This window comes from Melanotaenia boesemani, chromosome 12 (assembly GCF_017639745.1).
Source record: "Melanotaenia boesemani isolate fMelBoe1 chromosome 12, fMelBoe1.pri, whole genome shotgun sequence".
NCBI classification, from domain to species: Eukaryota; Metazoa; Chordata; class Actinopteri; order Atheriniformes; family Melanotaeniidae; genus Melanotaenia; species Melanotaenia boesemani.
Window position 1 is genome coordinate 4,286,662 of NC_055693.1, and position 563,960 is coordinate 4,850,621.

Genomic DNA, 563,960 nt, shown 5'->3' on the forward strand with positions numbered 1-563,960 from the left:
GGTATTGTTAGCATGCATGTGCCCACAGGTTGGTGAAATCAAAGCTCAGGTTGAAATATGTTTGTTTTGGTTTCAGCAGTTATGGTCAGCTGTTGGCTCCCTGCTTGTCAGAGTCTGCACGCTTTGTGTAATGTGCCAACAGTGGAGAAGACTATTGGATATTTCTTAAAACAACACTAATTTGTTTATTTCAGGCATTATGATCATCTGTATTTTGTTGTTAATGGAGGCTCACAGACACAAACCGACTACAAACCCACAGCTCAGACACAGACACTTGGAAGCTGCCCAGTATGCAAGACATTCAGCAAACAACCCACAAAAAATTCTCATTCAAATGTATTTTTAAAAGGTGAATAGCGGGAATTGGTCATGTAATTTAAATACCTTGGTGTCATTCTACACTCTGCCCTTGAAAAATTTGGAAAAATTTTCAAATTCAAATCAAATTCAAGTAGCTGAATTTTAAACAGATTGACTGTCAGTTTGACCAGAATGTTCCTGCATGCCAGGATTTAAACTCATATTGATTATTGTCTCTTCCTGGGCTTCACCAGTACAACAGGATGTTATGAAGAGAAACCAGTGTGTTGTATGTCTCAAAATATTACCATCTGACAGTATGGAAGTTGCAACACAACTTGGAGACGTCTCATCCTGAAAACAAAGACAAACCCATTTATTACTTTAGAAATAAACTACCCATCTGCCATAAATAGCAGAGTCGTTTTCCTAAAGCAGCACCCGTCTCATTAAATGTTCAGCTCACCTTCTAGCATTTAGTTTCCTGTTCTAAAAAGCCTCAGGAAGCAGAGGAATTAGTTCTTTCTTCTGCTGCATATATGATTTGTTTTTAACTGAAGTAGCAGCCAGTAAGCTAAAAAAAAAAAACAAAAAAAAACTATTTCCTGCAAAACAATACTATTTTACATTTGATTTCTTTGTACATTTCATTGTAAGTGTAATTTTCTTAAACCAGGGGTGTCCAGCTCCGGTCCTCCTCAAAGGCCACAATCCTGCAGGTTTTTGATGTGTCCCTGCTCCAAAACCACCTGACTCAAATTAATGAGTAATTGTGCAAAACTTAATAGGCTGTTGTATCTATTTCATTTGAGTCAAGTGTGTTGAAGCAGGAAACATTGAAAACCTGCAGGACAACGGCCCTTTGTCCGACTTTGGACACCCCTGTAATAAACCAACCAACAAACAATACAAATCCCCAAACACCTCTATGACACTATAGGATGTGGTACAGTCCAATGAGACTGGCAGCAGCCCTTGGCCACGCCTTTTGCTGCACCAGGAAGAAGAAACTGAACCCCAGGTACCTCAAAGAAAAGAAACAAAAAAGATATAATATACAACAGAAATATAATTTGACCTTACAGTGTTGCCATATGAACATTGCAAGGTTTGGGAAAATTAAACTCATTTGTTCAATGAATAATGTTTTGAATAGTGTTTGTAAATATTTAAATTTGTGAAAATTACAGTGAAAATACACTGATCATGAGGTGTAGATGTTATCATGTGTGGCTTGCCGTCACATGTACCCAAACCTGCAGTATCATCATACAAAAAAGACCTCAAAAATCTTTGATAGGAAAAGTTATTCAGATCATTGCTGTCATATCCTCAGTAAATATAAGTTTCTTATCTTTTAAGGAATTCTAAACTTTTATACATGAATGTTCTATATACAAAATATTAAATGGACTTGCACCACCGCAAATAAGGGAATATTTAAAACAAAAATCATTCACTGGAACGATCATTAGAGCCACCACAAGACGAGACTGTGAGGCCCCTCAAAGATGCACCTCTTTTGGAAAATCTGTGCTGTCAATGTGGGATAGAAACATCTGGAACATGATGCCACCTGGAACAAGAGACACACACACCACTTGTAAATCCCATCTGAAAAACGTGTTTATTAACACCTGTTGTCACAGCTAGAAAGATGCTCTACAGCACGTAGATACATATATTTAAATATATTTATCTGTATTTAATTGTCCATATTTATCTTGTGCACTTGAATTATGCACGTTAACTCTTGCACAAGTACAATATTTATTGGGACTGGTTTGCACTTTACCTTTAATTGATTGTATCTTGTTATGTCTATTGTGTGTCTATTGTGTATCTATATTGTGACCTGCCAAGGGACATTCAGATGCAAATTAGTTAACACTAACGCACATTTATATTTGTGCATTTGTACTTATTTTTATCAATATACAATTGTTTGTTTTTGAATAAATGAACTGAAATTTTAAAAAAAAGTATAATCACAGTCTAGGCAGCCAGTTACTGACCAGCTCCACTGGAGAAGTTGGAAACTGTGCTCCCTGCTTAGTGGCACCACAGCAGTGTAGCATAAACCCAATAAACTTTCATAAAACACGTTTAGGTGTTCATGAAGTCATTTTTAGAATTTTAAAGGAATCAAAGGTCAAACCCTGGATGTGCTCTCCATGGTGCTGAAGTAAAAGAAGAAAAAGCTTTTTAGGTCAGTGATGAAAAAAGACAAAACTTTGCCCTTTAAATGATTTATTAACTTTTCAAAGGATGGGATTTTTAATTGAAAACATGACCACAGTCGACACACTTTTAAAGAGCTGATCCAGACACACACACTTGGCCGACAGTTCATGCAAAAGATGACAGGGCTTGGTTACAGTAATAACCCTCCTGCTATCTCACGCCCATGCGTCTGCAGCATGGACTGTAAATCTCCTTTTGTTATTGTTTTAATAACACTAATGTTAGCATTAGCCAAGTGGTAAAATCGTCAGACATCAAAAGCCAGGAACATCTGAGCTATATTGGGGTGAAGACAAAGGGAGAGAGCCCAGCTTGTGAAAATAGCAGGCCATGCTGATTCAGCGAAGCATGTGTATAGTTGGTCATGTGTGTGTTTGATGTGTGTGGGCACAAACTTATACACTGATAGTGCAATTGTTTAAGTGCACGGATACTTGAATGTGTATTAGCGTGTGAAACCCGACGCAACCTGCACAGAACAAAGCTCTCCAGCTGCTTGGTAAAACTGACTTCTCAGAGCTCCATTTCCTCCAAACCACAAAGTCTCATAAAGCTAAGCACCCATACTTAGCTAATGGGTCCACACTGAAGCCTCTGGTGCTGCTTATTGGGGGAAAACACCCTGATATGTTTTCCAGCACATGACTTTGTTTTTCATAATTAACAGCTCCACCTCTTTGCTGAGCCACAGGGAGAGGACTCTGAAATAATGTCTAATGGAGATACAGCATAATAAAAATCAGACATGAATAAAGTCCTGCATGCATGTTCCACTGAGATCGTCGTGGAATATCTAAAAACCTGGGAGCAGGAGTCAAAATGCAAGTCAGCAATCTGGTTTATGTTGACATGGACTGGGCCATTGCTGTTCACTACCTCGGGCCCTCGTGTTTTTACATATGTGAGTAATAAAATAGGCCGCTAAGTTCTCAATTTGTGCCAAATGGACCCATTTATAAACCACTGAGTGCAGCAAATGAGACATCTTTGTCTGTGCGTGCATATGGATGTGTGTTCAACGGTTTTGAGAGCTTGTGAACCTTGTAGAATTATCAATATTTTTTCATGAATTTGACCCCAAACATCAGATTTTCACTCAAATCTTCAGGTTGATCAGATCTGCACATCAGCTTGGAGGAATTTTAGTTTCTTACTTCATTAAAAAACAGACTTAACTCTGGGTGTTGGTGGGATTTTTCACTGACTGCTCTCTTTAGATCCTTCTACAACATTTCTGTCAGATAACAGTCAGGGCTTTTCTTGGTAATTCCTAAATATTTTAATTCACCTCAGAACATCAGAACATCAACAGCATATCTCAATTCCAGCCCCTCATCAGCTGATTGGTAAACTGATTTGACTGATTAAAATGTACATAAGCGCATTTTTACAAAAAGGATGGGAGCTTTAAGTAGTCTCTGAGATGATTACATGATGTGGGTGGTGAAGGCCGACTTGCTGCATGACCCACTTTCTATTGACTTTCAGTCATTTCACAAGTACAATTCAGAATGAATAAATCCATCTATAATACAACACTTTTTTTGCATTTGAGGCCGCAAACCAACCCTGGACCATGATTGTACCACTTTCATGTTTCACGTTTTCAGGCTTCAATTAATTGCAAATACAAAAGGTTTGCATACTTCTGCTTCTCAGACATACACTCACTGGCCACGGGTTGGACCCCTTTTTCTTTCAAAGCTGCCTCAATTCTTGGTGTCATAGATCCAACAAGGTGTTGGAAACATTACTCAGAAGTTTTTCTCCATATTAACATGACAGCATCACACAGTTGCTGCAGGTTTGTCGGCTGCATCCATGATGAGAATCTCCCGTTCCACCACATCCCAAAGCTGCTCTACTGGACTGAGATCTGGTGGCTGTGGAGGCCGTTGGAGTCCAGTGAACTCATCGTCATGTTCTAGAAAGCAGGTGGAGATGATCTGAGCTTTGTGACATGGTGCATTATCCTGCTGGAAGTAGCATCAGAAGATGCTCCACTGTGGTCATAAAGGGATGGACATGGTCAGCAACAATACTCAGGTAGGCTGTGCTGGTTAAACCAGGACACGTTGGTACTAAGGGGCCCAAAGTGGGCCAAATAAACATCCCCCACACCATTGCACCAGCAGCAGCATGAAGCATTGATCCAAGGCAGGATGGATCCAAGTTTTCGCAATGTTTCCACCAGATTCTCAGCCTAGCATCTGAATGTGGAGCTAAAATGGAGACTCATCAGACCAGCAACATTTCTCCATCTTCTATTGTCCAGTGTTGGTGAGTGTGTGTGAATTGTAGCCTCAGTTTCCTGTTCTTAGCTGACAGGAGGAACCCGGTGTGGTCTTCTGCTGCTGTAGCCCATCTGCTTCAAGTGCTGGACGTGTTGTGTGTTCAGAGATAATATTCTGCAGATCTTGGTTGGAACCAGTGCTTATTTGACTTCCTGTTGCCTTTCTATCATCTCCAACCAGTCTGCCCATTCTCCTCTGACGTTTTGATCCAGACCACTGCTGCTCACTGAATATTTTTTTCTTCTTCAGACCATCTCTGGAAACCCTAGAGATGGTTGTGTGTGAAAATTCCAGTAAATACTCAGACCAACAACCATGCCACGTTCAAAGTCACTTAAATCCCCTTTGTTCCTTATTCTGATGCTCAGTTTGAACTTCAGCAAGTCATCTTCACCGTGTCTATATAACTGTAGTAGCTGCAAAGCTTAGCTGGCAAGGCTTTTGTCTCACATGAGGTAGACCTGAATTCAAATCCCACAGGGAACAAATGTTAATAATTTCCCTTCCAGTTGGGTCCTTAGGCATCACCACCTTTAGATGTAAGTTGCTTTAGAGATAAGTGACTGCTAAATGACTATAGAATAAATGTGTTGAGTTGCCACCAAGAGATTGGCTTGTTTGGGGTGTCTTTACAAAGAGCCCAGTAAGTGTATGTCTGTTTATCTTATTTAGGGTTTTCTTTATTGACTTCATCATGTCAAAATAGGATATTTAAGTCATATTTATGCATAAACATACAGTTCTAAAGTGTGGCAGTTTTAAGCACCACTGTAAATGTATTGTAGGAGACTGTGTGTATGTGTGTTTGAATGGGTTTCCAGTGATTGCCAAGCTTTCCATAATGTTTACTGACACAACACATTTTAATGGTTTCTGCTGAGTGCCAACAATTGAGAAATCTAGTCACATCAAAACGGTGGCACACTAACGTCCATTGTTTACACTTATGGCTTCAGCTATTTAAAACTGAAACAGAATAGCCCTATGGACACCACAGCTCAATTGTTTTGTTGTTGCAAAACTCTGTGCAACAGAAACCTTCAAAAGAAACCTTCTCTTAGACATTTAAGATGTAATATTCTTTTCCATTATCTATAATTAAACATTACATTCTGCAGTCAAGTTGATCAGCTGTATACCTCTAAATCAAGTCAGAAGCCAAGTATTTCTGCTCAACCCTCAGATTTTATTGCAAACTGTGTATTGTTTCAACAAAGAGCTGCAAGTTTTGTGAGGTCCCATTGTACGGCCCAAACGTGTGAAGCCCAGCCATTCCCCGGCCATATGCTGGTGAACGCCCAGCAACAGACAATGGAGGAGTTGTTTGGTCCAACACTTCATGGGAGACCCGTGATCAAACGTCACAGGCAAGTAATGAAATTGTAATAATTTCTTCCCACCCCACGTAGTCTGTTTCTTGTTTGTTCTGCAGGTCGCTATGAGCTGCGGTTACACAGCAATGGGCGGCTTCTATATACAACTTATCTCAGTAATGAGCTGGTGGGCTGCTCTGACTGAGGAGGCAGTGGAGGGAGGGAGCAACATGACTTCATTGTTTGGCTGTAAATGGTGTTGAATTTTCCAAAGATTGTGGGGATTATCAAATAACACATTACAGTAATACCACAGTAATGATGGCCTGTTTATCAGGTGTGACTGTAATCTTTAAACACGTCATACAACCAGTAACCCCAATACATATGAAACACAGTTACAAAAGTAGTTTTTGTTTTTATTAAAACATACACAAACATAAATAATAAGAAAACTTAATGGAAAAATCTATCAAATGAAGCTTTTACAGGTATGCTACAATCTTGTAGAAGGGACAATATATCCATATTGCTTTTGGCTAGGCAAGTACACACAGAATTGTCAAAATCGAGATACATAAATATAAAATTTGAAATGAAGCCCCTGTGTTTTAATAACAAAAAGCGTGTCTACTGTTGTCTCTAAGTGCTGTATAATAAATGTCATACAGACATAAAATATAACTGATTTTTTAACAGCTGATGGGTCACTTTAACAATGACCCCTCTCTGTACTTCTATAGCTAATAAATAAATATTTAGTGCATATTCCCATTTACCTCACTAACGAGCCAAATGAAAAAACAAAATTTAAGTTAAAGACGAACCAAACTCAATTTGGTCACTTTAATTAATGACATAAATCTATTCATGTCATTTATGGTCAGACAGTCCAGCTATCTGCATCGCTTGTTGATTGTCACAAACAAAACAAAAAGATGTCATTTCCTCCTTGGGTCTGAATGACATTGTCGATCAAAACGCCTTCAATGGCCACTTAAGACAGAATATTGAATAAGTTTTTGGTGCATACTTAGGTTTTGTTGCCTTAAAACAATGCTAGCGTCAAAGTGAGTCTTTTATGATGCTTCTGAGATTGTAAGCATGAAATAAAGAAATCGCCACCCATATGCATATTTGGAATTAGGCTGTTGAGTTACTTACTATGAGGACGCCTCATTTCCTGCCTTGTTCACACTTCCAAAAACCTTCAGGTAAACATTTATGCATTCACTGTTGTGTGTCAGACTAAGGGCCAAAAGGCTTGTTATTTTTATCCTGTTATAAATCCACTAAGTACAAGCAGATGCTATATCTACTACAGTGCTCCTTCTGGACAATTTTTCCAACAATGAGTGCTAATAAATCCTTTCTGGTTGCACTTCATGCCAAAAAACTCACTTCCTTAGTTCCCCTATGTGGTTTGTTTAATTAGAGCATAAACACATGTCCGTTCTTGAGTCTTAATGGTCTAATCATAATCACAAAGTATTGAAATTATCCAATACAAACCACAACACTTTCAGAAAAATGTTCAATAAAGCTCCAGTTCTATTTTGGAATTGAAAACTGTGTGAAAGAAGAAAGATATGGTTTTATGAGGTGGTTACCTATTCCATAACTTTTTCTCTAATATGAAAGATTCCAGGGATAGTCAATGAAGAGCAATTAAACACAAAAAAACCTACACATGTAGAATAAAAAAAACAAAATTTTCTTTGACAAGTCAACATTATAAATCACTAACAGTGGTTCTTTGGCATAAAAAATGTTCAGTAGCATGTCCGCTCCACACGTATTAAAGTTTCAGTTACCCAACTTTATGGCCCCAAAATACGTCCCTTCTGCCTCCTGGTCCAGCATCCAAGCATTGGACACATTGACAAACAAGGCGTCCCCTTCGACCAGGTATACCCCTCGACCCTGCTGGGCGCAGTACATGTTGTAGCTTGTGTCATTCCAGCGCATGGTGCTGCCCACCTTCATCAGCAATGTAGGCTTGCTGTTCTGTTTAATGCTCACATGGAAGACATACTGGATGAGTTGGGCGTTGCTAACCTCCACTTGGGGGATCTCAACCTGGCTGCTGTCTTCTGCTCCTACGATCTTGTAGTAGCGGAAGCAGGTTTTTGAGTATACATAGTAGAAACCCGACTCCTTTACCATCAGTCTTCCCTTCTGGTAGTCCATCCTGCGGAGGTTTCCATGCACTTCATCCCATTCGATGTTGATGGCTTCCTCGATTTCTATGTGGAAATAAGAGCAAGCGCGCATATGGTTGGTTTTCTTTTTGTATATTATCCTCAAATAAAACAAGCAAAAAGACATTTGATAGTTTTAGGTTTTAAACTAGCGATTCCCTAAATCAAGTTTCAGAATTAATTCTTAAAAAACTGTTCAAAAATATTCACTGTTTAATCAACAAGTCAAACAGAAATTGGTGTTGGACCAAAATGCGCCAAATGCCAGAAAGTTTAAACTTTGAACTTTAAAAATATGTATTTATAATTTTTAGAATTCACAAAGGTTGAAATGAGAAATAAAAATCTAATTTAGCTAATGTTGCATACAGTATTAGTCATTTAGGTATAGCACTTTTGTTAATATTTTGAATTTGAGGTATGCATGTTATTTTGTGGAATACTATTTAAATTTCCCAACTTTGTTACATTAGTAAACAGAAATTTGGCTGTGTATGTTGAAAAAGCTATATAACATTAGCAATTTCACTTTTCACTGTTTAACATATTATGTTAGCAAGCTAATGCTAGCATGGCTTTGTTAGCTTAGTTACACAAGCATTGCTACAAAGCACACCTGGTTGTAAATATTAAGTATGACCTCACTGAAGTAAGCGCTAACTTACTAACTAACCACTAAGTGATGCCACTTTGTGAATTTAGAGATGTGTAAAGCTCAGTTATGTTGAAAAATCGCCTAACAAATCGGCTAACACGAAACACCAAACAAGTTCCCACTTTGGGGACAGTGCTCCATTTACACCAATATGTGTTCATGAGTTTGAGATCTGGTTTGGAAGAATTGTCACATTCAACAGGCATGTACATGCTGAGGTAAAATAAGGATGCAGACAGCTGTCTCATTGGTTAAAGATAAAGGACAGCAGGGGCAAAAACTCAAAGTTAGCTTTGCATCACTTCACCTTGAAATTGAACTGATGGTAACAGCTAACACTGAGATAGTTTTAGCAGCAGAAAACCAACGAGGAGTTGCAAAGCAAATATGACAACAAGTGTTGAGTCAACAAGAGATGGCAAATTCAGGCCTCTTAGTTTAGATTCCACTGTATGAGTAAATAGTTACTTTATATTAAACCAATGAAAGAAATGTAAAGCGCAAAGGGAATTTTCCTTTTTTGCTTTAGATTACAAGGAAACTATTTGTTCAAAGGGAAAGATACAATCTAAAAACAAGAAATAACTGAGGACATGTGGGCTGTGTTTCTGGATTGCTGATTTGTTCATTTTTTCACCCACACCCTACATTGAACTCTCTATGTAGTGAAAAGCAGTAGAAAGCTGTTATTCAGTGCAATGATGCGATAAATATTCAGTTAAACGTGGCATAAACAAGCATCAGTAGGAGTGTTACACACCAAATCACAGGTGTTTGTAAATGCTTTAAGTGATTTGTAATGTTAGAAAAAAAGCTGCATCCCTTACATATTTATTATTTACATAAAAGCATCTAAAGTTTTATTTTGTTCTGGTACTTTTTAGCTTATTATTTCTCAAGTCCTGCTGCTCAGACAGACTGGAGGTATGAAGAGTCAGCTATAGAGTGCCATGGGTGGGGCTTTTCTTCAATGAGAAGGCTAACAGAAGAGAAAAGACAAACAGTAGACACTTAACCTCTTGAACCCTAGAGTTTTTAGAGGTGTAGTTCGCCTGAACAGACCTACCCAAATTAAATCAACAATAACTGTACTTTTCAGGTCAATATACAGGTCAATATTGGTCTCAATGGATAGGTAAGACTCTATGGAATATAAATCCAGTGTCAGAAACACTGTGAATGTTAATATGCCTGTACAAATTGTGATAAACCATAGGTAAAAATAAAAAATTATCCTCGCCTAATTGTTTTGTTTTTTTTTTACACAAATAAAAACATCATGATAGAAATCATTCTGTGCATAAAGATACCAGTGCATGCATTCAGCAACTCCTTGACTACAACTGTACAAAGCTTCATGAGAATAGAACAAAGCTCATAGCTTTTATGCAGGTTTTAGTGTGGATAGGACCAGGCGGACTCTCCATTTGGCTACTTGGATACCCAAACTGTGCCAAATTATGCTGTGTCTGTATTTCCTCCAGAGCTTCTAACACGGTGTATTTGTTTTTTTGTAATTTCTTGGACATGTTTATGGCTTTTATCCTTCGTTCTAAATGGATAAAAAGTCAAAATGAAGCAAAGAAATGAACGCTGTTCATCATGCAGCAAAATGGCAATGACGCTCCTTTGTTTACGCGCAAGCATTTATACCTGACAGATAAAGTGTCGTTCAAGTGTAAGATATCGTTGGAAAGCTTGTAAGATGTAGAATTTGACCAAACTTTATTTATACTGCCAAGACCCACAACAAGACAACAAAATGGCTGTGAATGGGCGCATATGACATGTTAACGCACGACGCAGTTCCACCATTATGGATTACTACGCTGTAAGTCTTGGTCGAAGAACAGTGTGGATAGACTGAAAATGACTACAAAAAGGTAAGGAAATCAAAAATATCGCTGTTTGTGAGAATAGCTTTGGGATTTGGTGTACTTGGTGATAAACATGCTATCTGATAAGGTTTGCTGTGATATGCGAAGGTTAGCTTTGTGTTTGTTTTGAGACTGACGTGAGGTGCTTGGCGAATATCTTTTTATGCTTGGTATCATATGAAAGTGCAGCTTTTCTAGTTTTTATTTGATACCCAATATGTTGGGGTGGAGTGAACGGATCACGCGTTGTGTTGCATTTTGTTTGGGGTGTTACTCGTTATGGTGGCGCTGTTGTTTGGCATACGTATTTTAAAGTTGTTATTAAACAAATACTTTGACTAAATGCACTTGGAGAGTTGATTTAGTGGCATTAGGTATTATTCTTTGAGACACATTATAAATAAAATATCCTTACATCACTAAAGTAACTTTTTTACACACATGAACTTGTGTTTACATCTGTTGGATCCACCGGTGGGTCCGTCGGGCTTATGGGGTTAACGAGTTTCCAATCCCTAGGGCAGCAATGTTTTAGGAAATACTTCTATCTCTGGGATACATATCATTCTGGGAAGATGCTGATCAGTCGTGTAAGTTGGTGAGTCATATTGCTTAAATTATTTTCAGGTCAGAGTTGAAAAAGATGTTTCACTCCCCCTCATTTACACAGTCTTCTTTGAATTAAGCAAAATCCACTTTTCTATTAACATTCAAGTCAAAAACAAGCAAATTGGGCGTGTAATGAATCCAGATCAGTTAATAAGTGTTTCTGGTATAATAATGAAAATATATTAAATCAAATGGACTCACTCTTAGACAAATCTTGGCGTGCTCTGATTGGTAGATGGGCTGATGGCAGGTTCTCTTTGGTTTTGCACCGTCTGACTTTCCTTGGGTCTTTCAGAGCATTTAGAACTGGTTCAGTCTGCACCTCCTGGAGGGAAAAAGAAAAGAATTCAGCAAACACTCTAATAGATGAAAAGTTATAAAGATATAAGTTTTGAAATAAGTGTATCCCTGTTTGTGTTTTTATAACATAAGTTCCTCAATTGGAAAAGTGTATCTGAAGCAAAATTTTCCTTCAGCAAACTTACCACAGCCCTGTTTTGCTGTCTCTCTGAATGATTGCCTGGAATTATGGGGGTGTACAGGAAGACAATAAGTGTATGAGCGTCTATGGACCATACTGTCAGGCTGCTAACTCCTTACATCCATGGTTGTATTTTAAGCTGGAGGCCATGATCGGGGAGGCCCTCTATCAGGTGCTACATTTCAGAAAGATTGAGCTTCTCACACAAACAGATTTGGCACAAACAGTATCTGGACTGGATTCAGCTGCTGCCCCCTCAACAAGCGCTGATTCTATTCAAGCCATGACGACGCCCCCATCCACAGTCTGAGCTAGACTGTCTTTAGGCAAGACAGAGCATATACAATGAGGGAAAACATGGTTTCCAAGCAGGTAAACAGTTACTGCACTGGAGCTGCCAACTCACCTACACATCTGGTGTGAGATTAAAGCATCAGATGTCAATGTTGTGCTGTTTCTACCTACATGACTGCACTTAAACATGAAGTCTAAGAGCTGAGAGAAATTACATCCTTGAAGTTGCACCACTTGAATGCATTTATTCTTATTTGGAGATGATGAATAACTGTGATGAGTAACAAATGTCAGTGAGAAATTATTTACACTGATTGGGGTGTTATTATATTCTAAATGTGTTTAAACTTGTTTCGTAGTTTCAGGGTAGTTTCCTCTGAACAAGTAATCTTAGGAATCCTGCCATCGCATAACTCTGCGACAAGATTAAAATTAAAAATGGAAAGTGTTGGGAATTGCATCATTTTCAAAACATCCCTAACTTTGAAAACCACGAACAAACATTAAGTCCAAATAAACCCAACTACAGAGCCAGCCACATTTCAGTACCGTTAACATGGTTTTGCAACATTGCACCTGTACTGAGCTAATATTACTTGAAATATTTGCTCACAAGTCCAAACAAATGTGCATGTTCTCAGTCTAAGATTAGCACTGTCTGTCCTCCAAAAACAATTTGCTGCACAAACATGTTTATTGCACATTTTAGAATGAGACAAGCGTAAACAGCTTCTTGCCAAGGCTACCAAGTAATTGTGAGCATGCTCCCAATTGGACCAACATTGTGGGATCTATCTTGATTTGTGGCCAAACCGCATCATACCTCTTTAACCAGAGTGAGGAGATTATTTAAACAAAGTAGCAGCAGCTTGGCAGCTTCCTAATCAACACCATGATCTGAGACTGAAATGTGGCACGGTGATAACCACGCTGCACCATATGGAGCTTCAAAACGAAGAAGAAACAATCTGCCTAGAAATATGAACCCGGCTATGGCTGACTTGATTGCGCATGCTTGGCCCTGCCATACCACAGTGCATGCTGGCTTCAGCTCAGCCCTTTAACTATGCACCACATGCATCATTCAACATGTCTATTATGTTGATGAGTGGTTTCTGAGATGCTACTCTAGAACAAAAGTCCTCTCACTCAGAGCTTGGCCACCAAAGCAGATTGTCTCTTTGTGTTTCACAGCAGACCTCTTACACAAATCTTCACACATTATAAACATTCAGATCATGATTCATTGTTCTTTATTCCCACCACTGACCAGAATGGGCCTGGCCTGCCAGTCCTGTCCCACATCAACAAGGCTGAGATGACAAGTTGTCCACTGAGGTCCACTCCCTAACAGGCTCCTGATCAGTTTTAGTGCTGAACTCTCACACAATCACAGTGTGTGTTAAGTAGGCTTGTCACCCTGACACCTCATAAAGCTCCCTGCATTCTGTGGAAACAGCCGCAAGCTGATGAAACAAGGAGTTCTCCTTAGTACAAGACAGGCTGGGTGGCTTTGTCTAAGCGCTCTGCCAGGGATACCCGGGGCAAACACAAATACATAATTTCAAAGGAAATGAAAGTATCATGGGAAACCAAACAAAGCAAAGCTTATATTTTGTGTTATTTCACTTCCTGGATGGTTGCTTTTGTTTGGCAAAGCCTGAGCCATAAAAAGGGGGAAAGCAGAAAATTCCATAAAGAAATAAAAAAATTTTTTACTTAGACAGTTAAGAATTTTTAAGTGTCACGTGACAAACGATCAAGAAACATTGCAACCACTGACGCCAATGGGTGACTCACTGATAGCCGAGGCCGTAAACTACCATCAGCGGGAGAAGTCGAACAACCGAGATGGTGGAAAAATCCTAAACGAGAGGCTTTTTTGACAGAAGGTGTTTGTGCTGCTGTGGTCTGACCTCAGTCCAGCATGTGTAACCAGCTGGGGGGTTTTATGCTGGCTTCACAGAAGCAGCCTTGCATTGAAAACACACCCGTGGGAAAATCATGACTCCTGTCAGCGCAAAATTGCAAATGCTAAGACTCTTTTAAAAACACAACAGCACTGCTGCACTGGCTTTTTTACTTCCCCCTTGAGAGTTACAGGAAGAAATACCTGGCACGCTTCAAAGCAGTCTCAAAGCTGATCACTATTCGACCGTGAGACATTGTTTTTGGCTCTGCTGTACCTTTGTTTCCCATGCTTCATTTCACTCAAATCAAAGCCCACAGATTTGAAGAAGACATTAGATTAGATTGTTTTGTGTTTTGCACAGCAGTGACAGACACGTGAGTGGTTCTGCAGCCAAATGCACAAAACAGAGTTAATCTGTGTGAACTTACCTCTATAGGTCGATGTGGGGTTGTGGACAAGTCTACCTGTAGAAGAAAACAGGGGAGGTTAGAGATGTCAACATCATCCGTCCCTCTAAAAGCAAAGTGGGAGAATATATTTAAAACCTTCAGAAAGGCTATCGGCAGGTCTGTGTGTGAGAGAGTGGGAGTTGAATCATTTTCCACATGTTTTTCCAGATTCCACTGCAAAATGCAAAAGTCAAACTGATCTAGAAATTTAGCTTTCTTGTATTTTTTCTGCATTCCCATTCCTAGCTATAGTTTTGCAGATTTTAAGGGTATATAACATCCTGGTTAAGTCTAGAAAAACAGCACATATCTGCTGACTCATGCTCAAGAATGCAAACACATGCATCCCGAATAAAAACTCTCTTAAAATTCAGAGTTAGAGCTAAAGTTGTCCTCTCTGTGATTTTACTCCTTTTTATTATTTTTCTTTATTTTGTTTTGTTCTGGCTCCCATCCAGGACATAACAAGCTGCCACTACACTGCACAGTGCTTCTGTCAAGGAAATTTAACACGCAAACTCACTGACAGAGGCACTGACAGAGAAAAGAGATGCCCCCACTAGGTAAACTCAGCATCCTGAGGGAACGGACATGCGGTCTGCTCTCTTGGCTTGTTGAAACATGACAATTATTCAGCTGGAAATGGAAAAAGGAGGGAAGAGAAGCCACCATAAAGTAACAAAAAAAAAAAAAATCCGGCCAGAATGTAAATGTTATTTGACAAGACAAGAGAAATGCAGTCCAGAGTCAAACATAAGCTGAGGAGTGAGGATGTGTGGATATAAGGATTTTTAGGGGGGGTCCCGTTACCAGGATCAACAAGTTCTTGAACTTTGCCAGACCTCTCTGTCTCCTCTTGAAAACAGATCTGCTTATGCTCCAAAAGTTTACAACTTATGACTCATATAAATTACAATTACAAGCTTCGGATGGCATGTAAACACGCGCATGAAAAACTGCTGCTTCGCAGCCTCAAGTGAAAACATCTGTAAGTTGCAAACAAGACATCGCGCGCGGCTGACATTTTTGTCTTCTGAGAGGAGATGTTATCGCTGCAGAACAGCTTTGATTTCAGCTCCTGGAAAAAAGAAAAAAGATCTTGCAGAAAAAGCTACACTAATCTTCGTGGAAAGTTTCTTCAAGGTTTCGTGCGATGGTATCAGTCCGTTGGTGTGTTTTTCTGCGCTTAAATCGCAGAGGCGCTGCGTCTTCAAAGAGACTCCAAAAAGTTTGGCGCACCAAACTGCAGCACTGCTTCACTTTATCTTTCCTCCGTAACATCCATAGATTGCTTAACTTCTAAGCCCGTCCGCCTCTTTGTATAAAGCGCGCGCTGGCAAACTTATCTGGCGCTTTATGACGTTATAAAATTGCGCAAATAATGTTGCACTGTCTGAACACGCTGTAGCCTGGAAATGTTAAGTTATTTTTAGACAAAAGCGAGTTTGAGTCAAACATAATACATGCTGAAAGAAAATTAACACAGACACTGGGCATAAAGCCGCAAATGAGCCCGCACACAATGCGCCTACCTCTTGCAGATAACCTGTCAGGTGCAGTAAGATCGCCACACTGGAGGCCACCTGAAGCAATCCCATAACAGCGAGGGTCCCGAATAACAGCGGCCGGTAAGTGGACTCCGAGCTCTGCACCGGGTGGAAGCGGTGCTGGCCTGCCTCGATGTCGACGGTGTTCCGCAGGTAGGCTCTGTACTCGCTGTGCGTAGCTGCCATGGCGCGCGCTGTGTGTGTGTGCCGTTCCACCCCGGGGCCAGGTCCAAGACTCAATACAAGGAAGGAAACTGAGTCTGCAAATCTCCCTATAACCGGTGGGTGGGCTGAGAGAGAGAGAGAGCTCCAGTTCCCTCTGCAGCCAATCACAGTGATCCTCCAAAACTTGGACTGAAAGACTGAAGCGGGACCGTCCGCCGGATCGACCTGAGCGCTTGGCAGGTAACGCGGAGCTCTTTATGGCCTCCGAGGCAGAGTTATTAACAGGCGATCCACGCCTCCTGCGCGTCCACACCCTTCGATGACACACTTTCACTGAGCCGAGGCTGAATTAGCCGCGCAGCAGGGAAACTGGAGAGAATTAGGAGAGAAATAAAAATTCAACCCAGCGGTTATCACTGAACACGCCTATAAGCAGAACCAAAAATGGATCAAAACTGGCAATAAAAATGGCAATAAAGGTTCAGTTTTAATGGTGATTTTAATTAATAATGTCAATTCATGACTACTTCTCCACCATCAGGGTAGCACAACTAGGTATAAAAGGAGCGTTTCAGAGAAGTAGGGCCTCTCAGATGGAAAGATGGGCAGAAGTTCACCAGTCTGGGACAAAATTGGTCTAAAAATTGAGGAACAATTTCAGAAAATTCTCAAGACTTTGAAGATCCCACATGAGCTACATTATCAAAAGATTCAGAGAATCAGGAGGAATCTCTGTACACATCAGACAAGACTGACCACATTGGGGTCCTCAGGAGGTGGGAAGACTTCCAGAAACCACTGTCTGTGAACACAGTTCACCCTGAAATCCACAAATGCAGGTTAAAGCTCCATCATACAAAGAAGAAGCCATATATAATATTGATAATGATAATAATACATTTTATGAAACTCAAGGTCATCTTACAGGTATAGAATAAAATAGACTATAGAGGAGAGGGAGCATCCAGCTTGTTATCAGTGGACAGGGGAAAAGCTGCATCTCTGATGGGATGGGGCTGCATTAGTGTCTATGGCGTGGGCAGCTTCCACATCTGTGAAGCTCCATCAATGCTGAAAAGTACATGAAGGTTTTAGAGCAACATCTGCTCCCATCCAGACAACGTCTCTTTCAGGGAAGGCCTTGCAGGTTTCAGCAAGACGATGCTGAACCACATCCTGCATCCATCACAACAGCATGGCTTCACAGGAGAAGAGTCCGGCTGCTGAACTGGGTTTGATGAGATTTGCAAATCACTGCATCTTGTTTTTATTTGTTTTATACTGCTTACACAGCATCCTTACATTTTAGAATTGGGGTTGTATTCTGAGAGATTAAAATGTCATCCATCCATCCATCCATCTCTATACTCGCTAACTTCTGTGTTTCATGCAGCCCAAAACAAATTAAATATTTTTTTCTCTTGTCCTGTTCAGAGTTGGGGGCAGCTTGTAGGCTTCCCCAGCTTCAGGGTTCAAGCTGGACAGGAAGTAGTGGGAATTGAAAAAGGATAAATGGATGTTATTGTATTTATTTATTTTTATCAGGCCCAAAAAACTCTTTTGACATGAGTCTTGGACTCGACCACCATTACTGTAAACTGATGTGGTTTCTGATAGGGTTTTTCCTTCAAGACAGTACAAGGCCTGGAGGTGAAAACTATCTGTTATATATATGGAATAACATGCATTTGTTACATCCCATTTCACAAAAACAGACAAAAAAAAGTCCCTGGCATGCTTCCAGCTTGTGTTAATTGCAACAGCTGGGAGGTAAAGTGGAGAAGGAATGCAGGCATCAACCCACTCACTGCATCCCAAATCATATTCTTACACAACATAAGATATATGCAGCTGTTTCTGACATTACTAAATCATTAGGAGACCATTTCACTCCTTAAAGCCCATAATCTTCAAATGATCTAATGCTGATTGTAACGCAGATAAAGCAGGATTTCTTTCATTTTTTGTTTGACTGAAAAGGTCATAATTCTTTTAATGGTCTAAATGCACCTTTCCCATCTTCATTTGTTTGAAGATGAGAACATGGTTTGACATCTTGAGAAGCATGTTAACTTAAAGATACGTATCAAACAGTAATCATATCTCAGCTCTAAGCGTAGAACAGTTTGGGGAAAGTTCTAGTGTGCGCGTATCTTATCTCACTTCTTTAATCTAGAAAACATAAATCGAAGTGTGAATATGACAAGTTGTAACAAGCAGGCAGCCGGTAAATACAAAGCAGGCTTATGCAGACCAGCACCTTTGACTGTTTTCCAGTTTTTTCCCATTTTTATACTTACTGGCTGCAAAATTTTTGTGTTTATTTTTGTCACATGAGAGATATTTATCAAGTAATTTATTTTCCAAAAAGATCAGTTTGTTAATGTCTAAAAGGTCCTTTAAATTAATTGCATTTTCATTGACTACTTTTATTCTTAACACTCTTTAAAGTTTATTCAGATTAAAGTCAAGTGTGAGAGTCTAGTAAGACAAAAGAAAACAGACTAAAACAAACCTGGAATTCCACTATTACATCAAGTGAAGAAAATGATGAAAAAACCCACGTCATCATGTTGTGACTCAGTACTTCTGCCACAAATGTCGGTGACTGGCCCTCCTGCAAGAACAAGCAGATTCAGAGCTTCCTCTAAAACTTCATTTAAATGCTCTTTCGTAAGGAAAACTCACCACAGCTGAATGAACACAGTAAGGTAAAGGTTGCTGTTGTGGTGGTCCTTGATGTAATTTAGCTGCTTCCAGAGTGAGTCTACCCAGCCAAGGTGTCCACAATAAACAACCAAGGATGTGTCATATGCTGCCATTTTACATTTCTTAGAATTGATAGTTAAAATATTCAACATCATGAAGTGACATAGGAGCATGCACGTAAACTCTCGGATTAGGGTTAGGGAAAGATTGTATGATGAGTTTGGGTGGATGCCAGGCTCTTCCGGCTGGGAGACCATGAGACCACAGGCATCTGCAGCTAAAAGAAACTTTGAAATGACCTTCTTATGTTGCTTTTAGAAATGTGAGAGGGTCAGTGTTATGCATCAACGTGTTCAATGAACGCTGCGTTTTGCGATTTAAAATGAATGGAAGTGGTCACGTTAAACCAGCATTTCATATCAATTCACATCGATCACTGGCTCCCAAATCAGATCAAAATCACACTGTGGTGGAATTTGTGGTATCAGCAGTGATCAAACTTGGGATTAACACTAATATTTACTGACGCTCTTCATCTCAAGATCCTTTCTCACATTGTTGTTCATTAGACCTGAGCTTGGGTTGGACCGTGTAGACAGATTCTGCGGAAATGTATTTTTCTAGAGACATCTTTACTGTATGTGCTGAGAGTTAAAAAAGAAGGAAGATCTGTCCTGTAAGCATAAGTAATGAATAATTTTACTTTATTAATATACTAAAGAGCAGTGGGCTGCCATGTTTCGGTGCCCAGGGAGCACGTGGGAGGAGTTAAAGGCCTTGCTCAAGGGTCCATGGTGCTTCACCCCTGTTGGCACGCCAGGGACTTGGCCTCTGTAACCACTAGGCCAGTGGTTCTCAAACTGGGAGTCGCAAGATAATTTCAGAGGGCACCAGATAATTGTAAAAAACATATAGCCTTCTTTTATTTAGAAAAATTGGGATTAATCAAACCATTAATCAAGAGGTAACTCTTTGAAATTAGCACCTTCATTTTTCAACACATTAAAAGAAAAACAACAACGTTAGTGCTCCTGCCATATTAAAAATCTGAACCTGACATTATCACTGGGAGAGAAATCGATTTTGGACAGCAGGAAACCACCAAAAACCACTTTATCCTCCTTATTTATGACGATTCTGACAGTTTTCCAGCCTTAAATTTAGAGGATGGCTACAAGATGAACCATTTGATCCATCACAGAGTATTCACTAAGTCGTCGTGGGGGTTACGCGCACCAATGTATGTTATCTTGGGAGTCGTGGAAAAGTTTGAGAACCACTGCGCTAGGCTACCACTCCCCAGCAAAGTGTGAAGTGACAGCAACACAATATCAATTTCCCGGCTTAAACTCTGTGCTTTAGACTTAATTTGATGGCACACTGACATTCATTATGTACATTCTTGGAGCAGCAGCTGCTGCTTTTTGCCATATGGCACCACTTAACACACAAGCAACTAAATATCAACACACAAGCTGTGTTGAATGTGCACCATGGCTGATTCATCAAAGAAAAGCAAGAGGACTATCAGAGGAAGAGAGGAAAAGAAAGAAATGAGGGAACAGAACAAGAGATAAGAGTCAAAATCGGACTGACTTTTACTGGCTGGAGAGATCTCAGAGATGAGACAGAACGCAAGATGGATGCTGAATTAGCTGTTGTTAGGGAACCAAAAGTTAAGTAGGGCTTAAGATGCTTTAAGCATTTTGGTAAAATATTAATAAAAAAAAATAAATAAAAAAAAAAGATTTTTTTTGGTTTGAGTATAACTTAAATTTAACACCTCACTGTATATTCTGCTGCATATGGAGCTCTAGAGGTTTTGTTAGCTTGATTTCTGCAGACAAACCCAAGACACAAGTCTGTTTCTACACAGACGCTTTTGCCAGTTGAAGCTTTATGTTTATTTTCTTTATATTGTCTGTATCTGTATTTTATTTATTTTATATCATTTTAATTTTTTAATTATTTATGTATTTATTTTATAGATTTTACTTATTTCTAAGGCATTTCATGCCTATCTTTGCCACTTTGGTTACTGGTCGCTGTTGTTTGTAAGGTGTTGGCTCGGCTTTTTGATCCAGACATGAAGGAAGTAAAGAAGAAAAAAGAAAAACTTTTTTTTAAAGGCTCAATGTGTAAGTTGTAATGGAACAAATGAAAAATTTGTCCCCTTGCTGTGTCTGTAAAAAATAGAAACAGGCCTCAACTACAGTGATTTCATGTGGATCCAACATGATGTTGATGACATTTAATGGCTTATTCTTTATTTATGAGTATTTTAAAGCATTGAATCATGATTTTAGGACGTTAACCCCTTCAGGCATCACTGAAATACTTAAAAATTTAAAAACTTTTTTCTAAAGTAAGAAAACTACTACAGTAGTAAGTGATCAGTACTAATAGATTCTTCTCATTTGTATATTAAGATCCAATCTGAAGTATCGGGGACATAGTCTGATCTTTGATGACTGGTGGGGAGAACTCCATGTTGTTGAGGAGGCATTTTGCATACCCAGAGAAATGACCAAATATGGTTCCTCGCCAAATAAAGAGTTAAACACAATATTTATGTGTAAGTAATGGGCTGTTGTTGACCTGTCACATTCACACGCCGCTTCTTATCCTTTAGTGTACACACACTCACACACTGCCACAGGTTGGGTAAATTACCCAAGGATACTTTGATTTGTAGACTGGTGAAGACAAAAAAAAGATTGAATCACCAGCCTTCTGATTGGTGGAGGACTCCTTTACCTCCTGAACCTCACAGCTTCCCACAGCTGTTGTTTTGGCAAATCCATTTGCAGAAATGACCTTAATACATATTCAGCAGAGACAGACAAACATTAAGATTTATTTTTGGCTGTGTTTTTAACCACTTGATGAATCTAAGTCTAAGGTTAGTCCTTGTTTTTGTCTCAAATATGCCTCGTGGGAAATATCTGGCTCTGAAGACGGTAAGTGTTGCTCTAAATTCATCGACTAGTTGCTAACTTTGTCTGTGTGTAGTTTGGTGTTGGTGCATGCAGTTTAAAAAGGTTTCTCTTTTAAGTTAGCAAAAACCCTGCGGGAAAGAAATTGCTTTGCTTTGCTAAGTGAAATGTTGATTAATGCAGTTTTAAATTATATACAAGGATGTTTAAGTTTGTGTAATGTGTATCTGTGGAAACAAGTAATGTCACCGCAACTATGTACCCTTAAAAAGGCAAAAAAAAAGAGAGAGAGAGAAAAAAACAAACAAATGAAGATGCTATTAATTCCTTCATATTTTCCATCACAATCTGTGCACACCTACATTCCCTAACCACATGCACAATGAGGTATTGTTACAGTAGATGGTCCAGCTGGACCACCTCATTAAGGCTGCATGTCCACAGACGAGCCAGCGGTCACACATCGTGTCTGTTGCAGCATCTAAACATGGCAGCGGCTCCTGTTGGCCCAAAGAGTGACCTCCTTCACCTCTCCAGTTTTCCCACTGCCAGCAGAACAACAGTGTAGTATTTGAAAACCCAGCAGAAAACGAGCCTCCTGCAGGAGCTGGAGTTATTTTAGGCAGGAGCAGTGACAATGGAAAAGAGGTGGTTGTAGTAGGTTGGGTGAGTTTGCGAAATCCAAGTAAATTTCTTGGTGCCAGAGGAGTTCATGGGAGAACGCTGGCTTTTTATATGTGCCCTCCTCCCCATCTCCTCAAACCATCAAGCCTCATGGCACTGCAATCATTTAATACTCCATCATTATGGACTTTCTAACTTCATAAAACCGCACACATGATTTTGGTTATCTTGTAGTAATACCCCACCCCCCACCCCTCTGGATTTTACAACGCTTGCGTAGAACTGGGTCTGTTGATGTTTTGCAGTTCAGAGAGTGGAGTTTCTCTGTGACGGTGTAGACCTTCTGAACCCATGCCACGGCGCTGGGCTGAATGTGGCCTGGTCTCGGCGCTGGTTGAGGCTGCAGCTCTAAGAAGTGTTCCTCTTTTGGTCAGGGGTTCTGTTAATACAGCGTGAGAACCTGTGTTTAGCTGTGGGTTTTCTGTGCCCTCAGCCATTTCCTCAAGGAGTCAGGAGCTTGGCACTGCGGCAGGGAAGAAGCGGTCTTAAGGTTAACATGTGTTTGTTTAGGTTGTATCACACTTTTATTCATGTTGGGCTCAATCAATTGTGTGTGCATGAGCATGAGTGTGAAGTTAGATGTGTGTAAAAAGTGTGTGTTTGGGCAGTCTCCATGCCTCTTTTGTTTTGCTATGTGCAGCCTGCCCAGAAAGTGGAATCTGATGCTGTTGCAGATGAAAATCCCTGCAGCTCAGGAGAGAAGGAAAAGAGGAAGAAAGAGCGTAAGTATGAATGAGAGATGAAGGGTAAGGAGAGGTAAAGTGGAAGACAGACAAACAAAAATCAAAAGTGTTTGTATAACTGCATGCAAAGATTGAACTTTAGATGGGGTGTTTACCGTACCACAACCTGACTCTCACATTGTTATAAGTAATGTATTATCTCTGGTTTAAAGAGCATTCCTAGTTAACCGTGGCCTTCCATTCACCCCTTTTGTTAAACTCAGCAACCTCACACTTAGCCATAGAGTTTGATGTCAGCATTTTATCCCATCTGAGGTCTCGGGGGGTCAAGGGTGAGGGTTCAGGGTTCACAGAGAGACTGTGGAGTCACAGTGAGCAGGAGTCCGGTCAGTCTGGTTCTGCCCGTGGCTATTTCAGCTTCAAAACAACCAGCATGATTCCACTGGATTCAGCCAGTTTTGAAACCAAGAGAGGGAGAGATGCATAAATTAGAGAGGCCAGATATGAGGAAATGGTTGAGCTGCTGTCTGGCATATAAATATTTGATGGCGAGCATCCTGCCATTTCATCTCAGATTTATTAGTATTTAATTAACTATTTAATTAATTAATAATCTGACACAGCAACACATTTTCACAAGATTCCTTTCATTTCAGAGTCGTGAAGGTATCAAGCCTGGATTTTTCCACTGTTATTGCTCTCTTTAATCTGTCTGCTTTTAAGACTCACGGCATGAAGAGAGGAGAATTGTCTCTTTCCACTCGCTCCCACATCCTCTGTGGTATGAGGGTCACTCCAAGTCTGCAGTGAGACACACACACATCGCTCTTCTGATTGTCTCTTCTTAGATTGCCGCCTCCATAGCAACCCCAATGTTTACGCCCCACTCCCCACCTCCACCTCTCCTGTCACATCACACCAGCCTGCGGTTTTATCAAAACTACACATTTGAAAAGAAAATTGGAGTGATGATCAGCCCGAGTGGGGATATTCCAGACCATTAGGCAGATCCTGTTTCAGCTGATGTGTGTGTGGGTTTAGAGTGTGGGAGAGTAGAGGATGGAGCAGACTATCAAAGCAGTCCTTTCTGGACTGCATGGAGAGAAACTGTGAAATGACAAGTGACACAGACACAATTAGGTGGCAGAGCCTCGTGAATCTCAGTGCATCATTTATTTCTGTATACTTATCTCCGTTTCCAGGCGTTACTGGGTCAAGAAGGTGTCTGGGAATAAGCTGTGGGAGGGGAGTGAGGAAGAGGATGTCCTGTTAGCAGCCGCCTCTTTTTGTAGGGAAGAGAGCACTGCAGCAAAGGAATAAATCAAAAGTTTAATTATGTTGAATTATCAAAGAAAGAGAGAGAGAGAGAGTATAGGACTAAGAGGTATGAATTGTTTTAACCCAGGGGTGCTCTGCAACTTTTAGATGCATTTCCAACACACCTGATTTAAATTAATGACTTGTTACCAGGCCTCCGCAGAGCTGAATGACATGCAGATGAGGGAATTAGACAATGTAGTTTTAACTGAACCTGGGTGTGACATGTTAAAGTAGCACAATGACATTTATTGTTTCTATTCCTGGAGCTTCCTGAAGCTGAGAACACGTGCTTCACAACTTTTTTTTTCCGGGCCATTACAGCAACATTTGGTTTGATGACACCGTGTCACACACTAGCAGCTGGATAACAACACACTGACCACTCATGGCTGATTCATCAAAGGCATGTAAGATGATTTTATCTGAGGAAAAGATGAAGAGAAAGACAGAAAGTTACAGAGCAAGAGATAAGAGTTCAGTTCAGTTCAGTTTAATTGCCATTTGCAGAAAAGAAACCACATTGAAAAACAGTTGCAAGGAACTCAAAGTGCACTGTCAACATTTAATAGACAAAACATACTAAACACAAGCCTAAAAATGCAACACATGGACACATGAACTGAACCGAGTCAACATCAGAATGACTTTTACTGACTGGAGAGACTTCAGAAAAGAAACGGGATCCAAGATGGATGCCTTACGGAGAAGATTTGTCAAAGTTCAGTAGAGCAGCTTTAATGTACTGGTTTTGCTATTTAAGACTGTTGCTGTTGTAGATATAATGGAGGGATTTCAGGGAATATGAATTTATTAGATTTTTCCTCTCTGCTGTCTCTTCATGCATCTCAGGCTGGAGGATTGAATCAAAGAGAAGTTTTGATGCGTTTAGCTAGGTAATTACTTTCATGGATTGATATATATTAATAGAGTTATAATTTGGACTAATGTGGATCATATAAAGTATTTGTTTTAATTGGTTTATAACTGGATTACAGTGAATTGGACTGAACTGGACTGTGTCTGTAAAAGTGCTTTGAGATGACTGTTGTGAATTGGTGCTCTAAAAATGAAGCTGAATTTAACATTCTTCCTGAAACAACTTTATGAAATTTCATAAATTTCAAAGTCTTAGGGGTACAATGAACGTCTGGGAAACATCTGGTGCCAATTCATTTACTAGAAATTGAAAAACCTAACAGAAAAGGTGAATATATACACACACACAAAAAGCTAGGAATAACAATATCATTTTTAAATTGACTTACTCACTGTTGGTTGGTTTGGGGCACTGAACATGTGTCTGTTTAGGAAACCAAAAGGCTTTGGCTTCAGTCCCAGAAGTGCTCGGTTAAGGTAATGAAAATATGTTTTGGTTTAAATTACACCCTTCTACATAATTTCTTGAGCTTTTTATTCTAATGGCAGCAAATCCTGAAAAATGTTCTTAGCTGATATCTTTGGACTGGATCTCAAAGTTTTTATGAATCTTTTATGAATTCATTCTGTGAACTTGGTACAATTGGTTTATAGTAATTTAAGAGTTTAAAATATGCTGACATTCCCGGTTATGTAGGCTGTCTTAACTTTAACTTTATTAACCCTTAACTGTAACAGGAAAAGTCAGGTTTCAGGCTCAGAGCTGCAGCAGTCATCCACCAATCAGAAGGCTGATGGTCTGATGGCTTCATAGGTCAAAAAGTTGAAGCATCTGCAAAACTGAGCCATACATTGTCCCCATGCATTGCTTTCACTGGGGTTTGATTGTGTGCATGTTTTCAAAATAAAACTACAAATCTAAATTCCCCAAGCATTGTGAAAATAAATTGTGAAAAATAAAGTAATCCATGTGTGCATATGGGCATGCACAGCTGTGAAAAAACAACACTCAGTCAGCAGAGCACAGCTTTTCTTGTTCGAAACATGTATGAACACACATGTTGCTCCCCCACATGGAGCTAAAACACACTAGTTAAACAAGCTGTCAGCAGTCCTGCAGAACCCCCTTCCTCTTTGCTCCCCTGTCCTCTCATGTCTCTTTATTACATCAGAGTTCTTTATCTAAACAAGAGATTTAACTTCAGATTAACCATGACATTGGGCATCAGGAGATGTCTTACAATAACTGCTACACATCCAGGCCAGGCTCTGTTTGACTGTGGGGGCCAGGAAGTGAGAAAAGCTTCCGTACAAACATGTCTTTGTTGTGCAGTAGAAGGATTATTGAGAATAAATAATTTGTTTAAAGCAATAAAATGTGGAGTGGTCGCTAAAGCAAGAAGTTAAAATTTTAAGCATGTCGTGTCAGTCTGATGTCATTAATGACATTTCCTAATCTCCAAACCACAACTCTCCTGTGAAGCATTCATCACTACAATACTAAATGTTTTGCCAATTTCCCTGCCATTAGCGATGGTGGGGAAGAACAAGAGGAGCATGGAGCGAGACAAAAAGCACCAGGGCAGGACCAATCAGCTGGAGACGTCTTCTATTCATTTGGCCATGTCAGGATCTCCCCGACTTGACCTCCACTTCCTCTCTGTGGCCACATCAAAGTGGTTCAGTCCCAGCCTAAAAACCTAGACCACACTGTCATCTCCAAGGTGGGTGTGGATGTGGAGGAAGCACTCTGAGGTCATAGAAAAGAAAAAAAAAGCAATGACTTGCCAAGATGTTTCCTCATTTGTGTGCCATCTATCAAACCCAAAATTACGCACACACCTGAATCAACATAGCAGTGGGTGTGAAGTGACTAAAGATGAGCAGAGACACAATAAATGTTGAGGAAACCTGTCTTAGATTAGAGTGTGAAAGCCTACACCTCCGCTGTTTTCTCTTACCCCTGGGTGGGGACAATGCACCATTCGAGGGATGTTTGTTACTTTTATGAGTCAGACAGGATCACTACTCATGTTCACAGATGATACCTAATATTATTTACCATGTTACCAGGTCCACACCAAGCTCCAACTGCTGTTTTCAATCTCCAAAGAGTCAAAACACAAGTTGTCAGTTTGGGAAACACCAGCAGCCGTTCCTGACAATGATATTCCCCTTCTGCCCAAATTCCACTCTTGCAGTCCTTTTTCAGATAAACAATTATAATTTTAACATGATTCAGCTGTTCCCTCTGACATAAACTCTTATCTCTAGCTAACCCCCACCACTCCTTTTCTCTCTCTTTCAGAACAGTCTCCATCCCTTCGCTCCCACGCTGATAGCTTTCATCGTGCCAGGGTCTGGGTTACCCTGGGAGTTTGAAGTGCCCTGACTTATTGTCCGGCTTTCACACACACACTCATGTCTCAGCATCCCGGTGTGGTTGTGTGGTCACTCATGGAAACAAGAGAACAAACACTTGTAAATGTTGTGAGTAGCGTCCGCCTCACCATTTTTAAAGATTAATGTTTTCCCACTCCACTCCCTGGTGGTGACTTTGTGGGATCTTTCATTAAGTCGTGACCTCACTCATAAAGTAAAAAAAAATTAAGGACATCCACCACAGCCTTTGTCACCATGACAACCACAAAAAACATTACAGGATCCATTCAGAGTCAAACAAGGTATGCTCACCACTGGTAAAAATTTCTAATAAAAACTACAGAATTACTGCAGAGAGGATGATAAAATAAAATAAAATAAAATAAAATACATATTTTTGCATATATACTAATCTAGGTTTAGATGGATCAGACATTTAAAAGGTTGTTTAACAGATTCAGCCAATCACATGGAAGCTACTTCATTTATTTAGGTATTGACACGTGATAAAGATCATCAGAATGAGGAAGAATGGGACTTAAGGACTTGCTGTGCCAGATGGGATCATTTGAGATAAATGCATTCATTATTATGAGTAGCATGTAACCTTTCACACTCGAATAATTTCTATTGCACCATTAAGATACTTAGCATACAATTTAACTTTGGTGTGCATGCACATTCAGTATGCGACATATAAAATTGTAACTTCCTTACTAGGTGTGTGTGGTGCATGCACCAGGCATTATTTTTAATAAAAACCTGATGGGAGTTTGGATAATAGGTGGAAATTATAATGTTTACAGGGCAAAATAATATTTGAATACTCTTCTATCAGACCTTTTGTCTTTGAAGTCACAAAATCCTGCTGAAAATTCATTTTAAGTCGTCTTCTATGTCAAACTGTGGCTTCATTTCACTGCACACTAAAGGACAGTAGGTCAGCAAGTATGACCTCAGAGCAATATCAGTGATTCAGCCCCTTCAGCTTCAGCTCACACCTATTAGTGCATGGCGATGACAGAAAGAGCGGATGGATCAACAAAAGAAACACAACAAAGGATGTGTTCTTCTGGCCAGAGTAAAGAAAAGACTTGCAGGGATGATGTAGCTGGTTTTCCCCTCTCTAACACAAAGCCTGGTACAGTTTATCATGGATTCCAAATACTTGACTCAAACACACACACCCCCTTTCCTCTTTTCTCATCAAGTGGACTCTCCCAACAACCCGGCCGTTTGTTGCTGTTGGGAGGGAAGTGATGTTGGGGGAGGCAGCAGGAGGATGCATCAAGCCGGGGCCTGACCTGTGTGACATCAGAGAGTGTGTGTGGGGGCCCACTGTGGCGCACACTGAGGGTGGTATGGGGCTGGGCTCCTGTCTGTCTCCCTGTACTGCACACTGATGATGGTCTGCAAGTAATTGCAATCCATCCATCGCTTGTTGTACTGACAAAGTGCACCTTTGTGTGTGTGTGTGTCTGAACAGATTAATGAAAGTGTCTGATTCCCTTGTAAACTGCTGTTGTGTTTCAGTGACATTCCTGTGGCTCCACTTCTGTAAAGCTGTTGCAGTCTTCAATTCAGGCTTCTGCGGTCTTGTTTTTAGTATGAATGTTGTGCCTGGACAGGTTTCATCCTGACAGCTTGCTCTGATGTGGCTAAATAAAGTATCAGCTGACATGTTTGACCTTAGATTTGATCTGCATAGCTCGGTCACTTTATCAGGAGGCTATATTAACTGATAACAGTTCTACAAAAAAAAATATAGACAAAGAAAGGGTTAAAATGTGTTAAGCTTGTGTGTACATAGTCTTCTCATGCATCGTGTCCACTGTTTTCTCCTATATGCATGGGTTATGATGGTATATTTGCAACTTAACCACATCGGTTAAAATTAGTAAGTCATCCAATATACTGACACTCAGTGAAGAATAGATACCTGATAATATTTACCTGCGACGGACTGGTGACCAGTTCAGGGTGAGACGGAGCACATCCCTTTCTATTGATGAGAGGGATGTTGAATCATTGAAACACTAAACAGTTCATGATTTTTTTTAAACATGTATTAGTATATTCTTAATAACATTGTCATATATGGATTTTATGTAATGCTAAAAGTGAGCTTAATGTACCCCCTAGCTGGGGTAACTTGAGCCACAAGACAATTTTTTTAGAGGTCATTATTTTCATTGCCATTTCTCAGATATGCATTCTCATTGTTTCCACTGACAGGAGACATGTCGGGGGGGGGAAGCCAATTCACTTCCACTTTACTTCTGTACATTTTTTTCTTACCAACAGGACAGCCAAAGAAAAAAAAAATAATATCTCAGCACTCCCAACTGTCCTGTACCTTAGAATCATGAAATCCACAATTCCTTTGCTCTATTAAAAGGTTTAAAGTGTTTATTTTTTAACTGTACACAAAATAGTTTTACTTATTTGTGATGAAAACCACATATACTGTTGTTAAAAATTAAAACTTTTTCATTTCTTAAAAAAAAAAAAGAGATTTTGTGGATAAAAAATGACTCAAAATGCCCCCTACAGGGTAAAACCAGGTTTTGTTTTTTGTGACATGGAGGTAAACTTGGTGTTTCTCTACATTAACAAGAAAATGTTTAAAACCTCACAATTCCTCACAGTTCCCAACCATACATATGTATGGCTGTGAATTTGTCTGACTTTTTGACTTTTACAGAGCTTTTGAGAAAATATTGCTGCAGTTGGATGGATTTGTGCTTTTGAGGGGTGTAAAAGTAACACCCTACTTTATTCTTTACCTGCTGATCCTCATCTGGCGACACACAGCAGCTCAAATCAGAGCAGCAGCAACTTCCAGCAGCTGCCACAACCTGCCGTGAGTTTCCACATCTTTCCAGAGCTGCTGACAGGCCAGCGTAACAGAGCTAACCGCTCAGACCGACACGGTTCAGGACCACCTTGTTCATGTGTAGCTGAGGAGATTCTGGAGGGGAAAAGTCTTCCTCAAAGACCGCTCTGTGGCATAGCTGCTTGGTGAATCTGTGGCCGCTGAGCTGCTGTCTGTCAATCCTTTATTTCTGCCTGTGATTTTTTTTTTCTATTTTAATGCCACAAATAGATTCAATCAGAATCACTGTAGCTTTCGAGCTGGAAAATCAAATGTAGAAGATATAACTTCATCCACTGATTCCATTGATTACAAACAGCACACAAAGTGAGCTAACACCCTTATGTAACAGTTATTGGGAATTGTTAATGGGACTTTCCCAAATGCTTTTTTCTACCTTGTTGTATATTAACAGCAAGAAAATTACATATTAAGTGTTTTTTTTAACTAAAGTGCTACTAAACATAGTGTCCTCCTGGGTATTTTCTGTAGCCTATTAACAAAAAATTTGAACAATTTTAAAAACACTTCTGGATCTGATTAAAATTACTATAAGCCTCAGGAATTAGTAGCATTCACCATTGTGAATCTGTCTCAGAGAGGTTCAGATCTTTAAAACCTTCTACCCCCACAAATCTGCAGGGAGTGACTTCATTCAGTCAGGTCACCCACACACTGACATGACCGTGTCCTTGCACGGCCAGTCTGAGAGCTTTTGTCAGCATCTTTCCCGCTACTCAAAAGATCAAAGATATGCTTGTCAGACACATTCCTTGCCTCTTGTATCACTGTGCAGCCTGCAATTAGGTTTTCCCACCTTCGCCTCCTTATTTTCTCTTTCTTCTTTTCCCCTCCCTGCATGTCAGACAGATACCTCCATTCATCTGCTGCATAGAAATGTACGCTGACACTGGCCACTGTAGCAAACATTGCTTAATTATACATTTGTGCCTGTGTGGTACGGTCTAATCATACAGCAACAAAGGCTCTTTTGTTTTGCAGTTTCCAGGCATGAGAATAGGCCTACTGTTATTGAAGGCATCTTCATAGACAGTCTATAAATTTTATTTTTTGGCAGCTGTGGCCAGGTAACACTGAGGGCTCTAGAGAATCTGAAGACTGTTAATCAGTATTTGAAGCGATCTCACACTGAAGAGAAATAAAACCCGGAGGTCCATGCTGACAGTAGGTCTGGTTTTCATGTGGTTGAGCTTGCATTTCAGTTAATGATTACTCTATTAGTGCAATAGAAATTTTTATCATTGTCCTGACATGCCATTATTAATGAAGCATTAGGCTTTCATGTTGAGGTTCATTTAGAGAACAGTAGAAAGTTCAGGCGGTCTTATTTATGAATTTGTATTTCATATGTGTTATAGGTTATAAATTCCCCACCCACTTTAGATGGGCTACACCTGTTCAGTTGCTTGTTAACAGAAATATCTCATCAGCCAATCACATGGCAGCAACACATTTAGTCATGTAGACATGATGAAGACGTCTTGCTGACGTTCAAACTGAGCATCAGAAATGAGGAAGAAAGAGGATTTAAGTGACTCTGAACGTGACATGGTTGTTGGTCTGAGTATTTACTGGGATTTTTACCCACAACCATCTCTCAGGTTTCCAGAGAATGGTCTGAAAAAGAGAAAATATCCAGTGAGCAGCAGTTGTCTGGACCAGAATGTCTTGTTGATGTCAGAGGTCAGAGGAGAATGGGCAGACTGGTTGGAGATGGTAGAAAGACAACAGGAAGTCCAGTAAGCACTGGTTCCAACCAAGATCTGCAGAACATCATCTCTGAACACACAACACGTCCAGCCTTGAAGCAGATGGACTACAGCAGCAGAAGACCACACCTGGTGCCTCCTGTCAGCTAAGAACAGGAAACTGAGGCTACAAGTTGATCATATAACTCCAGTCCTCAGGTCTTTACACTGTATAACAGAGCTGTGGGTTCACGAAGGATCAACCTCTGTGATAAGTATAGTGAATAAGACACTGATTTATATATGTAAGCATGCCACTGGTCTGCAGAAGCAGGCTGTCTCCTTCATCTACGCAATGTAGCTACATGTCGACCATGTATAGGAACGATAATAATTAGTAGGACAAGAGTTTTATAAAATACTGACATTATTTATATATTTTAGTAAGCGCAAAGGCTTTAAACTACCAGCACAAAGACAAACCACGGAACATTGCGAGTCAACACGAACCCGGTTTTTCAGTGTCATGGACGCACAAACACAGAAAACCCCAAATAAAGTCCAGAAATAAACTGAGGACGACATCCAGAATTGCAGTAATGAGTGAGCAGTGTTAACAAGTTGGATGATGGAAGCACCTGAATTGTCAGAACTGACACCAATGTAAGATGTAAAAAATAAAATTTGTGCATTTTATAGTCAGTATTTTTATTATTTGTGAATGCACTGTGTGCCTATGTGCCTCACTTTGGGCATCGGTGGCTTTTTTAAATGTGCTTTATAAATAAAGTTGACATAGACTGAGTCCATGAGAGTGTAGCATGAGTGAGAAGCAGCGGTTTACTATAATAATGGGAACCTTTGGCTCACACTGGCTTCCTGTTTGTTTACTGTTAGTTTAAAAAGCACTTAATGCTTTACGGCCAAAAAAGATCCAAGATCTTCTGCTTCATTATGAATGTTGAATCTATGCCACCAAGAATTTAAGAAGTTATTAAGGAAAAAAAGGTGTCCAACCAAGTTCTGGGTATCATCCAATTTAAATGATGTATGCATAGAGATTAGATCACAAGCATGTGACTCTATGGGGATATTAATGAGAATAATATTTTAAAAATGCACATATAAGCAACAAATATCTTTGAAGGTACAAGGTGTTTTAATTTTGCTGTTAGTAGTCTCATATTTTAATTCATTATCTTGTAAATTTGCTCTTTATTTAAATAATTCACATAAGAAAATTAAACTGAAAATAACCCAAAATAGCTCTCAAAATTTATAATAAATTTAATTTAAGTACATTAAAAATAGTGATCAAAAGACTTATGGAGTTTGCCTCTAATTAGACAAAACTAAAAATTCAACATCTTGGTTCAATTATTTCAAAAACACAAAACAGAGCACATAAAAAGCTTTATTGTCACATCAAGCTTTAACATAAACAAAGTTAGAGCTCAAGCTTAGAATGTGGAAACTACTCAGCAATGCCACTAAAGGAGAATAAGCCACTGTTATATAATTTAACATAATTTAATAAATATCTTCATTTGGCAGGACTTTACATGGAAGCAGGAAGATACACGTGAAAGGAGGTGAGGTACTTTTCTTTTTTTAATTTTCCTTCCTGCGGTTGGAAAGAAGCAGAAAGCAACACAAGGAACAACAATAGCAAAACAGATTTACAGTGGATCTGCCTCTGAATGGAGTCCGGGCAGCTTTGTAACACATTCAGCTTTCACAAAACAACAATATAGTGCTAGAGGTCATCTGGGATGCAGAGGAATGTAGAGAAAGAAATGAAACACGAGAAGGAGCGGGTGCTGGATAAAGCCTGGGAAAGTCTTACTCGAATGACTAAAAACACCAGGAGAAAACTTCAATTTGTACATTGTGATGCGACCTTGTGTGCCCATGACTCTAAATACATTCCTGTAATATAAACCAATATACTCACACTTTTTAGCTTAATACTTCACTGTTTCTTCATCTCTGACACTATTTCTGATTATAACATGGGAATTACTTAGGATTTTTTTAAATATATCTTTATATATATATATATGTAAATGTCTGTGTAAACAAATCATACTGAACAAACACCTTTAAGATTAAATAACCATTTGGCAGCCTAGTAATTAAGCAGGAACAAACAAGGCATCTGCAGAGGCCTGAATCATACCGAAGCAGTGTGCACTCAGACTCTTCACTGCAGCTCCGTTAACGCAAGCCGGCGCATAAACAAGTCTGACTGAGCCATGCAGGCGAACACCAACAACCATGAAGTCACCAATGATACATGAGGCCGTGGCATATTACAGTGTTTTAACTCGAGACCTCGCAGCATCTCATCATCTTTCGGTCCCCCGCTGAGAAAGAAAAACCACGACCATAAATAAACACAAACGTATCCATATTTGCGTTCTTTGGGGAGGGATTGTAGTTAAATCACAGAGGAGGCCAAGTTCAGAAACGCTCCGGCCTTCCCTTTGGCCCCTATCAGACAAAAAGTGCATCTCAGCGTGATGCTGGTAGTGCTGTGCGTGTTGGTGAGTAATCAGCATGTTAGTTGTGGTGTTCAGACTCCCTGATTCCACAAGGTGACTGGGGAGCGTGGGTGACAAGAGTGTGTGAGTCCTGGCTTAAGCTATGCAGATGCTGCGAGTTTGTGGTTTTCTTTCTGAAGGTGCTGACAACACCGGTGTCTTTAATTATCGTCCGCTGTCTGCGTCACCGAATCTTCCCCGAAATGTATGTTACCTCCTCCAAACAGAGCAGAAAATCACACCGGAGTTACATTTGGCAACTTTAAACCAATACGACAACAAGCAGCATTTCACGTTTGATTAAATCTACCTTAAAAAAAATATACTTCTTCTTCTCCATATATCCCCACCGCGGTAAACATCCTCCACTCTAAATATCTTACTAAGTTTGACAACCAAGGAGATTGTTGCTAAGGAAGCAGATAAAACAGTAAAACTTTCAAGAGGCAACTTCATCAGGTGCTTTTTTTATCATTCTGCAGCCAGAATTATGGCTCATTAATGACAGCGTAGTGCAGACATGAGTTTTTCTATCTGGAACAGCATCTTCTCTTTCTATATGTACGGCAGCAAATCCATACAATATGAAAATTTTTACTGAAGTAAACTTATCATTGCTGGTTTGACACAAGCAAGAGAACTGTGTTTTCTTAAATTAGTTGTGATAGTACGAGGGTGTGGTGTGATGTGTATGTGCAAACATGGTCTCTTAACATGTGGAAACACCACCACAGAGGTGAGCTGTGGATGTGATGACATCATCCAGCCAGCAGCTGTGGGGATTCCCTGATTTAAAAAAAAAAAAAACACATTCTCTTCCTCTCACTTCATTTGTCTGTCTGGAAACACATGGGTTGGGTCTCTCTCTGTCTCCTAACAGCTGGAGGTGGGTGCAGGAAATGCCGAGCTAAATTTTTATGTGATATAAGCAGCCAGATAATTCATAAATCTGCTACAACAAAACAAAAGGTAGTAAAAAAGTTTTAAAACACAACAGAAGCATTTCTTGGCCACAGCATGCAATGCAGAACGCCCACATCCATGGCAGTACGATGGAGAAGCTGATCTGTGTGACGCCCTCTGGAGGCTGTGGAGTTTGCAAAGGTCGGCCTGAAACTGAGGAGGGAAGAAGAAGAAAGAAGCCCTAAGCGTGATCCAGCAGCCACTGGAAGAGGGGGATGCGGTGAGGTTCTCTGCCCGCCTGCAACGCCTCCTCCCTGGCCTGGGGGTGACTGTGGGTCTGGTTCTCTTCACAGTAGCGCAGCAGCGTATGAAGCAGATCTCCCACCCTCCACCTCTTGTCTCGGAGCCTCTGCACCACCGCTGGCAGCTGAAATGGCACAATTTAAAATTAAATTAAAAGGAAAACAAACAAAAATCCTTCATTAATGCCTGATAGGAAATTATAAACAGTTTTATTGTTTTATCTATAATAAATATTAATGATTTAATTATGTACAAGCATTTATCCTATATTATTTTTTGTAACTATTACTATTTATATTTTATTATAACACATTAATGTCTGAATTTATATATAAATAAACTAAAGCAAGAATAAAATATATAAATAAAAGTGAATATAAAGAAGAAATAAATAAAATAAATGAATGGTTTAATTATACATGTGTTATTATATCATTTAGAATAATTATTGTCACTCATTTTAAGGATCTATTGGAAGAGCTTCTGGTTGATGGTTAATAGTTTTCACAGTTTTCACTTTGTACATACAAAGGTGTTTTCTGAATTGGGAATCCAGTCAGCTTTACCCTTATGAAGGAAGCAGTTCTGTTTATTCATTTATTTATAGATTTACTTCCCTCAATTGTGACAGAACCAATAGCTTTATATGTAGTTATCTCTTTTTAAAGATTACATGGGCCCTACGTGAGTGTTCAAGCAACTTAGGAGCAACTTAAAAAAAAAAGAAAAGTTTTTAAAAAATATAAAATGACAAACACCACATATATATAACAGATAAATCCATTTAAGATTAACTAGTTAAGGTAAACAGTTTTGAGTAATGTGTACATATTTAGCTGTAACTGAACCATGATGTGAAAACTGAACTAATAAACTAAGCGTTATGTGTGTTTACGTTCACAGTTTTGTCCCAGTTTAGGGTCTCGTCCAATATTTGGTCCTATTCTGGATGTGGTGTTTACATGGAACAGGAGAAACGTGCTCATTTATTTCATGTGCACGCGGTCAGCGACGTACTCATGTTTTTATTCTCCTGTATGCAGCTACTCTGGTCTTTACCAGCAGATAATGTTTAGAAACTTGGAGTAGGTGTTTACATACCACAGCATCCTGGATTCTATCAGAGGCACGTCAAGTTATTCCACAACCAGAATACGACCTGATCCAGGTTTCTAAGCTCAGCTTCTCACCAACTCTGTGTGTGTGTGTGTGTGTGTATTATCACCACCAATCTTTCTGCTGCAGTGATGTTAGAGTGCAGCTACTGCCAACATAGTCTCTTTCCATTGTAATGTCTGTAGTGATGGCCATAAATACAGAGTTCAGCTGATACCATGTGAAAATGGCTAAAAGTAGCTGGAACTATCAGATGAGAAAATCTGCTGGTAATTACTGACACACTTCATTATTTTAAGCCTTTCAGAAGACATCTTCAGATTCAGACAGGTTTCTTACTTGGCTAGCAGGAGCTCATAGTACATGCCTGTAACTCCAACTCTTTATACAGCAGCTTCCCCCTAGTGGTAAATCCTGGTATTACAACAACAATTGCTAAATCCAACATGAGGAATAAAATGGGTGGTCTCCATTAAAGAGTTAACTGGGGAAACCAGGGATATAACCTTAAAACCAACATCACAGAAAGAATGATTTCTTTCATTGCAGCGAGTAGTCGTGCTGAACAATAAAACAATAAAAATAAAGGTAAAGAATACATTCATATTCACCTGCTGCAGCTCTCTGTCAGGACTCAGCTGGATCTGAGGGATGTCGGCCATGGAGGCTGCCACCCACTGCAACATGCTGCTGAGCTGGGGGTCGAGGGTCACGTGTTGAGGGCCGCGACCAAACTCTCTGACGACCAAATTCACAATGAGCAGAAGGGTCCTGGGAGCCTGCACCTGAGTCCTGTCCATGCAGAGTGTCCCTGTAGCACAGAGCGGTATTATTAATCACCCTCAGCCTGATAGCTACTGACAACTGTTACTCACACAGCACAGACAGATCCACTGAGGGATAATGCGTGACAGTGTTTTTCTGGGTTCCCATTGTTCCACAGGCCCATTTTGTCGTCCCCCACCTCTCACTGGGGTTGACACACATTTAATGTATTGGTGTGGCTGAATATGGGGGTGGTAAAATCCCCTGCAACAACACAGACAAAAGCCAACGGTTCAAGACTCACAGCGGAAAGAACAAGATCTCTAATTAGAAGAGGGGGCCCTCTTTAATCCATTTCCATGTGTTTATCTGTTTGATTTGGATTTTTTTTTCTTTGACTTATTCTAGCATTGCCACAGATGACAGTACCAAGAAAGTCTTGACCCAGCCCTCGTTTCTTTACATTTCTTTTCCAAGCAGACAGAGTTGTTTGGAAACTTTTGAAGTGATCTTTAGCAACATTTCTCCAGACTTTCTCTTTAGACATTTTCAGCTTTTCCAGCCCTTGTATTATTCTATTTTCAGCCACTCAGCTCTGACCTACAAATCATTCAAGCATTAAAAAAAGGCTCCCAACTCAGGGGATGTACTAGTGGTGTGTTGACACCAAGAGACCACTTAGAAAACAACAGTTTTTAATTAGATCTTTAGGCAATTTTTTGGCAGACTATCACAAAATGCATAATTTGTTCCAATTTCTTTAGTTGCATCTGAAAAACAGCAAACATAAGACAGGCGGACAGACAGAAAAAAGGATTTAAGCGGCTACAAGGTGATTCCCAAAGAGCTGTTAGCTGGAAACATATCTCAGCATGGTGTGCAGAAGGTGGACAAGTAGAAGACAAAAGAATACACGTCAGAAACAAAAAACTTTCTACAGTGGATGAACAGGATCTAAATGTGATGTCCTGAAGAATTAGGAACAAATCCAGCAAAGACCTGAACCAGGAGCTGAGAGATGCATCTTCAGGTGATGTATCCACTGTTGGCCGAAGACTTGTCCAAAATTGTCTCCATGGAAACGTGGCTACCAAGAAGCCATTCTTAAGGAAGGGAAACAGGGAGAAAAGACTGAGGTGTGTCACATGACACAAGAACTGGACTGAAAACCAGAGGCAACAGGTCTGATGGAGGATGGATCCTCCCCAGAACCCGGACCTCAATGTTATTGAAGCAGTGTGGGATCATCAGAACAGAGAACAGAACAAAAGGCAGAAATATCTAAGAGGAGCTTTGGAAAGTCCTTCAAGGAGCCTGGAGAACGATTCCTCTAGACAACTTGAAGAAATGACAAGAAAGCTGGTCTGAGAGGGTTCAGACTGTAATGAAGAATAAAGCTGCTCCAATATTTACTTTCAACCTCAGAGTTGGACAAACTCTGCTTTTGACTCCACTTATGTTTTCACATTTTATAATAAATCACTGTACTTACTTCCAGTTTTCCTGGCAATGTACAGAAATAATGAAGAGCTTAGGTCTTAGGAAGAAGATGGGTCACTGAACATCCTCACTTACCACTGGACTCCTCCTTCACTTCGGCTTCCTTGTCCTCTGTATTGTCACTGTTGGATGAAACATGTCACACAGGTTAGTGAGAAAGAGCAGAGATGATGAGGCTCCATGCAAAGACATCTAAATGACAGCTTGGCATGCATGAGCCAGCAGCCACTCACATAAGCAAAGCAGGATATCACAAACACTGCAATCGAAGCAATCCCAGTAAAAAGCCGCTAATGAAAGCATGCTGCTGATTTCCAGTCAGTGTTTTTTCTAGATTTTAGTTCATTTACTTTTCTGCTTTAATGTCTTTCGTCAGTTAAGAAGCAGTGATGAAGAAAACATCTCGATCAGTGTGAAAGTAAATTTTTTTCTTCTGAAAATCTACTTCATATCCTTTCTGTCAATTTTGCAAATATTTGCTGTGTGATGTGCCAACAGGTAAACAGTCATTTCTCCACTCAGAAGATTGTTAATCACAGTCTTGTTGACACACCCTGCAGCTACAGACACTCAGACTCTGCTCCTTTTTGCTATCAAGATATCGTGTTTTTTTCAGAGAAAAAAAAAGGGTTAGGTGACCTCCCACATTTACCATGCAGGGTCAGGACGCAGTCAGGACAGCAGAAGTACTAAGAAACAGCAAACACTTATGATACACACACCAGGTTTCATCTATCCCGTATGGGTTTTAATGGAAGGGCCTGCAGAGAACAAACCAGATAAACTGTTTTTTCAATTAAAGTGTAATTAAATTAACTTTCTGGAGCTCTAACCAGTTTAACCCATGTTAGAAAGTCAGTGTTATTTTAGAAGAAGGAGAATTTTTTAGTTTACAGTATATAACAAAGAAACACTGAGTCTCCTGCTTTTGACCCAGCAGTAGTTAGAGAAGGAGCAGTGTGCTGCCATGTCCGGTCCTCAGGCTGTTATCCTGCTGCACTGGATGTGTCCCTGCAGCATCACACCTGATTCAAATGACTGGGTTGTTAACAGACTTGTGCAGAACTTGACAACAAGCTGGTGGAGATCCATGTTATTTGAATCAGGTGTGTTGTAGTAGGTAAACATCCAATACCTGCAGGGCACCAGTCCTTGAGGACTGGTTAAGGGGCCCACAGTGGTTGGCCTTCATCACCAGTCCGGGGACTTGAACCTGGGCCTTCCAGACCCAAGTCAGCTTCTCTAACCATATTGCAAAGTGTTTTTGATAGCTAAAACATAACTAAAGGCTGTTACATACTCCGCGAGAAGCCAGAACTTTTTTCTTGTTCTTGATGGCTTGAGAACAAAATGACGTCATTTTTCTTTCGCAGACATGATTGGGGACAGCTTGCTGCTTGTTCTCGACACATCATCCAAGCAGAACTTTCTTTTCATGGGGCTCCGAGAAGTATTGTGATTGGTCGGACATTTGAGGTGGGCATTGTTAACACAGAAAAGAATTAAGCAGAAAGTTGTGGCTTCCGCATTTCCCCTGATGCGAGGCTGAACGGGTGTTTTTAATAAACAGCTGATGGCGGTGGTGAAAAAGTATGTAAACGTATTCGTGCTGTCATTTAGGTAACTAGTTTCAGTAAAGCTGAGTTAGTGTTCTCAAACTTTCTTGAGATATACACTTTTTGAAAATTACATGTAAATGAGTTTTAAACTTTGAAGAAAAAAAAATTGAATCCAAAACTGTTGACCATCTGAAGAGTTTAGTCCTGCATACGAACTCAGGATTGGGTTTGAGCCCCTTTTGCATGAATTACTGCCTCAATGGGGCGTGGCATGAATGTTGTCAACCTGTGGTCCTGCTGGGGTGGAATGGAAGACCAGGATGCTTCAATAGCGGCCTTCAGCTCTTCTGCACTGCTCGGTCTCATGTGTCTCCTCTTTCTCTTGATAATGCCCCATAGATTTTCTACGGAGTTTAGGTCAAGAGAGTCTGCTGGCCAATCAAGCCCAGTAATCCTGGTAGATGCTGCATTGACTCAGGACTTAATAAAGCCCAGTGGACCAACACCAGCAGATGACATGGCTCTCACGTCAACACAGACTGAGAAAAATTCATGCTACTCTTTTAGTGTCTTGGATTGTTGCTTCTCCATTCTTCCTCCAGACTCTGGGACCTGGATTTCCACATGAGATGCAAAATGTGCCTCATCAGAAAAGAGCACTTTGGACCACTGCTCAACAGACCAGTTAATTTTTTCTTTATCTCAGGTAAGACGCTTCTGACGTGTTTTGTTCAGGCGCAGCTTGACAAGAGGAACAGGACATGTGAAGTCCAAGTCCAGGACTGTGTGTGGTGGCTCTGGAAGCTCTAACTCCAGCCTTGTGAAGCTCCCCCACATTTCTGAATGGCCTTTTCCTGACGATCCTCTCCAGGCCACGGTCATCCCTGCTGGTTGTGCGCCTTTTTCTTCCACTCAACTTTTTATTGATGTGCCTTGACGCAGCACTTTGAGAGCATCCAGCTTCTTTTGCAATCACCTTTTGAGGCTTTCCCTCCTTGTGGAGGGAGTCACTGATGGTTTTCTGCACAACTATCGGGTCAGCAACTTTCCCCATGATTAAGAATTCTACTGAAATAGACTGAGAGACCATTTAAATGCTCAGGACTCCTTTGCTGGTGTTTTGGATTAATTGGCTGGTTAGAGTGTGGCACCTAGAGGCTACAACATTAAACTTTTCACACTTTTCTAATTTTCTGATATTTCGATTTTTGGATTTTTCATAACCTGTAAGCCATAATAATCAAAATAAATAGATGCTTGAAATATTTCACTTTGCATATAATGAGTCTTTATATGAGTTTACCTTTTTAAGTTAAATTACTGAAATAAATTAAGTTTTGCACAATATTCAAATTTTTGGAGTTTCACCTGTATTTCCTTAAGTTTGACTGAATGCCGTCATGGAGCTGGGAAATATTCCAGTATGTCCAGTAAGTTCATTTGGTTAGACTTTGGTACCAGCTTTCGGTATTTTCTAAGCATAATCAAATGTAAAAGTTGAGTCTGACTAGATTTTGTCCGTCTTCAGGGGGTAACATTGTCTGTAGATATATTTTATCTTCCAACAGACCTTAATTCATGTTGAATCTAAGGGTAGGGTAATCAAAGTTTTAATATTCAGAACGTTTTTTTAAATGTTGATACACCCGCTAAAACTAGATGATTCAATCCTTTTCCCCTGTTATTTCTCTAAAAGCTGGAATGAGCACAGAACAGGAGCTCGGTCCAGGAAGCCTCCAGGCTGAGGCCATCCATGGTTTCTGATAATAGTGACTTTCTGAAATAATTATGCAAATTAAGTACATTTGACTGGACTGTGGACATTAGACCTATGCTGCAGGACTCAGGGGATTTACAGACAAGTTAAAATGGATTATTTGCTCATCTTTTTTATCTACGAGTGATTGCTGTCAGTTTGGAGACTTCATGCAAGATGATAACTGTGTGTTTCTGAAAAGAAATGTGAACTCTGTCCATTCTTGCTGCCCTGAACACACATGTAGCTGGGTGACATGTTCCCATCAGTGACATGGATCAATACCTGTGTGAATGTGTAGAAAAGGATTTGCATGGTAGTGAAAAAGACCTGTATTTGTAAAGGAAAACAGAAGTTCTTCTGGAAACATCTGTTCACAGGTGCAAAGCTAAACCTGCATGCATACCTCTATTTAATTGGACGATGACAAACATAAGCAGCACATTGCATGAAGGCATTAGCATTAACAAGCATTTATCATGTCTGTTTATATTTGGAACTACAGTGTGGTCATGCAAGAGGCTGGAGGTTCCCAGCATGAGACAAAGAATATATCTAGATGTCTTTGTACAACTGCTGAGTTATTCTCACATGATGAAGCAATTCTTTATTTCTGTGCTAGTTTTGTGTCAAACACTTCCTTTCACAGTGAACTTAGCTCATTCTTTGTCCCATTCTAGGTGAACCCCAAGGTAGTTAAAAAGGTTAGCTGTGCCAACCAGTCGCTGACCAACCTGTCAGAGGGGGAGAACGACATGCGCTCCTCACACACCTCCCCCTCCAGGCCCAGACTGCTCCAGCTACTGCTGTTCCCATTGCTGCTGAGGAGAGAAGGCAGGTAATGCACCACTAGAATGGGTAGAAAAGGTTTACACAGTCCTGTTAAAATGTCAAGTTTATCACAGTTCTCAAACCTTTCTCCAGCTTTAATGTGACCGTTAACCTGTACAAGTCAGTTGAAATACAAACAAATCTGTCAGGGATTAAATTTAAAAAAGAAAAAAAGGACAATAAGCTTGTTGTTTAAGTCTGGACACCCTTAAACTAATACTTTGTTGAAGCATCTTTTGATGTAATCACAACAGTCAGTTTTCTTGGTTACACATCTCCCATCTACTAAATCAACTCTTAACTCTAAATAAAGTTCAGCTGTTGTTGTGGGATTTACTCTGTTACAGAAAAAGCATGCTCCACAGAGAACTTACTAACCTTCAAACATATCTCACTACTGAAAGATTTCAGTCAGAAATGTCCACAGCATTGGATATTAGAGATGCACCAATACCAGTATCAAATGTCAGCCTGATTCTATGTGCGTGTATACATACGCGCTATTCATAAAAGTTTGCTATGCATGGCGGTGGCAGTATCATGCTTTGGGGTTGCTTTTTTTTTCCAGCTGGAACTGGGGATTTAAATGAGGTGGAAGGTATTCTGAACAGACCCTTCTAGCCCAAAATCCTCAGATGTCTGCTAGAAAACTGAAGCTGAAGACGAATTTAATCAACAAAACAATGACCCCAAGCATGCATCCATATTAAAAGAAGTTTTGTAACGGCCCAGCCAGAACCCAGATCCTAAATCCAACAGAAAATCTGTGGGGTGACCTGAAGAGGACATCAAGATGATGAATGCTGTGATTACATCAGAAGGTGCTTTAATGAATATTATTTTAAGGGTGTGCACACTTAGGCAACTAGATTATTCAGTTTTGTTTGTTTTTTTCTTTTTTAGATTTTTTTAGGAGAAGATCAAATTAAATGTTTCCTCTTGTTTTCCTGTGATGCCATCATACCACAACACTCTTAATGAGCATTTCTATTTGCAATAAACTCTTTAACTATCAGGTAGGTTGAAAACAGAGGGATATTCTCCAAATGATGCAGGTTTTTTCCACTGCACGGTATATCCCACTGAACCATCCGTAATGTTGATGGAGACAATTTGTTGCTAAAAGCCCAAGATGTGAGATCATTGCATTCTTGTTTTCACATAACCGTGTTAAGCCTGTGGGTTCTGCCAGGACAACCAGCTGGCAACAGAGCCACAACATACACTCTTTCTGTAATTAGTCGATAATTGGTCTGCTGGCTGGGACCTGCACACTGTGGCATGCAAAAACTCAATGAGTCTGAAGAGATGAACATTTCTGATATCTAAAAATACCTCCATTAATCTGCATTGACTCAGCTTTCTCCCTGTGGTTTCACTGGATGACAGGCCAAAAGCTGATTCATTCAGTCAACCTTCATCCTCTGTGTCTTAATAAGCTCATAGAGGTGTTTTTCTTTCCTCTGCTGAGAGGACATGCTTGCATCAATAAAGTGTCTAATGAATTACACGTGATGGACTTTGTTCCTGTAGAAACAGTGCCTGAAGTGAGGGTAGCACGCAAAGACACATCTTTAGAAAATATTATGATAGATGAACTCAGTCCCATTGGCCAATTTAAAAGACGCCCCAGCATGGTGTTGCTGTGGTATCTTGGAAAAGAACCTCAAATGTTGTCAGCTTTGCTTCCATAGAGATAGCAAGCTTTGGGAGAAAGGTATTTGGCTGTATAAAAAATATGAGAAACAACCTGACGTGTGGGCTACTTTTGCTTGTCTTGGTGCTGTTTTTAGTCCTTTCTTTGCCAGAAGCCACAGCGGACAAACATTTGTTTTGTTTTGGAGTTAAACTGCGTTAAAAGTAAAGGAGATCCCCCGTTGCAGCCATCATCCAGATTTCCATCACTGTTAGAAGTTGGAACCATTGCAGATATTAGAAAACTTTAAGATTATGCTTAAAGTCATAACAGTTGAGGCTCAAAATATACTTGCTTTTAATCATAAGTTTATATTTTATGATATTTTCCTGATGTGTTCTGTGTTTGTTTGGAGCAACAGTGGTGCATGTTCTCACAGATTAAAATTGTGCATGGGCAATGCAAAATGGAGGTGACCAGTAGTGGCAGTTTTGGGGTAAATTAGACTAAATAATTGCAATATTTTTTATTTACAAGCCTTAAATCTCATCTTATTCTGTATCTATTGGTTTTCTACTGTGATCTTAATGTAGACAAAACACTAACATTAACACCCTGCAAAGGTGGAAGTTATGTGCACGTTGAGCTTTCTAGTGCACCCTCTAGAGGTGCTCTTCTCTTTTTCAATAACTCAACTGCAAAAACTGATGCACTCAAGTTAGAATATGAAGTTAAGGTCACCTGCTGATCCTTATATAATTCAGCCTATTCAGGAAGTTTGGACTGAAATCTATCAGGATATTCTTAGTTATAAAATTCAAGTACAATTTCTCTAAAAAACTGTGGCTGAATAACACTGTGTGTATTCCTGCTGCCTGTTTTAAGTCCCTGTGGACACTGTCTCCTGATAATTTAGCAGTCAACAAGTCAACGACTCAGATCCTTGCCTGAAACTATTTGAATTGTATATAGAAAGATTCCTCACTTTCTAAAAACAAGCCAAGTTTAGACACAACCCTGAGAGATGAATGTAATAACAGATGTCATATAAAAAATGTCACTGCATAATTTCTGGGAAAACACTAGGACTACTTATAAAAATAGCCCAAAGCCACTTCTAAAATTTCATACTTGTTTGGACCTCTTTGCTGCATCTAGTCACACTGTTGACTATCTGCTGTAACCAACGGCAGATTGAAGTAAACAGATTAAAACTCAACTTCTCATCATATAACTTTGTATTAAACAAAATAAAAACTGCATTCTGACTTAAAATCAGTGTGGAAATGAAGTTTCACAACATTGTTTAGATCCAAACTAATATTTTTTTAAGCTGATGGAATTAAGTGTTTGTGCAAATGATTATTAACTGTTTCTTACTTCAGGAACACTCGAGAGATCCAGGTACTAGATGTCTGTAAGGAAAACTGAAAAAGTGAAGTGGTTTCTACCTGTCACTGAGATGGAGGAAGCTGCTGCTGTCATCTGGGTGATCATCTTCAAAGCTCAGATTAGACCAGCTGCCCAGACTGTCATCTCCAACACTCAGCTGCTGGGATACAGTGGACTCTGTGGCTACCCTACCTGGTGCACTATAAGAGGAATCACCAAAAAAAAAAAAAAAAGAAAAAAATATATATAATAAACGCAGTCAGAAAATGGTGCAAATACTTACACTCACAAATTCATAACAGCAATTCTCGGTGCAGTAAAACGGTAAATGAGCGGCTTTTTGTACATGATTAAAAAAAACAGCAAAACATATGACACAATCTGAAAGACACTTCCACTATCTCCACTGGAGATTAATCAATTAATGAAATGTTTCAGAAGATCTGTGGAAAGCTGAGCAGTGCAAACACACTTTAAAAAGTGGATTAAGTCCTGAAACTCAATTACTGCTGCAGGTTTTGTGGCAACTGAAGAGATGGTGAGATGCAGAGTCAGAGTATAGACTCATTAAATATAGAACATCTATTGTTGGACTTGCAAAACAAACGGGAAAAAGCTGCAAAATTAGAGAGAGGCCTCTGGTTGCAAAGGCTGTCAGACAGGACCGTTAAAATGACAACAAACATCATGACTCAGCAAACTGATTCAGCTCCAGCTGACTCATTCATCTGTGATGAGCCGAGCAATAAAGACGAATACTGAGCAGACGTTGTTGTGTAAATATATGAACTCTGATGGTTCATCATCTTCGTGTTACACGTGACACATAAAAGCAATAAAATGTTGACAGCTTTGTTTACTGTAAATTACTTTTGAGTCATAACGGTTTTGCGGCTCTAAACTGTTAATTTAGTGGGACAGGTGTTAAAAATGTCTCTTTTGTTATTAAAAGTCACAGACCCCTGACCTGCGCTGATGGACTTCACTGCATATGTAAGTCTGTGTGTGTGTACCTGATACTGGCAGTCTGACAGATGTTGGACAGAGCTGACGTCATGATCTCTGCAGTCAGGCTCTCAGCATAGCTGGTGCCATCATGGCCGATGCCACTGTCAGCGTTTAGGCTGGTGTTACTAAGCTCGCGTTTAGCCGTCTCCATTGCCATGGAAACCATCTCATCTGCAAAAACTGCCCTGTGGTCCAGGTCGATGTGGATCTTGGGAATCTCCACACCAGGGAGTTGCTCGACTCCAGCCTGACCCTCCATCCCCCTTTTCCTCCTCTGTAATACAGGCTGGTAATGATGCTGGCTACGTTTGGTGCAGTATGGACACTCCTGGACCTGGCAGTAACGGCAGGTCCTCTCTCCTAAAACTTGGACCCCTGCTGGCCCATCAGACAGCCTCTGGGTATGCGAGTGTCTGTCTTGGCCTTGTGTCCGCAGGTGCTCCCAGGATGAATTTCCAACCGAAGCCAGGCTCATCTTCAGCGTGTCGTCCACAATCTTCCTGGCATAATGCTCGATGACCTGCATGACCCTGCTGCTGTAGCCTCCATCATACAGGCTTCCTGTGCTGTGGTAGTGTCTGCTCTTACCTTCCTTGGACAACAAAGGGCAGGAGAAGGAATTCCTGATGAGATTATCTGCCATGTCTTCAAGTTTGGATTTCTTATAAAGACAGGAGTCAGTGAGTGATTTGGGAAGCCGTACAGATGAGAGACGGAGCTTTTGTGTGACATCACAGGTGATGTTGTAAGCTAATGACTCTGCAAAGTTGACCAAATCCATGTACTCTCTCTTGCTCTGTGCTTCAGAGTCTCTGCAGCAACAATGAGCATCCTCACCTGGCTGAACCCCCGCTGACTCTGCTCTGTGTTTGAGCGATGAGGTCCCACCTGACGCTTTCCATTCATCTGGCAGAGACTTGGAGGAGTGAAGGCAGGCACTAGAAGATCTTTGTTTTATCTTACGACTGGCGTGAGCCAAGCCTAGTTTTATGGAGCGGTAAGCTAAACGGCTTGCATACTGGTCTAGGACCAACTCCCTGCTGCCACCTTCCTTTCTCAGCACCCTAATGAGGTAGCCGGCATATTCATCCGTCACGCTCTCACAGCTTGGATACTCAGAGGACAGACCGGAGCTGGAGCTTGAATTGGAGGTGGAAGACCTGGAAACCGAGGCTATCAGGTCGTCAGACCACAGATCAGCCAGCCTCCCTAACCTCCAGTCTCTGTTCTGCTCAGTACTGGGATGAGACTGGTGTCGATTGTGGTGATGCAGACATTCAGAGCCAGATCCATTGAAGCTCCTCCTCCTCCTGAGAGCTCTGTGGTACGGACACTGCTGTCCAGAGCTCACCATCTTCTTCACGTCATTTATGACCTCTCCCGCCACCTCACCAGCATACACCCACAACGTGTTCAGAGTCTGCTCCGAGAACTGAGCCACACTGTCTCTTCTCCTCTCACTGCCCTTGCTCATCTCCCCCTTTTCCACTGCTACTCCCAAGGTATCCATCTCTGTTGCCATGGAGACTATGTGACACGCCAACCTCTCAGCGTAATGAAGTGCTTCCTTGTTGGACATCCTGCGAGAGGAAGTCTGGTTCAGATCATGACAGCCACCCTCGGCCTCTAAACATCTGTTGGGGGTGTTATTGACTTCTTCCGCTGGCTCTTCCTCCTCTACATCCTCAGTGCCTTCCGCCTCCTCGGAGAGAGACCTCATCAGTTTGAGCACAAACTCTGCCTTTTCCACCTCGGGAATGTTGTCTTTTGGCCCAGGGCCGGGCTCAGGCTGGTAGTGAGGTGTTGGAGGTGGCGTTGCAGGGGAAAACTCCTTGGCCAGTTTGCTCTTTAACTTCTTAGAGAACTGTTTTATTTGTTTCTCTTTGGAGACCTCAGTGGGCTGCTGAGGGGTGGAGGGAGGAGTACCAGGAGTCCCACCAGATTTCTGGTCATCCAACGGAACAGATGTCCTGTTTCGTCCACCCACAGCTGTTCCTGGCACATCAAGAGTATCCATCATTACAGGATGGGGTTCAACCACACCTCTACCCATGGGATCCATCTCATAGTGGACTCTCCCCTGCTTTAAAGATCCCATCTGGAATGAAACCGGAGCTGCCTGCTCAAAAGGGACGCCCTGCCCAACGCACCCCTCGTATCTGAAATCCTCCCTGCCAGCTCCCAGCTTTAAAGGAGAATCTAGAGTGTCCTGCTTTGAAGTGGAATCCCTTCGGCTTCCGATTGTCTTTGTAAGGAAATCAGCACAGTCACCAAAACTCTTCTTCATCTTTGAAGCAGTTATAAGCTCACAAGCCTCAGTTACAATCATATCCACCATGTTGCCAGAAAAGTTTTGAAATGGAGACTTTTGTTGGGATGGTTCCCCTCCAGTTATGACGGCATTAGTGCCATGACTGCCGGAGTGAGAGTGTGAAGAGGTGGCAGTATCAGAGCATGATACTCTTTTAGGGCTATCTGACAACCTGGAGTTCTGCTGACATGCGTCCTCTGGATCCTGAAAGTGGGAGAGGGCTTGGCCTGCTTGGGGCACAGGAATACAGCTGGCCATTCCTGATACAGTGAACAAAGCATTCTTCACCGTACACGTAGCATCCTCTCGTAATGGGCCCGGGGTTGCTGCACTTAAAACCTGTTGGTTAGCGAAGGTGCTGCAGGTGCTAGTGCTAGTATTGTCTGCGCTGACATAGCAGATGTTGTCCAGGGACACACTGATAGCTGCTTGACTACTGAAGGTGACATCAGCTTGAGACAGTTGAATGAAAGCTTCCTGGATAACTGATTCAGATAAGTCTGAAGCATAAGAAGTGACCACCTCCTCTTCTTCCTCCTCTTCTAGCCTGTGGCCAAAGGACCAATCGCTAGGTGTGAGAGGGGTCGAGGGATGAGAGAACTGGCATACTTCCATGATGCCTTCAAATACCAGCTCCTCAGCCAGATCGGCAGCAAACCGTGTCACTGTGCTGTGGAATATCTGCTTTTTCACTGTCAGGAACTCCTTCAGTGCCCCAGAAATGGCCTCACCGACCAGGAAGCCGGCCAATCCGTTGATGGCTCGTTCTTTCAGCACATAGGCACGTCGCATGCCGATCTCATGGAAGGCCATCTGAAAAACTGAGGAGGTAATTCTGGCAGCCAGGTGACATAAGGTGGTGGTGCAGGAGGAGACGCCTTTTTGGAGGTCTCGCAGGGCGCTGCCCAGACTCATCTCCACCAGGTCAGAGGCAAACCTCTGAATGCCATCCTTTAGAGACTGGGACTTCCTCTGCAGCTTGGCCACAGTTACTGTCTCCTGGATGTCTGAAAGCTTCATCAGATAGCCCGAAGAGTTTTTAAACTCCTTGTGGCAAACACAGCTAAGGTTCTTATTGTCACTGATGTCAACGGCAGACTGGTAACCACATACAGATCCCAGAATTTCTTTGGACAGACTGCTTGCAAAGTCTGAGTAGGTCTTATACAGGGAGCAGAGGTTCTGAGGTTTACGTAGCTCCGAGCTGTCCTGCCCATCCTCTTCTGTCTTCCAGAAGTATTCCAGTGGTCCACTAGGGTCCCCAAGAGGACTAAAGGCAGAGGAGCTGACAGGACTGAAGAGAGGTCCGCCGTTCTCCTCAGAAGGTGTCTGCACTGGCCGAGGGGAGTCTGGCACCTCAGAGTGTATCGAGAAGGGAGAGCCTGGTTTCAGAGGAGTAGGTTTCTTCACATTAGCTGGGAGAGTGGGCTGGTCAAAGCGGTGTGGATTCATACCCTTGGTTGAGCAGCCCCTGGAAACATATTTAGGGGATGATCCACTTGAATTTGCCTCAGCAGACGTAGTATTGGTGGGGTCCACAGGAAGAGTAAGAGTGCAGCTCTCTGAGCTCAGCTCCTCCAGGTCGTCAAACTGGTCAAAACTATCAAAGAATTCACTCACTTCAGAGTCTGAGTCTTCAACTCGCTCTTTGGGCCCCCCTGGCACCTGGGGGATGTCTAGCTTGGCCAGCAGGCTCTTCTGATAGCCCACTTCATCCAGGAAAATGATTGGGCTGGGACTGGAACAGTCCGATTCTTCGGATTCGCTGACGCGAGTCGATGGGGAGGGCAGACGTGCTCCAGGACTGCAGTATGTCCACTGGGATTCCACCTCTGATGATGACCTCTGAACTGTGACAGACACATCTGGGCCTGACTTCTGTTTGGCTGAACATTTCTTGGAAGATGAACGTGTGATAACACGGGAGCCTGACAACTCCTTTTTTCTCTTGTGGGCTGGGACAGTCTGTGATGCCACGTCACGCTTTTTAAAGGGGCAATAGGGAGCTGCAGCTGTGGAGATGGACAGAAAGGAGACAGAGGGATAAGAAAAAAATGTTAATCAAAGGAAGAAAACATTCACACAGGTTTTAAAATTCATGTTTCCTTCTTGTTTTTTTCCCTTATAAGTCAGTAACACCCTAGAGGTTTTTAAATGCTTTAAATAAAACCCACAGGGATTGTCCGAAGTTTCTTCCTCCTCCAGATGCTCCAGGGCTGTGACAAAGTCATCCTCGATTGATGACACCGACTGGTTGGTGTCATCTTCCTCTGGTTGGTTGGTCTCAATGCCCCTCTGAAGAGCCTGAAGCTCCAGGACGTAGCGAACCCCAGCCGTGTAGCATCCCAACAAGCCCACCAGAGACGCTACAGTGCCCTGATGATAAACACTCGTGCTGGGATTATGCCTGAACACACACACAGCCCTTAGCAAACACTGTAAAAAAAGAAGAAAAAGCACAAGAAAGGAAGAGAAATATTAAAAGTTTGGTCTGGCTGGCAGGTGATTTGGAGAAAAACAACACGTCTCCAAACTGTTAAATCAATTGTGTTTTGCAGCAGCTCGGTCAGACCAGCTGTTGTTGAGAAAGATCTTTTGTTTAGTTAAATACACTGAACTCACATGGAGATTTTTTATCTTACAGGATAGAGGAAGTGGGCTGGAGGAAGATTGTTATGTCTGTGCTCTGACTGCAACTCATCAGAATGTATGCATTATAATTCATATCAGTGGGAGGTCTTGCTGTCTGAACTGGACGACAAACCCACAGAATGAGCTGCAGGGTCTCTGTGAACCCAAATAAGACACACAGCACCAGGAAGGACAAGGCTGCAGGCGTGGGCTGAAAAAACAACATCTGTCTTTCCCACCTGTGTTTCCTCAAAAGTGTGAGAAACACTTGGTATGTCTGTTGGACAGAGAAGGCCAACAAAACAGCTTAATCAACAATGGCAGGAATGCACTTTTTGCTGGTGAGAATGAGTGAAATAAATTTTCTTTTGCTATGTTTATATGCATTTTTAGTATAAATAAACTCAAATTTTCATGAACAAACTGGTTTTTGGGGCTGATGTAGTTGTCATAAGTTCAGCTGTTCTCCATTATTAAAAAAAAAAGTATGTATTCCTGATTTCTCCTCTCATTGCTACCCTTGTTCATTCCACCCGTGTGGTGTCCTGATTCATTCCGGGGTTGTGATGCAGGGAGAAGTAATTGGGCCACATGGTCCCTCTAATGGAGATTGTTTTAGATTCACACTTCAAATAAGCTGTGAGGGTTTTTTTTCCTGCACAGCATATCCCAGGATCAACACATCTTTCAATAAATAGTTCAGCATTATCTTTAGTTATTACATGCACATTCCTTTATTTTACCAGGTAAAATGTTTGTGAACAGCCTGGATTAGGAGAGTAACAGTGTTTAAAAAAAAACAGGCAGCATTGTGCTTAAACACATTCAAATGAACAGATTTAATATTTTATGTTTTTTTTATTATTATTAAACTAGACTGTTGTTAAAATGAAAAATAGAAAGTAAGCAACACTGAATGACATCCTGTTTACCTTCCACATTCAATCAAGGTTGACCCTAAGGGGTCAGCTCCTGTTTTGGTTGTCAAATATTTTTTTTATTTTGCCTTTATACACCATAAAGTTTACCATCTTTATGTTTGGTATCCTTTTTTTTCCAGCACAACTTCACCTATTCCATCTGATGATTTTTTTTTAACTTGGCCTTAAAAATTCACAAAACTCATCAAAGCCGAATTGAGAAAATTGACGAGCAGGATGAGCTAATTCTATTGCTTTTCTTCCTGTGAATAAATGACAAAAAATTATGAATATATAGAAAGAAACGCAGTGCCCGATCATCTCCCACTTTTGCTATCATATTTAAGTGAAAATTCTCAGTTTTGGCAGAGTCTATCAACGTCAAAAAAAATCAGCACTCTGGAGTGAAGCTGAAGCAGCACTCAGAGTGTTTGTTACAGCAAAAAAAATAAAGCCAATCTGATCTGTTCATACTGGCATGATCTACACAATAGTTATTAAAAGCTAAGAATTATATAATGAATGCTACACAGACTGGTGTCCGCTGTGTGGGCTTTATTCTGCTGCTCATGTACAGCCACGGATACCTGGCATTGTGTGATTGTTTAGTCTTACTAAATAAAGTACCAGTGTGGAAAAGCCTCCATCTCTTAGCCTATAGACTAAATAGTATTGTAAGCAAACTCCTGCCACCACACACTGTAATATTTTCAGTTTATTTTAATCTGTGTGAACTGAACTTTGAACCAGCTCTCTTGCTAACTGTGACCTTTCACAGCACTGATGACAACTAACTGAGGAATTTCATAACATAAAGGAATATTTCACCCACGCTCTGGGAACTGCAATTCAAGGTGTAACATCAAGCTAAAAATGACGGGGAGGGGCCGACTCATATCTGAGCTTTAGCTGTGACACTCAGAGACTCATCCTGAAGTGAACTGTTATTTGCAGAAAAGCAACTTATATGCACACATGAGTGTGTGTGGCTCTAAATAATGTCATATTAATTTAAATGGTCACAGATGGACACACTGTAGACATGTCAAAGACAAATGGTCTGAATATTTATGAAAGTTGAAAGTTTTAAAGTGTTTAATTAGTGAAGAAAATGACCATTTTATCATTTTCCTTGAAATCAAAGCTATATTAGAAAAATGTAAACTGAATGTGAAGGTGTGTGTAGACTCTGAATCCATTTTCTTGTTAGGTTTTCAACTTCTGGCACAGATAGGCTTTTTTTTTTTTTTGCTGGCTCAGTGAATTCCTTCAAAATGGGAGGTCTGACACCCACCTGAGGTCCAGTGTCCCTGTGCTCTGCCAGCCTACGGGAGTCTTTGAGCATCAGAACTTCATCATTCTTCAGGCTGTGAACATGGAGAGACCGGAGAAGCTCGCACAGCCCCCCGGGCAGAGAGGACAGAGCCTGGGGTAGAAAAAGCAGACATCGGGTCATCTAAGGGACTGACGCTGAATTGCACTAAAACTGCAAAAGTATTTTAGCAATCCACCCTTTCATCCCAACGAACCCAGGGATTAGCCTCCATGAAACCGATCATGTCTGAAACCAGGTAGCAAGTTGGAGAGGTTTGAGACCTCTACCATCTGTGGTATTGTGAGGACGGCGGAACTGCACCACTAGAGGATATGACGTCAGTGTCATGAGTGCACAACAATAACAAACACAACAATAATGGCGTCAATGACCAACTGTGTTGTGGTGCTTCTACAGACAGTCCTACAGCTTTAGCATTAAAATGCACAGCTTTTACAACACAGTGCTGCGCTGCTGTACCATCAACAGCAGGACCAAGTAGATACGTCATTATCTGCCCATGCGCTGCGTCTTGTTCTGGCTCTGGAGTGTTACTCTTTAATCACTGTAGCGTCCCCCACAGCCTTGTATGTACTACAGATGTTTCATGGGGATGTTGAGGCCTTTCTCCTTGTTTTTGCCACCGTTTTCACACCTGAACGGCTTCAGTGCTGTGTGGACTTAGCCTAAGATTTTAAGACAAATGAGGAGCTTAATGTAAAAAAAATAAGTTTGCTGTCTCTAAACCTTCAACATGGATCACTAGCCGGTCAGTATACAAGTTAATTATGAAAACACACCTGCTGAGTGATATCATCTCCTTCACACTGTCCTGGCAGGCACACAAAATGAACCTGAAAGGGAAGCTCAGCATCAGTATATCTCATCTTTGCATGTGGCTGAGCTGTATTTGTGGGACTGTGCTGCTGTTTGTGTCACAAACCTCCGTCAGTCTTGTGCTGTCTCTGGTTGGCAGCTCCAGGCAAACACTGCATAGTTCCTTTTTATTCCTAAAGAGGCTTTTGGCAGACTGTGCCCCACCGTCACGCACAGTCTGAAAAAAAGCGGCACATGGTTAGTCCTGATGAGAAATTGAGAGTCTGCACATTTGTTTATTATAATTACTGTAGAGCAAGGCTTCATGTCTCATTTGCAAAGCTCTTTTCCCACAGATATGTAATACTGTTGCAAATCCTCTGTATATTACATTTGTTCATCCATTTCTGATTTAGAATAAGTAATAAGAATAAAAAACAGTGAATGGCGACTGTTTTGCTTATTCTGAAGACTCAGTGCACATTGGAGGGAATGGAAACAGACACCTTGCAGCACAAAAGTTCCTAATTTGAATCTCAGCTGGTTTCTTTGGGTGGAGTTTGCATGTTTTCCCAATGCATGACTGGATTCTCCCCACAGTCCCAAATCATACATGTTTGGTCAACTGGTGAGTCCAAACATTTGTGAGCACGCAGTTATTTGTCTCGTTTGTCTCTGTAATAGAGTGGCGACCTAACCGCTGTGTACCCTGCCTCTTGCTTGTTGGCAGCTGGGACAGTCTCCAGCCCCCCTCCAAGACCCTGAATAGGATGAAGTGGACACAGATGGATGCATGGACAGATGGAGCAAACATTAACCGTTAAGTCACCCTGTGTAAAAGCTGCATTAGCAGAATGTCTTTTTATGTTGCTTATCTGCTTGCAGACGGAATTGTAAACAACTTTTCCATTAAATGCAGACATTGCTACTACATAGATTATCAATGGAACATGCTAAAAAGTCTTTTTTCTTTTTTTTTCCTTTTTTTCCCCCTTTTTTGAGAAACTGAAAAAAAATCTATATCTGAAATTTGATTCTAGTTGTCTATGAAATGTAGAAATCCAGTTCCTTTAAATCCAAGATTACATAGATTCCATGATTCAAAGTAAGTAAATAAATAAATAAATGAATCAGATTATCAAGAGGTGCCCATAAGCCTCCCCTTGGCAACGCAAATTTGTTCGGCACAATACAGGAACCAGACTATCATTCTGCTTGTGATGACGCTGGACAGGACAGGTTTAAAAAAAAAAAAAAAAAAGAAATCCAGTTACTTTTTGAAGGTTTGTATAAAGATAAAACCTGACTTCTTGCTGTTAGTGCAGTCGTTTTGCGCAATTCTTCCTCCATTATTGAGCAAGCTGTCTTTTCGCCACACAATAGACGTAACCGAGGACAGTCAGAGGACATCACAATTTCCTCTTTGGCTCTGTGGATACCTCCATTGTCAGCTCATCAACTCTGACTCACTTTCAACTCATCTCACAAACAGCAAAAGAGAAAAGGGGGTACAAAAGTCACACCTTGAATGGGGGGTGTAAAAAGAGGTAAAGATGCAGCTCAATGCAAAACAGAATAAAATGCAAATGTGTCCCAGTGGACTGACCTCCTTCCGGACTGACGCCCTGGACCTTACAGGTACTCCTCTGATACGGGCACAGGCATCCATGGCAATGAAGAGTTGAGCCTGGCTGGTTGGCTGACTGGAAGCTCACCTGGAAATAGAAGAGAGTCAGGAAACAACGGAGAAAAGGAGTTTTAAAGTATGAGGTCAGGCTAGGCTGCTAAAATAAAGTTACAACAGTTTCTAACTGAGTACTGCAACATATCCAAGGATGCAACACAGGTAACACAGATTTACTTCAAACCTGTGTGAAATCATCATGAATGATGCTTTTAAGGGCGGCATAGACTTGTCCTGCTGGTGAGGATAAGCTATTGTAGGTCATGTTGCTTTGATATTCTGAACCCAGCCCAGCCTGCATCAAAGATCAAACAGTGTGGTGAGGGAATAGGAGTGTGTGTGTGTGTGTGTGTGTGTGTGTGTGTGTGTGTGTGTGTGTGTGTGTGTGTGTGTGTGTGTGTGTGTGTGTGTGTGCGTGTGTGTGTGTGTGTGTGTGTGTGTGTGTGTGTTTGCTCTGAGCAGGCAAATCAGACTTGGTAAGCAGCATGAGAGTCCAAATAGAGGAGGCAAAATATTTACAGTGTACAAGAAGGAAAAGTTTCCCAAGAAATCCAAGCCTGTTCTTTGAGGTGTGATCCAAAGCAGATGGCCTAGTCTAGAAGCAGGCAGGTGGTCCTATTGATCAGCCCATCCTGCATCCTGAGAAGTGCTAGGGCAGAGTGCATGCCATTGGTTTCCCCTGATGATCCAGGACTTGGCTTCTCATGGGTGCTTTGGTGGATTGTACAAGAACAACACATCCAGACATTGCTGCCAAACCTCATCTATGCAGAGCATCCCAATGTAATCACAAGGGGAAGTAGGCACAATGACATCTTTCATAGCTGGGACTTATTTGTCAAATTAAATCAGCTTCTTCATCCTTTTTTTTTTTTTTTTTGTAAGCCTGGGATGTTTGATGTTTAGTTCTAAGTTTGTGAGAACCAACTGCACAAGGCCTACATCATCACCTGATGTGGTCACATAATGAGATGTGTATTTAGTTTTAGCACCAACTTTGAAAAACTGCAATTAAGTGCAGATAAGTTCAGATTTACTGATGTCTTCAAAGGGCTGATTTAGAAAAATCTAACAAAGCTCAGCAGATCCAGCCAAAGTATTGTGGAGGTGATCGTCTGAGAAGGGAAACAAAACAACAACCTGTCAGAGGCAGAAACTGTATAGTCTAAAATCCTGTCTGGCTGGGGGCAAGTGTGGGCTAAAAATTTCAGTGTGGGTGGCCGGAAGGAGAGATAAACAGAGACTAAAGGAAACAATCAAAGTCTGGAGAACATGAGAAAACCTCATAGCTTACCATAACAACAAACAAAGCTCTAATGAGGCTCGATAACAGTAACAGGTGTACAGAACATTTAGGAGATACAAATGTGTTTGAACACTCACAGATTCTTACTGTGGTGGGTAATTCTTTTTAAATAAAATGTTGTTCAGGTTTTAATAAAAACAGCTAAAACTGTATGAATATTGTACAACCGCTGACTAGATAAAGCTCTATTAAATATACTGCCCATCCCACCACCAAAGTCTTCACCTGGATTTTACTAAGCAAATACTGTAGATTGGATGATTACTGCATGGATGATGATGTTTCAGCTAGCAACAAGATATTTAACCCAAACTGATGCAATGCACAGCTTCTCATTTCTTAAACAACCATGTCAGAAGACATCATGTGGTCGTGGAAAAGATGAGTACCTTTTTCAGAAGGGTCAAGTTATTGGCATCAAGCAAAGAAAACATCTAAGAAGATACTGAAACTGCAATGAAATAAAAAAAAGAAAAGCTTCAATTTGCTAGGAAGCATAAAGATTGGACCCTGGAGCAATGGAAGGTCATGTGGTCTGATGAGTCCAGATTGAGGACAACTAAGGAAGGACAACTTCAGATGAACAACACATGACATCTAAAATTAAATGGGGAAAAAATTTTATCAATCTCCAAAAGAAAATTACAAGGCTGCAGCAGGGTTGTCTTTTTAAAAGAATTATATTTCTATTTTGAAGCAGGCTTCAAGAAGTCTGACTGAACACACTCTGTTCTTTCCTCACTGTGTTGTGTAGATGGAGGAAAGAATTGCCCAACATGTTCAGCAGCTTGTGCAGAGTTCATATCTGAACAATCAGCTCCACATTTGTAAACCAGCACAGGACCAGAATTTCTTAAACAGTTTTGAGTCTGTAGCTTTGAAGCTGATCCTCCAACAGATGACTGTGAAATCCACAACATACTTAGACAAGGTATGCACATCTTGGAGCAGGTACTGAACAATTTCAGCTTTCTGAAGAATCTGTTCTGTCTCTGTAGCAGCTTGTGATGTATTTCCAGTCTAATCTCTTGTCCAGCCAAACTCTCCACCACCTCTACTCCCAGGACATAAACAGTGTTTTGTTTACTCCTGTTCCTCCTAAAAGCCACAATCATCTTTTTTTGTCTTTGCTTAAAGATAAGGGGATTTTTTTTTTTGCACCACCTTACAAATTGACTGACCAGATCTCTGTACTCAACCCCACAACTGCTGAATAATCAGAGTATTTCTGCAGATGACATGACTCAAAGAGAGAAACTCAAGAGAATTTAATTGCCATCTCAACTATTGTAACTCTTTTTTCACATTAAGTGAAAAATCTCTGGAATGTATTTACGTTTTTTCAGTAGGATGCTGCAAAGCTAATAATAAAATCTTCCAAGTATTCACATGTCACCCCAATACTAATCCAGCTGCACTGGCTTCCTATTCATTACAGTGCATTTTAAAAAACAGGTTATCACATACAGAGCTCTAAATGATCAAGCACCAGTTTATATTAGGGACATTTAGCAGCCTTACATTCCCAGCAGGTCCCTGGGATCACATGATTTCATCTGCTGGTTGTGAAGCAAACACGGCTGAAAACCAAACAGCCTTTTCAGGAGTAGCTCCCACCCAAAAACTCCCTTCCTCTCAGCCTGAGATCTGTGGACCTTGTGATCTTGTTTAAAAAGCAGCTAAAAATGTATAATTTTAAACTTGCTTTTGTGTTTTTGTGTGTGTTTCCAGTGTTGTTTCGTATTTTATTGTGAAGCACTTTATTATTTTAAACTTGAAAGGTGCTTTATAGATAAAAAATACTTTACTTAGCTTCATCTCAAGTTCAAGATGGTACAATAAAAGACTAAACAAGTGAGACTTGTTTTGAAGAGAAACAATACGCCCAAAATCAGCTTCTTTTGCCGAGATAATGCCAACTTCTGATTTTTTTCAATTGTTTTACATTCACCTGTAAAGTATTTAGCAGCTCTCACATTAGAAGCTAAAGCTGAGACTGTGGACTCTGCCATGTCCAACAAACACCAAATGATTTGAAAAGAATAGGAAGTGACATCACCACACACGTACGTACTCCGAAATAAATTCAATAATTTAAGAAAGGTAAATGTAGACAGCAATATTTTTTAATATTGTATTTCAGAAGTGCATGTAGACACGTCAGATCAAACAGTTACAGTGTGATTACTCCCAGATATCTGATTTTGATGGGCATGTAAACAGACTCAGTGTTTATATAGTTATCTGAGAATGTCTTTGGTATTTGGGCACACTGTTCCTGTCATTTTTGTTCAATAAATAATGACAGTGTAATGAGTAATATGTTGATGTTCATCTGACGTTGTTTTACCTAATTTTAAGACCTGGTTGGTATGGATCAGATGATTTTAAATATGTCCTGATACGTGACACTTATAACTGAAGCGGATACTTCATTTTTCTAGAGGTAATTTTAAAACCCAGTAACGCAAGGTCAACAGCAATTCATTTTTGCAAATTGCACATCTCTTTCTCCTCCCTGTGTCAATGTCTGTTCCTGACATTGAGAAGCAATTGTAATTGATTGATGTAGGTTGCTTGTCTCTGCTGTGCACTGGGTATTGTGTGAAACCGAATTGTCTTTTAAGGATAAATAAAGTTGCCTGAAATGAACTAAGAGCAGTGGCTTTTCTACTGTGATATCTACTATGAAATGCTATGGTTGTGTATGTATATATATATATATATATATACACACACACACATATATATATTAAAACCATATTTTGTGTGTGTGTGTAAGGTGACCTTGAGTGACAAGAAAGGCGCCCACAAATAAAATGTGTTATTATTATTATAATTATTATATATGTATACACACACCAATAGCTTAAAATGTTAGTCAAGCTCTCAAACATGGACCTTGTCTTTGGTGTGACTGTAAAACCAACACACGACTCTAAGACATATAAAAAAAAACGTTATATCAGCACTATTTCAGATGTCTGTCATTTCATCAAAAGGCACATCAACCAGGCTGGGTGTCTGGAGGAGAGACTGATCACGGGGGCGGCCGCAGACAACAGGCCACAGAGGAGCCTCTTACCGTGGATGCTGAAGTTTCAAGACCATACGGGGTCTGTGCAGTAACGATCAAAACACACGGACGGCTAACTAGCTAGCTAGCTAGCTAATCGTCCTATTCTTTGTACATTTACATGTGCAGACTAAAACCATCGGAGTAATTACATGACAACCGTTCATAGCAACGTAGATGCTCTATGCTAGTTGACAAGCTGTCAATCACCTAGCTAACAGCAGAATCAGGCCGCGGACGTATCAGTCTCTGTTTTCACCCTATGATCGCTAGTTAGCATCTACCCGCCAAGCTAACGGTGACATTGGAGTAAATTTAAATAGCCAAACAAAAGTAATATTCTGTCATAAGCAGTTTATTCGAAACATCGTTGTTAGATATTATAAAGTAATTTCTCCTTACCTTCCAGTGTCCGACTCCAGCAGCCCCGACGGGAACCGCTGTGTTTGTTGGGCAATGTAAGAACGATTCGTCCGTTTGGAATTCATTCGGGCAACTGCAAACTGGTGACTTAAAAACCCGCAAGTCAAACTAGATAAAACAGTCCGTATTATATTTAAAATATTGAGCTTTTGTAAATAGATAAAATGATTATTCGTCTGTTTTATAGTTGCAAAACTGATACTAAAATAAAGGTGAACAAAGTCATTCCTGTATGATCGATTTCAACAACTCCAAAAACTATCCCGAGCTTCCCATTCAGGGCCTATCGTAGATCTTTTAGTCTTCCCATGAAAACAAGAGTCAGGCATCACTAATCGAACTAGGCAGAATAATCAAACTCTGATCAAATGGCCAACTGACTCTACATAGCCAGATTTTACAACAGATCTGTTTTCTTTATTCTTCTTCAGTTCAATCAACTCAATTTATTAAACAGACTCATGTCCATAAATACTCACACAAGGCAAAAGAAAAAGAAATGAAATCGTTGAAACACAAATCACTTTTTTGCATTTGAATATTTACACAGCTTGATTTCCATTCAGTGTTGTGTGTTGTAACTGGATTAACAAGGATATTGTGTAGTGTAATTTTAGCTAATATGGTTTTAATAAGCTTGAATGAAAAGAAAGAATTAATTAGATTGTACCCATATTTTGTACTATAAAATTGGGCTACAAAACCTCAGAGTTAATATAAACATAAGGGTAATTAGATGTTTTAGACCTCAGAATTCTCCCTGAGGAAGATTGTGCATCTGTGTCATATCAGTCATCTCTTGTGGTTTTTCAGTTGCAAATGTTTCATGGTAGCTCTAAAGAATGTGACCTATTGGCATGGACATATCCCATTTCCCAGTTCAGTAAAAATACACTCACTGGCAACTTTATCAAGTCCACCATGATAGTACCTTGATGGACCCACTTTTGCCTTGGTGTCATAGATTCAATAAGGTGTTGGAAACCTTCCTCAGAGGTTTTACTCCATATTAACATGACAGCATCACACAGTTGCTGCAGGTTTGTCGGCTGCACCCATGATGAGAATCTCTTGTTCCACCACATCCCAAAGCTGCTCTACTGGATTGAGATCTGGTGGCTGTGGAGGCCGTTGGAGTCCAGTGAACTCATTGTCATGTTCTAGAAAGCAGGTGGAGATGATCTGAGCTTTGTGACATGGTGCATTATCCTGCTGGAAGTAGCCATCAGAAGATGCTCCACTGTGGTCATAAAGGGATGGACATGGTCAGCAACAATACTCAGGTAGGCGGTGCTGGTTAAACCAGGCCACGTTGGTACTAAGGGGCCCAAAGTGGGCCAAGACAACATTCCCCACACCATCACACCACTAGCAGCTTGAAGCGCTGATCCAAGACAGGATGGATCCATGTTTTCATGATGTTTCCACCACATTCTCAGCCTAGCATCTGTATGTGGAGCTGAAATGGAGACTCATCAGACCAGCAACGTTTCTCCATCTTCTATTGTCCAGTGTTGGTGAGTGTGTGTGAATTGTAGCCTCAGTTTCCTGTTCTTAGCTGACAGGAGGCACCCGGTGTGGTCTTCTGCCGCTGTAGCCCATCTGCTTCAAGACAGGATGTGTTGTGTGTTCAGAAATGCTATTCTGCAGACCTTGGTTGGAACCAGCGCTTATTTGAGCTACTTTGTAGTTTTTCTGTCTTCTATACAGACTTGATGTCTTCTTCCTGGTGTAATCCAGTTTCAGGTTCTGATTCTGAATCCAGTGGTGGACCGTGTTGAACAAAAATAGCTTTCTAAGGTCCTCCTGAGTCCATGTGTATGTATTAATCATGCTGCCCTTGCACACTGAGATTTCTCCACTTGCTGAATCTTTTCCCAACATTCTGCTCTGTAGATGTCAAAAGACCAAAGTTGTTTACAATCTGTCATTGAAAGACATTTGTTAAACTTATTGATGAATATCTGATGGAGTTTGATGGCTAGCCCTGACCTATGTTTCTTTGGGAAGACTTAGAATTTGATGGATGCTTCTTTTCTACCTAATCGTGACACCCTCACCTCCCACCAACTAATCTGCTGATTTAGAGAATATTCCAGAAAGCTTTTACCGTGTGTTCTGTAAACATATCTGTCTTTTTTGACTTTTAAAAAAAATGTTGCTCCAAATTCTAGATTTTTATATTTTCTATATACAGTGATGTTTGTCATTTAAAAAAATGAAGTTCATTTCTCTGGACATGTTTCTGTTCAATTAAGATTCAAATTAATTGAAAAAATTTACAACAGTTAACTAAATTGTTTAGATCATTGTTCTTAGAAAAATTCTCAGCTTTTCTCAAATGGGCTTATTAATTTTATCTGTCTTTAAACAGATAAAACCAACAAGCCACAATGTTTAAAGTTTGGATAGATTCCTAGTAGGTTTTAGCTTCCTGGATATTTGAAAAAAAAGTTTAGATGACTCATTCCTGATAAGTGCTGAAGACAAAAATGAGGTATGAGGGAATGGACAGGACAAAAACTCTATGAGTTTCACAAGATGTTGATCAGGGAATATTTAACATAGGGAACTAGAATGAATGGGTGGTTGTGCATCATAACTAGAAAAAAATTGAGAGATATTTTACCAGAAAAGAGGATGTGAAGAGAAATGCTAAGGGAAGTGGGTGTCCAAAGAAAACTATAAATGTCACACAGGGGAAATTCTACAGCTTTTGGTTTGCCACACTTGCTATTCATTAGAACCTGATGATCAGTATCAACTGTTAAAGAACATCATGTGAGTTTGGACATCTGCTGCAAAGACACTCCTACTGAGAGGACCCAGAGACCCTGAATAGATGCTGTCGCTGATGGAGGAAGAGCTGTTTGTTAAAGATTAAGAATCATGGCTTCACTTCATCCTGCAACGATACATCATCCCATCAATTTCGAGTTTGGTGGGACCATGATTAATTTTTCAGCAGGGCAATGAGCCACAAAACCTCCAGGGTGAGGGAGTGCTGCATCACATGAGCTGACCTGAAAGTTCAGGATAAGTTGGAGAGCAGAGTGAAGGCAAAGCTAAAACAAATACCTGGTTTACCATGATCTCACTAATCAGCAAGGACAGTTGTGGCTCAGGTGGAAGAGTGGATGTCCACCAATCTGAGGGTTCAGTCCCCGTCAGACCTAATCTGTGCTGCCAAGTTTTTTTTTTTTTTATTTTTTATTTTTTTTTTGAGAGGTTTTCTCCTGCAGCCCTTCCAAGCAAGCCACACTACTTCAAGCTCTTTCTAATTGCACTGTCACGAACTTTAAACAGTTAACATGCTAACTAAGGCCTGAAGCGTCTGAGATGCTACTCCTGGGTTTTTAGTTTCTCAGAGCATTTAACGGTCTGATTTGGGACTAAACCTGCGGGGGCGTCCACTCCTGGGAAGATTGTTAGCCGTCTTGAATGTTTTCCACCTTGTGAATATTCTTTCTCTTTAGATTGATAGTTTGGAAATGACCTTATAACAGCTGCTGATGTTGGTCCTCCTTGGCATTATGAGACACACACACACATCCGAAAGCTGCAGAGCAGTAAACTGCAGAAACTTCTACTTTTATAGAGGTGCTCACACTGATAATGAACAATTACTAAAGCGTATTGATCAGGATCAGCAGCACCTGGCTGCTGGTACCGTCTTAATTCTGCTTCTCCATTTCTATAATTAGCTCTATCAGTACTTTCTTAATTAAATTTACAAGATTAGAGCTTGCTGGTAATAAAGCAAAGAAGTGAAACAGTTCTGACTTTTTGAGGTTTAGTGAATACAGCACGAAGTAAAGAGACGGAGGCTGGTTAATTTCTGCTCTGAGCTGGTTTTGTGATACAGTTGAATCCTGCAAATCAGAACGCATCAAATGACCCAAGCAAAATAACAGTGTTGTCTGTTATTTTTTTGTTATGTGTGCCCTTTAGTTATTTTCCTAGAGGCGAAATCAAAATAAGAACCGAACAAGACACCATGTATGTATCTGGTTTTATTGAAGAAGAGAGATATGAATCGGTAGCCTGTTTTAAGGCTCCTTAAAATGTACAACAAAAGCTGAACCATTTATTTTATTCAGAATACAAAAATACGCATCTCAGTGACTCCAAATCGTAATAAATAGTTAACCATGCATTCTAACCATAAAAAGGCACAGAAAACAGTCACTTACAGTAGTCATAAAAATGATCAACTACTTTACCAAAATCATCCAGATAGTAATACAGGTGACCACTGTAACATTATATTCCAAATGTGAAAACACAATACACATCATATCATTTAACCTTAGGCAATAAATATACAAATATTGTTTATAGCTACATATATATCCTTAAGAATTAAAACTGTGCCATTGTAAACATAATGTAAACAAATGAAACTCACTTTTCTCCCATCTGAAAAACCATGTCAAAGATGACATGTTAATCTGTCTTGATCCTTGCATGGGTTTTAGTTGGTTGTTGGAAACCAGGCAGTTTGCAGCATTATTTACAGACCACTGGAAATTTTGCAAGGGAGAAAAGGGGGCAATATCCATTTTCCATGGAAAGATTAAGCACTCTCTAGTCTGGCAGACATTGGACACAAACGCAGACAAAAAGCCTTTAAACCTGTCATTCTATCTCATAGTGAACGAGGAGTGTCAGAATAACTGAACCTCTGTAAGGCAGAGGTGCAGTAGAGAGGGACAGAATTTCTGATCTTTACCATAACTGATTAGTTGTAACACCGATCTTTGGCTGCAGGGTGAACAATAGCACATGTGCAAACATGAGGTATAAAACTGATCTTTGATTGGATCATTTTTAGAGTTAATAAGCTGCTTAAAAATAAACTGAACTGATTGTCGGCATAAGCAACTAGAACATGAAGCTCTTCAAAGCAGCACTTTACAAAGCAAGATGTGTTACATCGCCCTCCTCTGGAAAATTTGGGAAAAACACATGATTATGTACAACTTATTCCTTATGTACAACCCCAAATCAGAATAAGTTAGAAAAATATTAAACGAATAACAAAAATGGATATAACAGAAATTACTACTTACTTACAGACAGTGCAAACCCAAGATATTTTATGTTTTGTAATGTAAACTTCATTTAATTTGTTAATCTATTTTTGTATTTAAAAAAAATCCCAGAAAAGTTTAAAAAGAGAAAATTTAGATCTAATAGTAATATTATAATAATGTTATTACAAAGAAATGATTTTACTCATCATTTGGTACAAAAGCAGCCTCCATGAGCAGTTGAGTCTTTGAGGAGCAAATATTGCCAACAATATTCCTTAAAGAAATTAGAAGGGATCTGCATGTGTCCCTGGGATGGACCATCACACAGTGGAATCCTGGATTGTGGTCAGATGAATTAGTATTCCACATCTTTGCTGGAAGAAATGGAGCAAAGAGCAAAAAGGAGCATCCAGACTGTTGTAAGTAACAAGTCTAGAAGTCTGGTTCTGAGATGGTATAGGGATGGATCAGGGTTCTGAGATGGTATAGGGATGGATCAGGGTTCTGAGATGGTATAGGGATGGATCAGGGTTCTGTGATGTTTGGGGTTGGATCAGGGTTCTGTGAAGTATGGGGTTGGATCAGGGTTCTGAGATGGTATAGGGATGGATCAGGGTTCTGAGATGGTATAGGGATGGATCAGGGTTCTGAGATGGTATGGGGTTGGATCAGGGTTCTGTGATGTTTGGGGCTGGATCAGGGTTCTGTGAGGTATGGGGTTGGATCAGGGTTCTGTGATGTTTGGGGCTGGATCAGGGTTCTGTGTGGTATGGGGTTGGATCAGGGTTCTGTGATGTTTGGGGCTGGATCAGGGTTCTGTGAAGTATGGGGTTGGATCAGGGTTCTGTGATGTTTGGGGCTGGATCAGGGTTCTGTGAAGTATGGGGTTGGATCAGGGTTCTGTGAAGTATGGGGTTGGATCAGGGTTCTGTGATGGTATAGGGCTGGATCAGGGTTCTGTGATGTTTGGGGCTGGATCAGGGTTCTGTGAAGTATGGGGTTGGATCAGGGTTCTGTGAAGTATGGGGCTGGATCAGGGTTCTGTGAAGTATGGGGTTGGATCAGGGTTCTGTGATGTTTGGGGCTGGATCAGGGTTCTGTGAAGTATGGGGTTGGATCAGGGTTCTGTGAAGTATGGGGTTGGATCAGGGTTCTGTGATGGTATAGGGCTGGATCAGGGTTCTGTGATGTATGGGGTTGGATCAGGGTTCTGTGAGGTATGGGGTTGGATCAGGGTTCTGTGAAGTATGGGACTGGATCTGGGTTCTGTGATGTTTGGGGTTGGATCAGGGTTCTGTGAAGTATGGGGTTGGATCAGGGTTCTGTGAAGTATGGGGTTGGATCAGGGTTCTGTGATGTATGGGGTTGGATCAGGGTTCTGTGAAGTATGGGGTTGGATCAGGGTTCTGTGATGTTTGGGGCTGGATCAGGGTTCTGTGAAGTATGGGGTTGGATCAGGGTTCTGTGAAGTATGGGGTTGGATCAGGGTTCTGTGATGGTATAGGGCTGGATCAGGGTTCTGTGATGTATGGGGTTGGATCAGGGTTCTGTGAAGTATGGGGTTGGATCAGGGTTCTGTGATGTATGGGGTTGGATCAGGGTTCTGTGATGTATGGGGTTGGATCAGGGTTTGCTAGCAACATCAGCTGCCTCAATCTTTTTCAGGGACGTTCTGAAAAAGAAGTTTTTAACCACCACATTCTGCTACATTATAGCAACATGGCTGAGGAAGAGGAGGTTAAGGGTACTGAACTGGGCTGTCTGCTGTCCTGACTTGCTCCCTACAAATGAAGGAATATTTGGACAAAATTAAAACTGAAGCGCTGATGCCAGTTTTACTGTCTCAGCTCTCTTTCTAGAATATGCTGAAGGCCTGAAATGCAAAAATTGGTTTATATTAACAGATTAAATGCAGCTGGAGAGACTATCATGAAATATTTTGGGTTCAGACTGTCTAAATCATTGCATTCTTTGCTTCAATATTTTCTGTTTTGGGGTTGTACTAAAAACACTTTTATGTTTTGTTGACTTTAAATTATTAACAGAAACATTTTACTATAAGAGGAAAAATAGGGAAAGCAGAGAACCCCAGTTAAAATCACTGCAATGAAAAGCATACAATTGCTGATATGACAGACTACAATAACTCATTGTTGTCATTCATGCACCCAAAAGCATGCAAAAACATTGTGTTACATAACAACACAACAGTCATGTCTGCCCGATCTACCATTTATCTTCTTGGAAGCACAGAGGAGCAAAACTAGAAACGAGGGAACCAACTGGAAGAAATCTGTAAGGAAAAATGCAGTCTGTCTAAGGTTTAATGTTTAAAATCCTCAAACATTGTGGAGGATTATATACTTAAAAAAAACACTCTTTCATGGTCTTTTTCCCCACTGAGAGACGTCGTGTTGGAAAGCTTCGGAGAAGGTATCAAAATAAGAGATCAAATATTGCACCATCGTTAGAATACAACAGCATTATCATGTACAAGAGATTAGAACAATGCAGGATTGTTATGGTGTAATATACACAAACATGTGAGCTGTTGACAATGCATGCCATGTCAGCAAACTACAAATGCATTAGACTACAACACAAACATTGTTTGCATACACTCATATACTGTATGTACAGTGCATATATGTACAAACTTAGCATCACATATAGAAATATACCCTGTAATGCCACCAGTCTTAGAAGAAACTAATAAGTAAAAGTGTTCTATCAACATGTAAATAGAGGAAAAAGCTGCACTTGAACAACGCCATGCAGGCTGCAGATCAACTGCTCCGCTATGTATTCAAAACCGATATCTAACTGCTATTCGCATTAGTGTTAAATACTGTGTTAAATTGCCAAAAGGTACAAAGTTTGAGGTGAACCGTTAATTCTATTGAATGATATGAGGATTTGCCCTTGCATAATGCAAGAGGTGAAAATTGCCTTTAGGTATTCCTTAAAAAAAAGAAAAATCTCAACAAGCCTACTACTGTATATATGTGGGTTTGCGCCTGACCAACAATTTAACTTCGTCTCTGGTTAAAACTAATCTTTTCCCCCACCTTATCTGGAAGTAAGACCTAAGATCATACTGGTCTGTTAAATAAAAGATGATCATGTTTTCTTAGACATTCACTTTGGTACTGTTTTCACATCCACAAAGAACGTGTCAACTTACGGATATTAACTCCATATATTCATACCTCATAAACACTTCTTATGATATCTACCAATAAAACACACTTTACACTTAAATGACTGAAAATATGGCACTTGACAGAAATCTTTGACACATCATCGTCATGCAGACAAAATAAATGTAGAAAGAAAAAAAACAAAAACAACTTTGATTTAGACCAAAAAGGATGCTTTCAGTAGTAAGAAATGGCATTATAATACTTTGTAAGTCATGTAAAACTTGTTCAAGTGTTATTTTGCACAAAAAAAAAAATCAAGACATTAATCATGCAATTAAAGATACTTAAAGTTGAACAAGCATAGCATGCAACAGCATCCCACAACTTCCACGTTAACAACTACAGTAGATGGTGATGTTTATCTTCTGTTTCTATGGAAACCCAAAGGTTGATTTATGCTTGAATACCTCTGAAGGTCACACTACCAAACTAAATTGAAACTGAACTCCACCATCATGGAAGTCTGAGGTTTGCTACTAGTCTGTCACCACAGGTAGTCACCAGTATGGTTAGTTGCATACCTGATTGTGTGCTATGAGTAACTTAGAAATGGCTTTTGTTGTTTTTGTTGTGAAGATCTGTGATTTCCTTTTGCACTTCCATCTGCTTTCTTGACTCTCATTTTTGGCACCAAAGCACAAGCAAACACTTAAATGCATCTTGTTCTCAACATCACAAAGGCTTTCTGTGCAGAGGGATGAAAATCCAGCACTCATTGGATACCTGTGTCCTCCCTCATTGCCTTCGGTGCCCCCCCTCCCGCAGTGCTTCCACTCATGTTAGGGGAGTGTTTGTTTCCCCTCTCCTGCAGCAGCAGCTCCCAGGTTAGAGGTCAACCATGGAGGCCTTGGCCAGGTCCTTAGTTCCCTGGAGAATTCTCTTCATATGACCCACTTTCGATATCCCCAGATCCTGAAACACCAACAAGACCAACACAATAAACACAGAGAACAAAAGCTCAGTTACACTTCAAGCATTGTGACCAACCTCTGACCTTTAAAGGTGAGGTGTGTAAAATTTACTGACATCTAGTGGTAAAGATGGGCATAGAAAGACTACAAATGCCAAGCATAGTTGTGAATAGACAGTGACCATCAGTGGAAAAAATTCTTTAAATATGTTTTCATCTATAAGTCGATCCAGTGGCCTAAGGTGCAGAACTGACTGCACTACAGGTAACTACTTCAGCATCATGATCATAAGTACTGTCTTCTTCTATCAATCAATCAAAGTTTATTTCTATAGCACCTTCCAAAGTGTTTTACATTTTTAAAACAATTAAATAGAAAACACATTTAAAAAAGTATCAGAGAAATGGCTAAAGGTGCAAAACACATTAAAACAAAGCATCAAAGTACTAAAGGTCAAATGCCTTTTTAAATAAATAGGTCTTTGAATAGAGGCAGGTCAGTGATAGAGCGTAACTCCTGGGGAAGAATATTCCCCCTATTGCTTGCACCTGGATCAGGCTCTTCCAACAGATGTTGACCAGCAGAAAGTATAACCAGCAGAATGGGGGGTTTAAGAAGAAGCCTGACCACAGAATGCTTGAAAACAGAAGGGACAGAACTTGGACTTAGGGACTAAGGCCTGGTAGACACATAACGATATTTGGGCTGTTTTTGTCCCCATTTTGCCTCTTCCCGACCTCGGACGGCAAACACCCGATCATCGTGAGATTTCCCTGTCCAGTCATCATGTGGTTCGTGGTGTGTTACGAGCCGATTTGTCTCGATAATCTGCTCCGAAAAATCTTATTAATCTCACAAGATTAATAAAAACGTTACATGTATACCAGGCTTTAGGGAACGTAGTCAGGAGACATGGTCCAATGTTGTCAATGGACTGAGCATCTTAGGCCTGGTACACACAAAGTTCTTTTTAATCTGGTTGAGACCTGACATATGAGGAGAAAAAATCAGGCATGTAACAATGTTGATCATACTGTGTGTGGTGTGCTCAGATAAACTCATCACAGAACAACTAACGATGCTGTCCCTCAACTTATCTACAATCCAACCCTCCGAGCCAGAAATCTTGTGTGCCCAAACGTGATCTGACAAAAACGTAGAAGAAGAACCATAGCCACAACCAGAAATCACAACACCCAGCATGGAAGAGGATATACAGGATGAGGAAATGGTCTTGGGACTATTGTTAACATAAAAAACTAGTACTGGGGAAAAAAAAAAAAAAAAAAAAAAGACTGGAGACAGTGTGAACACGGACTTTATATACTTCCTTGTTCCCCAGTAAGCTCGCTCTCTGACTGGCTACGTTCCGTTCCACATTACAATCCAGTGAGTCACAGCTCAGGAGTCATCGGCTTTCCACACACATGAAGATATTTGGTCTTAAATATTGAACATGTTTAATATTTCCGATTGTCATCGACGACTCGTTTTGAAAGAGATTATTGGGACAAATTCTCTCTTAACACACCTCAGACCAAATGATAATTTTATAGGAAAATCTTATAAGACTCAAGATAATCAGGCGTTTGCTGTCCTTGGGCAGGAAGGGGCAAAATCGGGACAAAAACAGCTTGATAATCTTTATGTGTGTACCAGGCCTTAGAGGGAATAATGTCCAGAGGGCAGTTGGTGGGTTTCATCTGCTGAACCACCTCAGACAGTTATGGTAGCAACACTGGCTCAAACTGATTAAAAACAGTGGAGGTCACTGGAGGAGAACATATGTGGACAGCAATGTATGTAGAGACAATGTTCTGCCTAATAAAGTCTTTTTTGTTAACAAAGTAGTTATGGAAATCATCACAGGCAGACTGTTTTGCAATTTTTAGAATGTTGACAAAAGCATTAACGACAGAGTAAATGGTGCTAATATGACTGTCTGTTTGGAAAGATGCTGAGACTTGGCCTCCTAAACAGCATTTTGATAATCACAGAGACACTCTTTCATTTTGCCCAGAGACACATGAAGACTGTCCTTCCTTCTTCAGACAGTTCTGCCTGTCTGCAGCACTGTGGTATTGTTAAGCCAGGGCTCTGCTTTAGAGGCACACTGGAGTCCAAAATCTCTGTGCAGGTGTAATGGAAAGAAGTTATAAATTATTCTGGACATGGAAGAAAGTCCAGTCTTTCATTGGACTATCATTCAGGCTTCTAAAGGCAGAAGCGAACTGCCCTGCTGTGGAGGGTGATATGCCGGAAGCATTGGTTTGATCACAGGAGGAGGAAAGGTAAATTCAAATATGATGGGGAAATTATCTGAAATACATGTGTTCAAAATCTCTGTAATGGATACAGGAAGTCCATTTAAGATCATTAAATCTGTGGTCCATTTAAGGAGTTACTTATCTCAAATGGTGCTCTAGCACCTATCAAACAAAGCTGGTGCTGCAGTTTTTAAGCTCAGAGGGTTTTCACTTCACGCACAGTTGTTTGTCCATCCAGAGACACCGTAGTAAAAATGGTGACAAATATGGCAGCTGCCACATATGTGAACCCACGACAAGTAAATATAAATGGCTCATTCTAAGACAATAAACACACAGTTATTTTAGGAAAGTAATTAGATACCAATAGAAATACAGTTTTTAATTATATATGAAAAGTTTCTGTCATTGTATTTTGATTTTGTTTCATGCTGCACTTTTAATTGATGCAGTCAAAAAGGGTTTAACTATATATTTCTTTTTTCTTATCTTCAGTATTTTGTGGCTCTTAACCCAAGTCAGATAATATTCAGATTATGCAACGATCATATTAAGCTTTGTGGAGTACACAAATATTAAATACATCCTGTAGACATTTACAGATCATAATCACAATATTATTTCCAGAGTTTCACACACAGCTACAGAGTTACTGGGTTCACTCTTAATAAGCAGTGTTTTGCTTGCTTTGGACTTGATCATGTTGCTTGTTTTTGTCACAAAATCTGACAACAACAGCTACAGTGGAGTTCAGTGCAGAACAGGAAGGCTTTGGTAAAAAGAGGAAGAAACCCAGAGTAGTGCTTTGTGTTTTTGAAAATGTGGATATGATGAAGATTTCATATTGACGTATGGGAGTGTTATGTGGGTGTGTTACATTAATCAAACTATGCTCTACAACATATAAACAGGCCTTTAAATGGAATAGCCAGGCTCCAACTCTTATAAACACTCAAGGGTAATTAATCTTTACACCTATGCAGAAAGAATAAAAAAATAATACTGCTTACTATGATATCATTTAAAACAGTAATATAACAAAATCCTAAAAGAAAAATCTAACAGGTGTTTACTTTGTCACTATGACACATGTTTCTAGGTCTTTGTGTCTGTTGGACATAAAAGTGAAATAATGTAAAGATCCACAATGTAGTTCACTTGAACCTCTGTAAAATTTAAGGTTTGAGATACTTTTGGTGGAGAAATATTCACTTTTCTGGCGGTCTCTTTTTTGTAAACATGTTTGCTTGGGTCCTTAGAAAGATTTCTTTCCTGGTTCTCCAAACTGAGAGAGCTCTGACTGCTGTTTGTCTACATGGTGCTGTTTAGAAAAGAAAATGTTTAAACAATGTTTAAAAGCTCATAATCAAAGAAACCATAACGTGTTTTTAAAAGTGAAGTGGGAAGGGGATTTAAAAGGCAGGTTGTTGAGTTTAGTTAGGAAAAAACTCTCCAGTGTTTCCTCAGGTAAGTGTAATGGTTCAGATCTAATAAAATCAACGTTTTGTGGAAATAAACGACTATCTAATAGTATCAGTTTTATTTCTGAAGTGGTCTGCAAAGTTCTCACATGCAGCATCTGCTGGCAGCATGGATGATTTGTTAAAGGCAGCATTTATTAAAAGATCTATGGTTTTAAAAAGACATTTGGGGTTGTTTTTGTTGTCTGTGATTAGGTCTGAGAAGTGAAGTGTTGTTAATTGGTAATGTTAAAAACAAATAATCAAATGTAGACTAATTAGTGGGATTATTTGTGATGGCATTGATTGCTGAACAACTGAAGCTGTTCTACTGCCTTTTTTCCCTCCTCTGATAGAAAATAAAAACTTGAAATTTAGTGGTGAAGCCTCTGTGAGAATAACTGGTACATCAGTGTCAAGCTAAGTTTCAGTTAAAAAGAGACAGCCAATGTTATCTAAAGTCAGATCATTAACAATTAAAGATTTGTTTGAAAGGGATCTGACATTTAAAAGAGCTATGTTGAGGGATGCAGGTTGTTGTGTAAGCCATCCGGTTTAAAAAGGTGTGGTCGATTGTAAAAAGTGGTGAAGTTATCAATGTATGCAATATTAATTTAGTGACAGTAACCTTTTAAAGCTGTTGGATGTGGTTGAATTTAATGTCTCAGTAGCGGGGTGAAGAGACAGGACCAGAGAAGATGCAGTGTTTAACTGATGTTGTGGATAAGGTGGATAAAATCCATTTTTAGTCTTTTGACTGTTGGAACTTGAGGTTCGGTGGTGATGAGAGAATTGGTGGGTGGAGTTGCTAATGTCTGTAACTACTGCACCTAAGTGGAAGTTAACCACGTGGGTCCTTGAGCAAAGCTCTTAACTCTCTTGACTGCTACCCGGGTGCCGAAACACGGCAGCCCACTGCTCTCTAGTACATCTAGAGACAGTTTAAATGCACAGATGAATTTCCCAATGAGGATTAATAAAAAAATATTATTATTATTATTATTATAACATTGGTTAAACATACTGGTATTATGTGCTGAACATAGCAAATTCGACTAACAGTAGATGGATCAACTGAAGGTCCAGATGCATCTCAGGTCCTGGTTCAGGTCTTGCTGGATTTCAGATCCTGTTCATCTGCTGTAGATAGTTTTTTTTTAGACCACACACTTCTCCTTTTGTCCTCCATTTATCCAGTTTTCTCACCTGTCCACCTGTCCAGCAACAACACTCGGGAGGTGTGGCGGGGCATACAGGACATCACTAACTTCAGAGGTTGTGATGTGTCGACAGCAGATCAGAGCGCAACACTGGCAGAGGAGCTAAACTGCTTCTTTGCCCGGTTCGACTCTCAGCAGCATGCATCTGCTCCAACCATGCCCCCACCCCCACCCACACCGACACCCCCATCTGGCTCCCGCACCACCCCACTCACCATCCAGGAGCACGATGTCAGACGGGTGCTCCTGGCGGTGAACACCAAGAAGGCTACTGGCCCAGACGGAGTACCTGGCAAGGTGCTCAGAGCGTGCGCCCACCAGCTCGCCCCCACCCTTACCAGGATCTTCAACCTCTCCCTGGCTCAGGCAGTCATCCCACACTGCCTCAAATCCTCCACAATTGTCCCGGTGCCGAAGAAATCTCCCATCACCAGCCTGAACGATTACCGACCGGTGGCCCTCACTCCGGTAATCATGAAGTGCTTTGAGAGACTTGTTCTTCAGCACATCAAGGACCATCTCCCCCCAGACTTCGACTCCCACCAGTTCGCATACCGCGCGAACAGATCCACTGAGGACGCCATAGCTGTAGCTCTTCACTCTGCGCTGAACCACCTGGAGCAGCAGCAGAGCTACGTCCGGATGCTCTTTGTGGATTACAGTTCTGCGTTCAACACAATAATCCCGGACAGATTACGCACAAAACTGGACACTGTTGGCCTCCCCCCTCTCACATGTGCCTGGATAAAGGACTTCCTAACAGACCGACCCCAGACTGTGAGACTAGGTCCCCACCTCTCCTCCACCAGCACGCTGAGCATCGGCTCCCCACAGGGCTGTGTGCTGAGCCCCCTCCTGTACTGCCTCTACACCCATGACTGCAGGCCGGCCCACAATGACAACCTCATCGTCAAGTTCGCTGACGACACTACAGTGGTCGGACTCATCTCCGGGGGTGATGAGGCTGCCTACAGGGAGGAGATCCTGAAGCTGGCTGCTTGGTGTTCTGAGAACAACCTCGCTCTCAACACCAAGAAAACCAGGGAGATCATCATGAGGTTCAGCACAGACCCAGCCCCCCTCTACATAAATGGCGAGTGTGTGGAGAGGGTCCACACCATCAGGTTTCTTGGCGTCATCATCTCGGCCGACATCTCCTGGTCAGAGAACATCACGTCAATCACCAAGAAGGCTCAGCAGTGGCTACACTTCCTGAGAGTCCTCAGGAGGCACAAACTGAACTCCAACCTGCTGCTGACCTTCTACCGCTCATCCATTGAGAGCCTGCTGACATACTGCATCACAGTATGGTACGGCAGCTGCACTGTAGCAGACAAGGAGAGGCTACAGAGAGTGGTAAAGACAGCACAGAAGATCATTGGCTGCCCTCTCCCCTCCCTGACGGACATTTACACCTCCCGCTGCCTCAGCAGAGCCAGAAACATCATAAATGACAGCTCCCACCCTGGCTCTGATCTGTTTGCCCTGCTGCCCTCTGGGAGGCGCTACAGGTGCATCAGGACTAAAACAAACAGACTCAAAAACAGTTTCTTTCCAAAAGCAATAACTGCCCTGAACTCCTGTAGGACTTCAAATCTGAAATACGCTGGACACTAACAACATATGTGCAATACATTCTGTCACATGACATGTACAACATATCATGATCCGTGCAATAATACTTTGAACGTGCAATATATTTTATTTTTTCAGACATAGACATCATACTTATATCTGCAAATAACTAGAGTGTGCACATCTGTTTTATTTCTGTAAATATTTTATACCTTAGATCTTTTATTTATTATTTATTTCTATACTGCTCTCTCTGCACTGACACTGGGGATGGCTTAATCTCGTTGTACATGTGTATAATGACAATAAAAGGCATTCTATTCTATTCATTCTATTCTAAAAGTTTTAACGACACACTGCACACCATGTTGAAATATTCCAGATTTTCAGCTCTTTGGGAATCACCTTGTTGCTGCTAAAATCCTTTTTTTCTGTTGAACTGTGTTATATTTAATATTTTAATAGATGCAACTAAAGAAACTAAAACAAATTATGCATCTTTGGGATGGGTTGCTAGTAACAAAAAAGCTAAAGATCCAATTTAAAATAGATTCTTTGCAAAGTTGCCTTTTCTGTCGACACAACACTGGTTCATCCCTTGAGTTAGGAGCCTTTTTTATGCCTGAATGATAAACAGATCAGAGTTAAGTGACTGAAAATGGTCAGGTACAAGGGCTGGACTGAAAAAAAAAAAAAAAAAAACCTTTTGAAAGACCTTTAGAAAACTGGAAAATTATTGCTTGTGACTGGTTTAAAAGATTAGGGCTGGATCAGGACTTTTGTGCAGTAATGTGAGTATTTTGTATTCATGTTTAAGCACAAGTAAACTTTGAACTGGAGGCCTTATAACAACAAGTCCAGCTCAGTTTGGACCTTTAATTTCAGCCCCCTCCCTGCCCTGTAGCAGGCTTCCCTCCTCTCCAGCAGATACACACTGTTAGTGGGTTACAGCAAGTCCTTTTTCACACAGCAACCATCAGACAGTAAAAGCCAAGCAGAGCAATGCAGCGCAGCACAAGAGGAGGCAAAACAGGGAGAAGTCAAACGGGTTACAGGGCACACCAAGAGGACACAAAGAGAAAGAACTGATTGTGGGTTGGAGGAAAGGCTTCACACAGATTCACTATGTGTGTGTGTGTATGTTAATGTGTGTACCTTCAGGTCCCTCCTCTCCAGATGCAGTAGCTCCGAACCTCGGATGTCGTGCCGGATGAAAGTTTCTCTGTATTCCCCCAAACTCAGCTGTTCCAGCCAGACGCCCACCTCCTCTGTGCCCCATCTCTCCACTACATGCACACACAAACACACACACAAAGTAGAGCAGAGAGAGGCTCAGAGCGCCTCACAGGTATCCACCGTGCCCATTCACGCATGATCCTTCACACACGTGAACATGTCACCACACACAACCTCACAAATGAACAATTATGAGGATCAGAGAGGAAGGGAAGAGAGAAAGCAGTGGAGGCAGCTGGCGGAGAAGGAAGAGGAAGGAGGGTGAAGACACCGAAGTTGGTAAGATCAAGGCCTGTGGTGTTCAGGGAAAACTTGGAGGGATGGCATGCATTTCATCTCATTAACCATTGTCAGAACACAGAGGAGGAGGAAATACAGGGAGGCGGAAGCCTGTGTGGTCTGCAGGAAGATCGGCCGGACTAAGCAGGAAGGGCTTGTGCTTTCTGGTTATTTTGTAGAAAACATACACCCATTTAGTACGCAGCAACATCTCAGTTTAAGTTAAGATTATTTGATTTCTAGTTGTTTGGTGTACATGAATATGAAATATTAGATCTATGCAGATTTTTCCACAGTGCACAGACTTTCTCTTCTCCTGGCTTTGTTCCTTTTGGAGACATGTAGACAGCTGGATGAGGGCATGAATGGAGGAGGGGGGTTGGGGGAGGGTGCATGTTGATGGTTAGGCTCAGACTGTGGGATGCAACACCTCAAACACAAACCCAGTCGCTGAGTTTCTACTCACAGTACACCTATGTTTGCTTTGGTTTTTTTGTGTTTTTTGCATGGTGGTGAGGATGCAAACCATGATGGCAGAAACATGTTCTTTTTTTGTGCATGTAGAGTTTAAGGACAGTCAGTTTTTTTCCAGTTACTTAAACCGACTGACATTAAACTGAATGACTCCCTGTCCGGAGGAGCCGTGAGCTCTCTGTGTGCTCAGCACTGAGGGGAAACGTGGGCGCAGCCCTACCTGACTGAGGGCTTGTCTTCTTGGCGGCTTTCTCCTTCTTGAACTTGGGCACTATGCGAAACATGCTGCTGCGACTGTTCCTCTTGCCGTAACCCAGAGAGTGGTCCTGGTACATAAGCACAGTCAACCTATAGCCTTTCATTTAGCTACTCAACTCTCCTTGTCTGAAGCCATGATACATTACACAGAACAGCAGCAACACACAGGATATGAAGACATAGGGGTTAGATGGTGGGTGTTTGCATGGATTGGTCAACGTATGAAATATGATCTTCATCTAAGGCCCAGTTATCCCTTAAGACTTAGTGCAGTTTTTTTGGCAGGAGTAAAGGAATGAAAGAGTTTTTGCCATTTTTCTCTTTAACTTGAGCATTGGAGGCTATTTGGATGCATACTACAACTCCTTAATCCTAAGGCCTCATTGACACTCTATGCTGAAACGCATATACAAACTATAATGTACACAAATTGGTATGTCCATTTCAAATGTTGTCCCTACATACTTCCATGCATCCTTCATGCTGGCCTAGTTGGTGGATAGTACATCCACTAGAGGGTATTGGGGAGTTTAGAGTTCACTTTCAAGTTCTGACACAAGTTTCAGACAACAAACGGTGGAGGAGATCATGATAATGTACATTTTTTATGAATATACATCTGCAAGCTCTCTGAAAATGGACCAAAATATGCATGTAAAGAACACAGATGACGGACAGATTTGTACACATTCTCTTCAGTAACTACTGAGAATGTGCATTATAACAATCTCCTCCACTGACGCCATGTTTGCTGTAGTCTGACACTGACGTGGAAACTTAGAAAGTGGCTCTGAACTCTGCACTGTCCTCTAGTGGATGTGTTTTTTTAACGGTCATGCAAACATAAAAGTCGCATGTATGTAGGCAGTCAAAACTTTTAAAACTGGACCTACCTATTTATGCATGTAAAAGAAGAATAAATTAGGCTAAAAATTACCTTTCATAAGTGAAAAACATAGTTTAAGACCAAAAGGAAAAATGTGAATTGGAATTAGGCTCAAGACACAAGAAGCTAAAGCTATCACCACCATCAACAGTATCTCTCATGTTTTGTTTAAACAAACCCAAGGCCATACTCTAAATCCACTTAGAACTTATTTTTTCTTTAAATAAATAACTAAAAAAAATTAAAAAAAACAATATCACAACAACACAATTCCAACTTAATAGCTGTTTAATAATAAACTAGTCTTACAATTTGCTTTTAATCTATTTGTTTTTCCAGGACGATGGAGGACCTTCGCCTTTATTGTCAATGGATGAGACCATTTGTAAGCTTTTGTACAGGAAGACTGTTGTGCATAAAATAATCTGTTGGAAATGACAGTAGAGTGAATATCAAGGATTCCATGCAGTTCCAGGACTGTTTAAAGCTTAATGAGAGTCAGTTTTAAGCAGAACTTCTTTTAGAGGGTTGGTGGTGTTGGGCACATCATTGAGAGAGATAATTAACCGTGCATCTGCTGTCACGTGCAGGACTGTGGGTCAGTTTTGTTTTAACACACTGTTTGAGATTCACCAACGTCATGTTAGTATCATAACCAACATTTATTTTCTAGGTTTTTCTTTCTTTCTTCTGATCGTTTCTGTCTGACATTTTATACACTACAACTCAGGACAGACAAACAAAGCAAGCATGAGCCTGTTTTTTATTTCCCCCACTATTTCTGTCCATGTGATTGGCTGCCGGAAGAAAAGTGATGGCAACAACGCCTTTGTGAATGTTCAGAGATTTTTAACTTTAACTGTAAATCAGAAAGGCTTCACAAAAAAAGAAAAACAGAAGCCAGAGAATGAGATTAATTGCAATTTTTCATATTCCATAATGTTTTGATCTAAAAAACCATTTATGATTTATTACAAGAGTTAAATTAATAATCCTAGGTATGTTTTACAATGCCAGAATGCTTGTCTTTTAAATAAAACAATTTTGTGTACAAATAAATTATTAAAAATATTAAATTACAAATAAATTACAATTAAATAATCTAAAGTAAAATCCTGTAAAATAAAATAAAATAGAATGAAATAATGTAAAATAAAATAAAATATAACAATAAATAAATATATATATTCACTAGGTGATTTGTGATAATTAACATGAACTTATCTCCAGCACAGTTACTGTAGGTCAATGCCGGTCCGATTTTTTGGGACTTCCTCGCGGATTATTGCTGGAATTATTTAGAGAACATGACAGGCTGTTTCAGAAACTGCAACACGCAGGATTTGGACATGTGGGACCATTGTTGGGACATTAAGAGCTTGTTTTTGTTCTAGTTTTCACACAGAAGTGTGTAAGTTAATGATGTGAGACTAATGATTTATTATTTAAAAGAGATATCTATGACCACAACTTAGATGAAGATCAGTGGAAGCCAAGTGAGAAAAATAAAGTCTTTGGAGGTCTATTTCAAGACATATAAATGTAGTTTTTTTTTCTGTGTTTAAGACTGTTGAAAGGATCTTCTTTTAGACACATCAGATTTTATCTTCTCACTTTAGGGCTCTTGTACAGATCTGACCACACTTTAAGGAAAATGAATACATAAATGCAGGTAATCGAACAGTTTGTGGGTGCAGGTATAGTACAGTAGGTGCAAAGGGGGTAAAACAAAATGGTTTTTGCATGTGAGTGAATCCTGAGGTGTCTTACCTCCTCATCGTTGGGCTGCAGGATGTGGTAGAGCCAGGGAATTTCTCCTAGTTTGCCCAGTTCCAGCTCCATGCTCTGCAGAGCACTGGACAGCTGCTCCTCCTCTGGCGGGTCCAGTTGCTTCAAGACGAGGAACCAAGTCAGATTACAAGAAATAAAAACAAAGACTGTTGTTAAATAAGTTTGTAAGATTGTTGACACACTCAGATGATCCATTTCTGAACTGACCAGAGAAACTCGGCCCAGTAGGAGAGACTCGGTCTCATTGTAGAGTGCCTTGACGGTGCTGGCCACCTCAATAGCTGTGTTCCTCGTCAGGCTCTGGAGAAGCAACACAATAGTTATTTAGTATAAGTTCAATAAACACGTCACACTTATAGTTTATGAAACAGTTCTCGTGGCTGTTTTAAAGGTAGGGTAGGAGGTCCTGGTGTACCTGAGGATTCACCAGCGCTGGGCATCGATTCGCTGACACTCTGCTTTTGCTCTACTCTCTTTCAGCTTTTTTCTTGGAAGCAGCCTTCTCCAAAAGTTTTTCTTTTCCGACTCATAGGCACCTTTTCTGCCATAAAGTCGCTTACGTTAAAGTTTATACAGCATATTGATGTAGTAAGCTAGCCAAGCTCTGGCTCTCACTTTGTTGCCTCTACAAGTGCTCCAAGCCTGTGAGAGCACCCAGTAAAAAAAATGAACCCAGAAAGAACAGTTTTTATGCCAGAGCAATAAATGTACTTAACAGACGCTGATCACTGTACATATACGTAGGATGTTAATGTGTGTGTGATGTTTTTGTCTGTTTTTATTCTTGTTTTTATTTATTTTCTCATCTTTTGACTGGCGTTTTTTAATTTCGTTGTACCAGTACAATGACAATAAAGACATTGAACATTGAAAACCTCTTCTACCTTCTACCTTTAACAGCTTAGCTTCAGTTTAAATAGTATTTTCAGGGGCTGAAAACTGCAGATAAAACCGGATGTGTTGGATGTGAGAAGCAGGTAATACAGGTGAATAAAAACCAAACTGTAATTTATCTTACAAGAAAAGTTATTTTGTTTTTTTATTCAAGAACTCAATCAAATAATTACATTTTCATAACTGGCTTAGTTGGGAAACAAAAATAAGAAAGATGTATTATTGATCATGGGTTATGTTTCAGTGCTTTAACTTTATATCTTGTATTTATTTATTTTTTTTGTAGATTTGGTTTAGTTTTCCTTCCTTGTCCTTGTTACACACTGTGGTTAACTGTTCACCTTGTTACCAGGTTTGTCTGATTGTTGCTGTTGTTTATATTTAGTTTTCTACTTTTTTTTTATTTTAATTTCTGCCTCTTTCAACTCTTCTCTGTCTTATGGACTGCTGAACATTTGGTTTTGTGTGATTATGATGATTATTTTCAGTCTTTTTTAAGTTAATTTTAAATTAAGAGAGCTGAACCTACATTTTCTTCTAATTAATTTAATTTCTATTAAGTTTGTTTACTATTAAAAGCTTAAGATGTTGTGGCCTTGCTAAAAATAACAGTACTTCTCCACAGCCACAGGTTTCACAACCATTAGTCTGCTTATTGCTTACCTGGTTTAGACTAAGTGAATAACCAGGTATCCATCAGGTTTCTTACATGAACGTTTGTCTAATATAAACCTAAAGGAAACGTATTGTTGGCTCACCTCTGGGAACTTGGGGTGTGTTTTGTTGATGGCATGAGATGCAGCGTTCACAGCATGAGCCAGCTCCTGCTCTAAAAGGCCGTTGGTCTTTGCAGCCTCACATATCCTGCGTGTAGACAGACAGCAGTCAGTGTTGGCCAGTAGAACACACCTGATACACTCATAATTATACACATTTACCTTGTGATGAGCTCTTCTGCAGCTCGGGCACACATCTGCACCAAGGCGGCTTCCTCCTCTGTAGCCAGATCCACAGACTGCTGAGGGTAGAGGTGAGGCCTCAGAGGAGGCTTGTCATATTTCAACTTGTCCTCCCAAGACTTCAGCGTGTTCTCAAATGCCTGCAGGAAAATCAAAGCAGATGAGAAGTAAGAACAAAATACTCTAAAAAACCTCCAGAAAATTCATCTTCTTCATATGTATGTTCTCCAGACCCATTCTTCTTCCTCACCCTGTCTCTGGTGAGCATCTGCGCCCTGTTCTTGTGTTGGATCTTGATGACTCCAGGTGGCTGGATCCAGGCCTCGCCATCCACCTGAATGGGAACCCCCTCATCCCCCAGGATGGTGATCTTCACCGTTCGACACTGAATCAGACAGAGACTCGGCTCAGACACACAGATTCAGATATGCATCTTCACTTTGTGCTGTTGTGGGTGCGTCCTCTCACCTGCGCTATTCGGTGATGCTGCAGCTTGATGACTCTGGACACGGCCATCTGCATGCTCCCAAACACAGCCACCACTTCCAGGATCTTATCATCGAACGATGGGGCGCAGAAGATCTGAAAAACATGGAAACAAGTTTCAGAAGAGGTATGTTCTGCTTCATGTTGTATTAGTAGATTATGTTGATGATGTGCAGGTTAAAGCTTCCTTAAACGAGGTAAAGCCTGGAAGCTTCGACAACATGCAGGGATGGTGTGAAAAGGCTGTGGTGGACCACAGTTTCTGATAGGAGCAACTTTCCCAAAGAAACATTTTATTTAAGACTGAATCATGGCGTTAACCTGACTCAGACTGGTAACCTCTGGTTACTGCCATCAGTCTCAGAGCCTGTATGTTTTCCTCTAAATATAACTATAACAAAAAACCAAACAAATAATTATAAATTAATTAATTTAAATAAATAAATAAATAAGTACAAAAATCAAATACAAAAATTTTAATAAATTATTATGATTAGTGTTATTATTATTATTATTAATAATAATAATAATAACAATAATAGTAAAATGAATTTCCAAAAAACTTAAAGCCTTAACACAAATTTATGAAAAAAATAAAATAATTTAATATAAACCTAAATCCAAAATAAACTAAATAAATTATAAAAAAAACAATGAATTACAGACTGAGTTCAAAAAGTGGACATTTAAAAACTACTTAAAATATTTAATCAGTGTAAAAAGTTAAAAATATTAACAATAGAAATTAAAATGAAGATAATTTCAAATGTTCAAATCCAAGTTTTTACATGTAAAACATGTTTATACTTGATTTTACCCGTATTAGGAGTATTTTTGAGTCAACATCTCCATCAGTGTGGAGACATGTTCAGCTCCATCAAGCTGGAGTTGAAATGAAAAATGAGTGGTTTCTGAAGAGTGAGGCTTATATTGATGTTTGGAAGCAAACTGTCACCGAAAAGGTCAAAAACTGAAGAACCAACACGAGAGAACGAAGGAAAAAACTGAAAAGAAGCCGAAACAACCCGTTTGCTGTGTTAACCAGCTTCAGCCACTAGATGGACACATTTAGAAAGAGGTGGAAGATTCCTGGACAAAGCAGGAGGACTCACTCTGTAATCAGATTTGGGATCATTCATGTGAAAATTTGAGCCACAAAATGTCAAAGCACAATTTATTCAAGACAATGAAATAAAAAATCTGATTTCATGATGAGGACTAAGTTTATCTGTGCCCTCTCCATTTTACTGCTTCTTCTTCTTTAGCACAGCAGTTACGTAACATCCAAACTGTATCCGTGTGTGTGTGCGTTTGTGTGTGTGGTCCACAGGGCCTCACTCAGGGGTGTGCATGTGCAAACTGACACTGTAGTCCCTCAGCAGCCGTTGTGCTTTGAGCCTTAAACAAACAAGCACACGTATCTCTCTACCCGTCCCTCCTCCAGCCAAGTGGGGTCATGTCAAACCAGCATCCATGATGTCAGTCATTAGTTAACAATAAAGGGCAAAAAAAGCTCCGGGAGTTTGGCTATTTCCTTGCCTGAGAAGAAAAACATCCCTCTCCCCCTCCAGAGGTGATCTAGGTTGCCTGCTGGGTGGAGGATGATGCTGAGTGGCGTTTTATCTAATGGACTGTGAATGTACTCACATCATCCTCCTTGGTGCCGCCCCAGAAGTTGGTTCCGCCTGCGTAGCTGGGAATGTTTAACACCGCGATGCCCTGGAGGCTGGGCAGGGGGATGTACTGGCCGTCACACTGGGAAAGACACACCACAACCAAGTTTCTTTAACATCACATCCATTTTATTTTAACAGCTAATCTGCTTCATTTAATCTGTTTTCATCTAAGAATGGCAAAAGCAGAAAACTGCTAAAATCTGCATGACCGAAGGAGGTCAAATCAACATATGCAGTCTCACATCTGCAGCAGGAGGCTGATGGATGAGAAATCATCTTAACCAATAAACAGACAAAAAGCAGTTTTATCTTTTATTGTTTTCAAGCCTTTAATGCCAGAGAAACAACGATACACAACCAGTCAAATGTTTGGACACACTTATACATCAAATCTAATAACAAGTAAGTGCATCCAGACTTTTGATTGGTACTGTATGTGTTCTAAAAATAACCTCAAAAGGTTTCAACCTTTCACCTCAATATCTCTGAATGACCAAAAACTTTTAAAAAACATTTATTATAATCTCTGACATAAAAAGATGCGTTGTTGTAAATAAAATAATTTATCAATAAATAAATTAATTTGAGACACAAACAAACAAATGAATGAATAAATCAATTAATTAATCTTTTTTTATCTACTTGTTTACCTATTTATTAATTTACATATCATCGAATTTAAACATGTCACAACGTTTTTCTGTGCCTAAAAAAAGGAGATCTAAAAAAAGTCTTGTAGGTTTAATGCAAAGTCGATGCAAAACAACCAGGATGCAACAGATAAACATCGACCACTGCTGTTTTTATGCTGTTTTATTATCTTCCACTGTCAGAAAACGTGTGGTTGGATCTGGACTTATGCATCTACTAAGGTTCCTAACTGCCCTTCAGGGTAACTATGTGTTCATTTCTGAGGTCCTGAAAGGTACATTTATACTCCCATGTAGTAAATTGTAAATATATTCCTCTAAAGAAAGAAAGAAAATAAGCTAAACAAGGTTTACATTTGAAAGCTTTATAATTCCTTTATATATTGTTGCCAATAAAGCTGGAATACAAAATTATTCAGATTTTTATGGGCAAAGTTCATAGTGTGAGCTCGAGTTTCCCCAGATTAGAGCACACTGAACTCTACATGACCTCCAAAGTGTTCATTAGGGTGTGTAAGAAAAATCATCATCTGTATTTTGACCTGTGGTGGAAGACAGACATTTTCTACTTTTAAATTACTGTACCATCAGAGGCCTAACACTGGTCTTTATAAAGTACAGAATACAAAAGGAAAGACAAGTAATACTTGCTGAGGATACAACTGCAGTCCCTTTAATGGTACCGCCCCAGTGACAAGCCTTTGTACCCCTAAAGGTACAATTAGGAACTTTTTCTAAGTGGTTTTTGCTACTAAAACGGTCACAGATTGGCAGTTCTCACCTCTAGCTGGACTTTCTGCTCCAGGTTCTTGTATGTTCTTTGCAGGAGCTCCTTAGTACCCAGAACCCCATACCACATCATGTTCTTGGTGCGACTCCTGAGCAAGAAAGAAGCAGAGGATGAAATCAACAATGTGCAGGAGAAGAGTGGAAGTAACATATTCACAAATATGTTGTTTTCTTAGCTCAGTTCAAGACAACAACCTCTGTAGGACAGACAGAAAGAGCAGAGCTAAAAACCACCAGGATGTTTCCCACGCACACTGCTACACGCTTTATGTGCCATAATGGTGCATTGTAGGCCAGAGAGAGACTATATTTCTTTTTGACAGGATAAAGAAAACAGCGATAATTGCTGGACTTATCATAATTGCTGTACAAGAAAAACTATTGAATCTCGATACAGACTGACTGATGGATTCCTGAATATAAGGAAACTATCTCACCTGCATTTCTCTGGATGCTCCTCTCGCTTGTTGTTGAACTCCAGTGAGATCTTGGCATCCAGGCCAATGCCAAAGTAGTTGTTCATTACACACTTCTCCATGTAGCCCTCTCTAATAAAGAAACACACACATAACAAGATGGTCTGTAAGTAGGATTTGCATATGAGCTGAGAGAAATGGAAGTGAGAGAAGCGAGAAATGGCCCTCACAGCGAGTCCAGGTCAGGGTCGATGAAGGGTGTCGCACCGAAGGGGTCGATGTTAGCCAGCAGCATCTTGCTAATGATGGAGCTTCCAGCGATGGAGGCGGCCAGACCGGCCCGCAAGCCTGCACACACACATCCCACATCTGTCACACAGCACTCAGGGACTGGGCTGTAGCTGATGCAGTGTGATAAGACTTTTCTTGTGTGAGTGTGTGGTTACCAGGGCAGATGATGCGTGTGTTGAGCACTGGGAGGTTCTCCTTGCTGGTAGTGAAGGGGGTGATGGTGAAGGAGCCGTAGGACTGTGTGCTGCGGCTCACCCTCCTCTCCGTCGGGGAACAGGGACTTTTAGCAGCTGGATGCACACACAGAAAACTTTTAAGTCTTTTCTCTAAATGTCACTTTACTCAGTACAGATGCTCAATTTCTCCTTAAGATAAAGGTCTAATTAGCCAATCACATGGCAACAACTCAACACATCTAGTCATGTATTTTTTGAAAAATAAAAAATATCCAGTGAGCAGCAGCTGTCTAATCCAGAATATCTTGCTGATGTCACACAACATGTCGAACCTTGAAGCAGATGGGCTACAGCCACACCGGGTGCCTCCTGTCAGCTAAGAACAGGAAACTGAGGCTACAATTCACACAGTGTCAACGTTGGGCCCTTTAATTCTGCATGGTTTAACCAGCACAGCCTACCTGATTCTCATCATGGATGCAGCTGACAAATATGTCAATATGGAGCAAAGCCTCTGAGGAATCTTTCCAACACCTTGTTAAATCTGTCACACCAAGAATAAAGGCAGTTCTGAAGAAAAAAAGGGTCCAACTCGGTACTAGCGAGGTGGACCTGACAAAGTGGCCATTGTCTGTGTTTTGCCAACATTTCTACATCCACACAAGGGAAGAAATATGTGCAGTTTGTGCCAGATTTCATAGTTTGCATAGCTCTTGGCTCTGGATCAGACACTACAACAAAAATCTCTATCAAGTATAGCCATGTCTAACCTTATTTTATTATTAATTTACATGTCATATGATCAGCTTTTGCTGGGTTATATAAGTAGACCTACTAAACTTTCATTCAGAACCAAATGTAACCCAATTTAAGCCACTAAATTAAAGGAAAAAAAGTAGTCTTTTGTGTCTCTTTACTCAAAAAAATGCTTGATAGACAAACATTAAATGTGTTCATTTGGTGTAGGGCATCTACTCTGTAAGTCCAGGGAAATGGACCCTGAGGGGTAAAAAGAAAGGATTGCACTGTAAATCATCTGCAAGATTCTCCAACAATATTGAATTTGTAGAATTTACCCGAACTGTATCATCAATTCATTCACACACATATTTACATTTTTTTGCATTTTAATGAAAGTGGGTTCTTCTTTTACACTTGCAGCAACTCTCTGCTAATTCTGTACCTGCTGCAAGCGGAATTTGTCAGTACCTCCCTGTGACACCACATAAACTTCCCTAAGGAGACTAAATACATGCAAAAGTAGCTGATGTACTGAACCAGACCACGTGTTACAACAGATTACTGTGTTTCCTGCTCAGAAAGGTGTAAGGAGCCAATATGGGGAAACAGGGAGAGGGCACAAAGCAGAGGGATTCCTCCTTGTCTTCTAACTGCTGGAAACTGTGTGGAAGGAAGGAAGCAGTCCCACAATAAACAGGAAGAACTTCAGCTTCTGAGACAATAACACATCCTGTGGAGGATCCACACAGTTTCTCAGCAATCTGGTTGTGATGAACAGACACATACAAACAGCTGAGCACAGACTCCATCATGGTCCTCATATTGTGTTTTCAGGTGTGTTAATTTAGTATTAAAGAAAAATTCAGCAGGTAAAAACTGATGGGGACACATAAAAGTAAAAGAAGAGGTGGAATATTACCGGAGAGAAGAGTCTGCACTCACTTTTAGTTCTAATCCCTGAGTTTATTTATGACAGGAAACATGATTTGCGTCAGCAGAACTTTTTTCCATGAGCTCTGCGTCTGGTTCTGCATGGAGCAAAGAGTGCAAGGCCCACAAGGTGGCAATATTTATGCTACTAATCTCCTCCAGGACTACATTTTCCCACCAAATTCAACTGTAAAATCAGCCCTCTGAATATTTAAGAACAAGAAAAATTAAACAACCAAGAAGGGGCAAATTATATGTTTTAGAAGTGCAGAATGTTGAAAGCTTGGAGGAGAATGAGGCCTGAAAAGTGGCATAAATAAGAGCTGAAAGACTTACAGGACACAGCTTCCAGTTCCTTGGTGTCTTCATCTTTCTCACTGTCTCTGTTTTCCTCCTCACTGTCCTTCCTGAACTCCAGGGGAGATGGAAGCTCAGTGTCCTCTGTGTGGGCGTTCTGCTCATCAACAACTGAACAGACCAAACAAGGGGGGTGGGGGAATCAGAAAAAACTTGGATCACCCTCTTGATAAGCAAAACACTGATTTCTGTTCTCTCCTCGTTACATTTAAGACAATACTTGGAACATACATGTCAGTCTGAACTTGTGGTTTATTGATTTTCTTTTGATGACATGATGAGTACCTCTCACGGCCTGCTCGATGATCTGCCGGACGGCCTTCTTCAGACTGTTGGCCCTGAGCATCAGCTGATCCCTGCTTTTGAACAGCTGGTGTGGAGATCCTCCTCCACCTCCTTTCTCCGTCTCCTCCTCTTCTAGCTTTCCCTTCAGCTCTGTCAGGCTCTCCTCGCTGGCTTCCTCCTCTTCTTCTTCCTCGTCCTCCTCCTCCTGCTCCTCCTCTACGATAGGAGGGGTGGAGTGAGGAAGTGGAGGCAGCGGCTGGCATTCGGAGTTGAGCGTCTGGAGGAGGGAGTCCAGCTTCTCGTTCAGGATGGCACACTGATGGACACAGCAGCCAGTTAGCAGAAATGAACGTTTAAAGAGTCGGAGTTCAGCTCAGGCACACGAAGGACGATCGGCATCATTTTTGAGGCTTACTTTGAGAGACATGGTGTCACACTCCTCAGTGTTCTCTGTACTTTTTTCATAAGCTTTCCCAACTTTGGCAACAAAATCCTTCACTGTTTCACACAGAATCCTAAGAAACAGAAAACACTTCAACATGTTAAAAAAAACGGTTTTCCTCTCATTAATCAGCTAAATAACAGATAAATAGATTTAGCCTCAGAAAATAAGATATTTTGAGTCTGATAAGCCCTTAAATCGGCTATTATAAGATATGTCCACACACAGTCTGAACAGTCCAGTCTATATAGACATACTATAATTTTACTGTATATCTTAATACTAACGTTGCTTATAACTTAGCCCTTAAATAGCCCTTAAATCAAGAAAAAGTGGTAATAAATGGAAATGTGTTTAATGTTGAATTTGAAGCTTTGCTGAACAGAGAAATTGGTAAAATAAAGAAAACTGTGAAGTGACATATATTTTAGTTTTATTTTTTAGTTTTTAATCAGCAAACGCTTTTGCCCTTTTTTGTAATTCATTATCCCTGCTTTTGTATTATTATTAATCTAAAAAAAAAATATTTAAAAAGAAATGACATCATATAAAATATGTTTCATGGCCTAAATAAGCATGTGCTTCTTAAACTATGTTGTATTTTTACACACACACACATACACACACACACACACACACACACACACACAAAGCCAGGGGTATATTGTTAATCTGGACATCAGTAATATAAAAAATATGGACATATTTGTCACAAATTAAAGCGGCTGCAGGCATGTTTAGGAGTGAAAGACTCATTTTTAAATTAATTTAGGTTATTTCTTCATGCTGACGTGTGAGAACACACTAACTTGGCGGAGGAGATGACCACGGAGTGCTGCTCTGAGTTGAGGATCTTTGTGAGGTGAGCAGCGACTGAGTCTTCATAGGCTGAAATGTGAAACTGCAGAGAGTACACAAAATGTTTAAAAAAAAAAGATTAAATCAGAGCAAAATTTTCAGCTTGTTGTGGAGAATTTTTTTTTTCTTTGTTCAGTTGTGAACTTGAGCTGAGGTGAAGCTGAATTAAAAATGTCAGGTGCTACCCAGTCCGACCCCCACATGTCTGTCTGTATGTCTGGGAACCCTGCTGGGTTTGAGTGTGTCTGCTCATGCGTGTGATTATCTGTCAACTCCTGCAAGTACCTGGTAGTCGTCGGCTCCCTCAGGCGTGGTGGGGCAGCTGTGTTTGGGTGGGATCTTAATCTCGTAGGTCATGATGCTCCAGCGGTCCAGCATCTTGGTGCTGGCCCTCTCGAGCTTCTCCAGGATCTGCGGCAGCTGGGTGTCATCATCACATGACGGGCCCCAGCCCAGCACTCGCGCCAGATCATTGCCAGTGCCCAGAGGCAACACCCCCAGCTGGCACTGAAAGGCATGAAGGGGGTTTATTTGGCCTCCATGTCTGATGTGAGCGTGTGTGTCTGACTGTGTGTGTTGCATGACTTTGTGTAATTATGTAAGCTGGCCAGGAGCAAAGGCATAAAGCTTAACAGCAAACAAAGACAAATCAAGTTAATACCACAGCTTTATGTTGTGTGCTCTACCTGTTTGTGCAGACTGAGTTTGTCAATCTCTGAAAGGACCCAGCCCACGCTGCCATCACCTCCACACACCAGGATCCGGAAGTTGTCAAACTTCTGAAACAGACGCAGTCTGGAAGACAAAACAGATCTCAGCTAGGACCACATGATTCATCAGAAACATGAAAAAACTCTGAAGATTGTTTGATTCATTTCCTCACCCCAGGTGTGGCCCACCATTGACCAGATCGAAGACTTGAGCCGGATTAAGGAGCTGCTTGAAGCGTCGAAGAAATTTCACCCCCTGGTTGTCACCACTTTTAGAGTTGACGAAGACAAGTAGGGGACTGGCACATGACGGGGGGCAAGTGGCTTTCCAGAACCCTGAGGAAAAAGGGAATTAAACATTTGATGCTTTGAGATGTATAAAAACTATAATAAATATATATTTTGTTCAAATCGATTGTCTGACAAGATTGTCTGGAGTGTTTGTCTTCTCTTCTGGATCTGATGTCAGTGAGGGGGTCAGATCTCGGATGGATGTTTGTCAACATCTTTCCAGATCCTGATCCTTTTTATAAAATATGTTCACAATCTGTTGATTTGTCACTGTTGCAATTCATGGTCTATAGTAGTATCTACAACATGCCTTACCATTTTACCACAAAACACTTTTTTTAGAGAGTTTTATCTGAACCACACTAAGTTTTTAAAAACGGTTATGTCATGTTTTACACTGAAATAACTTTGAAGGAAAAAAGGAAAATTATTAAAAAAAAAATGTAATAATACTGGTAATACTCATACAACTACTACTGATAATAATAATAATAATTATTATTATAATTATAATAATAATAATTATTATTATTATTGAAGCCAAAAAAGTAAACTAAACTATTAACTTTTTATTGTCATATGCAAAATAAAAAAATCTTAATTCTTTTATTAAAAGCACACCTTTAAAACTGATCACATAACAAAGTTCTTTACAGATAAAACAAATAATAAGTAATTAATAATTAAAACAATAAAAATCGAACAGTTAAAGCTGAGGGATCCAAACTGTACTTTTTAATCACTTTTAGTGAGAAGCCATATCTAACAATAGGAGGCATTAACATGACCACTGGTTAATCTCAAACATCTTCCTGGATCATTAAACGTAAAAGATTGCACAGTCGACAGGCAGGAGTCCGACAAGTCATTGAATGTTAAAATCTACTCTAGATATCACAAGCTGCTGTAATATTTTCGCTTCTCTTTATACCCGTTAAAAATGTGGAACATCATTCTGTATCAGTGGAAGCCTTTGTGTATTTTCCAGCTCACACCAGTAAAAAGTGCATTGCAACAATCCAGTTTGGACAAGATAAAACCGTTGAGGATCTTCTCCAGAACAGCAAGGGACAGGAAAGGTCTGACCTTGGATAGCTGTCTCGTGTCCTAAAACAGGATGGCAGTAACTTGAATATCAAAAGACAATTCAGAATAAAATGCGACACCTGAACTGCGTGCCTCCTAATGTCAATTTTGGGCAAAAATTTGAAGATAGCACATGCTAAAACACGTGCCATGCCCTATACACTAATCTGTGGGAGGTAAAGCAACACACGGTTTCTGTGCTTACAGCATAATCTCACACACCACTGTGTTGACAGCTTTGCGTGTGTTATAACCTCCACCCTACGTTTGTGTGTGTGTGACACAGCTATCTCCTCTCCTTTGTTGCATCCCGCTTCACCTCACTACTCTGCTCTTTAATGTCTCCTTCTACACCCTTCGATTTTCCTCCCTTCTGCCTCGGTTTCCATGATGTTGTCAGTCAGGGATGGATGGAGGCAGCGTGAGTGGAAGAGAGGGAGAGAGGAAGAGGAGGATGGGAGTCACGACGCTCCAGCACGTGCGACAGCTCGTGTCCCCCCCAGCCAATTACAACCAACCGCCCCGTCTTCTCATCCTGCATTTAGGCAGAGGGGATCCTCAGCACGTGAGGAAATTCAACCAGAGTGAGGAACAGAAAGAAAGAGAGGGATGAAGCACACATCTGCTTTCTCATATAACCTCTGTCCTTATTCTGCTCTTATCTTGTCCTCCTCCTTTCATCTGGATGACCTGTCCTCCCTTCCTGTGCCTCGCTTTCATCCAACTACCAATTAGCAGATGCCAGCTTTTCTCTGACTTAGTGGGCTGTGTGAGCACATGTGTGTTTGTGTGTGTGTGTGTGTAAAATGCAGCAACTGGCTTTAGTAACAGTAATCCAATCACACATGCTTATCTGAGTCTGCCTTACAGGTGCTGATCTCCATCTACAATAGGCTTAAAGTGAGCTCTGGTAAACAGTCACCTCCTAACACACACACACAGAGTGGTGTATGAGCAAAGAATTACAAGCCCACACATGTGGAGCGTGACAGTTCATTGCAGCCACTTGCAGAGCTCTTCTTCTTCTGGGACACAGTCATGTGAAAAAGAAAGTGCACCTTTTTTAGGTAACAGGACAAAAATAAAAAAATCATTGGGTTGCACGACATTAGACGAAGACTCACAGATGTTGTTTCTTCAAAAAAACAAAGCAAAACATGAAGCTGAATCTGTTTTGCTGTCACCATTTTTCAAGTCTTTGTGAAACTCATTATGTTGCCTCACTTCCAACATGCTTCAAGCACGTGCAGAAACAACATACACCACAGAACATGAAAAGGTTTAAACCACCAGTATTGATCAGAAATAGAAAAATCATTCCATCTGAGGCCAGTCAGATAAGCTGAGGTGTTTATATAATGCATTTTTTATTCTGATTGGACGTTCAGTTGGATCAAAATCATGTAAACGCAGCCGTTGTCCTGTTGCATGAGAAGATTTCAGCCAAGTTTTAGCTGTCAGACAGATGGTCTCACATTTGACCCTACAATACTTTGGTATCCAGAGGAGCTCACGGTCCACTCAATGACTGCAAGGTGTCCAGGTCCTGTAGCTGCAGAACAGGCCCAGATCATCATCCCTCCACCACCGTGCTTGACAGTTGAGATGAGGTGTTTCTATTCATATGCTGTGTTTGGTTTTCTACATTCTGAACAAACATCTTCACTTTGGTCTGGTCTGTCCAAAGGTTTGCTGAGCTTTGCAAACCTAAACTATGCTGCCATGTTCTTTTTAGAGAAAAGAGGCTGTCTCCTGCAACCTTTCCAAACAATCCACTTATTCAGTCTTTTTGTAATCGTACTGTCATGAACTTTAATTTTTAACATGCTAACTGATGCCTGGAGAGTCTGAGATGTGGCTCTTAAGTTTTTTACAGTTTCTCTGAGCGTCACACATTCTGACCTAGGAGTTAACTCCTGGGAAGATTGGCAGCTACATTAAATGTTTTCCGTTTGTAAATAATCTTTCTCTCTGTAGAAACTCCAGATAGTTTGGAAAAGACCTTATAACCCCTCCCATGGCGATGGGCAGGGTAGGATTAACAGCTGCTTTTCTAGGATCATTGCTGATGTCTTTCCTCCTTGGCATTTTGTTAATACACACTTGATACTCCAGACCTATAAACTGAAAATACAAGTTTCTTCCCGGAAAACACACCTGTATAACACCTTTAATGACAAGAGAGGAACTAATAAAAAATAAAAAAAGGATTTGATGCTGTCAGCAGTTTCCAGAAGGAAACTAATAATGTGTGCCTGGATGGATGTTGAGGCCTTGACCGAATCAGAGTGAATCATGATGCACCCCCCCTCCCCCCTCAGCTCCTCCTACTATCCTTCTGTGTGACAGAGCAGAAAGTCAGAGGTCAGGAAGAAGACATCAGCTGACCAAATGGGGTGAAATCTCATGTGTTTGCTTCTGAGATTTAATGATTGCTCACAGGTGCAAGCTGGCACCAATCTCTGACCCCATGGAGCGAGTCAGCCAAGTTGCATTGGTAGTCATACATGTATGTGCTGCCTACCGTCTGAGTCGATGCTGTTGAGCGCTGTGGGGGGAATGATGGAGACTTTGCATTGACCAAGAGGACACTTGCGAGGGTATAGGTCCATACAAGCTGTGTGCACCTGGAGGAAACAGATGCAGTCAAGACAGGGAGTGATAATTCATAAACTAATAATTTGTTCCATTCCAAATGCAAACATGCTAAAATACTAGCGTTTTTTGTGAGGAGTAAGTCAACCATTTTTACATTTTTGCATTAGTGGCAGATGTCTCACCATAGCTTTGCACCAGAGGCAGCGCCAGTCCTGCAGCCTCAATACGCTGCCACATGTCTTATCACACACGGCACATTTGGCACTGACAGGAAGGTTGCCTTCCAACCACTGGTGAGGCATGGCAATCTGTTGGTTTAACACACACACACACACACACACACACACATTAGGAGAAATGGTAAAGACACTTTCAGCTGTCAAGTTTTATTTATCGTTTCACTTCATTTAAAGAAGCGTGCAAACAACTGACATGACACCTGTCCTGGACATGCAGGAGTCCTTATAAATGTTTATGACATATTAACTTCTGGTTTCTCGTTCTTTAGCTTCTCATACCATATGAGCTCAAAAAAACAAAACAAAAAGAAAAAACAAAGAAAAAAATAAAAATAAAACAGGATCCATTTCATATAACATTCCTCTCTGTGCATTTCTTAATGCCATCAGCCTAAAAACTAAAGCTACGAAGAAATCCAGATCACTATGATTAACTCTTTAACATAATGTCAAACACAATCATATATATGTATATATATATATATATATATATATATATATATATATATATATATATATATATATATATATATATATATATATAAATTGTAATAATTACACTTACAAGAACTGTAAGCCTGAATTTTTCTTTCTAAATGAATATTTTTGTTATTTTTTAGATTCAATTTTTCTTTTTAGAGTGAAATAACTACACATGAGCTGAAATATACAATCCTTTATTAAATTTATTTATATCAAATTAAATTGATCACTACGTTTATGAGCTAAAATCTGGAAACTATAATCAGACCACAGCCTGATGCCTTAGCAAGTCCTGGTCCAAATTTGACAACAAATACAAAGACAGAATGTTTTACAGCGTCTTCTAGAGGTATGTTCAGGAGTTCTCCAAAAATGTCTCCAAACTGTCCACAAAAAACGTGGTTCTCTTTATTTGATATTTCCTTCCTAAACACATTACTGTCACACTAAGTGAACGTCTCTGCAGCATCTTCAAGAGTAGATTTAGTTTTGCTATCCCTTATGTCACATTTTCACCAGCTACAGGGCTTTCTTTGCTGGATGTCTAAAGTTGAAAACATTCAAACATTTTCTTATTTTCAGGAATACATGAAATATGAGACACAGCTACTGGGTAACTAGAAATGACACAATTCCACACAGTATTGATCAATTTATGGTGAAGGAAAATGTTTGAGATACAACTGCAGTAATGATATTCATTATTGAAACCCATAATTAGGCCTGCAAAGTTTGCAGTTAAAACGTCATAAAATATGTATTAAATGGGCTCTAAAACATTATTTCATTCTAATAAAATATCAGGTTTCAACAAACTCACCCCATCCTCATCCTCAATAATATCCTTCCCTATGGAAGCCAGGGTGGTCCATTTACAGTTGTTAGTGGCTCTGACAGCACAGCGTTTGTGGGCTTTGAATTTGCACACTGAAAAACATAAACACAGATATGAGTCTGAATGTGTTTTCCAGCTCTAACACCAGCTGCCATCAATCAGCAGCTTCATCCTGCAGGAAAACGTTAGAAGGAAAAACCGGGGGAATCACACTTAAAGATGATTTTTCAATGACCAAACAGTTTTGCGACAGAATGCTTCTCTTCCAATGAATGTCCAGTTTTTACATACAGAAATTTAAACAAAATATGATTCAGAATAATTCAGATAAGTAAAGAAAAGTCAATCTGAAACGGTGAGCTGCTAACTGTGCAGAAAACTAGAAGTCTTTTAAACCTCTTTTCACAGGATGGAAAACTCTGGACACTGACGCATGACTTAGAAACAGACACACCCAGAAAAGTATAGTTTTCTAATGAAACAAGCTTTAATTAGATGTCAGTGGGTGGAATTACAGTTCTGTACAGCATCTGACAGACAGAAGATGACTTTGCTCTAAATCACGAGCCTCATTTATCCCTTTTCTTGCAAAATGAAGTTAAATTGGAAGAAAACGCTTTAACACTGCACCACACGTAGCTGACAGACCCATCTCCAAAGAACAGACGTCTGTACTGAACATACATGCATCTGTTTCTCCAGCATCTTCCCATGTAGTTGCCACAGCCACCAAGGAGGTCATGTGATTAGTATAATTTGTTGAGTATAGGATAATTCATAAATGAGTTGATGGGTTTTTATGAAATCAGAGATGAGACATAAAACAAGTTAGATGTGACTGGTGATAATCTGAACTTAAGGCCGTATAATACTACTCTGATAGAAACAGAGAAAGCATTTGACATGTGTGGCGTGGTTTTAGCTTTCTGGTGTATCACTGCATTCATAATTTTAGCTGAAATAACAGCTCAGATCTAAATTTAAACTTATTTGAATGGTGATTTTATCAGAATCTGCAGTGCTAGATTAAACAGAGCAGCAGTATGCAAATGTTGTGATAGCAATCGCGTGTTAATTTTAGTCTCAGTGCGCTGCTTTTCAGTTCTACCTTCTTTTATTGTCAGTAGAAAGAGTAAAAAATGTGAAAGAGATGAGTTTTATTAGGATTCAGCTGTATTAATATGCCCTATATGTGATAACAAACAACTTCATAGCAGAGCATTACTGCCACCAACCACTATCTGAAACAGACGTCAGAATGCAGAAGTGAACTCTGAACTAAGCTCTGCCCACTAGTGGATGAACTGACTTAACAACCATGGCAACGTAACAGAAGCATGGAAGAATGAGGATGGCGGCGTATGACAATATTTGTAATGGACGTACCTATTTATGTACATAAGGGAGCATAAATGGGCCTTTACATGTTACCCTCAGTCACATTTGGTTACTTAAGAGCTGATTGAGGTTAAAAAGCAAATATATTTCCAGCCTTAGCGGTACAGGCTGATAGTTTGTTTTCACCTTTGCATGGAACCAGCCTAACGGTTCTCTAACTAACTCTGGAGTTTATGGTACAAGTTAAACTACTTGTCTTCTAGCCTTAGCTTTGTTTTCATATAGTGATATGAGTGTACTATAAATCTTCTCATCAAATGTTTTCGTATTAGTATTCATCTTAACTTAAGGAAACTCAGTTGGTTTCTTCAATGTCCTTCCAGTCATATCTTTTTCAAGGTTCGTTCTCAATAGCTGCTCTGAATAAAAGTACAAGAGTGAAATGTAAATGTAGCTTAAATATTTCTCACAAAGCTGCACAGACAGATGGAGATTTGTTCTTCACTTGTCCTCCAGTAAAGATGAGCACTTAGTGAGCTCATGAATAATGTCTGCACTCTCGGGAACTTTTCTCCCAGCAGCCCAACCCTTACATATATGGCTAACGCACATACACACGAGGTTGTCATTAGCTAGTCTACACTGATACTACAAGCCATAGTCATATCCGGAGAGCAACAATCGATGTTTCAATCTAGTTTACCGCTAAATGCTGTTAGAAAGCATTAGCAGAGCATTAAGAGAGCTCAGAGGACATGATATGATGCACTGTTAATGGCCAGACTAAACTCTGAGAATTCACAAACTAGACTGGAAGTAAACACTGCGCCTGGGATTGTGTGTGTGTCTGTGTAAATTGTAATATAGACAGATAGGCATATATATTTGTCTGTGTGTGTGGCTAGATAGCACAAATCAATCCCCACTGACTGTCCTGTGCAGGAAATCGAAGGGAAATTTAAGCCACAATGATTGCTGTGAAACCATTTGGTTGGCTGCTCTTGAAGTTAAACAGAAACACTCTCCTGCCCTAAAATCTCCTCTTTCATCCTCTTCAGTTGTAACATATTTTTCTTCCCATTTCCTCAGCCATTCCTCTTATTTAGCTTTAGTCAGACTGTTCAGCATTTAATGCAAGGCAAGGCAAGGCAGTTTATTTCATGTACAGGACAATTCAAAATGCTTTACATAAAACAAAGGCATTACAGATATTTAGAAATAGTAAAAGGCATCAACACATAATCACAATAAAATAATAAATTACATTAAAATGATTAAAAGCAAGGTAAGTAAAAAAAAAGTTAACATGCAGATTTCATGCATAGGCACATGAGAAAAGAAATGTTTTTAACCTGGATTTAAAAATGTCTACATTTGGTGAAAGTTTAATCTCCACTGGCAGTTTGTTCCACTTGTTTGCAGCATAACAGCTAAATGCTGCTTCTCCATGTTTAGTCTGGACTCTGGTCTGGACTAGTTGACCAGAGTCTTTGGACCTAAGAGCTCTGCTAGGTTTATATTCTCTGAACATATCACAGATGTATTGTGGGCCTAAACCATTCTGGGATTTGTAAACAAGCAGAAGGGTTTTAAAATCTATTCTGTGACTGACAGGAAGCCAGTGTAAAGATTTCAAAACTGGTGTGATGTGTTCAGATCTCTTAGTCCTGGTTAAAACTCTAGCAGCAGCATTTTGGATGAGCTGCAGATGTTTAATGCTCTTTTTAGGAAGTCCTGTTAAAAGACCATTACAGTAATCCAGCCTACTGGAGATGAATGCATGGATGAGTTTCTCTTGGTCTGTCTGGGAGACTAAACTTTTAATTCTGTTGAGGTTTCTGAGCTGGTAAAAAGCTTCTTAGTGACAGCTTTGATATGGCTGCTGAAAGTAAGGTCTGAGACTATAAACACTCAAAGGTTACAAACTTGGTCAGTGATTTTAAGAGCCCAAGTCTCCAGGTGTTTGCCAATGCTGACCCTCTTCTCTTTGCTTCCAAACAGAATAATCTCAGTTTTGTCTTATTTGCTCCAGACACTGGCACAATAAGTCTATTGGACTGCAGTCATCTGGTGACAGAGACAAATAAGGTTGTGTATCATCTGCATAACTTTGATAATTAATGCTATAGTTCTGTAATATTTGACCCAGAGGGAGCATAAACAAGTTGAACAGAAGAGGTCCAAGGACTGACCCCTGGGGGACTCCACAAGTCATTGCCACTCGCTCAGATTAATAGCTGCCGATTGTAACAAAATAACTCCAGCAATTACTGTTGTTTCCAGCTTCACTCAGTTGCGTAACAACAAAGACATTCTATTTTCAAATTTTAAAAGGATTCTGCTTCAGTAAGCATGTCCAAACAAATATTTAAAAAGTACACTATATTCACACAACTGGACCTTGAAGAAAGAGTTTAAGAGTTAAAAAATACCAATGAACATCATGGCTAGACCAGAAAAATCCATTATAGGGCAGTAGTTCCACTTTCTAATTATTGAAATTAAAACTCTGGTCTTTAAGCACAAGTTGAAGTTGGTAAATCAAATTTACATTTGTATTTACATTTACATTTCACAGACTTTAATCCCACGTGATTTAGGAATGAGTGAGGAACATTCAAGCATCATTGCAGCAAGACACCCTGGTAAAAACAACTATGGCTAAGTTGCTGAGCCTGATTACATGCACACCAAAAATCTGATAATTACCTGATTAGCAGAGTTATCAGATTATTCAGGTGGTCATGTAGACAGCAAAATCGGAGCTACTGTATCAAATGATGGCAGTTATCTGATTGTGAGAAATCAGGTTAACACACCTAGATTTTTCCTAAATACTCTGATGTCTTTGCGGATTTAGACCCATCTGATTTTTTATATATATAAAAAATATATCTAAAATATGTCTATATATATCTGCAAAGTCAGAGTATAAAGGAAGCACAGTATTCACATGTAGTCTGTTTTGCAGGCCTATTAGCTCCCACGTTAGCACAGTTAACACTGAAATCACGGACGCTGTCATTTTCAACGAAGACTTGACGTCTTGCAAATAACAGGAAATTACTTCGTATGGACATACTCTGATAATGGAATGGAAAATGTAGACAAGGGTTTTTGAATATCACATTATAAAAGTGCATGTGCACATTATAAATGTGCATGTACAAAAATCCAATCAGTTTATTACAATTATCTGATTGTTCCCAGTTATCGCATTTTGATGGTTATGTAAACAAATTTCAGTGTACAAATAGCGCAGGAGTAGCTGTACAAAGTAAGTGCAAAACTTAAGCAAGTGCTGGTAAGACATTTTAAGAGAGGAGGTGTCAGGTGAGATTAGTGCTGAAGCTGTGGAGTAATCTGACATGATCGTTACAGTAAGGTATCATCTGCATAGCAGTGACACTAGAAGCTATATGAACAGATGACCAGGCCACAGGTGCATAGTGTAAAAAACAAAAGGGTCCTTGTACCAAACCTTCGGTCACCCCAGTAGACTGGCTCAGTGAAACTATTTCTATGCCCTAGACATTCGACTTGAAATCAAGATCCAAATCTTGGAGAGTGCACACAGTAGGTGGTTGTTTTGCGAGAGGAAATCTGAGACCTGTTTGAAGGTAATATTTAAGTTAATCAACCAGTATTGTGCACAATGTAAACAAAAAAACAGTCTAAAGGACACTACCAGCCAAATGTACTTCCAGCAGTGGAACATAATAGGTCTACACAAGAACTGTAGTTAAATAAGTAAACAAAACATCTCAAACCGCTGTGGGACCAACATATGACTTTGAATGTAAATTTATAGCACTGAAAAAAACAAAAAACATAACAGATCATCATCCACATATTTCAGAGGATTCATGATCCTGGACAAGCTGTTATCGAACACTATAACTGAGTAGCTGGAATAATTTACTGGAAGATCTGCAGAGAGTATGGGTTGGCAGTTCCAAGTCAAAGTGGGAGATATCCCTAAGGATGGTCGAGAAAACACTGTGAAACTTCCAGATCCAGACTGATAAACTGACAACGGCTAACTGCGGTGGTTGACCAAGTGCAGAAGAAGCCAGCAGTGATAAATGTAGCGATCTGACAAAGAAGGGACACAAGAAGCTCAAAGATACTCAGGGCTGAAAGAGGAAATTAAAAAATGTGTGGAAAGTGTAGGCAACAGTAGTGTAAGTATTAGATGCTGTGATCTACAAAACTGGAAGAACAGTGGAGATTGCTGAATAAATAAATACATTTTCTTCCTTTATTCATTAGGGTTAGGGAATTTCCTTCTGTCATTCATTCATTAGTAAAAAGACAAGAAATAAAATCAAATTAAATTGAAAAATACTTTGTTATTTCAAGAGAGAAATTATAGAAATAATATTGTGGTGAACCCTCAACCAAGCTTCAAAGGCTACCATCCATGTTGAGGCAGCAAAGCTACATTTATGTCCAGCTTTATTTTATGAACTGATGAAGACCCTTTTATCCAAATAACATCTCCTAGTTGTTGCTTGTGTATTTTGGAAGTGAGACAAGCAAATTTAAATTACAATATTGGGTGTTGCTGTAATGATTAGGTAATGTTTTTTTTCACTATCTGGATGCAAGATGACAAGCACTAAGAGAAGAGGCTCTTGCTACCTTCACACTTACACACATGCATGGGCTGAGATAACACGCTCACAGGTGAACACCAGCAAAATTAACATGAGCGGATATGCAGATGGTGCTCATTATGGTCTGCTGCCTGTCACTGCCACTTAACACCAGCTAAAAGCTAGCAAAAATAGTCTAATCCTCCCTTGTCAAATCCATTTTCTTAACAACGCACCATGCCTTTTTTTCTCAGATAAAGTGAGATGTGACGTCATTCACACAATCTTTTAACAGCTTTTTCTCTGTTAACGGTAAATGGAAATGCTTGAAATGCTGGAAAAAAGTAAGCTGAGTCAATACTTATCTAACACAGTATGACACAAAAGCATATGGATGCAAGCTGACATGAGCTCATATGCTGGCATGGTGTTAATGCCAGTTTCCTGCTAGCTCTGTTCTCTCCCTGCACTTCAAGCCGGGAGTCTGATGGGCATCCTGCTCCATAACCCAGAGCATTTCAAAGACTCATGCTGGCTTTGGAAAATCCAATCTGCTGCACTTGGACAGATATAAGTGTTACACAACATATACCTTCCTAAAGTACCTATAGGTCTGCCAGGTGTCTGGCTTTGTAGTTCCAAATGATCTACTCCAACAATACAGTGTGTGAGATGATTAAAGAGAAGTCCTTCTAATGAGATGCAAAAGAGAATTGGAGATGCTATAAAATTCACGAGGCTAAGAGGAGTTACGTAAGAAGACTATAAGTGCCAAAAATGTCTTTTTTTTTAATCTAGTGTATTTCTTATTCACAGAAAAATGCGAACTTTGCATTCTTCATCTCCTCATCTCATTTGTTGAGTTTCAGTGCAGCAAAACAAGATTGAAGTTCTGATTTCACATTAATCATTTGTCTCTAAAACTGACTGAAATCAAAAGATATAAATAAATAAATACATACATACATTAAGGATTAAGGAAAACCTGCCATCTGAGCAAATAAGCTCTTGTTTTATTCACATTTCATGTTGGGAGAATTCTGCCTGCACTAAGGGAACAACGAACCTGCACACTAACCTTAAGATTTTTTACTTTATCTACACTCTTTTGGACTAATCTAGAACCGCAGGTTTCCATCAATTTTTACTCAACTTAACCAAACTGTAAACATATCATCCCACTGCAAGTAAAGAAGATTTGATAAATTCCAAGAATATATATGTAATGGGACTGATAAAACCTGTTTTCTATGACTCAATAAGATGACCACTTAGCTAAATGTTTTGCAGGTCTTGTTATGGTTTTGTTTAATAATTCAAGCCTAAAAGGGGGCAACCTCATCAGGATCTTTCACGTTCCTGTCTTTGGTCATTTGTCTCTTTCGATGCCTTATGTAGCTTTGCCTCATTGATTTTAATGCCTGATTTCCTTCTGGGAGTTCATCTTTGTTTTGTTGCTTTGTTTTTCCTGCACTTTGGTTATTCAAAGCACAGGGTCCCTTTTTCCCCTCCAATAGCCCACTGGTTCAATACAGGCAAAATTCTAACATGTTTTGATTATATAAATACATACTTTCTAAACGCATACAACCTCACTAATATCATCTTATTAGTGGAAGCACTGTGCCTTGTTTTTCTGATATTACTTGTTGAAAGTGTAGACAACGTTTTGATCACCTGAGCTGGAAATTCTGCTTTGACCTGCTGGCAAAGATGTTTTAAATAAAAATTTCAGCCCACAAGGAGTTTACAAATAAATAGTACAATCATACAGATCCGTTTCTTTAGATTTACTGGGGCATTTCCAGCTGAAATTGGAAATTGACCAACTGCTCATTAGCAGGTGCAGCTACACAGATTAGGTCTCCTTTAATGTCATTATAACACAATTAACATTTGTTATATGCTTTTAATTCAGTGTAATTTATTTATATATTTTACTAAACTAATTAAGGGGATCTTGAGCCAATCTCACCAGGACTCACTGGAAGAAGAAATATTGAATCTTACCTTCCTGGTACATAAAGAGGAAATAACAATGAACAGATTTTGGATTGAACCCCTAAAAAAAATGTTACGGTGTGATTGGTCCTTTCATTCCAACATGCCTAAGACACTTTGGGTAAAAATGCAAATATAGCCAGCCCATAGATGTCAAATTTTTTTCTGACCAAAGTGCTTTCTGATTTTGTTTAAAAAGAAGAAGCAATAAAATGAAACAAACACAATAAAACCTACTAAAACAAGTTAAAAACAAAGAGACATCAAAACAAAAACCGATGGTTCTAATTTTAGAAAAAAAGTGAGCTTTCAGATTGAATTTGAAGGATTGTGCAGATTCTGGAATGCAACTTGATGAGATGCATTATAAAAAAGAAAAAAAAAAAGGTTAAAACGAAAAACATAATTATTGTGCTGTGTGTGTGTTTGTGTTACTCACCTTCGCAGGAGAGGCCATGAGATGTGACCCCAGACAAGCTATCTTTACAGACGTTGCAGAAGGTGGGCCGTGCGTGGGAGCAGGCGTACCAGTTGTGCATCCCTGAGAAATGTTCCACATTAAACTGTGCCGTCTGGCAAAGAAGAGGTTAAAACAGGTTGGCAGCACCAGAATGACAGTCACAGAAAAGCAAGCACATGATAAAAATATACTAAATAGCAATTTTGCAGTACAGAGCTATTATTATTGTAACTGGTTCTGTATTTAACTGTTCACATGAAAAATACAATTTATAACTAATTATGTACCAGTTCATTCCTTGCATACAAGCGTTCCCTTTTTCAACTCATGTCAAAAAACAGAATTTTTTTCTCACAGGTGCTCCTGATGATTGTTGTGTTTTCTTAGAAGCCTTTAGGATGTTTACTGTTTCAGATAGTTGGGTAAATCTAGATCATCTTTGCACTCATAACGCCAAAATAATTAGTAATTAATTTAGATTGAAGGAGAGTTTCTCCTCGGGTAAGCATTCTCTAAAAAAGAGAGAAGCTGAAGTGGCTTGTCGGACGGTTCAATTCCCAGAGATTTGCCAAGAGGGCAGGGGAAAGGGGATAACAGTGACTTGTGAGTATACACTACTGAGTATTACACTGGTCAGGAAGCTGCAACAACTCAAAAAACATGCATCAATCCAGCTTTCATTTTACAGAAAAAAAACAATAAGAATAATTAGTTGAAGTTGATATAGAAATCCATCCAGTCCATTATTTAGTGAGTTACAACTATTGACATAGGTGATCTAGTAGATTTTCGCATTTTGAAACTTATGTGTAAAGCTCACTGTGAATGTTTGCCAAACAATATACAAAAAAGATGTGAAAAAAGACAAAGTCATAATTTAAAAGGACACGAAATATTTAAAAAAACAAGATTTAGAAATAGTGTTGGAGTGATGTGTTTCAGTGTATGGAGTCAGTTTATGGAACAATCTGGATAAAGAAACCAAAGAAACAAAATCAGTTATTTTGTTTAAAAAGATTGTTAAAGACTCTATGATAAGAAAATATAATTAATGAGGTTAATTTGTTGTCTTCTGTTTTGTTCTATGGTATTTTGTAGATAATAAATAAAGTGTAAAATGTGAAGTATGTGTTAGAAATCAGGGGCATGTTGGCCTGCTGCTGTTTTGGTTACATTTTACTTGTTACATAAATGTGAGTTATTAGTTTAATTATTTTGTGAGAGAGGGGCAGAATATATAAAATTTTCTTCTTTCTCCTCCTTTTTATTCAGGTGTTTGAAAAGTTTTTTTTTTTTTTTTAAGAATCAAATAAATATTGTAAATTAAAAGAAAATAACAAAGCCAAAATGTTGACAAACAAGCTACAGTTTCAAACCTAACAGCCCCTTAAATCCAGCATGTTTAAACTAGAAAATGAGCGAGAGCAGCATCACAAACAGCCTCTATAAAGACGACTGCAGGGTGTCTGTGTTTGGTAAATATGGTGGTTATATGTTGGAAGTTGTGGAACATTATGGATTATGTTGTCTTTTAGTTCCTCACCATATATTTTCCTGTACTGTTAACAGAAAGGGTGGAACGTGGGAGGCGTCATAGAATGACAGCTGTAGCAGAAAACATCAGCTTTCAAGATCTAGAAAAGGTAATGATGCTTATGTACGCCCCCCAATTTCACCCGAGGCTAAGTTACTAATGGCTTGTTTTTGTATACAATATGTTAAGTGGGTGGGGGTTGGGAAATTAAAACTATGGTTGCTTGTGTTAGGAAGTCCATATTTTTGTGTAGGACTGGGCAATATGGCCTATAATAAATTTTTTTAATGATATTTTAAGCCTTATCACGATATCTGATATCCTCTCCATGATTTCGGTGAAATCAAAGGCGAAGAAGATCATGTTAGTCATTTCTCCATTGTTTTACAATTTTTAATTCAGTTATTTTATATTCAATTATTTTATTTTATTATGACTCAAGTTATTTTTATTTTGCACCAGATCACAACAGAAGTAATTTAAGGTTACCTTTTCTCTGGAACAGGTTTATATTTTGTTTTTTAATTCTAAAAAATAATTAGGGTGATGATTTTATTTTATTTTTATATATCTTTATTTTATCTACATGATGACGTATTTATGTCAAGTCATGGAGGATCAGCTGGAGGAAGGGTCTTCCTACTCTTGTGTTGTGTTCTGTGAAAGAATTTTATGTCCATTGCAGGAACAGCCAAACAATCAGAATCTCCTCGTCATCGAATCATTTCTGAGGCATTTTACGGCTTAAAATGGACGTCTCACATTAACCTTCTATCGCTTAATGCTTGTAAACTTGATGTGCGTTCTGCATGTCTCCATGCTTCTTTCCTGTCTCTCCTGAAACAACAACATATGCACCCGGGAGAGTTGTCTGAAGTATGCTGTCTATCTGCTGTAAGAGAAGCCAAACTTAGTGAAGGTGACTATTAGTAATGGTTTACATTCTGTTGTTCTGGCTCGAAATCCCATTTCCATTTGTCATTTTTGTTGTTTGTTTTCCTTTTTTAGGTGTATTGATGCGAGTTTTCTGTCCTGGCGTTTCTACGTCTTCACTGGTCCACCCGTATGTCTCCCTTTCACAACCTTGGCTGCAAACTTATTTGCATATTTAGAATTGTGAAGGAATTTGTTTTAGAAATGGTAATAACATGGTCCAGGTTTTTGTTCTTACTTTTGCTTGATCTGAAAAAAGTACCACTGATGGTACAGAATGTTCAAACTACTAAAGAAGTGGTTTTGTGCCTCATATATAATTTTTAAATACAAAATAATGAATATCCTGCTCATGTGGTGGCGATTTCATCATCATAACACCTGAGAAACAGCCTCCTATAAGATAAGTTGGTCATTAATGCTACTAAACTCTGTGGTTTTGGAAAAGCTGCTGGATGTTTTTGTAATTAGGTGTACGGATGCCGTGGAGCTAATGTAAGCATCACACTTAACCGGCGTGGGCGTTGCGTCTGCAGGAGTTGGTGCAGCCCCCAACAGTTTGTGTTTTGTAAGTGGAACTGTAACAGGTGCTTGCAAAGTGGGTCACTGGCGTTCTTGCAGCGCCACACGGGAGAAGCCAGTAATGAGATGCTGTCTTGTAGAGATCTTAGCCGGAGTGTGTTTGTGTGTGCACACGTGTGTGTACTCTGGTGTGCAAGCTCTGGGGTTGCTGCTGCACTGCAGTGCAGTGAAGGGGGTGAGGGATGGGGTCTTATATAAGATTTCCCTCTCAAATCAGAGACATTAAAATTCAGCGCCGGTGCTTGCACTCCTAGTGTCCCCCCTCCCTTTCCTTGAGCTCGCCACTACCCGTCAATGTCAAAAATCAGCCCAGAGCTCACATCTTCAGTGACAGCGGGATGCTCCAAACGGAGGAGGTTGGTTTATTTTTTCATGAAAAAGAAAGAGGGACAGAAATCAACTGCTGTTCTCTTGGTCTGGATTGTAGATTATGTCCTGAATGATGAAGATGGGCATTGAAAGAGATGCCTTTGCAGCCGAGAAGACACGCATTAACATATGCTCTCTGCTAATAAGAGTGAAAGCCTCAGACTGTTGCAGTCAGCTTAGTTTGGTTAATAATTACTGTGAGTGTTTTCTGTACTATAAATTTGCCCACATAGTCGTGCACCTGCGACTACACGTGGGTCCTTGCATGTACTTTGCTTTTTAAATCAGTAAAGAAATTTCATACAGCTCTTGTTTGAACTACAACAAGGGGATTTTTTCTAGTATTTATTCAACACTGAGGTGATTTTCACTGGAAGTGGAGACGCCTAATCTAATGTTGCTGCAGCACTTTCTCCAAACACTCTCTCCTCTTGTCCTCTATCTCTTCTCCCGTCCACGTTGCACACATGCAAACACTCAGACAAAAGTCACACAGATCCGTCAACATGTTGATTTGGCTTACCTCGTAGTGCTCTCTGGACTGGACGGACTTGAGCGAACTGATCCAGTCCTCCATCTCTTTCCTGTTCTCAGCGCAGAGGATGAGCCTACGGAACGGAGTAATCACCTGGAGGTGAAAGGCAAGGAAGCGGTGAGGAAGTGAAGACAGATGCCGTGGCTGAAAATAAAGAGATGTTTCCAGCACTTTCCTCTTCCAGCAAGCGGTGCCTCTGAGCAGCAAGAGCGATCAACTCTGCCTTTAAAGCAGAGAAAGGATAAGAAGCCCCCTCCCTCTTTGTCTCCCACTCTCTCATTAACTGTAGCTCACTCACACCTTTTGAAGTTGGATGCTTCCTTCGCTTCAGCATCCTTTCCCCAACCCCTCTCTTTCTGCTCGCTCTGCATCCTGCTTTGAGGCAGATATGTGCTGACAGGCGAAGAAGAGCCTCGCTCCCCTTTTGCCTCCACTTCTCATCTATATGTGTGTGTGTTGGTGTGTCGTTGTGTTTAAAGGACAGTCTCTGTAGACATACAGCACCCTTTCAACACCCCATGACTTATTTATGCTCCCTCATCTCTTCTTTCTAACTCATGTTATCTCTGTTCATGGTGAGAGCAGTGTGGCTGAATAGAGGCACACACACGATACAACATCACACTAATAAATAAACATGCACTTGCAGTGATCCTGATGTTTCTCACCCTCTATGAGAAAGTGTCTACGATTAATTACAGGCTTGTGCAGGTTGATCAACATTAGAGTGCTGGGATGCGGTTTTCTGCCTTGGTTTAGGAGGATAACCTTAAAGAGAACATGACATCACTGGAAAAAACTGGATCCATTTTGTCTGGAAGTCATCAGAGGCCAAAATAAATGTCAGAAGCTGATATTCTGCTTAAAGAGAAGACAATCAGATCTGCAGACTTTCCTCAACAAGCCTGGAATAAGGTAATGAACTGCTGACAATTAAAAAGGTTAACTAATCAGATCCTAATATGATCTAAATGTAACTTAAAACCATACATGAAAAGGCTGAAGAGCAAACTGGAATATAAATATCCCCACCTTTAACACATCAAGGCTTAGTGGAAACCAGTAATAAAGACAAAACACAAACTCTCTTTCTCTCACTTTTAAGTGTTTCCACGTGGGCTAAAAATGCAAAGAGAGGCGTCTCCACAGTCTCCACTGAGCACATATGGGCAGGAACTGTTGCATTTTCTCTTTATGTCAGACTTTAATAGTTCAGGATGGGTGTGTGTGCTGTATCCGCCTACTCCTTGTAAGTAAAGAGGAACCAACTGGTTTCATCCGATGGCTTGATTAGACTTTAGCCCCAACAAATGTACATTTACTGGTCACTTTCTTAGGTCTTTATTAGTATTTCAGAAACTGTTGATCTACTGGGATTTTCACACACAACCATCTCTAGGGTTTACAGAGAATGGCCTGAAAAAGAGAAAATATCCAGTGAGCAGCAGTTGTTCAGACCAGAATGTCTTGTTGATGTCAGAGGTCAGAGGAGAATGGGCAGACTGGTTGGAGATGATAGAAAGACAACAAGAAGTCCAATCAGCACTGGTTCCAACCAAGGTCTGCCGAGTAGCATCTCTGAACACACAACACGTCCAGCCTTGAAGCAGATCTGACACTCGGGTGCCTCCTGTCAGTTAAGAACAGGAAACTGAGGCTAGAGTTTACACAGACTCACCAACACTGGACAATAGAAGAGGAAAAAAATGTTTAGTTGCTGACCATGTCCATCCCTTTATGACCACAGTGGAGCATCTTCTGATGCTACTTCCAGCAGGATAATGCACCATGTCACAAAGCTCGGATCATCTCCACCTGCTTTCTAGAACATGACAGTGTTCTAGAAATGTTCCAACGGCCTCCACAATCACCAGATCTCAGTCCAGTAGAGCAGCTTTGGGATGTGGTGAAACGGGAGATTCTCATCATGGATGCAGCCGACAAACCTGCAGCAACTGTGTGATGCTGTCATGTCAATATGGAGCAAAACCTCTGAGGAAGGTTTCCAACATGATGAATCTATGACACCAAGAATTAAGGCAATTCTAGAGGAAAAAGGGGGTCCGACCCAGAACTAGCAAGGTGGACCTGATTAAACTTTACAGAATGACTATAAAGCTTTAAACTCTTGTAAGAGTCAACATTTGTGTAAGATAATCATAGTGCATTACTTTATAATATGGCATTTGGCATAGTTTGCATCCATTTGTTGGTTGATGACCCATTTTCTGGCCTCTTGGTGTAACTGTGAGTCGCATGCAGATTGTTTTGTTTCTCCCACAAAGTGCTTCCTGATTTTCCAGCACACCATTTCAGACTGACTATTCTCCATAATTTGAAGCTGTACAGTGGAGCTGCTGTGGAGGTCCATTCTTTTCTTGAATTACACCCACTTTGGCAATAATTGGATAAATGTGTTACTGTGAAGTCCACACATCCTGTAGGGTAAACACACAGAAGCACACACACATTCACATACACACATAGATTATCAGCCAAGGGAAAGCTGAGGAAAACTGGAAAAAATAAAAGTAAACTGTGTCTTTCTGATCACGGGCTTGTTTTAAAAAAGCAGCACCTGAAACTCTCGCAAGGTGTGGAAAACAACAGGTACACACAAACATGTGCACTAGTGTGTGCACAAGTGTGTGTTGCATGTTGTCTTTGTGCACGTTGGTGAGCTACATCTGCTTTTCTGTCTGAATGAGGGCTGTCGTTACTAGCTAACCATCTGGTTTACAGCCACATGTTGCTGCTAGACAAACGCCACGAACCAGATGACATACAGTACATTTTTATAATTAGACAGTTGGTTTATCTGAAATGAATAAACGAGTGGTTTTCAGTGGAATTTGGTTCCATTAAGCAACCTGAAAACTTTAGGTCTCAAAGATGAAGTTGCAGTTTAATACCTAGTTACAACATGTTCAGTGCAAACCATGTACAATCAGATGTGAAATTATACAAAGAAAAACAGGGTTTCATAAAATGGAATAATGTGACAGGGCGAATATGGACTCTTCTCATCTTTAGACTCTCCAGGTATGTAGTCTGGTCTGTTTCAGATGAGCAGTTTTTTATTGGTGGCAGAAGAATCAAATGCCCAAGAAAAGTTCAGAATCATGGACTTTATATTTTAGTTCAAGCTAAATTTATTTTATAGCAAAACTTTCCTAATGACCGTTAATACTAAATGATGGGTTTGCAATTTGCAGTGTTCTTGGTTGCAGAAGCACATATGAGGCAAATAGCAAGGGAATAAGTGGTCGGCTTATTTCAGTGTTTCTCAAACGGGATATTTGCAGGGATGCATGAGAAAATAAAATAGGGGAATAACTTCTTATATCTTTCTTACTTAATACATTTTATTTTTAGTTTCCAATATGTAAGTCAGTTCAGATGATCAGGATTACTACACACACGTGGAAATGTACACATATGTACTTTTAAAAAAGGTCCATTTCTTAAAAAGTTCCTCTAATCAAAAGTGAAATGCTATATTTTTCATTACTAGATACCTATGATTAAATCTTTTGTGAAATTAAGATCCCTGTGGTTTTTAAGTTGTAATGAAAGTGCAAATTATGTCATATAAAATATATATAATATATATATAAAACATTTAAATAAAACAAGAAATAAAATTAAAAAATGAAATAAATTAAAAATAGATTAATATTAATATATAGTATTAATAAGAAGTTATTAGAATTTATTCAAGAATATAAAAAATTGAATAATTTCATTAATACATTTTAAATAAAGCATTCTAACATTTATTTTATAAATTGATATATATATTTTAAATATAAACATATCATATCATATATATATATATATATATATATATATATATATATATATGTATATATCCCTACATATTCCATTCACACATGCAGAGACTCATGCAGCACTATTGTTATAAGCTAAATGCTTTCTACATTCATACCACATCAGGAGACAACGTGGGGTTCAGTGTCTTGCTCAAGGACTGGGAATAATTGTAATCAGGCAGTTAATTATGTAATACTTGTGGCAGGCCTTCCTGGTAGCTACATCAGGCTCTGATCACATCCAAATTCAGTGGTGATCAAGTTTGGAAATACTCAAACTTCTTCATGTGCTGATTGTTTTTCTCATAAATGATCAAATCTGACAACTTTTACTTTTTCTTATTCAAAGCAAATAGAATAATCCACATTTTAAAAGCAGAACTCTTGGAATCTGATTGTTGTTCGTGTTTACCTTCTGTTTGTTTACAATAGCTCCTTTTGTTTATGGCTTGACAGATTTTCCTCTGTGAGAATATTTCTGAGAAAACCGCTGACAAATAGTTTTGATAAATGCTCAATTTGAGGATTTTTCCCCTCAATTAACAGAGCTATTGTTCACATTTTATCCCTGAGAGGTTGGATTCTGTTGATCATAATTCAGTCTAGAAGCAGGCTCTGATTAATAAAGAGTTTTGTTTTTTTTTTAAGATTTTACTAACTGTGTTGTGACATTTAAAACGGTGTGATTTATTTCATTATAATGATGAGAAAAATAATAAGAGAAGATGAAAAACGACACAACAATGCATTTTTATGTTGTGTTTTGAAGCAGTAATTTATCGTCGTGTGTAATTAAATTTTGATGACATAATTCCTCCATCAAGTCGGTTTCTTTATTCTAAGTCGATTATAGAAAATCCATCAACTTGAATCTCATGAATCTCATTTAAAAGTTGGAGAATTGTTGAAGGAAAAAGAAATTAAGTAAAAACTCTGCTTCCTGTTTGTGCATTATTACATCACTTTGCCTTCACTTGATAATAAAGCTAATCACATCAGACTTCTTCCTAATTTTTTTTTTTTTAAGTGGTGACGACGACTCACTAGTTACTGTTCACATGGCTGTGTGTGTTTGCGTGTTTGTTTTTTGCAGTGTTGTTTAACTCCCAGCCAATCAGCCATTTAGAATTATTTCTGCATGTACAACTAAATCTGTTGTTCTGGCTGCCTTTCGCTCCTCTCTCTTCTCTGCCTCAGGACTCTTGTTTTTCCCAGCCGTTCATCACACCAGGGTTGAAGTGCATGTGGCGGTGTGAGACTTTGAGTTTCTACTCGCATGCACGCGGTCAAATTGATCCCTTCGGACATAGATCATCCTGTCTTTCTGCTGGTGTACTGTGTCTGTCTGTGTATGTGTCTTTTGATGTGTGTGTGAAACAGAGTTGTGATAGGATTGGTTGCCAGGGGAAACAGGGAATGGCTGTTTCCAAAAATGTCTCTAGGCATCCCTCAACTGCGGAAAACCTCTCTTGATGACTGACCTTCACAGATGAATACATCAGACGAGTGTGCAATAATAAGTGAGGGCAGAAATGGGCTAACGGTGCAGCATCTATATCTGATGAGACAGACAGGCAACCGGCAGAGACGATGAGGAGCAACGTTCGTCTTTTAAATGTGTACACGCAAACACAGGTTTGGTGACAGCGGTGCACAGACTGGGCACAATAGAAAAGGAGTTGGAGAAAAACAATTGCAGCTGCTATAAATAATCATTTCCTTTAAGCACTTAACCCATGAGTAAGTGCACAATGTGAATTTCCTTGCAAAACCGAGCTGATAAGCCCGAGAGAGTCAGTACGAGAGGCGGTCTTTTCCTGCCGAGTCTGTAACGAGTTTAGTGTTTGGGTTGGGCTGAGCGCTCCCTCACGTGGACCTCAAGGTGCTCCGTCTACACGCTGCAACAGCAGCAACCTCATAGTACACACACACACACGCAGGTTCCTCTCCAAAACACAAGTGAAAATATTGCTTAAACGAGTAGAAGGATTGCAAACAGACAGAAAGGATCAGCTGGTTGTTTGTATTTCATGCACAAATGAACAAAAAGGCCATTTAGATATCCAGTCATGACAAATTGATGCACAAAAGCACATCTTTGTTTGGATGTTATCCCTAAATTTGTAACAAATGAAAGACTTTTGACTCCCTTGCACCAGCCTTCAGTTATTGTCCTTGATAAATAATTTATGGTAATTACATAACAGTCACTGGAGAAACAGATTTTCCTCTCTAACTTGCTTAATTCCTCTTTAATCTTGCTGGCATGTCTAGGATGTCCTTGGTCCCCCCGCCCCCTGCTGTGTTAAAACACAAGCCAGCACATAATGCTGAGGAGTGATCTGCAGGGTGCCCACATGAATGTGCATGCAGCGTTAAGCATCTCGGCTCTGGCATGAGTCAGTCTTGTACGAACTGTTCAACCAAGCAGCAGCGACCTGAGCAGAGGACGCTAGGAACATCAGTCAACCTCCTCGGGGGTTATGGGGGGGGACGACAACCAACAAACACGCAAACAGACTCAGAAAAACGCCTAAAACAGCTTCCTCTGCAGCTGTTCCACAGGCAGATGAAGCCTGAATCAAATGCATGTGAGTGCATGTGCGCATCAGCTGCAGGTGAAGTGTCATTCAGCATGTCACATTACCTCTCTGTTTCACTGCTTCTTCACGCCAGTCTGTCCCTTCTTCCTTTCTCCTCCATCTCCCCCTGTCCTGCGTCCTTCCTCTCCCTCTTCTGCCTGGCTCCCTTCTCACTCTAATTCTACCCCTCTTTTTCTCTTCCCCCCCGAGGAGCATGTGTGCAAATGCAGTCAGCAACGAAGTGACATCACTCCAGGATTTCCTCCTCTGCTCTACCTTTCTGAAGCATCCCCATCAGATAATTGATCACTATTTCATCTTCATACGTCCTTCATTCCATGTTTTCTATTTTTGGCTCTCCTGAGCTCACTCCTTTCCCTTCCTCCCTTCTTCTCCTTCTCCTTCTCCCTCCTTCCCCTCCCTCTCAGCGGGAAGCTGATGCTCATATGGGCATTTTTTCTGTATTTATTTACATAACCAGGACAAGTAGGGCTTGTGAGATTTTTAAATCTGTTTCACAAGAGCGTCCTGGCCAAGCTCACCCAGCAACAGTCGTACATGCAGTATTACATGTGGTACACACAGAGATGAGATGTATATACATGAAGTACAAAGACATCAGAAGTGTTTAGTCAGGCAGCATTTCAGATCACTGTCACCACATATGCTGCACACGCATGCAGCAGGCACACATAATCTCATTTTTTATTATGACAGACATTAAGCCATACCAGGCACTCAGTGAAGCGTTTCAAGGCGTCGCTAAAAAAACCAGCCACGTGCTGTCCTCGGGGCATTGCTCCCCTGCCTTTCTCCTCCTCCTCTTCCATGTTCCTTTTTATAGCTACATCCCTGGAGAGGACAGACATTTATAGAAAGCAGAGGGCACCACTAGCTCTTTCACTTTCTGTTTTTATCCTCATTGCTCTCAATCCTCATGTTAACTTCCCTCTAACTCCCACACACACACACACACACACACACACTCAGCTGCTTCTAATTTTCAAGAACAAGCATCCATTCATTGCAGCACCGCTTGTTTTTCTTGTTCATCCAGAGGATGTGTCCTGATGAGATGCACGTGACAAAAACATAAGAATATATATATATATATATATATATATAGAGAGAGAGAGAGAGAGAGAGACAGACAGACAGACAGATAGACAGATAGATAGATAGATAGATAGATAGATAGATAGATAGATAGATAGATAGATAGATAGATAGATAGATAGATAGATAGAGAGATATTCCCAACATCATGATGTCCTTCAGAGGAAAGGAAGGAAGGAGGAAACTTTGGCCACTTGTGGCACGATATAATTTCTTGCCAGCGATCTGTATGAGACGGTATCATGCTGATTTACAACAGTACAACAAACTAAAATATCAAATTATAATTAGATTTTTGACCTCAATCAGACGTTTAAACGAAAAACAATCTGTTATTTTAACTAGACTATGCTACATTCTGTATAATAAATTTTAAAGTGCTCATATCATGCAAAAGAAAACTGAGAGAACCAGGACTCTAAATGAAAGAAATTCCAAAATGAGCAGTAAAACCTGCAGTGTGGACGTAGTCGTAGTTACGCACCACACTGTTGGATATTTGTGTTTTCCTCATCAAATTAAAATAAGATATTTAGTTGTTAGAATAAAGAAAATGAAACAATTCCATGCGTTCTTTATTAAGCATGTCTTAGAAATGATTGCTGTATCAATCATTAATCAATATTTTTAGTTTGGGTCAGTGCTTTAAAGTATTTTATCGTATTTTGTTGTTGTTCTTGTGTCTATCAGTCTTTTGTTTTTGCTTTAGCTCTGTTGTGTTAGTCATCAGGTTCCTTGGATTTCCTGCCACTGCTGCACTTTTTGTTGGTTGGTAAATAAATTCTCTTTAGGTTTCTGTACATAATTATGTCTTAATATGATTGTGTTTCTTTTTATGTTCTTTTTTGTACTTTTGCATGCTTCTTCTGCACCTTGCTGTAATGCACTTGCCTTGCCTAGGTTTTCACACCTGTTTGATTCCTGCTGGCCTACTGCATCTGAGTCAACATGAAGCTTCTCTGTGTTTTTCTTTAAAGTTTGCAAACATGAGATGTAAATTCCAAAATCTCTGCATCTATCTAATGCAGCTTTACCAAAATCCTGTCATAACTGACTTAAGAAACATCTCCTTATTCTTGACTATGGTTGGTTTGCAGATGGGTGTGTTAAAAGCAGACATGTTAATGTGCTTCCTTTCATTGTTTATAATGAAAGAAAACAAGTGAACAGATTATCTGCTTTGCCATTGTAATAATATTATGATGGGATTACTGCCAGCAGCACCAATATTAATTGTAGAACTCAATTGTTCTATACCTTCACAACCTAACTCCTTCATTTCCAGCAATGGTATATTTGTTTTGTAGATTCTGTAATAACCTTTCTTGCTCTAACCTCCAAAATATGTTTTCACCCAAGAAACAAACAAAACCAGGATTTAGTTTGACCTGGACAGAAACCACCACCTTTCATTAGGCTAAATACATAAGCTGTTAAGTCTTATCCCATTAGCTGCTCTAAATGTGCTATGCCCACAACTCTCATACAATTATAAATGGAAAACCTTTAACTTTGCTCACTCTTACAGAGATTCTGTGTCCCGGAATTAGCAGGACTACTTTTCTACAGTAGCTCAAAGGAGGACATTTTGTGTCAAGCCAAACTAATTTGGGGGCTGTTGTGCATATTCGGTTGGTTGCATTTAGCAATTTGTGCCACTAGATGGCACGACATGCTAAATACAGGCTCTTAAACTCACATCACATTTGTATTTATTCAATATGTGTAATATATGTAATATTCCAAACATAAAACAAACAAACAAACAAAAAAGAAGATACACAAATGTATTAAAACATTTATAAGATTTAAAAATACCCACTGCAGCTGAGACACAAGTTGCAGAAGTGATGTTGCATGTTTCTAACCAGTGTTTCACATGTGCTCCTGATGTCATTGCCTCTGTCATCTGGAGTGTTTGTGTGTATTAAGACTGTAAGATGTACTCACTGTGAAGCTGTTGTTGACATTCTTTGTGCTGGACTCTGCAACGCTGGCATCTGATAGATCCACTTCATCAAAGATAAGGGACTGCAGAGAAGAAGAGGAGGTGGTATTAAGAAGAAAGAATTCACATGATGACAGCAGAGAGATGAAAATGAGTTTTCTCACATTATTTTCATCACAGTGGGTTGAACTTAGCTTAGTGTTAACTAAGGCATGAAGACAGTGGTGACAGGCTGTGAAAGAATTTTCTTGTCATGGCCACAGCAAAGCAGACCTTAAATTAAACTTCTCTCTATAAAACAGAAGCTGCAGAAGTCATGCAGAGTGCAACTGCTGGATTAAATAAATGAAGAAAGACAGAAACAACTCACATCTGAAATTTGTGGTACAAGGAGCAACACACTGCAGAACAGTCTCTGGAGTCCAGAACATTCTAAACTTTGAAGCGCTTGAATTCAGAAAAATTAATATTTTGTTATGTCTATTATTTACTATTATCTTATGACCCCCTCCCCCCACTCTGGAACTCCCTTCCTGCCGACCTCCATAATGTTGATTCTCTCACTCTCTTAAAACCTATTCTGAAAACTCGCCTGTTCAAACTCACCTACAACCTTTCACCCTTTTTCAATTCATTTATTTGACTGCTGTATTTCCACAGCTAAAGTTATTGCATGACACTCAGTTTTAGTTTCTTAACTCTGCCTTGAGCAAAACACTCCCAAACTACCAACGATCTTCCTCTGTGTGAGGAGGTAAATGCTTTGTGAAGTGCACTCCCTAATATTTTGAGTTTTGATGATTACTGTGGAGCTTTATCCTCTTCTTGTAAAACTTTACCAGACTGTACTGTTTCTTGGGAAAGATCCTCTTCTTTTTTACTTTTTGGAAAAAATTAAATCTGGTATAAAATAAATTATTCTAATTATTTGAACATTTAAAAAAAATTGTGTTATTGCATTTGATTAGAAATTAAATAAGCCATTATTAAAGTACAGGCTACAGTAAATCTTCTGGCTTACAAACATTTTGTCAACAAAGAGTCCAGTTTGTCCAAACCTTTTTAAGATAACTTGATTTATTCCAGCTGGCAGGAAATGCATTTACAACACAACTTAATGAGACCTTCCCCTTTCATGCTGTTTTGTCTAAATGAGAATACTGTGTACACCATTGTGGTAAATATTACTGTGTTTTATTGTATCTGTGCGTGATGTGGGAGCTGGAGCCACACAGAGTGGAGGGCCAGCATCTACTAGCTGGAACATGGTAGCCTAACAGGGCTGTGATGCGTAAGACACGCAGCTGAGCTCTTAAAGGGCTGCGGGCCAAAAACCAGTGTCATCAAAGGAATGCCCTCTGACTGCATGTGTATGTGTTTGTGTGTGAGAGGAGTAAGCTGCTGCAGCTGTCAGAGGGAATGCCCAGTCAACAGAACTCTCCTCAGGCGTGGCTGGAGAGGGATACCAGCCAATGCTCGCTCTGTTTGAGGATATGAGGATGTGTGTGGCAGCCGGGAGTGTGTAAATATGAATGGCATGCCAATGCAAATACCAAATACACCACTTGTTTGTGTGTGTGTGTAAACTTTCAGCAGTTTTTTTCTTTCTTTTTATTCAGTCAGTCACTCACATATATGAGTGTGTGCAGGCGTATTTACTGATTTGAGGAAAGTTGTAATGAAAGCTGTCAGTTAATGATGGACAAAGACAAGCCCCCAGACCCTGTTATCCATAGATCCAGAGCTAAGCTCAGCAGCAGCATCCCTGTATCTGCAACCAGCCTCCTTTCCTTCTTTCAATCCATCTTTTCTATTTCAGCTGTGTGTTTACTACATCCTGTTTCAAGGTTAACTCATTTACATTTTAACCTTGGCTGGACAGCATGGATGAATCAAATAGTGGCAAATAATCAAGAAGCAGGTTGTTCTTTATTTAGGCGCTCATAGGCTTGTTCACTAACCCATCCTTGTCAGAAGGAAAAGAGTTTCAACAACAAGTTGCAGTGCTGATGAGATGATGCCTCAAATGAGGTCGGGCTTCTTAAGCACAGGGCAGCACAGCCAGCCAGGCCACCTTGGAGACACCAGAGTGGATGGACATGTAGGACAGTTGGAACTTATCTAAAGAGATGAACCTAACTCTCCGGCCGTGACAGAAAGAACACCAAAGCTTGTAAAATTCCAGTTAAAACTACTTAATTTAGTTACATTCTTTCAGCATGACCATAAAGAGAGTCAGGAAAGGACAAGCAACACACAGTCTTAAACAGAGAAACTATGGTGCGATAAAAGGGTCAAAATTAAGAGTTGTCAAACACCAATGTCCCTCACTGACCAGCTCGAAATACTTTTTCAATTAAAGTGGTGACTTCTGTTCAACCCAGCAACCCCCTGAAACATCAATGTGGTCAAACCAGCCATTTAATCATTTGAATGCATGTATATTACACATCTTATGCTAATATATCAAAATGTTTAGAGCAAATTGACTTGTAGGAATAATTTAATTGTGTTTTTCCAAACAAAACAAGGCACTCTGCACATCATCCAACATAAGTTGAATCAGGTGCTACACAGCTAATGGACAACAGACTTGCAAAAAGCAGAAAGGGCTGGAGCTCACTAATAAATTTTCATCTTTATTGTGCAAACTCCGTGGAGACTAATGTTTTGACACCATTTCTGTCTTCATCAGTCACGAAGATGGCGTCAAAACACATGGCAACTGTTGCAGATTGAAAGCAATGAAAAACCTAACTCAAGAAAGAAACAGATGCATCAGACTGAGCTAGTTAGCACAAGTACAAGTAAGCAAAGTTATTCGTAAATTCATATACCTCTAAGGTTAGACAACAGAGCTGGTAATGCACCCGAGTTGTCTGTGTTCTGCTTTAAAACACCATAAAACTAGGTGTGGTCACTAACTAGCAGTACTATTTGATAAGATTATGTATTGTAGCATAAAAACAGTCAAGTTCACAGATACAGGTTAGACTCTATGTGTGTACCTAATTTAAAAAAACACAAAAATTGCAGTATTTGACTAATAAATACTTGGTATGGGACAACTGACTCATAAGTGACTTAAGTGTCACCTGAAAAATTCTTCATCAGTGTAAGTTAAATAAGTTTTTACTTACATGCTCACTCAAAAACATAATGAGGAGGTGCTTTGTTCTGAAAAGTAGCTAATTCTGAACTGCTAACAAAAACAGCTAATGCTAGCTGTGTTAGCCTCCTTCACGCAGTCCACTGTCATCACTTGTGAATTCGTTTTTCAATGTTTGAGAGCATGTACATATATTTATATGCTTTAGGCAGCTATGTGGGATTTAAAATTAATAAGTGTTTAAATAAACAAGTGTTTAAAATAAATTTGTGTAAATCACCAACACCATATAAAATGAGTAAGGAATTCCCTAACAGTTTGGCTGTTTAATTTTGACATGCTGAAAAAACTCCTTGAATAATTCCTACTCACTCTGCACCTGTTTCTATAAGTTTGTAAATTTATAATCCAGATACATTCTTTAAGGGGCGACCGGTTTGACCACAGACAAGTAATATTACAGTGACTTTTCAGTCCTTTCTACTGGTTAGCTGCCTTGGAAGCTGTCCTGAGTAAGACTCATGAGACATCACAAAAGTTAACTACTGCCCTAAAATTTCCCAACACTGGCCCAGCAGCAACGATATGGCTTCTTTCACCTCTCAGTGGTCTTATTTTTGTCCCTTTTACTGTAATATAGCAACCATACTCCTCACTGACACTTTAAGCATTAGAGTCTCTAGTTGCTTTGCAGTGTAACTAATGTCATTATAAACAGCACATTCATGTCAAATGGTACAAAAATAAGGTCCATAAAATTTATAAGTAATCAAACAAAGGTTTACTAATCAGTAGATATAAAACCCGTGTTGACCCTACAGATACATATGACATGAATGCAACTCTATCCAGTATTGATTAGGCCGTCCTGGTGGTCTGGCCCTCCCCTGGCTGAGCTGTGCTGACCCGAATTCTCACTAGGCCCTCTTCAGATCCGCTGGCACCCAGAGGCGGCGGGGATCGTCGCGCACCCGTCCAGCACACGGACAGAACACGCCAGCACACGCGACTCCTGGAGACTCTGTGCAGTGCTCGTTCCTGCCATCGCGCCAACGCACTGCCGGACTAGTGTGCATTTAGACATGCAGGCAAGCGCACACACACACACACATGTGTGTTCCAGAATAAGGAGGTTAGGCCAGAGGCAAAAAGAAAAGAGATGTCAACAAGAGTGAAAAGTTCAAAAAGTAAAATCAAATATAGCAAACAGGAAAAGCAAATCATATGAGTTATTAAGGTTTAGAAATAAAAGATCAAACACAAAACTTGAGGGGTAAAAAAAAGAGTTTGACAGACTGTTAGACAAGAGTCCTGGTACCACTCTCATTTCATTTCCTTATGTAGAATTTAAAATTAGCAGAGTCCAGCAGAACCTGCTTTGTCTAGAAGAAATCTGGAAAGATGGTGAAATCCTTCTTCATAGCTCTGTACAAAGGTAACAAAACACACCTCATAAAGCTCACAAATTAACAGTCTATTACTGAGCTGGGAACAGTTGCTAGGCAACCAGCAGAGGCTGAGGGAAGTTAGTGGTTGCAGCTGAGAGCTGGCTTAAAAAATAACCCCCATTAAAACATCAAACTCTTATTTTTATTATGTGAGTTTTGGAAAGATTAAACAAACAAATTCAAACTGGAATTTTTTCCCTGACATCTGTTTCCTCTCATCATAAGGCTTCATGCAGGTTGGGACTCACATGAGAGTGGTAACAGTATGATTGTTTCTGGACCTCTAAAAGTTTTGTTTCCTAACACTAGTGATTTGCAGCACTAAGTGGAAGAATTCAGGTTAGACATTAAAACTAGGTGAATGTATCCATGTAATATCATTTCAGGCAGAACAACTACTCTGCTATGGCTGTGTGTGCAACCTGGTGGAGATGTTAGACAACAGTTGAACCCACCTTAGCATCTTTGGCGTAATAGAGAGTTCTTCCTCTCAGTTTGAAGTAGCGCTTTTTCCACCTCTGGAAGGAGCTTGTCTGTTTCAGCAACAATCCCTCCTTTATACTCGTCTGCAGGAAGAAAAGACAACGGAAATAAACAAGAGTTTCATGAAACCTTCCATCAGAAAGCTAGAAAATGCTTTGCTCTTACAGTGAATTTCCCTCCCAGATGCAGAACACCCTCTTATATTTATCTACAGGAAACTGTCAAGATAAAAAGTGCATACTGTTTGTGCGTGAGCAGCAATTTTATGCATGGGAGATGACGAATAGGCCAAAAAGTAGAGGAAAAAAGAAAAAAGAAAGGACACCCATTGCCCACACTACCCCTCATTTTTCTAAAGAGCTTAAAACACTAAACTAATGAATCAGAGAAAAAAAAGATTGACAGATTGAGAGAAGATAAAAGGAAAAAAGAGCGAGAGCAGGCTGCAGCAGCTTTCCACTGACGGTTCTTGCTGCTGTGGACATTTGTTGAACTGTTGAGGATCTGAAGCTTTCAAACACTGTAATACTTCCAAGCTAAACATAAATACTGTGTGTCATTCATAATATGTCATAATATTCCACCTAAATGATGTCTGTTTCATTAATCAGGAGTATTTATGAATTGGAAAGCCAGGCTTGTTTACTTTGCTTTTTCATAGCCCTAGAGCTTTAAACACACACTCAGGACAAACTGAGAGGTACATCATGGGCAACACCGTAAGCTCAGTTATTCTTCTGATGTGACTCTAATGTGCAAGAAGCAGTGTTTCTTCTTTTTCTCAGAAACCTCCAAGCTGCAACAAAAAATCTGTAGTCCAAAGAAAGGATTTTCAGTGTCTTTACTAGCCAACTGATTATATTAAAAAAATATAAACAAATCTAGAAAATGACACCAGCAACATGTTCAAAAAGAAAAAAAAGTTAGAGAGGAAAATAAAGTCAGGAAATCTAGAGAATAAACAAGTAAACATTAAGATTCTCCAACCTGCAAATTAATTGGTGGCAGGTGAGGGTGCCATAATTGGGTGTAAAAGGAGCATCCCTCAAAGGCTTAGTTTTTCCAAGCAATGATGGGTTGTGGCTCATTAACAGGAGACAAACTCCTTAAAAATCATTAATATCTTTCTCAGTGCAAGAAACTAAAAACTTTGGTCTTTGAGCATCTACAGAGCATAATATTAGGGAAAGATTTAAGGAGTCTGGGGAAATCTCAGGGTGCAAAGGCCAAAGACAAAAACCACTGTGGGATGATTGTGAGAATCCATCATGCCACCATTATCAATACAGACAGATGGGCTCAGGAGGAGCTTGGAAAACAATTTTCACTCAACACAGTCCACCGCTGCAACCAGAAATGGAACCTGAAACTGGATCACACAAGGAGGAAGACACATATATCTCTGTGCAGAAAAGGCGCCAAATTATCTGGACACCAGCTCATCTCAGATGGACAGAAAGACTTCCTGGGCAGTATGAACATTTCAGCAGGACGACGTCAGACCTAATTTTGTACGACTTCCAACTTTTCTGGCTATTGGGTTTTGCTGTTTCACACAGTGTACAAGACCAGTGAAAATATTTGGAAACACTTTTTCATTAAATCTACTGGGTAAGTGTGTCTAAACTTTTGACTGGTGGTGTAAGTCCATAACTAAACAACACTGTGTTTTGTGTTTGTTGTAGTTAACTTCTAATGACAGTAAACAGTAGGGCTGCAACGATTAGTCGACGTTGTCGACAATAGTCAACAATAAAAATAGTCGACAACGAATTTAGCCGTCGACTATTGTCGGCAAAAAATAAAAAAAAACTACAGAGTGAAACATCATCTTCTAATCCTATCTCCCACTGAGAGTTGCACATGCGCAGTGAAGTCCGCCAGGGTATAAACGTAGTGGCAGACTAGGGAAGAAAACGGCGGCAGAAAACGTTAAAGTCTGGGATAACTTCACGTTAACCTTACAAAATAAATTAAATACATGTGAGATTTGTAAAGCAGACCTTATGTACCACGGAAGTACATCTGCAATGCTCGAACATTTAAAGAGGAGGCACGTCAGACTTAACAACCTTATGCAAAATTTCAAAGCTGAAAGTGAAATAAGATCCATTTATAATAATCATGAGATACATAATCCGATTGGTCGACTAGTCGTTTTAATAGTCGGTGACTAATCGACCATCAGAATCGTCATTAGTTGCAGCCCTAGTAAACAGTAACGCCCGTAAAAGTCAGTCCATTGTTGACTCTTGTCTTATCTCCTGCTCTGCCACTTTCTTCCTCTCTTTCTCCAAAGTCCTCTTTGTTTTGCTAAAACGACATATGTGTTGATATCCAGTTGCCAGCTTGTGATGCGGTGCTGTATAGCAAAATACAGCTGTAACACTGGTTGGATAAAAAAAAGTTGTGGAGTGCATTTTCTCATCCTCTGGATGCTGCAGGCAACAGCGGCTCCAGGATCGTACATAATGAACACGAACAGTGTCTCATAATAACGAGTCGGAAGCAGTTTTGATAACAAAGAGTTTTAAGGTTGGAAAGCAATGCAGTGCTGCTTTAAAGTAACCCTAATTCTAAAAAGAGACTTGGTAATGATCTCCCAGAGTGCCAGTGTGTCACATCAAACCACTCCCAATGTGCAACACAGAATACACATTCATCTTCATTACGACCACCATCATCTTTCTCTATCTCTCTCTCTCTCTCACACACACACACACACACACACACACACACACACTTGAATGTAAAGCGTAAATACAGTAAGACACGGAACAGTGAACAGAAGGTAAAACACACTAAAAGCACACAAATGGAAATGCTGCATGGATGAACATTATTCTCATTGGCTTCACTGAGGCGAGGTGAGGTGGAGCACGCACACACACACACGCACGCACACACATAAATGCAGAAACTATTTATAGCAAAGGAAGGCCGCTCTCTTTGGGGGGAATTACAAACAGAAACAGAGGCCTGAACCTGACATCCTGCCCACCAGCTGTGTCAACCTAAACACACAGAGCACCACTGTAGAATAGAGGCTCTCTGTAGAGAAACACATGCACACACACACTTACATAGGAATGTCATGCAGGAAGACTAATGCACATACTGAACATTATGGGAAATGATAGACTGTATCTGAAACTTAATAGTTTATTTCAAACATGTTCTGTCATTACCAATATTTATAACACTGACATCTTTACATTTCCTTTTCTTCTCATGTCTGTAAGGGAGTAGGAAGAAGTATAAAATTTTATGGCCCTCCATCTCTATAACACAACTCAAATTTTCTACTTCACTATAAAAGATATGCAATACCCTTTTCTGCATTTTTATTGTTTGTATATTACTTTTGTATGTATTTCCCCACTAGGGATGTAATGATTACTTAATTTCACAATTTATCGCAATATTAAGTTGATTAACTAATTGCAAAGATTTCTAAATATTGTCAAATTCCATAATAGAAAATGTCTAAATCATGACAGCAGACCAGTACAACTTGCGCATGGAACAAAAACAAAGGTATTTTATATATCTAATGGGTCATCCTGCGTCCATGCTCTAAATGTAAGGCTGGGAAACTGTCAGAATATTCATTATAAAAGGGGGAACAAGTGGTTTTTGGTGGATTTTTAATATGACATGAGTAATAATTTAGTTGTTTATGTGTAATGCATAACATATAAATGTGGAAATAGCATGTTAATTCAACTGATTAATCTCTTTGCAATAATGTGTTAATTTTGACAGCCTTAATTAAAACTTATAGACAAGGAGTGACCATGTGCTTTTACAGATTTATAGGATTGGGAAATTATTTAATGCATAATAATCATGATAAACGTAAAATCGTGATTTAAAATCATACCTAGAAAATCTGCAGTCGTGACACCTCTATTCCCCCAACCGCTACCTTGTTTTCTCCAGAATGGCAATACAACATGCCAACTTACCCCGAACACAACTGATTGTTAGTGTTACTTCCAACAGATTTTTCTTTATTTACATGATCAATGATTAATTTGACTTAATTAATAACAAAATCAGGTTGGTGGAATGGTTAGTTACACCACCATGTTTTCTTTAATTGTAAATGTTTGCACACATCTTTCTCTAAGGTTAATGCAGTTACATGCATGGTACCAAACACACACACACCTTCATTCATAAAAATTACACAACTAAAACACTTTGTTCTTAATAAATGGTGAAAATATTAAATGATCATTTTTATTAAATTATCAGAAAACATCTTCACAATAGTTTATTGCAAAAAGCTTCACTGTCATTTTTGTTTTGCGAAAGTGATTGATATGTTACCAGCTTAGCAGACTGAGCATGCCTAATAAAGACACTATGGATGTTTTGTGTATTTACAACCAACGCAGCAGGCTTCTAAACAAATCTGAGTGCATGGACTGAGAACACGTTGTTTGAAATTGTGAGACTGCAGCATTGACCTTTGCTGTTTTTCCCAAATATGAATGAATGTTAATTATTAATTGATCTAACTTGAGTTATTTTTAAGCATCTTGATACAACTGGTTGATTATATTTGTTATGGAGGGAAGAAGAAATTAACTTTATCTTTAAAAGGTAACATACTACAGAGAGGCTCCTTCCAAAAGTAAAGTTTAAAAGGACCCATCTTAAAGCTGTCAAAGAAAACTGAGTAATTTACAAATCCAAATTAGCGCAGCATCACTGAAAGTTTAAATTTGTCTGGTGATGTCTGTTTTAAGAGATTAGTTTGCTAAGAAGAAAATGTGCCTGGGAGAGGACGTGGAGAGAATTCTTTAAAACAGACGTCCACCTTCCTTAATTCCCTGCTTCCCTTTCTGTAGGTTGCAGCCTGAGGAAAAAAATTCCTGTGGTGGATTAAGGTGAAATACCTCAAAGCTGACTGCCGTATAAGGCCCGAGCAGCTGGCCTGCTACTACAATCAAAATGGGACTGTAACATACAGACATGGCGGGTGACGTCATCTCTTCACTTAGTGTTGTTGGGCTACCGGCAAATACTAGAGTTTATGAAGCGCATACTGGGAGTTTCTCTGCTGTTTCATATTTGGACAGAAGGGTCCAATAAGTCCTACTATTATCTTTACCTAAGCTTTATTCCTTCACTTTCTTGGAAAATGTCACAGGATTAAAGTTAAGAAAAGGTGGTTGAAGAAATTCAGACGGACTTAAAAAAAAGAAGCTAATTTATGCTGTCTTTAAATACATATATAGGGCCATTTGTTTCATTGTCAAGCATCACAGACAATATACTCTAATGCGTGTTTCGTGTTGGCACTTGATGCCAACACGAAACACGCTAGCTGGTTAACTACCATTAGCTCAGGGGTTAGCTCAGTTAGCTCTTAGCTACAGGCAGATCAGAGTTTGATGGTTGTCAATCATCCACCTCCACCTTCACAGTCCCCCTCTCAGCTCCACCTCTTGGCCCATTTTTCGATTTTCCTAGAATGACGACACGTGTGATGCTGCCAAGATGGCGACGATGGGAACCGCCCAATGAGCTTCAATTCAACTCTTCAGAAACCTACGGGTGACGTCACGGAGGCTCCGTCCATCTTTTATATACAGTCTATAGTTGGCATGGATGTTAGGCAACATATCCACTAGAGGGCAGTACAGAGTTTAGCGTTCTTTTCTAGGTTACGAGGTGCATTTCAATAGCAAACATGAAGACATGACATAAAAAAACAGTGCAGCAGATGTTGGTGGTCTGTGTGACATTTAAACACATAATGGCTTCTTATTGTTTTTATTTGTTCAACTCAGTCAGCTGTGCTTTTCTGAGTTTGGTTTGTGCTTGTTTTAAGTTACTGCATCCACACAGAGACGTAACTGATTTAATTTCTACATTTTCATAAAATTAGAATTGTTTCAAGCAACGTGTATGTCCACGGAAAACCACTAAAGACGCTGTAATAGACATGCCAGGCCTGTAAGTGGCGCTGTAACCCTGCCACAGAAATGCACCAAAAACAGAAAATAAGACATAGAGCATGTTCATAAACGGCAATGTAAACAAACTAATGAAGAAGAAAATGGTGGCGAATGGAGTTAAAACGGAAAAATTTGTGTGGACTGATGTGGAGAAGATTTGACCCTAAAAGCTATGTCATGCTCCGTAGCTTCTGCAGCACTGCAATCCTACATTGTCATAGCTGTTGGTGGGGTTTGCACACGTGGGTTAATGGAGACGTGGGGCCATCGGTTCAGGAAAGTTGGGTATGAGTGCAAACACGGAAACAATGCTGTGCCATTTTAAGATATATTAATTTTGGGACCCAGATTTAATAATTAGCTTAGTTCAGGCTCCCAAAATACTGGTCCCGTGTAGACAAGGGATCCTACATCCTGGCTCTGACTCAAATCAGTGGATAATTAGTAGAGTCGTGCAGAGCTTGACATCAAGTCTGAGTCTGTCAGGTGTGTTGCAGCAAGGAAACTTCTAAAACATGCAGGACATTGACCTTGTTGAAATACCAAAACAATAAAAAAAAAAAAAAAAAACTTTAGCTGATATACGTTAGCTCGTCTCCGTCTGGACATGGCCTCAAGATTCTGGAATATTCTGCCTTTTTCTTTTTCTTTTTTTTTATAAAATCTTAGTTCATACATCTCATCTCATAGACCAGCATTTGGACCCTTATCTCCTTTTAATCATGGAGTACAACATACGACTGAAAACAATGTCAGAAGCAAAACCAAGATGGCCCCTGAGGTCATATTGGCCAATCCAAAGGTTGACAAAAAAAATGACCAAAAAAAGTGTTGCGATACCTTCGTTATTCAGTATAATCAGCTACAAACTAGATTTATATGCAAACATGTAAAAAGTCCTGTTGACAAAATTAGCTCCGGGACAATCTTGGCTTCGTCTGCCGTTGCCATGTAAACAAAGGAGTTAGCACATGTTATGGCACAAACCACACAGATGGCAACAGAATTTCAAACTGCAGGCCAAAAACACCAGTTATCCTGTCTGCATATGAACGGCACAGCTGGATTATCCAAAAATCGTGATGCTGGAGGGCGTTTTCCTAGAAATAGTTTTCAGTACCTGACAACTGTTTGCATGTGAATGAAAGGTGCAAATGAACAAAAAATTCTACTAAATAACTGTACAGATGGACATAGCCTCAGATAAAAAGATTCTTTAGCAACTATTCAACCAGACTCCTGATGTTTTAACTGAGGCAGAGCAGAATTAAGGTTTCATTTCTTGCTGGTTTTACAGTCGCCTGCTTTACCCGTTGCATGAAGAGGTTGCTTTAGCATGTCTTTATGTGTTTCATGTCATCCTGAATAAACTAAGAGACAATCTGAACTTTCGCCTTCAAGCCTCCAAGGTCTCAAAGTGGAGCTTTAATCCTCTCTGACCAGCTGGAATATGTGACTTTGCACTAGTTCTATTTTCTGTTTTGTTCCTCCTTGGCCTCCATAGTTCCTTTCCTTGTCTTCATCTCCTTCCTGTTGCCAAGTCGGCCAGAAGTGATCTATAAATAGCCCGCTGGTTGCCTCTGTGCACAGCTTCTCTTTTCTGCTAAACTGTGAGACAGAGAGCGAGTCCTGTGCCGGAGAGAAATGAGTAACCTGAGCACCATGTACCTTACACCCACACTCTGCCTGGCCACTGACAGGGTGACACACAGACTCAAAACAACACACACACATGCACAAGCTTATACAATGGACAAAGGCACAGGCGGTTCAAATGAATCCAGCAGCTGTGGTTGGTGGATAAGAGCAGAGCAGGAGTTCCCTCGCCAGACAACAGAGCAGACCCACGTCCACCGTGTGATAATACCCAGACAAGCAGGCAAACAGCTAGCTAGTTCGTATTAGAGCTGTCCTTTTATGAACTTAAGCTACGTCTAACTAGAATCAACAATCCCTTCTTTTAATGGAACTGTTTATTACTCTTGTTTTTAAGACCCAAAAGGAGGTCCTAAACCAATTACTAGCCTTTTCTGGACTGATAATCTGATAAAGAAAATATGCTCGACTTCTGACTTCTTTCTCTGGTTAGATAAATTGTCATTTTTTTAGTAAATTTTTAAATGTGGTATAGAAAAATATAAGTATGTTCCTGACAACATACTTTAACCTTGTGAATATTTTTGTGCCCAACAATTGAATACTCATAATGAAATGAGCATGAATATCTTTAAATATATCTTTGCAACCACAAAGTTTATTTGAATACTTTTGTATTCATAGTAAAGAGAACACTTGTGAGATGTGTTAAGATGTGTAAATGTCAGCATATGGGGTTATGTGAAAAGTAAATGAAGATGGTACATACTTGGCTACAATGCACTTTCAGGATGAATATGAAAATCTCCTTGGAGTGATGCAGCTGTAGGTTTAAACCACTAAAACCTACAATCTAAACTAGCTCATACTACTTTATGTGAACATTATCTCTGCAAAAGCCAACTCTGATTAAGTGAAGCAGAGGACAATTTAGAGAGGTTGTAGTACAGACAGTTCCAACGAAGTCTCCAAAATAGTGTCAAACTGGTTTCTCATTTTTACACATTTTATTTTAATACAAATAAACCAAGTATGATATTAGTTAAATTAATAAGCTTGAACCTTTTAAAACCTGAGATCCCTCAACTGGATTACACTGAGCCACACTGAGAACAAATTGTGCCAAATAGCCATTTTGGAGACCTCACCTTAGTAATCTGTACTAAAGACCTGTCCAGTTTTGTTGTGCTTCACTTCATCAGAGTTCAAAAAGTTTTCTTTACCATTTGTTTTTAAGCAGCCAGTTACTTGTAATCTTTTAAAGTGGTGTTTTCCAGATGTTCTGAAGGTTTTTCAGAGGTTTACTGTGGATACTGGCTAATTCTATCAGTGTTTCTCAGTCCTGGTCCTCGGGGATCCCTGTCCTGCATGTTTTAAATGTTTCCATACTCTCTCCATCACTGTCCTTTCTTTTTTTTTTTTTTTTTTCTTCTGTCCCCTCCAGTCAGGTCCAGCAAGATTACAAAAATTCCATAACACTTAATAAATAAGATAAAACAGTATATTTATACAAATAAAGAAATATAAAAATGAGATTATCAAGAGAAGCCTTATACCCATAAAGCTCCTCTTGGCAGCAAATTTGTTCCACATAACACAGCAGCCAGACCATCATTCTGTATGTATAAATAAATAAATAACTAACTAAATAAATAAATAAATAAAAATTATAAATGTTTCCATACTTTAATACATCCGATTGAAATGAATGGCCGATTAGCAGGTTTGCAAAGTTCTTGACGAGTAGTTCAATTAATCTGAATCGTTCAATCATTCAAGGCTAAACAAAAGGCTTCAAACTTAACAGAAATGCTGCTGCTTCTGTCTGTGACATCCTTTATCACTAGCAAAACACTCTTGCAGTTTAGAAAAGCTCACATATTTGCATACAATTATGGCAAATAAAAAAAAAAGGCCAACTGAGCTTATTTACCATTTTAAAGGCAGACATACACACAAGGACGCAGAAATAAACACATACCTCCACCTTGGCTCTTGGCTGTTGGAGGGGAGACCTCAGCTTGCCAGAAGAAAGCCTTTCCCTGTTTTGTCTATTTTAATGAATGACCCCTAACACTAAACTGCTGCTAGAACTGGATAGTCCATAAAGATGCTTACACACACATGTCCTCGCTGCTGAGAGAGGTCCACTGTCTTAGCAGTCATTCCATGCAGTTAGACTCCGTTGTGCATCCAGAACCAAATCATTTGTCATTGATGACTAAGGCTAGAATGCATGTGAAGCCAGAACAATCACGTCTTTCAGAGACTAATGCTGAATTGCTCAAACTCTCCCCTTGTTTCTTTCTTGCTTCCAGTGCACTGCTATGACTGTGTTGGCATATTGTCCTCTCTTCTGAGTGTACCCTTCCTCCTTCACCTCCCACCACATGCTAAAATTTCCCCAAAGTGATGGGAAAATTACAATCTGGTAGGTAGGAGGGGGTAATTCTACTGTCTACGATCTCCTTGTGCATCTGGAACACATGTATGGGTAGTTAAGAATGTTTCAATTGAGTACTGAAGATGTTAAGTGGTGGTCTTGCTATCCCATCTTATGACTCCATGTAATGCTGCATTAAATGCACCAAAGAGGTGGAAAGACCATTTTCAATCTATACCTGTTTAGTGGACAAAGTGGGGAAAAGAATTCTAGCGGTTGGGTGCAGTGCTCAAGGGTACTTCAGCAGAAAACTGTGGAGCAGGACAGCACTGATTATTCATTGCCCAGGATAACACTTTTCTTCCTGCTGGTCTCTAAACCCGACTAGTCTCCCAGGTGTTTTGTATTTTGGGTGCACTTAGTTTCAACTCCCAGCAGAAATTACAGCCGGATGTCACCACTAATTTCCTGAACTGATTGGATTCAATTCAAAAAGCTAATTCGATTTGATCCAATTTGATATCAATTCATTCGCAGATATTTATGTAACTTGGAGAATGATTCGTCTTAACAAGTGATTAGTTTGTAATAATAAAAAAAATGAAAAGTAAAAAAATTAAGAGGTCACCACGCACATACGTACACCAAAATGAATCCGATAATGGACTGGTAAATGTAGACAATGAACTTTCAAAGAAGTGCATGTAGACCCGTCAGATCAGATTATTACAGCAATCTGATCCATGACTATCTCCATTTATCTATCTATCTATCTATCTATCTATCTATCTATCTATCTATCTATCTATCTATCTATCTATCTATCTATCTATCTATCTATCTATATATATATATATACAGTATATATATATAGTTTATATATAAGAGTTTGGCATTTCTGTTGTCTTAGGAATTTATTTTCCAAAGGACTTTTTGACGTAAATGACAAAGTGAACAAATTTTTCTGAACAGTGGAGTCGTTTTTTTTCTCCTGAAACATTTTTAGAACCTTTCAATTGAGTGCTAAAATCCGTATGTCACACAAGAGTGAGGTCACTGTTGTCCCTGGAAAAAGAAATATCTAAACACAATGCAGGTGCTGGTAATCAGTAACAGGGCTGAGCTGTGAAACAAATTGAAACAAAATAAAAGAATGCAAAAGGAGGCAAACTTAAATAACTTAAGTATTAATATAGTAAAAAAAAAAAAAAAAAAACAATCTCTAACATGGCTGCCACATAAAAAGTCCTGATAGCTCCAGTTATAAACTCTTTATTACCACTTTGTCAGTATATGATGCTTTAAAACAGTCACACACGTAACTTTATTAACTTCTATTAGAAACATCCTGCTATGCTGTTTGCTTTGGCATCTTCCATTGCTGCTGTTGGTATTTCAGAACACTGATCACAAAGGAATACTGGCATGATTATCAGTGATGGCAGGAGCTTTGAACAAACAGCAGTGGGAATGAAACATAGTCAGTTATCAAGGCCTATAATTTACACAGTTACGTCTAGTAATTCAAATCCAGATTTGACCAGACAAGACCTCAACCTTGTATGACTAGAGAGCTGCAGTGGCACAAAATTATGCACAAATGCAAATGAACGTGAGAACATTTTCAGAAATCCAGAAGACATGATTCTCTATAGCATTGTATTACTTGCACATATCAAACTGAAACGTGACCTTTTAATGTGAAATGAAGCAGGGAATTGCCCAAGTATGTTATCAGGAGGAAATGTTTGTTTTCTTAATAGGTAGACCAAGCTTTTTTATCATAAAGGTCAAATGTCACTTCATGCAAGACTTTACATGAGTCACTTGTATGCTTAACTATCTAAATGTGCTTAGTACACAATCATAGGAAAAAAGTATATTGATTGACAGATTATCAAAGAGACTGAATCTACAGTAATGTTGTCTTTTAATAAATCAAAATAAAGTATGCATCCAGAAAATTAAGCCTATACCTCCTATCTCTTCCTTCAATGCCTCATCCCTACTCCCCTGTTAACTGAACCTCTATCTGCTCTAGATTACTCCAGGTCAGGCTCACGGAGCCTGTCCAATACCTTGTGCAGCAGCAGCCGCAGCCGCAGCCGCAGCAGACCCAGGAATGCCATTAGCTCTGCTTTCAATCACACCGCCACAGTATTAGTCACAAGTTTATAAGCTCTGTTGAGCTGCAGCATGACAGAGAGGGGGCCGAGAGTGGAGATGACAGCTGAGCAGGGGCTATGAAAAGACTGTTATTCACTCTTGAGTCTAAATGTGGAGGCGACTTCTTCCAGATATGTTGCTGGAGTTCACAAATACACTTACAGCGAAGCTTTTGAAGCTGTGGTTAGCAGCTTTGCTGCATTAGACAGAAATCGCCATAAATGAGTGTATCGAATCCACTTATTTTCTGCATGGGAGAAATTTCAGAACATCAGGCAGACATAAATGATACCTATTATCTCATCTCTGCATCAGCCAAATGCTCAACAACAACTATTTACTGTACAGCTGCCAATGTATTGATTTTCCACTGAGGGTTTATCACAATAGCTGACAACACACTGACAGACTAAAAAGTTGGCCACAAATGATCGTAATGAATGGATTTACTTCTATTCATGTCAGTGCTTTCAGAATATCAATATTAATGTTGCTCGGATGTTTGAAATAGGCAAATTAAAGATTTTTCATAAAGCTGATAAATGGTCAAATTATTCACAAAAAAAGCAAGTTTAATGCTGCAAAATTAGCTGATTATTCTTTTTATAGATTTTGGAAAAAAGATGCATTACCTATTTCCGTTCTAAGGTTTTAAGTATTGGAATAATACAATGAGGTAAATAAACCCAAAGATAATAAAATAAATAAATAAATAAATAATAATTCAGGTCATAATGCATCATATTATTATTCATTTACCAAAATACACAAAATATTCAATCAGGCTAATTACACGCAATAATTCAGCAGACTGCAGAAGCTCAGCAGCAATAAGAAGTAACGGTTTTCTGTGTGACGTTATCAATCTCTCACATGATGGTGGAGGAATTCTGGTTTATTTTTTTTCAACGTTGCTTCAGTTCATTGGTTTCTGCAGCTCTCTGAAGGTCCCATCACAGTATTTCAGTCAGGTTGAGGTCTGGACTTTGGACCATCTCAACACCTTGATTCTTTTATTTTTCTGCCATTTCTGTTGTAGGTGTGCTGCTGTGTTTGAGATCATTGTCCTGTTGCACGAGACAAGACAGGTTCAGCTAAGCTTTAGCTGTTGGACAGATGGACTCACATCTGACTCTGGAAAACCTTGGTATCCAGAGGAGTTCATGGTCCACTCATTGACTGCAAGGTGTCCCAGTCCTATAGCTCCAGAACAAGCATAGATCATCATCCCTCCACCACTGTGCTTAACAGATGGTACGAGGTGTTTGTGCTGATATTCTGAGTTTGGTTTTTTGTGCATTCTGATCAAACATCTACACTTGAATCTGCAGTCCTTACAAACAAGCCATACTGCTTCAGTTTTTTTCTAAATCTATCTTTAATATTGAAAATGCTGAGGCCTGGAGAGTCTACTTTCTTTTTCACAACTGTATCTGAGAAAAACATAGTAGACAAGACTCACTGTGGAATACTATGTGCCCCTTCAAGCAAACCACCTGTCTTGCAGACAGTATCACCATGGAATCAACCAATAAGAGATGGAAGACGTGGTTGTCTGTGGCAACCAAAGAAGTGGAGAGATAGTGGACAGAGAGGGGTGGATGAGGACAATGTGATGCACACACGGTCCAGAGGTGAACAAACAACTCAGTGGAACAACACTCAGTGAGTCAGTGCCTGCATGATCCATTAGTAACTCTCAGCACACATACATGCACACACGAAACAAGTCTGAGATCTCTGTTTGCACAATCTCACTGATACAATTACAACAGAAAATAAGAGCTGTATACTACTGTAATAGCAGTATGTAGTAATTCTACACTGACGTGCTGTATATAGTTTAGCAGAACAGAGTAAGTCTATCTGTGCTCTCGTCCAGCCAGTGCAACTCGCAGCTCTTCAGTTTATACAGGCAGTGTATGTCGTGACTCAGCTCACCCTGACTTTATCCACTTCTAAAACTCCTGCTGTAACTGCAGAGGCAACAGAGACACCAGAAAAACATATGTTAGACAAAATTAAGTACTTAAATTTAAGCACAAGTAAGCTTTGAAAGACTCTTCCAGCATTAAAAAGTTTATTTTTAAACTTGCATATTGAAAACTCAAGTAACTGCTTAAATAAAAAGCATAAACCACTTGCATATGAAATGTGTGGCCAGACACTTCTTAGTCCAAAGTCGCTAAATAAGACCCCTCACATCCTGAATAATATAAGGGGGTGGAGTGGCGCAGTCAATAATTAAGTGGATCCATTGGTGTGGGAGGACGCACTCATTTACAGTGTAAACGATAAGTGGGCCAAGAGAGCTTTGGTGTCAGAGAATTAAAGCAGCATCCTCTTACTTGGTTCAGCATGCCAGGAGCTAAGCTGCAGCAGATTGCTGGCAAAACGTTATAAGAATGAACAATTGTTTATTACACTCTGAGACTGCATGGCAGTAGAAACCAAATATTTTCTGTTTTGTCTTGTCAAATTTACTTGATTTGTAAATATGTATTCATTTTTGTTGTTGAGAAGGAGGCCCTTTAAATTTGAACAGGTGATGTCCAGCAGAATCCATGAATATCTGAGTGTTTGAGGAGGAAAGATGTTGGATCTTAGACGGATCTGTATCAAGAACCGTCATTCATCAACAGCTGATAGAACCACATGAACAAGGATTACTGTGGATCCTTTATCAAGCTTTACAATACAGAATTACATTCACAGATGACACTTCAAACTTCTCTGTGCAGAAAATAAACTGCATGTTAACTTTGTCCAGCGTTCCAGAGGTGACTTGGATGAAACATCACGCAGTGGAAACCAGGACTGTGGTCAAACCAATCAGTATTCCAGATCTTTGTTGGAAGATATGGAGCACAGAGCAAAAAGGAGCATCCAGACGGATGTCAGGAATAAGTCCAGCATAAATGCTGAAAAGTTCACTGAGGTTTTACAGCAACATCTGCTGCCTTCAAGAACACATCTTTACAAGAGACGTCCATGCAGTTTTTAACAAGACCATGAAGACCCACATTCTGCACACATTAAAGCAGCATGGCTAAGGAAGAAGAAGGTACTGGACGGCTCTGCCTGCAGTCCTACCTGTCCCCAAGAGCGAATATTAGAGAAATTTAAGTGGTAAAATAACACCTGAAACTCTTCATCACTTGGTGTTCTCCATGTCAGAACATCTCTAAGTGCTCCCAAAAAGGATGGCAACATTACAAGAGGATAGGCTCTACTCTTCTAAGTTTATTTCAATTAATCATAGACCTTAAATGTAATAATGATTGTACATTAACATTTCTTGGGTCTTAGAATTAATATGTTGTTCTCGGGTTGACAGAAACACGTGAGTGTCCTAAATGAGGTTATAATAACTAAGAGCAACAGGTTTTCTGAAACCAATTTCTAACTTTCAGTATGCAGCATTCCCACAGTCTTACCCTGCATAAAGTCTACAAGTCAAAGAAAAACAAGCAGCCGAAACACAGCGGCTATTGTGTTTCAATCCTTTAACATCAGAAACATCAGTCTAGGCGACAAAGCCCCCAGCGCGCACGGATCTGTTGAATGTTTGGTCAGTTTAAAATGTCCCATTCAGCGCGCCGCTAACCATCCAGCATCACACAACAGTTACTAACACACCTAAAAGTCAGGGTCAAACAGGTATGTCTTACCTTGCTCCTGATCTGTCCGGAGGTGGACACTTTCCGGATGAGTTTCTGGGGGCCTTCTTGCTCTGCCTCGCTGTCCGAGGACTCGTCCGCAGCGCCGGAGCCGGCAACAGCGCCCACCACATGGGCATGGATCCCCGGCGCAGACGACGCGGGCCCTTTCTCCGGCTCCTGTTGAGGGGAGGGATAAAACCAGTCGGGGTTAGCCTTCGCCCGACCCGCCGCTCTCTTTTTCTCTGGGAGGCGAGAGCTTCCGAGCGACTGGGAAGCGTCTCTCCTCGCTGTCATCTCTGCGAGTCTACGAATACGGCTGTGTTTTCTGGAGTGTGCGTGGACTGGTAAACGCATACAGTTTGTAGCATGATGCGGTACGGTGGGGTTGGGCTCCACAGTGCCCCCCCACCCCCTGCCTGGCAGATGGTTATGGCTCCAGCCTGCACGCCCAGTCCGGACAGGGGAGAGACTGCCTCATCCACTCCGTAAACCGGCGGACTGGTCCGTGCCATGACAGACCCTAGTGGCTGTTTTGCACAGACACCGCATTCAAGCCACAGCGAGTGTCACAAAGAGGAAATAAGTTCAGTCAAGCTTCTTTTATGTCGCTTTTCTTTTCTTTTTCTAATCAATGCTAGATGCTGTAGATATATTATAATTAAGTGGCAACGATTAAAACGCACCACCAGTAATTTGCACAAACAGGAGCGATCAATTAAAAATAATTAGGTTATTCCTCTTTTATCTATCAGTAGGCTATTTTTTAAAAGGAAACTGGCGATTTACGCACAAAAACGGGTTATACCTTCTGTTCGTGCGTGGGGAATTTAAAGTAAGACTGAGATGATCAAGTAGATCCACAAATATAAAGCCCAGTCTTAACATCTTGAACATCAGTCTTTTGAAATAGGCCAAGTGACTCTCGTACTTCTAGCTGAAGCTGAATAATTAGGTTCACTGATAGAATTGACATGACAGTTGACAATACGAGAAGAGAAGAGAAGAGAAGAGAAGAGAAGAGAAGAGAAGAGAAGAGAAAGCGGAACCAAGCTTTGTTCAAGTAATTATAGACGGATTTGTAATGTTTCTTACACTTGTAAACACTTAAACGCTCTAAAGTTGAATTTAAATTGCTTTTAGGACGACATATCTGCGCAGAAATCACGGCAATAATGGAAACGCTTTACGCACGGAACTCTTTAGAGGACTAAACGTCTGCTAGTTAAAAAACAAACCAACCAAAAAACTCATAATTAGCCCCGGAATTTTGTCGTGAGGTCGGATTCGTTTCTTTTCCTTGATAAGAAGCGATCGTAGCTAAACGAGAAGTAGTCTGATTTATTTAAGTTCCCAGTGTTGCGTCGTACTAACCAGTTCCTCCCATGCGGGACTACGGCTGTAATGGTACACATCCTCCATAGTCTCCTAGTCCTCTTCGTCCGCTCCGGGGAGAGAAAAAACGAATCAGGGAAAGGTGGAGGGACTCAAAACCTGCCTCGCTGCCCTGGGTTGACGCCACCCGTATGCGCACTGAGGAGACGGGACGTGGAGCTGACCGTGCCGCGTCCTCCCACCGCTCCTCTCCCTTCACAGCGCTCTCTCTTTCTTTTGAGGGCCGAGCTTATCAGTGCTCCACGTGATAAATGTCAAACCAGATTAATAAAAGCGCGCGCAGCTCCGTGCGGTGCTGTCACAGCCCGAGGTGTAAGAACCAACTTTGTGCGTGAATCAAGGGCGGGGCAAGTGGGGTGGCCCTGGGGGAAGGGCACAGGCCAGCCCTAAAATCTGACTTCATCCCCCAGGTGCCATTCTAAAAATAAACAATCAAAATCTGACAAATATTAAGTGAAAACTGACTTTTTCCCCGAGATGCTCCAGTATGCAGCTTGTAAATGCTCCATTCTATAGCCTATGCTGTTGAACATTTACAGTACCATGTCCCTGATTAAAATGCAGCATTCATACGGTATCATCTTGCCAACTGTCAAGATAGCTGATAATATTTGTCTGTCCAAACTGTTTACATTTTAAGACGAAAATGTAAAAGTCATTAAACCAAATGTGATGACTTTGTAAAGTTAAACAGCCAATAATGCTGTTGAAACGCTGATAAAACAAGTGATTTAGCTCAAAGCAAATTTTATAAATACTTGTGCAGCAGTGATTAAATTTATACAAGGCAGAATCATCCTAATATTGATATTAAATTGATAATTAATATTAAAACAAAACTGGCAGTTTGGTTTTACAAATTTTGCATTACTTTTTATATTAGATGAGCACCATAGATGTAATAATCAGAAAATTATTTTCTAACATCTAGAGCCTTAAAAAAGTCATAATAATTTTTAAAATGGTTGTATTTAGCTTGTATACTTTTTCCCAGTCTAAGCCCCAGCCTGTTGTTGTTTAATAAACAAACTAATTTAAATCTATATAATCTATATATGACTCATTATAATATTTAAGTCATGGTTTAAACAAAAAGCAACTACACCAGACAACTAACATTAAGTGTTTCTTTTCTTTCATCTGTGGTAGGAAGACTGTTGAGGGAAAAAACTTTTATACATAAAGTAATTTCAATCCTTGAGTTAAGGGAACCTCTCTAATGAGCCACTCTAATAAGGGATTTAATTGCTAAATGTTTGTGTTTTGGATTTAAAACAAAAAAGTTTTCTCCATAATTAGGTATATTTAATGAACAACTATTGTAAGTTAGGCTAACCAATACAATGTCTACTTAAATTTTCATTGGAAAAGTTTTAAACTGCCCCTCATTACTTACAATAATATTGCTGAGAAAAATCAAATAGATGTATGCAGCGATTAGTTAAAACCTGGTACTTAAATAAAACTACAGTAGACTGTGTGGTGAAACCTGGAATATGTTCCATTTGACTATGAACGTGGCCTATAACAGGATGGCATAATAAATGAAGTCTTGTTCTAATTAGTTAGTAGCTTACTTATTAGCTATTTAACCAAGAGCTATGCTGATATCAATCAAACTATTTTATTCATTGTCATAATGCAAAGCTTAGTAGTTAAACTGACCTTTATAACAAAGTTAACGAAGTTGGACTGAGCGGAACCATTGTTAAGAAAGTGGAAACTCTACGGAAGACTTTAGTCTTGGACCGATCTGTCCTTCCGTTATTTTCCTCCGACACCTGCAGAATGAGTTGACAGACGTTATGAAACAAGAATGAGACCCCTTCAATACGCAGTTTAAACACAAGAAAGGGATTTAATTTTGTACTGGCTTAAAAAACAGCTAGGAGATGCATTCTCACCTCTTATGCGGCGGCACAGCAAGCGCTGTCGCCGCCAGAAGGATGAGGAATATTTTGGGTTCTGTCCTGGGAAGAGACGGCTGGATGTGGAGAACTCATGAGGTCAAACTTATCAGCACATCTTCAGGTAACCTACCGGTTTGACTCCAGCTACAACTCTGCTGCCACACACAACAGACGTGGAAGAATGAGCATGTGTGTTGGTGTGTTTATTTTTATAGAGAAGAGACTAACTTGTGGCTCTGTGGTAACGCCTGAACTGTTAGCTTCTGTGTCTGAGCCTCTGCGTTTTTATCTTCTGACAAAATGCAGGGAATTGTACAGGTTATGCCCGGGAAAAAAAAATAAAATATGTATTTAGTAATGAAAGTGAACATGATTTGGAACTGAGGACACGATCACTGCCTTTAACAGGCTTCTGGGTGAAAGGTCACAACCAGGTGTTTTGTAATGTAACGTCATTTTAACCACTACTTCAGCCTACCTTCCCCCTCCAGTCTCAGTAATTTATCATCTTTAAATTCCTAAAGTTAGCCAAGATTATTAATGAGTGCCATTTGATGCTAATATTGTTCAAACGTTAAAAAAAATTAATCAAGAAGAAGTAAGAAGTACCGAGTCGATTAAATTATTAGAAATGTAGATAGATGGCAGCCGACTTTATTACATTTGTTTATTTTGTGAAATATTGCTAGACTGGTAATATTTCCTACTATTTGTGCTGTGATAATCATTTGATTTGAAGGCCATAAGAGGATGGGGAAGGCTGAAAACCTCTCCCTCCGATCCATTCATAAGCACTCTTTGCTCAGATATAAGTAGAGACTTTTGTTGGACCCATCACACCCTTCATCCTGAATGTAAGTCATAATCCTCTGGTAAAAGACATAAGGTTACAAAATATAAACTGCAACAATTTTAATCAATTACTTTATAGCCATTTCAATACAGTTTTTTTGCTTTTGTGAGGGTAGCTAATGTGGCAGCACTTGAGAAAAAAATAGTTATGGGGACAATAACGTGTACTGTAATGTACCATTTCATATTGGTATTGTGTTATATTTTATTTAATGAATAATTGCCATACACATAATTGTGATTAATGTTGTATATGAGATGTACTTTGGCCCCAAACCATTCAGAGCTTTATAAAGTAGCATAAATATAACACTTGTATTCGTATTATTATGAATAATATTGCTGGTGATGCTTATGTTATGTTTTAACTTTCCAGTAAAGTGTGACAGTATGAAAATGAGCCAACTCTTATAATCTATATACGAGTCATTAATTTGGAATTCTAAATCTCCATTTTATTATTCTCACTGATACTTTTCCAACACAGCAGACTAAAGCAGCTGTTTTAGAAAAAAAATTAAAACATCAGTCATTGTTGTCTTTTTCCAAAGTTTTGTTTTTGCTAATGTGATGTATAGAATATTCTATGAAAGCCAGAAATCAGGGTTATTGATAGGTTTTAATGTGTTGTTTCTGTGGTACAACTGAAGCTAAATATAAACTCATTTTTCCTGATTATCATTGGAACGTTTTGAGAAGGATCCTCTGTTGTCTGTTCTGTTTGCAGGTGGCACCGTGATGATCGGCGAGATCGCTTACAAACTCAAAACACCCCAGAATCCAGAGCTTGTTCCCGTCAAACACAGTATGTCACTTTCGTTGTGTGTTTGTGTGTCTGACTAAAGATGTTGGCATGGTTTTGTCTGCATAATGAGTCTTTTAATCTTTTTGTTCTCCAGTTTCAGACATCATGCCGCAGATGGTGGTTCAGCACCTTCGATGGATCATGCAGAAAGACCTTCTGGGCCAAGACGTGTTTCTCATAGGACCCCCGGGACCCCTGAGACGATCCATAGCCATGCAGTACCTTGTAAGTTCCCATATTTCTCACACACAAAGCAAAATCTTTATAACCACCATATAAATGAGATAATTCATTACAAATAAAGAGCAGGTTGCATCAGATGCACAATCATTTCTGTCCATGACTTATTCCAAAAACTGACCTTTAAGAGAGAGTTTTAAAATATTATCCGTCTCCATTAAATACTCAGCTGTGTGTGCTTTTACTTTTTTGTTATTTTTGTTCATACTTATTTGTCTCAGTGTCTTTGGGTTTCTTGCAACAATTTGTTTTTAAACTTCACAGAAGTTAATTCATTCAGTGAATAAAAAAAGGACATCTAATTAAAGTTCCAACATACTGCACAACCGTTTGAAGTTAACCCATAAAGTTTCAAATTTCAAAAGTTGAAATGAAATAAATTTTTGCAAAAAATCGCAGCTGAAACTATAAAAACAACAGAGGTGGAACATTTGACCTGTTGCTCTGCACACTTTTGTATTTAGTTTATAAAGAACTGACAGCAAACAGAAGCTGTTAAAACCCTAACAGAGGTGAAACAAACCAGCCATTTGGGAGCTTTTCTGTTACCAAACATTCAGGCTCATTCAGAATGGTTAATGTGACTCAGATCTTCACTCTTTTCTTTGCCTCTTTGTGTACAGGCGTGCTTCTTTTCTTATTGTAATCTTAGCTGCATTTGACGTTTGTTTTGTCATAAATGCAGCTAAATGGAGCTGAATAGAACTGGAGTTTGTAACACTTAAATCACGTATTAACACAGAAAACTTTTTAGGTGTGTGTATTTTTTTTTCTGAGGTTGGCAGGTCCTCTGAAATTTACCCACTAACCATGTTTACATGTGCAAACTGTCTTCACTCGGGTTTCCAATCAGATCTGTACCATTTACATTGACCCTAAAAATGTTATTGGTTGTCAGGGACCAAGCAGTAAAGCAATGAGGACACAGAAAATAATTTCAAAAACTGGATTTTTATTGGCATTGCAAAATGAATATAAAATCCAAAAGAATGATTAAACCCACTACGATGGAGTATTAGGACAAGAAAAACATTTTTTCACAGGCTTCGAGAATAAAGTTCCAATATGAGAATAAATTTGTAATTTTATGAGAAAAAAGTTGTGATTTTACAAGAAAAAACTCGTAATATTACGTAATAATTTTACAAAAATAAAGGCGTAATTGTACCAGGCCCAGCCATGTACCCCTCCACAAAAGCAGTGCTTTCCTCCAATCCGCCTGCTTCTTTCTGTGGAATAGATTCATTTTCTTGCAGATTCTTTCTTATAATCGTGATATTAATGGTAATTTGGTGCTGATGTGCCAAAAGATTAAGTATCTCCTGGTTTGTTAAACCTATGCTGAAGCACGATGTCACTAAATCTTTCACGGGCCTGATTTTTAACAACGCTTCTCTTTTAAAACAACAGGTAAAAATATTAACTTTATTCTTGTCATATTACAACTTTATTCTCAAAGTCTGTCAAAAAATATCCTTCTTAATGCGGCTCTAATCCTTCGTCATATCCAGCTGGTCTATAAAAGAGGTAAACTAAATACAGCGCTACTCAAAAGTGTAACTTAACAAACAAATCAAACTCAGTTTAATGTATATACTTGTGTCCATGTACACATAGCTACTGCCATTGTTTCAGGTCGTACAAGGTCTTTTTGCATTTCTCTCATTTCTAAAATGTCCCAAATAATTTGGAGTTGTTTTCTGTGTTTTTTAAAGTATGTGAGGTATTTTTTCCTCTGCTTTGTAATCCAGGAATTGACTAAACGGGAAGTGGAGTATGTGGCTCTGTCCAGAGACACCACAGAGACAGACCTAAAGCAGAGGAGAGAGATCCGATCAGGGACGGCTTTTTACATAGACCAGGTAAGTCTGTTTTTCAATGGATTTATGCCCTTTCTAAAAGCAGAATTTGAGATGAATCCAAGCTGGTATAAAAGCTGTGTTTATCTGAGATGGACGTGCGACTGCTTCAGTTCTGTTGTGAATACTAATGGCTGTCGGTGATCAGCTGATCAGCTTTTCTGCCGCAAATACCATCTCTCTGGTTGCATTTGTTTATCGTTCAACACAGAAGTTGGAATCTAGCGGTTCATGGTTCACATAAACATGCATCTATTTACCCAGAAGTATTGTTTTTGGATGCACTAGGGAAGGTAGGCAGCATTTATCAGTCTCATGTCAATCAGACCCATGTCACTGAAGCTGAAGAATGAAAAATGTTGATTAAAGCAGCCTGTTTTAATTAGATATTGTTAGCCTTTATTTCATATAACTTTTCAGTGTTAATGAAGTTTGCTAGTGAAACAGCTGTAGAATCTACTAGTTATTAGACAGCCATGCACTCATCTATGGATCAGGTTCAGAAACAGCGAAGGGAAGAAAGGGATATCTGTTCTCAGTTGTTGGTGCTGTGCAGATGTTGGACACACAGGGCTGATCGATTATGTGGTGAGAGAAATTATGAATAGGTAATCAGAAATAAATCAGAGCAGGACCTTCTCTAACACAGTAGCTGGCTGGTGGTAGACAGAGTTTATACTTCAGCTATGTAGGGCTGGGTCTAGAAAAGTTTTGATTGGGGGCCAGGCGGGAGCATTGACCAGGAAAAAGGCAAGGTCCAGGTCCAGGAAAAATCTAAGTCTAGATTTTGTGGAGAAAAAAGAAAAAAAAAGAAATCCCAAGTGAAGGTTGGTTAACATTACATGATATATCCATAAGCACTGATTTGCTCTTTCTGTTAATAATAGTGTCTTGTATCGTCGCAAACGGTGATTAATCAAGATGAATTAACTTGTAAGCTGTGATTATTACGGTTATGAATATATATATATATATATATATATATATATATATATATATATATATATATATATATATATATATATATACTCGAATACATCAGGAAGATGGCCTCAACAGACGAAGTGCTCGGTGAATGTCTCAGGCAGTGGAAAACAGATTAAGTGGTGATGGAGGAACCATGATGGGAGGAAAAGCCCCTCCATGGGATGTATCACTGACAGATAACTGAATTGGCTGATATCGAGAAATCCTACCAATGGCTAGAAAGGGCTGGACTGAAAGACAGCTCAGAGGCACTGATCATAGCTGCACAGGAGCAGGCCTTGAGCACCAGAGCAATAGAGGCCCAGATCTACCATACAAGACAAGACCCCAGGTGCAGACTGTGCAAAGAGGCCCCTGAGACAATCCAGCACATAACTGCAGGGTGTAAGATGCTGGCAGGGAAAGCTTACAAGGAGCGTCATAACCAAGTGGCTGGTATAGTGTACAGGAACATCTGTGCGGAGTACAGACTGGAAGCCCCAAGGTCAAGGTGGGAAACACCTCCGAAGGTGGTAGAGAATAACTGAGCTAAGATCCTGTGGGACTTCCAGATCCAGACCGACAAAATGGTAATGGCAAACCAGGCGGACATTGTGGTGATGGACAAACAGCAGAGGAAAGCCGTTGTGGTTGACATCGCAATACCAAGCGATTGCAACATCAGGAAAAAGGACCATGAAAAACTGGAGAAATACCAAGGTCTGAAAGAAGAACTTGAGAAGGCCTGGAAAGTGAAGGCAACAGTGGTGCCCGTGGTCATCGGAGCACTCGGGGCAGTACCCCCAAACTGGAAGAGTGGCTACAGCAGATCCCAGGACAAACCTCAGACATCTCAGTCCAGAAGAGTGCAGTCCTAGGAACAGCCAAGATACTGCACAGAACCCTCAAGCTCCCAGGCCTCTGGTAGAGGACCCGAGCTTGGATGGATGAGAGACCGCCCACGGAGGGCGAGGGGACAAATTTTATATATATATATATGTGTATATATATATATATATATATATATATATATGTATATACATATATATATATATATATATATATATATATATATATATATATATATATATATATATATATATATATATATATATATATATATATATATATATATATGTGTATATATATATATATGTATATACATATATATATATATATATGTATATACATATATATATATATATATATATATATATATATATATATATATATATATATGTACACTACCAGTTTAGATTCAAAGTGTGTCCAAACCTTTGACTGTACCAAAAAAAAGAAGATGAAGAACAGAAAGTTCTGCTTAGAGAAACCAGACTGGATACAAGGAAATGGATGGTTTCTATGGTTACTGACATGGTTACAATGTCAGATAAGTTTGTAAGTTCAGTAACCATAGAAACCAACAATTTCCTTGTATCCAGTCTGGTTTCTCTGAGCAGAACTTTCTGTTCTTCATCTTCTTTCAGTTCTGTTACAGAGAAATAACAGAGTAAAAACCAAGAGAAGTCTGATCATTAAACACTGATGTTTCCCTTAAAGAAGCCCCCGCAGACGACTGATGATAAGCTGCTGTTAACTCTTCTGCAGCCATGTCATTATTCACAACTAATTACCAAGTAGCCTCATCTGTGGAAAAAAATAAAATAAAATAAGTTACACAACAGTTCAGAGATCACATCCATGGGAACTGGAAAAGGTTATTAATATATTTTCTCCTGCACATTTATGTTTTAGACTTTACTTATAACCCTGGTCTTCTGGAACCAAACAACACATTTAATTACTTTGAGTTCTTTTGGACGAGACGGCATCTGAGAGTTGCTGCTGTGCCAGCGCTTCAGTCAACTAAATGAAGAAGGAGGTTTTTTATCAATGTGTTTGTCCAGCACACAGATTTCTTAGTTAATGCATGGCCTTTGCTTGACAGGTGACTATACTTTGCTCACTTGAGCAGAAGCGTAAGCATACTTTTGCATAAACTCTTCACTGAGTGCTTTTATAGTTTCATAAAGAGTAAGGAGGCCTGTCTATGTGCTGCTGTAACCATTGAGGCATTCACACTGCTGATCTGACGGCTTTGTTCAGCTTTAGCTGAATTTTTTAATAGTTATAATGGCTTTTATTTAAATGAATGGCAGGGTTCCACGAGGAGGATGTAGCTCAAAGCAATTTCATTATAAAAACCCGAGTTTGTGTGTAAAATGTAATGCTATTTGTCAAATAGCCAAGAAAAGTAAAGAGTTGTTTTTTTTTTCATTCATTTTCCTGAAAAAGTCTTTAGTTCTGTGGGATTCTTGGTTTATGCTGCCTGTACTTCTGTGTCCCGTCTATGAGGATCATACCAAAATCCTCATCTTCATATCCGGGTGATGTTGCCCTCTGTGAATTTATATTTAGGATCATTATCATGTTTAAGAACCTATTACTTGTGATTTTCAGCTTTTTAAAGATGCTGAGATCCAGAATTCATGTGGGTTTATTTCAGCTGATTCTCAGTTTCCTGTTTCCTGTTTAACATAAACCCCGAAGCAGGACTGATCCACCTCTGCTCCCTGATCGATTGGGCGGTAAAGGGCTGTCAGAAGAAGCAGCAGGTAGATGTCAAACAAACTTTGACTGTACATATCAAATGATTTTTTTTTTCAAAATACCTGGTTAGCTTTTAAATATTCTGGGAAGGATTTTTTTCAGTCTTTCAGCCTAAACTTGACCTCAGCTGTTTTTTTAACTGCCTTTTCTTAATTACATTACAATCTTGGAAATCAGCTACCTGGAAACACTTTATCTTGTTAGAGATTATTTCATAGCCCTAACAAGCTAATAAAGTCCTGGGTAAAAGCTATCTGAAAATCCTTTGCATGATTTTCCTTTACTTATTTCATTTTAAAATTTTGCAAAACGTTATGTAAAATGTTATTTGACTAAAAATGTTTTGGAAATTAAAAGTTTCAACTTTGTCTTTTAATGCCTTTGGGAAATCGGCTCATTTTCCATTTTATAATTTATTACAAAATATATTTTGACCAAGAGTTTCCAAAAGTCTCAATGCATGTTTATAATTCGAAGCAAAATAAAGTAATTGAATTTAGTATATTAACAATCTAGAATCTTCCTTTTGCCTCTTCTTCCCTTCCTTTTTTCATAATTCTGTTTAATTCACAAAGAAACCTTTGTTTAAATGGCATAATCAACAAATTGACTTCTTTTTTCAGACACCGTAATTTCACTTCTAATGTTTTACATATCAGGATCTTGTATAAAACTAAAAAGATCAGCCAAGTTCAGCCCAAACTGAAACTGTGCAATGCTCAGAGAAACCAAAAAAATCCAAGAGCTACTTCTCAGACTCTCCAGGCCTCAGTCAGCATGTTAAATATTAAAGTTCAAGACTGTCCAGTTAGAAAAAGACTGAACCAGTAAGGCTTGTATGGAAGGGCTGAAAGAGAAAGGCTCCTCTCTAAAAAGAATATGGTAGCATGACTTAGGTTTGCAAAGCTGCATCTGAACAAACCACAAGACTTATGGAAGAATATCTTTCGGACAGACCAAAGTAGAGATGTTTGATCAGAATGCACAAAAAAACCCCCAAAACAAAAACAAAACCGCAGCATATCAGTACGCACACCTCATATCAATTGTCAAGCACGGTGGTGGAGGGATGATGATGTGGGCTTGTTCTGCAGCTACATGACCTGGACACCTTGCAGTCATTGAGTGGACCGTGAACTCCTCTGGATACCAAAGTATTGTAGAGTCAAATGTGAGTCCATCTGTGGCCGAAGTCGTCTCATGCAACAGGACAATGGCTACGTTTACATTATTTTGATCCAACTGAACGTCCAATCAGAATAAAAATGCATTATATAAACACCTCAATTTGTCTGATCGGCCTCAGATGGAATGATTTTTCTGTTTCTGACTTTATTAAGTTTATGAGAGCAGGTCCCTGGTTCAGAATAAAACGTTTGTTGAAACAGAAAAATCACAATAAAATTAGATTTAGGAGAATTTACTTAAATCCTACTGGTGTCTTTTTAAGCATGATTATGTTTAGTTCATCATTTACAGTGTTTTAAAAGAGATTTTAAAATATCAAGATAGATATCTTGTATCGGGATAAGGGGGAAAAAAATATTGTGATATCAGTTATAGGCCATATCGCCCAGCCCTACTTTCAACTTGGCGACAGGTCGATGAAAATAAAGAGAAGCCGTAGGCTTCACCCCAGCAGTTTGTTTCACGGGTTTCAGTTTGTTGTTTCTCTTGTTTCATTCGTAGTTCCTTCTCACTTTATGCCAAAGCAATGCTGCTGATAAGCTCATAAATGAGCCGTGTGGGAGTAATTTTATTCTGTATGAGCTCAAGTTCTGGCTGATTTGACTGACCAACGTGCAACTCCGCAGCACAACACCAAAGCAAGCTAGCAATAAGAAGCTACAACATCTGGTGTTGGCACAATGGGAAATCTGAGCCAAGTCTGTTCATTTGTGGCTTTTTTTTTAGATGTTCATGGTTATGTCCTGGTTCAATCATAGAAACTATCTTGAACAGAACACACTGTCTTTTCCAGTAATAAGGAGAGTTGGTCCACGCCTCGGATCTGAAACATATCCAGCCTTTCATCAGAATGAAAAATTGCCCATTGTTTCCATGGAAACGGCTCATGCAAAGATGCAGGACTTCTTCAGAACGGACCATCTAATGAGCATGGTGTGCTTTGGCATGTGTTGGTTTTATAAGCTGAGGTTTTGCGTGTTCGTGTGCCCGTGGGTGTAATAGCCAAGTAAAAGTACACAATATTGGATCCTCCAACTGTTTCAAGGATTGATAACGTGTGGGTGTAAATTATGAAGATTCTCTCATTGAGGATGGTTTTGGATGGTAGGAGGTGTGTGTTTGTGTGTTAACTAGAACATCCACGTATTCCTCCGGGCCCTGTGCTGATTTGGAGCCCTATATACAGGCTTAGCATGTCAGTCCCTGTGCATTCAGTGACCCTCCCCTCTCTTTAGCTATGGGTCTTTCTTTTTTTTTTTTTCTTCTTTTTCTTTTACCCTGTCCTTTTTCATTCAAGGCATCATCCCAGCTTTCAGGTTTGTCTGAAGGCTGTAGTCACATGGATTTAATTGCAAGCTTGTTGTAATATTGACATTTCAAGTCACCCCGCTCCATTTAGCAGCCTCTTATGTAAGACAGCTTACCTCAAACCCACACTGTTGATAAGTCTCTATTCCAGTAATATAAGGCTTACCACCTCCACTAAAACTGAACTGGAATCATTCCCAACCAACAGTGAATATCTAAAGGTCTCTTTTGAGTTTAATAAGCAAGATGCTTTTTCTCAGCAACATTTTGGTTAAAAAAAAACTAACCCCTAAGCACTCCTCTTTGAGAGCAAAGACAGTCCTTAATACCTTGTAGAAACAGGTTGCAACTGAGCATATGATCAAAGCAAAGCCTGCAATGACAATGATAACGATAATAAGGGTTATTGTCATCCATAACAACATAGAACTGTTCAGTCCAGTAACTGGTTTGCAGTGTCTTTGGGAGGGAAATGACTCGTTGCCATGGTTACAACCTCACTCGCAAAACAAAACTGTACTTGTGTGACAGTAAAATCCGATTAAGTTGGTTGCAACTAAAGGTGAAGACAGTAGATGTATCTGGTCTATGACGGTGTTCAGGTGAGTGATGTAAAGGTAGCCACTACGTCAATGCAAAGATTAGAGTTTCCCAAATTGAACATTGTATTGTTTTTAGAAGTTTTCAGCAGTTCATTGACCAAACCTTTTAGTGTCGTGAGCCTGAGGAGGCCCTCGTAGAATCATGTACCTTTAAGCATTCTCCATAACATAACAGCAGAATAGTAAAAGAAATAAAATTGCATTGCAGTTCCTCCACCTTGCATTGGTTTAATTTGTTCAAGGTTAAATTGCTAAAAACAGTGTGTAATGATTACTGATATGTAGTGTTATGTTTGGAGACTGCAATCTTCTCCAAAGCCATTTAACAAAAAAATTGCATCTGTATCAGTTGGTTAAAGCAGCACCACTGAACTTTAGAAGATTTTTGTACTTTGGCGCCCTTAACAATGGCTAAAGGCTGTTACATACTCCATGAGAAGCAAGAACTTTTTTGAGGCCACGAGAACAAAATGATGCCATTTTGCTGAATGAGACAGTTTTCGACGCAGCCGAGCAGAACTTTCTTCTTGTGGGACTCTGAGAAGTATTGCGTGATTGGTCGGATATTTGAGGTTGGTGTTGTTAATGCGGGAAAGAATGAAGAGGAAAATTGTGGTTTCCACATTTCCCCTGATGCAAAGCTGGACGGATAGTTTTAATGAACAGCGGAACAAGGTGGTGAGAAAGTATGTAAATGTAAACAACACGTGGAACTTAAAGACGTGGACACTGCTGCATACACAACCCAGCCCTGCCACGGATAAAGTTTCTCGTTAAATATGAACTAACCTGGTCAGCTGTTTATTGCACATAAAAACACAACAATCCCCCTGCAGTAATCCCCACCCCGTCAGGGATGAAGCTTCTCGTTGAGTATGAAATGACCACCACAAAGTATCATTTAAAGCTGCTGATTTGTCTATGGTTTTCTTTTTTTGTCACCCTTTTTTGTCTATTTGCCTTATGTACCTTATTACAATATGATATGGTGTTCTTTCTTGTAGGACCCACTTTACAAATGAGTATAAATTTATTCTTAAGGTAATGAAAACTATATATATATATATATATATATAATTAAATTTTTTTTATTTATTATTTTTTTGTTCATATATCTTGATATTGTTGCACACTGTGTCTTTAAGGACTGTTGTTCATTAGAGCCATGCTTAACTGATGTTCACAAGTTTGTTTTTTAATGATAGTTCCTCTCAAGCTATCAGAGTAAAAATCCAGACTTTGAAGCTTATAAAAACTATAAAAAAGGTTGTATAGTTAATATTGTTCCCTTTACCTGTCAGTGGTTTTTAAATTATGATTGAGTGGTTGTTCATATTATAATTGTATAAATCCAGCTGTTTGTAGATGTCGCTCTCTTCAAATTCTTGCTATTAAAATTCCCATCCATGTATCTCTTCAGCAGCCCTTGTGTTGTCTCATAGTATCTGCAGGGATGTTTTCCTTCTCCCTATTGGGTTCTTGTCTTGAAGAACACAAGACATGTTTGTGCTTCTCTGCCCTTCGCCATCCTGCGTCACTCACATTTCTAACAATTATCTGATTACAGTGTTGGTGCTGAAAATGGATCAGGAGTTAAATATAGAACATCTGGTCCTCACTATAGTTTTATGGCTCTGTCTCCCACACAACCTGCCACGCATTTACATGCTAACCTAATTACATGGCCGCTCGCGCTGCGGTCCACCCAGACAGCTAAAGTTTCCTGCCTCTTGACGTCAGATGTGCCTTTTTGAATTCTTCATAAAAGTGCATGTACACACACACACACAAACATGTGCACACAAGCTGAAAAAACCTACCTGAACGATTTTCTTGGACTGGTGTTGAAAGTTTTGGATTAGTTTGGAGGACGCTCTGAGTGCAGTAAACTGACGAAAGGCCTAATTTCAAGCTTATTTAAGCACAGGGAGCAAGAACCCCTGGATAGTCAAATTGATCTTTGAGTCGGGGGTCAGAGGTCATCCTAGGTAGTGGAGCAACTGATTGCAGTGGACAAGGAGGACTCAACTTGGAGATTAATTGCTTTTGAAACTGGCATCTTCCCCTTCATTCCAGTTTATTTGTAAAATTTTGATGAAATCTTGATTTCTTTCATGTTTGTCTTCAGTGTGCTGTAAGAGCAGCAACCAAAGGCAGAGTCTTGGTCCTGGAGGGACTGGAGAAGGCAGAGAGAAATGTTCTTCCCGTCCTAAACAACCTGCTGGAGAACAGAGAGATGCAGCTGGAGGACGGACGCTTCCTCATGTCGGCTGAGCGTTACGACAAGCTGTTGCAGGTCAGCCACACAAATCAAACATGACTCGACCAAAGAAAGCCTTCTGTTTTGGAAACGAAACATTTAAAGGTGACAGACTTCCCTCCTGGGAATTTGGATGCTGTTCTGTTAAATCTTCATTTGTTTTTCATGATTTTATGAAACAAAAACTTCACACTAAAGCAGTGAAATCTCACACTACTCCTACAGTTCTGTTTTTAAGGGTGAAATGCTGCCACCATAAAAGCTGTAGGATTCATAGTTTGTACTTGTAACAAACCAGGGATCACCACCACTGGACCTATTGGTCCAGTGTCCTGCAGATTTTAGGGTTTTTTAGGGTTTCCTTGCTTCAAATTTAAAATAAATGGATCTCCAAATGCTTGTTGTTCAGCACAATCCTCCTAATGACCCATTCTTTTGAGTCAGGTGTGTTGCAGCAGGGAAACATCTAAAACCTGAAGGACGGTGGCCCAAGAGATGATCCCTGTTTCAGATGTTTCCTTCCTGCAACACACCAGACTCAAATCAATGGGCCATTAAGAGGCTGTTGCAGAACTTGATGACAAGCACTTGGGACACTATTCCCTTTGATTGGATAGGGAAATATCTAAACCCTGCAGGACACTGGCCCAGAAGGTCCAGAGTTGGTGATCCCTGTTATACACAATAAAAAATGGATGGCACTCTTGTACTTTAATACTTTGCAGGAGCACACCAAAGAAGAGCTGGACAGCTGGAAGATTGTCCGTGTAAGCGAGGACTTTCGGGTTATTGCTCTTGGGCTTCCTGTTCCCAAATACAAGGGCAACCCTCTGGATCCTCCTCTCCGCTCTCGCTTTCAGGCCAGAGACATCTATTACCTGCCATTCAAGGTCAGTGCAGGAATCTTCTGATAATCCAGCACCACCAATAAGACGATAGAAGGAGTTATGTTTTGCATGAAAAGCTGAACCGCTGTTACATTCTTTATATTGTTTAGGACCAGTTGGAGTTGTTGTATGCAGCAGGACCAAATGTGGCTGCAGAAAGGTAAAGCTGAGGTTTTTTTAAAATGGCTTCCTTACGATCTTTGCAGTTTTTCATGCTGTGTCCTGTGTGTTAGGGTGTCTCAGCTGCTGTCACTCGCCACCACGTTGTGCTCCCAGGAATCATCCAATCTGGGCCTCCCCGACTTCCCTGTGGACAACCTGCTTCCTGCCCTCCGTGTTCTGGTGAGACTCAAGAAAGAAATCCAGGATTTACACATTTAAAAAAGAAAGAAGATGACCAATGGTTTTCTTTTTGTTGTTTTTGCAGAACACTTTCCCCACACTGTCCTCCCAGCAGCTAATCCAGAGGCTTTACCCTTATAAAAGTATCTTGGGCAAGGATGGACACTCTGCTGTTGAGGGCGTGCTGAGCGTAAGTCAAGAACTGGATCACCTTTCAGATTTTAATCTAAAATTACTTTAGTTTAGCATGCATAACATCTTTCACAGCGATTCGAGCTTTTGGATGGTCGCCAGCAGCTAGCATCCGGCACCATCTTGAATGTGTCCACTTCAAAAGAAGCTGAAGGCCGTGCAGATGTCACAGTACGTGTTGGGGACAAGGACGTCACCTTCCAGGTGAGCCAGACAGTTACCTTTTTTTCTAGCCAGGACCTGGAATTGAAATAGATTTTTATCCTATTTTCCCAACATCATTTAATTAAAACGACATTCCTACCACTTTAAAGCTGCAAAATAAGATTTAAAAGTCTGTTGGTTATGTCTGTGGTTATTTTTGTTATGTCTATAAGTTTGACACATTTAATTCCTGGGACTTTTGCCAAGTCGTGAAGGCAGCAGTGTTGCAGCTCATTCAATCTTTTAAACACCAGGGTTCCACCTGGTTATAAAAGTTAGATCATTGACTCTCAGACAGATTAAGGTCTGGACTTTGACTAGATTATTCCTACATCTCCTGCTTTTTGAGTAACTCCACCCGCTGCAAAATTTTGAAAAAAAGTGCAAGAGACTCAGAAGGGTGTGGGGGTGAGCCGGGGGCGGGGTGTAGGTCGGATATATGCAGTGACATGGTCAGCTCAGCAGGTATTTGACAGATGGAGAGCAATACATATTCACAAGGAAGCATTTACTTATTCTCAAAGACTTCACATTTATTGTAGCAGCATCATGTTGTCAGCATAAATACTCTGGACAGTTACATCTAAAAACAGACTGCACCTTATTCCAGAGTGATGGTAGTATGATGACTCCAAAGTTTCAGAAGGTTTGAAAGTGAGGCAAAGTTGGCTGGCTGACAAAAAACAATCCACCTCCACAATGTTGAAAGAACTCCTGTGAAAAGTGTACATTGCAACACATTTTGGGCTGATTATAATAATAATGGTTCACAATGTAGATTTCAACAACAGAATAAGTGGTTTTCATCATAATAAACTCATATATTGTTGTTTACAGCTAAAATCACACTTTGGGGTGCGCTATTCTTTTAAGTGTTTTACCTCAAACTGCTTAAGTGTTTCTTTAGCACATCCCAACATCAGAACCTGCAACGAGAGTTACTTCAGAATTTGCCTGTATTTATTCCTAAATACAAATTATTCCAAAACTTTAATTTTATTCTGATGAAGTCGTTCTTTTGTTGATTTTGGGTGTACGTTTGGGTCAGTGTTGTGTCAAAAGGTGACATTTCTCCACAGCTTCAGCTTTCTAGCAGATGCCTATAGGTTTTGAGCCAAGAATGATTGGTATTTGTCACAGTTCCTTTCATCTTGACCAAAGCCTCAGTTCCAGCTGAATAAAAAAACCCCAAAGCATGAAACTGCCACCACCATGCATAATCATGGGTATGATATTTGTTGGGTGATGTAAAGTGTTTTTGTTTTGCAACTGTGGCCAAAAACTTCAACCTTGGATTAATTTTCCACATGCTTTGGGGAAATCTGGCATATATTTTTTTCTCAATATGTTTTTTCATCCCAACCCCTCCTGTTTTTTCAGTTTTTGTTGTTGCCACAAATGTACCAATGATGCTGCTCAGCTCGTTGATAAAGGTTTATTTAATGGAATATCTTTTAAAATAACTTTCATGCTAGTTCTTGTCTTCATCAAATGTCAGGTTCCAGCAGGCACCAAGGAGCCACGTGCACCCAACAGCAGCTCCACCTTTGTTAACACACCAAGTCACTGCCAGCTGCTGGCTGAGATGATGCAGTCACACATGGTGAAGGACATGTGTCTGATAGGAGCCAAGGTAGCTGACGTACGCTGAAGCCTTCTCACCTTCAACACATACACTGTTTGAACTTAATAACGGGCATTTTGTATTTCTAAGGGATGCGGCAAGTCAGTGATTGCCAGAGAGTTTGCTGAGATGCTGGGCTACAGCATAGAGCCTGTCATGCTCTACCAGGTAAGCAACCACTTTTAAAATGTATTTGTTTTTGCTTTTGCACAACAGAGCAAGTGTTGGAAAAAGTATGACCACTTTTTGAGCCTCAGGCCTCAAATAATATATGAGACATTCAGGCGTTTCCCATCTGTCAGTCCTGTCAGTTGACCTACATTGTGCAACATTTGCAGCAGTATTTTTTTTCTCACACATAATTATTTAATTTCGTTCACTTAGATTAACAATTCAGGCTTTCATAATGCTTTCCCTTACACATATCCATCTGATAAACAAAGAGTCAAAGCAGTGTGACTTAGATTAGAAATGTGTTTGTTCCACCCACTGGAGTTTCCATTGCCACTAGCTGGGTTTCCATTGCCATTTTTCATTTTCCATGTGTGCATATGTGCACAAAAAGACAGCATGGAAGACTAGAAATGAGGAAATTAAAAATGCATATATAAAGGCTGGCATATTAGTGCAGACTAATAACAATCTGGTTACAACGTGGAAATCACCAGTAAGTCCTGCTTTAAACAGACTGGTTTATAGTTAGTTTGACTTTTAATGGGACCTTAGTTTAAAAAAAATAACATCATGGTGTTTTGAGGTGGACATGAAACTATCAATCCAGTCCAGGAAGTCATCATGAAAACAGCTAAGCTAAAGTTAGACTTTTACGAGAGGCCTGGGGGCTTGAGGGTTCTGCTCTGTATCCTAGCTGTTCCTAGAGCAGAGATCTGCTCTGTAGTCCTGGGATCTGTTGGAGCTGCTCTCCAAGTTAGGAGTCGCTTTCCAGACTGCTGTGATTACCACTGGCACCACTGCTGCCTTCACTCCTCACATCTTTTCAACTTCCTCCCTCAGCCCCTGGTAATCTTCAAGTTTCTCCTGTTCCTTTTTGATGTTGCTGTAGTTAGGGATTGCTGCATCAGTCAATGCTGCTGTCTTCTGGGGTTTGTTGACATTTCTGGTTGGTTAGCTATTACCAGTTTCAGTCTGGATCTGAAAGTCTCCTAGGATCTCCCCTCTGTCATTTTCCACCGCTTTGGAGGCATGTTAGAACTTCCAATGCAGACTTGGTACAAATGCTCCTGTACCACCAGCCACATATTCCAACCAGGCGGCTGAGATATATATACTAAGTGGTCACTTAAGTTGATCTGCCTTTCTTGTACTAGTTTGGACCCTCTTTTTCCCCAGAACTGCCTTAATTCTTGGTGTCATAGATTGAACAAGGTGTTGGAAGCATTCTCTGCTCCATATTAACATGACAGCATCACACAGTTGCTGCAGGTTAGTCGGCTGCATCCATGATGAGAATCTCCCGTTCCACCACATCCCAAAGCTGCTCTACTGGACTGAGATCTGGTGGCTGTGGAGGCCGTTGGAGTCCAGTGAACTCATCGTCATGTTCTAGAAAGCAGGTGGAGATGATCTGAGCTTTGTGACATGGTGCATTATCCTGCTGGAAGTAGCATCAGAAGATGCTCCACTGTGGTCATAAAGGGATGGACATGGTCAGCAACAATACTCAGGTAGGCTGTGCTGGTTAAACCAGCAGTTTCTGTAATACTCAGACCAACAACCATGCCATGTTTAAAGTCACTTAAATCCTCTTTCTTCCTCATTTTATTCTCAGTTTGTACTTCCCAAGTCATCTTAGTCAAGTAGAAATGTTCAAATGCATTGAGTTGCTGCCATGTGATTTTGTAATTTAGTTAACACCCATTTAAAATAGACATGGCTGCACAGAAAAAGAAATTCAGACCTTTAAGCTTTCTCAGATTACTTATTATAAATGAGGCTAATACAGTGAAGTTTTTCTGGGTGTAGATGCTGATGCTTGTCCTTGCTTCTTGGCTCAAAAATTAAACTTTGTTGTATTGTGGTGGTAACAACTTGGTTATTCATAGTCATTAAAATCATTTTTATATTGGAGCCTGGAAAAGTCTGGAATTTACCGGGATGGTGACTCAAACTTGTTTTCATCAGAAGGAAGCTGTTTGTCTGTTTACCCAGACATTCAACACAAGCGCATCTAATTTGTTTATTGCTCATACATGATTAAAAATAATTGACTATGGAGCCATGAAGGTTGTGGTTTAAGATGCTCCACAGATTTCCTCCTTGGCTTTGTGTTTGTGATTGTGCAGGAAGTGGGCGTGCTGAAGCATTATGTATGAATGTATCATGCTGCAGCTATTTTTAGCTAGCTAAGGTCAGGGGTGACTTGTGCTGCGGGAGTTGCAGAATCCTGCACTGGGCATTCTGAAGCTCTGAAAAGTCCATTTTTGGAAAACAAATATCGTGGGCAGACCGTCTTTATTTTTCTTTCTGTCTTTTGAATTAAGCTGAAAGCATCTGGTTCAGTGCTTCAGTTCATCCACGTCTTCATTTCCTTCCTGCAGTAAATGATAAACTGGACTGTCCTTTATTAGAGGAGAAAAGATAAAGCCTTCCCATAATTCTTTGCTGCAGCAATATCTAATTGACAACCCACAGGCTTATATTTAAATCAGAATATTTACATAAAGGGATATGAGAGGTTTTTAACTGGCTGATGATGATTCAGCATGGCTGAAACATTCAAATAATATATGTATAGTTGTAGATTTTTAGGCCTAAACACGTCATTTCAGTCATGAATAAATTCATCATGATGCAGTCATTCCAACTGTACTTATGATAATAAATAAGAGTAGACATGAGCAGTCGGTTTCTAACTTTGGAGATGAAGAAACATCCATACATGCTGCATACGTGCAGAGAGATGTGCATCCTGGATATATAGTCATGAGATGAGCAAATTAATGTTGACCAAAACCTTACAGACAGGCTCAAAAGCTCTGAATTTAAGACGTTATGCTCACTAGAGACTTTACTAGGTACACCTAAATATCGCATCAGCCAGTCACATGGCAGCAACTCAACACATCTAGTCATGTAGACATGGTGAAGACGACTTGCTGAATTTCAAACTGAGCATCAGAATGAGGAAGAAAGGAGATTTAAGAGACTTTGAATGTGGCATGGTTGTTGGTCTGAGTATTTACTGGGATTTTCACACACAACCATCTCTAGAGTTTACAGAGATGGTCTGAAGAAGAGAAAATATCCAGTGAGCAGCAGTTGTCTGGACCACAATGTCTGGTTGATGTCAGAGGTCAGAGGAGAATGGGCAGACTGGTTGAAGATAATAGAAAGACAACAGGAAGTCCAATAAACACTGGTTCCAACCAAAGTCTGCAGAATAGCATCTCTGAACACACAACACATCCAGCCTTGAAGCAGATGGGCTCCAGCAGCAGAAGACACACCGGGTGCCTCCTGTCAGCTAAGAACAGGAAACTGAGGCTACAATTCACCCAGACTCACCAATACTGGACAATAGAAGATGTGTTTCCAGCACCTTACTGAATCTATGACACCAAGAATTGAGGCAGTTCAGAAGGAAAAAGGGGATCCAACCCGAATTTATATATAGTCTTTCAGCCATTTTGAAATAAATATAAACTTGAATGATTTGGAAATCACTGCAACAACTCACTGATTTACCTTTCTATCAGGCAGTAATGTATTATACCTGGAAGAACTGGCATGATTGTCATTCCAGTCTTTCTTTTTACGGTTGTTCATTAATCCAGCTTGCTCTGCATCAAACTAATTTCTTCTAATGTTAATAGTTCACCATAATGTGTATAGTTATTTCTTTTATCTTCTGTACTAAGACCTCAACATGCCTGTCAGATCACTTTGATGTTGCATCTTCAGTTAAATTTCATATTCTGTAATGCCATTTTCACCACTAGATTACTTATATTTGCAGTCACACTGTGAACAGTTGAAACCCAAATTTTTTTTGCCCATCTTTGTAGCATCATATTCCTGTTCGCTCATTATAGCATCTTCGTCATTGATCCGTTGTTGAACGGTAGCTGGTTTCTCTTTAAGAAGTTTTTAAACTAGATGCAGTTAGCAGCTCGCTAATCACAGCCTGGAGCAAATCATGCAACGCCACTCGTCTTCCCTTCCTCTACCCTCCAACCGTGTCATGACATGTTGGCATGATATTGAATATGACAGCCTTGCTCAACAGACACCCTCCAACAGAAAAGTGCCGTTAACTGTTATCTGTAAAGCACAGATATCAAATTTAGCAGCTGGGCTGGATCGTGTGTGTGTATGTGTGTGTGTGTTTGGGGGGGCAGCTTTATAAAGGGTTTGTGATCAGAGGAAAAGCTCAGTTTCACTGTGTGATCATAAACTCACCTTTAAACTAGTTTTTAAAACATTTTTCCACTATTTTGTTCATTTAAAAATAGAATCTGTATGCTGTAGAAACTGTAGATGTTAGAGCCATGGAGGAGCAATTAATTTCTAATTAATGAGCAACTCAAAGACATCGGCTTCATGTTAGGGGCCTCTGTTGATTTTGCCCTCCTTACTGCTGACGAAGCCCGATCCATCCGTCCATCTCTCACTCCAACTCATTGATTTAAACATTTGATTGTTTTATTTCGAATATGAAAAAAATATCTATGAGAAAAACAACATAAATTAAAAAACAAGCATACAAATATAAGACATACAAATACATATTTGAAAGGGAGTGAGAAGAAGTATAACTTGTGAACTCCCACCCCTTCTCCTTAAATAATAAATAACATTGATAAGCTTTCTGGTTTAAACCTGTCTAGAAGCTTAGGCCTGATATTAGCAGTTAAATAAATTTGGTTTCTGACTTTACATTAATAAAAACGTAAACTTCATTAATATACTCATAATACAGCAATGTTAAATGTAAATATTCACATACATACAGACACCTACATACACACATTCACATACAATCTGAAGAAGAAAACAGACTAATGGCCCGTAAAGAAAGAATTAAACACCAGCGCAATGTCCTCTCAATCATTAGTGCTACCCAACACCTCCCTCATCCCCAAACCTCTGGAAAATAGTGTCTTTGTACCTCATTTTAAATTGGACACTGCTTCAAATTCATGGTTACCCTGTTCCATAATCTCACCCCAATAACGGAAAAAACAAAAACCTCTCCAGATTTGTACAAATTAAGGGAATATTAAAGTTAATTTTCCTCCTTAAATTATAATTACCCTCATGAATAGTGCATAATATCTGTATATTTCTTGGTAATAGATTATTTTGAACATTATTTGGGTTGTTTGATATGCCACAGTGTCTGTAAATTTTAGTCATTTTACTGAAGGAATAATTAGTTTGTGTGTTCCCAATAGCCAACGTTATGAATTATTCGTATTGCTCTTTTTTAAATAGTAGTCAGTGGTTATACTAACGTTATGTAGTTGTTGCCTCATACCTCAGCACAGTAAGTATGGTGAGACTAGTAAAGAGTATGGAGTGATTCTTGATCCAGGATGTTGTTAGCTTTGCTTATTATAGCAATACTTCTTGAGACTTTAGTTTGTATGTGTTTAATGTGTGATTTCCAGTTGAGTTTGTCATCAATGATTACACACAAAAATTTTATTTCATGCACGCTCTCTATTTCCACTCCATCTATTCCTATTAATAACGGTGTGTTATTTGCATTTCTAGTTTTATGAAGTTCCAAACATGTTGAAAATGATTTCTTTAAAGGAGATATTTACTCATCCAACTCAACCTGTTGCAAAGTCTGATGTATTTGTCCTTAAACCACCCCAACCCACACACACGCGCACACACTCTCCCCTCTTTCTCCATGACTTCCAGGACATGACAGCCCGAGACCTCCTCCAGCAGAGGTACACCCTCCCCAACGGAGACACAGCGTGGAGGCCGTCTCCGCTGGTCACCTCCGCTATCGAAGGCAAGCTGCTGATCCTCGACGCCATCCACACTGTCAACCTGGGAACGCTGGCTGTGCTCTCCAGGTACTCCAGCTGATAAATGCAGAACATCACACACACATGCTTGTCATACTCACACTTCTCAGCTTATTCCACTGCACCTTGTTTTCCAGGTTGCTCCATGACAGGGAGTTGGATCTCTATGATGGTTCCAGGCTGCTGAGGTGGGACAGATACCAGACTCTGAAGGAGCAGCTGCAGCTTACTGACCAGCAGCTGCAGGAGAGGTGAACACACACACACCTCAGGGTGGGAAAGTGTGCTAAATTTTAGGTGTATTTCTTTTAGGTGAATTCTTATTTGTTGTTTTTTGTTTGTTTGTTTTTCTATTTGCACATGAGAAGGGAAAATTGGAAGTTGGGGAGGTTTAAATGAAGAAGTGGTTGAAATACTAAGAGTGTGGGGTTCAGATTTGTGATTCCTGTGTTTTGAAGGCTCTCTGTCTCATCCTCATCATCCCTCAGCTGTAGGTATATGAGAAGGTGTGAAAAGATGTGTTTGAGGGCAGTCTCACACTCTTTATGTGTGTTATATGTGTCCCTCCTCCATCAGTGTTTCATATTATCAAGCTTATTTTGAAGCTCCTGTCAGGGAGGGAGTTTAATCAGGTGTAGAGAAGGGTGTAGAGTGTAGGGATGGCAGTGTAGAAAGCAGTGGAGGCAGCAGAGAGGACGGAGCACTAACAAAATGATCTGGGAAGGTTTAACAATGTCTTCAGGAGTTTTTAGACTCATTATGCACCAAAACTGTAGTTCCTTAAACTTATGTATATATTTGTGAGAGTTGTTGGTGTTGAAGTTTACTGTTCTATTCTATTCTATTCTATTCTATTCTAACTTATTCTAAAGTCATTTAGCAGATGCTTTTATCCAAAGCGACTTACGTCTGAGAGTAAAATTCTGTTCTCTGTATTTGTCTAATGAAATGTGTTTATGTTTACATGCACATTTGTGTGTGCGCGTGTATATGCATGTGTGTGTGTGTCTGTGTGTCTGTGTGTCTGTGTGTGCAATTCTTTAAAAGCCCACTAAGCTGGCAGGAAGGATGCTTGTGGTGAGGCGTCTGGAATAATTGTTTCCACTTCCTTTTTCTCTATTCCTGTGGCTCAGAAAAAAGCATATTTGAATATTTTAAAAATTCATATAAATATAATAATTAAAATATTTTATTGAGAGTTTTTGTCAAAATGATAAAATAGTTAATGAAAACATCATGCATAAATAAAATGAAATAAAATCAAAAAATAAAATTCATAAAGATTGTGAAGACTGGATAAAAACAGGTATGTTAACAAAAATTTTAAAAGCATTTTAAAATTTTGAAACTTGAAATTAATTTTAGAATACATATATAAAATATTTCTCTGATGCATTGCTTGGTGTGACTTCAAAGCAGTGTGTTGGTATTGTTTCTGGTCAGATTTATATTGTAGATATGATCATTGATCTTTAATCCAACAACAGATAGAATGAAAAGCAAACTTAGCTGTGATTTTAAAGTGCATTTGAAAGGATTCAGGAGTAATGCTAATAATAACGGCCTATGATATCGACATGCATGAAATCTCATCCCACACATTTATCCAGTGAGGATGGTGATGGTTAGCGCCCACTTTCGCCTGCAGTGGAATAAATATATCCAGCGTGGGTTTCTCTGCGGTTTGACAGATATGGACTTTGCTGTCCTCTTGAATCAGAGGAGTTCACAAGCAGCTGTCAGAAGTCATGCTTTTTACCCTGACATAGATTGGGTGGGACACTCGCACGCACACGCATACACCCACACACACACACACACGCACACACACACACACACACACACACACACACACCCTTCACACACTCCATTTGAGCCTCCTTCCCACAGCTACTTGGACATGGCTCAACAGATGTTCGACAGCATACGTCTTCCACTGCTAGTGTGCAGCTGTGTGTGTTTGCGTGTAATTTCAGGTCAATCTTCCCTATCCATCCGTCGTTCAGAGTGCTGGCCCTGGCAGAGCTTCCTGTTGTGGGTCCCACATCGAGCAGCATCAACAGCAGCAAAGGTCAGCAGTGGTTGGGCCCAGAACTGCTCACAATGTTCCTGTACCACACCATCCCACCACTGGCCAAAGCCGAAGAGATGGACCTCATTCAGGGGCTGGTGAGAAGCATGAACCACCTCATCAATTCCATCTCTCCTGACAGAAAACTTACCTCTACATCATCCCTTCCTTTTTGGTTTCAATTTGTAGACACCTAATGTTCCAAAGGAAGCAGCAGAGCAGCTTCTGCACCTCACACACAGCCTCCGCAAGACAAACGACCCCACAGTAAGTTAGTCTGCTTTTACCAGTTTGTTTACACGTGCTTCATCAATATAAAGTGTTTGTGTACGGCTCGTCTTCCCAGGCACAGTCCCTGGCCTCGTCTCTCTCGACCAGGCAGCTGTTGAGGATTTTCCGCCGTCTCTCGCTGTACCCCGAGGAGAGCATCGCTCACGCCGTTAACAAGGCTTGCCTCTCCAGGTGCACATAAACACACACCCTCATACTGCTGAGTGTTGACGATACCTTTTGATCTTCTCTGATGAAAGTGCCATCATTTTCCTTTCAGTGCCTTTCAGTGACAAGATGAATCAGGACATTATGGGTCATTAGTGGTGGATTTCAGGAACACAAATTACTGCTTTATACAGACGATGCTTTAACTGAGGTGACCGATGAAATTACATCACTACCACAACTGATGGACAACATGGACTCATTATAAAACTTTTATCTGCTTTATACCCCCCTTATAGGTTGGAAATTATCATCCAATCATATTGTTGATTTCATAATATTAACTATACAAGCCATGCTTAGCTGTAGCACATTTATTTAAAATAAATACTACACTCTCTACAGAAACTTCTAAATGTTCCATCTCATGCATTATTGCTTTAAACACCACCCCCACAATGTCAATATCTAATTGATTAGTACAGAACATTTAACACAACAAGTATGCAGCAGCACTCTGAATTAACTGCAAATGATGAGTCAAGACCAAAGTACAAAGAATTACAGTAGTCTACAGGTAACAAAGACCTGAATAAGTTTTCCAGGTCATTTACAAGAAGATGGAATTTAGCTATAGCAATGTGTCTGAGCTGATAAAAACTCTGCTGTAGCCACTTGCTTCTCTAGTTTAAAAGAACTGTTTAAAACCACTCCAAGAGTTCGGGCATATACTATAACTTTGGATTTGTTTTCATCAGCTCTTCTCCAAGGTGCTCTTTGGATAAGGTAGAGAAGACTAGATTTCACAAAAATCTCCAAGGCACTGTCCTTTAAAAGTAACTAAAGTGCCTTCCTTTCTGTGGCGTTGTCATAGTGACCTTTAAAAACAACAATGTCCCCTTACCTTCATCAGGGAGTCAAAGATAAGTGGGCACATAGATCAGTACATGACAGAGGCACCGAAAGGCATTGGTAAAGGTACCAGAGGAGCCAAATATCAGCTGCTGGTTGACAGAACTGTCCCCCGAGACTGCAAAAACCAGACAGACAAACCTGTGCACTTCCTGGATTGATAACCAGAAAGCCTCTGACTCAAAGCCACAGTTATGGATCCTGGAATGCCTGAAGCTGTACAAGACCAGCAACACTCTAAGAGCCTTCATTGCAAACTCAGTGAGGCTGTGGCAGATCACCCTTGAGTTTCCATGGAGATGCTCTATCCCAGCTGCAGTTCTGCATAGGCCTGAATCCCCTCAGCCAAATCAACAAGACCATCTATAGATACCGACTCGGGAATGGAACCAGCATCAAACTAGCAGATGTTGGGGAGAGCTACAAGTACCTTGGAATATCACAGGCAAATGGCAGCCATGAAAAAGCCACAAAGAAAGCTGCAACAGTTAAATATCTGCAACAAGTAAGCAAGTCCTGAGAAGTCAGCTCAATGGCAAGAACAAGATCTGGACAATCAACAGCCCTGCCCTGCCAGTGATCAGATACCCTGCTGGGATAATAAGCTGGAAGTTCAGACCACAGATGTTAAAACACAGAAGCTGTTCACCATGCATGGGGGGGTTCCACCCCAAATCCAGTGTCCAGAGGCTATACATGAAGTGCAAAGAGGGAGGCCGAGGACTAGTGAGCATCAGGGCCACTATCCAAGATGAAACATCCAAGCTCCATGAATACATCAGGAAGATGGCCCCAAGGGAGGAAGCACAGAGTGAATGCCTCAGGCTATGGAACCTGGAGGAGGAGTTGGAGGAACCATCATGGGAGGACAAAACCCTTCATGGAATGTACCACCGACAGATAACTGTGGTGACGGATATGAATGAGTCCCACCAGTAGCTAATCGTGGCAGCACAGGAGCAAGCCATGAGTACCAGGGCAATTGAGGCCCAGATCTACAACACCAGGCAGGATCCCAGGTGCAGGCTGTGCAAAGAGGCCCCTGAAGCAATCTAGCACCTCACACCAGGGTGCAAGATACTAAGATACTAGCAGGCAAAGTATACGAGGAACGCCAATCAGAATCATGTCTGTTGTTTTTGTCTGAGAGCACAGAGATGTAAGTAATAAAGTTAAATGAATGTGTTATCTATGTGTGTTTCAGGTTCCTGCCCAGCCTAGCACGCGCCTCTCTTGAAAAAAGCCTCAGTAACTGCTCCATACAAGACACACCGGACCCGGCTGAACACACCCGGGATAATCGCTGTGAGTCCCAGTCCCCCAAATTAAATTCAGTAAAAAATGCTTCTACTGCTGATTGGATGTTTCCAGGTTGAATCAGATCAGAATTGTGAGTTTAAACTGATTTACTCATCCACTGACTTCCAGGTATTGAAAATATAATCTGAAAATATGCTCATTCTCTGTTAATAAAACCCACAGCAGCAGAAAAACCTTCTTAAAATAAAGACTCATCTGAGTCATGCATGAGTCATGATTTGACAATAAGACCACCTGAGTGTGTGTGATGTTGCATTTGGCGTGTGAAAGCTGAGTGTCCACTAAATGAGCTGGTTGTGGAGAAGCTGCTGTTGGGATCATTGTGGATGATACAGTCATAGGCACAGCAGCTCATAATGCTTTTGATAAATGTAATCACATCAAACTGATCTTATTTACAGTTTATGCAGCTTTGATTGAACTTGAATAGATAAATAATGATGCTGACACTTTGTGTAGTAGTCTTGATCAGAAGCATGTGCACATGCATGCGTACATACATGTGCATATGTATTTGCATTTTTTATTATTTTATTTTTTCTAAATTTGTGAAAATAGCGGAACTTTTAAAAAAAAATTATTGGTCAGAATTATTTTTCAGCATTTTTTTTCCTCTTTATTTATTTATTTATTTATTTATGTAGTAACCCTTTTTTTTAACCAATGTCTTTCATGTCATGTGCTACAATAATACACTCACTTTTTGTTTATTCTTAATATTTTATGTGTTTAGTTGGGTGTAGAAGTTAGATAATAACACATATTTTACAATAATATGCCGAAAGGAGCATTACTAAAGTAGGCATGCACATATATTAAAAAAATAAAAACTCTTATAGATGGAAAGATAAGTGTCTTAGACAAACTTGCCCTGGTGAAATATCAAACCTTAATGAGAAACAGTGAGTTTTCAGTGCTGGACTGCAGATAACTGTGCTGTTATTTGTCTGCAGGTGTGGTAAAGGATGGTGTGTTGACCATTGGCAGTGTCTCGGCTCCCGTCTACAACTCCAACCAGAAAATAAAGGTTCCCGATGTGCTCTTCTATGACAATCCCCAGGTAACCACACACCAGATCACAGGAAGAATTGCTTCAACCTGTGAGGCCAAAGCGGAGTTTATCTCTGGTACTGGTATAATCCCATCTCACTGTGATGTTGCAGCAGCCAGTGTGAACAGCTGATGGGGATTTTGGTGGTATTTCCATATAAAATGCCAATTTTTGTTTGCTTTGTCATTAATGTTCTCCTGTGAGACCCAGAGTGACTAAACCACAAGATGCCCAGAGAGGAACCAACAGAGGAAATGACACTCTGACATCCTCGGGCATAACTGGTGACGGCGTGCGACCCAGATTGGTCTCTTTCCCACTCTCTGTCCTCATTCTGCCCTTTTACTCTGCCTGCTTGTGTTGGAGACAGATATTTAAAAAATGAGTGAAAATAGGATGCCCTACTTTTTCTATGACCTGTTTTCTGTCTTCAATTTTAAGGAGAAGAGACATCAAGCTGATTTATTTTTCAGAACGTGTGTAACACTGTGTGTGTTCAGCTGAAGTCTGGAATTCTCAACTACTTGTGTGTTTGTGCCCCTGCAGCACATGATGGTGATGGAAGACATGTTGAAAGACTTTCTGTTAGGAGAGCACCTCCTCTTGGTGGGCAACCAGGTGAGTTAAATATCAGAGCTCCTTTTTGGTCTCCTGAGATATTTTCTAACTTCCCACTTTGCTAAGATCACCCCATGTTGAGCTTTTGTCCATAAAGGTCCGATTATAATCGCTGTTTGCAGAGGTGGGTGCATCTCGTCTCTGCAGCAAGCACCCACACATGTCAGCTCTGTTAGAACACCGAGGGGAAGAGTTATGAAACAAGCTCCCTCCAACTCCACGCGCTCACAACTTGCTGTTGGCATGAGGACACATGTAGCGCTCCCTCAGGGACACAGAGATGACAGAGGGACACTCCAGATCCAATGGGCAGGGTTAAAGGGGGATGGAAGAGAAGGGGTGAGAGAAAGTGGACATGGTGTACTATCACCCAGAGGAGGCTGTCCACGTCACATAAATGTTAACAGGCATGCATGCATGTGAGAAAGTTTAAGTGGGAGAAGCCATTTGTAAATGTGAGTGCCTGACCACGCATGGGTGAAGCCGAGACATTAGGAGCTGTCAGAGTAGCTTACTGGACGTCTGGCAGACTGGCCAAGAGATTCAGCAGCCAGCCAGGAGAGACCAGTGGCAGTCCCACAGAACAACCCCCACCCCCGTCAACACTGGGGGACACACTGGGTTCTCCTTCTCTGCTGATGAAACAGAAACCTCTTTATCTCTGTTTGCAGCTGTGCACTATGTAATATAAAAATATTGATGTAGTTTTCCATTTCAAACTGATGCAGGAGTGCAGGAAAATAACGAAGACGGAGGCTCCTGCAGCTGCAAAGAGTCCATTTGTTTAGGTCTCTGTTGAAAATCAGATTACTTATCACATGATTTGTTGCTTAGTAAACATTTTATAGTCTTAAACGCAAGTTTCATTTCTTTTTTTGATAAAATATTATGTTCATTTTGTAGGTTAGGGTCCATTTTAGAGTAAATTTGTAGGCTGAACTAGTAAATGTATAATGATGTGACTGCATTGTCACTGAAAAGCCACTATCTAATGAGGGTGTAACATTTCAACAGTTTCTGATCATATTTACTGTCCTATGAAAAAGTTTGAAGCCATCCATCATTTTTTCCTTTTTTATTTCATCTGGAAAATGAGAAAAATATGTATTTGTTTTTCAACTTGTGCAGTAGTATGAAAGAAACATTTGCTCTGAGAAGCTTTATTTTTCATCACATTCTGGATCGTCTTAGACAAACTTTCTTGAGTCTTGCGGAATAGTTCTCCAGACTTCTTGAGAATTTCTCAAAAGCTTATCTTTGGGTGTTTCTGCCTTCTGTTCAACATTATTGAAGCAGATGATCCCACACTTTCTGAATAATGTTGAGGTCCAGGTTCTTAGGAGAAATCAACCTCAGTCAGACCTTTTGCCACTGATTTTCATCCAGTTCTTGCATGATGTGGCTTTTCACCCTGTTTTCTTTACTGAAGAATGGCTTCTTGACAGCTACGTTTCCATGGAGACCATTTCTGATGGCTTTGGCCAACAGTAGATGGATCAGCTGAAGGTCCGGATGCATCTCTCAGGTCCTATGTCAGGATTTGTTCTTATTTCTTCAAAACATCGCTTTCAGACCCTGTTCATCTGCTTCAGATAGTTTTTTTCTAGTCCTGACACTTTCCTGTACCTGTCCAGGTTCCTCTAATTTGTAAAGGTGTTTGAGGTGGGCCAATGATTTTGGTAACCTGATGAACTATATCGGACAGTTTTGTTTTATGTTTAGATATGAGGGTATGAAACAGGTTAAAATACTGAAAATGAGAATGGATTGGATGAGGGAGCATTAAGCATTAATCAGCTGTATTCAGCTTCCTTTTACAGTTGCTGAAATGCTGTCTATGTGCTGTGTAATGTCTCAGCTCTATGTTGATTGTCGCATTTCTGTATTCCTCCACAGGGCGTGGGTAAAAATAAAATAGTAGACAGGTTCCTGCACCTCCTCAACAGGCCCAGGGAGTACCTGCAGCTCCACAGGTGAGATCTTCCCACAAAGTGGGATATATATATATATATATATATATATATATATATATATATATATATATATATATATATATATATATATATATATTTTTTTTTTTTTTTTTTTTTTTTTTTTTTTTTAACATGCATTTGTGAAGTTTATTCAGCTCCAAAAAAACTGATAAACGCATAGATAGATGTATGCCTTGTTCTTTTTATGTTTTTGTTTTTATTTTGTTTTTCTTCAGCCTCTTTTCTACAGGTGCTACAAGTCAATTTTAAAATGTATAATCACAATAGTTTTACATTGTCAGTCGTCTGTGTTGAGCAGTGACTTTACAAAGTCAGGCAGAAGCAAAATTTATTTAGGTATGCTCAGATAATAATCTGACACACCAGATGGTTTGTTTTACAGAATCTTTTGGGAAGTTATCGCTAGAGCAGAGAGTAAGAGAATATATTTTAAAAAAAAAGGTTGTAGGTAATGTGATGAAATATAGAGATCAATTAAAGACAGATGATCCAAATGAAACTACTAAGTGAAGAGTAGCTGCCATTGTTTACTGTCTGACTCTGCAATGACTGTAATTTGTCTGCACTTAAGCATTTTGGTCATCAATAGTTGTGAAACCTGCTAAATTGTGATCACACAGATCTCATGAGAATGCAGCTGTATTGCAATGTGAGTGAATGAAAGCCTCCCACCAAAGATATTAATCGAGAAAGTGCACAATCTTACACATGAGGATATAAACAGGTCTTAAAATGGGGTAAATGTAACCTCAGGTGATCAGCAACATGACATATTACAATCTGTCCTTATTTCCTGAATAAAACTATCTATGCTTCTTCAATTGGAATTAAGAGGGTCAGTAGAAGCCAGGTGCTGATTAACTGGTCATCATAAGTGTGACCTCCTTTATTAAAAAAAAAGTTGTGGCAGTTTGCCGCTCTGCAGCATGCAGGTATTAATTCACAATGCTAAGGACACACCTGATTATTGATCTAGGAGAAGAGAGTTATTAATGCCCATCGATCTGGGAAAGTGTTTTAAATCATTTTTCAAACTATCTGGAGTCCATCATTTTACAGAAAGAATTATTCACAAGTGGAAAACATTCAAGACATCTGCCAATCTGCCCAGAATAGACATCCCAGCAAGTTCAGCCCAAGGTCAGACCATGTAAGAAAATAAGGGAAAATAAGACCTGAGTTAGCATGTTAAATGTTAAAGTTCATGATAGTACAATTAGAAAAATACTGAACAAGTATGTTCAGCATGTAAGCATATAAGCATGTTTGGAATGGTTGCAGAATTAAGGCTCTTCTCTCTATAATTAATATGACCACACATATTAGGTTTGCAAAGTTGGATTTGAACAAAAACCAAGACTTTTTGAGCAATCTTCTTTGGACAGGTCAGACCAGAGTGGAGATGTTTGGTCACAAAGGCAGCACATCAGCAAAAATGCCTCATACCAACTGTCAAGCATGGTGGTGGAGGGCTGATGAGCTGGGCTTGTTCCGCTGCTCCAGGACCTGGACAGGTTGCAGTCATTGAGTGGACCATGAAGTACTCTGGACACCAAAATGTTCTAGAGTCAATTACAGCTTGGTTGCAATTGAATCGTGCAACAGGACGATGATCCCAACACAACAGCAAATCTACAACACATGTTGACATGATCCAGTCAAAGTCCAGACCTTAACTTGACTAAATGCTGTGGTGGGACCTTCAGAGAACTGCAGAAACAAATGCTGTAGAACTCTGAAGCAAACAAGTAATAAACTTCCTCCATAACCATGTGAGAGACTCTGATCATGTCATTCAGAAATCGATAACCCCAAGTTATTGCTGCTTAAGATGCTTTTTTTTTTTTTTTTTTAACTTTTTCCTTACATTTTGTTGCATAAATACTGACTTAGCATAACACATATATGCCCTGTATTGTTCTTAATCTGAGATTGTATTTGCTTAATTTTTTAACCTAAACCAGATTATGTACTGATACATAAAACCTTAGATTTGACAGATGGTGGACTTTATTTTTCACATGACTCTATTATGCTTTCAAGTTTTTGTGTCTTTGATTTCTAAACCAATTAACAAAGTAATCCTGTTCATGAGGAGATGTGAGCTACAAGTATGTCCTCTTAATGCTTTGCCAGCCTTGCCCTTCCCTTCTAAGAATGTCAAAGCTATTTTGGTCACCAGTAAATTAGGACACTCTTCACCAGAACAAGGACTTCACATGTTCATATTAAAGAGAAGCCATTTCAAGGAGCCCTTTTTTTAACTCGGATTTTCTACTTCTATAAATACTCACACAATCACACCTTGGGAAAATGAGGTCAGACTCGCTCATCCACACACCAGTAGGTTGTGTGCTGTAAAATCAGCTTTGCTGTTGAATGTAGGTTAGATCAATTGGAGGCACTTTGCAATTATAAGAAAACGTTTAGCATGTCACAGACTCTGATGGCAGATGAGCAACAAATAGTCACATAAAAACCTGATGAAAATAGACGAATTAACGTTCAACGTTATAATACAGTTAAAAAATCCATTACTTCTGTAATGACATACACAATCTTTGTATTAATCATTCTGAGTATATGGAATAATATTTTCACATACAAACAGCTGCTTTGTCCTCTCGGCAGTCACATGTGTACTTGGTCAAAGTCTTGTGAAAGTCGAAGTGGAGCTGAGCATGGATGTGGCCTGGTTAGCTACTGCAGCAGCTGCTAATATTAGAGCAGGGCAGAGGCAGGAGGATCTGTGCATGTGGCTTTTGGGAGCCTGTGACTAAAATCCTACAGAGATGTGGCTCAGAAAAGCAAAAGAGATGCAGCCAGCCAGGAAGGAAACTGGGACAGGTCCTGGGTCACACTGTAAGGTATAGGGGAAAGTTAGAGAGAGGGCTGGGTTGAAGAAGGAGGCATTTAGAGAAAGAAGGAAGGATAATTATGGATGGCACTGGAGAATCAGAGTAGTCAAGACAAGTTTTTATTGTTTTTATGTTGCTGGGATGCAGATGCACTGTAGAGATTTGGCCACAGAATCTGCTTCTGTTCTAGACTCATCAGAAATGAAACTGCAGAGGGATTGTGTCCTGTATGTGTGTCAGGTGGTTTGAAGAAGTATGAGGACCTTTTTTCCAAAATCAGTATATCATCCAAACACTCTTACAGTCAATTGTAAAAATGGACTTTACTGGAGGTTTGTAATGGCCTCAGCAGCATTCTCGTATGAGTTCTGGAAAAATAATAAAAAGTAACTGTGAATGCTGCTCTGATCAGCCGATTGGGCAGCGTTCAAAAAATAACTCATGATTTGAATTCATAAAATGAGACAAACTCTGAGCTCATTTGGCTTTAGCTTTGCTCAAAGTTGTAGCTCCGTATTTTATTCTCCTTAAAATTAGGCAGACTAAATGCTTCCCTGGTTATTTGAACATTAAGTGAGGAGTGAATGAATAATGGATACACAATGTAAAGCGCTTTGGGTGCCTTGAAAAGTGCTATATAAAACCTAATCTACTATTATTATTATTATTATCATTATTATTATTATTACTATTATTATTATTATTATTATTATAATAAGGGTGCAACAACTTATTTGGTCTTGTAGGTGCTTCCAGCCCTTAGCTGGTAGTTTTCTTGGCTTGAAGTGCCGCCATTTTGGTGGACATGAGAAATTGTTTTTATAATATATCATGTACTTAACAAAGTTTTTAATGCTTTAGTGTAGCTGATAACTGTTTCAGTTTTTCTTTAAAGTTCATGTGTGGGAAAACGTCTGACATCAGTGACACATTTATAATGAAAAATGAATCTTTAAGAGCTTCAGATAGGTTTTATTAACGGATGTCTCAGACTGTTACAAATAGCTGTCTTTTCAGTCTAGCAAAATGTGCTCTAGCATCAGCTTTACGTAATGCAGCCCTGGTAATCCCTCAGTAAAAGAAGCTTGTTATATGTTATACTGGTACAAAAATGGAGGAAATTAGCTGTCTTAATGGGAGCTGCAAACCTCTTTCTGCACCTGTACATGCTGGTTAGTTGTACTGCAACTTGCTCTAATTGGAATGCAGCCCTCATTATAATATCAAGGTTTTTTTCTTTTAAGTCAAAATGTGTTGGCAAAATTTTGGTTGTCTTTATGATGTTGAAAGTAAACACTTTTTAATAGTTATAATGTAAGAAAATAAAAAGATCTTTACTTCACTCTGTAAAGTCAAAATTCACGGAGGTTTGTTGAGGTATGGTCATGGTTTGTAATTGATTAATATGAGTTCATACCACGTTCACAGGTTTATCCCTGTTGTGTTGTGCATAAACGTTATAATTTATATTATTATATGTTTTATTTTTCCCTGATCAGGGATACGACAGTCCAGACTCTGACCCTGCAGCCGTCAGTGCGAGATGGGATCATTACATATGAGGACTCACCTCTGGTCAGTTTTAATGCACAGTTCCTTCTTGATTATTTTATATATTTATTTTCCTTGCACATGTCATAAATATAATAATTCCATTACAATAGGACGATATTGATACTGTAGTTTAGATCTGGAGCTGGTTCTTGACCTTGAATTTGTACCTTTTGAATGTGTGCCATACTCCCGTTTGACGTGCCCTCCAACGTTTGAACCATACTGTGACTTCATTCAGCAAGGAGAAGCAGCATGTTTAGAGTGGAACAGGAAGACGTGTCAAGGGTGAGGTGGGGTTGATTGTCCACAGTGGTCTCTGAAGTCCTCTCACTCTTTGACTTAAACATCTCCAAATTCTGAACTATGTTGGTTCTGGTTTTGTGAATGAGTTTATTGATCCTGTTCATATCTCTGGCATTGAAATAACTTAGGTGACCATAAGATGGAGCACAATCAAGTTTTTGTTTATCTTCATATCTCTAGTATGGCACCAAACTGTTTTGGGTTCTATTTAATACATAGAAAGTCATTTCCATCTATGGGGAATTACAGCAAAATTCTTTACATGACTCGAGAAAGTTATTAGAAAACACTGGTGAGGGCAGATAGTAACCATCCAAGGCTTTAAAACAGAAATACCATTTATCTAGTTTTAGCCTTCGGTTGTAATGAAATTGGTGCTACCTGATGGAAAATTAACTCATTGTAAATATGTCCGATACCCAGCTGTAACTTCTGCCACACAAATGATTTGTATGCATGTGCTCAGGTGAAAGCGGTGAAGCTGGGTCACATACTTGTGATTGACGAAGCCGACAAAGCTCCCACTAACGTTACCTGCATCCTCAAAACCCTGGTGGAGAGTGGAGAGATGATCCTGGCTGACGGGCGCAGAATCATTTCAGGTGTGTTCACACACTCACGGTGACTAAAGTGCCTCTGCAGGGAGATGTGTCCCCGGATTTAGAGGTAAAAAATGCGCCATGCAGTGGGCAAGCTGATGTTTGAAAGTCAGATCTAAGCTGTAAAAGAATGATTAGAATAAAGGCTTATGGCTAGGTACCAGAGGTTTCTGGATCTGTAAACATGTAGGTTTTCATGTAGCTTCAGACAGCTTTTCATGTGAGAAGTTCATACTAGCAGTGGAATGTAAACACAACCTAAGATGTCCTAACTTTGGGTTTATAAAGCAATAAAGTCAGCCTGATAGATGTTTGTGAAAAATGTAAGAAGTACAAAGATGTATACTGAGAGATCCATCGTTGCATGCTTTGATCAAAGTACTGTAATTCTGCTTTCTCTTTAAGATCCACGTGAAGCTGAAGGGAGGCCCAACACCATAATGATGCACCCCGACTTTAGGATGATCGTCTTGGCTAACCGACCTGGTTTTCCATTCCTGGGCAATGACTTCTTTGGAGCATTAGGTAAACAAACATGTGCACAACCCAACAAGATTACTCATTTTCTCTTATGTGTAAAAGTAGCATTAAGAAAGGACATTAAGGGCGCATTCACACCAGGATCTTCTGGGGGGACTCAGTACGATAAGAAGGTGAATTAGAAACGTTTCTTTGCTTTGGTTTGCTTTGATACTGCACTTTACACAGGCGGACAAGGCTGTCTGAACAATATCACACAGTTACAACAACTACTCACCAGGGGGCGATATTCCCAAAACAACCACTGAAAAAGCAAGAAGAAGAAGAAAATCCACATCATCGATTGACCAGGCCTAAAAACTGCTTGTTTACCACAAGTAAACAATGAAGCAACACCAAGTCTGTGCTTCCTGGATTTTTAGTTTTTCTGCTTTACACATGAGCAGCAGGAGTAGTGGCGAGATATCCAAAATGTTGTGCTATGACATACTCTACGTCACTACCTCTCTTTGCTTCACAGATGGTCCGTTTACCTTCACGCTGTTAGCGTTGCTAGGACATCTAGTGGTAAATAAATTATTCACAATTGACAGTATTTTAACTTAATCAACTCCCAGCAATCCTGACGTTACAGCATCCTTATTTCGCATCTCTAATTACTTCCATATAGAAATCAGTTATGTTTTCCATTATAAAACATTTAAATGGTTCCTTACAAATACAGACTGAGGTGTGTTTTGGAGTTTGTTGGTGGAGGTTTATGGGTGTGTGTGTCCTGGCCAATCGGTGAGCTGGAGTTTCTTCTCCTTTCCAGCGATTTTTTTTTTCTTTTCTTTCTTCTTGATCAGTGCTTGTTTCGGGGAATATCGCCCCTAGTGAGTAGTCGTTGTAACTGCGTGGTGTTGTCCAGGTGGTTATGAGTCCCCCAAACTATCCTGGTGTGAAGATTGTTCTTTGTAATTGTTTTTTTCACATCCACTGAATACCAAATTCAAGTAGGGAGGTCATTTTTCCCAGCCAGGCTCAAACTGTGGAGCTTGCACCTTAGTGTCCATGGGGGCACCCCAAAGAGGATTTCTTTAGGAGGATTTTCTCACTAAAAACAGGAATTGTTTCAGCTAACTAGTCCAGTCAAAATTGCAGCAGCTGTTACATTTCTTACCTGTGGATCCTCCACACCAGCAGGTCCACATCTGCCCCTTCAGCTCACAGGAGGTGGCACAGGTTGAGTTGGATGTGGTTGTAGAAGGAACCATAACAACAAGAAAGCATGAGCACTTGTTTGTTCTTGTTGTATAAACCGTGGCATGTAGTATATTGTACATGGACAAATCTGTATCTTGTGACAGGTGATATTTTTAGCTGCCATGCCGTGGACAATCCGAAGCCTCAGGCAGAGCTGGCGATGCTGAAACAGTACGGCCCCGACGTCCCTGATGCTACTCTGCAGAAACTGGTGGCTGCCTTTGGAGAGCTGAGGTCCATGGCTGACCAGGGCACCATCTCGTACCCCTACTCTACTAGAGAGGTGGTCAACATTGTTAAACACCTCCAGGTAAGAGGATGCAAGGCAGTTTATTTGTGTAGCACATTTCATGTACAGGACAATTCACAGTGTTTTACATAAAACAAAGACATTACAGATATTTAGAATAGTAAAAGGCATCAACACATAATCACAATAAAATAATAAATTACATTAAAATGATTAAAAGCAAAATAAGTTAAAAAGTTAACATGCAGATTTCATGCATAGGTGCATGAGAAAAGAAATGTTTTTAACCTGGATTTAAAAATGTCTACATTTGGTAAAGTTTAATCTCCACTGGCAGTTTGTTCCATTTGTTTGCAGCATAACAGCTAAATGCTGCTTCTCCATGTTTAGTCTGGACTCTGGTCTGGACTAGTTGACCAGAGTCTTTGGATCTAAGATCCAAAGATGCATGCAGTACTTACCATTTAACAACATATCTAGTTTTTTCTTTTTATTAACCCAGGTTTTGCCTCAGACTAGTTTCCATTAATTATTTATGGGACCTCAATCCTGCACCTTTTTAATAATGCAGGAGAGTCCTCACAGCTCAGCTGTCTTAGGGGGAAGACGGTGTTCCCTGCCTCCCTCAGTCTTAACAATCACACATGAACACACTTCTTAAAATGTACTGTTACACAATAATGTGTTATGTGCAGCTTTAGGAAGAGGTTTTCACATTGGATGTTGGCCAGGTCATGCAAGATGCTACAAGAAAAGCCAATCAGGTTTTGCCTCTCAAATTATCATATATGCAGTTGTGTTGAAAAAAGAACGATTTCTGTGAGTTCAAAGGTTTTACTTGGCTTTATTAGGTTTTACAATTAGGTGAATACAATCTTAGATTAACAACAACATAACATATTATACTGAGTAAATAATTAAAAAGAGGAATGTAGAATCAGTTTGTGAAAAACTAATTACGTTCTCATGATCCAGCAGTATCTTTAGCAGCAGTAAGATGAAGTTATGGTCTCTATCACGTTTGTTCAGGGTTTTGGTCTACTCCTCTTTCCAATGTTGCTTCAGTTCATTGTGGTTTGCAGTGTTGGTTTCTGCACAGCTCTCTGAAGGTCCCGCCACAGCATTTCAGTCAGGTTTAGGTCTAGAAATGTTCATAAGCCATTCAGTGACTGCAAGGTTTCCAGGTCCTGTAGCCCAAATCATCATCCCTCCACCACCGTGCTTGACAGTCAGTATGGGGTGTTTGTGTTGATATGCTGTGTTTTGTGTTTTTTGTGCATTCTGACCAAACATCTCCACTTTGGTCTGGTTTGTCCAAAGGACATTGTTCCAAATGTTCTTTTTAGAGAGAAGAGTCTTTCTGCTGCAAGTCTTCCAAACAAGCCATACTTGTTTGGTTTTTTTCTAACTGTACGGTCCTGAACTTTAACATTTAACATGCTAACTGAAGTCTGGAGAGTCTGAGATGTAGCTTGTGGGCTTTTTACAGTTTTTCTAAGTATGATATAGTTTAATCTTTGGCTGAACTTTGTTTTAGTTTTCTCCCACACCTCTAATGCATTTTGGCTTAATTTCTGAGGTTCAGCAGCAAATGAAGCTCAATCCTGAACGCTACCTTTGCACTTTCACACGAGATGCAAAGAACAAATGTCACCTTGACAGATGCAAAATGTGAAAAGGCCCAGTGACACTGTAAAATGTCCAGTGTGTAGCTGATGGGTGTTTTTTTTACTTTCTCTGAGTATTGCGCCTTCTGTCTTTGGGCTAAACTTGCTAGGACGTTGAGCCCTGGGAATTTTGGCAGCTGTATTTACTGTTTTCCACTTGTAAATAGTGTTTTTCTCTGTAGAGTGATGGACTCCAGAATTTTTGGAGATGACCCTATAACCCCCTTATAAAGATTGATGGGCAGCAACAGTTGCTTCTCTAAGAGGATTTCTGGAGCTCACACTGATAAAATCTGTTTTATTTGATTGAATTTGATTTGATCAAGTAATTTGGATGTGAAAACTCTCAAATCAAAGCTGAGAGTCTTTTTGAACTGTTTACAAGGATTGTTACTGTTTATTTTCCAGCTTGTTTATGTGAATAGTTATACACACACTTGTTGTGTGCATCCAGTAGTCAGATGTGTCAGTTCATTCTACCATGTTATGATCTAACTTCCTTCAAAATTCATTCAATTCAAAGAAAAAGAAAGAATAACAAATGGAAATGGATTCAGAAGAAGAAGATGGACATTATAGCTTTCAAACTTGCATAAGTTTGGGTCATTAAATCGGCACACAAGCTCTTAGTTTTGATTTCCCCAGAGGCCACTGAAATCTGTCATCCTGATACCTGCAGGACTGGGACATAAAGAATAATTTAGTGACGGTCTAAATTTCTTCTTTTCAGGCCGTAGCTGATGTTGGCTGTAATTACTGTCTCACCTGTAGTCGTAATGACTCCTTTGTGGTAACAGGGAGCCTTAATCAATAATGTACAGTGCTCCAAACATTCAGCGGCAGCCTGTTGGGACGAGGCTGTTATTGATTCTGTAGAGGTTTATCGAACTGTGTAAGTGTTCTGTAATATATTGGTGTAAAGTGCAATTATGGTCTTAATAATGTTTCCCACTTCGTGGGTGTTGGGTGAGCTTATGAACTTAACTGTTTAGTTACGTTTATGGCCGCAGCTCTGTTTTTTTATTTGTCATTTTATCTGGTGTTATTTAATAATTAGCCCTGTTGCATTCATTTGGAGGTAATAATCATTAAATATCAAGTGTGAAAAACTGATTAATTTAATTAAATAAGATGATAATTGTATATTTAATCATTATTTTTTTGTTTATATTTTTTATTTTAACTTTATATAAGTTTCAGATAATGTTAGAAACGGCACTAATTTTCTAAATTTTCCCTTTTTTCCCCTTGTCATGACGAATGCAACACAGACCTTCAACACTTATGTGAGATAACAAGTTAAAATGTGGCTGTGGATGTTCTGAAAATCTCTTCTGTGTCCACACTGTGCTGAGACGTTTTCTGTAAAACATTATAGGATCTTGTGTAATTTAATTATGTGAGAAAAACTTGCTTATTTCCCGCAGAGTGAAAATTAAAAAGACCAACCTGCGTCTCTGCGTGCTCATCGTTTGCTATAGTTGTACTAAACGAGGAAAAAATTCTCCTGCTTATGTTCACTGGATTAGAGAGGCGGCGGGATTAGCTTTAGAACAAATGGTGGTCAAGCCTGATTGGTTTGTGTCTGTCTGTTTTATTATTTTTGCTTTTTTTGTTGTTCTTAGTTAGTATTGGTGCTTGGGTGGGTGGATGTGTATGTGGTTTTACCACCTAGATGGGGGGGTTGGGGTTACAACTTTTGTAAGAAATGCCTAATAATTAATGCCAATGTCTGATAATATGAAAAAAAAATTATAGACAAAGTTGAAAAAAAGTAACTGGAATAAATAAAAAGTGTAATTTTTAGGACCAATGTGAAAAAAAACAAGCAAAAAAACAAACAAACAAACAAAAAAAAACAGCCGTTAAAATGTTTTAGATTTAAGTTACCTTCACTGTGTCCTTCTGTGTCTTAGTTCAGATGTCCTTTGTTGAAGAAATGTAAGCAATATTAATCTTTTTCATCTCCTTTTCCCTTATAATTCCCCTGTTTTCTTCTCATCCCCTTTTTATTCCTCCCTCTGCTGTCTCTCCTTTTCTTGTTGTCTCTGTTCTTCTTTCCCTTTCCGCCTCTTTCTCCCAACTTCACATTACTTCGTCACCAGAAATTTCCCAGCGAGGGCTTGGCCAACGTGGTGAGGAACGTCTTTGACTTCGACTCGTACAACAAGGACATGCGAGACGTTCTGATCGAGGCGTTGCACAAGCACGGGATTCCCATCGGAGCCAAGCCCACCTCTGTCAAACTGGCAAAGGAGTAAGGCACCTGGAGCACTTGATGTTAGGGTCATACACACATGCTAACGGCACATCCAGACATAGACATAACATACAGCAGGATTGTGGATAAAAAGACAGCGTGTCAGAAAAGGCAAACATCATCTATTGCTGTAATGACCAGATGGACCAAATTACACCAAAATTCACTAACGGGTCAGATTTTCTGTTTTATCATACTTCACATCCTGTTACCAGAGTTTTGCTTATCATGTCTTCCAAGAAGACACGTTACTCAGAGGCAGTCTAGAAACGTCTTCATGTTCTCCGTAATATATGTTTGAAGGCCGTATTGCTTTTCTAATTTAACCTTTTGTCAGGGTTACAACTAGAAATCATTCATGAACAGTGTTGAAATATAAATATTTAAGTTCTCTAACCTCCTCTAATGAGCAGTTTTTAAACTCGGGTATCAAATTTATCACAAGTTTTAGATACTTCTCAACATTTCCATACACAAAACTGCCTAATTTGTTCCAGTTGGTCAGCTCTAGTGGTCTGATTAGGCCCCGCCCACCATCCTACTTTTGCTCAGCTGCAGGTCAGAATATAAGAAGTTGTTTCATTAGACACAAAATTAGGACACACCTCTTAGTTCAGGATGACTCATTATTTTTTATGTGTTTTCTGGGAAATAACACACTCATATCTTTAATTATACCCACAAAAATACTTTTATTTTAAAGTTTGTGGGGTCAAATGTGTAAAATCTATCAAAGAAAAGCACTTAAACACTGAATTTAATTTCACGTGAATAACAGTATGGAAACAACTTTATTTGAGGTCCGGCAGACTAGCATTTAACCTTAAATCCAAGTAAATATATAGGATTTTAGACACAAAAGTTAATAAAACTCATTTTTATTTATTTGACATGAAGCAGAATTTTAACAGGGTTGACTGTTGACTGATTCCTTGAGATTCCTGATACTGACCCATGTTGCCTTGATCCCTGTGATTGTTTTCAGACTGGATTACACTTCGAGGCTTCCATGAAGTCTATTTACTGCTATCTGTAGTGTTGAATAAATGAATGTTGACACCTTGCACATCATTTAACTATTTATCAAGAAGATAAAACTATTTTAACATCCAGTACACTGTCTCATTATGTACAGTTGTCTTTTAAATAAAGGAAAATATTTGTTTCCTCTGTCTCCTGTGGTTTTATTCTAGAATCTGACATTTATTAAGTAAAATCAGTATAATAAAAGTCAAAATGTTGAGACCAAACAGAACAGAAACAAGTATTTTCCTTGATCAAAACCAACATTAATTTATAGATTATCTGCTCTATTATGTCCTTGCTGACTTCATCCAAGTTTATTGGGTGTGTATTTAAGTGATTTAAAGCCCATCTTGAACAGTTTATATTAGACAAGATGGTTTCGCCACATCTTGTATACATAAAAAGCATTATTTTGTCTCTTGATGTCCAATTTTGGACATGGAAAACATGAAACAGCGTCTCTCCGGCTTGTTGCTCTTCTATTCATAGGCATATTTATGGTTAGGGGGACCTTTCCTTTAAACCCTCTTCCACTCTCCTTGGAATGTGTGTGCTTGCGGTCATGCTGCATTTTTCACCCCACCTGCAGTTAATAAGTCTGTGGCAGCAATCCAGCTGTGATTCATGAGAAAACCAGTAAACATATGGTCAGACACAACAGGCTGAGCTGGGACTTGAAATATTGTCCTGCAATATATTGGTTGGACCCTTTGTAGAGACTGTGGGATCAAATAAACTATTTTTTAAAATCCAACCCACATTAGAACGAAACTTTCACCTAAATTATTTTGAAAGCTATTTCAGCCCTTAAAGTCTTTATATTCATGTGGGAATTAAAATTTAATACTTAGATCTGTAATTTTTCTAAAAAATAAATAAATAAAAACAGAAGAGCAACTTGCATCTTATCTCAGGAAAAACACTGTTTCTAGGCCTTATCAGCTCATTGTTTCTAGGTTGCCCCTGCCGGAAGCCAGGATGACAGGACACTGGACCATAAACCAAGGCGTCAACGCTCGCCGCAAACTGCTCTGTCCCACTGAGACGCACCCCATACACATCAAGGTATACACACAAATGAAACACATTTTTAAAAACAGTACATATTGTACAACAATCTAAGCATATCTCATGTTTTTTTAAGTGAATAGAAGTTGTCAAAATGTAAGTTTGACCATCTTAAACCATTTTTATTTACCTTATTCTGCTTATATACTTTACACAGCTGTCTTCTTACAAGGTCAGGGTACTTTTAGCCCAAAAAGTCTGCAAAGAGCTCAGGGAGATAAAAGCAGAATGCAATGACTAGGAAATCATTTAGACCATTTATTCAATTTAAAATGTGCATATTCATTGGGTTAAAAATAAAAACACTCAGGGGAATGTCTCTACTAATTAGGTTAATTGTAAAGAGCTCAGAAACATGATTGGGTATAAAAAGATCCTTACAGAGATGGGAAAGGGTTTGCCACTCTGGAAATATGTGCACAGAGTTAAATCCTTTATTAATACTGTTTCTTATAATTTTCAGCTTGTAATACCATTAAATGATGCAGAAGTTTAAACGAATCTTGAGAATGAACATGAGCTCTGCAATTAAATGGCCCCAGTTCTGTGGTGGAAGTCCCTGCACGGACTCATAAACACTTGCAGCAGGGACGCCAAACAGAATCGCCTTTAAGAAATGAGAAAGGAACATGTATGAATAAAATAAGTATGTAAAATATATAAACTATAAACTCACCTGCCACTTTATTAAGTCCACCTTCCTAATACTGGGTTTATCTCCCTTTGGCCTCAGAACTGCCTTCATTCTTGGTGTCATAGATTCAGTGAGGAGGTTTTACTCCATATTAACATGACAGCATCACACAGTTGCTGCAGGTTTGTCGGCTGCATCCATGATGAGAATCTCCCGTTCCACCACATCCCAAAGCTGCTCTACTGGACTGAGATCTGGTGGCTGTGGAGGCCGTTGGAGTCCAGAGAACTCATCGTCATGTTCTAGAAAGCAGGTGGAGATAATCTGAGCTTTGTGACATGGTGCATTATCCTGCTGGAAGTAGCATCAGAAGATGCTCCACTGTGGTTATAAAGGGATGGACATGGTCAGCAACAATACTCAGGTAGGCTGTGCTGGTTAAACCAGGCCATGTTGGTACTAAGGGGCCCAAAGTGGGCCAAGAAAACATCCCCCCACCATTACACCAGCAGCAGCCTGAAGTGTTGATCCAAGGCAGGATGGATCCATGTTTTCATGATGTTTCCACCAAATTCTGATCCTACCATCTGAATGTGGAGCTGAAATGGAGACTCATCAGACCAGCAATGTTTCTCCATCTTCTATTGTCCAGTGTTGGTGAGTCTGTGTGAATTGTAGCCTCAGTTTCCTGTTCTTAGCTAACAGGAGGCACCCGGTGTGGTCTTCTGCTGCTGTAGCCCATCTGCTTCGAGACTGGATGTGTTGTGTGTTCAGAGAGGCTGTTCTGCAGACCTTGGTTGGAACCAGTGCTTATTGGACTTCCTGTTGTCTTTTTATCAACTCCAACCAGTTTGACCATTCTCCTCTGAACTCTGACATCAATCAGACATTCTGTTCCAGACAACTGCTGCTTGCTGGATATTTTCTCTTCTTCAGACCATTCTCTGGAAACCCTAGAGATGGTTGTGTGTGAAAATCCCAGTTTGAACTTCAGTAAGTCGTTCTTACCATGTCTACATGACTAAATGCATTGAGTCGCTGCCATGTGATTGGCTGATTTGATATTTGTGCTAGCAAGCAGTGGAACAGGTGGACTTAATAAAGTGACCAGTGAGTGTGCATGTAGGCTACACATATATCTGAGGTCTTGAGCCACTCATCATTTCTTCAGACCTTCAGAATACAGAACTGTTGCTCAAGACCTATTTAAAAGGAGACAAATATGGCTGTTTGGAAGTTAAATAATAAAACAAAAGAAATAGAGTTGGATCAGAACTATTACAAAATACTGCACATTACAGTAACTACAAAACACGGTTGTTACACATTTATATGTAACTTCACAGAGATATCGCACAATGTAATAAAAAACAAAAACAGATAAGGTATTATAAGAGGGGAACATCCTGCTTGTTATCAGCACACAATTTAAACCACAAATGACACAGATGACGTTAACGCTGAGCCCTATTTACAGGCTGTGCATCAGCTGAAAACATATTCTTCTGATAAGATCTTGTTTATTTCAGCAAGACAAAGCACATCCTGCACTTATCAATACAGCATGTGTAGTAAGAATAAAAGGCGATGGTGAACATGCCCCATTTCCCACCTATTTTTGAAACCTGTTTGTGGAATCAAATTCATAGTAAGCAGAATTTTTTTAACCCTTTTGTTTTAGTTTCGGCATGTGATGATTTGTCTTTGTGTTAAGTTACAGGATTAAGATGATTTGCTAATTATTGTGTGTCTTTTATTCACATGCCAAAGGAAACAGGGCTGTACCAGTGTGGTCAGCCAATCACAATGCCCTTTTTTGTACAAAAGATGACAAAGAACAAAGCGGGAAAAAAAGCACCTCTGTAGCATTAGATAAAGTGCAGTCATACAGACCTGCTGAGTGTGTGTGTGCTGCTATCACTGCAGGGCCCTGCATTTCTGCGTGTCCAGAGTTTTCCCTGCAACAGGCAGGAAAGCCGAGCTTTGAGCTTCAGCGAGGAGAAAACTCACTGGCAGATTCCCATGAATGAAGTGAACATCATCTGCGATGTCACCAGCACAGATGGTACTACACACTTTCTCTAACACACACACACAAACACAGACATGGCTAACATCCATCCAACCATTTTCTACACCTGCTTAATCCAATTCAGGATCACAGGGGGATAGATCCTATCCCAGCTGCTGCTGGACAGGTCACCACTTCATTACAGGGTCAACACAGACTCAAACAACCACTCTTTCTCACCCTCCATGTGGCTGTCATGCTTTTATACAGCCTCGGGTCTCTGTTCTCAGCTTTTCTGTTCATGTAGGAAACTAAAGGAAAGTGGCATTGCTCTTTGTATAAAAATGCTTTATCAATAAAGTTGGATTTGATTTAATGATTTGATTCAAAATATTGACTGTGTTAGAAAATGAACATTTAAAGGGTTAAAAATAATTTGAATGATTGCATAGTTTAGTTTTTGTTGGCTGCAGATGATCGAAAGATCCGAGCAAAGGTGAGAAATTTATTTTCTTAAATAGTTTTTTAGTGACCTACAAAGGTTAAGCAGAGGATCATAATATACCTGCGAATGCGAGGATGAAGCTTTCCAGCATAAGAATAAAAAAATTATCATTTACTTCACCTGCTGGTTGTTTTATTGTTGATATAGATTCAGTTTCAGAAGCTTTATTAATTCCAAAGGACAATTCATATGCAGAGCCGCTCATTAAAATAAAGAAATAATTACATGGTATATACAATAATAAAACACAGTCAGACAGCTGTCGGCCAGCAACATCACTCTACCAATAACGCAGTGATCAAATTGGTGCATGGCACACTCGTCACACCGAATGTGCCATAAGAGAAGATAAGATGGTTGTTGTCCACATTTTTGTTCTTTGAGTGGGGTAGCATAACAACGAGCAGACAGCAACTTAAGAGAACCTTCTGGACACCCCTGGGCTCCAGCAATCAGACCTTAACAACACCATGCACTTTGTCTTTCTCCTTAACAGGCAGCCCTTTAACCCAATATAAAAAGAAGAAGGTTAACAGCTCTTCAATGAAGCTCTGGTAGAAGTTACATAGAATGTTCTTTAAGACAACAAAGGTGTTGAGCTTTGGCTTTACCTTTTCTAAAATCTATTATCAATTTGCTGGTTTTAGTTACATTAAGAGGAAATTATTGGAGGTTAGACACTGCTGTGATCCAACTGGTTTTCCTGAACTTTATTTTAAAGTTTTAACTTGTTTAAAAGGTTCTTTGAGTAATTGAACACATTAACAACTGAATTTGCAGAACTGCTATGAGACGTGTCTGCTTGTGTTTTTACAGACACGCTGTACGTGGCCATGTGTAACCCGGTGTCCCTGTACTCCATGAAGGAGCGTGGGGAGACCATTCAGTGCATGGAGCTTTACGACGTCTTCCCCAGGACCATCAGCGGTGTTTGGCAGCCGTTTGTTACCATTGCTCCGCTTGGGAGTCCTCTGGATGGGCAGGTGGTGCTGCATGAGGAGCAGGTGTGCACACGATCATGTATACACACAGATAAACTCATATAACAGCAGTGAGACATTAGATCCAGTACATTTGGGTGAATGTGGAGTCATGGTGGAGCCAGTGAACAGGGTGTGGTGAGGAGTCAAACTCAGCTCAGGACTGGGGTGTTTTTTATTAAATTGTTTTATCAGCATTTGTCAGACTGTTGCTAAGTGCCGTTATAAAATAGTGTGAAAGCAGTGGAGAAATTCCCACACCAGGAAAGGAACTGTGATGTTTCTAGTTTCAACCCTCAAAAATTCACTCATTTATTTCCTTTGTAATTATTTGTGTAACAACATTAACCCTTTAAAATCCTGCCGTTTTTGCCTAAAATGTATCTTCATGCATAAAAGACTTGTTGTGTACAAACTAATTCACTGAGCTATTTTCACTGGATCCTTACTGATGTAACAGGAGCGTTTTTGCAATAATAATAATAATAATGAATTAGATTTATAAAGTGCTTTTCAAGGCACCCAAAGCAGTTTGCATTGCATCCATTATTCATTCACTCCTCATTCATACCTGGTGATGGTAAGCTGATAGCCTCAGCAGCCCTGGGACAGACAGAGGATAATATGGCCGCCAATCCACGCCAACGGCCTCTCCAACCACCACCAACATTTATACAAATTCATATACCAGCGATGCCGACTCTGGAGGTAGGGAGGATGAAGTGTCTTGCCCAAGGACACAATGACAGATTGACTGAGGGAGTGAGAATTGGGCCAACCTTCCAGTCATTGGACGACCCGCTCTACCACCGGAGCCACTGCTGCCCCAATGTTGCAGCATCATTTGCTACTGGAGTACAGTATGGCTTCCAAGGCAAACTGCATTTGCAACTGGTTTGAAATAAGTGTTTACTGAATGTTAGGTTATGACTGTTGCCTGGAATGGTATGCATCATTCACACCTCAAGAATCTTTGCTTTCCAGTGGTGTTCAACATGTGTAGGTACTTGAAAGGGAGACTGAGTAATTTCAGCTGCTCTGCAGTTTCTGTGCTGCAGGCCGGACAGTTTAGCAGCAGATTGTTTTTAAGTGGTAATTTTGCTAATATAAAAACATCTTGCCTGAGAACTGTTGTCTGAATAGGAGCATATATTGCTTTAAAATCACAATATACCCCAATCAGCCATAACGTTGCTGAGTGTTTCTCCTCCATGCTGTAAAACATCTCTAATTGTTGTTGTGGACAGAATGTCTGCAGGGACATGGAGTACCTGGTTTTTGGGCGTTAGCTATAGATCCTTTAGGCCCTGTAGGCTGCGGAGTCTTTGTGGGTTTGTCATATGTCAACATATTCTCATTAGATTTGCATTTGTGGTGTTTGTTTTAACATCTCACACTCTTTTGCTTTTGAGTTTTTACTAAGTCAGTTTTGCAGGATGTACTCCTGTCCAGCTGGGGGACACTGTTACTGTCGCCATGAGACTGGAGGGAGTGCTGCATTCTAAGCAGATTATTATAAGACTTTTTGAAATCCGCAGTGAGGAAAACAAATTTGACTACGAAAATGGAAAAAGTTGTAAAATGTAGAATATGAGTTTTTCATGGTTTCTGAGCCTAATGAATTCTGACCACTGCAGCAGGTTCCTGTCTGTGTGACGTTATCTGAACTAGCAGGACTCAGGTCTCCTCCAAAAAGTCAGCAACACTAATGGACCAACAGAAATAACAAAGTTGTCTAAGAAATTAGGAAAAGTTGCCATAGGTAGCTCTAAAAAAATGACAACGCTGCCTCTGTTTTTGTTGAAGCATAACAAACATGGAGAAGCGTTGGAGAGCAGCCTCTACCAAACTCACTCACCGCAAGTGTTGCAGCTTGAGCCGTAGGCTGTTCTGTGGAAAAAATGTATGTCCCATGTTGACAAAACTACTTGCAGGAGAGACATACTAAAGAAAAATAGAATTATTTAAAAAAAAAAGAAAAAAAAAAAGGATATTTATGGTTGAGCAGCCGGCTCATAAACTACAGCTCCTCATTGCTCCTCATTGCAGCTGCCACAGGTTTGAATCCCAGCCTGCAAGTCACCCAATGAGTCTCTAACCCCTTTAATGTCCAGCAGCTGTGTCATAAAGAGCCAAAATAATATCAATAAGAAAAATAAATTTTCCTATTACTGTCTTGAGATTTTATTCAGCCACCACAAGATAAGAAACATCCCCCCTGGAAAACACAAGATTACATAGTAAAACACAGAATACAGGGGAAAAAAAGATTTCATAGGGCCCTATTTGTAGTATTATTGATTAGGGAGTACCTTATTTATGGAAGCTGGCAGTCAGAACACTCTTAACTTGGAGAATCTGAAGCTAAGGGAAAGGAATCATGAATCGGGATCATGGGGGAATTTTAAAAAAAAAAAAACAACTCAAACCTCAAAACTCTCTTAGTAGTTCAATCAGGAATGATCGTGTAATGTTTTACATTGTGTCATTTAAAACATTTCTTTGTTTTCATGACCTCTGTCTGAGTAGCTTTTAGTTTGGCTCATCTGTCAGAGTTTGTTTCTGATTCTCCAAACTGAGAGCGCTCTAACCCAAACCCTGACAAAAACACACTTAAAAAACAAAACATGCCTTCAGTGATGATGCCGTGTGCACTGAGGGATGGGGGATGCATCCCTCATGGTCTCTTGTTTAGCCTGGAGAACGCAGTGTTCATGGTTTCCTGGAAGAAACTCAGAATTGTCAGACCACAGGACAGTTTTCCCAGTTCTCCCACTTAAAACTCTGTGATGCCTGCAAGAAAATGCATAATACAAAAGAACTGAAAAGGAAATGTGTTTCTAAAGTACTTTCTGTGTTATTTATAACACGGTGGCACTCTCACACTGTCAGATTTCAGAACGTTCCTTCTATCTGAAATCCTTGTTTAGCAGTATGACAATTACACAACTATTTTCCTTTCTCAGAAGACAGCCACAGATTCTTCACAGATTAAAATAGCTACGCACAAGTCTGTTCTTAAAATGGTTGGTGGTTGGCGGTTGTTTGCTGTGGAACATCTATCACCCCATAAGACCCTGGCCTGTGCTAGCGGAGTGTGAGACAAGAACAATGCATGTTCGCATTCTCCCCAACCAGAACACTTGCACAGCTGGTGCATATTAGGCAAGAGGAGGACTTCTAAAAATACTGTAGTGATGGATCATGTTTCGGCCGTCTAAAAATGAAGAGGCCCAGACAACATGAAGTTCATTCACAGGTCATCGGCCTTCCAGGGACACCATCACACACACGTCCAAGTGGCAGCTTATAGGGAATTCACACATCATTCAGGCATGCACAGATGTTAAAATGCTCCATTAAAGGACATGCAACAACAGCCCCAAACATGCAATAACATATAGATATATCTCTCTATTTATATATAGAATATATAATATATGCAAGCATGCATTAGCATGCAGGAAATACATATGTGCTTTCACATGCACACAGCTCTGTAAAGGCAGCATGTGTTCAGAATCAGGAAATGGGGTTTGCCCTCTCTGTGTAGCTTAGCTAGTCCTCAGTGCAGCAGTGTGTGTGTGTGTGTGTGTGTGTGAGTGTGTCAGCAATGGAAGCCCATAAGGAAGCCACTAGTGTCAAGTAGAGTAGAGTAGCCGAGGCCAGCTCCCCTGTGGCTCTTTCTCATCAGCCTCAATTGAAGATGAATCCTTGTGCGTCACAAAGTCTTTTGCACAGTTGATCCAAAACACACACAGAAATATCCCACACTCCCATCCAGACAATATGTCTGAATCGAATTAACTCAGAGTGCCTTCTTATTAGTTGGATTTCACAGCAAATCTGTACTGGGATGCAGCGACTGGGAGAAGAGCGCCCTCTGCTGGCTTTGACATAGGAACAAAATAGTTACTTAAAATGGTCCATGCTTAACTTGACATAGTCCATCAAGTAATAAATTAAGATACCTAGTTTTGGCCTTTTAAAAAGAAGCAGTTCTGCATGTTGTTCCTAGCATCTCTGAGAACATCCCACAGGTTTTCCACTTGGTCAGTCCTGCTCAGTGTTTGACTGCCTTTGTGTAGCTGATGGTGCTTTCAGTTGCAACTTTTATAAGAGGAAGTTTTGGTCAGTAACTTGTGTAAAGCTCCTAAAGACTGACTTCAGCATTTTACATTTTACAACAGCTAACACAAAACCTGGAGGCAGCTGCATTTTCCACCTTTTATCCTTCAAATGCACTTAGGCCAAAATTTATTTCAGATTCTGACTTTTAACTTCTGAAGTTCATCATATACAGTGTAATTTCATGATTCTGCTGCTCGGTCTCCAGGAAAAACACTCTTGCTTAGAAATCACAACAGCCAGGTAAGCTAAGTTAAAAATAAAGACAGATGTAAAACAGGAAGATAAGGCATTTAGACACTGTACTTAAACTTAAATACCTTCATATGGAACATAGGCAACAAAAAGAGAAAATTGGGACATATTTTCCTGGATGCTGAGGCCCATCTGCTGCAGGTCCCTGTGTTGTCAGTCAGGTTGACATAGATGTGTTGCATAATAAGTAAACATCTGAAGTGCCTGAAATGTTTGCACAGTTTTGTGCAGTGCAATGTCTGTTCAAATTAAACATCGTACTGCTTAGCCCTTTTTTTTTTTTTTTTTATTGTAACAGCCTGGCTCATGGTTGCTGACAAAAACAGGAACAAACAGCAAAAGCCAATTTAAAAGTAATTTGTTAAATAAAAAATAACCAAACTTGTCAAGTGTGTATCAGTAAAATCAATCAATTACAGATGTATGAGTGGACATGGCGTCAAGTGTTGTTAACAAAACTAAAAAGAAGCCAAGTACTATCGTTACGATACCATTAGTTTATGGTACTTTTTCGTTGATACCGATATCGGTACTTCTGTGTCCTTAAGGGAAAATTATGATTGTACAGTGTGCATTATTGCAGGGGAAGTATGAAATATAAATCAACTCAAGAACATTCAGTACTTAAAAGAAATGTTTTTTTTTTAACAATAATTATTCTAATTAGTAAATTAAACAAAAATTAGATAAATATTTTTTAAATTGTAAAATAATTAAACTAGAGAATCAAAGGTCATAGGTATCAATCAAAGGTATTAAATGAAAAAAAAATAGTTTGAATAGAAATATGACAAATATAATAAAACATTATGTAAAACCTGTATAAAACCAGGAAAATATCAAAACAAAACCATCACTAAGAAAAGCATCCTCATTAACACTTCTGATAGGCTGCTATGATCATGTAACACAGAAGGAATAGACTGTGTTTGGGCTTCACATGAAATTATATTGCCTTAAACTCTTGGTGAAAACAAATCTCATCTTTTGTTGTAGTAGTATGGTGTCTCCATACACTAAAAAATCAAATCCAATATTTTGACTGGCTGATATCGAAGTATTGACTCCAGAGTATTGATCTCCTCATCCCTAGTCCTGAGGCGCCAGGTGCTCCACATCTGCATGAATGATGCTAGTTAGCCAATTACAAATCAGTTACTGCAACAGCTAAAAAATAAGACACCAGTACCACAGCAGAGAGAAAAGCCGTCAAAATATCAAATTAAAGATAAACTGTAGCTTTGAATAAGTTGATGCAATTTATTTTTTCATCAAAATCTAAAGCCGTGATACTTTTTGTTGGTGTTGGAATATTATGTAATACAGCATCTTGTTTTGATTTGAGTTTTTCTGCAGTTCTTATTGCTCTGTGTTCTTCATCTTACTGCCAGAGTAATACGGTGCTCCATGTGGACATGGTGACCGGCGCCGTGCGGAGGCTCATGTTGTCTCCAGACAGTGATCAGACTCGCTCCAGAGCTCCAAACTGGTGGAGCAGTAAGGAGCAACAGGTCAGCATTCTTCAGTTGTCCCAGACTACAGTTTGAGAGTTGAAGGATTCCTTCTGAATGTTTGGAGTCAGTGTATTTGTGTGTTTTGATTGGATGCAGGGAGGAAACAAGATGTGTCGTGACTTTGCTCACAAAAACTGGCTTCTCTTCTACAAGGAGGACGGGTAAGCGGCTACGGTCTAAACTAGATTATCCAGAATGCTGATGAAAAGGACAGTGGGGGTCACTGATCTCTCTGTGTGCATGTGCAGCAATCAGCTGGAGGTGCTGGATGTGCTGGAGGGCCGGGTTCATTCCATCTCCCTCCCCATCAACCTGAAATCGGTCTTCCTGGTTGCAGAGGACCGCTGGCTGCTGCTGGAAAGCAACACCAACAAGTAAGAAACCAGTTTCAAGTTTCATCAAGGCTCTTTGAAAAGAGTTATAGAGTCATGTGATGTATGTTTGGTTTTATAGGAAGTTCCTGCTGACGAAGCCCATGCACATGGCCTCTGAAGACTCTGGAGTTTGTCAGCTTCACAGCATCAGCGAGGACTCGGTCAGCTCTGGACATGGAGTCAGCAGCTCAGGTATGTACTGCGTTAGTTACTGTCAAAGTATGAAATCCAGCATTCTGTAGCAGAACTTAAACAATCTGTTTACCTTGAGAGTGATCAGTATAACACAATATTAAAGTGAATATATGAAATTTCCACAACAATACCTAGGCCCTTTATAGAAACATAGACAGCAACATATATATATAATAACACACCGCTCTGGGGCAGCTGTGGCTTAGGAGAAGAACGGTCATCTGTCAGTTGGTGGTTCGATCCCGGATTCCCCAGACTACATGTCAAAGCATCTTAGAACAAGATATTAAACACTCCACATTGCCTTATATGTGCTTACTGGTGTGTGAATGTGTGTAAGATGGAAACACTTCATAGATAATGTCTCAGAATAATGTGACTTTTAGTGTAAAAGCACACTGAGTGGTCAAAATTACCGCCGACTCTACATAGAAAAGTAGAACTTGGTCTTAGCTCCGTCTCTGCTGTGCTAGAGCTCTGCTTCCTCTGCCCTTTTTGCCCAAATTGCAGAGGCGGGAATCATGAACCTGCAGGGGACCTTCTCGCTTTACCTTCTTCAAATCAAGTGATGGATGCACATTCTCTATCGGCTTCTTATTAGTTTATAATTTGGTGATTAAATAAATGAGCTCCTAATCGTTGGATCTGCATCGATGCATCTGATAAAGCAGAGTTTTTTTTTCTGAATCGCTCACATGATCAGACTTAGTTTTTGTTGTTGTTTTTCTTTCTCCTTATTCAATAACCTCTCACTGTGTCTGTCCCTGTTTGCTCCCACCAACACAGCTGAGGTGTCCGTACCACAGATGCTATCAAGTGAGCAGCTACCCAATGAGAACCTCAGCGCTGCTCTAGGCCAAAAGATTGTTTCTCCAAACCGTCTGCTGGCCAACACCAGCTTCTTTGCACAGATCATTGTGGGCTTCCCAGACCTCATGGTGAGATTATAAGTGGAAATGGGGAAAGTTCATCATGTAATAGGAAAGCTGCTTCACGGTAGTCTTGTAACAAGAAGAACGTATGAGCTATTTTCAGGTTAGTAGACGTCTGTGTTTTTTCTCCATCAGTCCCCTAACGAGGTGTACAGCTTTAAAAGACCTGTTGACCTGTCAGAGATGAAGAGCAGTGAAAGTGGGGCTCATACATTCTTCAGAGGTGGCCTTCGAAACAGCACAGCCAAACGGGATAATTGCATTAGTCTGCTCTCAGCCAATCAGGTGGTCCGAGCCATTCCACCCAGCAAAGTGCCAATGAAAGAGATCTATCCTAAAGGTCAGAGTTCAGATCATGTGGATGCTAATAAATGTGAATATGAATAAATGTGAATAATTTATAAAGCCCTGCTTTCTTTGTCACACAGATGTCACACCTCCAATGACAGCAGCGTACCTGGAGGTGACAGATCTGACCTCCAAAAAGCTCAAATATATTCCTGTGCCCAGGTAATCAGAGCACACCTGCTTTCTGACTAGATCAGTCTGCAAAACCTGAATTCTCTACCACCACCTTGTGGTAAAAGAGAGAATTACATAAAAAAAAAAATCTGATCTTTACATTTTTTACAAAATTATTATTTAAGCAATGAATTAAATTAAATATTAGTACCAATAACATTTTAAAGTACAAATTAATTTTGTATGTATATATTATATAAATGAATATAAGCCATGTTATTAATAATCATGCCTATTGAGGAAATCTTGAATAAATTGTATTATATTTTATAATTGTCTTATACATTGTTGGAAAGCCTGTTTAGTCTTCTTTACAACAATGTATAACTTCAAGGATGATGTTTCTGTGGAATGAGCAACACAGCTAAATACATGGGTAGTACCCCAAAAATGTGCCAAAACTGAAATGTTGTGCTGTTGGTAGTCACTCTTGCTTTCAGATTGAAATGCTGCCAAGGTGTGTGTCAGTCACAGGTGTATGACTGAAACCTGAGTGGCACCAATGGCAATCCCATATCTTAAGAGTCTGGGCTTAAATTTCAGCCTCCAGGATGACAACACTCTCCCCCACAGAGCCCAGATCATCACAGACAACTGCCAGAATTTCACATGACCAGTCAACCTAACGGAATTCTTGTGGGATCAGTTTGGTTGCGCTGGTTGACCTTCAGCAACTCCTGGTCGAGGAGTGAGATGCCGTTCCACAGCTAAATGTGACCAGAGTGGTGATTGTGGAGCTATGGGATCGCCACCAGAATCTCACTTCAATAAATCTGTCTATCACTTTGGTGCCAGTCATGTGATTGACACACACCTGGCACCACTTCAGCCTCAAAACAAGAAAGAATACCAGCAGGAGAATATTGCAGGGGATTTTGGCACATTTTTGGGGGGAACTACCCCCACGTTTAGCTGTATTGCTCATCCACAGAAGAATCATCCTTACAAGTAATACCTCGTTGTAAAGGCGATTAATTGGGCTTCCCAACAATATGTAATGTAACACAACTGGTATTATTAGGGGAGAAATAATCTACTCAGCACAAATTTCTTAACTTTTTCTGTTAAGTATATAACTCTACCATAGGAAATATATGTTTCCTCAGAAACATATATTTATAAATATATTTATATTTGTAATATATTTATATAAATGAAAATAAAAGATATGTGTGTCAAGTTTATTGAAGTATTTATTTTAATTATAACTCCAACTGAGAAAAAAGTTTGGTCAGTATTAAAAAAATAATGAATATACATACTTTTTGCTTTTTTATAGTCTGCACTTTCTATTAAGTAGAATAAAAATGGACCTAAATGGTATTCTGTAATGATAATGCTTGAGGTTTCCTAATGTTTTGTTTCCCTGCATGTTTGTGGTTGACAGGTCAATGACTGTGTCGCCCTACACCAGCTGGCTGTCCAAGGTGTCAGAGAGTGACGTGCTCATAGCTGCTCTTGGTTCTGGAAGCGTGGTCTCGGTAGATATGGGCGGGTATGTCCGAGTCTGGGAGACAGGATTAGACACCCTGCAGCGGTCGCTGATGGAGTGGAGGAACATGATTGGGACTGAGGATGGCAGACCCATACAGGTAATATCATGTAATATGATGAAAAAAAGAAATGGCAGCCTGCAGTTTCCCAAAGCACCACTGAGGGGCGGTACTATCTTAAAAATAACAGCTACAAGCTGAGCGTCAGCTTGATGTCTTTCTGCAAACTTTCCTTAATCTTGCAGAATATAGCATCTACCAGAACATTCCCGATTTTATGACAAGCAGAATGTTTTCAGCCCCAGAATCAGTGGGCGAGCATTAATGAATGAGTCTTGTTGCTGATGATGCAAGAGGTTTGACCCTCAGCGTGGGTCAGAACATTCGGACCATTTGCACTGAGCCAGCATTGTTGAGGTGCCCACATGTGCACACAGACGCATTCTTCAGATAATGTAGCCTTGCAGACGCAGGATGCATTATCTGTAGATCCATATCGTACAGAGGAAAGAAGGAGGAAGAAAGAGAAGACCCAACATGACCTGGAATGATGATATCAAGGAGACATATTATTAAATAAATGTTTTCTCTCATCATCCCAACATAAAATGACATATGGGCAGTTATAATTGTAATAAAGATGCACAAACAATCATGAGACTGTCAGGAGTTCTTTTTAGTGAAATCATAATCATTAATAGAAACAGTCCATTACACCTGCACACCTGCAAAGCAAACAGGGCCTCTTGCTGGCCTACATTCCTCAGTCGTCAGATCACCTTGGGGCACCTTGAGTCCACTGTAGGTCAGACGTAGACAAACTCTGTTTCATGTTAGCTTTCTGCAAAACAGTAGCTCTACTGTAATTAAACATACCGCCTAAAAGTCTGTGTGTGTGTGTCTGTTACTTCACCAAACTGCCCCCACAAGTCAAGTCTGTATGAGTTTGTTTTTATGAAACACTTATAGAATACAACAGCTAAAATAGGGGATGAAAACAGGATTCTTTCCTCTCACTTTTTAACATTTGATTAATATGCATGATTAGCAAAGGTCATGTCTTCTCATGACCTTTATGATACTCCAGCTCCACACACAGACATTTCTAGAAAGTTCAGTGTGACATCGCACAATTACAGCGCTGTACACACACACATGCCTTGAAGACATCAGTCATCATCTGTCTTTACACACAGTGTTCTTGGTGCTCTTGGTGCCAAGTATGTGCCTGCGGGTTATTTCAGCGATCCACTCACTCAATCTGACATTTAACTGTATGTTATGGTTGTTTTTATACCTGTATGTCAGGGTGTGTGTTTTCTTTTTTTATTCTATTGCTGGTTGGCCACCTGCCACTATTCCCCTCCTTGCTCTTGCCCTGCTAAAGCTAGCTTTTCAGCTTTACTCATATACATGTATGCACACGCTTGCTCCTTCAAAGTTCAGCATTGTGCAACAGACAACATCTACTGCATGTTACTGTCCCCAGCCCCTCTTAAAGGAAATGTATACTGCCCTTTTTTTCATTACTTGAAACAATTTCCTGGGGTCTTAGTGAAATGTCTGTGTCATACCTTGGTCAAAATACCATAGAGGTAAAGTATAACAGTTCCTTTTTTAACCCTGTCTTTACGCCTCTGTTCATAGCAACTGGTTTTAGCAGCACAGTGAACACTGGTCTCTCTCCTGCAGGATTTGCCCTATTGCAGATCAGTCACACAGTTTTTAGTTACCATGCAAACATACATTTGGACTCAAATTATACTCAGTAACCCTTGAAGCACATTGTTGCTGTATAGCATTGTATGCAGTAAATTCAGTGTTTTAATCCATTCCACTGGTTTCCCCAAGGCAATAACTTTTCATTAATTGGCTTGTACAAACAGTTTATGTTATTATTATGACTGGACTAATGTGGAATTGCTTTAATTGGAACATACTGAATTGGCTTGAATTGATTTCTGTGAAGTGCCTTGAGATGACTTTGTTGAGAACTGGTGCTGGTGCAAGCCAAATTAATAACCTGAGAGGTCACACTGAACTGATAAATTTGCTTCCTTTTAGACCACCTAGATGGTGCTGATCCCTCTGCAGCAATATTCTGTGCCATTGAGCCTCAAAAACTATGTAAAGAAGTATTATATAAGTATTATATAATATATAAATATTATATAAGTATTATTTTGGTCATGTAAGTTCAAATTACTTTAAAGTATCTGCACACACAACATATGAAATAACCATAAAGTTAAACAAAAGAAAAAAAAAACGATTGTTTCAGATTGAGGCATTGGCACCCTCATGTTGACATGTTCAAACGTACACAGGCATGTATTTATGCTCAAACACACACACACTGACATGCATTTAGGGTCACACAGGGGCACTCAGAAGTGGACTAAAGCACATGTGTGACTTCACACACTCTCAGCATCACTCCTAAATCACTCTGTCTTTGGGCGTCTAAAGGGAGATTTAGAAATTTACGAGGCTATTAATCCTACAAGACCAGGCGTGGACCACAGATGAGAGAGAGACAGAGTCAGTGTGTGAAGAAAGAAAAGAAAGACGTGAGGGAAGGGTTAAGACATCGATTCCCACAGTCATAAAACTGAGATTTTCTCCATTGTGCCACCCTTCCCTCTCCCGTCCTTCATCAGTTTCTGATTTTAGTTTTGTTTTTTGTTCTTTTGTTTTCCAGGTACCAATCTTAGCTTATACTTAGCACTGAGACAAGTAGTAAAGCTGATAATAACCTGAGAAAGAAACCGTCTGAATTAAGATAATTACACATTAACACTAGTTAGCCTTTCCTATTTAAAGTAAAACGTGGCCCACTGCAATTAAATTGCATTAAATTTAACCTACAGTAAAGAAACTACTGAACAACTTTCAAGAGATCAGGTTTTTCCATCGATGAAGCGCTTTAACAGCTTGGGTGGAAAAGAAATTCCCTGGTTCAATCCAACGTACAAAATATCCAGAACTTCATGGTAAAGCAGCTGTTTCTAGTCTTTGGACTTTGTATAAGCCAACTTGGAGAAAGGCATTTAATGGAGCTTCCATGAGGTGTAGAAACACCCAATCCTTAGTCAATATGTAAGTGTTAAAACACAATCTGCATTCTCCAAGGCTCCTCTTGGCAGAGTAAATTTGTTCAGCACAATACGGGTTAACAACAAACTATCTGCAGTCTAAATTAGCTCATCTGTAAAGTCTTTATCAGTTGTTGGTGATTTTTTTAGCTACAGTGCGACACCAGCTTCAAATTTTTGCTGCTGGTTCCTTCTATTTCCAAAATTTACCAATTCCTCTGGTCACTTATCTGCTAACATAACTTGTATCTAGATGATACCCAGCTGTCATACCACCTTCAATAAAAACCCACAAACACTAAATGATTGACCAACCAGGTGACTGATTGGCCAACTATCAGTCACAATGCAAAAAAAAGTCTTTTTATGAGCGTTTGTTCATTTGTGACAATGTTGAATCTATTTCCAAGTTATGTCACTTTCCTATTAACAGCATAGTAAAAATCGAGCTCAGTTTAACTAAATATGCTACCCGACTCTTAGGACCAGACATCCAGCTCCACAACTACAGCAAGTGTTCAGTAAGCCAAAAAGGACACACCCCCCCACAACTCATTTATCTCCACTGGCTACCCATTGCTGACCTAATCCAATTTGAACCAATAAAGATGCCAACAAAGTCATTTCTGCATTTTTAGACAGACTACCCATTGAACGTGCCGGTGCTTTGCAGAAGACAGACACAGGACCGACTATAATCATCTGTAATCACTCTAAAATTAATTAAATAAAAGCCCAAATCAATGTAAATATATCCTTTTTTTATTTTATTTTATTTTAGTATTTTAATTTTATTTTAATTTTTTTTTATTGTATTTAATTTCATTTTATTTGATCACTCACTCACCTTTTCTGTTCATTTATTCATGTATTCATTTACTTTTTATTATTTTACATATTCCTTATCCTCCCAGCTTTTTTAGCTTTTAGTTAAATCTAATAGTTCTGCTCTCTGGATCTGTTCCCCGACATTCACATTGGACACACAAACCATCCCCATCCTGCAGCTGCGGTGCATTAATGCCTGGTGAATCTTTCACATCCTGAGTGGGAACCTGAATCGACGTTAAAAGCCCCTCAGAGCTCAAAATGGACACGCTCGACACCATCATTCATCATATCTTCTTTAACCCAGAATTAGAGCATTAGTCACATTTTTACTGGTTTTGACAAGAACAGAAAGAGTCCATTACCAGCATGATGACAAGGTCAGGTGTTATTCTGTCACCAGCCTAACAGTTTCATCTATATACAGTGTGATGACAATGGTGGATTATTAAAACTAGACAGTGTTTTAGAATTCTGCTTGCTCAGTTAACTTTCTGATGGTTAAATTTTTGAAATAGAGACTTCACAGAGCAGCCACTGTTTGTTCAGATGATTAGGTGATTGTTTATCGAGTGATCATAGTCACATCATAAACACATCTTGCTAGTACAACTGAGTATTTGAAGCCATATTCCTGCAATTGTCTTCATTTCCCAGCATGAAACAGGCATGCGTTCAGCCAAGCGCATGTTCTGTTTCTCTGTTCTTGCTGTATGTGGTGTGTGAGTCATGCTTGGACACATTTGCATCTGAGTGTAACCAGATAGTCACATGGCTGAGGTGAGCTGCTGAAGGTGATCTGCAGCAATGCAAGTGACTCAAACTTTTGACCCTTTACCTAACCACAGAACTATGGGACCAGGGTTTCTCTGGTTACTGAGCTTAACACTGGCTCTTCCAGGACACACACTTCCTGTGGATCCTTACTAAAAAGGGAGTAATTTGAGGTCTCTGTAGCTACACAGAAACAAGTCTGTTTATTTATATAGCACTAAATTATCACAGAAGTCCGATTCAGTCCAATTCAGTTCAGTTATGAACTACATAATTCAATTTAGTCCAGTGCATTATAATTATATAGATCTAATCATAAGTACACATTTCCCAAAAGATCTCTAGATAAAAATAGATTGCATCAACTCTGTGGTTCAGTTCTGACCCTGTATTGAGCATAAATGGGACTGCAGGTGACAGTGAAGATGAAACACTTCAGCAGAAACCAGATTCAGGAAATGCAACCATCTTCTTCAAGTATAGCTGAATGTCATCTGTATAGCAATAGAAATTCATGCCATGCTATGATTAATAATACTCATTCATTCATTTTCTATACTACTTCATTCAGGGCTGCAGAGGGCTTGAGCATATCCCAGCAATTAGCATGCAAGAGGCGGAGTACACCCTGGACAGGTCGCTAGTCTATTGCAGGGCTGTTTAATAATATTATTAATATAATACTGTAAGGCAGTCCGTGACTAAAGGCAGCTTCACTCTGAGCAATTTCAGCCATCATGTTAGTTGACTGCAAGTCAAACTGTGCAGAAGGCCTCTGATCATTCTGGGTATGACTTCATGCCTGATGTAAGCAGTGAATAATACCTGCTGAATCTGAATCAGATTTTAAGCGTCATTCAATGTAAAGTAGGTAAAAGGAGATGATGGACTGCTGTGTGTATTAATACTGCTGTGCTACTGACTGAAAACTTATTTGGTTTCCATTCACACACAGCTTAGTTTTGGTTTTACTTAAACAGCACCAGAGCCAAACTGACCAACACATAATTCCATCCTATGTTGAAAACAGAGTGTATGTCATAACATTAGACACAGCAGGATGGTCATTTTAAAAGATCCTGAAGTTCTGACACACTCAAACAGATATTTGTCTCTGGTTATCACTTGTTACACAGCCATGTCACTGGTGGTCTTTGAACCTTTCACTGTGTAATCTAAGCCACAATCAGACATCCCCACAATTCATTCACATTGGTCATCTTTTATCTGAAATAGACTAAATTTGCCAATGTTCAACAGGGTTTGCTATCTAAAGGATTCATCGTTTAAAAGAACAAACTGGAATCTATCAGAAAAATAGGACTTTAACTAGTTTGATGTGGTTTACTTAATTCCATTAAGATAATCAAGCTATTGTAATGTACACTTACCAGCCACCTTATCGGGTCCACCTGTTCAACTGCTTGTTAACAGAAATATCTAATCAGCCAATCACATGGCAGCAACTCAACACATTTAGTCATGTAGACATGGTGAAGACTTGAAGCAGATGGGCTACAGCAGCAGAAGACACACCGGGTGCCTCCTGTCAGCTAAGAACAGGAAACTGAGGCTACAATTCACACACACTCACCAACACAGGACAATAGAAGATGGAGAAACGTTGCTGGTCTGATGAGTCTCCATTTCAGCTCCACATTCAGATGCTAGGAAACATGAAAACGTGGATCCATCCTGCCTTGGCTCAACACTTCACGCTGCTGGTGGTGTAATGGTGTTGGGGATATTTTCTTGCCCCACTTTGGGCCCTTACCAACATGGCCTGGCTGAACCACCACAGTCTACCTGAGTATTGTTGCTGACCATGTCCATCCCTTTGTGACCACAGTGTAGCATCTTCTGATGCTACTTCCAGCAGGATAATGCACCATGTCACAAAGCTCAGATCATCTCCACCTGCTTTCTAGAACACGACGATGAGTTCACTGGACTCCAACGGCCTCCACATCCACCAGATCTCAGTCCAGTAGAGCAGCTTTGGGATGTGGTGGAACGGGAGATTCTCATCATGGATGCAGCCGACAAACCTGCAGCAACTGTGTGATGCTGTCATGTCAATATGGAGAAAAACCTCTGAGGAAGGTTTCTAACATCTTATTGAATCTACAACACCAAGATTTAAGACAGTTCTAGAGGAAAAAGGGGTCCAACAGGTATTAGTAAGGTGGACCTGATAAAGTGGCTGGTGAGTGTAGACTCAAGTGTAGATCTATCAAACAAGTATAAACACATGTCCACTCTTTGAATTGTTTATGGGTCTATAATTAATATAATAATTCAGCTCAGGTGGTAGAGCGGGTTGTCCAATAATTGGAAGGTGGACAGTTCAATTCCCACTCCCCCAGTCATCTGTTGTTGTGTCCTTGGGCAAAACACTTAAGCCTGCTTGCCACCAGTGTTGGCAATGCTGGTGTATGAATGTGGATATGAATGTTCGGTGGTGGTTGGAGAGCCCGTTGGCGTGGATTGGCTGACACGTTTCCGTCAGTTTGCCTCAGGGCAGCTGTGGCTACACATGTAGCTTACCATCACCAGGTATGATAGAGGAGTGAACAAATAATACATACAATGTAAAAAGCACCTTGGGTGCCATGAAAAGCGCTATATAAATATAATCTATTATTATTATTATTAATATTATTATCATTATTATTATTTTATTGATCAAATCTTGTATGTTTACAATGAAAAAATACTGCAGCTGCATGAGAGACTGAGGATGTTTCCCATTTAAAAACCCTGCCCTACTTTTACTGGCCTCCTGTGAACGCTCAGTAAAGATTTCATCATGTAGCCATGTTGTCAATAGCTGATACAGCCGGATCAAAGATGTGTTCATGGTGTGTTTGTGCACCACTCTGTGTATTTGTGAAATGTCAGATAAAGTATTATTGATTGTCTGAATTTTTCTGATTTTGTGCTAGGCTACAATGAAAAAGTTTTACCCAGCTGTCCACATTTACAATACTGTTAGAGCTCCTTTGAGTATTATCTTGTCCTAATAATCTCTTGTGGTTTACATCAGACTGATTCTGCTAATCTGCACTAAATATAGAGGTCTGCTGATACAGCAGCCTCACGTTGGAGCTCTGAGCTCCTTTGTGCATCAGTTTGAGGTGTGGACAGTGACTCGGTACAGGGACAGGAGGGGTCCGTCTTGGCTGAACGGCTGCAAGTCGAGATAAGTTTCTGTACATCTGCTTAGATCTACAGTAACCAAGAAAAGTAAAGAACATCAATGATTCTAACTTGCCCTTCCCAGCCATCCATCCAGAGTTTACATGAAACTTCATCCACTGCTGATACATGCAGATTCCTGTAAGAATGCAGCTGAACCACAGAGGATACACTGAACTACCGCTTTCTCTGTCTTTCCTTCATGCATGCCAGACTCTGGCTGACCGCCTCGCCTCAGTGTGAGAGCCAGAATGCTGATTTTGGCTCTAATGGCAGCACAGAGCTAAAAATTTAGCGTTAACCTCCACTCCTTCCCTCTCCAACACTCTCCCGCAGAGAGACACAGAGCCTGCTCTGTCTTTGCTGCAAAGACCTCGACCTTTGAGATAGAAGCTCCTTTAATTCTGTTTTCTCTGTGTGGTAGGTATCAAACTGTTAAGGCATGCTAATAGCGCCCACATTATAATTCAATTAGATACAAAAAGGTGGATTCAAGAGAAATTTGTGCCTCAGTGTTTGCTTTTAAACATTTCCCCAGGAGTCGTTTATCAGTGATTGTTTATTTTTTCACATCTTTTTTTTTTTTTTTGAGTTTTATTACTAATTAGTTGGCTACACCTGACCAATTAGCCTCATATATCCTACCTGTATCATATTAATTAAAAGGTAGAAATCCATTTTTCCAGATCACAATCCAGAGGGACAGCGGCCTGGATGTCTCTGCTCCAAAACATGGCAAGTTTGATCCAAACAACGCCCCTCACGTTGGGGGAAACCAGTGGGCGGGAGGCACAGGTAACATTTGTTTTATACTAGATATGCAACATGTAGATTTTCCATCTGTCCACCAAAGTTTGACTTAAATCTGTGATATTTTACACAATTGTTCCTATGACTTGTGGCCTGTAAGGAGCTGATTATTGAGGGCTGCGGTGAGTGCTCTGTTCTCGCAGTAAGCGCTCATTCGCCTTCAGGCAAAGCACTAAACCTTCACCTGCTTAACCTCTGCAGTGACAGTAGTATAAATTGTGCTGATACAAAGCTGTTGCCACGAGCAAAGAGAAGTCATTATAGTGGTGAAGCAATTGGTCGGTTCATCCCCAATGTTGATATGTAAGGAAACAGTTACCAGGATATAAATGTAGAATAAATTAGGGTTTTTTCCAGCACTGATTACTAATCCAACAGATAGAGCTGCTCCTGCTGTAAAATAAATGTTGACATTTCACACGTGGTGAAACTACAAAGAGCCATTTTAACAAAACCGCAGTGAATGCTAAAAACTCTCTAAACCAAAACTGGAAACAGCTACTTTTTTCCCATGTCCTGTGACTGAGAGTTGAAGAATTTTAGAAGTTAAGATAAGATAATTCTTTATTATCAGTTTGCACAGATAATTGCACTAAAGTACCGAATCAACAATCATTACAGACTGGACTATAGTCATACGACACAAAACAGATATAAATATAAATATCTTTTTCTATAAATATCCAATAATTAAATCCATAAAAAAACAACTATTTAACAACCACAAAAGATTTTTATCATTTTACATTAATGATCAAGTGATACCTAACCTAAGCAGGGAAGCCCAGACTTCCCTCTCCCTGGACACATTCTCCAGCTCGTCCACGGGGATCCCGAAGCGTTCCCAGGCCAGCTGAGAGATGTAGTCCCTCCAGCGTGTCCTGGGTCTTCTCCGGGGTCTCTTTCCGGTGGGACGTGCCTGGAACACCTCACCAGGGAGGCGTCCAGGAGGCATCCTGACCAGATGCCCGAGCCCCCTCATCTGGCTCCTCTTGATGTGGAGGAGCAGCGACTCTACTCTGAACCCCTCCTGGATCACCAAGCTTCTGCCCTATCTCTGAGGGAGAGCCCAGCCACCCTGCGAAGAAAACTCATTTTTAGCCGCTTGTATTCGAGATCTCGTTCTTTTGGTCACTACCCACAGCTTGTGACCATAGGTAAGGGTAGGAATGTAGGTCAACCGGGAAAAATCTACAGATGCTAGAACTTATTTTAAAGTTATATCGCTTCTCAGGTACAGGATCATCAGCAGAAAAACTTTGCATTGCTGGCAGTGTGACCCCTTTAGTTCTGAATATCTGAGGCAGAACATAATATCTCTTATTTCTCATCACATGGTGGCATTAATGCTAGTAAGTATACCAACATGAAGAAGTTGCATTTTAAGTTTTTGAGATAATAACAACATATGGTGTCAGATTGAGGAGATATACAGTAGAGAGGTTATACTCTAATAACGTAAAGCAGTCACAATCATGACACTTGGCTTGGTTTCCATTCAGGCGGCAGAGACACTGCAGGACTGGGAGGCAAAGGGGGCCCCTATCGCCTGGATGCAGGGCACAAGGTCTACCAGGTTTCCCAGGCTGAGAAAGAGGCTGTTCCTGAAGAGGTCCGCAGAGCAGCTCGAGAGATGGCTGAGAAGGCCTTTAAAGAAAGGTAGGATGTGTTGAGGTAATGTGTGGTAAGATTGCTGACAAAATGTAGTAAAATGGCCCTTAACTAATAGTCCATAACCAAACGGAGCTCCACAGGTGGGAAACCTTGTGGAGGTGTTCAGATGTTTGGAACAGAATGTTTTTTTCCGCCTTGGAAACTTCCCAGAAGTGAAGTTCAAGATATGTGTAATGTGGAACAAGTGTGTGTGCATTGAATGTGTATGTGTGTGTGTGGGCCATCTGTAGCGTCAGTCAGCCATCCTAGGTATGGTGCCCCATCCTGGGCAAACAACAGCCGGCTGTACCGCCCCAGCTGGATGACTGAGCTCAATAATTTTAGATCCCACTGGACAGTGTGTGTTTGTATGTGTGTGTGCATTCACTTCAGAACTCAGGGTTGAGAGGGCATCCCTTTCACCAGCTCAACCATGAAGGCCGTCTCTGTTCACTCTCACTTCAGTCTTTACTCTCTTCTCTCTCCCCCATCCCTTCCTCTTTCCAGCTTACACTGGCTGCTTTCACACTCAGAGGGCAACATCATCTCTGCCTCTCCTCCCACTCCATCTGTCTATCTCCCCCTTTTTTTGTCCCACGTTTTCTCCCTTCTTTCTCAACCCTTGTTTCTTTGGAATTTCTTCACCTTCTACCTACCTGTCACACTCCCACTAAGCACACGGAGTTAATGTCAGTCAGCTTAAATGTTCTTGAACTCAGCAGGTGAATAAAAGAGCTGCTTGTGTTTTTTCTTTCCCTGTCGTAAGATGATCCTGTCAGGACTTTTCCAGCCTGTTTTATGCATGTGTAAACCTGTGTTTACTTAATGTCAGATTAGCATCAATCAGACTATTATTCATTTGTAAACTGTCAAGTATGTGAAACATACACATGCAAAAGCAGGCAGAGGTATCCATGTGAGTGCATTCAGACACACAAACATGAAAATAAAAGTCTTCTTGTTTAGTCCTTCTGTGTCTCTAATAAAATCCATAATAAAGTGGGAAAATAAGACAGTAACTTCCCAGACCATTGCTGTCTGTGGCTTTGGAGAGGAAGGGATGAAAGACTTCTGTTTGTCCAGCATGTTTGGTTGTAGGGAGTGCTGGCCTGAGTCCTTGTTTTTGTGGCTGTTGTGTGTGAAATGTCAGCTCGCCTCCACTTTAAATAAAAAAAGAAAGCAGACTATTTCTCGCTGTTTGTCATTCACTCTGCGACTCTCCCATGTTTGAGTCAAGGTTCAGGAATTTAAAGGAAATAGCTGCAGCGACTGGCCAGGGTGTCTGCTCACCACATCATTCCCATGCATCCTTACACACATACACATATACATGCTCAGGAATGTGAGGAGGAAGCCACTCTGGTACATACTGTTTAGTTCGCTGATGTGGTGTGAATGCAGAGGAACAAAGAGACTGTGTGTGCAGGTCAAAAATAACTGGATTGTGTTGTGAATGTGACACCAGGAGGAGACTAATTACTGGAACTACACATGAATGGAAAACATGAAACACTGCAGCAGATCTTTTTCTGTTTTTTTTTACTTTTTATACAGATTTATGATTAAGATTTCTGCTGCAAAAAAACTCCAAAGTGAATTAAGGTTTTTTTTTCATGTGTTTTCTGTGGGCAGATCACATAAAGTCCTATTTCTAAATGTCTGAGCTTCCTGGTTATATGAAGATTTTAGTTGTGTTTTAGTTGATGCGTGTGAGAAGTGTGAGAAGATATAAAATGTCTACATTTTGCAGCAGAGACCTGAACTTTGAACCAGTTCCAAATTGAAATGATGAACTGAATGATCCATTTTAATCTGTGAGAACTGAACTTTGAACCAGTTCATGAGAGGCATAAACTTGCACTGCTGAAAATCCGAAATAGAAAACTGATTAAAAAAAACAGTCCAACTCCAGTAAAATAGTTCTCCACCTTTAAGCATGTTTAAACTCGGTATGGACTAACACATATAGCATATTTACATGAACTTTTCTGAATTTGCTTTACTTAGACTTTACCTTGTTCTCTTCTGTGATAAATGGGATTCGTCATCCATTTTCATGACTGGGTGATGGTTTACTTTTTTGCCCTCTCAAAATCATGTGTTTAAGGATGACCTCACAGGTGTTTTCAAGTTGCAAATGCAAAGTTGTGTTAAAAAATATTAAACGAGAACCTTGTTTCTTTAAACAAGCTGCTGAAATTTAGTCTCTTTTAAATCCAGGTGCTGATGATAATTTGGTTAGCTCAGTTACTCACTGCACATGTCATGTCTGAGTGTGTGTGTGTGTGTGTGCATCGTGTGTGTGCATGCATCATCATCTTTGATTGCATGGCTGATGCCAGTGCAGTCTACACATCTCAGTCTACTCCTCTCAGGCTAAACAACCCTTCACACACAGATTTGTTGCAGCCTGTGAGACATTAAGTTGGTGGCTTTCCATCATCCTTCCATCTCTGCAGCACTTTGAAGTTACATCTCTGAATTTCTGTGGTGGTCGCGGTCTAGTTGTCACCAAAGGTTTCAAACACCTGGCAGAGATTTCACCCGACTCCCTCCCTCTTTCTCTGTCTCACACACACACTTATCACTCTCTTTAAACATGGTGAAGGTAGGACTCTTACCCATACCTGTGGTAGATTCTGTGTTTTTGTGTAAGAGATACTTTAGTACCTGCACAGATTACACAGATAAGCCCAGACTGAGGGGGCTCAGACCACCTGCCTTATTATGTCCGCAGGTGTGTTTTTGAAGCACACACACATGCACAAAGTGCTTCACACATATAAAGCAAGATGAATGGGTTAGAGAACTATGCTGACCCCAAAACCATAGTTCCTCATTGTCAAGAAGGTTGCTCACCTTTAACCTTTCTAGATTGCCTCTGTAACCTCTGATTTACGCCCGAGCTGCTCGAGGGTTCCCACGTTTTCCTATTTAGTTCCATTGCAATATCTAATTTTAATGGGTATATTTTGGGATTTTCTGTAATTGACCTACACAAAATAGTCCAAACTGGGGAAAACCAGATGTTAAAGGGAAACAGATTTCACTGTAAGCTTCTGAATTAAAAGTAAAAATATCCTTTAAAAACGCAACTAAACCCAGAAAATGTAAAGAATTATCATAATAAGCCTGCAGAGAAAGGACAGACTATCGCACAGACCAAGCAAGTAGTTCTGTTCAGCTGGGACATAAAATTAACTTTCTGACCGTTAAAGAAGACTGTGTATTGTACTAACCCAACGCATCTCACCACCTGAAGAACACCACCCCAACAGTAAAGCATGGTGGTGGAAAATTCATACTGTGGGGTTGTTTTTATTGGCAGGGTAATTTATCATATTTGAAACAGTGATGATGATGCTTGTACAGTGAGACTTGGACAAAGGTTCAGTGTTCTACCAAATAACATTCGGGATCTTCTGGTTCATTATGGACCAACCAGATCCCTCAGGTCATCAGGGTCAGGTCTACTTTCTGTTCCCAGAGTCAGAACTAAACATGGAGAGGCAGCGTTCAGCTTTTATGCTCCTCACATGTGGAACAAACTCCCAGAAAACTGCAGGGTTAAATCAGGGTTAAAAACTGTTAATTCCCCACACTGGAACTTTATTTCTTGCATGTTATCTATTTTATTTGAGCCTTTTTTGGTTTTGTTTTGTTTTTATTTAATTTATTTTATTTCTTTGAAGTTTGTTGTTAATGCACTTGTTATTGCTTCCTGCACCCCGCTGTAATGCTTTTAATGTTTTATATAAAGCACTTAAATTGTCTTCTACATGAAATGTGCTATACAAATAAACTTGCCTTGCCTTCTATGATACCTGAGAATGTCCATAAACATACAGTTCACTTGAGTGGTTTCGAATGTAACATATACCCTTTTTACACTCTAATTTGTGTTTAAGTGAGTGTTTTGGACATGAGCTTTTTGGCTGTGTTTATTTCAGTGTAATGTGGGTTGAAATTCTCAGTACTGAATTAAAGTAGAATTAGAGTCAGCTATACTCATTGGCCACTTTATCAGGTACACCTTATTGTTGCAGGGTTGGACCCTCTTTTTCCTTCAGTACTGTCTTAGTTCTTGGTGTCATCGATTGAATAAGATGTTAGAAACCTTCCTCAGAGGTTTTCTCCATGTTGACATGACAGCATCACACAGTTGCTGCAGGTTTGTCAGCTGCATCCATGATGAGAATCTCCCGTTCCACCACATCCCAAAGCTGCTCTACTGGACTGAGATCTGGTGGCTGTGGAGGCCGTTGGAGTCCAGTGAACTCATCGTCATGTTCTAGAAAGCAGGTGGAGATGATCTGAGCTTTGTGACATGGTGTATTATCCTGCTGGAAGTAGCATCAGAAGATGCTCCACTGTGGTCATAAAGGGATGGACATGGTCAGCAACAATACTCAGGTAGGCTGTGCTGGTTAAACCAGGCCACGTTGGTACTAAGGGGCCCAAAGTGGGCCAAGAAAACATCCCCCACACCATTACACCAGCACCAGCGTGAAGTGTTGATCCAAGGCAGGATGGATCCATGTTTTCATGATGTTTCCACCAAATCCTGATCCTAACACCTGAATGTGGAGCTGAAATGGAGACTCATCAGACCAGCAACGTTTCTCCATCTTCTATTGTCCAGTGTTGGTGAGTGTGTGTGAATCGTAGCCTCAGTTTCCTGTTCTTAGCTGACAGGAGGCACCCGGTGTGTCTTCTGCTGCTGTAGCCCATCTGCTTCAAGGTTGGATGTGTTGTGTGTTCAGAGATGCTGTTCTGCAGACCTTGGCTGGAACCAGTGCTGATTGAACTTCCTGTTGTCTTTCTATCATCTCCAACCAGTCTGACATCAACAAGACATTCTGGTCCAGACAACTGCTGCTCACTGGATATTTTCTCTTTTTCAGACCATTCTCTGGAAACTCTAGAGATGGTTGTGTGTGAAAATCCCAGTAAATACTCAGACCAACAACCATGTCACTTTCAAAGTCACTTAAATCCTCTTTCTTCCTCATTCTGATGCTCAGTTTGAACTTCAGCAAGTCGTCTCCACCGTGTCTACAGGACTAGATGTGGCCTACTCAAACCTGTGACTAAATCTGACTGATCATCTGTGGAATACAAATACATGTGGAGTGTTTTTAAAGCCCATTGAACTTGAAGCAATTATTTGGGATATTTGACAAATAAATATGTTTTCCACAAGTCACCACATTTTGCACATATGAATCCTCAAGAATCAATTATAATTCTATATATTATAAAGCACCAAAATACTATAAAATGACAAAGGGAGTGAATTTGTTTTCAAGGGGCTGTATGTTTAGAGTTTCTGGTTTAAACTGGCTGTAGAAAGCATCAGTCATTTACTGATTATTTTCCTGCTGATATTCTGTAAAGATTCAAGTGATGAAGATGAAGAAGAACATTGTCCATGCAAACCTTTTGAGCCACACATTCATAGCACCACAGTTTGTAGCCGTGCAGTAACAAGGAACTACACTATAAAAACTGTAATGAAACAAAGACGTGTGCATGGTGCTGCTATTGTTGCTCTTGTGATTTCCTCCTGACTAAAGTAGGCGGCTGCATTCTGTTCAAATCAGCCATCCCTTTTATGGGAATGTGGCGAGAAACAATGAAGAAAGATAAAGATATTGCTGAGCCAGCTAATGCAAAGAAAGCCTTGCTATGTGCTTTCACACTGGACAGGAAAACCACTGAATTCTGACACATTTTTAAAGGATATGATCAGTATTTTGTCGCAGGTCAGATGTCTTAGTTGTAGCTGAAAGTTTTTAGATGTAAATATGAGAATTAGTGCTGAAACATGCTGTTTACTGACTAAAATACTGTTGCTCTGAAACACCTTTAAGATATGTTAAAACATGTTCATTATCTGCCAGCCATCAAGTACTAACAATAGCTGAAGTAAATTCCTGACATCTCTTATTTATTTTTTGCTGTGGCAAAATGTCTATATCTTCCTTTACAGATTTGTCTCTGACAAAAACTAACAAAACAAACAAATCGTTTTTGTTGAAGCTCAACCTGCTAGCCGCAGTACAAACTTGGACATGTAAATTCATGCTGTGGACTTCTCACTGAAGTCGTCTTAAAATATAAATATGAACAGAAGGCAACAATTTGCAAATCTAATAAACTCATATTTTATTCCCAGTAGAACATAAGAATCATGGAGAATATTAGTGCATTTTGAATTGCATTTCAAGAACGTTGGGACAGTAATTGGCGCAAACCAGAAAAAAACTGGTAAACTAGCAACAGGGCGGTAATGTGACTGGCATAAAAGGAGCATTTCAGAGAGGCAGAGTCTCTCAGATGTGAATGAGGACAGATGTTCACTGATCTACAATAAAGTGTGTCTAAAAATTAAGGAATAAATTTAGAAAAATGTTAGATTTTGAAGACTTTGAAGATCCCACCATCTGCAGTGTATAATATCATCAACATATTCAGCCAACCAGGAGGAATCTCTGAATACATGGAATGTTTGGTGAAGGTAAAACTGGATGCTGGTAATCAGGATGCTTTGCATCAAAAACAGATACAATTCTCTTCTGAAAATAAATCATAGAAGTGGAAAGACTTCCAGATATCACTGCCTGTGAACACAGTTCACCCTGAAATCAACAAACTCAGGATAGCGCTTGTTATATTTTCCTTCACAAATTTATTTCAGACATTAAACTACTGTTTTTATTACAGTTTGAACATGCAGATTTATCCTTTAGATTTCTCAGTGAAGCTGCTGTGCACCACTTGGTTTGCATTGTAGTGGAAGCAGAAGTTTCTATGTGTTGTGTCCAATGATGTAAACACAGAATATGAATTAACACCCGGGATGCTTGGCCTATGAGGTCATGTCATGCTGACATGTTGCTTGTTTTTGTCTCAGGTTGAAGGAGATTGACATGAGCGAGTACGATGCCTCCACATACGAGCGCTTCTCCAACGCTGTTAGAAGACAAGTTCAGTCGCTTCGCATCATCCTGGACAATTTACAGGTCAGTGTCTCTCCTCTTATCAGCACACTTTAGTGCTTTCCTGAACACGATGACGAATCACTGCGTTGAAAGTCGAGCTTTCCTCTTTCAGTTCCAGCAACAGGGGGTCAGGTTTTTCTCTAGAAAGAAAACACTGCGTGATGAAATGATTTAAGGAGAAACATTTTCTTGCTGTTGTCCAAACAATAGCTGGCATAACATCACTGCATGACGTACGTGATGTTGGGGTCTGAAAGAAGGGACGCTGTCCCCCAGGAGCCCTCTGATTGGTTGACATGACTGTGTGTAGGGAGTGGTGGCAAAAAATTCAAGGATGTGATATTGTCTCTGTTTCACTGTTTTGGTTACAACTTTCCTCCCTTTGTTTGAGTGTTGTAGGATGTGTGTGTGTGTGTGTGTGTGTGTGTGTGTGTGAGGAGAGGAAAATCATGCAGCATGGAGCCATAATAACAGAGCAGTGACACTGAGTCTTGCTCTATTATTCTCTTATCCAGGTGTGAATTTCTGTTTGTGAGTGTGCGCTTGTGTTTTCCATCCAGGTGTTTGCAGCTCAGCTTTGAACATGAAAGTTGGTTATTGTTTGTATTCGTCCATGTCGCCCAGGGCTTCTTTCTCGCTGGCGAGACGCCGTGAAGTCATGTTATTTCTTTATCATACCTCAGGAGTGATTTAAAGAGTCCAACCCCCCCCCCCCCCCCCCCCCCCCCCCCCCCTACTGATTCGTTTTCTTTCCATCTGCCTGCGGGAAATCCATCAACAATGGACCGGTTCTTCAGATACAAAAATTGACTTTGTGTAGCATCTTAAAGGTATATTATTATATCACTAACACATATTTCCCATTAGGTAAGAGTTTCAGAGGTGTTCTAACCTGTTAAGATTTCTCAGGAAATGGTGGTCATGCAGAAACACTCCATGGGAGAAGAGACAGAGGAATATATTACACTTACAAAACTCCCACATAGTCCATTTAACCCCTTAACATCTGACTCAAGAAATGATTTTTTTCAATCTGAAGTCTTTTGTCCCTATAATAAGATATATTTGCGTCATGTACATTTTTATTACCGTGTAATATGTCAGAATTATTGTAGTGCACAAGGTATCCAAGTTCATGGTGGATTCAAAATCCTTCCTTGTGGCTTTATGTTTTTTTTTTAACATTCTCATGTTATTGTGTTATTGTGCAATAAATGTGTTGGGGAAAAAAAGCTCTCAGTTGTTGCATCAGTATGAATTATATAACTCATGTTGCAGTTGATGCTTTTGTTTGCCCGGTATCTTTTTTACATTGTGTTCACAAGCTGTCTGTACACAGAAAGGTGACCGCTATTGTTGCGTATGTCAGTGCTTTTTAATGATGTGAAGTCAGAAGAGCTGTGTCTCATGTTATCTTTGTTCTTTTGTTTGTGCACACGTCATCTGTTGTATAAAGAGGGAGGGGAGTGGCAGATTGGGTTCCTTCTTTTGTCAGACATCTTTACTGTAAATTAGTTCTCCTTCCTTGGAGGGAAAACTGAGGACTGGACAGAGTGATATTGCTCTTCCTCTCTCCTCCCTCCTGCCGACCGTCCACAGCAGAAGGCAGAGTGGTTTCCAGAGAAATGGGGTTAGAGCTTCAAAGCGACCCCAGCCTCCAGTTTTTTTTGTTCCGCAGGCGTGGGCGGCAGGAAAGTTGCTGGCAGGTGGTGTAAGATGGGATGAATACATGTACATGCAGGCTGAGTTAATTTTAGTGTGATCATAAAACTCCTGTATGTTTCACGGGTTGTGAAAGCCCCACCAAAATGAAGTCATGAATGAAGCCTCCACACACACATTCTGTAATGTGTTTATTTATCTACTGTGTTCATGACAGTGACCTCAAGATAAAACACAGTAAAATTTAAAATAAACATTTCAAAAAGCACAACTAAATAGAATTTCATTTGCAAAATAGAATAACAGTTTAATTTTTAGGAAATACAAGAACTCAAACAGAAAACAAAATCATCTAAGAAATTACAAAGAAAAAAACAGCAAAACGAAGACAGAAATTATACAAACAGTAATATTTCAGAACAAATTAGAAAAGACAGTCTAGAATTTACAAATACAAGAAAAACAAGAAGAAAACCTGAAAACAATAATTCAGAAAGAATGACAACTCAATAAAACACAAACATTTAGAAAACTAAACAAAAAATAATAGAAACATAAAAGGTTTATAAAATTTAATAACAAAATGAGACAAATGGTTTCCCTTGCCCGGACGTGGGTCATCGGGCCCCCCTCTGGAGCCAGGCCTGGAGGTGGGGCACAGAGGCGAGCACCTGGTGGCCGGGCCTTTGTCCATGGGGCCCAGTCGGGCTCAGCCCGAAAGGGAGACATGGGCCTCTCCTCCCATGGGCTCACCACCTGCAGGAGGGGCCATAGGAGTCGGGTGCATTGTGAGCTGGGCGGCTGCCAGAGGCGGGGACCCTGGCGGTCTGATCCTCGGCTGCAAAAGCTAGCTCTAGGGACGTGGAATGTCAGCTCTCAGGCGGGGAAGGAGCCTGAGCTGGTGCGCGAGGTTGAGCGGTTAGATATAGTTGGACTCACCTCGACGCACGGCTTGGGCTCTGGAACCACTGCCCTCGAGAGGGGCTGGACCCTCTTCCATTCTGGAGTTGCTCCTGGTGAGAGGCGCGGAGCAGGTGTGGGCATGCTCATTGCCCCCCAACTTGGCGCCTGTACGTTGGGGTTTACCCTGGTGGACGAAAGGGTAGCCTCCCTCCGCCTTCGGGTGGGAGGACGGGTCCTGACTGTTGTTTGTGCTTATGCACCAAATAGCAGTTCAGAGTACCCACCCTTTTTAGAGTCCTTGGGTGGGGGGGGCACTCCTTCCGGGGACTCCCTTGTTCTGCTGGGGGACTTCGATTGGGCAATGACAGCGAGACTTGGAGGGGTGTGATTGGGAGGAATGGCTCCCCTAATCTGAATCCGAGTGGTGCTTTGTTGTTGGATTTCTGTGCTCGTCATGGATTGTCCATAACGAACACCTTGTTCAGACATAAGAGCGTCCACATGTGCACTTGGCACCGGGACACTCTAGGCCGCAGTTCGATGATCGACTTTGTAGTCGTGCCGTTGAACTTGCGGCCACATGTTCTGGACACTCAGGTGAAGAGAGGTGCAGAGCTGTCAACTGATCACCACCTGGTGGTGAGTTGGCTCAGATGGAGGGGGGCCTGGCAGACCCAAGCGTGCTGTGAGGGTCTGCTGGGAACGTCTGGCGGAGTCCCCTGTCAGGAAGAGCTTCAACCATGTCCCGGGAGAGGCGGGGGACATTGAATCCTTATGGGCTGTGTTCCGTGCCTCTATTGTCGAGGCGGCCAGCCGCAGCTTTGGCCATAAGGTCGTCGGTGCCTGTCGTGGCGGTAACCCCCGATGGACACCGGCAGTAAGGGATGCCGTCAAGCTGAAGAAGGAGTCCTATCGGGTCTTTTTGGCCTGTGGGACTCCAGAGGCAGCTGATGGGTATCGGCGAGCTAAGCGGAGCGCATCTTCGGCTGTCGCTACGGCAAAAGCTCAGGCATGGGAGGAGTTTGGAAAGGCCATGGAGAATGACTTCCGGATGGCTTCGAGGAGATTCTAATCCACCATCCAGCGGCTCAGGAGGGGAAAGCAGTTCTCCGTCAACACTGTGTACAGTGGGGATGGGGGGCTGCTGACCTCAACTCGGGACGTTGTGAGGCGGTGGAGGGAATACTTCGAAGATCTCCTCAATCCCACCAACACGTCTTCTGATGAAGAAGCAGAGTCCGGGGTAGCTGGTGCTGGCTCTCCTATCTCTGGGGCTGAGGTCGCTGAGGTGGTTAAAAAGCTTCTCGGTGGCAAGGCCCCGGGGGTGGATGAGGTCCCCCCAGAGTTCCTTAAGGCTCTGGATGCTGTAGGGCTGTCTTGGTTGGCATGCCTCTGCAGCATCGCGTGGACATCGGGGACAGTCCCCCTGGACTGGCAGACTGGGGTGGTGGTCCCCCTCTTCAAAAAGGAGGACCGGAGGGTGTGCTCCAACTACAGGGGCATCACACTCCTCAGCCTCCCCGGTAAGGTCTATTCAGAGGTGCTTGAGAGGAGGGTCCATCGGATAGTCGAACCTCGGATTCAGGAGGAGCAGTGTGGTTTTCGTCCTGGTCGTGGAACAGTGGACCAGCTCTACACCCTCTTTGGGGTCTTTGAGGGGGCATGGGAGTTTGCCCAACCAATCTACATGTGTTTTGTGGATTTGCAGAAGGCATTCGACCGTGTTCCCAGGGGACTCCTGTGGGGGGTACTCCGGGAGTATGGAGTGCCGGACTCGCTTGTACGAGCTGTCCGGCCCCTGTACGACCGGTGTCAGAGCTTGGTCCGCATTGCCGGCAGTAAATCAGAATCGTTTCCAGTGCGGGTTGGACTCCGCCAAAGCTGTCCTCTGTCACCGATCCTGTTCATAACTTTTATGGACAGAATTTCTAGGTGTAGCTAAGGTGTCGAGGGTATCCGGTTCGGTGGCCTCAGGATTGGGTCTCTGCTCTTTGCGGATGATGTGGTTCTGTTGGCTTCATCGGGCCGTGATCTTCAGCTTTCACTGGAGCGATTCGCAGCCGAGTGTGAAGTGGCTGGGATGAGAATCAGCACCTTCCGGTCCTCAGCCGGAAAAGGGTGGAGTGCCTTCTCCGGGTCTGTGATAGGGTCCTGCCCCAAGTGGAGGAGCTTCCGTATCTCGGGGTCTTGTTCACGAGTGAGGGAAGGATGGAGCGGGAGATTGACAGGCGGATCGGTGTGGCGTCTGCAGTGATGCGGACTCTGCATCGGTCTGTCGTGGTGAAGAGGGAGCTGAGCCAAAAGGCAAAGCTCTCGATTTACCGGTCGATCTATGTTCCTACCCTCACCTATGGTCACGAGCTGTGGGTAATGACCGAAAGAACGAGATCACGAATACAAGTGGCCAAAATGAGTTTTCTCCGCAGGGTGGCCGGGCTCTCCCTTAGAGATAGGGTGAGAAGCTCGGTGATCCGGGAGGGGCTCAGAGTAGAGCCGCTGCTCCTCCACATTGAGAGGAGCCAGATGAGGTGGCTCGGGCATATGGTCAGGATGTCTCCTGGACGCCTCCCTGGTGAGGTGTTCGAGGCACGTCCCACCGGGAGGAGACCCCGGAGAAGACCCAGGACACGCTGGAGGGACTACATCTCTCAGCTGGTCTGGGTTTCCCTGCTTAGGCAGCTGCCCCCGCGGCCCGACTCTGGATAAGCGGAAGAAAATGGATGGATGGGTAGATGGGTGGATGGAATGAGAAAACTTAATTTAATAAGAAAGAAAGAAAGAGATAAACAAAATGACAAAACACCACAAAACAGAAAACAAGATAAAAAAAAGTGAAACGTGAATTTTTTCTTTTAATTATTCATTTATATTTTGGTAATATTTTATTAATGTCATGCTTTCTGTGAAGCCATTTAATTTGCCCCTTGTGGACTAATAAAGTTTAGTGAATTGAATTAAACTGAACTGTGTTTTAAATTTCATCAACACCAAAACAAAAAAAACAAACAAAAAAAATATATATGTATATTTTTTGCACATGCATTTTTCTTGTACATCCAAACACAAGTTTTCATTGGAAAACGGTCCAGAAAATCCTTCTGAACTGAATATTTTCAGACGTTTTCATCGTACCTGCGTACGCATAGCTAGCTACGTCTGGCTAACTTAGCTTTGAACCACATTATTCTTTCAGTTTTATCATTTTACTCAGGCCGTGTGCTAAAAGAGAATTTGCTCACTGAGCATGCTCAGTCTAGTATTTTATCAGACTGATTTCAGTGGCTAACGCTGTTATTTGCAGAGTGCGAACCATACCGTGGGCTTAGGGGGAGCCCCTTTTTTGCATTTCCTATCTTTTTTTGGCAAGTAAGAACATGATGCCAGCTGATATTACAGCTTGCCCCACAGAACATAAGCATACCAATACATAATGGTTAACAACTCTTATGCAACAATAATACATAACAGGTGCAAATGTCCCTTGCAAAAAAAATTTTTACCACTCTTTTTGTGATCAACTTACATAGTTAATATTCCCCACATATCACACACGTAAACAGCGATGCTTGCCATACACAATATAATGAGCAATGATAATTTCCCATATTGTAAATAGTTAAAGCAGGTCTTACCTTACCTTTTACGCATTTACTTCTTTTATTTTGTATTTAACGCAGATCTACAGGAAGTTTAACTTGGAGTGCCGCCACGCTTCAGTGGTCACAATAATTATAGCATCCATAGTCATACTTTAGGCTACAGTGAATTTGTGAGCAATCAACATACATTTTATTGTCAGTATTATATAGCTCCCCCAACATTTCATAAATCCTGTTTCTAGGGGAGCTCATGTTTCATTAAGGGGAGCTATAGCTCCCCCAGCTCCCCTGTGGTTCGCACCCTGGTTATTTGTTCAATGCTTCTGTCATTGTTTGCTATAGTTTGTTGTTGTATTGCATGTTTTATTTCTTTTTCTGAGATTTTGTTGTGTTTTAACTTCTTTTCTATTTTACTCCTTTGCTGACACCATATGTGTGTTTATGTTGGTGTTTCAGGCTAAAGGGAAGGAGCGTCAGTGGCTTAAGAACCAGTCTCTGGGAGAACTGGATGACACTAAAATCATTGATGGACTAACTGGAGAGAAGGCTATTTATAAACGCAGGGGAGAGCTGGACCCAGAGGTGTGTGTTTGTGTGTTGCTCTTGACATTTTCATGCTTAAACTTATCCTCATTTTCATCAGCCACACCTCTAAACACACTCCCAGACTTACACACATAATTTCAACCTTTATCTTTTCGATGGTACATTCCAGTGGTGTAAATGTGAGATTATTATTACACCCAGTGTTCCTGCTCGAGCTCACTCACAGTTTCTAGTCACTTCTTGTGCTGTCACACATGCTTGAGTGAACCCACATACACAGATAGTTCCCACACTAATCATACAAACACGCTAACCATAATATGCATGGCTTGTGTTTTTTTTTTTTTTGACTTATTTAGCTCCAAGAGTTGCATAGTTTTGGTCTGTCTTGAAGGTTTAAATTAGAATAATTGCACCCGGTTTTAAAATCCTAACCTTGTGTTGAATGTTATTTAAGGAAAGCTGCACCAAAATCAACAGAACACGATCCAGAAAGTGTATTTTACCTCCATTTAATTATTAAACATTTGGTTCACAGCTTGGCAGTCCGCAGCAGAAGCCGAAGCGTCTGAGGGTGCTGGCCGACGTCTCGGGCAGCATGTACCGCTTCAATGGCGTGGACGGCAGGCTGGAACGCTCCATGGAGGCGGTGTGTATGGTCATGGAGGCTCTGGAGAACTATGAGCACAAGTTCAAGGTGAGAACACCCCACCACTGTTTCATCAACCATCTAAAAGTGAACTTTTTACCCACTTTTTTCCTCTGACAGAGAATCATGTGGTTTTACTTTCCTGAATTAATCTGGATTTTTATTTAAATTTTATGTTTAAATTAGAAGACATGCTCATGCGGTAATACACCAGTTTACAAGAACAAAGAATAACATAATAATATAGTAATAATAACAACAAATGTACACAATTATTACTACAGGTGCAGCATGTTGTTGCATTTAAAGTTCTTAAACATTCTCCAAACAGTTCATTATAATGTTTACATGATACTACTGACACACATTATACATAAAAAACATCTTGTAAAGACTTATGTTTTAATAACTAATGCTTATTGCAAACACTTTAAAATATGTTACCACACACATTTCTCTCCTCTGGTGGTCACATGGCTCTAAACACATTGGGGTCACGGTGCTAATCCATGTCATCAAGCTGTCTGCTTCTCCATGTAAAATAGTTGTTTGCACTGGCGTCCATGCTTTTACTAGTAAGAATGAGTTGACTTGTCTCATTGAAAAGAAGTAGTCTGTCTAAGTCATGGAAGTGGAGTCGCTGAAAGGATGACGGAGATGACGGAGACAGGACAGAAACGAGAGGAGACACAGAGACGAGAGTGTGGGCAAAAAAAGTGGAAGGGAGTCAGACTTCTTGGCCCCTGAATGACACTCAACCCAACTCAATAGTGATCACATATCATGCAGCACACACCGTGCCACATCACATGTCAGTCTAACTGCGCTTTTTGCATAACCCCTCCTTACAGAAAAAAGGACACAGACACCTTCAGTGTGAACCCACCCCACCTGTTGTGTCAATGTTTCCCACCTTCAACAGTCATATTTCTGCTGGAAACAGTGCACGTAAGCGGAGGGGGCATGCAGCAACGTCAGCCTGGAGAGTTTGTGCCTTTGTAGTTTCATGTCATATTACTGACCTTCATCGGACACACATGCCAGAAATGGAACAGGGAACATACATGTAGAGTCGCATGCCTTTAACCACCAAAGGTGCCCCATAGAAGTGATACCTGGGTCCTGGAATAGCTGCCTGGGGCCTCCAGTGCCAGGCTGACCAAGCTTTATGTAAGCCAGTTATGATGGATGCTCTATGGGAGGTATGAACACCTCTGACGGGGTTAACATACTGCAGAGGATGTCCCTCTGTAAGTTACGACCTGACGCTTCTGCAGCATTGCGTCTTCACAGTTAGTCTGAAGGACTGTTTGATCATGTCACAACATGAGGTTACATAAATGTTGTGTAACATTTCAGACATTATCACTTTTCTTACATCTTGCATGTCCTTTCTCTACACAGTACGACATCGTGGGCCATTCAGGTGATGGGTATGACATAGAGCTGGTAACAGTGGACAAAGTTCCCAAGAACAACAAGCAGAGACTCAAAGTCCTCAAGGTGATTTCCCAGATGTCACAATCACTCCAGACAGGTTTGATCATTACAGTTACTCACGCCATAGTAGACACACACTCTAAGAAAAACGTTCATAACAAAACAGAGAATGTCCGGACAGAAAATTACCAGATTATTATACCATTCGCTGTATGGTAGTAGTGGCTGGATTGGACCAAATATCGATATTAACATCAGTATCGATGTTAATCAGTACTAGTGTGATGACATTGGTACTTTAATGTAAGGCTTGAAAACTGTCAGAACCTTCATAAACAAGAAGGATAAAGTGGTTTTTGGTACATTTGATTCACTGGGTGAATCAAAAGGGGACAAAGGCACCTTCATGCCCAAAATCAGCTTCTCTCCCTGAGATAAGCCCAAATTCAGATTTTTATGGTATGAGTAATAACTGATGTTCATGCAATAACGTGTAAGAAATGCATTAATTCCACAGATTAATCTCTTTGCATTAGCACAAACACTTTGACAGTCCTAATAAAAATATCAGTATTGGTATCGATGATACTAGCCCTTTATTTACTTGCTATGGGATTGATACCAAATCATGCAGTATCTCACACCCCTACTGTACAAAGATTTTGTTTATCTAAAAATGGAAAATAGTTTCCTTTTATAGTATAACCCCTGTTGCATTCAAATACATATTTCCCATTTTTTAATTTATTTCTTTTATTTTTTTTTTGCATTCTTTTGCAAAAAAAAAAAAGCCCTGTGCTTTCGAACATCAGAAGAAATAACTCCAGCCATCAGTTTGTTCATCTGATCCCTGTTAGGTTACCAGAAAATTCAGAGCAGCACAAGAATTGCAGGTGCAAGTGCTTTTGCACAAATTGTTAAATGAAGACATTTGGACAATGACCTTGTGGAGGAGTTCAAGTATCTCAGGTTCTTAATCACAAGTAACAGAAGAATGGAGCAGGATCGGTGCAGCATCAGCAGGGATTCAGACTCTGCATCGGTCTGTCATGGAGAAGATGGTTAAATAAATTCTTTATTTACCACTCAATCTAAGTTCCTACCCTCACCTATGATCACGAGCTGTGGGTGACCTAAAAAACACAAACACAAACATCCAAAATGGGTTTCCTCTGCAGGGTGGCCGGGCTCTGCCTTAGAGACGGGATCCAGAAAGGGCTCAGAGTAGAATGGCTGGTTCTCCACATGGAGAGGAGCCAGATGAGGTGGCTCGGGCTTCTGGTTAGGAGGCCTCCTGAATGCCTCCTGAATGCCTCCCTGGAGAGGTTTTCCAGGCCTGCCCCACTGGGAGGAGACCTAAAACAGAACACAGTGGATGGACTGTCTCACTCAGCTGGCCAGGGAACGCCTCAGGATTCTCCGGGGAATTTGAAAAATGGCAGCAAAGAAGCCACTTCTTTCTGAGAACATTAAAAACAGAACAGATTTCTGCAGACAGTACAAGAACTGGATTGCAGGAGACTGCTCTCTTGGGACATCTGGAAAATTGATGTTCCAAAGACGAAAAGTGAAAGCCACCATGAGTCTTGTGTTGTACCAACAGGTAAGCATCCTGACACTAAGTATGTGTTGGGTTGATTCTCATCCAAGGGAATTGGTTCACTCATAGTTCAGTGGTATCAAAATGTTCTTCAATGGTCCAAGCGCATTTTGGTGACTCATCTGTGTATTTTTCATCTTGACAGAGCACCATGTCACAAGTATGGGCTCTATATTCATTGTAAATTAATGTTTGCTAATAATATCCTTGTGTATCTGTAAATCAAGCTTTGTCAGCATGTGAAATGCTTATTTTTTCAGTATATAAAAAACATAATAAAGTTCTTGAAAAATCTGGACATTGCGTGTCTTGTTGAAGCTGTTGGAAGTCTGTCAAAATGTCATTGCTGTCAGTGTGAGCTGAATACTTCGAGGTTTAACATGAATATAACCAGGAAGTAAAGTTCACCATGTGTGATGCTATCAGAAATCTGCAGCTTTGTCTGCCCTGCAAGCTGCTAACAAACGGTTTTATCTGCCCATCCCACAGACCATGCATGCCCACTCCCAGTTCTGCATGAGTGGCGACTACACTCTGGAGGGCACAGAGGCCAGTATCAAAGAGCTGGCACGAGAGGAGGCGGACGAGCACTTTGTGGTGGTGCTGAGCGACGCCAACCTGGAGCGCTACGGCATCCGGCCCGAGCACTTCGCCCAGGTCCTAATGTCTGACCCTCAGGTCAACGCCTTCGCTATCTTCATCGGCTCCCTGGGTGATCAGGCTGAAAGGTAAGGAGGGGAGATGAGTCGGGTAAAGTCAGAGAACACTGGGCCTCATTTATCAGTAGCTTCTCATGATTCTTCTTAAATTTGTTCTTCAGTTGTACTTGAGAAGTTTATTACAAAAACCCTCCGTCAGTTTCATTAACATGTTCGTAGACCGTAGAATTGTTCGTATCTTTCTTCTTAGACTGGTGAATACCAGTCTCTCGTAAGTTGAAAGGACGGACCAGCCGGCTCTACTTTACATAGGTAAAAGCCCCAAAAATGCTAATAAAAGGTCATACTTACAAACAGACAGACAGACAGTAGAGCAGGGGTGCCCAAGTCCAGTCCTCGAGATCTACTAACCGAGAACATTAAGATGCAACTGTTCTCCAATACACCTAAATCAAATGGCTCAGTTCCCTCATCCACACGTCATTCAGCTCTGCTGCCCCCTGGTAACGAGTCATTCGAGCCCGTGTGTTGTTCTTACTGTCAAATGTAAGTTGCTTTGGATAAAAGCGTCTGCTAAATGACTTTAGAATAGAATAGAATAGAATAGAATAGAATTCATTTGATTCAGGTGTGTTGGGAAAGGGTTGCATCTAAAAGTTGCAGGATAGTAGATCTTGAGGACCAGACTTGGGCACCCCTGCAGTAGAGAAACAGATGAGGAAAAATAACAAACAGAATGACAAACTAATGAATGACAACAAAAAATAATAATGACGTGCAATGCAGTTTAGCCGGGTTGTTGCCACTCAGATTAAGTCCCGAGCTTTGAAGGCAGAACAAACATGGGGTAAGCACCCTCTTAAGTTTGCTCCTCCTCCTCATTGGCATTCAGTTCCAGGCTCCTGCTGCCACTCTGAGCCAGACATGGGTCCCCTCCGCTCAGCCTCATGCGTCTCAGCTTAGAGCCTTTGAAGAGCCGCTGGCCTTGTGGTTAGAATGTGGTCATCAACTTCACAGTAATAACTGTTATGCACTTTTCTCCTGACTCTTAACGAGCAGGAGCAGCGAGAAAGAATGAATTTTGAATTTCTTAAAGGAAAAACAGCAGCAGAGGCCAGATTTACTGTGAATTCAAGGACAGAGCATGTCATGGTGTGGAAATGGGAGCGAGAGTGATTTATTGACAAGTCCTGCAGGCAAACAAGCACATGAACACTTTTTATTGTTGTTGCTGGTTTTGTGTTTTAAATCCATGATGATCGACTGTGCAGGACAAATTATTAAAAATGGAGATGGGTATTACAGATAGGATGACAGATGTCGCCACACCTCTGGAATAAACTCAGAGACAGGAAGTAGTTTTAAATGTTAGTGAAATAATTGATCAATGTGCGTTCAGGCATTTTTTTTTCTTTTAAACCAGAAAATAAAACAAAGGAAAACCCAGTTGTTTCCTTTTTTTATCTTAGGCTAAGATGAAAAAAAGGATAACTGACCATTGTCCAGTTTTAGATTTTGTACTCCATTTTGAACTAAAATGGAAAAAATAACCAATAACAAGTGCTTAAGTTTAATTACGTTTATTGTTTTTTTTTTTGTTTTTTTTTTGTTATCTGAGACATGTTGCATGACTCGAATGTTATATCTGGTCCACATACCCTGTGTTCATTGGAATTTGAAAAGTTCAGGACCATCCCAGCTTTAATATCTGAGAAACAGTTAAACAGAGGTTTTAGTTAAACAGAGTTGTTGTGTTTTAGTGGCAGGTCAATCTGAGAGTCATTGCTGTAGCTATGGAATGAGATACCATATTTCCTGAGTTTAGAGACAAGGGGGGAGTTTGTAGACGGGATAATAACAATGACTCCAGTACAGAACCCTGGGGTACTCCACAAGAAAAAGGAACTGAAGAATACAAGGAGTCACCCAGGCTTGCAGTGCAGCTTTTGTCAGACAAATAAGACCTAAACCACACTGGTGCAGAGCCTTTTTATACCTACACTGTGTCTCAAGTGAGACACAAGGATGCTGTGTGCCATGAGGTCAGTTTAACCACAACGAACAGGTGTGGATAAGGGACTTAATATGCAAATTTTGTACCCCTTTCTGGCCTGAATAAAGGAAAAACTGAATGCCAGTGATTAAAATGCAATGAATGTTGTGTTTTTTGTTCCTAAGCTCCGCAATGTGAAGGACACACACTGTACTTTCTAAGTGGAAAGGTCTCACAGCAGTATATGCAGCAAACAAGCACCAATCTGTGTCCTACATTTGGAAAATTTTCTTGATGCTAAAGTTCATTGTTTCAGTTTATCCTCAAACTTTTCATGTCTTCATTTCAGGCTCCAGAGGACCCTTCCTGCAGGAAGATCTTTTGTTGCCATGGACACTAAGCAGATCCCCCAAATACTGCAGCAGATCTTCACATCCACAATGCTGTCAAGTGCCTGACACAAACACCAACACACACTTTGCTTCCACTGACAAAATCACAACATCCAACGTTGGCAGCAACTTTTCACAATGTGTCCTTAACTCAATCTCTCCATCAGACTGCATAGCGGAGCTGGATCAGGTCTGGAGTCTGCCTGAAGGGGTCAGACCGTTCTTTTTAATGTCTTACAGAAGCCTGTCAGGAAGCTGTGACAGCAACATGTTAGCATGACAGGATTAAGTAATGATTAAATGCTCTGGTAACAGAGAGTGTACAGTGTGGTCTGGGAAAACCTGTGATCTTGTTCAGTATGACCATAAAATGAAACACTCTGCAGTGGGGACATTATCTGCCTCCGGAGCCTTCCTCAGACCCCGTGTGGTGATCAAACACAGCTCAACCTGTTATTCTTAATTGGCCAACTCGGAGCTGACGCACTCGCTCGCGTCTGTTCTATTTTGGTTTGCAAGCATCTCGAAGGGAAGGGTTACAAACTTGACATTGTGCAACTTAATTTGGATTTCCTCCTCGTTTATCAGCACGAAAAACACTCAGACGCTTGCAGGAAGACCCAAAGCTGACCAGCACTTGGATGTGCAGAGCTTTAACTCAGCTCCTGTGGAATGCTGAAACTGTGACCGGTGTATTTCCCGCCTGACTGCACACACTCTTTAAAGGCTGCCGCTGTTGCGCAACCCCTTGCCATGCGTGTATGTGTGTGTGTGTGTGTGTGTGTGTGTGTGTGTGTGTGTGCGCGTGTGTTGTCGTACAGCATCTATGTCAACAAGCCCTTTCCTTCCTGGCTGCTGAGTCTTGTGTTGCTCACTCTGTTCTTAGTCCTACAAGGAGTCTCAGATCACCCTTCCTCACCAGACCTCCACTTCTTTTTGTTTTTTCTCAAACACACACACCTCAGCTTCTACAGAGTTAATTCATAGAAAGGCCTGAAAGTTTGTAATGTCAATTAAGGATTATAATTGCATGCTTAGAAATGTACCACATACATCTAACACCATAGGAGTTTGTCCCTGGTTGTAATAGTTCACATTGAGGCCTCACTATGCAGGATCGAAGGGATCAATGGAAAAGTCTGACCATCTGTCAGTCTGTATTGATCTCTCTCTGACAGAGAGATGCTCCCTGTTTTTATTAATCAATTTATTTTTTTTTTTTTGTTTCATCTCATGCTGCTGATTAGTTTAAAAGAACAAAAGCGAAATGTTTTGCCTTCACTGTATGTTCATTTGTTGGAACCTAATATTAAAGAGACAAAAAATGCACATAGGAGCATATTCAGATCTCTGTAGATTATAATATAGTTATTTAAATGTACATGTTATAAATTTATGGTAGAATAAACTGTAAAATTAATGTTCAACATTTTAATAAATCAGCTTGGCTCATCTGATCCCTTCAGTGTTTCTTTTCGTGTCTGCTGCCTGATATTTAGATTATTAACCACATTCAGGAGAACTGGTCCAGTCCAGTATTTAGTTACTTTTAATATTTTTTAAATTTTGATCAAGGCTTTTAATGACACAATAACTTGTTAAAACATTATAATTGTATACCAGTCGGCTATTATATTGTGACCCCTCTGCTTAATATTGAGTAGTCCACCCCCCACCCCTTCTTACCACCAAACCCACCTTGACTTGTGAAAGCATGGTCTCCAGTAGACCTCTGAAGGTACGCTGTGGCATCTGGCACCAAGCCGTCAGTGGCGACCTGTTGGTTGTGAGGTGAGGCCTCCGTGGATCGGACGTGTTTGCCCAGCCACATGCTACAGACGCTCGAATGTGCTGAGATCTGGAGGGTTTGGAGGCTGAGTCAACACCTTGAACTGATGATTTTTATCTAACTATTTTTGCAGCTTGGCAGGGTGTGTTAACCTGCAGAAAGAGACCACTGCCATCACAGAGTGTTTCAATGAACACAAGATAAGTACACTCCCCTAAATGCAGAAGAAATCTTCATCATTTTTAAAAGTTTTCCAGGAAAATACAAACTGGAAAAAAACTATTTATATTAAATGTGATTTCATAAAAACTTATGAGGACAAAGATTTTGTTTTCCTAAACTCTTGCAGAAGGTACTTTCAGAGTGAAGGCCCAGTTTTCCATGATCTTGTTGTTGAACTTTCTGAAGCTAACTATGCTTAAACAGTGTTTGAAACAGGAGGGGTTATACAGAGACATAAAAAAAACTACAGGACACAAATATCCTCACAGGCTACCTTATCAGGTCCACCCGTTCAGCTGCTTGTTAAAGACGCATTATGTAACTTTCCAACCTTGAAACTCTGTGTTCCTGACTCGTTTGATGGCACAGTGGCATCTATTATGTACATTTCTGGAGCCATTGCTACCCAGAATCTTCCCAGGGCTGAGAAACCACACTTCATAATTTCTTCTTCATCTTACGTGACGTTGCAGTCGAGTCACACGCTAGCAAGTGGATGTCAGTACACCAGCCATTTAGTACGCACACTGTGGCTGATTCAGTAAAGAAATGAAAGAAGACATTATTAAAGGATGTGAGGAAGAGAAAGCAAGAGATAAGACAAGAGTCAAGATAAGACTTTCCTGGCTGGAGGCTATGAGTAAGGTTCCTAAGGGTAGTTCAGATCACAAGTCTGTTTATCTCTTGGAGTTTAGTCAGTTTAGTAATGAATACAATGTGTTGGGGGGGCTTTTCATGGCAGGGATGCTTATTTTGGCCCAGTACAGGTTCACCAGAAAGGTTCTGAGATTGGTCCCAGAACCAGAACAGTGTCTGTGTGAAAGCAGCGTGTTTCCAACATGTTGCTAAATCTATGCCACCACAAATTTAGGCAGTTCTGAAGGAACAAAGGGGTCCAGTAAAGTGGCTGTGGAATGTAAGTACTACACTGAGAAGTTAACACTGGAAGCATGGCCGTGTTCACATTTTTAACTATTTTTATTAGCTTTCCCCACTTGGTGTCGAGCACCTGCATAATTTAGTTAGCACTGATATTAAAATCAATTTAAAAACCAACATGTCGCTTAATAAGTTGAACTTTAACATTACTTTGAAGGAAAATATCTGGAGCCACTTGTAAAGATTTTGGGATGCTGGAAATCTTGATGACTGTGTGCCTCACAGCTGTCCAAGTTATTCATTTCTCCTCATGACATCTGATTTATGCTTTCCTTAATCCTCCAAACAAACCCTCCCTATGACGACTTAAACATATTTAACAAGTAGACTGACCTTAAAAAAAAAAAGAAAAGAAAGACATTAGTATCATAGTACCACCCCCTCACACCCCCACCTCCACATACATGCGCACACACACACACACACACACACACACACAAGCCACTACACCACACTGCACTATATGAACATGTAAAACAAAAAAGCCCCCTTGTAGTAATGTTGTCGGTGGATCATATGATACGTAATGACGTTGGCTTGTTTCGTATTGTTTGTTGTTTTTCTGTGTTTATTGTTCAGCCTGAGACCAGAAGTACTCACCTCTTAGAAAGTAAAGAACTTCTGAGAATCACAGAGCGCTCGGCTTCCCTCTCATTTCCTCATGGTCACTTTTTCCATTTAATGAATGAACCATTCACTTGAGCTGTCTCCCAGCCAACCCTTACTGTTACATAAAGCCCAAACAAGTCCACACAATAACAATCTTCACTGCTTAACTTCTCTCTGTTCAGCTCAGCATGTATTCAGCAGAACATACACTAATAATTCTGCTGGATTTTTATGCTGCAGCAACCAGAAATTATCACTCAGATGACTTTATTCATCACTTGTTGATAAATCAAGGTTCAGAAGATCATTTTAAATCAAATCAAACTTTTTTTATAAAGTACTTTTCAAGCATAAGAACAGCATAAAGTGCTTCACATGATAAAAACTTCTGTTTTTGCATCATTAAAACACAAGCAGTCACACACCCAAAGTTTATCACAAAGCAAGTCAAAACACGCACACACCTAATCATACTCTCTTTCACACACAAGCTAAACCGACATAGAGTCTCCCCCCCCCCCCCCACCACTTGACCCTACTTTAAAATAACCTGTCTCTAAAAAATAGCAGTATAAGTAAACGATATCCTAGGGGTCTGTCCACATCTAGAGCTACCCCACCCACAGCTAGAGAGGTCATCACCACAGGAACCACCAGATCAGGCAGAGCGGGCCGACACCACAACCATAAGGATGCAGTGCAGGGCCACAACTACCCGACATGTACAATCAGAGAAGGCACAGCTTCCAATGCAGGGGACCCCTATAAGGAAAACACTGCAGTGGAGAAAAATAAATAAATAAAAACAAAGATCAAATCAGTCAAAACTGTTACAACAAATAAGACCAACATCTCTCTCTCTCTCTCTCTCTATATATATATATAAACATATATAAACATTCATCTAAACCACTTTTTTTTTTTTTTTTGCTGTTACAGTTCCACTTTCCTTCCCAGCGTCCGGCACAACACTGCTTTACTCACATGGTTTATCACCCTGAATTTGCAAATGACAAACCCCTTCTTACAAAGACTTCAGGCATGCACACACTTACCTGTAATGCACAGCTGCTCTGCCTACTTGAAAAATCCCTGTGTGATTACAACAGAGAGATAAGACGTCTAGACTAACAGGACATTATGTGCATTAGTCAGAGTTACGTTTCCCCCATCTTACATACTTAAATCCTCTGCGAGTCAGTTTGTTTGTTTGTTTTGCAGTTGTTAAAAAATCAGCAACAATGCAGCAGATGAATCATCATTTCCAAACTGTTTTTAAAGTATTTTGGCATCTGACGTCATGATTGAGTCTGGTGTTGACAAGACGGAAACACACAAACTCAGGGAAATGTGACCAGCGTGTGTGTTGACTGGCAGCTAAGCTGCAGCATTATTGATCTCAGAGGAACGCCACATGGAGAAATTGACTGGTCACTGTGAATGATTGCTGATGATGGCAGCTTACGAATGACATCCGACTGGTAAAAATTCCTTAAAAATATGTGCATGCCAGACATGGCTCTTTTAATTACCCTGTTTATGTGTACATTTCTTCAGTTCTGATGGAGATAAAGTGGAGGTAAAGTTTTTTTTAAAAATAGAGGCATAAAAGAAATAATTTTCCAGCTATTGTTATGTCTGTTAGTGTGTTAGAATCATTTAGCTTGTAAAACACTAACAGAAGCATAGCGTGTGTTGAGGCATAGCCTCAGTCCTTTGTGGCTGTAAAATGAGACAGTTGGCTGCATTCCCAAAGATTTATGGCTAATAGATTAAGCAGTAATAACAGTTAAAAGTCAATAAAGCTCATGAATCACCATTTGGTTTCTGAGTCTGTGTCTACCCATGTCTGTGGACAGAAAGTGTGACAGTAGTAAAAATAAAGAAATAACTACCTCATCTGGCTCAAAGAGGTCTATCCTGAGTTGGCAAATATCTGCATTCTGGACACACAGACTGAGCAACCACCTGACATCGCCCCTGCCAAGCCTTAATTGAGTTGTACATTTTGAGAGGAGCCTTATGAGCCAACCGCTGACAGATCCAAAGACAGATTGTTGGAAGCACCTGACACACAGAAATGTTGATACGGAGATGAACGGGCAGCCGGTCAGACTGTTGATGTAGTGATGAAAAACCAACTGCTGTAAAGAAGGGATTACACCACCTTATTTCAGCACATCATGTAGGCTCACACACAGCCAATACCGCAGGTTTGCTCTCATATTCCAAATAGACGTAGCCCATGAATGATGTACTTGGAGTTTGACCAGAAATTCCCATATTTCAGTGTTTTATCTGGAAATTTGTTAAGAAATATCAACTGAATGTGCTGTTAGAAGAATATATTACCTGCAGGAAATGCCATCCTACAGGCAGGTGCTTTAAGGTGAGGGTTTAAGGCATGAGTGATGCTCCCAGTGCCAACTGGGTTGAAGTCCGGAGGGGGGGGGGGGGGGGGGGGGGGGGGGGTTTCGGTCTAATCTTGGCATATGTAACATCTCATCTCTGGTGAGGAAGGAGCCAAAAGCAGTATAGCAGTCAAAAGGAAGCAACTGGATATACTGTAGATGGGGGCTGTGCTCTACTTTTCCAAGACTATCCATGGAAAATGCCCCGAGGTCGTGTGAAAATACCCAACAGAGTCCGAATCATCTCAACTGGATCCTTGTGGAGGAGCAGCAAGACTCTTCTGCACCTCTTGTAATTACTGAGGACTTCACCCTTTTGGATTCCTTTCACAGGGTGAGCTGACCACCCTGTGAAAGGAAGGGTGTATGGCATCTAGTCCATAGAATGTAGTCAGGTGGAATCCAATTAAGTTATGTGGATTGGGCACAAGCCTGAGGTAGAGGTCTTAATGGTCTGATTTCCAGTTGTTGAAACTGGCTACAGGGACGTGGATGGTCTAGCTCTGTGTGTTTCTTTCTGCTCATGAGTTTTGTTTAGTAGCAGCTGATCCAACTGTGACTGCATGAGAGTATCTGTCCAAGTCTAAACTTTTCCTGAGGGAGACCTACAAGGTTCTTGAAGGTTCCATATAAAGTTTTGCTTTTTGCTCTTTAACTGAGATTCTACTGTTTTATACCAACACTCAGCGGCTTTTTACTTAAGTTCATTTGACCCTGAGGGTAATGAGATGTGAGACTGAAGCTGCCCGTGGTTGACTTGGTCGACTTAATGGTTAAATTGGACTGTCAGTGATAGAAGAGTGGGAGAATGAAAAGACTGCAGTCTCTATTAATTAGTGTAAACTGCTCGCTGATTTTGGGAGAATACAGGCTATATCAGCACTTTTTGAAAGACTACTTTTAGTTTTTATTTCTTTCTAAGCCATACTAACAAATCACAAGGTGGTTAAGCCAAAGGATTAATCCCAGCTCATCACATATAGATGCTTGGCCAAAAGCCCTTAGCCTAAGTTTTCAATGCACAGAGGAACTGATGTACATCTTAGTTTGGGAGGTGGATGTTTATCCCTCCCTTCCTCATGATTATGATCATGATATGTGAATGCTGTAGAATGATGTCTCCCTGTTGTTGTTAACTGTGAGCACAGCTGATGTGGTGCTTACATCCAAACTTGACATAACCCTTTTTCACTTCCTTTTTTCTCTTTATTTAGACTTCCGTTATTCTGCCATTGTATGTCTTTGTTACACATTAAGAGGACTTAATTAGAGTTTCTGTTGCCATGGCAACAAGTCCTGCAACTACACTACTAGTTTTGAAAAATGCTGCACATCCACAAACCATGATTTGTGGATACCATGAATGTTTAAAACATGCAGTGAGTTCCCGACCAAATGTCAAGATGTGAAGAGCTGATACCAGTTACAGTCAAAGACAAAGACATTCCATCTTTTCCAGTAACAGCACAGTAACTCTTGAACCAGACTGGTCTTACAGCTCTGAAAAGTCCGGTGTCTATATTATAGAAAAAAAAATCTCCAATAAGGGAATTTGGTTAAATCCCTTTTGGATGAGAATAAAGATATGATGATCAGAGCTGCTTTAACAAGTGACTTATATTAACTTGAATAGTTTCTTCTGTTTCTGGCCAGATCCACCATTTAAAAATCAGCTCTGGATACAGGACCTAAATTTGGTTTTAAAGCCTTGAGTCCAGCATTTAACCATTACCAAAGCCAATGAACCCATGGATAGCGGCTTGGTGGCTATGTCCAGCTTTTATATGCAGTTTATGGATGAACCCAGTACAGCCAATACATACTGAAGTTTAAATAAAACTTTCTGGCCAAGGCCCGAGCAAACATTTAGCTGTGGATTGAGTTAGGTCAGATTGTTTATGATTGTCTTGAAAATCAGTAATCTTCCAACTTTAACAATGTTAAAGTAGGACATGCATTCGATTTCAGTGAGTTGGCGCAGCAGAGGTGAAGACAAGCGGTTAAAATCCATTCTGGGGTTAATGCATTCTTGTTACTGTGTGATGTTTCATGACTACACTTTGAGTTCAGACACACTGTAAATGGTGGACGTTTTTCTTCCAGCACACATGTATGTGTCGGTACATTTTTTTTGTGAATGCCAGTTAATGTTTAAACAGATTAACACATGTTGACTCAATAGAAAAATCCTTTTCTCATCTGGGTTTAGTTGTTGAATAACTCAGGTAAGCCCGGTCAGGCCAAAGTCAGACATATGTGACGATAACAGCAAAACCAGATAGCAGTGGTTTGTATGAACATGTATAAAAACTCAGACACAAGAGCGGAAAACTGTTTTATTTTGTATTAGTAGCTCTAGATTTCTTTGAATCACTAACACAGACTTTGGCTCTCCAGATTTACCCCCATTAAAGTCAAGCTAAATTATTTGTTTCTTCTATTTTACAAGTCTTTCTTTTTCAAATGCAGGGGAAAAAATGGTTTAAACCAGCTTGTCCATGACCAGAAAGGTCTTATATTACACACACATCATTATTAAGTCAGACATTGGAGGCTGTGAAGGCTCCATTACTAATGCTTCCCATTCAGATAGTTGGAGCTTTCATACAGTCCTGCGATGAGTCTTACGTCATGCAGAGGATGTGGTTATGGCACAAGCAGCTGTGGTCAGCTCTCAGAGCAGATATGAAAATGATGTCGTCCTTGACGACTAGTAAACAGTTTATATGCTGTGCTTTAGCTGCCTGTACTGGGGACTTTTTTTATTGATATTTTCTGTTTTTGAAACATTTGGTGTTATCTCAATCAATCAGTTTGCTCCAATGGTGATTTATGAGGCATGTACAGGAGCTTCCCTTCTAACAAGGTTTGTCTAGAGTCGTACGGAGAGGACGTGCTGTTGTGGCAACACAAGTACAGAAGATTCTGTGACCTCTTTTGCACTGTTCATGTTATCTTTTTACAATAGCTTTGCCTTTTCTTCCTCTTTCTAATCAGTCAGATCAAGTCAGGACAGTTTTCTTTATACATTAATATAACATGGAGGATTTTCCAGTTTGTGCTGATCAGTATTTGAAACTTTATTTCCTTATAGTCTAAGTCTGAGTTTCTTAGCAGCTGTTAAGTTCAGCAAGTATTAGAGACTAAAGCCAGATGGAAAAGTCTGGATCATATGTTAGTTGTTTGTGCGCATGCATTCAGATGTCCGTAAATGCCTGCATGGAATGTGATTTTATAATTCATAAGCACAAAAGATCTTTTAAAATAATTCTGCTGCTGAAGCTTGATATATTTTTATATATCCAAATACTGTGGCTGAACACCGTAATGTATCTTCTGTACGTCACCATTAACCTGTTATCACCAGTTATCAATGATCAAGGAGAAAAGATGCTGTAGTTCTGTATCCACCCAAACCTTTTTTCCCCACTTCTAGGACATTGAACAACATTTAGACAACAGTTATCTGAGAACTGGACACATTCAGACTTTAAGACAGAATATGAATAACCGACTCATTTCTCGGCTGCATTCTACTTCCAAAAATGGCTCACAGCCATATTAATCACAATGCCACCTTCTTCAAGGGAGATGAACACATACGTTACCACACAAACCAAAACTGAAAAGTAAAGTGAATTTAGGACAGAGAGAAACTCGGGTCTTTGTACTGACTGTCATGTGTTGACTCCAACAGAACAACCTCTTTTTAAGGACTCTTAGTTTAAAACTAAGAATGAGTATGACTGTTTCACAGGACAGTGTGAGACTGAAAGTTTCAGGAAAAAATTAAATAAAATGGACAAAAATCAGTATATAATGCATTGGGATCATGAATCAGTTAGATCTTTTTCTTCATTTATTCTTAAATGAGCAAGAACGTCTATGATGAATAGGGGGTCTCTGCAGTATTGCTGGTTACTGCTTCAGGACCCTTATTTTTCACAACAGCTACTTCATAGGAGTCTTATAAAGAGGCGAAGTAAAGACTTCACACTATACTGTGAGAGGATGGAAATCCTGCCTTGTACTTGTATTATAAGTCTAACCATTTTAGCAGGTTAACTTGAAATGACAAAACAGTCATTTTTTATTTTGTTTTATTTTATTTAGGAGAGCGTGGTAATCAGCCCCAATGTTGGGTTGGTTTCGGGTCACACTGTGCACACAGATGTGTGGTGTTTTCCACAGGACAGCTCACAGTCACGTGTGAAGATGTTATGCATTTCCTGACTGTGCACTCCTGTGGATCGGTCACATGGCTTGTTGCCATAGCGACATGTTGTGACTGACATCAGAAACTTTTTTTTCTTGTTGTGTGTGTTTCTGCAGCTTTTTCTGCTTCCTGTGTGTTTCGATAGTGTTTTGGACTGTTTTGTGATTTGTTTTGCAGATTCCTCTCCTCCCTCTTCCATTCTCTCCGTCTTTCCTCCCCACTTCCTTCTCTCACACCACCACGTCAAACCCAGTCTGGCCTGGCAAAGCCTTAAACCATCCCCATCTTTGTCTTCTTTTTCAATTTATTCTGTAGCTGCATTCCAGTGCATGTCAAACATAATATGTGATGATCCTACTCCTTCAGACCTATGGAGATAAATGTCCCCCTCTGTATTACAGCCCCACAGCAGCAAAGGCCCCTCTGGCTAAGTGTCTTTGCTGTGTCATTTTAATTGTGTTTATGTGTCATACTGCCGTCTACTCACCAGCACAAAACAAGGGTGGAGCCGTTGACCTCAGAACTGTAGTGTCCGCAGACACTGCCTAAGCCGGCTTTTATCCCCAACAACAGCCCTGAGAAGAGACGCAATAATGACCATAATGAAGATGAATGATACCAGAAATCGTGATAGGTTAGAGGGGGATTTGTGGAGCCACAAAGGCCAAATCTTCCACTTTCTTGTATCACAGAAAAACATCATGCAGTTCACCCAGTACCTTCAAAACAATCCTTCACAGGATTCTACTTCTGTACAGTGACGGTACAGAACTATCACTCTTTTCTGACCTTTACTCCAATGAGACCCGGGAAGTCAACCAAAGGCCAGGGCTGTTTTGGAACAATCAGGAAAGAGATTTTCTCTCCTGCTCTGTCACCTCCTCACTTCCCTCCCTAGATATAATTACACAAACAACTGCTACTGTAGATTTATTTTTATCTAATAATAGTTGGTGACAATCTGCAGCCTAATGGGCTGGAGGATAAAACAAAAACAAAACATCTGACTCAGACTAAGAGTTTTCCTGTTCACTCCTACGCAGAATAAATTTAGGCAACTTGCAAATCTTCAAAGCTTGAGAGCACTAATGGTGTGTAATTAGTGTGGCCACTGTTAGATTTGGTTATTCTTGTGTGCCTGGGTCCTGATGGGGCCTAATTACCTCAACAGTCAGGAAATGCCTCCCTGAATGAGCACAATTTCCTTCTCTGCCAACTGACAGAATCAAATCTTCAGTTTGTTGCCTCGGTGATGCCGTGGACCAATTTTACTGCAGGTTTACGTGCTGCTGCCATTAATAAGTTGTGAAATGTTTTGTGGAACAGAAAGATGTGGCCATCTCTGCATGTAGCAGAGTATAAGTCTGGAGAAAAAATAAAACAGTGATAACAAACAGTGAATTCTGCAATCTGATGAGATTTGAAACTTGTTAAAGATCCACTACGTAACTTTCCAACCTTAAAACTCTGCGCTCCGGACTCCAAGCACCCTGAGACGGAAAAACCACACTAAGCAACTTTTTCTTCTGGAACGCTGCGTGACGTTGCAGCTGAGTTTTGCTGTACGCGCCCCGTCACACGCTAGCAAGAGAATATAAACACAACAACTGTTTGGAATGTGCACAATGGCTGCTTCAGCAAAGAAACACAAGAAGACATTATTAGAGAAAAAGAGGAAAAGAAAGAGAGAAAGGATAGGGCAAGAGAGAAGACAGGAGTCAAGCTAAGACTGTCTTTAACTAGCTGGAAATAGATCACAGTACAGGTAGGATTCAAGATGGATGTTGAATTAGCTGTCGATAGGGGGCACGTCACTGAGAAAAACTGCAAAGGCATTTTTAAGAAGCCAAAACAAATTTAAGCAAGCAGAGAAATCTAAATCTCAGTGTCAATATTTACTGTATTTTCTTATTGAAATGTGTCCCATTGTCATTAAGACTCTTTTTGTGCTAGGTATTAATTTGGAGTGAGTTATTAACCCACTCACTCTCAAAGAGGATCTACAACTGACAATAACATCTAGGCAAAAAGAGACATAACATTTTGATTTTACCATCTGTAAGACAACTGACAGCTTATGGTTAAAGGGAATCAAGACTCTGGGTCAGCTGTGCCGACACCTCCCTTCTATGGACATGTAATCAGTCTACAGGGGTGAATAACTCAGCTTGGCCTGCAAACTCTCCTCTTATTTTTCTGTTCTTCATTTTTATAGCCTGCAAATATTTACACATATTGAAAATATTTGGGCAGCAGAGAGATCTGATGGATCCCTGCAGGCTGGTGAGGATGACAAAATTTACACCATATGTACTTCACAGTCAAGGAGATGTACAAACCAAAAAATGCATTTCAGTCCAGCTGTGTGGGGTAACATCTGAGGTTCAGTCAAACCTCCTACATTTCATTTTCTAAGAAAGTCATTCATATTAGAAACTGTGGTCTAACACAGTCTATAAAGTACAATGATCATTCCTTCATGCTGTTATAGCTCACAGGTTTCCTCTCTGGAATGAGATTTTTGTTACTTCATATAACTTTAGTGTTGCTTGTATTCAGTCATGTGACTTTTGCAGGCTCATGTACCTGCATCGAATGCAGTAGTAATAAAACAAAACCAAAGTGTCTAATTTGTTGAGTGAGGGTGATGGTGGACAATGCTTGAGTATTTTGAAAGCTTAGATGCGAGTCCATACCCTAGATGCCACAAAGACTGTGAGGACATCTTTGTGAATGAAGCAGAAATCTTGACCCTAGTTAAAATTAGTTCAGCTCAAATGTTGTTGTTAGCTTCTTGCTTAGAAACTGCAATCTTACAGAGTAAAACGAAGTGGCAGGTTTGGCGTTTATGGCCCCATGAGTTTTAATTTACCCACAACATATCAAAACTGAGCGATCTTCAAACCCTGGCATGCTTTCAGCTCCTTTTGATCCCAATGAAATGATTTTTGTAAAATTTTTGGCTTGCTTTTCATTTTTTTGTGACTTCATGAGAAACCCTGAAGACGGGTTTCTCATGAAACAGATTGAGGTTACTTAAGCCTTAAATAACCATGATCATAATTTAAAAAGTTGACCACTACTTTTTGTTATGCAGAGCTAATAAGGCAGATGTGGTGTCACAAGAAAACAAGGAGTTGTATTCATTGTGTCCCTTAGAGCACTGAGGGCAACACACTGTCAGCCATTGGAAAACAGTGGCTGGCTTGAACAACCTCCCAACTCATCCCATACCAAGGCTTTGTGAATACATATATGTGAAATTTTTCATTTTTAGTTAAACTGTGATCATTTTCTAAACAAATAATGAGCCCAAAGCAAACTACTAAACTAAATAGAACATTTTATTTAAGACCTCAACCTTCGCCTGCAGGATGAAGGCCCTGAAACTTTCTCTAACCTCTGACTAATAAACTATGTACAAAATAACACAACAAAAATGCATTTTCATTATATGATGCAGTTTCTTTGGTACAGAGTGTAGATTTAAATTTTTACACTCTATTAACTATTTATTTTACCACTCATGACAGATGCACAGCAAAGTTCAGGGAGGCTGAAGCATGCAGCGTCTTGTTAAGGTCTCGTCTTCAGCTGTGTCAGACTGTTTGTACTGTGAGTGAGGACAGGATGATCGAAATCTCTGCTTCTACAAGAGCGGCAATGAAATATTTTGATTTGACAATAATTTGGAAACTTTCTACCCACAAGATCCAGCTGATCAAGTGGGGATTTGAAAAAGAAACTGTATTAGACACAAAGACAAATCCTAGCAACTGCATACCTCATTTCATGTGTGATTTATTGACGGTGTGAAAGACTGAGTCATGCCCCGACACATACAGAGAAAGTAAGTTAGATTAACTTTTTTAACACAAGAAAGAGCCTGCAGAGAAGGAAAGCTAAATTTTTTACTTATTCACTTCACATGTATGCATGCATAAAGACATGCAGATCAGTTCCTTCTGAGGAATGAACACACTCCTTTAGCGTTTGCAGTCTTGTATAAATGGAAGACTTTGCCCTGAGGTGGCTGTTAAAGAGGTAACTCCAGGTAAAGTGTTGACACAAGTGCTTTGCAGAAACCGCTCACCTTTCTGTTGAAATTATGGCTACCATTCAAAACTCGATGTAACAAATAGTCTAAGTGTCATGACTCTCAACATGCCCTCAGTTTTTTCTTCCCTATGGCACAGTTTTCCCTGCCTGCCTCCTTTGTTTGTGTGTGTGTATGCCTGACTTTCTCGTGGGCGTGGAAGCTCCCTCTGCACATCTGCTCATTGTTTCCTCATCAAGTCTGGCCATATATCAACTTCTCTACTCTTCTGTACCAATCATCCTGCCACTCACAGTTAACCATGTACAGCCCTTTAAGTTTGAAACTTTACAAAAATGAGAAAACCCTCACTTCTTTATATTTTACTCCTTAGCTGCCAAACTTTCCTGAAGTCTGTCTTGAGCAGTAGTCCTTTCAGGCTCTCTGCTATCTTTGTTTTTCATTTGATATTGGCTTCTTTTTATCTATTTTAGTACAGTCCTTCTGCCTGATTGATTTTAAGGTGGTTTTTCCACATAACTTTGACCTATGAACCATTCAAGCATAAAAAGGCTCCTAACTCAAGGGATGAACCAACGTTGTGTCGACATATAACAGACAAATTAGCAAAGAACCAGTTTTAAAATGATCTTTATGCTTTCTGTTACTAGCAGCTTGTCACTGTCACCTCACTTGAACCTATGTTTTTGTTTTCATCTCCTGAAAACAGCAAAGATAAGACAGTTTAACAGATAGAAAATAAGATTTTAGCAGTAAGATGATTCCCAAAGAGCTGTTAGCTGAAAACTTGGCATATCTCAGTATGGTAAGCAGTGGAGGACAAAAGAAGAGTCATGACTAAAAAATTATCTACAGCAGGGGTGCCCAAAGTCGGTCCTCAAGGGCCGCTGTCCTGCAGATTTTCCAGTGTTTCCTGCTTCAACACACCTGACTCAAATTAAATAGATCCAACAGCCTATTAAGTTTTGCACAGTGACTCATCAATTTGAGTCAGGTGGTTTTGGAGCAGGGACACATCAAAAACCTGCAGGATTGTGGCCTTTGAGGACCAGAGCTGGGCACCCCTGATTTACAGCATTGTCCTGAAGGACCTGAGAGATGCATCTGGACCTTCAGCTGATCCATCTACTGGAAATGGTCTCCATGGAAATGTGGCTGTCAAGAAGCCATTGTTAAGGAAAGAAATAGGAAGAAATGGCTGAGGTATACCACATGACAACAGGTCTGATGGAGGATGGATACCCCCCAGAACCTGGACCTCAACATTATTGAAGCAGTGTGGGATCATCTGGACAGAAAAGTGAACATAAGGCAGAAACATCTATGAGAAGCTTTGGAAAGTCCTTGAAGAAGCCCAGAAAACTATTCCTGAAGACTACTTTGAGAAAAATTATAGAAAACTTGTCTCAGAAGGTTCAGACTGTGATAAAGAAGAAAGCTGTTCGGATCAAATAATCACTTTCAAAGCTACACAGAGTTTAACACTGTTTTGTATCATATACTGTACATATTTGCACGTGTTTCACCAAATTTTACACCTATTTATATAAAAATAAATAGTAGTGGCTAAACTTAATAAAAACAAAAACAAAAAATAGCTGAATTAACACATTTTCTGCTCCAAAAGACTTTTTTATGTGTCAGGTGAGAAAAGAGATTTTCCACCTAAGTGCAAAACTCTGGTCACGTGTACACTTAGTTTTAATGAAAGGGTACTCCTGTTAGCCTAAAGCTATACCCTGACCCACTTATCTAACCTGGACCAAGAGGAAGAACAGAAAGCCTGACAGAGGTATGGGGATTTAGATGGAGAAGTTAAGTCAACCCACCCTTAAATGCCAGAAGCCAAGTGGTTTTAGTGGTGAAAGGCAGGAGTTGATAGGAGAGACTGAGAGTACAAAAAAACAGATGGGGACAAGTGTACAGTAGCAGGGAAAAGGAGACATGCACAGATAAAGGAGGAGGGTGGAGAAGAGGAGGAGGTTTCAGTTTGAGGAGGGTAAGTGAGATAAAAGAGATGGATGGGAGGAGTAGTGAAAGCAGGAGGAGGGACTAGAGAAGTAAGCAACTGTTTTAATTACTGATGACCCTTGTCTGCTGACATGCTCAGTTTATAAGGTTTTTACTTTTAGAACTTTGGCAATCGAGAAAAGCCATTTTATTACTGTTATTTCCACAATTTCCTCAATAATTTGTACAGTGTTTAGTTTGCTCATGACACTGAGATATCTGCATACTTTGTGTAATGTAGTGTTCAATCTCTAAAGCTTATTTCTTCATGTGGTCCTTTTTTTAAATTACTGTCTGGACTCTTTTCATCGTTTGATTTCTTTTAGAGAAAAAGTCACAGTGCACGGCAAACCTGGATTGTAAAAGATAATAGAGCCATCAAATATACAAGTTTGTCTCTTTAATCCTAAATTTTGAGTCTTCCTTGACTTTTTTAGCTAAAATAATTCAAACCAGAGCCAAATTAAAACTAGTTATTTCTGTTTTTGAACATCAACAGGCCACGATGAGCAATTTTAAATAGTTTTATTATTTTATTTAAAATAAATCAAATGTGCAACAATAATTTGGTCTTTAAGTATATTTTCCCTTGTGCAACATCTGGTGGGGCTGGAGTCGTCTTCGGGGTGGGGTGGCTTTGGTTGGTGCTCCGGGGCTGCTGCTCAGGGCCAGGGTCTCTGGGCTGCCCTGGTCTGCCTCTAGCTTCCATAGAAGCGAGGTTGCATTTACATGATCTCACTCACCACTCCTCATCACTGATCACTCCTCATTCCTCATCCTCTGCATGTTGACTGTCAATGAGTTGTCCAGTGGGTTTATACACTAAGAGATTATTTCTCTTATTCTTTTCCTGTGAGTCAGTATCTGGTTGTTGTTGTGCTTCTTTTGTTATATGTCTTTTTGATTTGGTTATTATTTAAGAGCTCTTAATGACTAGCAGCTCTGTTTTTCAGGAAAAGCTGTAGGAAATTTTTTGGTGTGTCTGTGTGTGGGTGTAACAGTTTGTTGTCTGGTGATGGTGTGGATTGAAGGGTCGTTGCCTTCTGTCTCTGGTGTTTTTGTCTCCTCTTTCTTCTTTCCCTTTTGCTTCTTTTTGCTATTTTCCTTCTTTTTCTGTCCCCTCCGGTCAGGTCCAGCAAGATTACATAGATTCCATGATTCAAAGTAAATAAATAAATAAATGAATCAGATTATCAAGAGGAGCCATAGGCCTCCCCTTGGCAGAGCAAATTTGTTCAACACGATACAGCAACCAGATTATCATTTTGCTGCTATGATGCTGGACAGGACAGGTTAAAAAAAAATAAATAAAATACTACTGCCAGGGTCCATGCAACAAGCAAAACTGTAGGTTTGGTGTTAACCCTGTCCTACAGATTGAGTTAGCACTATAAGTTCACAATGAGTCATTTGACACCAAAACATGTTCACCAGAAGTTCGCAGAAGCTTTTTGACCAAATTAACCATTTAATGCCATATATATCATATTTGATACATACAGTTTCTGAGACCTTTTACATCACTTTATGGTAAAAATGGGGCTCAAACCCTGTTGTACACAGTCTGATATTGTCTTCTGCACCCTGGTGGATACAATAATAATACAATAATACACTACAATAATTTTGATATATCACATGGTAATAAATGGTAAATATACAAAAAAACAGCTAATATGAGATCACGCGTCAACAGGCATTTAAATAAATCAGAAATTGCCCTAATGTGTGCTGCAGTTCATTTCAATTCTGGCTCAAATCTGGCCCACACAGGGAGATCATATTGGGCTCTAATAATTTATGGAATGATGGTCTGATCATTACGATCCTCTTTGGCAAATCTGGGCCACAATCAAACCCCAGAAATGTTATTTGTCCACCAAGAATAAACCAAATGGACCAGAACAGAATAAATCAAACTTTGCAAAGGCTCACAGCAAATGTTCCTCTTTCTATTAAAATACAGAAGATTGCAACAGCATATTCAAGTCAGGCTACTTGAGGGGGTCAGAAAATGTGACTGAGGTATTTATCAGCTCATGGACCCGTGTATGTGGAGCTCAGGTTAGCTCTCACTGGCTCAGTTTTTGAACTAAACATTAGCCACACCCATACTTCCAGTATCCCAGACTATTGTCTGATGTCTTCTGGTTTATGGAAACTGATCATTACTGTTATTTCTCTGCACCCGCTGATAGAAAGAGTACATGTATATCCCTGAACTGTGCCGGCTCTCTTTCTCCTGCTGAAACTCCCTGTTAGCACCACAGAAAGGTCTGCTGAAAGCAGAGAAGGGTCATTGTGTCAGACGTTGGGGCCTCTCAGGAATAAAGAGGAGGCAAATTACATGAAACGATGACGTCCACTGAGACTAAGCGATACTTCAGTCGTTTAGTTGGACATTAGTGAGTTTTCTTTTCATGCCACTCTATCTGTGGTGGAAGTGTTTCCGTAATGATTCTGTTTAAGCTTATTTACCCTAAAATTACTTACTTTAGTAGATCTGGCTGTTCATACTGTTATAAATCAGCAACATCTTATTGGAAACCTGTGTGTGCACAGGTAGTTGTGGTAAAACAAGGTTTTTATTCTAAATTTGTCTGGTAAATTTTGATGGTTTCGCTACTTTTTGTTAGTTTTTTTGTTTGTTTGTTTGTTAGTTTTTTTGTTTTGTTTTTTTGTGTCTGTGTGTGTTTTTGTGTGTGTGTGTCTCTCTCTCTTGGGGCTTTTTGTTGAGTGGCGTTCACATTCCTAGAATCAATAGTATCATCATGTGCACAAATGTAAAAATAGACAAAAAGGGGAAATAAATAAAGAAAAATTTCATGAAAAATAATAAATGTCATTATTTAAAAATATATTAAGAAACAATTCTATAATAAAAATAAATAAATACAGTAAACATAAATCAATAAATGTGAAAATAAATCATTTATCTTTGGCAACTAGTCTCAAAAAGGCAGGCTGGATTTACAGACACAAGCATCATTCAAAAAAAAACTAAACTCATCTCTGGTTTTACCAAGAACTTTCTCGACTTTATTTCACTTTAGATCTCACTTTTGCATTGACTTAATGCCTAGTTAGGTATAGGGATTAATAACTACTTGGTTAACATCATGGCTTCCATTAAACAGACTCTGTACCGCCCCATCTGCAACACACACACATGAAAGCCATGTTAGCTGCAGAGTGTGTCCATCACAGTCTTTGTGGATAAACAAGTTGAATATTATTCCTGTTCAGGACAAAGTTCTCATCCACAATAACTTTCTGTTCAATCACACAGATAAAAATGTTATTTATCAAACATTTGTGCCTAAACACACATTAACAGGGTTTAAACTTCACCATTTGAAACGGCATCTTACAACTCGAATGTCAATAAATGTGAAGATAACTGTTTGAAATAAAGTTATTGTTCAGTATATTATGGATAATATGCCAGAAAACAGATGGAAAATCGCAGGAAATGGAGGAACAGATGGGAGCCAGACAGCCTGAACTGGTGTGTCTCTGTGTTTTCTCTAATGCTTCCAAGTTTACCAAATTTCTGTTTCCATATCTACAATGCTAATTTTGTCACTGTATGAATAATGCTTGCTAAGCTCGTTGACAAATGTGGAATGCAGTCACTGCGTTTCCTCCTGGGGTTACCACATCCGTCATATGTGCAAGAGTCCACTGACTCATCAGCTGGAAATATAGGGTCATGCTCGCTTTATCCTGATGAACCATAAACACTGACTCAGAGTCTGTCTGCAAAATGGTTCACAGGCCACCAATATGTCCAGTGTGATTCACCACTATTATCTGGTTAATTTACATCTGCATGATTCTCTCATCTGTAACATCAACAAGTAAGAAATTACACAAACCTACACCCTTGTCCTGATTAATATTCCCAAGAAAACCTTTTTAATTTGACTACATCAATCTGAGAGGAAGTGTTTGAGGGAACTGAGGGAGACAGCTGTGAATGGTGGCAGGGAATCAAATCGCAGTGATTTCACCCCATCTCCTCAGCCAACATTTTCCCATTTTATGATCCATCACTTCTGCTCTGTGACAGCCACATTCCAAAACATGACATTCAGTTAGAGCCAAGAATTCAATTAGCAATTTCTTTAAAAACTTCTAATCAGAGGGTACCAGGTAGTGTTTTTTTCAGCTGCACCAGCCATCTCAGCTGACTCCTTTTAATGCAGTAAAGCATTGGATCTACTCCCATTTCTCCCTCTCAGATGCTCAAGCTCCTCACCATAAACCTCCAAGACTGAAACCAGCCACTCTCCAAAGGAGACTAATCTCAACTGTGTGTATTTTTGCATGGAAGTGTATATGATCCTGTGGCTGGATAGCTCAGGTTGCAGGGCCTCCACTTCCCATGTGGAAGACCCAAGTTTGAACCCCACAGGTAACGAATATTAACACCTTCCATTTGGGTCCTTAGACAAGACCCTTAATGCCACTTAAGTGCCAGATAAATGACTGTAGAGTAGAAGGATCCGCATTAGCCCAGTTTATAATAACTGTTTATACGCCAGTTCAGAAAAGTTAATTGTCTAGCTAAGGGAACCAGTGGATTGTGTTGAATCTTTGAGATGTGGGACTGAATCTTCTTTTTGTTTCATTTCTCGAGCCTGAGCAAGTACAGGGCAGTGGGTGACAGTGGAGAGGAAAAACTCCCTCTTAACAAGAAGAAAAACCTCCAGCAGACCCAGAACCAGGAAGGGCTTTATCACAAAAATGAGGGAGCTCTTATTCTGGCCAGATCTTAATGTCTACACTCAACCAATTCTTCAGTAAGTCACAGAAGTCCCTGTCAAGGAGAAAAGAGTTGAATATAAGGAGATATTCACTTAAATGATAGTGGCAGTCATGTTGAATTATTATTGATGTATTCCATCATTTAAAGTCCAACATCTGTTTTTAATTTCTTTAAAATGAGACCAGTTTATGTCAAAGTTTTCTCATTTCTTACTTTGAAAATAATTAAAAATATTAAAAAATATGTAGGATTTTCTTTTTCTGTTTTCGGAAGCTTTTACAAATGTCTGTAAAATTTAATGACTGATAATAACTGAGCCACAATGTACTGCAAAAAGACACCAGTTCGTGTTATAATATGAGCAAAACCTCATAAACAGCTTTAACCGTTTAACAAAGCTCATCCACTGAGTCAGAGATGCCAAGACAGCACATCTATTACATAACTTCCAGACGCACTTCTGTTGTCATAACACTGTATTATGTGTTCTGTCCAGATTTTAAAAGTTAGCCTTGCTGCCCTGTCGGACAGTGTTACTTAGTGGGTTGGGGTGTACAGTGTTTCTTGGTAACCAAACAAGCCAAAAAGTCACGTCCTACTTTTTACCCTCAAGTAATGAGTCTTTAGAAAACTATCTAGCACCTGCTACTGAGCTTTCCATTCAGCTGCATGTACATCCACAACAGTAAATTCACTGCTTTGTCAGCTCCAACACACCCACACAATGTCCAGATGTCCCACTGTCTGGTGTGTGTGTGTGTGTGTAGGGGTGTGTGTGAAGCATCTGCCTGCTGTCAGTACTGTGACCTCATTCCCATTGTAGACATATGATGCTGAGTCTTCATTAAACACAGGCCAAGTCATAGTTAGTGTCACAGTTATTAGCCATGAAATATTCTTTTTAAAAGTTTTCATTTGCACTTTTTAAGATGTTTTCATGGACTGAAGACGTGCAGCTGCTTCAGTAGGGCCAGCTCAGGAAGCCAGATGTGAAATCAATCAGTCTGATGGTGTTGGAGATCAGTTTTCACATCTGTGAGTCCTACCCTTGTTAAAATCTGGCTTGATTAAAAAACAAACAAACACACACACACACACACAAAAACAATTCTCATGTAATCCTGTAGTCTTTCAAAGTGGTCTTGAACAATTCTTTTCCAGGGTTGACTCCTTTTCTCTCATTTTCTGTCCAGGCTTGAACTTGAACTTTTTTGGTGAATCTGTTTTTGTATTTTAGCAGCTGTTAGCTAAAAATTTGTCATGTCTCAGCCTGGTGATCAGAAATTGGACACGTGGAGAACAAAAGAAGATGAGTCGGGACTAAAAAGCCATCTACAGCAGATGAACAGGATCGGAAAGTGATGTTCTTTAAACAAATCCACCAAAGACCTAAACTGGGACCTGAGAGATGCATCTGGACCTTCAGCTGATCCATCTACTGTTGACCAAAGCCTCATCAGAAATGGTCTCCATGGAAACGTAGATGTCAAGTAGCCATTCTAAAGGGGGGGGGGGGGTCTTACGTATGCCACATGACACAAGAACTGGACTGAAAATCAGTGGCAGTAGGTCTGATGGAGGGATGGATCCTCTCCAGAGACCAGACCTAAACATTACTGAAGCATTGTCTTGATAGAATGGTACAAAAGGAGATTCATAAGGGTAGATAATGGAAGCTCATTCATTTTAAAGGAAGTAGAAATAGTTTTTCAACCTAAACAAAGTTGTTTTTATTTCCTATTTCTAGTGAGTGGTTTAGGTGCCTAAACCCAACTAGAGAGAGACTGAAAACAAAAATAAGCAATTGAAGTATTACATCAGACAAGAAATGAAGTCCAGTCTTATGGATGACGATCACATACAGTACCAGTCAAAAGTTTGGACACACTTACCTATTAGATTTAATGGCTAAGTGGCCAAACCTTTGACTGGTACTATATGTTTCAGTCCTTTGTAGATATTTTAAAATCTGAGAGTGTATGTCCTAAATTCAGTTTCTTTGTGTCTACATACATAAAAAAATGTTTCACAGAACCTTAATAAATATGTTTCATTGTGGTACTTTAGATTTATTTCACATTTTTCATCTACAAATCACTTAGTTGCCAAGCTTATAAAAATCTGTTTAATCTCGCCCTGTTGGGGTTTCAGTTACTTCTCCAGAGCTGAGAAATATGAGTAGATTTGGTTACTTCTTGAAGAACACAAAATTCTGATTCATATATTTGCAAAATAAAACACCGTTTCACCAGAAATGTTGAAGAAAAAAGCTGACCACTGAGTGTTAAATTAGACCTCAAAGATCCCAACGTGCAACTAAAAAAGTGAAGAGATGAAAGACATCTGCACATGCTCATTAATGTTCCCTCTCTTTGTGCTGTCAGTGGTGACATCTGGACTCCAGTGATGTGAAGAGACCCAGTGGAAAGCTGAACCTGATATTTGGCTCTGTGTCTTTGTGATGTGGACACACACAGATGTGTGTGTCTGCCCAGCCTATTCATGGAACGACCACTTGTGCAGCCCTCAGTGGGAATCCATCTCCACGTAAAGACTAACATACAGCTGGAAGATTTTCTATTTTGCTGCATCTGTCCTCATCATCTATCAGTTACCTTAATTTTTTTTAAATACTGAAGGTACTACCTTAACCTACCTGTTGCATTTCCTTATCTTCTTCTAACTGTCCCTCCACCAGCTGTGTACTCTGCACATGTATTCCCTGCTTTTCCCACACTTCCATTGCTGTGTGCATGCTGGCTGTGCACTGCCAAGGCCAACACTTGTACAGAACTGATGCATGCTGCCAAAAAGATGCCCACTGCTGCCAAGAGCGGAGATCATGTGTTGTGTCAACATGGTCTCTCTAAAAATCATACCCATGGTGCAGAGCATCACCGATAGGTGGACTCCCAGTGGGACTGTACCCACAGCTTCAGTTTCTGCCAACTGTACTGAAGAAACAACATGGAAACGGTTGTTTCTGTGCCAGCTTCCTGCCATCAGATTAATACAGACTGGCATGGAGTGATAGCGGGTTGGCAGGATCTACAGGCTGTGAACAGCAGCCATAGATTGTGAGAGCTGCTCTCATCATGCGGGCTGAGCTTTTATGATGTTTTATATAAAATAAAATCAAAGGCTGGTCAGATCTGCACTAATGCAGTCAGTCACAGATGAATGATCTCCTTCTTACTCACAGCTTTGGTCCAAGTGTGTTGACATTCTGTACAGTTGTGTATTTTTGGTGAAATCTCTGGGTACTTTAGATGTTTGGCTTGTTAGCTTTCTAGCAACATCAGACAGACATCTGAACCATTCAAGACATTAACTGGATTTGCATTGCAGTTCTTGATTTAATTTAGAAGATGATAATAATGAGCCACCACCTTATCGTGGTGGAGGAGTTTGTGTGTCCTGACGATCCTAGCAGCTATGTTGTCGGGGGCGTATGCCCCTGGTAGGGTCACCCATGGCAAACAGGTGTCTAGGGGAGGGACCAGACTAAGTGTGGCTCACAAAACCCTTATGATGATGAAAAAACAAGGACCAAGGTTTCCCTTGCCCGGACGTGGGTCACCGGGGCCCCCCCCTCTGGAGCCAGGCCTGGAGGTGGGGCACGGAGGCGAGCGCCTGGTGGCCGGGCCTTTGCCCATGGGGCCCGGTCGGGCTCAGCCCGAAAGGGAGACATGGGCCTCTCCTCCCGTGGGCTCACCACCTACGGGAGGGGCCATAGGGGTCGGGTGCATTGTGAGCTGGGCGGCTGCCAGAGGCGGGGACCCTGGAGGTCTGATCCTCGGCTGCAAAAGCTAGCTCTAGGGACGTGGAATGTCACCTCTCTGGCGGGTAAGGAGCCTGAGCTGGTGCGCGAGGTTGAGCGGTTCCGGCTAGATATAGTTGGACTCACCTCGACGCATAGCTTGGGCTCTGGAACAACTGCCCTCGAGAGGGGCTGGACCCTCTTCCATTCTGGAGTTGCTCCCGGTGAGAGGCGCCGAGCAGGTGTAGGCCTGCTCATTGCCCCCCAACTTGGCGCCTGTACGTTGGGGTTTACCCCGGTGGACGAAAGGGTAGCCTCCCTCCGCCTTCGGGTGGGGGGACGGGTCCTGACTGTTGTTTGTGCCTATGCACCAAATAGCAGTTCAGAGTACCCACCCTTTTTGGAGTCCTTGGGGGGGGTGTTGGAGAGCACTCCTTCTGGGGACTCCCTCGTTCTGCTGGGGGACTTCAATGCTCACGTGGGCAATGACAGCGAGACCTGGAGGGGCGTGATTGGGAGGAACGGCCCCCCTGATCTGAATCCGAGTGGTGTTTTGTTGTTGGACTTCTGTGCTCGTCATGGATTGTCCATAACGAACACCTTGTTCAGACATAAGAGTGTCCACATGTGCACTTGGCACCAGGACACTCTAGGCCGCAGTTCGATGATCGACTTTGTAGTCGTGTCGTCGGACTTGCGGCCGCATGTCCTGGACACTCGGGTGAAGAGAGGGGCGGAGCTGTCAACTGATCACCACCTGGTGGTGAGTTGGCTCAGATGGTGGGGGAGGATGCCGGTCAGGCCTGGCAGGCCCAAGCGTGTTGTGAGGGTCTGCTGGGAACGTCTGGCAGAGTCCCCTGTCAGAAGGAGTTTCAACTCCCATCTCCGGCAGAGCTTCAACCAAGTCCCGGGTGAGGCGGGGGACATTGAGTCTGAATGGGCTGTGTTCCGTGCCTCTATTGTCGAGGCGGCCAGCCGCAGCTGTGGCCGTAAGGTCGTCGGTGCCTGTCGTGGTGGTAGCCCCCGAACTCGTTGGTGGACACCGACAGTAAGGGATGCCGTCAAGCTGAAGAAGGAGTCCTATCGGGCCTTTTTGGCCTGTGGGACTCCAGAGGCAGCTGATGGGTATCGGCGGGCTAAGCGGAGCGCGGCTTCGGCGGTCGCTAAGGCAAAAGCTCGGGCGTGGGAGGAGTTTGGAGAGGCCATGGAGAATGACTTCCGGACGGCTTCGAGGAGATTCTGGTCCACCATCCGGCGGCTCAGGAGGGGAAAGCAGTGCTCCGTCAACACTGTGTACAGTGGGGATGGGGGGCTGCTGACCTCGACTCGAGACGTTGTGAGGCGGTGGAGGGAATACTTCGAAGACCTCCTCAATCCCACCAACACGTCTTCTGATGAGGAAGCAGAGTCTGGGGTAGCTGGTGCTGGCTCGCCTATCTCTGGGGCTGAGGTCGCTGAGGTGGTTAAAAATCTCCTTGGTGGCAAGGCCCCGGGGGTGGATGAGGTCCGCCCAGAGTTCCTTAAGGCTCTGGATTCCGTAGGGCTGTCTTGGTTGACACGCCTCTGCGGCATCGCGTGGACATCGGGGGCAGTCCCCCTGGACTGGCAGACTGGGGTGGTGGTACCCCTCTTCAAAAAGGGGGACCGGAGGGTGTGCTCCAACTACAGGGGGATCACACTCCTCAGCCTCCCCGGTAAGGTCTATTCAGGGGTGCTGCAGAGGAGGGTCCGTCGGATAGTCGAACCTCGAATTGAGGAGGAGCAGTGTGGTTTTCGTCCCGGTCGTGGAACAGTGGACCAGCTCTACACCCTCTTTGGGGTCCTCGAGGGGGCATGGGAGTTTGCCCAACCAATCTACATGTGTTTTGTGGATTTGGAGAAGGCATTTGACCGTGTTCCCCGGGGACTCCTGTGGGGGGTACTCCGGGAGTATGGAGTGCCGGACTCGCTTGTAAGAGCTGTCCGGTCCCTGTACGACCGGTGTCAGAGCTTGGTCCGCATTGCCGGCAGTAAATCAGAATCGTTTCCAGTGCGGGTTGGACTCCGCCAAGGCTGTCCTTTGTCACCGATTCTGTTCATAACTTTTATGGATAGAATTTCTAGGCGCAGCCGAGGTGTCGAGGGGATCCGGTTCGGTGGCCTCAGGATTGGGTCTCTGCTCTTTGCAGATGACGTGGTTCTGTTGGCTTCATTGGGACGTGATCTTCAGCTCGCACTGGAGCGATTCGGAGCCGAGTGTGAAGCGGCTGGGATGAGAATCAGCACCTCCAAATCCGAGACCATGGTCCTCAGCCGGAAAAGGGTGGAGTGCTCTCTCCGGGTCTGCGATGGGGTCCTGCCCCAAGTGGAGGAGTTTACATATCTCGGGGTCTTGTTCACGAGTGAGGGAAGGATGGAGCGAGAGATCGACAGGCGGATCGGTGCGGCGTCCGCAGTGATGCGGGCTCTGCATCGGTCTGTCGTGGTGAAGAGAGAGCTGAGCCGAAAGGCAAAGCTCTCGATTTACCGGTCGATCTACGTTCCTACCCTCACCTATGGTCATGAGCTGTGGGTAATGACAGAAAGAACGAGATCTCGAATACAAGCGGCCGAAATGAGTTTCCTCCGCAGGGTGGCCGGGCTCTCCCTTAGAGATAGGGTGAGAAGCTCGGTGATCCGGGAGGGGCTCAGAGTAGAGCCGCTTCTCCTCCACATCGAGAGGAGCCAGATGAGGTGGCTCGGGCATCTGGTTAGGATGCCTCCTGGACGCCTCCCTGGTGAGGTGTTCCGGGCATGTCCCACCGGAAGGAGGCCCCGGGGCAGACCCAGGACACGCTGGACAGACTACATCTCTCGGCTGGCCTGGGAACGCCTCGGGATCCCTTCGGATGAGCTGGTGAATGTGGCCGGGGAGAGGAAAGTCTGGGTTTCCCTGCTTAGGCAGCTGCCCCCGCGACCCGACTCCGGATAAGCGGAAGAGAATGGATGGATGGATGGATGGATAATAAGACAATATGAATGGATGTTGGAAAAGATGGGGGAAAAAAGCAATGTGTAAAAATGTTTTTTTCTCCTCTAGGTTTGCTTCCTGTTAGAACAGCTACTTCTTGTACTCAGTTACAGGCAGTATTTTCATAGCCTTGATGAGTCGTAAAGACGGAATATGTGGAATATTTCTTAGCACAAGAGTTAGACTGATCCAGAATTTGCTTCTTTTTACTGACAGCACAGCCTGTCCAAATGCAGTCCCACACGGTCCCGTCTCGTGGTGGTCCTGGTACCACTGCCAGGTTCCTGTTTAAAAAATGATTTAAAGGAGGAGGAGAAAGCCCATGGAGAACCTTGTATATGAAACCAGCAAATTTCAGATTTATAAAGTTATTACAACTAACAATGCAATATTTTTCTAGGATGTTATAATGAAATGTTGATGGTTTCTCTGTCAAGAACTTTTTAGAGCTTTGAAAAGTGATTCTGTTATTTTAAGATGCGTTTCCCCAGTAGAGGAACAACTGTCAAAAATGACTGTCAAAAATGGTCTTATTTGTGAAAAGTTCTGTATATTAAATAATTAAATTGAACCTTTTTTTGAAAACCTTTAAAGAGTAAATGCAGACTCCAGTAAAACCCCAAGATAATGAAATTCATTCACAATGTCCATTTCCTCTCCTCCCAGGAAAACATTCGAATGTGACAAAACTTCTGCTTGATTTGTGCAGATCATACATACAGTTTTGTTCTTGTTTTTTTGTAATATATAATAAAAGGCATAATTTAAATAGCCAATCGTGAACCTGATTCACTGCAGCTGTAAGAATTAAAGATGTCTTTTAGAAATTTTCAGCCTCCTTAAAAATTATTTTATTATTCAGCCAAGTCAAAGTCAGCTTAATTGTCAATTCGACTGTACATACATGATACACAAACAGATCAAAATTATGTTTAGCTTTTGTCCTCTCTACAGTGTAAACATAAAATAAAGGTAGAACATATAGAAAAATATAAAATATGAATTGTAGAAAATATAGAGCATGTAAAATACAAAGTAGTCTTAAAAATGTGCAAATTGTACATTTTCATTTGCTTAATAGAGACTGTACATAAAGACCTGGTGGCTGGTGCCAGCATGGTGGGTGTCATGACATGAGGTTGACACATTGACAAAAAATCAGGTAGCTCATTAATGTAAAATTTAAATAAAAGTGGTCCAAGAATAGACCCTTGAAGAACCTCAACAGAACAATCAAGTTAAGGAGATTTGTTGCCATTTGAACCAAACAAGAAAAAAAAAAAATCCCCTAAAAAGCACTTTTACTTTTATTTCAGACCTTCATCCCTCGCCCTTTGCTCTAAAGACACAATGAAGTCAATATTCAAAGCTGTGCTTTGTTGGTTTTACATATGAAAATGAGTTTTCTGGTCAGTAGAAGTACCAATAAGCCTATGGAGGAGCTTTCTAAAGAACAAAAAAGTTAGCCACATGATACTGTATCGATGAAAGCAAAGTTGTCTTGGCTTTCAAAGTGATGCCAGGAATCCATCGAACTGGGCTGCATCAAATTCTGGCTGCGAGTTAATCATGGCCACTCCAGACAGAGCTTAAGTTTCCACCGGACGAGCCATGTCATGTTTCAGAAGCATCCCAGAAGTGGTTCTCCTTTACACTTTGCTAAAAATGGTCTAGTTTTGATGGAAGCTGCACAGAGGAGATGAGTTGATAGAAAAAAGGCAGACATTAGATATCTGCAGAAAGAATCCAGTCTACAAGAAATGCTCTGTGCAAACTTCCAATCATACACCAAGTCACTGCAACCTGTATCACCAGATCAGAGAAAAACTAGATTATTCTGATAGCAGCTAAAACACACAGTGTTATATGACAAATAAATGCCAACACCAGAAAGAAAAACCCATGCAAATCAACTGCAGGAGTTTTGGGAGCTGAGAGTCAGGAGCTTGGTTGTTAGACACCATAGAAACAACTGATTTTACTCAAGTAAATTAAACAAGAACCTGGAATTTTAGACCTAAAGCATATAACTGGTAAGATTGCATTTGCTTGCTGGAGAGTTAAATTGCATCATGGGAAATGTAGGATCAGCATTAGATCTTCTTTTGCTTGTGAGCTTCACTGTCTGCACCTGCTGGACGGTCTCTATGTCTACCCCCAGTTTGAGACATTTGACCTCTGGTGGTCAGCAGACGGAGGGGTGCCTCTGACATCAGACGACTTTAGCTTCAGCTGCCACCAAACAGGGTCACACCCTCCTGTCTCCCTCCTCCTCTAGAAATAGACCCGGGTACTAAAGATGTTACATAAGTTCTGCTTTGTTGAGTGATTAATGAGGACGGAAGGTTACAGACCTGTGATATCCATTTTCAGTGTTTCTGTGTTACTGCATGCATGAGTTTCATTCTTGGAAAGAAGTGAACGTCCAAAAGTTTGCTTCGTAGTTTTTTTTTTTTTTTTTGGTGGATTTTTCTTTTTGGGTGACTTCACTGAAGTTCTGCATATAATGAAACAAGTGTGTTAAACCTCAGTCTGACAGATAAGATCTTTGGTTTGAGTGACCATGTTCACAACTTCCTTGAAAGGAAGCTGAAAATTGAAAGGGCAGGTCAGGCACTCAGTGATTGTGATCTTGGTGGGTTAATATAGCTCTGAGGGGGTGAACAGCAGTGGCTCCAGTCCAGTCAGTCAGCAGCTTTACACCCACCATGCTGACTGGAATCTGGAGGAAATCACTGCATAGTTATTTCATCTGACTGCAGATATGAAGACTTAACAAGTTCTATTTGAAACAGGCTGTTTGGGTACTGAAACAATTTTCAAGAATGTAAAGCACATACTGTGCAGTCATGAGAAAAAAATGTAAACCTCCTTTAAAATAAAATGTTACACATATGAGAACATAATGAAATATCACAAATATGAAAACACATGACATATTACATCATGTCATTCTTTATTTAACAACTTTAAAACTAAGCCTAAATTCAGAGGTAGTGTGTAAAGAACTAAGTCCACCCTGGCTGCTTTTATAGAAATTAAAAGGTTAATAGCAGCCAGGTGTTATGGATGAATGAACCTGATTAGAGTGTACTGTTCTGCGATTTTCAGGTGTGTGTTAACACAATGCTAAGGAGGAAAGACATCAGCAGTGATCTTAGAGAAACAGCTGTTTCTGCTCATTAATCTAGGGAGGGTTGGAAGATCATTTCCAAACTATTTGGAGTCCATTATTCATCTGAGAGGAAGATTATTCACAAAGTGGAAAATGTTTAAGTCAGATACCAATCGTCCCAAGAGTGGCCGTCCCAGTAAGTTCAGCCCAAGATCAGACTGTGCAACGCTCAGAGAAACTACAATAAAAAAAATAATAAATAAAAAAAAAGGCAAAAGCTAACATCTCAAACTCAGCATGATAAATTTATCATGCAATCCTTGCAGCAGAAAGCCTCTTCTCTCACTCCCTCTCTTAGGTTTACAGACTTCACCTGGAACAATATCCTTTGAAGAGACCATACCAAAGTGGAAATGTTTGGTCAGAATGCACACAAAAAAACCAAACAAACAGCATATAAGCACAAACACCTCATACAAACTGTGAAACACGATGGTGGAGGGATGGTGATCTGGGCTTGTTCTGCAGCCACAGGAGCTGAACACCTTGCAGTCATTGAGTGGACAGTGAACTCTTCTGAATACCAAAGTATTCCAGAGTCAGATGTGAGTCCATCTGTCCAGCAGCTAAAGCTTGGCTGAAACTGTCTCATGTAACAGGACAATGATCCCAAACACAGCAGCACATCTACAACAGAATGGCCGAAAAATAAAAGAATCCAGGTGTTGACATGATCCAGTCAAAGTCCAGACCTCAACCTGACTGAAATGCTGTGGTGGGACCTTCAGAGAGCTGCAGAAACCAATGAACTGGAGAAACATTGGAAAGAAGAGTGGAACAAAATCCCTCAACGGTGATATAAAAGACTGATGACGTCATACAGAAAACCATTACTTACTGCTAAATGAGCTTCTACAAGCTGCTGAATCATTGTGTGGACTTAGTTTTTCACAAACTACTTGTAATATGCCACATGTTCATCTGAATTTGCATCATATCCAGACCTGGAAAGGACCAGATTATTTTATTTTTTTCTGGTTGAAAAAACCTTTGAATGGAAACAGTGTTTATTTTCCACACTGGTGTAACACATGCAGTTCATATCATTTCAGATGTGAGTCACCAAACCAGCCGGAAAAATGAAGTTTTCAATGAAGTTTTCATAGAAAAAGCACAAAAGAGAGAGATAAAGGTGGAGAATAAGTTGCATTAGATGAACAGTATTTCCATTGTTTATTATATCTGGCAGGTATTAGCTGTATAAAATACACATATTGCTTTCCAGTTTTTAAGTTTTTAGTTCACATTTAATCAACTTTACTCCAGTCAACATGTGTCAAATCTTAATCTGACTGTCCTGTCAATACTGAGGCAAATACAATTTGAAACAAATAGTATTTACATATGATACAAAAATATATTTCACCAAAAGAGTGATACATTTACAATAAGTAGCTCTATAAAATTACAAATATATTTCTCTTATAAAAAGCCTTTTTCTTTCTTTTTTCCTGTTTTTTTTTAAATACTCTTCCAGCTCAAGTTTTGGATGAGGGAGCGTAGCCTGGTCTGTGTGGTGGGAAGATTTGGAGATCTGATGACATATTCCAGTTAATCTTTGCTGTACGATCAAAATCGTCACTCCTGACAACTTTTCAGTTCTTGTCGTCATGGTAACAGAGATAATTTTGCCCCGTTCTGCAGCCCCTCACAGCGGGTCGCTGTGTGGTCTGGAGACAGCGGAGCGCCGGCTGAACCTGATGCTGTGGTGGAGGAACTTGGCAGTTGCTGCGGCATCCAGCTGCATCCTGTTGGGTGCCTTTTTTGTGTGTGTGTGTGCGTGTGGGGGGGGGCAGATGCATTTTAACTGTTCAAAGGGGGATGGCGGGGGTTCCAGACATCCACTCCCTCCTTCCATGATGGCTACACTCCAGGATGACTGAACTTCCAGTGTCACATGTCTAAAAGCAGAGACAGACAGACAGAGAGACTTGATTAGAAGTAGACTGCCGGCTCCTGGGTCGCTGGTTCTATTCTCAGAGCGGCAGACGTTTGGTTGTACAGGCCGGTCATCGTAAACAACGGTGGTCCTAATAAATGTGCCATTCTTGGGGGGCTAACAGAGAAGTTGGCTGACTGGCTGACTGAATGTTCAGATTTATAGAGACGCCTGCGAGCTGTGAAAGACGAACATTCAGAGGCCAAAAACAGGACAGAGCCAGGCGGTATATGGAGTGTGCTTAACTCCTACTTCTGTCTCATTCCATTCCTGACATTTACAGTTTGAATTTCAGTTCTGGTTTGCACTAACGCACATTCCTCATACTCGAGTATACATGTTCCAACACACGGGCCTGGAGTAAATGTTCTGTACACTACAAACAGCCCCACATTGCCTTCTTAGCGTGACAGTCAAATCGAGCTTTTTTGATACATCCAACAAAATCTCATGAACAGGATCTGAAAAAACTCTGTATCTGTTTTATACTATGTGCTACCTATAAAAAATGGGGTAAAAAAGAAACACAAAAGCAGTCTTGCACAGTGCAGGTAGCAGAACTTTCTTCACAGCTGAGTGATGGATGAAAATGGATACCCTGCCTTTCTCCAGTGTAACCTGAGAGGCCTCAAGGTCCATGTAACATGCCACAACCTCTTCATAGTCCTGACACATGATTGTTTCTTGAAAAGCAGAGGGGAGTGACTACTGCATGACTTTATGAGTGGTTGTTAGCATAGCGGGCATGGGGAACAAACCCCCGTGCTAATCCCTGGGAGCGGGTGGCGCCAGCACACGGCTAATTCATCAGGGACTCCTGACAGCCAGATCCATTAACACTTACTCTCTAATGTCTTGTCGAGGTCGGCGATGAAGTCCTCCAGTTCTTTGGTATCACCCAGTTTTGCTGAAGGGGAAACAAAATAGAGATGTTTCAGAACAAGGATAATAACGAGGTCAGTACCACACAGTGAGACTAAATATATTAGGGCTCACATTTTTCTGCAAGATTTATAACTTTGATGCAATTTTTACATATTTGGCTTTGATTTTTTGCCCCTTTTCTTTAATAATGGGTTTTATGGAATAATGTGGATGCCACTATAGTGGACATTATGTCTGTCATCGACATCATTAGCCTGCAGAAAACCTCTTTACAACCAAAAAGCACAAGAAATCATAAAGAAGATTTCCTACTTTTTTTTACCAAAAGCTTGTCTAATGAGCTACTTTCCTCAGCAGGTAACATGGTAATATAACTAATTACTTTTCAAAGGCAGTTAACCTGGGATCTGATTTCTCTCTTTTTTTTAATAACATAACTCAAAACTGCCTTCCATCCATGTTAAGTGAGCCTTCCTGCTTCCTTGGTAGCATGTTTTACCACAAACAAAAGAGCAAAAGCAGGTGAAATATTAGAAGAAGCTTTTGGGAAGCAGAAAGAGCTCTAGAAATAAAGGCATAAAGAAATGAAAATAAAATTCAAAGATCTGAAAGATGTGCAGAAACATGAAATAATTTACATGCATTAAACAAAAAAAAAACTTAGAAATGTTTTAGTGCATTCTTATGACAACGGTGAGTGTGTTACGCTCACGTTTGGGTGACATAAGAGGAGGCGAGGTGGTGGCAGGGGACAGCGTGGTCGGGGAGTTCAGCCTCTCATCGCTGAAACTGAAGCTGTTTCTGTTGAGCGATTCTGCACCTGTCAGAAAGAAAGAGAGGACAAAACAAATTAACTTCAGCAAGCTTACGATTTCCTGCAAAGATGATGTGTGTCAGTGGAGCAGAGCTTCAGAGTAACCGCTGCATTCTCCTCTAATGACACCCTTCCTCTACGGCCTGTCAAGCACATGCAACACATTCACGTGGCATTCAGTTTCTCACAGAGGTGTGCAAACACACTATTAGACATGAAATACCTGCATGTGACAGCTTCTCTTATTATACTGTAACTTTGCATATTTTCTGAAGCTGAGAGCTTCATCAAACTTGTCCTCAGCTCTTCAGTAACACTGCAGCATATTCACGGAGCATGATCAGTCCTCTGCAGCACCTAACTCTCTCCACAAGCCACTTTGATTTTGTCAAACCATATCTCATCAATCAGCTTAGACTATTTACTCTGATAAAAAAAAGACAAAGGAAAGAAAACCAGGCAGGAGACAGTCCTGCTCTTAGAGCTCATTTTGGCTTTGCTTTGCAAAACTCCAGAAGAACTCACCAGCGTCTCAGATGTCAAGCACCTACTTATTCCCTTTTCTCTGACCTTCATCTCTCCCAGCACTCAGCACTGAACACATAGCGTGATAGGAGGCACCACACACAACAGGGAGCACTAGCAGAACACACACACAAACAAACACACAACTTAGCATCAGTATTTGACTTGAACCCTCCAGCTTCCTCTCATATTCATCTTTGTCATTCACTGTCTCCTGCCTCCTCTTTCTCCCTGCATTGCTTCCTCCACTGCTCCATTTCTTCCTCCTTTCCTGACACACAAACACTCCAGGGGGCAGTTTTTGTAATTTATCTCCCCCTTCATTAGTCCATCCATCCATCAGGCTGCGAGACAATAGGTAATCCTTGCGTGGGACAGTTCTCTCTTCATTAGACTTCCATGGAGAGGACAGGACTCATGCAGGAATCTGATCCCTTACGCAAATCAACAAGCTCATTAGAGCCACAGACAGGTTCAGACACCTTCCCTGTATTTTTAATCACTTGCTTTGTAACATGGGTTGCTAAATAGTGTAAGCACTAATGATCCCCTCAGAAAACCACTGGAACTCCAGTTATTATGCAACTAGACTGAAAGAAACCAAAAAAATGTCTCTCTGCCCTTAAATGATTCCACAGACAGACTTTTCAGAAAACTTGAGAGTTAAAGCTCCTTTCACGCCTTCCGTTGGAAATCCCAACCCACTCACATGTGTGTGGGGAAACCATCTTTGCATATGTGAGCCTGTGGGATATTTTTCTCACTGTGTCAGCATATGAGGCTGTCCCATTTGCCTGCCTGGGGCCAGCTCCTCAGCTGGGGAAGCAGACTTTTTTAAACGCTGTATGGTGGAGTAATACACTTAATGTATGACAGTAAAGCTTTAAAGAAGCTGCCGAACAGCTGAAGATGTGCCAGAAATATGAAGCAGTAGTCTTATCTGCTCTATAATCTTTGGATGTTGATTAAGAATTTTCCATAACTCTTTGAGTTGAGTGAGATTGTGCATATGAGCATGCATGCAAAGTATGCAGCAGCTTGTCAATCACAAAAGCTGCTCTCTGGACGATAAGATCCAACACTGTGCAAAAGTCTGGAGTCGCCCAACTTTTTGCTTCTTGCCAGTAAAACATTAAAGGAGACTAATGATTTACTAAAACATGCAAAAACCGAGTTGATCCAACTCTAGGGAGAATGAAAGTGAATATTTTTTCTGAACAGCTTTGTTCTTTAACACAGTCTGAACCCTCTCAGACCAGCTTTCTGTCATTTCTTTAAGTAGTCTTCAGGAATAGTTCTCCAGACTTCTCAAAGGACTTTCCAAAGCTCTTCCTTGGATATTTCAGGCTTTTGATCTGTTTTCTTTCAAGATGATGCTTCAATAATGTTAAGGTCTGGGTTTTGGGGAGGATCCGTCCCTCCATCAGACTTGTTGTCACTGATCTTCAGTTCAGTTCAGTTCTTGTGTCATGTGACATACCTCAGCGTCTTGACAACCACGTTTCTATGGAGATCATTTCTGATGAGGCTTTGGCCAACAATAGATGGATCAACTGAAGGTCCAGATGTATCTCTTAGGTCCAAATTCAGGTTTTGCTGGATTTGATCATATTTCTTCAGGAGATCACTTTCAGATCGTCTTCATCTGCTGTAGTTTTTTTTAGTCCTTCTTCTTTTGCCCTCCCCATGTCCAGTTTCTGCACACCATGCTGAGATATGCCAGGTTTCCAGCTAACAGCTCTTTGGGAGTCACCTTGTTGCTGCTAAAATCCTGTTTTCTGTCTGTTAAACTGTCTTATCGGTGTTATTTTTTCATAGATACAACTAAAGAAATGGAATCAACTTATGTGGTTTTGTGACAGGCTGCTATTAACGTCCAATTTAAAACAGATGTTTGCTAAGTTATCAGTTATGTGTCAGCACGACACTGGTCTATCCCTTGAGTTAGGAGCTTTTTTATGCTTGAATGATTAGAGGTCAGTGTTAAGTAACAAACAGAAAAAAAGAGGTAAGGACAGGAGAGAAAATGAGTGAAAAAGCACAAAATGTCCCCCCAAAATATCAAAGACCTGTTGTTCAAGACCACTTTAAACATGCTGCTTAAATACTAAATAAATAAAGGATGGATGAACATTTATAAAGTGATGAAGAAGAGAGAGACTTCAGCTGAAAAGCAGCTGAACAGAAGTGACCTCCACTTTGGGTGGAGTCATTTATCGTGACACTGTTGTGACTTTTGCATGATCCTGCAGTGATAACAAAGCCTACCAAGTGATAAATAACTTTCATAATTCTGATCGTAGCTTTGAGGATAGACCCACTCACTCTCAGAGTCGCTGATGCCACTGTCGCTGACGCTGGCGCTGCTCCTCCTCTTCATGGTCTTCAGGTGTTCGTCGTACCTGAAGTGTCGCTTCTCCACCGGCGACGTGAAGTCTTCGATCACCGCATCGAACTCGCACAGCACATCGCTCAGGTCCTCCTCGTTGATGAAACTCGCTGCAAAATGAGGCGCGCTTTTAGTTCTGAGCAAGACTGTGGTGATGATCTTCTTCTAAAATATCCTACATTAATAACTTATTCAACATCAGACCGGATAGGGTCTGTTTTGTTATAAAAACAAAAATAATAACAGGTGAGGGAAAGCATGAAAGTACCTTGTGCTTTCAGCTTGGGAGACTTCATGTTGCCACTCTGTCGGGTCAGATGGTCCAGTAACCCTCCTCAGAAGTGTGTGTAGTAATATGTGGAAGCTGACAGTCCGTGTTGGTAACTGCCCCGCAGGTCTTGAACTAACCCTCCCGGCAGAGAAGTGCCGCTTTTTAAGGAGCGCTGCGCGGCGGGGCGGTGACGCAGCGGAGCGGAGCGCGCAGGAGGAGGTGTATGTTCGTGCGTGTTTGCATGTGCGCTGCGGCCCATAAAGCTTTTCCCAGTTGAAATTACACTCCCTTCTTCATAAAAAGTATGTTTGTAAACAACTTCCGTGTCGCTTGCCAGGCAGAGTGATATAGAGATATTTATAATGATGATCAGGTTGGTTTCATACGGTATCTCCAGGCAGATCATGACGCACCATGACCACACAGACGGATTGGAAGCGGCCGCTGAGCTCTGAGATTTGGGTCATAAAAGGAAAGTGTGGTCATTCAACAGTCAAACGCAATCCTGCCTTCAGATTCAATCTTTTACATTGTTAAATAAGCAACTTTCCCTCATTTAATTGCTGTTTTCTTTCAACTAAAACTAATAATTGGGCAACATTTTTCCATAAACTGACCACTTTTATAGGAACTACTACTTTTAATTTTTATTACTATATTTATTTATTTCAGCACTGACTGTTTTAAATGCTTATATAGCAATCCAAACCCCAACACACCCAGAAATCATAGGATTTGTGGTGTTTCACAGTTGCATTATTTCCATATAAACATGACATTTAATTTAGCTTTTACACTGATACAAAGTGATACAAATATTCAGCACCATTCTGATGTAAATTTGTACAAATAAACTGGTTTAAAAAGTGGGATACTTGTTCCACCTACCGCATGTTTTCAAAGTAAAATGTCTCGATCAGAAAACTACAACAAACTTAGACTGTTTCATATCTTATGATCTCCAGAACCTCAGCAGCTCCTATCAGATGAAGGTCCTTCAGAATTAAGTTCATCCAACTGTCAGGAAGGTGTTTAGGCTACGCCTGAGGATCAGCCTAAGTGAGCTCACAGTGACACCTGCTGGTGGATCGCCACAGTTGCATCATGGTCTTTACTCGGGTGGATTTGATGTACAACGGGACACAGAAACAGCAGCTGACAAAACAAAAAGCTCAAGAATAACTTGTCTGCCTGTGTCAAAGCGTTCAGCTATAGCACAGTCCTCATGAGCGGCACTGCAACAACGATTTGTCTAACAAAGTCTTATAATCTTATATCCAGCCAAAAAGTTTTTGTGTTCTTGTTTTGCCTGTTTAAATATGCTAAAGCAGAGTAAGATTATATTAAAGTTTTAAGAGTATATCTTTTTTTCTTACTTAGTTACTGTAGGAGATACAGATGAAGATGTGGTGCATTGTAAAGTTGAGTGAGTATGTGTGCTCCGGAATGTGGTTCACGTGGGAGTGGGCGTGTGCACGTGTGTGTGTAAAGGTGCGCACTCACCTGTGACACAGATGAGGGAGTCAGGGTTGGGCAGTAGCCATATTTTTGTGTTGACCGCTACTCGCTCATTCATTCATCATTTCATTCTCTGTTTAAATCCCTGGTTTTCATTTTTCTATCCACCCATCGTTGCTGGGCTGTGATAGCTCTGTTGTTTATAATAAATGCACTAAACGCATCCTGGATCTCAGCTTATCTGTTAAAATAGCCCTCTGGCGCATCACGAAGCCACAAACCCGAGGACCCAACCTCATACTCTCAGCGGCCAAAAGGGGACGTTTTTGGAAGGCGCAGTAGTTACTAAACCTTTAAATTATTTTACATCCATTTTAAGTTAAATCATCTTACTGAGATGCTGTTTGAGATCACATTTCACGCCCATTTGTTTAGTTTTGAGGATTTTTTTTTCACGTAATAAGGGACTTTAAATGGGTGCTCGTTTTAAGATGTTTCTCACTTATCTATATGTTTTCCTATTTAAAAAAAATCGTAAAACCTCATCGCACTGACAGATTATTTTACATGATTAAAGTCAAAATCGTCTCAGCTTAAGTGTTTTTTTTTTTTCTTAATGTTAAGACAGCTCATTTCTGCAAAGTGGACTTATAGAAAGTGACAGATGTAGTCTTAGTCTTACTTAATGGTACCCAGAAGTTTTTAGAAGATCAGTATTTGTAAGACTGAGACATAACATCCCCTCATCTCATTTTAGAATGTGTAAATCCTCATTTTCTCTTCTTGATTTCCATTCTTTCTCTTTAGCTCCTTCTATTATAAATGCTGCTGAGGGGGTCATTGAAGTTTATTTTTACATCACAGATACAAAAAAAAAAAATAAAAAAAAAATAAAAAAAAAGACATCCACAAAGAATAAACTTGAGCATCCTCCCTTGTAATTAAAATTAAATTAAAATCCTAAATGCCCACTGCTGAATATTTGGGGTTTTGAATGCATAATATCCTGAACATTCAGTGCTCTCCTTTTCTTTCCCACATATAACTTTATCACAAATGTAAGTTAAATGCTTGACTTTGCCCCATGTTTAATATTTTGTTTTAACCCTAAAAGGCCATTTTAATCACATGTGACACATACAGTTTCTGAGACCTTTTGCAGCACCTTAATGTACTTAATGTAAAAACGTGTCTCAAAACTCTGTTGAACATAACGTGATACTTATTTTCTGCCCCCCGATGGATACAACAATAATACAATAATGCTTTACAATTTTGACATACCAGCAAGAAACGGTTAATATACAAAAATTTTAGTGAGTAGCATCTCAACGTCTCACTGCCCAATAAACCATCTTAGGGGTGATGTATAAAAGGTAATTGGAAAGATGTAGAAAGTTTTCTTATTAAAAATAGAGCTAGAGCCAAAGCTAGAGCTTTAAAACATTGTACAATCTTACATTATACTTCTGTGTGATCAAAACTGTAAATTACAGAGCATAAATTTAAGGCAGTAATGTATTTATTTGTTGAGTTCTCCAACGACCTCATGGCTACTCTGTATGCTGTCTGACCTTGAACTTTGAATGCTGACTGGTGTCTGTGGCAAACTGCAAATGCATTGCCTGTACAGGATAAATAAAGTTTTCTTAATCTGAATCTAAAAACAGCCTCATGACTGACTCTGATACTAATTAGACCTTTTCTAAAATCTTTTTGCTTTAGGTCTATCAAAGTTGTTACAACAGGAGTCATAGAAGTACCAAGCACTGTCTTCAATGAATATAACTTGCTTGAAAACCTTTGGAAATGACCTGAGTTGTTTTTCTATAACAAATACAACCATCCAACTCCCATCCACTTTAAACTGGTTCACCCCAAAGTTCTGTATTAGCACCACTTTGCAAAATATACTATGTTCTTGGGTCCAGTCAGCTTGTCATACCACTGCTATGCAGATGATGCCCAACCTGTCAGATGATAGTTCCTGAGGTTCCGACACATATCTCAGCTTGTCTAGCTAATGAAGTCACATGGATGAACTTATTAATGAATGAATAAATATTGAGTTCCTGTTTCTCTTTATTTTTAATCTTCCGCCAAAACTTTGGCCCTTAATGACTCCTTAACCTTTTGTGCCACTTCAACCATTCAAATACTAAACTCTTCAGCAGATTCAGCACATGTGTGCAATGTCTTTTTTCATTTTTAACTTTTATACAATTTTGAGCTATTTAGTTTTGTACAAGTTTAAATCAAGCCATTGGATTGGACAAAAGTCCTTCAGACCAAATGCAGAAATTCAGCCCAGTGATTGGACAATCTTGTGCATAAGGAACTGGAAACTGCTTTAGCAGGCTGCACCAGTATGAAGTGTCCAGCCAAATGCATTCCTCTCACCACTGACAACTTTTAAACTCTGTCTCCTGCTACCAGTGTCTTATGCTGGCCTGCTATCTAAGTAGGTGAATGGAAGTATTGCAGTTACCTGGGGAAGGGAAAGTTCAAATTCAGCAAAAACTCTCAAACAAAAAATTAAAGCCAGTCAGATGCATTGCTTTTGTTTATAAGTAAACACACATTGACATCACTGCAAGTTACATGATTGAATTCATAACTGTGTTCTCAACTGTGAGGCTGGCTATGGTTTCTGAAGTCACAGGTTCAAATCCACACAGGGACATCATCCCATATGGTGTCTTCTAATTCCGTGGTTCCCAGCCTGGGGTCTGGGACAGGGTCCCCCAAAGAGCACACATTTAAAGCCATCGTAATTAATGTCCACACATTGTCCCTATTTTAAGAAAATAAAGTTAGGTTATTTGTTGTTAATTTAACTTTTGGCTTTATCGAAGGACAGGACTCAGCAAGAATATATTATTTACAGAATCTCACTTTTGAAACATAAAACCAAGCATGCTTTCAACACAGGGTGTTGAATTCTGAAAAGTTTTCAACAGTTAAAAAAATCTGCTCTCATTCAGCATGATTCTGCATTAACACATTCACACTTGCTGTTATGCAATAACGGCAGTTTTGGAGCCCAAGTTGCTTTGCACTCTGCAATATATAAGAAATAAGACCAAAAAACACACAAACCATGATGCACTTAAGTATGAAACATCAAAGTTTATGAACACACACCTGATTATACTCTTTTTCACACACATCATCACAGTCTCACCCACACAGTGCACATATAAACACTTACTTTATATTAACAAGACCCCTCTTCCATGATGATTTACATTTTTAAAATAGATCAGAGATGGACAGCTGGCTCTCATCATTAACCCCAAAGCTCTACAGTTGTCAAGTAATGTTATCCATGAGTTAATTTACCTTCACGGATCAGCAGCAGGCAGTAAAACCATGCTGAGGCTTTCACACCTCGAGTGCCCAGTTTAACATGATCAGCAAATGGGTAAACACAACGTGCGTTTGCAGCTGCACGTGTCTGTTGACTCTGGGGGCCTTTGGGCTGCTTAACGATAAAATCCGGCATCGTAGAGGTGCTAAAAGTGACACCTTCAAGACACTGTGAGAAGATCACAGTTTTCGCAGACTCATACTCAGGATACCAAGGTTCTTTATTTGGAATCCATTCATTTCTGTCAGGAAACATCACTGAGATTGACACTGGGTGAGAAGGATGGAATCATATTTATTAAAAAATAAATTGCATTATCTATACTTACATATTTACATAAATCAATTTTCAAGTGCAACTGATATAAAAAAAAATCAAATACAACTAGTGGTTCAAATTCCTCATATGGATTTATAGATCATTTAACCTTAAAATATTTGTATAACTTTTCACATCTCACTTAAGTGCAACATGCAAACCCAACAAAAAGAGAATATCACATTTCCTAGTGGCACATTTCTAGGTTCATGTAGCAGTTAACTTCTATAAAAAGCCTCTGATCTGTGACTTGATATATTCATGCATGTAATATAGTTTCAGCATGGCTGTATATGTGAGGTGGGAAGTGCTTATGTCTGGACCTGTACTGTAGTTTCATATGTGTTTATTGACATGGCTGACCTAACCTGTCTTCCTATAAAGTATAAATATCCATCACTCAAAGTCACAGCCCAGTAGCTCTACTCTCATGGTGATCGAGCCCATCCAGGATTGGGGGATGATTCGTATGAAGCGAGAAAAGATGGGAGGATAGATGTAGTTTTTCACATGATCGTTGTTGTTTGTGTTTCCAAGGAAGATCTGGAGAGAGAAAGATACAAGAAATAGTCTAAAAATCTAGGTCCAATTAAACTCTGGTGAAGTTGTTAACAGAATCAAATTTCCCTGTTACCTTAACAGGTTGTTCCTCATCGTCTGTGTAACGCGTCCAGTGTATTCCGTTGTCACTGTACAGCAGAGTGTAAGAGATGACGTACATCTCCTTCCCCATAGACTTGGCTCCCTGCGTTATGATGCCGGTGATCTTCTTGATCTTGGGCAGTTCTATCTGAAGCCATTGGTTCATGTCACTGTGCTGAGGAAAACAAGGCAGATAATGATAGTTGTTAAAGTAAACTTTAACATCATAAACTGGAGCACATTGTGATGAATTTCTGGTTAAATTGCATATTTCTAGGGCATCTGCAGGCTGTGTGTCTTTGTTGCATAAGGTTGCTTATTGTAAAACAAAATCTCACATTTTCTATTTAGACTTGACAATTACTATTAATTTGAATTTTCCATTTGGGTACTAGAGTTACTACCTTAGGCCTCCATGCATTGATGGTGCCTTGTAGGTTGAGGCGAGCCAGCGAAGGGTTCCATGATCCACCAAACCAGCTGTTGCCTATGGAGCTGGCTGTGATCTGATGGTCCTGTATCTGTCTGGTCTCCATCCCCAGAGGCACCGAGCAGCCTGAAAGATGAGAAATGTTGCCTTTACAGGAACTCATTGTAGTTATAACACCCAAAATGTCAACTATGCTTAGATTTTAACAAATCTATAAGCTTCATTTGGAGCTTCCAAGGGAAGTCCAATGATGAAGAGGTAAATCTGAAGTAGCTTTTAATGAGATCCGGCTTATTTATGTACATAGAGACACAGACACATTTTGACTGAAAGTACTTACCATATACTTCAGTATATGGAGTTCAAGTGTATCAATGAGGGTTGCATTTCCACTTTTGCACTTGTGCATGCTCATCAGTTGCAGAACATGCCCAAAAGCAGAAGTTGCTCTGACTGGGGTGCAGCCCTCATTAATACAGCTTTAACGTTCAAAGTAAAAATTTCTGCCATGAAAAAGGTCTATAGATAACTATTTAGGAAGGATGAGAATGAGTGAAGGATGAAGTATGCTTCAGCTGCAGTCACAAAAATCAGCAATGTGTCAGAGTGAGGAGTTTTGTTTTTGTTTGCTGGAGAACATGAAGTTAAAGAGAGATCACAGGTTTTCTGACTTCATTGTAGGTTTTACATTAAAAACCATATAAATCTGGAGCTTATAGCTGATGCATGTTCATTTGTGTCAGGGAAGAAAACAGCAGTTTATTTAGCAGTGGATCTACTTAAGTTCTGTAAACCCATGAAAAGACTTTTTCGGAAACACGGGTCAGCCATAAGCTCCACATGTAGATGGTTTTAATGGAAAACCTACACCAACCACAACCCCTCATGCCTTGTGTCCCTCCCCAAATGTACTGAATGATGATGAGTGTAATGAACATTTTGGGGACAGTTCCTATAAGTGGAAATGGACTATCATGGAAAAGACCCTCCACAAGTGTGTTGTCCTCATGTTAGAACAGTCGATATCCCGTTTATATTGAGATCGAGGATGAATTTCCCCAGAAATGACATAAAAAATTACATAAATGTATAACTTTGCATTAAAAACACCCAAAACAAACTACTTTTTCTTTTACTTATATTCTGGATTACCATCAAGCTCACAGCCGTAGAACTCCATTCGGACTGTTGCCGTGCTGTACCAGGTGAGAGGGTGGAGCCTAATGAACCGTCCAATCACAGGAGGGAAGAAGGTATTTACCTTGGTCTCATAGGCCTCCTTGTTTCCAGGGAATATCTAGATAGAGAAATACAAACATACACAGATAAATAAAAAGTGGTCGCATGCTACTTTAATTTATAATAAGGTGTTTAAACCCCCCTTCTCCTCCCACCTTCCAGAAGTCATTGCTGTTGCCTTTGTAATAGATCCATTTTCGACGGTCATTGCTGTATGAGATTAAGTAATTTTTAACATACTGGGACTGGAACATCTGTTTAGCTCCCTGAGTGGCCACCTGGCTGATCACAACAGGACGCTGGAAGTCCACCTTTACAGAGGGAGATCCACAGGAAGCAGATTAAGTCTGGATATAAAGTTAGTGACTGCACTGTTTGCAGATAAAACCTAGATCCTCATACCTGAATCCAGCTGTTGTTTGTCTCTGTGCTCCATGCGTTGTATTTTCCTTGATTGTTCAGCCTGGCAAGATGGGGCTCCCAGTAGCCTTTAAAAAATGGAATGGTTGTCATTATTCTCATGAATTTATGACTTCATTTGGATAAATTCATCCATTCCAGTCATTTTAGTTGGAACAGTGTTTTTGTTGTCAAAGCAGATGGATGACAGGAAGAGGTGGTGTGGTTACCTCTCGTGTTGATTGCTGTGATGTGGTCATTATCCACACTGCCAGACTCAAGGCCCAGGGGACGGTAGCACTCTGGGAATCGCAGAAAGAAATATTTAAATAAAAAACACAACATGTCAGAGCAAAAGGAAAACCATCATGTAAATACAGCAGAATAATATAAAATGATAATAATAAAAAAAATTACCATTATCTAGAACCAGAAAGAGGGTCTGCATGCCCTTCTTTTGGTGGAAGCCAACTTCTGTTTCCAGCTGCCAGAGGCCAGGTTTGGATGGATACATCTCCAAAGTTGCAAACCCCCCTGGAAAGTCGGCGAACAATTAGAAACATACTGTCGCTGCTCTGATGCTTAAACACAGCCAGCTTAGGAGCTGATCTCTGCATGCATCTCACCAGGAAGCAGAGGGTAGACAGCCTGTCTGTAGCTTTTGGTCTTCTTGTGAATAAATGTCTGCCCGTGGAAGTGGACACTGTGAAATTCTGTAGGGGAGCCCATGTTGATTAAGTGCCAGCGCACAAGTTGGTTGGTGTACATCCTCAGCCCCTTCAGGCTGAATATAATTCCATTAATGGCTACAGAAATGACAGACAAAAACACACTGTTTCATTTTTTTTCCTGTCTAACAAATAAGTCTTTAATACCCCAGTAACAAGATAGTAGGCTACTGGTCAAGCTCCATGGTCATGTTTTCATAAAGAATTCAACAACAGTGCATGTAGATGCTTAAATTAGCAAGTTATATGATACTTGATTATTATATTAAAACAAAAGGTCAATTATTTAACCTAGACTGGTATGTAATAATACATTACAGTGGAACTTGAGGTTGTCCTTGTGGTTGGCACTCAGAGCTTGCTTTCGACTCTTCCTTTGCATCAGTTCGCGGTTCTTTTCGTAGTACCAACTCTGCGACTCATCAAACGTCATGAAAAGTAGCATAAAGTCCCTTGAGTTTGGCAAGCTGTTGTTCAGGGTCCCCCCTCGACACACCAATAAAGGCCCAATCAAACCAGAATGGATATCCTTCTCCTAAGAGAGAATTCACAGGGGTTTATTGAATTTTCTCCTTTGTGCACCACAGAATAAATGAATGTTAAATATTTATAACAAAAATTTTTAACATTCTTGACATTCTATATTTATTTTGTGCTGCATGGCATCTGATCTATTTCCACATTACTCACAGGATTGACACCTGAGTAGTAGGCCCATGTCCGACAGTTCGACTCTCCTGGGGACGGTCCAACCATAGGGCTGACTTTCCATGAATACGTGTAGGTGGTATTGGGTTGAACCTCATTGTCATATTTAAACCAGTACCTGGAGTCATCTTCATAGGATAGACCCTCAAACTGCTTCGTATAGGAAACCCCATTGGGGTGAATAGAGTACGGACGGTTGGCATTATTCCTGAACACCACCTAGAGGACACAAAGGCTCAATCAGTGTTTGGGTACTGATGTTATTATTTCTTGCTCTGTTACTTCCTGTCTTTCTTTTCCTTGTTTCCTTCAGTAATGTCTTCTTGCATTCCGTTTTGCTAACAAAGTCTTAGAGAAGACTGGCATCAGTCTGCTAAATTAAAAGTAAACACACAAATCCAAATTCAATCTTTACTTTAATACCTTTTGGAAATCAGTTTATTTATTTTTTTACTCAACAAACTATTAATGCTGCCATTTTCTTTTAAATAAACTTTAGCATGGCCCTGAATGATATGAACAATGTCGATGCAACACAAGACAGAAAATTAAAACTCCTTTACAGGAATATGGCTAATGCTAGCCACCTTACCATAATGCTTTGTCCAACCTCTGCCTTGATAACAGGACCCAGGATTCCTAAATGCTCGTCCAACTCCCCACGGATGTCAGGGGTGCTGAAGCTACCATCCAAGTAACTCCGGAAAACCACCTTGGTGAATTTAGTTTCTCGACTGTTAAGTAGTGTCTTTTCTTGCCTCCTGTACAAATAACAAAATCTTACTTTAGCAATAGTTAGGCTCTTGCAGTGCAAATTAAAAAAAATATTAACAGTAGTCATATCCTCTCATTATTGACATTTTTTTAAGGTTCTTACCTTTGCCCGTAGCCAGCATAGTCCCACTCAACCTCCTCTGCAGCAATAAAGTAAGTTTTGACATCTGGGCCCGATAACTCTAAGTAGTATTTGGTGATCTCATCCAGGTTGAGATTCTTGATATCATCGTTGCTACTGTAGGGGTCTTTGTACATCACAAACTCATATTCGTTAGCGATCACATCTTGGTCATTCGGATCTAGATGACCTGGTTCATTTCCAGGAACAAACAGCTGGTAGTCGCTGAAATCATGTCGGGGTATGCCAATGATCACAGATGCGTTACTCAGATTCTCTTCATCAGAAACGGGCTGTGGGGAAAGGGGCCGTGACCCACGAGGGGTCATTCCTGGGTGAAATCCACGCGGGGAGAACGGTAGACCACTCCTGGCTTGAGGTTTGTATTGCTTCCTCCTTTTTGTTTTCATACCTTGGCCTTTCTTGGGTCTTTTTCTGAGAGTCACCTTCTTGGTTCTTTTTTGAGGTGGAGTTGGAGGGGTCTCTTCCTCAAAGTATTTCTTGATGTGGTCAGGAATTTCCTCAGGTACCATGTAGTGAGCTCCATCATAGGTCCAGTTATGGCCTTGTGGTTTGAAGGAGGATGTTTTAATAGCCTCTGTTTTGTTTTCTTTAAGGTATATAAAGACTTCTTCACTGCTGTCTGAAGCACCTAACTTCTCTGAACTGCTTTGTTTTACTGTACCACCAGAGAGGGACATGTTGGATGAAACTTCATGTATCTTGGAAACACTTTCCACTGAAGATGTTTTGTTTAACTTGCCAAGAATCGCTGTGACATTTTCTTCACTCTCTGAGCTACTCCTACTTGATAGATCTGACCCGGATACATTCACGGTTATATCTGGTAACAGTCCAGTTTTGAGCAGAACATGGGTGGCATTTTCAAGGCTGGAATTAGCTGAAACAGTCACAACTTCAGAGGAATGTTCAGCATCAGCAGCGATGGCAGGTTTACTGCCATTGTTGCCTGTGTTCTCAGCAACTGGCTCAGCAATGGTGAGATTGTGTGTGTCTGTACTGCTGACGTTAACCTCATCAACATCAAATTGTGGAATAGATAAGGAGTGGTTTGTTCCAAAATCTGACATGTTAACATGTTTTTCTGCTGTATTATTCCAGTCCTCCATCATTGTATCCAGAGTGGCATTGAATACACTGCTGTTTGAGGTATTGTTCAGACTGTCAGGCTTGGACGGAGGCACATCGTAAGCAAACACATCTCCTCTAGTGCGTTTTTCTTCAGAGTCTTCAGCAATGACTACGTCCACAGAAGTAAGGCCATCACTGAGTAGGGTTACATTGACAGTTTCATTTTTTGACATGGAGTTTGAATTTCCTGGCAGTGTTATTGTAAGATTGGTTGTTTCTTGTAAAAGTATTGTCAGATTGGTACCCTGCAACGGCACTGTTAGATTGCCTATTTCTTGTAATGTCGCAGTAAGATTGGTGGTGTCTGCAGATACATTTCCAGCAACTGATGCTGTAGCATTGTAAACGGTTCGGTTCAGTGAGTCAGAGACATAATTAGAGCCTTCATGATTAGTGCCATTTAACTTTTTCCAGTTTGAATGCTGTGTTTCATTTAGTGCATCTGGATTTTGAGAGGGTTCAGTTTTAGTTTTTATCTCCAAAGAATTTAGACTGCTTTTCACATCGCCATCTTGCACATCGATTACATCATAATCAAGAAAAGAGAGGTCTAGGTGCTCCACATCTGAGCCAATGGACTTGTTTTTCAGAGATCTGAGACCCAATTCATCTGCAAATATTTCGGTATAAGTATCTACTACCACTGGGATTTCTTTTGTAGGTGCCGGTGTGGCCTCTTCCTTTTTTATAGCATCCAAGGTTGCAGGCTTCCACACAGTAAATTCGTTTGATGTAGAATCTTCACTCTCATACTCATATTGGTAGTCACGAAAACATTTAACATCTCGAAACTTAACACGTACTCCTCTTGTTGTCTCATGGGTATTCAGGGATGCTAAAAGCCAATAACCTGGTGCAAGAACAGATTAAAAAAAATTAAAAATTATGAAAAAAACCTTCATGTAGAGCTCAAGAAATGTAAATATCTAGATTAAACAAGTTTAGGTCAGTTCTGACTCACCAATGTTGTCCATGTTCATAGTGATGGTCTCTCCAGTCATTGGGTAGAGGCTGAGAAAGTCTTCTGTCCTGTCATTCAGCTCGAATGGGTGGCCGTAGAAGGTTGCAGTCTGAATGAAGTCTTGAGCTCCAATGCTAGACACATGCCAGGTTGCAACTTCACCATTGCAGAAGCCCAAAAGTGGTCCACTCTCAAAGGAATAACCATTAATTGCTGTAATTATATGTACATGGGTATTAGTCTAACTAAAAGATGAAAACTTAGCTGGAGTAAAAACAATACTGGTAATCACTGATTCATAGTTTCAATAAATTCTTATGCATACTGCCTATTATGTAGCCCATTAATTGAGCCTCCCGTGAAGACACCCTTGCCCACCCAAACTCTGCTATTTTTTGATTAGCCAGCTGCTGGCAGCCTGTAAGGGCAGTGATTACAATATCATCTATTTCCAAAAGCAAACTAAACAATCTAACACAACAATTTCCAATTATTGATTGGAAATAGCAACATCACAGATCCTTCCATACATACAAATCCAACGAAGAATTCAAGATTTGATTGTATGAAATAATGTTATTAAGCACATTAATAACCAAGTTTGCATATAATTAATTCCTCTTCTTGCTAACGTGGTATTGGGGATTTGATGGTTCACGTGCACCACCTTACAGGAGTTGTAGTTTATAAAAGAGAACAGTGCTAGCTACATATACTGTGCCTTATTATGTGTGTGTACACAAAATAAAAACTGGTGAACTGTGATTTATGGAAATGCTAGTGAGAATAGTTACTGAGGGTTTTTGTGCATCTTAAGTGCTCAGTGTTCAGACTGGCCTTTGCTAGCTAACTGGCTAACTAGCCACTGTGCTAAAATTTTTTTACATGGCTTTTGTAGTCATGAATAGCCAACAAATGACTAATAAATACTCCATTCAGATAATAAACAGCATACAACACAATAAGAGGGTCTTTGTCCAGCATTTCCCGAACAGTGCAGTTAAATGCCTTGTTGGACCAGCCAGCTACAGTCAAGCTACGCCCAGTTAGACCTATAAAGTAACCCAGGTAGATCGTGGGGAAATGTTTTAAACCATTTAACAAGAAGAAGTTTGTTTCCATGGCCATAAAGTGACTATAAGTTGGGTCAATAAAATAAGTAAATTCATTCTAGCTGCCCCGTAATTAAAATCAGTGCAGTTACAACAAAACTTACTGTGCATGACATTAGACTGGTAAAAATCTGGGTCAGCTTTGTTGACTTGAGATCGGTCACAATACTGGCGAATGTTATCGTCCAGGTACCAGCTCTGGTTTTCATCGAACACAGCAAAGGCAGCATGCTGCTCCTTGTCTGCTTTCAGCTGCAGAAACATATGCATTTTTACACTTTTAATAACTTTTAGAGAATATTTTTCAATGTTAACTTTAAATTTTATTCTTGAATTATATTAGCTCATAATAGGTCACAAATACATTACAGGTCAGTCATCAAATATACAGTGTGCCTTTCTTTAGACGACCCACGTTACAATAAAGCAAGAAAACTGTATATAAAAGATAACACTTTCATACAAGCATTCTTTCATATGTTGTGCACAGTGTTGGGGTAACGCGTTACAAAGGTAACTCGTTACTCTAATATACTACGTTTGGCAGTAACGAAGTAATACAACGCGTTACTAACTATATTTTGGTAATATTATTACAGTAAATGAGTCCGGTAATGCGTTACAATCCCAACTGTCAGTATAAACATCAGACAAATAAATAATAAAACAACCATCGCGCAACAGCCGAAAATAAATATGAAGTAGAAGAAGAAGAAGAAGAAGAAGAAGAAGAAGAAGACGAGGGCGGCGGCTTTAAATTAACAGAAGAAGAAGAAGAAAAGGACGAGGAATGATGGCAACCGACTCGACATTTTCTAAGTGGGTTTACTCTCACTATTTTGAATACATCAGAGAAATCGAAAAGAACATTACAGTAAGATGCACTTTGTGTGCTGGTGGAAGGCCAAGAGAACTGTCAACGGCTAAAAATAGCACAAGTAACCTCAAGAAACACTTGGAGCGAGTACACAGCAACCATAAGCTAGAGGCTAAACGGCCTCTTGCTAGCGAAGAGACAGAAGATGACGGCGCTAGAAAATCTAAACAGCTCAAGTTGGATTTCTCCAGACTAGCAGTGAAGATTTTGAACCCAGGAGATGTGAGAAGGCTAGTAGCTGAGTATGTCGTGGAGGATGCGCTGCCGCTTTCCACAATTGAGTCATCGGCGTTTCAGAAGCTTATCAGCAAAATCCCTGTTGGATCAAGTGACAAGGTAAAAAACTAATTTCTAAAAAATTCCTATTAGTAATGTATAATCATATTTCCGCAGATGGTTAATTTAAAATGAGACATTACAGGTGGTGTAGGTGATTCAATGATTAAAAAGCAATTCTGTTTGTTAAGTCAGTTGTGTTTGATGATTTTCTTGTTTGTTATTGTCACATTATCTCAGAATACACATTGTTTATTGTACTAATATATCAACCTCATTAGACTTTGTTGCCACACACATACTATAATAATGAGGAACTACATTTAAATGAGAACTATTCACCATGACAAAATATTGCGCACCTTCATTGCGTAATGCCTTGTCCTAAATGCTTATTCTGGTGAAAAGTAACTGAAAAGTAATATGTTACTTATTACTTTATACAGAGAGTAATATTGTAAAGAAATGTATTACTTAAAATTGAAAGTAACTGGTAATGTGAAATATATTACACTTGGGAAGTAACTTTCCCAACACTGAGTTGTGCATATCAAGGACACATTCACAACAGGATAAACCAGGGGACTCAGTTTGAATGTGCAGGGAATGCCAATAAATTTGGCACCTTCATGTTGTTTGGTTTGTTTTCACACTGGACTTCCCTCATGTGGACCAAACCGCATGGATAATGTTACGTAGTTACAACAACTGCTTGCTGGTGGTGATATTCTCAGAAAGGACCACTGGCGAGAATTAGAAAAGCAGGAGAAAGAAGAAAATACTGCAGTGCATGAACCATTTTCATTCCAGGCCAATTAAAGCTTCTTCACTGCAAGTGCTTGGACTGAGTCTGGACTCAGTGGACATTATGACTAAACTCAAAGCTGTTCTTTCTCTCACGGACCATCATCTTCACAGTGTCTTTAATGAACTTAGAAGCTCTGTTAGTGGGTAACTGGTAATGCCCCCTTTCACTTTTCAATGAACGCTTTGTATGAATTTGGTGTTGATAATTATTGTTGTGTTTCTGGTATTTTAAAGTTACATTGTGGCACTATTGTTGCAAAATTCTGTAGTAGTGTCCAGCTTGAGTGTTTTTGTTATTTGTTTCTATTTGTATTGTATGTGAATGTCCATGGCAGCCCAATTTCCCCTTCTGAGATTAATAAAGCTAAAGCTAACCTAACCTAAACAATGAAGAAAATCCCATTTTATGGAGCTTTGGGGTTTCTGTTTCTACTTTGGTGTTAAACCTAATACATTTTCACAAGAATGTGTCCGCTATGAGCAGCAAGAGAGGTGGTGATATAATCCAACACATTGGATTATACGACGTACTCTATGGCACTTCCTCTCTTTGGTTCACTGGATGGTCTGTTTGATTTCACACTGTAAGCAAAGTGCACCACGGTTCACTTGCAAGTGAAATATGACCCATATAAAAGTGAACATAGTTCACACCATAAAGTGAACGAGTGTTTGCACTACTCCAAACAAACCATACTACTCGTAGAAGCAGAATTGGGTTTGTCGAGAATGGACCAATGTCAGTGTGAATGTGCTCTAAGAGTCAGTAAAAAAATATCTTTCAATTATCAGATATCATACATGTTTATGTCTACGTATGCCAATCTGTGGGAAGATAAAGCCTTAAAGCGTTTCATTTCACAACAAGATGGATTTTCCATATAGGTTTTCCAACTTTTCTGCTTTTGCTTTTCCAGTTAAATATTTTTAATTCTTAATTAGAAAATAGAAATTTTGTTCTATAATAATAATAATAATAATACCTCTATAATTTTATTTACCTGTACATTCCTGACGTTGAGGGACTGACTCTTGCAGATGAGGATGGGTCCTATGAGTCCCGAGGCGATGTCACGTGGTGTGTTCACTGCACTGTGGTACATTCTTGTTAGACATCGAGCATCTCCACCCAACGGTTCATTCTCTTCTAGCACTTTCCACTCATAGGTATGAGTTTCACCTGGCTGAACACCATGAGAATGATTTCCTGGCAAACACATAAAAACATTTAATTATTTTAGTTGTCTAGATCAGAGTATTTCAGTCCATGTTTAATAAATTTGTTTTAGAGTGACTGGACATCAGTACCTCCATCTGGATAGTTGACTCCCTCCTCTGACTTTTCTATTGCCAGTCCATGAGGGTAGATACTGTACGGCCTAGAGGCCATGTTTTTAAAAACAATCTAAAAGAAGAGCAGGGTGCATGAGGACATACAGTCTCTAATCAGTCTTAAATGACAATGCGTACAGTCCAGTTTAACGCTGCATTAGCTTTGTGTGAAGGTTTTTCAGTTGTATGTGGTCTCACCTTGATGACATCTCTGACTTGTGCTCTGATCACTGGACCCAAAATCCCAAGTTCACTTTTCCTTTTATTGTTCTCCATCCTTTCAGTGAATGACTCATTTTTGTACTGAGTGTACACTGCCTTCTTGTACCTTCCTCCTATACGTGTTGACGAACGCCTCAGGTACTGCTGCTTGAAGTCTCTATAAGAAAAAAGAAAATTCTATTCAACTTTGAGACACCAGTTGAATTAAAATGCCTTTTAAAATGATTAATAAACAAACAGGTTTTATTTGACTCCCTTTAATAATGTAAATAAGTAGAGGATTAGTGGCTTTTACTGGTCTATATGGTCCGGCATGTTGGGGGAGTAGTCCCAGACAACTTCCTCAGCAGCGATATAGTACGTCCACTCTGTGCTTTGTCGTTTTTGTGCGATAGTCATCTTCCGTGTAGGTCTCTCAAAGCCGTCACACTCCTTAACATCCACAAAACCATGCAGGCCCACTGCAGTGATAGTAAAATCGATCATTAATCAGTCAACTAGAATTTAATTGTAAAGTAATTTTCATACAAAAATAAATGTTGCACAAAGTGCTTTGCAAAGTTCAAATGCAAATGACTAATAAAAATATTAAAAACAAATATAAAAACTAATACTATCCTTTTTCACCCCAACTCTAATATACTAAAAAGAATGTATTGCATTTGAGAGAAGAAAAAAACATGAGAAACAGATAAAAACGTAGAAAACCATGACGTTCTAAACAGTTCTAGAGGACATTATAGGAATAAATTCAAATAAAAAAAATAAAAATAAAAAATAAAAACAAACAAAAAATATGCTAGTTAATAAATTAAGTAAAAAGAAGACTTTTAACTCATCTCACTACTTGGCAGCATTTCACTGGCTTCTAGTTCATTTTAAGATTCATTTTAAAATCTTGGTGCTCCCGTTTTAGTCTTAAATAATCAAGCCTGCAGTTTATAACCAGTCTCATTCCCTTAAGCCTTCAGGTCAGTGTTTACTGGCCGTCCCTCACACCAAATTAAGGACCAGAGTAGATTCCTGTCAAGCAGTGTCTATGCATGCTTTATACTCTGATTTATACAAGATGTTTACTAGATGTGGGTCTTTACGACACTTCCATTGTTTTTGTGCTTGTTTATGTGGTAATGTGTCTCTTAATACGTTTTTATATCTTTTGTTTTATACGTTTTATTTTATTTCACTGTGAAGCACTTTATGATTCTTTCTGTAAAAGGGCTAAATAAATAAACTTTGCTTGCTTACTTACCAAACAGCAAAATAGGACAAAATAGTTTAAATAAATAATAGATAACTGAGACTGACAACGGGATTTGAAGACTTATTTCGGACATGTAGCAATACATAATAAAAGCTCCCCAAAAAATGAGAGAATAACAGCTCAACAACAAAAAAGAAAAAGGAACAACTTAGTCCACAATATCCAAAAAGGAGTAGGAAGAAGCATACCCTCATTAAATTCCTACAACATTTCCATTACTTTACTACCAGTAAGTATTTACATATTTGAAAATAACCACACATAGAAAACAAAGAAATAAGTGAATAATCATTAACTGTGAAGGCACCTGTCTCAAAGTGTCAAAATAATAAATAGGGGATATTTGAATAATAATAATAATAATAATAATAATAATACATTTATTTCTGTCAGTGGCAGTAATAGTTAACACAAAAATAACTAGAAATAGGTCTTGTAGTTTAGAGGATCATTTACCTTCCATGTGCTTGATGGTGTGTGAGGAGAGCAGCCACCGGCCTGGGTGAAGCGGCACCGTGCTGGCAGTAGCCGTGGATCCACTGATCAGCCCCACTGATGACACTTTGTGGCCGGTCTGAGTCAGAACTTGTCCGTTCATGTGCACCGAGAACAGCTCTGGTTCTGAGCTCATACCCACCAGATGCAGGCTCACAGAGGTATAAGCGCACATCCTGACATCTGGAAGGAAAGCGAGGGTCACTTTGTGTATTTTAGACTGGACATTCCTCACAACATTTCATGTTCCAGTCAGCATTTAGACATATGCACAGTGCTAGGAGAAATATTCACACCGTATAAAGAATATACTAAACATTAATTTGGCATGTTTGATGTAATGTGGCAGGAACTCAGAAGGTTACCACAAATTTTTGTCATTGTGAAATCTCAGAAGAGAGAGAATTCATAGCAACAAACGTAGAACTTTTAATGCAACTTGTGATTTACGCCCTTGTACACTAACCAGGCAGGGATCCCTTTGTGTATCCATTGATGGTGTATTTTACATGCTCATCTGGGGCGTGACCGCTTGGACTGTACATGCTCTCATTCTCATCAAAAACCCCAAACAGGAACACGTACTCTTGGTGGACGCCCACCTGCTTCCCCGACTCATCCAGACTGCCTGCAAACAGACAGAAGCACGAAAAGTAATAAAATATCATCATAAATTCATCTGAAATGAGCAACTTTCTTTGATGTAAATGACTCATTTAGCCTCTTACCAGGTTTGCAGATGAGCAAAGTACCAATGAGGCCAGAGTTGTAGTCTTGCACCACGTTTTGATGGGAGATGTAGGTGTAGGTGAGACAGGTGGGGTCATCTGGCTGTGGAGAAACCCCTGGTGTCACCTCCCAATAGTAAACATGTTCACCATTAGGTTGTACGATGTCATCCTCTTTTTCTTTCAGCGATGTGTTGTCAAAGTAGCTGGCTCCTGTAGAAAAAAAACAAAAAAACAAACATGCATATTGGTCTGGGACAATGAATAAACAGATAAATGTTGTCTGTATTACAGATTAATAGAATTATTATTAATAATAACAGTTCAGGATGGTCAGATTAATTAGATTCCACTGCTGTGCAAGAGATTATTGCATCACTCCACATCTGAGTAATGAAATTCCTCAAATTTAATATAAAAACATGATGTTGACTCCCCCCAAGCTGTAGGCATGTTTCCTCTGTGATCTCATTCATGTATTAAGTGCAAATTAAGGAGCACTTAGTCTCAATTTCCTAAATCCACATTCCAGTAAAGTTTCATTTTGTGCAAAGAAGCAGACAGTGATTTCCAAAGGGCTTCCTGTTGGACTTCAGAACTGTGTGCTTTGATAATCTGCCTGTCCTAGTTAATATTTCAGAAAAAGACAAACAACACTGTTTGTTGTACTGGCTAACATTGTGCAATTCTTACAATGATGCACCCCCAGCGACACTGACAGATGGACTGTGTTGAATCTGTTGTCTTCAGGTTAGAAACATCTGCAGCTCTCACCTTCTGACTGTTTCCCGTAGGCCACCCCATGCGGGTGAATGCTGTATGCTCCAGTCGCCATGTTTCGGAAAGTGACCACAATCGTCTCTCCCTCCTCCGCCCTCAGCGTGGGTCCCAGCAGACCTGCAGAGAAAGATGGGCCACAGTTTATTTATTCAGAATACACAACAGTTCTTTGCTTTGGTGCATGCAGCCAACTGCGACAAACTCAGACTGACTTACCGTCTTTCTTAGTTGTTGATTTGACAACCATTACTGAACAGCAAATGGAATTTCCTATTTATAACATCTTTGCAATAACAATGATGTACAGTATATTTAGACTTTCCATTAGCTGTATTTTCTCTCAAACAGTGCTTGCCTCTAAAGGAATTAATACATAACTTGTTTTCTTTCCTGGAAAGTGCTTTGGCACAAAATTTGAGAGGGATGTGGGGGTGGCGGGGGACAAAGAACGAGGGCGGTGATAAAGCATCCACACTCATCCATGAAGACCTTCAGATACGAAGCAAAGATAGAGATGTAGGTTTTGTAACTGCTATCAGTATTTTTGGATGTACAAGTACAAATTTAAATCTACATGTCTCCAATCAAGCATACAATTAGGGACAATATTTACAAGTACAGGTCAAATTTTCAAGTCCAAATTAAATCTGTGTCTTGAAGCACAGATCAGATGTATAATTAAAAATCCCATCTACAAGTACAGATGTATTTAGAAAGTAGAAATTAGATCTGATACGTGGCTCAGAGTCAAAGTCCAAACCAGTTCTGAAATACTGAAAATACAAAACAGTTTGTCAAGTACAAAACTTTGGTTCTGCATTTTGTACTTCTAACTTAAAAAAAATACATGCAAATACAAGTTATGAAACATATGAATCAGATAAAAATGATGTCTAAGCTACATTTGAGGCTCCCCTTTGAAAGCATCAAACCCCAAAGCCATATTCACAATCACTAAAAAACTTTTCATTTTTGGCCTCTATAACAGAAAAAAATTAACCATTTAATCTTTTTCTTTGAACCAGTTGAATATAACTGAATTTTTTCTTTGACTCTTCCCACTTTACATCAGCCTGTGTTTATGGAAAACCTGCAGCACGTAATATTTCCTACACAGTAAACGTTTATGTGTCTGGGAAGTGACTTTGGAGACAGGGTGTTTCTTCATAATTACATCCAGACAGACAGTGTGTTCATACAAATCTCAAGCGTCATTTACCTAACCAAGCTGGATGAGTCTTAGCTCGTCTGAAGTCGCGGTCATATTCCCGGAAGACCACTTTCTTATAGGTGGGACCAAACCTGAGCAATGATGGAAAATAACAAAACATTAATCATCTTGCAACAAACTTCCACACAGCAGTGCATGGATTTCAAAGTGCAATCTGTTTCCTGATACAGAAGTGTGTATTGCACCTAATGTGTGTGTGTGTGTGTGTGTGAAGGAGTTTGTGTCACAGTGATAGTGATAACGCCATAGATGAGGAACAGGCTGCTAAAGAAAACCAAACAAGGACAAACTGGACTGATTTCAGTATCGAGTCTGAGTCAAGACATCTTAAATTAACTTAGTAGAACATGAATAGAATAAATAAATACAAAAAGATACATATACGACAATAAAAGAGTAAAATTTTCTTTTTGTTATTGTATAAGAAGATTTTTCTAGACGTATCCCACCTGTTTGTGTCATTGCCAGAGTAGTTCCAGTCTATCTCCACAGCAGCGATGTAGTAGTGTCTCTCTTTGGGTTGATTCTGGTCCGCTTTGACATTTAGGATCGTAAGAAGAACCAGGGCAGGCAGGAGACAGTGGGCTCCAGCCCAGAGACAGAGCCTCATATCTGGGATCAATCCTCCAGGTGAGAGTGGTGTGCACTGAGAGTCTGTGAGCTGTGATCTGACGGGGAGGTCCGCTCTGGGCTTTATCTGTCACTGACACACTCACACACATGCACGTTCAAACGTTACGTCCGGGGCAATGAACTGTGCCTCTGCATGTTTTTTTTCCTCTTGAAATGGAAACCATATGTGTCTTGTCATGAGTCATCCCATAGGGTGTCAATTCCCATTCTCCCTGAAAAAATAACAAACAAAAAAACAAAAAACTGAATGAGTGTTGAAAAATACTCTGACCTCAGAATGTCCCAGTAAGATCATCCTGCAAAACCACACCATAGTTAGAGTAAAACATCACCCACATACCCTCACGCTGTTTATTTGTACATCGTACAGTAAACAAATACTTTTAATGATTTCTCTAAACATCGTTTATTATTTCATCAGCACAAAAAAGTATTCTCATATAAATGTCTTTTGTTGTTTACACATTTAACATTTCAGATTGTTTTTTGTTTCTTAGAAAGAAAATTTAATAATTTATATTTAATTACATTATTACTATATTTACCTTTATACTATTTATGCCTGTTTTTACTTTTTAATTGTTTACTTTCTTGTTCTGTAATTTGTTTTCTTAGAAACTTAAATATTATTAACAAATATACTTGTTCTTTTCTGTAAGACTCTCTTGGACAAATAAATCTTTCTTTATTTACAGCCTACAGTATGTAGAGGTTTTTCAAGTAGCTCAAGTAGTAATCTCTACTTCTAACATTTATATTTGATTAGCAGCTGTAAACCATAGGCTTTACTTAATGATAAGAATAAATAAAACTACCATATTTAGGCAAAGAGTTTGACATTTGGGTATTGTGATTATTGTGTTTTGGAAGTCAGAGATGAACATGTTTGGACATGAGTGTGGAGCTGGAAATACATTAGAACATAACCAAATAAAAATAAATACAGAAATATAAAAAAAATGGCTCAATAAACAAATTGACGTGCCAACACATTGTACAAAAAAAAAAGTTTTTCCATTAAGAAACCTATGAAACATGACACAATTTTATATGTCTTTAGTCATTTTCAACAGTTTAATTTAAATTTGAGTTAATATTCCTATTTATTTACATTTTCCTGTCATTTTCAGTTCAGTTTATTCATTTATTTATCTTTCCAAGCATATTTACTTCTGTGTCTCAGTCTCCTTTTTATATTTCTGTATGCACTTCTGCTCCATTATGTAAATGATGGGGGTGTGTCCTTGGGGCAGATCCTCACCTATTGGTCAATCAACACTGATCAGGTCACAGGTTGTTAGTGCAGGGAGAGCTGTACAACCGATCCTGTCTGTCTGGGTCTACCGAGTGTGGCTTTGGGATGAAAATAAAGGTTTTAAGATGGTACAACTTTGGCAGAAATGCCTGACTTTCAACAGGAAACTGTACAGGACCTTTGGCACGTTTTAGCTGAAATATCACACAATCCCTGATGACTGTTTATTGTTTGGTGTGGATGCAGTAACTGAGAGGCTGATCCAGCTGCAGACCTGCACAACTAACAGGTTGAAGGCTCTGTAAAGTTGGCTGTGATGCTTAGAGAACATTGCCTGGATTACTGAGATGAAAACTTGTCTAAATGTTCCGTGAATGTCTGCTGAAGGCTGCAACTAAAATTTGAAGAACCTTCCCAAACAATTGTTTCCCTTCCTTTTTTCCAGTCCACTACAGCCACTACGCCTGCAGAAAAATACGCATCTCTCGGATTGAAATATCCGAGTCTTAATTAAATTCTGTCATCATACAGGTTTCCCTCACTTGTAAGAACAAATATACAGGAAAAATAAATAAATTCAACTACTTGGTGGGTATTTTTTTGATTAATCAATATAGCTCTCATCGTCAAGTACCAGTGGTCAGGGATATAGGACTATTAACACAAAGTTAAATTAAAACAGTTGAAAATGTCAAAAGAAGCATAAGTTTGTGTCATGTGTTATAAATTTCTTAATGTAAAAGCCTATTTTGTTTTTGTATAATTTATTGACACGCATGTATTTATTTTAAATTTTGGTAGTTTCGATCCTCCATACATTTTACCTTCATGCTGCCACAAAATTTTTTATTATTATTATTGTTATTTATTTATTTTTTTTTTACAAATTTCAAGTTTGAATGAATTAGAAATAAACCAACAAGTCCTTTAATGTATTTAAATAATAAACTGAGTGGGCTCAATGACTAAAATGATGACCTTGTGTCTGTACTTATTTTCTTTTAGATATCAGTGCTTCATTTAATACTATTGATAACAACATCATTTTCCGAGATCTAATCATATAATTTTGTTGTTAAATGAATTGGTAAATGTAAACTAAAAGTCTTCCATACAGTAAAATAAGTTAACTGTGGAGTTGCCCAAGGTTCAGTGCTTGACCCATTATTTTTCACCTTGTATTATCTTCTTTCTGTAATATTGGAACATTAACAAAAACAATTCATACGCTTGTAACTGTTATTGTAAATGAACCCCTGCTATGCCAACTAGCTAATTAAATCATATTCCATCCTGACAGGTGTCATGCCAGGGCAGTTATCCCCGACAGAAATTGTATCCCCTGACGCAGGAGCGCGCACCCCTTCAGTAGCGTTTAAACGTCTTTGCTATTATGGATTTCAGCACGTAAAAAAGAAAAAAACAGCGTTCAGGTTCCTTAAATCATTATTTGATCGTTGTTGTTGTGTCAGCAAGGTTTTTACCAAGTTTCTCGTAGCGTTTAGCCCAATACTTGCTTCGATTTTTTCATAGGCAGGCTATCTTTCTGTCCATCCATCTATTGTATCCGAGATTGGGTTGCGGGTGGGTCGATATTACTGTAGGGTAATTCAGATCACCCACTAAACAGTAAAACAATCACACTGTAGCCTGAAGTATTTTGCTCCACAATCACAGTTTCCATAATCACTTAAATTGTCATTATGTCTCTATGTCTGTTATGAGTCGATTATATGCTGTAAAGAAATTCAGAAGAAGTTAAGAAGTTAATTAACAAGATAGGACACTATTCAGAAAACCTGCAATCAGTGGGCTCAGTGACTAATATGAAACATACAGGCATTCAGAACTTTGCAGTATTTATATAGCAAATTAAAAAATGGCATTTCCATAGCAAATAGCCTATTTTTGGATGATACATCTTTCACAATACACAACTTCCTTTAGAGAAAATAATACATAGTACCAGCAATTTTAGTATTTTTTAAGGTACCAGTAGCTAGCTAGTAGTAGAAGTTCCACCATCATTCTGTGCATACAGTCTATGTCCTCTCTCTTTCAAGTTCAGTCTGTGTTGCAATACAAGGTGTTTTGCACACCTGATCATATTTTAGTACTTTAGAAAATAGGAAGAAATTGAGACTTTCTTCACTAAAGTTGGAGGCAGCCTTTTCAGTCTGCCAGAATCTGTGTCCCCTATAGCTTATATGATACCCTAACATTAGTTGTTTTTAATGTGTAGATTGATCAGATAATTTATATTTATCACAATAAATATGAGGAAGTTTGGTCTTTATTTACAAAAGTTATACAGGGGGCACAGATTCTGGCAGCCAGTGCTCCTCAGTCTACCAGAATCTGTGTCCACTGGATAACTTTTGTAAATGAAGACCAAACTTCCTCATATTAACTGCAGTAATTATGTTTGATATAAAGTATCTATAGAACAACTTATGTGACGGTAGGATACAATATAAGCTATACTGGGAGGGGACACAGATTCTGGCAGACTGAGGAGCAGCGGCTGCCAGAATCTGAGCCCCCTGCATAACTTTTGTAAATGAAGACCAACCTTCCTCATATTAACTGCAGTAATTATGTTTGATTTAAGGCATCTATAGTTTAAAACACAAGTTGGTAGGATACAATAGATAATGCCTGCATATATAATTACTGCAGCATCCATGAGGAGTTTATGTTTTCAATTACAAAAGTTAGACTGGGGGCACACATTCTGGCAGGCACCATTTCTCAGCGTGCTGGAAAGTTTATCCCCTATCTAACTTTTGTAACTGAAGACATAAATGTCTTATGTTTCCTGCAGATATTAGGTATGATCTAAGGTGTCAATAGTTTAAATAATCTGGTGAATAAATGTACAATTAACTATAAAGGTGGGGGATACAGATTCTGGCAGGCTGAGAAACGGTGACTGCCAGAATATGTATTCCCTCACTAACTTTTGTAACTGAAGACATAAATGTCCCATGTTTACCACAGATTAGGTATGATCTAAGGTGTCAATAGTTAAAATCATCTAAAGAATAAATATACTATATGCTATAAAGGTAGGAGATACAGATTCTGGCAGGCTGAGTGGTGGTGCCTGCCAGAATTTGTATCCCCCGTCTAACTTTTGTAATTGAAAACATAAATTCCTCATGTATGCTGCAGAAATGAGAAAAAAAGGAACCACGTTTTACAAGTTACTTAATAACAAAAGATGAGGAGCCTATCTTAATATATGCTAAATAAAAATGTGAAACTACACATTATTTTTCAAGATTAAGGGATTGGGAAAAAAGCACTGATTTAATTATCACCCCTGCATGCTAAATAAATAAACCCAATGTTTGTGCTTTAAAGAGATAGCAAATGGCAGACTGTCCGTAAATTAAGATGCAGGCCACTTCCAGGTACTATATACATACAATTATTAGAAGGGCTTTTAAATCTAGCCAAACATTGTACAAAGTGGTGTTGGGAAGGCTTTAGGTTACATGATTATTGTGAGTGGGTGTAGTCAAGTCTTTAAAATTAATAGTCAAGTCTTTAAAATTAATATTTCCTCGCGAAACTTATATATATATATATATATATATATATATATATATATATATATATATATATATATATATATATATATATCGCGCTAAAAGCTAAGTCAAACTTAGCAGAACCTCGCTGGCAGAACAACAATCCTCAAACAATAACTTGAGCAACAAACACGCTGCTCATTTTAAGTTAAGTTTACATGGTGAAATCCAGCACAACGGAGACGCTAACGCTAGATGCTACGACTGCGCGCTCCCGCGTCAGGGGATACAATTTCTGTCGGGGATAACTGCCTTGGCACGACACCTGCTTCTCTTCATTGGCTCCCTGTGAAATAAGAGGTTTGTTATTCATGAAACATTTCTTGGTTTTAAATCTGAAACGTTGTTTTTATGTCAGGGATACTTTAAATAACTAATTTCATTCTTTGGTGAAATTTCAATACTTCTGTGTGTCCATGGCTTTCTCAAAGCGCCCACAATCCACTTTGCATATTTAAGATTCCCTAAATGGAAGATGGATTAAAACTGGTGAAGTGATCATTTATTCCGTTTGTTTGTGTTCATTGTTACCATCACAGCGTGTCCCATCAAAAGACAGCAACAAATAAATTCCTAGTAAAAATGGCTGTTACTGTCACCAAAGCTACCCGCTTTTGAACAGTGACTCTTTTTCAACTGTTGTATCTGTACCATAACGAGTCTCTATGAGGTTTTCAGCTTGGGTTTGGTCGGGGAAAAAAAGTCCCATCTAATTTTACGATTAGACTTCGAACTTTACTCTTAAATTAATTTTTATACTCACCACTGACACATGGGACTCTGAACCATCTGAACTTCTGTTTAAAGAGAATTAATGTCTTTCTTTGATACTCCGAAATCAGATCATTGTCTTAAAACTGTCCTACTGCTCTGAGTTTATTCGAATTTCCATATAAAATGTAATTGAATTAGCGTATTATGCAGTGCGAGTAAGATTACGTCAAGACGTCACCTGAGACAGAGCGCATGCGCGTATTTAAATAGGAAGTGTTCTGTAGTGTTTGGGTAGAATGTCTCAGAAAAAGGGAAGATAACTGGTAAGCTGTTTTAAAATTGAGTCATTTTCGCATTTGCTAGCATAGGCAATAAATAAATAAATAAATAAATGAAAGAGTATTTAAATAATTTAATACGAACTGCTTTTTGCTTGTCAGCACAGCGGTTGCGACGCTTAAAATGCTAATTTAGCTCTGAGTTTACAGACCTGTGGGATTACTTCCCATATTTTGTGCCTGCACGCCAGTTTAGGTCTGTGACAAAAAGGAAAATATACACGTTCACAAATAATCTTGTGTCAGAATGTGATGGCTGAATGATTTGGGAGACTGTAAGTAGCTACGGGCATAAGACACCGAGCCAAACGTAGTACTCGAAGTGATGTAGCGATTCAAACGGTATGTAAAAGTATTAATACCAGTAAGCTAAATATACTATCACGAGAAAAGGATCATTGTCCAGTGACAATGTTGCTTGTCTAAATGACAAGTCATGATCAAGTCCTCATTTCTTTATATTATGTTACCAGGTCTTGAACCGTAGTTCTTCAGCTGTCTGGAGGTCTTTAAGAATTTTTCTTTGAACTGCTTTCTAATTTATTATCCATCCAGTCCTTGTACCTGACATTTTTCAGACACTTAGCTCTAACCTATGAATCATACGAACATTAACAGGCTCCCAACTTGAGGAATGCATTAGTGTTGTGTTGACATAGACAAGCAATTTTAAATGGAATCTCTTGTCACTAGCAGCCTGTCACAAACACACAAAATGTTCCCCTGTCTTTAGTTGCATATATGAACAATACCAAAGATAACAACAGTTTGATATATAAAAATATATTTTTTGCAGTAACATGATGATTTCCATAGAGCCATTTGCTGAAAATTTGGCATATCTCAATAAAAAAGACCTTCTGAAACATTAGTCCATGCCAGAAATGCATCAGAAACCTAAAAAAACAAACTGACACCACTGATTTTTGTCTGCATGTTTAATGTGATTCAGCAGGTTAAACTGCATCCAGTTCCAGCTCCAGCCATGGTGTGCTGCCAGTCCTGTCCCAGGCTCTGCTCCCGCTCTTCAGCCTACACTTTGGTGCTTGGCCTGGGCTTTATCACATTAGGGACCAGTCGCATTCTGCTGCTCAAATTCTCCGTCAATGCCGGTGAGTGACAACATGTATGGTGGGATAATTTACACTGAGCTATAGAAAACCTTCAGTGAAAAATCAGGTGGAACAATTTCATTTATGTATTGTTTTCTGCAGTAGAACTAATATGAAAAAATTCAGGTTGTTCACTGTTTTTTTAATTTTCAGAAAACAAGTATGACTTCCTCCCTGCATCCGTCAATCTGCTTGCTGAGGCGCTCAAACTGCTCTTCTGTCTGGTTATGTCAGTCAGGGTCATAGTCAGAGGTAAGTCACAGCTCTGTCAGTGTCTTTGGTTGGATTTGAGTATCAAGGTTCTGTTTTTGTCTGTTCATATAAATATGTTAACTAATTTTTTGGGTTTCTCTCTATGTAAATTCTAATGTAAATGTAAAATGTCTTGAAATGAACAATTTACATGGATTGGGATTATATTCCCTCTTTTCAACCAAAGCAGTTTTGGTAGTGGTTTACAGCTGGTTCTAGAGCCACATCAAAGTTGGTTCATGCTAAGAGTTGGCTTGGTTTTCTGCTCCCAGAGAGCCACAATTATCATTTTAAAACTGTCTTCAGGTTCAGGTTTGATCATTTCACTAATGTATTCTGAGTTTCTGGTGATGACTGCCAGTATTTAAAAATTCAGCTGGATGTGGTGATTACGAATACACACAGGGCAGCTTTCAGGCATGACTGGTCATATAAAATGTAAACAGCTGGAGAATTGGAGGAAGACTGACCTCATGTTCTTCCACTGCTGCTCTGACTCCACATTTTCTATTGTTCTCTCTTGATGTCAACAGACCAAACACTACACAGGCTCTAGGTTTTAAGCATGGAGATTAAAGTATTTTGGTAAATATGTTTTTTCTTTAGTTTTTTTAATTTATTTATTTATTTATTTTTAATCCAGCCCCCAACGTAAGCAGCTCTTAGCCCAGCAAAGAGTTAGTGCTTGTGTAGAAGCAGCTTTTCAGGTCTGAAATCAGATCTTTAGCATTTGAAAATTAAACTGCAAGAGATCAGCAATAACGCCGCTTTGGTGGTAAAACCCTATGATGAAACTGATTCTCACAATTCCAAAAGTCAGAAACCTGAGTAGTTTGTGTCTTTACCTGATGAAAGGTCCCTTAATCCTGAACACTACCTGCACTGTTCAATAACACAGAAAATGGCTGCAGGGAAAATTTATGAAGCCTTTACTTAGTGAAATGGTTGAATGCACTGAGTTGGAGGAGCTAATAAAGTCTGTAGGCGAGTGAGTTACAAGACGCTGGTTTCTCAACATGAAAAGTGGATATTATTCTTACCTGTAAAGGTATTTTGGCTTTGGTTTAAGGTTGAAGGTTTCAGGAATGTCCTTATAATAACAATGTCAATGTTTTAAAATGAACTTGTCCTCTCATGAGTGTTGATCTATTTCAAATTAAACCAGTTATTTTTTTTTCATTCCAACCTCCATTTTGCCGTCACACTTGTCTTCGTCCCGGTAGTCTCAGCTGGTTCTGCAGGTGTCACCATCTGCGACTTGGTAGTTTATTCCAAACAAGTCTTTTTTATTTATTTTTTTGCCCCAGTCCAGTACAGTCATCATGGATGGATAACAGGAGTAGTTCCTTGGAATAAAGACCATAAGTCCCAGTATTTTTTTAAAAATAATATCTGCAGATAAGATAGAAGCTGAACCAGAATAGTTGAATCTAATGGAGAAAAAAGAAAAGCATCCAACGTGGCAGCTGTGTGATGATTTAAGGCTTCTGATAAACCTACTTCTGCTGGTTTTCTCCCGTTTACAACCACAGGTCTCCAGTAGAGTGCACTCTTGAACCTAGCATGGAGGCCATATTAATGCTGATTGTTCATTGTTCCCCTGCTGCGTGTTTACTGCAGTTTAAATCAAGTGACCACAGTTTCACCTGAACAGAGCCACCTGTCAGATTTTTGTATAATGTTGTACTTCTAGGACCAGCAGTCAAACAACTGTTTCATGACTAAAACTGTGTATGTTGTAATAATTGTGCAATTATGCAACTTTTTTTGTACCAACTCTATAAATCTGTGTTCATGTGTGGTCTGCAGGCTTTATGAAACAAACCAGATTCTCACTCCCATCTTTTCACATGCATGATGTTTCTCCCCTAAATATTCATTTGCAGGTAAAATCAGCATTTGCACCAAAAGCAAAATGGACATAATAATGAGAGCAAAAAGCAGTTTTACTAAATGCTGAATTAATGGTAGCCAATGAAGAGAACATTAAATCAGTTTTTTTATTTATTTACTAAGCGAATAACAACTGCTGACTGGGGGAATAATCAAAGTAACAGAAGCATTGACTCCATAAATTGGCAATTTTATTTTTACATTTCATTGTTTTGTTTATACGTGTATGCACTCCAAATAAGAGAAATTATGAGAAGACAAACATATAATACATTGATACATTAACACGAGTACGTACAGGTAACCATAGATACAGACCGTCTAGGGATTAACATGGTAAGCAACAATACTCAAGTAGGCTGTCGTGGTTAAACCAGGCCACGTTGGTACTAAGGAGCTCAAAGTGGATCAAATAAATGATACTAATCCACCACCAGCAGTTTGAAGTGTTGGATGGATCTGTGTTTTCATGATGTTTCCACAAAGCATCTGAATGTGGAGCTGAAATGGAGACTCATCAGACCAGCAACGTTTCTCCATCTGCTATTGTCCAGTGTTGGTGAGTCTGGGTGAACTGTTGCCTCAGTTTCCTGTTCTTAGCTGACAGGAGGCACCTGGTGTGTCTTCTGCTGCTGTAGCCCATCTGCTTCAAGGCTGGACGTGTTGTGTGTTCAGAGATGCTGTTCTACAGACCTTGGCTGGAACCAGTGCTGATTGAACTTCCTGTTGTCTTTCTATCATCTCCAACCAGTCTGCCCATTCTCCTCTGACTCCTGACATCAACACGACATTCTGGTCCAGACAACTGCTGCTCGCTGGATATTTTCTCTTCTTCAGACCATTCTCTGTAAACTCTAGGGATGGTTGTGTGTGAAAATCCTAGTGACTTTGTAAAACAACATAAGCCCCTGCATAAATATACAGTTGTCTATAACAAAGACTGTGGTATGTGGGTGTGTGTGTGTGTGTGTGTGTGTGTGTGTGTGTGTGGTTTTGGGATATGCAAAACCAGAAATGTTCCTTAGTAAACATCCAAACCAGAGCAGACTGTGTTTTTGTCCTCAGAGGGGCGATCCTGCAGAGATTTGGGATGCATCTCCAGCTCCTCCTTCCTCATGTCCCTAAAGTGGGCCGTCCCTGCATTCCTCTACTTTCTGGACAACCTCATCATCTTCTATGTGATGACCTACCTGCAGCCTGTAAGTTAAGACTGGGAACTTTTTTTGTGTTGTGAATCTTAAATTTTGGTGCATTAGCTTCAGTTATCCAATGCGCTGTGAACTTGTTATCTTCCTCTTAAAGCAGGGAGTTAGATGCAGTCTTTTAATACTGTTTTTTTCCTCCTGTTTCCAGGCCATGGCCGTGTTGTTCTCCAACTTTGTCATCCTGACCACAGCAGTACTCTTTCGAATTGTTCTGAAGTAAGTGCTCCATGTCCCAACACTGCAGTGGAGAGAAGATGCTGAATGTTTGATCATTTTTAATCATCTTCTTCATAATTATTCAGCTCTGTAAAAGTTCACAGTGACTAAATGCTTAGGAATTGTCTCAGTATAGTAAATTCTTCAATTTTCCACTTTTATTGGTACATAAATAAATTATTCCTGTTATGTATATGCGAGGCATGTTTACATATATGTATGTATACATGCGCCACACTCTCCTTGTCTGCATACTTTGTGTGATTGGATGGTAAATGGTTGTTTTATCTTCTATTCTTTAAAACTACACTTCAACCTCATGTACTTGAAATATGCACTTTAACTCTTTCACTTCATACAATATTTGCTATGACTGCTTTGCACGTTATGTCTGTATGTATAGCGTTCTTTTTTGTATCCGGCATGTTTGCATTGTGCTTTCTTTGTACTGATGTTCATTAACCTGCACTGTCCCAATCAAATAAACAAAAAACAAAAACAAATCGGACTTTCCCCTTTAAACATAAGTCAAAGTTATATTTCTCGTTGTTTTCCTACAGGAGACGCCTGTCTTGGGTTCAGTGGGCAGCGTTGCTTATCCTCTTCCTGGCCATTGTTTCGTTGACAACAGGATCGGGAAGCAGCCAGAACTCCATCGCGGTGCCAAGCCTTCACTCAAATCCCCTCTCCACCCCCTCCAACTCCTGCCTCCTCTACAAACAGCTCCTAGAGCAGATGAAAAACAGCAGGTAAAAGAGAAACTGGTGAACATTTGCAAACCATGTTGGAGCAAAAAAAAACTTATATTCTATGAGAAACTGTTGTCTGGCTTTCATGGCAACAGACTGAGCGTGGTAATCCAAACACCCTTCTCTTCAGCGACTAGTTTCTACCGAGCAGTCCCAAGGTGTCGCCAGGCCGGATTGGATGTGTAAGACCTCCCAAATGAGTTAGTGTTGGAAAAGTTGGAATAAAGTCCAACAGCATCGTCATCAGATGACTTAACCCCCTGATTGAACATCAGAAATCAGCACCTGAATTTCTCTGCTGACAGTCTGGAGAAGTCTCCACTGAAGTCTCCAGAAGTTGCACATCTGGGGGCAACTGTTGCTGCTTTTAGGAAGTCAATAAAACTGGCAGTAATTATCACTTTGGTAACCAAGAAAGGGATTTTGGATAAATTTTGTATAAAATCCCAGATTATGCTAAATTTTATCAGCAAATCGACAAAACTCCACCTGCAGAAGCAGATTTTCTGGGCACTGAATGTTTCTTGAAACTTCCAGATGAAGCTCTCTCAAGCCTCCTACCAGCGCTTGTCTGTGAGGCTTCTGCAGCTGGTGACGTGGCAGCCTTGTTGGGACATGGAGGCCATCCACCAGCCATCCAGACCCCATCCATCTGTAGGATCCAGTGTAGCACAGCATTCATCAGTGAATAAACCTTCATGTCTTCATGTATTTCTGAGCCACTTCACTCTTTTTGAGCTTTGGTTAAGGGTTAAATAAAGCTTAATGCACAGCTGCATAGAGGATCCTGCACTGAAGTTCACCTGCAGCTTCAAATACCAGCTTGCTGCTCATCAGTGGCTTTTAAACAGCTGCTCTCCTAATACGATGCATTTTCCTGATTGAGACTCTCCTTGATCTACCTTTATGTGAACCAATCGGTTTGCTCTCTGAATCTCACACACACACACATTTTGTATACAATATGATGATTTTGCTTTAGTTTTTCTGTAATGTCCCTTGTTTTCCTTCCTGTCACAAAGCTGTTTCATGCTTTTAGTTTGCAGAAAGATCCTTCTTCACCAGACTGAATGGAAACTGGGACTTGCTTAATAATGTGGAACAACGCCCTTAGTTTTCTGTTAATTAAGCTCACCTGGGGAACTGTCAAACCTGTCGGAGATTATCTGTGATCTAAACAGGAGAAACGACACAGCCGAAATCTTCCACAGAAAAACTAAAAACCCAAATGTTTAACTGATATCCTATAAGCAGAATCAGTTGGAGCACAGTGTAATTTAGCAAGCGAATGATAAATAATAATAATACCCTAATAAGAACCACACTTCACATGGGCTTGTAGGTTCATGAATCTGATTGGTTTTCTGCAGTGCCTCTGAGACATGGATGTCATCGCTTCCCGGTCAGGCCTGGAGAGACAAGGTTGTGGAGAAGCTTCGATCTCTGGGTGTGGGTCACATCCTGCTTCTCCTCCAGTGCTTCATCTCCGCCATGGCCAACATCTACAACGAGAAGATCCTCAAAGATGGCGACCAGCTTACTGAGAGCATCTTTATTCAGAACAGTAAATTGTGAGGAGCAGATTGTGAAGCAAAAAACACTAAAGCTGAGGTCACATGGCCGACTTTGGATTTAATATCAAACCCTTGCTCTATGGTTTTGTAGATACGCCTTTGGTGTGGTGTTTAATGGTCTGACGCTTGGGCTTGGCAGCGAGGCGCGAGGGCTCACCGTTCACTGTGGCCTCCTGCATGGTCACAACATTTATTCCCTGGGTCTGGTGCTTGTTACTGGTAAGTAAAGGTGGAAAATGAGAAAAAGAGACATTTAATGAACGGAATAGTTATGTAATTTTTGATAAATGTTAATGTTGTACAGTATTATAGTTTTCTTTGTAATGCTTGTATCAGTTATGCTCATAATACTGACGGTTTGGTGGTCTAAATGGTAAAGTACTATTTCACAAGATATTAACTGGTAGTAGTAACTCTGAAATAAATGTAATTTCCCCTTTGATATCAGTGAGTTTGTACTGAAGTCAGTGACTGAGATGAGAGATTTGTAAAGAGAACCTCACATTACGCTCTGTCCTCTCCCCAGCTGCTCTGGGTTTATCTGTGGCCTTCATCTTAAAGTTCAGAGACAACATGTTCCACGTGCTGACCGGACAGATCACCACTGTCCTGGTTACCGGCCTCTCCCTCTTCCTCTTCGACTTCCGTCCTTCGCTGGACTTCTTCCTGCAGGCCCCCATGGTCCTCCTGGCTATCTTTATCTACAACGCCAGCAGGCCAAAGGACCTGGAATACAGCCTGCAGCAGGAGAAGCTGCGGGTCATCAATGGAGAGGTGTTCGCGAGGTCCAGAGGGGTAAGAACCAAATCACAAATCTCCAACAGTTAGACACACACTTCTTTCCTCTGTGAACCCCAACATGCAGCCACTTCCTCTCCTCCCACACACATACCAAGTCCTCTGTAGGAAATCTGGCTCTTATTTCTTTATAACGTGATTTCTTCAGTGCAGGAGGAAACCTGATTCCCTGCAGTGAAAACAGCATCCAGACTCCTGCTGGAGCCATAGCTGACATAACTGTTTGTAGTTTCATAGATTTTGAAAACTGAAGTGGTTTAACTCTCCAGATCTTTGAGAGGCAGGACTGTGCTTTAGTTTTTCTGTTATTTGTGAAATGCACACTTTCAGATGCATTCTTTTTCTTTTTTTTCTTCTTCGGTAGAGCTCTAACAAAAACAACCAGCAGGTCAGCAGCTGGCTTTAAAATGCAAAGCATTTCCCCTTTCTGGTCTCATGGCAGTGAAACTAAGATGTCAGCCCTTGAAATACCTCAGTGAGAATGTTTACAATCCCTGCATGTACACACTCAGCTAGACTCAAATGGGCCTTGATGCTCAGTGCAGCTGTCAATGTTTCATCTCTTTTGTAAAAACAGTGAAACATCAGTTTACACTCACTGGCCACTTTATTAAGTACATACACATATCTAATCAGCCAATCACATGGCAGCAACGTAATGCATCTAGTCATGTAGACATGGTGAAGACGACTTGTTGAAGTTCAAACTGAGCGTCACAATTAGGAAGAAAGGAGATTTAAGTGACTCTGAACGTGACATGGTTGTTGGTCTGAGTATTTACTGGGATTTTCACACACAACCATCTCCAGGGTTTCCAGAGCATGGTCTGAAAAAAAAAAAATAACCAGTGAGCAGCAGTTGTCTGGACCAGAATGTCTTGTTGATGTCAGAGGAGAATGGGCAGACTGGTTGGAGGCGATAGAAAGACAACAGGAAGTCAAATCAACACTGCTTCCAACCAAGGTCTGCAGAATAGCATCTCTGAACACTCAACACGTCCAACCTTGAAGCAGATGGGCTACAGCAGCAGAAGACACACCGGGTGTCTCCTGTCAGCTAAGAACAGGAAACTGAGGCTACGATTCACACACACTCACCAACACTGGACAATAGAAGATGGAGAAACGTTGCTGGTCTGATGAGTCTCCATTTCAGCTCCACATTCAGATGGTAGGCTTAGATTACCTCACATTTGGTGGAAACATTGTGAAAACATGGATCCATCCTGCCTTGGATCAACACTTTAGGCACACTTTGGTCTGGTTGGCCTGGTTTAACCACCACAGCCTCCTGAGTATTGCTGCTGATCATGTCCATCCCTTTATGACCACAGTGGAGCATCTTCTGATGCTACTTCCAGCAGGATAATGCACCATGTCACAAAGCTCAGATCATCTCCACCTGCTTTCTAGAACATGACGTTGAGTTCACTGGACTCCAACGGCCTCCACAGCCACCTGATCTCAGTCCAGTAGAGCAGCTTTGGGATGTGGTGGAACGGGAGATTCTTATCATGGATGCAGCCGACAAACCTGCAGCAACTGTGTGATGCTGTCGTGTCAATATGGAGTAAAGCCACCTTGTTGAATCTAGGCAGTTCTAAAGTAAAAGGGGTCCAACCTTGTACTAGCTAGGTGGACCTAATAAAGTGGTCTTGTGAGTGTATATTATTAGAGCCAAATTTCCAATAAACCTGATTTCATTCACCAATTTTAATGAGGTGTCACGATAATGCTATGCATCATGATCACATGATGTCATGTTATATTCTTTATAACTTAGCTCTGATTGTTTCTGCTTTTAAATCATGTGGCATGCTAGTCACATCCATCAAGCATCTTTACATTACGTTGTCATGCTGCGACACCGGCTTGAAGCAGGCCCGCTCTTCCTCGGTTTCTACCTGTCATGCCGCCTCAGAGACACATCACAGGTGACTTAACTTTGAAGAGCCTATTCTGCATTGGTGCTTTCATGATTCACCCAGTTCTGCAACGTAAGCGCAGCAGTCCTGGCTTGATTAAATAATGTCCTGACTGTCATTCTGCTCTAGTAAAATAAAGGTTTTTATTTATTGTTTTTATAACTTCTGCATCATTTGACAAAACCAGCATTCAGGATGCTTTAAGACAATGTTTCTGCAGTCAGCTGTACTTACATAAGCAGTGATCTCTGCTCTGGTATGTGCAAGTCTGAACTGTAAACATTATCACGACTCGTACTGCATTGTTCCTCATTTTCATCTCTCTGACGTCCTCTTTGTGTTTTCTGTTATAGGATGGCGAGGAGGTAGAGCTCCTGACAAAGACCAACACAGACAGTGAATCTGAGGAGGATTCCTTGTAGAGTTCAGTAGATTTACTGAAGACAAAACTGCTGCTAACACTTAGCTGCAGCGAGGACTTCTGCTTCTCGATGCAGCAGAGTCACAGATATTCTCAAGTATTTATTTGAGCTGTGAAGGGGTGAAAAGTGTTTTTGAGGCCATGGTGTATATTTTTGAAACGTGCCTGTCAGAGCGTGACTGGTGTTTATGTAATGACAGAACAACCACCAATGTGTGTGTGTTGAAACAAAACTGGTACAGCGTTTGCTGTCATTGTCCATTAAAGCTTCCTGTTGGGGATGATTTTTCTTTCCAGTGATTCCAGATGTTTCTGCTGCTATCTGGCTGCTGGTATGTTCCCACTTTTAAGCTAGAATTCTATCAGGCCTTTAAAGTGTGGTGAAGTGGGAGTGTCTCTTCTATATCCTAATAAACTTTGCATTTAAAAGGGTTAAAAGGAGGGGAGGGGGGGGGGGGGGTGGGGTGGGGGGGGGGGGCTCTGCACAAATTGTGATTGTAAATAATACATTATTGAAGGCTTACACACATGTTCATTGTGTATTTTTAACTTTATATTCTAAAATCTTCTTTGCTTTGCACATCAAAACCTGCCAGACTTAATGATACATTCAGGTACTGCTGACATGTCTATTTACATTTTTAACAACTAAACTGAAATGTTTGTTGGAAAAAGGAAGAAATTAGTGGTTTTAAGTGCCAGTATTAGTTCAAACACAAACTCTGAAAATAGTAAATATCTGCACTGCTACATCATATGAATAGCCAGAAAATACTGATGAAAGAATTTTTTTTTTTTTTTTTTTAATTGTTAGGTTTAGAGCTACAGCTGCATCCTTATTTATATCCATCCTGCTTTTTGTGTTGTTTTTTTCTTTTTTAGTCCAGCCTGAAACTTTATTTGTGCTATGTGCCATCTTTTTTCATTCTTTCCCAGTAACATATAAACTGATATTTACACATCTTCAAACAGACCTTGTGTTGCAGATGTAGTCATTTCATTACGCGTATGCAACTTTTAAGTAGAGGCCTAAAAAATACGCAAAGGGCTCAAAGGGTTAACCAAGAAGAAAATCTGTGTTGTCCCTGAACACTGATTTCTCTCATTCCTCCATTCGGTCATCCAGAAACACCAACACACTGTTTAACTGGTTTAATGACAGGTTGAAATGCCAAATTAACTTTACATTTATCTCCAGAATTCAGTTGTTTACAACACAAAGATGTTTGCTACAGTCATTTAAAACCATAAAATTTGAGCCCATAAAAGAGGCTCAAAGTTCTTCATAGTAACTTCTGTTATATCTGGGAACTGTCAGCCTTAACGCTGTTGAAAGGAAAATAATTTTCAGGAATTCTGCATCTCGACAGCTGCTGCTCCCCCATTCTTTTTATTTTTCCGCCCCTCAGGACCAAGAGAATGAGAAAAAGCGCTGATGTTGCTAACACAAATGCCTCTGCTGGTATGTTACAAAGCAGATCTGTAATGTGACATGAAACAAAGGCAAGTTTTAATTCCTGCAGCCTGGCTTCAGTTCACCGCCTCACCATCTGTGTCTTGTCAGTGTCCCGGTCAGAGTTTACATCCTGACTTTTTGAGCAACTTGCAGTGATAAGTGAGGCCTGAGTCTGAATTTCTAGTACAAACTGCTCTTCATTTTCATACTTGGCCTTCAAGGTTCTCATGTTGTACTGTGAAATATGGAGTATCTCTTAAAATTAAAACCTGTATGAAAGCCATTTGTTGTGATGACATGCTGCACACACACACACAAAAAAACATGAGCTAAGAAAACACATTTTAGATGAATAGTTGTGTTTTTAATCTGAAAATCCTGATTATGTTTGTAATTATAAAAAATACATAGATTTAATTTTTAATAATCTCCTTGGTCATCTAAAAAAAAAAAAAGCATTTCTCTTGACCTTACAGTATGATGCCACTAGGGGTAGCTGTAGCTCAGGCTTGTTGGAATTAATTTATTCTGGGTTTATATGCACAGCATGCAGAGCTGGTAGTAAAAACACATTTTTTTTTCATTGTTGCAGATAAAGTATAAATAAGAACATCATAGAGCAAAAGAAACTTTACAAAAGAAATTATGTTTAAAAAAAGAAAGGATCTGTAATTGCACTTTAGAGGGGACAGATGTCTAATAAATACATCTTAGCCTTAGCCCATTATCTACCTGTGCTGGAAATCTAACAATGTAGATTGATCTGGGAGTTGAGAGGAGATGACAGATGATATACAAGCATGTTTGACGTTGGAAAAAACTTAAGCACGAGATAAATCCCTGCTCCTCCAGACTAGCCTACAGATATACAGACTAACCAGCTCGAATGAAAAGCTCCTTACGGTGTACCATCGCTTGCAGCCTGTTGTCATATTCTGTAAAGGAAGGAAATGTGTTGGTGAGAAGCAGCTCTGAGACTTCTAAGTGCTACAAAACAGTCAAGGAGCTTCCTCCATCTGTGATGATGCCAGATGGAGATTGGGTTGGAAAGATGAAACAGATTATGGATTTAAAGAGGAGAACTGGAGGAGACAAGGACACAGACACCAAGGTTAGTAACCGTAACCTTTGTGATAGCCATCCTGATAACCATGTTCGTATCCATGTTGATGATAGCCGTAGCCGCCGTACTCGTCCTCTGGGCAGCGCATGCCGAGCGACTGCTGGATGGCCATCTCCTGCCTGCGCAGCTGCATGGAGTCCACCAGGTCGTAGATGATGGCCATGGACCACATGGGTGAAGGGTACCAGGACTTGACGTTGCCGTCCTTCCCGACCAGCAGCATGGAGAAGTATTCTGGACTGATCTGGAAGTAGTTCCTCATGTCCTTCACCAAGCTGGCTGAGAGCCCTTCACGCTCCACAGTGGCACTCCCTGGATGGAGCAGGGGTTCATGTCAGGAATGAAGGAGAATTTATTTTCACAGCACAGAGAGCACAGACATGTTTTCCTTTGCAGACTTGTTTGATTTTACCAAACCTCTGAATGCTGAACTCAAACCTCAGCTGAGGTTTCAACAGTCTTGCACAAGCCTGACTCATATTTCTGAGAAAAGTAACTTCTTGATAAGAAGTTCTTTTGACCACTAACTATGTGAGTGGGAAATCATACTGGTGAGGAGTGGTCTGCAGAAACACTGGCCTGTTTGGTATGTTTTGGATCTGAGGCAAGTTTTTTTTATTTATATCTTGATCAAAAACAGCTGTTTCAAAAGGAAGCTAGTGAGAAGATGAAGGGGATATTGTGGGTTAGTGAGGCATGTTTAATTTAAAGTTTGAGTTTTCAGTCTCACAAAAGTCCCATTTAGCTGCTCCATGGTTAACTGATGTTACTTCCTCAGAAGAGGTGCTGATAAGCTGCAGATTTTAATGTAATATTTATATTCCCATTTATAAATGTAAATAGAAATATAAAGTAGTTAAATATTTTGTTATGAACCAACCAGATCCCTCAGGTCATCAGGGTCAGGTCTACTTTCTGGAACGTCTGGAACCAACGGGTTAAATCGTAGTCTGATCTTCCTGTAGCGTGTGTTTCATGCTAATGCTCTGCATGCTGATCTTCCATTGGCGCCCCAGACCATGATACTACCCTGCATGGCTCGTGTTTTTCTGCTCCATCATACCTGATTCAAACAAAGGAAGAACCCTAAAGTTTGACATTCTGCAGAAGTCTTTCAATGGGGCGTTCATTTGAATAAGATGTTTTGATGCAGGGAAATAAAATATACAAGGCAGAGGGTTCCCAGGGTAAAGGTTGATAAATCTTGATCCAGATGATTTAATGCAGATTAGTCAGGTTACTTGGTTAATTTTTCACACCACAAAACTAACACATTTGGTACACATCTGAAAGTCTTGCTTACTTTCTGTGAGTTCTCAAAACAACGTTGTAAGAAGAATAAGGTATGGTTTCAAAAATTACCCAACCTGCATACACATGCATGAACTGTATGTAAGCTGATTTTGTTCCGTATCTGGTACAGCAGAGTGCAATGCTGCCTCTCACTGTCAAAAACACATCTTAGCACTGTTATCCTTTGTAGTCTATATCGTATGATATAAACCATATGATTTTTTAAAGTTTACCACTTCCTTCGTCCTTTTTTTTCTTTCAGGATTGCTTCATCGTTCAGCAAACATTCAAGCAAAATAATTTCTCCACCATGAAGCTAAATGAACTTTAGATGCCTGCACACTCTACTCCAAGGACATTCCCAGTTGCCGCCAGTTCGTATTCAACCCAAATAAACTACACATACACTGCTAGTCAAAAGTTTGGACACACTTACCCATTAAATTTCCTGGGAAAGTTTGTCCAAATGTTTGACTGGTACTATAAGTCTAATGTGACACTTACCTTACCCCATACTCATCCCTCGTAGTCCCTTCTGAACTACAGTGTGTATGAGTGCCTCATACATCCTTGAAACACACTTCCATCTTAATGTTTTTATAAGACAGAGTTCTCACCATTGATAGGATAAAGTTCCAGGACTCCGCCCATATCTGCCAACTCTGTGCCAACCAGCTTCAGAATGGCGATGTGCCTCAATCCTGTATCACCAAGACAAACACAGTACACATGAGAGACATGTAAATATCACAGAACAGAAATACTGTGTGACATTCATCCCAACTCTTTCTGATCCATTGGCCTGTCTGCTGATCCGAGCTGATTTCACTACCCTTGTTTGTTATTGGAGCCATCCTAAACACTGGTTTCCTGGTGAAGGGAGGAGAGCATGGCGGTGGTCTGGAGAGTCCTGCCAAGAACCTGTTTCCTCTGAAGCAAGGCAGGCTGGATTAAACATGGGAGAATGCTGGTTTTACTTGGTGAGCTCCAAGTGGTGAATACCAGGATGAAATCTCTCAGGCCTTCAGTTCAGTCTGCAGGATGAGGCTTTGTCTGGGGCTGGGAGGGGGAGGAACAGCTCGAGGTGCCAACTCGGCCAAGATCAACACATGTGGAAGGAAAAGTGTCCCCATACAGCCTGATCTGTACCCACTGATAAGGCCAGTCAGGCTTTTTTCTTCAGTCACAGCTCATGCAAACACATGCTGATGTTCTCTGGAACCACTTTCTAATAAGGTGTGTTTCACAAGAGGTCTGAGGTTTACATCAAATGTCAACATAGCCCCATTATTAGTTATGTCAGGTTAGTTTTTGTTTGCAACCATTAAATGTCTCTTTGCATCCGTCGGGTGAAGGTATGCTCCACGTGTAGCTGCAGCTCCAACACAGCACCAGAATGTTTAACAGATAAATCTGTAAGACACTTTCATCAGTTACAAAAAAAGGTTTAAGCTTTTCCATCCAGATTCTGTGTGGTTGGTGCAAACTTCAGGTATGCTCGCTTTGGGTACGTTCAAAAGTGAAACAGGCTCAGTATTTCCACCATAGAGACGGCAGTGGAAGTCTTTAGCAGTGTAAACCAGTTTTATTTTTTAAAACCAGTGTCTGAACATCTATCTTGTTTTAATTAAATCTATGAGACTAAGAACGAAGGCAGTTCTGAAGGAAAAAGAAGTCCAGCCTGGCCTTTATTTACCTTGTGAGTGTAAAACAGACAACTGTACATTGTACACCTACCACCCTTCCAGTTAATCTCAGTTCAAAAGCAGTCAAAGTTCCCTTTAAAGTTTTTGCTAAACTGTTTTTCCAACATCCAGTTTCCAGCCGCTTTCCTGGAGGTTTTAGTTGTTTCCCTGCTCCAACACACCTGATTCAAATCAAATGATTTCAACAGATTCTTGTCAACTCCTGCACAACGACCCATTAATTTCAGTCAGGTGTGATGGAGCAGGGAAACATTTAAAACCTGTAGGGCTGCGGGCCTCAAAGCCAGGAGTTTGATACCCCTGTTTCAGAGCAACATCTGCTCCCATCTAGACGTCTCTTTCAGGGTTAGTTCTTGCAGATTTCAGCAAGACAATGCTGAACCACATCCTGCATCCATCACAACAGCATGGCTTCACAGGAGAAGAGTCCGGCTGCTGAACTGGGCTGCCTGCAGTCCAGACATTTTACCAATATAAAACATTTGTAAAGTCATGAAAGCAAAAATCCACCATGAAGGTCCAGAACTGTTAGCTGCTAGACTCCTGCATCAGACCAGAATGGGGCAACATTCCTCACTTAAACCTCCAGTAACTGGTCTCCTCACCTCCCAGATGTTTACTGACAGATGTTAAAAGAGTTGATGCTACACGGTACTAAACCACCCTGTTCCAGCTTTTTTTAAGATGTGCTGCTGCAATCAAATTCAGAACAAGCTAATATTTTCCATGAAATGGTAAAAGTCTCAGATTCAACATCTTATATGTTGTTTATGTTCTGTTGGGAATAAAATATGACTTTATGTGATTTGTAAATCATTGAATTCTGTTTTTATTTATACTTCACACAGCATCCCAGCCTTTTTTGGAATTGGGGTTGTAATTTCTTTTGGGACTTTCTTACGAATCAAAAGTGCAAAAGTCAAAGTCATAAACATGAGAAATGGCTTCATTTTTCTGACCGTCTTAATTATTCTGAGAATAATAGAAGAAGAGCAGAGAAAAGTCAGAGCTCTTAAATTTATGTGAACAACTCTGGAGCACAAAGTTGAGCTGGGGTGGAGAATCCAGATGACAGAATCTATTTAGTTTTACTGAGAAGTGACGTCATGCACAGGCTGCTTAAAGTTAACATTTATCCTTCATAAATCTGCCAGACATGTCAGATTGTTGAGATTCGCAAAGCTCAGATAAATGTGTATTTTTGGTGTATACAGTAATAACCTTTAAGTAACTGTGGAAACGTTGAGTAACTGGTGGACTAAAAAGGCCATCGTCAGGGGAAGGAAAACAAAAGGCCTTGTTAATCTGAGAGAGAACTGTTCTGCTTCAGTTCTGTCATCTGGGATCCCTCTACACATCCCTTTGCGCATATACATTAACACAAGCAGATGATATCAAAAAGCCGCAGTAAATAAAAACAGTCTGTGTAATCAACCTCTTTGTGTGATGAATAAATTCACAAGGTCGGACTCTAATATTTCTGCAACAACAGTAGGTAGTTCTATAATCACTTACCAGCAAAAAAAAAGTCTTTTTGAAGAATGATTTCACTTAGATGTACAAATTCTTCAGTATTTTAGTGTTGTATGGAAGTTTGTTAATATTTCATCTGCACAGATGATGATGATGATGATGATGATGATGGTGATAATTATAAATGTGTGGTGGACTATCAGTAGTTCATTTTTATTGATTATCTTTACACTTCCATGGTTCACTTTTGGTCCACTCTTCATTTTTATTTTACTTCAGCTTATTCTTTTCTGCAGCTCTCTGAAGGGTCCACCACAGCATTTCAATCAGGTTGAGGTCTGGACTTTGAGTGGATCATGTCAACACTTTGATTCTTTTCTTTTTCAGCCATTCAGTTGTAGATCTGCTGCTGTGTTTGGGATCACTGTCCTGTTACATGAGACAGTTTCAGCCGAGCTTTAGCTGTCAGACATATGGACTCACATTTGATGCTTTGGTGTCCAGAGTTCATAGTCCACGCCATGACTGTAGGGTGTCAGCTCCTGTGGCTGGCTCATCAGACCTCCACCACAGTGCTTGACAGTATGAGGTATGAGTTACTTGTGCTAAGTTTAGTTTTCTGCATTTTGACCAAACACCTCCACTTTGGTCTGGTCCTTGGCATTGTGTTAATGCACAGCTCAGTGCCGCAGAACAGAAAGCTGACAAAACATCTGCTTTTCGTAGATTAAAAATGTGGTACACAACACGAGGCCTCTTGGATAATATTTCTAGTCTCAGTGAATGAAACTAAATTTTATAGAGGCATTTACACCTGTAATGATCAGTTAATAAAGTGCAATGATCAGCTGCACCTGGCAGCTACCCTCTAAATAACTATGGAAGCAGTAAGGGTGGCCTTTATGGAGCTCATCTAAAGTAGTTTTTACAACATTTTAAGACCTGGTAAACAACAAATGATTTTTGTGTCATGATAGGTCAATCTTTAGAATTTAAAGATATTTTACTTTAAAAAAATACTTTTTTAACTTTAGATTCAAACTTTATAACATAAAACTGAACAGAACAAAAGCTGGTAAACTAACGGCTAAATGGACAAAAGTTTTGTTTCTTGCTGCAGCATTTTTGCTCATAGTGAGACTCTGGGAAAAATGGATGATTGGTTGGTTTCATGTGACTCACCCAGATTACAGGCCTGGCTGGACAGGGCGTAGAGCTGCTGCTGATAGGACCACTCCTCGTCGCTGGGGGCGGAGATGATGAACAGACGACGTCTCCATCGGAACCTGCAATCACAGAAAACTTTAGCCTGTATTTAAGTGTCACTTTGTTGCAGCAGTGAAAGCTCTGTGCAAAGACAAGCAGTTTGTACTTGTACTTTACATATTCCCATACAATTACTGTCAGAGGGTGACAACCCCGAATTATGGTCAAAAACCTGCCAGATCGGAACACGCTGTAGCTGGAAATCTTTGTGGTTTCCATGGAAACTAAAAACGGCCTGTCTGCTTTAGACATCTTGTGAAAATATGTGACGCTAATCATTCAGGCTGAAGAACTGCAGGGCTTTGTGTTACTTTAAATCACTGTAGGACACACAAACAGACAGCTGCAATCTGCCAAATGTTGCTCATAATCACCATAAATTCTGGTCCAGCTGATTACCGAGTGAAGGAACAGATGTTTAATAGACGTTGGAACGACTTGATTTGGCCACCCAAAATCTGAGTGATCACTACGTTTATGATTCATTCAACATTAAAATGTTGCAGTTTCCACATTTTCTTTAAAAGGTAAACAGTCCAAATAATATAATAATAAACATACAACTTGGATTTTCTAATAATAGCCATTTAATTGTAAAAAATCTAATAGTATACAGCTATTGTCTCATTATGCAACTGTTTTGTTTTAACCAGCACCTGGTAGAAATGTGTTTCTACCACCACACGGTGGCATTAGTGGTTTACACCCAGTGGTTTGCTGACCAACAAGAGCTGAACTCTTCGCTATCGTAACGCTCTGGTACAAAGTGTGTCCATTCTGTGTTAATGAAGTACGAATATAAATATATGCAAAGCCTTAGACAAAAACCGACAAAAGGTTCAAGAAAATAAATAAAAAATTTGGTCCAGTTTAACCTCTGCCAGGTAAAGCTAGCGTATTGTCATTTGAGAGTGAAACGTGCAGCAGATCCATCCACACATCAACAGTCAGTGGTTACCTTTGTCACCAGGTGAAGCACGTTTGATGTTAGATGTGAAGAGCAACTAGTTAATCTCATCTCGTAGATGCTAGCTAAAGACATGCTTCCATTCACTTTAGTTGATGGTGGAAGAAGTCAAAGTTTGATGGAATTTGTTGTGCTTACATCCCCATCAAGAAAAACTATCAGCACAAGACTGAAGAAACTGTATGATAATCCTGTAGTTGAACTAAACACAGATAAAGCTGTCTGTCACATGTTAGCATGGACAACGCTAACACGCTAACAACACAATCGTATCACATCACACATCATTATGTACTCAACTGTAAATATATAATGTTCTAACCAAAGTCATGACAAAGTCAAGCGACATCCTGCTGAAAATCTTGCTAATGTGCTTTTCCCAGCTACTGAAAAATAGGGACTAAATGGAAAATTAACAGCATGTATACATGCTAACAACACGGTGTTGGCCAACACCAAATATCTGGTGTTGGGAATGTACTCAAAAAAACCCTAACCTCTGCTTTGGATGCCTTGATAAAGCGCTATATAAATCTAATCCATTAATATTATGTTACTTTCTCTTTTCTGATAATGTGTTCTCGCATTTCTTTGCTTATTCAGCCACAGTCTGCATTCTAAATGGCCAGTGTGTTAATATTTGCTTGCTAGTGTGTGACGTGGTGCATTCAGAAAAAACTCAGTTGCAACGTCTTGTGGCGTATCCAGAAAGAAAAAACTGTAAAATGCATTTTCTCAGCCTCAGGACACTGCTGGGCAGCTATGTGTCCAGAAATGTACATAACAGATGTCACTGTGCCATCAAACAAATCAGGAAATAAGAGTTTTAAGGTCAAAAAGTTACGTAGTGTGTCTTTAATTACAACTTGGGAGTGAGAATGAGTTGACTAATCACCTACCATCACTGACTGAACAGATGTGGCAGATTTAGGATAAATCCCTTCAGCCAATTTACAAAATACAGACTGTTGCACTATGTAACAGATTCAGGATTTTTATAGGCAACTTTACCTGGACAGGAAGTTCTCCAGTGATCTGGGCTTGTCCTCTTTCTTGCAGACAACTCCATCTCGCTTCTGCTGTTCCATTTCTCGGATGCGGGAGGAAAAGGTGTCGATATAGTCGAACACAGCTTTCATGGCAATGGGAACTTCATAAGATTGCTGGAAACAAAAAAATAAGTAAGAACTAGTCATACTCTGCAAAAGGATGATCTGAAATGTAATGAAGCAGCAGGATAAATGAATCAGTAGACTGGACGGAGCACAGAGGATATAAAAAGAGAATTCCTCCGCATAAAACAACAGTGAAGTTTCCAAAGAAGGTTGGAGCTTGTTCGTGAATGTGGCCACATCCCAAACAGTATTTGCAAAACCTCTGGGAAGGAGCACAAACATAACACAGCATTGCATTAACTTACAAAACACTAAACAGTGACAGCATAAATATCTAACACATGTATGGAAATGTGACAAACTCTCACACCTTCCTTGGTCTTGAAGTTGTGGTGCAGCTCGTTTTCTTTTACTGTTTCTTTCCACTGCACTCTCGCCTTTTTCTGTCTCCCACACATACCCCGTGTACACTCACAGACTCCCCTGTTTCTGCTTCTGTCAGCAGAGGAAGTGAACACTGGCGTCTTTGATGAATCTGTCCAAAAACAGCCCTGAGATTTACTCTGGCACACACACACATAGGCCTACAGTACACACACACACAGCTGTTGAACTGTCAAGCTGTATGGATTAGAACTGTGTTTGAGTAGAGCCACTGTGTTGGCAACATGAAGACGAGTCACCTTCAAAGAGATAGAGAGATGAAGGTGAACCTGTGACCGTCCAACTAACAGCAGCACCATGAACTCATGTTTGATGTCCCCATAAAACTAAATCATCACTTGAATGCAAAGAAAAGTAATTTCAGTGTCTTTAATGGCAAATTAGGGTTTATTTCCAGAATAAGTACTGAGAATTAATTGATGCAGGTTTTTATGTCCACACCAAATAATCGTTCATTTAAGCAGTAACACTGCTTTCGGCAGGGCTGATGCAGAAAGGTGGGAAAAATAGCTTCATCTCTGCAGCTAACTGCAAGGAAGCTAAATGTCAATTAGCTACTCAATGTAGTGAAAATCCACAGTTTAACTGTCTGTCCAGTAGCAACTACAGGTTAATGTAGTGGTGGAGAAAACCTTGATTATACAAATGCAAGTATACAGAACCAGTCAAAAGTTTGGACACACTTTCCCATCTAATCTAATGGTAAAACATGTTCAAACTTTGGACTGGTACTGTATGTCTGTATATACTCAGACTGGTTTGGTTACATGAATAAAGCTGCTGTTATAAAAGTAAAAATGCATCTTATATTTAATGATCTTCCATGTAGGTCTCTGTTCATATCAACAGATTGTATCTATATTCAGATTTCTGTATATATGTATGTATATATAAAAGCATATACCACATAAAAATATACAGTACTACATTCATGTTTTATATCTGTTGTTTAGCGCAGCTTCACCTACAAGATCTGATCATTGCTTTTTCACTTTAACCTACTTTATGAACATATTGGGGCCCAAAATACAGAAAAATGATCAAATCCGAATTGAAATATTTTGTACTGTAATATCAGATGATACGACAAACTGACAATAATTATGAATCCATTGAAAAAAATGAAGCACTTGCCCATCCAACCCCACTCTTACACTTGGACACAGTAAATATTTTTGTGTTATTAAATCAAAATTACGATATCTGGTTTTACACAGAAGAGAATTTTAAATCTGCACTTTCAAGGGAAGTTGACACCAGGGTCCTTTTTGAGGATAAAATATCTTTGGTTAGGCCCTGATTTCTGTGGTGGAAAAGGTCCAGCTCTCCTGGACCAGAGATGGGTCGACGGAGCAACTATGTGCATACCTTGACTCTCATATCGGTGTCAGTGAGGACCATGTAGAACTCATCGAACATCATTCCAAACTCTTTCCTCAGCTCTGTGATCAGGTCTTGGTTAACCAAGTCCTCCTGACGAAGACCTTTCATAGGCTTGTCATTCTCTGGAGAAACAAAGAGACATTAGATTTGGTAAATGAGGTTGTTTACTCAGACTTTTAGTCCTTGAAAGTAAATGCTGAGGTTTTTTTTGTCTGAATGTCTTTAGAGTCAAAGTGTTGATTGTGCTCAGTATTCAGTAAACTGTTGAATTGCTTTTGCATTGTTCTGCAGAAAGAAAGAAAGTAAATCTGACAACAAAAACTGCAGCTGGAGCTGTCAAATGTCACATCAAAAGCTCTTATATAACTGTAATAAAAACAAAACCTCCAGACTTCTTCAAGCAAAATAATTCACAACTGTTTTCCTATAAACTATAACTGGAATCAACTCCATTTTCCATCGCTGACTTCAGAACAATGTTGTCTTGAAAAACACGTCTGTAAAGACATCGAAGTAAACTCTGCTGTGAAGAGGGAACATGCAGAGTGAATCAGTGACAAACTTGACAAAGACCAGCTTTCTTTCACTGAGATCTGGCAGGGTCGAATACCTTAGAAATGTACTGTAGGTGGCGTTTGTACAGCCCAGAGCAAAAGCCTTTAATCACCCGTCTCTCCACGGATGTGTGCATGACACACAAACCACAGGACGACTTGTTGTGGTGGATGGCTCGCCCACTCTCTACTGTGCTATGTGCATGTGAAATCAGCATAAGGAAAACATGACGGAGACCCACACAGAAACACACGGCAAACACACTCCAACATGTTCAAAACACAACACGTGCTGTACCCCAATGATGAAGTCACATTAACTGAGGGAGCAACGCTGAAAGGACCAGCTGTGTGTTCATCGTACATGTAAACACACATATACACATGACATGTTTCCATCACTTCAAAAGACATAACACTGATTAGCCTCAACACTAACCTTGACGTATACTAACCCTAACAAAGGATTCATACTTAAATTTAGAAAATGACATCATCAGAAGTTGGTTTCTGTGTGTGTGTCACCACAATGCAGCTGTGTAAATGGATTCAATATGAATAATACACAGACTGGGACATACACACTGACCATCCAGCCAGTAAATGGAAAAAAAAACTAACTAAGCCTAACCATGAGTCGGGGGTGGGTGGGTGACGTCGCCACGGACGGTTTTTCCAGCATTCCATGTGGATAAAACTTCACTGTCATGTGGAGTGACACATTCATAAAGAGGCTTTGCTTGTCATAAAGTTAACACACACATTCACCGAAGCCTCGGACTACAGAAAGCCATAAAATGTTTCCAAAAGTGAAGCGGCTGCCAAGCACGAATGACGCAGCACATTTAATAAAAACATCAGTGGTTTTGTTGCTTTTCAGCAAGCTGGAAGTAGTTTTACAACAGAGAGCTGCATTGCATTGGGTCAGCAATAGTGTGATGATTTAAACATCTCCAAACTGATCTTCCGCCTTGCAGGAGACTAATTTATCCCCATGTTCAGGATGATGACCTTAAATGGACACTCTTTAATTACAGTTAAAACACATGGAAATGTCAGGACTGTGTCATGTTTGGATGTAAAGAGAGCATCCACTGAAAGGCCTCTGCAAGAAGTGACCTTGCATAATGGCGCACCACTTGGTGTCAAACTGGATCCAAGAAACATCAAGTTTGGAGAGAATACAAGATTGTTAAGAACTGGGTTTTTCACCATCTACAGTGCAGAGCGATGTGAAAAGTTTCAAGGAGTCCTGATGCGTAAAGGCCAAAGATGCAAACTGTCGTACCACCATCATCAATACATCCACATGAGCTCAGGAGGACCTTAGAAGACCATTTTCACTCAACAGAATCCACCACTGCTTCCACAAATGTAATCTAGACAAGGAGAAAGCTATATATCAACTCTTTACACAAACAGCACCGAGTTCTCTGGACACCAGCTCATCTCAGATGGACAGAGAGACAGTGGAAAAGGGTTCTCTGGTCAGATGAGTCCACATTTCAGCTGCTTTTGGGAAAAACTAATGTCTGCCTCTGTGTGCCCAAAATGAGAAAGTGCATCCAAGCTGTGACCAAAGAAAGCTGTGATGGTATGGGGAAGCATCAGTGTCTGTGGAGGACTTCATATGATTCCACAGGGGGTCCGAGGTTATTTCAGAAGGACGGTGCCAGAGTGTGTGTGCTTGACTGGCCTGCCTGCAGTCCACATCTGTCTCCTGCTATGGAGCATCATGTAGAGGAGACTTTAAAATCTTAGATTCAGCAAGAATAGATATGGATTTCTCTGAAAAAACAAATTAATTAGCATCCTCGGTTCCCAAACTATTAGCAAGTAGGGTTTCATCAAACCTTCCGTACTGCTATGAAAGGTGCATGTGGAACTACTTACCTATCTGATAGTGGTCAATTTTCATGGTGGAGTTGGTCAGGGAACCAAAGATGGTGATAATGGAGACTTTTCTGATGGCCATCTCACACACTGACTCCAGGTACTCATCCCTCTGCTGAACATACATGCTGTTCTCCTCACTGGGGGATGTTATCAACTGCAGGGAGGAAGGTGAAGAGGTTTCATTTGCAATGAAACACACACACATACAGTGTACTGTACAGCTGACATTTACATTAACCTGCAGGAGGAGGATGGGACATATTTTCCCTGCCTGCCCACAGCCGTGATTTGATAAGAATCTGTATTATCTGCTAAACAGAGACATGCAGTCTCTTAGCACACAGCTGTGTAGGCTGTCTACGGCAGGAGGGTGTATGTAAAGTATTACATGACACTCCTGTGTGATTTTTAAAAAATGGTATTATGGAAAACAAAGAGTGGATGATTTTCTTCCCCACTAGCAAAGAGGTACTTACTGTTGAGTTGACCAATAAAAATCGACCAAAACTTAGTAACTTTTCCAGACGCTAACTGTTGTGGCTTTTAAAACTTTCATCAACTTCCAGAACTTTGTTCTAGAAAACAAACTCCCTCTTTGAAAACGTCCAGCTTGACAAATTTTGACAGAAATCTTTGAAGTCAGTCAAAAGTGGAAGTCAGGATGTTTAGTTAAGTGTTTCCTGCTGTAGTCAGATGCGTTCTGCAGATGGTTCTGATGTTCACTTTATTCTCTCTATTAGCCTTGATAGCTGCTCATGTGGAACAGGCAATGCTGATTATTTCCTTTACTTGAATAGTTTGCGTCTGAATGCCTATTTGCTGTCTTAACAAGAGCCTCATCCATGAGAATACATTCAGTCATAAAATGATAGATCTTTTATTTCTAGTAGACTTCCAGCTTCATTATTAGGTGTTCCAAATAAGACCTTTTACTGTTTGGTGTGATCTCTAGTGAAGGCCATCGAAGGACGTTGGAGGAAAAGTATATTTTACTGCATGGCCAAGGATCACTAAAGCTCATATCCAAACGTAAATATAAGAAAACAGATCTAGCCTTTAGCATAGTTTTAGTTATTAGCTGTCTCCTGTCATTGCAGCTAGAAGTGACATTTAAGTGATAAATCCAAACAAATGCGTGCCTCCTTGGAAAGTCACCTGTCATTCAACATGCCCCACCAAAAACTAATGCATAACATGTGTTTTAAATAAACTACTCTGAAAATCTTAAACTATTGAGGGGTATCTAGTATGTGAGTTTGTAGGTCAGTTAAATAACACTATCGTCTCCTTCTGGCTGAAGCCTGAAGTAAAGGTAGCAAGCTCTTAATAAAGTGTGAATATTACGTCATGCTCTCACCAGCAGTCGTCTCCTATTTTCAAAGTAATCCAGGAACGAGGCCAGAGATCCCTTCGGAGGGGGCGTTGATTTCTTAGTGGGCTTTGGGAAAGTCTCTGGGTACTTTAACAGCTTCTTTCCATTTTTCTTTGCTCCAAACTTTCCATCCTTCCCAACCTTTCCTCCTTTTCTCTCTGCTTTCTTGATGGCCTTGTCGCTCTTTTTCTTCTTCTTGTCGAGCTTATCGGGCTTGCTCTTGACCTTGGTGGGGCTCACGTCGGGGAAGGTTTCCGTCTCTGGGTGGCTCACAGTTGGCTTGCTGGGCTCATACTTGTCCTCGTAGTTATTTAAGATCTGCGCACAGAAGATTTAATTAATATTTAAAAGATCATAGTAATAGATTCATTTACAGACACCCAGTTTATTGATAATGCTTGTTAAAAATGTTTGCTAGTGTTAGCAGCAGATGCAATACTTTAATTTAAGTTCCCTAACCAGAAACATTATGTAGAAATATTAGGCCACGGTGGTGTGGTGGTTAGCACCGCAGCCTCGCAGCAAGAAGGTCGCCGGTTCGAGCCTCGGCTGGGGGGAGGTTCGAACCTGGGGGGTGGTGGCCTTTCTGTGTGGAGTTTGCATGTTCTCCGGCTTCCTCCCACCATCCAAAGACATGCATGATAGGTATTCTAAATTCTCCCTAGGAGAGAGGTTGCGTGTGAATGATTGGTTGTTTGTCTATCTGTGTTGGCCCAGCGACAGACTGGTGACCTGTCCAGGGTGTACCTGGGATAGGCTCCAGCTCACCCACGACCCGTAATGGAACAAGCGGTCAAGATAATGAATATAAGGCCAGAACCATGAACAATCTAATGTTACTTATCTTATTCACACCACAGAGCCTCATTTCTCTCTCTACATGCTTTCTGTGTTGTACTGAGTTCTGCCCTGATGCCATACATACAGACATGCAGGAGAACAGCAGCAGAGAGGGAACGCATGTCGGACACCTGAAAATCAGACAAAAGGAGGTGAAGATGGAAACACTGGTGTTATGCTGAGAACTTGTGGCTTAAAATGGATCGCATATTCTTTGTAGGTTTTTATTTACGTCAACACATTATGTGAGATCTGAACTTTGAAATTATTTAGAGCGACTTCACTCAGTAAAATATTCTTTATTCACTTCTTCAGAATATTTCAGCCGCTGGACTGTTTTCTATCCTTGGTGTTTATTTGTCTCAGCGTTTCGGTTTTTATGGAAAATGAGTTCATGATGAGGTTTGAAAATGTGATATGACTTCACGGCTGAGTGTAGCTGTCACATGATGTTTAAACACCTGTAGCACATGAAAGAAGACAGGAGTTAGGATTAAAGGAGTGGATTTGTGAAGTGTGGACAATGCAGGTTTGAAACCTGGATCCGGTGTCAGGTGGTCTTAAAAATGAATCACACTACTTCGCAATTTACTAATTGTAATTTCGATTTAAAAAATGATTCAGCCCTCATAAACACTCTCACCAGCCACTATATCAGGTCCACCTGTTCAACTGCTTGTTAACACAAATATCAGCCAATCACATGGCAGTAACTCAATGCATGCAGTCATGCAGACGACTTGACTAAAATTCATAAATTATTGATTCACCTTATCGCCCTCATTTTTCTTCTTGGGGGTCTTGTTCTTGGGGGGTTTGGGCGTAGCAGGAACTGGTCTCCGACTGTGTGGATCTCTGCTGTCCTTGTCGGTGCGGTTGTCTCCAGACGGGGTGGTTTTAGCCGGATACCTCTGCCTGCGGTTGTAGGAGTAGGGATCAGGGGTGGTTCTCGGGGCTGGAAGCCACAGTGTTGTGGTTGGGGGCCGGGTTGGTCTCTGGGTGGTGGTGGGTCTTTTTGTGGTGGTGGTGGTTCTTCTGGTGGTGGTAGTGGTTGGTTTGGGGGTTGTTGTAGTTCTGGTTGTGGTTGTAGTAGTAGTAGTAGTCGTGGGTCGGGTGGTGGTTGTGGTGGTGGTTGTTGTGGTTTGCTGTGTGGTCGTTGTGCTGGTGGTTGTTGTTGGGGACTGTGTGGGCTTTCTATTGAAGAGCATTGGTCTTCTCTCTAGAGGTTTGGAGGAGTTCACCATAAATACAGATAGATTATGGAACACAGCATCAACTACGAAACTTTCGTACAGATGAAAAAATTGCTAGAATTTCATGGATAAGCTGTATGAGGCATGTTCAGCTGGTGGAGTCAGCTGTACTGCCTGATTAAAAAACCGAATAAAATCCCATTTGTAATCATATGACATTCAAGAAATGTAATTGGACTTAATCTATTAATAGCATTTCTGCATGTTAATAATTCAACACTTATCTGTCAGCAGGGTCATTTTTTAATGATCAGAGAACTGGTCAGTCAGTTTGTGAGATGGTGTGGAAACAATCACTTCATCTTGAAAACAAGCAAAATAAAATAGATGATTGTTCACTTCGGGAGGAACAGGAGTAAACAAAGCCCTGTTTACATCCTGGGAGAGGAGGTGGAGATGGTGGAGGAATAGAAGTACTTCAGAGTTCAGCTAAACGACAGACTAGACTGGAAATAGAACACAGAAGCATCTGCAAGAAAGGACAGAGCACGCTCTACTTCTTAAGGAAACCTAGATCATTCAACGCCTGCAGCAAGATGTTGCATATATTCTTTAAGTCTGCTGTGGAAAGTGCAACCAGGTTTGCAGCATCAGAGCCAGAGACTAAAAGAGACTGAACAAACTGATAAAGAAGTTCTGGTTCTTTGCGCCACCAAAATGAAGAATCAGTCTAATTACAGTTTCAGAACAGTTTCAAACCCAACTCTCATCAACTAATAGATTGTGCTTCATCTCTCTCTGGTTGAAGAAAAAAATTGAAAAAACAGTTTTTGGACCCCAGGAAGAAAGATTCAAAGTCAGGACTCAGCTTCAAACGGCTAAGTTAAAATCAACAACAAACCCAGAAATCTGGGAGTTGTCATGGACTCAGAACTGAATTTTAGCATCACATTAAGGTAAGTGTGAATTCGGCCTTTTAGCACTTAAAGAAGATCTGGAGGATTAAAGGACTGTTGACTCAGCAGGATTTCTGCATTGTCTTTTGTAGACTAGACTACTGTAATGCTGTCTTCACAGGTCTCCCTAAAAAGTCCATCAGACAGCTGCAGTTAGTCCAGAACGCTGCTGCTCAAGTCCTCAGATCTTTACACTGGCTTCCTGGCTGTCAAAGAATTGACTTAAAAATTCTGCTGTTAGTTTACAAAGACCTGAATGGTTTAGGGCCAAAATTCATTCAGGATCTTCTGGTTCGTTATGGACCAACCAGATCCCTCAGGTCATCCGGGTCAGGTCTACTTTCTGTTCCCAGAGTCAGAACTAAACGTGGAGAAGCAGCGTTCAGCTTTTATGCTCCTCACATGTGGAACAAACTCCCAGAAAACTGCAGGTCTGCTGAAACTCTGCTGCTTTAAATCAGGGTTAAAACTTTTCTGTTTGCTGCCTTTTATTAAAACAACTGTTAATTCCTCACACTGGAATGTTTATTCCTTATCTTTTATCTTATTCTATTTTAGCTTTTTCTGCCCTTATTTAATTTTGTTTATTTCTTTTAAAAGTTTGTTTTTAAACTAACATTTTAATGCTTTTTCTGCAACCTGCTGTAATGTTTAATGTTTTATGTAAAGCACTTTGAATTGTCTTGTACACTGAATGTGCTATACAAAAGAACTTGCCTTGCCTTAAACCTGTTTGTCTGCAGCTGGGTTGCTTGCAGACATTGCTAATATACTACTATATATTTATTATACTAAAATTCCTCCAATTTTTTCAGATTTTAGTTTGTTCTTGAAGCCATCCCATAGTGCAAACGCTAACATCATGAGTGATAAAACATGACTCACTGAGCTGAAAACCATCAACTTTAAACACTGCTGGCTGTGTTCTTGATTGTTAGTCTTTCTTAAGCCAGATAAATAACACTAAATAACACCCTGACCATGTTAATTCTGCTTCACAGGTGGTCATTAATATAGTGGTTTACATAATGTATTGTCTTTAAACTTACTGTGTTATTCTTGTCCAGATTTGTCAAGAACATAAAATATGTGTTTTATTTCTATACTGAATGGGATTTGGGCGGATGGAAAATAGATTTAATAAATCTTCGACACTTATTCAGCTTTGACAAACAGAAATGTCAGATTTTTGTCTACAACAGTTTCAGGAAATGTAATTTATAAAATAAAATAACTTATTTCAGTTTCTCTTGTGGGACTGTTTGCCAAGTCCAGGCTGTTTATAGCTGTCTAAGCCAAAGGTAATCTCAGGCAGTGCAGGACAACTATATATAAAGTTTAAAATAAAATATTTCCATAACTGATCCAATGACCCCACCAACATCAGCCCTTTTCTCCTGAAACTGTCTCGTAACTCAGTGGAACAAATTGATTCTGAGCAGCTTCAGAGATGCTGTCAAGTGGAAAGATGAAACATTTCTCAAAGTTCTTTTTTCTTTTTCTGGAATGGTTAATATAGGTATAACTCAAAATCCAAGTAAAATGACAACCCATTCAGGATTTTTTGTTTTCTGTGAATTGTCACTTTAAGGAAAAAGAAATAAAAAATTGTTAAATTCACCTGTGTATGTGCCTTCCTCCACCTGACCCTCCACACCTGCTCCTTTGCACTTCTGGACAAAACCTTTCTGGCGAAGCTTCTCCAGCTTTCTCATGGGTGACTGGTCAATCACCTCATACATGGCCTCCAGTCTCACAGGGTAGGGGTACTTCTCCTCCACCTGCAGGGTTTTCTTCAGCAGCACCATCCCGAACTTACCTACAGGTAGAAACAGCGCCAGTTAAGATTGTTATGAATGTGACGCTTTGATCCAGGTGCAGCCTCATTCACTCACCTTTCTCCATTTTGAGGAAACTCATGAGTCTGGGGATGAGTGCTGTGTCTAGCGGCTCCTCCAGGATCTTCCCCTCTGTGGTGATCCTTCTCACCTTGCCCCCCATCTCTCCCTCCTGATGAAACATCACAATCTGGTGGACGTGTCTCTCGGCAAGCTCGCAGTACACATCAGGCTTCAGGAGAGACATCATCAGCCGGTAGTAACCGTCTGATTCGTGTGGCGAGGAGATCACCAGGACCCGGTTTTTCCCTGCGAAACTGGCCAGCAGGTTTGGTGACCCGGCGCTGTTGGGCATCCGGGTGATCCTGGCTCTCGCTCCTGGAGTGCCCTCATCTTGCAGAACGTTCCAGCGACGGGGCAGGCCAATCTGTCCGGCGTCCCCTCTCCTTGGCCCCAAACCGTGACCCCCCATTCTCCTGCCCTGCAAAGCCCCTGTCCTTACAGGAACTAAAACGCCCTCGTCGGCCTGTACATTTCCGTCCTTCCCGGAGCCGATCACAGAAATCGCAGAACCAAATCCGGGGCGCGGGCGCGGGCGCTTGACGAAGCGCTCCTTGTCCGATGCGTCGTACTGGACATGTCCCGTCCGCACGCGCCGGTGCAAAGGCACCCGTTTAAAATGGGTTTGCTTGTCGGCATCGGTCCAAGTAAGAAGGAAAATCAGAGCTAAGCTGAGCACAAACGCCCTCATTGTGATAAGAAGTCAAAATAAGAAGGTAGATCCAGATTTCGATCCAGTAGTGGAGCCTCGATCCGGCCGCGTCTTTAAAGCATTTGATGTCAATCAAGTTAATTCCAAATGAAGCCGTGTAGTGCGCAAAATTGCCACATAATCGTTTGCAAAGACAACTTTCAGAGCATGCCTTCTGCTGATGGAGAAAGTCCACCTCACGGTCTGAAGTTACTTTCAAACTCGATGGGAGTTTATAGCGCGTAAAGTTACATCCACAGCTTCAATCCAATAACACTTCCGTTCTCAATTATGACAGAGGGGGCATACGTTTGGATCATGGCTGGTTTACAAAAATCCAGACCTTAATAATTTCCCAGGTCCGAAAAAAGTGGATGCAGTGTTTCGGAGAAAAGCTTCGGACACGTCACATTACCCAAAAAACGCACAACATTAACTTAATAACTTCCATGAATCCTTGGATATTGTTTATTTCCAGCGGAGTGCGAGAGAATCTTCTGGACGCAGAAGGAAGAATTTAGTCTAAAGCTTGCTGGACCTTTCGCTGGGACTGCACAGGGGGGGAAATGCTCTGTCTCTTCCCAGGTTCCCCTTTGGCAAATGTGAGCTTTGGAGATTTTCCCAGAAATGTCCACATAAACCTCAGCCTCTTGGCGACGCAATGTCAGGACCTGCCCCGGGACTGACGGACCACCTCACTCTGCAACTCCCCCTTTTCTCTAGAGTTATAGAAAAATGTTTTTAATTTGTATTAAGTGCATAATTTGAGGTGGCTGATCAGAACTTAAAAAGAAAAGTGATAAGAGTTCAATATTTTGGATATATTTTCGAAAAGAGAAATGACTATATTAAGATTATTTCCTCATAAAGCCAATAATGAAACCCAAGTCTGTCTTTTTCCAGAAGGTTGCTACTCTTTTCTTTTGGCATGCAGAAACTTTACAGGCGGAAATGTTGTAAAGGGAAATATTGAGCTAAACCTGCAAGATTTTGTCCTTAAACTCTGAGAGAAAAGGGACCTTTCAAAAGAATTGTGCAGTAACATGTTTATTGCTTAAATAGCATAATGAGTGTCTTTGCTCTTTTAATGGTTCTTGAAGTCTAGTGCTTTTCCATTTCCCCATGAAAGTTTCCCAGTTTGGCTTGTAATTAAGGCCTAAGTAAAGAAAAGTGAACCACTGAGTCTGCACCACATCCAGTCTCACAGCAAAAGGCATACTTATAATGTAGGTGCCAACTTAAAACTGCTTTCTAAGTGAAACAGAAGACTGTTCATGCATTTCTCTGCAAATGCAAAAGTCATTATTGTTCTATTCATGATCATTTGTCTTCATTTTGTACTTGGCTATTCGTCAGAGGTGTGATGCAACACTGAATTTGAAACAGCTGGAATGAAAAGATATTCCACTTCTGATAAAGTGAAGCTAAAAATAATGTGACAACAACCAGAAATTTCACTGTAAACCAGCCACTCTGCACACTCCCAGTCTGAGCTACTTTTCACCACTGGACCACATACTTTCTGTTCTTTCTTCCTCCAAACCGCCAGCAGGAACAACAGACGTCAGGTGTTTATTTACACCACCTTGTGAAGACTGGACGAGCTCTCAGCAACATGTCAGAAAATCTGTGATGGACTCAGTTTGTGTTTGTGTCACGTGCACGTTGATTTGAATACAGACAAAAACAGGAATATGTAACAGCATATTACAAACACGAGAAAAATCAAAGAAATAGTGTGCTACAAAAAAATAGCAAATCCATGAATGCAACAGCAGTTTTACAGAAAACCAAAAACACAACAATCAACGGACACAATACTGTAAACCCAAACCAACCACAACTTAAACCCAACACTACAGAAAACTCAACATCAAAACTACAAATCCAAAAACACAATGTTTAGGATGTATTCGCACCATGATAGTTGGATAGGAAAAATGTTCACATTTTGGTTCTGGTTTGCTTTCACACTACAGTTTACTGAGTGAACCAAACCGCCTCGACCATGTCATGCAGTTACAACAGCTGCTCACTAGGGGGAGGTATCACCTGTAATAACCACTGATCAAGAGGAAAGAAGATGAAAATCCAGGTTGTGATTGGTCAGGATCAAAAATGGCTTGTTATCACAAATAAACAATGAAGCAACAATGAATTTATGCAGTATGTGTTTTCTTTTTTTTTTTCTTTTTTTTTTTACTTTGGTCTTAAAACCTCACACATTTTTTACAAGGAGATACATCATGTCCTACATCACTTATTCTCTTTGGTTCACTGGATGGTCCGCTTGCTTTCACACTGTCAGCGCACCGGACCAGAGTTCACTTCTTACATTCACACCACAGTACCAGCATGTGTTCACACTGCTTCAAACAGACCAGACTATCTGGTAGACAAGGATCGTTTAAAGTGGACCAAACAGTGCCTATGCTTCTCTGCCAACATTTTATATTAAAGTGTGCAGCCAATAGATGTATGATAAGTTATGGAATAGTTTTAATGGGAAGCACAGAGATAGCAATGCCAGGACAAATAACTGAAATGACTTGCTTCCTTCATTACTTGCCAAACTAGCCAGTACGTTTTCATTTTTTGGTGGGTTATCAGGTGGTAATTTAGAGTCTAAGTTTTATAAAATAAGGTATATTTTCCTCTAGATCATAAGATTATCTAAACAATGGGTTGTTAGCAGCTGATTTCATAGGTAACTGTCTGAAGTCTGAATTCCTAACAGTGAGTTAACACCTGGATGTGTGACTTCCTGGTAATTGTTTTCCTGAACTCTAACAAAGAAAGACCTCATTGTTTTATCAAAACTTTAAAAAACAATTCAAGTGTTATTTAAAACAAACAAACAAACAAACAAACAAATAAAAACTTCTTACTTCAAGCTAATTATGATAATTTTTTTTTTAATAATTTTTGTTTTAGCCTTTTGTAGTTCCTACTGTTGAGTTTTCTGATATGTCGTTGAGTTTTTGTTGCATATTTCACCTCAGGGTAGCAGCACTACTGATCACATGTTCTATTGTGGACACAAGACTTCCTCCTGATGTTGGCCGAAAAGAACTGCTGCAGGACAGAAATCACTCGCTGACGTATCTCTGGCAACTTTGCATTGAAGTTGGGGGGGTGCTACACTTTCTGATAGCCTAAACTCACCAAGACGGGTCTGGATTTGTGTTTTTTGGCACTTTTGCACATAGCAACGACAGTTGCATCTTTTCTGAATGTCTGTACAAGTCTCCATGATTTACTCTGAAGTCACTGCAGTCCTAAATCATTCCCAGAACTGCCATCTGGACTCGTCTTACCTCAGTCCAGATAGTTCTTTATTACACACTTTCATTTTATTCAGACAAACCTGTAATGTCAATCGAGCAGCAGTACAAATTCACATGCACATAAACGAGGGCAACTCACAGCACAGCTTTATGGTGTGTTTAAAGCATATGTTGGTATTCACTTGTGCAAGCAGCCGTCTAATATTCATAACATGATTTCTTTAAGGGAGCAGGTCACAGGTCGTGTGTATCCGGCATCACTGGATGTTGGATAATACTTCACATCCAGTTCATGTTTTATGTTTTGTGGTCAGAAAAGTTAATCCCAGACCTTGTAACTGACATCAGCCATTAAAATTCAACCAACTTATTAAACAAACAAACAACAACAAAAAAACAACAGTAATATATTACTGGTAGCATTAAAGATCTGCATCCGTAGTAGTCGAGGCTAAGAACTTGCACCTGCCATAACAATGTCCTGGAAGCTTCTCAATGGCAACATGCTGTAGAGCCTTCAGATATTTCTGTATTTGTTACTTCATATTAAACATTAAAAATGTTAATATAACATCTTCCTCTAGATCACATTTCGTATATTAGTGCAACATGTCTGAAGTAAATTTTACATACTAGGATATTTACACTAGGACTGTACCTTCCTGGTAAGAGGATTCTGTGATGGTGATATAATGCAGTGTATTCAACAATTTCGATTCAGTGTAATCTGATAGTTTTTAAGTTATAGTGAAACTTGCAGGACATTCTGTAAGACTGTATTTCTGTAGGTGTTTTGTTAATTTTCAACTAACCCTTTATTTCTTTCTAACCAGGAAGATGAGAATCAGGAGGAGCATTTAAAAAAATGAACAGACATTAATTTAAATACATTATATGAGAAAAAAATAGTTTTTCAAAATTCTAAGGAGCCAGAAAGTGAATATTTGGTCTAAACAATTATCTTCAGACTTCTTGATGGACTTTCCAAAGCTCTTCGTTGGATGTTTCTGTCTTTCCATGGAGACCATTTCTGATGAGGCTTCAGCCAACAGTAGATGGATGGACTGAAGATCCAGATGCATCTCTCAGGTTCTGGTTCAGGTCTTTGCTGGATTTGTTCCTATTTCTTCAGGACATCACTTTCAGATCCTGTTCATCTGCTGTAGATTGTTTTTAGTCATGACACTTCTTCTGTCCTCCAGTTTGTCCAGTTTTTGGTTCTTAGTACTATAAATGACATGAGACCAGATCACTGACCAGGGAACTGAGTTGGTTGTCTAAACTGTTTATTACACATCATTAGTAGCAACGTGGGAGAAAGCAACAGTGTGTTGGTCTTCAATAGGTTCCTGATGTAAAATAGATAAAAAAACACTACTTGCCACGTGTTTATCCAGCATACCTACAGGCATATGTTCTTCCCTAAAAAAAAGCCTCATTAAAAGAGGCTCTCCTTTAGGTCAAATCATGCATATCGGTGTCCGTGGCCTGGAGCAGCCCACGTGTCTCTGTGGAGAAAACTGTCCCGGATGAGTAATCTCTCAGCCATCCTCTGTCTGTCCTGTGGGTTTAATAAGATCAAACCATAAATATCTCTGTTTGAGGATAGGATTTCTTTTCTCTGAGTGGTTCAGAAAAACAACAGTCTAGTCACAGTCAACAAGCAGGCATGTTTTTAGCTAACAGCTTTTTGGGGGACTTACCTTGTAGCTGCAAGAATCCTATTTTCCATCAGTCAAGCTGTGTTATCTTTGCTGTTTTTCATAAATGCAACTGAAAGCATGGGAACATATGATGAGTCTTTGTGACAGGCTGCTAGCAACAAAGAGCCTTAAAGATGCACTTCAGAACTTTTGCAATTTTCTCAGTTGACGTTCTCTATTGACGACTAATTTGGCATCCATCTTGCATCCTACTTGTACTGTGAGCTCTCTCCAACCAGTAAAACACAGTCTTATCTTGACTCTTGTCTTATCTCTTGTTATGCCTTTTTTTCTTTTTTCTACTCTCTTCCTCCAATAATGCTTTCCTATGGTTCTTTGCTGAATCAGTTGCAGTGCGTATTCAAAACAGCCTGTGTGTTTTGTACATGGAATATAAGACAGAGCCCTTCGGCAGTACAGAGCTGTGACCCAAATAAAAAATATTGGGAACTTGTCACATTATAACGTGATAGTTTATAGTAAAAACGTGAAACATATCGAGTTATAGCGTGATGCGTTTTATTGTAAGAACATGAAACACAAAGTACGGAATGCAAATGTTGAGACATAGAAATATTGGCGTAAAATACATTTTATGGAGATTATTCTCATCAAGCAGAAACATTTCAGTCCTTTTAGTCAAGGATTAATTGTTCTACTCTGGTTTATTGTTGTACATACAGGAATGTGGGACAGTTATGAGCAACGTGGTACGTGAGACGATGGTTGCGTGTATCTCGGTGTGTTGCTTTTGGTTAACATGTACCAGTTGTTATGTCTATGGCTAAGCTGACTTCTGAAAACGAAAATTAAAATTATATAGGCTACATAGACCGCTGGGAGTGGGAGAATTAAACTGCAGACACAAAGATGTAGTCCCGTCTGGTTTAAGAGGGCAACTTTATCACAGTGTCCTTCAAGCGTCACTGTTGTCTAATCTCTCCACTTCTTAGCCTAGTATGAAGAACAACTTAATCTCACTTTCCTTATTCAAAGATGAATACAGTTTATATTCCATGTTGTTTTCACCACAAAACATATCATATAACATGAGAAGTTTCATGTTTTTACAATAAAACGCATCATGTTAAAACGTGTTAAAGTCCCAACTTTTCTTTCATTTGGGTGGCAGCTCTACGTTTCTGTAGAGATCAGCTGAGGAAAGATTCCTTTTAAAAAAACCCAGAGTAAACTTTGTTTCTGAGCACATTTTGGATTTTCTGCACCGCCCTGCCCCTGTTAAAAATAAGTTCTTCAGTCCAACATCCCACACAAAGATTACAGCCATCTGTGGCTCACATGTTCTTTTCAAAGGCTTTTCTAGAGAGAGTGAAACACATCTGAAACTTCACTGGCATCTCAAGATCTCTGTTTGATTTAGAGCTCAGAAGGTCCTGATAATTCGCATGTGGCTTATAAAACAGTGAGTGGTGTGTGGCTGAATGGCAATGTGCTACATCTGTAAGTTTAAGACAGGCAAGGTTCAGTGGACGTGGCCACACCTTGGCGTTGATTCCACTAGCTCAACTACATATGCACTGTTAGCTTTCACAGTGACATATAATACAGATTAGAGGCTGAACCATCATTTCGGAGGACAGAACCTGCTCATAAGCTCATCTTTAGATGCATGTCAATACCTACGGAAATACCAGTCTTACTCCACAGTGACATCCAGGCCCCAGTGGATTTTTGTTGACGCAGCTCTTTCCACTTCCAGGGCTGCGTTCATAAACACGATGACCTTTCACCTTGCTTATTGGCCTCTGAGCTCCCTTCTCTTTTAATGGCCCACTGGCAGGTCAGTCAGAGGGAAATCAGTCACGTTACAGACACGCACACGACTAAACAAAATTCACTTTCTGTAAAGGAATTCTTTATGGCGTTACAAGACAGCATGCCATTAATAAACCATGACACAACTAAAAGAAAAAGCATAAACACGTACATAAGCATCTTCAGAAGCAGCTGGACGCACCTGAAAAAAAGGACCTGGTCAGGACATAAAAGTGTCAGCTCTTATTTAAGTAAGACGAACCATCAGTTCCCATATGGCATCACTTAGCAAAGCACAGCAGGAGTGAAACATAAAAACTATGTGACAAAGCAACATGAGGAGGTTGATGCCAGTCAAACAGAGGAGAGTTACTTCCTTGATCTTTATTTCATGCATTTTTCAGCTTCAAAGATAATTAATTTCTGGATCATGTGCTCTGTTTTAATAAACTCTCCTGTTTTTTTCCTGCAAAGCATGCACGTGAACGTATGTGCATGGGTTGGATGTATATATGTTATCATGTGACTGAGATCTTGGTGTAGATTTAAATTCCAGCTACAAGTGTTTTGCTGAAAGCAGAGACCCATCCAACCTTGCTGAGCACGCCCAGTGCAAACAGCACAAAATAGGGAGTGGAGATTGAAAGATTGCTGTAATTTGTCCCTGCTTTTAAAGTTGTGTTCTTGAGGGAAAGTAAAGAAAGTTCAGTATTCTTAAGGGTCAAATTAAAATGGAGCAATACCACAGCACAACCACATTATTTCAGAAAAAAACACACAACAAAGCCAGAGGAGTGTAGAAGAAAAGGCAAGTTCCTTTCAAAAAGGCCTTCTTGTGTTAGCTGCTCCAGCAAAACTCCATTCGACTCACAGACAACGGGTACTATGATATTGGCAAGGACCATTTATTAATCTGTTATCTTTTGTTTATCCGAGATCGGGTCGCAGAGGCAAGAGGTTCAGGAGGGAACCCCAGACATCCCTCTCCCTGAAGTCACTCTTTGGCTCTTCCTGGAGGATTTCTAAGACTTTCTAAGCAAGGAGCATGTCCTGTATCCCCCTGCATTCTTGTCCCAGTTGGGTGCCTTCAAAGTATATCTTTTCTTCCCATCTTCTTCACACTCAGCTGTACACCAATACAGTACAAGCTGAAGGTCATCCAGACACCCTCCTCTCCCCAAATACACCTCAAGATCCTGTCCATGAGAGGTATGTATACATGTGGGAGCGTAAAAATGGACTTTCCGTGTCTAAATTCACCTACCTGCGCGTTTAAGATGCAATTTACAACTTTTATACTACATCAGTCAAACACATCAACGTGTGTTTCCAAAGTGAGGAATCAGCTAAAATGAAACAGCTCTGCATGACAATGTTTAAATGTTTCTTTGCTTCTTTTATACTGCTATCTGAGAACCAGAGTCAGTGAAACAGGGGATTTTTTTTACAGATTATTTAATCTACAACTATGTGCATAACACTGTGGCAGGAGAGAAGGACAAATTAGAAAAAATAGATAAGATAAGATAAGATAAGATAAGATAAGATAAGATAAGATAAGATAAGATAAGATAAGTAGATCAGGCCGGACTGGTGACCTGGCCGTGACTCAGTTTCCCTGAGTGCAGCACCCTGAGGTTGAGGCTATTCATCATGTCAATAAGGAGCCTTTAATATGAGAGGGAAGACCATAGAGGGCCTCTGGTGTGCGAGGACAGACTATGAGTATAACCCAACATGATGGTGCACAGGCCATGACTTTCCAACTAATGAGCCTAACATATGGGGCTTCCAGGTCCAACTGCATCTATTTTCTAAAGGATATATAATAGAAAATCTCATTTAAAGTGGAACCTGAGAATAGATACCAGTGGGGGGATTTATCTTCATAAATAAATTTGTAAATTACGTGTTGTTAACTGTTGGTTAAAATATAAACGTTTAAGTCTAAAAAGCCATCAAAATAAACCTTGCCGGTTGTGTTCTTTACTTATTTTCAGGGTTTTTTGGAATTATGTTAATAGTTTATGAGAAATAAATACAGATTCTGAGCAGATTTTTTTATTTTTTTTGTTGCTGTGTGCTATTTAACAACTGTGCTCTGTGCAGCAGGCAGTAGTGGTTCTTTTCTAGTTTGATTAAATAAGTCTGTTTTTAATATGATTTTTATCACTGTGATGTATTGTGGCCACAGTTTTTCTGAACTAAAGGAACTAACAGAAGTTAGCTTTTCTTACTGGATGCACCTTCTGTCAGTGAAGACAAAACTTCACTGACCGTATGCTGTGCTCAAATCTTATAATCATTTATAATCATGGTTTCGAATATAGATGGGCATATATATATATATATATATATATATATATATATATATATATATATATATATATATATATATATATATTACTATGTATATATGTGTGTGTGTGTGTGTGTACAATGTTTAAGTGTTTCTACATTCTGAGAGGAAAAAGGAAAAAGACAAGATTTCTTTTAATGATCAAATTAATCTAATTACAATAGGTTCAGAAAAACTGAATAAATTTATTTTGTTTTTGAAAAATACTAGTTTAAATATCCTTAAACCAAACAATGCAGGGATATTAGAAAAGTCTGCATACGAATTCTGGAGGAGCCCCACAATGACGACTAAATATTCTTCTGCTCTCAAATGTAACATGAACTAACAAATTTTAGTATCTGCCACCTCAGTGCATTATGTCAGAGCAACCAGCGCAAGACTACTGTTCAGATGGCTGTGACAGCGTGTTAATGTGGGCGGAGTCTAGGTTGCATCCCCAAACTCAGCGGGACAAAGCACATTCCTGCATTGCATTAGTTTTTTTTATAAAGATGAGGGAAAGAATGCTGCCTGATTCATCTAGTGTATTGGAGCGATGCACCACGTATCCCAAATCAGTTCCATGTAAAGTTTACTTGCTGGTATGTTAGTGGTGTTTGAGAAGAGCCCAGGAAATTCTTAAAGAAGCTTTGGAACCCTGACATGTGGGTTTCTTCTGGAAAAATATTGGTATTGTCAATTAAACTTCTAGAAAAAAGTAGAAGTAAAGGAAATACCCTGAAGAAGTCTTAAGAAAGAAAAATGCATACAGTATTAGTTATATGTCTGTAGCTGTTTCTGCACTCAGGGGCGTTGTTAGTTTCACTGTAGCAGAGACTGGATAATGACTTGCAGACTTCCATGCTGGGAAAGCGAGTGGGACTGTTAACCTTGAATACAAGCCAGACAGACATGCACACACAGTTGAATGTTTCTTAATCCAAATACATGTCACCATAGAAATCCTATTCCAGGTGGAAGGAAATAGCAGATCTCTAATAGAACACAGACAGAGATGATAATAAAATGTTAAACTGTAAAGAGATCTATGGACCACAATCCCATCCAAAAAGGACAGCAGATGTTTTTATTTCATTTTGAGGCCAAAAGTGTTTGATAAGCATCTTTAATAAGCTCATAAATGTAAAAAGCCTCTGAGATTATTGAGTTTTTGGCTAATTGCAGCTAAATACAACATTTCCTTTTCTATAAATTTAATCGAATAAGTCCTCTTTGCTTGGATAAATTCCTTTATCAGTTTTTTTTAATGTTTATTTTTCTTATTAGCAGTGGTTATGATTTCCTTCTTCCAGCCTCACATTGTGTTCCCATTAACTTCAGTATTTTTATAGTACCCTTAGATCTCATAACAACTTTAATGCCTTCATATTTATAGTGCAAAATGTTGGTTCACGTGGAAACTCTTGAATTATTTGAGTTCATGGCTATAATCAAATACATCACTAGCAATTATACGCAGTAGTTTTATTCCCTTTCGCCTTTAAAGGGACAGAAAACTTGGTGCAATAAGTGTTTATACTGTTAAATATGTTAAAAGGGAGATATAACTTTTTAATTTCTGATTTATATTAAGGCAGTGTCTTGTTCATGTAAAAAGAAAATTTCTAATTCTATTTCCTGTTTTCTGTAAAATTATACGAGGACTCAAAAAACATGCAAACATAATATGAATACACTATATGAAGGCGAAACAGAGTCAGTCTAAATCTGAGGAACTTGAAAGTGAATATTTGGTCTGAGCAGCTTTATTCTCCATCACAGTCTCAACCCTTGTAGACAAGCTTTCTCAAATTTCTTTAAGTAGTCCTCAGGGATAGTTCTCCAGGATTCTTGAAGAACTTTCCAAAACTCTTCTTTGGGTGTTTCTGCCTTTTGTTCCATTCTCTGTCCAGATGATCCCACACTGCTTCAACAGTGTTGAGGTCCAGGTTCTGGGGACTGATTTTCAGTCCAGTTCTTGTGTCATGTGACATACCGCAGCCTTTTCTCCCTGATTCCTTTGTTAAAGAATGGCTTCTTGACAGCCACGTTTCCATGGAGACCATTTTTGATAAGGCTTCGGCCAACAGTAGATGGATGAGCTGAAGGTCCAGATACATCTCCTGGTTCAGGTCTTTGCTGGATTTGTTCCTACTTCTTCAGGACATCACTTTCAGATCCTGTTCATCTGCTGTTGATAGTACTTTTGTCATGGCACTTCTGTCCTCCACTAGTCCAGTTTCTGCACACCATGCCAAGTTTTTTTTTTTTTAGCTAATATCTCTTTAAAAATCAGGCTGTTGCTGCAAAAAATCCTATTTTTTATAGATGTGAAATAGATAAATGCATAAAAAACTACTTGCTACATGTTTATCCAGCATACCTACAGGCATATGTTCTTCCCTTTAAAAAAAGCCTCATTAAAAGAGTTCAGCAGGGGCACTCCCTTAGGTCATATCATGCATATTGGTGTTGATGCCCTGAATCAGCCCACAAGATTCTTGGAGAAAACTGTCCTGGATGAGTAATCTCTCAGCCATTCTCTGTCTGTCCTGTGGGTTTAATAAGACAAAACCATAAATGTCTCCGTTTGAGGAGGGGATTTCTTTTCTCTGAGTGGTTCAGAAAAACAACAGTTTAGGTCACAGTCAACAAGCAGGGAAAAGTCTCCCCGGGATGGAAAAATGTGGGTCAGAGAAGGTTCCTCTAAAAAAGAAAACAGCGTGAGAGAAATGCTGAACTTATAGATAAAACAGAAAGTTAAACACACTTAACTATGAGATGCAGAGAAACTCTCAACTGAATGCATGGGGTTTGAGAGCAGCCTCTGGCTTTTCCCAGAGAATTTCTGGGAGAATTTCATCTTGTGACAATAAAAGATAAGAACCCACATTTTGCAAAATTTGCAAAACATCTGGCCAGATGATGTGTACTACGATGCCCTGTACAAGTAAAAGTACTGCGAATTCAGCAACTCCAACCTAGGGTTGGGTAATAAAGCCTAAAACTTATATTGGAATATATTTTGGCTTTATCCTGAAAAACATATCAAGATGTTTTGAAATATTCTCTAAAACACTGTAAATTAATTAATTCAATTTTATCATGCATAAAAAGACACCAGTAGTATTTAAGTAAACTCTGTTAGATAACAAAAATCACAATGAAGTCTCATTTAGCTTTTTTTTTTTTTTTAATTTTGAACCAAGCACCTTATAAGCTTTAATATAAGCCAGTGTGCTCCCCACCATCATAATAGGGGGTGCTACCCGACCCCCCCAACAGTACCCCAAACAGGATCAAGTTTTTTTATTTTCTATTACTACTCAATTAACCAAACATGTATGTTTTTGGACAGTGAGAGGAAGCCTACACATACACAAAGAGAACATGTAAACTGCACACATAAAGGCTCCTATTCGAACCCCTCCCCGGCCGAGGCTCGAACCAGTAAGGCTTAAATTGGGCAGTGGTGCTAGCCACAACATCACTGTGCAGTCCTGCTTAATCTAATTGGTTACTCTTTACATGATGAGACAGTAAAATGCGAATGTTTAGTTAAGTTTTGACTTCTCGTTTCCACGGTAACAGAGTTTTGAGTGGACATAACTGCAAAGGTCTGAGAACAGGCTCCAGAGTGAAATTTTCTTCTGTGCGTGTCAACACCAACTAGAATCTTAACGACAGTGACATCTGTCACCTCATCTTGCATTTGCCTGGTTTACACTTAGGAACAGCACAACAACAACAATGGCGGACCTCCGTGTTCTGTTTGTGCTGCTGAATCTTGATAAGACAACCTGCTTTTTTGTGCTGTCAGTAAAGATGCAAATATTACATTTGCTAGATAGCCAATAAACTTCTATATAAGCGGTTGCTTTGTCCTCAGGTCTGATGAGGATGTGGTGCATGTTAGGTGGGTTGTTGCAAAGTTTCACTGCCCACCACAGGCCTGGGATACACACTCCAATTTGCCTTTTCAGTCTGGAGGTACTGAGGTAGTCAGAGGTAGTTTTCACTATGCTTTTGTGTAAATGCATTTTTTAAAATGCACAAAAGAAAAAAATTGGGGGTTTTACCTGGAAATGGCCTAAACTGTCCCTATGAGTGAGTGTGAGTGGTCGTTTGTCTCGGTGTGTCGGCCCTGCGATGGACTGGCGACCTGTCCCCTGCCTCTCACCTAGTAACTGTTGTAATAGACTCCAGCTCCCCATGACCCTAAATTGAAATAAGTGAGTACAGAAAATGAATTGATGGATCATAACTCAGTGATTAATTTATATTTTCATATTCACTTATTTTTATAATTGCACTCCACTCCAGCCAATGGGAACGTGTGTCCAAACTTTTGACTGGTAATATATGTTAATTTCAAAATGAACCATTTACTTTAAACTGGATCAAGTAGTCAATGGGAACATAGTAAAAAATTTAAATGATCATGAAAGTGAAAAAATAAAATGAAAACTGTGGAAAAGATCGTTGAGGATGGAATTTGATTTGATTTGATTAAATGCTGATTTTGAGTTTGTTCATCATGTGATTCCCTCTACCATGTCCAGCCACCTTAGAACAAGTTTAAACTCAGCTGTGGTCAGGCTAACAAACCCAGGGCACCACAGGTGTATTAAACCATACAACTACAATATGATAATCGCTCTGCAGAACAGTCACTGACAAACTCAGTTCAACACGTAGCAGCAAACAGAAACCAAAGGTAAACAAAATCTACAAAACATAACATAAATACATAACTTTCACTACCGAAAGATTCTCCTCATACTGCAACAGATGGCTGGGAGAGTCCACTGCTTGTCTTTAACCAACATATTCTGGAGCCAATATGTGAATTTCCACATCTGTGCTCTGTTTTCATGTATTTATGTGTTCAGTTTATTTAAAAGTGACAGTGCACCTTAATCAGCATTTCATTTTAAATTTAAAATGTAAATGTGCCAGAGTTTACAAATAAGCTCATTTTCATCTGTCTTCCCTTGGCAGGTCAAATTCTCCACCAACCAAAGGAAGCAACTCACTTGAGCAAAAATGAATTACAGATATAATTTTATATTATTGAGGAGCCCCCCTCATCTTTTCAATCAGCATGTGAAGGGAACATAGTACAGTGTGTGGGGAAGTCTATAATGTTTGAACAGCGCATTCCACAGTCAAGCTTTAGAATAACATTCCCTTCATGCACAGCTACGGGTCCAAATAACTCCAAGTGCTCGATTAGCTGAAGATCCAGACGTGAAGGTTCTCATACACATAAAAGCACATCCAAGAGCTCAGAAAATTCAATAAAACAAGGATATGTCAATTCTATATAAACAGAGTCTACAATATGGAGTGTTGACAGATACTATGGTGAACATTTGGATGATGATTTGTTTGGTTTGCAGAGGAATGCTTCCGTACTGCATTATTATTATTATTATTATTATTATTATTATTTATTTATTTACATTTTTAATGTAGTTTGTTTATGCCTGAGAATTTAAAAAAAAATGAAGAAAAATCTACAATTTAATTTGCATGTAGATTAAATTTGAAGAAGTTAAGAAAAAATATTTCTATAAATAAAACAACAAAACATTTTTTTTTTTTACAAACATGGTTTTAAACTTGCCTGCCACTGTTTCTCCTTCACTGTCACAATTTGTTTAAAAATGTCAGCATAATTCAGCCTTTGCATTCAAAATGAATGATGATGATTTATTGCAGTACAAACATAAGATTTTTTATTTTTAAAAAGGAGCTGTAAAAGTGCACACATGTGAATCATGTGATTACAATGACAACTGAGCTCTTGAATTTCAGATTGAATGCAGAATTTAGTTAATGTTACTGTGGTTCTCAGATTTCTTTTAGCTAAAATTCACCACCGTTGGGTGAGATTGTTAGTCTAGGTCTCCTTAACTTTTTTTTTTTTTTTACTAACAGCTGTTTCTCTTAGCTAAAATACAGTTACAGTGGGTAAAAGCAGATTTCTTTTAGCTACAATGTTTTTTCATGCTAAAAATAGTTTCCTTTAGCTAATGGCTCAAACATGATGTAAAGCAGACTTTTTTAACCTAAAATATTTTTTTTTTTAGCCAAGATCGATGTGTTTTAGCTAAAATGCTAACATACAGTTCTCATTCTGAATTTTGTTGTCGAAAGCAGGCCTCTTTTACCTAACATATGCTTCTTTTAGCTATGAGTTATTTCTTTTACTTTAAATATAGTTGTTATAGCTAACAGTTTTTTTCTAAAGCAGTATTTATTATTCATGTATTTTAGCTAGCAGAAGTTTATTTTAGTTGAAGGTTCACTAATACAGCTAACATGTTACCATAATTTACTTTGTTGCTGGTCTTTAAGCTAACAAAGCTAACTATTTTAATACCAACATGATCACTTTCAAAATTTCCTCAGAAACTTATAAACTGAAAGAAATACCCACTCCCTGTAAAGTGTTACATTCTTGTATGTAATGTTGAAACTCCATTATACAGTGTCTGACAGCTTGATGACAGATTGATATAACTATTGGCTGGGACATGGATAGTAAATCAAAGGGCTCTTCTTTATGCCCATCATCATTTTATGAGGCGTCTTGATGGATGTCACCACTTCACACATGCAAATGCTCCAGTCTTTGACAACTGAAAATAAGGAAATGCAAACAACTGTTGCTACAGTTCTGTCAGTTCTTCTCTGCTTGCACTCCCACATGAACCCATACTGTACACTATGAAATAAAAACAAACTCTATACTCTCTAGTCTCTGGTGAAAATAAATTGCACAATTTTTTTGTTTTGTTTCTAAGCAACCATAATCAGAAAAGCCTTTCTGGTTAAAAAAAACAACAACAACATGAACTCATCTGAGGAAGTAGGGGAGGTATCAACATCCTGTCTGGTACGAAATGTCCCAAGGCTTTGGCAAATCTGTTGGTCAAACTTGCTTTTGTGGGGATTAAGGTTAAAAATGTTTGCTCTTTTACTAAGCATGCCCAGAGTCCTTTGGCTTCTCCATTCATTCTAACCGACATCTCCTGGTGCCAGTTCCTCCTGCAGCCAGACAAACACTGGACACCAAAACTTCTCTGATGTGTGACGATGACTGATGAATGAGCCCCCGATATCAGGTTAATTATAAATCAGATCCACAGGCAGTTTTGAGAAAATAAAAGCCATGTTGACACTGTAAACAGAGTCATTCACACTCCTACAGAAACACACATGCTTCACATGCTCATAGCCTTAAATAAAGTCACAATTAACACAGAACAAAGAGGAACTACTTATTCTGGTTATATTTTAATATATGATGATTGTGCCAATGCACTTAACAACTAGATGCTATATTGCTATATATAACTATACTCTCACCAGTGACTTCATCAGGTCCACTTTGCAAGTACCGGGTTGAGCCTCATAACTGCCACAGTTTTTGGTGTCATAGATCCAGCAAGGTGTTGGAAATGTTTATCAGAGATTTAGCTCCATATTAACATGATAGCATCACACAAATGCTAGCTAAATAAAAAAATAAAAAAATAAGTTTAGCAGTATCAGAAATACCAGCAACCAAAGTCCCTTAAATCTCCTTTCTTCCTCATTCTGATGCTCAGTTTTAAATTCAGCACGTCATCTCCACCATGTCTACATGTATAAAACCACTGAACTGCAGCCATGTGATTGGCTTATTAGATGTTTGTGTTGTCATCAATCAAGCTGGCGAGTGTATAATTCAGTCATGCAACCAACTAATGTAAAACCGAATACAGTGAAAAAAGAAAGAGGAAGAAGCGAAAAGCAGACATGTGGTCTTGACATCTAACTTTACTTTTCATAGGAATATTACAAAGTATTAATCCTTAACCCTCCCAGCTTGCTTAGGAATTTGCTGCATGGCTGGATTGGATAAATGAGTTCAACAAAGGAAATGAAGCTGATGAGACCTTACATGAAACATGTTGGGTTCATACTGCCTGAAATGGAACAAAAGGCAAAGTAAATGTAAGAATCGCTGTTTCTATCTGTTTCCTCTCATCCTAACATAAGTGGAAACTGGAATCCTAATCTGAGACATGTGCTCTATCAGTTTGATGCTGACCATTCTTCTATTTCTAAAAAGCTGGCAAGTCTTATTGAGCACACTAGATATAGCCGCAGGGACTCATTAATAAGCCTTCAAAGGACAGCATCAGACCCTTGTGTAAGAAGAGAGGGCTCTGGATAACTGAATAATCACTATAAGTTGTTGCACATTTCCAGTGATTCAAAATATTCTTTTTCATGTTGGATTAAAGACAGGACTTTTTACAAAAAGCATATTTTAATCATCATGAAGAGGATAAATAAATAACAGAGACTGGTCTTTGTCAGATGTTGCTTTCAGAGTTCAGAACAAAGCTTTGAGTATTCTGCAAAAAAGTACATATATTCCAAAACACAGCCGAGCTAAGCTTTCAAGTGTCTCATACTTTGAAGACTTTATCATGTCTTTGACGCTGAAACAACACTCCCATTGTGGAGCAGCGAGGCAGACAGTCTGTGCTGTACCAATGTTGACATTTCACAGAGACAACAGGAGTGTAACTGCTACAGCCGTGGATCCAGAAGAATGACTTTCTCACACCATTACACAAATGACCGTGAGAAGCAGGTTCACTTTGATATCATCTGGGACCAGAGCTGAGCAAAATACAACCTGATTAAAGTATGAAAACATTCAAATTATTCACTGTATTATAAGCTTTAAAACTGACTGAACGAGGTACAATGTAGCTCAGAGCGTGAGGTAATTTTCTCTTTGCTGGATTATTTCTTTACAATAACAATGTTTCTTGGTTATAAATCTTATGCAGTTGGAAAGTCTGTTTATTTCCCTTTTAAATGGAGCCACATTTTATAAGAAAAATGCATTTGTGGGATGAGAAGCAGAGTTTAATGTGTGAGTTTCACCCATTAAACTTGTGTTAGTCACTTTGGCATGAACAGCACAACGAGGCTGATCCCACAAGTGTCCAATGAGGTTGAGGTCAGGACTGCTGGTCATTCATTCCTCCCTACTCCCGAGTTCTGCGGTGTGTCTCCGATAAACTCTGCTATGTGGGGATGAGCATTGTCATCTTGGAGGATGGAGTTCGGTCTCAGACTGTAGAGACATGGAACATGGGAATCTCATCTCCATATCTCTTTGTATTGAGATTACCTCCAGTGATGACAAGCTTTGTTTTTCCAGTAAAGAAAAACCAGTTTGATTATTTTTTGTGCTACAGTTACCTATTTTAATATTGTGACTTGAAAGTGTAAAGCATTGTTGAGAAAGCTGAAACACTGTCCTTGAAAGTTAAATATAAGTTGTCAATCTGAAATACACAGTTATTTGGAGAAAGAGAATCAATTCTTTCTTTCCTTAAAATCTTCCATCTTTGTTGAAAATGAAATTGCAAAATCCTTGAGGGTTGATTTCCTGAAGAGGCACCAGTGAGCAGGTTTACCCATTCACCCCCTCAGGCATCCTTGAAGATGGAAGCTTATGGCTTGTTAAGATGAAAAGAATCCTACACTGAAACACATGTGTTATACACAACAATTCAAACATGGGGGGCTAACAGGAGCTTTGATGCTCATGACTTAGAGTTTCTGAAGGAAACATTGTCACGAAACAGGGTGTTGGACCAAAAATCAAGAAATAATGTAGTGTTATGAAGGTCAGGGTACTTTCAGATGGACAAAAAACACTATGTGTTTTAATCATGGAGAGGAATATTTATAAAAAAATATCTGGCTGCACAATAAAAGAGACAAAAGTGGCTATTTTTAAATCAGTTCCAGAGGTTGTCTACTTAGCTTCAAGCCTCTTTCCAGGGACATCTGTGTCTGACTCAAATGTCGGTGAAGTCATACGCCAGCTCCACAGCTGGTTTAACAAATGAGAGCCATGAGAGCTGCTCAGTAATGGGGCTGTGGATGGCAGACGGGCAGATTGAGAAGAGGTGGAGGAAAGATAAATCTGCAGCATAGGGAGCACAGACTGTCACGACTGCATGCTGAAGATAAACAAAAACAAACTTGAAAGTGATGATGTCCAATCTGAGCTGCAAGGTTTAGAAAAACTGCATCCATAACTGATTTTCACTCCTCAACAGCATGAAAGTGAGTTTAAGAGAACTTTTTGCTGCTAATGAAGAGCCATGAATATTGTTGAAGATATTACTTATCATAATGTAAAACCCCACAAAGCCAGGCAGGAGCAGAGGAGTGTATGTGTGCTAACTTACACTGCACACCTCGCTCTTTTAGTGCACCCAGCTGAGGCATTCTTCATGTCAAGGTTAGCCTATGTGTGGTGTAAATGTAGATGTGGGGGTCTTGGGAGAGGATCCAGGGAGCCTGGGATGTGCTGGGTCTTGCTCTGTGAAAATCTGCCATTCAGTTCTACCATGGCTTGTTTTTGGCATTCGTTGGTTTGCACCAAGCTCAGAAAATAATCAATAATTAACTCCTTTTGATTGTATATTTTCTAAAATGTGCATAAAATGGGCAGGTGAACACTTTCGTCCATCTCTTGTGTCATTTAGGTGCATAATTGGTGCATTTTCAGGGGCCTTGCAGATCCGGAACGACAACAACCATAGAGATAGTGAAGCTTCTGAAGAAAGGCTGTGTGAGTGTGTCGAGTGTGTTGCACACATCTTCATAGTGGTGCATCATCCTTGCGTGTTTGTAAGAATACGGAAAGCTGAAAGCAGACATGCCTGCAATGTTTTCATTTTTATTTTGGTGCTGATCCAAAGATCACTAGGTAATTATAACATTATCTTGAGATCACAAAATCATACAAATCTCATTTTCACGTGATAGTAAGTACATTTTTTTCATCATCTCACAAAATCTCAGGAGATGATCGCGGACAATCATGTGTGAAACACACTTAAATCCAAAATACTCTTTGTGCTTTTCCAAAAACGTCATCCTTGTTTCTGAGGGGTTGAATACAGCAGTTCTGTTAGAAAACCATTTGACCCATAAATTCTTGACCATGTGCAGAAAATCCTGTTAGGTAAATAGTGAATATTTCTTTACCCCAGACAATTTTGGATTACTGTGAGGTATTCTAGTGTATTTTTCCAAATGAGGAATTTGAAGGGTTTTGTGTTGATGCATCATTTCAGTTAAAACACACTATCCGTTTCTGGTCTCGTGAAGTTCGCTGAGGTTCTATCTCCCCAGTGATGTTACGCTGAAGGTCTCCAGCTAATGTGAACAGCAGGTTTCCTGCTTCCTATGTTAGAGTGCCGACATCCTGGAACCTGTGGAATCCTGGCCATAGCCCCACGAGACTGGTACTTGACCCCCAGCTGAGAGACCGCTGAACCGCTTCACAGTCACTTCCTTCTCTGTGTTTCCACTGACTTCACTTTTGCAGACGCACAGTCAGACTTGGAAGAGTGAAGTTACTATTACTGCATCCAAAAGCTATGAGGTTAACTCATGACAGACAGCTACCGTTTTTCTGCCCCTGGAGTCCTGCAGTCAGCTGTGCATCCACAAAAACTGTTTCACTTTTTGACCTGACTGGCTGCAAATTTCTTTTCAATAATTAGATTTGGGAGGTGATCACATGTTAAAATTGCATATATTAAATTAGGTGACTTACTTTACATATATTACCTTGTCATAATTTATTAAATAAAAATTAAGCTTCCACTGGAATTAACAGGATGAGTAACCTGAATTTGAATATTTTTATTTTAAATGAGACAATTGCACATTAATGAACATAAGTGCAAATGCACACATATAAATGTGCTACAGATTTAACCTAGCAAGTCTTTTGTATCTGATTGTCCCTTGGCAGGTCACAACGATACACATAACAAGAAGGTACAAACCAGTTACAGCAAAAACTATACAATGTGCAAGAGTACACGTTTCAAGTGCATTGGTGTGTAATAGAAAAATTACAAAATTAAATTGAAAAACCAAAATGAATACTATTTACTATTAAAACAACACAAATGCAAGGCAGATGTATCCAGCTATGTGTACGTACATTTATCTGTGTGCTGCAGGGTGTGCTGACAAATGCTCGCAACACTAATAGAAAAGCAGACAAATGCTCACAAATTGTTGTGTATGTGGTAGTGTTGTGTTTTATTCCAGATGGTATGGTGTTTCAGGTGTTTCTACCCCTCATTGACAGTGCAGGTTGTCCAAAACTGGTTCATCTTTGGGGGACTTTATAGTCTCTTCTTGTGGAGGCTCTAATGGTCCTTCCTGTGAGTGATTTTAGTTTAACATACTCATTCGTTGAAAGTGGTGCAACTCCATTTAATGTTTTATTTGTAGAACATTCATATATAAAAGTTTTATAATTCTCAAATGATAAAAGCTTACTTTTATTGGGGTTTGACAGCAATGATATGAAGAGTTTTTGGCTGTTTTAAGGACGTTAGTGTGTTACGCCCATGAGTGACTAGTTTGTGAAGGAATTATCAATGAGAGAAAATCATGGCATGCAGGAACATTCTATACTTCCACTTTAGTAAAGTATTATTCATATTTAGATTCACAGAATTATTCACACTATTAGAAAAAATGATTTGACATGTTTATGAAGAGTGTTAAATTTTCATAGTTAAACACACTTGTAGATCTCTTTAAACTTTCACAAATCAAGCGTGAACGAGTACATAATTGGTCAATGGATAATGTCCAGACCTCCATCAGCCATGACATTACTACCCATTGGCTAATATGACATTGGTCCTCCTCATGCCACCAAATGTGATGTGGGCTTACCTCCGACTGATACCACCATACAGAATCTCATCTGATTGGTATGAGGGGAGTGTGTGGCATGGTTGTTAGTCTGAGTATTTACTGGGAATTTCACACACAACCATCTCTAGCGTTTCCAGAGAATGGTCTGAAGAAGAGAAAATATCCAGCGAGCAGCAGTTGTCTGGACCAGAATGTCTTGTTATTGTCAGAGGTCAGAGGAGAATGGGCAGACTGGTTGGAGATGATAGAAAGACAACAGGGAGCCAAATAAGCACTGGTTCCAACCAAGGTCTGCAGAACAGCATCTCTGAACACACAACACGACCAACCTTGAAGCAGATGGGCTACAGCAGCAGAAGACACACCGGGTGCCTCCTGTCAGCTAAGAACAGGAAACTGAGGCTACGATTCACACACACTCACCAACACTGGACAATAGAAGATGGAGAAACGTTGCTGGTCTCCACATTCACATGGTAGGCTCAGAATTTGATGGAAACATCATGAAAACATGGATCCACCCTGTCTTAGATTAACATTTCAGGTGGTTTGATGGTGTGGGGGATATTTTCTTATGCACTATAGTACCAACATGGCCTGGTTTAACAACCAGAGCTGTTGCCGACCATGTCCATCCCTTTATGATCACAGTGGAGCATCTTCTGATGCTACTTCCAGCAGGATAATGCACCATGTCACAAAGCTCAGATCTTCTCCACCTGCTTTCTAGAACATGACAATGAGTTCACTGGACTCCAACGGCCTCCACAGCCACCAGATCTCAGTCCAGTAGAGCAGCTTTGGGATGTGGTGGAACGGGAGATTCTCATCATGGATGCAGCCGACAAACCTGCAGCAACTGTGTGATGCTGTCATGTCAATATGGAGAAAACCTCTGAGAAATGTTTCCAACAACTTGTTGAATCTATCACACCAAGAATGAAGGCAGTTCTGAAGGAGAAAAGGGTCCAACATGGGTACTAGGAAGTTGGATCTAACTAACAAAGTGCATGGTGATGTATTTACACACATTGCTAAGAATAAGTTGATCAATTCTACAGTTTGTGCAAAACATTCTTTTACAGTTAATAAGTCTGTGCCTAAGCAGCTGATATGAATAAAATGACATGTCCAGCTGGTACTGATGCAGCTCAGCTCACCTTGCTCAGCTTTAGCTGTGAAGGCAGGCTTTCCTAGCTTTTTTTTTAAACATTAGACACTGCATAATGGAAGCCTTTCATGTTTGCTTGCCAGAATATCTGCCCAGCTGTTTGTTTTCTTTAAATAGTAAAGCAAACACAACGCCCCCACACACCTGAACTTCGGCTGAAATGTCAGCGTTTCAGCTCTGGCGAAGACAGGGAGCAGCAGGTTTTTGAAGGTTGTTTTCTTTCCTCAGACACAATCACCGCAGGAATGTACCGCTGAGATATAAAGGTCAGAATGTGTTCAAAATAAGACTGTAAAGAGCCAGGGGAGGAAAAACATCTTATAGTTTATCCAAAAAAACATAGAAAACACAACTACCACAAGAATTTATTTACTGTTGATCCCTGCAGTAGATTGTCTTCACTTAGAGCGCACAATATACCACACGCATTTTTATACACCATAAATTTGTTGCTTATCCACTCAGTCCAGTTTGAATAAGATCATAGAAACTACACATTAATCAATTTTAGCTTGCATGGATTTAATATTATTTAAGGCAGAGATGTGTAAAATGATAAAATGTGCAACACTGCCATCCGTGGGCCGGCGTCAGCAAGCACAGTGTTATGATGGACCTTAACTGCATGACCTCTGACATTCTTGGTAATGTTTCATTTTGTCCGAGGACCTCCTCCTGTCCATATTCATGTTCTGTGAGTAGCTTGCCGCCTCTTGGTAAGTCTGAGAATGATCGTCCCCTATGATAATGAACCCTTATGTACACAAGAGGGTGCTATTAGCTCAGAAAAATTCTTCTTGACCCACCTGTTGATGCACAGCAGGAAGACATCCAATAATTTCAAGACGTTCGTTATTATCAGATCTACAACATTTTTTACTGAAACACATACAGCACCAGTCAAAAATGGACACACTTTTCCAATTATTTCAAAGTGACATATATATATATATATATATATATATACATATATATATATATATATATACATATATATATATATATATATATATATATACATATATATATATATGTCATGTTATATGTGTTTATATATACATATATATGTATATATAAATATATACCTATATATCAGATGCTTCTTGCAACATCAAACATGAAATAATCTGTGTGTGGAGTTCAGGCTCCTGGGTGGTCTCAGTCCCTGCACTGTGATCTGCTGCCCTTTGGCAATCTATGACACAGTTCAGGAGCATTAAATGGATTTGGTCTTTGTCTTATCTCTAGCTGTTTTAAGGTTGCTTTGACAGGATAAAACATGATATTTTACAGCACTGCATTTTTACTTGATCCTTCTCTGATGTGTTTTTGGTAACAAAATTTCCATTGCTTAATAAAAATGAGAATCTCCATCACTTTTCCAATAAAATCCTGCAGACACACAGTAACTGTGTGAGGAAGAGTAAAATTCATTCCATCCATCACGTCTGTTGAAGATTTACAGTATTTGTTTGAGTCGATGTCTCTGCTCCCCCTGTACCCCTGCATTCCTCGACTCTCCCCTCCGTTGCCTCCCCAGCCACCCTCCGCCCACCCCTCCTTTTTTCCTGAGGGGCCTACAGTCAACTTTGACCTGCACAAAGAGCTTGTTAAATGCCTGCGTAATCCCTGTGTCTGTGTTTACGAGTGTGTTTTCATTCACTGTTTTCTACAAGCGGCGAGTCCATGTGTGCATGCCAGTAATCCTCGGGTCGGTCAAGCAGGAGACATCTTGCCTTGGTCTATCAGATCAACATGATTGATCACATAGCATAAACTTTTAACTCACTCACCAACAAGCTTTGTCTAAAGCCTGAGGGTGGCTTCCTTCAGCCAGATCAATATTCCTGACAAGTCTCACCACCAGCCAGTGTTTATCTGTTTGACAAACAACCCCCTGGAGGGTTTACAGGAAGAAGAAAAATTATGAAAATCCTGCACCGAGTCCAAACAGCTAGTAGTGCCAACTGTGGCAGCCCCTTTGAATGAAGACAGATGATCCAAAGTAGTCTGATAGTGAGTCACTGACAACCACAGACATGCTTCTTCTCAATCCTGGTGTTCACCTCAGCATGGAATGCAAAGGAATGCACTTTGGTTCTCATGGCTAACAACACAGGATGGGAATCAACTCGCCCCCTTTACATTTGAACATAAGAGAACGAGAAGGGTGTATGCATGTGTGGACACTGGCGAACAGATTTAGAAATTCTCCGGGTGAGAGTCACGGTTTAAAGGTTTGAATGAAAACAGTGTTTGTAGTATAGCAGAAATATGCAGTGGAACCGTTAAAAAAGGAAGCATGTTTGTGCAGGCGGTGCAAATAGATGTGCATGCATACCACGCACATTTGGCAAATACATCAAGATATGGGTTTGACTTTAAGAATTTTCTGATCTTGCTGGTGCAGATGATGTCAGTAGCACGACTGCTAGTGAATCAGTTAACAAATTGCATCCTTTTTCTGTTTTGGATAAATTATTACAAGCTCAAACAAGATTTCAAGCATCTATACAGGAAGTTGACATCATGCCATGTGGAGTTTTAGTTATTGCTTTTAAAAATTTTTTAATTTATTTTATTATTTTATTATTTGATTTTTTTATGTTATTATTATTATTATTATTATTTTTTATTTAATGCTGGCTGTTGTGTGCAGGAACAAAGCGTATGATAATTTTAGGCAGACACCATAGAAAAATAGACCATGGATTCTTTCTTAATCCATTTCTGGATAGCATAACAAAAGTCTTTGAGTTTTATTAACATTATGTTACCAATTTAATAATGATAAGAGTTATGAAACATGCTCAGTAAAACAGATACATACTGAATGTTTTTGGAAATTAGACAGTTTTGTTGACTGGATAAGCGATTGAATAAAAACAGAAGTTGGGTTTTGCCGGTCAGTTTGTTCAAACTTCTTCACTTTCATTTAATTCCTCCTTAAAAATTCCCCTTTCTTTCTTCTTTTCTCATCCTTCCCTTTTCCTGTCATTTGACCATTTCAATCAACTTATTTTTGTCTCAACAAAACTAAAGCAATCAGGAAACCACATCAGCAAGGACAGGCATCGGTGTTATACATGCACTTTTACATTTTCTATTTAAGTCAATGCTGCAGATTAAATGTGCCTGAATGGTTTTCATTATTAAATTGAAAAAATGACAATAATAAAAACAAAAACATTTGTTACGTTATGCAGAAATGAACTGAGAAATAATGGAAAAGTGTCATTCAGCATCACACAGAAAGAAGACTAATATTTGAAGGTTTTTCTTGGGATTCTGTTACTGCAATCATTGAGTTCATCCATCCATTTTTGTCCACCTATCTGAGGTCAGATCATTGTGGCAACAAGTGAAGAAAATTGTTCCAGACTTCCTTCTGCATGGTATTGCTTTCTGGTTCTTCTTAGAGTATTCCCAAAAAGCTCTCAGCTCAGGGGTCTGAGATCCAGTATGTAATCTTTCCTCTGAAACTCTGTGGCAACCCAAGTTCAAACTAGATGTGACTGGAAAACCTCCAAGACAGAGAGGAATCCTAATCAGATTCGCAAACCACCTAAACTGGCTTCCTTCAGCCTGAAGAAGCAGCAGCCTTCCTGATGTCTGACTCTTCAGCCTGTGTCTGAGGCTGAGCTCAGACACTCTCTGGAGAAATCTGTGTTTAGCTGCTTGGCTGCTGCCCAAAGCTTGTGAACATAAATTCCCAAATTGATGTGCAGAAACAAGCGCTTCATGCAGATCATTGCTGATGTCTTTCCTCTTTGGCATTGTGTGAATTAATTCATCTAAAACAAACTCTGGTCCATGTTCTATTACTAGTATATTTAAACTGATGTGCTGGTTTAGTCGTGCACCCTGATGAGGGCCAAACAAATTAAGTGGATTTTGATTTGCTATCAAGTATTTTGTAATGTGTACCTCAAATTGAGATCGGGGTACTGATATGGGTGGGGCTGTTTGGAGTGCCCTTGTTGTTATGGCATCTACCACAACTAATAGAACCTGCCTCCAATGGTCTTGGCTGGCTGAGATGAGGATGACGACAATGATTATTATTATTATTATTATTTATTTTTTATTTCATCCTTTTTTGTATTTTACTTTTCTTCTTTTTATTTTATTTTTGCCATTCTAAGGATGTGTGTGTTATTCATCATTTTCTTACATTTTTCTCAGTCGTTTCCTTACCTGCCCCTCCTTTCTGTTTTGTTTAGCTCTCTTTTCTGTTTTCTGTGTGTTAGTATAACACATCTCTTCTCCTCAGACTGAGTTCATTTTTGTTGATTTGTAAATGCACGCCTTATCACAATAAAAAAAGAGAAAGAATCAGGAGCCTGTATAAGGCAAAGAGGATTTCACTCATAACTGATGCATGGAATTAGATGCAAAGCTGTCCGGAGATGAAGTGGATGACGACCAGACTGTAGAACTGGAAGGGGAAAGATCAGAAACAGGGAAACACCATCTTTGAAGGAAACTCTTACAATAACCAGCTTCTTTTGGTCATATCTCTGTTTTAACATAAGATAAGAAAAAACTTTATTAATCCCACAACAGGAAAATTTGTGTTACTACAGCTCAACTACAGAAAAACATACTAAGAAAAGAAGATTAACAAAATATAAAATACAATTTTTAAATACAAATGCAACAGAATAAAACTATTTACCACAGTAATTGGTGTTCTATATACAAGCACACACAGCGTGCATTCTGGGGGAAAGGTTATGGAAATGTGCAATTATGTAATATCTGTCTATATGTATGGATACTCATATATACACACATATAAATATATCTACCCATACACATACATATACTGTATATTCATACACTTATACATTTACACATTTTCACATATATACACATATATACATACATACGAGGTGCATTATGTATGCGTGAAGTGGAGGTAAAGTGTCTGAGTGACTCAACATCATGATGCGTTCTAACTGCTGTCGGGATGATCGGGATGTTTCAGTCTATGACTTAAGAAGCTGCTCAACATACCCATCAGTTCAGCTTCAAACTAATTGTGGATGAAAATGTGGGGAAAAACACATGAATACTTAAGACCCTCCCAATTCTTTCACCAATACATACATAACCATTATGCACAAATAAAAAAATGTCACTCATCTCTGAAGATATCTTTAAAACCATCCCAGACATGAGAGTAAAGTTTACAGATAACCCACAAAAAGAATACAAGTTCATTATATTACTCACTACAGGAGACATACATAAGTACTAAATAAATAACGTTTCTGAGCGCTTAAAACATTTTTTAAAGAATTCTACAAATCAATAAATTTTTCCTCTGGTTCTGTAATATTGAGGTGCAACGTTAAACAGGCCACCAGCTGTGTCTTCGGACATAAACTTCTCATTCTAAGGTCATGAAAACACAGAGTTCTTGTTTTTATGCCCTTTTAGATGAATAAAAACACAGTTCTGAATATGACATGTTTTTCCTATTTTTTTTTATTATACAAAACTCTTCAAGGCAAATCTCAACTTTACTTTTACAGTCTTTTTGACAGTAAAAGTGGAGTTGAATCATCACAAAGATCCCCTCTTTCATGTGTTTCGTTCCTGTCATCAGCTTTATGTGAACTTCTGCTCTGTGTTGATAGGAGTGGGTGGTCCATTTTGACAAGATTCTCATGGTTCCCATAGGATTTAACGGCCTGACAGACAGAATCTGACAACCTCTAGTTAGTTTACAACAAGATCTGTGTGTTTTGCATTTAGCCAAAGGCCACATACCAAGGTGTGTGTGTGTGTGTGTGTGTGTGTGTGTGTGTGTGTGTGTGTGTGTGTGTGTGTGTGTGTGTGTGTGTGTGTGTGTGTGTGTGTGTGTGTGTGTGTTTGAGTGCTTGTGTGTTGGTACTCACTTATCCAGTAAGCTTGTGAGCTGTGGGGGTTTCTTCCAGACTAATGTTATCTAAAGTAGCCCAAGAAGCATTTTATTTGATTGGACAGATAAGATCACCCCGACGATTACATTAGCACCAATCAGTACCCGTTCCATCCTCTTAGCTGTTGAATAAAAAAGGAATGCAGGGTGGAGCTGAGGGTCAGCTGTCTCTGAAGCTTCACCTAGCTCGGCCTCTGGGGATAATAACTCATTCCTCCAATGTGGGGCTTCAGATCCATGCACAGGCTTTCAAACTTCCTAAAAACCCATTGTGTGTGCTGTAATGATAGATACTGGTTAGTCATGAGTGGGTTGCAGGCAGTGCAGGAATCAGGACGTAAATATGCACAGGGCACTCGTGCAGGCGTGTGAGATGGAAGCCTTCATGAACTGTGAGCAAGCTCTCTGAGCCAAAGGTCAAGCTACTGATTCCCCCCCCCAACCTTCTCCAACGCCATGCTTCAGAGGGAGAGTGCAGAGCATATCATGACCTGACAGCCCCATTCACTTCCACCACCAGGGGTAAATACACAAGATGCACAAGAAATGACCCCCACCACACACACCCCAACACCTCAGAGTTTTCTTCATGGCCACTCTCCATCTTCAGTGCCTTCTCTTCTCTGAAGATGAGAAAGAATCTTTCAATCTTTCTATCTTCCATGCCCTTTGTCTCCCCCCTTTCTCACTTTGCCTTTCTTTGCTTCTGTCTTCTCCATGCTCTTTACTCTCTTGTTTCTTCCCCCCTTTCCCCGTGTAACTGGTGGAATCCCGGCCCCATCCACCTAAGTGTCACTGAAGAATGTTCCATCATTTAAATGGGGGGGAGAATTCTCCGCTAATATATAACCAATTACACTGGTCACATTTCCTGTGTCTCCTTTGAGCTCCCTGCAGGCTCAAAGTGCCAATCAGGCCTGGAATGCCAGAACATGGCTCTTATTTGCCAGGGGTCAGCGCACCAGTAACCTCACATTCTAAAGGACCATTGTTCCCATGGCCAGAAAACTCAGAGAGGCACACATACATATCCAGGGTGAAAGACACATACACACACAAACCCTGGCCCCTAGAGGCCCCACATCAAGGGCCCGCTCTGTTTAAACAGCATCCGCCTGCACAGCTACCCGCCATGAAAGGGATTAAACAAGGTGTGTGCGTCTCTGTGTGTGCATATACATTTAAACGCTGCAAAAGAATCTGAGTCAGTTTGGTGCAGAGCCTAGTCTGGTTCTGTTCGCTTCCAGCTGAGATTTGCATGGAGCGTTAAGCTTTGTTTGTTTCTCTAAATGTGGTGATAAGCTGATATAATGCAGTAATGCTCACCTCTGTATGGAAAAGTCAAATTTTCACAGAATACATTTGAGATATTACCTTCCAGTTTGGCGGTTTTCAGTGTGTCTGAAAGTGACTGTAGGAAAAAAAGAGGCTGACTGGCTGATTCTGCAGCGTGACAACAGAGCAATGAAACTTTTTATTCATGCTGCCTTTTAGTTGAGCTTTCTGTATGTCACATTTCCTCTCAAGATCTGAAAAGGCGAAACAGAGCATGGACTCAACCCTGGATGAACACTGATCATTAAAGTGTGTCAGAATTTTATGAAACTGTAACACCCCCACCCTCTTGCTCTGCCTTTCGTTCTTATCTTTAGTGCCAGTTGCTGGTTAATCTTCCAATAGAGGATAGAATTATCCATTTTTTGGACAATGATCTTCTGTTTTAACACCTTGTGGTTTCCTTTCTCAAGCTTTTGGAACCTGACTGTGCGGGAGATGAGCATAAGTGGGGTCAAGCAACTATGTAGCAGGTTACTACAGTATGAATGTCCACTTAGCACAACATGCTTTATAGACCAGGATTTTCTTTGGTTTGCATAAGCTTGTTTCAAAACTGAACTATAACAAAAAATATAATTTTAAGTTTTAAAACCTATATTAAAAGTTATAATGAGCTTTGCACACAAATGCATTTATAGAGTTGTATTGTTATTAATACAAAGCCCAGAACCACAGAAAAGACATTTTATTTCTTTGCTCCTAAGCTCTCTGAAGCCCCTTGCTGTCAGCTGGACATCTCTTTCTGGACTTGACATCACCACGAAAGCCAAGTGGCTTGTTTTGTCATGTCTGACCAATCACAGGAAGCCATCAGCTGTTTTCTGCATGACTTTGCTGCATGCAAGAGTGCTGTGAAGTATGTGCACATGTGGCATACCTGAGATTCCTTTCATTCAAATTATTTTACAACAGATACAATCATTACCAGAATAAAAATCACACCATTGAAGCTGCTTGTCAGTAATAGCTTCTGTTTCTTTATTGATAAATTTTTCCAAGCAAACAATGGTAGTTTAATTGAAAAGTAATAAAACTTGTTTTTTCAGTATACTTCTATTCTATATCCGTATTCTCTCTTATAAATCCATTTGGCATGAGAAAAGGAGCATTTCTGCACTTAGCTTAACTCTTCTACTCGTCAGAATGAGTTAAAAAGATTTGTCCAGCTCTTCGGCACAACTAAGCACTGAATGAGCTGTGTGCACTTGCGCTCAAGATGATGTTGTGTGATGAAATAATCTCGTAATAAACTAAAGGACTATTTCAGAGAGAAAAAAAAAGGCCCTGCTTCTAACACTACACGACAGCACCTGTGAGCAACTGGACTCACAGCAGTCTGACTACCGCTTAATTATGATGTCCCATCTTGTTTGAATTCTTGCTTGTGTTGTTCTTACTCTCAGATGTAAGTCGCTTTGGAGAAAAGCATCTGCTAAATGACTGTAGAATTTAGGATGTAAAAAATTCTTGTTGCAGCGATTTAAATTAGCATGTGATGTGTCAACAGGTTAAAACAAGCAACCAAAGTCCTTGTTGTAAGATCTTGCATGCCCCTGCTATGCTTTTTATAATCCTGTGTCAGCCATAAATTATATTTTGAGGACTGACCCTTTAAAAGACATCTAAAAAAATCTGAAAATGAGGATTCGCTTTTGCATGTGTAGGTTTGAATGTCCAATGAGGCGATCTCATCTCACACAGCCAGACTTTGGTGTGTCTAGTGTGTGTTTTTGTGTATAAAGCATAAAGTATATACTGTAAATATATAAGCACACCATATATATTCACATTTTTAATTTTATTTTTGTTTTACATTTTGTTAAAGGGCCCTATAAAAAAATAGAAATTTTTTGTCCATTATTTCTTGGGCCAGGCATTAAGGGAATGAATGTTGCTGTTTCATTCATTGTGCTCAAACATCTGTAGCTCTGTAGCAATACATAGAGTGATTCTGACTGTTTGGGGAAAAAGTTAGCTTTCAAAAGATACCTAAACCAAACATTTATCCAAAATCCTTCTAAAACAACTTTTAATTTACTTTACTTTACCATCGATAGGCATGTTAAGTTGTTGTTACTGTAATGGGGAGGGCATGAAAAGACAGGAGGTATCTACGAATGTTGTAGGAACATACAGTGTAAGTGAATTAAGACATTTAAACCAATTATGAGTCACTAAACAATCCCAACATGGGATTTCTAAAGATTTTTGTCATTTGATTGACAATTTGATTGTGAAATGGTTAAGATCAGTCAGCCATGATCCATCCACTCCAAGCACAAAGACCTGCAGTGATCGTTATTTAGCTGCTATAAACAGATTATGCTATTTACGTAAAATATATCTATGGTTCATCCATACTGCCCTCTAGCAGTGTCTGTGAAGTGCAAAGCTGTCAGGAGACTGAAGAGTTTCCTCAGAAGGTGAAGAAAAAGGTCAAAAGTATGGAAAGCATGAATGCAATCCTCAAAATACAGACAATAAAATATTGTCTGATGTAAAAAGCTGTGAAAGTTTCACTTTTAACTGAAATCAGAATACTTTATTAATCCCTTTGGAATTCTTTAGGGAAATTTGGCTTTAATATTAGTCAAATGTGTAAGAGACCTCTATTTGTTGTTCTTTAAATATCAGATTGTCCTCTGGGAAGCTTGTAAAACTAATTCTTTAAAGCTTATAGAGACAAATGAGGGCCTTTTCAGACTGTTGGAAGTAGGCTACTATCCTTGTATGACATATTTATTCAAATGAATTCAAATGAAAATTCAAGAAAGACAGAAAAAATAATTTGTTTCTATTTCACTGATAATAAAAACAGTAAATCAAACTTTTCCCCATATTGGTTCGAATAACACGATCGATAAGAGGTCAAGATCAGAATTAATTATCATCCTCCAAAAACCTATTTTTAATTAGCTAAACGGCTTTCATTTACAATGTGGGATATGAGTGATTTAAATATATTCTACTACTTCTTCCTTTGGCCACTGGGGCCATGCAGCCTCCTACATGGCATAAACACATGAAACTGGAGCAAATGCAGAGAACTGATTGGCTTTCAGGGGATCTTAACAAAGATTTCTACTCCAAACCACCTTTTCACATTTCTCAATAGAAACATGCAAATGCATGCCACACACACACACACACACACACACATACACACACACACAGTTTCACCCAGGTATGCAGTCATGTTAAAAGAAACCTGACCTACCTGATGGATCGAAACTACTCCTACGCTGCTCTGTTAACCCCTCAATGTTCAGCGTGGGAAACAATACTCTGGCATTAGCCGCTAATTCCTGCTCAAATACCTGAGAAGGATGGATGGCGGGATGGATAAACTGATAAACGTTGACATGACCTCGACAGGAGAAGGAACATAGAGATATAGAGGTTCCATATTAGGAGGAAAAGGTGAGGTGTAGAAAAAGGAGTGAGAAGGTTGTCAATGCCCTGTTTTCCATTCGTCCCCTCTCTTTTTCTTCCTTTTGCTTGACTATAAGAGATATGCGAGGCCAAAGGGCAGACAGCCTTTTCAGACAAACATGATTGCAGCCTTGTTGCGAAAGGCCTTTCATTTAGAAATATATGACTTCTGCTAGAGGAGAAAGCTGAAGCATTCCCTCTCCCATCACTGCTTTTCTCTGCAGCACAAAAACCTCAGCAGAGAAAGACCTTGTGCTTCTGAAAAAGGCATTTCAAGACATTTGTGTTTTCAAGGTCCTGCCATGAAAGACTGTGGGTTTATAGATGTAAAAATCACAACCCAGATCAAGCTGTGTTCTTCATATTTTGAAATGTTACAAACTGTAAGTCTTTTTGTGATTTTTGTGATGTTTATCAGTCATTCATATTTGATTCAGTTAATGACAGACAGAAGGGAGGTAAGGCAATCACCTTATAAACTCTTAAATATCACTCTCCTCCTTCACTTCAGCACCATAATGCTGCGTCATCCTTCAGCCTTAACTGTGCTCAGCAGAGGCAGCTCTGTTATTTTGGCCTCAAGCGTTTGGAGGTTATGTAGCTTAGGTCAATATCATCTGCGTGTGACCAGTGTACTGCAGCGTGATGTCACATGGCTTGTGAAAGTCCTCTTTGATGTCAGCAATTAGATGGTTAAACTTCTTGCCAACCTCAAATCCTCGGTCTACTGTTCCGGGCACATGAGTTGCTAAGTTACTGCATGAAAAACATTTGATGTCTGGATCCTTATCAGAGATATAGTGCCATACAGCAAACGAAAGCTGCTCGTGCTTACGTCACATAAACGTGCTTGCAGCGTGATTCTGTCCGGTAATTGTAGGGGTTAGAACAAGTCAAAGGATACAAAAGGTCTTCCCTTTTCTTCTTACATTTATAGGGCTTGGTGTTTTAAATGTACCAATGTAAACTCAAAGAAAGGTTTACATTCAAGCACATTCCATCCAGAGAAAATATTGGCTTTAAAAGTCCATTCTGCACTTGCTTAAAATTTTTTTGCCCCACAATAAGCTGGACTTTATAGTACCATGCGTGGGCCTCTCCACTCGGTACATGGTCTGAATATAGCGTGATGTAGGCCACACAGATAAGGGGAAGGCAGGAAGACTGGGTGGGGGAGAACTATAACAGTGTGTTGCTTTATCACCTGTATGCCCTTTGATACACTTTCCCTGGAGGCAGATCAAAGCTGCCAGCCGACTCTGGGGACTGCGCTGCTGCTGGGGCGGCAGGCAGACAGGCGCTTATGGTGGACCTGATCCAGAAGCTTGCACTTCTGCCCTGTCACGAACTTGGAATGACTTGCAACAGTTGTGTAACAATGACTGTAAGTCATATACATAGAGGACAAACTGGAGGATGAACGAGATCCCTGCATGCTTTGGCAATCAGATTTAATTAATCTGAGTTCCTGAATCTTTCAGCCACAGGTGTCCAGTTTCTATATTAGGGATTTCCCTCATTTCCAGCTCTATTTTCAAACCAGGTCAGAGCACTTCAGTTGTCAGATCAACTATGTTGTTGTCTTTTAGAAATAGAATCCTTTTCTATTCTCATTCAATGTCTGTAAGAACAGCATTGTGGAGTTCACCGGGAACCCCCTAAAATAGAATTTAAGATGTTTTTCAGGAAGTAAATAATAGATTTCAGCGTATCATGGGTTTAAGAATCTGCTTTATGTACCTGCGAGGCATTGGTTTCAGTAACACAGTTTAAGTTATATGAAAGGTAATAGTTTCTGTCAGGAGATAATGACGGTTTTCTTTCCTCTGTCAGCTGTGATAATCCAACCTCTACATCGTGTGCTCTCTCTGACAGTGATTATAACATTCCTGCATTTACAGCATCATACCTATTTTACCTCATTCTAGCAGCTAAATCATAAGGAAGGAATATCTTGTTTTATTCCAGCAGACAATGAGAAACTAATTGTATTTAATGATCCTACAGCGCTCATTTGTATCCAGTTTTTTTATATTAGTATCTTTAGAATATAGTATTTAAATGCCTATAGGTTTTTAACAGTTTTTATTTTGTTTGTTTTTTGCTGAATAACAATGTACATGAGCTGTCACTTGTTCACTCCACTGCAGAGTTCTGGCAAATGGACTCTCAGCTGTTGTGCCATTTGTTAGAACATTTGTTCCTAAAAAGAATGAAAACTTTAAATCTTTTTCAAGTAAAAAAAGATCTAAAAATCAGACTTTGTTGTGCAGGTAGGCATGCTTTAGAGTTCAGTGATGGCCAGCAACACAGCAACTAGTCTTCTGCCTGCTCATGTGATTAGCATTTAGAGTGGAGATGAATACTACTGAAGATTTGGAGGGTCTAATTAGCTTTTTTTTCTTTCCTTTTTGGATGAGAGGTTGGCACTCTGAAGTTTTGTAGTGCATGTTTTAATTTTCAGCAGGTTGTTGGGCTTTTGGTTGATCTTTACAAGCAAAACATGAGCTCTGAGCTCTTTGGAGAAGATTTGCTCCTACGGGTCACAATTGAGCTAGCTGTGCCAGGTCATCTATATCAGTGGTTCCCAACCTATTTTCTCTGAGGGCCCCCTTCATGTAACCATGTTTTCAGGCTCCCAAAACACTGGTTTCATGTAAATGAAACACCTGAATGATTAAACATTAATTTGAGCAAATACACCTCAACTTGTTTGTGTGTGTACGTGGCTTTCATTTTAATCACACTGGCTCTGAATAGTCAAAACCTCAGGGACCCCCTGTGTTCTTTGGGGTACCCCCATGGGGATCCAAGATACCCCAGGTTGGGAACCACTGCTCTATGTGAACATCTAGATCTTTTTCCTGCCAGAGAGATGCTTTTAAAACATATTTATTCATGCATGGCAGAGTAATAGCCACACTGCACAGAAACGACTCGGGTCTCTGAGTGACTGTGTCGATGTCATGCAGCTAATCAGGTGTGATATTGTCAGGTTAAAAAGCAGGGTGGGATTATACATCAGAAATAGTGGTGCTGTCTGTGGGGAGAGGAGAGCACAGAAATGGAGGAAGTGCACAGATGACAAAGAAATTTAAAAACTCTGTAGCATCTAAACATTAACAGAAAACAATGATCATAGATGACATGGACATCACAGCAGAATTATGGTCATAGATTAGAAGCACTGCACTTAGAGTTCGCAATGACACATAATTTTACTGCATGCACCATAAATAAAAGTTCCCTACATTTTTCTTACATTCATGTTTTAATGTCAACTAGGTTGAGAATGATAACTAGATAAATTTAGTATTAGAAATATTAAGTTATGCCCAAATGCTAATTATACACTCACTTGCCACTTTATTAGGCATACTGGTTCAGTTACTTGTTAACACAAATATCTAATCAATCACTGCAAAAATGAACAAAGGGCACACATTTCAGTATCCAAACGACGGAGAACAAAGTACTCACACTGAGTCATTTATTAGGCTCACATCACAAATAAAAGTACACTTCTGCGGCACAGAGCCTTCATCAGGGCGTCTTCAGGTCTGACAAGGTTAATCACAGAATAAATGAAACACCTCTAAATGCTATACAAGTGTCAGCTTCAACTAATTAGTCATTGTTCAATACTCTCAATCATATCATACAGACCAGCCCAGTTTTCACTTTTGTGCAACACTGAAATGAGTAATCTCAGGCCAGAAAGCATATAACATTGAAATCACCAGAAAGTTCAAACAGTAATCCACACAGGTAATGTGGATTACGCTTTTGCTAACCAAATCAGGTCTCATTATATTCACTGAGGTTCTGTGGAATTGAGAGGGTGGAGACATCAACAAGAGGATGATCTTTAGAAGAAACTGGCCCAAAGATAGACGTACTGGATATTTACCCTAAATACTATGACACTAAGTGAACGTGATGATGATTTTGTTCTCTTTCATTTTGATACTGAGATGTGCCCTTTTTAAATGTTTGTAATTGTTGGATTTTTGTTCCCTCTCCACAAAAGATTTACAAGTGCAACATCTTCCTCCTTTTTTGTCCTTATTTAATCAATCATGGCAGCAACTCGACACATTTAGTCATGTAGACATGGTGAAGACGACTTGCTGAAGTCCAAACTGAGCATCAGAATGAGGAAGAAAGGAGATTTAAAGGACTTTGAATGTGGTTGTTGGTCTGAGTATTTCAGAAACTGCTGATCTGCTGGGATTTTGACACGCAACCATCTCTAGGGTTTACAGAGAATGGTCCGAAGAAGAGAAAATATCCAGTGAGCAGCAGTTGTCTGGACCAGGATGTCTTGTTGATGTCAGAGGTCAGAGGAGAATGGGCAGACTGGTTGGAGATGATGGAAAGACAACAGGAAGTCCAATCAGCACTGGTTCCTACCAAGATCTGCAGAACATCATCTCTGAACACACAACACGTCCAGCCTTGAAGCAGATGGACTGCAGCAGCAGAAGACCACACCTGGTGCCTCCTGTCAGCTAAGAACAGGAAACTGAGGCCACAATTCACACAGACTCACCAACACTGGACAACAGAAGATGGAAAGTGTTGTCCGAGTTGCCATTTCAGCTCCACATACAGAATGAATATGGAGTCAGTGTTCTCCAGTAGGCTCTGCTTTTAAATGATGCATCAGTGTTACAGCTACAGCATCAGATGTGGTGATGGGACATTTCGAGGGCTTTCTGAGGATGCTGTTAGAGTCGGCTTTGTGCCTCACTAGGCTGTACTAGTCATAATCAGCGTTTGTTGGTCTGTCTCTCCACGTTGTGTTAGTCAGATGTTTCCATGACAGAATTTTCTGGATCTAACCACTTGTGTATTAGAGCACTGTGTAAGTGTCCATTGGAGGTACATCTATTCTGCTACAAGATCTTCTGCTTTGTTTCTGTCTACTGCTAAGGCAGTAGGAGGCACAGCGCTTGTTATAAAATAAATCTGCCACTTGTGGTACCACATCACTGCTGACACAGGACGCCGTCCTCCTCCATGATGGATCATTATGACACACTGCAATGACTCACAACATGTGTCCCTGTTTTTGTTCCTTTAAAACGAAGAAAAGGGAACCACAAAAAGGAATACTGACCTTCTTTTCTCTTTCTGAAAACACCAGTTGTCAAGCGCGTTTGAGAACACGTGCAGGTTTGTGCACATATGTGTGTGTGTGCAGCCAGAACACTGTCATCATCCAGACCACAGTAAATTAAACAGTAGCTGGTGGTCAGAGAAGAGGTAGGACTCCAGACCGGTCATGGTAAATACAATATGACTCATGTACAGTTGGCCATGTGGACTGCACAGATTTGAAGTGTTCAGCCAAATGTTAGTTTTCAGACCTTTGATGCTTAAGGCTTGGCATCAGTGCGTACAAAAAAACCCAAAAAAAACAAACAACAAAAAAAAAAACAGATAATGCCTAACAGTTAATAACGCACAGTACAGACAAGTGATGAAAACAATTTCCTTGTATCAGCAAGGGAAATAACAGAATAGAGAGGGTTGATTTAAGGGATACAGATATTGAATGCAGCTGCCCTCTGATGTGGCTTGGTAGTTACGCCTCACTGTTATATATAGGCCTACATTACGTGGTCGACATATGATGCCATGGAAGATTTTTCCATAACTATGTTCGAGCACTTGTCAGTAAAGTTGAAATAAAGAAAATACTGAATATGAGACACTGTCCATACTATTTATGTGGTGATACTGAGTGCACAAATCCAGCTGATTGTATCATTCTCACAAAGGATTTTTAAGATGCTTAAATAACAACTTAAACTCAGATTTACAGTAAAAACAGAAAACTAAACAGAAAAAAGGGTTTTTAGCTTCAGACTCATAAAAAAGCAAAAATGTATATAATTTTTCATTTATAAAGAGGCTGTCTGTTTTGCCACAAGCTTTTACTGGTCCAGTTCACATTTAGTATCATCACGTGTCCTGAGTGAACAGTGCTGAGCATGAGTTTACATCTGATGGTGAAAATGCATCCTCAGTGCATATTTGTTATCAGATCTCAGTTTTCTGCTCTGTATGCAAATAAACACATAAATGAGCAACAAACAGGACATCAGCAGGTCAGCTGATGCTTTCATAAAATCACAAATACATTCAGAAACTGAACTTTACTCAGCCATTAACATGTTTGGGTTGAACCATTTTACACTTATTGCAGATCTACAAACACGTGTATAAGCTTACTCACATTCCAGATGCCATATGAGAGAAGTGAAGGAGAATAAAGTAAATAATTAGTGAATATCTGCTGATGCAGACTCACACCGAAGCTTTTAATGGTCTGTCAGTTGTTTATAAAACAGCTTGCATCCACTTGCTGTGGACAAGTGGATGGCCACCAATCCAATTTTATTTGTGATGCACTTTTCATACAAAACTGCACCGGGAAGTGCTTTACAAACAAAAACATCTAATCCCACACAGTCCCACCACAATTCTGCTGTGTAGGCTTGTACTCTAAATAATATTCAAAGGATCATGAGGGTCATGAAGGTGAAGCACTGAGGAAATACCAACACATTAATAAAAACAAATAAAACCAATTAGAACAAAAGCCAGACATTTGTTTGAAAAAACTGAGACCGATAAAATGTTATATTAAGTCATAAAGTCTATTATTCTATATAAAGAAAAGGAGAGGGTATTATAGATTGAATTAGATTATATATATAAATACATAAATCCTAGTGATTGTTGTTGTATATTAGCCATCATCAGTGCCTTACCTTTCATGTCAGACCCAGATTGCATGTATTCAGACCACTGAATAAAACTGTCCCAAACTACCTCAGGACTAGGGATAGTTATACATTTTAGAAGGAAACAATCACAATTTTATAATGATCACAATTATTATGCATTAATTACTTTTCGAACACTATAAAGGTGTAAAATCACATAAACACTTTTTATAGGTCTTTAAGATTTATTTAGTTCTATATTTTGATACAAACATGACAAAATAATATAGAAAAATAAGTAAACAAGAAGACTCATTCCAACCAAAACTCCTCTGCTCTGTAAACCATAAATAAATCCTACATATTAACTCTGGATTTCTCTGGATTTAAAAGTTTTTGTTGCATTTTCAGAAGATAACGCAAATACAGAGTTCATAAACAAAGAAATGTGAAGAAAATAAAAATAACTAGGTGCATAATTACCTGATTTAGAACATGAGGGGAACAAGTCTGTGAGGGTAAGTCAGTAGACAGCCAGTTTAAATCCTGTGATTACCCTATAAAGATTATAACCCCACCCACCCGACTAAATTCCCCATATATCCCCAAGTTCAGTAAAAATATTCAAATTCAGGAATGTTGAGGAACAATGTTTATAATCTTCAATATATATATTATATATATATATATATATATATATATATAACACCCTATAAAATAAAAAGAGATGTGCAGGTTGAAGTGGACCACATGATCATAGAGCAATAATGAACCAACAGAAAACAACTAGTGGATGAGATAATGAAAGAAAGTGGGACTCCACTTCTTATCCTTTAAGTTTTGTCAAGGAACAGTGTTGCCCTGCCATAATAGTCTTGACCCTTCCAGGAGAGGAGAATGAGGCGCCTTGTAATCAGCAAGGTAAATAACTGATGGAATATTTCCCCCTGGAAGGGCAGGAGTCAGGGATAAGCCCGAATAGGGCGCACCTTGGGTCAGGGGAAGTATTTGTATTAAACATCTTAGGATATGCCTGACTTGGCAGGTTTCTTTATCGAAACCACTTTGTTTTTTATAAAAAAATTTAGAGAATTTAGAAACACAGGAAGACTAGCAGAATAGCTGCTTTTTGCTTTTTGATACAAAAAATAACACTGAAACACAAAAAATAAAGAACCAAGACCAGACACCTGGAATCAAATGAAGTTTGAACAGCGAAACTCATTTAATAAAGACATATTCTGTTTTTTTTCTCCTTTGTATAATGTAGCGTTAAGTGAATGCTGCGGAACTCATCACGTTGTATTTTATTCCCATTTGTATTATTGTACATAATAATACAAATGTCAAATTAGTGTTTCCCAATCCAGGTCCTTGGGACCCCCTGCCCTGCATGTTTTAGATGCAACCCTACTTTAACACCTAAATTAAATGAATTGCTCGTTAACAGGTTGCAAAGAGCTGGATTAGGAAGTTCATTAATTTGAATCAGGTTTGTTGGAGTAGGAACACGTCTAAGACATGCAGGGCAGGGGTCCCGAGGACCTGTATTGGGAAACACTGTTTAAGATAAACATTAACATATTTTAATTAAACTACTGAACATTTAGAGTAAAAAGCTGGTGTTTATCCTGCAGGTGGTGACGCATATTCAGTGTATTTCTCTGCATCTTTTTATGTCATGCTTTACATGCTGGTGAGCAGTCCACCAGGAACACCTTGGGCTTATTTTTATAACCAAAGAAAAATCCATCAAGGATGACTTAATCCGTATGTTTAGAGGGAAATCTCTTCTGCGGTAACACACAGATGTTGTTTTGTTTTCTTTCCATTAGGAAGTTGCACTAATCTGCCGATTCTGACATGATCTTTTACAGAAAGTGAACCTATTGAGGGATCTTTATGATTAATTAATCGTGGCATTTATTACTGCAATTAATTATAAAATTAAGTAATTCCAAATGTGATTAAAGCAGTTACACTTTAACACATAGGGTATTATGTCATAAATACTACATGGTATTAAAGCTTGGATCTCAAACTCCAGTCCTTGAGGGACATCGTCCAACAGGTTTTAGATCTTTCCCTGTTTTAACACACCTGACTCAGAATTAATGAGTCATTAATCAAACCTAATAGGCTGTTAGATCCATTTGGCTTGAGCCAAGTGTATTGGAGCAGGGTAGCATCTAAAACCTGCAGAGTGGTGCTCCTTGAGGTCCTGAGTTTGAGATCCTCAACCTTTACAATAATATAGTAGCAGAAATGCAAAATGATATTTTTAATAGTGTTTTCATTCATATAGAGTCACAGGAAAATTATTTTATCAATTTTTATTTATTTATTTTTTAAAATTAATTAATTAATTTATTTTTTGTAGACTCAATAGTATTTATTTAAATGCTATTTGCAGCTTTACCACTAAATGTCAGTACATCAACCTTGCTGCATTTAATTTTCTTCCTCTCACTATAAAAATCCTCTTCCAACTATCTGGACACTTCATAGTTTAACACAGGGGCTCGGCAGGCAAATATTAACTCTACCTTTTATAACTTCAGTGTGAAAGTAAGTTGCATCGCTCTCTTTTTTATCAGTATGCATACAGTTGAGGAGGAAGTTTGAAACCATGATCGTTCATATAATTTTCCTGGCCCATCGAGAAGAAAAGAATGTCTCATTTTTAATTGTATATTATGTTATACTAATTATTGACATAGAATTGATGGAAACTGGTTTCAAACAGGAAAGACAAAGATGGGGTTGACAGGCATATGCAGCCCTTTAGGTTTCACATGGTTTATGGATGTCAACATAAGTCTACTTCTGCATTTTCTGTTAGTGTATAATTACTGTACGTCTAAATCAACTTTAATAGGTACTGCCACATCAGGTCCAGTACACCTACTGACTTAATTGAACCCACCTACAGCGCTGTGGTTAAAGCCGGTGATTTTTGTGATGGATAATGTCTACTTCTGTTTCTTTTTTGCAGCTGCATCTTTCCATCTATCCCTCTTGTTCTCTTTCTCCTTCACCATGTGCGGCTTAAATTACAAAGCTTTCACTCAGATGTGACTCATGTTGAGAGAATGTACTCCTTTCTCTCATAGTTTTCTTTTTTTTTTCAGCGGTCTTGTTTCATTTCAGCCACAGTCCCTGTCAATTTATCTCAATCTATTCTTTTCTTCTCAGGTCATGGCTGTAATATTCTTCTGAGCATTTTTCTTGGGCCATTTGAAAAGGTGTTGTAATCTCTCTCTCTGTACGCTACAGTCTTTGAAAGCAGCTATAGTCCTACCGTATGTCTTGACAGATTTTATCTGCACAGAACTTCCTCTTTGCAAGACCATCACCCAAAACAAGGTTACCCTCTCAAGAGAAAGTGCAAAGAGACACGAAAGGGGAGAAGTAATGGAGGAGAAAATGGAGCAGAGGGAGATGGATGGACACGAGATGAGCAGTTGAAAAGAGAATGAAGTACAATTAGTCATCGATTTCAAAGACTGCATATAATAAAACATTTCCCCCTTAGGTAAACCTGGTGAATGCAAACACGAATTAGCTGCCCACGCTTAGTGAATAAGGCTAAAAGAATGCATGACAGCCCACTCATCGAGCACCATAGAACCACTCTCCCCCTCTCACTCATTCTCTCTGCCAACACATCTTATAATGGGTTTCACCTCCACCGCTCAAACAAGAGCTTTGCCCAAAATAAAAAAAAAAATAAAAAAAATAAAAAAAAAAATTATTTGAAAGTGAAATTGAAGCATTGTTTAAAAAAAAAAAAAAAAAAAAGGTCCATGCCTGAAAAGTGACAGTTTTTAAAGATGTATTTTTCAGCCGCTCAATTCATCGCCAAATAACAAGCACAATGGCGAGGGCGTGGTGAAAAGACTGCTGCTTTTCAAACCAATGAAAGCATCATATTCAATGGTGATACAAGGGTATGAAGAGGGGTGGGGTGAGGTGGGGATCAAGTCCCCCTCCATCCCTAGAAAAATAAAAGATGCGCCACTGAGGCCACAAATACTGCACTCCCAAAGAATATCATGATGCATAAATAAATGTCGTGCATGATCGATGCACATTAGCCAGGTGAAGCTTCTGGTATTAATGAAAGGAATGAGGCTGAGCTTATGAAAGTGGTGAATAGAAAACCATAATGGCGTGCAGAGACAAATGAAAGTAATAAATTGGACTAAATGACAGCTTTGAGGATCTGGACCTGCTGTGTAGTTGTCAAAGAAAGAAACTCTATGTGTTACTTGCAAGAGCACCCAGACACAAACAGAGAAGAAAAAGGAATCAAGCAGAGTTTATGTGCATTCACTCTGATACTCACCTGAATCAGTCCTCGCTGTTACCGGAGCAACAAGCAAAATTTCAAGGGCTCTTGTGCTGCACTGGCTGATTTCTTTATCAAATATGCATCCCCCCCCCCTCTCTCTGTCTTTATCTTTGGCGAATGCAGGCTGTATAATACTCAATCATAGTCACTCATAAAGTTATTGTAGTCTATGCATAAGCTGACAATCAGCAAATAGTGACTGTTATTTGGGGGTGGTGGTGTTGAGGAGACAGAACAAAAGAACAAAAAATTCAAAGGCAGAATTTCCCAAAAACCACATGGGCGTTTTTTACAGTGTGTCAAAAACATCAAAACTCTCTGACAGAGGTTAAATGAATGAGGGCTTTTTTGTACTTTGTGTTATTTGGTATGTGTGGGCACAGGAAACAAAAAAATCTCAGAGAAAAAACCAAAAAATATCAAGAAATAAAAACAGAGCTGGAATCTCTGGTCTGGCGGATGACTCCTAATGTCTTATCCTTGCCGTTAATGACAGAGGAAGCCGACACACGAGTCAAATTGCAAACCTCGACAATCTCTTTCTTGTTTCTTTTGAAAACTTTTTATTTTTCTCACACAGCTGTACACATCTTCACTCAGAAACAGAGGGAAACCACAGTGAGTCAAAGACACAACCACAACAAGCAGGGGAAACACGGTGACATCAGACATGACCTTAAACAACACACACACACACACATACACACATACATGACTGTATCATTTTACATACAAATGCAGACTGGCAACAGAGAAAACCCCACTTTTATTTACTGCATCTTAGCCTTCAGTTTTTCAAATAAGTGGCAATCAAAGAGTGCTGGAAATGCTTTGCCGTGTGAAACTGCCCACTCTTTCTTTGACTGCAATATTACTTGTGAATATTCCCCTTTTCTTCCTCTGAAATGAAGTACTTTGAAAGTTTGAGGTGTTCTCAGCTACAAAAACTATGAACTCACTCTCCATTTCTCTCGAACTCTTACAGTGTCTTCAAGTAAGCTAATCAGCATCTCTTGCATTAGTCACCTCTTTACCCCTCGCCATCCCTCCTCCTTCGTCCCCGCCGTCTGCCTTCTGTCAGTGCTGGCACTGTTTGGCTGTGTAAGTGTCCTTTTGACTGTCATCTTGTCTGGGGCCTCAATACACTTCAACGTCCTCCGCATTTTCTGCCTTAATGTGCATGAGTCAGGGTCTTAAGAACAGTTTTTTACAGTGGTAAGTGTCGGGGAGGGCTTTTTGTCTGTGTGTCTGTGTGTTTGTCTGTATTCGGAAGCAGTGTGAGCGTGTGCATGTCTGTTAATGCCAGTAGGTGCCATTATCTTCCAAGTACTTCATTAGAATTAAATGTCACAGTGATTACCTGTGTTTCTGACTCACCTCTCAGCCAGGTGCTTTCTCTCTGCTCCCACATGCAACCTGCACAGCAGCAATTCACAGCATGCAAATGCTTACACAAGCCCACATATACACATACACCACTGAGACATGGTAAAAGAATGGGACATACCCTTTGAACTGAATTCTCACATACCACAAATGAACTGGAGATGTCATCGCCCTGAACTAAACAACAGCATAAGGCAAACAGGGCTTTTCTTCAAGTCCAGACTCTTTCTGCTTGGCCTGTGCATTCTTTAGCTGTCCTTAAATTCCCTTTCCAGATCCTCTTCCTAAGCTCACTGTTACCATACTTGATTTTATACACAGGTATCAACCTTTTTGATTGGTTTTTTTTTTTATGCCCCCTTGTTTTGTTTTAGTCTGAAAGAGTATTTTGTTTGAGGTCTAGTATTTTGCGATATAATGACTAAGGAGGTTTTACCTGCTCCAACTGGCCAAACTTGAAGGTAGGGTGCAAAGCCAGAAGTCATAACACCTCAGAAAGCCGTCTCCAAACGGATCTCCGCTCTTGCTGTGTTGATGCTGTTCACTGTGCAAAAAGGTATGTGAGCAAAAACATTTTCCTTTGGAGGGAATCATTGTGTTGCATGTGGTTGCACTCAGGAAAATTGACCTAACTAATTGTATAATTAATGGAGAGTTCTACTGACTTTCAACAATCCTCTTGCTCCATCACCGCTTCTTCAAGTGGGCATGCTTCTTCTCAGGTTTGAAAAGGTACAAAACCTTTCTTTTCAAGCACTTTTAAGTACATATTTCTAATCTAGTTATGAAATTGTCTGACTCACAGGAAATTGTCTGGTATATCAGCGCTCTGAAAGGCTGCTCCTTTTGACTGACATTCTCCTAGCTTTATGCTTTCTTACTGCTTTCAGTGCCTCCTTTCCTGCAGGACACAGCCTCTGAGCTGCACTGTGCGTGCTTTAAAATGGCAAGTTTTTACACATTGATTGTATGATATAAGGATCTACAAATCAGAATTTTTAGCAGCCCTGAATTTATCTGTTTTTTTCCAGATATTATGCTATTATTTAACATTGGCTTTCATACAGTGAGATAATAAAAAAAATAAATAAAAAAAACACAACACTACAAACACAATATGATCCTATAAACACAACTCACTGATCCTTTTACTTGAATTTATTTCCAGTCTCTAAATGCTTCTTGCGTCAACCAAGAAGCTTTCTGGACCTTTTGGTGCTCTAAACATGTACAGCTACTATTATGCGGAGGCAGCTCTGAATGTGCAAGACTAACTAATGCACTCACGTCTCAGTCCAGACCCCTTCAGATGTGAGGAGTCAGAGTGACAAGCATTTAACCAAATGATACATCCTTACCTCAGAACTACCATTAAATACATAAAGATCAATTAAACATGACGTAAGGTGCAGTTGCAGTGTCGGAGCATTGTTCTGTTGCATATATATTTTATTTTCACTTCCATTAACTGTGCTGGACAGACAGGTCCTGCTCCATTTAGATGTCACTGCTGTTGCAAACGTTTGTATTTTATCTAATAGCTTCTCCAGCAATTTCCTCTCATCTGGATGCTCCCTCCTCCAGATGTATTTTAGGAAATGAAGCATGTTTTAAAACATTTAGGTAAGTAATATCTGCTTTCCAGGCAGGATGATGGAGGAGAGAGGAAACGATGAGGCTGAATTTAGACAAATAAAATGGGCCTCAAGTAAGAATTGTTGTGAAATAACCCTTATTGCTTATTTTGTTCCTTAACACTTCCTGAGGTTTACAGTTTCAGCGTTCTCGACTGCAGAAGGTGAGTTGAATAAATGTGTTTCTATTTGAAAAGTTTATTTCAAGTACAGCAAATAACTAAAGAGTAAGTGGAAAAATGAATCCAGCATGGACCAAACATCTAAACATACAACTGTTGAATTTCTATTTTAACCATGCTTTGTTCTTGTAAGTGCAACAACTGTTTTGCTCACTGGGCAACCATTTCCTTTCAGCATCTTCATTTGCGTGTGCAATGTTGACATTAACTCATTACATCACTGTAAGTGCAACAAATTCATCCCAAAAAGTTTTTATCCATCTAAATACTTTGCCTTGGCTGATATTGTATCCTCCCCTTTCGGTGTGAGAGTTTAACTGTTGATGAGTTTCCCTCACATGTTAGAAAGGAAAGAGAAGGGCCAATTATTGGTTTTCACATAATAAATGAAGCAAAGTTGTGGTTAAATTTGAGCCTTTTTTCTTTTTTTTTAAATAAAAGATATTAAAAGATATATTTCTCTTTTCATCACCCTCACTTTCGCCTAGGGGCTCAATGGGTAGAGTGGTCGTCCTGTAACCTAAGGGTTGTTGGTTCGATCCCGGCCCGGAGCGCTCATGTCGAGGTGTCCCTGAGCAAGACACCGAACCCCTACTTGTTCCTGATGGGTTGTAGTTAGCGCCCTGCATGGCAGCTTCCGCCATCAGTGTGTGAATGTGTGTGTGAATGGGTGAATGTGACATATATGTAAAGCTCTTTGGATAAAAGCGCTATATAAGTACTTACCATTTTCAACAAGTTCTTTCCTCCTTTTGCAGGTATTATGGGAAATAACAATGAAACAAAGCAGTATAGGAATAAGTTTGGTTGTTCCTCTAGTTAACACCTAAAAATTATGTTAAATAAGCAGTTATTAACTTTTCATACACTAAAAATACAAAAAATACACTAAATTTCTTTTACCTATAAAAACCCCAATGTTTATGAATTTTGCTAATGAAATGAAATTAAAAATAAAAAATATTTTTCCATCCAAAAAGGCAATTGCAACGTTGTTGTACTTTTTAGGTCATAATTTGGGTTGTGATGGTATTGGGTTGGAGCCAAGTTCTGTGATGGAAGTCTTTGGCATGAGGTTTCAAGGCACTAAGCATAGTAAAATGGTGTATCTCTGCATCCATATCCAGTGAATTGAATTAATATTCTAAACTTAAGCACTCTGTTATCAGGGCTCTAGTGACTTATATATGAAAATGCAGACAGAATATGGAGAGGGAGGGCGATCATGCATGCTCGACCTCTAAGCTACCTGGCACATGAAAGTACTGCATTTAATCAAAATCTGTTTCTTAAACTATGATTTAGTGCCAAAATCCTACCTAGTTGAGTTTAAAACTAGGCTTAACCGATGAGTTAGACAGGAGTTGAACTGATGCCTTCCAAAGAAGCCCTCCAACTTCAGTCTGCTTTGTGGGTGCTGTGCCTTCCCATCACTCTCCTGACCTCTGTGCATCTTGCCAGGAAGTTGACAGTTTCCAGAAGAAAAACACTTCAGGATGACATTTCCAGCAGGTATGTCATATTGCTGAGGTCAGTGCATTAGGCCACAGAAGCAAAAAGGTCATCCTCATCCTGACTGATGCCATAGATGACCAGATGGCAATATGTGATTCTTTGGAAACAAGAATGGGCTGGTCCCACTCACAAAACTCCACATCCTGGCATTTCAGACCAGGAGGCACAGTCTGATACTTTTACAGGAGTGTTGCATTAGGGAAACCTATTTTCAAACCATCATCTTGTCCTGGACGTTTCTAGTTGGCCACACACTGCCAGCTTTTCTAAGTCAATGCTTATGGGATTTTTTGTGGGAGATGCAATGAAACTACATCTTAGTGCAGAGCTCAAACATGCACCAGTCAAACGGTGCAGCATTGCTTTTAAAATCCTTTAATGTGTTAATGTTCCAGGTGAAGCTGTCCCTATCCCCATCCCCCATCTCAAAGGAAACAAATTGCTTTGACGTCTCAGAAATGTGTGTGATATGGATTTTTAAATGTTATGACAATTTTTTACATTGCTTCAACTTTGGGGTATGTCCTGCTCTTTCTGTCATAATTTATGGTTAATGGCAAGGAGGTAGGACCTGAATGCAGGACTACAGGTGTGGGTCAATAACAAAAGCCACTACCAAGGCAGGATTAACGAGATATTGAACTCATAACAAGAAATAAACCTCAGCAGTGAACAGATGACTGACTGGTAGGAAGCTAAAACAAAAATAGCGACAATGGCAAGAAACAACCAGAGAGATGATACTGAGGGACCATTTAGTAATCTATCAGTAACTAAGAACCAAGTATGACAGAGGAGCAGGAAGTCAATACAAAAGAAGACATACAGGAGGCAAGGAAGTAACAGCTAACTAGAATAAAAACTAAACTAGAATGTAAAATCTATAAAAACAGTTAACCAGGACAAATCCAACGTGTCATGACACTTCTACTCCAAAGATGGACCCTCTCTTCTTGCAGAGACAAATCTGACATTGCTGTAGATGTTGGAAGGATGGATGCTCCCGCATTTCCCATCACTGCACCAAACAGGAAAATGTTCTGAAAACCAGTGAGGCATCCCGGAAAATAATTTAGACATTTTACTGAGAGTAAACAGATGTTTACAACAGCTGTTCAGGGAGAATATGATGTTAGAATGGCAGGAATGGCATGTTAACGCTTCATACTCCACAAAGCTTTGTTTTTATGATGCACCCTGAGTCATGTCAGGATGGTTAAGGGGTGAAAATAATTCCATTGTCCCAGAATGTTCCTGTAAATGATTGTGTTAGGTGTTGTCGGAGCAGCGAGGTGCTGCACAGATCGGATGCATTAAGCGTGGATGCTGAGAGACGCTGTGAGATCCTGGGAGTTTTGGCAGCATAAATGAGGCAGAAATATGCTTTCATTATTACACAACACATCATTGACTTCTCATCTCTCTACATGAGGCAGTGTGTGTGTCTCTGTCTTTGTCTCTCTAATCTGGCTGGCATTCATAAACTGCTTTCTGTAGCCTTCAAAGCTACATCCACAGACATACATTTACATCATTTTGTGTTTGCGTTTTATATTACACACACACACACATGCACACACAAGTGTATATATATATATATATATATATATATATATATATATATATATATATATATAAAAGATGTTCAACAAAAGCAGTTCCTATTATGAATGAGATTCTTAATTAGCTGCCATGGACTGTCCAGGTTGAACCCTGCCTCCTGCCTGTTTATTATTGGGATACACTCCAGCTTCCCCTGAATGGGACAAAGCGGTAAAGAAAATTAATGAATGAATTATTATTTAGTTGTGGGATAATAGGATAATAGAATAATACCAATAAAAAAAAGTTTTCTAACTCTAAATCCTCACTTGGATTAAGCAGGTTTAGAAAACAGATGACTGAGAACATCCTTTTCAGCACTACCGTGATATACTGTATGTTACTTCTTTATAATCCACTTAAAGAATTGTGATTAATTAATTCTAGATCAGACTGCTGGTGCGATTTTAACCTCATTAAGTCCTCATAGACCTTGTTAGGTTCTCTATGAGTCTGAAAAAAAGCTTTTATATAAGCAACATTCAGAGCTTACCAAGGATCTCACAACAGATAGGTGACCATATCAAGAACTGAATGCTCTACTGACTGATTTAGATAAACTGAGTCATGATGTGACATTTTCAAAGTCAGTTTTGCATAATAAATACTTTTGTATTTGGGAACTTCTACTCTTCTTTTCATTGAAACCTTTGGAAGCACATTCAGCCTGCTCATTAAGCCTGTTCATCAAGCATTCATGAATCTCAGCAAGAAAACCCATTTGGAGGAGCAAATAAAATCCATCAAAAAGAGAGAGAGGAAATAAAAAGTCAGTTTAAAGACATGGGAGACACGCACAGTAGGTTTGTGCTCTGCTGCTACTGAGTGACGATATGCTGAGCATCAGTCATCACAAAATAATGCCAGAGAATTCATCAGTACAGGTGAATGAATTGTTGACTTGTGTAGAAACAGATTGATCATGTGACTTATGGCTTAGTGCTGTAGAGGGTATCAAACTAAATCTATGTCAAATAAATCAGAACAGTTTTTTTTAATGACTGATAAATGAAGGATATTAAACATAAAATTAGAGACTTATGCAAACACAAAAGAAGTTACAGTTAAATGGTGAATGGACTTTTCTACTCAGCTTGACCACTCAAAGCACTTTACACTGTCACATTCACACACACACACACACACACACACACATGGACACTTTGACATGTAGTCAGGGAAAGCCTGGAATCAATCCACCAACCTTCCTTCATTGGCCTATTTATGTCTTATGTTTTTTTGTTTCTTTCTTCACCTCATCCTGACCAGCATCATAGCAGCAGAATTATGGCCTGGCTGGCTGGTTATCTGTGCTGAACTAATTTACTTTGTCAGTGAGAGCTTTATAGATATGAAAGGAAGCTTTGTGGATACAAGGCTTCTCTTGATACTTAAGTATTATTCTTAAAATTCTTTTTTTTTATTGCTGAATTATAAATAATGCTGGACCTGATGGGGGAATAAAAGAAGAGAGTGAACAGAAGAGAAAAGACACAAATATACAGAAAATAGAAACCAACAAAAACAACAGCTGTACAATGAAAATCAAAACCGAAAAACCAGAAAACCAGCTGCTAAACCTGTAAAGATGAGATGAGATGAGATGACTTTAATTGGGAAAATGCAGTGTAAGGGTACAAAATAAGAAAAGGATCAGAAACAGTAATGAATTAAACTAAATTCAATTCAATTCAATGCTTAATTTTTTACAATGTGTACATCAATGAATTAAGGCAGAGAAAGTAAAGAAACTAAACATAACCATCCTATGGACTCAATAAGAAAACAAAGCAGAGAACCATCAGGAGTACCTATGGGAAAACAGACTAAGAACAACACCAGCAAGAAGTATATGAAAACATAACTGCAGCAGATTCTTCCCTGGTGCTGAAAGGCAGTAGAGCTCCTCCCCATGCCCCCTAAGGCCCTCATTGTCTAACAGTTAGCAGATAAATTAATGTGCAGACAACAGTGCAGCACTGGGAACAAGGCAATCTGAGCAGTCCTATCTACAGCCCTATCCATCAGACACTGCCCGACACCACCCTAAAGGCTTGTGTGTATATTTGTATGGTGTCAGTGTTTCCTGTTTAGTGTTGACTAGGTACAATTAAAACTGAGGAGCGTTCTGCTGTAGGGTTCAGCAAAAAATGCCACATTGAAAGGCTGATTTGTTAGTAACCTAGCTGTAGTGTAAAGTATTGTGCAAAAGGCACTTTAATGTGACATGCTGCTCATATCAAAGTGCCTAAGTTTGGTTTAAAGTAGCCTCTCTGCTTTTCTGTGTTACATCCCTTGTCCCTCTGCCATGATGCACTGTGGTAGTCCAGATGGGACAAACCAAAACACTGACTCTTGAGAAAACACTTTGTGTTTATCGTGTATCTTAGGATCAGGTGCAAATTTCACCAGTAAATTTCAAAACATCCTATACAATGAGATTAAATAAGAGATAAATACATTTAGTACTGCATTTAGCTTTGAACTAAACAAAACACAGTGGTCATGTTCTGAACTACACATTTAACTTCTGAGCTTTCTTGTAATTAAATTTTCTCTGTCTCTCAGTCATCTTTGCTTCATGTAAAACATTTGTTCGCACTTTGTTTTGTCTGGTCTCTTTTGTCCCTGCAAAGCTGCTAATAGTCAAAACAATTTGTCCCTGAATGGATCGATCCCCCACCCACACCTTTTTCCTATGAAGTCAGTATGCGAGCCGTAACAGTGAAAGCCACTGCTGTTATCAAAGTGTTTCATATTCAAAACAGATTTCACCTTTGCAACACAATCTGCTTTAATATTTAAGATGGTTTGTCTCAGAGCTGATCTTGTTAGCTTGCAGACTTGCACGTGTTTTCTTTGTAATGCAAAGATTTTTTTAATTGATAGATACAAGCTGATCCTCTTTACTGTCAGTGTTTAGCTTAAATGACTTTGGCAGGGTTAGGAAAATTTGTCCATAAAGAGCCCTGTTTTGCTTCTCTTCCTTCAAGGGCAGGAGCACTTGAGCGGCCCTGCTAGGTGTGATTACTGCAGTGCTCGAATAAGAGATGGAGAATAAAACAAAAGATGCACAAATACATGCTACTGGAGGCTCTGTCAAAAAGCTACTGCACACTCCTACACAGTGCCGCCCACACACATGCACACACAATAATGCTCACATTCAGATGGCAGTACACAAAGAAACACACACACATACACAAACAAATGCACACACATACTTGCAGCACACAAACCAGTACACACACAAAAACACAATGGCCTAGAGGCTTCTTTTGAAAATCTGAGATGATTTTTTTTCTTCTTTAACCTTCTCTTCAGTGGAACCATATGGGGAATGGGAAGAGAAAGAGTGCAGTAGAGGTGCAGGTTATCTTCATATTTATTCATCAGGGTTCATCTGTCTCCCTGCAGACAGAGCTGCATGAGAACATTAGATGGTGGGTAGGATCTGCTTGCTATTCTCAGCTACAGGCTTCTCAGAGCCGGAGGTGCTGAGATTCCAAAGGCTACTTGCAGGTCAGTGGTGAGATAACCCTTTCTTCGAAACCGGAAAAATACATCTGAAAAGATGAGGGACTTGAGGGAACTGCAGAATAAGCCGGAGTCAATCTTGTCATGGGCACTGAGCATAAGCGTTTAACTCTGTAGGTGTTTGTCCTGTAACATTTGGGAGTATCCCCCCCCACCAACATCACCCCTGACCACATATGTTTATGCCGACTCCATATATGTGAATGCATACATGCTGTGAATGTGTGTATCTGTGTGGGACTGCAAAGCAGAGGCTAAGGTGAAATTTGCGTTAGCCAGGCTGAGTGGATGGATGGGGAACATCCGCGTTAGTCGTGACTGTTCAGGCATCTGTAGGAGGATCTGACTAGCACTCGCTGCTCCCTTATATAACGCATTGGAGCACATTGAGCACTGATTATAAGGCCACAGGTCAGCTCTCTCAACACCTCTGCAATAATGTGTGCATGTTTTTGTGAGTTTGCAAGATTTAGGATTATGTAATTTGAGTGTGGGTGTGGTTAATGAACAAACAGCTATTGCACGTGCATTTTAGCCTTGAAAACAATTAAAAATGTGTACAGTATCTTTGGATCAGAGGTTTGACATACAATGAATAAGTAGAATAAATGTGAATGCTTTTTTTATACCGTAGATAGAATTATGACTGTCTACAAAGTTCAACTGTAGATTTTCCTGCAGAAATAACTTTTTTTTGAAAATTCTATTAATGAAAATGTTCCTATACACTCACTAGCCACTTTATTAGGTATATCATGAAAACGTCAGCCTCAGTTGTCTTTTACCTTTGGAACTGCCTTCATTCTTGGTGTGATAGATTCAACAAGATGTTGGAAACATTTCTCAGAGGTTTTACTCCATATTAACATGACAGCATCACAGTCGCTGCAGGTTTGTTGGCTGCATCCATTATGAGAATCTCTCGTTCCACCACATCCCAAAGCTGTTGTACTGGACTGAGATCTGGTGGCTGTGGAGGCCGTTGGAGTCTTCCTGCTGGAAGTAGCCATCAGAAGATGCTCAGTAGTAAGAATGGTTCAAACACTACAGCCTACCTTTGTATTTTTGTTGCCCATATCCATCTCTTAAGAACACATTTAAACCATGCTCAGTTGAGGGGCTCAAAGTGTGCTAAGAAAATACTCTCCACACAATTCCACCATCAGCAGCCTGAACTGTTCATTCAAGTCAGGGTGGATGTGAATGTGGAGCTGAAATGTAGACTCATCAGACCAGCAACGTTTCTCCATCTTTGATTGTCCAGTGTTGGTGAGTGTGTGTGAATTGTAGCCTCAGTTTCCTGTTCTTAACTGACAGGACGCCCCCGGTGTGGTCTTCTGCTGCTGTAGCCCATCTGCTTCAAGGTTGGACGTGTTGTGTGTTCAGAGATGCTGTTCTGCAGACCTTGGTTGGAACCAGTGCTGATTTGACTTCGTGTTGCCTCCCTTTCTCCTCTGACATCAACAAAATATTTTGGTCCAGAGAACTGCTGCTCACTGGATATTTTCTCTTTTTCAGACCATTCTCTGGAAACCCTAGAAACCCTAGAGATGGCTGTGTGTGAAAATCCCAGTAAATTCTCAGACCAACAACCATGCCACGTTCAAAGACACTTAAATCTCCTTTCTTCCTAATTCTGATGCTCAGTTTGAACTTCAGCAAGTTGCCTTCACCAGGTCTACATGACGAAATGTGTTGAACATGTAAATAACAAAACAAAATCTTCATCACTCTGAGACTTAACTGAACTGATGCCTGCACTCTTCCCACTACAAAAATTAGGCTCAGTTCAGGTAACATTTAACTTATCTCATTTCCTGCTTTTACTTTTCAACAACAGTGGTGTATAAATAACCACCTTATAAGCCAATGGCCATTATACCAATCAAACAAAATTGAAAGCACTCTTCAGAAGAAGAACATCAGTGTGTTAGTGTATATCAAACAGGTTGTTTTTTTTCTTTTATTCAAAGATTATAATCTCTCAGTCTCTCTCGCTCTCTATTTCTCTCTGTATCCTTCTTCTTCTGCTTCTTTCACACCCTTTTTCACAGTGACTGAGTGTCCAGATGGAGTGTGTGCCATGCTCTCAGATGGCGTTCTGTCTTATCATCCTTCATACACCTCTATCTTTCATCCCATTACAGGCATACACAGAAAAACCCTTTATTGCTATTTTTTAGACACATTAACATACTAAAACATGCAAACTCAGAACGCAGTATACCAAGAAGAGCTAATACTGGTCAAGACCTTCCTGTGCTCTCAAACAACTTCAGTTCTTTGTGTCATGGAATTAGTATATTCCTAGCAACTGTGTTGTGTTCATGCTCTGTATTCTGCTAATGTATTTGCTCGCATGTTCACAGAACTGGTTTGAGAGTCATTTTCTTCATGACAGAGTGCATTATTGTGCTGAAACCAGCCATTAGAAGATGGTAAACTGTGGTAATATAAATATACAGGTGGTCAGCAACAGAACTCTGAGATGCTGTGACATTTAAACCATGATTGTTGATACTAAGATGCACAAGATTACACCATCACCAGCAGTCTGGACTGTTGAGTCAAGGCATTTTGGGTCCATTGTTCTGTATTGTTGATGCCAAATCATTACCGAACCATCTGCTTAACCAAATGCAGCTATATTTTTTTATGTTTAGCTACTCAGTTTTGGTACACCCAAAGCCACAGTAAATCATAGGATCCTTCAATCCATACACTCAGTAATGGATATCTTAAGCAAAGTGTATTCTTGGATTGAACGCTATCTCAGTAGACATCCTTTTAATGTCTCATCGAAAAAAACAAAACAAAAAACATTTGCATTCTACAACATGCAACCAAAAACAAGAACATTTACAACTTGACACCACTCTTATACCGCAAAAGTTGTGGGGAACCCTCTCTATGCAACATGCATCAGTTCCTTGTATCACTGTTATGCAGATGATGGTTAGCTGTACATGTTAGTCCCAACAGTTGATCACAGATGATCATACATTCTGGGTATGAATATCAGCTCTCCTTCAAAACATCAAACATCAAATCTTGTTTGCTGGATCCTGGATACATCATAGTTTGGTTGTCTCACATGGTTTTTGCTGGTGGCATATGGAGGTGGGTGTTGGATGTATCACTGGCCTCCTGGTTCTTGTTAGCTAGCCTACACAGTTTGCCCCAGACCTTCAGTGTAGTGTCTCCTAAAGTGTGCCTGAGCTTCCTGTTGTTTCTGCCATCTGCTGCAACAGACCTTGGCCTGCCACCAGTTCAGGTATGATGGTTGTTGTTGTGGGACAGGCTCCTCAAAGTCAAACTGACAAAAATTTAATGTTAGGGTGATTAGAGGTAAGGTGCAGACTTTCTGTCCTGTGTTTTGCCGACCCAACCTTGAAGCCATAACCTCACATGTGGCAGTTTCACTCGTCATGGTACCCAACATTTGTTCCATCTCTGACGACAGTACACATGGTTTAGAGTTTTATAGTTTGGTTTAAGAATTTTATCTGAATTCTGAAGAAAGTATTTATATCATAGCCTTTCACAAACATTAACAAAGTGAAGTTTACAACCAACAACCCTGACTCAACAATAAAAAACATATGACACTCTGGAACCAAATCACTGGCTGATAAGTTCTTCTAATGTGACGGCCCTACCTTTAACTAAATCACTCTCACACTATTGAACATCAGAGCCAGTCAGTCTATCCAACAGTACTAATGAGAAAAATATTCTTAGTCTTTATTCAACTAAGGCTGTGAGAGATTCAAGTGTTGTAACTGATGAGCCATTACCATTTTGTGTTATTTTTGTTTCCATCTTCCAATAGCATCACTCTATGCTTAACAACATAAATAAATAAATCAATAAATTAAAAAAAAAAAAAAAAAAAAATAGACTATATCTGACTTAGTTTGCAACCAAAGACCATGAATATGCCTCACTTCAACTTCTGCAATGTTCTTCCAGCCCGGGCAGGGCTAGAAGGGTGCCCAGGGTGGCACCTTTAGAATCTGACTGGACACCCCAGTGGTTACCTCAGGGGACTGACAGGTCACTAGTGGAGGAGTACAGACACCTCATCCTAGACATGAATGGATCACCAGTGTTACTGCACCAGTCTGAAGAATGTTTTAAAGTAGTTTTCTAGCTACTCATCCTTTTAAAATATTGACATTTGGCGGCACATTTCTAGAAGAGATTTTGTCCCTGTACCAGTAAAACTACTAATTTTATGTAAAAATATTATCCAAATATTCTCATGAAGCTACATAGCAGTAATAATCTAGTTATATGTTAGCACTAGATTAGTTTCAAGATGATGTGGGGAAACTAAATCATATTTAGTATTTAGAGCGTATTTACCTATCAACTCAGTTAATCAAGATTTTCACATTTGAGCTGAAAACAAACAAAAAAAAAAAAAAAAAAAAAAAAAAAAACTATAAAGATGCTCATAGGATACCTTAGTTTCCAATTTACTCAATCCTGACTAAGGTAGCACTACATATTCCACTTAAAACAAAAAGGAGACAAGCAGACTAAAATGCTAGTTGGTTTTCAAGAAAGTTACAGCATGAAAATATGGAGAAATATATTTGTGTAGGAATATATGAGAATAAAAGGAAAGGGAAACGTTTCTGAATTTTTTGAAAAGATGAAGGACAGAGATCAGACTGAAACAGACCCCAACCCTGCAGCCCTGGCAGCTCCCAACATTGTGCTAGTCACACAAGGATCTAGTCTACCACCACTAGACAGTAAACCAGGGAAAGAAGCCATTAATCCCCCCTACTACCACATCAAGAGCCACATATTGTGCCCTAAAACAATCGGCTTACGTTTCTATGGAGCTTTTTTAACTTGTTGCAAATATTTGTTCTTGGTGATCCAGATTATTAATGTAAAGATGTTTTATTTCTCATCCCTCTCTATTGTGACCACAGTTTTTACAGCAGTGTGTGTGTGTGTGTGTGTGTGTGTGTGTGTGTGTGTGTGTGTGTGTGTGTGTGTGTGTTAGAGAGAGGAACACAATCATTTCCTTTCTAAGCATAGAAAGGAAATGATCCCTCTACGTATGAAAGTCTACCTCTGCCACTGCGTCCAGCAGATCTCCATATTCATCATAGCCATTAAAAACAGGGATACAAGGGCAAGGCAAGGCAAGGCAGTTTATTTGTATAGCACATTTTATGTACAGGACAATTCAAAGTGCTTTACATAAAACAAAGGCATTACAGATATTTAGAAATAGTAAAAGGCATCAACACACAATCACAATAAAATAATAAATTACATTAAAATGATTAAAAGCTACCAGACAGAATAATCTCAGTTTTGTCTTCATTTAATTGTAGAAAATTATCTTTCATCCAGGTGTTTATTTGCTCCAGACACTGACACAATAAGTCTTTTGGACTGCAGTCATCTGGTGACAGAGACACATAAAGTTGGGTATCATCTGCATAACTTTGATAACTAATGCTATAGTTCTGTAATATTTTACCCAAAGGGAGCATATATAAGTTGAACAGAAGAGGTCCAAGGACTGACCCCTGGGGGACTCCACAAGTCATGGCCACTCGCTTGGATTCATAGCTGCCGATCATAACAAAATAACTCCAGCCTTCTAAATAGGACCTGAGCCAGTTAAGGACCGCTCCAGAAAGTCCAACCCAGTTTTCCAGCCTGTGCAACAGGTTTCTGTGATCTACAGTATCAAACGCAGCACTGAGATCCAGCAGAAGCAGGACTGATACTTGACCAGAATCAGTATTCAACCTAATGTCATTCAACACTTTGACCAGAGCTTTTTCAGTGCTGTGATGAGGTCAGAAGCCAGTCTGAAATTTATCAACATTTCCACTTTCATTTAAAAAGTCATTAAGCTGGTTAAATACAACTTTCTCAATAATCTTGGAAATAAAAGAGGTTAGAGACAGGTCTATAGTTGTTCATTATAGAGTCATCTAGAGTCCTTTTCTTTAGGAGTGGCTTAATAGCAGCTATCTTTAGTGACTTAGGAAAAATGCCTGATGCCAGTGAGCTGTTAACTATCAGTAGGAGATCACTTTCTACTGAGGTAAAAACTGTTTTTACAAAGTCGGATGGTATCATGTCCAGAGTGCATGTTGTTGATTTCAAATGCCAAACTGTTTCTTGTAGGATTTTTAAATCAACCATTTTAAATTGCAACATAACATCAGGATTATTTCCGGGTTTTAGGCACAGACTAGTTTTCTTGTGTGACTGTGTGGAATTAATATTTTGCCTAATTGTTTTAATTTTTTGGCTAAAAAGTTGGCAAATTGTTTGCACTTCTCAGTGGAAAGGAGCTCTGGTCTTATCTGTATAGGAGGATTTGTAAGTTTTTCAATCATAGAACACAGAGTGCAAGAATTGTTGACATTCCTGTTAATCATTTCAGATAAATGCAGCTCTCTGGCCTTGCACAGCTCATTGTTATGGTTACGCAGGCTTTGTTTGTACAGCTCATAGTGAATTTGTAGTTTTTTGTTTGTTTGTTTTTTTTTTATTTATTAATTTATTTTTTTTTAATGATTGTGAGTGTGTGCGTCTAAAATGGCCAGGGTGTTGATATCCGTTTACTAGCGTGTGACGTGGTGTGTTAAGTGAAACTAAGCTGCAATATCACACAGCATCCTGGAAGCAAAAGTTGTGAAGTGTGGTTTGTCAGCCTCGGGATTCTGTGGGCGTAGCTACAGAAATGTACATAATAAATGTCACACTTCCATCAAACGAGTCAGAAACATGGAGTTTTAAAGTTGGAATAGTTCATCTTTAAAGAAAATCATTTAAATGCCAAATAAAGGGCAGCTATCTCAGTGTACACTGGCAGAAAAGAAAGGAGAAAAAAAAAACGGAGAGAGACAACATTTTCATCCAGGAGAAAAACATGAGAAAATGCTATAAATTAAAAATAGACAGGTAGGTTTATTTGTATAGACAACAATTCACACTCGCTCCTAGGATTTAGATTGCCCAATTAACCTAAGTATCAGCATGACTAGGTTCATTTTGTCTATTTCAACTGTAGTTGTAATAATTCTTTTGATCAGACAAAAAGTTTTTTGAAGGAGTTGTAATTTTACCTTAACATGTTTCGACTGGCACTTCAGTCTTCTTCAGAAAATGTCATCTGACACGTGTCATGATGTGTCTTTATCAGCTGATGGTATCACAGAGGTGTGACCAGCCATCAAAAAACATTCAAAAGTTACAGATGAAGAATTTAATGCTGTTTTAATGTTTTTGGGACAGTTAAAAGTATCCGGTCAGCTGATCTAAGAGGACATGATGGCATATGAGTGAAGCAGCTCAGACAGATAAAGAGGAGCAAGACCATTGAGAGACTTAAAAACAAATAATATAATTTTAAAAAGGATTTGTAGATGAACAGAAAGCCAACGTAGGGACGCTAAAAGCAGAGTTCGCGTTTGCTTTTACCAGTTAAAAACTGCAGCAGTATTTCATACAAGCTTTAGGCGTGAGATGGAAGCCTGGCTAACTCCAATAAAAACAGAGTCACAATAATCCAGAAGTGAGGTAATAAAATCATGGATAAAAGTCTCTAGGTGACATCTTGACAGGAGGGGCTTGATGTTTGACAGCCACCTTAACTGAAAGAAACAGGACTTTACCACAACATTCACTTGTTTCAGGCAGGGGTCCATTTTTACACCCAAATTTGTGATGCTGGATTTTTCATGTGATGCCAGAGAGGAAAATTCAAAAGAAGGGGCACGTCTGGAGCCACTGGATTTAAACAGCATGACCTCTGTCTGTTTTTCATTAAAATTGAGGAAATTCAGAGCCAATTGTCCCCTGATCTCATTGAAACAATCAGTTAAGATAACCCTATTGTCACTGTTATAAGTATACAATACAAAGATGGGGACTCCAGTCTGGGACTTAGATTCGAGTCACACTCAAGTCACATTTCTAGTGAGTTGAGACTTGACTTGGACTCGTGATTTGAGACTCGTGAACAATCTTATCTTTTTCCCCGATCTTTTCTCTGACTGATCTACTGTCTGCTGCATTCCCTCGTAATTCTGACGTAATGTCACACAGATGTGACCGCAGTGCACACGCAATCAATCAGAACAATTGCAGTGCCTGTGAACACAGCTGTTGCTGCAGCTCCTGTAACTGTAGGGTAATAAAAACCTAATAAAAAGGGACCTAAATAAGAGAGGCAAACTGAATAATCTGTGATATAAAAATAGAGGACTCTGGATCCACCTTCATCCACCTTAAAACTCAACTTAAGAGGTTAGTCACTGTATTATGAAAGCTTATTGTTAGCATCTTTGTTAGCAATTAGCTTAGAGCCACAGCATGTACGTTAGCTAGTTACTACTTTTGTACCATCAGACTGGCTTCGCTGAATATGTTCAGAAGACGAATGAGACATTTACTGAACACAGTTTCTGCACTGCTGACTTTGCCATAATCATGTTAAACTGGGATCAGACCCACTGTAAAAAAACTTTGAGGGTCTGTTTATCAGAAAAAGTAAGGTATATTCATTGGCCTGCAAGTATTGAATCTAAATTAGGTAAAACATTTAGTTTTTTAATTCACTTTTAAACATTTTAATATTAATTTCTGTACTTGTCTCACACAGTTATTTCAAGCCCATTAAAAAAAAAACAAAAGGGATCACAGGGATCACTCACTGTGGACCTGTTGAGCCACTGTCCTGCAGATTTTGCGTTTTTACCTGCAGCAATACAACAAGCTGTGATGTGGATCAGGTGTGTTGCTGCAGGGAAACATCTTAAACATGCTGAACAGTTGGTGATTCTGCACTAATGTGCAGCATATTGACCCTCCTCTCTACACTCAGGAAAACGCTTTGAACTGTAGTATTAGTATTTTAAACTTCTCCGTGGGTGCAGATGGATTTTGGTTCACATTACTCTTGGATACATTATGCTCAGAGCATGTTTACTAATCTGAATACATTTCCATGTTCATCTACAGGTTTCTTGAATTCGGTAAAGCAAAGAAATCATCCAGAGGAGAAGGACAGAGCATTTGTCAGTTTAAAGATTAAAGATCAGTGCTGTTACTAAATGCTGGTAGATAAAGTGTGAATACGGATTACAAATTCCTTGGATTATAATGCATCCTCTAAGCAGACCAGACGGCAGGCAGATTATTCAGTAGAACTAAAACTGACTTGAGGCTTTACTCGGACTTGAGGTCAAAGACTTGAGACTTGATTTGGACTTGCAGAAAAGGACTTGTGAACATCTCTGACAGAATATCATAATTAAAGGGCAATGAACGCCAGCTGAAGGGGCCCTCTGTGAAATTTTGTTTGGAGCTCCCAGAGACCCAAGAATCCCCTCTGTTAATAGCAGTTAAACCCAAACATCAGCACAGCTGATCAGCTGGGTGTTTCAGTCATCAGAGCAGCCTGTCAGTTATTTTTTACATGTTGCATCTGAAAGATCAAAATTACGTTTCTCACTTCTGATTTTTGTTGTGAACTTTTCTTGAAGCCCTTGACCTTTGTTCCTGATTCTGGGCTTTGCAGTGCTGCCACATGTTTGGCTGATTACTGCATGAATAAGCAGGCGGGCTGGTCCTCTTAATAATGAGTTTGCAAGGAGCAGCGAGAAAATGTTTCCTTCCTTTCAAGGTACTAAAACTGATATGTTGTTGAGGTGTTATTTTTCATATTCTACTATATAGAATATAATAAAATAGTTGCACACAGTTACACACAGTTACAAGAAATTCATACATTTAGATTTTTTTTTTCATTTTAGGTTTCTATTCTTTAATTCCTCTTCTTTTAATATTCTGTCTCTTCTACTAATTATCATTATAATAATGTCTGTCTGTGGTGCTATAAAGCAAAACATATTTTTCTCTGTCTCCACCAATGGGCTGATGTTACACCCTGGTACCAGACTGGATTCAACTGAAACAGGTAGATATTAAGAAAAACACTGAGACATGATGCTCCATCTGCAGTGGCTCGGGCATGAAAGTATTTGTGTTTTAGAATTATCTACAGATGCACAAATATCCTTGTAACAAGTCATTACAACAGTGATGAAAATCTTGACTTCAACATCGGTTTTCATGAAATCAATTCCATATCGACAACAAATGAGTTCATCGCTTCTCACTTGTGCTAATATTAATAGTAAACCCAAAAAGGCTGGTAAGTGACAACAGAGCTCAATAAAGACACAAACACTTGCATTTCCAAACTTAGGAGTAAAGTCTAAACAGTATTGAATCAAACATGTGATCATGTGCCTACATTTATCATGTTTAATCCCCAAACCATTGATTAATAACTTTAGAAAAATAAACAGTGACCAGCTGTACTGGTTTCTAATTAACAAATTAATCACTTACATTCTCATTTTCAAATTAAATGCATTTGCAATAACAGTTGCACACCATTCCTGTCTTACAGCAGTGGTCCAGGACCCCCAAAGGAGGTCCCCGAAAGAGCACAGGGGGTCCCTGAGGACTGAACACAACCACAGCGCACAGTAAACGCAGTTGAGACAGCTACTAACGTCTAACAAAAACAGTCTTAAAAACAAGAACAGATATTCCAAAGAATGTTTAAACATTCAATCAACAACTGCAAAATATTTAACACACATTTGCCAAAATGTTTAACACAAAAAAGAACCATTTCATACCTAAAACAGGAAGATAATAAAGAAGACAGGAGTGGTGGGCGGATCGATATAAATATCCATAATGTCAATACCAATGTTAGTAGAGATCAATCAGTACTAGTGTGATTATGTCAATACTTTAATGTAAAGCTTGAAAACAGTCTGAATCTTCTTAATTGGTAGAATAAAGGGGTTTTTAGTGGATTTGGTTCTACATGCCAAAAATAAGCTACTCAGTTAGAAAAGACTAAATTCTGATTTCTTTGGTCTGAATAATAACTTTGTTGTTTATGCATTAATGTGTTTTAAAAAAAATATGCATTAATTTTACAGATTAATTTCTTTGCATTAATGCATTAATTTTGATATGTAAAAAGTATCGGTATCAGTATGAACAATACAAGACTTTTTTTTTAACTAGATATTGGACTGATACTGAATTTTGCAGTACTGCACACTAAGATGTGATATTATATCTGCAGCGGCTCTGGCATGAGCAAAGCATGTGAAAAGATCTCCCGATCCCTGCAGGCATGACCAGTCCAATCAGATTCATTACTCAGTCTGGAGGACCAGGATGGTCTTTAAAATAGCAATATAGCATTTTGATGAGGTCGAGCTGTTACTTCACCAAATCGCAGTTTCAAGACAGAGACGCAAGTGCTGCTGTTAAACCAATGAAAGAGCAGGTTCGAGGAGCAGCTCTGATTGGTTTAACTTGGCTTTCACTACTCAAAGCCCCAAAGTGTCACTCAAAAGCTAAATGGAGAAATCCACTTTCAAAAAGGATTTAAAAATGCAGGGGGAAAAGAAAATGGATATGGAAAAGATAATTACCCTTTAAAATGTATGATATAGAAAGGTATTTATAACTAAATTTATTAACTGTGTTATTTATTTATCCTTTGAGAAATAACATTTGAAAATACATTTACAAATCATAGTAGCCTATTTATTAATGATTTATTATTTCAGTATGCAATTCCTGTCTAATATTTCAATTTAAAACAAAACACTTTGCATTTTTAATTATCTTTGTATTAATTAATTGTTGAAATTGAAATTATAATTAGCAATCTATATTTTTTTTTTTATCATGATCAAAATTCTGTATTTCTCATTGAAAAACCTTCCTGGTCCTTCACACTTGAACTGATATCATGATAGAACTTTATTTTACCACTATTTTAAAACTTGTAAGACATCGAATCAGAATTTCACCGATCAAATTAAAATTAAATAAATTCACCAATTACACTGACAATGGAATCAAAATGTCCTCAGTGTAGCTGCAAGTGTATTCAGGAAATTACCTTACTTCATGCAGTATGTAGCAGCTTTATTCACTTTATTCAAGTATCAAATCTACCTGCATGTCCAGAACAGTAACCACAGCTTTGTGACCAAACCACCTCTGCGATCAGGAGGTGATAAAAGAGGGAGTGAGATTGACTCTCCTAACAGTTTTCGATTACAGTGCGCTGTGATTGTGTGTCAGAGGGAGGGTAAATCCAGACATATTCAGGGAGGTCAGGCAGGTCAAATTCCTCAGGAAGAGAATGTGGAGACGAAGGCAGAAACATGGGAACTCAGGAACCCACCCTTCAGCTCTCACTGCACCCAGCGTTAACTGTTGCTTAGAAACCAAACAGCACTCTTCATTTTTCCCCTTCCTTCCTTTTTTTTCTGGCTCCAAAACCTACAATTTTCATTATAATCTGCTGTTAAGAGAAACAGCGTGGAGCTCTTGTGGTGAATGGGGCTATTGATATCTAGGTGCAACAGGTGGTTCTCCAACAATTGTATTCTGATTGTAGCAAACAGCCTTTAAATTACTTGACTAAAAGACTCTGTGTGGCTTACAAAGTGCTGCATGATGCAAAGAAGAAATATATACAGACCAAGAAAATAATAGAAATAAATCACAGAAGTGATAGATATACAACTGTAATTACAAAAAAAAAAAAAAAAGAAATAGGAAGCTGTGTAATATTTAGGTAAACACAGATTGCAATGATTTGTAAATAAGCCAATTTTTTACTTACAGTGGAGCACTGAAAGTGAGACATTTCACTATTTCATTGGGAAAAAGTTCAAATAAGGGCAACAAAAGGCTGGAAAATCAAGTGATATTAAAAAGAAACAAATAGAGGAGCATGTCGCCACTAACTAGGTTAGTAACTGAACTAGGGAATAAAAGAGCACTTTAGAGAGGCAGAGCTTAACTAAAGCTGAGCAGAGGTTCAACAATCTGCAAAGAACTGCATACAAATTGTGAAACAACTTAAAATAATGGTCCTCGAAGTAAAATAGCCTCATCTACAGTACATAATTGTTATGGTCCTACTCTGGTTCTCTGTAGATTTGGGTGATTTTCCTCTTCTGAGTCTAGGTTGGGATAGTCAAACTGGATCTACCTCTTAGGGTAGAGTTTGGGTTCTGGTTTGCAAAAGGACCAGCTTGTGCACACTGTCTTTGCCTGACTGTGTGCTCCTATGGTGCAGAAATCAAGCAGATTCATGTCTTTCCATCAAGGGAAAACTTTTTTTTCTTGAGCATCATTTGCTTTCTCTGGGTTTTCCAGTTATCTGAGAAGTAGCTCTCTCCTCTGTGCTTCAGGCTAGGTTTTCATGTGCAATTTTGACCTCTGCTACTCACCTGTCTCCCCATCCTCCTACAACTCCTGCACTTACCAGCAGATCCCCTAGAAAGTTCTATCATCAGTCTTTCCAAAGACTCAGACCCAAGTGACCGAACAATTTCCTTTGTTGCCCCTGAAAAACCGTTTAATTACAATAAATTACTAAAAACTGCAGAATAGCCTGCATTGGGTCTTACTTAAGAGGCTGCATTTTAGTGCCACTTCTAGCTATGATAGTAATATTACAATGGTTAAAGATTACAGGAACCTGAAAATATTTCTGTGAGCAAGAAATACAGCTGAAAATCCATATCTGAGGCCTGAGGCAGCTCTGAATCATAAACAGACTTGATTCTCTACTAGAAATTGCTGCATGGGCTTAGGACCACTTCCAGAAATCACTGTCTGTGAACACAGTTCACTGTGCAAAGCCCTATTTTTCAAAGAAGCCCCATGTGAATATCTTTTCTGGGACAAAGCATATTTAAAATGGACTCAGACAATTCAGAAAACTGTTCTTTAGTCAGACTAATCTAATTTTGAAATTCTTTTTGGAAATTATGAATGCTATATGCTTCTTAATAAAAATGGAACAGTCCTGCTTGTAATTAGCACTCATTTTAAAATCCTGCATCTCTGATGAGCATTAATGTTAGAATGATAAAGAGTTCTGGAAGTTCTGGAAGGTTCTGAACAGGTTTTACAGCAGCATTTGTTCCCATCTAAATCATGTTTTCTTCTGGAAAGACTTGCATATCTCAGCAAGACAGTGTTAAACCACATCCTGCATCTACAACTGCATGGCTTTTTCAGTAATGAAGTCTGGGTGCTGGACTGGAGGCTGCAGACCTTTCACCTCCTGAAGCTACTCAGCTCATCATAAAGTGCAATATATCAGACAAGAATAGGACAACCTTCCTCTCGATGATCCGACAACTGCTCTCTTAATTTTCCAGATGTTTAAGGACTGATGTTAAAAGAAGGGGTGGTGTTTCACTGAGGTGCACATGGTAGACATGGAGCTAACTCTTCTCAGAAGTTTTTCTGCCATCAAATTCAATTTGAGAAAAAATCTTTCATAAAATAAAAAAAATGTCTTACATTCAGTTTTTCATCTTCTATGTGCTATTGTAAGTAAAGCTATGAGATTTGGAAATCATTGTATTTTATTTTTATTTACATTTTACACAGCATCCCGTGTTGTCAGGAACTGGGGTTGTAGTAGAGAGGTGTGAAGAGGGAGTTTCTCTTTTCTGAACTCTCATGTTTTCTCTCTCTGAACCATTTTAAGAGGCAAAACAGACACACAAAATAAATCAGTCTTCTGTGCCTGTAAAACCAAACATTACATCTCCCATTCCCAGGCTCATCTAAACACCTCGATGTGCGTCATCATGTGTTTTTATCTTCAAGGAACAGGTTTCAGTTTTTGGGTTTATGTCCTGCTTTCAAAGTAGGCAGGATCTTCAGCCCATCATCATTTTTGTAAAATATCTGGGGAGCTCTGAAACTCGAGCTTTGTTACAGAAAGCAAGAGGTCATGCACCTCCAAAATGTTTGCATGGTTACAGATGCAGTTATGTAATCTTACATAATCTAAAAATCGAAAGTGGATTTCGAGCCACAACCTTCCTCTAGCTCTGTTAAAGTTACACCACATCTAAAAGACACATCCACTTTCCGTGCTCTTTTTTTATCTTTGATGTGAAGCAGGGAGGAGGGAGGAGGATGGAGAGGTAGGAGGAGGCAGATGAGAGTAACAGGACTGGGACGTACGAAGGTGGAGGACGGCGTAGGTGTGAAAGCAGCTGGGGAGAAGAGGCAGAACTGACACACAAAGGTGGATGATGCCTCATTTCCAGGGAGATGTTTTCCCACAAGTTTTCTGCCTCCTCCATATAACATCCACAGAACGGCCAAACCCTGCAGCATCCGGCCACCAAGGCAGGAATTTCTCTGGCTCTTATCTCTGTTGACTCACAGAAAACACACAGGTGAGATACAGGGTTAAGTACATGGGGAGGAGGAGAAGGATCCAACATTATTCAGTGTAATATGTAACCCTGGGGAAGAGGTGGGAGAGGTAACAGTGGTAGATGATCATGTGTGTATGGATTATATTGAATGTGAGACAATACATCCCAGATCCTAAACATTTAGACTTGCAATGTCCTCCAGTGAAAACATAACTCACTGATTCAAAGCATCTCTTAGGTTCTGAGTCAGGTCTTTGCTGGTTTCGTTCCTATTTCTCAAGCTCATCACTTTCAGATCCCGTTCATCTGCTGCAGATAGTCCTGACACTTCTTCTTTTGTCCTCCACTTGTCCCGTTTCTGCACACCATGCTGAGATATGCCACATTTTCACACTAACAGTTCTTTAGGAATTACCCTGTTGCTGATAAAATCCTATCCTGCCTTATCGTCTGTTTTTCATAGATGCAACTAAAGAAATGGAACAAATGGTACATCCTTGTGATAGGCTGCTAGTCAAAACAAAGAGCCTAAAGATCCTATTTAAAATTGGTTCTTTGCTAAGTTGTCTGTTGTAGACACAACACTGGCTCATCATTTGAGTTAGGAGCCTTTTTTATGCTTGAATAGGTCAGAGTTACGTGGCTTAACAAACACAAAACACATTCCTCAGAAAATGGTCAGGTACAAAGACATACTGAAAATAAGGGAAAAAACAGAAAATTTCCAAAGAAAAACTGTAAAAGACCTTCAGAATACTGGAAAACTAAAACATTACATGAATGTGTGGCTGCTTGGAAGCAAAAATCAATAAAGAAACAAAACCTTTGCACTGTACTTTACGTTTATTGTTTTTGTCCCACGATTCTTAACTTTAAGTATACTGAGCCTATTCATACCATATAAAATGTGCTACGCTATATAAAGAAGCTTGACCTCAATTAGCTTTATTTGTACATTTTAAAAAACTGATACTAAAGCAGGAGTTCTTCTTCGCTATCACTTTCTAACTAAATTTTCTGTAAGGTAAGGGGCTAAATATCACATTAGAAGCTACATGTTTATTTTCAATTAACCTAGAGAGATTTAAAAAAAAGACCTTTTGAAATGGAGACAGAGGAAAAGAGGTAAAAGTAAGAATTTGAAAAGAGTCTTACATCTAAAGAAATTCTAACCTGATACAAATGGTTGTTTGATGAGTGAAAAAAAGGTCGACAGAGAAGTTGCAGTTCTGAAATTCTCATCTTGAATTGAGTGCAAGTTTTTAATTTGCAAATGTTGGAAAGTTCAAAGTTTAGGAAATTCGCTAAAATATCATTTTCCCCCCATTTCCCCAAAAATAAAATGCAGAAAGTGACCACCTTCTCTCATCTTCTTAGCTGCAGGACACAGTTAAGAATGCATCAGGTCATTTCAGAGCAAGCAGTATGTTATTCATTTACTTCTGCCTGTATGATTGACATCTAATTCAGACATTATGAATCAGTCATTTTCCTTCATCCCTGACTAGTGTCACATATTGGTTCCCTTCTGTGTCCATTAAATGTGATATCCTGTGCTGTGAAATTGGTGAAGGACAGCTCTATTTCTTTTGTTCTATTGTTGGATTTTTCAGGATCTGAAAATGAAGGGAAATGGCAGTGCACTGTTGAAGCGGGTGGGATTTCACATTTGGTCGCTGTCTCTGCATCATCTCAGAGTTTGTGCATCACAACTCATAGCAAGATGCAATTTCTGTAAGTTAATTAAGCTAAAATGGGGATTTGGGATAGTTAAGCAATGATGTTTCTGAACAGAAGAGGATAGATTTTAGAACAACAACAATTTTCTCAGTATTTCGCAAAGTGGTAAATCACTCATACTTGTGCTACAGCCACTGACAAACACATACTATATATATATATATATACATATATATATATATATATATATATAGTATGTGTATGTGTGTGTTGTAATTACCCATTGTAACCCAATGTTCTGTGACATAATTACCAAATGATAAACAGGAAAAGAACATCTCAACAAACGAAACACTCGATCCAAGCGAAGACACTAGGGTTAAGTCCAGAGGGGCTGGTGTGAATGCACCCTTAAACTTATTGGATTTATTTATGTTTTTACCTGCTTAACTAGTCTCAGTAACAGACATCATGACTTCCAAATGCTGCCCAAAGTTTTGCTTGCTAAAGATGTGAGCTGTTAAGCAGTCTGTGTAGACAGCATTACTGAAGAAGACTTAACCCAATGTTCTCTGACATGTGACATTTCATTTAATGACTCACCATAAATCTTAACCAAGGAAAAAGTAAAACCATGCAGATTTGAATTTCAAAACTGATGTAACATTAAAGCAGTTTTTAGAGATGAAAAATAGAGAATGTCAGTGCCAGCTGTCTAACAAATGGATTTTTAATAAACAAAAAAAAAAAAAAAAAAAAAAAGTGATGCTCTCCTCGTCTTGAGATGAAGTAATGGTGATTTCTTTATTAAAATTAAGCATCTGAAAACTCTAATAGTCATGGAGGGGATTTTCTGTGTATGGAAACAAATGAGGCAGTGATGCATTCCTAACAATAACTCATCCAAATTTCATATGCAGCCTTTGAATTATTACAATTTAGCCTTTTATTCAGAGGTTCCCAGAAATAACACTAATGACTTAGTCAATAATCATGAGCTGTTATGGTTTTTGTAACTGCCCACTATTTTTTGGAAAAAATTAATTTCACTGTAAGTTGAGACATCTTTAGGTTGGCTGTTCTTCATATGACATATTTTCCCCTTTTGTACTTTATATAGTGTTTATTAGCAAGGCAGTCATCTCCTCTGCAGGAGAAGTGGCAAACAAAAAACTTTTAAGACAAGTTGGTAAAGAATCAGTTTAATGAGTGTTCATTTCATGTCAGTTCCCAGTAAATATATATGCTTTACAAATGACAGCACCTTCATTTTCATGCAATTATCCAGTCAGTCATCAGGCTGCAGTGCAATCTATACAATCATGTGGTTACATGTCAGGAGCTTCAGTTAATGTTCACTTTTAAAGGGAAAAAACACGTGATTTGAGTAAGTTAGAGTTTTGGTTTATTTTTCATTGCTTTTTAAGCTACAGATGGAGACTTTCTGAAACTTGCACCTGTTCTTGTTCGTTTCGTTAACTTAGCTGTGTTTGATGTTTTAAAAATCTTTCACAAAAAGCATATATTAAAGATTTGAGGATTTGTTAAGGGGTGGAAATCTCTGTGTTTCCACTATCCCTTTTAGGTATGCCTTCCAAGTTAATCCAGACCATTATTAAAATCACATTTCTAAACAACTGTAAAAGTTTTACACAGGATGATGTTTCAGAATCATCTTAAAATGGATTTTCTTCTTTTTCTTTTCCACACAATACTTACGAATGAAAAGGTAAAACGCTTAAGAGTAAATAAAGTCAACATGCAACTATTTGAAACTAAATTTGTGCTGAATCTGTATTTATACTGCACTTTTTACACTTCAAGCCACATTCACGCATTCTTTCATACACTTATTAGCACTTATTAGTCCATACACTTTAACAGTCTATGCAGCGCTTTTCACCCATTATAAACTCATTCATACAACCCATGAATCCATTGGAGACAACAAAGGTTTAGTGTCTTTCCCAAGGACACTTCGGCATGTAGTCTGGGAAACCAATCCTCCAACTGGAAGATGACCGCTCTTCTTCCTGAGCTACAGTTGCCACACATAACACAAACTGACACACCAACATTTCCAGATGTCAAGGACATTTTATGTTCTTACACATCTCTAGTAAACAGCTGTAAACGGGCACTTATAGCTCACAGCCGTAAGAAAGTCAAGTCCCCGACTAATCAGCCCTCCCTGCCGTAATAGTAGATGTTATTCAGTTTCAGGGGTTTTGTGCATCAACCTGCTACAACCAGCAATGGGAAGGGATTTCATTGCTTGTTTTGGGGATGCACCTGTACTAAAGCAAAGCAAAACAAACTTGTATATGTATGCTACTTTAGATCTGACAAAGATGAGAGAGATTAAAGCATTGTCTGTTTTTATGTCAAATAAATCAGAAACAACTGATGAGGTATAAACTTCTTCTTCTGCTGCTGCTGTAGTTGACTATTTTCGTCAATGCCCCAGTAACTCCGTCAAAACTAGGATAAGGAGTTACACAAGGTCACAACCACATGTACACAGGTTTTATGACACACAGATTTTTCTGTGTTTGTGACTTTCATTCACAAGTAAAAGCTGTTTTTGGACACTAAAAAGAAACTTTTCAGAAATACCGTCAGATATTTACCAGGGTTTTTGGCTTGCGGCATCAGATTGGACACATTGTGTGCTGTTAACTCCTCTTTTCAGATTATGCTAATCTTTTACATGATTGCTTGTAAACATGTAAAAAGTCAAATATTCAAGATATAATTTTTGTTTTATACTTTTTTCCATGCCCATTTTGGACAAGTTCCATTGAAATTATCTGTTTTATGTACAATACACATTTGCTACCACATTCTTTATTGTTAATATGCTCAAAATAAACAGTTTATCCCTTCATTTATTTATTTATGAATATCATCAAAGTCACTACACTAAAAATAAAGTATCAACACGTTACAGGACACTGCTACATAAAAATGTTTTTGTGATAATTTTTTCCATTAGCCTTCTGATTGACTTGGATCATCAGATTCTGCCACAATTTTCTTTTCTTTTTTGTTGTAAAAAAAACAAAAAGTTTATTTCTATAGTGTTAAAATGTGTTTTAATTTTATTACTCAGACCCATGACAGTACACAATTATTATTATTATTATTATTATTATTATTATTAGTAGTAGTAGTAGTAGTAGTAGTAGTATTTAGATTTTGTCTGTGTGAAGAAAATTAAATGTGTTTGTCAACCTTGTTTTCTTTTGTTTTTTTTTTTAAATAAGATAAGCATTACACACTCTTGTGCAACCAAATTTAAGGGCTGTCAGACCACAGGGTGAAAGAAAAAATTAAATAATACATCTAAAAATGAATGTTTTTTAAAATATGTACATTATATGTGGTCACAAAGAAAATATCCAACCAGCACTGCTGATTATTCAGTTTGCCGATAGATCCACTGAACTCTGCTTTAGATCTGAATTACATCTTTGTAAAATAATCAAGGTTTTTAGACAATTTAAATGTTGCTGAAATTTAATATAGTAGTTTTAATTTCATTTAATGTTGTTCTACCAAGAACTGTCTGAACCTCATCTCTGACTGTAACACCTGATACAGGCAGGTGTGTGTTTTTAACTTTGTTCAGTCAGTCTAAATAGGCACAGGTGAACCCCAAACACCTGTTTGCTTTGCATCCAAACAGTTTGTATGTTGACACAGGAATGATAACAGTTATTATACTGGCTTCTGGCAAAGAAATAAAAGAAAAAATGTTGATTCATGGTCATTTGGCTGGCATCAAGTTGGGGAATTCCATCAACGGTAACACACGCCTGGCCATGTGCACACCAATGTATCTATTCATTTACTCTCTTCTTGAAACTCATATAAAACCAGATAAACCACTGGGTTGGACTGGGCTCTGATGCGAGATCAAGCTGGGGTAAAGAAACGAAATAAAGCACGACAGGCTGATTTGAATAATTATCACACAGCAGATCTCTGTTGTAATCCTCCTTAGAGTGAAATGGAAAGACAACACCGAATATTCTATGTTGGTTCTTACCTTTACAAGAACACATCTCTTGTAACCGTCCATTAAACAGAATAATCAAAGAAGAAAAAAAAACTGAATAGATGCAGGGCTTTTTGGACTCATTATCAGTTATATGTACCTCCCCCTTTTGCAAGTAAAATTTCCTCTTTGTTTCAGCAACAACCTCACATCCACTTACCAGAATCCAAATGTCACTCAGCTCTGTAAAGCCTCTCGGTGTCCTGACCCACCATGAGAGGACATCTCATCAACTTTTCTCGAGTGCCCTCCCCATCAGAGCGGTGAAGGTTCAACCAGCTGCATCATAACGCTGATGGATCTGTCAGGAACGAGGACACTTCAGTCTCTGCCACACGGTCCACATCTTTCCCAGCTGGCCTGCCTGTAAATATTCAGAAATGTTCTCAGATGGAGGAGTACAATCTCATTATGGTCTGTTTGTTCATCCATCACTTAGACAGTTGAAACAAGCAACTACAGCCACAGCAAACATCTCTGATTAGCTCTTTCTTGTTTTATTTTCCCAGCTGTGAAAATATACATAAAACTTATACAATAAAAACAATTGTATTTAAGTACTTCTGTATAATTAGTTTTACTATTCAAATTTTTTTTATTCTTTATTTTTTTTGCATTAACATGCATTAATACAAATATACTAAAATATTAACACTTGCATTTGTCATTCTGTTACTTTCAATTAGATAAAATTATTGCATGTGTTAAAAATTACCTTCATTCTCTAAAGCTTCTTTATTTTATCTTTACAGTTAGGCTGAACAATTTTTCACTATATGCTGCTCCTTTATACGATTCTGGATATGATGTCTTTTCTTTTTTAATCTTTAGTCTCTGTTTTTATATGTTTGTTCAGACTAAAATGAGCAAGCTCCTCAGACTTATGAGTCATGCTTTATTTTAAGATTTGACATTAGAAAGTTTTAATGAAACTGTATATTTTGCAAAAAAGAAAAAAAAATGGATGGAAACAGCGTTTGTAAATAAATTCAGACAGAAATCTGGTGAATATTTAACTTACATGACAAATCCCAGGAAAAGTTGGGTGTTGTGTTGTGTCTTTGCTTTTAGAGAAAAAAAAACATGGTCAAACATTGATAATCTCAGGTAGTCATCTTAGTTTTAGAATAACAAGAGAAAGAATATCCACATCTAAAGATGGTGGATTATCTGTGTAAATTTCATGACAAAAGTTTGCAGCCTTTCTGAAGTTTCCCTGCTTATTTGGAATGGACTGATTCAACAAATTTGCCTTTTTCAAATGGCTGAAAAACACAGGTAAAATAAAATCTTTATTTTATTACATATATTTATTCTCATTAGATCCTGTAACATTAACCAGTGCTAATGCTCGACAGTTTTGTTGCTTCAGTGGTGTCTTTAGCTCTGGGTTGATACAGTACGGTTTGATGTGGTTTGGTTTGGTAAATCCTGATCTGTTTCTCTGTTTAGCTTTGATAGCAGTTGTTGTGGTTTGTTTTCTACCTTTTATTTTGTTCTCCCTTTTTCTTTTCTCTTCCTATGTCTCTTCTATCCACCTTTTTCCTTCTGTTTATCCAGTCCAGCGGTTATAAGCAAAAACATATTTTGAAATAATAATAAAAAATAACATTTAAGATTCAAGGGGTGCCCCATATTCAGAAGGCTCCTCTTGGCAGAGTAAATTTATTCAGCACAGTACAACAGCCAGACCATCATTCTGTTGTCATGAGGAACATTAAAAGAAAACATAAAAAAAAAAAAAAAAAATCTGATCTGTTTCATTTCCACCACCAGCGTTTGTTTCTCTTAATTTTAAATTATGCTTCTTATTTTCTGATGTTTCAATGTCTCTGTAAAGCGCTTTGAATCATGCTATTGTTGAATTGTGCTATGACTTGCCTTGCCAACCGAACCCTTACCTACTAGGCAGGGTATCAGCTGGAAAACGGTACATGCATCAGCCAAGTAATAGCATGATGCCATAGGAGTACAACGCCTTGCTTGGATTCAAACAAAGAAGGAGAATAATGGGCATCCAGCAGTTTGTGTTCTTTCCTCTTGGCATGGGGCTTTAAACAGCAAAATATCCATTGTATTTTTAAACATGGCAGCATTGCTGCTTTGTTTTTAGTACCAAGTCACTCAGAAGTAATGACTCTTAGTGCCAATCAACAAGTTGCAACAAATTCAAGCTCCGCTCTTTTAAGATTGAAACCCCAACAGAAGGGACTTAAAATCGTAGGACGGGTGTGATCAGATATTCTGACACCTGTCCTACTTTTTTCCTGTGGAAACACAAAAAGAAAAAAAAAACGCTTACTGACCTGTTCCGTGCCGACCTGGACCCGTTGGTGGAAACGGGGCTTTTTGCTGCACAAATACAGATTTGTTTTGATGATAATGAAGTTACATCCCAGAACAGGAGGTGGAGCAGATGAGACAAGAAATTATCCAAATTCTCTGATGTCACTTTAATGTCTGCAGGGTTTGTTTGTGATTTCACATGTAAGCAGTTTCGATAAAATAAACTTTATTGGCCACAACAGAGACTTTCGGCAAACGCTAGTATTAACCAACGGCCTCTGGAAAATGTTCAATCAACTTGAAGCAGGTCTTGTCTTTTCTACTAGATTACTATGTTTTTTTTGTTTGTGTTTTTTTCCCAGAAAGAGCAAAATAAACTAAAATGTGAATAGAAATGTTTAACTGATAAACAGAAGAGGTTATTGGATGTTGCCTTACTTACGTTCCAAGATAACTCAAATAGAGCTGCCTAAAAGTACAAAGAGGACCAGACTTATTTTGCATATTCTCACGTCTTACTAGCAGTAACTGATATATGCCAACTAGGAATGGCAAAAGAAATTAACTAACAGACTTTATTATATATATATAATACTAAGATTGGAACTTAATATTTTTTTAGGAAAATTGCTAGGGAGAAATTTAGAAAATTTTAACTACAACTGAGAAACCAAATGGTCGACCTTAATCTTTCATACTTTTTCTGTAATTATTTTTCTGTAATAATTTGACCTTTTTAGTCAGTCAGCTTCCATTCTCTTAACTGCTGTGTTGGCCTGTTTAGTCAGAGTCATATTGTAAATCACCTTTTTTATGCTGATGAATTCTAAACAGTCCAAAATTTCTTTAAGTTCAACAACAAAAGGTCATTTTGCCTCCCAAATTCTGTCACTTATGTTTCTTTTCTAGTCAGCTCAAAAACTAAAAGTAGGCAAGGCAGTTTATTTGTACATCACATTTCATGTACAGGACAATTCAAAGTGCTTTACATAAAATAAAAGCATTACAGATATAAAAAAATAGTAAAAGGCAGCAACACATAGCAAGAATCACAATAAAATAATATTTTACATTAAAATGATTAAAAGCAAGATAAGTTAAGATGTTAACATGCAGATTTCATGCAAAGGCGCATGAGAAAAGAGATGTTTTTAACCTGGATTTAAAAATGTCTACATCTGGTGAAAGTTTAATCTCCACTGGCAGTTTGTTCCACTTCTTTGTAGCATAACAGCTAAATGCTGCTTCTCCATGTTTAGTCTGGATTCTGGTTTGGACTAGTTGACCAGAGTCTTTGGATCTAAGGCTTGGATCTAGGTTTACATTCTCTGAACATATCACAGATGTATTCTGGGCCTAAACCATTCTGGGATTTGTAAACAATCAGAAGGGTTTTCAAATCTATTCTGTGACTGACTGGAAGCCAGTGTAAAGATTTCAAAACTGGTGTGATGTGTTCAGATCTCTTAGTCCTGGTTAAAACTCTAGCAAACTTTTGAATGAGCTGCAGATGTTTGACGCTCTTTTTAGGAAGTCCTGTTAAAAGAACATTACAATAATCCAGTCTACTGGAGATGAATGCATGGATGAGTTTCTCTTGGTCTTTCTGGGAGACTAAATTTTTTATTCTGTTGATGTTTCTGAGCTGGTAAAAAGCTTCTTAGTGAAGCTTTGATGTGGCTGCTGAAAGTCAGATCTGAGTCTATCAACACTCCATGGTTACGAACTTGGTCAATGATTTTAAGAGCCAGAGTCTCCAGGTGTTTACCAATGCTGACCCTCTTCTCTTTATGGAATAATCTCAGTTTTGTCTTCATTTAATTGTAGAAAATTCTCTTTCATCCAGGTGTTTATTTGCTCCAGACACTGACACAATAAGTCTTTTGGACTGCAGTCATCTGGTGACAGAGACACATAAAGTTGTGTATCATCTTCATAACTTTGATAACTAATGCTATAGTTCTGTAATATTTGACCCAAAGGGAGCATATACAAGTTGAACAGAAGAGGTCCAAGGACTGACCCCTGGGGGACTCCACAAGTCATGGCCACTCGCTCAGATTCATAGCTGCCAATCGTAATAAAATAACTCCGGCCTTCTAAATAGGACCTGAACCAGTTAAGAACCGCTCCAGAAAGTCCAACCCAGTTTTCCAGCCTGTGCAACAGGATTCTGTGATCTACAGTATCAAACGCAGCACTGAGATCCAACAGAAGCAGGACTGATACTTGACCAGAATCAGTATTCAACCTAATGTCATTTAATACTTTGACCAGAGCTGTTTCAGGGCTGTGATGAGGTCAGAAGCCGGACTGAAATTTATCAACATTTCCACTTTCACTTAAAAAGTCATTAAGCTGGTAAAATACAACTTTTTGAATAATCTTGGAAATAAAAGAAAGGTTAGAGACAGGTCTATAGTTGTTCATTATAGAGTCATCTAGAGTCCTTTTCTTTAGGAGGCTTAATAGCAGCTATCTTTAGTGACTTGGGGGGAAATGCCTGATGCCAGTGAGCTGTTAACTATAGTAGGAGATCACTTTCTACTGAGGTAAAATCTGTTTTTAATTTTATTGTAATTCGATTGTAGCTTTAGACAGATGCTCCAGTCCAACGTGTGGTTCAGTCTCATTTTTTCCAGCTTGAGACAACTGCTGAAACTAGTACAAAAGTATGGACACATCAGCCCAGTGCTTGCTTCCATTCACTGGCCTGCTATTTGGTTTTATATTGATTTTAAAATCTTACTGCTCTCCCTCAAAGCCTCCAGTGTCCCTAACACGTATCTCTGACTTACTGAGCTGCTGAATTTCTTCCCAACCACTGAGATTCATAGTTAGTGCCTTCTAACTATCCCCATTTGTGACCAATCAGAGCCCTTACCTCATGGAATCATGAGCAAAATATCTCTTGAATATTATTATTATTATTATTATTATTATTATTATAGCTTAATAATAATTATTGTGTTTTCATGGCCAGAAAAGGCCCTGCGACCTGTCCAGTGTGTACCCTGCCCCTCACATGCTAACTGTTGGGATAGACTCCAGCCTCCCACAGCCTGGATGGATGGATGGATGGATGGATGGATGTATGGATGGATGGACGGATGGACGGACGGACAGACGGACGGACGGACGGACGGACGGACGGACGGACGGACGGACGGACGAACGTATGGATGGATGGATAAACAAGTTCTTTGAGTCTGGCTGAGTGAAAACTACTTAAAACTATGAACTACAGATAGTGTTTAGATGAAGAAGGGTTGAAAAGTGGTAAATTGGGGAAACTGATTACTCATATTGATGATTGTTTTAATCATTCATTTTTTTGTTGGGAAAGTTATAATATTATTCTGTTGTTTCTTTTTGTTTTGTTTTATTTTTTACTAACTCATACATATTTCTTTCTCTTCTACATGACTTATAATGTTAGCAATTTAAGAAAGCAGATTTTAGTCTTACACAAAGGTAAAATGTCAAAAAAATTTTGACTTGCAATTGTTTTTGTTTTTGTTTTCTCACTCATTGGTTTTATTTTACTCAGATTTTAAACTGAATACAGTCTTTATTATTTACTGGCATGATGAAGAATCATCAGTCTAAATTTACAGTAAGGTCATCATATGTAGACAAGCGTAAATGTGAAGAATCTGAGATGACCTCTGATGAAGATGAAGCTGCGATGAAGCTGGAAGAGAAGGAGGTTTGAAAGGAAGTGAAAAATTCCCAGCACTCATTGTGAGAGGTGTGTTTTCTGCAGGGACACAAGCAAGAGCCCCTTTGCAGCAAAAAGAACTGAGGGGAATTCCCTGCTCAAGGTGCAGGGAAATCACATGCAAACACACACACATTCGCATACATGGACGTGCATGCGCTGGTTTTAATTTTTTCACACTCTTATTGGCATTTCCCTCATTGTGTCACTTTATTTTTAATCCAAGTTGCAGTACATGAATACGTGTAAAACTGATCATTGCTGCAGTCACTCTGTGCTTAGAAGGTGGTGTGTTGTCTGTTTGTATGTGTTTGCTCTGGTGGGAGAATACGTTGGTTTGTGGTGAATATGTTTCCTGTCAGTGACAAGTTAATGAGACCACCTTTCTCTCGGAAAAGGAGGGGAGAACCCCATCGGTCCCCCATTTGTGTCTCATGACACTAAACTTGTTGCTGCTGATTTCCGTCAGTCCAAACACAGCCGTACCTCCTGAAGATGATCTCTTAGTGTGCTTATCCATATGTCTTTCTGTTGCAGGAATTCTGTATTTATGTTCAACATCATCCAAACTTAAACGTTAGAAATATTTGTAACTGACAATAAAATGGAAAAATTAAATATTCCTACTTTCCACAGAAAAACAAACTGCCTACACAATTTTGTTTCATATCTGGGGAAATTTTAGTTTTATCTGACCAGTAAGATTCATTAATATCTAAATGATTGCTGTAAGCAATGGGAAATAAGTGTTGTGAAACCACTTTGCGTTATTTACTGTCACCATCACCATCCCAGACTTTCCCCATGGACAATCCCCTCAGCAAAGACTTCAACTCTAGTCAAAGTAAAAGTACCTGCTTTGGACTTGGCAGCCCTGCTTTCACATCATCATGCACAAACAGCATCTGAAATCTTTAAAGAAGAAAAAACAATTGCTCCTTTTCAGCTGTTTGAAGGTTTTTAAAATAAAAACAATTCACAGACTTTTTAAATAAGAGTAGCTGTACTTTCTGTTTAGTTTCCATGAAATAAAAAAAATATGCTTTAGGTTGCTGTAGCTGCACTTTTTTTTCTAAGAACTGACAAGTCTGAGGAGACATGAAAAATAAGGCATTTTAAATTAAAAACGTGTTGATGAACCTTGATAAATGATTGTAAATGAAAAAGAAGAATGCAGCTTTTTTATTTTAAGAAGGGGTTTTTCCCCCAAAATGTCCGTGGAAAGATTAAAAATATGTATTGATGCCATTAGCTTAAAAAAGGCTCTAAATTCCCCACAGCTGATGTTGTCATTTGGAGTCTTTTAGCATTTCTGAGATTCATGCTGCATCAAAACTAAAAGAAAACTTGTAACGGTTTAGAGCAAAGTGTGGGGGAGTCCTCATGAGCCGTACTGACAGACTAGACCAAGGAACCGGAGGCATTAAAATGCTAAATAAAACAAAACACAGTCTTTTGACCTTATAAGAGATATTTTGAGTCTTTTACATGCAAAATGATGGTGGAGATAGGAGGGATTGGTGATATTATTTACATTTTAAAATGCATAAATACCACCTTTGTTTCCTACTGTGTTCCATCAGTTGACTTTTAATTCCTTTTAATCCTTTTAATGGTTTGGGAACTGAGGCAACTCATTGTTTTAGTTAATCGAAGGAATCTGTGTCTGTTCTGAGTACAAGACTTCTGCTGTTGTCTGATTGTCCTCTTCATGTTGATGCATACATTTTCAGTAGGAGACAGATGTGGACTGCAAGTGGGACAGTAAAGTAGTATCAGGAAAAGACATCACCTTCATGTTAGCATGTCTTTCCAAAATTCCAACATCTTTCTCAGCATCAATGGTACCTGCACACAGATGAAGCCCTCCACGGATGCTGATGCTCATCCATACTTCATCCACACTGCAACAATAGTTTTTATCTTTGGTCTTTACACACCAAGATTCCCTGAATATCTTCAGAGCATGGTGGTCTGTAGAGGTTTAAAAAAATCCAGTCTATAAATGTTTTGAGTCACCACCCATCTTTGATTGGAAATAATAAATCTTTGGTGGATGCTCCTTTTTATACCCAAGCCTGACACCCTCACCTGTAACCAGTAAATCTGCTGATTGGAGAATCTTTTCTCATTTACTTTTCTTCTTTTCTCTATCCCAACCTTTTAGTATGAGTTAGCTGGTTGCATCATATTTTAGATATAATTTAGTTTTTCAGTGAAGACATTAAAAGTAAATTCTTTGGATGTCTTAAATAAATGTCACACAAATGACAATAAACAAAAAATACATATTGTTTTAATCACAATTTAGACAGGTTTCCAACTTTTGGAGGATCACATATTTATCTATTGTAAATTAGTAATTTATAAAGAATTTGTCAAAAAATCATTTATAAACTGTGATTTATTTCACCAAGTTTCCAACTGGTTTCTTGATTTTCCTCTAACTGCTGAGACCGTCAGAAGGATAAACGGAGCCATTCAGTGAAAATCTTGTCATTTAAGCGACACAACTAAAATTCATGGTAGCAGCTTGGCTGGATGGTTGCCTTCTTTTCCACACTGGCTTTTTTACTCTCCCACTGAGTGAATTCATTCTCCCATGTGTTTGGATGGTGCTCAGGCCCAGTAAAGCAATGCCACTGCCAAGCGAGACAAAAATGCCTTTGATTATCAAATGGCTGTTAATATGTTGTGTAAGGATATCCAATAAAGCATTTAATTCTATCGACTCTTTCTTGTCGCTCTTAGCTTTCTGTAGTCAGTTTGACCAGGATCGGACTTGGACGACTTTTTTTATGTTAACTTGCCAATGTTTGAACTGAAGCTCTTGATGAGTAATGTAAGAAAAGGAGAGAAAAAGCCTTAAGTCGAGACAGAGGATGAGAGAAAGCTGCTAAAGAAAAGCAAGAGTCGGGTTGAGGGGGGGGCTGAAAGAAAAAGAGAGCGAGGTGCTAGGCCCTCATCATCGTTCGCCCACACATATTCCATCCACTTCTCCATCACTCCATTACCTCCATGTAAATGACAGCTCTCTGTGTCCCGCTGAGGGGAGAAAAAGGCCTATTAACACCACAGCACAGAAAGCCCGAGCACTGTTTAGCCCACGCAGAGTGGTCCTCCTTCACCCTCACACTCCCACACATGTAGAAACACACTCATACATGCAAACATGCGCACACACACAGCTGGCCGGGGGAAGAAGGACGGATGCGAAGAAAAAGAGGTGGGCTTCCAGGATGGTCATTCAGTGGGAATCTGCTGCACAAAAGCAGAAAGGAGATGAAGTCATTTGTAATACTTTAATTGTTGTCAGTGTGGGCTCAAACAGTAGGTGCCGTGCCCATCAAACAGTACAACCAACTCACTTCTGAGTTTTTTAGGCTGTGTGTCGAATTTCTAGTTGCTGATGAAGAAAATGAGCAGACAGGCTGGTGCATCTGTGCTCTCACAGTCAGATCCATAATTATTCAACACAGTCTCATGAGCATCTCACATGCAACCACCAGGAATATTAATGTATTGAATCCTTTCTCAGGACACAAATTAGTCTCGCTTTTTTTCTGTTGCATGCGGATGTAACATTAACTGTGTAAAGAAATACAGTTTAGTTTGTTCCTCTTGGTATGTGGAGCTCCACACGACTATTAAGGCAGATCTCTGTTGTAGAGTATTTCATAGGCTTAGTTTGCCATTTTGGTATTTGTTCTTTAGTTGATGCTTGGTGAGTTTTAGCTATGAAAAGTGAAGAATGAAATGTTTAGGTACAGGTTTTAAAATGTCATTTGCTAGGATAAGGTATTACAGGCCACCTGGCTTAAGTTAGGAACTAACATTTTCATAATCCTCCTTTGTGTGGCTCACTGGCAGAAGTCCCATCTCTTTGCTGAAGATGTGGCCATCATCTCTTACATAAATACATCATTTTGAAAAATCCTCATATCATGATAAAGAATCCAAAGATTTGACTTCTGTGACTACATCATTCACATGACACTGTGCTGAAAGTGGTGATATTTTCTCTATCTCTGATACAACTCGTCTAAACCTAAAACGTGGTCACACTTAACAGTGAGCATGTTTGAACAGGAATTTGAAGTACCCATGCAAATTTATTAGGCTAATCTTTAAATCTTGTCAAAATTTGGGATTCTATTAACTAAATTAGAAAATCCTAATATTTTAAAGAGGCTTTGAATCCCGCCATGGTATTCATCTTCCTGAATATGTAACGCAGTTTTGGGAAAGCAGTGAAATTAAATATATGGAGTACCAAAGACCAGGCTTTTTTGTTATTAATTATAGTAAAAATAGTAATTAGTCTCTATTTTGGCTGCTAATCTTTAAAAAAGAGTCATGTTAAAGGAAAGCCCTCTCATTAAATGTATGCTCTAGTTAGCAACAGTCCTGCAGGTCTTGGATGTTTGCCTGTTCTCACACACTTCAAATGAAATGCATCCAACAGCCTATCAAGTTCTGCTAAGGGACTCATTCATTTGAATCAGGTGTGTAGACACAGGGAAACCTCTAAAATTTGCAGGACTAAAACTCCCTACCCTTACTGTAGCCCATTTTCCTGCGATATTAGTTCTGGTGTGAGTTCACTTGTGTCCGACATCATGTCCAACTACATTGCTTATTATTCTTGCTCATCAGGTTTCAACATCACCACAGCACCACAACCTTTCATACTGGCTGTTCAGGTACACTGGAGCAAATGCAGTTATCATCCTAAACAGTCCGCACCTGTAAAGGTATCATTTGTTGGCAAGATCCACAAACAAACTGAGGACAGGGAATTAAAGTAAGTGATTTTATTTACACGTGACTGGAGAGAAACTGTTTTTGGAGGATGAGAGGGATACATGTATTAATTGACGCTTGTTTATGTTGCTTGTTTTGTCCCTTCTTTTCCACTGTTCCCGTCGCACCACGCATATTTAGGATATGGAACTGAATCAAAGTCAAGATTTGATGCAGTCCATTGGTTTCCTTAGCTAGGCTATTATTCTTAATGTTAAATGTAAAGTGTCCTGAGATGACGTCGTCGTGGGTTGGCGCTATACAATAAAGCTGAATTGAATTGAATTCCCTTAATTAACATGTCAAGAACCACAAATCGGATTGTGTTTTGTTGGCAAACATTAGCACTAATGGATGGGTGGAAAGACTGGAGCTTCAGTAGCAGAAGAAGCCAAATGAGTCACAGGTGCAGGTAATATGGAAATCAGGTGCCCACTAGGCACCATATGGAAAAAAAAAACACCAAAAATATAACCACTGACTCTGACATGTACGGTCCGTGTACTTTCCGGAAGTTAGTTTTTTTTTCCTTTGAAACAAAAAATCAAAACTGAAAAATGACTTATATTTTTCTGTTCTGGTTTCTTGAACCAAAATGAAAAACTGGATGAGGCGCCAATAATTGTGTAAATTGTTAGCTGACCTGCCAATCCAACTGCTTGGTATAAATAACATTTTCAAACACAAAAGAATCTGTTTTTCATTTTCTTAATGCAGAAACAAAGAAGAGGAGCATCATATTCTCTACGTATTTCTCATGAAGATAAGATAAGATAAGATAAGATAAGATAAGATAAGATAAGATAAGATAAGATAAGATAAGATAAGAAAAGATAAGACAAGCTTACTCTGTATACTACAATTCAAGATCGCGTTTGTTAACACATACTTAAAGACTAACCTCTGAGGGCATTTTTAGTCCAATTTTTCTGCAAAAAGATGAACAAACTGTCAAATTGGACAATTTTCAAAATTACTGCAAATCTTAAATAAATCGCGACCAATATCCCCCACTGAGTTTGACTCTACAAAACAAAACCTCAGCTAAGGACTACTGAAGGTTCAAAGTGCTGTAAAGGAGTTAAGATTTTGCAGGGGGTCAAATTACACAGTCTTATGGGGTCTTGTGCACAGTCTCTGCAAAACTGTTTACAAGCTTTCTAGGATTTATCTATTTTAAGGTTTTTGAAGCTCTTTGTTCTTTTCACCTCTTCAGATTTCCATCACATTTCTTTAAACTTTTTAACCAAATCAAAGCTAACCGGGCAAAAATGGCAGCAGCTAGGACTGGGTACTACTGCACATTTTCGTAAAGAAAGTAAATCCAGGGCAAGTATCACCGACACGGATACCAAAACTCTTTGCTTGAAATTTCACAATAATTTAATGATTTTCCTTTAATTATCGACCATGATTGTGGTCATGATAAAAAACAGTACAAAGATTTTTGCCAAATAAAACATTTTTTATTAACAAATTAAATGCCAGAACTAAGAAATTTTAAATTGAAGCTTTTTGTTTGTAAACAATATAACAACATATAAAATGTAACAACATAATAAAATAACTGTTATTCTGATTTATCACATAATTGTTTGAGAAAAAATAAAGTGCACTAAACTAAAGCAAAACCTTCTAATATTGGTTTTCATTCACATTCTTGGGTTTTTTTTTTTTTTTGGCTTTTTGTTTGGTTTTTTTTTTTTTTTTGCCCCCAAAGCCCTTTGCAAGAAAAATGTTGATTTCATCACTCTGGTATCGAGCAATACCGATACTAGCCTTGGTATCAATATTGTTGATATATGGATCGATCCGCCCGACCCTAACAGCAGCAATGTACCTCAAAACATGGCGCTCTTATCTAAACAGGACATGCAATCCTATTATTAGTAATCAGCTTAATCAGTAATCAGTAAACATTATTGATAGAAATGGTCTGTGAATTAAGTCATTTAGTTGCTGCTTTTAGAGCAGTCCTATAAGTATGAAGAAATGTTGCCATTCGTGTGTATTTGTATCTGTGGCAGGTTTTTGCGTGTATTGTATGCATTTGCAGAAGTGATGTTCTCATGTCTGTTTGCATGTGTGTGCTATAGCTGCAACCGGCGTTTTTTGACCTTCTTACATAACTACAGTGTCTGAAAACTTGAAGCACACTGTCTCACATCAGACATATAGAAGGAAAAACAACATGTTTGACGAGACACACAATGTATCTGCTCTTCAGTGCATGCTGGTACCAGACTCGTACATGAAAAAGCACCCAGATATCACATGCACTTCCCTTCCATAATATTATGCACCCGGTGGAAACATGGCATAATATTTGGAGGGGGAATGGAAAAGCCAACAGCAGAATATGGACAACATTCACCCCCTCGTAGCCTCCACTGAGCTGTGTTTGGGCTGGTGCTGCTCTACTAAACCACATTTGGAATTTCTGATTGCAGCGTCAACACAAGTATGTGTTTTCTTACTTTCTCATGGCTGCTGGGTCCCAGGATAAATTGTATGACTGTCACTCACATTGAACCTTTTTTTATGCATTAATAAAGCTTTTTTTTGACCAGGATATGGAGTAGTGATGAAAAAAAATCTACTGGTGTGGAAATTCAGGTGGTGAAAAGATTTTAGAAGATGTGATCATGGGGACCTGGAAATGTGGCCCTATGATATTAAGAATCAAAGGACTTGATTGTACAGACCAGAAGAGTCAGCAGGGCATCGTGGGGGTGCACGGAGGGCAGCACAGTGACAAAGAGAACCAAAGTTTTCACCACAACTACAGTCTGCAGTGACAGAGTTTAGGATGACCACCAACACACTTTATTATTCACCTTATACCTTTATAATCTTATAAAGCTCACTTTGTTTATATATTTTGCTGTTTCACATCAGAAATACTGACTGAAAAGCAGAACCTTGAGACTCTGTCAACTCATGGTCGCATTTCCAGACTGTTGCTGTGCTCAAAAAAAGAAAAAAAAGATTTTATAACCTTGTTATTTTAACATTTCAGCTTCCACAGCATTTCTGCAGTGGTCATATTTAAGTGAAAAACTTTATTACTTTCCCGTGCATGTATTCTATGACAAGAACCGTGGTCAGACGAGAAAAACAATGAACAGGAAAATATGCTCATCTGTTCATTAATGCAGGTCAGCTTACCTTTCCTCCACATAAGTTGAGGTCCACTTCATGCATTCAGTTTACTTGAAGCAACCTGAGTGCATTAGAGTTTGGTTGCATATTCATATCTCCCCAAATGAACCAGACTTTTCAAGCAAACAAACTAGGGTTCAGTTTAAAAGAGTGATGCGAATGCACTATACAACTTTTTCATCCAGGAAGCTGCATATCATTACAGCCCAGTTTCGCTTCACACAAATGGATACAAAACACACCATACTGAACACACACCATGACTGAATTAGCAAAGAAACGCAAGAAGACATTATCAGAGGAAGAAAGGAAACGAAAGAGACAAATGTGCAGAACAAGAGTTCAGATAAGACTGCATTTTACTGGCTGGAGAGAGCTCACAGTACAGGTAGGATGCAAGATGGATGCTGAATTAGCATCCATTTGGGAAAATTGCAAAAGTTCTGTAGTGCATCTTTAAGAGTTCCTCAGAATGGAGCCAAAGAAGAGCGAGATTTTTGCCATGTAAAAAAAACACGTTCTACATGGACACTGTCCATCTCTGCTCATAGCCTCTCTGCAACTCCCTTCCCATTCTGATTTTATTTTAATAATAATAATGGATTATATTTATATCACACTTTTCAAGCCACCTAAAGTGCTTCACATTGTATGCATTAATTCATCCACTTCTCATTCATACTTGGTGTGCAGCCACAGCTGCCCTGGGGACCTTTCCGACCACCATCGAATTTTCATATAAGTAAAGTATCTTGCCCAAGTACACAACAACTGATGTGGGAATCAAACTGCCAACCTTCCAATAATGGGAGAACCTACTCTATAAGGCATTGTTACCTCTTTTAAAAGGTGTTTCAGACATCACCACTGTCTATGAGACCAACTCACATCTGACCGAGTACCTTAGCTGGCCTTTAAACTTCACTCTTTCACTGCTGCTTTTGGTTCATTTTAGGCATTAAAACTAGATGGTTAAGTTTAGGAAAACAGCATGTCTTGCCTCAAAAAAGGTTGCAAAACCCCTTTACCTGGCTTATGTGAACAAAATTCTTAACCCAAGGCAGACGTGTTACAAACATGACAGAAATACATCAAACAACTTGTTTTTGCAAACTGTAATCGGATCTGGCAAAAGATTCACATGATATGACTCACAGGGTTTTTCTCTTCTGAGGTGGCAAATAATAAACTCAAATGACTGGCAGGTGTTTTCCCAGATAAGATTTCTATAATAATAATAATAATAATAATAATAATAATAATAATAATAATAATAATAATAATAATAATAATAATAATAATAATAATAATAGAACACATGTCAAAACAATTGTGACAAGCTGTTTTATGAACCAATAAAACCAACGGATCAGAAAACAAAAACAGCAAGAGCAATGGTACAAGTACAAATACAAGCAAATAACACAATGTCTATATAATAATAATACAAATATCTTCAGAGATTAAAGTAATTCCTGAAGAAGTTTATTTTCTTCCAGACTTTCAGTTTATTTGGGATGATTATTTCTACTGAATCACAACCAAGCATGTTCCTTTGCATCACGTCTTTCCTTTTCCCAGCAAAGTAACTTCCAAAGTGAGTTTATACATCCAGGACAGTGGGAGTGATGCAACACCATACATTAACAGAAAATATGCATTGACAAATATAAATTTACCAAAGCTCCATTTGTTAATGTCAATATGTAAAGAAGATAGAGATTATTTTAATTCGTAATGAGTAGGATTACCACTGATTGTCAGTCCAGTTCTTGGGTCATGTGACATACCACAGCCTTTTCTCCTTGATGCTTCAGCCAGATGGGTCGGCTGAAGGTCCAGATGCATCTCCCAGGTCCTGTGTCAGGTCTTCTCTGGACTTTTTCCTATTTCTTAAGGACATCACAGCTTTATAAAAACAAAGGCAAATTCTTCTGAAGATGCTCAGGCATTAGAACTGGTCTTGAAAAATAGTGACAAAGCAGCCATTGTCCAAAGAAAAACTTTGAAAGACCTTCAGAAAGCCTCGAGAATATTGCTCAAGACCACTTTAAAGGACTACAAGAGTCTGGCAGCTTGGAAGGAAAATATAAAGAAATGAGGGCTGGATCAACACTTTTGCACTCTACTGTATCTTTGAGTGGACAAAGCATTATTGCTTCTTACAGATTGACAGGTTGGTGCTTTTAAAGCTCTCAGTGACTCCTCCAAAGCATTTTGTCCACTCACAAGTAAACAAATACACACTCTATGCTTCCACACTGTGTCTGTGCAGGTTCAGTGGTGAATGAGTTCATGTAGAGGCTCTGTCCAAGGACACTTTTTGTTTATTACAACCTGAAAGATGTTTTAAATAAAAGTATCCCTGAAGCTACGACATGTATGAAAACCATTTACTCACTATAGATCACTTATCTTCAGCATCTGCAGGATGAAGCACAAGAACCATATTTACATTTTCGTGAGTCATTTTTGTCAAATGTCAGTCATGCTAGCTGATGCTGTAACAAGAAATTACGTGTTTATTTTTCATTCACTCTTTCAAGCTCTCAAGATTTGTTTACATATTCGTTCTGTCTCAGTTGTGTTTGTTAAAATGATTTAGACTTTCTGTTCTGGGATAAAATATCAGAGGGTAAGACTCCTGCAGCAATTATAATGTTTCTTCCATGACCACATTCTAGTTGTAGTTTTTCAAGTATCGTCTTCTTTTATGGTGCTTTCTTGTGAAAGATAAACAAATACATTTTTAAAAATCCAATACAACAATTGTATTTAATATTTATAATTAATTGCATTTAAGACTAATTGAAAATGAAAATAATAAAGATCTGGATATTTGGCTGATAAATGATTCATGTGTCCTGTTTTAACAAGATGATGGATTGTTAGCTAAATATGTTGTTAAGTACGGTGGCCCAGATGTGCAAAACATAGCAAAACTATGAAGGATAAAACATAAACAATCCAGTATAACACAATATCAAATTTTACACAACATGTTTTTTGTGTTTTTGTTTGTTTTTCTTTTTGTTTGTTTTGTGTGTGTGTGTGTGTGTGTGTGTGTGTGTGTGTGTGTGTGTGTGTGTGTGTGTGTGTGTGTGTGTGTGTGTGTGTGTGTGTGTGTGTGTGTGTGTGAGTGTGTGTTTCTGTTTTGTTGTCTGATTATTTTGTTTTCTGGTTTCTTCACATTTTTATTGTTTTCAAAAATGTTATTTTTAAATTGCTTTTGTGTTTCCTTTAATTTTGTTTTCTGATTTATTTTGTTTTTTGTTTGTTTTTAATGTTTTATTTTTATTTTTTCTGTCATTTTTTTTATTATTTTCTCTGACAAATTATGTTTTTGATTTTGTTTGTTTTTAAGGTTGATTGTTTTTTTATTTGTTGTCTGTTTAATCACGTTTTCTCAAATTTAATATTTTCGTCTTGTTCTTTAAAATGTTCTGTTAGTCCTTTCTGTATCTTTATTTTGTTTTCTCTTGTTTATGCTAACATGTTTTACATTTATATCTTCTCTTAATCGTTTCTGTTTTTTGCACTTGAGCATCATAATTTATGAAAAATGTGTGTGCAGATTTCTCCATCATTTTTTATGTTTTTTTTTTTATATATATATATTTTGTATTTCCAAGGATCTTTGCAAACAGTTCTTTTTCTTTCATTCACGTTCTCTGTTTCTTTCTCCTTCACCCTCTGCAGCTGAGACAACAGAAATCTGTGCAGGTGTTTTTAGAGAGTTAATGGGGAAGCTGACTAGATGTCGGCTTCATTGCATGAGGTGTTGCGCTCCAGAGGACAAATATTAGTTCAGATTTTACACAAAAGAGAAAAATAAAAAACAGATAAAAGTTAGAGGAAAGAAATGTGGACTAAAAAGGAAAGTTAAAAATGGATGCGTGGAGGTGAATGACTGGCAAAGATGCAGCACACTCACCAAACAGCAGCGTGGGAAGAGGGGTGGCGGTGATGGGAGGGGAGGGGAGAGGGGAGGGGGGGTTCTGGTTAAGACTGCCTTTATGGATCACTCACTTCTCACATAAAGAAGGACAACTGCGCTAAGCGGCAGGATCCGGAGAAAAGGGTGAAAAATGAGTTGTTGCCGTTTGCTTTAGAAAAGAGTGTGTGGAAGTTTGGAGAGAGCAGCAGCCGAGTGAGAGAAGAGCACGAGAGAGGGGGAGGAGAGAGAGAGAGGGAGGGATAGAATAGAAAGAGGGAGGGAGAGGAGAGGGAGAAAGACAAGAAGAGAGGCACAGAGAGACGGACAGATGGAGGAGAAGCATGTAGCAGCAGAGAGGAGGAGGAGGAGGAGGTGGAGAAACAAAGCGTGTTGACTGAGGAAGCATGCATGCCATGCGGGCCATGTGCTCAGGTAGGTCCCATCTCTTTCTGCTCCGATTCTCACCATCTCTCCCTCTTTCTCACCGCTTCTGTCTTCTACAAAAAAGTCTGTAATGACACGAGGTATGACTGCTTTCTCCTGGCTGCTCAGGCGAGTTCAGACACTTGCATGATTTCTGTGTTTCCTTCTTCTTTTTATATTTATTTATTTATTATTATTATTATTATTTTACTCTTATTCAGGCAGTTTGTTGATCGCGTGCAATCTTGATTTTTGTGGCGTGAAGAGGAATCACGATGAGAGCAACTTTTTGTTTTCTTTCAGTGTGAAATGGTTTGATTTGCAGAAGCTATGTGAAAATGTTTGTGTTAGAATAATGCCACAGATGCAATGCAAATGAGGAGATTTTATTCCGATCTGGCTGTTTGTTGCCGTATGTGTGTGCGTGAATGTGTGTGCGTCTCAGTGTGTGTTGAGCTCAGATGGTCTAGTATACTGGTAGAATATTGGCAGGACTTAGGAATGTGTGAGACTTCGCCCCAGATCTCTTTGTTCCCTTTCTCTCTCATTTTCTTTCTCCTTTTTTTTCCTTCTTTGCTTTTTCACACACACACACACACACACACACACACACACACACACACACACACACACACACACACACACACACACACACAGACATGCAACCACACACAAAGACACACACATGCAAACCAACTCTTGCAGAAAACCAGTTGAAACTTCCCACCGGCAGGAGAGAATGTCTGGAATGTGATTATCACGTATTTGTGTTTATTTTATCACTGCGGGTCGCTCGCAAAGCAAAAGAGGAAACCAAACCGTGCGCGGCACTTAAAACTGCCTGTTAGTGTACGCACGTGCACAATACATTTTGTGTGCTCGGCGCTGGTGATGGTGGGTGGGTGGGAAGGGGATAGGGTGGGTGGGAGGGTAAAGAGTGAGAGCTATTTGGCAGTGCACGTGAGTGTGTGGGTGGTTGTGTGGGTGTCAGGGTGAGTGGGTGCAGAGCTCTCTTTGAGTGAGAGCACATGTGACTCGAAGTGTGTGGGGGTGTTGAGTGTGTGTGTATAGAAAGGTGAACAGCATGCGTGTGTGTGCAAAGGTAAGGTGATTGTGTGTTCCCAAGTCACCTTCGCACAAAGCGGAGGAGGTACAAAAAAGAAGGGAAAAAAAGGTTTCCAAAATCTCTGCCTTTCTTTATGTTGTATGCACATTTACACACATGCACACACGCCAACACACGTACATGCAGTTCAGGCGCCTGTCAAACCCAGCGCATTCCTGAGCGCTCGAACACAGAGAGTCTGAATGGTGGGATGAATGCAGGGAAATTCAGCTGAAACGTGAGGACAAAAGCCAGGGGGACATTTAAGAGGGTTTAACTCCGCAGAACCCTGGGAATCAGATGGGAAGCTCACAGCGCACGCATGCTTGGCGTGCACTCTATAACTGAGCGTGCATACATCCTCAACGCGCGCGCACACACACGTACAGCTGCGGCTCCGACAGGCTGTTAGAGCCTGGAACAGAGGGGAATTCCCAGGGAGGAGACAGTGAAAACACACACTACACCTCTGGATTAATATACACAATGGGCCTGGGAGCCAACGTATACCAGTACTGGGTACTTCACCAGCAAACTTTAGTGTACTTGTACGGTGCACTTGAGATTTAAAAACTGAAGGTGGGGGTCTGTGACTGACCAGTTCTCAACTAATGATAAAGCAGCACTGCGCCTTCATGAGTGAAAGATCAATCAGAGACGGAACTGGCTTGTAAAACAGCAAAAGACCCAATTTCAAAGTATTTAACTCAAGCAAAGTCCATTTACAACATGAGCCATGGAAAGAATGCTATCTTTGAATGCTATGATATCATATCCCAACTTTTTTGCATCCATGGGCTCCAACTTTTTGCGCTGACATCATGAAAGGCATGAAACACCCTCCTTACGAAAGTTATCTGCGACTTCAAAGCCTTACCGTTATCTCTAAAAGGGCTGCGATTGCATCAGGTGTTTGTTATCCATGTTTTCTTTTTTGTTTTTTCTTTGGCGGGGAGACGACGACACACAGTGGGTCAGCTTTTCCCCCTGCTCGATGTCCTGCAGCATGCTTGCAGTGTGTGTGACGTGTGGCCGGGAGGAAGAGGAGGGGCGGAGGGTCGTGGTTGTGTTGAATCAATATCTGCTCGCTGTGAGTCAGATCGGTACAGATACAGAAATGCAACCCCCACCCCTCCTCCCCTTCCTGCTGAGAAACATGAAGGGGAAAGTATGGGATTGTCCCCAATCACTGCAGTTTTTGCATGCCGTGTAGCAGATTTTTGTTTTGTTAAAATTGTTTTGCATGGTAGGCTTTATTTCTTTTATCACGGGAACAAAGTAAAAGTATCTAAACTCAACTGATTTATACGTTAATTATCTACTTAACGAGGTTTTAAGGCTTTAAATTTAAGTGTTCATTTGTAAAAATCAACTTTTGAGCCTTTTGTAATGAAAAAACATCTAAATGCAAAGGGGATTCTTAAACTGATGCTTCATTTCCATATAATAGCAAAGAATGACATGCAAAGGGTTAATTGATTTCACCATAAAGCTTACAAAAAACTCTTAATACAAAATATTTCTGGGAAGTTTTGCATTGAAGAAAAACCCATCCCAAATACCAGAAACTGAGGTCATAACTGTACTCATAAGCAGATAAGAGAAAGAGTGGGCACAGTAATTTATTCAGGGAATTTCACACAATATGAACCCACAGTCATCATGCTGGTAATATTGTCAGAGTGGTTTAGAGACCTCATACCTCCTCAACCTGTGCCAGCGGAGGGAACGAAGGAGGCAGCGAAAACATTTGTTAATTTCCCACATCGACACAGCAAATCACTCTCACTCTCAGACTGAGAGTGATGAGACAGCCTGCAAGAGCAGGAACAGAAGGGGGAAGGAGCAGGTGAGCAATGACAGATCATCTTGCACATTTCACAGGAAATTTATACAAATGTTCATGCTAGATTTAGCTGAGCAGGTACAATCCCACTGCAGGTGTATTTCCCCAAAGACAGACAAGGACGGCTCTCAGTCAGGTTTTTTTGTGTGTGTGTGTGTGTGTGTGTGTGTGTGTGTTTCACATTTGAGTAAAACATGCATGTGTGTGTGTGTGTGTGTGTGTGTTTCTCTCATTTTTTGCTGATATGTGTTAAGTAGCCCAAAGAACTGCTGCAAATTCAAATCAATTATGTGTTTTCTGATTTGCGCTTTGTGGTAAATTGGTTGAAGTTAAGTGTTTTGTTTTTAGTTTTTTTATACCCCTAGCAATTAAGTTTACAAAATGGCACAAGAGGAGGAAGACGCTTGTCCTTAAAGGGTTTTTATGATAATGCCAAACTGTGACATTTTCTAAATTCATCATTGAAGCGTTAAAGTGTCTATGAGGAGCGATTAGTACCTGCAGCGGGAACAGAGGGGTTTCCAGAAAATTTGCATTTCATGAATCCCCAATTAAATAAGGTGCTGATAAATTTCCTCATGTGGAAAGTGGGGGGATGAAATCTCTGACAGCCAGCTGATCACGTTCACCTGCTGGGATTAAAATGAACTGTGTGCTCAGTTTTACTGGGATGTTATTTATTTGGAAGATTGTTGGATTCTGCTTTGGAAACCATTTCATGGACTTTACAACTTTTGCGTTATTGCAGAGAAAAACTAAAAATAATTGTTAGCAAAAGTTGGAGATGTCAGTGTTTATGAACAGAAATTACGTTTGATAATGAAGAAGGTTTTAAGAGTTTTCTGCTTCGGAAACTTCCCTTTTGTTTTTGTTTCTGTTTCTCCCCATACCATTTTAAAAGTCATTAGTTAATCAATTGCATTATTCTTTTCAAAACTGACTCTTCTTCTCTTTCATTTTCACTTCTATCTGCAACTTGCAGGTGCTTTTAGGTGCTGTCACCAATAGTGGCATCAATATACATATTAATGTGCGCGACCGTACAGCCCAGTGAGGGGGGGACCGTCCCCGCAGCCTGAAGGGGGGAGGCGGGAGGCAGTGGGGGATTTCTTGCGGACTGAGGTCGACTCTTGGTCGACAGAGAGGAAGAAGCTGCGGCCGGCTGATTTGCGTTTTGGGGCAGAGTGAGCCTCCACGGCGCATCAGAGACAGTCAGTCAGTGGCATTTCCCAGCGATCAGGCGAAAAGCCCCGCAGATAAAACCAAACCAGGCGAAGAAGGGACTCTCACACACACATCAGATGAGTAATAGAGTCGCCTGTTAACAGAGCCACAGATTAATCGATCTTCCTCTTCTTCTCCGCGCTTATACCTGCGGCTGTCGCTCATTGCGCGAACACTTTTTGCGCACAGCTCATCGGAGATGTGTCTGGGGGTCTGTCGAGTGTTTTCGGATGGATTGTGGACTGCACTCGAGGAAGGGTTGTTGTTTTCCCTCCAACAAAAGATTCCAGGTACAACTGATTAAAACTAATGATTATGGATGAAAATTTCTTGGGTATTTGTTTTGTATAAGAAAAAAAATCAACCCAAAGCTCAAATTTAATTTAATTTTAGTTTGATTAGAAATGCGCGTGTTTTTCTTGCTAAATTTATTGTTTTACATTCTTTTAAATGCTGTTTGGGAGCCTGCTGAACATGGCATTGCAGCAGTGTGTGGTCCTTTCGGCTTTGGCAAGACCATCGTGCGCGCTACCATGTTTGTGGGAGCTCAAGTCCGTGCGTGTGCATGCGTGTGTGAGAGAGAGAAAGAGAGAGAGAGAGAGAGAGAGGGGGGGGGGGGGGGGGGGGGAGGTATGTGAGTTGGGCTGGAGGAAATTCTTGTGTTTTTGGAATGCGTTTACCCCGGGGGAGACCCCGTGACTGCGGGACAGACACGGGGAGCGGAGAGGGGGAAGAAAGGCGCAGAGACGCACGAGGAAGGGACAGGCAGCACATTGAGTGACTGCCCTGCTGTGACTGTAGAGGCTTTCTAAGAAATCACTGATAGATGTGGTGTTTGGTGCGAACATCATGCTGACTGTAAATGATGGGAGAAGTCTCAGCTCCACTGATGTCCAGTCAGATTCCTTCATAAACCATATTATATATGCTGACTTTTTTCTTTTTCATTTAAAGATTTTTTCCTCTCAGAGAATTATAATTAAAACCATGCTTTTTCACTTTTAGATACAGTGGAGCAGCATCCAACAGGGGGCAGTTGTGATACATGCAGCTGGAAGTCAGCGCTTTGGATAAGCTGATGTCCATCTAAACTCTGTGTCAGGCGTTAATTAAGATTAAAAGGAAATTAGAAAACAAACAAACAAAAAACTTCTTAGATAAAACAGTCACTTTCTCACACAAGCTGCAAATATATCATGTAAGTTATCTTGAGATGCATGTTTTCACTGCACATGAGCGTATGTGCAGCAGTGTGTGGGGTGGGGGGGTTGCTGCTTACTTGATGTTCGGTCACTTTCATGCATGTTCAGGGCAGAAAAGTAGAGTGGTGCTTTAAAATTTTTGGAAATATGATCAGTAAATCTTCATCTTTATCATTTGGGGAAGATTAATACTGACTATTTCTATAAATATCAGACATTATTTGTCCTGCATGGATTCAGTTCTGTGCAGTAGCTGTTTTCTTTTTTTTTTTTATCTACAAGCTGACAATGTTTGTCATACAGTATTTTTTGGAACTGAAACTTGGACAGAAGTTTGTGCTTGGATTAAGTTATTTTTCATTATTTATTATTATTATTATTATTATTATTAATAATAATAATAATTTTTTGTTTAATGGACAGACTGGGGTTACGATCCTGGTTGGAATTTGGACAGAGAACAGTGTTTCTGGAACAGCACTGGGAACTAGTAGGAGAAGGACTGCTAAAAGCTCGCCCACACACAAATGTGAAATATTCTAATGAGCAATCTGGCCCTTCTGAATATTATTCAGGCATCCTACGATGTGTTACTTTGTGCAATTCCATCCATTTTTTGTATATTTCTTCCTTTTTTTCTTTTTAGAATTCTGTAAAGGTGTCAGTGATAAGATGTGATTTGAGTAACACGCTCTTCTGCCACCTGTCTTTTCACAGCTTCAGCTCTTCGTGATGCACATCAGTGAAAAGGTGGCACAGGCTGGTGATGGAGGCCTCAAGTCCCTGGCGGTAAGATTCACACATGATCTGCTATTTACACTTGATGCAGGTTGAAAAGTAGACCAAAGGCTGCAGAAACCAGGATCAGTTTGTGCTTTCTGTTAATTTCACTTTGCACTGGAGAGCCACTTTCACATCAGAATTTAGTAACATCTTACTATTTCCAGAGATCATCACTCCATCTGTGTCTTTTCATTGGATCCAAATCCTCCCCTGTGCTGTGCTTTATAAATAACCCCAACCTACTGAACTCTGCTGTGCTCTTTACTTACAGTAGCCAACAGTAAATGTCTACATGAAACATTTAGTGCATTTAATGTTAAAAAAAAAGAAAGACAGAGATATCTGGCAGCAAGACTGAAACACTCGCACACATAGCATGCCCAGCCCACACACTCCCACGTGTTTCCCCTGCCGCTGCTCCCCTCAGATGTAAGGCACATGACATCATTAAAGAGGTGGTCTAAAAATCACTGTGGGTTCTGTGTGCGTAGGCAGCGTGTGTGTTGTGTGTGAGTGTTTTTTTGTTTTGTTTCTATGTGGGTGAAGGGAATGAAAGCCAAAGCTCCAAAGCCGTGGGCCCATGCTGGCTATATATGTGTATGTGTGCCCAGCCGGAGGCTCTGGTCCCGGGCTGCGCTGCCTCCCACGCTGGGTACGGCTGGGGCTTGAGTGGGAGGGAGGAGTGGGAGGGAAAGAGTGGGCCGAGCTGTGAGTCAGCCCTGCTGCTGAGCCCCCAGACAAGAGACCGGTGAGGGAAGAAGCTCGCTGCGAGAGTCCTCTCCCTGCCAGCGTTCGATGAAACTTTATGATGAGGAGTGTACACATCCTGGAGAAGTAACTGTTCCAGACAAGGCAGGTGGATGTGCTGATGAAGGACAGCAGACTCCATCTTAACCCTTAGCATTGTTTTCAATTTAAATCTAAGCGGCATGTTCCCATCGCAGCTCTGCATGACACCTTCTCAGCCTCGTTTTCCCTGCACTTGTGAGACAGATGGCGGCATCAGACCCGGCCCCATCTGCTGGAACTGCTCGCTCGTTCTCACCCTGCCTGCTATCCGAAAGAAGGAACCGAGAAAACAGAGCTCCATGCTGCATGTCCATTTAATCTTCTGTGAATGACATGCTGACATTCCACAGTTGCACATGCACATACATTTGCATAGTCCATTAGACAGAAGCGATGAGGAGTGTTCATCATTGGCAAGTCTGATGGATTAATAAACACGTTTCGATGTGTGGAACTTGAACAAACTGGCCGTTAAGGGGGATTATTTTAATTATTACAACAAAATAACTGATTGATTCTCTCAGATGAACTGTGCTTGGGGAGAAGATATGATCTGGACTTTTTCTGTAGATGTACAAAGATGATTCACCTCTGGAAACTGTAGTGAGATAGCAAATTAGTGAGCTCAATGCAGAAGACAAACCTCACGGGTATTTTTTGTTCAAAAACCTACATTCAGTGTTAATAAATCTTAGCTAAGGCTGTTAAAATTTCTCTATATTCATCACAAAAACATATAGTTTTTTCAGTCTCCTATCTTGGTTATTTTCTTGCATAATTGTGCAGCCAAGGTGAAGTCTTCTTAAAAAAGAAATGCTAAAGCTGAACTGAATTTCATCCAACTTTGTGCAGAGTTGGAGCATGAACAAAGGAAAAATCCATGAAGATTTTGGTACAGATCAGGATCACTTGTGTTAAAAATGATTGAAATATCTCAGAGGTTTTCTTTGGTCATTAAAATGCCTTAAAATTGTAAAAACAATATTGTTTAATGCTCCCTTTCTGTGCATGCAAGGACTTATATTGGTTTTTTGTGGATGAAAGAATAATCAGAGTTAGTCTATATGTGGAGTTTCGTTCTTCTCCTTTTCAGTTTTTAATACTTAAAAAAAGAAAGCAAAAGTAGGTGAAAGTGGTTGATTTGTCTCCCATGATAAATATCAGTCTGGCTGCCTTTCTTCAGCCTAATCATTGACACACATCTGAAGTTATTTTAGTTCCATTTGAGTAGCGTTTTAAAGAGCTGCCAGTGACGAAGTGAGCTCAACAGCAGTGTTTCTGGGCTGGACCGGTTGTTCTGATAATGGAAGGTGGTTCTCCAGGAAGCCCAGAAGGAGTCCACCAGTCTGGGGGCGTATGTCATGTACGGGGGACCTGCCCAGGGGTGTGGAGCAGCAGTAGATGGGGTTGTTGGGCGTAGGTGGGAAATGCTAAGGGGGTGACATTGGCGTGTGGACAAGTGAAAAGGAAGGACGGGGAAGTGAGAGCAGGAAAGGCTGGTTCCGAGCGGCGGGGGAGAGTGGAATGTTTCACAAGAAGCCTCATTCGCACTGAAGCTCCAGGACGAGAGGGCGTCTTCTGTTGGTGTCGCTGCTCAGACCGCCACCTGCCAGCCGGGAGCTCATGTGTGACACAGTCATCCTCACACACACACACATTCTCCACTGTGTGACCCCTCACCGCCTTGGCAGGGCTCACAGCTTCTATATCCTGCGAGTGGGCCAGCCAGCAGCAGAGTAACTGCCTTCACACAGCCCACGTTGTGCGGCTGCAGAGAAGAGGGAGAGTTTGGCTGTTTGACACCTCTGAAGGGAAGAGGAAGAGGAAAGGAGGAGTGGAGTGACAGGGAGGAAACCAGGAGTGAAGGGGAGGGGTAGAGATGATACACCAGTGGATTCCTTTAAAGGAGTCTAAATACTCCCGTGCAGTTTCTAACCAGTCTCACATGCATGTTGGATACATGACCAATGTTTCTGTTGTTACTGCATTTAGCTTGAGGATAATTATAAATTTATAAAACATATTTGTATTCTTAGTAATCAGCAGTGAACTAACATTTAAGCACACAGTTTAAGAAGTAATTAAATTCATTTCATGCATCTATTTTGCAGCTATTGCAGAATTGCACTTTTTTTTAACCCATGGATTGAGCTGCATTTACATGCACACCACACATGGTCTGAAGGGCTAATTCAGGTAGGGTTGGGGTTATAAACAGCATTTTCTATTTCTAATTCTGGGATTATTTGATAACAGGAAAGCCATGTGGAGTTTTATAATCTTAGTCATCTTAGCTGCATTGTTATATTCTATCAGAAATTGTGGTTGTGCTGTGTAATGATCAAATTAATGGGAAATTGAATACACCACTCATGCAAATGACTAAATACAAGACAAATACGCCAAAAAAAAAAAAAAATCACAGTGTTGCATGAGGCGGCTGCTCATCTTTTTCACTTCTTCCTTCCATATCTTTGCCTTTTCCACTCAGCATGCTTGTGCTAAATAACAATACTCATTTTCATTTTGTTTCTTGCATATTTTCAATTCGTTACTGGCAATGATTGCACAAATTCATTCTCTGGAATGTTGAAGTATTAGTCCCAACTGAAGAGGCTTTTAAAGCAGAGATTTTCCTCTAAAGTCATTGAAACACTTCAGTGTTTGAAGGTAATTGCTGCCACAGCAGCCACAAAATTCTTAAACTTTAGGGTTAAATTGATTTTTATGTCTATCCCAAAAAAATGCATGGCTATTTTTTTATTTAAAAAAGGGGGAATCATTTTGATTGATAAGCTGCAACTGAATAGGAAAACTCCACAATGGCACACAGTGGCTTCAAGTACACATGTTCTTCATAATTATGAGTTTGCATGCAAAGAAGAGATGCAACCTACAACCAAATTTAGATATTAAAAGTGTTCAAAAATAGCATTTAGTGATTAAAAAGGTATTAATTTGACAAGAAAACAAATGAAAACACTGGAAATTCAGAGCTGAGATGACCGAAAACTGTTAATAACGATTCCTGGTGAAACTTTTACAATTTTAGCATAACTGACAGGCTGAAATAATGGTCAAAATAGCTGATCCTTTAATGCTCCTTCTGTTACTAACTGTACTGTTATGGAAGCTATTGCTTAATATAGTTTAACCCATAACTAACATTGCGTCACAATGGAGGCACTTGTTTTTGAGTAATCAGACACTTGTATAAGTTATGAACAACTCAAGCTATTGACTAAATGCATCACAAGTCAAGCTGCTGTGTGTATTTCCGAGCTCAGAGATGTTAGGGTATCTCTGTGTGTCAGGGTCATCGCAGGCGCGCACACACACAAAGACACACACATACGTCACGGCAGGGCAGTGGAGAGCCACGCTCAACAAGCGGAGTGGATCAAGATAAGACGTAGAGTCACGCCTCTCCAGCGTGACAGTGACCTCACGGTTGTATCTGCGTGTGCGCGCCGCCTCCCGGTGCTGCAAACAGACCAACCTAATATAGTCAGTGTGGTCTGGAACATGCGCGCAAACGTTTTCACACACAAAAGCACGCACATGCACATAGCAGGGGGGTTGGGTAGAGGGAGGGTTCGGCTGCCATATTCCTATCTTGCTGGCCTTGGTTGGTTGTAAGTGTGTTTCCTCAGTGTGTGTGTGTGTGTGTCAGTGAGCTGTTTTAGTGAATGAAATGACGTCACTGTTACGTCTGTTCTTGTCCATCACGAGCTGAGAGTTTCAAGTTTGGCAGAGACAGGTGCATATCACCAAGTCTCCTGCTGCCTTTGTGTGTGTTGTAATGAGGTCAGTGTTAAAAAATTATAATAAGAAGAATCTCATATTTAGACTAAATAAATCTAGATTTATTTATTTGAAAAGATTGTTTTAAAAGTGTCTTTTTGCTCATTTTTACAGATTGTGTGTTGTGTAATGTTCGTCGAGCAGTCTTACATATTTCAGAGTGGACATATTATAAAGAAAGAAAAACTTTGTCCGTGTCTCAGACAATAAATGCGGATGTCTTTAGTTTCTCCTTCCTCAAAAACTCCCCTAAATAAATAAATCAAGAAAAAAAAAGAAAAAAAAAACGTCCCAGGCACCTTGTTAGGGGGCTGCGTAGGTTTGGAAATATTTTATTTATTGAGTGCTTAAGATTTGCAGCAGATTTGTGCGTCCCACTTCCACGAGTGAACAAATCCAGCTACACCATCTTTACCTCACCCGACTTCTACATCACATGATGATGCATTCACTGCACCTCAGGAGTATAGGAAGTTCAGACTCATTAGCTCCTGCTTTTTCCTTTGATATAAACAGCAAAGTCAGCCATTAAATGGAGATAAATCTTTGTTACATCTTTTAAATCCAAACTAAGAAATCCTCTTTTTTTTGTATTATTATTTTTTTTTTTTTTACTATTATTATTTCTAGTTGGAGGTTGGGAATTCTGATTTCTTATTTGTTGAAAAGCTCATCAGTGGCTTTTCAATCGTTTAAATAAACTGGTTAAAAGTAACAAAGGTTCAGTTTTCCAGCAGCTTGGTGTGTGGTAGTCTGAACTGACTTTGTTGTTAGTGTTAACACTTAGGCTGGTTACTTCATGTTTGGAAGAAAGTCAGCGTGAACAGAGATTTAAAGGCTTGATTGAAAAGAGAGATTTTGCTCTTATTTCTCTAGGATTTTGACCAAAATGTCATTGACATTTTTATCAAGGCTTGACGATAGAAAAGATAGAACATGTCTCCTTTAAGATTTATTTTCATATAAAATCTTCTAACTTCTGGCAGCTATTTTAACTTGTTTCAAGTATTAACAAGCTTATTTCTATTTAACATGGAGTAGGCGGCATTTTAAGTCAAAAGACCTTCCTTTCATGTTTGCTTGACTTTTGAACCAAAGAGAATTCTTATGGAAATAAATATAATTTCTTTTTTCTCTCTCTCTCTCATAGATTTTTTGTCTTTTCACTCTGTTTTTTATTGAAATGACTGTCTTGGTCTTAACAGAACACATAAAGAAAGAAGAGTAATTGAACCTCTTCATGTTGCCAGACGACAATAATGAGAAAAATATTTGGGACTTACCTAATCGCCATCTCTGCAGCCACCCCTGGATATCTGTAAAGACCTAATATTCCCTGTAAACATGCAGGGCATCTCTGCTCCCGCGTCATTAACGGACAATGTCAGACATATTCTTGATGCACAAATTTTGCATTCATTGAAGCAAACAAAAAACAAACATGATTTAAATGACTAACAGCCTGCAAAATGCTTTGGTGTAATGGGTTAGCATGACTTATTCTAGTTAAAGAGTCCAGATTGCATTAAATTTCTGTAAGTCAGTAAAGAATAACAAGGAGAATAAATTTACACATCATTGAATATCTTTACCACCTTTAAGCAACAACAAGACATGGTAAATTTAATATGTGCTTTTTTTAAACAGTAAATAAAGAAAGTGTAACGCTTAAAATAAGGAAAACACTTAGGAAAGGAAGCTCCCATATATGCATATGCAACACGGCAAGGCACTAAAATCAGGAGCTAACTCACCAACCTGCCTAATTACTGTCACTTTAACATGGCTTTGCGTCAGGCACGAAGCATTATTAAATCTGGGCCCTTTTATTTCTTTTAAGAATTATTGATACGCTTTTCATTTTTTTGCACTTTTAAAACATTCCCCCAGCTGAGAGGAAATCTACTATAACTGCATTTTACTGCCATAAAGTTTCAAAACTTCCCTTCACAAAAAGATGGAAATTGACTGTGGAAACTCTGCTCGGCTCTGTGTCTCCCACTATCTCTCTGGCCATGTTTGCTGGGTAAAACTAATGAAACTACAGCCCAGCTAAGACAATAGGTCGTTGAGAAAGATTTAAAACACATTGTCCTTACGTTGTCCTTATGTTGCATCTTTAAATACTCTCAAACACTCTCAAAATACACCCTCCAAATTTTGCTCATTTTGGCATTTAAGTCATTTCTCCTGCACCCTTTCCTTGTCTTCACCTCTATCCTGCTATTTGAATTCTTTGACTTTATCTCTTTCATCTGTCCGTGTGTCACCAGTGGCTCTGGTCAACCATTAAACTGCCTCCCGATCCGACCCGGTAGAATTCCCAGGCTGCTCGGCTGCCTGAGTTCACACCTTTTTGTCCACAGGAATCTCTGGAATCCCCAGCTTCCTTTCCTCCATTGTGTGCATGTGTGTGTATGTGTGTGTGTGACAGCATGAAGGAAAGGCCCCCGCCTGTGTCGTGCATGTGTGTTGAAACACATCTCCGCCCTTGTCTCCACCCAGAGAAAGCGAGCAGGCGGTGCTCAGTTTGTCCCCACAATAGACTGAGTCACTTTCTAAAATGGCAAACCTCTTAGTTACTGTGAAACTTTACTCTTCAGGACAAACTTGATGCAAATCTTTAATGTCATACTGGGACTCCCATGAAATTCAGCTGCTAAATTATATATTTTTATGTCTTTTCAGAGACAAATTAAACCTCAAGTTCTGTTTACATAAATCTGGCTGTACAATTTCAGAATTCAGGTATAATTCTTTCATTTCAATAAAAAAAAAATAACACAACAGGTAAATGTGTCTTCTTGTAACTTTACTATTATTATTATTATTATTATTATTATTATTATTATTATTATTATTATTATTATTATTATTATTATTATTATTATTATTTCTAGCTCATTTTCCTGACTTGCTGAATATCTACATAATTAAAACGTGACAACTTAGTCTTGTTCTATAATAAGCATGAAACTGAGCTTTATGAGAGATTTAAATATAATTGTAATCATCATCTAAAATTCATTGCTGACCAAAAATTGCATTAACTGGGACACTAGAAGCAAAAAAAACACTTAGACAGCTAGAATTTCATAGGATCAAAAATAAACTTGTAAAAACAAAACACTAAACGCATATATAAATATGATAAAAACAAAACATTGTATTGATATATTATAATTGAATAATATAATTGAACACAGTCAATAAAAGTTGTAGAAGGAAATTTGTTAAAATTTCCAGTTATGTTTCTACATATTCTGATTGTGAAACTGTATTTTAGAAAATAAACATGATATAAATATAATTATTTTTACTTTGAGAATGTTTTGGGTGAAATGTGTAAAAATGAACACCATGATTATTTATTTAATAAATTTTAATTTGATCTGATTTACTTTCATTCATTTAATTTAATTTATTTTAGTTTTTCATTTTGGAAAATAGAAGCTTTCCTTGTTAGAAAACTACCTGTTATAGTTGTATTGGATCAAGAATCTAATTGTGTATATGTCTGATTTGGAAAGGCTAACGCAGTAAAAGCATGTCTTTGTAAATATCTGATTTCCTTTTTTCAGGAGTAATTGAATCACACATATCTGTGATGCACGTCAGTCGCCTAACAGTCCTTTAAGAGTTCCTACATATCTTAACCTAATTACAACCAGAACAACCGAATACTGTGGAATAACACAACCCAATCCCTAATCAAAGTGTTGTGGATATCTAAAGCATCGCTGCAGATAAGAGTTTAACAACAAAAACAGAGGAGCCGTGAGAGAGGAGCGGAGAGGAAAACCTCCGGCAGGTTAACGTTTATCGGTCGGTCTGGAGGCAGAGATGCCGTCTTCGTGAGTCATCAAGCCTGCTGCTGCAGCTCAGTGGCACCCGTTCAAACCCATTCAGTCTGAGTGATTCATTCACACCCACTCATCTCTGTCCGCACATGACACACGCACGTATGTACGTTGATCCCTCTGATGTTAAAACCGCTGGGCTCATCGGTTATTTTAATGGATGTAAACATGATAAATGAGTTTGGAAGTGTAAGTTCAGACTGATCAGGTTTGCTAAGTGTTTAACTTAAGTCTTCTCAACTTGGATTAGTCTCTCTCTCTCTCTCTCTCTCTCTCTCTCTCTCTCTCTCTCTCTCTCTCTCTCTCTCTCTCGCTCTCTCTCTCTCTCTTCTCTACCTTACTCTCTCTCATCCCCATTACACAAAAATCCTTGTAGTGATGCAGGGATGAACTTCGCTACCTGAGGTTCACAATTTGGGGGTTCATTAGATCTTCTCTGAGCTTGAAACCCCTTATTATGCCATTTTCTCTTCAAGTATGACCCAAAATGTATCTTCTTTGAACTTAAAATATTCAAATAAACCAGTGACTTCTCACAATACTCACATTTAAGTTAATTTCAGGGATGACATTTCACCTTAGGTGCACCATGCAGAGTAGAAATGTGCACAAGTAACTCTTACATCGCTTAATTCCGCTTGTTACATGACTCACTGAAGCTATTTAAACAGAAGTGACTGGAATCTGACAAAAGCAGCGGTCTCGCTCCAGTTAAGCGCCTGTGCGTGTGACTTGCGTGTTTGTGCTCCACAATATGTGTAACGGGAGCGTAGCTTGGGCGTAGCGTGTGCCTTCGGTGATTCACGTAACAAACCAGCTGATGTTTAGGTCTCCCATTGAAAAGCAGGGCGGAGAGGAGGATGGAGGGAGCGGTGCAGGGTTGGCCCGCTCATAGGTGTGGTTGGCTGGAGGGTTAAATGACAGGATGTAGGTGAGGGCCCTGATCCAACGAGGACAACGGAAGTTTGAGGTCGGGATGTTTAGGAGCGACGCCAGATGATGCCGTTGTCATCGTCTGGTGGTGGTTTTAAGTCAGGTACTTTCTTTTTAGCAGCTGAGGTTATTGTGAGGTCTCTTGCTTATTTAAGGGCATGTTCAGTCTTGAAAACTCTTTCTCTTACTTTCTCTTTGTGGTCTCAGCAATTTATGAAGCACTGAGACATGATGCACATGAAGTATTTGTTTATGCAGGTAAGGCTAGAAGTCATAGATCCTCTTCCTCCTTATTCAAATACGGGTTCCCTTTTCTACAGACGCCCCAAATCTCTGGCAGGGGAGTATCCTGCTTTTGAAGACCCCTACACACACACTCTCTCTCACACACACATGTAGCAAGAGACCGAGAGGCTGCCCTTACTTCTCCCCTCCTCCTTCCTCCCTCCTCTCTTTTTTTCTGAATGGATGTCCTCTCTCTAACCTCAATTGAGAGCTATGTAACAGGAGACTGCCCTCCGCCGCTGTAGGCTCAGCCCCTCTAACTAGCTATAAGAGAGAGCGGCGGCGGAGCCGGGAGTGTGTGTGAGAGTCGGATGGTGTCAGTTAGGGAGGCCGAGGGAGAGGAGGGAGGGTGAAGGGTGAGAGGAAGAGAAAGAGGAGAGGGAGACCGCTGTGAAACATGTGATAGTGCAGCTTTGGCGGGGCTTGTTGGGAGTTTAACGGCTGTGGTGTCTCCAGAGCTCTGGGAAAGCACCTTTAGCCCAGAGAGCCTCACAAACTGTCTGTATGTAAGTGTGTGTGTCAGAGAGAGAGAGAGAGAGAGAGAGAGAGAAAGTGTGTTTGTGTGATAGAGTGAGAGCTGGTTATGCAGTACACTGCTGTCACTTTAAGCCTGTTATTGATTACACGCAGAAGAATGCAACAGGAGAAGGAAAAGAGGGAAAAAAGACGAGGATAAAATCTTTTAGGGAGTTACAGCGAGTTTCGTGTGACTTGTCGTCACAGTTGCAGATAGTGACGTGGGTGAGAAGTCATTACCCAATAGCTTCTCTCCGTCCTCTCTCTCTCTCTCTCTCTCTCTCTCTCTCTCTCTCTCTCTCTCTCTCTCTCTCTCTCTCTCTCTCGCTCGCTCGCTCTAAGCGGGACCAAGCAAAGTTAAAGTGAAGGAAGAAAAGCCGGATTCCCTTTTTGAAGCAGCGATAGAGCAAAGGACACCCAGAAACAGAGAAAAGTGTCTCCAGAGAGGAGGAAATTGGAATAGGAGGAGGAGGAACATGAGGGGGGTTCCCTCATTCCAAACCAAGCGTCGGGAAGAAACTCACCCAGACGGGTAAGTGGAAAAAAAGAAAGAAAAAAGACTCCCAGAAAGCTGCCGCTGCTGCTGTTGTTGATGTGTATCATATGTTACAAGTTAAGGTTGAGAAACTGCTCCCAGATCCTTAATAGACTGAGGAGAAGAACAGTGGGCTCTCGGTGCCGGTCTGTAGACTGTCAGCAAACTCTGAGAGACACCAAAAGCTGTGAAAAACAAGAGGAAACGCCTGAATGTGCTCTGAGTTATGTGACCGGGTTGCATTTTTTCTTCAAGCCGGGGGGAATGATCACCTCCAGCTCACAGCCTGGAGTCTGAATGGTCATCTGTGGCGGTGTGAGCGTCACATCACAATGTGATCACATTACAGAAGAGCTGATTCACCGTTACACCGCTTGGATTAGGTGGTGCTGTGTGTGTATCATCTAGCCTATTTTAATAATATCTTAACACAAGTCTTAGTGGTTATTTTATTCAGGGGAACTAATACCTCTCACTGTCTGTCAGTTTCCTCTTCCTCCTCTTTCGTTTGACACAGATAACACGCTCACTTCGTCTCTCGGCAGCAGAGGGCATGAATGAAACGAGGGTGGGTGGGGAAAAAGTGTCATACAGCGTGGACGGCGTTACTTCTTTATGAATGGACATTGCAAGCGGCTGATGCGATTGGCTGCAGGAGAGTGACGACTGATGAGCCGGGACTCGCGCAGACCCGTCTCTCCTGGTTACCTCCTCTTTAAACGCTGCAGCATGTCATGCATCGGTGTGTGTGTGAGATGCAGGGTTGTGTGAATCCGAGCTCGTGGTTCTGGATGACATGTGTTTGCCTGAATGAGGCTTAGTCACAAACCGAGCAGTGGTGTGGTGTGTGTGTGTTTGTCTTTAAAAGTGGTGGCTCTCTGCCCAGCTTTTGTTCTTCACATTATCCCCCACTCTCTCTGACTAAGACAACGCTCTTTCCAGTTATCATTACTTTTACATGTCATGTAAAAAAAAGGTCACGAACTGGAAGAATTGGTGTGTGCTGGTCATAAAGCGAGCAAAACAATGACAGCCACTCCTTAAGCTCCATCAAAGATTACTTCAGTCCCCTTTACTTCGCCCTCCCGCCCTCTCAAAGCCGCTTCTCTCGGCCCTCCAGCTCTGTAGTTTATGGTTCCTGGAGGTTTGATAGAGCCAGAGACACAGAGAGAGGGAGGAGTGGTGATAAGGAAATGTCACGTCCGAGCGCAAGGATCTATGAGGGCTTATCTGGGCAGCGTTTCCGGTGCGAGGGTGGCGATAGTGGGAAGATTGGCGGTGAGATGCATCGCAGGTATCTTGATGGAAAAGATTAAATTCCACGGCAGAGATTAGCGTGGAATCTGCCCTTTTGTCTTATCATTCTGCCTACGTAGCGGACCCTGCCTTGTTCTACTTGGCAGGAAGTAGGCCTAATTCAGCAGGACGACCTCGTTCCTTCTAGGGAAAAAACCATGACAGAGAAGACAGACTTGTGTATTTAGAAGACTTCTGCTCACATTCTTTTAAGTAGATTTTAAATTGGTTAAACTGGAGCACTGCTAGATAAAAGTTAAGACATTGCCAAGACGTCGTTTGTCTCCATACTTTACAGCCTCTTCTTCCTTGTTTACCTTGGTTTGAATCATAGCAAGCTATAATAATGCAGCCAAACATGAAACACACTAAGAGAATTAATCTAGTTTGACTCAAATCATGTGACAGTAGAATAACTGTAAGTTTAACTAATTTGCAACGACTGATCACAGTCAGTGATGAGCTAACTAGTACTTCAGTAGATTTTTAAAATCATAATCAGTATATTTTATAAAACAAGTAAATATTTCCTGATGTATTTTACATACTGTACTTACCTTGTTGTTTTTATTTGTTATCTTTTACCTTTGCTGTGTACAGCACTTTGGTCAACAGTGTTGTTTTTTTAAAGTGCTTTACAAATAAAATTGGACTGGATAATATTTTCATAAAATAAGAGGAAATTAAATAATTAAATGACAGGAAGGGAAAACGTCAAATAAAAAGGAAGGAAAGAAGGAAACAGAAAAAAGGAAAGAAGAAAAAGAAATAAGATGAATGAGGGATGTAGATTTACATTTAATATAAAATTATTTTGAAATGAACTGTTTTGCATCAACTGCAGAAGTGATTGAAAATGCGCCAACAACTTTCTTTGCCCCCAGAGATTCAATGTAAACTTTGATTTGTCAGCAAGTCATCATATTCCTACTTTGCGCATCTTGTTCACCTTCATTTGGCCACAACGCTTACAGGGACAAAGGATGGTGCTAATCCATAAATTGCTATAGCAAGACCTGTCCTGTACAATGTTTTAATCAAGTACATCATCTCTATTTTCCTCCCACTCCTGTTTCCGTCTCTACTGAGCTCTCCCCTGCAAATAGTGAGGGGTTTGAGTTAATATGCATTGTTTGTTACAAAATACACAGCTAGATTGTTACAATATATATATATATATATATATATATATATATATATATATATATATATATATATATATATATATATATATAGCAATCCATTTTATGATCGCTTCACACAAATGCTGTCTGACCCAAAACAGTGTTGTCAGGATCTTTCATCTCAAACATGCAAGAGATAAAAGAGAGAAAAGTCCATTTTGGAGATGTGAGATGGCCTGAAAGATGATGCTGCAGCCACTGTTGCATTAAGGTTGATTTACTTTGGTGGTTTATCTCGATTTGTAATGAAAATGGCACCAAGCAGGTGAAGCTGTTGGATGGCTTTGAAATTGTTATCGGATGAGAAGAATTGAGCAAATGTCCCACTATGGTGGTGATTTCAATTTCCCATCAAAGAGCGGTTTTCTGCTCTTGTGGCCAACTCATCTCGCTGAGCAATAAAAGCCACCGTCACTCATTCAGACACACATTAATGATCTGATTCTTATTCTTTACATTTTGACTTTTGAACTAGCAAAGCTGAAGATCGAGCCATCAGCCTTCCAGTAATTAGAGGTGTTAACAATACATAGATATGCATCGATACACTGATTGATCAAACCAGCAGGATCGACTCAAATTGGAAACATCAATCGAACATTGATGCCTTGTAGAAAAAACATGGAATTGTTTTTATTTACTTTGTTATCTTTTACATTATGTGAACATTTTAAAACAGAACGTGGTTAAGTCTGATTAAAATGTCTTTAAAATGTCTGTTTGAGCTCAGGAAGAAAACTATTTGGTTACCATAGCTGCTTTTGTGATTAGATATGAAAGGAAATGGTGACGTTCAATCAACTCATGATATCGTCTCATATCAATCTCTGAGTCCTGAATCGAATCTAATCTAAATATCAGCAAATATTAAATTATTGTCCACTGAATCAACATAGTATGTGACTGAGATTGTGATTTACACCTAACTATCCATCCATCCATTCATTGTCTCTATCTGCTTATTTTAATGCAGGGGCTGGAGCCTATCCCAGCCGTTACCCCTAACTGTTATACCTATAGCATGTTTATTAGAGAGGGGAAAAATACTGGGAGTGCAGGAGGGATGTGTGGAGGATAAGATGCCGTCAGTGTTGATCAATGTTGGAATCTAACTTTGCTTCATGTTACCTGTCATGTCTTCCTGACTCTGCAGTCAAAGATGGCAGATGCACCTGATTCAGGGATGTGGGAAATGTTGAAGGAAGTCACCAGTGTCAGGGTTTAGTCTCAGCCACAGTGTGGTGTCAGGCAGGAGGAATTTGTCACATACCATAGCTCTCCTGACAGTTATGTAACAAAAAACTGGGTTAAGAGCAATCTTAACCATGACTCAACTCATTCCTCTGTTTCCCACTTTCCTTTTCACATGACTTGTCTGTGTTTATACAGCAACAAGTCACTCACACAAGTCTGTCATTCACAGGCAGATTGTAGAGTTTAAAGCTTTGTAGCATGATTTCAACGTCACAGAGCTGAGTGCCTTGTGTGTGCATGCACAACACAAGAGCATAGAGCCTCTGTGTGCATGCATGGGTCTCGTGTATGTATGTGCGCTTTTTTGTGTGTACTCAAGATCACTGGTTCCAACGGTGTACTAACCACACACACCTGGCTTGTTTCCTCCTTTGCTCATATATGGGCAGAGCTTCCCCTACCTGGGCCCCACTCTGAATTCCAATAAGCAGCAGCGGTTGTGTGTGTGTGCAAGCGCATGCATGAGATTGTACAGACGGATGCACGTCATGGAAAACCAGGATCAATGGGCAAGGCCCGCAGAACTGCGTTTTTAAGGTGTTCCTTTTGTTTTCCAAAGGTAATCAGTTAACACAATGACTCAGCCTGGCTGATTATTCAAAGTGGCTGCAGTGGGAGGACGTCACTAAAGAGCTGAGGTTATTACCCAAGCCGAATCCAACACTGAATCAAGAAGAACTAAATCTCTGTATCAGCAGGATTATTAAAATCAAGAGCCAGTTTTTTAACCAGCAGCAACATCAAATTATTCTGGCATCATCTCTACTAAAGTCTCCCACAAATGTGCCCTTGACTTATCATCCTTAAGCCCCTGAGCTTTTTATCAATGAGTCTGTTAGTATTTAGGGTGGAGGTGGTTAAGATACCAGTTGTCAGGTTGTAGCTCTCTCAAACAGAGCTTACATTATAACATTCTAGCCTCCACGCTGCCTTGTGTCGGGACTAATGAAGCAGATTTATAGCCATGTTTGCCAGGGTGCAGCTCTAGTTCTCCATAAACCCTTTGACCCAACAAAGGCGAAGAGCTCTTACACTGACTTTGGAGAAAGGGACACCTTTCATCCTTCTATCCCTTCTCTAACCGACCCACCCCTCTACCCCATTCCTACACCTCCTTTCTTTTGCTCTCTGCACATTTGCCAGGTCTTTATAAAGCAGCTTGAGGAGGGAGTTAGCTTTTCTTGGTCATTCCGCCAGCTCTTTCCCATCAGTCCAGCCCCCTGGAAGAACCAGCCGACATCCCTCTCCTCATCCAGGACTGGGGATGGGGTACAGGACGTGCAAAGCTGGGGCTCCCTTTGTAGAAGCTCCTTGGCTCTCTGTTTTTGGGCCTGGGTTCAGTATTCCCCTCCACTGGGAGCCACCTAGCAGCACCCAGAGGAACCATTTGGGATTGTTTTACACGTAAATTCTGGCTCGTCTCCTCAGCTTATAATAAGGACAGAAAGTGTGTGTGTGTGTGTGTGTGGGGGGGGGGGGGGGGGGGGGTGACTTTAGCAGTCTGTCTGGCTGACACTGGATCACGGGAAACATTATGGGACAGCAAATGACTTAGGAGAGCAAACTGAGGTGGCAGTGCACACTCTAAGCATCCATAACCTCTGTCTCCACAGAACCTGAGCTGTTGGCTCTCTCTGTTCAGTTGGAAGCTTTCGCTCAAATATAAAATACATTTAGACTCTCAGACTGGGGTCTGTTGTAACCTGCAGAGCTCAGAAGTGGTATCTGATTGGCTGATGTCCTCCTGGAATGACTTAATTGGTTTGTCTCATCTTGCAGAAAAATCATCTCCTTTGAAAACTTTCTGATCAGGGCAAAAGGCTGATTGTTTACTTTCACTTCATGAAAAACTGCAAACAAGGGCAGCTGTGCAAAATCAGAATAGATAGATTCAGACTGAAATGCAGATATTTTTGAAAGAAGTGTATTATTTAAGTATGTAAAACAAGGTAGCTTTTGCGTTCAGCAAGAAAATAGAAAATAGATTTAAAAAATTTCTTATTTGGGGGTCTAATTTTCTTTATTTTAAAATTGACACAGTTCCAGATTTCTTTGAGAGGAAGAGCTGAAGATAACAAGCTCTGAGCTGGGGAAGCAGGAAACTTTAAAGATGGAGAGGCGAACAAACTGTACACACCCACATACACTGAGAAGGGGAATGCATCCACACCCAGCTCACACATCCTACACACCCACCCACACATGCACACCCACACATACTTGAGCAAAAAACAGTGCATGCACAGGAGAAGTGCAACTTGTGTTTGCTCAAACACACTAACACACACGCACACATACACATATCTGAATACTGGTCACCCCCTACTTTGAGGCTACAGCAGGGTAATGATGTACTAGTCTTGTGTGTCTTCTGCATGTGTGTCCACAGTTGTCACTTTGTAAATGTATTGCTAGTGTGTGTGTGTGTTTGTGTATTTGTGTGTGTGTGTGTGAGTGTGTGAATGTGGATGTGGTCAGGCTCAGTCATCTTCTAGGCAGCTAAGAGGAAACCCACATCAACTGCCAAACTCCAGGAATAGAAGTGCCCAGTGCAAGCAGGAATGGAATGGCACGCCTGGTCTCACCCCTCCTCACCCATCCCTGAGCTTACCCCTTCCTCCCGAGTTTGCGCTGCTCCTCTGTCACTGCTAACGTGGGCTTCCTTTGTGGTGCTGATGGCCAATGAAGCTTATCTACTGCTGGTGATTGCAACATATCGTGTCATCACACGAATCTTCGCCTTTAAAACTATGAAAGCTGCTGCTGCTTAGATGGTTATGTGTGAGACACTTTCTGTTCTCTGTCTGGCTCAGACTCTGACCTTGTCTCACCATTCAAAGGCTCCAGTTTCAATGGAAAATAAAACAGCTGATTGGTTTATGTACATTTGACTTGTCTGTAAGCAGCAGCATCACCAAAGTGTGGGAAAAAAGACAGATAAGACCTTATCAGCTTATCTTTAGGTCTGTGAGCTTACTCAGGCTCTCAGGTCTGGACCTGCTACTACTACACTTTTACTCATAAAGCTGATGATGATTTGTCATCTGCACAGATTACCATGTATAACTTTTGTGACTAAAGTTTTAAATATTTCTTTCCTCTTCACAGGTTGGCTACTTCTGCAAAACCTTCTCCAGGAATCTTGCTGAACATCCATGTGACCTACAGTACAGCTATTTCCAGGTAAGGTAGCCTTTTAATTTAAAAATATCTTCACCACTTTCTTCCCCCTGGCATTCCTTCCCATCATCTTTTGAGAGAACTATTTCCCTCCAGCACAGAACAGACCCTGAGGCCACATCCTTGTATCCTTTTTCAAATCACAGAATATAGATTCAAATAAAATCACAGATATTTCTAATATTAGGGTGAAAAAGACAAATGATGCAACCTGAAGCAAAGCGGCCTGCTGAAACTTCTCCCTTTGTCACCAAAATTTTGTTTAGTGCAAAATCTCAGAAAAGTGAGACTTGCAGAGAAGGAGCATGGATGGTGACGGAAAGCTAGAATGTGAGGAGAGACGAGGAAAGAGAGAGAGGGGGTGGTAAGGGAGGAAAGAAAGAAGCCATCACATTTCCCTTAATAAAAGGAAATTGGAGTCAAGTGACCATCAGCTGGTAGGAGTATGTTTGATCAATGGGGTCATGAGGCCTCAGGTATGCAGAGAGACAAAGGCATCAGCCATGCTGTCTTCCCCCTGTCCCCATTTTCTACCTCCTGTCCTCTCCTCGTTCCTTTTCCATCACCTGTATCTGGTTTATTAGGACAGACGTAGTGCTCCCATTATGTGTCAGGCTCAGTGCTGGAGCCGGGATGGTGGTGGCTTCTGCCTGTCATGCCTCAGGGCTAATGGGAAAGAATGACAGGAATCTGCGACTGATAATGCCAGGCTTGGAGATGTTCGTCAGCAGATAATCTCCCATATCCTTCCCCTCCCTCAGGCTCCTCTTCTTCTTCTTTGTGCTTGATCTTGTCCGTTCAGTGTGCTGCTCTTGCCGTGCTCACCCCTCTCTGCTTGTATCATCCCATCTTTACCATATGATTTTGCACATTTCCTTAATTTTATGCTTTTTATTGTGTGCTTATGACGGAACTGTTTGTTCTTTCTTCTCAGACGGCGTCTGCAGACGTGCGTCGCCTTCCCAAACCCGTAGGCCTTTCATGCCTCTCTGGCTGCTGTCAGTTGCTCAGTAGGCAGTGTAGATCCTGTGTAGCAATCAGCAGCTACATCTGGCTACTGGGTCTCTGACAGCTCTGCCTACTTCCAGGTCGAATGTGGCCGTTCCTTCTTCTTTATTAGCTGGTGACGCATTCCAATCATTGGCTGCGGTGTCCGGGGGGCTCCATCCTGTGACCCTACACACAGGATGTTCTCTGTGTCACAACTCCACAAGGGGCCCTTGTCAAGGCTTTTTTGTGTGTTTTTTTTCTCCCCTTTTTCTCCACTCTTTCCTCTTTTGTCATTCTTCTTTTGATTCTCACAGTTTCAACCTCTTAGTGCTCAATTCTCTTTGTATTAAAAATCCTTGGTTTGGAGAGGTTATGCCAAAGGTAAAGTTTGTTAATGCATGTGTGAAAAAAGCCTCTTTGGACAGACCTTTGCTTTGTCCTGAACCTGGCATACAATGTAGATTTCTGTGTGGTTCAATTCTACAGCTACATTGTCTGCTGGGTTTCTGGCTAGCAATATAAGCAGCTGTTTCATAACTCGAGTGCTCAAAAAAGTAAGTATTCATCTATTCTGTCAAGGTGCCTCAAGTGTATGACCCTGATAATTCAATAAAAAAATAAAAATATCTCAAATTAATAACACTGAATGACTCCTGCTGTCGTTTGTGTGCCTGAATTTTATATTTGAAGGGAGAAAGAAATTTCAGAATCTGCAGAATCTAAATTGATTCTGTGTCCCAGGGGTTAACCCTAAGCAAGAAATGCCAGGAATATTCTAGTAACTCAGCACAAAGCTGGGTTGTTGTCTGTCAGGAGGTTGTCAGACTGCTGTCAGACTGGCTCCTTATTAGTGAGACTGCACTGTCTTCCCTGCAGACAACACACACATACACACACACACCTGGGATTATACCAAAACTTCACACAACGCCTCCAGAAGACATCCTGCATCCCTACATGTGTGTGCAGCTGTGAAAGTCACACACTAAGAAAGCCCAAAATCAACTTCTTCATCCGTAACTTTGTTTTTCCATCTGAGGAAAATTCTTAATCAAATGTTTATTCCAGTTAAACTGTCTGTCTAATGGTTTCTGAAGCCATTTCCCAAACTTTCACACACTAGACACAATGAAAGAAACTAGAAGTATTGAACCGTTCAAAAGACTTAAAAAGGGACAGGATTATATATTGGATGTGTGCATTCTTGATGGTGTTGTCCTTTTCCAGCCCCACAGCAAAACTGGTGAAATTTATTTTTATTTTTTTTTATTTAACCTTTATTTAACCAGGTAAAAATGTTTGAGAACCAGTTCTCATTTGCAAACATGACCTGAAAATAAAATAGATTGCTGGGAGACCAAAGGCAAAAGGCAAATTTATTTGTATGGTACATTTCATGTACAAGACAATTCAAAGTGCTTTACATATATTATTACAGCAGGGTGCAGATAAATAAATAAATAAAGATTAAAAGAAATGCAATTAATGAAATAAAAGCAGAAGGAATATGCTAAAATTAAATAGATAAAATGCAAGAAATAAAGACAATATTAAAACATGATTCCAGCTTAAAAGAACCAGATGTAGATTTTGACTTCTAAATAAAAACTACTGAAATGCAGCAGAGAACAGGTGTGTCTTCATACCTTTTCTTTATTTTCTCTATGTACGATATACCATTACAAATATTCTAATTCATAATGATTACACAAAAGGACAACACAAATGTCCTATGCAATCAACAATTTTCCACAGTTTTGATAGATAATTCAGATTCATTAAACTTTTTTTGCAAGACTTACACACCTGGTGCTCATTTAGAAAGGGATCAGAGTCATTATTAACCAAAGTCGTCAAAGCTTGAACCCAGAAAGCACAGTTATTACAGTTTTTCCTCAGTCGTTTTGGTTAATTTCTTAGATTAGAATTGAAATCCTCAAAACTACCTGTTCAATTTTCACATCACTGGGTCTGTTTTGCACATAGAAAATCAGTTTCTCGTTTTTTTAACAAGTTGCAAATGTTCGGGGTCATCCATGCAAATGATTATGTACAATTCTTATGTTGATCAAAATGTATTATAATGGGTCTCTGCTGAATAGTCTCACCCCCACAACATTTAGGCATTAGTTCATCTTCACATGCAAAATGGTTGAACAAGTTGTCGTAATTTGTCAAGCATATTTCTATACATTTCCATTAGGCTTTTTTTCCTTTCCCTGTCCTTAATTGGTAAATTGCTCCAAAGGGAATCTTGACTTTCCAATAAAGTAACATGTGCAAAACATTAGATTAACCAATGATCAGCCAGGTTTCTAAAATAGAGCCATCAACTGGCAAGTATATATATATATACAGTAGCTGGAGCACAACACAATGTTACAATGTCTGACAATGAGACGACAAGGAATTGGACGGGTTCAACAGCCAGAGAGAAGAAGAGAAGTGAGGCTTCGTGGCGGATAAGACACTAAAAGATTCTTTCCATACTGTATTTCAAAAGAAGATTGTGATTTGGATGAAAATATGTGGCCCAACAGACAGAAACATCATGAGGAAGACTGAGCTGAAATTCCTACAGCACTGCATGTACAGTTTTTCTGAGGAGATTGTCCAATGTTCATATTTCTACTTTTTTTTCTACACAATGCTGTCTTTACCTTTCTGTATAGTAATGAGTTGGTCTGTCAACAAATTACAGTACAAACAGTAAAAGAGTAAATGTGAAGCTTGTCCAGTTTCTTGCAATCAATCTCCCACATATACTAACGTGTTACTTACAATTTACAATAAAATGTCATCAAACCTTTAGCCATAGTTACATCAGAACGTCCCTCCATAATACAATTATATTGACAACATGAATAAGCAATTTGACTGTCTTATCTGTACACAGTAACACAAGGACTTATCATTTTGATAGCACTGACATGTTTATTGACACAGATGTACACTTTTGAGAGATGAACTAAGGACATTGAGCAAGAGACCGGTTTTTGCAGGTAATCCATGGTGTTTTGCTATTTGTAAGAACTGTTAAGAAATGCGCTTACTTTTTTTGCAAATGTCGAGGGTGAATGAGAAACTTACCAAAGCGACTGAAAAAAGCTGTAAGCTAAAAACTGTGAGTCATAATGATTCAAACACCAGTCAGATTTTTCAGCAGGGGCCTTTGGTCCATTCTTTAAGCTTCAGAGCAATGATGAGGAGAAGGTGAAGAGCAGATTCACACCAGAGTAGGAGGCTTTGGCAGAATGATTTGTTAATCGCCCCCTTTCATTTTACAACACCACAAAAGAAGTATTAGACCATCAATTGTTTCTTCTATATTGTCAGGAAAACAGGAAATAGTTATCCACTTTCATTCATCCATTAATCTACTTTCTATGATGCTTTTTCCAATTAAGTGTTTTAGGGAGGCTGGAGCCTATCCCAGGAATTAACGGGTGTGCGTTAGAGACCCTGGACAGGTTACCAGTCCATCACAGACATGCAAAAACAGAACTAGCAGAATTCAACGTTAATATTTACTCTGAGCAGCTCAGATAGATAGATAGATAGATAGATAGATAGATAGATAGATAGATAGATAGATAGATAGATAGATAGATAGATAGATAGATAGATAGATAGATAGATAGATAGATAGATAGACATTTTTTAAAATAACCTAATAATATAAAAATGCGAAGAAATAACAGTTCTGGTGTTCTGCAACTTCAATACTAAGTTGCAGATACATTTACTAGTAGCATGCTAACCAGCTAGCACGAGCATGCTAAGTGGTTAGAACATGCACCACTTTGCACTACATCCAGTTTGCTTTTAGAGAAGACATTTTACTTTTTACAGCTTTATTGTCTATTCCACTGGGAAAACAGAAATGTGTCTTTGATACGGCTCTTTCACATCAAAACCCATTTTAAGAAGAGGTTTCACACCAACAAATCACAAGCTAGTAAAAAACATTTTTATAAAATCATTCAAATCAACAATTTTGTGCAATTTAGAACAGATATTGCAGAGGGTATGAATGATTTCTTGTAGATGTTTTTGCAGGCCAGTAGGGTTCTGCACCGTCTGCCTGGTGGCAGTAACATGAAAGGGTGGTGAAGAGGGTGGGACTGGTCCTTAGTGATGAGGATGGCTTTCCTCACCACTGAATGCCTGTACAATTCAGTTAGAGGGAGTTGAGCTCTTCTGGTTATCTTTACCCCCATTTCCAGCAACAGGTCTAGTTCAGTACACTACGGGTTGGTACACATTTCTTTTGCCTTTTCACAGGCAGAGACTGGAAAGGGTACTAAAATACTTACCTGGAACTGCCCCACTCTTTTGGGACCCCTCTGTTGGTATCCCAGTCTTACCTATCTTAACCAAAAGGATGGGGCTTGACACGCAGCGGTCTGTTGATTGAAGACCAAAGAGTCATCACTTCATGTGCAGCTCGAGAGTAAGAACAAAGCAGAAACAACTCTGTGTTTAAATAAACACATTTTTGGTTTTTAAAGTCATGAAAGACTGGCAAAGTCTGGTCAAAGGGCAAAGGTACAGTTGGCTGTAGAAATGCAAGAGAGATCAGGATTTACCAAACCAAACCACACCAAACCATGCTGTACCAACCTGGACCTGTTGGTGGAAATGGGGATTTACTGGCCTGATTTATTATGTGGGAGAGTTTTGTTTTGGTGTAGTGGTGAGGAAGCTAAACCAGGATGAGATGTTATGCATTACAGTGGATTCAATGAGTGATCTAAACGAGGGTTAAAATGTCTTTGCTGATGTTAAAAGTTCTCAATTTCCTGAGCAGATGGAGACATTGTTGTGCCTTTTTGTAACCAGTCGTCATAAAAGGACAAGCAGGAGTCAGTCTATGTCTACACATGTACTCTTCGCTGGTTCCACCAGCTGACCATGAATGCTGAGTGGTGGGACCAAGTGTTCTGAGTTTCCCTGCCTGGACCCTCAGCACAGCTCTTTGGTCTCTAATAAGCTTTTAGCATGGGTTTGGACGAGGGTGTGTACCTTTTGCTGATAATGTCTCACTGCTTGAAATCAGCCAGATAAGCTACCAAGGCCATGTCATCCACATAGTGAAAAAGTGTTATTCCCTCCCTGCTGCAAGTGATGCCACTGCTGTAGGCAGAGAACAGAACAGGAGACAGAACACAGATCTGTGGAAGCCCTGTCTTTAAAATCATCATGATAGATTGAAAACCATTTAAAAACACGTTGAGTGGTCTATCATTTAAAAAGTCTTTGAACCATAAAACCAGTGTGGAGTGAACGTGATGGTCAGAGAGGCGGTACAACAGGGTGTTGACAAAGTTATTTTGATAAGCTGTAAGTTTTAATGGAGCCTGACGACTTGACCGTCAACTTTCAGGAGCAGATCTCTAAAATGTTTATGTTTTACTTCCAGGTGGTGAAGTCTGCCCCACTTTGGTTCTGGATCTGGTTCTGAACCCAGTCCAGTTTGCTAGAAAGTGACAAGGTTCTGAGACTACAGACCAGAGCCGGAGCTGGAGCTGGAGCCAGAACCAGAACCAGAACCAGAACCAGAACCAGAACCAGAACCAGAACCAGAACCAGAACCAGAACTGTGTCTGTGAAAGCCTCTCATGTGCTTCTCCTTGAGCTCATTATGATGCTCCCACAGCAGTCATTACAGTTCATTAATCCAAGCTCGTGATGTTTCATGTCACAGTAAGGACGAATCCTGCAGGATGGATGGATTCAAAGATCTGGACCAAAGCAAAAGTCAGTGGAAAAATGAGTGTTCAGTATATAATTGTTCATTAGAATGTTACCCGTTTTTTTAATCACAGCTTATTTATTAGGAGAAAATTGCAATAAATTTGTTGTATACCTCTTTTAACTCACTAAGACTGTTACTTGCTTTTAATCGTTAATTTAGTTATGATTTTATTATGATTTTATTCTGAAATTTGCAAATCACCTTAATTATGTTTTAAGGGGATTTTATTCTGCAGTAATGCCTTTAATGTCTTACGTAAAGCAATTTGATTTGTCTTATATATGAAATGTGTTTTACAAATAAACTCACCTGGCCTTTCTTTTAAGGTTAAATTCCACCTACATGTCCACCATTTAACTTATTTTTGGTGAAGTTTGAAATAAGTTTGTGTAAAGTAAATGTCAAAATATGGTGAATAACTTCTTCCCATACAAACACCAAAGATGCTGAGAACAGTTGTTCCTGCAATTATTTTCATATTTTTGTTCCCATTATCTCAAGATGACTAGTTAATTATTCCATTGTCTTGAGACGGTGAAGCTCATTTTAACATAAGTAAAAAAACTTTTGTCTAGAAATCAGCTGTTTTCAGATAAAGACAGAGTAACTTTTGTTTTCTTGAGATCATGAGACAATGAAGGTGATCTTCAAAATGAGTGGTTGGCACTTAATTCAGTTAGCAGTTGTTTTAATTGGTCAGAATCTTTAACAGTAAGTTGGGACAAGCGTGGTATTCTGTTTGTTTAGTTGTGTAAGTTTAACTAGGAAAGATCACTTTGTTTTATCACAGCCTATCGAAAATAATTAAACAAACTACTTCGAGATAACAAGATAAATTATTGAGTTATCTTGAGAAAACAGTCCATGCTATCTTGAGATAACAAGACATGTTCAAGCATGGCCATGTTTGGTTCCCATTACAGGCAAATACATGAGCTAGGTGTCATTCCTCTGACAAATCCTCAAGTTGACCCTATTCACACTGACATGGATACTTTTCAGAAACTTTTTATTTTTATTTTCCTCTCTGATCTACATGTAAGCAGTATTTTTATGTGAAAGACAGATATTTGTTATGTAATTAATGTAGACATTATCAGCACCTGCTAGTCTGGCTCGATTACTACAATAGTTTGTTGGGTTTTGCGGGATTTTTTAATTTTATTTCATTTAAATTTTTTTTTCTAAGAAAAACAATGATGAAAAATATATTTTTACAAATATACTGAGGAGTGTAATTGTAGCCTAAGCTGACCAATATCAGGATTATAAAAAGCTTCATTATCATATGTGTTTGCACACGTCAGGGACATACAGTATCTATAACTAGAGGTGATAAGAATAAAGAAAAAATAAAACAATACAAAGATGAATACAAGAAAAAAATTACATATTTTGACACAAAGGCTGTACATTTTAATGCATTCACTATAAACAGACATGTACAGAAGAACAGCTTCGTACCAACATACAGAAGTTTAACACGATTACAACGTGAACTAGGATGCAAGTCACACAGCATATAGCAAGAGACATTAATCATCTCATCCCTAAATGAAGCATTCACACTGAATACAAAGTGTGTTTAAAAAATGCTGTTAAAGAGATGCTGTCTCTATATGTCAAATACATTAACTTATATTGTATATGGTGAATACAGAGATTTTACCTTATCTAAACATCATTCATCAGACTCCCATTCAAAAAGCATCAACTACGGTAACAAAACACCACATCAGTGAATTATTATCAAAGCTCATTGTGGCTATAAATTCCTTCAGTCTCACCAGTTTTTCCAACTTTGAAAACAATTATTTACATCACATTCTCAAAAGCTGATGCTAGACAGTACTCATATGTCCCCACATTTATTTTCTAGCTTGTTGGGTGGTGGTGGAAGGAACATTGGAACATGCCCAGAACACCTCACCAGATGTTGAATTAGCCGTCTTTAGGGGGCGCATCAAAGTTCAGTAGTGCTTCTTTACATGAATCCTTCAGCCTTGTGTCATTCAACACTTTGGTCAGTGCTGTTTCAGTACTGCAATGAGGCCTGATTGAAATTTCAACCTTTACCGCTTCTCTACAACTCAGGATGGTGGGGAAGCTGGAGCCTATCCCAGCAATTAGCGGGTGAGAGGCAAGGTACACCCAGGACAGGTCACTAGTCCATTACAGCTGATTTCAAGTTAAAAAGAGAAACCAGACAATGCTGGAAGAGAAAGCTGCATTTCTGAGCTCCAAATTTCCCATTGCAAACTGATGCAACAATATTAATGGGAACGTGTGGTATTGTAAGATAAGTTGATCAGGTTGTTTGATCCTTAAGGTGCAGAGCTGTGTGGTGTCTGAGGTGCAGCTATTACCACAACAAAAGGCCCAATGCTCTTTGACTTGAGACCATACGCATCATGGTTTTAATTGTATTTTATGTGAATAGTAGCCTACAGTTCGCAACACTATATGAAATCACTTCCAACTTAATGAACACATTCCAGGATGCAAACTTGAATTAACAGAGCAATTTTGTTTTCAACATTTTTTATCCTTGAAAAAAGGAAACCTTGATCTTCTGTTTCAATATTCCCTTTATAGTGTTTACAATCAACATTTGGGAAACACAATAAGCAAATCTGCACACTAGTTTGGATGCCGTGCAGCAGATTAGACTATACAATATGAACAGAAGGAAGAATTACATCCCTTAATAGTGCTTACAGTATACACACAGATTTGAGTGTTGTATTAAAATGGAAAATGTGAAGTAAATCTTTATGTAAGATGTTCTGATGGTGATTTAAAAGACAAACTGAGCAGATGACATGAATAGTGTTGCTTTCAGGTCTACTCATATGTAAAAGACTTGCATAAAGGCTGTGAAAGTAAATAAAGGACTTAACATGATTTCAATGGCTTAACACAATGTTCATTATGGAGTAAAAGCTGCACTGCATAATACTTGATGTTTACCGGAGCTTGGTCAAACAAGCAGACCTGTTGGTACAAATGACCTCATAAATACTGCTTTAGAAAACTAGAATGGCATAATTATAATGGATGTGCATTTATTATGATACTTCCCCCACACTGGCTGCCAGATTCATTTTAATCATAAATACAGGTCTTGCCCGTGTCTCACTACTCAAGCCCTTAAGTTCAGCTTCACAAACTCTGTTTTTGTGACAATATTACACGAGCCGAGCAAATCCATCACTATGAGGATCCTAACAATGCAAATGGCTCCTAATGGCCTGTAATGGGAGGGATGTGTGGGTGTTTTATTGTTGCTTTGATAAGCTGTTGATGACGTGCGTGGTGTGAGGACTGCAGGCGCTGTTAGAATGCAAAACAACAGAATACTGAGAAAAAGAGTGATGATGGCGGGAGGCTGTGAAAAACGGCTAAATGAAAGGGAGACAGGGCCATCTGTCCCTCTCTATCGCACACATAAACACTTTCAAGCAGGGCAGGACAGAAGGTGAAGGTGCTGTCATTTGAAGGTGGCATCGGTGACGACATCAGCTGCCCCGTTACCCCAGAGCAACAAACGTACAGTCTGCATCTTGTTTGCGTCATGGCCGTAATAAGTCATTTGATTGTCACACAATGACCTCTACAGCAGGACTTCCCCCATCAGCAAGCCTTCACATGCAAAAAAGCACCGCAGGGTATTTACATGCTTGTAGTTGAAGGGGTCACAAGGAGTTGAAGACAAAGAAATAAATTCTGTTTCTGGTTTCATGAGATAAAAATGCTAAATTCTTGGTAAATTAGCTTTATTTTATGGTCAACACTAATTTGGGAAGGGTTTTTCCTGACTTTTACTTTTATCTTAGCTAATAGTCTGAATGTCTACAGTGCTACCAGCATGTTCTGCCTCTGAAAGTCTGACAAATGACTGAAAAGTAAATCTGTTGTATGAGTTTAGAAGCAATGAAGTGCATAAATAACAAGTAGATGTGAGAAAACAACAGTCTTGTGGATATTCATAAATCTGGCACAATCTTTTTTCTTTCATTTTTTTTATTTACACATAGCTATAAGAAACCCCTAAACATTTGAATTTTTACAATTACATAAAAACCAAATGAATACAGGAAAATATCAGGAAAAATGATATTATTGAGCCACCACCTTATCGTGGTGGAGGAGTTTGTGTGTCCTGACGATCCTAGCAGCTATGTTGTCGGGGGCGTATGCCCCTGGTAGGGTCACCCATGGCAAACAGGTGTCTAGGGGAGGGACCAGACTAAGTGTGGCTCACAAAACCCTTATGATGATGAAAAAACAAGGACCAAGGTTTCCCTTGCCCGGACGTGGGTCACCGGGGCCCCCCTCTGGAGCCAGGCCTGGAGGTGGGGCACGGAGGCGAGCGCCTGGTGGCCGGGCCTTTGCCCATGGGGCCCGGTCGGGCTCAGCCCGAAAGGGAGACATGGGCCTCTCCTCCCGTGGGCTCACCACCTACGGGAGGGGCCATAGGGGTCGGGTGCATTGTGAGCTGGGCGGCTGCCAGAGGCGGGGACCCTGGCGGTCTGATCCTCGGCTGCAAAAGCTAGCTCTAGGGACGTGGAATGTCACCTCTCTGGCGGGTAAGGAGCCTGAGCTGGTGCGCGAGGTTGAGCGGTTCCGGCTAGATATAGTTGGACTCACCTCGACGCATAGCTTGGGCTCTGGAACAACTGCCCTCGAGAGGGGCTGGACCCTCTTCCATTCTGGAGTTGCTCCCGGTGAGAGGCGCCGAGCAGGTGTAGGCCTGCTCATTGCCCCCCAACTTGGCGCCTGTACGTTGGGGTTTACCCCGGTGGACGAAAGGGTAGCCTCCCTCCGCCTTCGGGTGGGGGGACGGGTCCTGACTGTTGTTTGTGCCTATGCACCAAATAGCAGTTCAGAGTACCCACCCTTTTTGGAGTCCTTGGGGGGGGTGTTGGAGAGCACTCCTTCTGGGGACTCCCTCGTTCTGCTGGGGGACTTCAATGCTCACGTGGGCAATGACAGCGAGACCTGGAGGGGCGTGATTGGGAGGAACGGCCCCCCTGATCTGAATCCGAGTGGTGTTTTGTTGTTGGACTTCTGTGCTCGTCATGGATTGTCCATAACGAACACCTTGTTCAGACATAAGAGTGTCCACATGTGCACTTGGCACCAGGACACTCTAGGCCGCAGTTCGATGATCGACTTTGTAGTCGTGTCGTCGGACTTGCGGCCGCATGTCCTGGACACTCGGGTGAAGAGAGGGGCGGAGCTGTCAACTGATCACCACCTGGTGGTGAGTTGGCTCAGATGGTGGGGGAGGATGCCGGTCAGGCCTGGCAGGCCCAAGCGTGTTGTGAGGGTCTGCTGGGAACGTCTGGCAGAGTCCCCTGTCAGAAGGAGTTTCAACTCCCATCTCCGGCAGAGCTTCAACCAAGTCCCGGGTGAGGCGGGGGACATTGAGTCTGAATGGGCTGTGTTCCGTGCCTCTATTGTCGAGGCGGCCAGCCGCAGCTGTGGCCGTAAGGTCGTCGGTGCCTGTCGTGGCGGTAACCCCCGAACTCGTTGGTGGACACCGACAGTAAGGGATGCCGTCAAGCTGAAGAAGGAGTCCTATCGGGCCTTTTTGGCCTGTGGGACTCCAGAGGCAGCTGATGGGTATCGGCGGGCTAAGCGGAGCGCGGCTTCGGCGGTCGCTAAGGCAAAAGCTCAGGCATGGGAGGAGTTTGGAAAGGCCATGGAGAATGACTTCCGGATGGCTTCGAGGAGATTCTGGTCCACCATCCGGCGGCTCAGGAGGGGAAAGCAGTGCTCCGTCAACACTGTGTACAGTGGGGATGGGGGGCTGCTGACCTCGACTCGAGACGTTGTGAGGCGGTGGAGGGAATACTTCGAAGACCTCCTCAATCCCACCAACACGTCTTCTGATGAGGAAGCAGAGTCTGGGGTAGCTGGTGCTGGCTCGCCTATCTCTGGGGCTGAGGTCGCTGAGGTGGTTAAAAATCTCCTTGGTGGCAAGGCCCCGGGGGTGGATGAGGTCCGCCCAGAGTTCCTTAAGGCTCTGGATTCCGTAGGGCTGTCTTGGTTGACACGCCTCTGCGGCATCGCGTGGACATCGGGGGCAGTCCCCCTGGACTGGCAGACTGGGGTGGTGGTACCCCTCTTCAAAAAGGGGGACCGGAGGGTGTGCTCCAACTACAGGGGGATCACACTCCTCAGCCTCCCCGGTAAGGTCTATTCAGGGGTGCTGCAGAGGAGGGTCCGTCGGATAGTCGAACCTCGAATTGAGGAGGAGCAGTGTGGTTTTCGTCCCGGTCGTGGAACAGTGGACCAGCTCTACACCCTCTTTGGGGTCCTCGAGGGGGCATGGGAGTTTGCCCAACCAATCTACATGTGTTTTGTGGATTTGGAGAAGGCATTTGACCGTGTTCCCCGGGGACTCCTGTGGGGGGTACTCCGGGAGTATGGAGTGCCGGACTCGCTTGTAAGAGCTGTCCGGTCCCTGTACGACCGGTGTCAGAGCTTGGTCCGCATTGCCGGCAGTAAATCAGAATCGTTTCCAGTGCGGGTTGGACTCCGCCAAGGCTGTCCTTTGTCACCGATTCTGTTCATAACTTTTATGGATAGAATTTCTAGGCGCAGCCGAGGTGTCGAGGGGATCCGGTTCGGTGGCCTCAGGATTGGGTCTCTGCTCTTTGCAGATGACGTGGTTCTGTTGGCTTCATCGGGACGTGATCTTCAGCTCGCACTGGAGCGATTCGGAGCCGAGTGTGAAGCGGCTGGGATGAGAATCAGCACCTCCAAATCCGAGACCATGGTCCTCAGCCGGAAAAGGGTGGAGTGCTCTCTCCGGGTCTGCGATGGGGTCCTGCCCCAAGTGGAGGAGTTTACATATCTCGGGGTCTTGTTCACGAGTGAGGGAAGGATGGAGCGAGAGATCGACAGGCGGATCGGTGCGGCGTCCGCAGTGATGCGGGCTCTGCATCGGTCTGTCGTGGTGAAGAGAGAGCTGAGCCGAAAGGCAAAGCTCTCGATTTACCGGTCGATCTACGTTCCTACCCTCACCTATGGTCATGAGCTGTGGGTAATGACCGAAAGAACGAGATCTCGAATACAAGCGGCCGAAATGAGTTTCCTCCGCAGGGTGGCCGGGCTCTCCCTTAGAGATAGGGTGAGAAGCTCGGTGATACGGGAGGGGCTCAGAGTAGAGCCGCTTCTCCTCCACATCGAGAGGAGCCAGATGAGGTGGCTCGGGCATCTGGTTAGGATGCCTCCTGGACGCCTCCCTGGTGAGGTGTTCCGGGCACGTCCCACCGGAAGGAGGCCCCGGGGCAGACCCAGGACACGCTGGACAGACTACATCTCTCGGCTGGCCTGGGAACGCCTCGGGATCCCTTCGGATGAGCTGGTGAATGTGGCCGGGGAGAGGGAAGTCTGGGTTTCCCTGCTTAGGCAGCTGCCCCCGCGACCCGACTCCAGATAAGCGGAAGAGAATGGATGGAAAATGAACAAAAAGAAAAGGACTGGACTAAAATAAAAATCAGTCAAATCTTAAATAAATAAGTAACAATTAATAATGAAAGATTATTATTAAAAAAATAATTTAAAAATAATATATAAATAACAGGGCTGCACGGTGGTGTGGTGATTAGCATTACAGCCTCACAGCAAGAAGGTTGCTGGTTTGAGCCTCGGCTGGGAGGAGGTTCAAACCTTGGGGGGAGGTGGCCTTTCTGGGTGGAGTTTGCATGTTCTCCGCGTATATGCGTGGGTTCTCTCCAGCTTCCTCCCACCGTCCAAAGAAATGCATGTTAGGTCAATTGGTGACTCTAAATTCTCCCGAGGAGTGAGTGCGTGTGTGAATGAACTGGTACCCTGCCTCTCACCTGTTAAATCCTGGGATAGGCTCCAGCTTACCTGCGACCCATAATGGACTAAGCGGTACATATAATGAATGAATATAAATTACAGTGAATAAAAGCAAAAAAAAAAAAACTATTAAATAAACAGATTAGATAAAAAATAAAATAAAGGCCAGACGTTGTTTGTCACAAATTTGCAACAACAGGAATCGAGGGGTTTAAATGCAGAAATACAGTCTCATGCAGTGTTTGATAGTGTTTTAAGGAAAAAAGAAAACCTTCAACACTATATCATTGAAAATTCTGAGGTTTGACATATTCAGAAATTTTTTTAAAACCAGGTCCACCAGGTCTTAAAATGCCATAAATATAACATCAGATGAACTACAGCACAACATATTCCACTGTTTATTTATTTATTAACCAAAAACTAAGCCAAAATTTAGTCCATCCCTACTGCTTCTGCAGGAATTAAGAGGGTTAAGAACCATCAAGGGGCTGCAAATCAAATACACATGAATAATTGATTTTATCAGTGTTTTCAGCAGAAGTTTTGTCAGTTTGTTGCTTTGCAGAATTTGGGTGTGCAATAACATAGTGCCAAGGAGGAAAAACACCAGCCATAATCTCAAAGAAGCAACTGTTGCTGCCCATCAGTCTGGGAATGGTTATTAGGACATTTCCAAACTATTTTGGTCCAGAAAGAAAGCTTATTCACAAGTGGAAAAAACTAAGACTGTTGTCTTCCCAGAAGAAGATGTCCCAGAAAGTTGAGCTCAAGGTCAGACTGTGCAATTGTTGCAGAGTCAGATCATTTTTATTCTGTTTAGAGCAAAGCAGAGATGAGCTGTCATTAAAATTTATCTTGTCATTTCTTCATCTTGTTTCCACATAAAAACAAAGACAGACATCTGATGGTAAACATGGCATCAATTTTATACTCCTAGGCAACACCATTATATTCACTTTGAAATTCAACTTCTATTGTTGAAGTAATATTGTTTCTGTGAGCGTCAGCCAACGATTAGCATTACAGCTTTTTGCATTGCACTTCTCATTATGCGTCAAGGTAACGTTACTTATACCCAAAGATACATGTATTTTGCAGTAAAATAGGGGAGGCCATTATTTGTACAAAAAACAAAACAAAATGCATTAAAATAAAAAAAGACACACAGAAAAACAATACGACATTCAGAAAAATGAAAGTGAGTACTCATCTAAGAATGTACGCAAGCACATAAAAACATAAGAAAAATAAAAAGTCAAAAAGATACAATACCATATATGGTTAATGTTCCAGTTCTCTCATAATTCTGAGCGCCAGATATAAAATAACATCATGATCAGGTAGTTAGCTGATTGTCTGGGGTAGCTGGTGCTGGCTCTCCTATCTCTGGGGCTGAGGTCGCTGGGGTGGTTAAAAAGCTCCTCGGTGGCAAGGCCCCGGGGGTGGATGAGGTCCGCCCAGAGTTCCTTAAGGCTCTGGATTCTGTAGGGCTGTCTTGGTTGACACGCCTCTGCAGCATTGCGTGGACATCGGGGACAGTTCCCCTGGACAGGCAGACTGGGGTGGTGGTCCCCCTCTTCAAAAAGGGGGACCGGAGGGTGTGATCCAACTACAGGGGGATCACACTCCTCAGGCTCCCCGGTAAAGTCTATTCAGGGGTGCTTGAGAGGAGGGTCCGTCGGATAGTGGAACCTCGGATTGAGGAGGAGCAGTGTGGTTTTCATTCCGGTTGTGGATAAGTGGACCTTGTCCCCCGGGGACTCCTGTGGGGGGTACTCCGGGAGTATGGAGTGCCGGACGCGCTTGTACGAGCTGTCCGGTCCCTGTACGACTGGTGTCAGAGCTTGGTCCGCAGTAAATCAGAATCGCTTCCAGTGTGGGTTGGACTCTGCCAAGGCTGCCCTCTGTCACCGATTCTGTTCATAACCTTTATGGACAGAATTTCTAGGTGCAGCTGAGGCATTGAGGGGATCCGGATCGGTGGCCTCAGGATTGGGTCTCTGCTCTTTGCGGATGATGTGGTTCTGTTGGCTTCATTGGGCCGTGATCTTCAGCTCTCACTGGAGCGATTCGCAGCCGAGTGTGAAGCGGCTGGGATGAGAATCAGCACCTCCAAGTCTGAGGCCATGGTCCTCAGCCGGAAAGGGGTGGAGTGCTCTCTCTGGGTCTGCAATAGGGTCCTGCCCCAAGTGAAGGAGTTCACGTATCTCAGGGTCTTGTTCACGAGTGAGGGAAGGATGGAGCGGGAGATCGACAGGCGGATCGGTGCGACGTCTGCAGTGATGCGGACTCTGCATCGGTCTGTCATGGTGAAGAGGGAGCTGAGCCAAAAGGCAAAGCTCTCGATTTAGCGGTCGATCTACGTTCCTACCCTCACCTATGGTTATGAGCTGTGGGTAGTGAAATGAGTTTTCTCCCCAGTGTAGCCATTCTCTTCCTTAGAGATAGGGTGAGAAGCTCGGTGATCCGGGAGGGGCTAAGAGTAGAGCCGCTGCTCCTCCACATTGAGAGGAGCCAGATGAGGTGGCTCGGGCATCTGGTTAGGATGCCCCCTGGATGCCTCCCTGGTGAGGTGTTCCGGGCACATCCCACTGGAAAGAGGCCCCGGGGAAGACCTAGGACGCGTTGGACGGACTACATCTCTCGGCTGTCCTGGGAATGCCTCAGGATCCCTCCAGAGGAGCTGGTGAATGTGGCCGGGGAGAGGGAAGTCTGGGTTTCCATGCTTAGGCAGTTGTCCCCGCGACCCAACTCCGGAGAAGCAGCAGAAAATGGATGGATGGATGGGTGACAATGAAAAAAAGGAAATGTATTCATTTAAATTAAAATCTCTTTTTTTCCAAGAAAGTAGACTACAATAGAAATTACCTGGATGTTGTTGCTGGAAATTAACACTTTAAAAGATTCTGTTTTATCAAGGCTGAAGGCTATGATTCAAAGTACTAGATAATGATGAGTGGATGAAGAGGAAATAAAGCAGAACTCAGAGCCTTTTATTGTGTAAAATGTCCTTGCACTGATGTGAAATCACATCCCTCAAGGTCTGCATCTCATACTGTACTGAGAGCTTTAAAGTCAGGAGAAGATCAAGGAACAGTTCTAATTGTAAACTGATATTTTAGTTAATTTCTGTAAAATATAAATAAACATTCAAGTAAAAATACTTTGCAGTGTTGCATAAAATCCTTAAAGCTTTGTTCCAGATTAAATAAAATAATAAGGGTTGAAGATTAAGAAATACAGATTGTTTTGGAATTTCATCTCTGTGAAATAAAATAAGGTAAGAACTGAACTGGAAGGATTTCTTTCTTAGGATCTTGGGAGAATTCTGGCACCTTTTTGACTGTCCAGATACCTTTAATGAGAGTCTGGTGAAACCTAAGTTGTCTTGGAACAAGTACCTAATGACCATCAGTAGGACTGTGCTAGAAGGCTTTTCAGTATCAATGTTGATCTTTATGGAATAAATCTAAAAGCAATGAAATGTCTAAAGGATTGGTGTATTTCACATACTCACTAAGGTATTCCTTCCTCTTTTTTTTTTTTTTTACCATTTATCCATTCAAACAGAACAGTGACAACAGGGTAGACCAGCATCCTCTCTTCTCCCTACAAATTGCCAGCCCCTCCTGGGAAGATCCTGAGGTATTTCCAGATGGCATTTTAAATCTCTCTAGCACATTGTGGGTCTACTCTACCAGTTGTACCCGCCCATAAAATTTCCAGAAAGGCATCCAGAATTGCCTTCTAATCATCCATCCTGGCTGACTCTTCTCAACATGAAGGAGCAGCAGCACCCACAGCTCCATCCAGATGTCATACCCAGTCTCTGAGGCTGAGCCCACCATACAGTGAGTGGCTGACTGGAATTATTGTGGTAAGTGGTAATCTGGTTTATGGGCATATTATTTTCTTTATTTATTTAGTCACTTCTCTCTCAATTTCTTTTCTAACTAAACAGAGAAAGGCATCTCTTTAGTGCTGACCATCAGTAAAGGGATGGAATTCCCTAGAGTCTAGGGCCTAGACAGAAGGACAAAATAGAAATAGATGGATAAAAGTGATTCAGAGATGGTTCAGGGTTTTAAGTGAGGGCAAAAACATGAAAAAGTTTGGGTAACCTGCATGGTAAGAACTAGGTAACACTCCCTTTCTTGGGTCTCACAGTTTATAGACGTTCTTGTTTGGAGGATTCTTACCCAGAAATTGTGCAAAGATTTCAAGTTTAGTGAGACAGATGAACCATATCACATGCTCTGTTCTTCGTGAAGTCTGCTGTGGATTTTAAAATATTTATGAATATGATCCTCTTGTAGAGGCCTTATTTATAATCTTAACCATCATCTTTTACATGCATATTCTCTCTAGCTTCCTGGAATTTGAAGCCATTTTTCTGTATGTCACCTAGTATGTCTTTATTAATGATAATAAAGTATTTTGTTTTTGTTTTTTGTTTTTTTTTTTTACTTGGTTATATGAAGTGTAATTATTACTATAGTATGTTTTAAGATGTAGTTTTTAAAAACAGGTTGCTCTTGAAAAAGAGACCTTGCATCTCAATGAGATTGACCAAAGGAGGAAAGAAGCTCTAATAATCTAAACCATTTATGGTTTAAGCTTTGAATGTTGCCCTTTTCCTTTCTTCATCTTGAAATTACACACACCCAAACACTGATCTTGATTAAAGTGTTCATATTTAGTTTAATGCTTTCAACATAAAATACTTTTTTTCTTCTTGTTTTTAATCAGCTTTTTCTAGCTCTGACTTTGGGCCAGACTTAAAGTACTAGAGAGGACAGCACCACAGAAATAAAGGCTTTGATGGATATAAACATGGCTGACCACACACACGTTTAGATAACCATCTTCTATACACACAGACAACCACTCCAAGACTGAGCAACAACATGTTTGATGTTTATGACGCAAAGTGAATCATGACAGTTACGTAAAACCTTAAGTCCAAGCTGGTGACTAAACATGAGTTGTAACGTGATATTCCAGATATACCGAAGACCAGAGGGAGTTAATTACTGCAGTTTATGCTTTAAATACTGTGCCAGCCTCTACTTTGGTTTGACCACCAGAAATTCCAAGTATTGGTGAGTGAGGCAAATAACAGCGTGTTCACTGCTCCATTATCACATACCAGACCTGGTGAGTCAGGCAGAGGAGGAACCTACCACATAGCTAGAGCATCCCAACAGCTGGATCAAACTTGACTTGGAAAGCATAACGGACAATTCCCAACACATCTTAACAATGTTGTCTACATGATTGTGCATGAAATCTCATAAAAGGCAGCAGGACTTTAAAGCAAACTGACATCTAACGTAAAAAACCCTAAAACTTCCGGGCTCCAGTACCATACAAAGTTTAAAATCAAACCTGCACAACTTAAACAAGCCCAAAAATTCTACCATTGTTACAATTGTCAAAAATATCCTTTGTGTGCATATGTCGTCCAGCAGCCAATGTCACTTGTTTCTGATAAAACAAGCTAGAATTAATTTTATGTTCATTTTTTAAGAATTATTTTGACAATCACTTTGTCAGTTGCTCAGCTAACAAAACACATTTATGTAGTCTTGTTGTCCTGTGCTGTTTAGCATATCATTTATATATAACATTTGTGTGAGGCCAAAGACCATCTATAACATTTCAGGTATTAAAGATAATTAATCAAATCACTACATAGAGGCACGCCCATGAGCATAGGATTGAGTAGGGATGGTAGGGACATGTCCCTGCCAATATTCAGCAACTCCTATGTTGTCCCAATCATTTTCCGTCCCACAAACAGCTGAGACGACATCACTGCTGCAAGTCTGCTTTATAACCCATTTAAACAGTTAGGATTGGGTCTTCTTTTTCATTTCTCGCTAACATGACACTCCTCTGTTAAAGAGCTAGCGCTTCTGGCTAGCACTAGCTAATAGGCGAGTGTGGTGCTAACGGTGATTGTGTCCTCAGTCAAAACTTCAGGAGTAAAGAAACCAATCAGGAGTTATTTTAGAATGAGTTAACATAAGTTTAAGGCACAAATAAATCATTTCTAACTAATTAACTTGTCATTAATATGGGTGATAATGGTGGCAATGTTGTTTGATACGGATCCCTGCAGAAATGGACAACATTTTAAAACGTTTTTAAATTCAGTTTTTAAAATGGGCTGCACGGTGGTGTGGTGGTTAGCACCACAGCCTCACAGCAAGAAGGTCACTGGTTCAAATCTCGGCTGGGGGGAGGTTCAAACCTTGAGGCCGGCGGCCTTTCGGTGTGGAGTTTGTATGTTCTCCCCATGTATGTGTGGGTTCTCTCTGGGTGGCTTCCTCCCACAGTCCAAAGACATGCATGTTAGGTTAACTGATGACTCTAAATTCTCCCTAGGAGTGAGTGTGAATGGTTGTTTGTCCCTGCATGCAGTCCCTGCGATGGACTGATGACCTGTTCAGGGTGTTTGCAAATGAGAACTGGTTATCAAACATTTTTTACCTGGTTAAAAAAAAGGTACCCTGCCTGTCACCTCTTAATGCTGGAATAGGCTCCAGCTTACCCGCGACCCATAATGGACTAAGCGGTACAGAGATAAATTAAAATTATAATAAAAACGATGTTAAAATGAACATTCCTTCTAAAATCACCAATTCTATGTAACTGCAATGAATCAAAGTCATCACATACGGTATTTCCTTTTCAAAATTATTACAGCTATAAGAATAATATACTTGAGCAATGGTTTATTACTGTGTTTGCAATTCATCATATTTTCCTTAAAGGTTTTATTAAGCTGATGAATTTACGTCATAAATTTCTTGTACCATGTGATTAAAGAACATTTTAGTGATGTTAATGATTGCACGAAAGTGAAAACGGCTTTCTTGTCTGGACAATAGTGATGTGAAACAAATGTGCAACAGATGCCTTTAACTTATATAATTATAGGAACCATATATGTATATATATATATATATATATATATATAACAAAATAAACCTGCTTTAGACAAAAGAAAAATAGAATAGAATATTTTGCATTATAAACTTCTTTTTCAGATTTCCCATCCACTCAATAACATGATATTACAAATAAAAGTCTTTCATAACTGCAACAAAAGACATCTTCCAGGTGCCTCCATGGGCTGCTTTTATGTCCCTACCAATGTCAAAATGAGACCTACACCCTCAGGCATGCCACTAGCTGGATATCCTTATAGTTTTCCATACAGTATTTTAATACTTTGAATTGTCTTGTATTTAAAATGTGTTATACAAATAAATTTGCCTTGCCTTTGCCTTAGAGTAAGGGGTATAACAACACTGAGGTAAATGATATGTCTTGATCTGCAAACATTTACATGTGCTTTGACGATACTGCAGTTTTAGCCAAGACACTAGGGGAAATCAGGATTTAATCTGGCATAGAGAGAAGAGGTGGATTTAGTGTACACAGTATGTTATGGAATAATTAACCCCCTTCTTTCTCAACAAGTGCACTACCCTTACAGCCTGAATGGAATAATTCAGTCATGCATGCAATGAGTGTGTCAACCTTGGTTCACTGACCTAAAAATAGTAGTCTTGTCATTGACATCCATTGTGCGGGTGACACACAGGCAGACAGAACCACAGCAGGTGATCCTTTGGTATTTCTGTTTGTGACAAGAAGTCAGAGGTGAAGCGTCAACTACTAGTATTCTGGGACAACCTTTTATATCTTCTCTCACATCAGCCCCTAAATTTAGGTCAAGAACAGGCTCAGAGTCCAGTGAGAAACACTGAGTCAAGCATGAGATCAGCCTTCTGTTTAGATTCCTTTCTGCAGGAAAACCCTGACGGTCCAAAACTACAGCAAGTTCCCTATGATGTCAGGCAGATGGACAGATAGGCAGCTGATCTTTTGCCACCACAGCATGTGACATTATGGGTTGGAGAACCAGTCTGTGTCAGCATACATGAAGTTTTGAAATAGTTTCACACTTTGAGAGAAAAAGAAACACAAAGCAGCTGAGAGGATGCAGAGGGAGGGTCTATAGCACCGAAATGGCATGATGGAAAAGAAGAGCATATGACAGGAGGATGGAAATGTCTCTATGTACCATTTGTTCTGTATGAATGTGTCTGGAGAATGCTACTGTGCTAAAGTATGCAGAGGCCCATCATTTACCTTGGTAATGACAATTAAAAGCACCTAAATACCACTATGACTGACATGCAGTGATGATTTTTACTGCTGGGAGGGGGAGGATTGGCTTTTTCAGAGCCATGATTCTCAATTTTGTTTTGACCTGTAACCCCTCAAAATGATCTATTCTTGGTTTATGACCTCACAAGATGTTTATTTATATGTCTAGTATGTCCAGTGAGGGCACTAGAAGCATTCCCTGCAGCTTGGCCAGCTTAATGGTTTCAAGTTCAAAATCCTAAATTAAAGCAGAAACCAATCAAAACCAACAAAAGGTGGCTGCATGCTTGAGACCTCCTCCTTTGACCGACTTACACATCTGGACTGGCTTAATGATAGAAGCATATTCTCCTATCTTTTGATATCTAAGATATTTGGCTGTTTTTAACAATTTGGGATCATTTTTGGGGGGGTAATTTCTTTTCTTATTAACGCACCATAATCTTAGTGGCATGGCTCGGGTCCTGTCTGTGTCAGCCCATAAGTTCTTTTTTTATTTTTATTTTTTTAAGACTAAAATATCTCAACACCTGCTGGGAGGACTGGTATGTACAGACATTCATGTTGAGGATAGGTCTTGACAGCTCCACTGATCCTCTCAGCCTTCCTCCATAGCCACCAGCAGACTAAAATTTTCAGGTATCTCAGCATGTTTGGGAAATAATGCCAGAAAATGTTGTCATTTTGTCCCTCAAGGATAGATCATGTGTCATTTTAGGTATAAAGTAGGAATACTCAAGACATATTAGACCTCCTATAAGTGAAATAATTGTTCCTGGGTTTCAGTCATGATTTTTGCAGGTTCACTTACTTCTGGTGATTATAGCCTCATTTGTAAACTGTAATCTCTTTGCGTTCCCACAGCCAACCGTAACCTCACCTGAGAGGCGGAGTACCAGCCGGATAGCAATAGATGCTTCAGATGTGTAGTAGCAAGAAACCATTGCAGCTACAACTTTTTCATCAAAACAATTCATTTTTAAAAAATAATACATCGAAAGAACGTCTTGAGGGGAGCAGATGAAAAGTATTAATTTGAATGAAAAAATATATTATAGAAGATAAATAATTGTTTTATACTTTTTGACAGGTTCAAAACATATAAATATTTACATTTGGTTGCAGTGCCAACGTCTACGCTAAAGGATTCTAAACCAATAGCATTAATAGGTTGATGTCACATGAGGTGGAGCTCACGTGACATCACATTCACGTTACATTTTTTAAATTAGCAATCCAAGTGATCTAAGCAATCTAAACATGTTTTACAAGAAGATTGTTACAGTGAGTAATGGTGTTATATGGGCACACAGAAAGGATTTCATAAAATACCACGAAAAACTCCTTGCTTGACATCTCTCCTCTATGTCCACATACAGTATTAGGCGTACCTGGCAACTGGTACAATCTAAGTTTGGAGTGAGTGAATGAGTGTGAGTGCAACACCTACTGGTGTGGAACAGTTAAAATTGTAGCTGTCCCCTTTAAAGTAGAACCAAAGCACAACTCAGAAACAGAGGAGAATGGAGGTCATCCAGTTTGTGTTCTTTCTTCTAGGCAGTGCTTCGTACCACCATTTTAAACAGAGATTTAATCAACAAAAAGAAAATCTGTTGCTCTATTCTATTCTATTCTATTCTACAGTCATTTAGCAGACGCTTTTATCCAAAGCGACTCACATTTGAGAGTAAGAACAACACAAGCATGAATTCAAACAAGATGGGAAGTCATAATTAAGTGATAGTCAGACCACTTTTGAGTCCAGTTGGACCAGGTGCTGTCATGTAGTGCTAGTGCAGTGCATATAATTTTTTTTTTTTTTTTTTTTTTTTTTTTTTAGTCATTTTATTTAAATACAAGATCACGATTTCATCACATAATATCAACTTGGGCATAAGTGCACACAGCTTCTTCAGTACTTGGTTGAGCCAAAAAGCTGGACAAATCTTTCTAACTCATTTAGTTAAGCTAAATGTGGAAATGCTCCTTAAACAACTGAGTCTTTAGCTTGGTTTTAAAAGTGGATACAGACTTTGCGGATCGGACAGAGTTTGGTAGATCGTTCCACCACCGGGGAACAACAGAGGAGAAGAGTCTAGCTACTGATTTTGCGCCACGTTGTGGTGGGAGCACTAGGCATCTTTCACTGGTAGAGCGTAAGTTTCGAGAGGGAGTGTAGCTCTGGATTAAGGAGTGGAGGTAGACCGGAGCCGTTTGGGTTATTGTTTTGTAAGCCAGAAGCAGAGCTTTGAATTTGATGAGTGCTGCAACTGGAAGCCAGTGAAGAGCAATTAGCAGTGGAGTGACATGAGCTCTTTTGGGCTGGTTGAAGACCAGATGTGCTGCTGCGTTCTGGATCATCTGCAGAGGTTTAACTGAGCATGCAGGCAGGCCAGCCAGTAGGGAGTTGCAGTAGTCAATGCGTGAAATGACCAGAGCCTGGACCAGGAGCTGGGTCGTGTGTTCAGTCAGGTAGGGTCTGATCCTCCTGATGTTGTAGAGAGCAAATCGGCAAGACCGGGAAACCGAGGCAACATGGTCCTTAAAGGTCAGCTGGTTGTCTACCATGACACCAAGATTCCTGGTGGAAGATGTAGGCACTAGTGTGATTGATTCAAGCTGCACACTTATCTGTGGCGGTAAAGAAGGACTGGCTGGAAAGACAATAAGCTCAGTCTTGGACAGATTTAGCTGAAGGTGGCGATCCTTCATCCATGCGGAGATATCAGCAGGGCATGCTGATATTCGCATTGAGACGGTTGTGTCATCAGGTGGGAAAGAAAGGAAAAGCTGAGTGTCATCTGCATAGCAGTGGTAGGAGAAACCATGAGAGCTAATGACTGCACCGAGTGAGGAGGTGTATAGTGAAAAGAGAAGAGGGCTGAGCACCGAGCCCTGAGGCACCCCTGTTGTCAGCCCATGTGCCCTGGACACTCCCCCTCGCCAAGATACTTTGAATGATCTCCCTGTGAGGTAGGACGTAAACCACGAGAGGACAGATCTCTAAACAAGGAGCCGTTCCTGTGTTGTTTTTATGCCAGCTCACACAGGAAGTGATTTTTTTTTTTTTTTTTTTTTCGATGAATCAACAGATTGCAGTGTGTCAAACGCCACCTTTTTTGGGCAGATCAGTTAGTTTGGTACCCCAACTGAAGGGTCCCAAAAAGTAGGACTGGTCAGGTCAGATGTTCGAGTACTCTTCCCAGTTTTTGCATGTTGAGATGCAAAGAAATGCGACATAACCGCCCTTTCAGTGGGAACGGGGCTTAATATCTGACCCGTCCTACCTTTTGGTTTGTTTTTGTAACTAAGTTTAGTCTCCGACATGACCTTCTGTGCTCCACATTACTCCACAAGTTTATTAATAGTTACCCACTATTTCTGGGTAATTAATTTTTCCCGGCCCTCAATAGTAAGACATTTTTTATTTTCAAATCACTGCGGTGATTACTTTGGCAGATCTTCTTCGCTATCCACCACTCTGACACCAGACTGGAGGAACTACACTCTCTGGATTCCAAAGCTGTCCACCAGAAGCAGTCGTAAGTGGGTCACCTCAGTCTAAAACGTATCACCAATTCCTTCTCATAAATGATATGAAACGTGATTGGTGTCATAAACCTGGCGATAGTGAATTAACCTTTCTTCTCCGCCTTTAAACTAGGCCTGCTTCTTAAACAGACCATCAAATTTAGCTCTACTGGATCCAGAAATCTTGTCTTCATTCTCTTGAAATTTTTTTAATTATTACCACAGTTGAATTAATTTATGTTTAATTATTCTTACAATTTTACACTTGTCTACCATATGAATTTTGGTTGAACATCATATTTACATATTTTCTGTTCATGTTTTTCTTTTCTTTTTAATATTCATATTATGTATTATGTAGTTTGTAGACTAGTTAGTGAATATTCATATTAATTTAACTAGTCGTCTGTGATTTTTCCTTGTATGGTGAAAGGTCAATTCAAACAAGAACTCGTGATTAGCAACTGGGGCTTATTGATTTAGTTAATTGATACTAAGCATATCATTTTCCCTGCTGTTAATTAGTGGGTGGTGCTCCGAGGCTTAGGAAATATTGATAGGAGGCAGGACGCTACATCTCCAGCCTCCAACATTTACCTGCAAAGGAGCTAGTCTGTAAAGCACTAGGTCTGCTTCATTTGAGCCAGTCTGAGATCTGTTAGTCACTGTCCTCAGTAGACATCAATCCCTGCTTCTTAGACCAGAGAGTTATACTCATATTTATATGATTTTTTTAAACCAAATTTTAGATTATTGTTATATTCATTTGTATTTTTTCTAGGTGATATTAGGGCATATTTATTTATCCTGAATTACATTAAATAGTATAGAACATCCTTACAGATCAGCACGGAGATACCACTCATACAGTACATGCTATTTATTGCACTGCAACACTGTGAGATTTTAATGGGAATATTGCAGAAACTTGGTACTGTGGCATAGATTTTCCACAGTCAAATGAACATTAAAATACTATAGTGGCTCAGCTCATGTTTTAAATGAATTCATCCTTTCTGCCACTTCAGCGCAAGTAGATGGATTGTTGACCGGTTACCATGGTAACGTGCTGTCAAATGACAAAAGGTGTGATAATACACACCGTCCGAATAAAAAAAGGACACCTTGCTATTGTTAATTCAATCAAAAGAATGTTTTACAACATACAAGGTGAGCATCCACGGAACAAACTTGACTTTTTTCTTTTTTACTATGTTTACTCTATACTATATACTGTACTATATTTTAATTTGATCATTTTTAAATACCAGCTTCTTCTGTGAGTGCGTAAACCCAATAAAGCTACACTGGGATGCCTGGATGGAGAGGTCACAACAGTCCTCAGGCATTGTTTCCACTATACATAATAGATCACAATAACATTTTCTTTCAAAATCCTAAAAGTTTTTTTTGTCCACAGCTGTTTTTCTTATATTCCATCCCTCACAACGGTGAAAATCAGCGCTGCAGAGTCGTTTTGCACTGTGTGTATAGCTATTCCCGACGTCGACCCAGAGACTGATGAGTCTGTGGACTGTTCCTGCTGTGAGTAAAAGCTTTTGTGCGTGGGAGAGCAGCTTTCTTGTCTCTTTGAGCCCCCTTTCCCTCACCCCAGTCCCATCTCTCCCCTCTCCTTCACTCTCTTTTCTCTCCCGACATAGCGGCTTAGAAATGAGGAGTAAGTCCCTCTGTTTCAAGAGGTTTGGAATTTGTCTCCTAGCAACCACCCGTACAATACAACATGGTTTTGTGTAAGACAGAGACACAGTGTGAGAGCGATGTGTGTGCGTAAGAAGTGTGAGAGACTTTGGGAAGGAGTCAATCTGCGCGAGTGTGCCCGTGCACTAATCAGCTGAGCACACTTTTTCCACTGTCATACATGTTTGGTGGGTTTACTGTCATGTGGAAACTCGTTCCACTCATGTCGTCACACTCTTGTCTCTAGCGCAAACACACACATACACACACAGCTACATTCTTCATTCACAGCAGACAGCACTTCCTCCCTGGGTTGACGTTACATAATCACTAAGATGCTGAATGGAAACTGGTGATAAGCTGGCGTTTTATCACGAGGACAGAGGCAGTGACCATGAGAGCCTGGGTGGGACAGACTGTCCATGGGTGTATAAATGGGGAGGAAAACATGTTCTAAACGACTGTGCGGACCACTGACGCCTCCCACAGGGCCACCATGATGTCACCAACCTTGGCTTAGAGCTCACTTGTAGGTCAGTGTGGAAAATCTCCCCCAGTGATACCAAAAAGTCAAACTTGACTGCAACAAGTGCAGGCGGATGTAGAAATGGCAGCATTTACATCTTTTGACTCTGTAATCACTTCTTCCTTCTTCTTTTCGGGTGACTTACAGCTGTCAGATGTAACTGAAACTAGAGTTTTTTTGTAAAGGAAAGGGTTAAGCTGCCATGCCTGGAACTGTGAAATCTGAGAAGTGATGGGAGCGGTAGAGGGAAGGAGAAATTTCAGGGGACCAAAGAAAAAGAGGAAGACCCAGCTCGTTACCCTTTGCCCTCCTCCTCTTGTCCAACAGCTCTCTCCCCCGTTGATATTGGCTTTCTTCTCCTTTCTGCCATGCCCTAGTTGGTTTTAAGCATCTGCGATTGCTTTCCTTCATGCTTTTATTCGTCCCATGAGTCACTTTCATGCTTGAGGTAACACGGCTAAAATATTTATTTGTTTTAGTTTTCTTTATTTACCTTTTGCTAGGGGACTCTTTTTACAGTTGCACTGCTCCAGACAAGGTTCTTTCCTCCCGATGTTAATGCTCAGCAGTAAGCGTTTCCCACTTCCTGTGCAGCGCTGAATCAGCTTTCAAGAATGTACACTGACTCACACTTCCTCCTTCCTCCTAGATATGACAGAGCTTCCTCTCCTCCACCAACTGATTTAGCCTTTATGTTCTCCCTCCCTCCACCCATCTTTCTTTCACTCCCCCACCCCTACACAACCCACTTCCTCTTAACAGTTAAAGGTTTGAGAGGCGACCCGGAGCGGAATAAGTGACTCCTGGCTTGGCTTGCATTTATGTTTGCTAAAAGCCATAGCTCGGATCAGCTGAAGAGGGGCACTGAGGAGGGATAAGTCACTTGTCTCAGTCATCAAGTGTCTGAGTCATTTGAATTTAATTTGTCCTGTCTATATTTAGATGCTACAGCCTGGCCTTATGATCATTTACAGGAGCTGAACAGATGGGTCTCCGTTGTGTCGACCAGGTTAACAACAGGTCCATTAACGTTTCCTAGGCAGGTGAACTGCAGCTCACCCCTTATTAAAACAATGTTCCGCTGAAGTACAGAGGGGTTTTTAATCGACAGAAATCATAAAGCAGTTCAAGGATTTATTCTGTTTCACGATTTTTACTGTGTGTTAAAGAGTGTGATTTATTATACTTTTTGAGTTCTGGCTCAATTCATGAATGCTGTCATCAAAAATGAAGTTTTAGTAAAAAGCAGTTTAGGAATTCTGAATTAACAGCAACGGGAAAAAGACCAGGAATTTACAAACCGTCATAGTCCAGAGAAAAGTGATTATTAACATGCACAAATGGTTATTTTTAAGATACAGGAAGACTTCTAAAGGCAGGAAAATAGTACAAAAAAAGAGCAGATGTTTGATTCCCAGTGACCAAACTGGTTGAAGATAATTTTGAGGTTGTGCCTTCATGGAAACCATGAAAGGAACTGGAATTATTTTATGATTGTTCAGCTGCCAAAAATCAAATAATTGAGTAAATTTGCGCAAAATTCATGGATTATCTTATTTGTAGATAACAGAACAGATTTTATCCTCCCTGTACATTTTAACCAATTAATCTTATTTCCATATAATGTACAGCTTGGACACACCAGCAGTGAAGTACTCACTATGAAATGGATGTCTTTGTAAAGTGAGGAAATGACTGCTGCTCTGTTCATGTTTTTCATTCATTTTGAACAGAAAAGGCTATTTTTAACAGAAGACGTGAAGTAAGCGCTGCTCACTCTTTCTCAACTTGATGACGATGTTCTCGAGAATGAATGGCCTCAGTAACGTAAGAGTGTTGCAAACATAGAGCTGGGGTAATGCTAAGCCAAGCTCACTGAACATTTAAAAGAAGATTTATCAGCTTCTTTTGCTTTATTTTATTGAAATTTGTATGCAAATTTTATCTACTAGGCCTGAGCAAAACAGTCTGAATGTCAGCTTTGTGGATATCTTGTTTAAACCAACACATAGCTGAAGCATCCCAACTGTTTTAGGACAACTGAGGCTGATGAAAAGAAAACAGCCAACAGATACTAGACTCCTGAACCCAGGTACAAAAGAAGTTCATTTCTAGATTCTACCATGATCATGGTTCATGTTCTTGGTTTTGTCATGTTTAGTTCTGTTTCCTGTCTTGTTTTGGTAGCTCCTTCCCTTGACTGTTCTGTGTTGCTTTACTGTTTCCTGTTCATTATCTCACCTGGTCTGATTTGTCTCTTGTTGACCCTTCAGTGTATTTAAGCCATTGGTTTCAGTTGCTCCTTTGCCAGTTCGTTGCTCCCTGCTTTCTATTTGCCATGTCAGTTTCTGTGGTAGTTTGGTCTATGTCAGGGGTGCCCAAGTCCGGTCCTCGCGATCTACTATCCTGCAACTTTTAGATGCATGCCTTCTCCAACACACCTGAATCAAATAAATGGCTCGTTACCAGGCCTCTGCAGAACTGAATGACATGTGGATGAGGGAATTCAGCTATTTGATTCAGGTGTGTTGGAGAAGGGATGCATCTAAAAGTTGCAGGATAGTAGATCTCGAGTACTGGACTTGGGCACCCCAGGTCTATGTTATGCCAGAGTTTTGCCACAAGTCTTTTTGTTTCTGTAAGTTAAGTTTTTCTTGATTAAACCCTTTCACCTGCACCCGTCTACCTCCTGCCGTTTCTGTCTCACATCCACTGCTTTCCTGACAGATTCCTAAAACCAAGATTTCATGCTGCTTCATTAAAATAAAAGAAAAAACTTGTGCTCACAGGGTAGTGTTCACTAACTGGAAAAAGAAAACCTTGCAAAGTGGAGATGAGTCTTTAGGTATTATTTTTAACTTTGGAGATAATTCTTCCCTGGCAGGATTGGCCATGTTCATTGATCTGGCTTTTCTTCAATATAAAACACAATCTAAAAGAGCCACAGATGCACCATGGTGAAGCTCTTTACATGTGCAGAAGGAGTTCATTCAAGTTCAAAGGTTTATTCCTCTACTGCAAGCAAGCATGCATTTAAACATTTTCCTGACCGCTGTTTCTCTTGTACTGATTAAAAAACAGAACAATTATATGTCCACCCTAGTGCATGCTGGTCCAGGAACAGAGCGGTTCTGTTCTGGGAATCCTCAGTACAGCAACGGATGTAAGCTGACGCCACTGATCAACACGTCGGATTTAACTTCTATCAAGTCTGACAAAGGCTGAAATTACGACGTGTCTGACTGTTGAGTTTTTCACTCATTCACATTATTACACATTTACATCATGACTCAACCCCTCAACTAAATCTCAACAGGAAGAAAAAATATATTAAACTGTACCTTTGAAGAAACCTTTGACTGTTTGATGATAAACCTATTAACAGTAAACTAACAGTAGCTGCGTTTCCATTACAGTATTTCGCAAAATAAAAGCGATAGTTCTAAGATTTCAATAAAGTGCAGCTGCGATTTGCAGGTGTTTCCATTGAATGGTGTTTAGCGCATTAGCCGTTATTCTTGTAAAATCTCATCTCAAGACTCCACTTTGAGAAGGACAGAGATTTCTACATCTTTTTAAAACTCTTGCATTTCGCCGTTATTTGCTATCAGGGATGACGATTATATTTTTTTCTGTGATTATTTGTAAAAGAGATTTCCGTCTCCTCCTGCATCTACGTCACGTCCGGTAAAGCGTAAATGCAAAAAAAAAATGTTTCCGTTACACTTTTTGAGATTTATTTTCTATATCAACACGTCTGAAAGACCACCTCATGAGAACGTAAAAACTTTTTAGCGATATTTGAGAGATTTTTCGAAATGTAGGTGTTTCCATTACTGATTTTTTATTGCGATATTTAGCTTTTGCGCAATTCTAGGAGTAATGGAAACGCACTTAGTGAAGAGCCTTTAAGTGGCTGCATATGCAAACAGAATGTACAGTAGGACTCCAACTCCTCCTTTTGCTGCTCCCAGTCCATCCCATCTGAAAAAGTGAGCCACTCCCAGACTACTCCAGAATGAAACGGAGGTCTTTTTTGTCTGACACAGTGGAAAGTTACCTTGTGACCAAGGTGTGCTGTTGTGCTGATTATGCAAACATCCCGCAGTCAGCAGAAGCCTGTACACACACGCATGCATGCGTTCACCTGAGTCATTCATGACGTCACATGCGACAGGTGCCTCCGTGGTTATGGCAGGACTTGAGGCAGTTAAGGTGTGTGTGTGTGTGTGTGTGTGCTTTTTGAGTTGTTCGCAGTGTTTACACTCAACAGTGCGATCGTCAGTGTGTCACACGTCAGGGGAACTAGGAAGCAGCATTAGGAGGAGTTGGTGATGTCACAGTCATAACCAGGGAAAATGTTGTGCAATACCTGCGTCATTCTGCACCGGGACAACAGCAGGTCGAAGCCGGCCGGTCAGCCTCTAAACAACATCTGTCATATGGAGCCTGCAGTGAGCAGTGCAGGGCCTCCGGTTAGTCAAGGGCCAGTGACTTATGCTGTATTAGTAGGTGGAAAGCACCGAACTATCCGGCAAAGCCAGATAATCTGATTACTTCTGGGGGCACTTCAGATGACCAAATATTGTGGTATGCCATTAAAAGTATGTAACACAACCCCTGTATCTGCTCTCACACACACACTCATCCTAGAAAAACAAGCCTCAGCTCTGTACAACGTGAAACCAGTGTTTCTGTGGTGAATCACTCAGGGTTGATGACCCCCAAGGCGGGTAAAAAAAACAGAGCATTCTGTCCCAACCAGAGCCAGACCTCCAAGTCTGAGGCAGGTGGAAGGATGTGATGAGATAAAGTTATTTCAACACAACAAGCATCTCATCCGTTGGAGCAGTGGAGTTTCCCTCGCTGCCCAGGTAGCAGAGCACCTGGCAGAAAGAGCGTTTCTTTATGACCTAAACAAACAGCCTTTATGCATCTCTTCCTGTCGTTAGCCAAATATTATTATTTTATTATTGCATCTGGATTCCAAATGAGTCATCGTTACTCACGGTTGTTATCACTCATATTCAGACTCTTATTTCAATATGCAGAACGTTCCATGCTGAAGATTCATGTGACTAAAAGGAACCACTGTGGGAGGATTCGACCACTGGCACAAATCAGCCATCACATGGTTATTGGTTTGAATTCTCTGTTGTTTAAATGTCTGAACAGACGTAGTGACTCAAGCAAAAACACAGGAAGACGTTTAGTTATTTTGGAAGATTACGACCAGCTGGGTTGTAATCTGTACTTGGTGGATGTTTCCACTGAGACTCTGCCTGTATGAAACCTTTCACAGTGAAGACCTGCAAGCTGGAGGCAAAGTTACCTTGAAGTAAGACTTTTGTTGTCACAAGGGTAAAGATGAGCACACATCACTTGTGGACACTGCCACCATGTGGCTTCATTTAGCCGAGTTCTTCATCAGAGACAGTCGAGATGATGGATGGATGGATGGATGGATGGATGGATAGATAGATAGATAGATAGATAGATAGATAGATAGATAGATAGATAGATAGATAGATAGATAGATAGATAGATAGATAGATAGATAGATAGATAGATAGAATTTGCTTAATCAGTGAAACACTGTTGATAAATTCAGACAAGAATATTTTAGAAATGTTTATGTTCTGTCAGAATTTTTTATTAATTTAGTGACAATAAAAAATAATTATGTTGCACATCAACAGTAATTTATTGGCATCAACTGATATCAGTTGTTAGACTTTTGACCTCATTATAAAAAACAAACAAACAAGCAAACATATGTAATTCAGATTTAGATGCCTGCATGCTCATCACTGAAATCAGGGGGCAAACGAGGAGAGAAATACAATAACAAGACCAAAATAACAGCAAAAACATTTAAAAAATTTGAGTAAAAAACAGCAAAACAGATTCAAAACAATATTTAAGGAAACATCAACGCAGTAAATGACACATTTAACAATAAAAACTTCATAAAACATACAATTTAAGTTCAGTAATGTCCTTGAAAAATATATTAAAAATATATGTAAGATATGTTTGCACAATTTTAGAAAGCACAACTGCTATATTATAACAAAGCATTATAAATACCAACAGAGACAAAAACATTAAAACCAAAACCTCATCATTTTTTTATTGATTTTGTTTGTTTTTCCAATTTCATAAAATTCAAATGTAATTTATTTACTCAATATATTTTGTTTCATTCTGTTTTTTTTTTTTTTTTGTTTGTTTTTTTTTTTTGTTGTTGTTGTTGTTGTTTTGGGTTTTTTCAGGTCATTAAAGCTGTTTTTTTTTTTTATCAGTGTAGTGTTTTCTGAAAGGTATTTTCTATTCTTTGTTTAGTCAAATTTAGTTCACATTTATGATTAAATAATGCTCCATCTGAAGCTATTTTAATGCTGAGATTCTTTTGTTCTTTTTTTATCAATATTATTTATTTGAAGTATTTCACCAAGTCAAATTGTTTTCTGAGTCTCAGTTCTGTTGTAAAACCCTCAACCAGCCTGAACTTCCATGAAGCTGTTAGCTAATTATTTTCCTCCTAACATTTTTTCTCTCTGATTCAGGACTGAGGTCCACACCCACTGATGGCTAATAACTTACACCAGAAATCATTCCAGCAAATGTGCCAAGTCTTCTTCCAGTAGCTCAGTAAGCGACAATACGACCACTCTGCAGAGTGACGCATCTTCCCACATCTTTGTGGTTTGTGGTATGAGTTGTTGGAAGTCAGAAGACAGGAGAAGGTTAAAATCAAAGGTGATCACCATGTCGTCTTACCTGAAGGCTTCATGCAGCTAAACAATGAGGAAAGTAGAGAAGATATGTTTCAACCAGAATGACTTGGCAACATATAAAACTTTCATCGGCTCAATCAACTGAGCAGCTGTTTCACTTTAAAAGTATCACATCTGGATTTTTTTTTCTTTTGTTTTTAAATCATTTTACAGTTATCTGACCATTTTAAAACGTTAAGGATGGGGGGTTGGAACGAAGTCAAGATTCAATGCAATCTGCTGGTTTTCCTCAACTAGGCTATTATTTATTATGAAATGGCTCGAACTGATTTGTCTGTGACGTGCCCTGAGATGGCATGTTGTGAAGTGGCGCTATATGCAAATAAAGCTGAATTGAATAAAACTAAATTTAACATGCATTCTGCATTGTTTGAAGAATTTACTGTGTTTTAGTCAGCAAATGGTATTCATTCATTTCAGCTGCATGAAACCTGTCGTGTGACATTCTGATAAGGTACCAGGGTCAGTAACATTTAATGATAAGACATATTTAACCACCTGACACACGAAATAAACTTGTTTTACAGCCACAAAACTGATTCTTAAAAATAACAAAACAGTTAACATTTATGTTTTTTATGTGTCATAACAATAGAAAACTATGAGATCCACATCTCTACTCAACAGCACGGTCTGCTCAATATCGTCAGCATTGCTCGACTCGTGACTCAAGTCAGCTGGAGCTGATATAGTTTGCTGAGTCATGATGTTTGTTATCATTTTAATGGTCATGACTATGACGGTCTTTGCAGAGAGAGACATGGCTCTAATTTCACTATTTTTTAAGTTCAAGAATAAATGCTTTTTTCATTTGCATTTCTTTTATATACAGTCTATGGTTTCCCCCAGTAGCTATGAGAGTTGCTTTTATTGCTTTTTTGTTTTATTTCTTTTTTCTGTTTTATTTCAATCTGATTTTCTATCTTTTTATGTTCTTTAATGTTTTTGTTATTCTATGTTCAGCATTTTGTTCAATTCCTGCTGTTGTAGTGCTGTATAAAATTGGCTTGGCTTGAATGATTAGTTCGTGTATTCTCCACTCCACTATCTCCAGACTAGCTGACATCTTGGCGTCAGCTACTGGTCAATTACTGCAGCAGTAGTTACGTTTGAGGACTAGAACAACTTCTTCAAAGTGTGTTTGCACTGTTAAACTTTTCAAGGAAGTTCTGAACTCACTTTTTCTTCTTCTTTTTTCTAAAGTTTGACACTTTTCAGCCAGTCCTGTTTTCTTGGAAATTACTTTCAACATTACATTTTTTGTTGCATGCTAATTTCTCGGCATAGAGTAAGCATGTTCTGTAGGTGTAAACCAGCATGGAAATTAACATGAATTTGTGCATGCAGAATTACACTATTTCCCACCAGAGCCAGTAAGGATAAGCCTAGAGGTGGTTAGACGTATTTAAATTAAATATTGTTGTGTTGCCTTTTTATATCAAATGCTTTACAAGGAAATTTGTCAGTTATGATATAAATAAACTGCATTTTCTGTAACTTACTGATGCTGAAATTCTAAGTTTTAAAAAGTTGAATGACTCCTATAGTAAATATATGATGATATCTGAAAAGCTGCCTGATCCCTGGACAGGTTTGTTTTAAAAGAACAACAATAAATATGTGTGAAAAATAAAGTCAGATATTAAAGTGAATCATGACTAGACAGCCAGTGAAGATAAAGTGATTAAAAACAAGTGAACATCACTTATGCCTAAGAACGAACATACACTACCCTCAGTTTGTCTGCTGTCTAGTAAATTTACAGGGACACTCACTCATATCTGTCGCAAATCAACTGAGAATGGACCCAAACAGATAAGCATGTGAGAAGAATATAGAGTATCAGAAATTGGAAAGTGATTTAAAATTGGGCAAAACAAAGAGCATAAAAGTTTAATTCACCATCTGGGAGGGTTTTATATAACAACTACAGACAATTTAAACTGTAAAGTCTATAAAACTGAAAACTCCTGTATGATGGCATTCTTATTTCTTCAAGACTGCAAGATTTTTCTGCAAGAAAAGAAGCTGGTCTACACGTTATGGAGTGAGGCAGCTCCTTTGTGCTGTTACAATGTCCTCAGCTGTTAAAAAACACACTCTGATGGGTCACTGGTCCTAAGAACACATATGAGCCAATAGGGGATACTCCTCTGCATGTGCTCTCCACTAGGTCAGTGGGTTTTACCTCTCTCTAACTGTTCACTTCTTCCTGTGTCTCTTCAGCTGGAATCTTCTGTGATGATGCAGGTTTAGATGTGTAGGCAGATCCAAAGAGAGTCACCAAGGCTGATTCTCTGAATCTCTACTTTGCACCACCATCAGCTAGCTGTTAAAATATGAAAATATTGACTTAGGAAAAAAAAATTAACATCAGTTCTTATTGTTATTAATCTAAAACAATATTTTTTTTACAGTAATTTTAGAGGTTTAAGTAATTTAGAAGCTTAAACATACTATAAAATGTTTTTTTGTTGTTTTTGTTTGTTTTTTTGTTTGTTTGTTTGTTGTTTTTTTACTTTGACTGGCTGCTGTTTTGTCAAAACAAAGCAAAAAAATAAATAAAAAGAGGGGGGCTTCCCCCCATGGCGATAACTACATAAGACTTTACCTTTGACCACTGCCAAAATATCGCTTTTTATCCTGGATTATAAAAATTATGCCATTATTTCAGTATACAGTAAATTCAAGAGTTCTGCCCAGAAGCTGCACCATTCTTCATCCACCCGTGCAGAGAAGCAAGGAACACCCTACCAGGTTCCACACTGTTGTTGCTGCAGCTCATGAGCTACATTTTTACAGCAGTCCCTTTACCTTTATTAGAATAATAAAGGCTGTCTCCATTTTGTGTTTTTAGTACATTTTATCTCCACTGGTACGTGTGTCCCTGAATGTATCATTTATGTTATAAATGGGGCCATGTCTGGGATCCTGTAAGTGGCTGTTTCATGATTCATGCAGACATGACCCAGTTCCTTTTGGGTTTGTGTTAGGACTTGGCTCTATTGGGAGGAGTTTTTTTAAATTTGACCAGCATAATCTGCTGTCTTCATCCTTCAGACCGAGTAGATAGCTAACTTGCCTCTGGAAACTGAGCTAAAAAATTATGTGGCTTATGTCCACAATTAAGTTTTTTTGGGGGAAATTCAAATTCATAATCATACTTTAGAGATTACAGTTGAATTAATAAGATAGAGATATGTAATCTGATTGTTTTAATGAACAAATCTGGATTATTATAGTTACTTATTTTGTTTAACATATTTAATTTTCAGTTTCCTTTTGTCTAAAGACACAGAAAGTAATAGTCAGAGTATATTTTTGTGCAATGAGGGGTGGGGGAGGGGGAGGGTATAGGTGCACTGTGTGGGTGTAAGTGTGATGATGATGTGTGTGTGTGAAAAAGAGCATAACTGGGTGTGTGTTATTGAACTTTAATATTTTATACTTGAGTGTGTTAAGGTTTTTTATTAGAGCTGTCAAATGATTAAAATTTTCAATTAGATTAATCACAGCTTTCAAATCAATTAATCATGATTAATCACAGCTTACAAATTAATCATGATTAATCACCATTCGCTACTATGCCTGAAATTTGCCCGTTTTTACTGTATTGTATCAACAGAGCGAGCCAATTCTACAAATATTTACTGTTAACTGACCGTCCCGTGGGTAAACGTCAGATGTCCAATAGTCAGTAAATGCAGCATGTAATGTACTGTTGTTCTAAATCATCTCTACCATGTTCTAGATCATAATTTAGAATTCATATAACATCATCTCACCATCCATCTCCATGTTGATAACATCAGTCACAAAACCATCAGATGTGACAGAGAAACTCTGATAAAACGAATGATCTGGATTACACTGGGGTAAATATGTGACGTGTGAATCATGAACCATTAGTTTCCTCACTTTTAGCTATAACACAAACAAACGCAATGAGAGAAAAGCCAATCAGCTGATCACCCACAGCCGTCGCTACACAAATCCAGACAACCAGAGATCCACTCGAGCAGACATGTTGGTGCAAAACGCAGCTGGACTGTTGCAAGTTTAAAAAAGAATGCAGAGAAAGTGCAGGTGTGGAAACCTCTCACCGGGAAAGTGTATTAAAACACCCCCATTCTCCTCAGAGGCGACATTCATGGGTTGCTGTATTAATGCTGTGTTTATTCTCAAGTCCATCTATAGAACCACCCGGCTGATTATTTCCATCGTGCTTCTCCACGTCCCGCCATCATAACAGAGAAATGACGAATGTATGGGGCTTGTCATCCCGCGCATGTGTTAATTTATAATAAAAATATTAACGCAATTGATTACATAAATTAATTAACACTGTTAACTTGTTATTTTTGACAACCCTGTTTTATATTGATTCAAAAATTGGTTTTAAAATGTAAAACACACTGTGTTGCTTTTGTATGAAAAGTGCTTTATAAACTTAATTTTATTTAGGTTAAAATCAAGCGGCAACCTCCGCCTGTAAAACGTGAAGCCTATGCGGAAGTGCAAAAAATTGCAGTTCCCCCCTCATCCGCTAGAGGCTGGCTTCAAAACAGAGCAAATCCCCATAAACTCCCATGTTAAAAAAAAACAACTTCACAGCAGAAGTAAACATGTTTAAAGCCTGGTACAAAAATCCATTTTAGGATTAATAGGTCAAGTTTACCTTCATGACAATTGTGCGGGGGGTGAATTTTTTTCTAACTCATCCCTTTGGATGTGATTTAATCATGAAATTCAGCATAATTATAGGCGTGTTCTTTTGATTGACATGTATCCAATATCCACGAAAGAAGGGAGAGTGCAGCACAACCGTGGTTTTTAGCTAACAGTGCACCTTAGCTTTAGCTCGCCTACCTTCGTTAGCCAGTTAGCTTACGTTAGATTCGAGTTGGCTCGGTTAGCTCTTAGCTACAGGCAGCTCAGAGTTTAATAGATGTCAATCATCCACCCCCACGCTCACAGCCTCCTTCTCAGCTCCGCCACTTTGCCCATTTTTGTATTTTCCGGGTGCGACTGCAGGCATGACACTGCCAAGATGGCGATGGTAGGAACTGCCCAACGAGCTTCACTTTTGCTCTTCAGAAACCTACAGGTGACGTCACGGAGGCTCCGTCCATCTTTTATATACGGTCTATACTCATCATGTTAAACTCATATTAAGAGCACTCCACCCCATTGCAACATGCAGCTTTGCCTTTTCGTGGTTGTCATGGTAACAAGTTACCAAACATGACAGATGGTTTGTTAGACAAGACTATTTGGGATGTTCTTATATAAACCACTTGGCATGCACTGTCAAAAATAATTTGCAAAGTGGTTAAATGAATCATTAATTGTCTTTAATGTCTCACAAGTAAACTTGTTTTACTAAAAATGAATCCAGCTTTAGAAAATGAGGCACCATTGTCGACTATTGTCGACAATTGCCTGAATTTATTTTCAGTTATAGGGTTAGGGTTATCAAAATACACACAGAAAAGTAAATACATTAAAAAGGCAAAATACATACAGTTAAAACAAAACAGGTAAATAAATACAGTAAACAAAGAACGTGAAATAAACATGAATAATGTTTTTTTTTAAAGTCATTTAAAAACACATTTTTTAACTTTACTTGGCTTTCAAGCGTTACCTGTCATCTGTTTTAATCTTTTAATATTTGTATGTACTTGTGTTATTTTTAAATGTCCAGTAACACTTATGTGATCATTAATAGCAGTTTTTTTGCTCTATTTGATCTTTTATTTGCACTTTATTCCTTGTTCTTCATTTGTGCTCTTTTTATGCTTTTTTCTCTTTTTTATATTTATTGTAGAGCACTTTGGTCAGCTGTTATGTTTTTTCTAAGGTGCTTTAAAAATAAAATAAAAAGGTATGGTATGGTATTAATGTTTCATGTGTGTGTAGAATGTTGTAGCACCACCCGTTGACTGTGTGGAGAAAGCAGAGACCTCAGTTTAATTTTTCTGTCTCTCTTTTGCTCAGTTTGGGTCACATGGTTAGTTTCAGGTGAGACCAGACATTGTGAACCAATGTCTGAGACAGCAAACGGTTTCATTTGGGCCTCTGCTGATTCTTTGTCATCCCCCTGTGCAATTTGCCTTGTTTCAAGTTTGCAAATAGACATCGATGCATATTTTGTCTTTATTTGGTATGTGGTAAGATTTATAGTTTCATATACAATTATCTATAACTAAGCAGGTGAGCAAGTGTTTGTGATTAACATAACTACATTGAGAGAATATTTCCTTGAGTTAATTGTATATTGAAAGAACATTTCCTTGTGTTTGCTTTTAGTTTAAAAAGAGAGTGGAAAAGCACTGTAAAGAAAGACAACTGATGAAGACAAACAAGTAAAAGCTTTGAACTTTACTTCCATGTCCCAGTCATCATTTAATCCTTCAGTGTTTAACTGTCTGTCACTTCATGAAATGCTTGCACGCAGGTGACAAAATATATGGTAAATTAAACTACAAATAAATGTTAAATAAGTTAAAAATAAATGAATGACAATGAATAATTGTCACGCCCTCACCTGGTCTGCCCAAGCCTTTCCTGCCTTTCTTCAACCAACTACTTCAGTGTCTAAGTAAGACCTTTACCTTGTGTTCAGTGTTTAATAAAGAGTGGTTAACCTGCCCTTTGTCTATAAAGAGTCCCTGCGTAACAATATGTAAATAAACATGTAAAAAAAAGTTAATTAATATCAATAAAATGATCAAGTCAATAAAAATTAAAAGGATTTCTGTATATATAAGAAAAGTGGTTTGTTACTAATTTGCAACTCTAGGCATCAAGGGGTTAAAACCAACTTGTAATGACCATGATAAACTTTTAACTTGTCTTAACTTTTGTTTAGACCATTGACAGCTGTAGAACCAACAAGATCGGTCTGGTCCGCCTACATTCTACACAGCACTAAGGCAGATCCATCTCTGGTGAGGGCTGGACTCCAGCTGGGCTCCTCTTTGTCACTGATTCTGTTCGTAACTCTTACAGACAGAATTTTTTAGGTGCATCTGAGGTGTTAATAGGATCCCATTTGGTGGACTCAGGATTGGGTCTCTGCTTTTGTAGATGAAATAGTCTTGTTTACTTCATTGGTTGTGATCTCCAACCTCCACTGAAGCAGTGTGAAATGGGATGAGGATCAATACATCCAAATCCAAGGCCACAGTCCTCTGCTGGAAAAGGGTGCAGTGTCCTCTCCGGGTCGGGAATGAGATGCTGCTCCAAGTGGAAGAGTTAAAGTATCTCAAGATCTTGTTGCACATCTCACCAGCAGGAGGCCCCTGAGGAAGACTCGGGGCATGCCTCTCTGGACAGGTAACACCTCTGGATGACCTTGGATAAGCTGAAAGAAGTGTCACTGTGTGGCCCAGTGATGCAGCCTCTGTGCTCCAGGACTGCTTCCAGTGCACAGACTGGCAGGTCTTCAGAGAGGCAGCTATGTGTGAGGGAGAGGTGGACCTGGAGGACTACACCTCCTCTGTCCTCGGCTTCATCTCCAAGTGTACTGATGATGTCACCACCACCAGGACAGTTACCTGCTATCCAAACCAGAAACCCTGGTTGAATGCTGAGGTGAGAGCTCTGCTGAAAACCAGGGATGCTGCGTTCAGGGCAGGTGAGGCATCAGCACTGAGAACGGCGAGAAAAGATCTGACGGTGGGTGTCAAGAGGGCCAAAGCCACATACGCTCAGAAGATTCAGGGTCACCTCACCTCCAACGACCCCCGGAGCATGTGGATGGGCATAAAGTGCATCACAGACTACGACACCAAGGATGCACAATGTCCAAAGGACCCCTCCCTGCCAGACGAACTAAACAGGTTTTACGCTCGCTTTGAGGACCCTGACTCCCCCCCTCCCTGCAATAGACTAACACCACCACCTGGTGACACGCCCCTCTGTGTGTCCACTGCTGATGTGAGAAAGACCCTTAAAGGAATTAACCCCCGCAAAGCTGCTGGCCCAGACAACATCCCAGGGCGTGTACTGAAAGACTGCGCACACCAGCTGGCTGAGGTGCTGACAACACCTCACTATCACTGGCATCCGTTCCCACCTGTCTAAAGACTGCAACCATTGTCCCCGTCCCAAAGTGTCCCACAGTGACAGGCCTGAATGACTACCGACCCATAGCCCTGACCCCGGTAGTCATGAAGTGCTTTGAGAGGCTGGTTATGGCCCACATCAAAGACTCCATCAACGTCACAGTGGACCCACATCAGTATGCATACAGAAAGAACCGCTCCACTGATGACGCCATCTCATCAGTGGTCCACACAACCCTCACCCACCTGGAGAGCAGAAACTCATACGCCCGCCTGCTCTTCCTGGACTTCTCCTCTGCCTTCAACACCATCATCCCACAGACACTGGTCCAGAAGCTCTCCACCCTTGGTCTGAGTAACACACTGGGGAACTGGGTCCTGGACTTTCTGACCAACAGACCTCAGACTGTCAGGATCCATAACTCCACCTCCTCCTCCATCACCCTCAGCACCGGCTCTCCTCAGGGCTGTGTGCTGAGCCCCCTCCTGTTCACTCTGCTGACATATGACTGCTCGGCGAGACATCCCAGCTGTCATATAGTGCAGTTTGCAGATGATACAGCGGTTGTGGGACGCATCAACAACAACGATGAGTCGGAATACAGAGAGGAGGTGGAACACCTGGTGCAGTGGTGCAGAGAAAACAACCTCTGCATCAATGTGAAGAAGACCAAGGAGATGGTGGTGGACTTCAGGAAGGATAAGCGCCCTACTCCTCCCCTGCACATCGGAGGAGTAGCTGTGGAGGTGGTCTCCAGCTACAGGTACCTGGGTGTGCACATAACCAAGGACCTCACCTGGAACACCAACACTTCCCAGCTGGTCAGGAAAGCACACCAGCGCCTCTACTTCCTTAGGAAGCTGCGGCGAGCCGGACTAGGGAGCGCTGTCCTGAGGAGCTTCTACCGCTGCGCGGTGGAGAGCGTCCTCTGCACCTGCATCACTGTGTGGCACGGCAACTGCACCGCCGCTGAGAGGAGGGCTCTGCAGAGGGTGGTAAAGGCTGCACAGAGGATTATGGGGAGCAGCCTTCCCACCACCTCAGACCTCTACACAGCACAATGCAGGGGGAGGGCCCTCCGCATCATGAAGGACTCCACCCATCCAGCACATGGACTTTTCCAACCCCTCCCCTCAGGCAGGCGGCTGAGATGCATAAGGAGCAAGACCACCAGGTTCAGGAACAGCTTCTTCCCCGAAGCTGTCAGACTGCTGAACTCTTGCCATGCCTTGTAGACTCCTCCCCACCCTACCCCACCCTTCCCCACCCTACTTCCCCACCTCTGAACACCAGCCCAAACCCTGCTGCCCTGCCCCCATCCCCATCCTAAACTGAATCCACCTCCCCCACTCCGACAAACAGACCTGCACTGCAAACACTTTACCCCCCCCAGGGGAGTTCCTGTCCACATGTTTACATGTTTACCTGCTGTCCATATAAGTGCAATATCACTAATATTAATATCAGAAATGTTATACTTTGGACTACCACTACCTCATGCACATACATACTTGCACATATTTATCTAGGCTGCACATGCAAACTGGGCTCTTTAGTGTTTACTGTTATTTTTATTTTTATTTTATTTAAAATTGTGCTGTTTATATTCTATTGTATTTAGCTTATATTCTATTTATATTTAGCCTATATTTCTATTTTTTTTTTTTTTTTTTTTTTCTCTTCATGTCTTATTTTATTTCACTTATTGCCCTCCTTCTTATGGCTCAAACCGGGACCTCAGTTCTAATTTCGTACCATAAACATGTAAATGTGAGCTGGTATGACAATAAAGTTCCTTGAATCCTTGAATCCTTGAATTTGGGAAAGGAAGTCTGGACCTAGCATATTGGATGGATGGATGGATGGATGGATGGATGAATGGATGGATGGATGGATGGATGGATGGATGGATGGATGGATGGATGGATGGATGGAGGGGAGATCATGTCTTAGTGGGCTGGAAATCGGGGTTTGTAATGTTATGAAGTTAGCTGCATTTGAATCTGCTAATCACCATGGTAATGGTGGAAACGTGTCCTGAGGTCAGACCAATCAGTACTCCAGATCTTTCTTGGAAGGAAGTGATGCCATGTGCTCCAGACCAAAAAGATGTAAAGAGCATCCAGACTGTAATCAGCAAACTTTGTGCAACTCAATTCTCCTCACTTTCTTCATTTTAATATTTGTTTAACCAAATAAAAGGAGCTCTTGAGACTAATTTTGTATTTGTATAAAAAAACTGTCTCTTCTAGTAGTTTTAAATTAATTATACTGGTAGAAGGAAGTATAATGGAACAAATAGTAGTGAAAATGATCCCAAGTTGAACCCAGAACTAACATGACATATTTATCTTTTCAACCCTTTAAAACCTGACCCAAGAAAAATGGGGAGAAAAGTCTATTTTTTATGTCTTTATCTGGCTCTTTAACAAAATGTAATGTTAACATAACATTTTTGTATAATAAATGTTTATTACCGTGTTATGTGTCACACCTGTTTTAGTGCATTACTGTATTATTTAATCAACCAGGGGGCAGAAGACAAGTATCAGATTGTGTACAACAGGGTTTTTGAGGTATTTTTAATCATAAAGTGATGCAAAAGGTCTCAGAAACTGCATCAAATATGATACATGTGGCATTAAAGGGTTAAAGTAATATAGTCATCTGATGACTGCAGAGACCACAGTAGAGGGTTCAGCCCCTCTGAACTGGGAAGATGTTTGACTTTCACCACCTGGTCCTACAAAGCGGCTCTCACATCAAAACTCTCTCTTCATAATAAGTACTTTTACTTTACACACATCCTGCTGGGTGCAAAAAAAATCAAGAGATACTCTTAACTTAACTGATGCTTCCTGTGACTCACAGCTCCATAAGCCTCAGACTCATCCGAGAGGAATCTGGGGGACTTCTACCACATGGAGACCTTGTTGTCGCCTTGGCACGGGGAGAATGGAGGCTTTCTGAAAACATAATGGTGAGTTAGCAGTGCACAGACGATGTGCTTTGCCAGTCGAGGCAGCTGAGCTTCCGGCGTCCTTTTCCACAGATACAGGAGAACTATGACATGTAATGTGTGTTCAGATCAGCCGTTTGTTAAGATGGAGGTCAGAGTGCCTGCAGACCATGTGTGCTGTTTCCTTCCTTTTTTCCATTTAATCATCAGGAGTGGTGGAAAGTAGATTTCCTCATGCTTTCAGCTTTATTTTCAGCTACTTTCAATGATAATTAAAAGCAAAATATTCAGTGTTGTTTATCTTTGTTATTATTATTTAGTCACCAGAACTGGGGAGACTGACACTGAAAGAAAAACAATGAAACTGGAAAATAAATGAATCTTCATCAACTTGGAATTAAACTCACTGGCTGCTTCATTATGTCCACCTTCCAGACTGGGGTGGATCCTGTTTTTCCTTCAGAACTACCTAATTTTTTGTTGCCATAGACTGAACAACGTGTTGGAAACTTGCAAAAGAGCTGGAGCACGTTGATGGATTTACAATTTTATTGTGTGGGAATAACTTTGACACTTTCTGTCTTCATTGGTGACAAAATAAAGCTGTAAATTAATCAGTGTGCTCCAGCTCTTTCTCAATTTTTGCAAGTTTTATGTCCTTTAGTCGTGAAACTAGTCGTCCTTTGGTTGTGCTCTTTTGGAAGAAGTGCAGAGTATCTTGAGTTTAGGATGCTGGAAACATTCCTCAGAGGTTTTGCCCCACATTAACATGACAGCATCACACAGTTGCTGCCATCAGAAGATGCTACACTGTGGTCATAAAGGGATGGACATGGTCAGCAACAATAGTCAGGTGTTGGTACTATGGGGGTCAAAGTGGGCCAAATATCCCCCCACCATTACATCACCAGCAGTCTGAAGTGTTGATCCAAGGCAGGATGGATCCATGATTTCTTGTTTTGACTGAATTTTGAGCCTAGCATCTGAATGTGGAGCAGGCAGAAGGCACCTGGTGTGGTCTTCTGCTGCTGTAGCTCATCTGCTTCAAGGTTGGACGTGTTGTGTGTTCAGAAATGCTATTGTGCAGATCTTGGTTGAAACCAGTGATTATTTATATTCCTGTTGTCTTTCTATCATCTTCAACCAGTCTGCCCATTCTCCTCTGACCTCTGACATCAACAAGACATTCTGGTCCAGACAACTGCCGCTCACTGGATATTTTCTCTTCTTCAGCCCATTCTCTGTAAAATCTAAAGATGGTTGTGCATAAAATCCCATAAGTACTCAGACCAACAAGCATGCCACATTCTAAGTCTCTTAAATCTGTATTCTTCCTCATTCTGAAGCTCAGTTTGAACTTCTGCAAGTCTCTTCATCATGTCTACATGATTAAATGCATTAAGTCTGCCCTGTGATTGGCTGATTAGATATTTGTGCTAACAAGCAGTTGAGCAGGTGTCTAAAAAGTAGTTGGTGAGTGTCCTACTGGTTACATAGACATCTTTCTATTTTTAGTAGCCTAAATAAAAAGAATAATTTGCAAATCTGACAGTTTTTCGGATATTTAATCATTTTAAGGCATATTAATTGGGGTAATTCTTCACTTTGATTGGTTAAGCTTTAATACGGGAATGTCCCATTTACAGACACCTCAGGGAACATTTCTTCAGCGTTTTTCCGTTGTTTCTTAAAAAGCTTTCAAACATAAATACATCTGAGGTTGTAGCTCTTCCGTCTCCACATTTATCACTCAGACCTACATAAATAACTAATAACTTCCACAGGAAGTTAGTCATTATTGTGGTTACCAGTAGTTAATGTGGGGACTTTTTCCACCCGCTGTAATGTTATGAATGGACGCTTTGAACGCATCAGTGAGTCGGTTTGTCTCCAGTTCCACCTCTTCCTTCATTTCGTTTTTTTTTTTTTTTTTTTTATTTTTTTTTTTTTTTTTTTCTGAATTCACAGCACAGTTTCCGTTTGTCTCGCCTCCCAAAAACCTCCCAAGTCGGCTTAGATTCAAACGTTTGCATTGGATTATTCATCCCCATCGCAAACTGCGCCGTTTCCGTGCGCCCCGCCGGACGCACTGACTCCTGGCTGAGTCACGGACCGCACGAGCCGCCGCCTATTTCTGTCCTGTATATAAACAGCTGAGCGGAGAAGCGGCAGCCTCCCAGCAGCCAAGATCCACCCTGTGATTAATATGTAATCTGGAGCAGCAGGAAAGCCAGGATGAGTAAAACTGTTAGCATGAAAGAAGCTGCAAATATTAAGGAAAATTCACGGGAAAATGCATTCCTGAGTCAACCCGTTTTCTTCATGTTTTCTTTATTTGCTTATTAAACCACTTTACATCAGTCAAGCATTAAAAAGGTTCAACTCAAAGGATGAGTTATGTCAGCACAGACAATTTGACAAAAAAAAATTAAATGGGCTCTTTATTTGTTTCTATTTCTTTAGTTTCATCCGCAAACACCACCAAAGATCAGACAGTTTGATAAACAGAAAATATGGCTTTTGCAGCAACAAGGTGATTCACAAAGAGATTAGCTGAAAACTTTGCATATGGTGTGCAGAGTCACAACAAGAGGACAAAAGAAGACGAGTCAGGCCTAAAAGAAAATACAGGAGATGAACAAGATCTGAAAGTCATGTCCCAAAGAAATAGGAAACAATCCAGCAAAGACCTGAACCAGGACCTGAGAGATGCCTCTGGACCTTCAGCTGATCCAGCTTCTGTTGACCAAATCAAAAATGGTCTCCGTGGAAATGGCTGTCAAGAAGCCATTCTTAAGGAAGGGAAATGGAGAAAGGGCCGAGGTATGTCACATGACACAAGAACTGAAAGTCAGTAGCAACAGGTCTGATGGAAGGATGGATCCTCCTGAGAACCCAGACTTCAACATTATGGAAGCATTGTGAGGTCATCTGGACAGAGAAGGCAGCAAAAGGCAGAAGCATTCAAAGAAGAGCTTTAGAAAGTCTGGAGAACTTTTCCTGACGAATATTAAAATGTTTAAGGTTCAGACCATGATGAAGAAGAAAGCTGCTCACACTTTCAGCCTCCGTCTCTGTTTTCATATGTTGTATTTTTATTTTTGTTTGCACATTTTTTGGTAAACTGCTGAACTTGTTTCCAGTTTTCTTCTCAACACTGAATGAAGGAGTGTCTCAAGTCTATTTCACAGTAAAGTAAAAGTGAAAATATATTAGAATGTAGCATCAAATGAAAATACTTTGTACAACTACTTTGAAGTTGCAGTCAGTTATTTTGTATTACTGAGCTGCAGAATAAAGAACATATATATAATTAGAACATATATATAATTTCATGAGTTTATTTTTTGTTTGTTTTTTGTTTTTGTTTTTTGTTTTTTTACATATTATTTTAATCTTTTGCTGCACAGATGAAAAACTGAATTTATAAATTCATTGGGGCACTTTACAATTTTAAAATAATAATAATCATTTTCTTGCCCAGTAAACTACATGATTTTGGTTAAATATCAGATACTGAACCAAAGTCACAGAACACAAAGTGGAGCTTTGAAATTAAATTTATTAAAATCCCTGTAAAAAATGCAAACATAAATACACACAATGCTCTTAAAATGAATTAAAAGGGAAAGTTTCCAGCTGTTTGGAGACATTCCCTGTCAGAGACCCATTTAACCACGCTGTCATTGCCTTGTCAGACTCCAGATATTTTGTTTGTTGATTTAATGGTAGCCTACGCTCCTCTCAGACATATTTCACACAAACCAGCACTTCCACAAATTACTATGATTTCCTCTTGGCTGCTGAAAGCACTGATGCACACAGTCTAAGAAATATAATTTTTGCCCTTCTGCACATCCATTTCCTGTTTTAAAATACTTGCATATGTTCTCTGCCAATTTCAGAGTGAGTCACACAGTTTAAAAGTAAAAACAAATAGGAACGGAACAAATACAAGCTGATTCACACCAGTGACTAAGACATCTGGAATACACCTTCGGGATGCAGCGGCTCTGATCTGCTTTGTTGGTGTGTTTGTTTTTAGCTTTCACTTCTTCTGTAGTTACAGTGACCCCTGCTGGTTGACCCGCTTTAGTTTTAGTTTGTGTATAAGGAACAGCTGAAGGCTATGTTTGTGTTATTCATCAGTTTTGCAGGTGGAAGTGGCTTCATATTTAAACCTTCAAGGTTTCTTTGAATTACAGGCAGATATGTTGATTATGCAGCTCAGCCAAATGAATGTGAAATCCTCGCAGATCAGAAAAAATGATTATTTCAGTTCGATGTTTGGCCTTCGGAGTTCTGTACCAAGATTTGGATTATAAAGAAGAACTTTCTGTGAGTCTGCTCAGTAATTGTTTAAAAATATTGCCTTTTTCTTACGCTATTAACTGTAGTCTTTCATTTAAACACCAGTTTTGATGTGGATTAATGGTTTTTTCAATCCAAAAAACGTTCCTGGCTGAGTGAGTAGCCATGATAAGAGCTGCTTGAATTCTCCAAAAACTAAGAAAAAGAGTTGTTTTACACAGAAAACACCAAATCAAGCAGATGCACAAAGAGACTGAATAGATGGATTATGTTTACTTAGTTAAACTAATTGTGATTGATGTGGATAAATAAGACAACAGGAGGACGTGTTGTGTGTTCAGAGATGCTATTCTGCAGACCTTGGTTGGAACCAGTGCTTATTTAACATCCTGTTGCATTTCTATCATCTTCTACCAGTCTGCCCATTCTCCTCTGACCTCTGACATTAACAAGACATTCTGGTCCAGACAACAGCTGCTCACTGGATATTTTCTCTTCTTCAGACCATTCTCTGGAAACCCTGGAGATGGTTGTGTGTGAAAATCCCAGTAAACACTCAGACCAACAACCATGCCAAGTTCAGAGTCACTTAAATCTCCTTTCTTCCTCATTTTGATGCTCAGTTTGAACTTCATCAAGTCGTTTTCTCCATGTCTACATGACTAAATGTGTTGAGTTGCTGCCATGTGATTGGCTGGTTAGATATTTCTGTTAACAAGCGGCTGATATTTCTGTTAAAGAGGCTGATGAGTGTATGTTGCTCTAAAACCTGTATAAACCTTCACTAATAATGTCATTCCAGATGTGCAAGTTAGCAGTTCTATTGGCAGTAATTCATACCATTAAAGATGCAGGCATCTCTATTTCCAGTATTCATGTGTAACTGTGTCTCCTGCTCAAAGAGATGTCTCCAAATCATCCGAATCTTTTGATGACACGATATACTGAAGACCTCCACCTCACCCTGTGGCACTATGGCATGAAAAAACAGACGCTCTTGGTGCCTGGAGCTGGCATGTCCGCATGAACAGGTGCATCACATCTTCTCATTCAGGTGCATCTGTTACAAACATCACTAAGTCCACCCACCATCTATTCCATCAACACCCATCAGCCTGTTGTAATACATGCATGTACAAATGATCTCAACGTCCAACATTCAGAGACTCTAAAAATGGATTTTATCAACATCATCAACAGCATCAAACAGGTAAATAAACACTGCATCATCTCTGGTCCAATTCCTTCACCCTGCTATGGTGACATCAAGTTCAGCCGCATCTGCCAACTTCCTATCTGGTTAAAAGGTTACTGCCACTCCATTAGTATTCCATACATCGACAACTTCACCACATTCTACAATAAACCTTACCTTTTCAAATCAGACAGCTTACATCCGAATCACAGGTTCTCCTCTTCTCACCATGAAAATTAATCTCACCCTCCAGTCCTGCAAAGCCTTCTCAGATTGACAGTCTAGCCAGTACACACCTCCCCCAGATAAAACTTCCTCTCAGACACATCACATACCAGTACACATCACCAGTCATGTCCGTCCACATCCACATACTTCTGTCAGGTGTATACGTCCCATACATACAGCTCCCAGTACAGAACCCATATCAACAACTTTACAACCAAACTTTCCTGCAACACTCAACATGGCTCTTTTAAACATCAGATCACTGTCTTTTATTATTAATGATCTGATTTTAGATAACACCATTGACTGTCATATTTTTTTTGGAAACCTGGCTTGACACTGATGCATCAGTAATTCTCACCGAAGCATCTCCCCCAAATTTTAATTTTTTATTTTCTATCAGCGGAGGTAAAAAAGGCGGTGGAACAGCTTCGATTGCTCAACAGTTCATATCAGCACAAATAATTTAATTGAAAAACTACAATTAATTTGAGCATCATTCATTTGTTTTTAAAAACCCACCTGTTTTATCTAGTACAATTTGTAGGCCACCAAACCCTCTTTCCTGTTTTATCAAAGAGTTTTCAGAGTTTTTATCAACCATACATATTAAATACAATAAAATTTTAATAACTGGTGATTTTAACCTTCACATTAATAACAGTAGTCCTTATGCCAACGAGTTTTTGAACATTTTAAATAGTATGGGTTTAATCAGCATGTCACACAGCCTACTCACAACAGAGGACATGCCCTGGACCTGGTCATAACTTAAAGCCTGTCCCCTGGTGTGTCCTCTGTTGTTGACCTGGCTGTCCGACCACTACTGTGTGTTTTTTAACATCACCAGTTTTAACCAAAGGGAGACCTTGGTGAGAACTGTGAGGAAACAATATATTACTTCTAAAGTGGCTGCAAATTTTACTGAAATTTTAAACCAAACTCCTGCTCAGATTTTACCTGCATCGTGTGATTTTATTGTTGATCATTTTAACAACAAACTAAAATCAGCCATTGACTCAGCAGCCCCACTTAAAAAAAACATTAGGAGTTAGATTAAAAACACAGTGGAGAAGCCAGGAAATTAATTAGTTAAAAAGAAGCTGCAGGAGAGCAAACCTCATTACAGATAACAAAAACAACCCAAAATTCCTTTTTAAAACCATTGATCTTTTAATAAACACAGATTTTAACAAGTCCTTTATGTCTGCATCAGACGCTGCATGCGAGGACTTTGCAGACCACTTTAGAAGTAAGATCAATACTATTAGATCCAGTCTTTTATCTCAACGACATGTTGATTTTAACAGACATGAAGCTTTGTTTTTACCTGAGGAAACACTGGAGAGTTTTGTCCTGGTTGATGCAATGATGCTTGGTCGAGTTTTCTCCCAACTAAATCTAACAACCTGCCTTTTAGACCCCATTCCCACATCACTTTTAAAAAGATTTTATGTTTTCTTTGAACCTGAGCTTTTAAACATAGTAAATGGTGGTGAGGCCCCGTCTGAAGAAGAATAATTTAGATCCAAACATTCTTGATAATTACCGACCTGTATCCAACCTACCATTTTTAAGTAAAAGTAAGAAAAAGCTGTTTTTATTCAACTGCACGAGTTTTTGAATAAACACAAGATTTTAGAAAAATATCAGTCTGCTTTTAGGACAAACCACTGTACCGTGACGGTCCTTTTAAAAATTGTTAATGACCTTAGACTTAATTTAGACTCACAGAAACTTTCTGTCCTGGTTTTACTGAACCTTAGTGCCACCTTTGATACAGTTGATCACCAGATTTTATCAAACGACTCAGAAGTCTGATGGGCCTCTCAGGTACTGTTCTTAAATAGATTTACTCCTATCTCACAGATGGACAATTTTATGTAAGTATGGATACATGCTCCTCAAGGATCCATAAAATCCAGTGTGGGGTTTCCCAAGGATCAATTTTAGGCCCAATACTTTTTAATTTGTACATGTTACCGCTTGGGGATGTCATCAGGAGACATGGCATTGATTTTCACAGCTATGCTGATGACACACAGCTTTACACCGCCGTGTCTTCTGATGACCTGGATCCAGTTAACGTCCTTTTAAACAGTATTTTAGATATAAAGTCATGGATGGCAGAGAACTTCTTACAGCTCAATCGGACAAAACTGAAGTTTTAATTATCAGTCCCGAGGGCAAGAGAGAGATCATTTTATCAAAACTACATCATTTTAGTCCTTCTCAGTGTGTGAGAAACCTGGGTGTTCTTTTTGACTCTGAGCTGGATTTTACTCCACACATCAGAAATATAACAAAAACTGGATTTTATCATCTTAAAAACATAGCCAGAGTCCACCCATTTCTCTCTCTTGCCAGGACGGAAGTGCTAATGCATGCTTTTATTTCTAGTAGATTAGATTACTGTAATGCCCTGCTCTCTTGTCTTCCCAAAAAGTGCAGTTCAAACCTACAGCTACTTCAGATCTCTGCAGCACGAGTTCTAACAAGGACCATGGGCGGGAACACATCACACCGGTTTTAAAATCGCTGCATTGGCTCCCCGTGTGTTTCAGGAGTGATTTTAAGGTTCTTTTAGTAGTTTATAAATGTCTTAATTGGCCCTCTTATTTATCAGACCTTCTTTTAAATTATGAAACCTCGCAGACTCTGAGGTCCTCTGGTACCAGCCTTTTAGTTGTTCCAAGAGTGAGGACCAAGACATACCGTGAGGCCTCTTTCCATAGTTATGGCCCTCGACTGTGGAATAGCCTGCCAGAGAACCTCAGGGCTGCAAAGACCGTTTATGTTTTTAAAAAGAGGCTTGAGACCTACCTTTTTAGCTTGGCTTTTAACTAAATTTTATTTGATCTTAATTTATATTATTTTATTTCACATTAATTTCTTTTCATTTTACTCAACTGTATTGCCTCTTATTTATTTATTCATTTATTAATTAATTTTTTTAATTACTTATTCATTTATTTATTTATTCATTCTTAGCTGTTCTTGCTGTTTCTTAAGGTAATTTAATTTTCATTTGAACTCCAGTGTTTTCCTCATGGGGATCCTCCACGCCGGGGGTTTTACCTGCTCGGTCTGGGTGTTGTTGCCAGAATTGATTGCCCTTGTCTGGTTGGCTGGGGCCCTGCACTGCAGCCTTATGGCTGTGATGTGGGTCCCGGTCTGCCCTGATCGGGGTGGCTGCCGCGGCGGTGGCCCATGTGGGACATCAGTGGATTGGCTCCTGGTGTGGATGGATCCCCATAATAATATTGTTTCCTCACAGTAGCATCAATCCCGGTATATATTTGATTAGATGTCAGTAATTCATACACACTATCTTTAATTCGCACCCTGTTGCATGATAGAATGTTATCTCTTTACATTTACAAGGGCATTGTGTATAATCTTGGTTTCCAAAGAAAGCTAAAACGTGAGATTACTACACAAGTATCAGAATCAAGATATGATATGTGTTACTGAGTCAGAGTAACATCACTTTAAACTCAGTTGAAAATGTAAATGGTGAACTCTCCCAAAAGAAAACCGCATTACTTTCAGTGAAAAGCAGAGGATAGCAGGTCAGTTCATCTAGGAATGGGTAAAGTAATGTCTGATGTGGAACTGTACACATGCAGAAGCTAAAAAACTGAACCTGAGCAGTTTTCCAGATGTTTTAATAGAGGTGTTTTATGCAGGTACATATCTCAGTAAGCCATCGGCTAATGTTGATGATGGACACCTCTATCAATGGTCAGAGTCGGGAGAATCCAGGGATAGCCCCACATTCACCTTAGAAACAACATAAGGATCCAGAAAGAAGTGAAGCCCAAGATAGTCTATGATAGGAAGAGGGAATCCTTCACTATAAAATCCTCTTCATCTCCATGGAAACTTGCAGGACCTTCATGATTAATTTACAAAAAAAGGCACTCTTAGGAGAACATTTTAGCAGAGTTTTTTTTAGAGCTGGAGTCAAACTTTTCACCACAAAACAGAGAGCTGGACAAAGAAAATAGTAAGTAAGCCATGATTTCTGAATCTGGCTGCTAGTTCCCAGAGTTTCTGTCCCACTGATGAGACAGACATCTTTATAACCAGCAAAATCTCTGCTTTCATGTGACACATTGTGTGGTTTGCTTGAAGTGGAGAAATTAGAGGAAGCTCTAAGTGGACAGAGCTGTTCTCATGTTTTGTTATATTCCCATTAAAGTTCTTGCGGTTTGAATTGTGTTTGATTTAGATGCCAGGGCTTGGTAGAGTCTTTTAGCCAAGTTTCTCGCTGTCATTTTGCAATGCTACATGTTAGGTTTGCTGCTTCCTAGTGTTTTCAAAAACCTTCTCTACAGTAGGTCTCTCATGATGCCCCCTGTACAAAAAGAGTTCATTGTTAGTATATCTTAAAGGCTTAAGAGTCTAATGTTGTAACACTCACAGGCTGCAGGTTTACTTGTGGTTCCCTTCATGTTGATGAATATTCAGTGCAGTCATCCAGGTCATGGTAATCGTAAGGGTTTAAATAGAAGGAAACCAGATTTATTTTCTTTGTACAGCTCTCATCTGAAAGACCCTTTTCCCTTCTTACTCTCTGGTGGGCAGTTTCAGGTTTATGAACTTTTGTAGGAACATTCAAACTTTGAGAGTCAGTGAGACCATGTCTGTCACTGACCCATCCACCCATTTTGTGGGTTATATAGGTGATTATCACCTGTCTGTTATTTACCTGTCTGACCATAACCACATCATTAGAAATCTTTCAGTACAGGGTCATGGTGAGGATGCTTTCACCATCACAGAAACCTAACATACTAAGCTGATGAGACAATCTAAAACTGGAACACCAACTTATTTTCTTACTTAATGAACCTGAAACGCTGTGCATCCAGAAAAAGTTCTAACACACTTATCTGTGTCTCATCTTCAGATAAACTCAGAAGTCTGAATGAGGCCACACTTCAGTTTCAGCTCTAATATTAAAAGATTTTTAAGAGAAAATTCAAAAGATAGAATAAATTAAAGGTGTTTTAATGGCAGCGGTTGTCAGTTCATTGGTTGCTGCAGCCACCTGTGGCTGTGATAATGACTTAACTGTCATGCTACAGGCTGACATACAGATGATTATTACAGCAGAACAATGGATGTCATCCAGCGAGCACAATGAGCGTCCAGCATCACACGTGTGGAGAAAAAAGGTTTAAGTGACGGATTTATTGTAAAATTATTCTGGCATCATAAAGAACCAGAAAAGGTCCCATTTATAGTAATTATGAGCTCAGTTTTCAATGATTTTACACCACTGACAGAGTTCCTGTGAAGGCTTGTCACATTATATGAATGCACACCAGCTTTTATTAAAGTTTAGTGCTTTTCCACCCAGAAGCTACAACAGAGAGGACAGCAGAGCAACAAGCAAACTAATAATAACCTGTTTTCATTTACTATTCATTATTATTCACTATGTTTTTATTAGAGGAGAAATCCAGGATAAATGTGTTATTAAATGTAAAAACTAATAATTTAATATGTTTAAATCTACTTATATATATATTTATATATATACACACACACACATATATATATATATGATTATTTAATCTACAAGGAAACTTTTAACTCTTCAGATTCACAGTACTGTGAAAATATCTTGAGTGTTATTCATTCATTCATTTATTCATCCAGTCATTCATTTGTTATATGTACTGCATTATCCATTACAGGTTGCGGGTAAACTGGAGGCTATCTCAGCATTTTGAGCTGTTTTGCATTTCTTTATATCACCAAAAAAACAGGAAATACATTTATTGACACGTGTGCAACCATAAATGGAAATGCAACATATGATAACAGAGCAATGTTGGTTATTTTTCAAGGAGCTTTAAAGTTGAATGTTTGATCTAAGCAGTTTTTAAAGACCACCGTTCTTCTGTGTGGAGTTTGCATGTTTTTCCCGTGTATACGTGGGTTCTCTCCAGGTAGTCCGGCTTCCTCCCACAGTCCTAAAACATGCATGATAGGTTAATTGGTCACTCTAAATTCTCCCAAGGAGTGAGTGTGAGTGTCAATGGTTGTTTGTCTCTGTGTTGGCCTTGTGATAGACTAGAGACCTGATCAAGGTGTACCTGCCTCTCGTCTGCTGATTGCTGGGATAGATAATGGATGGATAGCAGTTTTAATTATTCAGCACAGTCTGAACCCTCTTAGTCTTCAGGGATAGTTCTCCAGGCTTCTTGAAGGACTTTCAAAAGCTCTTCTTTGGATGTTTCTGCCTTTTGTTCTGTTTTCTGTTCAGATGTTCCCACACTGCTTCAATAATGTTGAGGTTCTCAGGAGGATCCATCCTCCATCAGACCTGTTGCCTCAGATTTTTAGTCCAGTTCTTGTGTCATGTGGCATACCTCAGCCTTTTCCTTTCTTTAAGAATGGCTTCTTAAAAGCCACGTTTATCATGGAGATTATTTCTGATGAGGCTTCACTGAACAGCAAATGGATCAAGTGAAGGTCTAGAAAATGGCCCTTGAGGACCAGCACTCCCCACCTCTGTTTTAGATGTTTCCCTGCTGCCACATATCTGACTCAAATCAGCGGGTCGTGGCATGTGCAGAACTTGACAACAAGTTGTTGGAGATCTATTTAATTTGAACCAGGCATGTTGCAGCAGGAATCATCTAAAACCTGCAGGATAGTCATTTCTTAAGTAGTCTTCAGGAATAGTTCTCCAGGCTTCTTAAAGGGTTTTCCAAAACAAAAGTCTTTATAAAAGTGTGGAACCATTTCTGATCAGGTTTCAGCCAACAGTGAACCGAAGGTCCAGATGCATCTCTCAGGTCCTGGTTCAGATCTGTACTGGATTTGTTCCTATTTTTTCAGATCCTGTTCATCTGCTGTAGGTTTTTGTCCTGACACTTCTTTTTCTGTCCACTTTTTCTTTTATTTTACCCTTATTTACCTTTATTTATTGAGATTAAAGATATATTTAGCCATGGAGACCTGACCAACATAGCAGCTGTACAAAATCAGCTATATAAGGGAATAAACTATATAAAACACATATGAAGCACAAATGAAAACAAAAGACAGCTGTTCATGCAGAATCTTTTCAACAGAAGCAATGATTTTCCTCTTTTTACTGTATTCTTTATGATTCTCCTAAAGTCATTAATGGATATGAGCAATTTTAACGTTTTGGAGGGTTTTCAGTGACCATGGAGTATGGTAGTAAAACACTGTTTTACCAAAGTGTGTCAAAGCCCAGGGAACATTAAAAAAAAAACCTTGTAGGTGTGCAAATGGTAACTACAGAAAGAAGGGTACTGAGATATTTTGGGAGTTTATCCTGCAGAGCTTTATAGATAAACATCTACCAGTGCTGTCTACAAATGTTCAGTTAGGTCCAGCCAGTCAGATCAGAGAGGATGCAGTGAAGAGTGGGAGAATTTGCATTTGAAATGAAACGTAGAAAAGCATGATAAACTGAGTTCAGGCTTAAATTAGAGGAGGCTGCATGTTTGTACAATACATCATCATTATCAGTCACAGATAGAAAAGAGACTTCTACAAGATTTTCTTTGCAGGAAATGTGAAACCTGTTTTTTTCTAAAATATGACCCAATCTGCTTATTTTCTGTGGTTTTCACAGATGCAACTAAAGAAATGGACATAAATAAAGAGCCTAAAACTCAAATTTATAGTTGGTTCTTTGCTAAGGTGTCTGCTATATGTCAACACAGCACTGGTTCATCCTCTGAGTTAGGACCTTTCCTATGATAGTTTTTAGTCCTTACACTTCTTCTTGTGTCCTCCACTTGTCCAGTTTCCTCAAAAGTTGTAAGGACACACTGCACGCTGTGATGCTGGTGCAATGTTTTATGTTTGAATGATTCACCAGCAGAGTTTTGGATCAAATGAAAAATATTAAGTGAGGTATTTGCAACCAAAATGGCATTACAGTAGTCCAGCCTAGATTATATACTATAAATATAAACATTCTTCTACCATAGTATAAACAGGCCAAGGATAGCCGTATAGAAACCAGTAAACCAGTGTTTGCGTCTACAGACCATCAAACCTGATATTACATATAAAATCATGAGCAGAGCCTTTTGAGGATTCTGACTAACTTTAGTGCATCCTCTGAGATATTTATTAAACTGATGTTAAACTGTGGATTCAAAGAGCAAAATACTGATAAATCAAATTAGATACTGTGATAAAATACTCATTTTCTATTTCTACAGATAAAAATGCATCAGAAATCCCTTTAAGAATCAATTTTTTACATTTTCTGTTGCAGAATCCTTTTAGTCTTCATCATGAAAAGCTGACTTAAATAATGTGTTAAAACATAAAAGCTATGAGGAATTACAGGTAATTCAAATACAAACGTTTTCTTAGTATGTGGTTCATGTGAATACAAAGCCACTGCAGGGAAGAGGGTTTTATTTTTTGCCATCATATGTTTAGCAGAGCTGCTCCTCCTGCTGGGATGAAGGTTAGAAAGGATGCTAATGGAAACCTTTCTTCATGCATGTAGTGGTAAATAATCATTGAAATACATTTCTCCAAACTTTAAAACAAAATTATAGAGATTTTTTAATTAAAAGGTAAAATAGAGGGTTAAAAAAAGGAATTTAATATATTACCTAAGCAATAAATCCCTGCAGCCGAATGGTCTGTAAAGCATTAATGACAAGCTGAGGCCATGACAGAAGATCTCATGCAGAGATCACAGTTACAGGACGTTAAGCTAGAAACCCAGGAGCCTCTCAGGAACGTGAAGATCAGTTAATACAAGATGTCTGCTTGCAACTTTAAAGCTTATCAATGAATGAATCCAAGTTAAATGGAAAGATTAAAAACACAAAACTTCATGGTTGAAGGTTGACTTGAGGTTTTGTCAAGTAGCTGAATGGTACCTGCACAGTTTTCAGTTCTGGGAGGAGACCTCAGGGTAGATCCAGAGGTACACATGTTCAAATGATTTTTAACTCAAATGTCCAGTCAGGTAATCACATGGCAGCAGCTCAACACATCTAGTCATGTAGACATGGTGAAGATGACTTGCTGAAGTTCAAACTGAGCATCAGAATGAGGAAGAAATGAGATTTAAGTGACTTTGAACGTGGCATGGTTGTTGGTCTGAGTGGTCTGAGGTCCGAGGGGATTTTCATAGACAACCATCTCTAGGGTTTCCAGAGAATGGTCTGAAGAAGAGAAAATATCCAGCGAGCAGCAGTTGTCTGGACCAGAATGTTTTGTTGATGTCAGAGGTCAGAGGAGAATGGGCAGACTGGTTGAAGATGATAGAAAGACAACAGGAAGTCTAATAAGCACTGATTCCAACCAAGGCAAGTTCATTTGTACAGCACATCTGATGTACAAGATCATTCAAATTTCTTAACGTAAAACAATAAAAGCATTTTGAGATTTACAAAGAAAACCTTAAAAAGTAGTAAAAGGCAGCAACAAATAGCAAAAATCACAATAAAATTATCATAAAATCAAACACTACATTAAAATGATCAAGAGCAAGATAAGTTAAAGTTAAACCGTGCAGATTCTGAGGCTACAATTCACACAGATTCACCAACACTGGACAATAGAAGATGGAGAAACGTTGCTGGTCTGATGAGTCTCCATTTAGCTCCACATTCAGATGCTAGGAAACATGAAAAAGTGGATCCATCCTGCCTTGGTTGAGGCTCCTGGTGGTTTAATGGAGTACCAATGTGGCCTGGTTTAACCAGCACAGCCTACCTGAGTATTGTTGCTGACCATGTCCATCCCTTTATGACCACAGTGGAGCATCTTCTGATGCTACTTCCAGCAGGATAATGCACCATGTCACAAAGCTCAGATCATCTCCACCTGCTTTCTAGAACATGACGATGAGTTCACAGGACTCCAATGGCCTCCACAACCATCAGGGGCCGTATTCCTAAAGTTTCTTAGTGCAAAGATTCGCTCCTAGTGGCTAAATTCCAAGTAAATTCTGAAAATCATTATGTTTTCTTAGAATTTCCCCTAAAAGTGAAGAGTAGATCCCAGTAAAGATAAAAGCTATTCCTAAAGAATCCTAGCTCTTAAGAGAGCTCCTAAGGTGAGATTTGTTAAGAGCAGGGAAGAGGACTTTTAAAATGCTTAGGAGTTTCCTAACTCCTAAACATGATCCTTCTTAACCGATTAACATTTTTAAGTATATATATTTTTTTAAAGAACCAATGCTGCTTTTCATGGGTGATACTATTCGAAGCTGAGCTTTTTTTCCCCAGATGAGTGAATCTACACCCTGACATCAGCCAGTTTTAACAGATGAAACCAGTCAAGACTATTTAAGCTCACTAGCCTGGAGGGAACGCTTTCTCTGTTCCTCTTTCACAAACTGACAACAATCAGTTCCTCTTTTCTCCTCCAGTAAATCCTGTCATCATCAGGCCTTTTTTCTGAAGCAGCAACTACATGTGCCTCCCAGCTGGAGGGAAACCTTATGTTAAATAAACAGAAATACCAGAAAATCTTCATTTCTTACAAATACTTTGTTCAGGGTTGATATGTGCTTGTTTTTACTTTATTTAGATGTTTCCCATCATTCTTGGGCAAGTGGATGCATCATGGAGGCTTTTAATGAGGTATGATGCAGGGATGTGGCCAGCCGTAACACGTAAAGTAACACAAAAACAACACAGCAGCCCATGTAAATAAAGACCGCTTTTGTTTATTGACGCATAAAACATCCTTCAAACAATAAACCCATTTCAAGGTAAGGTCTCTGTACATCGCTTACTAAGCAGTTTTATTCATATAGAAAACATACGAGGAGCCGAGCTTAAAATCACAAGGCTCCTTCAAATTTAATGGCAGGTACTCTGGAGGAAAAAATTACAGCATTCCATCAACAAATATTTCCAAGCAATAAATATGCATTTATAAATAGTGTAAATTTACATCCAAATAAAAAAGAAACACAAATTAAAGTTCACTCTTTTATCCATGTGCAACCCTTTTTCTTTGACGTCTCCACAAATCGTTTTCTCTCCCTTGACAAACTAAAGGTTTCCAGCAAATAAAAATGCCTCTTTAAGGTGATTAAGAAACAAAAAAAGGGGGAAATGTTTAAAAGAACGTGTCATTCATATTTCACATTACAAAACAGGTGTTTTTTCTTCTCGTTTTCCTGGCAGGAGGTGTCTACCATACAAAAGACCTGCTAATGCTAATTACTCGTCTCATGAAGGGGAAGGAACGAAGCTCCGATGTCAACTCACAAACAAAACACAAAAGAAAAAAACTATCGCTTCAGTAGTCGCTGCGAGACGGTGCCAGTTCAAACTTAATATGTACAAAACTTTGTTTTTGTTATGATCTTGGGTGTTTTCTGGTGAAGTCCATCTGGGCCAGCAGTAGAACAGTCAGATCATGACGACAAGAGAGGAGCTGCCATCCCCCTCCAGTCCACCAGGGGGAGTCACGCTGCTCCAGGCAGGTTGCATAGACACACAGCTTTCACACAGCTGCCTTGTGGGATAGCTACAGGACGCAGTCTGAGGACTGCCACCTTACTTCCTGAATATCAGAAAAAACAAACAAACAAAAGAAAGAAAGAAAGAAAAAACTTCCGGAGAGTTTCCGATGAAGTCTGTTATGGTTCTAAATTGTCACCATCAAGAGGAGGAAGGCAGGGGACTCGCCTGTGGAGAGGAAATGAAACAGATCGAAAATAAAAATATTTAAACTGAAAAACTGCTTTGTTTGCAAAACATTGCTTTAGTAAATATTAAAATATTACATACACAATTAATTGATACATGCATGAGAAATAAAAAAAAATCCCAAATAAATTTTGTATGTTTTTTTTTTTCAAAACTAAACTCTCAAACAAAAGATGTGCTTTTTTGTGGTATGTCAACTGCAAAAAATGTGAATTGTAAACTTTGTAATTTCTGAATTTATTGTTCAAGTATTTATCACTAATGCAGTGAAAATGAGAGGAAAACTGAATATTTGCTATGCGAGGTGATTTCCGTGTGCACCCCTAAATTTTCTGTTTGCGCTGCTAAAAACTTAAGTTAGGGGACGCTGTGCTCCTTTTAAAAAAAGTTAGTCTGGAGCCCACCCTCCCTCCATCGTTTGGTAATTGATTACTTTAAACTCTGTACTGATTTGAACCATTTTAAAATTGACCAGGTCTTCCAATTTCACTCTTTTCCATTTGATGAGCAGTGAGTTGGTTGGTTTTGTACGAGTGAATTTAATCAATATTTTTATGGCTATTTTTTAAGTGAAAAGGGTGAATTTGTTGTGCTGCAACAGCCTTCAACACAACAAGCCATGTGTGGTAGCATGAAGGAACAGTACCGTGTACCATGTGTTCATGCAAAAGTAAAGAAATAATTGAAAAATAAAATGAAGGTAAATAAATGTGACTTTATTTTGACTTTTCCCTCACAATGCAAGAAAAATTGTGGCATTTTACGTTTGTTTCAGTTCGGTGGGCTTGAGACTGACTGAGAATGGGAATCAGACTCTCGGTGTCCGAGGACATGGTCTTCAATATGAGAAACTAAGGTGATCCAATCCAGGTTTGAAATGAGTTCATATGGAGTGGAGAAGTTTAAGTATCTCTGGGTCTTGCTCTGAAGTGGGGGGAGAACAGAGCAGCAGCATCCACAGAAAGATCTAAACCTAAAGGTGAAGCTGTCAAACTGCCAGTCATCTATGTTAAAAGCCTCACTTATGGTCAAAAGCTGTGGGCAGTGACTGAAAGAATGATGCAATAAATGAAATAGTCAGAAATGAGGTTCGTCTGAAAGGGTGGCTGGGCCAATTCTTAGGGATGGGGGTGGAGTTGCAGCTCAAGCCAGCTGAAGTGGTTTGGGGGTCTGGTCGGGATGCCTTCCAGATGTTTCCATACGTTTAGGATATGTCTACTAGAAGGAGAACTTGGGAGACTGGAATCACTGAGGAGATCCCGTCTCACGGTGGTTTAGGGACGCCTTTGTGTCCATCTGGTTAACCTGGAGAAGCTCTGAGCACCTCTGACTTTTTACCTCATAATACTGTGGTGATGAAAGATCAAAGCCCCCCGCCTGATAAAAAACAGCATTTAAAAAATAAAAGACAATAAATATAATTTAAAACATGTGAAATAAAAAATGTGTAGAACTAGAAAAATTAAAATCACCTAGAGAAAAACTGTTGGCAAGACTCATTAAAAGTCACTTTCACTGTACTGGAGTATTTTGTATGGAATATTTTGATACCCATGAACAACTTCCTCCCAAGGATTAAAGAAATTATATCTGAACCTGAATAAAAGAAGCATTAGAAACTATACTGTTTAATTAAATAATCTTAATTTTTATTTCATAGCATTTTTATTCTATACAACTCTGACTGTAATTGTATTCCATAGTCTAGTTTCTGATACTTACCAGTGTGAACTGGTCATAAACCTGCATGAGGTCCTCTATCTTGTACTGCTCCAGAACCACAAAGTTTTCCAGGTCCGTGCTCGCCCTCCGGGCACAGTCCTGGCAGTGCACCACATACGTTTTCCTGGTGTTGCTTTCACTGGTCACAAACAGCAGGTCAAACACTTCCACCTGAAACCAGACGAAGACAGAGAGGGAGCATGAGCAGAAAGGTGAAGGCCCATCCACCCAACGGGTGCAGCAGAGACGAGCGTTTCAGAGGCAGCCTGCTCACCTCGCAGATGCTGCAGTAATGTGCCGGCTCGTTCTGCGTCCTGCCATGCCACACCAGCTCTTTCCCAGCAGCCAGCAGCATCTCCCTCTGCATCTGACACTGTTTCAGAGTCCGCAACAAACAATACCTAACAGAGGCAGGTACAGTGAGTGTGAGGAACACACACCAAAAAAACAAACTGGGTTAATAATGTAGTCTCTCACTTGATCATCTCAAAAAGCTTGTAGTCCGACACTTTGATGTTCCTCGCCATGTTCCATGAGAGGTGGATCATGGGAACGATGGATTTGACGCTCTGCAGCTTGTTCCACTCGTAGCGCTCCACTGCCAGCTTGTACTGATATGCTGAGGACAAAAAATAAAAAATGATCCTTATTTGTTCAAATGTTTGAATCCAGCTAATGTTTCTGTGTAAGCCGTATACATTAACCTGTATAAGACATATTTATCCACATCTATGTATATCTATTTCAGATGGGCATTTAAGGTGGTTTTTAAAGTCGACTAGTTGGGCCAATCAAAATCGATTAGTTGTGACGTCATGGTGATGTCATCAATAACGAAATGAATGTTTCTCCAAAGGAAAACTGTAAAATGGTTGGAGATGTTATTTGTATAATGTGCGTTCCATATACAAGCATTTTTTTAATCATTATTTTTAAAATTGTGTGTGCTTTAGTGTCCTTTACTGTACAGCTGGTAGATGAGAAAGTGGGTCAGGGAGACACTGGGATTATGTTGTTAGGTGAACTAAACACCGCACCCACAGGAGCGTTCAACAAAAGCTCCAACAAAACCAGCAATTTTCTTCGTCTTTCCGTCCTGTCTTTTTGCTCCTGAAGTGCAGCATTTCTGTGAGGGTTTAGTAACCGTGCTGCTCTGGTCTGTTGCCTCCACTAACGTTGAAAACTCCCGACAGAAACAGTTTCTTTCAAACTGAGGTCAGGAGGCGGAGGCGAGGTGATTACTCCTGGGTGAAGCAGCAGCTAGCTTCAGGGTTAACTCCCTTCACTTTACCCAGCAGTGGTGAAGCAGACACAGGACTCTGCTGGAACTATATATATATATATATATAAATAATGTAAAATAAAAATAATTAAACACAAGCCCTAAAACTTCAGTGGGTAGTCCTGGTTTGTGTTACACCCTGGGCGAATGTCCCGCCCGGATCAATGAGTAATCATGTTATATTATTGTTATTTTGAATATTAGCTAAAAATAATCATAATTTACGACTTGTTTCTGTAATTGTTCAGCCCAACTTTCACAGCAACATCAGGTCTTACCTGTAAGGGGCCCCACGTTCCACGCAATGTTGTTGCACCAGCCGATGGCCTGAACCCAGTGAACAGCGCCCGTGTTGAGCCACACCAAGTCCCCGGGTCGCTGGATGAAGCGATAAACGGGCACGTTGGACTCGTACAGGTCCTCCAGGTTCGGCCACCAGGAGCCCATCAGGAAGTTGATGTTGTTCCTGAAAAAATACGCAATTTTAAAATAAATGTATCATAAATGGCCAATAAAAATGAAAGAAAATTGTGTTTTTTTTTCTGTTGTACTTTTCACAGAAGTCATTGATGACGCCCCAGTAAGGCTCAGGCACAGCGAACCACTCGCAGTCACCAGGACCGATGTTGATGTTCACTGAACAGAAGTTGTTGTTCTCTTGGTGGCCTAACAAGAAAGAGTTAAGTTACAAAAACTGGATGAGAACTTAAAAAAAAAAAAAAAAAAAAAAAAGAAAGATGGTGGTGGTGTTTTTCATCCACGTTTACCTGGTGTTCTGCTCCCTGGTACCTTCATGTACAGCTGGACGGTGTTCATGCCCAGAATGGTGTGTCCTACATGGCTGAGCAGGTTACCAGCGGACACCACCCTGGCAAAAGCCGGCAGCTTCGTCAGCTCCTGCAACTGCAGCTTCCACCTGCAGACGTTTGATTGTTAGAATGACACCACAGAGCAAAGAAACCTATTCAGCGACCTGCTGTGGAACAAAGTGAGCAGTTTACTGACTTCTTCTCATCAGAGAGGTCGATGTTGGTGCCAAACTTGATGTGTTTGAGGGAGCCTTTCCTTCGCCGCATCATGCTGAGAGGAAAATATTATTAGTGACAAATAAAACATATTTTTGAAAGCAGAGGGAAAGAAAAAGGAAAGTCACCTGTCGGAGGAAGCTGCCTCTGCTTCCACCTCTTTCTTTTTCTCATTCTCCTCCTGCAAAGAACAAAACTGTTTCATTTCAACTTCATTGAAACACATGTTTACAGCGTGGTTATGTGTGAGACACGTCAGGTTCTCGGTGTGATGAGTTAGCGCTGACCCGCAGGGACTCCTGGAAAGACGATGCCTGGTACTGGGCGTATTTGATGATGGTGGTGTGTGACCGGCTGCTCTCGCAGCGCCACATCTTCCTGCTTCCACTGGGGTCCCAGTTCTCATCGGTGGGCTGCGCCAGCTGGGTCCGCACCTCCACCAGGTGGTCGGGGTTGGCCTCCACCAACGTCTTCGTGGAGAACAGGCCCAAGTCTGCAAAGAAAGAATAACCAGAAAAAAAAAATCAAATTAAGAATAATTCCTAATTCAATTTAAAGAGTGATGTTCATTTATTAAGAACACATTTAACTGCTTTCTGAGGAACATCTTCAGAGCTTCAGTCCCACACAACTGCCAAGTTTAAGTGTTTACATATTCCAGTCTTTTCCTAAATCACTACACATTTCTTCTCCCATCTTTTCTCTTTTATTTAACTGTATCCTTGTGATCGCAGGTGTCGGCCGGTCTCAGCCACAGTCAGCGGCTCCATTTCTGTTTGTTTGGACTTCACTTCTCTATAACAGATCAGTCAAATCACAGTATTATGTAACAGAGCAACAAGTCACTGAAAAGTCTTTTTTTTTCTGTTAAGAAGGATTTTTCTGCATCCAGTGTTCCCAACCCCAAAGTCTGAGTGAGGATGAGGTGAACGCTGCTGCTGCACACAGAGGGAAGTGGGCTGACATGAAAACAAGCGCTCAGGTGTTTTATGGAAATGCAGAGTCTTTCAAAGAGATGAATTCACAACTGAGCAAAAGCTGATGGATGAGTGCAGAGCTGCTGGCAATCCATCCAGTCTCTACTGCTTATCCCCCCTTGCAGAGTCTTCCCGTACTTATGTAGCATGTATTTAAATCAGCCTTCATGTCAACTCCATGTGGACCAAGAGGAAGGCTGGAGTCCGGTCAAGTTGACTGAGTAAGTTTCATTTTATTTCCTGTAAGAGTTTTGTGTTTCAGTTGTAATTTTGTAAAACTGCTCAGTTTTTATTAGTTTATGTACAACTAAGGCTTTCTGAATGCTCCACTTTCACTGCAGAAGAAGCATCTTCTTGGTGTTGACAGAAAAACATGGTTAGCATCTCTGCATATTTTCTCTTGCAGCCTTATGAATGCCTAAAAAGTGTGTTTTTTCCTGTTAATTTCTGTCCATCTGCATAAAATCTGTAAACCAAAATGACGGGAAACAAACATTTTTGACAGAAGGACTTGTATGTTTTCAGCCTTGAAGTAGAAAATCTTCAAGCGGATTTGGTGTAAAGAAAAACTTTCAAGAGAGAAAAAGGTTTTGGATTTAGCCAAAGTTTTAGACTTGTTTTGAAGTGGCCAAACATCTAAGTTAGTTTTTGGTTATTCTCACATTCACCCTTTTTGTTTTTAAGCAACTGAAAGTGGTGCATATAAAAAGTGTTTGGGGTCTGCAGCTGCCTGGAGGAAGCTCAGCTTTCTTATAGATGCAAGCTGGGCGGCTTTGATGGAGCTACAGTTGCGTGCAGTAACGCTTTCCACTTGCAGGTGGTGCTGTTGTCGTACATGTCAGATTCATCCCAAGTGAGCATCCTGGCTCCCATGATTAGAGACACACCCACAGAGCCATGTGAGACAGAAAAGACCAGTCGACCATGCTGCCGTCACTCCACCATGCAAAAAACAGCAACCACAGAAATGTGCACCCTCTTACCCAGTTTCAGCGCTCCAGCCAGTCCCCTGATGACAGTGACCGGGTTGGTGGGGTTGGTGCAGAACTGATGGAGGGGAGGGAAGAACGCGTCCCTCTTGTTTTCAAGCTGTAAATCCAAGATGAGGCAGAGGAGGCATCAGAAAAGAGAGGGTGTTACTCTAACATGCAACATAGTGAATTCTTCTCCTTCTATGGTGTGAGTGTACACACATAAATACTGGGCGTTGGGGGGTTGAGTTTGTCCTTTGGCAGTGCAGGAGAGGGTGGAGGAGGGGGCCGCGGCGGGGGGCACCTGTCCAGGAGGATGCTGCTGGTCGACAAGCCGTTTTTCCCCAGGTTCCTGCATTGTGAGGGGAAGAAATCAGTCTGGGGATGAACAGTTTCTACAAGTTTCTGGACTTTTTAAATAATTGAGGGTGGGGAGATAGCAGATAGGAGGCTGAGGGACCCGGGGGCAGCATTTAAACACATCCCATGCTACATTTAGTTTACTAAAGACAGATCAGGCAACTCATGCTAAGTATTATTCCAAGATATTAAACCACCTTGCAGCCATTTAAAAAGCCTCACCAGTTACTTTTATTGGCCATATCCCTGCAAAACCTTTCAAAACAGGTAAAGAAAAATGACAGAAAGTGACCAGATGAATGATGCATCTGTTAGCAGGTGGATTTCAACCATTTCTCTTGCAGTTTTGCAAGAGCTATTGTAGCTGTTGCACCCTTCCAATACGTGGGCCATCAAAGATGCTACATCTGACCTAATTCTGCCTTTAATGGCCTCAGGGTCCAGGATGCAGACTGGACTTCAAATTAGGACTGATGGTAAAAACTTTCCACAGGAAAGTGTGGGATCCAGTAACAAAAGCAAGTTTTTTTTTTTTATTTTTATGGCACCGAACACACACATAAAAACCATATTCTTCTAATACGAGTGAAATCAGGAGTCGTGATTGAACCGAGTCCATTCACACCTGGTATTAACATGAACTGAGTAATCCGCATTTAAGGATCATCTACTGAACTTATGTGGCTCCATGTTTCCACTACGATGTTCACAGGAAAAACACATCATATCTAAGTATTATTTACACAAAAACTCCAGTTTGTCTTTTGTGTTAGTTTCTGCAGACGGTGAACAAAACAGCTGAGCACAGTGCTCCAGGTCCAGATCTCCCCATCAGTCCTGGGAGTCGCCTTTCAATGGCTTTTTCAGCTCCTCAGAGCTGCTGTTTCAATGGAACACCACTGGAAGTGGAGGTCGGATCAGAGAAGGGGGAAATCATTGCTGTGTGCACCAGATCGGTTCAGAGACAAAACTGACGAAAGTTTATTAGCTTCAGTGTGTTAACTCAGCGGAGGTGTGCTGATAATAAACGTCTCTTACATCAAGTCTCTTAGGCTACGTTTACACTGCAGGTCTTAATGCTCAAGTCTCCACTTTTTGTTGAAACCAAGCTTTTTTGTGTGGGTTGTTCACATCACGATTTAAACGACCTCGATCAGACTGGGAAGCCTTTGGTTTCTTTAGTTAGCCGGAATTTTTTTTTTATGAATTGGCTTGTATGAATACTGACGGATCACAATAAATTGGCTTGAATTGATTTTTTTTTAATTGATATTTGTGTAAAATGCCCTGAGATGAATTTGTTATGAAATACCGCTATATAAATAAAGCTGAATTGAAATGGTGTCTAACAAGTCTATGGCCTTGAAGTGACCCGGATGTATTTATGGATGCTACGCACAGCGTGTTCATTCATTTTTAAGCTGTTGAGAAATCAGAGGTGACAAAATCATGAAATATAGTTTCGTCCACCGTTTACATTACTATGATAAAAAAAAGTTGGATTACATGTGACATGACAATTCAGACCGAGGTCCATTTGAGAAACAACCTCATCAGATCTGATTTAGGACCACATATGAAAGCAGACTGGATCTAGGTAATTTTTTGCCTGTTCAGTTAACAATGCAGGAACATGAGACATTGGGTCTTAATGGGATAAACTGTATTAATGCAGGTTAAATAAATAAATTAAAGGGCGTTTCTGTTGGTCTCTTAGCCTGTGCTGACTTTCTGGGGGAGACTTGAGTCCTGTCAGTGCAGGTGATGTCACAGACGGGAAGCTGCAGCGGTCAAAATACGTTTTGTTTTTTTTCCTTAATTTGTAAAAAAAAACTCAGACTAGTAGGTAGGGAAAGCAGGTCACACCCTCATATGGGTAAATTATAGTCCACGTTTTCTGCATCATGGACAGGACAGGGCTCTACGTTACTGGCTAAAATTTTTATTATTGGTTTATGAAGTTAAATAAACGCTGCAGATTAAATCCAAACTGAAGGTACAATGAATCACACTAACATGCTGCAACATGCTGAAGACCTGTGAAGTGATCAAAATAAAGACATCAACACTGTAAAACCAAATAGAAAGCACAAGCATACCTGCACACTTTAAGTACTTCGCTGGAGCTGGGATAGATGGAAACTGAGGACCAGGGTGCCTGACCAGCAGGGGCCGTACGTTTAAGAGCTCCCCCAGAAGGCTCTACCTTCAGCGGGCTCTGAGAGTCCTCCAGCCCCTTCCCATTGAGCGTAGGTCCCTGACTGTTCGAGTTGGACGGGCTGTTAAGGCAGGAGAGGCTGTTGGTGGCGTGCGGGTCTGCTGAGCAGGGGGAGGGTGGAGCAGTGGCTGAAAGTGGCGAGGATGCCACCGAGTGCTCTAAAATCGGCTTGGCGGCCCCGTGGAGACCCGGGTGGACGTTGTTTATTTTCACTGAGGAAGACCCTCTGTGGTTACTGTAGTTAATGTCGTCGTCATTACTGGTAGCATTGGCTTTTCCCTTTAGCAAGGCTGAGAGTTGAGGATTGTCTGAACTGAGCACGCCGGGGGCGGGAGAGCCGGGCTGAGACCGGCTGGCGGAGCCGTCCATCACCCGTTGCTGGACGTGATTAGTCAATCCCTGCGCGGGGGTGGTGCCGGGGCTGACGGTGGCTTCCGGACCTGATGGCAAAGCAGCGGCGGCGGTGCTGCTGCAGTTTTTGCCCCCTGAAGGCGTTGTGTCTTTGGTGTGGACCCCTGAGGTAGTAGCGCAGTGGGGAGGCGAGGACAAGTGGTTGGGTGTTGTCTGGGGGGATGTGGGGGATAAAGAGGAGGCTGACGAAGAGGCAGTGCAGGGCCCGGAGCAATGTCCAACCTGATTCAGAATGCCAGAGGAGGAGAAGGAGGTCTGAGGGGAGGAAGAGGAGGAAGAAAAAGGGGGTTCTCCATTGGGTCCTGCCGAATGGGAACCTGGATTTTTTTGAAGCCCCTGGATACAAAGAAAGACAAAAATTTATGCTTAATATTATCCAAATATGGACCATAAAGCTGGATTTTGATGATAAATATGGAAGATGATAGTGAGATGATGGTCCGGTGGAACACCTGAGTGGTAGTGTTGTGTTGTTGGCTCCTCCACGTCTCATCTGCCTGACTGGGACTACTGGTAGTGCTGCTGGTGCCTGGGTGACTGGCGGCTGTGCTGGTTTGAGGTAGAGAGTTCTGCTGCGGGTAAGGCACGTTTCCGTTGCTCGGGCCGCCGCCTCCCAGTCCAAGGGTGTGATTCTTGTCCTGGTGTCCCAGCAGCCCTGCTGAAGGACTCGAAAAGCAAGATCCGTTGGCTGTGGGCTGGGTGACGCAAGGGGGCCGGGTGGCTGCGTGATTTAGGGGGGATGTGTGGGAGCGGGCGGCGTGGTGCTGAGACAACTCGGCTGATGGACCGTTTGGAAGGCCGGGCCGCGGCTGACCACCCGCCGCTGCCGCCTGCTGCCTCATCTGAGACACGCCAGAAGAAGAGAACAAGATTTAATCCAAAATCTGACCAACAATGAAATCTATAGAAATCAGCTGGGCTGCACTGGTACCTGCTGCTGATGTTGCTGCATGAGGGAGAACTGGTTCTCCAGCTCTTCAAGCATCTTCAGCTGAGGGGGACTGAGGTTTGCTCGGTTGGTCCGTAAATGATCCAGGTGCTGAAGTTCAATAAGGCAGGAACTCAGATTGTTACACAAGTTAGATATATTTATATTACTTTGCAGCTAAATACCACTGGTTTACTGAAAAATAGATATAATCAATATTTTCCACATAAATATCTATACGACAAATAAAATGAGAAATATAAACATATAAGTCTAAATAATAGAAATGTAATTAAAATATATCATTAAACTGTTTTGTGTAGCAAAACAATTAGATGTTACTCATGTTATTATCAGTTTTTTCTTCTTTAAGGTGTAAATAAAAATGTTTATTTTAACAATGTTTTCTTTACCTGTGAATTGACATTATATCTTTGTTTTTATACTATTCTTAATTAAATAAAGTTTAGATGATTTACAAATTATTGGATTCTATCATTTTACATTTATTCCATCTTTACTTATTTTTGGAAAAGGAGTTAATTAAAGCACATTTTCTATGCGTGATTAAAAAATTCTGCTGATTTAATGATTAGATTCCTATTTAAACATTTAGCTGTAGTAACAAGCCATTGGCACATCGATTTCTGTGCATAACTGTAATACAAACAAGACATTTTAATACCTGAAGTTTCTGTGGTGTTAAATACCAGCTGGGCATCTGCTGATGACCGGGACTGTTTGCCCATGAGTCCACAGCACCCTGCCAATGACACCAAAACATGAGCAAACCATGAACTAACCTTTTTAACTTCCACTAATCAGAAACAGTAATGCTAACGCTGTTTGTTGTACCTTGGCTGGGCTGGCAGTGCGTTTCTTCTTGGCAGGACTGGCCTGTGGGTCTGTGTGATTGCTGGCAGACTGGCCTCCCTCCCCCTTACAGGCCTGGAAATCCAGCAAAGAAACACAGATTGAGAGCACATCCAAGTTGTATTTTTCAAGTCAACTACAGAGCAAAACGAGTCCAAAGAGGAGCAAACAACCATAGAGACAAACTTTTCTCCAGTGACACAGAAGGACAATACTTATAATGTTCAAATGCATGTATGACTACATGCCTTTGTTAACACCTTTATAATCTAAATATTCATACTGTTCCTAGGATTTTGTTTAAATTGTTGCTACAAAAACAAGTTGCAAAATCATTGGTCCATTTAAATCAATCCCACATAAGAAGCATGTAAAATGATATTTTTGGTGATGGTGCTGCAGAAGAAGCAAGATGTAGATGTTGATGATCATTGAGAAATTTAACAGCAGGCAAAACCACATATTAAAACGACTTTAAATAATAAGATGTAAACAGATATGATGGCAAAGGTTGAGCCACCTTTTAGGCTTGATTTGTGTAGCTACAATTTAAATTATTTATAGAGGAAGGGGCAGATTTAGGACCGTTTAAGACTATAGGAAATAAGTGTGAGACGACAAAAATAAATACATGCATCCAGACTACTCATTATAATCTTCCCATGAAGCATGCATCATCATTAGCCTTGCAGGTTGCCAAGTATATTGCAATGATTGCACAAGATTTGTGCATCTTTGCAAACACAGTCAAGTTGTTGGACATAATGAGTTATGCATACTGCTTACTGCATATTTCTGAGGAACTGTGAAGGGCAACTCAGTTCTACCTATTAGATCAATGCACTATGGGCTGCATCTCAACTCTTCCTGTTTGTTTCCCATTATTTCTTTTAGGCCAAAAGTCGCTGTTGGCCGACGATACAAACTGTGGATCTCACCTGCTGTGCCTGTGCTGTGTTCAAGGCCCCCTGCCTGGATGTGAGCTCAGCAGGGATGGGAAGGCTCCATGCCTCCTCAATACTAGGAAGCATTTTACTCTTATTCTGCAGACTACCTGGATGTAGGTTACACAACTGAGCCTAGGAGAAATTGTGTAAGACACAAACTTTAGTGCTGAACTTTGGCTGAACAAGAGAGGCACTACAAATACTACTGCTTATAGGAGGTGTAACTGTGCACAGAATACAACAGAAATGTTCAATGTCATGAATGTATGCTTTACAATCAAGTGAAAATAAAAAGAAAATGCACGAATATGAATTATCATTCATATCTCTGTGGTCACAAATCAAACAACAAAAGCACAATCTGCATTTTAAAATAAGCTGATTGTTTCTGCAATGCTTGGCAATTAACACGACACGTCAACACACACATCAAAAATACTCCACAACATCCAACAAAGGAGGTGGGTAGAGGGACACGTGAACGCAGCCCCACCTGCAGCAGCTTGATGCGCTGAGTGAGTGCTGCCGTGTTGAGGCAGGTCTTGCTGCGTGTAGCGTTGATGTAGCACTTCATAGCATCATGCAGCTGGTTGCAGGACTCGTAGAGGGTGCCTAGGTCCATCCAGGCGGCGGCGTGGCTATGGTCCAGTTGAACAGCACAGATGTAGGCCTGCAGCGCATCCATAGGCTGGTTCTGCTGCTGGTATAGAACACTGCAACAAGAGGAAATTATTATCCCGCCATCATCTAGGAGACAAAACTTGGTCTAACTATACATCATTTCTCACTGTTTGCTTATCGGGCTCCTCCTTAAGTGTCACACTGCTGCATCTACATAAGAATCCAAACCTAACTAGATTATCTACACCTCCCTTTACCAAAGCTTTTCAATACAAAAACTAAAGACATGTTCTGCTCTTACCCTATGGAGCACCAGGTGTCAGCACTAGCCTCCGACTTATCGATGGACTGGCGGTAAGAGATGAAGGCATCTTGCACCTTCCCAATACTGGAGTAGCACCTGGAGGAGGGGGAATGGAAAAAGATTCAGAACAATAATTTCAATTTCTTCCCAATTCCCTTTTCTTTTTCCTAATAATAACCCTAGGTCAAGCTGAACGTAAATCTAGACACAAAAGCTAAAACCCTCCACGTACTTGGAAGGCTCTGACGAGCTTCTGCAAAGTCATGGTACAGTATGTGTCTGCAGTTTTTCAGACACAAGTTATGTAAACTTTTTTTTATCTGCTTATACACCACTTAGTGACCTTAAATCTGACTCTCACCTTTGGGTGAGTCACATTCAGGTTCAGTCATGTGAGAAAGAAATTTCACCCCCTTTCAATTCAAAGGTTTTATGTGTCTCAGCTCAAAAAAAATCCAGTCCTTACTGGAACTTATAAATGGGGTAAATACAAACTTAGATTAAAAACAACATATATTTCCTGCACATACACACACACACACATACACACACACACACACAGGTGATCACACTTCCGTCTGCAGAGAGAGAGCATGCATCAGAAAACAACCAGCTGGAAATCAGAAAAAATATTACCATTTTTAAACTTTACCAGGGAGGTGAAGATAGAAACACTCGCTCCAGTGAGGAGCAAGCAAAGTTATTTCTCCTGCTCCGTGTTGCACCGAGATCAACATGCCCATCACGAGAACGTGCACAGCTGAATCTGCTATCATCTACTGTCATATTACGGCTTAAAATTGGTCCATTGTTCTTTGTAGGTTTTATTAATAGCAACACATTATCTGAGATCTGAAATTTAGGAATATTTGGAGCGACTCTACTGAAGGAAAGGGTTCTCATTTAGACATTTAAAAAAAAATAACTTTTTTTTTTTTTATTTATTTCAATCCTGAGTATTTTTTAATCACAGCATTTCAGTCATTTATAAAAGATTGGTCCACGATGAAGTTTGAAAATTATTTAAAAAATTACTTCACAGCTGAGAGTAGCTATCAAATGATGTTTATATCCACACTGTAAAGGGCAGGTTACCTGTTACAGTCAGAGTTCATGAATACATGATTCAGCAGAGTTGATTTTAAAAGTTGTTGACATCCTGTTCACTAAGCCTGTATGTAAGTTACACAAATGAAACTAATACGTCTAATTATTATTAGTCTTTTGCTGTGTATAGATTGTCCCAGCAAAATGTGCAATGCTCAGAGAAACAGTAAAAAAAACTCAAGTGCTACATCTCAGTATGGTTTGTTTGGAAGGCTTGCAGGAGAAAGCCCATCTCAAAACACTAGCTTATAACCAACCACACCAACCACACCACCACTGGGGGGAAAAAGCTGGTTTTACCAGGTTTTGACCAGATGATTTCTTTTTGTTCTAATCAGTAAAATCTTATGAAGATGACATCCTTTCTATTTCACATGGCTGCACAACATTTAATTGTATTGTGATTTATCATAAAAAACCAAGGATTAAAATGATCACCTTCAACATGTCTCAGCTGTATAACGCCTGTGTTAGAGGTCATCAGAGTTCACCACAGTATCTCAGCTCAGAGCTTCGCTATAAATACACAGTTCGTCTATTTTTGACAGAGGTTGTCAAGCTACACCAATAACAGGAAGAGCACCAAAACTGCTGTCAGTTTTCAAAGTAAGTAAGCGTTCATAATCCCAACTGTACATCATATCCTTACTTCAACACAGCCAGAAGCACAAAGGCAGAGATCATCCGATTCAAAACTTATTTTACACATTGTTATAAAAAGGCAAGATCAGAGAGTTTGAGGAGTAGAATAAAGTAATATGATACAACAGAAATACATGACTAGGTCAGAATGGATACAGCTTGAACAGCTGAGCATCTGAACCTCTTCTGGTGTGACATGAAGCTCAAACACAAGACATAGCAGAGCTGCACCCAGCAACCCTGCCAGGGTAACCTTCAAATCCAGCAAACATGGACTATGTTCAACATCTTAGCTGCAAAAAGACACTTTTAGGTTTTCAACAATTTAATGTTATACATCTGTATTTAATGCCAAAGAAATGATGGTTTTAGCTTAAAATGTTCAAAACGCCTACATGCGAAGTCATAAATGGGAGCAGTACACCACTCCAGCATCTGGCCTGCAAACCTCAGCAGAGAAAGGAGGGATATTTGAGTCAAGCTTTTCGAATACGGTGAATCATTTACTGCCTTTTATATCACAAGCACAGCCAGGATTATTATTGTCAACTGGCTGATAGTAAAACACACTCATGCTTGAGTTCATCTTACCTGCCAAGAAGGTACCAGGACTGGCCAGAGTTTGGGTCTGCTTCTAGAGACTTCTGCAGACACTGGATGGCATAGCTGTCCTTGGTGCCTTTATCCCCCAGCTGCTCCACTGTGTGATGCATCCAGCCTGAAGCACACAGTAAGAGATCAGGAGTTAGTCTTCAACATTTGACATCTTATGGCTCCTGTTATAAGGTCGTATGTGCAACAGCAGAAGGGTGCACCTGAACCTCCAAGAACATGCGAAGCAAAAAGGAGAGATGACTGATGTGCAAATGGAAGAGTCAAATATTTCCCTGCAAGCAGCTTCAACCAAACAGTAACGAAGAAAACAAGCAGACAAAGAGAGGGAGGTGGCAACCTTAATAAACAACTCCTCCCCATCCACCAACCACGACCGATCGCACAGACACACAACTAATATCACACCAAGAAGTAACGGGCAATTTCGAGCAAACACACACAAAAGCCAGTCCTCCTCCCATACACCTCCGGCAAGCCTTGCACGTCACCATGACAACCCCAGCAGGCGAGGCGGGGTATGGCTTTTACTACTGGGTGAGCAAATGTGAGGCTGGCCGTTGACACAGGGGAGGAGAGGAAACTGGAAAATGCTCCGACCTCAAATGTGTGCTTCGTGAATGTAAAAAAGAAAATGTAATGTTTAAAGATTTGTTTATCCAAGTATCCATGACTACCACACAGTGTCCAGGGGTTATTTTAGCAGAGGGAAAGTAAATATGGTCTACAAGGGGCATAAAGGCCAAAAACGTCAGTAAAACTAACATAAACTTTCACTGTCCTACAACCCAGGGAGTTCATTAATGGAATAACTTAATTGATCAAATGAAATCATGTGGAACGATAATCAAGATTACTAAACAAATACAAAATGGAAACATGATGGAGACTTCCATTTGTGCTCTTTGTTCTGTTGCTGATGGCGATGGGCAGGCCGACCAGCGACCTGCGGGTCGGGTCATGAAATTTTTACTTGAATTGTGGGGCGGGTGGAGAGGGTCATTAAATACGCCGGTACAATGCGTGTAACCTACAATCTTAAGTCATTTGTTGTTGCCAATTGCCAGTTCCACACTGTTCTCAGGCACATTTTTCCGGCCAAATAAAATCAGCCTTCAATTGCATATTTAGCGTTTATTTACCAACGACTGCGCGCGTTGTGAGAATTGGTTTGGTTGTGCGGGGCGGGTTGGGGCAGGCAAGACCATTTTATATATGCCAAGACAGGAAAAAACCCGACCTGCACATCACTAGTTGTTGAAGGCACATTAATGTTGCTTGTTAATGTTTTATTTTAATTAATTGTTTATGGAATTACTTTTGTGTGATACACTGAATATTAATTTATTATAACATTGCTTAAAATTAAACCACTAAAACATTAAAAAGCAGTTGACTTTGAAAAGTTTTTACTCCTACCTACTCTTCATTTCTGGACCACAAGGATCTAAATGAAATGTCTGTTTAAATTGTTGATAATGTGCTTAGTTTTTATTTTCTTTGTTACTAAGAAAGAACAATTTTATTTATCACAATTTCCTCTGTTCTTCTATCCCTATTTTGGTTTGGCTTTTTTTTTTAATGGTTAAAAAATATCAACTAAAAAAAAAACTAATACCATCCTGAACATTTCTCATTACTTAATCTCCAAAAATGTTTTGTAAAGAATGTTTATAAAGTTAGCGTTGTCATATCCAGGTCAGATCTCACATCTAGATACAGAACTTTGTGGTTACCCTTTAATGTCTTAACAAAAATAATGGCGCCCTTCCTTACAGCAGGTGGACAGTTGTCTCCTGACAACATCTAACCCCTTCATCATTCTTTTCAGAGCCACAACCAGGTAGGATACAACGCAAGGCAGGCTTTCCACAGACAAACCACACTCTAATGCACGGATCCTCTGGTCCTCGAGGGTCAGTGTCCTGCAGGTATTGGATGTTTCCCTGCTGCGATACACCTGATTCACACTAAATGGATCTCCAACAGCTTGTTGTGTTAATGATTCATTCATTTGAATCAGGTGTGCGGCTCCAAGGACACATGGAGACACTGATCCCTGCTCTACTGCCTTACTGACCAGCCCTGGACCATGCTCCAAACTTCCAGCTTAATGAAGCTCATCATAATTGACATTCTTCATCTGTGTCTCCATAAACCTTTAAACATTTATGGAGGTTTCACCTTGGCTGTTTATCAACAACTGCCTTGTACCCAGCTCTGTTCCCATCTCCATCCTGTGATGGAAGCATGAAGATTTCAGTGTAGGAGGCGACTCACTGCTCTGGAGGTGTGTTCATTGCCTGTGGTCTTTGTACTCAACTGCTCATTGCTCTTACAAACGAGTTAAATGCAGGTCAAAGTCCTGCTTGTGTGAAAAGAACACCCAAGAGAAGAAAAGATTTGTCTGCAGAGTTAAACTGCCAGATATTATTTTAGGATAGATCAAAGGAGCTAGGATGGGTGCAAAGAAAAGAAAAGCTTTCTCTTAGACTGAAATTAAGGTAAAATACTTGAACAAATAGCACAGCCTGAACTTCTAATAATCTTTTTGCTCCTGCACCATCTTTAACAGCAAAACGGTTCCTTAAACCAACTCAAAACCAGAGCAAGTTTGCAGCTGAAGTTTAGATGTGCACATACACGGTGGGGGAAGGGACTGAGAGAAAACAATGCTGTGTGGCAGCACATATGCTCAAACCAGCACTTTGAAAAAAAGGTTGCAAAACAAAGTTGCAAAGGCAAGTTAACGTGATTTGGGGGGAGCGATTCACCACATCTCTCTGCACAACGATGAAAAGAAAAGACAAAGCACCATTATAGCGCCACACAATGCACTCCCATTCAAATCACCAATGTTTTTTGCCACACAAAGTGGTTCTTCATACAGAGCGGAAAACTGTTGTGATAAATTCACCCAGTGTGATTTGTTACCCTTCACATCAGAACATCAGTCAGAGTGACACACTCACCAAGTTGTTGCAGTGTGGTCGCCTTCACCTGTGCAGGAAGATTTTCTGTCTGCAGCAGACTCTCATACGCCTCCTTCGCTGCTCTGTATTTCTTCTGCAAAAAGAAAAGATGGACAGAGAGGTTGTTAGTGCCAGACAGGACGAACGGAGGTTTATGGTTCTATCTGCACAGACAAAGAGTCTAAAGACCTCCTCACACTTGTAATGGCCAAACACACACACACACGCACATACACACACACATGGGGGGGTGGGTCAACGAGGAAGAGGACAAGCCAGACTCAACACGTCTGGCAGCTTTAAGTGTGTGTGTCTACACTAAAATGGATGTGTGTGCACGCTTTGTATTTGTGGAAACCTGAGCTGCCAGTTTGTTTTAACTCGGCGACCTTGTTGAACTTGGGTCTGGACGAGTAGGTAGAGGTATGTGAGAGCATACCCTGGACACACTCTTATCTGCTCAAACACGGTCATCTTGCAAGGAAACTCAAACAACCATTAAAGATTTTAAAGTTCCAAAAGCCAATGAAAGCACACACACGCACGCACACACACACATACACAGAGTCTGGACTCTTCCTGTCTGCACACCATAAAGACACCTCAGGGTAAACACTGATACTTGAGGCTTCTAATGAGATGAGGGAGGCTCTTAATGGCTTGTTCCTGTTTGGACTAATGATTGTCATCAAGCGAACGCAGACAGAACAGAGCAAATCTAATGATCTGAACTCGTATGAAGCACTTTCCATCAGAGCTGCAGGAACTGTCGTTTCTGTCGGGCTTCTGCAGAGTCAACACTTTCTTCAATGCACGTTTTAAAGTTGTGTTCAGATAACTATTGAGTCTGTTTACAAGCCCATCAAAGTCAGACATCTGGGAGTAATCAGATTACTGTAATAATCTGATCTGACGTGTCTATGCACTTGTGAAATACAATATTCGAAGGATTGTTGCCTACGTTTACCAGTCCAGCTGCTGTGAAACTGGTGGATGAAAAAAATGTGAATGTTATCTGAGCGAGAGAAGCTTATTTTGGCATATAGGTGCCTTGTCATCCACCAAAAACACTTTATCCTCCTTACTTATAAAGTTTCTGATAGTTTCTGGACATTTAATGATAAAAATTCTAAACACAAGGCTGGTAAACTAAGTTATTGGGGGTGCCATTTTAAAAATCTGAATTTGTCATTATCTCTGTGAGAAAAGCTGATTTTGGATTGAAGAGACACAGGAAACCTTTCAGGTGCGTGTATATGCTAAGATTTTGCAGGAGTAGCGTCTCTGTTTTCTGGAAAAATAAACATAATAAAAAAAAGAGTTTTATGACTTGATCTTGAATTAATCAAATTTGATGCAAATCGATTTACTCATTTTGTTTTACCCAGCTCTGGTGGAAATGCTCAATTAAAATAAAAAATTCACAACTTTCCACAAATCTACATGTCTTCAAATGTTTTTACGCTGCTTGAGATGGTTTTTGGCTTCCAACCACGACTACAGACAACAAACGCAGCCAAAACTTGCTGACATGATCAACAATCACATGGCCAAGGCCACTGATTCCTTTTCTGTCTTCTTCCTCTATTTTTGACCTAGTTAAGCAATTATTTTTATGAGCTAGTTTGTATGACAATTACTATAAATTGGACTACGGTCCATATTTATACTTTAATTGGAATACAAGGAATTGTAGTGAATAGGACTGTGAATGTAGTGTGCCTATAGTGCTATATTTATTTCTACCATGTGTAACTCAGCCAACACCACCATCTCAGTTTGCCTCTTGCTGGGTGGACACAGCTTATGTCTAACAACAAACAAAACATTTGTCTGTACTAGTACCTTCCTTCTATTCAATATAAATAAGTCTAAAATAATCTTAGAATTCAATTTCCAATTCCTGCAGTGACGAAAGTTAGAGTTTCCCAACAAATCACTGGAGCGAAACAGCAGGTTTTCACGTCTGCACAGATACAAGCCATGGCAGGAAACCTTTACCAGTGTTTTAAGAGATGTTTGGATAAATGTGAAACATCTAAAAAGAGCAGATTCTCCACAAAAGCCAATGACACATTTTGAAATGTAAAAAAAACTGATCCTTAGTAACTCTCCACAATGCATTATTAAACCCAGCTTGGTAGTTTCTGTATATTCTTAATAACAAACAGCATCATTCATTCACACCAAACCCAATCTGACTTTTTTTTTTCAAATAAATTGCACCTGCAAAATTCCAAAAATCTAAGCAATAATATTATGTATCATTAATAAAAATGAGTTAGAAATACCATTTTCCATCCACCAGCCATGCATATCTGAACCAGCTTATTACCCAATATTAACTAATTAAACAGGGCTGGACAAAGAAAACCTTCAGTCAGCTGATCTACACATGGCTGTGATGCCGTTCTGGTCGGGAATGTCATGATAAAAGATTTTGTATCATCGAAGATCAAACATCTTCCACTCCTACAAGTCTCAATACAATACTTGGATCAGATAGTTTCAGCATGCTTCTGATTTATTTCCATCCAGAAGTGCATCAATTTTTTTTTTACAGAGATCTTGTATTAATGATGGGAGAGTCCGACCACTGGGCAAAACCTTCTCCAGCACATCCCAAAGATTTTCAGTGGGGTTCAGGTCTGGACTCTGTGGTGACCAATCCATAAGTGAAAATGATATGTCCTGTTCTCTGAACGACTCTTTTGCAATCTGAGCCCCATGAATCCTGGTACTGTCATCTAGGAAATTTGGCCGTGTCATCAGGGAAGATGGAATAACCTGCTCATTCAGTATATTCAGGTATCAGCTGACCTCATTCTTTGCTCACATAATGTTGCTGAACCTAGACCTGAACCTAGACCTGACCAACTGCAGCAACCCCAGATCATAGACTGCCTCCACAGGCTTGTACAGTAGGCACTAGCCCAATGGTTGCATCCCTTCGTCTGCCTCTCTTCTTACCCTGATGTTCCCATCACTCAGGAACAGGGTAAATCTGGACTTATAAGACTGAAAAAACTGAAGTGCACCACAACATCTTCAGAATGAAATGAGATACTGAAAGCAGACAGCAAACACTCATTTATCCCCAAACACTAACAAAAAGATAAAAAGAAACTAACAAAAATAGACATATCACAAAAAAAAACTGAATTAAAAAGAGGCAGAATAATGAATTACTAATAATCTTTCTAAAGGTTTATCAGTTTGACCTGCTACCTTAAACTTCTCTAAATACTAAAAGAGGAATTTAAACTAATGACTTACCTGAATCTCATACAAATGAGCAATGTGGAACTGAACTGTGGGCAAAGAACAGAGAAAAAGAGAAGGGGTTAAAAAGAGAACCGATTAAAATGAATAAAAGGTTCATTTGGTATATTACACATTCACCCTCCATGGAGACAGACTGCCAACAGTATGGAGCACAGAAGGGCGGGGGAGTAGGAACCTCTCTAGAGTGTACATGTAAACTGAAATAAGAGTGTGTATGTGCAATGTGTTTCCAGCTCCCTTTCCTTCACAGTCTCCTAGGCAACCCTGATCTTGAGCAGTCAGCAGGGGAAACGGCAGCAAAGGAGGAAAATTGCTCTGCAAGAATATTCCTAAGCCCCTTAAATGTGCGTTATAAAGGAGACAGTGCTTTGTATACTATATTGTATTATATCACACAGCAGTGTGTGACTGGCCTTACTGTGGGCTAGGATAATTATAAAAACACTAATACTTACTTTCAGCTTTGGACAAGGTGCAGAGATTGGAGTCGATCAATGCCAGCTGAAAATGCTGCAAAAAGAAGAAGAAGAAAAAAAAAACATTTTTATATGAACATGTCTACATGATCAGTGGCTTGCATGTGTCAGAGTTATTTATGGATAAAAATCCAGTTTCACCCAATTCCTTTTGGTAACAGCTGCCAGAGCACAAAGAAGTGGATTACTTTTAAGGAAACCAGAGATTTTCTCCCTCCATTCAATCCTCTTTACAGAAAGCCCCAGCAGATTCACAACAGACCATGAATGAACCCTGGTGACTGTAACATGAGAGGACGCTGATAGCCGGAGGGGTTCTTATCTCTGCTCACTCATCTTGCTGTAGTCTTCTCCTCCAGTTCAGCTAGAAAACAAAAAGGCTTTTTTCTCGCAGCAAAGACGACTGTCTCGTTATGACGAGTTCACCCTGAGCATCATTCTCACGTGTGCTTTAAAATAGCGTGCCAGCAGAGCGGTGTTAGAGGCATGTTCCACCATGCTGGCTCTCCCTTACACGCAGATGTCAGTTCGCTGTGAGGTTATTGAACAAGCTGGTGGAAATCCTGTATTAATGGCATGTTGTCTAATTATCTGAGCTGAAGACAGGGTTGCAGGATCAAGCAGATGTCTGCAGAGGCTTAGTCAGGTTGCCAAGGCGTGGCGCACAACTGGCCAATATCTCCATTCAGGGTCAATGAAAAGATTAGCTCAAGAGTGCATCACACAGCTACCGAGCCAGGGCTTTTCTCTGATGCTGACATACTGGTGAGCAGTTAATATTACAAACTGTAACCCTATCAGCTCATTTTAATGGCTGAATAACGTGACACCATAATAAATATGAAGAAGAAAAAGGAACCTGAAATAGAAGCAGAAAAACATAAAATTCCTAAATGAGCCTCTGTACCTGCAGCACTCTAAAACACATTGATGCATAGGTGGCTTCAAGGTGACAGGTTGCACTGCAGCTTCCACGCTGCAGCATGACCCAGTGCAGTCACAGGCTTTCAAAAATGCATTGCTAGTATCTGGGTCAGAAAAAAGAAACCTCAGATCTTGTGTGAAAGCCTCCTGAGACCAGGAACAAGCTCACAAGAATCCAGCATGCACCTAATGTAACTCCTATTTCTTATCCTAAAAGACAAATATCTGCCATCTAAGATGAGGTAAAAGATAGCTGTTACCACAAAACACACAAAAAAAAGGAGGATCATCTAGCCCCCCCAGAAGTAGTGACACAGACAGCCAACGTCACCCAGGCCTGGAGAACCTCCACAAACACACTTAAATTCACAGTAAGGAGGCTACTTAGAATAAAGTCCATGTAAAGCCACATGCATTCACCTAGTTACCTAGACGGCTTTCACATCCCAGCATCCTCCAGAAGATCTCAGTCTTTCCTCCTCTATCCTTCTCCTCCTTTCCTTTCACACTTGCTCTCCAACCAGGCACATAATGCAGCAGGATTGTCAGCTTGGCATTCCACCTCCCTCCTCACGTCTCATTTTCCTTTTCTCTCTCTCTCTCTCGCTCTGTCTCTCTCTCTCTCTCTCTGCCCCCCCTCCTTCTCTTCTATCCGGGTGTCACTGATTACTATTCAGTAGACGGCTGCAGTGGAGAGTGCAGAGAGATGACACACAATACCTCAAAGCAGGAACAAGCAAGCACACCACCACCTCTCCCGGTCTCTTTCCCACCCCTCTATCTCCCCTGCCTCCCCCTATCCCACCTCCTTTCTCAGTTCCAAGCTTCTCTCTATGGATACACAGCAGCTCTACAGAGACAGTCAATTCGTCACCTCAGTGCAGGCTGCAAAATCACGCTCTAGGAAATGTTCTCTTCCCTCTTTGGCTGAATCTGCAGTCACTGATGAAATAAAGTCAGTGTTTGGTACATTTACATAAAGTAGGTCAGATCATAATTAGATCACTGTCTACTTTAAGTCACTTGATGCCTTTCTGCCCTTTCCTATTTCTAATTTCCCCAAAGGGAAGCGAGCTGTAAATGATGAAGCACCACAGAGCATCCTTCATAAACATACATCTCCTCATTCCTATTTTCCTTGTTTTCTCCCTCTCACCTTGATTGGATATCTGCTCGTCTGAACTAGGGCTCACCCCTCCCTGTAGATATCTGAGGCAGCTGTGTGTGTGAGAGATTCAGTCGGTGGGAGAGTGTGTGTTCCTGGCAGTGAGTCAGGACTAAGAGGGAGGAGTGCATCCAAGATAAATTGAGTACGTGCAGCACGTGCAACCTACTTAGCTCAATACTGTACCACCAAAAGCATGGTCGGCATTTCCTAGACAGTAAACATACTTGAATTTACATGGAAAAGTGGAGGCAAAATATTATGATAAATGCAATTGTCTTTGTGGTGAATGATACTTGTGTGTAACTTGGAAAATCCAGTTGGATTGTTCAGACTGTGTAACAGCAGCCGATTTAACTTATAATGGAGCAACTCCAATACTGATAACAGAACTGCCTCTATTTACAGAACAAGCTCACATCTGAAAACAACTCTGCAAGACTGAATATTATAAACTTAGTTTCTAAAAATAAGCTGGAAAAAAGAGGAAAATAAGAGAAGAAATAAAAGTTCATAAAATAAACAACAACATTGTTCTGGATTATTTTCTAATCAGCAGATTAATTGGTGACAGGTGGTGTTGTCAGGATTAGGTATAAAAGGCGGATCTACCATAATAAAAAAAAAAGGGTTGATAAAAAAAAAAGTTCAATAGAAAAACAGTTTCCCTCTTTTCCCTTTTTCATCATGTAGCTTAATACTACAGTCATTACTTCCTCCCAACCAATCACAAACAAAGACCCAGGCATGCTCCGTCACCAAGCCCCGCCCCTCTCAAATCACAACAGAGAGCACATGTATTGCAAAAGGTGTCACAGCAAGGAGAGATGGAGGAAACTGTCACGAAAAGAGGTCGAGGTGAGGAAAAAACTAGGAAGAAGGGTGAGTTGACGTTTGCCTACAGTTTGTTTTGTTCTTGTTGAGTGTTGTTTGTTTACGTGGTAGCCTAGTCCTACCAGTTTCTGAGCTACCTAACGGCCAACTCCCACCGGGTCCTTGTCTGGGTCCTTGTGTGGCACAACCTCCGCGGCATGTCAACTCACACCGGGAGAAGTCTGAGCAACTGTATCCGCAAGATCACAAAATCTAGTATAAACGTCTCGTTTTTCATGATGGGGGAAAAAAAACAAAAACAAAAACAACACTAAGCCCCCCTAAAAAAAAAATCTGCATGGGGGCCTTTATTTTGAAAATTGCTGGATGCTTTACACTGCTCCCATGTCTGATTTCCTATCTGTCCCTGTCTGAACTGCTGAGCTTGACGTGTTCTGGACACGCTGGAGGTTGAACAAATCTGAGGCGCAGCCAGAACGCAGCGCACATGCACCCTGTGGAAACTGGCTGTAAAACTGGTAATGTGCTATTACCACCAACAGAAGCTATTCTGTTATATTTATTTGTTTGTTTTATTTTCATCAAGGTTATTTAGATATTTATTTATCAGATTTTTCTGGTCACTTCATTCTATTTTTTTATATTTGTCAGTATTTACTGGTGTAACTCAGGTCTCTTAAATTAATTTCTTTTTCTTTTTAAAAAACTTCCAGTTATGGTTAAAAAGATGGTTAAATAACATGTTGAAAATTAATTCAGTGTTTGCATGTTCTTTATTAAAAGTAGGTCATCAAGCAATAGCATAAAATGGCCAGGGCTGCACTTAAAATATATATATATTTTTTTTTTTTATTTTGATAATTATTTAAAATTTATTAATCAATATGCTAAACATTTGACCCTAAATGAGACCAAGCACAAGTGTGATTTGCTGCAGCAGATGGTCATTACAAAGTCATGTTCCAACATTGTAATGCACACAATAGAATTCATAAAACCATGATAGAAACATAAAACTATAGAATCTCATTCAATATTTTCCATCTAACTATTTTAACCATTTACCTTTAAGCTTGACTCGTAGTCTGTGTTAACTTTAAACATGAGTCCCAGTCTCAGATGAATCTCTTTAGCTCTTGAGAACCCTGGGTCGATGTAAAGCACCTCCTGGAACGCCTTGATTGCCCTAAAAAGAAAAAGAAAGAAAAAAAAACAAAACAAAGAAAGCAGAATGTTAAGTACAGATATAGAGATCCATCAAGTCCATTATTTAGAAAATTACAGTTATTATACTTGTTTACAGTGCTCTGAATAATATTATAATTATAATACTTGCAGCTGTTTTTAGCTTAATGTTATATTTTAGGTAGATTAACCTTTAAAATGCCAAGCCCATTTTTTGCTATTTTATCATCTTTTTTTTATTTCAGAAAAGCATCATAATACATTTTTGTCAACAGGTCAACTCTTTTAATCCCAGTCAACTTGCAGACGGTATTTTATCAGGAGGACAGCCTCAGTTGTCAGATTATCAGGCTAAAATGATGTAAAATGAATGTATCAATAGATATAGCTACATAAAGGCCGACCACAACAACTAAACAGAATTTATTACTAACAGAACTTTGTATAAATAACACAGATCAATGGTGACCAAGCCTTTTCTCATCTGCACCTCATTCTTTCAAGTCTTGGCTTTCAGGAGAAAAAATATTGGCCTTGAAACAAACGCACAACAGAAACTGTTTCCATATTTCCACTTTTTCCTCATTTCCAGTTATTTCTGCTACTATTCACCTGCCATCTTCTGTCTTCTTGGCTTTATTCCAGCCATAGAGGAGCATTATGTTTCTTCTTTTCAGACACACAAAGAACTTTCTGCTCACTGGTTGATCTTTGGCTGCTCCTGATTGGACACTACAGACAATTTAAGCTCTCTGATTGATGGAAATTTTGACAGGAAGTGGCTTTATCATAATTTCTGGGTCTAAACAAAGGTCTCTTACAAACACAATAGTGACTTTTTTTTCTTTTTTGGGGGGTAAAAATGTAATAAAGTATGGTGTTATCAAGTTATCAAGGATCACTCATTTTTGGATTCAGCATATACACTTAGAATAAAAAGTCTATACTGGAGCTGCTTGAATGAGCGAACAATGAGGGTCTGCAGCTGTATATCAAGAATTAAACAGAACAAGTCGTAGCAATCAGTTGGCACAAGACGTAACAGGTGGGGATCAGGTGACACAACAATTTAAACCAACTTTCGATTCACAACATACTCAGTGCTGTGTTGACACATAACAGACAACTTAGCAAAGAATCTATTTTAAACTGGATCTGCAGGCTCTTTATGGGCAGTCTGACACAAAGACACATAATTTGTTACAATTTGTTTGGTTGCATCTTAATAAATAATTAAATTTTAAAAAAGCAACAAGGTCCCAAAAAGCTGTTCGCTGAAAACTTGGCATATCTCAGCATGATGTGCAGAAACTGGACAAGTGGAGGACAGAAGAAGTGTCAGAAGTAAAAAAAAAAAAAAAAACAGACAGCAAATTACCAGGATCTGAAAGTCATTTTCCTAAAGAAAAAAAAAAAAAGAAAGAAAATCCAGCAAAGACCTAACACATGACCTGGTGGATGCACCTGGACCTTCTACTGTTCTCTTCTACAAGTTGATCCATCTACTGTTGGCTAAAGCCTCATGAGAAATGGTCTCTATGGAAACGTGGCTGTCAAGAAGCCATTCTTAAGGAAGGTCAACAGGGAGGAAAGGCTGAGGTGTGTCACATGACACAAAAACTGGACTGAAAATCAGTGGCAACAGGTCTGATGGATCCTCCCCGGAAACCAGACCTTAACATTACTGAAGTAGTGCGAGATCATCTGGACAGGGAACAGAACAAAAGGCGGAAGCATCCACATAAAAGCTCTTCCTGAAAACTACTTAAAGAAATAACCAGAAAGCTTGTCTAAGAGGGTTCAGACTGTATTGAACAATAAAGCTGCTCAGAACAAATTGACTTTCATGCTCATACTAATCCTGTGTTTGCTTTATACAATGAATTTCCCTTTATTTTTGTACATTTCAATAAATGAATAGTAGCTTTCTACTATCAATATTGGTTTTTATAATAATTAATGTGTATTAAAAATATGGTTGATATAGGGTCTATTATAATCAAGACAACATCATTACAACACATCACATCAGTGTCTCAGCAAAGTAAGATGATAAAATATAAACCATGACTGTTAAGCGACACGCCAAGTCTGAAAGGACAGTTAGTTCAACAACCAATCCCTGAGGTCCATGTTCACAGTTTAACACCATAAGCTTACTGGAAGATTCCTCCTGAGTCCCAGCTGTCAGTTCTTTACACACAGCCACTTAATGCTGACTATCAAACCAACTTAACTGGCATTGAAAGGTTGCAAACAAACACAAGCTAAACTTTATTATTTTAATGGTAGCACCAAATGAAGCACAATAAGAGCAAAGTTATCCAGGATTTCACACCGATTAGCTTAGACCAACCGAGACACAACTTCTTCTGATGAAGAGAGACAAAATTAAGGGGTCTTTTACAAGTTTTCCCTGCAGTCTCAGGTGTAGCATTTAGCAGGCAGTAGCTAAAGCACCGAAAGGCTGCTGTCACATTGGAACACCGTCATCCGTTCGTCTCCTACAACTGGTATCAACCAATCCCAAGAGATAAGAGCCCATTTAAAACACAAAAACAAACTCCTTTCCACATGAAGCCACTTGCTGTGTAGCTATGACAACAATGGCAACTGCATGTCAGCATGAAGCTCTTCTCCTGGATGAAACAGCAGAGCACTGAGCTGGATGCCGATTGTCTGCAACACACACACAAACACACAAAGTGGACTGAACTCGTTGCCCTTGCTCCCTCCTCCTCATTTATCTGATCCCTCCCTCCCCTCTGCATCCCTCCTCTCCTCCCTAAGTGGTACAATCCATTGAACCTCTTCAGCCGAGCAGGCTGTGACAGAAAACATGTGCAGGAGGGTGACATTTAAAATGTGTTGAGCATCATTTCTGACTTAGACAGTCATCTGGAGATTATACAAAGAAATAATTATCAATAAAATGATCATTTATATTCTGGAAAGATTGTTTTTAAAAAAACAAACGATCAACAGATTCAAAACTGTCAATGAGCAACTCTTCAGCCCTGCGAAACACTATTCACTATTTTGCAGCTCAGAATTCCTCTGGGCTCAAGTTGACGCAATCGCTCCTCGAGGGCCTGACATGACCTCCTCCCTCCCCCCTCACTGACACAGTTCCAGGCCTGTCACGCTGTTCGCACATGGATTCAAAAAGCCGGCACTGCCTCTCTGTGATTTTCATTTAAGGAATACCTGACATTATTTACAAGATGCAAGATGTCTGACAAGACCAAAAGCAATAATCAATCCATTTGTTTCAATATATTTCACTGAGATTTTTACAGTTATGACATTTGAAAGTGGCACTATGCAATTTTCTTACTATGTAAATGTGTTTTTTAGACTCATTTTGATGGCTCTGGGACATTTATTGCGTACATTCCTGGGGTCCCAGAATCACGCCCGTCACAACTTTTATAACAAAGTTTCTTTTTAAGGCACCGCATCATGGGCCAGAAATGGTAAATGGTAGGGCTGGGCGATATGGCCTAAAAATAAAATCTCCGATTTTTTATAACCAAATCCGATTTCCGATTTTAATCGATTTTTTTCCTTTTCTTTTACAAAACATAAATAAACTTATTAAAAAAAAATTCATTTGTTTATATAGATGAATGCTAGCAAAAATAAAGCATATAATGTCATAGCTCTTCCACCATATAAACGACTTCATATCTTACATTGAAATATGCGACACAATGCATCCGTGATCTCTTTCCATCTGGATCCTTATCATACAGGATCAACTGCAGAAATAATTCCCCTGATGAAGGTTGTCTCTTAACTAGTGTTTGTGGGTTAAGTTGATTTCTGCATCTCATAGAGAGCAGCATTTCTCACTGCAGTTATAAGCACAGCTAAATCCCAGGCGTGAGTGACGGTCACTTTACTGAAAATCTGTCAAACACCGTTCTGGTGTGGAGGGAGGGCTAAGTCTGCTGCTAACTAACTATGGAAAAAAATCCCGATTTTCAAAAAAATTAATCTCCAGAAATGGAAAATTCGATTTATCGATTTTATCGATTAATGCCCAGCCCTTGTAAATGGACTTTACCGATATAGCTTTTTTGCTATTTTCATGTTGAAAGTGCTTTACACTACATGTCAAATTCACACACACATTCATACTGAGACAGACACATCGGAAGGCAACAAGGGGTTCAGTGTCTTGCCCAAGGATATTTTGGCATGGAGTCAGGGGAAGCTTGAATTCGATTCACCGATTTTCCAGCTGGACAACTGCTCTTCCACCTGAGCTACAGCCGTTCCAGAAGCTGGATATTAACACACTGGCTGTTTTAAACATGCACCAGGGCCGACTCAGCAAAGAAATCCAAGAAAACAATATTGGAGGAAGTAGGGAAAAGCTAAAGAGAAAGGGATAGAACAAACGATAAGACAAGAGTCAACATAGGAATGACTTTTACTGGCTGGGGAGGGCTCAGAAAAGAAACAGGATAACGATGGATGCCAAATTAGCTGTCTTTGGAGGGAAGCCTCACTAAAGTCTGGTACACACATAATGATTTTTTAAATCTTCTTAGATTTTTTATCTGGTCGAGACCTCACACGTGAAGATAAAAAAAATCAGTTATGATCGTACTGTGTGTGATGTGCTCATGGAACAACACACACAACGATTGCTGTCTAGCAACTCAAATACAATCTAGTCCTCCGAGTTGGACAAACGTTGAAACGTAGAAGAAGAACCATAGCAACAATCGGCAAAAAACGAAGAAGAAGAAACATAGTAACAATCGAAAAACACAACACACAGCATGGAAAGGGATATATAGGACAAGGGAAAGATGGTGGTCTTGGGACTATTGTTAACAGAAAATGCCAGAACTGAAAAAAATAACAGACTGGAGACGGTGTGAACACGGACTTTATACACTTCCTCGCTCCCCAGCCAGCTCGCTCTCTGATTGGCTACATTCTGCACCACGTCACCACCCACGCAGTCAGAATATACGTGTTGTTGGCGTTCCTCAGAAATCGGCATTGAAATATTAAACATGTACACTGTTCCAAATTGACGGCTACGTCCCGTTTCGGAGCAGATTATCGGGACAAATCGGCTCATAACACACCACAGACCAAATGATAATTAGACAGGGAAATCTCACGATGATCGGGAGGTTGGAAGGAGGAAAATGCAGTCCAAATATTGTTATGAGTGTGCCAGGCTTAAGAAAAACTGCCGAAGTTCAGTAGTGCTTCTATCAGTCTAACAGCCTATGTCCATTTTAACGCCACTATGATACCCTAAGCCTAATCATTATGTAATAACACAAACAGATTTACAAAAATGTGTAGACAAAGACAAATCAAAAATTTTAAAAATTGTATTGTTTTCTTTTAGGCTTTGTAAAGAGCTTTGTGGAGGAAGAAAAAAAAAAGCTTTTAAATCCCTAAGATTGTCTTTTTTTTGGATCTAAGTTTGAGATATGCTTTTTTTCCTGGTAATTCACACAGCTTATTCAACTTTTTCAACATTTCTTTAGATGCTGGTTTTTCAGCCAAGATGAACAGCTGCATTTGTTCATCATGTGGAGTGAAAAATACTGTGGGAAGGCGGGTAACATACAGCGGTAAAACACTGGTAAATCACATTAAAACATGATCATTTGCAGCAGTTTTTTAATCGGCATACTTGTGTACATACTTTCTCATGATGAGCATATACTTATGTTATATCCAGAATGTGTTCTGTGGGATCACAGTGACCCTGACTTTTCACCAAATTTCTCATCACATCGTGGAGTCCAAGTTCAGTTTTAGGCCACGAGTAATGAAAATTTCCTCCAGGCATTCCTGAGACATATTTACAAGAATGAGATGGAACAAGGCAAACGCACAGTGCCGTCTCTGGCATGGAAGCAAGTCTGGACCTCTTTGGACGTCCACAGAACGGTGCTTTGTAACACCATTTTACACCATCTAAACAAAGAGCTGTTTCTTGCCAGGTTGCATGGGATTACATTTTTTTTCAGCCAATCAACGTAATGCTGTGTGTCAATCTCCACCTTTTTGGGTCAGATCAATTACATTGGTAAACCAACAGAAGAATACCAAAAAAGTAAGATGGGTTGGGTCAGATATTAGGATACCCTTCCCAGTTTTTGCGTGTGGGAACGCAACAAATGCATCCCATCCCACCCCGCAACCGTTGGTGTAATTAGGGCGTGGCCCAGCTCAGCATCAATGGGAACACAACATATGGGGGCACTACTACTACTACTGGGGCCAGAAAATGAGCACAGCTAACTTTTTCTTTACAGAAACACATTTTTACTGACCATAACATCTCATCTGCCTTTAGTGCTCCAGTCAAAAGTAATAAAGCCTAATTATCTCTGACGTGTGCACATCAAAAATCATGGTGCTGGTGTTGTAGTTGCGGGTTTGAAACCTTGGACGTTATGGTATACTTGACAACTTTGATAAATTGTAGCCAATAAAGTGTGGAGGGGAAAAACAGCTTTTTAGTAGATGTACCCGCATTAAAAACAACTTGAAACACAACTTTTGGTGTAAACTGAAACAAACTTCCTTCCACCAAAGACGTGCTCCAGAGAAATTCTTAATATTCTGGCAGGAAGTTTACATAAAACATAGGAAGAGAGTCCTGGGTGTTGATTTGTGGTGCATTTCAGTTGTCTCGGTATTCGGAGGGTTCGAGAGGTGGTGACATCATTCTCAGGTAGTTGGTGCTCCAGCTGCACCAACTCAGAAAAAATGGATGTCTCCAAAATAGCCAATTTGTGAGCATCTAGAAATGGCGTTCAAAAACTAGAAAATCACAAACCCATTGTAAAAATGTCCACCACGAGAACAGCAGCCAATTTTGGTGATAATGATTAATAAACAAGATATTGACGTGATTTTTCACGAACAAACCCACCATAACATAATTATCAATAACAACAACACATCACTTCTGTTTACACTAGAAACGTAATGGACACAATATACATTAGATGATTTTAATAAAGACAGCAAAATACTACTAATGATACTGAGCGCAGCCATCTTTAAATCTTAAAGCTCGGGGCCCTCAGAAACTTATGAGTTCGCTATTTGGAAAAACTAGCTCACTTCATAATTTCTGACAAAAAGTCCTTGGATTTCCGAGTTCCGAAGACAACTGGGACGCACCAATGGACTCAAGTTTCCCATACACCTGGTCGTTATGCTGATCTGAAACCAATCCATGAGGGCCAAAAGGACCAAAGTGAGTGTGCCCCAATGCCAGACAACACAGGACACCCTCAGAGATTTGGTGTCTGTGCTTTTATAGGTCAAAACTGTCTCATAAATGTTGTTTTAATGTTTTGAATGACTAGTATCTATCAGAAAACAGTGTCAGTCTGGGTATGAGTATGGCAGGATTACAACAGAATGAAGCAGATAGGGCACAGGGAGCAATTCACAAAAGAAACACCTTGGAAGCCATCGGGACTACACAGTGGCCGCGTTTACATGACAGCTTTAATTCCCCTTTAATTCAGAATAAAAATTAAATCCTCTTAAAAATGACCTTGTAAAGACCCAATTCAGAATAAAACTGGCCATTTTGAATTAAACTTAAATCTGAATTGAATAATTCCTGGATGATGTGTATATACATTCCACTTTAAATTAATTCCCTTCATTCTGCACATGCTCGTTCCTTTGGCCGGTTGCTATAACGGTGTGGTACTCCATCTCCCTTCTCCTTCTGATGAACGTGAAGTAGTATGCCAGTGTCGAGCTGCTGTTTCAAAACTAGAATCAAAATCAAGAGCGAAAATGGTTCTTATTATCTGGACTTCCATGTTGTGGCCGAAACGAAAAGAAGCAGAAACTGGAGTTTGTTTCCTTCCAGTAGATGTAAATACGTCATGTCCCTCCCCCAGATCTAAAGCAAAATTGAACTAAGCCTATTGAACGTGTTCGGAATTGCTATTTCCATGTTAACGCAAAGGAGAACACTTTCATTCTGAACTATTCTGAATATTAATACTGAATTAAAAAACGTGGCCAGCGTAGCATGTAGGAGGAAGCTAAACAGACTCAGTCCAAAACTAACTCATGGTCACAAGATGTCTTTTTAAACCTGGCAGGGTAGGTGCAAAATTAAATAAATAAAAATGTATTAATTGAGGAGCGAAAGCTGGGAGCAAACAAAGTATTAGCAACTGGATTCAATAAATGTCAGACGACCTTAGAAACAAACAAAAAAAAAAACAATTAACTTGAAACTTGAAATAGGGCTAGGTTGTGTGGGTGTGTGTATGTGGAGAGGGTCGGGTCTGGGGCCCACCAGGCCCTAGACTCCCTGGGCTGCCCCTGGTGGCGGTGGGAGGGGGTGGGGAGGGGTGGGGGATGAATGGGTAAGGGTTGGGGTAAAGAGGGTTTTTTTTTTTTTTTGGGGAGGGTTGGGGGTGGGCAGGACCTGCGGACATGTTCTTGTCCCTGGGGTGCCTAGCCTTGGTGTTGGGTTGGCGTGGCCCACGGTGGTTTTGCCTGGGGCGGTCGGGCCCCGTCGGGTTCCTGGGTGGGGCTCTGCTGGGGGGAATGGGTGGGCCTGCTCGCCATCCGGGTGGGCCACTGCTCTGTCTGCTTTGGCTGTCCTGGGCTTGGTACTCTGTGGACCTGCTTGGCCTTTGGGGCCTCGGGCTCCCCCCGTCCCCCGCTGATGCTTCGGGGTGCGGCGTGATCGTGGCCCCCTTGTGGGTACACATTTCCTCCTTGTTGCATGGCCACACATGCATGTTAACACGTGCATGCTCACAAACGTGCTCGTCTCTCCACCCGCTTCTCATTAGATGTAGCTGATGTTTGTGTGTTGGTACGTTTGTCTGCAGGTACGTTTGATGACTATTGTAATTTTTTATATCATCATCATCCTATTTTTCTTTTGGTATCATGTAGTACTGTGGTAGTTTATATTGTTGTTTTTTTTTTTTGTGATATGTTCTGGGCAGCATAGACAACTGTTATTTCCACATTTTAATCCTGTCCTTTTCTCCCTTTTTTTTCCTCTCTGTCTTCCTCTATCTCCCTGTCAGGTTCGGCACTGACATATAAGACTAAAGAAAATTAGATTACAATAAAAATATCAAGGGCAGCCATGTATATAACATGTTTCCCTTGGTAGAGCAAATCTGTCAAGCAAAATATGGCACACAGACCACCGTTCTGTATGTTAGGACAGGGTAAAAAAAAAAAAAAAAAAAAAAAAAAAAGAAGAAATAGGGCTAGGTTAAAAAAAAAAAAAAAAAAGATGTATCGATTTGAATTCATTCAAATTAAATAAATCCAATATCAATTCATAAAACTAGAGATAAATTTTTTTTTTTTATACGTCCTTTTTGCTGGTAACGTGACCCTACTCTTGTGTGACTTACCAAGGCTTGGTAAGATCTAAACATATTTACACACAAACCACTGGTTTTCTGTCTTCCGTCCAACATCAGATTCTCTTGCAGAGATGATGTCACATTCAGATGTTTTCATTCACCAGTGTGGATTATATTCACCTCTTAAGTATTTTGCAGCGTATTACAGCTCACATTAGCAGCTAAGGCTGCGAGCTCTGAAAGAAGCAGCTAATGCTAACAACAGGAAGTGATGTCACCACACACGTATGTACTTTGAAAAAAATCTGACATGGTCGTTTAAAATTACATTTCCTCTAGAACAGGTTTACACTTCATCCTTTTATTAAAATAGCAAACAGTCTGATTTATCTGATTTACATGATGGCATGTCATTGCTGCACCTGATCACACAGACACATGCGCATACAAGTTTCCACCAGAGGACATTGTGCATGCGGCGGAAAACATGTCAACCAGCTAAAAAACAGACTAAATATGAGAGTTTTCTAGATTCTCTCAGGCAGGTGGAGATGGAAGCATCTTGCTCCAGTGAGGAGCAGATGGAGTATTTCTCTTCCTCCAGTGTTACACCAATAGCCTCATGGTCGTCGCGGCAACGTGCACCACTGAACAAGTTGAATCTACGTCATTGTAGGAATTTCTGAGTTGAATTATGGCTTTAAATGGACTCAATATTCTTTGTAGGTTTTATTAACATCAACACATTATCTGAGATCTGAACTTTAAGAATATTTAGAGTGACTCCACAGTTTCATCGGGACATTTAAAAACATTTTTTCTATCCTGAGTGTTTTTTTTTTTTCCATCACAGAATTTCTGGCTGTGAATCTGGGGAAACACCACCCTTTTGGCTCGGATCGGTTAGATTGGTACACCAACGGAGGGGTCCCAACAAAGTAGGAGGGGTCGGGGTGGATATTTGGAAACACAAAAATATACATCCTGACCCATCCCACACCCATTGGTGGAAACAGAGCTTTTGGGGTACAATTCAGTGGAACTTTCAACTTTCTCTTTATACTGCCTTTTATATTCTGTCTGATTAATGACTTCAGCTCTTTTTGTGCAGCCTTAATTTGTACCGGGTCCCCACTGTAAAATGCAAACTTTTCTATTGATTACAGCTTTAACCTCCTTGGTCACGAAAGGTTTATTGTTTGCAAAAACTTTCACCCATTTACAAGGCAGCACTGAATCAACAGAAACAAGTCACTTGTCAGCAATGTCATCAGCATCGTTACAGCCACAGCCCTCTGTAAAAACAGACCAGTCCGTGCATTTAAAGCACCCTTTAAGCATCTCACACGCCCCCTTCGACCACACGCGTACAGTCATATATAACTGGCTGCTTCTGTACAACAGGTATACACTTGAACTTCAGTAACAAGGACGGTAGCATAGCAGAGCGAGCGCAGTGATTAAAATTTCCCGTAAACAAAGAATGCATCAGGGGAGGAGCTCTGTAACTTATGCGTCACCTTAGACATCGTCTCTGTGGCACGCTGTCCATTAGCGGATGGTCGCATATACATTACAGTAACAACATGCGAGATCTCCCTGGCAAGGTAGTAGGGTGGGCAGCTTACCACCAGCAGGTCAATGTCCTCGTCACATGCACTCTCTTTTACCGTAACATGATTTGGATGGCCCCAGTTCACGTAGACACACACTCTCCCAACCTTGCTTTTTAGATATCACTTTTGAGGTGACATCAAGATGTGATTTTGAGGTCCCGGTCCACCCTGCGAGGCGTAAATCTATCTACATTCAGGTGGGACTCCGGTATCTTCTCCATCAGCCAAGATTCCGTGGAACACATTAGGCTGCTCTGTCAGTACATACGATTGTAGTGAACACATGCAGTCAGTTCGTCTACTTTTTTATAAAGTGAACACACATTTCCCATGATCACAGACGGAAGCACAGGTTTGTACCCCTGGTGACGGTTTTTCACTTCAAATCCCCCTCTACAGCGTTACTCTACTCGTTGCATGCAGCCGCAGATTTAAAAGTTCGTCCCCGGTATAGGTGTATACTGGTAGGCCATCTCCACTCCTGACTGAGCGGGATACAAACAGACCATTGCGCACACAAAAGACACAGCAGGGCGTAAATGTTAAACAGCTGTGGTTTAGTTGAAAACACCTTTGTTACAAGTAGCAGAGTCCACAGAAATAATGATAAAAGCAATAAATCATGTCACTCTCGATACAGATACACATCCGTGGCAGTGTCACCGGCACAAAGGGACGGCGCCACATACAAACATATCTGGGCTGTCTGGGACCAGTTCTCTTCGTTAAAAACCAGTTCAAAGCCAGTCAAAACTGGGCATTTGCTCAGAACCAGCACTGGGCTGTTGTTATTCTACTTGACACAAGAAAGAAAATGTATTTCTTACAGAAGACAAACAAGAAAAGAAAGCACTTACCACTGAAATGCATTGTAATGGAAGTAAACCATTCCAAGGCCATATAAAAAGGCAGCATTCTAGAGGGGGGGAGAAACAACAAAAAACATTAAAAGCTGCACTTTAATGGTGTCAAAGCATTTTTCTATTCAATGTTTTCTAAATGGCAACATTTTCTTACATTAAACAAAATTTCTTTCAAAAGGAAGTTGTTAAAATGGCAGGCCGAGTCAGCATCTATGTCACACATTATAGCTCATAGAAAATGGATCGTTTATCTGGCAGAAGGTAGGCCTTACACCAGATCAGGAAAAAGAGCCCAGAGCTGTCAGATCTGATCATAATCCTGCTCTCAGCAACTCTGTTTAATGGTCATTCCAAACAGTTAAACATCAAACCAAATGGGCCTGTTCATCCATATGGAGGAAAAGACTGGGTGCCATCATATCACAGATGACTACACAATTTATCTCCAGGCTATTAGCAGGAACCGAAGAAGATAATAGAAGAGAACGTCAGTGCTGAACAGTTAATGTCTTGTCCAGTTACAACAAACAACCTGTTCAGATCCTGGTGCTGGGTGGTTAACCCTGTGGACATGATAACTACATTTAAAATGGCTAGAATGCAAATACATCACATCATAAAGCTTCACAAAAGCAGTGAAATGGTAGACACATACAGACACCTTTTCACCTCAGACTAAATATGCAGCAGAGCAGTTGTGTTACTGGAGATGTTGAGCAGTAAAATTGGACGTTCAGAAAGTGAAGGTGTAACAGATGAAGTTCAACATGTCACAGAAAATTCAGGAGCCATATCCGTTGTCTGGAGATACTTTGGTTTTAAAATGTGAACGTGGACCAAACCACTGTTTGCTGATATAAAGTAATGACATGTCTAACATGAGCGATCTGCTGCACCACCTCGGCTGCAAACACACTTTCTAGTACCAAGAATGTCTCAAACTGAGATCAGTACCGTCCTAATCCTCAGGTAAAACTGAAAAAGATGGAGGACACTTGAATCAGATGTCACTTGTAGACGTGTTTACTAGAAGTGCTGTCATTTCATCAGTACCACCCCCCTGAAAACTGTTTATGGGGTCATGCAAACCTATGTTTTCATACTTTGGTGGTCATTAAAAAATGTTTAGATTTTTTTTTTTAACAATATACAATTATCTTGCATTAGGGTATTCTTAACCAAACTACTGCAGTACTTCTTTCAGGTAGTAGAAAATGTAATTAACACCCAGCCTGTCCATCCATCCATCATCTGCAGCTGCTTATTCTTATGCAGGTTGCAAGGGAGCTTGAGCAGATATATCCAGTCACACACGAAAACAAATACCATCACATTGGTATCATTTTTATAGTTACTGCGTTAAATCATTTTGGTCATACTGCCCAGCACTAGTTCAGATTTAGTTTTGTAATTTTGTCAGATTATGCCGCAGTTATAAAAGTCAGGATGTTATTAGAACAGAGCAGCAGTCTGGAAATTCTTTATAAAGCTGCGAGTTGACATGAACTGTCAACAGGTGGCTTTACAACAAGAACTGCTGATGCCTTTAGTTACCTTACAAAATAAATGGAATATGTGAATAAGCTTAAATGAAATTTGGCTGCATCACACTGCACTTGAATTTGCAAAAAGCTTAAAAAATAAAAAAAATAAAATAAAAAAAAAAAAAAGGCAAAAAAGACATGGAGCTTGCACAATACACCCTGGCCCATTTTGATGCAGCTGAACGTATACATGTACGACTGACCTGATCTCCGTTTAGTCTGGCTTTAAAAACTTTTTTTTCCATACAGGCTGTATCAAAATATTTCATATATTTTAACAATCTCGTTTTAGTTGCATTTACATGCAGATAAGCTATGAAAAAAGAAAAAGCTTTTCTGGTCCAGTTAAAAGCACATTCATAGGGCCAAACCAAACCTTTTTACATGAAGCTCATTCTGTCACACACATTCAGAAACAGGATGGGCATCAAACCAAAATGTTTTCATTAGTGTTTAACTGGATTTACTTCTGAGCCACAGCCAACCTAAAGTTTACAAGTTTATGATGACCTTGTGTGTCTGTCAAGTGAGTTCTCTAATTAGGCTCTCTACAGTTTTTCTACTCGTGCGCCAACACTGTTGGCTAGAAAAGCAAAACAGGCAGTGCTTAAGAGACACCACAAAACCTGCAGACACTGGAGAACCAGGCCCAGACTTTATCCAGACATGCCTCATCACACACACATTCCCACAACTGGAAGTCCTGAAAGTTTCTGGTTTGGGTAAAAAAGTGGCACCTGACTAAAGCATGCAGGCAGCAAAAACGTTCTGAGCCTTTCTGCTTTTTCATTCATTTTTCTGATGCCCTCAGTGTCATTTGTTACCTAGAAATGTCTAGGTCAAGGTATTTGTTCATTTCTTCCAATTAAAAAGCTTTATTCTTAAACTTTGTTCTTCTTACCTCTTAAATCCCATATTTGTTTCCATTTGTTTCTGGATATTTAATAATTGTAGATAAGAATTACCTTATTTTTTCTAATTTTAGCCAAATATTGTTACTTGTACATTGTTTAAAGTAACTTTTACATCATACATTACAGCAGGCTTGTTTCTATTTGTATTGGTAGATTTAATACATGTACATTGGTATCTGTGTGCTGTATGTATCTGCCTTCCTTTTTTGTTGAGCATTTTATTCTTGTTATACAACTTGTCATGGGCGGGGTATGTTTATATATATACACATGTTTACATGTGACACACTCTTTGTTCATATGCTTTATTACTGTGTGAGTCATTTTTGTGTTTGTGTTACATCTTGTATTTTACACTCCAAACAGGGGACTACAGATGAAACTCTGGCACATTTACACTTTTAATTTAACCCGAATTTAAAATGGAATAAAAAATTCTGTTGAATTCTTTTACTCTAGTCTTAATATGCTGCCGTAATCCCCATCATTAACATAATTATGATTCTTTTTAGCATTTACGTGCCAAAGGTGTTGATTATAGTGACATCTAGTGGCCCAAATTGCAAACTGCAACTAAATGAGTACAAATAATGTATATAATAATAACCTAGGGCTGCTCGATGATAGGAAAAATTATAATCACGATTATTTTGATTGAAATTGAGATCGCGATTATTTAACACAATTAGAGGAAGAGAGAGGGCACGCGGGGTTGGGGGTGGGGTGTGTGTGTGTGTTTTGGGGGGGGGGGTCAGTGTGACATTTGATGTTTGTCTGTGGTAATACAGACTAGTTTCTTTCCACCAGGTCCCGTGTTTGTCTCAGACCAGCAGCTATGTTCTGCCTGGTGTGATCTGGAAAAACATTAGTCTGGAGACATTTCGTTTTTAAGTTGAAAACCGCGTCAAAAAAATGTAGCCCAACATTAATATACGGCTTTATGGTGCGACTTGACCACAGGTCCGCAGCGGTGGCGAAACATCGTACTGTAGCGACGTTCGTCACAACACCCTCATCATCCAGGGCAGGGAGAGATACTCCACTAACATGGAGACAAGATGGCAGTGATCCCGAGCTGTTCACTGTGTTAACTGAGAAAAAGTTCTGTTTGTTTATAACGTTTATCTCTCTGTGTCTCTGGATTATTTAGTCGACTATTTAGACTCACAAAAATTGAACATTTTTCTATTTTCTTGTGTCGGGTCACAAGCCCCCGTGAACGAGCGCAACATTTCACTTGCGGGAATGTCACCTGCCGCTTGGCTGGAGGAGGGCAGCGATTTCTGCCTCATCACGCAGGTTTGATAGAAAATGAATGGAGAAGGAGCGACTTCGCCTCCCGTGTGTCCAGCCCATAACTGGTGAGGTGTTTGCAACTGGCACTGAATAAAACTAAAGCAGACGGGGCTGTGGGAGGAGGCTGCAGCAGAGCGCTGCAGTGTCTGCAGCGCTCGATTTACAACTGAAAACAGCACAAGAGGAAACTGCCATCCATCCATTATCTTGACCGCTTATTCCATTTCGGGTCGCGGGTGAGCTGGAGCCTATCCCAGCATTTTTAACAGGTGAGAGGCAGGGTACACCCTGGACAGGTCACCAGTCTGTCGCAGGGCCAACACAGATAGAGACAAACAACCATTCACACACACACTCACTCCTACGGAGAATTTAGAGTGTCCAATTAACCTAACATGCATGTCTTTGGACGGTGGGAGGAAGCCGGAGAACCCGGAGAGAACCCACGCATACACGGGGAGAACATGCAAACTCCACACAGAAAGGCCACCACCCTCAAGGTTCGAACCTCCCCCCAGCCGAGATTCGAACCGGCGACCTTCTTGCTGTGAGGCTGCGGTGCTAAAGGAGGAAACTGCGAAGGACAAAAATAATCGGATTCTTCCATTTTTATGATTGTTGAAAACCCAGATCGTAATCGCGATTAAAATTCAATTAATTGCCCAGCCCTATAATAACCCATGTGTAAATAATGTAATGTATAAATAATGACCCACAAACTGACATGAGTAAAAGAAGCTTGAGGACTTGCTGTAGAGCAAGTGTTTGGTTTGTCCTTTCGGAGCTACCGCAGCAGTGTATCAATGCAACACGGTGGCACCTTTGAGTGTAAACAGCTCATTCTAACAAGTTTAATTTTCTCACAAATCTACACTGATGTCATCTGGTTATAAATAACATATTACATTTCTACTAACAAATCACTCTAAATGTTAAGACACTGGAACTTTAACAGTGTTGGTGCACAATTACAAAAGAAAAAAAGAAAAAGAAGAAGGAGCCCAAAGAGGAAGCACATCAACAAGGTCAACATAAACTTGTAAATTCTGTTCCAGTTATCCCATTTTGGAAATGGGAGAACAGAAGCTTGGAACATTTCCTTTCTGCTAGCTGCAGAGTCTGTGCACAAGTGGGTGCCAATAATTTCAGAGTTCATTAAATCAAATGAAACTAATATGCAAAAAGCTGGGCAACATTTCAGTCAATCCCAATAAAACACCTGCACAAAAAAAGCTTTAATGTTGTGTGTGTCGCACGTTTTGTTTCATATAAACTCACCTTCCAGTAGTCCGACTGTAAACTGAAGTACCTCTGGTATGCAGATAATGCTGAGATGGAAAAAAATAAATAAAAAGAATAAATAAAAAGAGAGAGAATGAGACACAGTAAGAGGGAACAATGAGAAAACAGTGACAATGTAAAATGTTTTAGGAGATTCAGTTCAGCTACACTTGCATACTTCTAAGTAGGAATATTTTCAAGGAAAGCACAAACTGTCTTATCAAATTAACCCTTTAAGTCTGATCCTGTTGCCAGTGACAGAAACTGATGTGCACAATTCAAATGACCATAAATCCTCCACCATTTTCGCTATCGACGTAATTCCAACGGATTTTGGAAGCTAAAATGTGCAGTTTTCCATTTATGGTGCTCAAATGATTGTGTGAGGGTGTGGTGTCAACAGAGTGAGAATTAAAAGTCTTTCAGTTATAAGCAGTACATTAGCAGTATGTAAACTACATTTTGGTCTTGTTAATAATAGTATTAGGATTGTTTCTGAGAATTTGGGAGGGTTTTGTGTTTGTGTGGGTATTTTTACCATATTTATATAATATAATAACGACAAACATTATGCCTAATAAAAGCTGCAAAATTATTTACAAATAGGACGTTTTCTTACATTTACTGAAAGAGACAAGGCAAAAGGGTTCTGGCAGAATTTCATATTTAAGTTACTCACAAGGTTCAAGCAACCTAACCCAAACTGGGGGTCCCGACCCCCACAGGAATCCCAAGATAATTTCAGCAGGTCGCCAGTTCAGTGTAACAAAAATATAGCCTACATTTATCAGACAGATTTGGGATTTTTATTATGGCTGTCAAAACTGACATGCTGATGCAAATGTGAAATTAATGTGTTAATTTCTTAACAAATTAATGCATAAACTACAAAGTTATTGCTCTCGCAGTATTAAAAATCTGAATTTGGCATTATCTCGGCGAGATAAACAAAGTCCACCATAAACCACTTTATCTTCCTTAATTATAAAGATTCTGACAGTTTGACCCATTTGATGTATCACACAATTAACCAGTCATTTGTTGCGGGGAGGGTCGCAAACAACAACTAATGTCACCTCAGGGGCCATGGCACAAAAAGTTTGGAAACCACTGGGTTAAAGAACAAGTCAGCAGTTGTAGTCATTTTATAAGTGCTAATCAAATCACTGCAAATGAAAACAATTGTAAGTTGATCTGAAGATGCTGAAGAAAAACAGACAGGACTGTTCACACACTGAAACTTACCTTTTGTGTAGTCCTCCAACAGGAGGTTGAAGTGGCCGAGCTGGCAGAAAATGTCAGCATCCACTTTCCCCTCTGCTTTCAGGATGAGGGCATCGTAGCAGCTAACAGCCTGAGCAAAAGACAAACAGCAATGAAAAGTTAAACAAGTGCAAAGATGAATATTGAGCCAAGTGTTTGGCGCATCATATGCACATGACGAATGATCAGAAAGTTGCTAAAATAACATACAAATGATCATTGCAACTTGTCCCCGTGTGAACAGAGCTCTGTTGATCCATTTGAAGCCACTTTGCATAGCACCAGCTGAACGCCCAAATATGGACCTTCAAAATCAACGGCTAAACAAATTAGCCTTGACAGGCCACCAAGCAGAAGCTGGTGTGTAAGACGGTGTGTCTGTGTATGTGTGTAAATGTCAAGGTGAAACATAAGACAAACATTAGGGTTACATACATACAAACTGAAACTTAGAAAAAATAAACTATAATTTAATTATTTGACAAGGTATGTCAGTCTGGTTAAGCTCTAGTTATTAAAACAGATGCAAACTACAAATTTATAACATGAAAAGCTTAAAAGAGTGCCTGAAATCAAACCAGACCCCCTCTGTTTCCCTGTTCCATTTAAAACATTTTGTGTCATTAATATAATCCCCGAAAAACAAGAGAAAACAAAGCTCCCCGTCACACACATGCAATGCAAATGCAATCTAGCTGGTAGCAGCAGGCAACGTTAAGGAACTTGAAAGCAAAATCTTAACTCTCTGAACACCACACACAGACATCTAGCACAGATATAATACCCCAAATAATAAACATTTTTCATCAGACTGAGTCTGGTTCAAATTATCACAACCAACTATTGATTAGAGCTGAAGCCATCATGGAAGCTTAGTGAATGGCTGTCAAGAAAATAACCACAACTGAAAGTTTGTCTTTTTGTTGTTTTTTTATGCATTGTACCTAGTGGATTTACGTTAGTGCCACTGGCATCTTTGACCATCTGTTTTGCTGCATATATGGAACGTAAAATTTAAAACATGCATCTTATCTACTCATGTCTGGTAGCTTCCAGGGGAAACGGTACAATCGGCATGAAGTCTTGCATCAAACGACCTTGCAGTGGCTGCAGGTTTATTGGCTCTGGTTTTGTTTAGCAGCGATGTCAACAAACAGGACTATTAACACCAAAAACAATCATAAAAATGAGAGCATCCACAATACTGAGTGACTTTGTTTGAGCCAAGCACACCATCAGCTCCAAAATAGATTTTGCATCCATAAATTTCACCTCAAATATGGTCATTTTGATGTAAAAGGGTAAATGTTATGAGGTTCTCAATTGTTACTTGGATTCATACTGAACTGCAGCAACAGCAACTTTGCTTTTTACTTTTGCAACTAAACCCAAGTTGGCAAAAATCTGTCTTGATCTTTTGCTTTCAATGTACTTTAATTGAGCATCAAAACATGATTTAAAAAAATTATTAATTCCATCAGGAAAGGAGAAAGCCACTCCAGGGCAACAATACACATGCAAAAAATTCAACTCCTATTGAAACCTCCTTTATGTTTAGACACAGTCTTAATGTCTGTTATATATATATATATATATATATATATATATATATATATATATATATATATATATTTTTTTTTTTATTATTATTTGCATTTCTTATCGATTTTTAGGACATCATATTACAAAAACATGCCATATGGAATGTAATTATTGACTACTGTTATAATTTGATTTGTGAGATATAAACAAACACTTTAATATTACTATGCTAATCTAAAAAAACAAATGATAATTTCCACCTCTGCACGTGTGCATGCCATATAGTTGTAGAATAATCAGTGGAATGTAACCTTCCTTAATACTTAAAATAAAAAATGTCTTGGCTATATGGATACTGTGCATGCTGATACTGTGATAACGATATATTTGTCATGTATAGTACAGCCCTGTATCTTTTATAACTCAATTCTAAATATTTGTACATTGTTTTAATTTGTACAGTTGAATCGTAACAAATGTCATATTTAAAATAACTGAAGTCACCTCACACATCATATTATTATATACTAACTGTGACAGGCCGTGCTGGGATCTTTTAAAGTCATTCATAAAAGTTTTATGTCTGTCTGAACTAGCGTCTCCACGTAAGATTTCAAAATTAGGACATTGTTCTTCCACTTGTAAATTTATGCCTCATGCTTGCTAAAGAGACCAGCCCTCTAACATTCGTTTTAAACAGGGATTGATGCCAGTTCAATACTCAAACTTCTCCCATATTTATAGCAGTATGTTCCAAAAACAAATGTGCAAGTGGGTTATGTTAATATTTAAAACACTAAACAGATTTATAAAATGGTTCTGTATTATGCAGTTTGATCAATGAGATGTTATGAAGAAATATCCCTCAAGCATATCCCAAGTTTTCTTTCTTTTTTTTATTAAGTATGCTTATGTGGATGTCCAGGTACTAGCAGAGAAAAGAGGACGACAAATAGAATAGTAGTACATGTCTGTAGTTAGGCCTAATGTGAGAGAACACCCTAACAAAACAATGTTCCCAGCTTTCTCCACAGCAAGAAAACCAGAAGCCACATGTTGAAGAAACACGTCAAGCACAGGTAGCCTAATGGCTGTAACCTGAAATGCAGTTGGATAGTTTTTAATCTGGATATTAACCACTGCACGTCCACTTTAGTGGGTGCATCTGGCTTTCGCTGCAATCAGTCATCTTTGTTATAAACACTATACGCCTTCATCGTGATTATCTTTCATGCGAGCAGAGGTTAGCCTAGCCACTGCCGCTAGTTAGCTAGCAAACCTTTTTCTGTGTATTTTTTCCCCATCCCCGCCATCTTGGACCAAGCCAAGCAGCCATTATTTCACAAGCTTAAATTCAAACCAAGTGTTTGTTTTTCGTCGATAACGTCGCCTAGGAGGGGTGTAAATGTGAATAGGTGAGAGTGCAGAAAGGTGTAAACCGCTGGACTGTTAGCCGCTACATGCTACCTGCGCGAGCTGACGCACAACACAAACTCTGGCTGCCGTTTTTGGGGATGGGACGGGTTGTTTAGTATACCGAATATTTCTACTCATTTATACCGTTTTCCTCAAAAACATCAACTAGGGGATTGTTTACCTTGTCGTGTAGTATGCTGACACAATTTTGCTTTATAACTATATAAATTAGGTAGCAAAATAGCCCACAGTTTGCTACGGGTGCTTGACTACCTAGCCTGATGTACATAGAAAAGTAACATAATAATATTATAGATTTTTTATTTTCATATTTTAATGTTGGACAGGGTCATGATTGCCGTAGCAAGTACGTTTAAACTATCGATAAAATGCTATCACGCAGCACAGTCTTTGAACAGCCAATGACACCTCTAGCAGGGCGGAGATGCATGCAATTTCCCTGTAGCACAGCGTTGTCTGCTACTTAAATCGGATTTAATAATAACCAAATATTTAGTTATTTTATTGTGTGCTTTGCAGTTTATATTTGCCGTTTGTGTGCAATATTCCATTAGTAAAGAGGGGGCTTTACAGTCAACCGCTGGCACAGCTTCAAACTTGGGTTAAATTGAGGCTAGGCTAGTCAAACATAAGAGTGGCGTTGGGAGGTCTGTACCACTTATTTCAGGTGGGATATGTACTCATCAGAGGAGATAACGGGCACAGGCGGTTGTGCTCATGTTCAGTGGCATACCTTTAACAGCAAGGCCTTCGTTCTGGCGCCATCTTCTTGAAGCCCATGAAATCCAAACAGTGAACTGCAAGTAAAGGACAGACAACGCACAGGCGGTTCCGTATTACTTGAGGGGCAATAATTTTAGTTGTTTGAAACTGCGCTAAAGAAAATATTTAATTGCAGACTGGGAGCGGCTAAGACCGTTCATACTATATACAATCTAACCTGTCAATTCCGACCAAGCTCTCTTTCTCTTGCGCTGTTAGCTTCGGAAAGTCCTCTTCGATTTCAGTCGCTTTTCCCGACGCCATTTTCTCCTCGTCATTACCAGCAACGCCGAGACTCCGGGCAGCAGCAGAGGCAGCGGCGGTGAGCGACACTCCGCACGATTTCATGGATAAGGAACGGGAATATCAGCGGAACCGAGCAACTCCGGCAGAAAGCAGAAAGGACGAACCCGTTGCACACCTATCCAGGATTAAAACGGGGCGTAGCGTAATTCTTTCCAAATCCTCAAGGAAATTATCCTTTCAAGTTCCCCTTCACATTCCTCATTGTACATCAAAACACAGCTTGTATTCCAGTCCCAATTTATGCATGAAGTTGATATAATGTTGGGTTGTAGGAGAGATTGATATTTGATTATATAGCAAACTTCCCCAACCAGCGGCTCAAAGTTGTTGTAATTGTGTCACAGGCAAACGCACGCCGCCACCGTCGGCACGCCCTCTGCTCAGTCTGACCAATCAATCGCTTTTTGCAGTCACATGACTGCTTCCAGTTGATTTGTTACGAACACGCGGACGAACACGCTCACATACACATTAGCTATGCTTTCAAGCACCGCCTTCTATCTTACAATTGGTTCTTTATATTGTATTATGATTACGTAACCGCATTTTTCGGAAATCTATTGGTTACAAGACATGTCACTCTAGTCAAGGATATTTGTTGCAACGTTGCACATGAACGTTTTGTTAAATAGAAATATATTACTTACATTTATGAGTAATTTAAATTTCAAAACACTGGGTAAGTACACAAAGTATGATGGGCATAAATATTAAAACAGAACCTATTAACAAATAATATAAAAATGAAAACTGCTCCAACACAAAAGACCATTAATTTTTCCATATTGCTGCACATTTGTTTATTTGCATTGCCTATTCGCGTTGTCCTTTTAAATTTAAATTAAATAATTTTATTAATATATTAAAATATTAATATAGTAATTTTAATAATAATAATAATAAAATAAAGTTTCAGTTAAGCAAAACAATTAAGTAATTATTATTTATTATAAAATATTATTACAATAAGTTAATGAATATATGTGTAGAAAATGTTTTAAAATATTTTTTTTTCCATTATAAGTTTGAAATTTTATTTCTTTTGTTTTTTTTATTATTATTATCTTTCATTTAATGTGTATTTAACTTCAATTTTGTCCTGTACAAAACAGTAATAGAATAAAGTGTTAACATTTAGATGCACAGCATCTCAACAGTCATCATAAAATAAAATGAGTCTAACTTTTCATTAGCAAACACTGACAAGGAAGTTAGATTTAATTCTGTGGGTCTATTTTTTCCTGTTTTCATTCAATTTTCATTGTTATGAAGAGGATATGTTCCGCTTTGGTTCAGTTTTTAATAAACTAACTAAATAAATAAATAAGTAGTAGCACCTGACATAAGACACTGCAATGTTCAACAACGACAATTTGGACGAGGGAAGAGTTACGCTTCCCTCACTCGTCCTCCTATCTATCTATCTATCTATCTATCTATCTATCTATCTATCTATCTATCTATCTATCTATCTATCTATCTATCTATCTATCTATCTATCTATCTATCTATCTATCTATCTATCTAGCTATCTATCTATCTATCTATACATACATATACATACATATATATATATATATATATATATATATATATATATATATATATATATATATATAGTAAACTGAATAACTTGCATGATTCAAAATATGGAATATAGTAATTATAACTTAAATATTAGAAACAAAGAACACCTACAGAGAGTAAATACCAGCGTGTTTTGAAATGTTTATTCAATTTGAGTTCTTCAACACTTTGAATATGTTCTGCTGCAGTTCACAGTGCATCTGTTGTCTGCTAGCTTTGTTAATAACATTAACAAACATTTTCTTTTTGGTTAATGATTTCAGAATAAAAGGGTTAATGTATTAACTCTGGTTATTGATTCTTAACTATAAGTCCACTTTACACTGTAGGCTACTAGTCCACAAAAACAGTTCACCCTTGAGAGCCACCATGTTCATGCAGAGCTTGGAAACTTGGCTTTTAAGTCCTATACCCTTATAAGTACAATTATTTCCAAATATATATTTTATCTGATTTAAATCTGTCATGAAAGATAGACTAAACAAGATTAGTTTTAATGTATTATAATAATGGGTCATTCATTCATCACTATTAAAAGTTTTCTGAATTTTATGTCTTATTATTTTCAATTCTTTTGCAATTGTGCTAGATCTATTCCTATAAATATAGTATTTGATGTTCTGTAAATGTTAAGGATCAATCTACATTTTATAAGTAGTAATGAAATTATTAAGAGTTTGTGTCAAAACATTTTGTGCTGTTTTTATTCTGATGTATAATGCAGGAAAGTATTTAGATGCCCATATTTTCTTCATGTTTTGCTTTCAATACCATAGACTTTATAGAAAAAAAGTAAGTGGTCTTAACACAGACCTACTCTATGACACACTCAAGCAAAAAAAAAAAAAAGGTCCCTGACACCCAACAAATTAGCAAATGACCCACTTTCAATGGGAGACAAAAGTAGACATAAGCTTGTTACCAGCAGCCTCTCACAAAGCCACACACTTTGTTTACATGTCTTTAGTTGCTCCTATTAAAATAAATAAGATAACACAGTTTGACAGAAACCCGAATTTTGCATCAAGGTGATTTCCAAATTAGCTGAAAACTTGGCATATTTCAGCATGATGTGTTCTGTTTCCTTTGACATTTGAGGAAACTGGAAACGTGGAGGACAAAAGACGATGTTAAAAACTATCTACAGCAGATGAACATGATAAATCCTTCCTATTCCCTGAAGGAACAAATCCAGTAAGACCTGAAAGATGCATCTAGACCAGGAATCTCCAACTCCAGTCCTCAAGATCTACCATCCTGCAGGTTTTAGAAGTTTCTTGCTGCAACACACATGATTCAAATTAAATAAATCTCCTACAGCTTGTCAATTTCTTCACAAGCCTCTTAATGACCCATTAATTTGAGTCAGGTGTGTTTCAGCAGGCAAACATCTAAAACAGGAGCAGGAAACCCTGGTCCTCAGGACCACTGCCCTGCAAGTTTTAGACGTTTCCCTGTTTCAATGCACCTGATTGAAATGAATGAGTCACTGTGCAGAACTTGATAAGCTGTCAGATCCACTTCATTTGAATTTGGTGTGTTGGAGCATGGAAACATCTAAAACCTGCAGAACTGTGCCCCTCAAGGATCAGTGTTCCTAACCCCTGATCTAAAACCTGCAGTAGTTCTCGAGGACTGAAGTTGGAGACCCCTAATCAAGACCAGGGTTTCACAATCCTGGTCCTCAGGAACCCCTGCCCTTTTAGATGGTGTCATACTTTAGCACCAGACTGCTTATTAGCAGGCTTGCAAGAACTTGACCAGTAGTTCAATCTGATTCAGGTGTGCTGAAATTGGAAACATCTAAAACATGCAGGGCGGGACATGGGTCCCCGTGGACGAGGGTTGAGAAGCACTGATCAAGATATCCATGGACAAGTAAAGGAGCTGAAGAGAAACGGAGAAAGGCTGAGGTATGCCACATGAAACAATGGATGGAGGGATGAATCATCCCCAGAGCCCAGACCTCAGCATTACTGACACAGTGTAGGATCGTCTGGACAGGGAACAGAACAAAAGGCAGCCAACATAGAAGAGCTTCGGAAAGTCCTTAAGCTTGGAGAATATTCCTGAAGACAACTTGAAGATATCACAAAAAAGCTTGTCTAAGAGGGTTCAGACTG

The 563,960-nt window shown here is 39.9% G+C and overlaps 9 protein-coding genes and 1 long non-coding RNA gene across 22 annotated transcripts; 3 read left to right on the forward strand and 7 right to left on the reverse strand.

Moving 5' to 3' along the window:
* Positions 1-6,552: 6,552 nt before the first annotated feature.
* tnfsf11 (TNF superfamily member 11) lies at positions 6,553-16,606 on the reverse strand. Its single transcript, XM_042002539.1, has 4 exons — positions 16,165-16,606; positions 14,612-14,647; positions 11,698-11,821; positions 6,553-8,400 (listed from the first exon to the last, which is right to left on the reverse strand). The coding sequence occupies exons 1-4, from the start codon at positions 16,363-16,365 to the stop codon at positions 7,961-7,963; spliced, it is 801 nt and encodes a 266-aa protein (XP_041858473.1). The 5' UTR covers positions 16,366-16,606; the 3' UTR covers positions 6,553-7,960.
* A 17,312-nt stretch (positions 16,607-33,918) lies between these two features.
* akap11 (A kinase (PRKA) anchor protein 11) lies at positions 33,919-62,607 on the reverse strand. Of its 3 annotated transcripts, none has more exons than XM_042001228.1 (12): positions 62,292-62,606; positions 57,430-57,538; positions 55,951-56,061; positions 55,808-55,861; positions 54,987-55,118; positions 52,316-52,577; positions 47,836-52,153; positions 46,882-47,022; positions 43,698-43,781; positions 39,724-39,770; positions 37,995-38,194; positions 33,919-36,391 (listed from the first exon to the last, which is right to left on the reverse strand). In XM_042001228.1, exons 2-12 carry the CDS (start codon positions 57,490-57,492, stop codon positions 36,206-36,208), a joined length of 5,598 nt encoding a protein of 1,865 aa, XP_041857162.1. In that variant the 5' UTR covers positions 57,493-57,538; positions 62,292-62,606; the 3' UTR covers positions 33,919-36,205. The 3 variants fall into 3 exon arrangements, with proteins under 3 accessions (XP_041857162.1, XP_041857161.1, XP_041857163.1); XM_042001227.1 differs by having other exon boundaries at positions 43,698-43,784; XM_042001229.1 differs by lacking the exon at positions 43,698-43,781 and having other exon boundaries at positions 62,292-62,607.
* An 8,506-nt stretch (positions 62,608-71,113) lies between these two features.
* On the reverse strand, positions 71,114-143,339 carry dgkh (diacylglycerol kinase, eta). Of its 7 annotated transcripts, XM_042002320.1 has the most exons (30): positions 143,120-143,339; positions 141,758-141,925; positions 125,942-126,052; positions 120,932-121,012; positions 111,439-111,543; positions 107,477-107,609; positions 99,086-99,192; positions 97,726-97,851; positions 97,470-97,572; positions 93,742-93,904; positions 93,545-93,653; positions 93,144-93,365; positions 92,810-92,901; positions 91,974-92,073; positions 91,559-91,874; positions 91,253-91,384; positions 89,225-89,359; positions 89,009-89,126; positions 88,800-88,910; positions 88,355-88,451; positions 86,895-87,002; positions 85,230-85,343; positions 85,012-85,146; positions 84,741-84,901; positions 84,561-84,666; positions 83,116-83,208; positions 82,888-83,007; positions 80,194-80,299; positions 79,140-79,270; positions 71,114-71,463 (listed from the first exon to the last, which is right to left on the reverse strand). In XM_042002320.1, exons 1-30 carry the CDS (start codon positions 143,165-143,167, stop codon positions 71,377-71,379), a joined length of 3,738 nt encoding a protein of 1,245 aa, XP_041858254.1. In that variant the 5' UTR covers positions 143,168-143,339; the 3' UTR covers positions 71,114-71,376. The 7 variants fall into 7 exon arrangements, with proteins under 7 accessions (XP_041858254.1, XP_041858257.1, XP_041858253.1 ...); XM_042002323.1 differs by lacking the exon at positions 143,120-143,339 and having other exon boundaries at positions 141,758-142,057; XM_042002319.1 differs by lacking the exon at positions 143,120-143,339 and having other exon boundaries at positions 80,194-80,321; positions 141,758-142,042.
* A 1,569-nt stretch (positions 143,340-144,908) lies between these two features.
* vwa8 (von Willebrand factor A domain containing 8) lies at positions 144,909-234,513 on the forward strand. The gene is made up of 45 exons (XM_042001539.1): positions 144,909-145,171; positions 146,630-146,707; positions 146,802-146,932; positions 148,699-148,809; positions 157,609-157,776; positions 158,466-158,630; positions 158,738-158,787; positions 158,861-158,969; positions 159,055-159,159; positions 159,237-159,365; positions 160,864-160,998; positions 161,080-161,157; positions 166,882-167,042; positions 167,132-167,245; positions 168,971-169,163; positions 169,255-169,332; positions 169,412-169,527; positions 171,620-171,720; positions 172,689-172,795; positions 173,333-173,404; positions 175,301-175,377; positions 179,756-179,831; positions 180,580-180,715; positions 181,118-181,237; positions 182,542-182,747; positions 186,460-186,611; positions 188,597-188,705; positions 191,269-191,407; positions 192,675-192,862; positions 198,613-198,732; positions 198,832-198,896; positions 198,984-199,109; positions 199,189-199,301; positions 200,091-200,242; positions 200,372-200,576; positions 200,665-200,746; positions 202,146-202,350; positions 210,833-210,941; positions 212,459-212,615; positions 219,526-219,634; positions 226,234-226,359; positions 226,862-227,020; positions 228,377-228,475; positions 230,502-230,740; positions 233,014-234,513. The coding sequence occupies exons 1-45, from the start codon at positions 145,033-145,035 to the stop codon at positions 233,120-233,122; spliced, it is 5,718 nt and encodes a 1,905-aa protein (XP_041857473.1). The 5' UTR covers positions 144,909-145,032; the 3' UTR covers positions 233,123-234,513.
* A 30,651-nt stretch (positions 234,514-265,164) lies between these two features.
* rgcc (regulator of cell cycle) lies at positions 265,165-270,977 on the reverse strand. Its single transcript, XM_042002646.1, has 5 exons — positions 270,825-270,977; positions 270,493-270,666; positions 267,541-267,648; positions 266,788-266,850; positions 265,165-265,905 (listed from the first exon to the last, which is right to left on the reverse strand). Exons 1-5 carry the CDS (start codon positions 270,850-270,852, stop codon positions 265,898-265,900), a joined length of 381 nt encoding a protein of 126 aa, XP_041858580.1. The 5' UTR covers positions 270,853-270,977; the 3' UTR covers positions 265,165-265,897.
* A 4,947-nt stretch (positions 270,978-275,924) lies between these two features.
* On the reverse strand, positions 275,925-292,923 carry f5 (coagulation factor V). Its single transcript, XM_042002582.1, has 25 exons — positions 292,701-292,923; positions 292,240-292,322; positions 291,015-291,137; positions 290,241-290,453; positions 289,979-290,140; positions 289,474-289,695; positions 288,049-288,214; positions 287,730-287,910; positions 287,508-287,604; positions 287,201-287,406; positions 284,344-284,491; positions 283,128-283,340; positions 280,997-283,016; positions 280,712-280,880; positions 280,102-280,338; positions 279,730-279,946; positions 279,310-279,489; positions 279,101-279,217; positions 278,914-278,985; positions 278,687-278,772; positions 278,440-278,595; positions 278,198-278,342; positions 277,020-277,171; positions 276,608-276,790; positions 275,925-276,516 (listed from the first exon to the last, which is right to left on the reverse strand). Exons 1-25 carry the CDS (start codon positions 292,859-292,861, stop codon positions 276,370-276,372), a joined length of 5,856 nt encoding a protein of 1,951 aa, XP_041858516.1. The 5' UTR covers positions 292,862-292,923; the 3' UTR covers positions 275,925-276,369.
* Positions 292,924-298,687: 5,764 nt separating this feature from the next.
* slc35a5 (solute carrier family 35 member A5) lies at positions 298,688-309,359 on the forward strand. Of its 5 annotated transcripts, none has more exons than XM_042001502.1 (10): positions 298,688-298,772; positions 299,740-299,899; positions 300,053-300,151; positions 303,110-303,243; positions 303,398-303,465; positions 304,026-304,214; positions 305,585-305,785; positions 305,880-306,007; positions 306,315-306,583; positions 308,865-309,359. In XM_042001502.1, the coding sequence occupies exons 2-10, from the start codon at positions 299,773-299,775 to the stop codon at positions 308,931-308,933; spliced, it is 1,284 nt and encodes a 427-aa protein (XP_041857436.1). In that variant the 5' UTR covers positions 298,688-298,772; positions 299,740-299,772; the 3' UTR covers positions 308,934-309,359. The 5 variants fall into 5 exon arrangements, 4 of the variants coding, with proteins under 4 accessions (XP_041857436.1, XP_041857438.1, XP_041857439.1 ...); XM_042001504.1 differs by having other exon boundaries at positions 306,350-306,583; XM_042001503.1 differs by having other exon boundaries at positions 298,735-298,772; positions 299,743-299,899.
* A 710-nt stretch (positions 309,360-310,069) lies between these two features.
* Positions 310,070-331,213, reverse strand: ccdc80 (coiled-coil domain containing 80). The gene is made up of 10 exons (XM_042001501.1): positions 329,865-331,213; positions 329,591-329,788; positions 326,591-327,039; positions 324,966-325,298; positions 323,606-323,762; positions 321,144-321,280; positions 319,228-319,379; positions 317,166-317,269; positions 313,422-313,505; positions 310,070-311,823 (listed from the first exon to the last, which is right to left on the reverse strand). Exons 1-10 carry the CDS (start codon positions 330,556-330,558, stop codon positions 311,501-311,503), a joined length of 2,631 nt encoding a protein of 876 aa, XP_041857435.1. The 5' UTR covers positions 330,559-331,213; the 3' UTR covers positions 310,070-311,500.
* Positions 314,923-320,340, forward strand: LOC121650155. Its single transcript, XR_006012221.1, has 3 exons — positions 314,923-315,147; positions 320,029-320,038; positions 320,330-320,340. It is a non-coding gene; the product is annotated as an uncharacterized LOC121650155 (long non-coding RNA).
* Positions 331,214-511,209: 179,996 nt separating the features above from the next.
* kdm6a (lysine (K)-specific demethylase 6A) lies at positions 511,210-560,631 on the reverse strand. Its single transcript, XM_042001025.1, has 30 exons — positions 560,123-560,631; positions 559,916-559,979; positions 556,186-556,294; positions 554,938-554,987; positions 549,900-549,958; positions 537,945-538,065; positions 533,936-533,990; positions 533,472-533,506; positions 530,196-530,289; positions 527,203-527,329; positions 524,860-524,958; positions 524,431-524,650; positions 523,929-524,069; positions 522,973-523,065; positions 522,803-522,880; positions 522,121-522,228; positions 521,642-522,031; positions 520,660-521,525; positions 518,423-518,552; positions 518,213-518,318; positions 516,540-516,745; positions 516,381-516,433; positions 516,233-516,307; positions 515,995-516,143; positions 515,779-515,893; positions 515,506-515,693; positions 514,423-514,564; positions 514,220-514,346; positions 513,946-514,116; positions 511,210-512,202 (listed from the first exon to the last, which is right to left on the reverse strand). The coding sequence occupies exons 1-30, from the start codon at positions 560,290-560,292 to the stop codon at positions 512,176-512,178; spliced, it is 4,368 nt and encodes a 1,455-aa protein (XP_041856959.1). The 5' UTR covers positions 560,293-560,631; the 3' UTR covers positions 511,210-512,175.
* Between the last annotated feature and the right edge of the window lie 3,329 nt (positions 560,632-563,960).

Excerpts from the sequence above, each read along its gene's own strand:
- tnfsf11 (XM_042002539.1), bottom strand. The coding sequence starts at position 16,365 with ATGGCAGCTACGCACAGCGAGTACAGAGCCTACCTGCGGAACACCGTC. Across the intron at positions 14,648-16,164 it reads TGACAGGTTATCTGCAAGAG|GTAGACTTGTCCACAACCCC; the intron begins GTAGGCGCATTG and ends TTTCTTCTACAG. Across the intron at positions 8,401-11,697 it reads ACGCCAAGATTTGTCTAAGA|AAATCGAGGAAGCCATCAAC; the intron begins GTGAGTCCATTT and ends ATTTCCACATAG.
- akap11 (XM_042001227.1), bottom strand. The coding sequence starts at position 57,492 with ATGGATGCCTGTGCCCGTATCAGAGGAGTACCTGTAAGGTCCAGGGCG. Across the intron at positions 47,023-47,835 it reads TGTCAGACTGCCAGTATCAG|TGCACCAGGTAGGGTAGCCA; the intron begins GTACACACACAC and ends TTCCTCTTATAG. Across the intron at positions 43,785-46,881 it reads TTCCTCCATCTCAGTGACAG|CAGCAATGGGAACAGCAGTA; the intron begins GTAGAAACCACT and ends TTCTCTCCTCAG.
- dgkh (XM_042002323.1), bottom strand. The coding sequence starts at position 142,042 with ATGACAGCGAGGAGAGACGCTTCCCAGTCGCTCGGAAGCTCTCGCCTC. Across the intron at positions 121,013-125,941 it reads ATTACGCCAAAGATGCTAAG|TCCCTTATCTTTGATGAAGT; the intron begins GTGGGTTCAACT and ends TCTTCTCTGCAG. Across the intron at positions 97,852-99,085 it reads TTATTGAGGATGAGGATGGG|ATTGCCATGCCTCACCAGTG; the intron begins GTGAGTTTGTTG and ends TTAAACCAACAG.
- vwa8 (XM_042001539.1), top strand. The coding sequence starts at position 145,033 with ATGCATTCTCACCTCTTATGCGGCGGCACAGCAAGCGCTGTCGCCGCC. Across the intron at positions 159,160-159,236 it reads CTGTTGAGGGCGTGCTGAGC|CGATTCGAGCTTTTGGATGG; the intron begins GTAAGTCAAGAA and ends CATCTTTCACAG. Across the intron at positions 191,408-192,674 it reads CGATGTCACCAGCACAGATG|ACACGCTGTACGTGGCCATG; the intron begins GTACTACACACT and ends GTGTTTTTACAG.
- rgcc (XM_042002646.1), bottom strand. The coding sequence starts at position 270,852 with ATGAAGTCTCCCAAGCTGAAAGCACAAG. Across the intron at positions 270,667-270,824 it reads TCCCAAGCTGAAAGCACAAG|CGAGTTTCATCAACGAGGAG; the intron begins GTACTTTCATGC and ends CTCATTTTGCAG. Across the intron at positions 266,851-267,540 it reads TCCTCTTATGTCACCCAAAC|CAAAACTGGGTGATACCAAA; the intron begins GTGAGCGTAACA and ends TTTCCCCTTCAG.
- f5 (XM_042002582.1), bottom strand. The coding sequence starts at position 292,861 with ATGAGGCTCTGTCTCTGGGCTGGAGCCCACTGTCTCCTGCCTGCCCTG. Across the intron at positions 291,138-292,239 it reads GACTCATCCAGCTTGGTTAG|GTCTGCTGGGACCCACGCTG; the intron begins GTAAATGACGCT and ends CTTTCTCTGCAG. Across the intron at positions 278,343-278,439 it reads ACAGCAATGACTTCTGGAAG|ATATTCCCTGGAAACAAGGA; the intron begins GTGGGAGGAGAA and ends TTCTCTATCTAG.
- slc35a5 (XM_042001502.1), top strand. The coding sequence starts at position 299,773 with ATGGTGTGCTGCCAGTCCTGTCCCAGGCTCTGCTCCCGCTCTTCAGCC. Across the intron at positions 300,152-303,109 it reads AGTCAGGGTCATAGTCAGAG|AGGGGCGATCCTGCAGAGAT; the intron begins GTAAGTCACAGC and ends TTTTGTCCTCAG. Across the intron at positions 305,786-305,879 it reads TTTATTCAGAACAGTAAATT|ATACGCCTTTGGTGTGGTGT; the intron begins GTGAGGAGCAGA and ends ATGGTTTTGTAG.
- ccdc80 (XM_042001501.1), bottom strand. The coding sequence starts at position 330,558 with ATGAGGGCGTTTGTGCTCAGCTTAGCTCTGATTTTCCTTCTTACTTGG. Across the intron at positions 323,763-324,965 it reads AAAATAGGAGACGACTGCTG|TTGATAACATCCCCCAGTGA; the intron begins GTGAGAGCATGA and ends TCCTCCCTGCAG. Across the intron at positions 313,506-317,165 it reads CAGCCAGGCCTGTAATCTGG|GATTGAGGCACATCGCCATT; the intron begins GTGAGTCACATG and ends TTGGTGATACAG.
- kdm6a (XM_042001025.1), bottom strand. The coding sequence starts at position 560,292 with ATGAAATCGTGCGGAGTGTCGCTCACCGCCGCTGCCTCTGCTGCTGCC. Across the intron at positions 518,319-518,422 it reads CCCCAACGCCCAGTATTTAT|CTTGAAAACAAGAGGGACGC; the intron begins GTGTGTACACTC and ends TTGGATTTACAG. Across the intron at positions 516,144-516,232 it reads GACCTCTCTGATGAGAAGAA|GTGGAAGCTGCAGTTGCAGG; the intron begins GTCAGTAAACTG and ends AAACGTCTGCAG.